Here is a 557,675-nt window from a genome sequence, read left to right as displayed (position 1 = left end):
TTCAAAGGAAGAGGAAATTCACTTAGTATTAAACAAATATAGCAATAGTGTTGGTAAATAGTGAAGGTAAGACAACAACTGACAAATTACGATTAACAATTACAGGCTGAACTCTGATTATTGCAAATCCATATACCAATTAATACACATAGTTATTATAGGCAAGCTCTCAGAATTTTTAAACAAAGCACATAGAGACTAATAACATGAAGACAAAGAAAACGATTATATTCAAGAACAATAAAAAGAGCGGTACATATTCATATGAAAAAGCTAAACAACAAGAAGATCTGTATGTGGTGCTCAACATTAACTGTGGGGTCTGGGCTGTTAATCAGACACTCACAGGGTGGAGGTTGTGGTTTTGAAAACTTTGTATACTAAGCCCAACAGGATGTTCACTTTTACTTGTAAAATATATAAATATGTGAATTAGCAATACAATAAAAGAGAGAAGAATGATGAAATTGATGTGAATAATACATTTTGGCATCCAAATCTTCACTCCTCCACCACCAACATCATCAAAACCTAAAGAGATTGATTTTGTTTTCAATATGTTTCAGACTTCCTGAAGTTCATCTATATTTCTGCATAACGCCACCAGCTGCCAGCTTGGTGATATCATATGATCACAAACAGGATCTAACTATTTCATAACAAATGGTTGTGGGCTTTTCGCAAGGGGAGAAACAAGCTGCGACTTTTTTTTCCACCAGTGGTCGTTGTTCTTGTAACACATCAGCATGTTCTTCCTGCAAACGTGACCCAATTCTCACACATCGACTCAGACACAGTCTTCAACCGGTGATTCAGAGTCAAGAGAGGCAGAACGAAACCATTCTGGTGTAACGTGAAACCAGGGGGAGAGAGGACTCGTGGTCAGACCCCTGCCTACACACAATATGGGTTATCTTAATAATGTTTTCCATTTCAAAGAACGTTTTATTTATTGATCTGAAGATTTGAAGATTAAAATACAGGGAGGTGGAGGTGTTGTGTCTGGATAAAGTCAATCTTATCTGGTTGGATACTTCTGGTGTATTGTGATGCTTCAATGACAGCATTGTATATTATATTTTAATGTAATGGTTTTTGTATTCTGAGTGTGTTTATCTTTATTAAAAGTGTCTTCTGTTAAATTATAACCTCGTGTTTCATGTCGAGCTCCCGTCCTCTGCATCTTCTTGTAAGCATCCAGTGTTCTCCCACGTGTGCTTTTGCTTTTTTCAGTTTTGACTTTTGATGAGTTTGTTGTTATTTTCACCTATCAAAAGGAAACTTTTTGTTTACACTCTGCATCCTGGGTCCATCTGCTTTAACGAATCTGATGACTAAACTGCACGAGTGAATAAAAAACACCAACTTCACTTGCACTGTCATTTTACTCATCAAACATTTCAGAAAGAGAAGTGAGCCTTGCCTACTTAGCACAGTGGGGGGGGGGGGGTTTGTTGTTTGTTGGACTGTGCCATTGTATGCTAGACGATAGGGGGTGACATGGCGGTTTCATCAGTTCTGTATGGTTTTCTGTTAACTTCCTTATTTTTCGGTGAGTGCCGCTTCCTCTTTTACTCACTGATGCGGTTCTTCTTCTTCAGACAAGACGCAGCTACAGACGACTCCTCTTCGCCCGTCAAAGAAGAACAAATATCTGAATGTGTACAGATGCATTATGAGTGCAGTTTGCAGCAGGGGTTGACTTGTCTCCAGATATAAAGTCTGACTTTTCTCATGCTGATGTGAAAGAAACGGTGAGTACAGCGATCGCAGCAGGAGTCGACTCGTGGGAATGTTCTGTAAACTCTTCAAATCCGACAGAGCCTGATTGTGACTGTTGGGTTCATCTTTGTCTCCAGCTTCTCCGCATCCCTCCGTGTGTGTGACTAAATGTGTGTGTTTGTGTGACAGAGGGAAAAGACCAAGAGTGAATGTGAGTGTGTGTGGAGGCTTGACGACAATGTATGTCTCTGAGCAGTAGTGGAGTGTGTGTGGTGTGTGTGCGATGTCAGGAGACACCAGCACCCTGTCCTGGAGGAGCATGTCTCCCATCTGCCGCTCAGACTCCTTGGATTTTTCTCCCACGGTAAATGTATGCAGGGACAACGTCTTCCCGGTGAAGATCATCAAAGTGTGCTTCCTTAGCAACAGCTCCAACCTGGGCAAGAACTTCAAACTGGTCCGTTGTGAGGACGGCTGGACTGTCAAGGTAAACTCTACCCAGCTCTACTCTACCTAGCTCTACTCTACTCAGCTCTGCTCTACTCTTCTCTACCGAAATCCACTGTGTTGTGTACTTTACATGCTCCACTGTACTCTTTGGTACTATTCTCTATTATACTTTACTCTACTGTGCGTCACTATACAGAACTCTGCTATACTCTACTATACACTATTCTACTACACTCTACTAGACTCTTCTGTACTTTACTCCACTATACAAAACTGGGCTATTCTCTGTACTGTTTCTTCTACTCCAAGGCACCATGTACACAACTATTCTCTATTGTAATCCACTATTTACACTCGTTTATTGTCTTTTCTACACTGTAATCTACTCTGCTATACTCTACTGTACTATACTCTATTGTTCTCGATTGTTCTCTGCTCCAGTATATTGTACGTTGCTCGACTCTGCTATAATTTATTTAAAAAACCTCATCACCTGCGTCTACAGTATGAGATTAACATGTTGGACGTGACTTGTATCCCAGGATATCATTCACGGGGTGCTGTCCAGTGGTTGTGTGGGTCCAGAGATAAAACACAGCCTGTGTTACAGCCTCCTCCTCAAACACCTCAAGTCCTCAGAGAAACACTGGCTGCACCCAGACCTGACAGTGTCCGAACTCACTCAGCGATATGAACAACAGCACCTGGAGGCCGAGTGGAGGTCAGTTCTTCTGTCTTTTTTTTTTATACTGTCGTAGTTTTACTAATTTACCACGTGAGCCTCGACTTGGAGAACTTAACTCTGTTGTTTGTGCAGATATGACCTGAGGATCAGATACATCCCATCAGACTTCATGGAGAAATTCAAAGAGGACAGAACCACTATGCTTTACTTTTATCAGCAGGTCAGTGATGTGCCAGTGTGGGTGTGCGTGTCTATCCCTGTTCCCGGCAGATTTATATTAGATAAGGAGTATCATGTTTGTTTATGGAAGTTGTAGTCAATGAAAGGTGTGTGTTTGTGTGCTTACCCACAGGTACGAAGTGACTACATGCAGCAGTATGCTTCAAAGGTCAGTGATGGGATGGCGCTGCAGCTCGGTTGTCTGGAGATTAGGTACTGCACAACTACGGCCTCATGCACACTCCTGAAAAAAATTAAGATATCTGTCACTGCAATAGCTTTAGTAACAGCAATGATTCTATACTGTTCCTTCATGATACAATGTTAATGTTTCATGTTCCCAGGAGATTCTACAAAGACATGAATCCAAGCGGACTGGAGAAAAAGTCCAACTTTGAACTATTAGAGTGAGTCTAATGTGATCCTTGTATTTGTGCATTGCCCTTTTCCTCAATTAAGGCAACCTGCGACTTCCCTTTTAGATCAGGTCTATGTGATACATGCACTACTGTCAAATCATCTTCAACAAAAGCCATTGTGTAAAGATGACAAACAGGGAAACAAAATGTTATGGAGTTAACACATCTTACTCTCTTTTAAAACAAAGGTTTGTTCTCTCCTCCAATAGGAAGGATGTCGGGCTGGACCTGTTCTTTCCCAGAGAGCTGATTGACAGCATGAAGGTAGGAACAAGCTATTTACCTGGTTTAAAACATTTAATTATCTTCTTTTTTACAGTCTAATACAAGTTTTACAAAATTAGCTAATTCAAAGTGTGTGTGTTTATCAGCTCAAGCAGTTGCGTAAGATGATCCAGCAGACGTTTCAGGGCTACTCCACACTGAAGCAGGACGAGTGCGTGGCCAAGTTCTTCAGCACTTTGGCCCAGTGCTACAGCTTCACACAGGAGAGCTTCGCCTGTCAGCTGGTGGTGAGCGCTTCAGTCTTTCAGCTTTTCTAAGAAATGAAAGGCTATTTCCTGCTGGTATTCATGGTTAGGGTTATTCTTTTAAGACCGGCGAGGCAGATTGATTGTTCTCTGCTTCGACATGTTAATGTGTTAATAATGTGATTGCATTCTCTGATGTACAAGCAAAAGCAAATATTCATACATCACACTTGTGTATTTGTGTGTTTTCTGTGTCTGTAGCATGGTTGGAGTATAACAATAGACCTGGTCATTGGCCCTGAGGGCATCAGTCAGCAGACTGAGAACTCAACCGTGAGCTAAAACCCTTCCTCTCTTCTGCTTTTGTCAAATTCTTGCTGATGTTGTTTGTTTTTTTCGTCATGTCAATTGGAAAGAAATAACACTCTATACAACTTCATAGACAAGAGATGCTGTACATGAAGATCCATTATTGCAAATCAGCATCTCTTTCTGTATTTATTCCTTCTTCATTTCTAAGTTTTGAATCTTTTTCTCAATGCAGCCCGTCTGTCTGGCTGCATTCACTCAGGTGCGCAGCATCTCCTGCTCTGCAGAGAGCGACAGTCGAGCTGTGCTCACTGTGCACATAGAGGGAGCCCAGCAGGTATACAGCTCTCATGTCTTGTGTAATACTACAGCAAACAGCTAAATCGTTTTATGTGTTGTTTCATATTTTTGGTGTTCAACTCTTACAGTTTGTAAGTAGAAACTATTTCTTCAGTGATGTGTTTTTTGATATTTGGACAGGGCCAGCTTGTGTCCCCCTGATTGAAACCACCTCACTTTTCACACATTCAAAAATATGGGTCAGTTGTGCAAAGCTTTTCAAAATGTTGTGCATTAAACCCTCCAGCCTCTGTCTGTGAACATCCCCTCCCTGGCTGTGGCCGAGAACATGGCCGACCTCATTGATGGTTACTGTCGCCTGGACAGCAGCACTGAGGGCTCGCTTATTGTCAGACCCAGCCAAGGTACAATAATAAAAGTACTAATCCTGATTTCTATTATTTAACAACCTGTCTTTTTATTGTCTTTTGTACTTCCGACTTTCCACCACAGAATTTTGGTTTATTCACTTTCTTTAAAACCTCAATTACTTTAACTGAGCCCTTTGTTTCATGTAAAGTAAATATCTTTTTTTACACAGGCAGAGAAAAACTTCCTGACATCCCTAAACAGTAAGTGTGATGTATAATATGTGTAAGTGAAGACTCTAACACGTCACTAAAGATAACCCTTAGCTGTTTTCAGACTTTGTTTCGTTTTTCCATTGTAATGTTACGCTGCTGGAAACTGAAAAAAATCTGGGTGTTGCTTTTTTCACACTTTCCTCGTCCTCTTCCCCTTTTCTCAGTATCTTTTCATTTTCTCGTATCTGATTTGTTAAAACGGAAACAAGGGTTAAACCATTGCTGTTCAAAGATGAAAGTTCATTTACTTCTTGCTTTTAAAGAAGGAATGTCTCTCTGTCTCTTCCAGCGGGGCTCCCACTGCTACTGATAGAGGTTTGAGTCCAATCTATAATCTATAAATTAATTGATGTTTATATTTAATATTCAATTTTAGCTTTGTACCCATTATATTGTTGTTTTATATTCTGCAAAGCAATAACTCGTATGGACTGATCAGCATTGATTTTGGCTTCTAAATGCAAAACAAATACTTTCTGCATTTTTCTTTAACTTCAGACTATGATATTTATGCTGAGATTCCAGAAAGCAGCGCATTGTCTGGGGGTGAGTATGTCTGCAAGCATTACATTGCATACGATATTCTATAACCTGTCAGTTAAATCCATAAACCGGTCATCGTGTGTTATTCTCAAACAGTTCCATCTTTTATGTGACTAAATCAAGTGTGCTCTTTTCCTCCTTGAGAAGAAAAGCCTTACATATGGCATTTTTGATTAGTGATGGGAGGTTAAAAGTATAACAAATATAGAAACTATAAAAACTACACTCCCAGTTACCCTAGACGGAACCAACATTACAGAGAAGTAAGGTTTTGCTCTGACGTGCCTCTCTGCAAGTTTCAGTTCCAGCCAGAACACCTGTGCAGTGGCAGGGGTGTATGAAGGTGGATCTTAACTGACTTGGTTTATTGAATTTCCACTTCTATAAACTCAAAGTTTACTTCCTAAATTACCTGCAGGAGTTTTAACATGTAGCTCACCTGCACAGCTGCATACTGTGCTGGGGGTTGAAGTGCAGCGATTCCTTTGCTTGCTTGATGTACCTGAATACAGCACAAAAATATCAAAATGATAACATCCATTTACAATTTCGATTCTAAAAAGTTAAAGCTGCCTGTATAGTAACACAATTCAACAATGTATTCACACACCTGTTTCTCTGTTTCTCAATGTGTGTGTGTCCAGACAAACACAGGATATCCAGAGATGACATTGTTGTGGGTCAGATCTTGGGTGAGGGATTCTTTGGAGAGGTTCATGACGGAGAATATAAAAGCCCTGTGAGTTCACTTTATCATGTAAAGTATAAAAGAAATGCAAAAAAATGCTGAGTTACAATTGGGGTTAAAAACAAAAAGTGCAGTATTGTGAAAGTGATGCATGTGTGTCTATGTGTATGTGTGTGTGCAGACGGGGGAGAAGATCCGCGTAGCTATCAAAACATGTAAAGAATGTTCAGCGGATGTGAAAGAGAAGTTTCTCAGTGAAGCTGGTGAGTATGAGGCCGGTGCAGTGATTATTTCCTCTGTAAACACGTGTACTGCTCAACGTCTAAGTCAGGTGACACCACGCCACAGTCTGCCAGAACTTTATAACAGGAAATGTAAAACTCTCCCCTTCGCGACTTACTTTATTACACAAAAAGTGTGAAGTAATAAAAGAAGAGTGGTTAGGAACCTTTCAGGATTTTGCAAGTTTCATCAGTCAGAAAGTTGCAGTAGAGTCTTCATGTTGTGTGGTTATGGCTTAGTGCAGAAAGTTCAGACTGGAGGCTGTGGTCGCTTCAACATCACACCAGTTTGTTCCATAGCTGACTGACAATAAGCGTAGGTGTAGAAGGAAAACCAGATATAGCATTCTCGATAGAGTGAGCACGAAAAGTCAGCTTGTGTCACTTTGACTCTATGAGTCTATAAAATCCAGACTAAGCATCTAAGTCCTGGATAAAAGAGTCGGGAAGCCACAGTGTGAGCAGATGACCCCTAAAGATGAAAAGTCAGTCTGAGGTTGGTGATTTAGTACGTTATGGAATAGTACAAATCATGTGACTCCAAACCCTTGTTTGAATGAACGCTATGTTTTGAAATTTCAATGTAATTTTTTGTGATCACTCGAAGAAATAATAGACTCCTTGGTTATTCTATTTCACCAGATATCTAATTCAAAGTGGCATTCATGTGTGCATGCCTATGTGGTTAAAGTGTACTTTTTCAACGGTGGTTTCAAAGTAAAGCAGAACTGAAAGCCTGGGCTGTCTCTGAAGTTGAGTGGTTAAGAGACCGTAATGGCTTTTATAGTTTTTCCATTAGGTGGACATTAGGTGTCTTTCTCTAATAGCTGAAAATAAAGCTTGAAACAGTCTGTCACTTTCGTTCTCTGGCATTAATAGATCATATAAATGATATATGTTACTGATCAGAGGTGTATTGTAAAAATGTAAGTCGCTTTGGATAAAAGCCTCAGCTAAATGACATGTAATGTAATGTAATGTAATAATGTATTGCTCTGGCTGTTGCAGGCTTGATGAAACACCTGGATCACCCCCACATCGTGCGTCTCATCGGGGTCATTGAGGTCGATCCCGTCTGGATAGTCATGGAGCTCTATGACCATGGAGAGGTGTGGTTTTGCTCCAATGTGATGATTTACTGTTTGTTAATCATGAAGTTATCTATTATCTTTGTAAAACTTTTATTTTCACATCTCACAGCTACATTTAAAGCTATGGGTGATTAATGCATGTGCATGTTTTAGTGTCCTGATGTTAAGACGAGTCTGAACAGAACTTAGATGGAATCTTATAAGAAGTGGATGTTGTTGTTTGTCTACCAGTTGGGTCAGTACCTCATAAAGCAGCAGTACATGCTGACCGGACCAACCTTGATCCTGTACAGTCTACAAATCTGCAAAGCCTTGGCCTACCTGGACGGCCTCAACATGGTGCACAGGTAACACAACCAATACTTTTTGTATTCAAAATTAAAATTAAAAACACAAATGGAGGCATCCTTCCTTGTGTGCATTTCAAATCAGGATGAAAGCATTTCACATGAGATGTTGCTTTGCAGGGGTTCTACTAATACAAATTAGCTTTGTTTCTCTCCTGATGGACATTTTATTATTATTTAATGTAAAATATCAACTCAGAGACATGAAGGTAATTTTACTTTTTGCTACAGAGCTAAAATTAGCATTAAAAACAGTGTACTTACCAGATAGTCTCAACAAACTTCATTCCTTTGCTAGCTAAGAGCCATCTCTCCAGTAAGCAACACTTCTACTGCTGCTACTGAAGTTAGCATGCTAACTTCTATTCTTTACTGAAGTTAGCACCTTTGCTTTTACTTAAGGTACCTTGCTAACTTCTGTACTCTACTATGCTTCTACTGAAGTTAGCATTATCATTTCTATTCTGACCCTCACTTCTACTGACGCTTTCATGCTAATGTCTAGTCTATCGTTTGCTTTTACTTAACATGGTTAAGTTTTATCAAGCTTTGTTTCCTAAGAAATCAACATTCTATCTTCTATTCTATTCTTTGCTTTGACTGAAATTAGCATGCTAACTAGCTAGCCTGGCTTGTCACCTTCCATCAGATGAAGTAGCTTCTCTTGAGCATCTTCTCTTGACAGCGAGATATTGAGAGAACATTTACACAAAGCACATTTGATATTTGACCTAATTTAACACGTGATGTTTTTATTTTTGGTCTGAACTCGTGTCTGGTTTGTGTTCCGTCTGAAGAGATATAGCTGTGAGAAATGTCTTGGTGAAGTCGGCCGAATGCGTCAAGCTCGGAGACTTTGGGCTGTCACGCTACATCGATGACCAGGAGTATTATAAAGGTACACACACACACACACACACACACACATCTGTTCACTCATTCTGGTTAAATTTATCTTCAGCATGCACCTTATTTCCGTCTTTATTAAAGAATATATCAATGTGAGTTCAAATTAAATATGTGTCCATGTGTCTTTTCTCATTACTCCTCTGCTTGCAGCCTCAGTCAGTCGATTGCCGATCAAATGGATGGCGCCAGAATCCATCAACTTCAGACGCTTCACCGCAGCCAGCGACGTCTGGATGTTTGGTGAGAAAACACCAAATGCAGGAAGATAAAAAACACTTTTCTGTGTGACACAAGACAATTCAGCCTTTGTGTGTTTGTTCAACCAGGTGTGTGTGTGTGGGAGATCTTCTCAATGGCCCAGCAGCCCTTCTCTTGGCTGGAGAACGGGCAGGTGATCCACCAGCTGGAGTCTGGGGTTCGACTCCCCAAACCGCAGTTCTGTCCACCCACCGTCTACTCCCTGCTCTATCGCTGCTGGGCCTACGAGCCGCCCGCCCGGCCCGGCTTCATCCAGCTCGTCTGCTCCCTCAGGTGAAAACACAAGCACACACATTATTTTTTAATTTCGCTTCCCACTCAGGGGTTTCTTTCCTCATTTTTTAAAAGTTTTGAAGATGTTTTGATTGTGATACTGTCGTTTCAATAGTCAAAAACAGGATTTTCATGGTGTAACACATTTTTTCCAGTGTTGCAAAAATATTCAGGTCATTGTTTCTTCCTGAGATTTGTGAAAACAAAAGGAAAAGATCCAGCTGAGGATGACATTTAAAAAGTTCAGATGTTTAACTACCTGTCTGTTTGTGTATTTGACAGTGAGATCCACAGGATAGAGTCGGAGCAGCATCTCAAGCCAGAGAGGTCTCGCTCCAACCCATCATTGTTAGACCGCAACTTCACAGACCCTCCACCCAAGGTACGACACGCACACACACTTCTTCTCTGAAGTCAATCTCCTTTTTTAAGATAGAAGCTCAGTAGCTTCTGATGCTGCTTTGTGATGTTTCATTTACAGAGTGTGACTTTATTAAATATGCAGTGTTTGTATGTATTTTTTTCATTTGCCTGACAGCCCTTTATTAAATGACATGTCCTGTGTTTTTCTCTCTCACCAGCCAACCAGAATACAAGGCAACACGCTTCCTTGGGACATGCACATACAGGTGTTAAACACACACACATCACACAGAAGTGCTCTTACACATAAATATACTCTAATGTGCACTCACATGTACATGCACTGACCACATGTAGGTGTAACTGATCTATTTCAGTTCCCTGTTGGGACATATTGTTCCCTAACAAAGAGAAAAGATGCTGAGTAAAGTTTGCACAAATGATACAGTGAAAATGCTTGATATCAACATCAATATAATGATGGCGTGTGTGTGTGTTTGTGAGTGTAGGCAGCCGACAGAGATAGCAGGCCAGTGTGGGAGAAAGAGCGAGCGCACGTGGAAGACACGTTACAAAGACAAAGATTAGAAATGCTACAGGATAGACAGTGGCTGGAGAAAGAGGAACGACAACTGGTGAGTAGTCACACACGCACACGTGTACACACTTACACACACGTACATACGAACAGTGTCTTAACACTCAAACAAGCCACTGAAAAAGTGAGAACTAGCCAAAAAGTCATAAATTTCCACATATATAGGTACAGTACACACAAAGTAGTTTGTGGCAGTAAGACCGTGAAGAAATTATAGAAGAGACAGAGTTGCGTCTCTCTTCAGGAAGATCTTGGGCACAAAAAAGTCACTATAATGCTACTACAGTGTTACCACTTATCTGACTGACTTAACCACATCACTCCAATTTTGCAAACACAACCGCTGAACGTGTTGTGTTTCTGTGTAGGATCCTGTTGTGCGACAGGATTCACAAATAAAGGTACACATACTCTTCTTTGAATTTCCTATTGTGTAAATGTTTGTAGGCCGACTATACTAGTCTCTTTTTGACCATAAGAGGGCAGCACCACACATATTTTCTTTTAAGATTTATTTCAACATTTATCGTCTAGTATTCATCATATAAAAGCTTTGGTGTTAGACCAATTATTTGTACTTTTGTCTTTTTACAGCCCCCGGAAAAAAGCCTGGAAAATGGTGAGTCCTGTTCAAAAGAATTATATTTGTATAGCAATTCACTCAAACAAGCTTTAATTTTTATAAAGTGTTGCATAAAAATACACCTTTATCAAAGTTCAATACAGTTTAGTCCACTCTATACAGTGTCCTGTTTAAAACGTGTGACACTTTCTGTCTGTCAGGTCCTCCAGAGAAGCCCCCAATGCCTCCTCCAGTCTCACAGGTAAAGTAAACCCAGCCTCTACTGTAAATATAATTAGATTAAGTATGTGTTAATATGACTGGGTATATGAAAGGGAAGCTGGGTGTTTCTTTGTGCCGTAGCATCGCCCCACAGCTGAGCTGGACCGATCGGGGGATCAGGTGTACACCGGCGTCATGGTGATGGTGAAACAGGTTGTTCAGCTGAAGAATGATGTCAGCACACTGTCAGCCTCCGAGTACCCCGGCGCTGTCAGGGTCAGTCCATCAACCACCTGGGAAGCACCTTCACAGGATATTACATTTCTAATCATCCACTTGATTTCATCCTTTCTTTTTCCATTCTTGCCCTCCCTCGCTCTACCCTCCCTCCTCCACCCTTCACCGTACAGGCGGTGGGTGTCAATCTGCGTAGCCTGATCCAGAGTGTCGATGAGATCCTGCCCTCTCTGCACTGCTCTGTCACCACAGAGGTACGCCTCACTTCCTCTGTCTTTGCAGCAGCCACAGTCACAAACATGCATGGAGGAAGTGTGTAAAGTAGTGATGACTGTTTTTTGTGGCAGAAAACACAAGTGTTAGATGCTTTGTTTTATTGTGGCAGAAAACACAAGTGTTAGATGCTTGTAGAAATCAAATCTGAATGAATACCATCCTGCTATTGTTAAAATCCCGGATTTCTTATTGTCTTTTAACTTACGAGACTTATACCTCAACACATTCAACAATTTTAAGTATTACATATCTTTAAATAAGAGTTAAAAAATGCAGCATTGAAATTTCCTCTCCTCCCTGTTTAAGATCGAGGGCACAAAGAAGCTGCTGAACAAGGACTTAGGCGAGCTGATTAATAAGATGCGACTCGCCCAGCAGAACTCTGTGACAACCCTGAAGGAGGAGTGCCAGCGGCAGATGCTGGCAGCCGCTCACACTCTCGCACTCGACTGCAAGAACCTGCTGGACGCCGTGGACCAGGCTCGGGTCCGGGCCAACTTGGCCAAGCCCAGAGCAGAATCACAAGATGCAGGAGATTCAGGGGAATGAGTAGCGGACACACATGGACTGGTTTTGAAAAAGCCACGCAGTTAAAAAGAGTTCAGTTCATATGGGAAGGTGCAACACTCCCTGTAGTATTTTAATATATTTTGTGTTTTCTACTAAACAAAATAACTCATGGTTAGATAAGGGGGAAGAAAGGAAACTATGACGATGTACAAAGCAAAAACATTTGTACTGTTCATTCTTTTTTACGATTAAAGACAAAAAGTGACATTCTGCGCCTCCCTCTTGTTATCATAGAACAGCTGGTCAACATCTTTTCAACATGTGGTCTGTGACAAGAAAGAAACTCTTTTTACATATATGAGAAAAGTACTTAGATTCTAAAAAGTATAAGTTTGTCTTAACTGCTGCCATAACTTAGGATTCTAGATTCCACAGTCTTTCTCAGCACTACTTTTAAACTCTGGAAAATCTGGTGTCACATAAAGTCCCTTTGATTGTAGGGTAGACTGCAGACAAACAGACTTGCTGTAGCTTGAAGGGAGCATAAGAATGTGATATACAAGATCTTTTTTTATCTTTTGTTCCTTTCCTGTTAGTCTGAGGAACTGTGAGAAGACAAAGGATTCAACTGAAATGGCGTTCACATATTAAATACTATCCCCCTGACGTCAAAGTATACACCACATTCCCAGCCACTTAAGTGTCGAATGTCAATGCAAGTCCACTTCCTGCATTTTCAAGTGCCGACACCCATATGTGTCTCTGGGCTTCGAAAGGCAGCTCATTTGGGCAGAGCAGTCAGGAGTCCCTCAGCAGAAAGTGAAGACGTAAGAAGCACGAGTCAGGATCATAGAATATATCACCAGGTAAGGATTTTACATTTGGGTGTAGTAGTTTACTAAGGTTATTACTGCAACTCTTATAGGTGTTAAGCATATAGGTTTTGCACCTGCACCATTTTCAACTCTCTCAGCACCTATAAACCAGTAGAACAGGCTTTGGATCATGTTGTAGAAAATGTCTTTGTTACAGGTCACATGCTTTGAGTGAAGCTCCTCAGCCTGTGAGGAAAACTGCTCTGATGAACCGTTGCACGACTTGCACTGATATTAACTGGTATAGTTACCTCTCCTCAAATGTGAAGTTTTTCTTATTGCTCAATGTAGGATGAAGAAGAAGTTGATCATGGATGTGGACACGGGGGTGGATGATGCTCAGGCCATCATGATGGCCCTCGCAGCACCTGGTGTAGAGATCCTGGGCATCACGTGCTGCCACGGCAACACGCCCCTGGAGAACGTCCTCAAGAACACACTGCGCGTCCTGAAGGTCTGCAACAGGCTGGATGTAAGTATGTTAATGAAGAAATAAAGCATTTGAAATGTAGTGGTGACTTCTTGAATGTGAAGTAAAACTCGTGCCATGACACAGGTGCCGGTGTACCGAGGCTGTGCAGAGCCCCTTGTGGCTCACAAACGCCACGCTGGAGATTTCCACGGGAAGGACGGACTGGGCGACGCCCCGGATCCAGACGCTCCAGGTTTGGATGCGGTGCAGGAGGAGAAAGCTGCGGTGGCTTTAATCAGGATGGTCAATGAAAACCCAGGAGAGGTGGGTCAGCGTATGGCATAAAAATACATTTCAACTGAAAGACTCCAAAGGACCGTGAAGATCTTTTTCCTGAAGTCCCATTTTCATCATGTTTCTCTCTCCTGTATGAAAAGGAAATGTATCTTCTGATCTGTTGTCTGTACTTTCTTGGATTTGTATAGGTGACTCTTGTAGCCACAGCGCCCCTCACTAACCTGGCCATGGCGGTGAATCTGGACCCCTCCTTCCCCGAGAAGCTGAAGGCCCTCTACATCATGGGAGGAAACACTGAGTGTAGGTTGTCATGTGTGATTGTAACTTTCTCTAAATGTTCAACTCAATGTTTATCACACTGATTTTGATTTGTGTGTGTGCAGCAAGGGGTAACACCACAGTGTGTGGAGAGTTTAACTTTGTGGCTGACTCTGAAGCTGCCTACGTCGTGTTGGACCGCTACACCTGCCCCACCTACATCGCCACCTGGGAGTTCAGCTGCAGGAGCAGTCTGCCATGGGTCTGTCATTAAACACCAGTTAACACGAGTCTCTATGGAGCACCCATGTCGACCAGAGACGCTCTGAGCATGTGACACTAACACGAAAATATGTCTTTCTCCCTCAGTCCTTCGTTGACACTTGGCTGGCCCAAGACACAGACAAGGCTCGCTTCATGGAGAGGATTTCCTCCTTAACCAGGAAGGTACGAGAGTGTCCCAAACAAGAATTCAGAATAAATGTAACACACTGTATATCTGTTGTTAAGTCTTTGTGTTGAATCGCAGATGGTCCAGACGGAGCGGTATCAAAAGGAGCTGGTGTCAGGAACTGAATTTAACTCCTGTGACACCTACGCAGTGGCTGCAGCCATCGACGAGACCCTGCTGACAGAAAGCGAACGGGTGACCTTTATACTTCTTTTTTTTACATTACACCATTTAGCCAATTATTTTATCAAATCAATACTTATGGTTTAAGAATGAAGCAGACGTTTCTGTATTACCTTGTGCAGGTGGCAGGTGGCAGTGACGGTGGAGCTGCAGGGGACCAACACCCGAGGCATGATGGTGCTGGACCACATGGAGCTGCTGAAGAAGAAACACAAGGCGATCATCATGAAGACCGTCGACTTGGAGAAGTTCAAGCAATTGTTGATGAATGCGTTGAAGTAGCATGGATTTGTCCGTGTGACAGTATGTGCTTCAGTGTTTACGAGCGGTGGTATGGACGGTGGGAGGAAGTGGACACACGTCAACCATCTTTTTATAAAGTCAATAAAGTCAATGGTCGAACCTAAACTTTGACTCCAGTATTAAATGCATTCATGCTGCAGGTTACCAAAATGCTGTGGAATAAAAACAAATACAATTATAACAATTTCTGAAAGCATTGACTTATAAGATGTTTAGTGATGACCAAAGGCAGTCAAGTTGTAAATTAAATGTAATTATTAAATCATTGGAATTCATTTGGAAGTCTAAATTGTGAAATTCAACTCTTAAATATGATCAGCGTCTTTTGTAGTTTGGATGAAACTCCATGGAAGGTAGACAGGAAGGGGCATGAGCGTCTCATTTTTCCATCTGTAACCGGTTTAGACACCATTCAAGCCTGCAGGCATTTACTGTTCATTCACTGCAGATTCACAGCGGGTGATTTTCCAAAACCTTTGGCGAGGAATAAACCCTCTAATTTAAATTCATCAGGGTCATGAGGCAGGTTTGAACAGGATCTGTGAAGCAGCCAATCGTTGCTGCTTTAGATCCTCTTATGCCATAATTAGCGCTTCAATTCCAGAGAACATAATGTCTTAAGGTTTGCATGTCGTAACGGAGTGGGTATTGCGAAATGATCTGTTGAATAACATTGTTGTAATGAAATCTCCACAGCTACTCAACCTGAGAGGTCAGATAGTGAGATACGACTTTCACAACAATGTCCTCAGTTGGGTCAAAAAGGTCAAAATAAATCACATTACATTTCTGTCACTTTACTCTATGTCTCTGATCTGTTTATGAATCAAGATGAACACGCATAAAATCTTCATCTTTCTCACTAGATCAAGGAAATCACATTTGTTCCGATGTAATGTATCCTGGCTGTAAAAGTTAGACCTTGATTAAAACTTTTCTGCAGAAAAGTGCATTTAACTCTATGCATCAAATTAAACCGAACCAATTTGGATTCTTGTAAAATCCTGTACAGCTTGTACATTTTGTTGCTTCATTTGCATAGGCCAACACCTCTCTGTGGGTCTCTGGTCTTTATAAGGCTGTTCTTCAGGTTGGTGCAGTGTTCAGCCGCCGCCTCCTCCTCAAGCAGTAGAAACCTTGTTCGGATCCACTCAGCAGGTGAGTCAAGAATACTTAATTCTACTTTAAATTCAGACCAAAGACGGGAATCACTCACATTTCGGCAATTAGAAAGTATTTAAAACTATGCAGCTTGAGGGTATTTCCTTCCATTTCTCTCAGTAAAGATGTTTCAGGCAACTACACCATCGTTGGAAACCCCCCAATAAAGACCCTCTGCCAGGGTGTGTTCTTTCTTTTGAGGGGTCAGTTTGGGTAGTTCCCTTTTTGCCCCAAAGTCTCCTGACTCCTGAAAGTTATCCTGCCCTGCCGAACTTTTAGTGTTTCTTGCACAGACAAATATTGTTTTTTATTTATAACTGGAAAGTGCAAAGAAACATCATATATATTGTTTGTTACACGTAACTTTAATCAACGTTGTACATGTATATCAATGTGTTTCAGATGGTGCACAACTTGTCCTAATCTGTCTTGCATGTTTTGACGCGAGCTCCGTCAGCCACTGTAATTACGTTGTAAAGATGTTTTGGATTGGTTCAAAGTGCCTGACGCTGGAGTTTATCATGTCACTGTGATCTTTTACATTACATTACATTACATTTCATTTAGCTGACGCTTTTATCCAAAGCGACTTATAATAAGTGCATAAAACCCCAAGGGTACAGACCAGGACAACAAGAATCAAGAAAGTACAATTTCTTCAAAATAAAGCGAAACTACAAAGTGCTATAAGTAAGTGGAATCAAAGCTCTACTAAAGTGTTAGTTTCGAAATTTGTTAGTGATTTTTTTTTCTATATATTCATCTTGAATCCATTCCAATGATCAATTGAACCTTTCAGCCAAAATACGCAATAAATTCTCTGCAGATCTGATTATTAATTATTTGGTTATGGTAGGAAAGTGTAAGAAGTGTAACAAACTACTTATCTCCACATGTTTGTCAAAGGATGAAGAAGTTGATCATCGATGTGGACACAGGGGTGGATGATGCTCAGGCCATCATGATGGCCCTCGCGGCCCCTGACGTGAAGATCCTGGGCATCACCTGCTGCCATGGCAACACGCCCCTGCAGAACGTGCTCAAGAACACACTGCGCGTCCTGAAAGTCTGCAACAGGATGGATGTAAGTATGAAAGACGACTATGTGGGATGCATCGTGGTTGGTTGGCTGAATTCCACTCGTGCATGATCCTGTATGAAGTGTGACCTCTCGTACCCCGTAGATCCCGGTGTATCGCGGCTGTGGAGAGCCCGTGCTGTCCCCTAGAAGAAACGCTGGAGATTACCACGGGAAGGACGGGCTGGGCGACTCCCCAGATCCAGATGCTCCGGACCTGGATCTGCTACACGGTCGGAACGCTGTGAAGGCCATGATCAAGATGGTGAAAGAGAACCCTGGAGAGGTGAGACACACATTCTGGATTTTCTTTTATTATGAGAATTCTGTAACAAAGCAATGAAAGCATGATACAGGATGCAACATGTCTAACTTGGCTGCATCTGTACAGGTGACCCTGGTGGCCACGGGCCCCCTCACTAACCTGGCTGTAGCAGTACAACTAGCGCCCAACTTTCATGAGAAGCTGAAGGCCCTCTACATCATGGGAGGAAACACTGAATGTATGTAATTTGTCACTATATTTGTAAATATACATGAAACCGGCAGTATGCTACATTTTGTTGCATGTCTGTGTGTGTTTGCAGCCAGGGGCAACACCACTGCGTGCGGAGAGTTCAACTTTGTGGCCGATACTGAGGCCGCCTACATCGTGTTGGACCGCTACACCTGCCCCACCTACATAGCCACCTGGGAGTTCAGCTGCAGGAGCAGTCTGCCATGGGTGAGGCTGCGAAGAATAACCTGACGAGGGGCTTTAAACCTTCACTTCTTGTTTTAACATCACAGAATCATTGTTTGAATATGTGTGTCCCCCCCTCCCCCCCCCAGTCTTTCTGTGACGAGTGGTTGGCCCAAGACACGAAGAAGGCCGCCTTCATGAAAAAGATTTCCAACCTTTCCATGAAAGTAAGTGATACAAGGAGGGAGATGATTAGATGCCCCCGACTGAAAGGTTATAAAACCTTTGCACGTGTATGCACAAGTAGAAACTATGCAGTGATCTTATCACACACTCAGCGGGGTCCTCCAGGCAGAAGGGAACTCAGCAATAAGTAATAAAGTTTGACACATCATGCACAGACACATTTAGATTTGTGCAGGATGGACAAACATTCACTTGTGGTCCCAGAACCTTAGACCTGAGTCCTCCTGCATTGGCTGCAGGCTTGCTTCTACATGTCTCCTTACATTTTACACCGTCCAATAAAAAAAGCCAAAAATGCCATAAAAACTCTTGCATGCAATAAATATTAAATTTGGATGTAGGTTTAAATTCTGTGTGACTATTTGAATTTAAAGACACTATATCAAATGAAAACACTCAAAAGCTTAAAGAAACTGTTGCCTCTGCAGAAAGCTCGGTCGGCCGACTATCAAAAGGAGATCACAGCAGGAAAAGGGTTCAACTCCTGCGACACCTACGCCATGGCTGCAGCCCTCGATGACACAATCATAACAGACAGCGAGAAGGTGGGCGAGGGGCCACTGCCTTTGAATTTGGACAAATTATCTCAGCTCACATCAATTTCTCACAACGGTCTTCTCATGTACCTCATGCAGGTGGCAGTGACCGTCGAGCTGGTGGGGACCCAGACCCGGGGCATGATGGTGCTGGACTACATGGAGTTGCTGAAGAAGAAGCACAAGGTCACCATCATTAAGAAGATGGACCTGGAGAAGTTCAAGAAAATGCTCATGGATTCTCTCAAGTAGGAAGATGCTGTAACAAGTGAATCTGAATGATCCAAATCAATAAAAATGGCTCTTCTCATAAAAAATAAATATCTACTTTTTTTTCTGTGTCTGACCATTAAACACAAAATATACTGGATTTATTCCATTCTTCCTTAGAAGACCTTATAACCTCTCAGAGGCTGACCTCTTGTGGATGTATGAGGGAAAATCAGGGCACCTTCACACACATTTCCAGATTTGTGCAGGATGGAAAAACGTTTGCTTGTGGCCCTGTAGCTCACCTGGTAGAACATGTGACCCTGTGCTTGAGTTCTCCTGCACTGGCTGCAGGTTTGGTTCAACATGTCGCTTTCCAAATACTTTTAAATACTTAATAACTTTTTTTTCAATTGGGATGGGACATTAAATCTTGTGAGACAATGTGAATTTTAAAGCCGAAATATCCAATGAAAGCACTCAAAAGCTTAAAGAAACTGGATAAAGCCATGTGAACAAATAGCTCAGGTGGATAGAAGTGTTTGGAAACAGTGAACAATTAGTTCAAATCTTATAAGACTCTGATTTATGAAGTTTAACTCATAAATCAAAGAGATTTGAGAACTTCACGAGTGCGAGTTCAAGCATATCTGCTCAAATAGCTCAGGCTGTTAATGGATGATTGGTACTTCTGCAGACTGGAATTCAAATCTTGTTGGAATTCATCACATTTACAATCCTACACCCAATGCAAACACTCAAACATCTTTATTCTATGACTTTAAGATGTACCAAGAACTGTAGCTCAGGTGGAAAGAGAACAGCTTGGGAACTCTGAGGACACAGGTTCAAGTTTTTAGGTTCAACACCCGAGGTAAAAAGCTCAATGTTAAGATCACTCAATGCAAAGGGGACTTGGTGGTGTAGAGGATTGGTTTGCATTGCCAAGTTTAGTGTTGCAGGAGGAAGCTGGTTTGAATCCTAACTATTACCAAAGAAACGCAGCAATGTCGATTGCGAAATATGTTATGCAAGCATGAAAGCCAGAAGTCACATGAGGTTTTTATTCAAGCCAGATGCTTTACAGATGTTTGTTCGAGACCCTTTGTTCCCATGCTTCTGTATTCCAGCACAAGTTTTAGTTCTCAGGTTAACAGAGCGAACGTTTTTTGTTTGGACTTTTTCCTGATGATGCCTTATATATTTTCATTGCATGCTTTTAAAGTAGCTGTATTTTAATTATTAAGCTTTTATAACAAAAAATTATACATAATAAAAGTTTTCTTTGAATTGGAAACTGCAAGGAATTCCAACAGCGAGGATTTCAGCTCTAAAATCGTATCAAACTATATGCCACTGTTCACCTGTTCACTGCCACCCCATCAGAGTTCTTTCCAAGTCATTCCGCCAACCAACGCCTTCTTTCAGCTCATTTCTACAGCCTCTCTGTGGAAATGTACCCTGGCCAGAGTGTTTCTCCTCTGTCATAAGCAACTCCTCCGTGCTATTTAAAGGCTGCAGATCAGATAAAAGCTCACAGCAGCTGCGGCTCATCATCAGAAAGCAAACAGGAGAATTCACTCAATCCCAAGGTTAGACTCTCCTTACATTTTCTTAGTAGAATAATAATTAGTTTTAAATTATTTTCATATTCAAGAGGGAATATTTTACATTTTAACGTATCTGAATTTAGATTTCACCTAAACATGCTGTTAAATTAAATATAAAAAAGAATTTGCTAAACTTGTTCTTGATATTCATGTTGCGTAGATTCGATTTTTTTTACTTGATATTTATTTACATGTAATAAGTGTTTTAAAGCAACACTGTGACTTTTGCTAAGCAACAGAGCCCCCTGACGCCACACGTGGTGGTTCTAAGAGACTTGATGGTTTTCATGGAGAGAAAAAACAAAGCCTATAAACGTGTTGTCTGCGTAGAACTTAAACCAAAGTTAACTGTAGATATTACCCATAATCCCCAGCTTCCTGAAGCAGAAGAGCTGCTGATGTATCATTATCGAACAAACTCTGTTCAGAATTTTTTATATTTTAAGTTTCGTCAATGAAAATTGGATTTGAGGATTAACTGACTTGTTTTTGAGCGTAGCATGAAAAAAAAGCTGTTCATCGATGCGGACACTGGGGTGGATGATGCTCAGGCCATCATGGTGGCCCTGGCGGCCCCTGATGTGGAGATTTTGGGGATCACCTGCTGCTATGGCAATACGCCACTGGAGAACGTCCTCACGAACACACTGCGCGTCCTGAAAGTCTGCAACAGACTGGATGTAAGTTATTATTAATCATTATTATAGTGAAGGTTGGATCTAAGTGAGAGGGTGACACATCCCTTAACAACTATCACATTCAGATCCCAGTGTACCGAGGATGCTCAGGGCCCCTGCTGGCCAACCGGCGCCATGCTGGAGACTACCACGGGAAGGACGGCATGGGCGACGCCCCGGACCCGGATGCCCCCGGCCTGGAGCTGCTGCGGAAGAAAAGAGGCGTACCTGCCATGGTCAAGATCATTAATCAAAACCCTGGAGAGGTGGGACACACACCAAAAATGTCATTCACTAGCCTGAAATACTTTTTCCTGTTCTAAGGACACCTTTAAAGAAAAAGAAAAAGTGTATATTTCTGTGTCATTGCTCTGTGAACAGGTGACCCTGGTGGCAACGGCCCCCCTCACTAATTTAGCCGTCGCAGTACAACTGGACCCCTCCCTCCCCAAGAAACTCAAGGCTCTTTACATCATGGGAGGAAACACAGACTGTACGTTAGTCTTTTGAACACATTAAACACACAATTACACGCGTTTGTCCCTTCTGTTACATAATGTGTGTCTGTGTGTGCAGCCAGAGGTAACACCACAGTTTGCGGAGAGTTCAACTTTGTGGCCGACCCCGAGGCCGCCCATATCGTGCTGGACCGCTACACCTGCCCCACCTACATCGCCCCCTGGGAGTTCAGCTGCAGGAACAGTCTGCCGTGGGTGAGGCTGCACAGAATAATGTGAACATTTCTGGTTCTTTTGGTTTTTCAGAACACTGATGGATTTGATTTCCCTGCCAATGCATTAAAACTTAAAAAATGTTAGCTGTGACATTTAAAACATACTGTATATTTGCATGTAAAGTCCATATTGAGTTGTTAGCAGCTGAAATTTCCAAACTAACCACCTGCAACATTTGCTCTGTCAGTCTTTCTGTGAGCACTGGCTGTCTCAAAACACAGAGAAGGCTGCGTTTATGAGGAACATCACCAGCCTCTCAATGAAGGTAAGAATAGGGAGCTGTGAAATGCATGATATCAGGAATTGCTTTTATTCCATCCATCATCTGACTCTGTTGATAACTTTGACCATGGTTGATGGTCTGCAGAAAGCTCAGTCAGCCGACTATCAGAAGGAGATCACAGAAGGGAAAGGGTTCAACTCCTGCGACAGCTACGCCATGGCTGCAGCCATCGATGACACATTTATAACAGAGAGTGAAGAGGTGAGCGGCCCCTGCTTCTTCTTCTCTTTTAAAGATCCCCCTCCAGATCAAACCATTTTTCTTCCTTCCTTCCTCTTCCTCGCCCAGGTTGCCGTGACCGTGGAGCTGGCGGGGAAATACACCCGAGGCATGATGGTGCTGGACTACATGGAGCTGCTGAAGAAGAAGCACAAGGCCGTCATCATGCAGAACGTCGACCTGGAGAAGTTCAAGCAGATGTTCATGAACTCACTGAAGTAAAGAGATGCTGTGACGAGGGGAAGTGAGGAAACTGGTGGATTAAAAACAAATACACCAACATTTTTCATGTTTTCTTTAGAAAGCCTAAAATACTACAGATGCTTTTTATATATGGAAAACAGAAACAAAAGAGTCATAATAAAATCTAATGATATATTTTCACTAATGGCTGATATTAAAAACTTGCATTGTATATTTTAAACATAAATATTCGTGTTATTCCAGCACATGATTGTGATCATGTCGTCACCCATTGCAGTGACAACAGTGCCACTGTGTGGCTATAGCATGTAACTGCAATTACACTCTGCCTAAAGGTCAGTATATTCCGCCAGGAATTAAAGCCACATCCACATAAATTAATAAAACCTTTTATTGAAAGTGCTTTGGAATGTACACTTCAAGAGAAAAAGAAAAGGAAAAAAAAGTTTGCATCCCACATTCCTCCACTTTCCTCTCCTCCATTCAATAATCAGGATTTCAATTTGTTCTATTTTGTTTTTTTTAACCAAAACTCAAAGAAACAAAGCAAATTTCTCCTTTTCAGAAACAACGCTCTGTGTATATATTACAACCTGCCAGAGAACTATTTACAAATCATACAAAAAAGAACAACGATAAAAGATCTGTCTCTTCTGTCCCGTTGTTTCTGCAACTAGTCCAAACACTCCACTCTTCAGCTGCAGATCATCATGAGATCCAAACAGAAAATCAAGTGTGAGTCAGCGCACCTCAATCTACAGATCCCAGTTTCCATAGTCTCTCTCCACCGGATGTTGGCCGACAGCCGCTGGAAATAAATGTGATGTCCCCAAAACTGATTTTGATGGCTTGTCGGCATGAAGGTGTCTCGTGTCCAGTTTGAAGGGCAAACTGGTTTTACTTGACTCTGAATTTGTAGAATGAGCAGAGGCTCTGGGTGAAGTTCCAGCCCAGAGAGATGGAGAGGACGTAGAAGAGGCCGAGCAGAGCGAAGGGGTAGAGCAGCACCACCGTGTTCTGCAGGAAGGGAAGGGCTGCGAGGACGACACACGATGACGGGTTAATGACAGAAGAAGATACAAAGGCAGACTGAAACATAATCTAATATATTATGTGACCATCACTACAACCAATCAAAAAGCTTAGTTTTGAGCAGTGCCACCAAGGTGAATATAAAGTTTGACAACATGAAGTGAAGCCAATACTTTACGTCAGACATTGATTTGACTCAAAAAACTTAAACCCAGCTACTGAAATAAGTAATAAATTACAGTCGATATATAGTTACTTTGACCAGCATTTTATCAGTTTAAATGACTTTAATCCTGTTTCAATAACACGTGGTTTATGATTAAACATTTTAAAGTCTCAGTTAAGGTGAATGGGTGCATGGGGCTTACCATTGTACCCTAAGAAGGTGATGTAGAGATAATAACCGATGGCGATGAGCCACAAAGTGTTGCCGACAAAGTATCCCAGGAACCAGTCTGAGTTTATCACCACAAGATCTGAAACACACAAAACGACAAACTGCAAATAGAGACACAACATCTGATAAACTACATCTGCGCAAGTCTGGTGTTGATTTAGTTTTTGTCTTGAACCAAAACCTTGCTCTCCACTTGGATATTTTATAGGAATGATTAATAAAACAAGTTAAATGCACATTTAAAGATAATTTAACAGCTTAAACAGAATGATGTCCTTTCACACATGAAGCTAAAAATCACACAGAGAGATAATCTACTCACGGTTGATAAAGAAGAGCTGCAGAAAGTGCAGGATGAGTAGCAGTGGGTAGAAAGCATTGAGGTGAACATCAAACGCGTAGCCCCACTCAACATCTAAATTTCTGCTGGGTTGCTTTAGAAGGTACTTGTTGCTGATAAACCTGGAAAAGACAGAAGAAGAACAGAATCCACCTTAGAGCTCAATTTTCCAAAAGCTAGAGAGACAATGTGAAGATGATTTTCATACATTAAACCAGACAAATTTGCGACTCACCACATGAGCGTCGATATGAGCAGACCAACTCCTATACAGTCGACAAAAACCACCCAGAGCAGCAGTTTCAGAGTTTCCAGGACACCCATGTCCAGCACCAGACCAAAGCCTAATGTTGACACTACAGATGAACACAGGGAGCGTTTAGTTCTCATTGTACACAGACAACATCAGGATTACCCCATATGCATTATATAAATAAAAACAACCAAACAGGGAAGACAAATTGTGTGTGAAAATAAATGTTAAGGTGTTTCTATCTCCACAGTCAGACTCACCACACAGCCAGATGCTGAGCAGCACCAGGAACGCAGGGTCGTCCCTGGCCCACTGGTCCTTGGTCTGTTTCCTGTAGTGGAAGTTGCGGTAGACCCTCTGTGGCGACGTGAACAAGTACAGCATCTGCCACATGGCAAAATCAAAGTCCATCTGTCCAAAATGCAGCAGCCGCCGCAAGTACTTGTAGCGTTTGGCGCCCGCCGTGTGGCGCGCTGCGTCTCTGGAGCCGGGGGCGCCGTTGCTGTGCGGCGAGGTGGTCGGCAACATGGTGCTGGAGATTTGATTTCAAGTGCAAGAGGGTGAGGGAGATGACAGACAGGTGGAAGTACTCCAATATTCCAATTGAGTTTCAGCAAAAAAAAGTATCAGTCTAAAAGTGAGCCTTGAGCTGTGTGGTAAACAGCTGAATGTACACACTGCCTGCTTCAACATTTTAAGCTGGCAAACTTTTAATTAAGAATCTGTGTTATTTCAAAATGTAGCTGAGAAGAACACAACTTTTAGCCGATGTCAGATCATGCACTTGGACCTTTAGATGATTATTTTGCCACACAGACATTTTAAGGTGACAAATTACAAACCCAGTGCATTTGGGGCTTTATAATCATTGTGTCATAAAGTGCTATTAAAGTTCAGCTTCAGTATTTTGTCAAACTAGGAAACACTCAGTATGAGAGGAGTACGGTGACATAATAAACTGTTTAACTGGACCTTTCCTGTCATGCTAACTCCACACAGGTGCTAACCCTTAGTTACATTATGTCTACAACAACACACACACAGTTCTGTGGCTCTTACGTTAATAACACACGTATTTACATGTGTAACATATGGAGCCTTGTGTGCTCTATCACTGATTAGTCATTAGAAATGGTGACAGCCCATAAACACACCGTGTTACTGCAAAGCTAGGCTACACACTGACCAAGCTAAGCTAACTGTTGGTTCATATGTAAACCAAAGACACACTGAGCAGACATTACACATATTGAGGAGGGGTTTCCCCTGTAAACAATGATATAGGTTATTTTTTAAAGTTGTTTGACGCTAGCTGACACAGTTAGCATGCTGCTAGCTGGTTTCAGAAGATACAAAGGCCTATTTAGTCTCATTAAAGACATATTTCATATAAAAGGCATCGGAAACAGATAAATAACTAAATCGTTCCATGTTTGAAGATATTTACCAGATTTTTGCTGCACTCCTTCACAGGAGAAAGCACCAACTCTGGTTCCTGTTTGTTGACGCTTCCTGAACTGGGATCTAGGAGAGCGAACACGTAGCGTCTTCCGCTGAGCGCCCGGTGCATTGTGGGAAATGTAGTCGAAGTTTTTTTTTTTTTTTTTCTTGTGTTAACATAAACTGCAATCGACTCAATGGATACAAATAGCTTGTACGTCAGGGCAGTAACAAAATAAAGTCAAGAACAGGCGATGGAGTGTCATGTCAACAAAAGTGAAGGTTTTATTGTGAAAATAAATCTCTTTTTAACCTGAATGAATCAAGACAGTTTTTAATCAGATTTTGTAAAACTTTATTCAAAGTTCAATTGCTTATAAACACATGGACATGAATAGTAACTTTATAACTTTAGACATTACAACAAAATATGAAAATATACACCATCATAACAGAATAATCATATCATTAATACTAAAGTTTCATACTAGTACTTTTACTAATACTACTAGTCCTACTGGTAATAACACAATGTATAATTCTAATATTATTATAACAATAATAATGGATTGATTAAAATGCTCAGAAAACTTTTATTCTGGAATCTAGAGTCTAATATCAGAAGGAAGTGAGCTACCACTTCCGCTAAAAGCAGCTATCACTATTCCACTAGTGGTTAAAACTCAGATCCCCGCTGTTCTGGTCCAGAAGGCCAAATAGCGAAAGGTAAGATCGAGGACAGACATTATTCTCTAACATATGTTTACGTTTTTACGTAATTAAACCGCATCTTAAGGGTAGAAGTACGCGTTTGACCCATTAACCTGCAATTACCCTCTTACAACACAGTGTCCTTGAGTAGCTAACGCTGCTAGCCTGCGTCCTCACTGCAAGGTTCAAGCTGTCTTTAGCTCCTTCTCATGTCCACGTTGCTTTATAACTGTTTGGAGTCGTGCCATGATCTTAACATGTTGTGGAAAACGGTGATCTGTCCTCTGTGTGTCGTCTGCCTGAAACGTTACCCTGGTGGAATGTCAATAACGTGTTGTTGTTGATAGCTTGTTAGCTTAGCATCGCTAACACCGGGTCTTAATCCAAAACAACAAATCCTGCAATAAAAGATGTTTCATTTAATAAGTTTTGAGGTTTTTCAGCAGATGAATGATTGTTTTGTTTGCTCCTGATTTCAGGCTTTGACCTTAAAAAGTGTTCAGGTTCAGAGCTTGTATCTAAATTGTCATAGTAGTTAATCACTGATGAATCAAGAACTGTACCTAATTTTTATAGGACATATTTATTAATATAATATCCATTAGGTTAAATTCAAAGAGAAACTTCTCAAAGGATGTCAATTAAAAGAAGGACTGCAGACAGTTTGAAACCTCTATGGCTTATGCAGCTATGTTATGAAAGCATCACTTAAACCGTGTCATGTGTGTTTCCTCACCTCTTAACAAGCCACTATCATTTGTACTGCGATCAATTAATCATACAACCCTTTTTAAAGTTAATTAATCGTTTAGGTCACTTTTATACAGAAATACCTGAAATTCTGTTATTAAAATTTGAACGTTAGAAGGATCTTTTGTTTTCATTGACCGTGACAGAATCTCTTTGTGATTCTCACTGTTGTTTGCGCAATACAAGTCATGTAAGGCTTAAGATAATTGTTGGAATTGTCGGTTGCTGTCATAACTGAATCATTTAGTTTTTTTAACTTTCTTGAAATGATTCCTGTTCAAATTTGAATGTGTACTTTGCTGATCTCAAAGTCTCCAAACCAAATCAGATTGCAGATGTCTTTAATGAAATTTGATACATGGTATCTCTGAATAAGATTAGCTCATATGTTGCTTCCTCTCTCAGAGTCATGTTGCGACTGCCGAATGTCGGCCGGGCTCTCGCCGGAGCTGCCAAATGCAGTCTAGCTCCCTCCAACACCGGTAAGATCTAAAGCTTGTATTTATGCATATCTGTATATACATCTGTGTATTATGTGTATATTTGAAAAAGAGAATTATATTTATATATATATATAGATATATATATATATATTTCTCTTAAATGCCGGGTCTACTTAATATACAGATATACCTCTGTGACACCTTTTTGTGAGTCATTTTAAAACATATTAATTTTCATTATGTACATTTTCAGTGCGTACATCAGTGCGGGCTGCCAGCAACATGGTGGAAGTGTTTGTGGATGGGAAACCAGTGGAGGTGGAGCCAGGAACCACTGTCCTCCAGGTGAGAGGCATCATATTTATTTACTTCAAACTAATACAGATAGTGACAATGATTTCCTGGCAATTATTTAGTGTGTATTTGTTATTGGCTGATTTCCCTTTCCTTTCCCTATCAGGCTTGTGAGAAAGTAGGAGTCCAGATCCCCAGGTTCTGTTACCATGAGCGACTCTCAGTGGCCGGAAACTGCCGTATGTGTTTGGTGGAGATCGAGAAAGCTCCAAAGGTAACAAGAGGTTATCTGTTTGTCTTTAGCCACATTATTTTAGTAGCCACTAGGTTGAACAAGCACTCAAGAGAGAGTAGTTGCATGGATTAGAAACTGCTGTAAATGTTTGTGAGTGTCTTATTTGATTTGTGTGTGTTTGGTTGTGTGCTTTCAGCCGGTAGCAGCCTGTGCCATGCCCGTCATGAAGGGTTGGAACATCCTCACCAACTCAGAGAAGACACGCAAAGCCAGGTATAAGTTCAAATATGATTAAATCTTTTGTAAAACTTTAAAATACGTACCTGTAGGTAATAAACAATTGTAAATGAGCTTGATGAACGTGTTTGTGTGTGTTTGCATCATCAGAGAAGGGGTGATGGAGTTTCTGCTAGCCAACCACCCACTGGACTGCCCCATCTGTGATCAGGGAGGAGAGTGTGATCTGCAGGTAATTAAAGGACGAGGTTATGGAAGTTAAAGTGCCAGTTCACCCACCAAACAACGGAAGTGAATGGGATTAAGGTTGATTGAAAGAGTGTGTGTAAACACAATCTGCATGCGGTGTTCCCAGGATCAATCCATGCAGTTTGGTTCAGACCGCAGTCGTTTCACAGAAGGGAAGAGAGCCGTGGAGGACAAAAACATTGGGCCGCTCATTAAGACCATCATGACCCGCTGCATCCAGTGCACCCGCTGTGTCCGGTAATCATCAACAGCCATACTTATGTCTATAAGGAATAATGTGATAATCTTATTATTTGCAATTGTCATCTCAATTGATGAAATATACTTAGTGAGATCTTTCGTTTGTTTGATTTAAAGTTTTGCCAGTGAGATCGCTGGTGTGGAAGACCTGGGAACAACAGGAAGAGGAAACAACCTGCAGATCGGGACGTACGTAGAGAAGATGTTTATGTCGGAGTTGTCAGGCAACGTTATCGACGTCTGTCCCGTCGGAGCGCTCACCTCCAAACCCTACGCATTCACCGCACGACCATGGGAGACGAGGTAGGACAGGGTTTGATTCTTCAGTTATGCTCGACTACGAGGTGCTGCCTCATTTGTTTTTTTAAATCTAATCTTCTGCTGTCTCTGCAGGAAAACCGAGTCGATCGACGTGATGGATGCTGTGGGCAGCAACATCGTGGTGAGCACCAGAGGAGGTGAGGTGATGAGGGTGATGCCCAGGCTGAACGAAGACGTCAATGAAGAATGGATCTCTGACAAGACCAGGTGAGACAGACCCCAGCCTGAAATATAAACCTGTTATTATAACATGTTGCAGATTCAATAAAAGTTTTTTTTTGTTGCTATCTATCTTGACTGGAGTGAAACTTTTAACTTGTGTTTTCAGATTTTCATACGATGGTCTGAAGAGACAGAGGTTGACTCAGCCAATGGTTAAGGACGGTTCAGGTCAGCTGACTCCCACCACCTGGGAGGATGCTCTCACTCGTGTCGCTGGAGCAGTAAGTGTGTGTCTGCTGCTTTATGCAACCTGTCTGTTTATTCCTCTTTCTGTAGTTATACTATGGTGATGGAGGACGGGCTGTCTGTCTGTTTAAAAAGTTATCTTCGTATGTGCACTAATGCTTGTTTGTGTGTTGTGTGTGTGTGTGTGTAGCTGCAGAGCGTGCAGGGCAGCGAGGTTGCAGCCATCGCAGGAGGGTTGGCTGACGCTGAAGCTCTGGTCTCCCTCAAAGACCTCCTCAATAGATTAGACTCAGAAAACCTCTGCACCGAGGAGGTCTTCCCCATGGAGGGGGCAGGGTGAGTCTGCTTATGTGGTCATGAAGGTTGTGAGTCTCTTTAGGTGTGCAGTTTGTCACCATTAATCCTGCTCGCCCTGCAGCACTGACCTGCGCTCCAACTACCTGTTGAACTCGCGCATCGCCGGCATCGAGGACTGTGATCTGCTGCTGCTCATAGGAACCAACCCGCGCTACGAAGCCCCGATGTTCAACGCCAGAGTCCGCAAGAGGTAAATTCACACATCACAGAGAGAGACAGAAACATGAGGCTTCCATTTAATGTTGGTAGTTATAAAATAAAAAAATATGATGACCCAATTGATGTCATGTAAAGATGTGGCTTGTCAAATATTTGATGGACTTATGATTGTAATCGACCTCCCATCATCTTCCTCCTCGGTCAGCTGGCTCCATAATGAGCTGCAGGTCGCCATGGTGGGTCACAGTGTTGACCTGAGCTACACGTACGACCACCTGGGAGAGGAGACCTCGGTGCTGAAGGAGCTGGCTGACGGCACACACCCCTTCTGCCAGGTAACGTACACAAACATGAGGTCTGATCAGGTTTGGCTGGAATTTGGTGCAAGATGATGAACTGATGTTGTTATTTTTCCTCTTCTGTTCTGCGTCTCCAGGTGCTTTCAGGTGCTAAGCGCCCAGTGGTGGTGGTGGGCAGCAGCGCTCTGCAGCGAGAAGATGGAGCGGCCATTTTGGGTGCCGTCTCCACCATCGCTCAAAACGCAAGGACCAGCAGTGGGGTGGAGGAGGGGTGGAAAGTCCTCAACGTCCTACACAGGTAGAACTTGTGTGAAGTTTGTAAGATTTAAAACACGAGTAGATGCCTCCTGCTCATACTTCCAGTGTGTATTGTGCGTGTGTGTTACCAGAGTGGCCAGTCAGGTGGCTGCGTTGGATCTGGGCTACAAGGCCGGTGTGGACGCCATCAGGAAGAATCCACCCAAAGTCCTGTTCCTGCTGGGAGCTGATGCCGGCTGCATCACCAGAGCTGACCTGCCTAAAGACAGCCTCATCATCTATCAGGGTACACACGCGCCACAAAGCATCTACACATTCAGCAGATCACAGGAAAGTCAAACTTTATTGATGTCTGTTTTCAACCTCTGCATCCAGGCCACCATGGCGACGTAGGAGCAACAATGGCAGACATCATCCTACCCGGCGCAGCGTACACAGAGAAAAATGCCACTTATGTGAACACTGAAGGCAGAAGCCAGCACACCCGGGTGGCCGTCACCGCCCCTGGACTGGCCCGAGAGGACTGGAAGATCATCAGAGCTGTGTCTGATGTGAGCAAGATGTTTCTCACAAAGAAAATACAAACGCTCCTACTGCACGGCAACATTTAATTTGTGTGTGTTTGCAGCTGGCTGGACTGGCGCTGCCCTACGACACCGTGGATGAGGTCCGAGCCCGACTAGAGGAGGTTTCTCCTAATCTGGTGCGGTACGACGACATTCAGGAGGCAAACTACTTCAAACAAGCAATCGAACTTGCCCAGGTACACACATGCACACACTCACACACCCACAGAAGCAACTTTTCCGACACTTCCCTTGATTCACCCCTTTCCTCTCTCAGGCAGTGAATCAGGACCTCATAGCATCTCCTCTGGTGCCACCTCAGCTGACTGTGAAGGACTTCTACATGACAGGTACGTGCGTTTTTTTATTTTGGATACGCCGGTTAAAATATTCTATATATAGAATTGTAAAATAAACTTCTAACGCCCGTCCCTTCTCTGTTTCCAGACTCCATTAGCAGGGCTTCGCAGACGATGGCTAAATGTGTCAAGGCCGTCACAGAAGGAGCCGCTGCTGTCGACGAGCCATCGATTTGCTGAATCACCCCCGCGTACAAACAAACGATAATAAACTCTCCATCCATCGTTGAAATAACCAACCGACACTTCTCTGGAATATCTCAGCGCTGCTCCTTAACTTAAAGTTGTCCTCGATGCTTGTTGTACACAGTTGAATTGTTTTCGCTCCCGACAACGAGCTTTGTTGAACTAAACTGAGAAACGTATACAATATAAATAAAATCTTACTTATGTCTTTACTCCAGTTTTAGTGGTTTGTGTCATATTGTGTTGCGCTCGTGTCACTGTTTGTCCTCATGGGAAAGGATTAGACAGAACTGGACAGACCTCAACAAAAAGGTGTAGAATTTGAACACATTATCACATTAAAGGAAAACACAAGATTCAATGGCGAATAAGAAAACAAAGAGGGATAAGACAACACAACGACAAATAGGAAAACAACCGCATTTCTGGTCCAGCATGAAAATCTCACTTATACTTTAAATATAATATTTAGTTTAATTTAGTCCGGCTGACTTGCAGGATGTTTGAAAGCATCTGAGATCTTGTCACGTAAATGAGCTCAGACTGTAAACGACCTGGGACTGTTTGTTGTCCAGCTGTTATCTGAAAGAAAATGGTACATTTCCACAAGCTACAGCAGCAATTACAGCACCAGTGTAATTGCAGCTTTAGTTCCAGACACATTCACTGTTTGTTTTTGGGCGAAACACACCGCACCACACCCAACTTCCAAAAATGTCCCTCCAGTTCACCAAGCATTTTGATTGTTGAGCTTCCAAACCATTATTGTGAGGTGGGCCTTCATCTCAGAATCAGTATTAGTTTGCTCGTCTCTTAAAAGTGTGTTTACACGTGTTTTGAATGGACCCAGAATGGGAAACTGGCGTCTGGAGCTGGACATCTCTCCTCCAGACAAATGGCTCTTGTCATATACTGTTCCCTGAGGAAGAGAGAGAGGGAGAAAGAGAGGGAGAGAGCCCTTAAAAGCAAACACTAGCAGAGAAGCGCACACACTTAAACACACAGACGGAGAGGAGAGCGTCCCATCCCTTCTTTCTTCTTCGTCTGCTCAGTGTCTGACACTCGTTTTACTCCAAATCTGGAACTCCTTTCCACTTAAAGGTGAGTATTGCTGCCACTTATAGTGTTTACTTATACATACACTTATCTATATATATTTCTATGTTTTCATATTGTGGTATATTCTCTGTAGGGTTTTCATGCCGGAACAAAGAAGACAGCAGACCGTGGACTAACAGTGGCCCCGGCAGTAAAATGGTCCCAGTTAAACTCCTCATTCTGGGAGCTCAGAACACTGGAAAAACAGGTAAACTACACACAACAGCACACACACACACACACACACAAAAACAGGATGGACCTGCGAGTGTACATTTTTGGATTATGTAAGCGAAAAGCAATAATCCAGCTAAAGGAATTAAAAGGTGGAGTTTAGGGTTAGATTTTGTTCATGGTTGTGGAGGATCTTTGCTTAATATGGAAATGTTACACGGGTCCGAGGTTGACCCGTCTTCCTGAGCGCTGAAGTGGAAACGTGCACTTCTGTGACCTCGTCTGACTGTTTTACTGCCAAGCCACTGCCTGTCTCCCATCAGGTCCACTCTCATGGTGGAGACTCCTTCACTGTGTCGTGCTTTTCATGCAAGAATTATGATTTCCTTTAAATGTTGTGCTCTTTTTGTCAAGTTGTTATGCTTAAACAAATGAAATTATGAATTGCAACCCATCCGTAGAGTCTCGAAGAACAAGTTGAAGAAGCTTCAACTTGTTGTTGTGTCCCACGTGAAGGAAAGTGAGCCCTCGAACAGCAGACGCTCAAGTCAAACAATCATGAACCCGTCCAGACGCCTTCCACACAAACCCTGAGAGCGTTTGTGCATCTGTTTAAACAAGTCAGGGAACTTCACAAGGAGGCTCCGTCTCTAAGCGCCTGTGATATAGTGTAATGTGAACACACTGATCAGATGTGTGATCAGATCGTGTGTGCGTGTATAAATGTGCAAAATTACTTTGTGAGTGTCTGTTTCTGGCTGCAGTCACCGAGTCTGTTTTCTGTCTCCAGCGCTGTGCGTCCGCTTCATAACAAAACGCTTCATCGGCGAATACGACCATAAAAAGGGTAAGACCGCACAAGTGTTTATCACAATGAACGTTACGGACATGGAGAAAATAGTTGGGGTGCATCGCTTCCATCACTGCATCCTGATTAAATAATATGAATATAATGTGTCTGTTAATCTGCCCCAGAGGTGACCTACAGATGTAGTCGGGTGGTGGACCAGGAGACTGTGGACCTGGAGATTCTGGACGTAGCTTGTAAGGTAATGTTTGAAATTGAAGTTGAAGTTATGAAGGTAACTGTGGGTCTGTGAATTCCTGGATGACTGAGCCCAGGGAGCATTCAAGGCTTAAGGATCAGGGAAGTTTGCTGTTTGATTTATTTCCTTTATTCATGCCAATAAATCATTTCAATGGTTTAAAATTATATCTTTGAATGCGTCATCGTTCCCCATATTAACTGAGGCCTGATCTTCTCCAGGACAGCACTGTGGCTTCTCTGGAGTCGTCTATCCGCTGGGCTGATGGTTTCCTGCTGCTCTACTCTATCACACAGCGCCTCGGCTTCCTGGAGGTCCCGCGCCTCAAGAAACTCATCGAACAAACCAAACAGAGCCTGGGTAGGAACACACTCCTCTGACTGGGACATTAGAGAAGTAATTTGGACATGTGGAGTTTTTCCCTGTAAATAATTCCACAGGGTGACGTCAAAACCTAATAACGTATACTGAGGTAGTGAGCCAGCAGTATGATCTCCAGAGGAACAGTGTGTTCACTCTGTAAATGCAGTATGTCTCTGGTCATCCTCTGTTTGACATCTGTCTATTGTCATCTCCTCACACACACACACATACACACACACACACACACATATGCAGCGATGTACATTCCATGTTTAGAGCGTCCTGTAGGTAAGTGTTAACGTGACACAGAGCTAACAGAGTCATCATTTCGGTTTATTGTCTTCACTTTGTGTGTGTGTGTGTGTGTGTGTGGGTGTGTGTCAGTCGTTCCTACAGTGCTAGTAGCCAATAAGGCTGATTTGGAAATAGGGCGGGAGGTGACAGCAGAGGAAGGACAGCGAATGGCCAAGGATTTAAGGTTTGTGTGCATGGGAAGTTTCCATTCTATTGTATTTGTTAGATGGTACGAATACAAAACCTTTTCATTTGTCAGTTGTCAGAGAAATTCAAGTATATGTATGCGTGTGTGTTTGTAGGTGTGGTTTCAGGGAGCTGTCAGTGGCCGAAGCCATTTCATCTGTGGAGGCAGCAGTGTTTCAACTCATCAGGTGTGTTTGACCATACTTCACCACACAGACACACAAAAAAATTCACACTTGCCCCGAAACAATCTGTGTGTTGTCTTGACTTTTGAGGCTGTGATTGATTCGCTCTTTGCAAAGCACAAAAGAAATGGAGGAGCGAAAAGATAAATTGTGGCTAGAAAAGAAAGGATTGGAAATCATTAGAAAGACGTTTTGACAGCCCTTGTACTGTTAAGTTCCCTGTGAGATCAAAACTGCTGAAGTATATTGATTGTTATTGGTGACTTGTTGTGTCTCGTGTCCGACAGGCTGGTGGTGGATCAGCAGCAGCCTCTGCCTGACCGGCGCTCCTACATGCTGACAGTTCGCCACGCTCTGACCAGGAAACTGACGCGATCCAAGACCATGCAGTGGTGACCCCAGAAGACAAACGCTTCACCAGCTACAGTTACAGGGGGACATTTGACAAATCCCTGCTGATTTCATGATATCGGCCCGTGCCACTGACAAAAAAAGATGTTTGGACGTTGTTTGGTTTAAGCTTCGACCTTTCTGGATTCAGCGATCGTGCAGGAAGAGTCTACGACATCACAAAAATGACCCAATTGTGATGTTTTGCGATTTAAAGCTGATGAGTACAAGAAATTGAACTTAAAGCAAAACTGGTAGAACAAACAGTTTGTGATACTGCTGCCCAATTAAAGAGCATTCATCTAGAAAAGAGGCAGAAGCAGGATGAATACAATGATTTAACAGAGGGTACATGTAGTGGCCTAATACAACTAAAATAGATAGAAATATATATTATAAAATATAATGATGTTGGTACATTTACTGTACATCCATAGATGTATGTGTCCTAGTTTGTAGTGTGTTTCATCTTCCACTGGAGGGCGGTAAAGTCACAGTCTGCACAGTGGGTCAAATACACACAATATGGCCAAATGTATGTGGACACCCTGGTGCAGCTGGATGGAGAACAGAGAAGCAGTGGAGGTAACAGCAGCAGATTTAGTCCCACTGTTTTGGAATGAGATGATCCAGAAACCCAATTTTAGGGTGTCCACACACTTTTGTAATTCCTGTCATTGTCCTCACACATGCTGATTTCTCTTACCTGTAGATAGACAACATAGTTAAACTTGTACTTGTTGTGTGTGTGTAGGCTGGCTTTCATCACATTGCTCGCGTTATTCAGATGGGTTTCTGTCGTTCCCCCTGTGAATCCCCCTTGTCTCACCGCTCTCTCTGAACTTCTGAACTCCCTGATCGACGACAGATAGAGAGGAAACAAGAAAAAAAAGAGGATAGACTGAAACAGGGGAGGAACACATTGGCATTTTATTTGTGAGGAGCAGAGGAGGGAAGAAGTCTTAAAGCTGCCGAGTCTGAATACATGTTTATGCAGACTGTTTTATCTCCAGCCACATGTAAAGATAAGATGGGAAAAATCTACCTCCTCTCCATCCCAGCACACTTTTCACTTATTATACATGAACTCCTCCACCCAGCTGCCACAAACAAACCACCAACAAGCTCCTAATGGGCCTAATGTACCACCACAGAGGAATGGTGGGATCTGTCCTTCAAATGCAGGACTAGACCACGTAATGCAGTTTCAAAGTATGAGACAAGACAAGATAAAACACAGTATGAAAAGAAACTGCCTCCAGTAGTTAGTTGCTTCAGTTAAGATGATTTATTCCGAAGACTTTACATCAAAACAAATCTGTGATTTTTGACAACCTAACAGGAAATAAGCATAAATGAATGGTCTGGTTTTGGTGATGGTTTGTCAGGGGTTAATTTTCTGATTAGGACTTAATGGGAGCCCTGTTAGGTTTTGTGCTGACCATTTGTTTCCGACTGCTTGGACATATGAAGTCATTAATGTCAAAGCATGAATTTGTATTCACAGTCATGAGAGGGTGCTGCTGTGAATACGCCTGTTAATCCTCAGCAGAGGGGTTGATGAGGACAGAAGCTGTGACGATGAAGAGGAGCTGTGTGACAGTGGCAGTGCGGTGAGGGAATCATTGACTCACGCACATGTATAAACTGTGTGTTTTCCACCCCGGGGCTCTGATGCCACCAATCATCTCACACCACCGAGGAGGAAGATGACAGCTGCAGTGACGTCACAGCGGTCACCAAGGCGATGAAAGGTCAGCATCCCGTGTCACCTCATTGGCTAAGAATAGAGGATGAGTCATACACCTGCATCGTCACACCAACGGCCAATCGGGGAGCCGCCTGTGGAGATGTGCATCAACAGATGAGCAGGAGAAAAAAACTACAGCATTGAGATTCTTATACGTTTGTACAGATCAGATCAATTTAAGATAAACACATGAATTCCTCCTGAATAACTGGACATATTGACGACAGGTGATAGTTACTATCTTGTGTTAACATATGAGAAATAACCTATGAAAAATTATAGATTCTTCCTCGTCATCTTCATTGAGGCCCCTCTTCTTCTTCCTCCCTGACCAGCAGCCATTTGTTTTCATTCATCCAGCCCCAGTTTGACTGTGAATTTGATTTCTTGCTACCACAATATTAAATCTAAATGATGTTGATGGTACTCCGTGTCTGCTGAGTTGGTGCCTGCTGTTTAGAAAAAAATATTGAAATACTTAATTTAAAAATTTCAGTTGTGATTGTTTTCATCTGTGGTCACTGGTGGTAACTGCATTTGTGCTTACATAATAATACAGATTCTACAATTGGGGTTTGATATGATAAAATAAATATAGCAATCAAGTATTGAGATATACTTATATAATCTTGTAGAATTGGTTTCCTACCTTATATAAAAAACGTTAAGCTTAGTTGTTTACACTTATTATTGTTAGTGGCACATTGATATAGCTTCCATTTATTGATAGGCATTACTGTCCTGACGGTAAAAACAAGTGATACAAGCAAAATGGGGGTGGTCACATGACAACCCAGCTCCTTTAAATGTGAATTAGGATTATTACTTGGAGGGTAGGGTTGCAGTTGTCATTCTAAGGTCACTAAAGTTATATAACACTGATGTGTGTGAGACACAGAGTGCCTCGGGATGGGACACGTCCGTTAACTGATATTTGGACTGAGAAAAGAGACAGATAACAGAGGAGGGGTGGAAGCAGAAGAAAAACAAGGAAGGAAATAAGAGGTTGGAGAGTAACAGGAGATCATTAGGTAACTGTTTGAAAAGGAACATAAAACAGACCCACAGATGCATCATGGTTATCGTTACCATCCATTATTACAAAGGAGCTCCGTCTTTTTGCCTCCACCACACCCTCTGCATTGACTTTGTTTGAACAGGTTTTTTTAGCTTGGTCCGTGTCCTATCTGTTAACAAGGAGGAGGGAGGGTTTATGACCTATACTGAGGCCAACCTCCAGGGGGCAATCAAGACACTTTGGCTTCACTTTTGGGGAGCAGACATGTCATCCATCTATGGTCAATATCTCCAATCCTTCGCTTATAGATATTACCATTAAAAATTCCACAAAACATCAAATGACGAAAACCACAAAGTCCACCCTCATGGTGGCGCTATAGGTGAAGTCATAATCAATGTATGTGCAGAGTTTCATGGAAATCCATCCTGTAGCTGCTGAGATATTTCAGTTTTGGATAAAAAAGTGGAGATATTGACTGATTCAGTGCCAGTGGCTAAAAAGTACCCAGATTGTGTAACTGGTTGGGGCTGTGGTGTATACACATACACACACGCCAATTTATCCCTCACTGAAGAAGGTATTTGAACACCAATACCTGATAATATTCAAATCAGTTTGCAATGATGTCCTCTTACCTATAGGGGGATGTATTACACCCAGTGTAATCTACATCGCCTGTTTCATATAGCAGACATAAGCAGATGCCTTATCCCATCAACACAGATTTATAATTCTACAAGATTTCTGACAAAAGTCAAAACAAATATTATTAACTATGAGATAAATGGATAAGGTGATTAAAAAAAGTGGTGGAAAGTCCTTCCAAACTCTTTTTCATCTTTGATGATAATGTGATTCGTTTTATTGCAATTGCAAAATGTTATTATAGCTGATATTTCGATGCAATAATAATAATATATCAGTAAAAAAAACAGTACTTTTATTTTTAACTTTTTTTCATATACTTGTGTAATAACATTAAGGTGAAAAGTATATCTGGAATAGTTTACCTTGTATGAAGTAGAAGTGTAGTAGTGTGCTCTGGGTACTTTTACTTAAAAAGTACATTATTGAAATGAACTCTTAATTGAGTTGCCTTAATTGCTAACGCGCGTGCCCGTTATTTGACGCCGGAGGTGGAGGCAGGGGGCGTGGTTTTCTTCTTTTGAATATTCATGCTCGCGTGGGGTTTGGGGGGGGGGGGACAGCGCACGCCAGGAGCACGCGCACAGCTGGATGGATCCTCCACATTGCTGGAGTTTGTCACCGGAGGCAGAGAAGCGGCACCGGGACACGGATCCTCAAACCGGCGGCTTCACACTCCGGTGACGTGAGGAGCGGCAGCACTCGCACACACACACTCACACACAATCATACACCCTCACACACACGGGGAGAAGAAGGAGCCGCTTGGTTTCCATGAGCTGAATCTGATCGGTCCTCCTCACACACACGGAACCATGATGGAGTCTATCCTGGACAGTCTGGCCGCAGAGAGACTCTACCCCCCCGGTGGAGCCAACCTGTTGGACCTGGAGGAGCTGAGCGACGGAGACTTCCTCACTAATGTGGTGAGTCCTCGTTATCCCCGAACCCTCACCCGCCCCTCGGTGTGTCACTGCAGAATGAAACAAACTGTCACCTGGGAGAAAGTCATTAAATCAAACAGACCCATGCTGTGTGTTCCGCCCGGAGCCGGACCTCAGGAGGGCGGTGATAGTTATTAGATCCTGACTGACATCCGGGGCTCGTGCATAAGTGTGCTTTCTGTGCGTGTGTGTGTGTGAGCAGCTGGCAGGTGTTGCAGTCAATGGCACACCTGATTATTTATGTGTGTGTGTGTGTGTGTGTGTGTGTGTGGGAAAGCCAAAGCCTGGTTCCCATGACATTTCTTAGGCCCTGTGTTTACGGTTAAGATGTAGGTTGTGGTTAAGTTAAGGCTAAGATGTTAATTGTGGACAGGTTAAGGCTGGTCAGGCATGAGTTGGTCCTGTGGATAACGTTTTGATTTGGCTTTGCACGATCAATGGAAGTCAATGGAAAGTCCTTATAAGGATAGCTACAGGAGACTTTGTGTAAATACATTGTTCAATACTTTCCAACTAAGTGTTAAACTGAATCAAACTTTAACTAGAACCAAGGCAAGTTGTGTTAATCGTCCTCTGCACATCTTAATCGCATCAACTCAAGTCCATAATAATAATAAAGCCTAAGTAATACACAATTAATAGAGTAAGATGATGACAAATAATGATTTAAAGCAGTGTTAAAAGCAAAAATCACACAGGGCTGTATTGAATGTGTATTTTATAACTAACTAACTTAAATGATTAGTGGAGTCATTGAAAAGTGAATTGTGTTCTTAACTTATTGAATCTAGCTCCACAAAGAACATCAGGATGTGGTCGAGCGGTTATCATGTTTTTTAATCAACACAATCATGGGCGTGTTGGTTAGAAGAAGCTCAAGTGCTGCATTAGGGACATAAGTAAATATGGAAAACACAAACGTCTCCATTAACATCATGGGGGAATCTAACTCGCCAGAGATTCCTAATGAATGACAAGAGGTCTGTGGGCGTGTTAATACCAAATGTGCTCTGTGCTCGACCAAGCTTTTCTTCTAATTCAAGGAAATAGCAGTGACAGCCTGTTGCACTGCTTCATGATACATATCAAAGTATCACCCTCTGTGTCTTTTCCTTCTATCATCTCTCTCTCCCTCTCTCTTTTCCACCCACTCTGTCATTCTCTCTTTCCTCTTTTTAAACAGTTTCTCTTTATTTTAGCCGGTGAGTCAGCCGAGCAGTCTGCTTGTGGTTTATACCCCTCTGTCTCCGTTCTAAATAAAGTCATCCACTCCGCTGAAGCCGCTGGGCTGGGCTGTGTCGCTGAGGACATGGGAAAGGGTGGCCGATGAGCCAACGCTTATACATACTCCCGTCTCTCCTCAGTCTGTAATCTGCAGCTGTGTGGATCAGATATGACAGGGAGGAAATCACAGACAGGTTATCTGGTTATCCCTCTGTTTCTGTCTCCAGCAGTCTACAGAAGGATGGGGTGTCCATGTGAGTGGCTCTCAGGGGCTTGGCCTCAGCAATCTGCTGCTGTATTTACTGAAACTCTTGGGGACTCTTGACTCTTTGCTGGCCAGTTGTGTGCCATAGATAAGCTGCAAACACAAATCCTGACATTGCGTCGCCTTACAAACGTGGATAGGTTGAACTTATCGCACACAGCTTCCAAATTTACACATCGGCTTTCGTCTGGAGTCATGTCTGGCCACCTCATTGTTGTAAACCCAATATTCCTTCTCATTTTTAGCTCAAGCGGCTCACCTCAGAAGCTGCTTAATGCAAAGTTTGCCTTCTGCTGCTCTGGTTCTGCACTGGTAGCGCCCAGTCGTTGTGAGTCACCCCACCTGCTCCCCATGAACAGCATCTGTCACATTACATGCCAGCCCATCCAGTGTTAATGTTAGAAAAATATTGATTGAAATAGAGAAAATGCTGGTACGTCCAAGGATGAGTGGAGAGCACAGTGTTGGGAACATTCAAGCTGTGCAAGGGCAGAAGTGGTCGATGGCTTTGTCCACTGTCTGTCCTCACGTCTCTGTTCCGAAGATGGTTGAAATATGGACGTCACAGGGAGAAAGACACTTTCTGCTCTGCCTTTTATTTATCTCAGTTCAGTTTGTGTCCTGTTGATAACTACAAGGATAAAGTCTTCACTCCTCAAACCCTCATACAAGAGCCACTGGATTCACTGAGAATAGCTGATCAAGCAGGATCAGGTGCTGTTTTTTCAAAGCAGGAAATCAAAGAATTGTTTTAAGTGAAAGTAGGAGTTAAAATTCTATTAAACATGAACATGCTTTGGCTGCTGGTTCAGCTGAGTAGATGCTTTGAGGCCGTTCAGCGACGATTGACTGCTTCTGGTCTGTTTTCTATGATCCAGCTGCATTTGTGCGTCATGTGCACTGGACGTTATGACCACAGCGTAAAGCATGAAGCACAGATAACATCATTTATCACCATCGGGTCAGAGCAGCCCAGCATATGTAGCTCTCCTTCCTCACACTAGAAATGATTTAAAGAAGTAATCGATTACTAATAAATCATATAGATTTGTTATTTTTCTCTCAGGATAAGAAAAATTAACCATTTTAAAGTGTTGAAAGTCAAAAAGAAGTAAACAAAAGTGTGTTACCCTGAGACTCTGGAAGCTGTAAGGACTGATTTTTTTTTTCTATTTTTCTGTTTGCACTATTAATTCATGCAGGTCCACGAGTTTTTGTAACCATGGCAACCGCTGTGCACCCTTTTAACATTTTATTAACCGTCTGCCAGAGAGGCTGATTGTAAAAACACGAGCGAGGGCCAGTTTTTGAGCACATCGGCTGTAAAACTTCAGAAATAATCAGAAAAGACCGAAGCACGAATGTCTTGTACAGTTTTACACTGTTTGCACATAGAAGTCATATTTATTTACTAGATTCTGGAGCATTTTTATAGAGACGAGGTGGCAATTGAACTTGTTTTCTTCTGATCAACCACCACAAATCCACAGATTTTCTAATTACTGTCATACATGTGAATGCAAAAGAGGAACTCCTCACATTTAAGAAGCTGAAACCAGAGATGATTCTATTCTATTCTATTCTACTCTCCGTTCAGACCCTGGACTCCAGCTTTAAAAGACACACCCATTGCATTTGCATGCTTGTCGTGGATTGGCTACGAAGCATTCAGAAGGAATGTGAGCAGGCATGCAGCAGTGTGTGTGTGTGTGTGTGTGTGTGTGTGTGTGTGTGTGTGTGTGTGTGTGTGTGTGTGTGTGTGTGTGTGTGTGTGTGTGTGTGTGTGTGTGTGTGTGTGTGTGTGTGTGTGTGTGTGTGTGTGTGTGTGTGTGTGTGTGTGTGTGTGTGTGTGTGTGTGTGTGTGTGTGTGTGTGTGTGTGTGTGTGTGTGTGTGTGTGCGCGTGTGCGTGTGCGTGTGCGTGTGAAAAGGAAAAATACTCTTCTGCTGTTTTACTGAGAACTAAAGCTCTGTTTACTTCTGTCTCTAAGTTTGCAAACACACACACACACACAAATATACACACACACACACACACACACACACAAACACAGTCCTATCTGCCTCTCATAAACAGTTTAAGTGAAGCCAACCCGCTGCAGCCACACATCTCCACATGAAGCCAAACAGAGTGGAGAACATTGCCATTTTCTTATCTGTGGCAGGCAGCGTTCGAACATAATGACACGATGTTTGCAGCTCGTTCAGAAAATAGCAATTTCATTTTACACTGCAAAAAAAAAATCTCATGTGATATGTGTGACTGACTTTTATTGTCATACACAAAACCAGTTAAAAGGTCAGTCAGTGGAGTGACCGATATATGAACGTGTTTTTGCAGCTTTATCAAAAGATCCCCACAGTACGTTTGATTACTTTTTATATTTAATATCAATAAAAATGAATATGATCAATTCAGGTCTACAAGTCACATGTTTAGTGTTACCACTACTAAACTATCACAGTTCATCACAGTACTGTATATCTAAATAATATCAATACAAATGTAATTCCCTATTTTTTTTAAATATTAGTCTCAAATATCCCATATTAGTCTGGCTCTACATTTCCTCCAGCGTGGTGTCTTTTGGCTCTGGTTATATTCTGACTAATGCGTCACGATTGGCTAACGTCAGGACACTTTACTTTAATCACTACAGATTAATCTAACCATTATGTTTTTGACAGCACAGGTCAAGGTTTTGCTTTCATTTGAAGTTTCTTTGTCCTCTGTGAAATATAACACTAGCTCCAGAAGAATCAGAATTGACAAATTGATTAAATCCAAATTATGGTGGTTTCGGGGGCTAAATTTAAGACTGAGAACATTTTTCTTTTCAGTTTATTTCCTTTGGCGTTTACATGATGTTCTGAAGAGTTTACGATGGTTTCCACTGCTACAGTCATGCCATAATGACATAAACTTTTTGGCCTGGCTTCCGCTGGCCCCGGCTGGGCTTTCCTTCATCACTGGAGGAAACGTCCCTCTCAAGTCCGCGACCAGCCAATCAAGTGGCGTCTCTCTCTCCATTTCACCTGAGCCAGTGAGGAAAATGAGAGGCGACGAGAGAGATGTGTTGAGATTCTTCCACCGTTAATTACAGGCATCAGCGAGTCTGTCTCTGCATTTATAATTACTCCTTGTGTCTGTCTTCTCAGGCTGTGGTTCACACCGCGGCCCCCATTCCCCCCTAATGACACACCAGCAACCGAAATGAGCTATAAAAACTGTCAACAGCTTTTTAACACTCCCTAATGTGATTCTTTTTCCCAGCAGTGTTTCTGGTAATGAAAGGTCCAGACCTCTTGGCTGCAGCTGTCCCGGTATCGAACATCTAAAACACTCTGGGCTCATTAAGCTTTTCTGTCCGAGCAGCAGCTTCTTCTAAATCACTGGTGTTATCTCTGCCGCTCAAATAATTCCACAATTACCAAAACACCAGTAACCGTCAAAAAAGGTTACGTCAGTAACCTTTTATCTGACCTTTCCATAGGTCAGAAAAACAATATATTATCTGCACGCAATTCATTTCTGAGGATTTATCAGGGCACAGGTTATTTATGTTAATATCAAGTTGGAAATAAAGTTGGATGCTGAGACTCCACTTCCTTAACAGGAGAGTGGGGGGGGGGGGCAATTACGCATTCAGTCCTGAGAGGATGATACACGTGTCTGCAGGGGTTTAAAAAGCAGATGTGTGGCCCAGGGCTGCAGATGAAACTTAATGAAAGATTCCACTGCTGCCTGTGCTCAAGTTAAAGTCTATTAAGTAAAATGTCAGTATAGCTGGTGGAGAGCAGCCTGAACACTAATGCTGTTAGGGTTAGCGCAGCCACTGGAGCTCATTTGAGATGATTCATCAGCGCGTCTCGCTCCCTGCATCATTACAGCAATTCCACCCACATCTATCCATCGAGGAAAGTTGTCACTGTTTATCTTTCGAGTAGCCCAGTTTAAATGTGACCTAAATCTCTCCCCCCCCCCCCCCCCATAGAGTTAAAAGGGCTGTGTCCCTGTTATTTGAAGGGATATTGTTGTAACGTTGCTGTGCAGCAGGAGGACAAGGCAGCTCTGTCAGTACTACTGCTGCTGTGTGTTCCTTTTTATGAATGAATGAGTCTTCATTTATGTATGAAGGAGCAAGTGGCTGCAGGATGTGTGTGCAAACAGCTTTTTGAGCACGGATCATTATATCCCTGTTGATCCTTTGTTTGTCCTGGATTCTTGTGTTATTCCTATTGCAGATGTTAAAATCGCCAGGTTTATTTGCTCAATGGCTATTGCTTGTGTTAAATTGGCATTTCTATCAGAATATGCAATTTTTTTCTGCAAACAGCTCGATAGTTCAAGGTTGAGTTTCAAAACATCAGCACTTCTCCGCGTGTCATGTACTTCTGTTATTTTGCCCACCGTGTGTATGCTGACCTTGTGTGTGTTTGTGCTCACATTGCACGGTTTCGTGAAACAGCTGCGGGCATCCCACAGACACACACTGAGATAATGTGTGTGGTTAATTGTGTCAACACCAGAAACATAAGCATTGCCTATAATCAAGTAGTGTAACTATCATGCCTGATTACGCTCTAAACACTTATTCGGCCAAGAATGTGATTATTTGGTTGCAACGTAAAAATTTCCCAAAGACACACCTTCCCTATTGCTTGAAGTAAAGTGCGTTATAAAGTTAAATGTCCCCCTAATGAGGTAATAGAAAGTTCTTGCACCAATTCCTGTGTAAAAGAACGAAGGCCAATGGGGAAACTCCCAAAACTTGGCCGACCGACCTTTGGTGCAGCAGGTTCAACCCGATCACTCACTCGGGCCGTCAGTGACATTTGGGGATGTAGTGCTGATCCAGCCAATAAATCTAATGATTAATAAAATAGTTTACAGTTATCTGATTAGAATAAGGATATATACAAGAGGTTTAAAATCCATTTGCACTCTTAAATATAAACCGAGACTAACAGGAAATGTTTTAGTGTCTTATGTCAGCGATGTATTAACATGCTATGGATTCATCCGAGCCGCCTGCTGCTTGATGACAGTGGAGTATGTGGAATGGAAAGCCAAAACGATGGAGCCAGAAGAGGCTCAAATGCTTCACAGGGCTGAGGGGGGAACTCGGGGCTGGACGAGTTCTTTGTCGGTTCACCAGAAGTGGCCCCGGCTCTCACCACACATGTGATCCATTTTTATGACAGCAGAGAAAATATTGAAGTTGGTTCTGTATAACTGTGTTGTTATCCCAGCTGGGTCTTCATTGTTACGAGTGGAAACTGCTAAAGCTAATTTCCAGGAAGACATGCAAATAAAATCAGTTTTTTTTTTCTATTTGTTGTTAATCAAATCAGGTACCACACAGTTCAAACCCTGTGTGTGTGCTTGTGTGCGTGCGTGTGTATTGCTTTGTGCACATTTGCTCACGGTGACTCATATGGTGTGTGTGTTTGTGTGTAAATCAGTGGAAGCATAGCACCGCGCTGTCCCAGGCTTCCAGAGCAGCATCTCTCAGCTCAGTGACTCATTCATCCAGCCTGAAAATGAATCTATCAGTGAGTCTCTCCGCTCCATCGATACAGTCTAATGTGTCTGTCTGGTTTCGGACTCGAAGAGAAATCTCCGTCTGTACTTCAGGATCAAACCGTTATTCGATTGTCAACAGAAAATGGATCTGTGTTATTTGATAGCTGCTTGAGTCTTTTCTTTGTTTCATGTCACAGGTCACCTCAGGTTCTGGAGAAATTATTGAATGAATGGATGGGAAAAAAAACAAATCGATTAATAATCAGAAATAAAAGTAGTTATCAGTTGCAGCCATTGATTGTATAGTTCAGCTGAAACTCGAAGCTAAATAACGGCAAGAAGCAACAAAGCTCAGTGATCGAACACGTTGCTCCACATCGTCTGCAATAATTTTGCCTCGCTTCTTCTTGGCGTCCCGCGATGATCACAAATGTCCAATAAAGAAAACCTGATTTATGAGAGTCCATTTTTTCAGATGCGTTTTTAAGTTTGAGCGATATAGGAGTTCTCTTTCATCTTTTACTATATATGGAAAGTTTGCAGAGGCTATGTTTGAATTATGATGGAATATGTATTTATTTTGTGTGTTAACAAACTAAAGACAATGATTTCCCATTGAAAACCTTTGTTACTCTGTATAAACTAACTATTTCTGATCTTTCCCTGTGTTCCAGCCTTTCTCAGGTGACCAGATGGACGACTTCAGCAGCGAATTATTCAACAGTTTCTTCGACGACCATATATTAGAGCGACCCCTGCTGGCAGACAGACCCTCACCTTTACACATGGACATCGACAGCAGCCCAGGTCAGCTCCTTCTTTTATTATAAAGCGTTATCATTACACTGTATTAGAATTGTACAAATAAATATGACGATCACAGTTGTTGTTTCTTCCTAAAACTTTTTCTTCGGAGTTGAAACTTATTTCCAATGAAACCAAATCACAGTAGGTAGAAGACGTTGGTTGCTGGAAATGTTCCGATGCCCAACCACTGTCTTGAAGTTGTTTACTTTGAAATTATTTTAGTTCTGAGGTACTCTCAGATTTTTCTTCTCCTCCGTCTCACTCTCATGTAGTTGACCTTGAATAACCTCCAGCAGTCAGTTGCTCCACTCCTCAGCCAAAAGACCCCTGTGTTATTATATGGTTGGATTCTAGAATCTTGACACCACAACCTCTGAAATCACTGAAAGCGGTCTTGGCCTTTTCCAAGAGATTCAAATTCCGAGTTTCTGACTTCCAAGACTCCTGCCTGTTAACTAGCAGGAAACCCACTGGACTTTAATCGCTGGCCAAGCAGGTGCTGCATCTGTGGAAGGGGGCTCCAAGCTGAGCGTTCAGGCTACAATGTGCTGGATGTTGATTCATATACGTTTAGTTTGAAAAAGAAATAAGCCGATAAAGAGCTTAAACTACTGTCTTTAAATATTTTCTTACCGAGTCCCATCCCATCCCAGTTTTGTAGTTTTTGCTAAATCCTGCCGACAAACGGACACAGGTGAAAATGTGACCTAAAGTCTGAGACCACTTTGTCCTTTACTTCTTCAATTTGAAACTTGAACACTCCTCTTCCTTCATATCTTTAAGTCTTTGCCGTCCATATATATTTTTGACTTGTAGGTAAATATCATTTATATTCCGTGTCTGAAAGATGCTTTTGATTACAACAGATATCCAAGCGGAGCACAGCTACTCCTTGAGTGAAGACTCCGCCCCCCAGAGCCCAGCCCTGTCAATCAAAATGGACCAAGAGTCTGGTAGGTTACTTGATATTTTTAGGTTTTCTTCCTAGTTTTTGCTTCCTGGGAAAATCCACAGCCAATCGGAACTGCTGCAGATCATCAGTCTGGTTCTTTGCCATGCCGTCTGTCAGCTGGTTATCTGGTTGTCTGTTCAAACCCTGTCTCTGATTGGCTGAATCCACTGTCTGTCATATAATATGTGTTATGATTGGCTCAATCTATTGTCTATGATATGCTTGTGCCTGCAGGAGCAGTGCAATATAAAAAGACTGCTTCAAACCTCTGCTTCCTCATCTTTAAGCCTCTCTCATTCTCAGTGACTCATCTTCCCCATTATCCCCCACTGTCTTCCTCTGTCTCTACCTGTCTCTCTCACTCTGTCCGTCGGTCCGTCTGTCTGCATGCATGCATGTTTTTTCTCCATTTGTCCCGGGGATCCTGCTGCTCACAGCATGATCCCAGTCTGAGCAGTTTTCCTCCAGCTAAGCCCTGCCCACCTAACACACACACACTCACACCACACACACAGAGACTCACACAAAACTATGACAAGCACATGGTTTTGAGTCTGCAGCTTAAGTCAGAGCCAGAGGAAACTCTCTCTCTCTCTCTCTCTCTCTCTCTCTCTCTCTCTCTCTCTCTCTCTCTCTCTCTCTCTCTCTCTCTCTCTCTCTTTTTCTCTTTTTCTCTCTGTCAGGTTATCTCTCTCTCTCTCTCTCTCTCTGTCTCCCTCTGTCTCTCTTTTTTTCTCTTTTTCTCGATGTCAGGTTATCTCTCTCACTCTCTCTCTCCCGGTCTGTGTCTGCCTCCCCTGTTTTCTCTCTTTACCCCTTCACTGTCTCCTTTTTAATTCAATTAATTTAATTAAATCCACTTTAAAGGAATGAATGTCAGATTGATTGCATTGCCAAATCAGCACATGGAGCAAAAAGAGTGTTGCTGTGGCTTTGGGAGAGAATGAAATTCCTGTTCCACTGCTCTCAGGCTATTTCAAGATGTCCAATGTGACAAAAATGTCTTAAAACTACTTGATCTGTGTGAAATATTTGTTGACTATTGTGAATTTACATGATCTGGAATGTTTCCAACAATGTTCAAACCCAGAGGAAAACCCCACTGCTGCCAGTTATTCAGTCGTCTGTAATTTTAACTTCCACTGTTTGTATTGGTCACTCGTAATTCACGATTATCCGTTTGCTGCGTTTGATTGAGAGACCCTTTCTTTAACTTTCTTGTTTCCATGTGACGTTATGTAATTGTCATCGCGAACTCACATATGGAAGACATAAACAGACATAAACACATTTGTCTTCATATAATCGGCACTAGGACACACATAACTCATCCCTTCATAATTAAATGCCTTACGTGACCTAGATCTTATTCTAAACCACAATCTGATCATCTGATCTTGGATCCTTTCCAGCCTATTTGAAAGTCGTGGCATAAACTTTTGTCACGTGTATTTTCCACCAGTTTTACATCTTTTATTTTAATATTCATAAGCTGCACAAATGGACCAGTATATAATATATATGTTTTATTGTTTTTTTTGGGTGTATGTAGAGCCCTCTATTATTATAATTATTATTATTAATATATGCCCCAAGCACTTAATTTCAACAGATTTTAAACAGAATTGATAATTGATCATAACATTTAACTTATTTGGATTTCAAGTCATATTGAGGTAAAAAAAAACTCCTAAAGAAACTGAAGAACTGTTTGATCGTCTTTGTGTGGGAGCCAGTGATCATCTCTGCGTGCTGACTGAAGGATTAACATTTTTCTGTGTCGTTTTTGTGGCGGGAGCAGCGTTCACTTATGACTTCAGGGCGATCTTCTGCACTTGACGCTCCACCTGGTAAACGCTGTGCTGCACTGCGTTCTGCTGATGGCCTGATCTGACTGCACGTCAAATTGCTCACTGCATAGTTTTGATTTCCAGATTTTCTTTTCTCATATAGTTGAAACAACATTTCTGTGCCACAGCTGGATTGTTCGCTGCCATTTTGGCCTCTAAAGTATTTTGACTGAGGCTGCTGCTGCTGAGAAGTTGATCCAGTCACAGAAAGCAGTAGGTCCTGGCAGGAGTCGCACATAAATGCTGGTGTCTTTTGTCGGTATTCAATTCTAATCTCCAAAGCTCACATGGATCCTCGTGCTTGCTACACTCTGTGTCTTTCTGCAGAGCGTCCCAGCATGCAGTGAGAGCCCAATAAGGGAGTAGCAGTAACTGCGGATATTAGAGGTTTTTGACCTTTCATAAAAACTCAGTCTGCTCTGAATGAAGGAATGTGCAGTAGAATAGGAAAGTATCTTGATCAGGAAAGTGGATGTTCAGATCTGATACTGATCCCAGATTAAATTGATTTGACATATTGATCATTGAATATTTTTACATAAAGCTCAACATGAACATAGAATATGAAATATAATGATTTCCCGTGTGTTTGTTTTGCAGCTCTGCAGCACAATTCCCAATTATATTTCATTATTCACACATGATACACAAAACTAGCAGGAATACTACCATGCACTACGCAGCTGGTAATGTACTACAGTGGTGCAAAGTAATCAAAGTACCTAAAAGCTTGATAGAAAACACTGTATAGACCATGGACTGTTTATAAAGATGGACGAACCTGCCGTCTTACGCTGATGACGGGAATGGAGTTGTGACTGAGTCGGTCTCAGCTGTCAATCATAACGTCTCACCCCATTTTTTAATCACATCACTTCCAATAGTCAAACAGCATAACAAGGCAGTTCATTCTCTCCATATGGAGTTTCATCCAGAGGCATTTTAAACATGTGGGCCACTCACACACATTCACACATTATTCAGCAAGTTGTAACTTTCCTTTTCGCTCTCCGCCTCTCGCTGTCGGCGAACTTGTTCTCAATCAGTGAAAAAGAAGCTGTTTGTTTTACTGCAGCTCCTGTGGTGCTGCTCCATCTTAAGTTTTAATACTGCTGCCGTCCCACTGAGATCAAACAAAGTCACCGCCTCCCCTCGGTTCGCTCCACTCAGACGATTCCTGTCGAACATGTTACCCACACACGCAGGCTTTTGCTTTTAATTGTATTTTCTGTTGATTCAGCATCCGTAGAGAATCCCGCAAAAGAAAGGATCAGGGTCTTGACTGCATCGCTTCACTTACTGCAAATTACCTTTCATTATTCAAAAATGTCCTCTGAAATGATGATTATTTTGATCACGTTGGAACCATCATCCTCTTACCATTATCTCTATTCATTTTTAATTCACAATAATTCCGTGCATACCTTCATTTGTGACGGTGCAATATAAAATAATTGTGGAAAGAAACGTGTGTGAGGTTTTGACTTTTTCTACTTCAGTTGCAGATGTTAGGTGCATGTGAGGAATATCCTGTTGTCAATTAGAGGTTAATGAAGCCAATATGCAAAGCGAAGTAAAAACCCTTCTGTCAGCTATACAGTCCATATGAGGAGAATCTAATTATTTGTCCCTATCTCCACCTCTTAGTATTATATTTATAATTTTTTATCTTGTAATGTGAAGGAAAATGGGCAACAGACAAAATAAATTCTCATGCACGCCTCTTAACAAATGCAGAGAATAACTGGGATGCACAGGATGAATCTATGCATCGGCTAACAGCTAACAGCTTCTGGTATTCATTAAAGAAGTAGTTGCAGAAAGCTTCCAATCAAGCACTGGCTTAAAGAAGGAAGGAGGTTTAACAAGGCTCAGGGAAGCAGCAGGGCCTGGCTCATTAACAGAGACTTCGGGGGGGGGGTCTTAGTTCCAAAGGGGTAAAAAACTATTTCAGGTGTTTTTTGACAAACCTCTTTGAATCTACTGTTTGTGTTGCTGATGAAAAACTTCAGTCTGTAAGTCAGTAAAGAACCAGAGCTGAAACACACAGTATAAATATGAACGTGAACCTTTGACCTTTTCCTCCGGCGCAAACATCGCTTCACAAAGTCGATTTCTCTACATGTCTTGACAGAGCTTTTGCACGGCAGACGTTTTGACAGATCACTGCTGCACGAAAGCAGAGTGTCCCAGCAAGTTGGAGGTTGAGTCACCGTGCACAGCAAGCTCAGCCAGGTGGAAATGGAGAAACGGAACGCAGTTGTTCTTAATGCTATCAACGGCTCCAGTGAACTTTCTGCTGTGACGTGCCAACATGACCTCTGTGAAAGTGTTTGTCCAACGGGCTCAATGAAAAACCAAAATGTGGAATCAATACAGATGATACCAATAAATTACTCCAGCTTGAGACCTCTCGCAGTCTGCCAGTTTTTCTGACGTCCGTATTTATTTCTGATATTAATTACAGTGCAAATGTTGGCTCCATGTTTGACAAGAAAGAAAGAAAGATAGATTTGTTTTTAGGACAGATTCTCTCCGTGCAGATCTATGCTGTGCAGACGCACACGATAAAAAGACGAGCTACCAGCTGTGTGACAGGCACACACCTCCACCCTCTACATACACACACCCACACACAGACGCACACACACACAGCTTGTAAAGTTCAGAGCATTTTACCAGCAGAATGTTGCTAGGAAACCAGGAGGTGATTAAAATCATGTTCACACACACACACACACACACACACACACATAAGCCCCTGTCTCTCTAAACTGCTACTGCTCTCTTTCTATACACCACAGGAGCCTGTTTGGTGTGTGTGTGTGTGTGTGTGTGTGTGTTGTGACTAACATCCTGGTGTTCATGTTTTTTCCAAAATGCTGACTCGATTATTAACCACACTCGCCTCCTTTTCAACTTGCAGTTCGATTTAGTCTCGATTTCACTTCTAAAAAAATAGTTTCACCTTAGACTGAAACTTAAAATACAACCTTCACATAAAGCCTGTAGCGGAGAGACGTTATTTGACTCTGATCTTAGTTGGACTCCTTCCTAATGAGGGTCCAATGGAACGACGCCAAACCAGTTCACCTTTTCAAAGGGCTTAATTGAAAGCATACATACTCAACAGGCCCACTGGTGGGTAGGTCCTTATAAACTCACGCTGTGCAGACGAGCACAGTGCAAATAAGCAGGAAGTCGTTTTGATCCAAATATGTAATTTCTACTCTGTATTTCACTTTCTTTGATAGATGAGGGGACGGTCAAGATTTAGATACAAGTGCAGTATAGGTTAAGTTCTGGCGCTTTCCCAAAATGCAACTCAATGGTTTCATTCTTAAGAGTACACCATGATATCAGCATGACATCATTATGGATGTATACATCCGGCTCAATTGTTTTCTCCATGACCAGTAAAATTGCTTCTTTTTGTGTAAAATTGTTGAAAGGCTCATTTAAACCCACCTAATGAGAAACCTGGCAGAAGGATCAGATTTGAGCTGTGAGAGAAACGGCCACCTAGTCGGTTGACGTTGGATTATATAATGCTGCGGGTTGCTGCATCTGGATTCTGTCTCTCAAAGAGGAATTAAAATAGCTGGACAGAGTGCCGAGTAAAATCTGGAAGCAACCAAATCTGGAGCGTGAACAGAAAAACAGCTGTTCGGTTTTCCTCGGCGCAGTTATCCAGCTAACTCGGTAAACATATTTTGTGAGGCGCCCTTGGGGGGGAGACGTGACCCTCTCTTCCTCCAGGAACCTCCTGCGGGAGCGAGGTCATATCCTGGGATGTTAGAGGCTCCTGGTTGAGTCCTGTGGTGGTTTTCCCATGGGTTACCAAACTGTAGGAGTCAAGACTGCCCTCAACCCACTGGAGGAGGTTTTGGAAAAGGAAACTCAAGTCTATTTATAATATAAGCTCTTAAATACCACCATGTTGTTTGTTCGAGCCAATTATATATATCGTTTTTTTGGACATGGGTGCAGGGGGGGGGGGGGGGGGGGTGCAGACTTTGATGTTATGCATATAAAGATGGTTGACACTTCACTACTTCCTCGCACTATCCAGAAATTAAGACAAAATATCCCTGATATGAATGATGACATCTTGTGCCGAGGACTCCATTTGTAGTTTAAATTCCCCCTTAGTCACTAATATGAGTATAAAAATTGATTTTGACATGGTAATGAGTTATTCCTATGTGTGGGAATCACTGGATTTCAATAATCAAAGATCCTTTATATTTAACTTTTTTACAGTTTTAGTTTTCTGCACAAACCCATGTGTATTTGCTGAAAAATTGTGATGATGCTCCACAACAGAGTTCATTTCAGGAGCTGCAGGCTGGACCGGAGCCTCCTCTTCACCCTGCCCGCTGGGACATGAACCAGGAGTAACCAGCTTTTCTGCAGCCCTGCACTTGGCTCCCTAAAAATACTTTCTCCAGGTCACAGGAGACTAAACCGTGTGATGCTTCTAGAAACATGTCCTCGCTGTGTTTTGGTGAACCTCCTTGAAATGGTGCCCTGCCCTCATTGCAGAGTGGCTCAATTATGCATATTTTCTACATTGTTTAAAGGCTGCGATGTGTTACTTCTCTCAGGAAGGATCCTGGAGAGGAGTTGCTGGGTCAGCCCATCTTTTTATTTCAGGGTAGATGCACACTCGCTGGAGACAAATTATGCACCGCAGTTGCCAGAGCGACGTGGTCCAGCAGTCTGTAATAACCAGCCTTGTCAGGAAGTGCTCAAATGATTTGGGGAAGCTCCTTTGAAAGTGTGATTTATAAGCTCCCTGCTACTTCCCATCGGACGACCTACAGCGAAGCCTCCCCGAGAGAAATAAAGTTGTTTACTGAAGTTGCTGCAAATAACGAAACTTCATGGGTGGAAATAAATTACTCGAGTGTTACAATCAAATGTGTTTTTCAGTTTAAAATCAGTTTTAACATATAGAGTTCCAAGAGCAAGAAAGCTTTAGAGATTTTCACAGCCTTTGTGGAAGAGGACTTAACATTGTTCCAGTGTTGTACGACCAAGAACTTTGGCCAAACTTTAATGCATTTAGTACATGTGTATGTAAATGTACATTGATGGTTTGATGTTCTGTCTTTCCCTTAGAGTTCGAATGGAGCTTCAGTCAGGACCTCTCCGCCATCTTGGTGAAACAGGAGGAACCTGATGTGGGTCAAAGGTTAGATCCTCCACCTCTGGAAGGCCCACCTCTCATATTAAGCCCTGCACCCCCGCACCGAGGATCGGCCTGGAAACACACAGTGAGTAAATCCGCACCACAACAATGAAGCACTGCATGTTGACGATGGCAGAGTTCACCGGCTTCACTGTGTGCGTTTTTGTGTGTGTGTGTTGTGTTTGCAGGAGCACAGTCAAGACGACATCAAGCCAGTGGCTATAAAAGATGAACCCAGAGAGGTCGGCCAGTGTCTCAGTCTGCCCAGTGGTACATGCAGCACAGACACATGCACACACACACACATTTCAAATAGACATGATGAAAACCTATAAATGTTTGAAAGTCAACCCTTTAACAACCGTTCCCCCGTAAAATAATTCAGAGTCAAGTGTCTCAGTTCCCACTCATCCACTGACAACATCCTCAGTTCAAAGCACAGCTCGCTCATTCAAGTCTCCCCCCCGACTGTAGACGATGCTCTCCAGCTCCCCCCCACCCCTCCCAGCAGCAACCACGGGGACAGCGACGGCTCCCTCCCTCCGTCCTCCCCGCTCCTCCCTCTGCCACCGTCTTCCCCTCAACCACAGCAGAGGCCAGGAGGTCGCGCCTCTTCTTCCTCTTCCTCCTCCTCTTCCTCAGCCATCTCCTCCTCACCCCTCCTCACTGCAGCACATGTGAGTAGAAGAGCATAAGAATTCCCTTGGGGGCTATATGAAAGTTATTATTGGGTGTTTAAGCCCCTCAGCAAGTTGATATATTTGTATAGATTTTGTATCCAGACTTTTTTGGAACCTATACACATTGTGTCCTACTGTGGAGGTAGAGAATTGGCCTGTAGGGACTGAATCTACTCTCTGACTTCAGTATACTTGATACTAATTTGTTTTGATGTGTAAACCAGCTAAAATCTTGAGGTTGAATCAATCATTTCACTTGTTGACAACATGTGGTCAATCCAGCAAAATCTGAATAATATTTCTATCAGATTCAGCCTCTTTTCTCCTCCCAAGACAAATGAATCACATTTGTGGTAAGCAACAATATTGTTCGGGACCAAATGTTCAATGTCAGCAAATAACATCAATGTGGTTTAGATGCATCTTAGCAAATGTAAAATAACAGCAAATATTTGACAGGATTTTTCTGTCATGATGCAACAGAATCCTGTTTATACTGAACAATAGAAGCTCCAACATGGAAGTTTTATTTATTGATTATAATTTAAATTTGGCACTGGGATAACGTGAAGTAGGAAAGCCATCAGCTGACTCCATTGAAGCTTCCGGTTTTAGCCAGTGGCCAGAGATATTATGTTTTTGAATTTCATAAAATTTGGTACAAACATTCAACTGGACTCACAAACTGAATTTGGTGGTCAAAGGTCAAAGTTAAAGGTCATGGTAACCTAATATTTCAATAGTTATTTAGGATGAATTATTGACACTGAATATATATTGATGAAGTTTTTGTTGTGTTGTGCAGAAGCTGCAGGGCTCAGGACCCCTCATGCTGACAGAAGAAGAGAAGAGGACCCTGGTGGCTGAGGGTTACCCGGTACCCAACAAACTCCCCCTCACCAAGAGTGAAGAGAAGGCACTGAAGAGAGTCAGACGGAAGATTAAAAATAAGGTAAATCCTCCGATTGACCAAAAACTAGTCGGATGGACGTGGTGGCGTTACTCTGACGTCAGAAAGCTCAGATATGGATCAAATTGTGATTTTTAGAATAGAAATAGTAACGGAAATACTGTGATGATAAATTGGAGCTGCGCTTTCACTGACGCTCCAGTAAATTACTTAAAAAAAAACAAAGATATTAATATTTGTCTGTTTTTCCTCCCAGATCTCAGCTCAGGAGAGTCGGAGGAAGAAGAAAGAGTATGTGGAATGTCTGGAGAAAAAGTAAGGCTTGGAAAAAAATCTTAACTCTTCTTTTTCCATTCCTCCTCTAGGTTTACCTTCGTATCCACTTGTCATTTTGCAACTTGCAATCGTTTTTTTCTCATTATAGTCTCCTCAAATGGTTTTAAAGTAACAAGCTGTGTTATATCAATGAGCACTTCTGAAAGAAGGAATTCTGATTTCAATTTTTTTTGCAGAGTTTACATTTCATCACTCTTCGTCTTGTGATTCATTAAAGAACATCAAAAGTGAACAGAAACTCTTTTCCTCCTCATTCCGTTTCTTTTCCTTTTTGTTATTCCTTGCTGTGGCCCGACTCCAATAACCTGCTGAACACATGGGTCAGATTCAAACCGTCTCTGGAAGGGGGATTGAAAGAGAGATGAAAATGTGGGCCTGTATTTATGTTGCTTTCATTACACAAAGTCAAAAGGTGCGGTCATTCAATACGTTCTGGCCCAGAGAGGCCCCTGCAGGTGGTAACAAAATGTCCTCGTAATCCCTTCAGAGTTAAAAGAAAGATATGTCCTCATCATTTAACTGAATCAAGAGAACGGAGAGATAAGAGGAAGGGAAAGGAAGAAATCCGCCGCTTTGTGTTGATGTTTTCTTTCTTTTCTCGACATGAGGACAGAATTATTGGATGACCCTTTGTAGAGAAAACAGCATGACGACTCGCGGGGAAAGAATGTGTGTGAATGAGCCGCAAACAAACCCAAAGAGGAGATCAGGAGGATTAGAAAGAGAGCAAGAGATTAGCGAGGTGTTGAATTGATAATTGAAATCAGTGGGATTAGCAGAGATGACAGACTGAGGAGGAAAGCTGTAAGCAGAGAATCTCATCTCTTCCTTTTTTATAAATATCGAAATCAGGTCTTTGACGTAAACAGATTTCTTTATTCATCGGAGGAACTTAAAAGTGCTTTAAATCTTCTAAAATACCTGGAAAGATTGATTCCCGGTGGTTTTTAATATGTCCTTAACTCGGCTAATGATTGAGGTGAAGGAATGGAACACACTCACACAAAAACATGACTTCTCTCATTGGTTTTGAAGTACAGAAAGTAAATTACTGGACCTGGTGCCACTGCTGCAAGAAATAGAAGGATCATCAATAGAGTTCATGGTTGTTGTTATAGTTGTTGAGTCATCTAAGTCTGGACCTCTTCATCGAGCCATGCCTCTATCGTGTCTAGAAACAGAATTTGTGTTTATACCTCTCTGGCGTGAAATGAAAGTGACATTTGGACTCAATGTGGTTGTGTGATAACATCTGTGATCCGGATATCAGAATCAAGATGTTGATGGAAATCTTTGCCTGTGTGTGTGTGTGTGTGTGTGTGTGTGTGTGTGTGTGTGTGTGTGTGTGTGTGTGTGTGTGTGTGTGTGTGTGTGTGTGTGTGTGTGTGTGTGTGTGTGTGTGTGTGTGTGTGTGTGTGTGTGTGTGTGTGTGTGTGTGTGTGTGTGTGTGTGTGTGTGTGTGTGTGTGTGTGTGTCAGGGTGGACAGCTACACGTCAGAAAACGGCGACTTGTGGAGAAAAGTAGAAAACCTGGAGACTGCCAACAGGTGAGACACACACACACACACACACACACACACTCAGGTTGACATTAGCATTGTTGTGTCTCTGAACACACTGAAGCAGGAGCAGAAGAAACTGTCCCTTGTTCTGCCTTTAATCTGTCTTCTAAAATATAACTGAGCTGCAGCCTACTGTAGATTATACATACTAGCGTTTATACTCTGTATATATAACAGAATGTGACTAAACAGAAATTGATCTGCTCCATGAGTAAAGCTTCCCCAGCTCCACTGGTTTCCTCTGTTATTATAACAATATGAAACCAGCCTGGAGTGGGTGGGTGGGTGTGGCGGGATGGGATCCATGGTTTTGGGTTGGGGGGGGGGGGAGGGTTGTATGTCCCTGCAAAGTCTGTAGCAGCGTCAGTCTGTCATTAAAGCTGCCAGTTAACTGTAGCTTTCCTCATGGTAAGCAACCCCCTCCCTGCCCACCACACACACACAGACACACACACACATGAATGTCAAACCACCACACAGAGGAACAATGAGTTGGCACAAGGTGGGAAACATGAGTCAGCACACAGCACGCCGTCTCGCACATTAAAGTCCACATTGTGGGGGGGTCTGAGGAGAAAACGTCTGAAATGACTGGACTAAATTTAAAGCACTGGTTCCTAAAAATGGCCCAGTTGCAGTTATTAGTGGTCATTTTGTTCTGCACTGCTCGTCTGATTCATGCAGAACTGGGTTCCTGCTGCTGGTTTATTCGACGTACAAGAATAGTCTTAACTCAAATTACACGCCGCATTTAGATTTGCATTTTAAAAGTGCTCAGCTTCAGCTTTGCACAAGTATTCTTTCGTCTCACAGGTTGAAGAGACCCTCAAACAGAGTAGTAGCAGTCGTACTAGTAGTGGTAGAAGGAGCATTAGGATTAGTAGTAGAAGTGGTAGTAGGAGAAGGAGTAGAATAAGTAGTAGTAGTATAATTAGTAGTAGTAACAGTAGAAGTAGTAGTACTAGTAGTAGAATGAGTAGAGTATAATCTAATAGAAGTTTTACTATTAGAATTAGTAGAAGTCTTAATAGTAGTAGACGAGGAGGAGAAGTTGAATAGTACTATTAGTTGAATTAGTCATAAAAAGTACTAGTAGAATAAGCAGTAGTAGTAGTATTAATAGTATTCTTTGCAGTAATGTCAGGTCCGTGAGTCCACTTCATATACTGGCTCTGTATCAGTTTAGCTGAGCACACACACTTAAAACAAAGGGAAAGTGCACTAAAACCAGAAGAATCTGCCTCAGAGTGTCTGTTTCATGTTGATTTAATGCACACACACTTCCCTTCGCCCGGTCGACCGACACAACCTTTGGAAGTCCTGTGTATTTTAAGCAGAGGCAGTAAATTGCTGCGGTTTCACATCAAAGTCCTGTGTGAGTGATGCTGCTTTGTATCATGACATGTTTAAGTTTATTGCAGCTCTCTAAACACGCCAGTGCACGGGACAGGCGTGTGCATGGAGACAGACACTGCTCCGCTCATTGTTTAATTTGATCACAGAATATGTGATTGGCCACTTTACTGTCTGGTTCCAACTTGTCATGACTCAGAGGGTTCAGGAGAAACTGGTTCTCTGTCTCCGCTCAGTGGTCGGAGTGTGTCCTGACAGCTCATACCATCAGAACCCTGCTCTCCAGATCCCACAGCACTTTATTGTCGTGTTTAAACTCAGTCCAGCAGCTCTACTACACTCTTTACTCTCTTGGGCCGACTGACAAAAACCACAGCATATCACATCGTTAAAGTGGAGAAAATCTCTGGTGGAACATTGGAGAGTTCAGGTGAAATGAATCGCCTGTTTCTCTTCTTGTGGTTTTCCAGCAGTTTTACATGTTGCGAGTCTACTGTACTTAGTGGTGGATGGAGGGTTGACCCATGCACATACTCTGAGGCTTGCAGCATCACTGACTCTTTTAAATCACTCATTAAAATACATGTTTTTTAAAAGCCGTTTATTAATAATGGAACATTCTGAAAAAGGAGGAAATCGGCACATTTAGAAGATCTCATCGAGGAGCAGGAATTTCTGAATGTGCAGATTTTCTAATTTTTTAAAAAGAACATTCTGTGATATTTCATTAATCCAACTCTCATCAAAAAAGATCTTTCTTGAATTGCTTTCTGCTCCTTAATAATTGGGTTATTGAGATAAAAATTGGGTACTTACAGACGTGAGAAGTGCAGAATAGTGCAAACACAGAATGACAGACATTATAGACCAGCTTTATGAAAAGAGCAGATGGTTTGAGATCTAATATTTGTCTATAATCCTTGTCTTCCTCTCCCCAGGTCTCTCCTACAGCAGCTCCAGAAGCTTCAGTCACTGATTTCAGGGAAAGTCCTTCCCCGTTCTAAAATGGCCTCAACTCAAACAGGGACATGTCTCATGGTAAAATTATTGTGTTGTTCTTAAGCTCTCTACAGACACATACATACAAAATACTATATATTGAATTGTTATTATATACATTGTTGGTTTTTCTACCCATAAAAGTTACTGACAAGAGAGAACACTACGCCTTAATGTAACTATCGTAAATGGTTTTCTGTTCAATTTCTTAACATGCGTGTCAAATGGATAATAGTTTGTCTGGAGACCCTAATGAAAGTCCCAGAATCAGACCTCACCCTGTGTTCAGTTGTCCTGCAGAGGGCAGAGCCACCACAAACACCACAATTCAAGTCTCGTGTGACTAATGTCTTTTCAAAAAGGGATGGAAAAATCATCTGGGTCCAGCTCTTCATTATTATTTTAAAAAAATTAACTGAAAGTTTTTTTTGCCATGTTCATAGCTGTAGAATATGAACAGCTTTATTAAGTGTCTCTTCCTCTTTTTGTGCAGATGGTGGCCGTGTGTTTCGTCCTGGTGTTGGGCACCTTCTCCCCCTGTCTCTCCCCCCTCTCCTTCCTCAGTCACACCTCCTCCTCTTCCTCTCACTCCTCTCAATCACCCCCTCTTCCGTCAGCGGACCTCTACACCACTAGTCAGGGTGGGTCAATAAGCATTTTCATTTCACATCATCGTAGTGCACAGTTTTTGATGTTCAGAGTAAGGACAGAGGGTAAAACCCCTTTTTGAAACCAGATGCCATCAGGTTAACCACCTGCTTAATTCTGCCAGGAACCGTCCTGTGAGTGTTGAGGGAAAAAGTCTGCAAGGCCACATTACTCTACAAATGTTTCGGCGGGGGAAAAAATCCTGGCACTCCTGAACTCTAGAATGTGATATTTTATTTGTAAAAGGGAGGGCTTGGGTAAAATAGTTTGTGATAATTTGAATGACTAACAGTTTAAATCCCCAAGAAATTGATTTGCAATCATTTAGAACAGAAAAATTCACATTGAAAAAGTCAACAGACGTAAATAGTTTTTCACGTGTTCACATTTCTACCAAATTCTACAGAGTTAAGTTACTTCAGGCCAAACTACATGAAAATATAAACTGCTGTGTGTTTGTGTTACAGTCCGCTCCCGCAGCCTCCTCTTCTACAATGAAGGGGCCCCATTGGAGGAGAGTTTAGTGACATCAGAAGGGGAGAGGCTACAGTCAGAGGCTCGCTCCCACATCCAGACGAGCCGTTACACCGCTGACGCCCACAGAAACCACACAACTGGGCCCGAGTTAGACCGGAGGTAAGAGACTCACTCCACTTATACTCTGTGCTTTATGTTTTTTATATCAAACTGTATTCACTCATTTTATTTTCATCTCTGCGCAGGGAAACAAAACCAGACGAAGCCTTGAAGTTATTCTGACAGACTGCATGACCCCTCCTCCCATGACCTCTCACCTCTGACCCCGAAACCTCCACATCCCTGGACTCACCCAGGTTCCACATCAACGTCCGTCGCAGGTTACTCTGTCCATCTTCAACCGTCATCCTTTTCGTGAGTGACTCAGACACTGCACTCCTCTCATCCTGAAGTCATGCTTCTCCTCAACAGTCTGCTACACCTGAAGATACTTGATTTTAAAGGGACCTTATCATTGGAATTTCCATTTATACGCATAAAGAGATGGTGAAACGTTTACATACCCCAAATAATCCATATGTATTTATATATTAGAGATGCTTTAAAACACTGTGTTAATTCAAGAGCCTCTGGACAGTTTACAGTAACTTAGATACAATTTGTACCATAACAAACAAAAAATAATTAAGACGACATATAGCTGATTAATCAATTATCCAAATTGTTATTGACCAGTTTTTCAGCTATCATCTAACTTAATAATCACGTCAGCTCTTTTAGTTTGGACGAGTACATTTGAATGCAACTTGAGTCTCTCCCAACATTTTACCAAAGCATACATGCCAGTGTGTTAAAAAACGAACACATCCTGTGCCATTGTTTAAAAGTGCCTTGAAAATGTGCTTTCTCAGCCTTATACTGTATCTAATGGCCACACATGCAATTATAAACCTGGAAACTTAACTTTAGCAACGTTACACATTTTGTTAAAATGTGGTCTTTGGGGCTTGTTCCCTTGTGGTTCCTGTTCCTAGAGTTCAGGATTTTAACATTTAATTTTAAGTGCCTGTGCAAGTATTTGGGGGAATAGTAGCAAAACCTTTATGTTTAACCGGAGCCAGCTTTGTTGAGAAAAGCATAAATGGACAGTTTCGTAATGTGTTTTTAGGTTGTTACAAATTAACATCTGATGTGTTTTATTAACAAAACAAATCTCTGCAGTTAGAACTTGTTTTTCACTTCCACATTCTTACCACAACACTAATACTTTCTGGGCTGGAAACTATGTTTTCATTCCAGCAGAGTATTGAAGGGGTCCGACAGAGGCTGGGGAAACATGACATAAAATTATTTTTATGGAATTAAAAAAATTGTATATGTAATATATTTGCAGCATCAGAAAAAGAGCATATTTATTTTATGCAACAAAAAAAGAAATATTGAACTTGTTTTAGTTTACCCTATTGTATCATTTTTTTTTTAAATAATGTTTACAAAAAAAACACGAAAATACAACTTATAATATATTCTGAGCATCAAAAAAGGGCATATTTATTTTATGCAAAAAAAAAGTAATTGTCTGTTGTGTTCTGGCATTTAGGATGATGTGAAGTTTTATAAGATATGTTGTTTACATGGTGTTTCATGAATTGTAAAACTTTGACATATGTTTGTGTCTTTAACTGTAATACAGTGTTTATGTTTCACTGCTGTCGCATGAAATCCTCTGTTGTGATAAAAAAATGGGTTCTGCTCTCAGTGATTCTATTTTTATCTTTTGAATTAAGCTATTGACCCAAACATCCAAAGAAATTGATAGAAAACCAACTTCAGATATTGACAATCATGTTTAACATTATTCTTGTAATGCTTTAAATGCATCCTGTAACCTCTTAACAGCAGAGGAAACCTCTTAAACATCAATACTAACTGTGCTTGTGCGACAGCAGTGCATGTTGTATTTATTCCTGTTTGTAGAAAGTGTGTATATATTGATGAAGCCAATCAGGGTACTAAAACATTCTAGGAAGTGAAAGACATCTGAGGGAACACCAGGACATTTTAAAAACGCTTTTATTTCTTCACCACTATTCTGACAATGTCATGGTTTTCCATCAAATTAAGATTGTTCCTCATCCAAGTCCGTGGAGGAAATTATTCCAAATTCTGATGAAAAAATCATCGAGAAACAATTTTTTTTTTGTTCGTTTCGTTTTGTGTCCCTCGTGTGTTAACAAGTGTTAACAAAAGCATCACATGACTGCAGCCCGTCACTCCACCATCTCAACCTCTACAGTTTCAATGCACCAGTGTACATAAATAATTGCAACCAAATGTGCAGATGTTGTAAATAAAGGGCCTTGTTTTTGTTTTTTTTGTATTGTGACATAGTCCAGACTTAAACCTGTGGAAAGTGGGAAAAAAAATTACAATCAGTGGAGTTTTAGGGGATTAAAGTGGGGAGGGTTAAAAAATGTAACCAGAAGGGGGAGTTTTTCAACTTGTAAAGAAACCTGGACGACACAGTAGCTCAACACAGTTTGAATCAAACACCAGGAGCTGCATGATTATTCCAACTTCTCTGTGAACATCTGAACAATGTCCAGAGAACATAATCCAGCACTTTCCAGAGGGTTCAGTTGTTTGAAATGTGTTTGGATATAATGTTGTCCTGGTTTGTTGTATAGTGCCTTGCATGTTCCTCCATATATAAATATGTTATCTTAGTGTAGTCAGTAGAGTAGAAACCAGCAAAATATTAAAAAACTGCATCAGCAACACTGTGTCCGTCAACTTTCTTGCTTTAAATGTGAAAAAAAAAAAAAAAAAGACATGAATTCCTCTGATCCTAATGTGACTCAGTCTTGACCCCCTTTGACCTCAACATGAACTTGCAGTGAGACCCCCTCTGGCTTGAGTCCGAGCCCAGGCTGCATTTCAGCTGAAGTGTTTGAGTATGAGCTTTTTTCTTAGCTCCTCTGCCTGGCTGTCCCGGTCCTCAGGCCTCTGTTCCAGGCTCTCTGGTAGCTCGGGAGGGTCTGTCCTTTCCAGAGTCCAGGCATCTAATCCCGACTGCAGGGAGGCGTTGTGGAGGACGCAGCAGGCCAGCAGGATGGATGAACTCCTCGCTGGAGAGTACTACACACAGAAGAGTAGGGATGACTATCCAACACTGATCATGATGCTGGTCCTTGTAGTTTAAATTATTTTTGTTATTTTACCTGTAGGTATCCTTTGGTGCTGTCTAAACATCTGAATCTGGTCTGGATGGCTCTGAAGGTTCTGTCCACTATCTCAAGTGTAGCATTATGCGCCAGATTATATTCAAACTCTCCAGGGGATTCTGGGTTGTTGACTGGGGTCATCAACCACTTCCTCAAAGGGTAACGACAGTCACCTTGGAAACAGAAAACAGGCACTCTTACCTTCCTTTAAACAACAGGCATCTCAAGTGGATCTTTCAGACAGATTGATGTTGGGAGTCTAAAAATCTCACCCAGCAGCCACCAATTCTCAGTGTCCTGCAGCTGTTTGCCGAGAGCAGACCTTTCTAGAACTTCTGCGTCAGTGAGTCCACCCGGCCAGTTGGTCTCTGCGCTTAGCAGCAGTCCTCGGGCATCACAGACAAGCTGGCAGGCTACAGAGTGAAACCCTTTCTTGTTCACATACGTCGAGTCTTCGCTGTTTGGAGCTTTGATGGCGACCTGGAGATGAAGAGCAAAGCAGAGGGAGAAAGACAAATCAGTTGCCTGCTATACAAACTGATAATTTTACAGTTAATATACTTATTTATATAACCTGAACACAGTCCAGCACTCCCCCAACTCCTGGAAATCCTGCCATTTTCTTGAAATCCTGGGAGGACAGCTCTCTGCTGGAGGGATCCCTGTTTGAAATACTGTAAGGGTTATTAAGCCTTTTCTTCTCCACCTTGAAAGCATATTAATAAAAGATTAAGAATGTAAACATGGTATTTTTGAGTGTCAAACTATTTTGTCACACATATATGTTTTTCCCCTCAAATTAAAGAATAATGGGATGTTTACTTGTGAACCCCTGCGATGTTTCCTTTTCCTTGTAGAACTGTAAAGTTTCTGAAGTGTCGTGCTGTCTATACCTGTTGAACACAATGAACTCCGGAGCTTTCTCCACCAAGGCTTTGGTCACGTTGGACACACATCTCGACATTGAAGCCTGGCTGATCCCTATGGTATCTCCCATGGACGTCTGGAATGAGCCAGATGTGTAAAAGCCCAAAGCCGCCAACACCTGGACATCTGGACTGATGGCTCTGGACCGCTGTGTACGTCTAGACACATCCTAAAACACAAAACATAACAAAGCAACATAGTGGTAAACGCATCCGATGTAATATCTGGCATGTGTGCGTTCATTGAGTGTGAAGACACACTCACTTCTCTTAGTAATTCCACCAGATAAAGAATGAAGTCTCTTGGGAAGCTAAAATGTTTGAGGAGGAAGGTGTCGGAGACAGAATCCAGGTCAAAGCGGTCCAGCGTCTTTTGACCTCGACCATGTAGCAGCAGATCACAATCCAAGATGGCTATAGGGATCGCCATGCTGGGGATGATAAACAAAGACATGAATTAAACACATGAAGTCAAAATGTTACTGTTGCATTCTTCTTAGTATATATTTACTTCCTGTTTACACTGTCATCTCCAGAGACAATTGTTGTGCTGCAGATTTAACATACCATAACAACGTTGTGTTGCATATTGGCAACAGAGTTTATTAATTTTACAAACTAGCCCTATAGCCTTTTATAGCATAAGCAATCTGAGAATAAGACTTCCCAGCGAGGATTTTATTCATATATATATAGTTTCCACTACATTTCTAGTGTTTAAACACAAGTATCCATTTAACTGTATACGATAACATTTTAACATAACAGGGGTTTAAACTGTTAAACGCTTTAAAGCTATCTCTCAGGGAGCAGCTAACACAAGCTAGCAAGCTACTTTGGGTTAGAACTGTCTTAATTTGCGCTTTTTCGTCCAAGTGGAAACTAATCTACACCTGTTGAGCCAACTGGTTATAATTAAAAACAGAAAGGGTGATGAATGTGTTATGAATGTTTGTAATTTTAAAGAAAAAGGTCGCTTACTTTATCCAAGTCGTGCAGCATTTGTCAACCAAAACAAGCCAAGGGAACACCCACCTTTCGGTTTAGAGTCGCAGATTCGACACAATAAAAGTGCCACCGTGGTGTTAACGTATAAATTGACGTTTCGTAATAAAAACAATAATAGAAAAATCGCACGTGTATTTGTTTTCCTATTGATGGGATTTCTTTGTGAGCCTTTATGTGACACGTAGGTTTTCACAAGGATCGACGAAAGTGCCTGTGTGGAAGCACTGCGAACTAAACACGTCGACATGGAGGAGATAAACAGACGAGCAGCCCTGTTGTCTTCAGTGTTGTGTACATCTCAGACGGATGTTTAAATCGCCGTCGAGCGCAGTTTTCCTCGTCACCTTAGTTAACCCGCTTTTTAATTTATTGAAGCTTCATCTTTAAGGCAACAGCGGATGTAAGTTTTGCTTTTTGTTTCACATTAAAGTGCGTTGTAGCCAGCTAGCTAGCTGGCTAGCGTTAGCGCGTCACACAGTGTGTCACTGGCTCACTCGTCTCTGTAACAGGAAAAACAAATGTAACTATCGATCAAATTGCGGTTGGATTGCTTTTAAATACATCGGATCGTGTTGTGTACAGTGTTAAGTGGTTGTCAGCGTCCTGTGGTTTAACATGACCTCCAAATCTTACTGGACAATCTCATGTCAACGTGGAGGCCTCGCTACGTGGCTGGTGACAGGAGCTGCTGCTGCATGGAGGCTAAAAACAACCGTTGCATACAGCCTCCGTTGTGTTATTGATGGATACGCCTTATATGCGTCTGTATTTGTCTTTTAGGCCTCTGAGCTGTTTTGTTTAGGCAAATTACAGATGGGATTAAAACTGTCAATATACACAAACATCTTTGTTGACCCTCACTCAGCTTCTAAAGCCATATATAGTTGAATAATTACATTTAAATGAATATAGGTCGGATGCCGTTGCAAAACAAGCTCATGCTCGACATTATAGAAGTTTGTTTTGATTGTTTTTGTCTTTAAGTGACCGTCATGTTGGATTGCAGGGTCGTGTCAACATGGACAGTGACCTAAGTCCCCAGGATAAAAAGGACTTGGACAAGTTCATCAAGTTCTTTGCCTTGAAGGTAATAGAGATATATGTTCTTTGTTATGAGTTTGAATCTAGACATGTCCATGATAACCAACATGTTTTGGATGCTCATGTAAACAGCTTTTTGTTTCTAAGATGGCCACTCACGATTCGATGTCTCATTGCGGGTTTTGTGTGTTGGTAGACTGTGCAGGTGATAGTCCAAGCCCGACTCGGTGAGAAAATCTGCACTCGCTCTTCCTCATCCCCTACAGGCTCAGACTGGGTAAAGTCATATTCCTTTTCCATATTAGGAATTTGTAGTCATCGATTAGATTGTTGTAGTTGTTTTGTATCTGTAGCTTGTTATTGCACAAGGTTTTCTGCTTGTATAAGTGTAAAGTTTAATAATTTTATCGTCCTCCAGTTTAATTTGGCCATCAAAGACATACCAGAGGTGACTCATGAAGCCAAGAAAGCGCTGGCGGGACAACTTCCAGGCATCGGACGCTCCATGTGTGTTGAGATCTCCCTGAAGACATCAGAGGTAAAAAACGTCCCTCTGATCATCTACTGCTTCCATTTTCTTCTTTTGTAAATGAATGACCTCAATCTCTGCAGATACTTTATTGTAAGCTTTATTAACATATTGTAAAATGAGTGCTTGGTGAAATTGCATGTAGAAATGACACGTATTTTATGAATCAAAGTTACCAGAGGACTCATCTACTCTTGTATGTCTAAACAAATGAAAACAAATTTTGTCCCAGATTTATGTCCCTGTGCTCATCTGTTCCTCTGTTTCTTTCCCATTCAGGGCGACTCAATGGAGTTAGAGACTTGGTGCCTGGAGATGAATGAAAAGTGAGTGAAGGATTGTTAGAAAAGATAGGAGGCCGGTCAATGCTGTCCATGTTTCTGCTTACAGAACTAGCTTGGAAGACAACATTTTAAAACTGTAGTAATGGTAACTTCATCATGTGCTGCACTTATGATGACTGCTTCCCCCTGCCCGGCTTCTAAAATAACAGAGCTTGGTGAATAAGTGAGGGAACTGTTGAGAAGTTCAAATAACCCATCACAGTGAGCATCAGCTGCTTGCATGTGATTTATTTGTGTGCCAAATGCAATGGTTGACTTTGCATTTGTCAACCATTGCATTTGGTTGACAAATGCAATGGTTGACCAAATGGACTACAAGTTTACAAGTTTACAAGTTTGGTGGATTACAAGTTTGTCTTGTAATCCACCAGGAGCAGACTTCCTCATTTTGAATTTTAGTTCAATAATAAGACACAAATGACAAAGTGTAAATATTATATTACGTTATTACGATAGGCATTTGAAAGGCCTCCAGACTGCTGAGTACTAATGACACGTGCTGTTTTCTGTTTCTGCTGCAGGTGCGATAAAGACATCAAGGTGTCATATACTGTGTACAACCGTCTGTCTGTGCTTCTGAAGTCTCTGCTGGCCATCACCAGAGTAACACCCGCCTATAAACTGTCCAGAAAGCAGGGACATGACTACGTCATATTATACAGGTATGTGGACTCTCCCAGTCCCTGTTCAGCTGTGAGTATTCAGTCCAGTCGTCTAAACCTCCCTGTTTGTTGTGGTTCTGTATCTCCTCTGTCCAGGATTTATTTTGGAGAAGTCCAGCTGAATGGATTAGGGGAAGGTAACTGTGACCTCACCTTATTGAAAAATCACTAACAAAGCATTCACAATGACTTAACATTACAAAAGTACAATTGGACAAGAAGCAAACTACTTATACTTTACATTCTTAACAGTTTTGACCTTTGTCACATCTAAACACAAAGTAAAACAACAGAGGACCTTTATAAGTGGTTTCCTTTTTAGATCATATGTTATTCTAACAATTGAAACCGCATATTTACAATAAATGAAATATAAGTTGTGCTGAAAATGTCTGAAGTAAACTGCATTAAACCAGCTGAAATATTGTTTTAACTGAGTTGTCCTCTTTGTTTTTAAGGTTTTCAGACAGTGCGTATTGGTGTCGTTGGAACTCCTGTTGGCACAGTCACACTTTCATGTGCCTACCGCACCAACCTGGCATTCATGTCTAACAGGTAACCAGAACTCTCTAACTGATTTTCTTAGAAAGGAAGTTAATATTAGTTATTATATTTATCGATTTTATATAACCGTTGAATTGCTGTCCTCTGCAGGCAGTTTGAGCGAGCTGCTCCGATCATGGGCATCATCGTGGATCACTTTGTGGATCCTCCCTGCGGCAGCCACCGTCCTGCAAATATGGGTCACCCCTGCAACTACAGGTAACCCCGGAAAGTTCTGGAAGTGAAAGCAGCCATTAATTTTAAAATGGAGACACATCTCAACTTCACTTTTGAGTCCTTCAATTTTAAATGTATCAACATAAAGAAAAAACTAAGTTGTTTTGTGTTGTTTTGTATTTTGTGTGTGTAGAGCTCCGGATGACGAGGACGGAGGACATTATGCAGGAGTTCAGGATTCACAGGAGGTCTGCACCACCTCCTTCTCCACCTCCCCTCCCTCTCAGGTATGACACATACTCATTTCTTTTATCTTTCTTTCTTTAACCTTGAGACTTTTTCTCTCCATTTCCTGTTTTTATATTTCACTTTCTCTTTTCTCTCTTTGTCTTTTCTTTCCGGATGTCCTTTTATTGAATGTTTTTTCTGTGTGTGTGTCTGCAATATCTCAGTGTGTGTGCACACTGAGTCCGTCTCCCTCTAAACTGCCCAAGCCCCTCCCTGTGGACAGTCTGCAGCTTCCATTGGCTTCCGGACTTGTCACTCACACTGTGAGTCTGCGTTGGCAACCGTGTGTGACGCTCTGAAACATCACTGATCAACTCTGCTGTTCCGTCAGATCCCTCATGTTTTGTTTTGGGGTGTGTGTTGCTCCTTGTTGTGCCGGAGCTGCATCAGAAACTTAGTTTAACCATCATCCTTTTGTCCTGGTTTAAAGCTCCATCACTTACTAATAGCTTTATGATTTGATTTGATTTTATTTGGACATGGACATGACAATGTCATTGGACGAACCAGATGCATTGTTTACAGTGTATTAGCATAAATGCTAGTTTACAACACCTGTCCACAGGAGGCTTTTTGAAAACAACAAAAGAAACTGAACAAGACAGAAGCAAGATCAAATACTGATAAAAAACTGATAGTGATAATTAAAAATAGTAAAAATGCAGTATACAGTATAGTACAGAGCAGCAATATAATGAGTTGAATATATATATAAAGGCTACGTAGAGAACAAAGGCAGCATGATCAAACAATAACCAGTTGTAAATTATTTGTGTGAGCACTGTTGATTTGATTTGAGCCGTTGTTATGTTGTGACTCCTGTTTGCTGGTGTTCAATAGATTTTTTTTTTCATCGTAATCTTCTATCATCGTCTCCTTCGCCTCAGTTCTGAGAACAGTTTAGCTACTTTCAGACATGCATTAAACTCCGGACGTTCCCCAGAGTTTTTCCTGTCAGCCCCCTGATTAAATGTTTGACTTAGCCCAAAATGCACAGCCAACCAGATGGCATGTAGATGACTTTTCAAACACACAATGAACATGAAACCGAAACAAGTGCTGATTTACTTGTAGAAGACGCAGACATAGATGTCAACTTGGAAACAATAAGATTCGAGAGCTTTTGGTGATAAGGGCTGATGCCAGTGTTTATGTGCTGCACACAAAAACAAACATAAAAAAATCTCTTCTGATTGGCACAGTCCGGAGAATTTCAGGACCCAGTTGTCCGGAGTTCATGTCTGAAAACAGCTTATGTTTCATGGGTTTTTCCAAACCCATACGTTTCTGTTTCTCTCCAGCTTTATGCTTCCAGATTATCCTACCATCCTCCAACTCTAGCAGGAGCTGCTGATCTTTGTCACCCCGCTGCCAATCCAAACCAGGTGATGCTGCACCAATCACCTCACTTCCAGACACAATAGAGTTTGACCAATCCATTACCAGAGCCATTGTTATTGGCCAATTTATCATAAATGCTGGAATCACAGATCAGACTCTTGTCCGCAAACGATAGTCACTGTAGACAACAGCTTTTTCCCCAAAAAATAAATAAAAGAAGCTGATTATCAATAAGATTAAACTTTGAAATCTCCGCCCTTAAATACTGTTATATTGCAAGTACCATTGTTATTTTTGTTGATTTAATGTTCTCCCTCTTCAGGTATTGCATGCTGTGAGGGAGGGCGGGGTTGTAATGGTTCCTGCCTATCCTCATGGAACAGACACCCACCTGACAGCCGAGCAAGCCCCCAACACCCCTGGCAGCAGGTAAATCTCTGACATCACCTAAACTCAGCATCAACAGTTATTCCCCTTTGTTTTAATGGTAATGGATACTTGATGAGACTATTAACAACTTGTCTCATCCCTGTTTCCAGTGGTGATGATGACGATCTGTTGCACAGCGATGAAGGAAGGAGTGTTTCCCCCTATGACCCGGTGGAGTCTCTCAACGCGTTCACGAGGAAAGTCGGAGCGTTTGTCAATAAACCCGCCACACAGGTAAATCACATATAGTCTGTTGTGTTTATCCACTTGTGTTTGCATCACTGAAGGGAACACTAAATTTCGATCTTTGTGTTTGTGTAGTTAACAGCAGCCAGTCTGGACCTGCCATTTGCTGCATTCGCCCCTCGAGGCCTGGACCCAGAGGAGAATGATCCCATGGTAACTATTGACCTCTGATGTGTTGTCTGACCTGGAAATGGACAATGTATAATTTTCTTAAAAAATGTAAAACTGGCAGATAAAGTTTTTTTTTTGCATTGAGATACTTTTGTGTTTGTGTTCAGGTGCAGCCCCCAGATTCCCCTCCCTGCCCGTCCCCCCTGCAGGCCAGCCTTCACTCCCAGGGCTCAGAGGGATCGGGGCAGCAGGACGATTTCGTTATGGTCGACTTTGTACGTACTCTTTGTTTAAGTGTCTTCTGCTCACTCACTACTGTGCTGACCTTAAAACATATAAAGTGTTACCTCACTTTTAATGAAAATAATTTTCAGATGGTCCATGGTCATTTATTATACATGTGCTGGAAATCAACTTAACACTACTCAGATAAACCGTAAAAGAAACCTGTAATTTCTGTGAATTTGAAATTATTCCACCCTCCTGTTTACAGAGACCTGCCTTCTCTAAAGACGACCTGTTGCCGATGGATTTGGGCACGTTCTACAGAGAGTTTCAAAATCCTCCACAACTGGCCAGTCTCTCTCTACACATCAGCGCGCAGTCGATGGCCGATGACCTGGTAACACTTTAGACTTTTACCGTCAATGAGGTTTTTAAGTAGGTGTTCTGATACTGCAGAGTGGCGGGTATCAGAACAGCTCTAATTTAAAATCTTACTTTTCATGGTGTCCTGTCCTCTAGTAAAACAGTGAACAATGTATGTAAACAACTGTGATTTTCATTTTCTTTCTGCAGGACTCTCTGCCAGAGAAACTGGCCGTCTACGAGAAAAACATAGACGAGTTTGACGCTTTTGTGGACATGCTCCAGTAGAGGTAGAGTTGGAGGGGGGAAGAAGCCGACGGAAGAGGACTGCATTCGAGTACTGAGGAAATAGCTAAGGAGACAAATTTAAGGGAGAAGCACACTGGAGGCTCTGTCGTTGTTTGTCCTAAATCACCATGTTTTAATGTGAAGCATCTCATTTACTCTCAACTTCCTGTTCAGCACACGCGCAACCTCTTCACTGTAAATACTGTATTATTTCCTCTGAAACTGGCATCCCCTCCTCTTGCTCTGGTTGTGTAAATTCAAACTGAAAATCTTCTGTGTGGCACGAAACTTGGGTTTAGTCACTTTAGACAGCCATGACAGACAGCTTTTAACTGTAGTTCACTATAATCTCTCCCACCCTCAAGGTTTCCTTTACAACATGGCCTTTCTGATCATATCTGACCTGAAAGATGAAATCAAATCTTGACCGGCTTAAAAATATATTTTCTTCTACAAAAGCTGGTCTTAGAGAAAAATTCCATTTTGGCCTCACAGTGGAAGTTAATGATGTGTAGTGAAATGACAGTTTCAAAGTTAACTTGAAAGCCTGACCGAGCCAGGTGTTCCCAGCTGGCCTGGGGATTTAAACATTCAATGTCAGTCCCAGTGCAGAAAGAAATCATGACAGCCCTTGTATGTGTAGAGAAATCAATTTGTTGTGGAGCCACGCCTAGTTGCCAGTTAATAAAGTGCACTAGTCTAATGCAACAGTCCTGAAATTAATCCTTCGTTCAAGAAGATACAAAAATTCAGTTTGTGCTGAAAAGGACTCCGTAGGTTGAGCCATCTCCAAGACATGAGGTGGATGAATAAAAAATTGCTGATACCATTAACTTCGGTCTTTCAGGTAGCTTCCGTCAAGTACGACAGTCTGAATAGCTTAAAGGGGACATATTATGAAAATTCCACTTTTGTGCCAGCTCAAGATCCCACTGTGGGGCTGCGCTGCCAGTCTTCTGCCCACCTGACTCTGGTTCAAAACCAAATGGTTGCAAGATTGTATCTTCGTCTGCAGCAGCCATATTTCTACAGAGGTAATTGATAGAAAAATCTGGGTGCTTGTATCTCGTGGAGGGAGGCGGGGCACTCAATACAGGTCAATCTTAGGAGGGTCCTTGTAAACAGGGTAAAAAGATGCTGTTTTAAATGATCCTTGTGGTATTTTGACCAAAATGTGTTACATTTCATTAAGACCCCAAGGAACCATATCAACTGTGGTAAAATGGTAATATGTCCCCTTTAAGATGAAGTGAAGAAGCAGAGTGAACATTAACCCTCAAAACTGCACGTTAGGAATTAGTCTTTCCCAGTCAATTTAATGGAGTGAGGATTTATTGCAGGACTGTTGCCTTAGTTTTCTTCTAAAGTGTCAGCTCTGAACTTACAGCAGTCTGTACATCCTGCTAATGTATATTTTGTGATTTTGTAAAGGGCAGGGGGGGGTAAAAACAGCTGTCTACAGAAGGCACCGGGTCAACATCCATGACCGAGTTTGGTTGAGAGCTTTAATTTAAACATTTGTGTCCTAATAAAGCATGGTTGCTCTGTTGAAACAAATGAAGAAAGTCATCTCAGAATTCTCAAATGGAATTTTATTGTTGGTATTTTCTGCAGTTCTATTACATTCCTGCAGGACTGAAGGGTCGGAAACCATAAAGAATAACATTATGGTAGCACGCATTTAACGAATACTCTACAATTCATGAAATTCATGTACCACCAGCATGTGGTCAGCTACAACTCAACTTTTTTGTCCGAGAACCCCTAACTCTGCTACGTGAAGGGGCAGAGAAGCGTCCAAACATTTCCAGTGAACCGCTGTCTGAAAGGCTATGGAGGAAAGCTTCTTAAATCAATGTCAACTCTTTCCAGACAATGATGTAAATTTCCTAACTATTTATATTTTCTAGAGTTAGCCATTTAAACAAACATGCCGTTACTTTTGAAACATACCCTCTGAGGTTGCTTCACCCCAGGAAACACGGAACCAAAAGAAATAAAATAAAAATACAAAAGGAAAAAAAAAAAAATTCACAGGAGACAGGCAGTGTTTGCCCAGTGTGCATTTTCACCGAATTCAATTGCTCAGTCCAAGAGAATGTCCTGTCCCCACTCCCCCCCACTTTGGCCCCTCTGAGCCGGACTGTCCAATGAGATTGTTTGAGCTAAGTGGAGATTGAGCTCCTCTGGGCGCAGAGACAATTCAGGGAATGGTTGGAAACCAAACATCCGGATAGAAGTTGTGTGATGGCGATGAGACGCGGGGTGACTGATGCACTCTCCTTCCCTTTTCCTTGGATACAGGGTTATAGTCTTGGATGGCCAATGTCTTCCATTGTCATAATTATCCAACCTGCTCCCCCAGTCTGCTGAATGTGGGTGGAGTTATAGAATCGTACGATGGTTATGGGGGTGTCCATGAACACTACAGTTCGGAGCAGGAGGAAGAAGAGGGAGTGAGCGGAGGAGATCCAGGAGCTCAACTTTTCTTCATGGGCTTAATTCATAATTTTTTATTTTTAAAAAGGAGCGGGGAGGTGACCGGGTTCAGGCTCAGGCAGTGTTAAGTAGGTCCTGTATGGCTTTCTGCTGCGTCTCGTTCAGCGACGATACACACTGCGTCCATAATCCTGTCGACATCTGGAAGACACGACAAAAAGGGTCAATACCATGATAAGTGCTACTTGATGTTTAGTCACCTAAAATAAATCACTGAACAGACCCCTTGGACTCCATCTGTGGTGGTGCTTAATTCTATCTCCATATCTAGGAGACATTTCCTGACATGGTGATGTAGCTGTAACTCACCTGCACTTGACGGATGTCATTTGCGAGACGTTTGCTGCAAGCGTCTTCACTCTTGACCGATTCATTTGCAACACCCTCTGCGATGATGAGGAAGATTTTGGGAAGGTTGGCGTTATCTGGCCCGAGGACGATGGGGTTGTTGCTGCGGAGAGAAGATGATAATCAGAAGGAGGGACATGATGTTTCATTTTTTTTTAATTGGCAAACATGTGGCAGCAATCCTACCTTTCAATGAGGTCGCACAAAAAATCAAATGTGTGCACGGCCTCCTCTTTGTCCTCGTTGAGTGGAAGCCAGCTGAGCCAGTGAGGAAGGAGCTCGTTGACATTGACGCACTCCGGCCGAAACCTCATGACCTTTCCGACAGCGGAGATGCAGTTCTCTGTGGCATTAACGTTTTCCTTGGAGCGGGACTCGGCTGCCTGGATGACTCTGACCAGCAGCGTGATGGCCTCTACAACAACGAAACAAACCATCAACAAGATATCAACGAAACAACAACATCACGGCAAGCAAAGACCGGTAACCAAGACGTACCTGTACAGAACTGGCGGTAGTTCTCTCCTCCGTACTGAGCCATGACACCAACGCCGTAGGCGGCCGCCTGCCGAACCTCTGGGCTTGTGTCACACACAGACTGCATCATCGGCTGCAGGAAGTACTCTGCGTATTTGAAGGAGGAGGGGCTGCAGTGCTCCACCACGTCGTCGAATATGCACAGACCCCACTGTCTGTCCGCCCACGGCCGGCTGGGACACTTAAGAGCAAGATGATCAAGTTGGTTACAATTTCTCCCTCGATATGTGAAGTGAATCAAGTCAATTTGGCACCATCTAGTGGCCACTTGTTAAAAGGCCCACTCGACAATAAGACCCACTCGACAATAAGAACTTACTATTAGCTGGACGATGAGCTGCAGCAGCTGTTCGAACCATGGCAGCACCTTCTCTTTGTAACTACTGAACACTGAGTGCAGGATGTCTGACACTTTAGTCAGGATGTACACATCATTCTCATCCTGGAGAAAAGAAAAAGGAAGGTGTTGCATTGTTGTTAAATATAGTTAAAGTTTCATGAGGCATTTATTGTAGCAGACTACTGAAATATAAACATTTACCTCGTCTTGTAATGTTTCCTCCACCTGCTCGTCATAGTCTTCATCCTGTCTCTTGGCTGTGAAGACATATCGTACAAAAGGATAAATTCTGAGGCACAAATCAGAGGGAAAAAAAAAAAAAATTGTTTAAGGGAGTGATGAATCCTCACTATGTCTGAGCTCCTGGTTCTTAAAATGCTCCTCCAGTTTTCCTTTCAAGATGCCACCCAGCTCCTCGAAATGCTCATTGTTCAGACACCCGTCACCCATCAACTCAATACACTGACGAAAAAAAAAAAAACTCACATCAGTCACAACAGACACTAGACCTCAAACCTTGAATTGTTTGGATTGTTTTAAGTTAAAGTTACCTTGGCAAAAGAGTGCATGATTTCTGACAGGACGTCCGAGTCCGGCTCTGTGCCGATGGACTTGATGAGGGCGTCGCACATGAAGTGCCACATCTGGGTGAGGTACTCGGGTCCTCGAACACGAGCGCACTCCAGCAGCAGGGGCATGGACTCGGCTGCAGCCACTCGCACACGTGAGAGAGTTATGGAAATGCCACTGACGATATTTTAATGGACAAATTAAATGGATCAAACAACTAAAGTAAAAAAACATTTTTATATGAGAAGGAAATTCCAGTTTTGGTCAAAAGGATATCATCGTGGAAGTAGAACTTGAGTAGAGGAACCATCAGCTTCACCACCTGCTCCGTGTACTCAACAAAGCCTTCCTTCAACTCTTTGGCATAACACACCTGAAACACAACACAAACATTTTATTAACAAGGATGAAACTTAACATCTAGATTCAGGTATAGATGAACAATGGCTTTAGATATGTGCCACTGGCTGGTTCAGATCTGACTCAATATCCCTCGGGATCCTGTCAGTTTGGAGACCTCATCAGGCACTCACCAGCATCTGACAGGCAGTGGCCTTCTCCTCTAGACCGGCCGTCTTGATGCCAAAACTCTGCTGGTCGCCCAGGTTGACAAACTCCCAGCCATCATCCTCCGATATGTTCTCCATATCCTGGGCTATAAGACAAAGACGGATTTTGTAAGATCGGCAGCGCCTGCTGTTGAAGTGCATTTAAACCCCCATCGTGTGACTTACTGTCGAGGAGGGCCACCTCAGGCTTGATGGAGGCAGTCTTCATCAGTGGACCCATCACCACGGGCAGATACTGCTGAAACTCCTTCCCCAGGATCTTACACATCCTGGCCCAGGCGGAGATCATGTACGAGATCTAAACCACACACACAAAATGGGACAGTTTGACTACTTAGAAAGGAATAATAAAAAAAACTTGATAGTTAAAAATGACATCTAAGTCTTCTTACCTGAGGATCATCATCCTCCAGGTCATTGAAGTCTGTCTGGGTTTTGAGGAGCAGCTGCATGACGGCAGAGGCATCTGGCATGAACTAGAAATAGATCAGAAAGAATAAATAAATAAATAGGAAATCCTCTTTGAGATCTCAGCAGAACGTTTGATCAAAGCTTCACGGATGTACCTTGTCTTTGCCGACAGCCAGGCCGATGAGACTGATGCACTCTATGGTCTTGCCGCGAAGCAGCCGCAGTTCCTTCTGCACTGCATTTTCTACGATATGTTTGAGCGAGGGCATGAACAGGTCATAGTATGGCACAAACTTCTCCTCAGCTGTGTCGGCCACCGAGGCGATGGACGTCACCACTTGCTCCAGGACCAGTTTGGTGCCCTTCTGGATCAACTGTGGGGGAAGAGAAGACACGGTTAAGTGGATTAGTTTTTCGAGAAAGGTCATAATTCTTTTGTGATGATCCCACTGCTTTTTGTATTATTTTTATTTATTATTACCTCCTGCAGCTTGGCAACCATAATGACGTGAAGGTGCTGCACCAAGCTGTCCAGATAAGGGATGAGCAGGGATTTGGGACAGTCCTCTGTGAAGTTGATGAGGGCAGCAGCAGCGTGCGCCTGCACCCGAGGGTTACTTTGGTCTTCCATGGTCTGAAGCAAGGCTGAGATCACCTGGAAGGGAGACATACAGGGTGAGTCTTCATGGTCCACAGCAGGGAAAGACGATTTTGGTTGTAGCTTGCAAACGTGATTCTGCATCTGTATATTTCTGTTTTGCTACAGTAGATGAGCTAAAGGAGTGCCCAAAAAGTCTGTTAGATAACTGAATCTAAAAATCACGATAGACTACAGAAGCTACTGAACTTGCAGCCACTAGATAACTCCCCTTTAAATACCTTATCGTGGAATTTCTTTTGGAAGGTTGGAGCAAAGTCTGTGGCCATCTGTCCAATAGCGTTGCAGGCAGCATAACGCACTCTTGGATGCTGTGGGCGGAGAATTGAACTTTAAAAACACCATAAAAAATAGCAGCTGCCATGTGATCAAATCCTTTAACAGTGGTAACAAAAACTAAAATATTTCTTACAGGGTCGGAGCAGAAGATGAGGACAAAGCTGACGATCTCCTGGAGGATAGCCTCCATCTGCTGGTGGCAGCCCTCACCAATGGCCGACAGCGCCATCAGCCCGGCGTGACGGTACTTCCAATCAGCTAGTGACAAACATGAAGGGTTAATCTCATGTTCACAGTGACCGATTTAAAACCAATCATGTGATCAGAAGGTTTACTTACGGTTCTGCAGCATCGTCATGATGTGCTGTTTGATCATGGGCAAAATGATCTTTCCTCCCAGACCACAGGCGATCCTGTCCAGAGCGCTCTCCCCGGCCACAGCATTACTGGTGAATACATAAAAGATCTTCAAAATACTGCCAAACATGTTCTGATCCTTTTGATCTCTAAATTTAGACGCCATAACTTTTCATCTTATATATAAAAAATGAAACTCCTGGAGTGAACCTACAGAAAACTTTTTTCTATCCTAACCACAATACACGTCCTGCTGATGATGTTCAAGTCCTTACCTATCAAAGTCATCGTCCTCCAACTCATCAGCCATGGCCCATTCATCGTCCTCCTCCAGGTCCACCATCATAGCCAACATCTGGGGCACTGAGGACACAACAGTTGTCTTGAACTATTCAACCTAACATCTTAAGGTGAAATAAGACTAATGGGGAACTCTGAGGTACTTGAGCTTAAACCAAATCCTCACCACTCGAAGCCACAATGGCAGTGTGTTTCCTCAGCATGGCGGCTGCCGTCTCAGATAAGGTGACGATGACTTCCAATGACAACTGCCTCTGCATGTTGGTCAGGTTGGTGTCTGCACACAACTGAGAAGGGGACAGAGATAAGTGAGTGTTGAAATTGAATGCATCATTTTGAGCAGTAAAGTGATAGCTTGCAGTATGCTGCTCTCTGACTCACCTTCAGACAGAGCTGCAGAGTCGCCTCCAGGTTGGGCCTCAGGTATTTGGGCGCCGTGTCTGCAATTTCCACTAAAGACTTGAGCACAGAGTCGTCGCTCTGGTAGCAGGACTCGTTCACCGCCTGATGAAAAACAAGATGAGGTCTGTGTTGCAACTTCATTCATTCTGAAGCAAGCAGCTAATGCTGAATTCACACTGCTGCTATAATCTAAGGGTTTAACTTCCAACTCTATCATGATAAGTCACTGGCAAACAATCTGAGACCCTGTTGTAATGTAGCTTAGGAAAGATTCAAAAAGAACTTTCTTATTCTCTCTTCCACACAAAAAAGTCAAAGTATCGTTGTTTAAATCTAATGGAGAGGACATCAAACTCAGTCGTGCTTGTGTCTCACCTGCAGGATTCCTGGCAGCAGGTCGGAAAAGTGCTTCAGCAGAGCGGTGTTGCCTTCATTGGACAGAACAAAGGAAGCTGCAGCCCGAGCCGCCAGGGTACGAATCTGAAGGATAAGCATTTTTTAAATGAAATGCCCATTCATAATCAACCTGGAAACAATCTATCCTGTGACTGCTTTAAACCTTACGTGTGGGTTAGCCTGGTCCTGCATGCACTGAACAAGCATACGTTTGATAACCTCCATATAATGCTGCTGCTGGTTGCCAAAAATTCCTGGGAAGTTCCTAAAATGAAACCAAATCACATAATCACCCACTGCTGCTTATGCCGAAAAAAGGAAGGAGTTTGATTAAAACTGGGGCTCACCAGAATATGTGGAGTGCTGCTTCTCGCAGGCCGACATTGTCAGAGTTGACAGAGTCAAACAGAAATTTGAGCAACTCTGGCCACTGGTTATTTCCATCATCATCTAGATTTTTTTAAACGCACAACAATGATAGGATTACTGATAATTTCAACACAACAACCATCACTATCTATAATGACAGAATGTAGGAAGTACTTTAGAGCAGTCAGTGCACAGGTCGAAACTACAGGTTGTGAAAATCTCTGAGGATAATTACCAATGAGGTTGCGGCAGAGCTCGGCTGCAATATCGCAGACCTTCTTGCGGATGTTTGGCAAGGTCTCCTGCTGGATGCTGGTCAGCAGTTCTGTCTTGATGACCGTCTGCATCTCCAGAGTCAGGCCCGGGTAGATCTCCTCGAAGGACGATGACAGCAGCCGCCGAAGCAGCACTGCAGCCATCTGTCTGACCTGAGTGGATTAAAAAATTTGTTTCAACATTTTGTTACACTCCCTTCTCTGGCCTCCAACACCAAAGTACATGAGTTAAACTTATGTTTTAGAACATAGGAAAAGATGTTTGAAGGTCTAGCGCAACCACCAGTTGATGTTATTGGATGCAAGAGACCACCAGCGAATGTAAGGGGCATATCTTCAGTGGTGCATGTTAGTGTCATCATTATCATCGGGTGTTTGACCTTTTAATCGCAGCAGCTTTACAAGCCGAACCCGAGGGTACACTAAGGTTAAAAGATAAATCTTAGTGGTTACTGGGCAACATGATGGTGGATGTTGCAACAAATCTATGACACAAATAAGTTTATACAACTTCCTTGTGGATTTATTGAGGTGCCCAACAAAACCTGCTGCTGCCAAAGCACGTTAGAATGAACTGGGTGTCTAATTAGAATAAATGGTCGCGCCCCCCCCCCAAAACCAAAATAAAAGCCACTCTGACAAAACCTGAAGCATCCCAGAAAGGCAGTCACCCTCCCTGGGCCAAGCACCTCTATGCCTACTCTCATTTCAAGTATCTAAAAATACCAGCCTCGAGGTAAAGAAAAGTAGAGGAAGCATGGAGGACCAAGCAGCTGGTGGACTCAGAGTAAACATAACAGCCAAAATGCCAAAACTGTGACTCATGGTTCTTCTTGTCAGGGTGGGGAGAGGGCACACGTGTCATTACACTCTAAAACATGCCGTCAATCCTGTATCTTTTCAAAGTGAACATACAACAACACTTACAGCAAGTCTCCTTTTAACACAAGATGTCCTTAACTGGTTCAGGAATTGCCAGGGTTAATACATTTGGCTGGGAGGCTAAACTTAAAGATTTCCATAGCCATCCTTCAGTATTAAGTTCAAGCCAAAAAAAGTCTTGGTACAAACCTCCTCTGCAGCAGATGCATCTCTGATGGCCTGCAGCAAGAATGTGATCTTGTTCGGGCCCGGGATAGTGTCATAGGTCTCCTGCAAAGAACATTAAAGAAAGTGGTAAGGATGAGTCCTCCAATTTGGTGCATCACATCCAGCAAGACAGATGTACAATTTCAGACATTCCATGGAAAAATGGATCACTACCAGTGAGTGTCACAATCGCTTTATCACAGTCACAAAGACAACCTATTTTGCACACACCTGACCTTCCACACTGTCACATATCGAGCTGAAACAGATGCTGTTGTCTGTCAGCAACTGTCCAGAGATCTTTGTAATTTTCATATAGTTTATTTTCTGATGCATTTTGTGTGCTTCCCGTTTGTGTTGGTTTCAACTTGCAGTGGTTTTAAGCCACATAAGAAATGCAAACACATAGGGATGGGCTCCATGGAGATGCATGAAGCCTTGGGCGTGTGCTCCAGGGACAAATAACTGATGGAACTGATCATGTGCAAGTAGGGCTGATGGTAAACAAAAATGTGGCTGTGTTTATCAAGTGATTGAACAGAGGCTCTAAGTTAACACAAGTCGGTGTCTGCTGGAAAAATGCAAATGCAGAAATGACCATACAAATGTGTTTTTAAAGTGAGCTAATTTGCATCACAAAGGCGCAGGACAGGGAGGACGGGTATAACTTTGGCAACTGGAGAGACACTTAAATAGAAACTAAACTGCCACTTTTGAGTGTTTTAAGTTAGCAGATTTAACAGTGAATGCAAATACAACACAACTCCTTCATGTGGTGTCTGAAAATAACCTTATTTCTACTCACAAAGTCTGTCAAGCATCAAAACTACTTATACTGAACATCAAGTAGTCTAAAGTATTTAAACAGGACTTTAAAGTATTTATTAAATTGATCTTTAAGACTATTTGATGCCCATGGACCTGGACATTGTCCAGTAGCTGTAATCACTAGTTGTTCAAGTATAGCTGTCCCCTGCATCTGGATCAATCCCCATTATGTGTAAGACAGTTTCTACAAAGGATAGATTCCAATGAGCTTAGCATCGCGACAGACAGTCTGTGTTTTATAAAGGGAAACGCTGACTGACTGAATGGGGGGGCTTTGAGATAAGATTCAACCCCCTCATGCAAAAGTGGGGAAACTGGTAACAAAAGCTTTGCCGCGACTAGAGGCCGATCGGGGTGTGTGTGGGGACCAGGCCAGTTAGACTCTCACTCAAGCCCAGACAAATCCTCAGAGAATCTAATCCAGTGAGAGGGATGAGGGTGTGTGTAGTGACGTGGCTGTAAGTGAGATAAATCGCTTCATGGATCACGTCAGCTCAAAAACAACAATAAGGGCGAAACAGCATGTTTTTGAAAGTGCTGTGTTGTGACTTATACACACAGATCACTGTAGGCCGACTGCATGAGGAACCTGAATGCTAACACAGCTAGCCCTTAAGGAACTAACTCCATATTGGATCCCATTGCTGGTTAGTTTCCCTCAGTTACACACACAGCGACTTAATGATCTCATCTAACTCGTGTTTAATCTCATGCTAACCAACTACGTCCTGCATTAGCTTCCTGGCTAATGGAGTGGCAACACTTAGCCTCACGCTACTTCCTGTACTCCCCTAGCTAGGGGGCTAGCTTCACTGTCAGCTGGGGAAACGGGGGATCGGCGCCCGGTTAATGGGTAAATTCACTTTCACTCAACCCCGATGAGGCTCTCGCAGACACACGTCGACACAAACAGTCACAATCGGGCTAGTTTGGGCGAGACACGCGCTGTGTCCACACAACTACGCAACATGGTGGAGGTAGTTAGCCGAACAGTGCTCGGTGTCGGCTTCTGGTCGCACGTGGACTCTCTTGGAGCTTTGACGGGAGGGCTCGGTGCGCGCGCGGCCAGGCAGGCTAAGCTAACAGGCGGCTAGCCGAGGCTAACCGGAGCGAACCGTTACCTCCAGCCGCCACCGACCTTGTCAGTGGCGGTGGGACAGCAGCACTCTCCCCCCCGGTCTTTACCTCCGATTGTTTCCTGACGTCGTTGTCGGGGCTCATCAGGTTGCCCAGCAAGAGGTAGAACTGCTGCTGTTCCGCCATTGCAGTGAGGATTCGAAAGGAGCAGCCGGGAGGAGAAGCGGCGAGACGAGACCGGCTGACCCTGCTTCGGTCATACGGCAACGGCGGCCTCCAATTGGTCCGTGTTATCAGCGCTACTCTCCGCTCATTGGACCCCACCCTTGTCGGGACTGCACACTATTGGCTCACACGGATCATCGGCGAGCACTGGGTGGAATCGACGCACGAAAGGGAATGCGATGTTCCTATTGGTTGATAGTGAATTACCAAAGCGCGGGAAGTTTCTGCACCCGCGCTCGGGAAAATAATATCAGGGTATTGTTGAGGGTGAAAAGTAACTAAGTATATTTACTCAAGTACAATGTTGAGATGCTTTCCATTACATTGTCAATTTTACAATATTTTAAAACATAAGATTAGCTGTCACAAATTATTTTGCATCATTCATAGTCATTTTTTTTATCTATAGTATAATGTTATATAATAAAGAAAATGGGGCCACAGAATAAATAACTAACAAGAAATCTATTTTGCTTATCTATCTGAGATGTGCACATACTTTATTGAGTATAAATATACTAGGGAGTCTAATTTTTTTAATTAGGTGATAGAATACGTTGGGTTTGAAGTAATCTTGTTGTATTTACTTTTTCAATTGAAGCAACTTTATGTGATGTTTACTATGCGTATATAAAGTCCTGGCAGATGTGAAAACGTTGCAAACGTTTGGGCCATCTTACAAATGCGAAGTTCCCCACTAGGTGGAAGCAAAGCGTTGTTTTATTTCTGCTTGAGTGTTTTTTCTTAATAAATCCAGCTATAAATAAATAAAACACTATCAACGCAAATGAAACCACTTGTGTGTTAAAAATAGCTATTACACACTTTTAACACAAGAGGTGGACACACAGCAGGAGAAACAGTGAATCAAGAAATGAACCCCAAAACAAGACAAAACAAGAATTTAACTCCAATAATTTTGGCGTGGAAAGGAAAATTAGTCAAATCTTTAAATCTACATATAGTAGATGTTGTTTTTACATTTTGAAATTGTTGAAAAGTAAAAAATAAAATTGAAAAGTTGAATGAGGTCCCATGTGTGGGGCCATCTGGCTCACAGCGCCCCCGGTGGTCGGAGTTAAAAGCTGCAGCTTGTCACCTGTCAGGAGGCTGCAGAAGCTCCGGACCTGAGGACCAGAGGGCGGCTGCTCCATTTCTGTCCACGAAACCACATCATTAAACCCGGCCAGGACCCCGAAATGAGTCCACGGTGAAAAAGGTAAGCTACACTTTCATTCCGCTGCATCCACTCTTCTTAAAACATGACTCATTAAACCTCTTAATGTCGTTTTTTATCGACCTGGGAAGAAACGTTACCGAGCTCCATTCAATAGTCAAGTTTGCCGAGCTTCTGGTGAAGCAGAAGCATTAAACGACCACGTGTTCGTATGCATTCTTTGATTCAGCGCCACTTTACGCAATATTAACTGTGAAATAAGTGAGGAAAATATAATTAAAGATACTAATTCATGAAGTTGCCAGTGCGCTAAAGTGACATGTAGCTTCGGTCAGCGATGCTAATGTTGTTTTTGCCTATTCAAAGAGTTAACGAGTTTCTCGGTAAATTAATGAATAAATACAAGTTTACAGTTGCACTTCACATCAGACACATTAGTCCTCAGCAGTCAGTTGAACATTAACAAATATAAATGAAAGATGGAAAGTGCGTTTAACAAAACTTCATCACATTTACTACGTCACTGTATTATAAAGCAACTTTAAATGTATCTATATAATTACTGTACTTTTACTGCGTTACATCTGTCAGAAAATATCTGAACTTTCTACTCCACTACTTTTTTTACAAGGTATTTACACCTGCTGCATGTACTCCTATGTAGTCGAACAGTGCATACATAAGTATTCAGGTTCTTGTGCTAATATAACTTTACTTGAGATTCTTTGTATGGATTTATTTGTACTTTTCTTCGGTACAAAAGGTTTTAGTCGTAAATTATTTTTATGATTTATTCACAACGTGGTCAGTCAAAGGTCAAAGGTCGTGTTGACCTTATATGAATCTGCAAAAGAATTATGTAGAGATAAACACAGGAAAACTATTAAAATGTGAACACTGTGTGGTGCTGAGTTACAACCCAATGGCAAAGCATGACTGCAGAGTGTGTTCCTGAAGTGGACAATAATAAAGCTTAATAATCATTAGCCAAACATGTTGTGTTTGAGTATGAAGTTATTTTGGCCCAATGATGTTCAGTTTTCATGCTTATCTTTTGTTTTTGCTTTAATATGTTCAGAAAGTAACTTGTTAAATTATCATGTAGATCTATCTTTTTTTATTATTATTTCTCAGAGAATAATGCACAAATCTTTATGGAAAAAAAACAGGCATATTAAGTGGACTTATATTTATTGCTATGGTTTCATAAGGAACTGTCGAGTGCCATTCTAGTTTAATTTTCTGCCACATTCTAAATGTCAGCTGAGTGGAAACAGAGCTGCTCCCAGTCGTCCACTATACATACAAGGACTCACTGCTGCTAATATATAAGCCCTAAATGGAAGTGGTGTTAAATCATGAAGTTGGACGCCTGAATGTGTTACCCACAAACCTCAGCAGTCTCACATGAGGTCAGGCTGAAGTGAAAAAGGAGAGAAAGATGGATGAGGAGAGTAAGGGCGAGTTTAGTGCTGATGGGGGGTGATGGACAGGCTGCTGGGCGTTAATGTTTTCTCTGCTCACGTAGCCTAGAACTCACAGAAGATGCTCCGTGTGTGTGTGTGTGTGCTCAGCCTTTATTTATTCAGGGGAAGTTGTTAGAACTTCAGGTTTTTCCTGGAAAAAAAAGAAAGCCAAAATCTTCCGATTTCAACTTGCATCTTTAATTCAAAAGTGAGTGGCAGTCGCGGTCATGGCACTTACTGGTAGTTGGTCAAGAAATAGCTCAAAGGTTAAGGAAAAGGCTGTAACCTGAAACCACAATCTCTCACTTTGACATTTATTTCTACACAGGTAAATAAACAAGATGTGGAAAATAAATAAAACTTGTCTGGAGCTGTTTTACTCCGAATATATACATTTCTTTTTTTCACTGTAATAGCGCCTGGCTAGCACCCTCCACTCCAAGTCTCTAAGGCTTTTATAGGCTAGTCCTACACCTACATTAAGATAGGCGAAGATATCATTTAATCTACGTGCTTATATGATCCCTCATAAGTATTTGGACAAGGCTTTTTCTCTATTCTCTACATTGTTGTGTGTGTGTGTCAGTGTGTGTTTTTGTGTGTGTGTGTGTGTGCGCGTCTCCTCAGAGCACCTCTTTTATTACTCCTGTAGAAAAGGTAAACCTAGGCAACTGCAGGGTTTTAAAAAACCAACACACTGCCGGGGCTTGTTTTAAGAAGGAGCGAGCTGAATGTTTGAAGTATTAAAAAGTCAATATTTCTTTGTGTCACACAGCCCGGTTTTCACAGAGAAGCGCTATGTGCCGGACAAGGCAGCCATTGACGCGGGGGGTGGAGATGAGGGGCGGTTCGGGCGCTGGTTTGGGGGGTTTAAGAGATGTTGGGAAACCGCTGTACGCCTCCTTCTGCAGCTGGTCGTGGATTAATGGAAGTCACTGGAGATTAACTGATATTCAAGAAAAGCTGAAACAATCACTGGATGAACAGATTAGACGTACAGGGAAAACTCATTTGAAATAATCATGTGATTCATATTATTATTTTCCAAGCCTATCAGATAGGTACGTTCTCTGATAGTAAGATAGTAGTTAGATGCTTGGGCCTACAATGGACACAATTTGGAAAGCAAAAGCCAGCCTCAGAGACACTTCAGCCACTCTAAAGAAATCCTGAGACACATTCAGAGTCATACATGCAGAAGTCGTCATATTCACTTGTTTTAGTTACAAGCTCTCTTGTAAAAAAGTCCACTGTTCTCAATGTTTCCAAAGGTGGACATCTTTCAATGGTCCTGGTTTGGCTTTTTCCTCCACTCTCTCCCCTGCATCTCTCTGTGCCTGTAATCTCTCAGCCTCAGCAGTGACAGGAGGGTTGTAAAAACAGAGCCAGAGGAGGTCATCCTGAAGTTTGCACAGGAGCGGGCCATTCATCCTCTCAGGTGAGTTTGGTTCTCTTCGTTGCGGTGTGGCTGAGGCCGCGAGAGATGAATATCCCGCTCTGTAATGGTCGGGCATGAGGCTGGAAAGTGTTATTTGTCTCTTATGCTCTGCCGGGCGCACAGGGAGCTAAACGTTCCTGTCGTTTCTCACTGGATATGATTAATTGGTGCTATTCATTTCCGAATAGGAGGTCAGCCCTTCGTGTTCTCAGATTGGCAGCCACTTCTACAGCCACGTCTGACTGGTGTCTCTGTCAACAGCAGGAAGACACGTCATACCTCCTGCTGGTTGACTCAGACGATGGATTTGACTGAGAGTTCATCCATACAAGACTGAGTTAATTTGAAAACTCTTTGTATTTTGTGCTTCGGGTAATTTCCGTAAAAAGAGTTTGGTCTTTTTAACTTTCGTGTCAAACAGCACTGATCAGAAATTAAAAATATTCCTTGTCCACACAGGAAAGACATTGTTCTCATCATATTAATTCAGACAGACTGTTGAAGGCAGAAAACTCATTTAATTGTGAGAGTGGCCACGCATGTTGTATTTCAGTGTAGCATATTTTATTACAGAAAGCAAATTGTTTCTTAGCTTTTTAAATAACATGTAACCATTCTTCAATGAAACAACAACGTGATTATTCGTTGCCATTTGCTTTGCGTCAGTCGCGTCAGGTGGACCGTCCTCTATCACACTAACTTTACATTTAGTTATCAAAGCCCTGCGTGTTTACTCTTTCTGTCTCTGGTGGTGTGTCGCGAGGTCAGACTGGATTTCACTGTTTAAGCAAACGAAATGTTTGCCTGAGCTAATGTCGTTTGCTATTGACTCTCGTCTCCTGATTCATTTGCACGCTGATGCCACTGCAGCTGTGTTCGACCAACACCAAGGCTCAGTTTGTTTCAGATTGATTTAAAACTTTATACCAGAACAGTCCAGCTCTTGTCCGTCTCTACGCACTCATTTAGTCAGTTTGAGGACGTTATCTAACGGTCCTCAGCATCTCAGTATCTTTGACATAAAGACGCTTTCATAGGTGATTGGAATTTGTCGATTCGTTGTTGTCTTTTTACGTTTATCTTGGTTTGAGCTACTAAATCCTATTAGTCTTACTTTGCTTTGGTATAGTCATTAGATTGTTGCATTTTACCCCCTGTGCTTCCATCTGTTGAATTACACAGAAATCGGTGTATAATCCTTTAGATAGTTTTCTGCTGAATATTGGCGATAAACTTTTTAACTGATCTACAGTTCAGCCTCACTCTTGAACTTGCTGGACCTGATTCTGACGATTAAACTGAAGCTGCGATCATCAGACAGTTTCAACAACTCACAGGAGATGGTACCTGCTCACCAAAGTTACATCGAGCATGTTCAGGCTGAGGAGTGGGAATGAAAGACGAAACATTCTCTCTATTCCAAGTCAGTGAACCATCAAACTCATTTTGAGGCTGCTTTAAGTTATAAGTTCAAGTTTTGACCTGTTGACATCTGTGGTAAGTGAAGTGCAATAACACCCCAATATTCACTATATAAGAAAAAAACACTGGTTTAAACAATTGAGCTGATAACCACCTTAATCTGACCTTTTTTTATTGAACCAGAATCTCCAACGGGATCTTTCAAGCGTAACAATACACACTCTCACAGCGGGCAGACGTCCCCTCTCCATTCAGAGAGTTAACAGTTTGCTCTGCACAAACAGGAATGCTTTGCTCCCCCCCTCTTGCTTTACTCCCCTTCCACCTCTCTGCACACACTCTGGTCAGCGTGCCACTGTGTGTCGATGTGAAACAACTTCTCCCTCCCTTGTTTTTCATACCTCGTCCTCTCTTCCCTTCCCTCTCACCATGTGAAGCGTCGGGATCCGTGCCGCCCGTGTGAGAGTCTCTCGGAGCAGTTGGGTGATGGTGAACAAGTAAGTTTATTCTCCTGTATATTTCTGTGTGCATGCATGTCTCCCATGGAGAGCTGGGTTCTTTCAGTGCAATTACTTATTCTTTTGTGCAGTCCTTTTCGGTATTTGTGTCCAACTCTCCTGGCAGTCATTCCGTTTCCGCTCCGCAGACTCATTTCTTATGATCAATAATATGACCCTTCACCTCTCCCCTCTCCCCCCACATTTCACTCCCATCCTCAGCGCATATATATCCCTCAGTCTCTGACTTCGGAGGCTGCAGCTGCATGGATAGACATGTCTCACAGTCGGGGGGGGGGGGGCTCAGGTAATGTGTGGTGGATATTTTCTTTGTTCTGAGGCATGAGTGCTGAAATTGGAAAGGGGAGGACAGACAGAGGAAAAGACCCCAAATGGATCAATAACATCAGTCTGGATTCTGAAATTGTGTCTGAATGTGTGTTGTTTGATGAGCAGTTTATTGTCAAGCAAGAGACACAGGTTGTACTGACTATACTCTTGGGATAGTGTTGATAATTTTTGACAAAAGGCGACATCTAGAAACATGTAACTGCTGCTACTACTGACAACAGCCATCACACCTGATTGCATGATTAATAAAGTCATATCTTTAGTTGATTAGTTGTAATGGAATATTTATTGAATGTGCTATTAGACATAACTGGAAAATAATCCCTGGCACCACAGGTATCTTTACAAACATGCTGCTCTCTTCTTTAACCAGATTTGAGATCCTTCCGTCTGACAGCATCATCAATTAGATGTAATGAATTACTCATTAAAATAATAAGACCTTTAGTCACACAAGAGATTCAAATGGTAAATGGATTTGTATTTATATAGCGCTTTTCTAGTCCTGATGACCACTCAAAGCGCTTTACACTACAGTTTCACATTCACCCAATCACACACACATTCATACAGTGCATCTATCCCAGCACTTTGTTATTCTATGGGGGCCATTCGGGGTTCAGCATCTTGCCCAAGGACACTTCGGTATGCAGATTGTTCAGACTGGGGATCGAACCGCGGACCTTCAGGTTGGAGGACGACCACTCTACCCCTCAGCCACAGCTGCCCAAAGAATAGAGTCTTAGTTTGCATGATAGTATGTCACGTTTACCACGGCCATGCCTGGCACAATATGTCCATGCACAACATGTAGTTTATGGACAGTAGTCAAAGATTTATATAAGAATAACTTAAAGGAAAGCTTGGCTTTCAATTAAAATAAACTACTCATAATACAGAGAATAGAATAAAAAATACATTTGTTTTTTCATGTGCCATAACCATATAAATCAAATGCACAAAATGATAGTTTGAATATTTTTAGGTGTGTCAGCTGGACCTTGATTGCAATGTTTGTATCCAGGATATTTTGGCTTCATTTCTGGACTGAAGTGGTGATGCATCGTCCTTCTTTATTTACAGTCTATGGTGGAGATCTTAAACTCCATTTAAAATTGGTCTGGGATCTTTTTGCTTAAATGTTGTTGATGCCTGAATACTGTTGTTTGCCTTCAGGTGTATGAGCATGTGAAGAGATGTAGAAAATAATCTGTATAATCATTTTTGAGGCGGTAGTTTGTGAGGCAGTAAATATATTTACTGTTTGTTGCTCTCAATCCTCCTAAATGTATTGTCACTTCATGTGCAGTCAACTGGTGGTTGCACTTTGGAGAAAATGATGGATCAGTTTAACCAGCTCAGCATCTGCATAGTGCCTCAACTCTTGATAACACTACTGGCCAAAAATTACAATTCTAGTTCCATGCAGCTTTTCAGTTGGAACTTTTTCTTTGCATCCAACCACCTTGTGACAACCGTCTTAAACAAAGCAAGCTATGAATCCCTCCCATTTGACTATTACATACATATTATACACATTGAATATTGCTCTCATGTTAGCAAACCAATACCTGTTTACACATTCAACAGACAGAGCAACATCAGCATTAATTACCTCTGCCAAGGTTAGGTTTTTGTTTGTTTGATCATTTAGAGATTAGTGCAAAAATTACTGGACGGATTATCACGAAACTTAGTGGAAGGATACTGTATGCTTGAGGCAGCTTGATGCAAAAAGATTTACTAATACACCCTCCTTGTGTCATTTATTTGAGAAAGCAAAAGAAATTGGAGTCGATGATAAGAGAACAGAGGGAGACAGAGAGGGAGATAGGAGGAGACGGATCGGTGCAGCTGTGTGCCTCTTTAGGATTCCTGCTCTCTACCTCCTCTTGCCGGGGCCAAACCGGCATCATTAGGTTTGGCAAATTCCCCGAGCAGCCATTGTGGCGCGGCCATGGCACGTTAGTGTGTCTTTTTAACTGTGGCTAAACTCAGTCTATTCACTTGTAAAAGAGAGCGGCCATTGGCAGATAGTTGGCAGGTTGCACAGAGAGACCATTCACCCCGGTAGGAAGGAGCTGAGAATAAGGCCTCGGAAATGGTCCTCTCTGAATATTTTGATGGAGAGACTCTGGATGCCCTCTCAGTGTCCATTTGCTACAACTAACAAATCTCCATGAACTGACTTCATTGCTGATTAACACTTTTTCATAGGTGAGGGGTCAGCTACCGTCAGGAGAGAGCAACTCTCAGAGAATTTACTTTTTATTCCAGCTGCTGTCTTGTGAGCCTTTTCTTATTTAAGCAGGAATTTAAAGTTAGCAGGTTTTTGGTTCATTATGCCGAGAGGGGGGTTCTCTGTTTCTTTTAATGAGAGTTTAGACAAGAGAGACATTTACAAAGGTCAGATACCGGATTCCTTCCTTTTCTTTCTCGTGTCACGGAGGAACAAATTACAGGGCTTCTGAATGAGTAAATAATTGCTTGTAATTAATTTCCTTGTCATATATTACCTCGGTAAAGAGGATTTGTCTGGATTTGAATGAAGCTCGCCTTAGATGTGCACCCAGTGTCACAGCATGCTCATTTTGTCGCCTCTATAATCCTGGTGGAACTGCATTTGATCGCGAGGGGGACAGTAAATGTTTTGTGATGTATAACCGAGGAGGATTTGCTTATCCTGACAGACAAGGAAAGAGCAACTTTACAGTGTCGCCCCGCTCATCCTAGAGAGGTTCATCCATGCCTTACTCTCCCCTTCATCAAATCAACTCATTCATAGATAAGCCATGGGCTGAAGGCATCCGAGTGACACACACCGCGGGAGGGCCGTCTCTGTGGTTCCTGAAAAGAATGAAATGTTCTACTCCTTCAGTTTTCTAAAGACAAAGCCAGGAGAGCTTGAATAGAAAGTTCCTGAAACAAGACATGTTAAGTGTTGCTTTGATTTTGTATACATGCTTTTAAAGCTCAAGATTCCCTGCTTTTCAAAGGGCGGGATGTGTGAGTGCTGATTGTGACGATTAGGTGTATTGTGAGGCGGTGGAAAAAGATGCAATGTCTCTGGAGGAAGGCTGTCAAAAGCTTGCAGAGAGTTTTTTTTTTTTTTTTTTTTCTTAACATCTAAATTAAAGATCAAGTTCCCCTTATTTCAGTCAATCTGCAACAAATTTTACAGGCTTATCAGTTCCCTAAATATTCCAGATTTTTCTTAATCAAGATCCATGACTTGTTGACTTGGAAATAAATAAAAATGTCAAAATGAGTCCCGTCTCACAACGTTAAAGAAAGTGCTCAAAGTATTCCTGTATACACCTCTTTGTCCCAAAACATGCCAAAATTTGATGGATTACTTCTCGGCTCATTTTCCATCCTTCCACCAAGTTTGGAAATCATCGGCAGTATTTGCTTGCTCAAGCTGACAAACAAACACACGGACAGGGGCAGAAACCTAATCTCCTCCTAGTTTAACTTTGGCAGCAGTGGTTTTATTTGACTCTGGAACAGCTGTGTTTATCTCCGACAGTGTTAAACGCTTCAGTAGAAGCATAAGCATCTTAGTTATGCAGAGTCTGTGTTTCCTCTGAGCGCGGTGAAGGCTGAAGGTGCTTGAGCGAGGAGTCACAGGCGGACGTGTACTGTAAGTTATGGAGAGAAAACACGAGGCAAACAGAGCTGTAATGTACACACCTGTCATGTGTTGGTGTGTTGATACCGTGAAGCCATTAGACTCTCAGGTTCAGAGGTTTAAATCCTGGCAGTGTTCATCTCCGTGTGGGGGTCACATGTTCGCTCCGTGTCCCTGCGAGTTTCCCTCCCACAGACTGGTCACATGAATCGCCGACTCTGTATTTCTAATCTCTTCACAGGTTGTTCGTGCTTTATGGTGTTTTTCCGACACAGGCAGCTACACCAGCGAATGAATGGATGAATGCTCTGACACGCTCCGGGCTCCAGGAAAACACAGCGAGGCTTGAATGTTTGCCACTTTCACTTCCTACGGTTCAGTCAAGGCCGGTTTCCTCCCTGTTAGCACATGGCAGCAGATCGTGTTTTGGCTGATCCTGATCTCGTCAAGTCCTGAAAACTTTTCTCAAATTCATATCAGATAACACATGATGTATTATATCGATTAATTGCGAAGTCTGTTATTGACAATCAGTTTTATTTACTTTTAACCATAACTACAAACTTTCTCTTATCTTAACTTAGTAGTTTTAGTTGACTAAACTTAACCAAATTAGCGACAGAACAACCGATGTTGCCGTGTAGTTATGGCGACTTGTTAAGAATCTGCATCTGTACATTTCCCTACTGTCTCTGCAGACTCTGAGTGACATCCGCTGCTGCTGCTTCTCATTGTACTGAAGAGATAAATCCCTGAACATTAGGCCTCTCACTGTTCGGCCTTTGCACAACGAGAAGAGCACGGCCACATAACAAAAGTGAGGCCAGCGGCGGAGCCTCTGTTCCCATCGCTTCATTAAGCAGCAATGTCGGACCCAGCAGGTTGAAAAACCTCTGCCTCCCCTCCACAAACAGACATTCAACACTTCAGTTCTGCAGAGCACACAGCACATGCACGCAAACAGACAGAAAGAGGGAGCTGCTGAACTGTCGTGAAGAATATTAAACCTTTAAAAACTACTTTATCTTCCAATTCTGACAAATTTAGAACCAGAAGTCTGCATCAATCTCTCTTAATGTTCTCTGAGACCATTTCTCTACAGACCTAAGCTGCAGTGGAACCGTTTTTCTTTCAAACTCCAAAAGCTTTGTAATCAAACACGAGCACTAGTCCCACTCCCTGTTCTCTAACATGTTTTCTCCCTAGTTATAGAGAACAGCTTTGGCCACAGCTTTTTCTAAGGTCGCCGCCATTACAATGACTTCAGTGCAGGTTTGAATGTCTGTTCTCCATCACGTGAGAGTTAAAACAACCACCTTTGGTTTGTCTACAACCTTTTAAGGGTGCTCTTACGATGAGTGTCTTCCCCTTGAAAAAACACCAAGCTGGGATCAGGAGTGTCATCCCCTGCTTGCTAAAAATAAATGTTCTCCTGTGTAAACGGCTGTAACAGTATATTTTGATGAAGTGCTTCTGGCCTGTGTGTCAATATGCTGCACAGTGCGGTGAGAAATGAGCCACTTTTGTATTTGTCAGCGAGATTTTACTCCTGACAGTTTGAGTTATTTGATAACACTGAATGAAATTCCCATTGCTCAGATTGCTTTCACTGGTTCTTAAAGATCATGAACTGATGTTGGAAAGGAAAATAAAAGAGGAGAAGGAGAAAGAAATGGAGGTGGGTGATGGAGGAGAAGAAAAGCCAATCACAAACCAGCAAAATGCACTCCGTCTAAGGTCTAATAGCTAGTTATTAATTTAATATTGTCTGTTAACATGATTAAAAAGCTCTTGGTTTGGTTGATCTTCAATACATTGTAGATACCTGCTAAGTCCCCAGCCAATTTTTGAATGTGCCACCATCAGACAATTATCTTTGAGCAGACTTCATGTACGTAAATGGATCTCGATGTTGACACAAAGGCTCCTCCTGTGGCTCGCAGTTCAAAGTTCACAGCCCGTGTTTGGCTCCGGGCCCAGTCTCGTCTCTCAATGGCTCTCCTCAGTCATGAAGAGCCTCTGCAGACGGCACCCTCGGTCTCAGTGTCGGCATTAAAAAGATCTTGCGGCCCGGGCCTTTTGAGGTGAATCAGCCGTGACCGAGTCCTGCTGACAGCGAGGGGCTGGACACCCAGCGGCAGCAGACGGACTGTTGGGCCACAGGACTGGCACAACTAATTGGAAATAGATGGACAGGCTGACTGAGAACAGGGAAGGGAGGGAAACAAATGTGGATTTAAGATGGATTAAGAATTTCCACCATTAGTGTTTGATTCTCTGTGCTCATGTGCTCCTCTCTTACAACAGGTGTTTCCTGAGGACCTGATTGAAGACTGGGTGTGGTTGAAGCTATGCTGACGTCAGGGTGGGGGGTGTGGTCCCTCCCCCCCTGTGGCCTCGTGCTGCTCATCTGCTCGTCCGTCTGTCTGTCCCAGCAGCCTCACCTCAAACTCGCCGACTGCAGCAGAAAGGAGCATCCTGTTGTCTCCTACCAAAGTAAGTACATCAACACTAGTTATCTCTAGAGAGAGGGAGGTCAATGAAGAATTTAGTATTGAAGAACTTAGACTTTAATTTGACTTAAAAGTAGAGTGAACAGTCAGGGGGAGAATTGTCACAAAGAAACACTGGAAACCAGTGGAAGGCTGACAGGAAAACTAACAAGACAAACTGGGACTAAACAGAACCACAGAGACTAAACACACCCCTTTAATGGGACACAAGTGAAAGTCATTAAACACGGGGCAGGTAATTAACAAAGTGCTAAAAAGTCCAAATACTAATGTCTCTCTACTAAAAGCTTAACACAGAGGCAGGTTCATTATATATGGTATAAGAAGAAGCTGCCCTCAGACTAATGAGGTTCAATGTTCTGCAGTTTTTATTTGTTTATCTCGATTCAAAATCAGATTCCACTCTGCTCTTTGTGCTTTGACTGAATAAATCATGTTATTCTTGTATTAACGCATCTTTAGTGTGTTTCTAATTCTGTGTAGTTAACCATGGGGGTGAAAGAGCAAAGCCTCGGGACACGACCGCTGTTAGAAAGACTCACTTTTCATGCCGAGCAGAGTGTCTGTGAGTGGCTGCATGGACACCGGTCATAATGTGCGCAGGGAAATGCACAAAAGCAATTTTGATTTAATAGCTCCCTCTGAAAATCACTGTTGCTCAGGTGGTGGTTTGTATTCATGTGGTAACGTCGTTCAAAGTGGAGCTGAGGACAAGGGTGAAAGGTCAGTTTTAACTCTGTTAGCTCACAGTCTTAATAAATCGTACAAAATATTATATGAGATTAATAAGGAATAGGTATTGCAACCAATTAGGATTAACTTTCTTTTAGAGATGATTTAAATTCAGGTTCTGTATTCTCCTTGTACATTAGGCCTCAAGCTTATTTGTACATCTGTGCATTTATCAGACGTACAAGTTTAGATTTAATTAATACATCCAGCTGTTTAACAACTGGGCCCTTGTTTATGGTATTTTGACTGAATGTCCGTTTCCATTCAGCTCAAATCTTTAATCTGGCAAACTGTGCTGTTATTGTTTTGGATACGATTGTCCCCCCAAACCGGCCCCTTCAAAAAGAGGAATTAAGGTGAGGCAGCAGAAGTGGTGTTTAATGTTCAGTTCTGCTGATCTGTATCCTGCTGTGGTAGATGCGATTTATTTGATTCGATCTAGAATGACAATTTACATAGAAAACTTAGTCATAAGGTAGAGAAACAGAGTTATTTCCACAGTTATTGTAAGTAAAATAATCTTCATGCCAGTTTAAATTAGAAACATTGCAGGGGTGCAGATTTTACTGAAGCAGCTGGAATGTGACATGTCGTTTTCATCCAAACACAAACCTCATACCCACATTCATTTTCTTCAACCACTACAGACAACAACACACAGGAATGCAGCTTTAATTAATGGCACACATTTACATCTTCTCACTCCAGAAAGTAACAAATATGGTGGTTAATCCCAACTCAACCTTTAAAACAGCCGAGCAGAAAAGGAAACCCCCCTGGATATATGTATTCAATCGTTCATCTGCCTAAACTTCAACCTCTTATTCTGCCCCCCAATTTTTTAAACGTGGAGTGTTGAACCCTTGGACTCGGCCTCGTTCTGGTGTCACTTTCTGACTGATTTATTGACACATCAGTCAAAACACTGATGGAGTAACTGAAGACCGTGAGACAGGTATCATTTGGTGAAGAGGGATTCCCACGCAAATAATAGACAACTTCCTTCTTCCTAATTCTCCTTCTCCTGCTTCCTTTTCATTCTTCTGATTTGCTTCTTGTCTTCCTCCTGTTCTTGCTCATTATCCTGCTCCTCCCACTTCTTTCTCCTCCTCTTATTCTCCTGCCTTTTGTCTGTCCTCATTAATCTTTTCCTGCGCGTCATTGTTCATCTTTCATAATGTCTTTCTCTCTTTTATTTCTTGCCTTTTTTCAACCCTCCTACTTCTATTTAACTTGTCCTGCGACCATTAACCCTTTACTCCCCCTCCACCCCTCACTCTTCATCCAGTGTTGACGCCATGGATGTCGGAGTTCTCCCATCCAGGAGTGAAGGATTTTGCCCAGCTGGCTCTGGACCTGAGCAGAAACCAGCTCATTGTGGGAGCGAGGTAACAAATAAGCAGATAAACATTTCAAGTGTGCAATGTGATAAAGTAAATGTAAATCATCGGGTTAATAGGATGAGGTCAGGGGAGGAAATGGAAAATTTAAACATGTGGATCATATTAATGACAACATCAATGACAGTTTCAAACTCAACCTGTGTGTCTGCTGCTTATTTTCTTTTTCAGAAACTTTATCTTCACGCTGAATTTGAGCAACGCCTCCCTCATACAGGTGACCACAGCCGAGATAAAGGATTATTTATTATTATATAAAATTAATTTAATGTACAATGTTTAAATCTACATGATTATACAGTACTATATATATGTTGCTTCCTGCACAGGCGACAGAATGGGCACCCAGTGAGGATACAAAGCGCTCATGTCAGAGCAAGGGCAAATCTGAGGTAGGGTGCAGTTTGTATCATACAGAGGAAATGGGTCACACTCAGTTTATGTTTACTCTGTTGTTTAAGTTTAATGAACGATAGAGGGTCAGCTCTTTCTCATGAAACAGAGATGCATTTGTCTGCAGGAGGAATGTCAGAACTACCTCCGGGTACTGTTGATCCGTGGGAGGACGCTGTTCACGTGTGGGACCAACGCTTTTGCCCCCGTGTGTATGAGCAGGCAGGTGGGTACAAGAGTTTATCATGAGATCTCACAAAGCAAGTGACCAGGATCCTCCAAGCTTTAGAAATAGTTTTGGGAAATTAACAGAACTAGTTCAGAAAATGTTTTTGTTTGACCATAAAAACAGTTATTTTCAAATAATCAATTTAATGCCTCACAATTTTAGCCCTGAAAAGGAAGTAGGTCTTTGCATTTTGAAAATGGTAGAAGGTCAATATAAACTCAATATGTCCTTGCAAGGATGAAATAAATTTCCTGTAAAGACTTCAGCTGTTTCCACCCTCTGTCCGTCCTTTTCTCAGATTGACAACATCAGTGAGGTGTTGGACACGGTGAACGGTGTTGCCCGATGTCCCTACGACCCGCGCCACAACTCCACGGCCATGGTGACGGAGAAGGGCGAGCTGTACGCCGCTACAGTGATCGACTTCTCGGGACGTGACCCAGTCGTCTACAGGAGCCTGGGGAACATGCCGCCGCTGCGCAGCGCCCAGTACAACTCCAAGTGGCTCAACGGTAAACAAATCACCACACAGATTTGTTTACAGCCTCACGTGTCCGTTTGTGAACATCATACATTTTCTCTTTTCTCATTCAGAGCCTCATTTTGTATCCGTTTATGAGATCGGTCGCTTCGCCTACTTCTTCCTGAGAGAAACGGCCGTGGAAAACGACTGTGGGAAGATGGTGTTCTCTCGCGTGGCGCGGGTCTGCAAGAACGACATGGGCGGTCGTTTCCTGTTGGAGGACACCTGGACGACCTTCATGAAGGCCCGACTCAACTGCTCGCGCTCGGGAGAAATCCCTTTTTACTACCACGAGCTGCAGAGCACCTTTTACTTACCAGAGCAGGACCTGATCTATGGCATCTTCACCACTAATGTGTGAGTGGTAGTTGTAGTCATTGATGGCATCATTAAAAGGGGAATGTCAGTGATTTTGTATATGTGAGAGTCTTACCTGTCAAGGTTTGTCATTTTCCTCAAGCCTCCACGTTTGCTTTCCCTGTCTTTCACGTTGAATTACCACGTTAACACCCCCTGTCCTCCAGGAACAGCATATCAGCTTCAGCCGTCTGTGCCTTCAATCTGAGCGCCATCACTCTCGCGTTCAACGGACCGTTCCGCTACCAGGAGAACCCCCGCACTGCCTGGCTCTCTACCCCAAACCCCATACCCAATTTTCAGGTAACTCATATTTCGAAGGACTGGATCCAGTGGATAATGCCTGACAGACATGTTGTTAATAGATGTGAGACTGTTGTGTATTTCCAGAGTTTCCAAGGGGACAACTATTCATCTGTGTGAGCACACAAACAGATTGTTAGTGCAGGAGAGTATGAAGAAAACTCTTCTCAACAAGCCAATCTGCTATCCGATGTGAACTGCAAGGACACTGAAAATTGCAAAATCACATTAGCAATATAATAGAAATTACATAAAAAACATTGTGATGTGTACATAATATACAGATTTCACTACAGACACATTTTATTTTTAGAGAAAGTCCCAGAGACCCAACACATGCTGTTCTTAGTCACAGCAGTCCCTTTCTCACTGATCCCCTCTTCAATCCTCAGTGTGGCACTCTGGAGGAGGGAGGCCCTGGGGGGAACCTGACGGAGCGCAACCTCCAGGACGCCCAGCGACTCTTCCTGATGAACGACGTGGTGCAGCCGATCACCATCAACCCGCTGCTCACCCAGGACAACCTGCGCTTCTCCAAGCTGGTAGTGGACATCGTGCAGGGCCGAGACATGCTCTACCATGTCATGTACATCGGCACTGGTGAGGAAGATGAGGTAGAGTGTGGTAGAAGTTACGCTACTGATTTAAAATCTAAAGTTTAATAACAGAACTTTTTGTCTTTTTCCATCTTGTCAGAGTATGGCACAATCCTGAAGGCTCTCTCAACAACCAACAGAAGCCTTCAAGGCTGCTACCTGGAGGAGCTCCGGATCCTCCCTGAAGGACAAATCCGGCCAATCAAGAGCCTGAAAATTGTCCAGAGTGACAGGTCCTTGTTTGTTGGACTCGATGACAGATTGGTGAAGATCCCATTAGAGCGATGCTCCAACTATCCAAACGAACGGTACAGAGCTCAAGCATGCCGGAAAAAGTCAATAAAATGGGATACAATCCATTAATAGACCAGTAAAAGTTAATGAGGTTTAGAACATAGATACATTAAAATAATGCCTATAAACCAAACTTAATCAGTAGATGGGCTGCCAAAGTTTCGCTGCCCTCAGGAAGAGGCTTGGAGCATCGTGCATGTTGGAACAGCTGATAGATCAGAGGACCTGAGGAGCAGTACTGGTTCAGTATAGTATAGATGGGACTCAGTGTCTATAATAGATAATATAAAACTTATTTCTTTTAAGTTAAACCATTTGAAAATTCACAATCTGCAGCCAATCGTCTAGTAAACGTTGCACTTCAAATCTGAGTGTGTTTGTGTATGAAAAATAAACTTAATTAGCTCAGAACCATTAAAGAGACAAACATGTTTGGGACTGCAAGTTTGAACGGCTCCCAGTTAACGCTGACAACGATGATTATGTTAAGAGCCCATTTTATTTTCCCCTGTAAAGAAACTGCTTTTGAACTGTCACTCCATATTTTAGCTGGCCCCAGAGCAGAAATTACACAAGTAGGCTTTTAGTGAATTTGTTGACAGTAAACGTACAACTAGAATATGCTGATAACCTTGCAAAAATATTTGATGATGTACTGTACAGTACTTCCTCTGTATTAACACAATAGAAGTTCTTTGATCATTTCAAATCATTAGACAGCTGCTGATGGAAGGCAGACAAGTTTGTGGTGTCAGTTTAATCAAACACTGTGTAGCAGGGATTCTCGATTATTCTTCAGCTCAATGTCTGATCTCTTGTTAGCTCCTGCCTGGAAGCCAGGGACCCGTACTGCGGCTGGGATCTCAAACAGAAGCGTTGCACCACCATCGAGGAGAGCTCCAACATGAACCAGTGGACCCAAAACATCACAGAGTGCCCAGTAAGACACAAACACCTGTGGAATGTTCTGTACTGTATAAAAGGTAGAACAGGTATAATGTGTTAAATATGTCTTTCTGGAGGTGAGGAACTTAACGCAGGATGGTGCTTTCGGTGCCTGGGCTCCGTGGCAGCTCTGTAACCACGATGACGGCGAGGGCTCCATCAGCAGCTGTGCATGTCGCTCCCGCTCATGTGACGGACCAGTGGCCCGGTGTGGCGGCGTCGAATGCAAGGGTCCCACCATTCAGGTGGCAAACTGCTCTAGGTACATGTCTTTGTGATATATTATACAAATAAATCGGAAAAAAGTATATATTAATACAACTAGTTGAATGTTTGTATTGCTATTCAATTGCTGATAAATGGTGTTTTATGTACATAAATAGATTTAAGGTTTTTACGCTTCCTGTTCCTCAGGAATGGCGGCTGGACGCCCTGGTCTTCATGGGGCCAGTGCAGCAGCAGCTGTGGCATCGGCTTTGAAGTGAGGCAGCGCTCCTGCAACAACCCCTCGCCTCGCCACGGTGGTCGAATCTGCGTCGGCCAGGGTCGAGAGGAGAGGTGAGGATGAAGCAGCCATCTTTGCCTCATGGCTTGTTTAAGTGTTAAAATATTACCACATCAGTGACAGTCTAGGCACACATTTAGCAAAGTTGGAGTTTTGAGATTTGACATGACTTTGAAACTTAGATAAAACCAGAAAGACCTGAGCATGCTTTCATTTTCTGTGTCCAGGCTGTGCAACGAGAAAAGGCCATGTCCCTTGCCAGTGGCGTGGACAGCGTGGAGCCCCTGGGCTCACTGCAGTGCCGAATGTGGAGGAGGGGTCCACTCCAGGACCAGAACCTGTGAGAATGGAAACTCGTGTCCTGGATGTGCCACGGTACTGCAGTGCTGAAAAGTCAGGGTTTGTTGTGAAAGTAAAAACAATCTAGATTATTTATGAATTAATTTGCAAAAGTAGACAATCTGCTTAGGGATACTACATTTATATTTATGTAAATAGTACAAGTAGAAACAAACAAGTAGAATTTGCTTTCTCCACAAAAGGTCTATGATGCCTCACAAGCTTCACACTTAAAAATGCTGCTAATTGCAAATCTTGGAAGCTACCACCTGTGCACGCCACAAGGTTTCCAGTCTGACCGGATGGCGGCATGAGAAGGAAGAAAATGTCCGGTATAGAACCTTAAAGGTTCAACCTTCACATTGCAGAGCTCCCATAGCAATACGCTAATGCAGAGTGGCACTCAGTAGAGCGGAAAAAAAGAAAGAGGAAAAACAATCGTGGATCCGTCCCCTTTGTCCAGACCTGCACCAAAATGTAATGGATCCCTCTTGGCTCATTCCCCATCTAAGAGCCAAGTCTCAGGAAAATCGGTTCAAACTAATATAAAGATTAAAAAAGTTGAAAAGTAATTAAATTAATCTTTCAAGGAACAGAAAAGAAAGTGACCTGACAGTCTTCTGCTTGCGGGGCAGAAACATTTTAATATCAGGCACATGCTGTTAACCTTGGGTACCTGTGGTTTGAGCTGTTGCCAGCTTATATATAATGGACGATTTTTATTGTCATATTCCTGCAACCATCCATTAAGAGTAGCCCCATCTGACTCATCACTGATGAACCCACTCCATAAGCAGTGACTGTGAAGCATCATTTTATGTTTTCAGCAGGATGCAGCTTTGTTAAATCGTCCAAATCAACACAGTAATTGGTTGCATTATAAACTCGCTCCAGTAACATCAGTGTCCCTGTTGTTTAGCAGGATGTATTAATGCAGCACTGTTTCTACAAGCTCTTCATCTTGAATTATAGGAAACATTAGGACATATGGTGTCGGCAGATAAAGTAAATAAAGCATTAGCTACAGCCTGGGGCTCAGCAATGTCTCAGCAATGTCTGCTTCCTCCACTCCAGGAGTTTAAGGTCTGTAACCTGGAGGCTTGCCCTGAGGTCCGCCGCAACACCCCCTGGACTCCCTGGATGCCGATGAACGTCAGTCAGAACGGGTCCCGGCAGGAGCAGAGGTTCAGGTACACCTGCCGGGCTCTGCTGCCCGACCCGCAGCAGCTGCAGCTGGGCAAGAAGAAGGCGGAGACCCGGTTCTGTCCCAGTGACGGGTCTGGAGCCTGTCAGACGGACTGTGAGTATCTGAACAAAATACAGCTACAGATGATCCTCCAATCACTACGGGCTTCAGATTACGTCTTGGTTGAAAGAAGGCAGTGTTCATATGCAGTATATTCTGGCTTGGGCTTCAGTGGGACATGGGAGGGCATATCGTCCATCTTTATTAACAGTCTATGTTTGATACCAACATAACTTGGGGATCACGTACCTGGGAGTAACTATCTGGGTTTGATTTTAGTGTAGCTGCCAAGCCAAGTCCAAAGTCTAATTTACTGGATCTGTGAAACTGTGTCAGCCATCAGCAGATTGATGAAACATCATTGATCTGTTACAGCGAGGATCGATGATGTTTCCTCCGCTCCTCAGAGACACGACAGGTGTTTCTCCTCTTGAATTCTGGGTTATTAAACACAACGAGAGTGTAGCTGTCTATTTGGGTCTGAAGTATTACAACCTCCTTTTTTTATATAAGTGCTTTTGTCTGCTGAGTTAAAATGTAAAAAAAAGAAAATGTCTTCCAGCTCTGGTTGAAGACTTGGTGAAGTCCACTGGCCACACTCTGTCCCAGCCCCAAGATGCTCGCTGGGGATCCTGGGAAACGTGGTCCGGCTGTTCACAGCAGTGTTCCACAGGTTTCCGAACCCGCAAACGTATCTGCTCGACGGCAGAGGGCAGGACCAACCCGAGCTCCTGTGTGGGATCCCCGGTGGAGTATCAGGACTGCAACACTCAGCCCTGCCCAGGTAACTGGGGCATTTTGGCAGCGTAGTTGCAAAACATTGAAAATGTTAATAGTATGAATAAAGTTTACTGTATGTGCGCGTACCAGTGAGTGGAGCTTGGTCTTGCTGGTCCTCCTGGTCCCAGTGCTCGTCCAGCTGTGGAGGTGGAAACCACCAGCGCACTCGGCAGTGCAGCAGCCCGGCACCTGCTAACGGAGGGGACATCTGTATAGGCCTGCACACTGAAGAGGCTCTCTGCAACACACATACATGTGAAGGTACATGTAAAGATGCAGAATTCAGAACGCGTAGAGGGAATTTATTCAAATTTGGCATGATCATTCAGTTCAGACTGAATTGTTTCGATTTGTGAGAAGGCTTTTGCAATTTGTTTCCCTTTTTAGTCATATTTCCACTTTCTAACTGTTTTAAAAACTTGTGTACAGAGTTTAATGTCATTTAAAATAACTGTCGCACCATAAATACACTCGATAGATTCAGCCTGACTGCCAAGATTGAATAATGTTGTTTGTATGAATGCTGATGGGAAATCTCCACACAGCAAGTGAATCAATATTTGTGTTGAGAAGACAAACAGAGGGGGTCGTTGGAGCGTATCCCAGAATGCATCGGCTAAAAGATAGAAATTAAACAGAAAAAAAAATGTGTATTATCCTCCGGATTTACAACAGATCCAAACATGGACATTTATTTGGACTTTGAAATAAAAGTAGAGGCATTGAAATCAACTGTGATCTGCGAAACCCAACGATTTCTCTTGGGCCCTTTTGTCTAAGTCTCGTTTTCTTTGTCTACTCTTCTCTTTCGGTCATGAGGTCGGGGCGAGTGGGGGGAGTGGGGGGAGTGCGACGAGGAGGGTCTGCAGCATCGCAATCGTCTCTGCAGTGAGGACGTGGTGGCTGAGGCCGGACTCTGCCAGGGCAACGTCTCCCAGTCCAGGCCGTGTCAGCCGCATGAGGTGCCAGGTACAAGCACATGTTTGTATTTGTTTCCCATTGAACATCAACAGGGATCCTGTAGACGTTTTTTGTGTTTCATCTGATCTTTTAGCGCTTTAAAGATGAAACTTCACTACATTGATTTGTGTTTTATTTCTGTCGCTCTCTCTCTCCAGTCGTTCTACCCGGACAGGACGACCACAGCTGTGGAAGTGAGTGCCATCTTTCCATGAGCTCTCTGAGACTTGTTATTCTTTGTTAGCGCCTGACACACACACACACACCTCTCTCTGTGTGTGTGTGTATGTGTGTGCTGTCAGGTGCTATACCTTCCGCTCTCCTGTTGAATCCAAAGTGAATCGATATCCCCTCTGTTTCTTTGAAGCCTCTGAACATGTAGCAACACCTAGTTATTAGTTCCAAGGTCACAAAGCTTTTTTCCCCCCGTGCATCACACACTTTGTAGCTTATTGAGTTTTGTTTGCAGCCCTGGCCCGATGTGGCGAGGGACTGGACTTTTGATAAAGTTTCATTGCAGCCAGGAGCAACATCAACTTCCAGTTTGAAGTCAATCTTTTCCACCCCTTGCCGCACCCCTTTCCTTCCTCATGGTTTTGCAGTATCTCTAATCTCATCCTTTGCTCTCTCCCCTGCGCCTCCAGCCTTCACCTTGTTCCAGCTGCTTGCTGTGGGCTCAGGTAGTTTCTTTGCAGCAGCGTTACTCTCAGCGCTGGCCTACACGTACCACCACTCCCGGAAGCGACCGTCAGCAGAGTCAGCGGTGATCCACCCCAGCACGCCCAACCACCTCACCTACAACAAGCAGGGCAACAGCACGCCAAAGAATGAGAAGTACATCCCCATGGAGTTTAAGGTACCACTCGCATGTCTCCTCAGATTAAAGAGAGCAGGACCAAATGACAAAGTTTCCTATCGTCTGGTATCATAAGGATTCTCTTTGTCTCTACTCCGTAGACACTAAACAAGAACAACCTCCACGTGAAAGAAGAGACGTGCAACCACTTCCCCTCCCCGCTAGCGACCAGCAACATGTTCGCCACCACCTACTATCCTCCCAGTCTGGGCAAGTACGACTTCAATGCAGACTCCCCCTGCAGGGCCTACATGCACAGCTGAGAGAAAACGACCCTCTTCAGCAGCCTGAAGGATTTCAAAGTCCGGAAGTCAACACCAAAATCATCCTCATCATCAGGTTCCAGAGATCTTAAATACTTCTGTAAGTCTGTGTGAGCCACAGACATCACTGTCAACAGGTCCTATTTCTTTAGCAGGGAGATGTTTAAGTTAAAAAATTGAGGTGAAACTCCTCCAGTGTGAAGGTGAAGCAGAAATCGAACAGGTACGAGCTAATTCAGAACACAACGCTGTAGATCAATGGTTAATGAGTTAAAGGAATAGTTTGACGTTTCGGGAAACACACCTTTCTTCTTCTGAATGTTAGATTCTGTTTATATAAAGTCTTTGGCCTTTACACTGAGTACAAATTGTGGTTTTAAGTGGAGATAGGTGTTTTAACTACTTTTTTTCCGAGGCCACAGACCAGTGTGAGCCACCACCTGTAACTGGTAACAGAATCTACCGCCTGATGAGCCGGTCGGACGTTCAAAGCAGTCACATCACGTATCTTCTCTGAAACCATGAATCTTCCCCAATCCGCTTCGGTTTGTGTTTGATTTACACAACATGATGCAGTTCTGCACGAGTTGCCAGGCGCGTTACTGACAGCAGCCTCGTACTTTAGGCCCAGGCCTGACATTGATGTTTACATTTCACTCCCTGAGAGAAAGCACATGGACATATGTACCCCAATGATGGACTATAACAGTTTATAACCAGCGCACCTTCCCTCTACTCAAGGAGGAGCCATGTTTGATTTAAACAACCACCTGCAACTGAAACCTAACTCTCACCTCACCCCCCGACGTGCTCCACTTGTGCTCAGGACAGTTTGAAAGCTCCAGGGCTTCAACAAAGCTCCAGACATTACATGTAGCTGGATTCCCTCTGGACCGAGACAACACTCATCTGCTGCTAATGTGTTATTGTCAGGTGAGTTCAGAGGACTTACTAAACCTGTATAGGAACTTTACAGGCAGCCTGGTCGCTTGTTCATGTGTCGGCTGCCTTCAGCAAAGACTGAAAAACTAAAATATCATCTCACTTCATCTTCACTGAGAGTGAACGGAGAGAGGAAATGAACAGAGACTCGCAGATTTCTGCCTCATTTGCTTTAATTTTCACGTTTTGCAGCGTTCACAGTGGAAAACTCTGACGAGGAGGTTTTCATCGCTGGCGTCTTCGGACTTTTCTGTTATTTCCACAGACGTGTTTTGTGTCCTGAAACAACTTGATGGATTCTATTCGTCACACAGGGATAGTTTCCCCCCTGTTTTCTGGATGTTTATGCGTTAAGGTTATTTCTCAACAATCACCAAATACAACACGGTTGTACTTGAACATCCACAGCATGAACACAACATAAACAGGTAACTTTGTCATAAGTAACAAGTCAATGTATAAAACTGTGATGGAACTTAGAGATCTATGTTTAAACACTGGTTTGCTGTAAGGAGAGCAAGGTCACAGTTATTCTAATGGACCTTAACTGTGTTTTTCTTCTGAAATTCTGATGTCACTTAATAGAGAGCAAATTTTGGAAAGAGCCTCTAACAAAAAGAAACATTATTCTTGATACATGCCTCTAAAAACTCGAGTTAATTAACATTAAGAGTTCCTGTTGGAAAACAAATTCCCCCCCATAATTATAACCAAATTAAGTTTGCAAGACATCACAGATATTTTGTTTTATAAGTTGTGCTGCTGAAAAAGCCCCAAAAGTCAACTACTACCTTACAATATGTAAATGTTAGATTTAAGACTTAGACCGAATCCACATTGACGAATACGACTGGATTGTGCTGAGATTGTCAAACTAAACTTCTCCAGGGTAATGTCTGACTTTAATTTCAGAAGAGTATCTACGTTATATGTTTTTTTGATCCTGTTCAACATGTTCAGACAGCCACCATCTCCTGATCTGTTCCATGAGAGGTTTGCTGACATTTAAGTTGATCCTGTTCTGTGAAATGTATATAATTACATTCAGTGTCTTGTGTTTCTGAAATGTAAATGAATGCAGGTGTTTTTCGCCGTTTGCAGTTTTGTGTAGCATGAAACAAGCGTCCCTGACAACGTGTGTTCACGTTTGGGTGCCTGCATACAAGGACCTTCATGCACCGAGGAATATACATCTGTACAGACAAACTGTACAGATATGTTTATTTGTATTTGGGCGCGGTAATGGAAATATTCCTTTTTTTTTTTAAAGTTGTGTTTTGTATTTAAAGGTGTTAACAGCTGAATCCTCATTGGACACAATAAACCCTCACAACTTGTTGTTGAATCCCCTCGAACAAAAACACTTCTGCTGAATATCACTAAAAACTGCCTTTTGGACACTGTGAACTTTTGTTACTCTATATTTTTTATAATGTACACTGTAAGAAATATCAAAAGTTGAATAAATCAGTTTTGGTGCCAGTTTTTAGATCATTAATGCTTATCTAGATAAGGTTGTGATATACATTTAAATTACCTGAATAGTAGCTCAAAGTAAAGATGTTTCCTTTAAGCTCCAGTTTAACCAGTGTTTCAATTCCAGAGAAAAACTGGTAAAAAGTTGTTGGACTAATGCACAGGCAGAAAGTTGCTCTTCTCCCAGTGACTTCACTCCATCCGCCTCCTTTACGTCTTTAATAAATGACCTCAGCTAAGAACAGAGACGACTGCAGGTAAGTCTTTGAGACCTCGAGCATCTATTGGTGATTTCAATTTTTATTTTACAGGTCGAGAGTTTGCTGCTGAACGATAAAAGCATTAAAACACATGGAATAAGTAGGAATTTAAACACTAGCCAATAGACATTCCACTGTGGGCCTACTTTTGCACATTTGGACTCGGCCCTATGCTGGATCATCTTTTACCGGCAGGCCCAGTTCTCGGAAACACTTTCCACGGCCGTGTTTCCTGTTAACACGTCTCAGGTGTTTGCAGCCTGATCGCTGTAATAACAGCCCGGGTGGAAAAAACCACACGAGTTAGTAAAAGAGCCAATGTCCACCCGACTGCTGCTGAATGTTTTAAACCAGTTACCGACCCGGCGGCTCTCCAGTGTTTATTGTTCATGGCTCAACGCTGCTCGACTGTCTGAGAGTTTAATCCGCTCCTAAAACCACCGCATCACCAAAATAGACGACCCTGGTGTGCTCGCTCTCTGTGTTTACTTATTTATTTTTCTGCTGAATCTTTTTTTATTCCTGGGTCCCATTTAGCAACTAGAAAAACTGGAGCAAAAGTCCATAAATATTACACAGGATATCAAAGATACACTCACATTCATGGAGATGGCTTCAGTCCCTGTCTACTTGCAAACTATTGTCTTTTTCTGGAAGTATGAAAGTATTTGTTGTCCAGACTCAGGTCACTGTGACCTTTGACCTCATTGTTCTTTCTCCTCTCACAGCAGACGCACAAACCTCCGCTACCACCAGTAAGTAACTCCACATCAGTGGAACCCAGAGCCAAACGGTTTAATCCTCCCACTTTAAACTCTGTTAATCCACTTGACAGAAGATTTGTCTGATCAAAGTGTCCGTGCACATGTGAAGACATAAGTCTGGACCATATGAAAGTGCTCAGTTTGTCACTTGTGTCTCATGACTCCTCTGCACAAGCCACGAATACAATTTAAATGTTGTCGTCTGAACCAGTGGAGCCTGGTGTTTTTAACATGAGGGATTCCTGCAGCGTCAGAGTGGTTAATATGTGGAGACTGAGGAATAACAGGTTGGTAACAGGTGAGTGTGGAGCCTCAGGTAGAACCACTCAACGACTCAGAGAGAGAAGCTGAGATGTCCTTCCATTAGCAGATAGCAGTAATAATAAAAATAATAATCTCTGTTTGTGTCGCAATAAAAAAGGAAGCATTATGGCAGTAATGTTTAATTTTATTTTAGGACAACTCATTGTTTAATCTGCCAATTATCAGGTCATTTAATTATTAAAACCTCTAAAATGTGAGAAATAAAGTGAACGGTGTTGATTCCATTGGGACTGATTAGTTATAAGTCCACCATCCGTTCAAAACCTGTCTCCAATTAGAGAAAACAGTTGAAATCCAATTATTCTCATGTTTTCAATATCATTTATATAAAAGCATGTAGTAAACTGTAGCTGATTATTCGCAGCCTGCAACTGTAAAATAGAAGTTATAGTATATATTAATTCACGTGAAATATTGATTATGTTTAATACTGAAAATCTACTATGCTGCATTTCTACACAATAAATATGAACGTTTCAACATCAATCATGAAAAACACTTAATTAAAAGAAATCTGGTGCATTTTTTTCCCTTTTCGCCTGTTTTCAAGACAATGCTGCCACCTGCTGGCCAGAAAGAGGAATTACATTTGGTTTCCTGGAAGGATCGATGATTACTCCCACTGTATTCATGAGGGACCTGGTGACTATTTAAACAGGAACCTTATAAAATAAACACAGAAAGAAATATTACTTTTGAATATTGATGAAGTATATGAGTACAAGTATTTCATATTTAAAATGTTATAGAGATTTAATCGTTTGGTGGTGAAACAGTGAAAAAATCGGGTACATTTTTCTCTTTTCGCCTGTTTTCAAGACAATGCTGCCCCCTGCGGGACAAAAACAGGAATTACATGTGGTTTCCTGAGAGGAACGAAGATTACTGTAGTAATCAATTACTAATATTAACGTTACCTCCACAAATACACCCAAATACAACGTGTGGCAAATTACTCTTTTTAGTATTTTTACAAAACACTTTGTTTGGAAATCGAAATCGTTTCTTGTTTTTCACAGGTACGTCTGTAATTAAGTCTCCCTACTCTAGGAACCTTTTAATAATAGGAACTATTCTAAACCCTAGGGAGCGAGGGGACTCTATTAATGAGGGACTAGGTGACTAATAACAAGAAACGATAGGTAGCGTTAATATTAGTAATAGATTACTAATGTAATCTTGGCTCCTCTCAGGAAACCTGTAAGTCTTCTTTTTGTCCAGCAGGGGTCAGCATTGTCTTGAAAACAAGCGAAAAGCGAAAAATGCACCTGTTTTTTGTGTTTCGCCACCAAACAATTTAATCTCTATAACATTCTGAATATGAAATACTTGTACTCATAGACTTTATCTATATTAACACATTTAAATTTCTTTCTGTTTTTATATTAAAAAGTTCATATGTTAAATTATTCACCTGGTCCCTCAATAATATAGTCCCTCCTCCCTCTCTCCCTAGGGTTTGGAATAGTTCCTATTTTTAAATTGTCTCTGGTGTCTCTTTAATAAAGCCCCCCCCCCCCCTCCTCATGTTTCTAAAGTGGTTCCGTCCAACATTCACGCAAATTGCTGCACAGCCGGTGAGGCGCGTGTCCCGGGCAGAGCATCTCGGTTGCGGGAAGCTTGCGGGTCGCGTGCGCCCCGTGTCCGTGAGCAGGTGTGCGGTGTGAAGCTGGAGCGCGCGGCCCGGAACCCGCCACCTCCCCGCTGGGCTGGACCGGAGCAGCCCGCCCTCTGGACCGACGTCCTGGCTGAGATGTCCCGGCACATCTACATCCGGAACAAGATAGGAGAGGGCATCCAGGCGCCCATCTTCCAGGTACTACATACAAATACATACTTTATACATATTATACTATATCCAGGTACTACATACAAATACATACTTTATACATATTATACTATATCCAGATACTACTCACAGATACATACTTTATACAAATATTATACCCAGGTACTCACACTACATACAGATAAATACTTTATACATATTAGACTATATCCAGGTACTACATACAAATACATACTTTATACATATTATATTATGTCCAGGTACTCACTCTTCATACACAACTTCTTAATAATAAATAACACTTAACAACTCTACATGCACAACAAAACCACTTAAAGAACACTCAAATATAGTTGAGATGATTTTTTTGATCTTTTAAAACATTATATTTTAAGGGTGTCAATGTCTTGAAGGGTTTTGCTTAATTGGCCTAGAACAAGAATAACTTGTTATAAATCTATGTCGCCTCGATGCTAAAGCTTCACATGTGGCAGACAGGGATGTAAATTATATTTCAATTGTTCTCATGTTTAACTCAACACATGATGAAGTAAAAGACAAACTCTTCTATATTATAACTATAACGTGTATTTGAGTGATTCCCTTAGTCCATATAGGATAAGATCACTTACAATGAAATTATGTTCCAAGCCCAACCTGTAGATTAGGATAAAAGAATAAACGCACCATGCAAACTAAAGACACTATAAAGATGGACAAAAATAAAAGAACATTTCACCTTCAGTTTGAATTTGCACATCTGCTCTGATCTAAAGTCAAACTGTAACTTGAACCATCTTTTCCTGCTGGTAATTGTGGATATACATGTAAGGTTAATCCACCAGTTCCTGCCTCCTCCACTAACTTTAAATCCAATAGACTTGAATAGTGATTTACAGATTGTTTTGAAGTTATGTAAAGATCAGCCCCTGTTCCATGTTAACTCAGTTGGAGGCGTCTCGCAGGTTATAGATAGACCTGCAGCTTCTAATTTTATCCTTCATACGTCTCCTCAGCTTTTGGCCGCTGGCGTGAACTGAGGGACAGTGGAGAGAGATGCTGGCCCAGATTCATGGCCCTGTTTTTATACATTCACAGAAGTGGGTTCTGAGTTTTTTTTTTACGGTGACATTGTCATTGACTCTGGAGGCTTTAACAGAAATGGAGCAAATCACTTGGCAGATAATTAATTCCGCTCCCTGGAGACGACCTCCGCTGCTATATTTGGACTTTTGGAAGAGAAAGAGACAGAGAGAAAGTCAGGAGGTGTAGAACAGTAGGCAAGACCGACATACAATGCAAAAATATACAGTATGATACTGTTATTAATAATAGAGTTTATTTTTACAACATTTTAAAACACCGTTAGAAAGTCAGACTATTAAATTAGTCAGCAAGTAAGTATAAGATTCCAGGTTAGTGTGTGTGTGTTTAACTTTATCTTGTTATTTGACCTAAATGAATCCCTTGAATCTCTTTGGTGAATGTACAAAGTGTTTTGTGTGTGAATGACACCTCGCCTCCTCCTGTTCTCCTGCAGGTGAACCGAGGGACCTACTCGAGGAGGAGCCGACTGAAGAGGTCGGACGGCAGCACCACCTCCACCAGCTTCATCCTGAGACAGGTAGAGAGAGAGAGAGAGCGAGGGAGAGGGAGAGAGAGAGGGAGAGAGAGAGAGAGAGAGAGAGAGAGAGCATCCAAGTTGTGCTGCACAATAATATTATGATTAGAACATGTTGCCCTTGTTTCTTTCACATCCATCAGCACAGATGCAATTGGGTGCCATCGCCTGCAGAGGGCAGTAATTGGCTGCGAGCAGAAATTTTCAGTGCACCAATAAAAGAGGAAGCGAATAAGAAATGATTTATCTTATATAAAGCTTATAGGAAAATAAGGCCCTCTTCCCTGCATCACATAGTAAAGTGATGCACATGTCCCTTAAAAATGCTTCTGCTGCATAAGAAGTGAATTCATTTCCTTGACAGTTTTCAATATGAGACCCAGACCTGCAGCTAATGGATCTACTTGCTTATCAATTAATGTTTTTGATAAATTATCTGTTTGGACCATAACACAAGATCGTGGCCCTCACGATTCTCCAATGCCCCAAGTTGACAAATTTATATCAATCAACTAATCAAACAGTTATTTGTGTTGCACTTCTCATTCAAGCAATGTAACACAAACTACTTTACACAATAGAAGCATTAGGGGGGGACTTGGATTTTGTAAAATCTTGCTCACGGCCCTGGACCAAATTGGATTTTCACTCCAGCAGTAGCGACACCACTCTGGGTTTAATTCTCAATTCATTCAAATACGTGGATCAAATCTACACATTTAAATCAAATGTCTGTATTTCTGCTGTCCGGGGAGAATAGATGAGCAGGGGAAGGATGAGAGGAAACAGGGAAATGGAGGATGCTGCTCCCCTCTTTCACTCCTCCCTCCCTCCCCCGATCCCCCGCTACCTCCTGCACTTACACAGAAAAAAAAAAAAATCAAGGAGAGCGCTCATCCAAGCTGAGTGGACATCCAGCCAGCCAATCAGCTGCGTGCACATTGGCTGTGTCATCAGGCTTGGATATTGAGGAAGGATCCACCGCTCTGCCTCCGCTGCTGCTGCTGCTTCTGCCTCTGCTCCTCTCGCCGTGTATATGTATATGTGTGTGTCTGTGTGTATGTGTGTGTCCGTGTGTGTGTGTGTGAGTGTGCGGACACCCGAGGAAATGAAATGCCAGGATTGGGCTACCTCCAGGGAGAGCCTCTCCATCCTATAATGTGAGCCAGCCAGCGAACTGTGGGATCAGGGAGAAGCTGCATCCATCAAGCGACGGGGCCACGGGAGGACCAGGCGTGATCCGACGGGAGGGGAGATCTTTTTTTATTTATATATATAAATTATTCGTCTCTGCTGAGGAGAGAAGGGATTGTCGTCATCCCTCCCATCCATCCTTTTTTTTGCTCTCTGTGGTGCCCCCTCCTCAAGCCTCCGCCTCCACTCTTCATTTTTTTTCCCCCCCTCATTCTTCTAGAGGCACTCGTTGGAATATCAAACCTCCATGTATGACAATTTGTACCTGCATGGATTTGAAGACTCGGAGGCGGTGAGTGTCTGGATGTGTGTGTGTGTGTGTGTGTGTGTTTTTGTGTGTGATAATCTGCTTTTGTGTTTTATTGATGGAAGTGGCTCAGCTGCACACACACACATAAGAGGCCTTTAATGCTTTTTCCCACAGCACACCGTAGCGTGATCGTGGGTTATGCTTGACTGGAAGGGGGTTGGGTGGGTGTGTGGGTGGGAGTCGGTGTGTGTGATGGGAGGGGGTGCACATTAGGCAGATGGCTTCTGACGTGTGACATTCACGCATTCCTGTATATATATATATATATATATATATATATATATATATATATATATATATATATATATATATTTCTCACCGTGTGTGTGTGTGGCTGCGATCTGTGCCGTGAGGGGACCACCGGAGCCAGGAGGAGCCATTTGGTGCTCATCACCTCTGTTCCAGGGAAGATGGAACGTGAAAGCACTGGTTTCTCTCCTCAAGGCCCCGTCGCACGACCACACGACCAATCCCCACGCGTCACATTTCTCATTTCTCATTTCTCATTTCGACATTTATCTCTAAAAAACAAAATGTGCAGCCGAGCGTTTTTTTTCGTGACCGACCCTGCGAGGCTCGCTGAAACATGCATCGTGATGTCATTAAGTGGACTCTGATGCTGATGAGTCACATGCCGGAGCTACTCCATTGGATAGTGGCTTGGATGCTACAGTGCCACCTCAAAAGCTTCCACACGGTGTTGGGGTGTGCGTGCATCACGACATCGTGACACATTTGTGACGGTTAACAGCGTTTACATGTTGTTGTTGTGTGAGTTGTACTTGTGAGAGATGGAAAACTGGAAAGATTGAGATATCCTCATTTATTTTCTAGTGTTGGGTTCAAACCCCAAAATACTGGAATCCTACAATTCCCATAATGCAACACAACTGTGTCTTATCATGACACACTTCCTCTCTAATAAACGTCCTTGTCTTTCAAACCTTACATAATCATTTTGTAAGATAGGATTTTCTCGTAACAATTTATATTGTCCACTGCTAAATGGAGATAACCTTGATGACATCACTATGACATCATCATGGGTCATTTCCTGTCACACAACTGGAAAAACTGATTTTGAATGTGTGGAACTAGTGGAATGCTCCTTTAAAAAACAGATAATAACCAGCAGAGATATTTGTGATTTTCCAGTTTCCCCAATAACTTGTGTATTATCTGAAATTGGTCTTTTTCCTGGAGGTGCCACTTTGTGATTAACACGCAGCAGACGAGCGGCGTGCTGAAGTCAGGCGCTGTCTCCGCTCGCTTGTGAAAAGCCAAAAGTGCTTGGGTATGACAACGAGCTTGATGGATCTCCTCGAGACTAATGGTCTTCCTTAATTGAATCATCATTAGTGGCTGAGTGTTTAGATTAACACAGCAGAGCGAAGCAGGTTTGGTCCGGTTACGTCTAAGCAAGAAGAAAAAAGGAAGAAATGGCATTACTGGAAATCTCTGAGATGCCTCAACAGACTGGGCTGATTAAAAAAATCCCTGAAGTGCTAGAAAATGGAAAAAGAAAACTAAACAAAGTCACGAACCTTCAAACTTCCATTTTGATATGGATTGTTGGAGCCTCTGTAACCTGCCTGAGGGATGCAAGTGGTGTTAATGCACAAGGTTCATCAATCAGATATCTGACTTCTGTTTCACTTGTAGGATCATTTCATATATTTTTCATAACTATTCCTGGATCAACACCAAATTTGTATGGCTTCTCTCTTAGGTCGCGTTCCACCAACATTTCATGGGAAAATTAGGAATTGTTTTTGCGGCAGATTGATATTAAAACTAACGTGAAAACTTTTATTTTACAAAATAAAGAATGCAGAATAGATTAATGCGTTCATTTCCACATTTGATATAAGAATATTTATTTATTTCTCATTAGAAGGTATTTATTTTTGGTTGTATTTGAGCTTTCTTTTTAGTTTGGTAATTAATACATATATTTAACTATAATAGAGCCTCAATTACATTTCTTAGGAACCATTTCCTTTTGTTTGACATGTGTATATTGGAAATGTCTTACTCCACAATGCCAGTATAGGCCTTGGCCGCGTGTGTTCATGCAAACTGCTGACGGCACGGGAACAGAAATTCCACTTTGTCTGAGATGCTCCTGGCAGTCTGCTCCCCTCTGCTTCATTTCACCTGGTCTGCACTGGCGGTGCCAAGCCACCACTCTGGATTTGGCAGGACCGACACACAAGCCCCAAAACGTCTGACAGTCATCTGTCAATTCACCGTTATCAGAAGATCTGATGTTTGAAGGTTAAAGGGAGAAAGCGACAGTGCACCAGTCCCACTCTGACTGAAGATTAAAGATATAACGACTGGACCTACGTTAAACATTTTGTTGTGTATTTACATTATCTAACGTCTCATTGAGGTCCCCTGAGCACCGTTCTTGTTGTATTATATCATGAGGCTCTATAACTGTTTGTTATTGTAACTCTGAAAAAGTTATGCTACAGTGCATTTTTATAACAATTATAACAAAGTCATAAGTCCATGAACCTCAGAGCTCACGATTCCAGACTGTTCTCGATTAAATGGGTTTTCAACAGTGAGTCATGTGCATCTAATAATTTGCATTAGTCATGTGGATCATTCATTTACAGTCAAGGCTGCTGTTACTCTAATCGGTGATTTGATCACGTTACTGGTTCTGACCCATCGCTTCAGTCCCAACACTCCCCCCATTACGTTTCAAAATAATCAGCTCTCTATTTTCAGCATCTCTGAACTAAGGTGTGATTTCCGTTCCGCAGGGCTCAGCTGATTCATACACTAGTAGACCATCCGACTCAGATGTCTCTCTGGAGGAGGAGCGGGAGGTCCCGGCCCCGGTCCCGAGCCAGAGCCCAAGCCAGAGCCAAGGACCGGGACAGAGCCGCCAGGAGAGGGAGCAGCAGGCCACCACTCAACTGGAGCGAGCCAAGGTGCAGTCCTGCCGTCTAGTTAATGCTAACTGGCCAGTAAATATTCTGTTAGTCCATTATTATTATATTAATACATCAATATTCTCACTGACTGAGTTTCTCCATCCATTAGACTAAGCCTGTGGCGTTTGCTGTAAGGACCAACGTCAGCTACTGCGGTGCCCTGGATGAGGATGTTCCAGTCCCAGCCACGGCCATCTCCTTCGACGCCAAGGATTTCCTCCACATAAAAGAGGTGACGTGTTTTTTTCTTTACCAACACAACACATATTTTTTGATGCCAAATACTCACGAGAAGTTTTTCCATTTTCCCTGTGTTCTTTTTTGGCCATGTTATCGTCCTCAGAAGTTCAACAACGACTGGTGGATCGGACGGCTGGTGAAGGAGGGCTGTGAGATCGGCTTCATCCCCAGCCCCCTGAAGCTCGAGAACATCCGGCTCCAGCAGGAGCAAAAGAGAGGACGAGTCCAAGGGTGAGTCACAGGACAACTCGTCTCACAGGGCAGATGAATATTAGAGGGAACTGCTGAACAGTATTCATGTGCTACGAACGTTACGATGCACCTTAGAGAACTGGGGATCGAAATTCAAATCAGTGCAGAGATGAAAAAACAGGTCCATTAGGTTAACCACCACTTTATCTACTTTTGAGCTACGATTACGTTTTCAAACATTTGTTGGTTCCTTTTTTCAAATGTGTTTATTTCTGTAGCTGTAATGATCAGCCTCGCTGTTTCCCTGTGTGCGTGTGTGATGTGTCTGGACGGTTCTGTCGTCCAGAGCTCGTACAGGAACTCACATGCACTCCGATCGAGCCTCGTTGTTGAGTTAAACACTAATCCCCCTCGACTGCGGTGCCTCGGCGTTTCACTACTCGTTTGACTCCTGTGGCTTTTTGTCACCGAGCGTGTCTCAGACGGGCAGAGACGTTTGAACCCCGATAACCAGGACCACGTTTACACTGTAACTGAGAAACACGGCCATTACTTGTGGGGTTGATTATTGAATATATTCACATCTGATCAAATGTGATTATCACTTTGTTGTTTTCCTTTGCAGTTAGCTCATCACTAACCCCTCTTATACACCTTCTCTGGCCTTTTCTGCATTAATACCAACCTCTGTTTCTGTCTTCTTCTTCTTTTTATCCCCTCTTGTCTTTTCCAGTAAGTCTGGAGGGAACTCTTCTTCCAGTGTAGAGGATGAGGTCTCGGCCTCTATCCGACCCCTCATATCCTCGGCAGGTGAGAGCACCGGACGGGGGCGGGGGAAGAGGGCTGTTAGCGGCCGGCTCAGAGCCGAGCCTCCTGATCCGCTGCGGCATAGCAACAATAAGGCTCTCAAGCTTCTCTGCATATAGAGTATAAGTTCAATGCGTAGAGTTGTTGGTACATTTTCCCATCCTCCTCCTCTTCCTCCAGTTGAGGACTGCAGGCGCTCTGAGACTGGAGCTTACCACAGTGTGAACCCAACGCCAAGACTATGACCCCCCCTCTGAAGTGCACTCATGTGACTTTGTGACTATAACAATAGGACAATAGAAACTGTAATTCATGTACATATTTTATTTAATATCATATGGTACTGGTTATTTTTGTCAGACCCATGTGTGGAAGAGATGTTGTGGTGACGCCTCTGATCCACCGCAGCTACTGACGACACTGTCACTGTCTTCTCTCCCCTCCCACAGGAAAGCAGAAACAGAAAGTGGTAAGTTGGTGACGGTAAAAAAACAAAACACTCGTTTACCATCTCCTCGACTGTTGTTTGTCGTCGCCATCGTAGAATGACACGAAGGAGTCGCGCCGAGACATTTTAGTATGACGGGAAGTTGCAACATCCGAGATCACGAAATACTTCAGCTCGACCGAAGTACACGGTGCCACATCATCACCGTCACTGTGATGCCCGAGTACGTTAGTGCTAAGAGTCAAAAACAGCAACAACATACAGAGTTTAGTGCATTTGACTTTATTTCAAACGGTCAATTAAAAATACGTCACAAAATAGATCAGCAACAATCTTAACACTATTTTTATTGTTTTAATATATTTTACACATTTGAGGCCCATTTCTTTTTGACTTATTTAATATATTTAAAATATAAAATGTATATCTGTATTCCAAAAAGATACCATCATATTTTGTACATAATATACATCATTTTTTTTATTTTCCTCCCTGATAATTGCCCAACTCCATCCAATAAGAAGTATTTCATATTTCCCTACGATATACACAACTGCCTAGTCTCTTGTGTTACCACTTTGGCATGGTGCGGTGTTGTGGTGCTCTTTCTTACTGTGATCTCTGGTCTGGTATTGTGTGATTGGGTCCTACTGTAGTTTATCATCCATCCATCTGTGTAGCAAATGAGAAAACTTTGATTAGATGAATAGAAGTAATTTGCTAAATTATGTATTTATTCCTAAGATATTAAAACAGTCAGGAATCAGGAAAAGTGAATATGTTTTGACGTTTTGCAGGAATTTATTGCGTCAGTATATATGATTTATAATAAAAACAAACAATTATCATTTGCTACATGTCCTGATGTGGAAACCCATGTATGTCAGCTGCCCATTCAACACATGACTCTGCTTTTATCTGTTTCTCTGTGTTTGTGTCCTTTGGGTCCTTTGGTTTACGATGAGTCGACCGCCGCTGATCAAATATCTTTGCGTTAACAGACGGAGCACATCCCCCCGTATGACGTGGTCCCCTCCATGAGGCCGGTGGTGCTGGTAGGACCCTCGCTCAAGGGTTACGAGGTGAGCTGGAAAGAAAGAAAATCTGCCTTTTGCTCGTGTGGCTGAATGCTGCTGAGCGAAAACCTAAAAATAAAGCAAATAAAGAAGTGATGATTAAATGTTTGTCAGTGCAATAATGACAAGATTACAGGAAGGAGATGACTTTGCCTCCGTTGCCCAAAATAACTTGCCGTTGGCGCAATTAATTGTGAGCGTGTCATCGCCCGTGTTAACATCCAGATTGCAGGCAGGCTAATGAGGCGCCTAGGAGGTCAGATGGAAATATGTTGTGTAGTTTGCAGATTTGGAGCTTTTGTGGGAAGAGAAGTTTTCATTGAACTTCCTGATTGCTTTTTATGAAGCTGTTATTAATAGAAAATCATTTTGGACGATGTGACGGATTCAGTTTAAATGAGGGAAACAAACTTGTGTTTGTTGCTGCAGGTGACAGACATGATGCAGAAAGCACTTTTCGACTTCCTCAAGCACAGATTTGATGGCAGGTAAGAAAAGTTATGGCCTGTGATGACTTTTGTGTTTCATTCTCATTGGGTATTGTTTTTTATTTTGATAACATGACAATTTACCCTTGCACAGCGGAGGGACTTTCACAAATTCATTTCTGGCCAATGAATTTATGTAGTTTTCTGTTTTAAGAATCTTTTTTTTAAAATTTGACAGGATATCGATCACACGTGTCACAGCAGATATATCTTTAGCCAAACGCTCTGTTCTCAACAACCCCAGTAAAAGAGCCATCATCGAAAGATCCAACACTCGCTCCAGCTTAGGTAAGAAAACTCTGAATCATTTGCAGATAATCTTTCTATTTTTGATTATTTACTAAAATAGGGGTCAATGTAAAGTCCATACATTTCTTGTTTTGTCCAAACATGAAGCCAAAGACATTCAGTTTGATCTGATATCTTGTCTTTGAATCGTTTCTCGTCCGATCAGCTGAGGTGCAGAGTGAGATTGAGAGGATCTTCGAGTTGGCGCGCTCCCTGCAGCTGGTGGTGCTGGACGCCGACACCATCAACCACCCGGCGCAGCTCCTCAAGACCTCCCTGGCCCCCATCATCGTCCACGTCAAGGTCTCCTCGCCAAAGGTACTGTTTAATATAACCTGCTCAGTCACAGGTTTTTGTAAGACTACAAAACCTTTTTTACTCAGTGGTTTAAATGCGTAATCAACCCTGGACAAAAATTAAAGGTTCAGTGTGTACGATTTAGTCACATCTAGTGGTGAAGTGGCAGAATACCAGTCCAGCTTAATCTCCCCTACCAAGCATGTAGGAGAAACATTGGTGGCCTTGAGGTATCACAAATACTCAGAAGGCCTGAGTCAGCGTGTGGTTTGTCCTTTCTGGGCTACTGTAGAACCATGGCGGTGCAACATGGCAGCCTCCATAGAAGAGGACGCCGCTTCAGATGTAAATATACACAACAAATTCTTGGATAATGTTAACAGCACTTTGTGGAGCTGGTGGAGGCTGCGGATCTTCACTGAGGCACCTCTGCATGGATCTGCTGCACTTCCTCTACTCTGGGGTCCACAGACAAGTCCAGACCGTCACTTCCTGGTCTCCCCCCCTGGTTTTAACACTGCACCCTCCTAGCATGCAAAAGTTTGCTTTGTTACATTTGACCAGTGTCCAAAAAAATTCTAAAAGCAACGACAGAGTGTTAGTATTTTTAAGAAAAAAGTCGTTATATTAATCTTTTCCACAGCCAAACATGTCATCATCTGTGTCTTTGGTCTAACACAATTTTTTCAAAGTCCTGATACTTATGATGCCAAAAGATGAAGTATTTTGTCATCTGTGAAACTTAAAAGTATAACATGGGAAAAGGCAACAGGTTGATATTCTGATATTCCCCTTCCAAGTTAAATCCCACCCCATCAATATGAATGGAGCTGCACCGTATCCAGGTTTCTGTTTGCATCAGTTGTTCAGTGTCTGATCACTCATTTATGACAAAGAGCTTCCATATCCCTCCGCCACTATCACACTGCACATGTGGTGACGAGAGCGCACGGCGACCTGACACAAATGCTCCCACATCTGTGATAGCCCCACTGTGACCTGAGCCTCATGTACCTTTCATGTGGTGCCGTCCAGGTCCTGCAGAGGCTGGTCAAATCCAGAGGAAAGTCCCAGAGCAAACACCTGAACGTGCAGCTCGTGGCGGCGGACAAATTGGCCCAGTGTCCTCCGGTAAGTGTCCTCATCCTCGTGCACTGACTGACAATTTGCTTTTTCAAATCTTATGATATAGCGTCGTCAGTTTCCAATCTCGTTTCTTGCACGTCATCTTTCTTTTCCGTCCTCTGTCAACAGGAAATGTTTGACATCATCCTGGACGAGAACCAGCTGGAGGACGCCTGCGAGCACCTGGCTGAATACCTGGAGGCCTACTGGAAAGCGACCCACACCTCCATGGCAACGCCCCTGAACCCCCTGCTGGGACGCAACCTAGGCCCAACCACCCTCACCCCCTACCCCACCAGCATCTCTGGACTGCAGGTACAGAACTCATCCCGTGGTCCCAAATCAATGTTATGAACCTGAATATGAGCATTTTCTATGTGCTTTAACACCATGACTGAATATTGTGGGTCTCGGTTGTAATCTCTTCTGTCCTAGTGGAAAGACATCTTGTCCAGGATCAGTGCAAGACGTAGCAGGCTAATTTGTTTTTTACAAAAATGCATGCCTCCATGCAGTTGAGCTATAATCCGGAGTGTGTCTGTGTTTGCCGAGTCGAGGCTTTGTTTGTAGAAATGTAGTTTTAGGAACAAGTAATCTACGCAGGCTGATGTCCAACTGAGTGCTGTTGTTCCTGCTGTGTCCATGTGATCAGCAGACCCAAAGAATGCGACAGAGCAACCACACAGGCGACCACTCCACCCTGAACGAGCGACGCAACCTGATGACGTCAGACGAAAACTACCACAACGAGCGGGCGCACAAGGGACGCAACCGCATGTCGTCCGGCTCGCAGCATAGCCGGGAGCAGCAGGACCCGTACCAGGACTACCAGGACCCCTATCAGGATTCATACAAACCACACCGCAATCGCAGTTCACCGGGCAGCTACAGCCATGACTCCCGGCACCGGCTCTGAGCCCACTTCTCCCACCACTGGGGGCCCCAAGTGGCCCAGATTCCACCCAAAACTAACGCTGCAACAGAGCCACGATGGTCCCAAATTGTACCCGTTTGGTTTTTGCATTTGTTTCTCTTGCATACCTGGCTGTTTATTTCTCTTCCAAAGTCAAAGTCATGTACAGATGTCAGGTATTTATTTTGAATCAAGCTGCAGGGCAACCCCATCAATCAACAGCGCGAGTAGTCAAAGAGGATTCAGGAACGTTTAACTTCAATAAATTCCTTCAAATTTGTGTTACTGGGACCTTCTGGGAGTTGTGCTAACGCGGTGCTCAGCAGACGTGCAGCAGCTTGTTGCCCGTGTCAGCGAGCGGACGATGGGCAGTGGTCAGGTGGTGACGGTGCGTGGGCGTCTAAGTGCCTGGGACCTCGCACCGGGTCGGACGGAGGTCCACTGCACACAGACTGCTGAAGGCTGCTGGGCCATGTATAAATCCTCTCACCATTTAGCTTATTGCATGCTGATAGATGATCAACCTCCGCATCCACTTCATTGATATTTTGTACCGAGCACTCTGGATTCTTCCATGATGAGGTAGAGATACGGAGGTCCGATTTCTTTCCGAGGTTTGCGGGGGGGGGGGGGGGGGGGGGGGGGCGGGCGGGCGGGCAGATGACCTTCTGGCTGCTAGTTTTGAAAACTGGTGCTTCAACTTCCCAAACTATTTTGCTATTCGAAAAGTCACTTTTGAGCGAGGCCAGCTTTTCTGTAGCATAGCGTTAGGATTTCAGTTGGGTGAAGACCCTCGCTGTCATAAACCGGACAGATTCAGATGGTGCTGGGATCAGATCTCAGTCGTGCTGGAGAGGAAGGCCATGCTGCTTCTGTTCTGAACAGCTAGCACTTAGAGGGAAGTGTGGGACTGTGGCGTGAAATACAATAGCAAAATACTACTTGAGATGCATTTGATGTTGTTGAGATGTGGAGCGGCATAAAAAACCAACGGTGTGAAAACCTTCTGAGCAGTTCAGGATAGTTTAGCCCCTGCCAGTGTGAATACGAAGATCGGGAACCGTTTATTTCTTTCTTGTTTTGCATTTTTTAAGCGATGAAAGTTGTTAACGTGCGGATGTCGCTCACAGCGTCAGTCCGCAAGTCATGCAATTGGTTGATTCATGGCCGTCAAAGTTCCTTCTGCTGGTTTTCGGGGATCGGAGGATTTTAAAATGTGACGTGGCAGGGTCGGTTGCATCATGTTCATCCTCTGTGTAGCTGGCATGTTGTCCTGACTGCAGAGCATGCTCCCTCCAAACGTAAAAAAAATAGAACCCTCCTGTTATCAAGTTGATGTTTGTAGACGTATAGGGCGCCTTTCTCCGAGAAAAAAATAAAAGAAGAAGAAAGAAAAAAAAAAATGAGGCCCAAATTTTAAAGATGAATGATATCTCTGGAACCCTGAGGTTTGTTACTAAATATTCTGAAATGAAATGGTACACCGGAAACTTTTTACGTGTTGGTTTTTGTCATTCAGGAATGTTTCAGTGGATTGCATGACTCATATGAGGGAGACGTCACCATGAAAATAGTTTCTAATTATTCTGAATTTTGTTATATGGTGGAAAGTGCACTGAGAGAAACACTAGAAAACACTGAGCTGAGATGATGATCGTTTACCTCACAAACATGGTGCTTCATGTGAAAGCAGAGGTTGCTAATAAAGATTTTAAGGCTTGTTATCATTATAAAGTGTAAAATATTATTTTAAATAATCAACATTATGGTTTAATTGTTTTTTATTTCCAGATAACAGTCGTCGCCACTTTTAAATCTGAAAACTGCCTTGAAACTATTACACATAACATTAAATTTAACTGAAAGATTAAATTTGTTATCTTGAAACTACGAGATAATTAAGTCGTTATCTAGTGTAGTAAATAAGAGACCATTAGAACGTGATTTACAGTTTGTAGTCGGAAGATAACGAGATAAAGAGAAATTGTGGCTGCTTTCGGGACGTGTTATTTATTTCATGTATTTCCCACACAGTGTGTGTTTAATGTGTTTTGCGACGTTTTTCAACACACATTCTCTGAATCTTATGCTTAGATCAGTTTGATTTTCTACGTTGAACCAGTGCAATGCCAAAAGCAAAATAAGTGAGGAATGAAAGTACATTTTTCAAAATAAAATACATGAACTGAGATGTTAACACTTAAAACGTAAAATAATTTAAAACAAAAAATGTCTTAAATCCGATTTGTAAGGTTTTTGGCCAATAATTTATTCCTTCAATAGATCCTAGTATAAATTTAAATGAAGTCAAGTTTTTCCTTTATATTCGGACTTTTCAAGTCGGACGCAATGCCAGATTAATATATTAAAAAGAACCAACTGTGAAATAAACATTGTTTTGACATCCTGATGTTTTCTCAGACATCTAATGCCTACGGTGGGAAACAGTCGCTATAAAATCTGAGCCTTTTGGCATCTTCCCCTCTGACAAAACGTAATAGTAGTAGTAAGCATTAGTGTTTCATCGATCAGCCATTTCCTCCAACTTTACATAAAGTTTTGTGCATTCTGAAACATTTACATTTTCTTATATTTCTCTCTTTTTAAGACTGAAAGAAAAGAAGAATGTAAGTTCAGAGCTGATTTGACGCTGATCCCTTCTCCTTAAACTCCTTAAAAAGTCAAATCTTCCCTTATAAATAATTAGAAACTCACAGTATCTCACAATATGACTCATGAGGATGAAGTCTGTAGCATTTTTCACCCCAAAATCAATTTGGTGTCAGATGTTGTTTGTCAGGATGTTAGAACATAGATAAAAAGTCTGTCCTATATTTAGGGTTTAAGGATATTTGACTGTCCCTGATGGTTTTATAGCCTGACATAGTTTCAAGATGTCTTGACCTACATTTCAAGACCTGATTAGAATAAGTTTTCAAAGGGCTCCTCCTCACGTCACCGACTACAGCTTAATCCTGACATGAAATACAAATACAGCTTGTGATTTATTGATTTAAACTTAAAATTAGGCATCATATTCTCTGGATGGACACTTTGTATAGATGTGGAGAAATAGTCGCATAGCACAAAAGAGTACGCAAAAAAAGGTGGGTTTTAAGCAACTGTTCCTACAAGGTGAATCTGGTATAAGATGGAAACGAAAGTGCATAGTGTTTACAGACATCCTTTTCTGTCTCATTCTGCCCCCTGGCATTAAAATCCCATCGGTTGTTTGAACAGGGAGCCATTTGCCATTCAAAATCAAGCCAACCAATGTCAAGCTGGGCTGATTGAGACAATCAGAAGGGATTTCCAGACCAGCATCCCACCGGCCCTCTCTTTGTGAAAGCCCCGACGCGAAATGACGACAAACGTTTGCCCCATTTTGAGTCGTGGAGGTAGATCAGAACTAAAACAACACCACACTCCCCTCAAAAGAAAAACAAAAACTTCATCCTGGCCTTCTTTTACATGCCTTTCACTCCTGGCAAAAAAACTAAAAATCACCATCAATTGTATTTTTCACGGACTAAATCTCAAGGTGAACACGAAACACAAAACTTGAAGGGAGGATTTTCTTTTCGTAAAATGTGAAGAAGAAAAAAACAAAAGAAGCAAAACACTAATTCCAGTAGATAAATATTGGATGACTATTTGCTGGTATAATTATTTTTATAACAAATAAATGTACATAATGTCTTTGAGAGATGCTATTTGCTGTATACTTGTGCTGAAATGAGACGACACCCATGCAGGACGCTTGTAACAACAGCAAGGTCCAGTATAAAAAGTTTCAGTAATGTGCAATACAAACGGCATGCTGTTTTAAAATGAGGAACTACATGTACTGTACTATGCAACCTGCAAACTGTACATCGCTTCATGCTCTGGCTTCTCCAACCAACCCTTTTCTGGACTTTTAAGGGATTTTTTCTTTTGTTTGTGTTTGTTTTTTTCTGTGGAAGATGAAAACCTAAGCAGCTAATGAGGTATTGCATGCATAATATACCATTCTAATTTATAAAAAAAGAAAGAAGCTATTGAAAAATAAACAATATTGGAAGTGATTGTGTTTTAAGGCAAGGGTACAAGTGACTTAAAACCTTTCTTTTTCAAAATAAAAGAGTGGTTCTGACGTTGTCTAAAGTGCTTTTTTACTGTAATGAATGATGATCGCAGAACTCATATGTTCTTTGTCATATTGTGGTGAACTTTGTTGCTGCTTTGATTGGCAATTAAATTACGAGCAAGGACTTGAGGACACCACATACAAATCACTGGGGTTTCAGTAACATCTCTGACATCTAGTGGTAAATAGTAGGTACTTCCATTTGTTTTCTTGGCTACAAGTGAAAACCTTCTATACAATTTGTGCCTTATGCGAAACTATTGGAAAAATGGAACAATTTAAAGTTAGTTGCTATTACATGTATATATATGTATAACAAAAAACACTGAATGAGTTTTTACACCAAAAAATACTTTACAACAACTTAATTATTGACCTGAACACCAGCCACGATGACAAGGCCTACAGAGAGGAGGTCAGAGCCCTGACATCTTGGCACTTGACACTATACATAAAGCACGTCAGTTAAAACTATTCCATCATCCTCCTGCAGGGTAGAGGAAAGGCTACAAGTCTTGATAGCAGAATGTTGTTGGTTCAAAACCTGCTGATGTCCCAAAGAGAAAGGGGTGCATGTCTGGTCATGTAGCTCGGTCCTGTAGAGGATAGACTTGCAGATTTTTATGAAAGTCCATCCTTTAACAAGCGGAGCTACTTGACCAGAGACACACAAGCCTACTTCTTTGAGTTCTCAAGTCCTACTCATTGAGACTGAGTGGAATTATGAAGTTATACACATGAAAGACTTGAGAACCCAAAAAGAGACTTGTGTGTCTCTGATCAATTAGCTCAGCTTCTTAGAATATGGAATCTCATAAGAATCAAGCCCACTACTGCAGACTGCTTAGTCCAGCCTCTATCAGACTGAGCAACTTGGTCAAAGTGAAGACATCCTGGGTCAAAAGCCCATCGTCCTTCTGTAGCGTAGAGGAAAGGCAACAGGTCTTGATAGCAGAATGTTCTTGGTTCAAAACCTGCTGAGGTCAGTTTTAAGTTCTCCTGTGAAAAGGCACTATAGAAGAATCTGTTTAAAGTATTCCATTGTCCTTCCGCAGTGTTGAGGAAATGCTACAGGTCATTGAACCAGAAGGTTCATGGTTCAAATCTGTCCCGAGACAATTTACATTCCCCCATTCAAATCCATTCTGGGGCAATTTTGTATTGTTAACATGCTCCAAATGAACAAGACAAATAGAACATCTGTTAACAGTACTAAAGGAGACCTCCGCTAGCCTGGAGGATATGCTGTGGGACTTGGCCCCTGAAGGTTCTTGGTTCAAATCTGATCAGAGCCAAACTGCCTTTGGCCTTTGTCTTTGTCTTTGGTGTAGGGGAGCAGGTGGATGATGAATAGCAGTATGAAAGACCCCAGTCCTCACCAGGCTCCATTCAAAGCACATAGACTGAGTGAGTCCAGCAATGTGTGTCTGGCTGGAACTAGGTTCACCAGAACTAGAACTAGGTTCACCAGAATAACATGCTGTCTGCTCCCATGCAAAGCATGGGAGCAGACAGCATGTTATAATGTAATATACATTTTAGTATTGTGCAGAGTGCAATATAAAAAAGTGTTTTTTAATTTTGTTAAGCCTTTTTTTAAAGTGCATGGAGTATCTGAGAATGGAAAACTGTCTGATGTCAGATTTCAAGCCAGAACCTCCTGGTCCAAAGAGCCTTAGCAGTACCTCCACACTACAGTAGAACAACAGAAGAACTTTAACAGATGTTCTATATGTAGAGTACAGTTTTCACAAGAGCACTTAAAGCTGACCATAGCAGGTTTAGAACCATGACCCTTCTGCTATCAAGACCTGTAGCCTTTCCTCTACACCACAGAAGGATGATGGTTTTAACTTAACGGATGTTCTATATGGATAGTGCATTTTCACAAGAGAACTTAAAGCTAAACTCAACAGGTTTTGAACCAAGAACCTTCTGCTATCAAGACCTGTAGCCTTTCCTCTACACCACAGAAGGATGATGGTTTTAACTTAACGGATGTTCTATATGGATAGTGCATTTTCACAAGAGAACTTAAAGCTAAACTCAACAGGTTTTGAACCAAGAACCTTCTGCTATCAAGACCTGTAGCCTTTCCTCTACACCACAGAAGGATGATGGGTTTAACTTAACGGATGTTCTATATGGATAGTGCATTTTCACAAGAGAACTTAAAGCTAAAATCAACAGGTTTTGAACCAAGAACCTTCTGCTATCAAGACCTGTAGCCTTTCCTCTACACCACAGAAGGATGATGGTTTTAACTTAACGGATGTTCTATATGGATAGTGCATTTTCACAAGAGAACTTAAAGCTAAACTCAACCGGTTTTGAACCAAGAACCTTCTGCTATCAAGGCCTGTAGCCTTTCCCCTACACTACAGGAGGATGATGACTTTGATTCAACGGATGTTCTACGTATATGTATAGTGTATATAGCTAACTACAGCTAACCAACCTATGACTTTTTTTCCTTTAAAAAAAAAGTCAAAGGTTACAATGTCATCTGGAAACTGAGAGGAACAAAGGGTTATCGAACGAAACACAGTAACCGGCTAAAGTTATACTGAAACCTTTATTTAATATTATCATCGGTGAACCACATACATTGAAAAAAGGTTTGAGGGTCTTCTCTCTGTAACTACCACCTACAATAGCAACCCAATGATGACATCTTCTGAGTGTTTGATGTGCCAGAGCCTTTTTCAGTGTTAATAATGAAAAAGCTGCAGCGAAACATCAAACACAAAGAAGATCCAATAAATGTGTTGATATTTTAAGCGGTAGTCACCAGATTAGGGGTCCATGGGCTCCAGCTCCTGGCAGCACCAGCGCTGGCTCCTGGCATCTCCAGGAGGCAGCAGCTCCAGGTGTGGGGTCTCCTCTCTTTAATTGCTGAGTAAAATAGAAACCCATTGATTAGAGTGTTAGATGGGCCAGAACGTTTGTCAGTGTTAACTTGTGTTTGGGTTTTTACAACGCTGATGTAAATCAATGATGTTTTATATCTCCTCACTGTGTTCACATCGATCACATCAATTTGTATTAAACATAAGTTATGATGCAAGAGATGAAATTGAATTGACGCAGTTTGGTTCCAAATATAAAGAAGTTTCAAGTTAAAGACAACAGGCTCCTGGTGGCTCCATGAGGAAGGACCATCTGGCAAACAGGAAGAGGACGATCCCAACTGCATATATGAACAAGGGGGGATTTGGAATTTATCAAGTCAGGTAGAGTCCACATGGGGGACGTTTGTATTTGTTATTTTCCAACTGTGTTTTACTACATTGTGTGATTAGATGATTTAATTCTGTTTTTACTGCAGATATGAATCCATCATGAGGTCATTCATGGACAGTTTCAAGATGACTGAATTGTACTAGTACTTATTAAATCTTGGATGTTGAGGAGTCGGTTGATGTAAACTCATTATACTTGATTCGCCATTCTGGATGAATTTGCAAAAATAAACATTTTGTTCACACCTAAAATTTAAGTTTGACTTAAATTATAAAAAAAATGTTTAGAAGCTTTGACTATAAGGGTTACAACATATCATAACAACTTGAACCATGTCCCAAGGTGTATGAGTTAGAAGTCCCACAATCTTAGCTATTTTATCAGACAGTTTCTCTTTGATTATGTTCGAACATAAGGGTGCTCATAAGTGTACCTGGTACCAGAGTACCCTAGGCCGAAGATCAATGATCGATTTTGTGATCGTGTCATCTGATCTGAGGCCGCATGTTTTGGACACTCGGGTAAAGAGAGGGGCGGAACTGTCAACCGACCACCATCTGGTTGTGAGTTGGATCAGGGAGTGGGGGAAATTTCCGGATAGACCTGGTAAGCCCAAACGAGTAGTGCGGGTGAACTGGGAACGTCTGGAGGAGGCCCCCGTCCTAGGTATCTTCAACTCACACCTCCGGCGGAGTTTTTCTGGCATTCCTGTGGAGGTTGGGGGCATTGAGCCGGAGTGGGCGGTGTTCAAAGCCTCCATTGCTGAAGCTGCGGCGGCTAGCTGTGGCCTCAGGGTCTTAGGCTCCTCAAGGGGCGGTAACCCTCGGACACCGTGGTGGACACCGGTGGTCAGGGAAGCCGTCCGATTGAAGAAGGAGGCCTTCCGGGATATGATATCCTGGAGGACTCCTGACTCGGTTGCAGGGTACCGACAGGCCCGAAGGGCTGCAGCTGCTGCCGTGTCGGAGGCTAAGCAGCGGGTGTGGGAGAAGTTCGGAGAGGTCATGGAGAAGGACTTTCGGTCGGCACCAAAGTGTTTCTGGAAGACTATCCGGCACCTCAGGAGGGGGAAACGGGGAACCATCCAAGCTGTGTACAGTAAGGATGGGACTCTGTTGACCTCAACTGAGGAGGTTGTCGGACGTTGGAAGGAACACTTTGAGGAACTCCTGAATCCGAATAACACGCCCTCTATGTTGGAGGCAGAGCTCGAGGTTGATGGTGTTTCATCGTCAATTTCCCTGGTGGAGGTCACTGAGGTGGTCAAACATCTCCGCAGTGGCAAGGCCCCAGGGATTGATGAGATCCGGCCAGAAATGAGGGGCTGTCATGGTTGACACGCCTATTCAACATCGCGTGGGAGTCGGGTACAGTGCCAAAGGAGTGGCAAACTGGGGTGGTGGTTCCCCTGTTCAAAAAGGGGGACCAGAGAGTGTGTGCCAATTACCGGGGCATCACACTTCTCAGCCTCCCTGGTAAGGTCTACTCCAAGGTGCTGGAAAGGAGGGTTCGGCCGATCGTCGAACCTCAGATTGAAGAGGAACAATGCGGTTTTCGCCCCGGACGTGGAACTACAGACCAGCTCTTCACTCTCGCAAGGATCCTGGAGGGGGCCTGGGAGTATGCCCATCCGGTCTACATGTGTTTTGTGGATCTGGAGAAGGCGTATGACCGGGTCCCCCGGGAGAAACTGTGGGAGGTGCTGCGGGAGTATGGGGTAAGGGGGTCTATCCTCAGGGCCATCCAATCCCTGTACTCCCAAAGCGAGAGCTGTGTTCGCGTCCTCGGCAGCCAGTCAGTTTCGTTCTCAGTGGATGCTGGTCTCCGCCAGGGCTGCGCCTTGTCACCAATCCTGTTTGTGATATACATGGACAGGATATCGAGGCGTAGTCGTGGTGGGGAGGGGTTGCAGTTCGGTGGTCTGAGGATCTCGTCACTGCTTTTTGCAGATGACGTGGTCCTCATTGGATCATCGGCCTGTGACCTTCAGCACTCACTGGATCGGCTGGTGGCCGAGTGTGAAGCGGCTGGGATGAGGATCAGCACCTCTAAATCTGAGGCCATGACTCTTAGCAGGAAACCGATGGATTGCTTACTCCGGGTAGGAAATGAGTCCTTAGCCCAAGTGAAGGAGTTCAAGTACCTTGGGGTCTTGTTCGCGAGTGAGGGTACTATGGAGCGTGAGATTGGCCGGAGAATCGGAGCAGCGGGGGCGGTATTGCGTTCGCTTTACCGCACCGTTGTAACGAAAAGAGAGCTGAGCCGCAAGGCAAAGCTCTCGATCTACCGGTCGATCTTCGTTCCTATCCTCACCTATGGTCATGAGGGCTGGGTGATGACCGAAAGGACGAGATCACGGGTACAAGCGGCCGAGATGAGTTTTCTCAGAAGGGTGGCTGGCGTCTCCCTTAGGGATAGGGTGAGAAGCTCAGCCATCCGTGAGGAACTCGGATTAGAGCCGCTGCTCCTTCACTTAGAAAGGAGTCAGCTGAGGTGGTTCGGGCATCTGGTAAGGATGCCCACTGGGCGCCTTCCTTGGGAGGGGTTTCAGGCACGTCCAGTGGGGAGGAGACCTCGGGGAAGACCCAGGACTAGGTGGAGAGATTATATCTCAACACTGGCCTGGGAACGCCTCGGGATCCCCCCGTCAGAGTTGGTCAATGTGGCCCGGGAAAGGGAAGTCTGGGGCCCCCTGCTTGAGCTGCTCCCCCCGCGACCCGACCCCGGATAAGCGGATGAAAATGAGATGAGATGAGTTTCTCTTTGAACCTTTGACTGTTTGCATCGAATTAAACCTTGAACCAACATCAGATGATATATAAGGCAATGTTCGATAAGTTTCAGCCATTCAACAAGAGATGTTAAACTGTCTTCTACACACCACTGCTCTCCTTGATCTTTCGTTTATTGGTGCGCCAGTCCGAATCCCACACTACCACCACTTTACATCTTTTCCCTCTGCGCTCAAGAAGAATACATTTTTCTTTTGTCTTTGGCTTGTAATGGAACATTTAATTACATTTCACAGCAAAGACAATTATCAATTCTGGTTCATACAATTCTACCTAGCTGCGGCTAGGGGCCAGAGCACCCTGTCACTTAGTCAGACTTGGGTCAATGGCACAGAACAATGGAATCACATTTAATTTATACTAAATAAGCCCCTCCTTTCACAGAGGTAGAATGTTTATCCAATCAGCTCTCTGCGTGTTGTCTTCAGGCTTAGATTTGGTCAGCTCCAATCTGAATGAGGACCCCTTCGAAAGTCTCACTACACATTTACATCAGGCTCTGCTTAGACTCAGTGAACCCCCGTCTCGGCTGGATGACCCATGAAAGAGTCTAGGTGTGAAAACCTTTTGTCTCATCAGAGGCACAGAGGAATCTCCAATGAATACACATCTGAGTCTACCAAGCTGACCCCCACATGTTTTCAGTCAGTAAAACACACAGAAATACATCTCAGAATAATATTTCCCATCTATACTTATCATTCCTTCATTCAACTTAACTAAATATAAAATCTGCCATCACAGGCTGAAGACACAGCTACTGATATTATATATTCAAGTGAAGAAAGAGATAGATTATTATATATTTTGAAGAGGGTATATCATATTTGGATAGAAAAAGGAATAGACTGAATGAAGACACATAGTGCCTAATTATAATACACATTATCTCAAGACACCTTTCATAGTAGATGTTAAAATTATAATAATAAACAATTCCTACAATGAATGAACACTTTGACGACTGTGGAGAGAAGATAAGTCCCTCATTAACTGGAAGAAACTGTTGGAAGAACCAGACTCAATGCGGGGGATCAGAGAATAAGAGGGAGGGGAGGAGAAATGGGTGGAAAAGGGAGGGGCATCATCTCCATAATTTAGTGACCATGATGGATACAGCAACGAGAACACCTGCAGTAATGGCTACAGGCACAGCTATTTTCAGTCCCCGTTTAACAAAGGAATCCCAGGATTCAGACGCAGGAGTCTCCTGTTGCTGCTGTATACAAGAATCTTCCAACTCGGGTGGAGTCTCCTGTTGCTGCTGCTTATTAACAGTTTCAAACTCAGGGGTAATTCCCTGTTGCAGGCGTATACAGCCAATTTCCAACTTGGGTGGAGTCTCCTGTTGCAGCTGCAAACCAACGGTTTCCATCTCGGGTGGAGTCTCCTTTTGATGCTGTGTACAAGCGGTTATCAACTCGGCTGGAATTTCCTGTTGCTGTTGCAGAGTCTTCTCTATGTTCTTGGAGATGTTAGACATGTCTAAGTCTTTTTTCTTGAGTGTTCTAACACGTAGCTGCAGGCTTTGTTTCTGGCGTCCCAGTTTCATTAACTGCATCTCGTCTCTCTGCCAATTAATTTTATGTAACTCATTCTCTTGTTCTGTATAGACGTTCTCCTCAGGACAGAGTTTATTTAACGCCGACAGAAGCGAGATTATGGATGATTGGACCGTGTGTTTTTCGTCCTGACAAACCCTGCAGGCGGTTTTCCACTCAGCTGGATTCTCCTTCTGCTGCTGCGTAAAGGCGGTTTTCAATTCGGACAAATGCTTAGAAATTTCAGCAATGGCTAAAAAATCTGTATTGCTTACACTGATAGTTGCCTGCATCCTTGTTTGCTCAAAATCCAGTTTCATTAACTGAATCTCGTTTCTCTGGCAATGCATTTCATGTAACTCTTTCTCTTGTTCTGTATAGATGTTATCCTTGGCCAAGAGCACATTTACCCTCAACTCAAGCAGCGTTATATCTGTTTGGAGCTTGTCTTTTACAACCTGGCAGATCTTACAGGGGGTTTCCAGCTCGGTTTGAATCTCCTGTTGCAGCTGCGAACCGACGGTTTCCCCCTCAGCTGGGGTCTCCTGTGGCTGCTGCTTATTAACAGTTTCAAACTCAGGGGTAATTCCCTGTTGCAGGCGTATACAGCCAATTTCCAACTCGGGTGGAGGCTCCTGTTGCAGATGCTTATTAACAGTTTCAATCTCAGGAGGAATTCCCTGTTGCAGGTGTATACAGCCAATTTCCAACTCCTGTGGAGGCTCCTTTTGCAGCTGCAAACCAACGGTTTCCATCTCGGGTGGAGTCTCCTTTTGATGCTGTGTACAAGCGGTTATCAACTCGGCTGGAATTTCCTGTTGCTGTTGCCGAGCCTTCTCTATGTGCTTGGAGATGTTAGACATGTCTAAGTCTTTTTTCTTGAGTGTTCTAACACGTAGCTGCAGGTTTTGTTTCTGGCGTCCCAGTTTCATTAACTGCATCTCGTCTCTCTGCCAATTCATTTCATGTAACTCATTCTCTTGTTCTGTATAGACGTTCTCCTCAGGAAAGAGTTTATTTAACGCCGACAGAAGCGAGATTATGGATGATTGGACCGTGTGTTTTTCGTCCTGACAAACCCTGCAGGCGGTTTTCCACTCAGCTTGATTCTCCTTCTGCTGCTGCGTAAAGGCGGTTTTCAATTCGGACAAATGCTTTGAAATTTCAGCAATGGCTAAAAAATCTCTATTGCTTACACTGATAGTTGCCTGCATCCTTGTTTGCTCAAAATCCAGTTTCATTAACTGCATCCCGTTTCTCTGGCAATGCATTTCATGTAACTCTTTCTCTTGTTCTGTATAGATGTTATCCTTGGCCAAGAGGACATTTACCTTCAACTCAAGCAGCGTTATATCTGTTTGGAGCTTGTCTTTTACAACCTGGCAGATCTTACAGGGGGTTTCCAGCTCGGTTTGAATCTCCTCTTGCTGCTGCATACTGACGGTCTCCAACTTGACTTGACTTCCAACTCTACTGGAGTCTCCTTTTACTGCTTCTTCTTTGTACTGTTTATGACAAAGGTTAAATCCACTTGATCAAGGGTCAAAGGTCAAATGCTTTGTCCACTGCTGGTAGTGGTCAAAGCCAACATCAAACTCAAGTGAGCTTTATTGTCATTCAAGTAGTACTATAAAGGCACTACCTTTGGAGGGCATCAAGGTGAATAACAGAGGGCTTAGAACACAGCCCTGGGGGACCCCAGTGATCAGAATGAGTTTTTTTTTCCAACTTGCAGTGAGGAAGTCCAATATCCATTTGCACAGTGTAGTGGTGATGCCTATTGAAGCAATTACTTTACACGTGCTGACACACGCACACTTGCCCGCTCCTGGTATTTCATGATGGGCTGATACGATGATGATTAAAAAAATTAACATGATGTTCACTCACGTTTTTCATTACGTGCACGTTAATAATATGAAAAGTGATTCGTTAAGTTAAGCAAAAAATATGCCAAACACTGTACAGCCACTGCAGAGGGGCTGAAGAGCCGCATTCTGCTCCAGTGCCGCGGCTGGCCGAACCCTGTGTAGAACTGAATTTGTATGATGTATTAGATGTTCATGTTTCTCCTGTGGCAGCAGTGTCCATCACTTTTAGCTGTACTCTTGAAACACTTCCATTGTGGTTTCTCCTCTATTTGCAGCGCGTTTCTCTATTTGCGATTCTGTAATGTGTTGTGTTGTGTTGTGAAATTGATGAAGATGTTTTCTTACTTTGCATGTGTTTTGTCAACTTGGATGTGTTTTCTTAAGTTGCTGTTCGTTGAGCTTTCAGGGCCACCGTACAGTTCACACTTAAAATGAACTAGTTCAAGTTCAGAGGGTTAGTTAAGGTTATTTTTTATTGGGAGGATTTAGGTGTCGGTAGTCCTGACTGTGAGCGTCACGTGTTCTACTGAGCACAAGGAGCGAGCCGAGAGGAGAAGGAGGAAACAGAAACTCCAGCTCGGTACAAACCACCTGCAGCTTCTGCTCTGATCCTGAAGCCGCTGATCTCTGATCAGATGTGACCAGAGAAACTCTGTGTTTCCACTGTTCTACAAAGTCACTGAGCGGCTGCTTCACGGTGAAGAGCTCAAGTCTCAGTCACTGCCCGTGTCTCTGAGCGAGTATGTGGCGGAGCGCAGGGGCTGTGTGTGTGTAGCTCAGTTGACCAATCCTGCTCGAGACTGAGGTTAGGCCCGCCTTCTTCATTAGCATAAGGACACTGAAAATGAAAAGGAAATATATCGCGGAATAAAAGTTGGAATAAATGTGGAAATAAATAAATAAATGTGGAAATAAGTTTAAGACATTGATTCATTTAATTCTGCTTTTATTTCCACATTTATTTATTTATTTCCACATTTATTCCAACTTTTATTTTTCGATTTCAGTGTCCTTATGCTAATGAGGAAGGCGGGCCTAACCTCAGTCTCGAGCAGGATTGGTCAACTGAGCTACACACACACACACACAGCCCCTGTGCTCTGCCACATACTCGCTCAGAGACACAGGCAGTGACTGAGACTTGAGCTCTTCACCGTGAAGCAGCCGGTCAGTGACAGAACAGTGGAAACACAGAGCTTCTCTGGTCACATCTGCTCAGAGATCAGCGGCTTCATGTTCAGAGCAGAAGCTGCAGGTGGTTTGTACCGAGCTGGAGTTTCTGTTTCCTCCTTCTCCTCTCGGCTCGCTCCTTGTGCTCAGTAGAACACGTGACGCTCACAGTCAGGACTACCGACACCTAAATCATCCCAATAAAAAATAACCTTAACTAACCCTCTGAACTTGAACTAGTTCATTTTAAGTGTGAACTGGCTCAACGCTGCAATCAGCTGGATCATTACACTCCTGTGACCAATCCTGCATGAGACTGCAGTTAGGCCCGCCTTTCTCATTAGCATAAGGACACTGCAAATGAAAAGGAAATGTATCAGGGAATAAATAAATGTGCAAATATATTTAAGACATTTATTTTGACATTATCATATTTATTTATTTATTTCTGTATTAATTAATTTATTTCCTTTTTTATTTATTTATTTATTTATGTATTTATTTATACATTTATTTATTTTCACTTAGGTCATGTATGGTCCTCCATATTTTTTAAAGTGCATGGAGTATCTGAGAATGGAAAACTGTCTGATGTCAGATTTCAAGCCAGAACCTTCTGGTCCAAAGAGCCTTAGCAGGACCTCCACACTACAGTAGAACAACAGAAGAACTTTAACAGATGTTCTATATGTAGAGTACAGTTTTCACAAGAGCACTTAAAGCTGACCATAGCAGGTTTGGAACCATGACCCTTCTGCTATTAAGACCTGTAGCCTTTCCTCTACACCACAGAAGGATGATGGTTTTGACTTAACGGATGTTCTATATGGATAGTGTGTATAGCTAACTACAGCTAACCAACCTATGACTTTTTTTCATTTTCAAAAAAAGTCAAAGGTTACAATGTCATCTGGAAACTGAGAGGAACAAAGGGTTATCGAACGAAACACAGAAACCTGCTAAAGTTATACTGAAACCTTTATTTAATATTATCATGGGTGAACCACATCCATTGAAAAAAGGTTTGAGGGTCTTCCCTCTGTAACTACCACCTAAAATAGCAACCCAATGATGACATCTTCTGAGTGTTTGATGTGCCAGAGCCTTTTTCAGTGTTAATAATGAAAAAGCTGCAGCGACACATCAAACACAAAAAAGATCCAATAAATGTGTTGATATTTTAAGCGGTAGTCACCAGATTAGGGGTCCATGGGCTCCAGCTCCTGGCAGCACCAGCGCTGGCTCCTGGCATCTCCAGGAGGCAGCAGCTCCAGGTGTGGGGTCTCCCCTCTTTAATTGCTGAGTAAAATAGAAACCCTTTGATTAGATCTTCTGAGTGTTAGATGGGCCAGAACGTTTGTCAGTGTTAACTTGTTGTTGGGTTTTTACAACTCTGATGTAAATCAAGGATGTTTTATATCTCCTCACTGTGTTCACATCGATCACATCAATTTGTATTAAACATAAGTTATGATGCAAGAGATGAAATTGAATTGACGCAGTTTGGTTCCAAATATAAAGAAGTTTCAAGTTAAAGACAACAGGCTCCTGGTGGCTCCATGAGGAAGGACCATCTGGCAAACAGGAAGAGGACGATCCCAACTGCATATATGAACAAGGGGGGATTTGGAATTTATCAAGTCAGGTAGAGTCCACATGGGGGACGTTTGTATTTGTTATTTTCCAACTGTGTTTTACTACATTGTGTGATTAGATGATTTAAATCTGTTTTTACTGCAGATATGAATCCATCATGAGGTCATTCATGGACAGTTTCAAGATGACTGAATTGTACTAGTACTTATTAATTCTTGGATGTTAAGGAGTCGGTTGATGTAAACTCATTATACTTGATTCGCCATTCTGGATGAATTTGCAAAAATAAACATTTTGTTCACACCTAAAATTTAAGTTTGACTTAAATTATAAAAAAAATGTTTAGAAGCTTTGACTATAAGGGTTACAACATATCATAACAACTTGAACCATGTCCCAAGGTGTATGAGTTAGAAGTCCCACAATCTTAGCTATTTTATCAGACAGTTTCTCTTTGAACCTTTGACTGTTTGCATCGGATTAAACCTTGAACCAACATCAGATGATATATAAGGCAATGTTCGATAAGTTTCAGCCATTCATCAAGAGATGTTAAACTGTCTTCTACACACCACTGCTCTCCTTGATCTTTCGTTTATTGGTGCGCCAGTCCGAATCCCACACTACCACCACTTTACATCTTTTCCCTCTGCGCTCAAGAAGAATACATTTTTCTTTTGTCTTTGGCTTGTAATGGAACATTTAATTACATTTCACAGCAAAGACAATTATCAATTCTGGTTCATACAATTCTACCTAGCTGCGGCTAGGGGCCAGAGCACCCTGTCACTTAGTCAGACTTGGGTCAATGGCACAGAACAATGGAATCACATTTAATTTATACTAAATAAGCCCCTCCTTTCACAGAGGTAGAATGTTTATCCAATCAGCTGTCTGCGTGTTGTCTTCAGGCTTAGATTTGGTCAGCTCCAATCTGAATGAGGACCCCTTCGAAAGTCTCACTACACATTTACATCAGGCTCTGCTTAGACTCAGTGAACCCCCGTCTCGGCTGGATCACCCATGAAAGAGTCTAGGTGTGAAAACCTTTTGTCTCAGCAGAGGCACAGAGGAATCTCCAATGAATACACATCTGAGTCTACCAAGCTGACCCCCACATGTTTTCAGTCAGTAAAACACACAGAAATACATCTCAGAATAATATTTCCCATCTATACTTATCATTCCTTCATTCAACTTAACTAAATATAAAATCTGCCATCACAGGCTGAAGACACAGCTACTGATATTATATATTCAAGTGAAGAAAGAGATAGATTATTATATATTTTGAAGAGGGTATATCATATTTGGATAGAAAAAGGAATAGACTGAATGAAGACACATAGTGCCTAATTATAATACACATTATCTCAAGACACCTTTCATAGTAGATGTTATAATTATAATAATAAACAATTCCTACAATGAATGAACACTTTGACGACTGTGGAGAGAAGATAAGTCCCTCATTAACTGGAAGAAACTGTTGGAAGAACCAGACTCAATGCGGGGGATCAGAGAATAAGAGGGAGGGGAGGAGAAATGGGTGGAAAAGGGAGGGGCATCATCTCCATAATTTAGTGACCATGATGGATACAGCAACGAGAACACCTGCAGTAATGGCTACAGGCACAGCTATTTTCAGTCCCCGTTTAACAAAGGAATCCCAGGATTCAGATGCAGGAGTCTCCTGTTGCTGCTGTATACAAGAATCTTCCAACTCGGGTGGAGTCTCCTGTTGCTGCTGCTTATTAACAGTTTCAAACTCAGGGGTAATTCCCTGTTGCAGGCGTATACAGCCAATTTCCAACTTGGGTGGAGTCTCCTGTTGCAGCTGCAAACCAACGATTTCCATCTCGGGTGGAGTCTCCTTTTGATGCTGTGTACAAGCGGTTATCAACTCGGCTGGAATTTCCTGTTGCTGTTGCCGAGTCTTCTCTATGTTCTTGGAGATGTTAGACATGTCTAAGTCTTTTTTCTTGAGTGTTCTAACACGTAGCTGCAGGCTTTGTTTCTGGCGTCCCAGTTTCATTAACTGCATCTCGTCTCTCTGCCAATTCATTTTATGTAACTCATTCTCTTGTTCTGTATAGACGTTCTCCTCAGGAAAGAGTTTATTTAACGCCGACAGAAGCGAGATTATGGATGATTGGACCGTGTGTTTTTCGTCCTGACAAACCCTGCAGGCGGTTTTCCACTCAGCTGGATTCTCCTTCTGAAGCTGCGTAAAGGCGGTTTTCAATTCGGACAAATGCTTAGAAATTTCAGCAATGGCTAAAAAATCTGTATTGCTTACACTGAAAGTTGCCTGCATCCTTGTTTGCTCAAAATCCAGTTTCATTAACTGAATCTCGTTTCTCTGGCAATGCATTTCATGTAACTCTTTCTCTTGTTCTGTATAGATGTTATCCTTGGCCAAGAGCACATTTACCCTCAACTCAAGCAGCGTTATATCTGTTTGGAGCTTGTCTTTTACAACCTGGCAGATCTTACAGGGGGTTTCCAGCTCGGTTTGAATCTCCTGTTGCAGCTGCGAACCGACGGTTTCCCCCTCAGCTGGGGTCTCCTGTGGCTGCTGCTTATTAACAGTTTCAAACTCAGGGGTAATTCCCTGTTGCAGGCGTATACAGCCAATTTCCAACTCGGGTGGAGGCTCCTGTTGCAGATGCTTATTAACAGTTTCAATCTCAGGAGGAATTCCCTGTTGCAGGTGTATACAGCCAATTTCCAACTCCTGTGGAGGCTCCTTTTGCAGCTGCAAACCAACGGTTTCCATCTCGGGTGGAGTCTCCTTTTGATGCTGTGTACAAGCGGTTATCAACTCGGCTGGAATTTCCTGTTGCTGTTGCCGAGCCTTCTCTATGTGCTTGGAGATGTTAGACATGTCTAAGTCTTTTTTCTTGAGTGTTCTAACACGTAGCTGCAGGCTTTGTTTCTGGCGTCCCAGTTTCATTAACTGCATCTCGTCTCTCTGCCAATTCATTTCATGTAACTCATTCTCTTGTTCTGTATAGACGTTCTCCTCAGGAAAGAGTTTATTTAACGCAGACAGAAGCGAGATTATGGATGATTGGACCGTGTGTTTTTCGTCCTGACAAACCCTGCAGGCGGTTTTCCACTCAGCTTGATTCTCCTTCTGCTGCTGCGTAAAGGCGGTTTTCAATTCGGACAAATGCTTTGAAATTTCAGCAATGGCTAAAAAATCTCTATTGCTTACACTGATAGTTGCCTGCATCCTTGTTTGCTCAAAATCCAGTTTCATTAACTGCATCCCGTTTCTCTGGCAATGCATTTCATGTAACTCTTTCTCTTGTTCTGTATAGATGTTATCCTTGGCCAAGAGGACATTTACCTTCAACTCAAGCAGCGTTATATCTGTTTGGAGCTTGTCTTTTACAACCTGGCAGATCTTACAGGGGGTTTCCAGCTCGGTTTGAATCTCCTCTTGCTGCTGCATACTGACGGTCTCCAACTTGACTTGACTTCCAACTCTACTGGAGTCTCCTTTTACTGCTTCTTCTTTGTACTGTTTATGACAAAGGTTAAATCCACTTGATCAAGGGTCAAAGGTCAAATGCTTTGTCCACTGCTGGTAGTGGTCAAAGCCAACATCAAACTCAAGTGAGCTTTATTGTCATTCAAGTAGTACTATAAAGGCACTACCTTTGGAGGGCATCAAGGTGAATAACAGAGGGCTTAGAACACAGCCCTGGGGGACCCCAGTGATCAGAATGAGTTTTTTTTTCCAACTTGCAGTGAGGAAGTCCAATATCCATTTGCACAGTGTAGTGGTGATGCCTATTGAAGCAATTACTTTACACGTGCTGACACACGCACACTTGCCCGCTCCTGGTATTTCATGATGGGCTGATACGATGATGATTAAAAAAATTAACATGATGTTCACTCACGTTTTTCATTACGTGCACGTTAATAATATGAAAAGTGATTCGTTAAGTTAAGCAAAAAATATGCCAAACACTGTACAGCCACTGCAGAGGGGCTGAAGAGCCGCATTCTGCTCCAGTGCCGCGGCTGGCCGAACCCTGTGTAGAACTGAATTTGTATGATGTATTAGATGTTCATGTTTCTCCTGTGGCAGCAGTGTCCATCACTTTTAGCTGTACTCTTGAAACACTTCCATTGTGGTTTCTCCTCTATTTGCAGCGCGTTTCTCTATTTGCGATTCTGTAATGTGTTGTGTTGTGTTGTGAAATTGATGAAGATGTTTTCTTACTTTGCATGTGTTTTGTCAACTTGGATGTGTTTTCTTAAGTTGCTGTTCGTTGAGCTTTCAGGGCCAACGTACAGTTCACACTTAAAATGAACTAGTTCAAGTTCAGAGGGTTAGTTAAGGTTATTTTTTATTGGGAGGATTTAGGTGTCGGTAGTCCTGACTGTGAGCGTCACGTGTTCTACTGAGCACAAGGAGCGAGCCGAGAGGAGAAGGAGGAAACAGAAACTCCAGCTCGGTACAAACCACCTGCAGCTTCTGCTCTGATCCTGAAGCCGCTGATCTCTGATCAGATGTGACCAGAGAAACTCTGTGTTTCCACTGTTCTACAAAGTCACTGAGCGGCTGCTTCACGGTGAAGAGCTCAAGTCTCAGTCACTGCCCGTGTCTCTGAGCGAGTATGTGGCGGATATTTCCCATCTATACTTATCATTCCTTCATTCAACTTAACTAAATATAAAATCTGCCATCACAGGCTGAAGACACAGCTACTGATATTATATATTCAAGTGAAGAAAGAGATAGATTATTATATATTTTGAAGAGGGTATATCATATTTGGATAGAAAAAGGAATAGACTGAATGAAGACACATAGTGCCTAATTATAATACACATTATCTCAAGACACCTTTCATAGTAGATGTTATAATTATAATAATAAACAATTCCTACAATGAATGAACACTTTGACGACTGTGGAGAGAAGATAAGTCCCTCATTAACTGGAAGAAACTGTTGGAAGAACCAGACTCAATGCGGGGGATCAGAGAATAAGAGGGAGGGGAGGAGAAATGGGTGGAAAAGGGAGGGGCATCATCTCCATAATTTAGTGACCATGATGGATACAGCAACGAGAACACCTGCAGTAATGGCTACAGGCACAGCTATTTTCAGTCCCCGTTTAACAAAGGAATCCCAGGATTCAGACGCAGGAGTCTCCTGTTGCTGCTGTATACAAGAATCTTCCAACTCGGGTGGAGTCTCCTGTTGCTGCTGCTTATTAACAGTTTCAAACTCAGGGGTAATTCCCTGTTGCAGGCGTATACAGCCAATTTCCAACTTGGGTGGAGTCTCCTGTTGCAGCTGCAAACCAACGGTTTCCATCTCGGGTGGAGTCTCCTTTTGATGCTGTGTACAAGCGGTTATCAACTCGGCTGGAATTTCCTGTTGCTGTTGCCGAGTCTTCTCTATGTTCTTGGAGATGTTAGACATGTCTAAGTCTTTTTTCTTGAGTGTTCTAACACGTAGCTGCAGGCTTTGTTTCTGGCGTCCCAGTTTCATTAACTGCATCTCGTCTCTCTGCCAATTCATTTTATGTAACTCATTCTCTTGTTCTGTATAGACGTTCTCCTCAGGAAAGAGTTTATTTAACGCCGACAGAAGCGAGATTATGGATGATTGGACCGTGTGTTTTTCGTCCTGACAAACCCTGCAGGCGGTTTTCCACTCAGCTGGATTCTCCTTCTGAAGCTGCGTAAAGGCGGTTTTCAATTCGGACAAATGCTTAGAAATTTCAGCAATGGCTAAAAAATCTGTATTGCTTACACTGATAGTTGCCTGCATCCTTGTTTGCTCAAAATCCAGTTTCATTAACTGAATCTCGTTTCTCTGGCAATGCATTTCATGTAACTCTTTCTCTTGTTCTGTATAGATGTTATCCTTGGCCAAGAGCACATTTACCCTCAACTCAAGCAGCGTTATATCTGTTTGGAGCTTGTCTTTTACAACCTGGCAGATCTTACAGGGGGTTTCCAGCTCGGTTTGAATCTCCTGTTGCAGCTGCGAACCGACGGTTTCCCCCTCAGCTGGGGTCTCCTGTGGCTGCTGCTTATTAACAGTTTCAAACTCAGGGGTAATTCCCTGTTGCAGGCGTATACAGCCAATTTCCAACTCGGGTGGAGGCTCCTGTTGCAGATGCTTATTAACAGTTTCAATCTCAGGAGGAATTCCCTGTTGCAGGTGTATACAGCCAATTTCCAACTCCTGTGGAGGCTCCTTTTGCAGCTGCAAACCAACGGTTTCCATCTCGGGTGGAGTCTCCTTTTGATGCTGTGTACAAGCGGTTATCAACTCGGCTGGAATTTCCTGTTGCTGTTGCCGAGCCTTCTCTATGTGCTTGGAGATGTTAGACATGTCTAAGTCTTTTTTCTTGAGTGTTCTAACACGTAGCTGCAGGTTTTGTTTCTGGCGTCCCAGTTTCATTAACTGCATCTCGTCTCTCTGCCAATTAATTTCATGTAACTCATTCTCTTGTTCTGTATAGACGTTCTCCTCAGGAAAGAGTTTATTTAACGCCGACAGAAGCGAGATTATGGATGATTGGACCGTGTGTTTTTCGTCCTGACAAACCCTGCAGGCGGTTTTCCACTCAGCTTGATTCTCCTTCTGCTGCTGCGTAAAGGCGGTTTTCAATTCGGACAAATGCTTTGAAATTTCAGCAATGGCTAAAAAATCTCTATTGCTTACACTGATAGTTGCCTGCATCCTTGTTTGCTCAAAATCCAGTTTCATTAACTGCATCCCATTTCTCTGGCAATGCATTTCATGTAACTCTTTCTCTTGTTCTGTATAGATGTTATCCTTGGCCAAGAGGACATTTACCTTCAACTCAAGCAGCGTTATATCTGTTTGGAGCTTGTCTTTTACAACCTGGCAGATCTTACAGGGGGTTTCCAGCTCGGTTTGAATCTCCTCTTGCTGCTGCATACTGACGGTCTCCAACTTGACTTGACTTCCAACTCTACTGGAGTCTCCTTTTACTGCTTCTTCTTTGTACTGTTTATGACAAAGGTTAAATCCACTTGATCAAGGGTCAAAGGTCAAATGCTTTGTCCACTGCTGGTAGTGGTCAAAGCCAACATCAAACTCAAGTGAGCTTTATTGTCATTCAAGTAGTACTATAAAGGCACTACCTTTGGAGGGCATCAAGGTGAATAACAGAGGGCTTAGAACACAGCCCTGGGGGACCCCAGTGATCAGAATGAGTTTTTTTTTCCAACTTGCAGTGAGGAAGTCCAATATCCATTTGCACAGTGTAGTGGTGATGCCTATTGAAGCAATTACTTTACACGTGCTGACACACGCACACTTGCCCGCTCCTGGTATTTCATGATGGGCTGATACGATGATGATTAAAAAAATTAACATGATGTTCACTCACGTTTTTCATTACGTGCACGTTAATAATATGAAAAGTGATTTGTTAAGTTAAGCAAAAAATATGCCAAACACTGTACAGCCACTGCAGAGGGGCTGAAGAGCCGCATTCTGCTCCAGTGCCGCGGCTGGCCGAACCCTGTGTAGAACTGAATTTGTATGATGTATTAGATGTTCATGTTTCTCCTGTGGCAGCAGTGTCCATCACTTTTAGCTGTACTCTTGAAACACTTCCATTGTGGTTTCTCCTCTATTTGCAGCGCGTTTCTCTATTTGCGATTCTGTAATGTGTTGTGTTGTGTTGTGAAATTGATGAAGATGTTTTCTTACTTTGCATGTGTTTTGTCAACTTGGATGTGTTTTCTTAAGTTGCTGTTCGTTGAGCTTTCAGGGCCACCGTACAGTTCACACTTAAAATGAACTAGTTCAAGTTCAGAGGGTTAGTTAAGGTTATTTTTTATTGGGAGGATTTAGGTGTCGGTAGTCCTGACTGTGAGCGTCACGTGTTCTACTGAGCACAAGGAGCGAGCCGAGAGGAGAAGGAGGAAACAGAAACTCCAGCTCGGTACAAACCACCTGCAGCTTCTGCTCTGATCCTGAAGCCGCTGATCTCTGATCAGATGTGACCAGAGAAACTCTGTGTTTCCACTGTTCTACAAAGTCACTGAGCGGCTGCTTCACGGTGAAGAGCTCAAGTCTCAGTCACTGCCCGTGTCTCTGAGCGAGTATGTGGCGGATATTTCCCATCTATACTTATCATTCCTTCATTCAACTTAACTAAATATAAAATCTGCCATCACAGGCTGAAGACACAGCTACTGATATTATATATTCAAGTGAAGAAAGAGATAGATTATTATATATTTTGAAGAGGGTATATCATATTTGGATAGAAAAAGGAATAGACTGAATGAAGACACATAGTGCCTAATTATAATACACATTATCTCAAGACACCTTTCATAGTAGATGTTATAATTATAATAATAAACAATTCCTACAATGAATGAACACTTTGACGACTGTGGAGAGAAGATAAGTCCCTCATTAACTGGAAGAAACTGTTGGAAGAACCAGACTCAATGCGGGGGATCAGAGAATAAGAGGGAGGGGAGGAGAAATGGGTGGAAAAGGGAGGGGCATCATCTCCATAATTTAGTGACCATGATGGATACAGCAACGAGAACACCTGCAGTAATGGCTACAGGCACAGCTATTTTCAGTCCCCGTTTAACAAAGGAATCCCAGGATTCAGACGCAGGAGTCTCCTGTTGCTGCTGTATACAAGAATCTTCCAACTCGGGTGGAGTCTCCTGTTGCTGCTGCTTATTAACAGTTTCAAACTCAGGGGTAATTCCCTGTTGCAGGCGTATACAGCCAATTTCCAACTTGGGTGGAGTCTCCTGTTGCAGCTGCAAACCAACGGTTTCCATCTCGGGTGGAGTCTCCTTTTGATGCTGTGTACAAGCGGTTATCAACTCGGCTGGAATTTCCTGTTGCTGTTGCCGAGTCTTCTCTATGTTCTTGGAGATGTTAGACATGTCTAAGTCTTTTTTCTTGAGTGTTCTAACACGTAGCTGCAGGCTTTGTTTCTGGCGTCCCAGTTTCATTAACTGCATCTCGTCTCTCTGCCAATTCATTTTATGTAACTCATTCTCTTGTTCTGTATAGACGTTCTCCTCAGGAAAGAGTTTATTTAACGCCGACAGAAGCGAGATTATGGATGATTGGACCGTGTGTTTTTCGTCCTGACAAACCCTGCAGGCGGTTTTCCACTCAGCTGGATTCTCCTTCTGAAGCTGCGTAAAGGCGGTTTTCAATTCGGACAAATGCTTAGAAATTTCAGCAATGGCTAAAAAATCTGTATTGCTTACACTGATAGTTGCCTGCATCCTTGTTTGCTCAAAATCCAGTTTCATTAACTGAATCTCGTTTCTCTGGCAATGCATTTCATGTAACTCTTTCTCTTGTTCTGTATAGATGTTATCCTTGGCCAAGAGCACATTTACCCTCAACTCAAGCAGCGTTATATCCGTTTGGAGCTTGTCTTTTACAACCTGGCAGATCTTACAGGGGGTTTCCAGCTCGGTTTGAATCTCCTGTTGCAGCTGCGAACCGACGGTTTCCCCCTCAGCTTGGGTCTCCTGTGGCTGCTGCTTATTAACAGTTTCAAACTCAGGGGTAATTCCCTGTTGCAGGCGTATACAGCCAATTTCCAACTCGGGTGGAGGCTCCTGTTGCAGATGCTTATTAACAGTTTCAATCTCAGGAGGAATTCCCTGTTGCAGGTGTATACAGCCAATTTCCAACTCCTGTGGAGGCTCCTTTTGCAGCTGCAAACCAACGGTTTCCATCTCGGGTGGAGTCTCCTTTTGATGCTGTGTACAAGCGGTTATCAACTCGGCTGGAATTTCCTGTTGCTGTTGCCGAGCCTTCTCTATGTGCTTGGAGATGTTAGACATGTCTAAGTCTTTTTTCTTGAGTGTTCTAACACGTAGCTGCAGGTTTTGTTTCTGGCGTCCCAGTTTCATTAACTGCATCTCGTCTCTCTGCCAATTCATTTCATGTAACTCATTCTCTTGTTCTGTATAGACGTTCTCCTCAGGAAAGAGTTTATTTAACGCCGACAGAAGCGAGATTATGGATGATTGGACCGTGTGTTTTTCGTCCTGACAAACCCTGCAGGCGGTTTTCCACTCAGCTTGATTCTCCTTCTGCTGCTGCGTAAAGGCGGTTTTCAATTCGGACAAATGCTTTGAAATTTCAGCAATGGCTAAAAAATCTCTATTGCTTACACTGATAGTTGCCTGCATCCTTGTTTGCTCAAAATCCAGTTTCATTAACTGCATCCCATTTCTCTGGCAATGCATTTCATGTAACTCTTTCTCTTGTTCTGTATAGATGTTATCCTTGGCCAAGAGGACATTTACCTTCAACTCAAGCAGCGTTATATCTGTTTGGAGCTTGTCTTTTACAACCTGGCAGATCTTACAGGGGGTTTCCAGCTCGGTTTGAATCTCCTCTTGCTGCTGCATACTGACGGTCTCCAACTTGACTTGACTTCCAACTCTACTGGAGTCTCCTTTTACTGCTTCTTCTTTGTGCTGTTTATGACAAAGGTTAAATCGACTTGATCAAGGGTCAAAGGTCAAATGCTTTGTCCACTGCTGGTAGTGGTCAAAGCCAACATCAAACTCAAGTGAGCTTTATTGTCATTCAAGTAGTACTATAAAGGCACTACCTTTGGAGGGCATCAAGGTGAATAACAGAGGGCTTAGAACACAGCCCTGGGGGACCCCAGTGATCAGAATGAGTTTTTTTTTCCAACTTGCAGTGAGGAAGTCCAATATCCATTTGCACAGTGTAGTGGTGATGCCTATTGAAGCAATTACTTTACACGTGCTGACACACGCACACTTGCCCGCTCCTGGTATTTCATGATGGGCTGATACGATGATGATTAAAAAAATTAACATGATGTTCACTCACGTTTTTCATTACGTGCACGTTAATAATATGAAAAGTGATTCGTTAAGTTAAGCAAAAAATATGCCAAACACTGTACAGCCACTGCAGAGGGGCTGAAGAGCCGCATTCTGCTCCAGTGCCGCGGCTGGCCGAACCCTGTGTAGAACTGAATTTGTATGATGTATTAGATGTTCATGTTTCTCCTGTGGCAGCAGTGTCCATCACTTTTAGCTGTACTCTTGAAACACTTCCATTGTGGTTTCTCCTCTATTTGCAGCGCGTTTCTCTATTTGCGATTCTGTAATGTGTTGTGTTGTGTTGTGAAATTGATGAAGATGTTTTCTTACTTTGCATGTGTTTTGTCAACTTGGATGTGTTTTCTTAAGTTGCTGTTCGTTGAGCTTTCAGGGCCAACGTACAGTTCACACTTAAAATGAACTAGTTCAAGTTCAGAGGGTTAGTTAAGGTTATTTTTTATTGGGAGGATTTAGGTGTCGGTAGTCCTGACTGTGAGCGTCACGTGTTCTACTGAGCACAAGGAGCGAGCCGAGAGGAGAAGGAGGAAACAGAAACTCCAGCTCGGTACAAACCACCTGCAGCTTCTGCTCTGATCCTGAAGCCGCTGATCTCTGATCAGATGTGACCAGAGAAACTCTGTGTTTCCACTGTTCTACAAAGTCACTGAGCGGCTGCTTCACGGTGAAGAGCTCAAGTCTCAGTCACTGCCCGTGTCTCTGAGCGAGTATGTGGCGGATATTTCCCATCTATACTTATCATTCCTTCATTCAACTTAACTAAATATAAAATCTGCCATCACAGGCTGAAGACACAGCTACTGATATTATATATTCAAGTGAAGAAAGAGATAGATTATTATATATTTTGAAGAGGGTATATCATATTTGGATAGAAAAAGGAATAGACTGAATGAAGACACATAGTGCCTAATTATAATACACATTATCTCAAGACACCTTTCATAGTAGATGTTATAATTATAATAATAAACAATTCCTACAATGAATGAACACTTTGACGACTGTGGAGAGAAGATAAGTCCCTCATTAACTGGAAGAAACTGTTGGAAGAACCAGACTCAATGCGGGGGATCAGAGAATAAGAGGGAGGGGAGGAGAAATGGGTGGAAAAGGGAGGGGCATCATCTCCATAATTTAGTGACCATGATGGATACAGCAACGAGAACACCTGCAGTAATGGCTACAGGCACAGCTATTTTCAGTCCCCGTTTAACAAAGGAATCCCAGGATTCAGACGCAGGAGTCTCCTGTTGCTGCTGTATACAAGAATCTTCCAACTCGGGTGGAGTCTCCTGTTGCTGCTGCTTATTAACAGTTTCAAACTCAGGGGTAATTCCCTGTTGCAGGCGTATACAGCCAATTTCCAACTTGGGTGGAGTCTCCTGTTGCAGCTGCAAACCAACGGTTTCCATCTCGGGTGGAGTCTCCTTTTGATGCTGTGTACAAGCGGTTATCAACTCGGCTGGAATTTCCTGTTGCTGTTGCCGAGTCTTCTCTATGTTCTTGGAGATGTTAGACATGTCTAAGTCTTTTTTCTTGAGTGTTCTAACACGTAGCTGCAGGCTTTGTTTCTGGCGTCCCAGTTTCATTAACTGCATCTCGTCTCTCTGCCAATTCATTTTATGTAACTCATTCTCTTGTTCTGTATAGACGTTCTCCTCAGGAAAGAGTTTATTTAACGCCGACAGAAGCGAGATTATGGATGATTGGACCGTGTGTTTTTCGTCCTGACAAACCCTGCAGGCGGTTTTCCACTCAGCTGGATTCTCCTTCTGAAGCTGCGTAAAGGCGGTTTTCAATTCGGACAAATGCTTAGAAATTTCAGCAATGGCTAAAAAATCTGTATTGCTTACACTGATAGTTGCCTGCATCCTTGTTTGCTCAAAATCCAGTTTCATTAACTGAATCTCGTTTCTCTGGCAATGCATTTCATGTAACTCTTTCTCTTGTTCTGTATAGATGTTATCCTTGGCCAAGAGCACATTTACCCTCAACTCAAGCAGCGTTATATCTGTTTGGAGCTTGTCTTTTACAACCTGGCAGATCTTACAGGGGGTTTCCAGCTCGGTTTGAATCTCCTGTTGCAGCTGCGAACCGACGGTTTCCCCCTCAGCTGGGGTCTCCTGTGGCTGCTGCTTATTAACAGTTTCAAACTCAGGGGTAATTCCCTGTTGCAGGCGTATACAGCCAATTTCCAACTCGGGTGGAGGCTCCTGTTGCAGATGCTTATTAACAGTTTCAATCTCAGGAGGAATTCCCTGTTGCAGGTGTATACAGCCAATTTCCAACTCCTGTGGAGGCTCCTTTTGCAGCTGCAAACCAACGGTTTCCATCTCGGGTGGAGTCTCCTTTTGATGCTGTGTACAAGCGGTTATCAACTCGGCTGGAATTTCCTGTTGCTGTTGCCGAGCCTTCTCTATGTGCTTGGAGATGTTAGACATGTCTAAGTCTTTTTTCTTGAGTGTTCTAACACGTAGCTGCAGGTTTTGTTTCTGGCGTCCCAGTTTCATTAACTGCATCTCGTCTCTCTGCCAATTCATTTCATGTAACTCATTCTCTTGTTCTGTATAGACGTTCTCCTCAGGAAAGAGTTTATTTAACGCCGACAGAAGCGAGATTATGGATGATTGGACCGTGTGTTTTTCGTCCTGACAAACCCTGCAGGCGGTTTTCCACTCAGCTTGATTCTCCTTCTGCTGCTGCGTAAAGGCGGTTTTCAATTCGGACAAATGCTTTGAAATTTCAGCAATGGCTAAAAAATCTCTATTGCTTACACTGATAGTTGCCTGCATCCTTGTTTGCTCAAAATCCAGTTTCATTAACTGCATCCCATTTCTCTGGCAATGCATTTCATGTAACTCTTTCTCTTGTTCTGTATAGATGTTATCCTTGGCCAAGAGGACATTTACCTTCAACTCAAGCAGCGTTATATCTGTTTGGAGCTTGTCTTTTACAACCTGGCAGATCTTACAGGGGGTTTCCAGCTCGGTTTGAATCTCCTCTTGCTGCTGCATACTGACGGTCTCCAACTTGACTTGACTTCCAACTCTACTGGAGTCTCCTTTTACTGCTTCTTCTTTGTACTGTTTATGACAAAGGTTAAATCGACTTGATCAAGGGTCAAAGGTCAAATGCTTTGTCCACTGCTGGTAGTGGTCAAAGCCAACATCAAACTCAAGTGAGCTTTATTGTCATTCAAGTAGTACTATAAAGGCACTACCTTTGGAGGGCATCAAGGTGAATAACAGAGGGCTTAGAACACAGCCCTGGGGGACCCCAGTGATCAGAATGAGTTTTTTTTTCCAACTTGCAGTGAGGAAGTCCAATATCCATTTGCACAGTGTAGTGGTGATGCCTATTGAAGCAATTACTTTACACGTGCTGACACACGCACACTTGCCCGCTCCTGGTATTTCATGATGGGCTGATACGATGATGATTAAAAAAATTAACATGATGTTCACTCACGTTTTTCATTACGTGCACGTTAATAATATGAAAAGTGATTCGTTAAGTTAAGCAAAAAATATGCCAAACACTGTACAGCCACTGCAGAGGGGCTGAAGAGCCGCATTCTGCTCCAGTGCCGCGGCTGGCCGAACCCTGTGTAGAACTGAATTTGTATGATGTATTAGATGTTCATGTTTCTCCTGTGGCAGCAGTGTCCATCACTTTTAGCTGTACTCTTGAAACACTTCCATTGTGGTTTCTCCTCTATTTGCAGCGCGTTTCTCTATTTGCGATTCTGTAATGTGTTGTGTTGTGTTGTGAAATTGATGAAGATGTTTTCTTACTTTGCATGTGTTTTGTCAACTTGGATGTGTTTTCTTAAGTTGCTGTTCGTTGAGCTTTCAGGGCCAACGTACAGTTCACACTTAAAATGAACTAGTTCAAGTTCAGAGGGTTAGTTAAGGTTATTTTTTATTGGGAGGATTTAGGTGTCGGTAGTCCTGACTGTGAGCGTCACGTGTTCTACTGAGCACAAGGAGCGAGCCGAGAGGAGAAGGAGGAAACAGAAACTCCAGCTCGGTACAAACCACCTGCAGCTTCTGCTCTGATCCTGAAGCCGCTGATCTCTGATCAGATGTGACCAGAGAAACTCTGTGTTTCCACTGTTCTACAAAGTCACTGAGCGGCTGCTTCACGGTGAAGAGCTCAAGTCTCAGTCACTGCCCGTGTCTCTGAGCGAGTATGTGGCGGATATTTCCCATCTATACTTATCATTCCTTCATTCAACTTAACTAAATATAAAATCTGCCATCACAGGCTGAAGACACAGCTACTGATATTATATATTCAAGTGAAGAAAGAGATAGATTATTATATATTTTGAAGAGGGTATATCATATTTGGATAGAAAAAGGAATAGACTGAATGAAGACACATAGTGCCTAATTATAATACACATTATCTCAAGACACCTTTCATAGTAGATGTTATAATTATAATAATAAACAATTCCTACAATGAATGAACACTTTGACGACTGTGGAGAGAAGATAAGTCCCTCATTAACTGGAAGAAACTGTTGGAAGAACCAGACTCAATGCGGGGGATCAGAGAATAAGAGGGAGGGGAGGAGAAATGGGTGGAAAAGGGAGGGGCATCATCTCCATAATTTAGTGACCATGATGGATACAGCAACGAGAACACCTGCAGTAATGGCTACAGGCACAGCTATTTTCAGTCCCCGTTTAACAAAGGAATCCCAGGATTCAGACGCAGGAGTCTCCTGTTGCTGCTGTATACAAGAATCTTCCAACTCGGGTGGAGTCTCCTGTTGCTGCTGCTTATTAACAGTTTCAAACTCAGGGGTAATTCCCTGTTGCAGGCGTATACAGCCAATTTCCAACTTGGGTGGAGTCTCCTGTTGCAGCTGCAAACCAACGGTTTCCATCTCGGGTGGAGTCTCCTTTTGATGCTGTGTACAAGCGGTTATCAACTCGGCTGGAATTTCCTGTTGCTGTTGCCGAGTCTTCTCTATGTTCTTGGAGATGTTAGACATGTCTAAGTCTTTTTTCTTGAGTGTTCTAACACGTAGCTGCAGGCTTTGTTTCTGGCGTCCCAGTTTCATTAACTGCATCTCGTCTCTCTGCCAATTCATTTTATGTAACTCATTCTCTTGTTCTGTATAGACGTTCTCCTCAGGAAAGAGTTTATTTAACGCCGACAGAAGCGAGATTATGGATGATTGGACCGTGTGTTTTTCGTCCTGACAAACCCTGCAGGCGGTTTTCCACTCAGCTGGATTCTCCTTCTGAAGCTGCGTAAAGGCGGTTTTCAATTCGGACAAATGCTTAGAAATTTCAGCAATGGCTAAAAAATCTGTATTGCTTACACTGATAGTTGCCTGCATCCTTGTTTGCTCAAAATCCAGTTTCATTAACTGAATCTCGTTTCTCTGGCAATGCATTTCATGTAACTCTTTCTCTTGTTCTGTATAGATGTTATCCTTGGCCAAGAGCACATTTACCCTCAACTCAAGCAGCGTTATATCCGTTTGGAGCTTGTCTTTTACAACCTGGCAGATCTTACAGGGGGTTTCCAGCTCGGTTTGAATCTCCTGTTGCAGCTGCGAACCGACGGTTTCCCCCTCAGCTGGGGTCTCCTGTGGCTGCTGCTTATTAACAGTTTCAAACTCAGGGGTAATTCCCTGTTGCAGGCGTATACAGCCAATTTCCAACTCGGGTGGAGGCTCCTGTTGCAGATGCTTATTAACAGTTTCAATCTCAGGAGGAATTCCCTGTTGCAGGTGTATACAGCCAATTTCCAACTCCTGTGGAGGCTCCTTTTGCAGCTGCAAACCAACGGTTTCCATCTCGGGTGGAGTCTCCTTTTGATGCTGTGTACAAGCGGTTATCAACTCGGCTGGAATTTCCTGTTGCTGTTGCCGAGCCTTCTCTATGTGCTTGGAGATGTTAGACATGTCTAAGTCTTTTTTCTTGAGTGTTCTAACACGTAGCTGCAGGTTTTGTTTCTGGCGTCCCAGTTTCATTAACTGCATCTCGTCTCTCTGCCAATTCATTTCATGTAACTCATTCTCTTGTTCTGTATAGACGTTCTCCTCAGGAAAGAGTTTATTTAACGCCGACAGAAGCGAGATTATGGATGATTGGACCGTGTGTTTTTCGTCCTGACAAACCCTGCAGGCGGTTTTCCACTCAGCTTGATTCTCCTTCTGCTGCTGCGTAAAGGCGGTTTTCAATTCGGACAAATGCTTTGAAATTTCAGCAATGGCTAAAAAATCTCTATTGCTTACACTGATAGTTGCCTGCATCCTTGTTTGCTCAAAATCCAGTTTCATTAACTGCATCCCATTTCTCTGGCAATGCATTTCATGTAACTCTTTCTCTTGTTCTGTATAGATGTTATCCTTGGCCAAGAGGACATTTACCTTCAACTCAAGCAGCGTTATATCTGTTTGGAGCTTGTCTTTTACAACCTGGCAGATCTTACAGGGGGTTTCCAGCTCGGTTTGAATCTCCTCTTGCTGCTGCATACTGACGGTCTCCAACTTGACTTGACTTCCAACTCTACTGGAGTCTCCTTTTACTGCTTCTTCTTTGTGCTGTTTATGACAAAGGTTAAATCGACTTGATCAAGGGTCAAAGGTCAAATGCTTTGTCCACTGCTGGTAGTGGTCAAAGCCAACATCAAACTCAAGTGAGCTTTATTGTCATTCAAGTAGTACTATAAAGGCACTACCTTTGGAGGGCATCAAGGTGAATAACAGAGGGCTTAGAACACAGCCCTGGGGGACCCCAGTGATCAGAATGAGTTTTTTTTTCCAACTTGCAGTGAGGAAGTCCAATATCCATTTGCACAGTGTAGTGGTGATGCCTATTGAAGCAATTACTTTACACGTGCTGACACACGCACACTTGCCCGCTCCTGGTATTTCATGATGGGCTGATACGATGATGATTAAAAAAATTAACATGATGTTCACTCACGTTTTTCATTACGTGCACGTTAATAATATGAAAAGTGATTCGTTAAGTTAAGCAAAAAATATGCCAAACACTGTACAGCCACTGCAGAGGGGCTGAAGAGCCGCATTCTGCTCCAGTGCCGCGGCTGGCCGAACCCTGTGTAGAACTGAATTTGTATGATGTATTAGATGTTCATGTTTCTCCTGTGGCAGCAGTGTCCATCACTTTTAGCTGTACTCTTGAAACACTTCCATTGTGGTTTCTCCTCTATTTGCAGCGCGTTTCTCTATTTGCGATTCTGTAATGTGTTGTGTTGTGTTGTGAAATTGATGAAGATGTTTTCTTACTTTGCATGTGTTTTGTCAACTTGGATGTGTTTTCTTAAGTTGCTGTTCGTTGAGCTTTCAGGGCCAACGTACAGTTCACACTTAAAATGAACTAGTTCAAGTTCAGAGGGTTAGTTAAGGTTATTTTTTATTGGGAGGATTTAGGTGTCGGTAGTCCTGACTGTGAGCGTCACGTGTTCTACTGAGCACAAGGAGCGAGCCGAGAGGAGAAGGAGGAAACAGAAACTCCAGCTCGGTACAAACCACCTGCAGCTTCTGCTCTGATCCTGAAGCCGCTGATCTCTGATCAGATGTGACCAGAGAAACTCTGTGTTTCCACTGTTCTACAAAGTCACTGAGCGGCTGCTTCACGGTGAAGAGCTCAAGTCTCAGTCACTGCCCGTGTCTCTGAGCGAGTATGTGGCGGATATTTCCCATCTATACTTATCATTCCTTCATTCAACTTAACTAAATATAAAATCTGCCATCACAGGCTGAAGACACAGCTACTGATATTATATATTCAAGTGAAGAAAGAGATAGATTATTATATATTTTGAAGAGGGTATATCATATTTGGATAGAAAAAGGAATAGACTGAATGAAGACACATAGTGCCTAATTATAATACACATTATCTCAAGACACCTTTCATAGTAGATGTTATAATTATAATAATAAACAATTCCTACAATGAATGAACACTTTGACGACTGTGGAGAGAAGATAAGTCCCTCATTAACTGGAAGAAACTGTTGGAAGAACCAGACTCAATGCGGGGGATCAGAGAATAAGAGGGAGGGGAGGAGAAATGGGTGGAAAAGGGAGGGGCATCATCTCCATAATTTAGTGACCATGATGGATACAGCAACGAGAACACCTGCAGTAATGGCTACAGGCACAGCTATTTTCAGTCCCCGTTTAACAAAGGAATCCCAGGATTCAGACGCAGGAGTCTCCTGTTGCTGCTGTATACAAGAATCTTCCAACTCGGGTGGAGTCTCCTGTTGCTGCTGCTTATTAACAGTTTCAAACTCAGGGGTAATTCCCTGTTGCAGGCGTATACAGCCAATTTCCAACTTGGGTGGAGTCTCCTGTTGCAGCTGCAAACCAACGGTTTCCATCTCGGGTGGAGTCTCCTTTTGATGCTGTGTACAAGCGGTTATCAACTCGGCTGGAATTTCCTGTTGCTGTTGCCGAGTCTTCTCTATGTTCTTGGAGATGTTAGACATGTCTAAGTCTTTTTTCTTGAGTGTTCTAACACGTAGCTGCAGGCTTTGTTTCTGGCGTCCCAGTTTCATTAACTGCATCTCGTCTCTCTGCCAATTCATTTTATGTAACTCATTCTCTTGTTCTGTATAGACGTTCTCCTCAGGAAAGAGTTTATTTAACGCCGACAGAAGCGAGATTATGGATGATTGGACCGTGTGTTTTTCGTCCTGACAAACCCTGCAGGCGGTTTTCCACTCAGCTGGATTCTCCTTCTGAAGCTGCGTAAAGGCGGTTTTCAATTCGGACAAATGCTTAGAAATTTCAGCAATGGCTAAAAAATCTGTATTGCTTACACTGATAGTTGCCTGCATCCTTGTTTGCTCAAAATCCAGTTTCATTAACTGAATCTCGTTTCTCTGGCAATGCATTTCATGTAACTCTTTCTCTTGTTCTGTATAGATGTTATCCTTGGCCAAGAGCACATTTACCCTCAACTCAAGCAGCGTTATATCCGTTTGGAGCTTGTCTTTTACAACCTGGCAGATCTTACAGGGGGTTTCCAGCTCGGTTTGAATCTCCTGTTGCAGCTGCGAACCGACGGTTTCCCCCTCAGCTGGGGTCTCCTGTGGCTGCTGCTTATTAACAGTTTCAAACTCAGGGGTAATTCCCTGTTGCAGGCGTATACAGCCAATTTCCAACTCGGGTGGAGGCTCCTGTTGCAGATGCTTATTAACAGTTTCAATCTCAGGAGGAATTCCCTGTTGCAGGTGTATACAGCCAATTTCCAACTCCTGTGGAGGCTCCTTTTGCAGCTGCAAACCAACGGTTTCCATCTCGGGTGGAGTCTCCTTTTGATGCTGTGTACAAGCGGTTATCAACTCGGCTGGAATTTCCTGTTGCTGTTGCCGAGCCTTCTCTATGTGCTTGGAGATGTTAGACATGTCTAAGTCTTTTTTCTTGAGTGTTCTAACACGTAGCTGCAGGTTTTGTTTCTGGCGTCCCAGTTTCATTAACTGCATCTCGTCTCTCTGCCAATTCATTTCATGTAACTCATTCTCTTGTTCTGTATAGACGTTCTCCTCAGGAAAGAGTTTATTTAACGCCGACAGAAGCGAGATTATGGATGATTGGACCGTGTGTTTTTCGTCCTGACAAACCCTGCAGGCGGTTTTCCACTCAGCTTGATTCTCCTTCTGCTGCTGCGTAAAGGCGGTTTTCAATTCGGACAAATGCTTTGAAATTTCAGCAATGGCTAAAAAATCTCTATTGCTTACACTGATAGTTGCCTGCATCCTTGTTTGCTCAAAATCCAGTTTCATTAACTGCATCCCATTTCTCTGGCAATGCATTTCATGTAACTCTTTCTCTTGTTCTGTATAGATGTTATCCTTGGCCAAGAGGACATTTACCTTCAACTCAAGCAGCGTTATATCTGTTTGGAGCTTGTCTTTTACAACCTGGCAGATCTTACAGGGGGTTTCCAGCTCGGTTTGAATCTCCTCTTGCTGCTGCATACTGACGGTCTCCAACTTGACTTGACTTCCAACTCTACTGGAGTCTCCTTTTACTGCTTCTTCTTTGTGCTGTTTATGACAAAGGTTAAATCGACTTGATCAAGGGTCAAAGGTCAAATGCTTTGTCCACTGCTGGTAGTGGTCAAAGCCAACATCAAACTCAAGTGAGCTTTATTGTCATTCAAGTAGTACTATAAAGGCACTACCTTTGGAGGGCATCAAGGTGAATAACAGAGGGCTTAGAACACAGCCCTGGGGGACCCCAGTGATCAGAATGAGTTTTTTTTTCCAACTTGCAGTGAGGAAGTCCAATATCCATTTGCACAGTGTAGTGGTGATGCCTATTGAAGCAATTACTTTACACGTGCTGACACACGCACACTTGCCCGCTCCTGGTATTTCATGATGGGCTGATACGATGATGATTAAAAAAATTAACATGATGTTCACTCACGTTTTTCATTACGTGCACGTTAATAATATGAAAAGTGATTCGTTAAGTTAAGCAAAAAATATGCCAAACACTGTACAGCCACTGCAGAGGGGCTGAAGAGCCGCATTCTGCTCCAGTGCCGCGGCTGGCCGAACCCTGTGTAGAACTGAATTTGTATGATGTATTAGATGTTCATGTTTCTCCTGTGGCAGCAGTGTCCATCACTTTTAGCTGTACTCTTGAAACACTTCCATTGTGGTTTCTCCTCTATTTGCAGCGCGTTTCTCTATTTGCGATTCTGTAATGTGTTGTGTTGTGTTGTGAAATTGATGAAGATGTTTTCTTACTTTGCATGTGTTTTGTCAACTTGGATGTGTTTTCTTAAGTTGCTGTTCGTTGAGCTTTCAGGGCCAACGTACAGTTCACACTTAAAATGAACTAGTTCAAGTTCAGAGGGTTAGTTAAGGTTATTTTTTATTGGGAGGATTTAGGTGTCGGTAGTCCTGACTGTGAGCGTCACGTGTTCTACTGAGCACAAGGAGCGAGCCGAGAGGAGAAGGAGGAAACAGAAACTCCAGCTCGGTACAAACCACCTGCAGCTTCTGCTCTGATCCTGAAGCCGCTGATCTCTGATCAGATGTGACCAGAGAAACTCTGTGTTTCCACTGTTCTACAAAGTCACTGAGCGGCTGCTTCACGGTGAAGAGCTCAAGTCTCAGTCACTGCCCGTGTCTCTGAGCGAGTATGTGGCGGATATTTCCCATCTATACTTATCATTCCTTCATTCAACTTAACTAAATATAAAATCTGCCATCACAGGCTGAAGACACAGCTACTGATATTATATATTCAAGTGAAGAAAGAGATAGATTATTATATATTTTGAAGAGGGTATATCATATTTGGATAGAAAAAGGAATAGACTGAATGAAGACACATAGTGCCTAATTATAATACACATTATCTCAAGACACCTTTCATAGTAGATGTTATAATTATAATAATAAACAATTCCTACAATGAATGAACACTTTGACGACTGTGGAGAGAAGATAAGTCCCTCATTAACTGGAAGAAACTGTTGGAAGAACCAGACTCAATGCGGGGGATCAGAGAATAAGAGGGAGGGGAGGAGAAATGGGTGGAAAAGGGAGGGGCATCATCTCCATAATTTAGTGACCATGATGGATACAGCAACGAGAACACCTGCAGTAATGGCTACAGGCACAGCTATTTTCAGTCCCCGTTTAACAAAGGAATCCCAGGATTCAGACGCAGGAGTCTCCTGTTGCTGCTGTATACAAGAATCTTCCAACTCGGGTGGAGTCTCCTGTTGCTGCTGCTTATTAACAGTTTCAAACTCAGGGGTAATTCCCTGTTGCAGGCGTATACAGCCAATTTCCAACTTGGGTGGAGTCTCCTGTTGCAGCTGCAAACCAACGGTTTCCATCTCGGGTGGAGTCTCCTTTTGATGCTGTGTACAAGCGGTTATCAACTCGGCTGGAATTTCCTGTTGCTGTTGCCGAGTCTTCTCTATGTTCTTGGAGATGTTAGACATGTCTAAGTCTTTTTTCTTGAGTGTTCTAACACGTAGCTGCAGGCTTTGTTTCTGGCGTCCCAGTTTCATTAACTGCATCTCGTCTCTCTGCCAATTCATTTTATGTAACTCATTCTCTTGTTCTGTATAGACGTTCTCCTCAGGAAAGAGTTTATTTAACGCCGACAGAAGCGAGATTATGGATGATTGGACCGTGTGTTTTTCGTCCTGACAAACCCTGCAGGCGGTTTTCCACTCAGCTGGATTCTCCTTCTGAAGCTGCGTAAAGGCGGTTTTCAATTCGGACAAATGCTTAGAAATTTCAGCAATGGCTAAAAAATCTGTATTGCTTACACTGATAGTTGCCTGCATCCTTGTTTGCTCAAAATCCAGTTTCATTAACTGAATCTCGTTTCTCTGGCAATGCATTTCATGTAACTCTTTCTCTTGTTCTGTATAGATGTTATCCTTGGCCAAGAGCACATTTACCCTCAACTCAAGCAGCGTTATATCCGTTTGGAGCTTGTCTTTTACAACCTGGCAGATCTTACAGGGGGTTTCCAGCTCGGTTTGAATCTCCTGTTGCAGCTGCGAACCGACGGTTTCCCCCTCAGCTGGGGTCTCCCGTGGCTGCTGCTTATTAACAGTTTCAAACTCAGGGGTAATTCCCTGTTGCAGGCGTATACAGCCAATTTCCAACTCGGGTGGAGGCTCCTGTTGCAGATGCTTATTAACAGTTTCAATCTCAGGAGGAATTCCCTGTTGCAGGTGTATACAGCCAATTTCCAACTCCTGTGGAGGCTCCTTTTGCAGCTGCAAACCAACGGTTTCCATCTCGGGTGGAGTCTCCTTTTGATGCTGTGTACAAGCGGTTATCAACTCGGCTGGAATTTCCTGTTGCTGTTGCCGAGCCTTCTCTATGTGCTTGGAGATGTTAGACATGTCTAAGTCTTTTTTCTTGAGTGTTCTAACACGTAGCTGCAGGTTTTGTTTCTGGCGTCCCAGTTTCATTAACTGCATCTCGTCTCTCTGCCAATTCATTTCATGTAACTCATTCTCTTGTTCTGTATAGACGTTCTCCTCAGGAAAGAGTTTATTTAACGCCGACAGAAGCGAGATTATGGATGATTGGACCGTGTGTTTTTCGTCCTGACAAACCCTGCAGGCGGTTTTCCACTCAGCTTGATTCTCCTTCTGCTGCTGCGTAAAGGCGGTTTTCAATTCGGACAAATGCTTTGAAATTTCAGCAATGGCTAAAAAATCTCTATTGCTTACACTGATAGTTGCCTGCATCCTTGTTTGCTCAAAATCCAGTTTCATTAACTGCATCCCATTTCTCTGGCAATGCATTTCATGTAACTCTTTCTCTTGTTCTGTATAGATGTTATCCTTGGCCAAGAGGACATTTACCTTCAACTCAAGCAGCGTTATATCTGTTTGGAGCTTGTCTTTTACAACCTGGCAGATCTTACAGGGGGTTTCCAGCTCGGTTTGAATCTCCTCTTGCTGCTGCATACTGACGGTCTCCAACTTGACTTGACTTCCAACTCTACTGGAGTCTCCTTTTACTGCTTCTTCTTTGTGCTGTTTATGACAAAGGTTAAATCGACTTGATCAAGGGTCAAAGGTCAAATGCTTTGTCCACTGCTGGTAGTGGTCAAAGCCAACATCAAACTCAAGTGAGCTTTATTGTCATTCAAGTAGTACTATAAAGGCACTACCTTTGGAGGGCATCAAGGTGAATAACAGAGGGCTTAGAACACAGCCCTGGGGGACCCCAGTGATCAGAATGAGTTTTTTTTTCCAACTTGCAGTGAGGAAGTCCAATATCCATTTGCACAGTGTAGTGGTGATGCCTATTGAAGCAATTACTTTACACGTGCTGACACACGCACACTTGCCCGCTCCTGGTATTTCATGATGGGCTGATACGATGATGATTAAAAAAATTAACATGATGTTCACTCACGTTTTTCATTACGTGCACGTTAATAATATGAAAAGTGATTCGTTAAGTTAAGCAAAAAATATGCCAAACACTGTACAGCCACTGCAGAGGGGCTGAAGAGCCGCATTCTGCTCCAGTGCCGCGGCTGGCCGAACCCTGTGTAGAACTGAATTTGTATGATGTATTAGATGTTCATGTGTCTCCTGTGGCAGCAGTGTCCATCACTTTTAGCTGTACTCTTGAAACACTTCCATTGTGGTTTCTCCTCTATTTGCAGCGCGTTTCTCTATTTGCGATTCTGTAATGTGTTGTGTTGTGTTGTGAAATTGATGAAGATGTTTTCTTACTTTGCATGTGTTTTGTCAACTTGGATGTGTTTTCTTAAGTTGCTGTTCGTTGAGCTTTCAGGGCCAACGTACAGTTCACACTTAAAATGAACTAGTTCAAGTTCAGAGGGTTAGTTAAGGTTATTTTTTATTGGGAGGATTTAGGTGTCGGTAGTCCTGACTGTGAGCGTCACGTGTTCTACTGAGCACAAGGAGCGAGCCGAGAGGAGAAGGAGGAAACAGAAACTCCAGCTCGGTACAAACCACCTGCAGCTTCTGCTCTGATCCTGAAGCCGCTGATCTCTGATCAGATGTGACCAGAGAAACTCTGTGTTTCCACTGTTCTACAAAGTCACTGAGCGGCTGCTTCACGGTGAAGAGCTCAAGTCTCAGTCACTGCCCGTGTCTCTGAGCGAGTATGTGGCGGATATTTCCCATCTATACTTATCATTCCTTCATTCAACTTAACTAAATATAAAATCTGCCATCACAGGCTGAAGACACAGCTACTGATATTATATATTCAAGTGAAGAAAGAGATAGATTATTATATATTTTGAAGAGGGTATATCATATTTGGATAGAAAAAGGAATAGACTGAATGAAGACACATAGTGCCTAATTATAATACACATTATCTCAAGACACCTTTCATAGTAGATGTTATAATTATAATAATAAACAATTCCTACAATGAATGAACACTTTGACGACTGTGGAGAGAAGATAAGTCCCTCATTAACTGGAAGAAACTGTTGGAAGAACCAGACTCAATGCGGGGGATCAGAGAATAAGAGGGAGGGGAGGAGAAATGGGTGGAAAAGGGAGGGGCATCATCTCCATAATTTAGTGACCATGATGGATACAGCAACGAGAACACCTGCAGTAATGGCTACAGGCACAGCTATTTTCAGTCCCCGTTTAACAAAGGAATCCCAGGATTCAGACGCAGGAGTCTCCTGTTGCTGCTGTATACAAGAATCTTCCAACTCGGGTGGAGTCTCCTGTTGCTGCTGCTTATTAACAGTTTCAAACTCAGGGGTAATTCGCTGTTGCAGGCGTATACAGCCAATTTCCAACTTGGGTGGAGTCTCCTGTTGCAGCTGCAAACCAACGGTTTCCATCTCGGGTGGAGTCTCCTTTTGATGCTGTGTACAAGCGGTTATCAACTCGGCTGGAATTTCCTGTTGCTGTTGCCGAGTCTTCTCTATGTTCTTGGAGATGTTAGACATGTCTAAGTCTTTTTTCTTGAGTGTTCTAACACGTAGCTGCAGGCTTTGTTTCTGGCGTCCCAGTTTCATTAACTGCATCTCGTCTCTCTGCCAATTCATTTTATGTAACTCATTCTCTTGTTCTGTATAGACGTTTTCCTCAGGAAAGAGTTTATTTAACGCCGACAGAAGCGAGATTATGGATGATTGGACCGTGTGTTTTTCGTCCTGACAAACCCTGCAGGCGGTTTTCCACTCAGCTGGATTCTCCTTCTGCTGCTGCGTAAAGGCGGTTTTCAATTCGGACAAATGCTTAGAAATTTCAGCAATGGCTAAAAAATCTGTATTGCTTACACTGATAGTTGCCTGCATCCTTGTTTGCTCAAAATCCAGTTTCATTAACTGAATCTCGTTTCTCTGGCAATGCATTTCATGTAACTCTTTCTCTTGTTCTGTATAGATGTTATCCTTGGCCAAGAGCACATTTACCCTCAACTCAAGCAGCGTTATATCTGTTTGGAGCTTGTCTTTTACAACCTGGCAGATCTTACAGGGGGTTTCCAGCTCGGTTTGAATCTCCTGTTGCAGCTGCGAACCGACGGTTTCCCCCTCAGCTGGGGTCTCCTGTGGCTGCTGCTTATTAACAGTTTCAAACTCAGGGGTAATTCCCTGTTGCAGGCGTATACAGCCAATTTCCAACTCGGGTGGAGGCTCCTGTTGCAGATGCTTATTAACAGTTTCAATCTCAGGAGGAATTCCCTGTTGCAGGTGTATACAGCCAATTTCCAACTCCTGTGGAGGCTCCTTTTGCAGCTGCAAACCAACGGTTTCCATCTCGGGTGGAGTCTCCTTTTGATGCTGTGTACAAGCGGTTATCAACTCGGCTGGAATTTCCTGTTGCTGTTGCCGAGCCTTCTCTATGTGCTTGGAGATGTTAGACATGTCTAAGTCTTTTTTCTTGAGTGTTCTAACACGTAGCTGCAGGTTTTGTTTCTGGCGTCCCAGTTTCATTAACTGCATCTCGTCTCTCTGCCAATTCATTTCATGTAACTCATTCTCTTGTTCTGTATAGACGTTCTCCTCAGGAAAGAGTTTATTTAACGCCGACAGAAGCGAGATTATGGATGATTGGACCGTGTGTTTTTCGTCCTGACAAACCCTGCAGGCGGTTTTCCACTCAGCTTGATTCTCCTTCTGCTGCTGCGTAAAGGCGGTTTTCAATTCGGACAAATGCTTTGAAATTTCAGCAATGGCTAAAAAATCTCTATTGCTTACACTGATAGTTGCCTGCATCCTTGTTTGCTCAAAATCCAGTTTCATTAACTGCATCCCATTTCTCTGGCAATGCATTTCATGTAACTCTTTCTCTTGTTCTGTATAGATGTTATCCTTTGCCAAGAGGACATTTACCTTCAACTCAAGCAGCGTTATATCTGTTTGGAGCTTGTCTTTTACAACCTGGCAGATCTTACAGGGGGTTTCCAGCTCGGTTTGAATCTCCTCTTGCTGCTGCATACTGACGGTCTCCAACTTGACTTGACTTCCAACTCTACTGGAGTCTCCTTTTACTGCTTCTTCTTTGTACTGTTTATGACAAAGGTTAAATCCACTTGATCAAGGGTCAAAGGTCAAATGCTTTGTCCACTGCTGGTAGTGGTCAAAGCCAACATCAAACTCAAGTGAGCTTTATTGTCATTCAAGTAGTACTATAAAGGCACTACCTTTGGAGGGCATCAAGGTGAATAACAGAGGGCTTAGAACACAGCCCTGGGGGACCCCAGTGATCAGAATGAGTTTTTTTTTCCAACTTGCAGTGAGGAAGTCCAATATCCATTTGCACAGTGTAGTGGTGATGCCTATTGAAGCAATTACTTTACACGTGCTGACACACGCACACTTGCCCGCTCCTGGTATTTCATGATGGGCTGATACGATGATGATTAAAAAAATTAACATGATGTTCACTCACGTTTTTCATTACGTGCACGTTAATAATATGAAAAGTGATTCGTTAAGTTAAGCAAAAAATATGCCAAACACTGTACAGCCACTGCAGAGGGGCTGAAGAGCCGCATTCTGCTCCAGTGCCGCGGCTGGCCGAACCCTGTCTAGAACTGAATTTGTATGATGTATTAGACGTTCATGTTTCTCCTGTGGCAGCAGTGTCCATCACTTTTAGCTGTCCTCTTGAAACACTTCCATTGTGGTTTCTCCTCTATTTGCAGAGCATTTCTCTATTTGCGATTCTGTAATGTGTTGTGTTGTGAAATTGATGAAGATGTTTTCTTACTTTGCATGTGTTTTGTCAACTTGGATGTGTTTTCTTAAGTTGCTGTTCGTTGAGCTCTCAGGGCCACCGTAGTGCCAGGCTCACGTGAAGTGCTGTCGATATGGCGTCATCAGTAGAGAGGTTAGGGCGGTATGCAAACTGGAGTGGGTTGAGTGTTACAGGGAGTCTTATTATGTGGTCCTTGACCAGTCTTTCAAAGCACTTCGCCATGATGAGGATGAGTCCTTTAGGGCAGTAGTATTGCGTGTTGATGCTGGTGACATCTTTGACAGTGATATGACAGTCGTGGCCTTGAAGTATGAGTGTACGATGGCTCGTCTCAGGGAGGTGTTATAGACGTCTGTGACGTTGGTCAGCGCATTTCCTGAGTAAAAACCCTGCTATGTTGTCAGGGCCTGCAGGTTTCCGTGGTTTGACCCTGTGTGGGGTCCTCCAGAGGTCAGGTGGAGTTGAGACGAATAATTTCATCATCCAGGCTGAGAGGAGCTTTTCGTAATTGTTGTATTGTCCTTTTCTTAAAATCGGCTGAATTGTGTGTTAAGTGTTTTTGAGGAAGTTGGTGTTGTCATCGAAGTTGGGTGGAGAGGACCTGTAGTCTGTGATGGACTGGATGCCTAACCACAGGCGCCTGGGGTCTTTTGAGTCAATTTAGTGACTCTGGATTTTGTGTCCATAATCAGGCTTTGTTGCTCTCACACCCGGGTTGAAGTTGTCTCTAGAAGATCTGAGAGCCTCTTTGTCCCTGGACTTGAAGGCAGCATTACGTGCTATCAGATGCGCATGCACCTCTCTGATAAGCCAGGGTTTCTTGTTTGCATGTGTGGTGATATTCCTGATGGTGGTCACATTTTCCAAACACTTGGATATAAATTCCGTCAGACTCAGCATACACCCAGAGGCTTCTGCGTTGATTGACCATCAATCAAAGTTCAATACTTGAACCGCCAACGGGTAAAATGTACCCACCGCTTTTCCTAAAATTGTGTCTTGTTGCACACACTATTGTCAAATATAGTTAAGATAAATCCAGATTCAAAACACGGGCATTTATGTCTATAACCACCTGTAACCCTCATGAAATTAAGGCTACTAACCTCAGGTGTAGTAAAACTCCCCACCAAAAGGGGGCGCACTATGCGTTTTGTTCAATGTACTCCCCACCAATAAGAAACCCTTTTTTTTCTCCTGAGATTTTCTCATTATACCAGTAGAGAGAGAAGCTTCCGGATAAGACGTACAACTTTAGAGTGATGTACAAAGTGATTACATACAGTATTCTAATTCTAGAAACTCCGGTGAGTCAGCACAGTTAGCTAATGCTACTAGCATCATGCTAGCAAACTGGGGAAAGAAATAATATGGCTGTTAAGTTGTTATTTGAAGATTAACTGTTTAAAACCAATCGGAGTAATAATATAGTGATTATTAATGGTTCCAATGAACTTTAGCAGTCTGTTAAAATAGTTAACACCATGTTTTAACGGCTATGCAGCATTTTGATTTAGAATGTGATAGGATGTGTAGCACTAATTGTTTACAGTTCAGCCACGCAGCCTATGTTAGTAGTGAATAATCAATGTATATATTAAATGAAATTCAAGTTACACTGTATATTATTTTCATTTTTAAGTTAAGTTAAATGATATAGTAATGATGTTATCATATAACATATTACTGAAAAAGATGTGTAAAGCAGATAAGCCCTTTGCTTAGTGATGTGAAATTAATTTATGGTTTTGATTTGTATATTATTATTTAATGAAACACATTGAAAATAGAACCAGGTAATGGTTACATGTATAGAAAATAAGTAGGGATGCACCGATATATCGGCCGAACATCGGTAGCGGCCGATATTCGCCTCGTTTACTGATATCGGCTTATCGGTAATAAACTTGACTTTTACCGATATCATTGGCCGATGTTCATATTTGTGGTAAAACCGCTGGGCACGTGCCGCGGCTGGGGGAGCAGTCGCTCCGTCGCCCTCCTCTCCTCATCAGGTGGCACCTCACGGCGCCGGCGCGGAAGGCCGGGAGGGGACTGGGTACGCGGTCAGCGGCGGCCACTCTGGACGCGTGTCAGGCCCTTCTCGCGGATCACCTCAGCTACGGCGACCGCTGGGGGAACCCTCCGGCTGGCGCCTAGCAGCTGACTGAGAACTGGTGCGTACCAGGGGAATCCGACTGTTTAATTAAAACAAGCATCGCGAAGGGCCACGGCGGGTGTTGACGCGATGTGATTTCTGCCCGACACTAAAAACAGGTAAAACTGAGGAGGGCTTGTTAAGTTATCTTGACTCACGCAGTGTAACTTGGCGTAACAACAGCCTAGCGTCTGTTTAAGTACTTTATTCTCATGTGCATCGGCTCTATTCATCCGTCTCATGCACAGGTAACAAGGGAATTGACAACATACGTTATACACACAGAAGCCGTAACACATCTAATAAACGGGCAATACTGCTACCGTAAATCAATGAGAAGAGCGTTCTCTATAATGATACTTTAACAGGGCTGTTTTAGACAGGGTAAAAAGGTGCTGTTTTAAATTATCCTTGTGGTATTTTGACCAAAATATGTTACAGACATTTCATTAAGATCCCAAGGAACCATTTAAAGTTGCGGTAAAATGGGCCTAATATGTCTCTGTTAAATAAAGTTTAGTTAAATCAGAGATTGTTTCATAAATCTGATTCAATTTGTGTCATTAAAAGATAAGAGTGATGAATAGTGCTTTTTAAATAATGATTTAATTATTTTTCTGGCACAAAAGGGTGAATGAATAACAACAAAAAGAAAATAAACAAATATCGGTATCGGCTATCGGCCAGATTGTTATTTTAAATATCGGTATCGGCCAAGAATTTCCATATCGGTGCATCCCTAAAAATAAGTTAATGAGATCTTATGTTAGAAATATAAATAGAAAACAGACACTGATTATTCTGCACTCTGTGTAGATTGTTTTTTTATGAACACCAGAAGAATCCGAATGCTGAGATGGCGAGCTAACCCAGATCTTGGATGCAGTGTGGCCAACTGAATGATCCAGATCGAACCTGATCGTTTATCGAGAGACATAAAGACCCGGACCAGAACGGAATTGTTGAATCTGCAAGCACACACTATCCTTTGAACTGTATATACACACACACACACACACACACACACACACACACACACACACACACACACACACACACACACACACACACACACACACACACACACACACACACACACACACACACACACACACACACACACACACACACACACACACACACTGAAAGGACAGTTATTTTATAAGAATCATATATTATATTCATTTTTTTTACGTTATACTGTTTTATATTGTGATTGTTCCTTGACTGAATCTGAATCAATAAACTGTTCATTAGTTCAACTTGTTCTTTGACATAAGCCTACCTCTCTTAAGAATCTAGGTAGATATTTAGTGTTTTTTTTCTAATACTAGTCCAGACAAGTGCTACACACCACTGGGTATAATTTACCCCTATCCAAAAACATCCTGTAAGCACTTTCAAGCAGAGGCTCCTGCCTTCAATGCTGAGGAGAACGGAGCTGTTCAGCACCATGGTGCTGAAACAGGACAATATCACACTAAATATGGCGACACCTGTGAGCTAATTCTGGCAGACAACTCGAGCTGCGCTGCGCCAATCATATTACATACATCATGTGACATATATCATGTGACATACCTCAATCTCCACAACCATCTATAATACACACCCAGCTTATCAGGTGGTCTATTTAACCAGAGAGACATTTCCCATCAACCCCTCTTGCTCGCACTGCTTCTGCAGTATTGTTACCTGTTGCTTCAAACCCTCCACCACCCCAGCATCCACCTGTAGGCTCCAACGGGGGGTTACAAGTATCTGCTCATCACTCCCATCATTCCTGTGTAATCATATGGGGGAGTGATTAAGTTGGAGCCTAAACACTAAATCTGTTGTTATAAATATATTACATGATCGAACGCGAGTTGTCTGACTGAACTGTATCAGCGCAAGCCCAGGAGAAATGTCACCATCCAAGAGGAAGCCAGAGACAGTGACCTATAACAATAAAACAAAAGTCTGGGTTGACATGCTTAACCAAATGGCTCACCATTGCAACAGTCCTTTTTCTTAACTGTATCCTGTAATTCAGATAAACTGTGCACTGCAATTCTCTCTCTCAATTTAATTCAAAGGGGCTTAATTGGCATGAAAGTTTTCCCAAATATCAAAATGAACTACTCTATAACCTCCCTCTCTCAGAGAAATACGCGTAGATGTAGATGTAGTCTGTTGCAGTATTTAATAACATGCTGGATTTTCCTGCCATTGATACATGTGTGCTGTACCGGAGCTGCATGCATGACAGCGTCTCTAGGAGGGACTTCTTGCTTCAGCTGGACCAAGAGCTGTGCGCAGAGTGGATGTCACTGCACGTGTCCCTGCCCCTCACTGGTACAGAGCGGAGGAGACTGACCTGCATGGTGAAGGAACAATTTTGTAATATCACACCACCCATATATGCAAATATTTCCTATTAGGCCTTCAACATCCCAGTTCCCTCATGTCACTGATATTGCGACATATTAGGAGTGCCCGAAGGGAATTTCACTACATCTGGCACAATTCTCTTGGACTCACTGATAAATTGATGACATTTCTTATCTTCAAAATATTCAAACTTTTCCTTTATGTTACATATGTTTCTTCTAATCAATTAAACAAGCTTTGAGACTCTGCGGAGGTAATAACTGCTAACAGTCAATTTAATGTTTTACATTGTTTATTGTGCATTTGTCTTTTTTTACAAATAAATTACACATAAAATACCAACCCCAACTATAAATGTGTATTTCTAACATGATATCGATAATCAATTTATAAAATGTATGAATATCATTAATACCCGTGTATGGCAACATCCCTAATATACACACACAACAAAGAAATGCCTAATGAGGGTTCTAGCAAGGTAAATGCCATAGTGCAGAATGATGGCAGGTGTTTTTACAAAAGCTTGGCGAGCAGCTAGCTTCAGCTTTGAGTCTTTCCCATCAGTGCTATGAATCCTTTACCCCTTCATTCATAATTTCATAGACTACACATTCACTTGTTGGCAGTCCAATCACAAACTGCTCTGTAGACCTGCACTGCTGAGCCCTGTGTGACTCTTTGCTTTGTCGAAGAATGCATCACCGTTTCCAGCCGCAGCCACCGCAAAGGAGATGATGTTAGGGGAAACTAGGTCTGAATCTGGGGTAAATGACAATTTAATGCTGACGCTTGCGTTTTTCTTTTACTGGGGTGATGTTCACTGAAAATAAATAAATAAATAAAAGTCTCCTCTCCATCTCATTCCAGATTCCAAAGTAATCTGAAGTAACTTTATCCTATTAAAACATGGTTTTATATAAAACTGACGTGGTGATCTGTCCCGGTACTCAAACCTCGAACAACATCCTGGAGGACAGAAACGCCCCCCTACTGCCGACAGTCAGACATTGGTGATTGGATACTCTGGTGGTTAAAATGTTTCCCTGGAGAAGAGAAAAAAAACCCAAAGGGAGTTGGATCACAATCGATCATTTGTCAACACAACTTGTCTATTATGGGTCTATAAGCCTCCTACTGTTTATTAGATACGCAAGATACATATATATATATATATATATATGTATATATATATATACATATGTTATAAATGTATTGCATATAGAAATTCATCAATATTCTACAAAGTGCCTGTGTCTCTTGGCCTGGATAATGTTAAGTATATTCTATTTTTAAAGTCAACCAAAGTGATTGAATGTTTTTATTATAATATCAGCCCTATAGGCCACACAGTAATTTAACTGATCCTTTTGACCAGATACGGTGCCATACCTGTGTTCGGCAGCTTCCCTCCTCTGCTCAGTCTTCCTTCAAGTCGTCAATAAGCCTTTGCGTCTGTTCGGCCAGCCTCCTCTTCTCTGCCTGTTCCCTTTTAAGGGCTGCCTCGATTTTCTTGCCTTGGTAGATCTTCACCGCTGCGAACCCCAAACACAGCACCAGTGTCTTGAGGGCCAGGATGTACAGGAGCATGGGGACATTGTCCAAAGCCTGCGGACGGACAAAGAGAGTTCATATCTGATCATGTGAGACTTACTACAAAGTCGCAGAGGTCAGGCATCTCTGGTGGACACAGAGCTGCTCCGAATTCATAACGGCTTCCTTTTTGATTGACGTGAGCCCACCGGATATAAGCCATCTCAGGAAGACAAGTGTGCGTAGGATTGAAATCATGGAAAAGAAAGCTCTGGAACCCTGGAGAAGATGCCCCCCCTATCTGTTATCCACAAGAGGCCTCAGCTGTCTATGGGGTTAAATTGGTCACAGACACGGGGGGTGGTGGGTGAGAGAGGGAGGCAGCTGCACACCATGTGTATTCTAGACTTAATGTAGAAGAAGATCATGCACCAAACTTAAACATCAAAATCTGCCACTTTTAACATCTCTATACACACTTCCTTTAACCATCTCCCCAACTCATAGGTTTACTGGCGTCGGTTTACTAAAGACACCCCACTCCTGATTTCGGCTTAAGTCTTTTTCAACAAGTGGCTTTAACGGTATATGCGTTTCCACTGCCCTCTCTCCCTAGTCAGTATTTTAACTTTTACGTTCTCAAGTAGTTCGTCGCATTACACGACAGTTTTGAGACAAATCAAACCTCAACGTTAAAAGTCAATGAACACGAAGACAAACGTGCGCAAAGCTACTCGAACATCACTTTACTCAACCGGCAGTCAAAGCTCGACAGGCCATCATGCACAGCTGAGTAACGTTAGCATCATGCTAGCAGGGGAGAAAACAAACAATGAGCTTAAATTTAATTTAATTCCGAACCCGAACTGTGCAGCGACGTTGACACATTCATAATCTTCCTTTAAAGATAACGTCACGTATATTAACCTTCCAGTTGATCATTTTCTCTACGGAAGAGTTGGCTTCAGCTGCAGTAGTTCTAACTTTAGCTAACGGTAGCCGGAGCTAAATTAAAAGTCCTCTGGAAAAGGCGGGGCCTGTACTTAAGGGGCCAATCAACGCGCGGTATCTGTTGGCCGTCATCTGTGTTGTGTTCACTTGCCCAAGGAGACAACACTACGCAGATGATAACGTGTCCGGTTACAGCCCACGACAGAGCCGGAGGAGTTGCTCAACCACTGCAACACTAACACAAACAATCAGAGGTACAGCACGTATTCAAAAATAATCGAGCTCTTAGTACTGAATATTTATTTAATTTGTAGCCTTTCGTCTATATAAGCTGTGTCCACATATTTCCGGTGGAGATCGAACGCATCATTGCCCTTGACGGAATGACGACCCGTGCTTGAATCAAGATTTAGTACTTTACTATCACAACTTCACATTAGCCGAAGTATACAATTACTATTATGAAATAATTTTAAAATGAATTGTTTATTCAGGTTGTTTCTTCTTCAACTAATAAAACCAAGGTCTTCTGGCTCGTTCACTAAACGTTTGTTGTCGCTCTAGATTTTAATGGCTTCGGTTGAGTCTTGTAGCTTCTTGTAATCAAGTGTTGATGGTCAATTTATAACGGATCAATATAACCAATATAAATATTATTATGTGTTAAAAATGTTTGGAAACTAGGTATGTTTTCACTGTCACGGTGGCCGAGAGGTTAAGGCGTTGGACTCGAAATCCAATGGGGTTTCCCCGCACAGGTTCGAATCCTGTTCGTGACGTTACTTTTTCTTTTTTTTTCTCCAACGACTGGCCTGTCACCTCAAGGCCGGTGCGTCTGTGGCTTTTCACGTGGCGTAGGACTCGTTGTCATTCATGCTTCCCCAACCGTTTCGCGTGTTCACCGCCAGAACACTAGGCGGAGTAACGTGTTTTGTGGAAGACGACTTCTTTCTTCTTCGTCGACTGTTTATTTACATGACCACTGCGGCTCCCCATAACCCTTTTTGGCGGACAAATCCTCCAGTCAGTGACGGGTTATACAAGCGGTCATACTTTCAGATCTCTTCTGTCAACCGCTCTTCTATTTGGTCCATATTCGTTCTTCTAAATCTTCCGTTGTTTCTGCCGGTATTATGGGGCATGAAACCGGAAATGCGACTCCGAAAAGGATGTAGTTAGCAGACCAATCACAGCCTTGCGGAGCTTTGTCTATAGTTAGAAAAATTGGGCGACGCACGTAAGCTACATAAAGGCCGGCGCATGCTTCTACATGCCTAGAAGGGCTCTTGCGCTTAAGCCTGAAACATGCTTCTGCGTTTTCACGGGCCCGTAAGCGCAAGAGCCCTTCCGGGTCCCTTACGTGCTTATGTATCCCTCCTTACGTGCTGACGGGTGTCGACCCCCTTTTCTAAAATTTACGGCAAAGCTCCGCAAGCTCACTCAGCCCGCAAGGCTGTGATTGGTCTGCTCCACATCCCTTCTGGAGCTGCATTTCCGGTTTCATGCCCCATAATACCGGCAGAAATCACGGAAGATTTAGAAGAACGAATATGGACCAAATAGAAGAGCACTTGGCAGAAGATATCCGATAGTATGATCACTTGTATAACCTGTCATTGACTGGCGGATTTGTCCGCCAGAAAAAGGCTACGATGAGCCGCAGTGGCTATGTAAATAAACAATCGACGAAGAAGAAAGAAGGCGTCTCTAAGGTCGTCTCGACAAAAAGCATTACTCCGCCTAGTGTTCTGGCGCAGAATTGCTTTGTAAGACGCGCAACGGTTGGGGAAGCATGAATGAAAACGAGTCTTGCGCCACAGCGGCGTGAAAAGACGCAGACGCAGTCGCAGAAGCATGTTTCAGGCTTTACGGATCCGTGAAAACGCAGAAGCTTGCATCATTCTTAAGTCCTAACAAAAGTCCTAACAAGTCCTAACTATTTATCTACCAAGTCCTAACAAAAGTCCTAACAAGACCTAACAAGTCCTAACGATTTATCTACCAAGTCCTAACAAAAGTCCTAACAAGTCCCAACAAAAGTCCTAACAAGAACAAAAGTCCTAACAAGTCCTAACAAGTCCTAACAATTGATCTACGAAGTCCTAGCAAGTCCTAACAAGTCCTTACAAAAGTCCTAACAAGAACAAAAGTCCTAACAAGTCCTAACAATTGATCAGAAAAAGGCAGGAAAGGTTTTGCAGAAACAATACAAAGAATCTGAGAAGCATGGGTTTACCTCTCAGTTTATTATTTCTATTCATTACATCTACAAAAGGTGAATAACTTATTTTTAAGTTAATGTAAACATATCAGTTTTATTGGCATTAGAAGTGTGGAGGGAGACACTTTCTCTATCTCCTTCCCCCCCTCTTTCCTCCCTTTCCCCCATAATGATCAGGACTTCGCAGGTAATTGTTAGCATTTGTGTTGCATTGTTAGGAATTAAATAGTATTCATAGTATTAGGATTGGTTAATGCAGTGTCTATGTATTGTTGCCTTGCATTACAGCATTAATAACCACGGGAATGTCCCATGCAGGCGTTTGCAGCGCTTCTAGACTCTTAAAGTGGGGATACTTTTAAAAGTAATGCCTCTTTGCCTCTGTACATGTACTCTGTGTAATGACAATACAATTGAATCCAATCCAATCTAATATATAGTGATACAAAGCTCCCTGTCTCTTTGTGTGATCCTGCATCGTGATTCTTAAAATCCTCTTTATGTCTTCTTTTAAAATCTGGACGCACATCTATGTTTTTTGTCATGCTCAAGGTTACAGTGATCTGCTCTACATTACTTCTGGAGCTGCATTTCCGGTTTCATGCCCCATAATACAGGCAGAAACAACGGACGATTTTAAAAAGAAGAATGGACAACCGCGAAGAACTCCTGTCGGAAGAGGTCCGAAAATATGAGCACCTTTATAACCCGTCGATGTCCGAGTACAAGGACCTCGGCCTCGGTTGATTTAATGGCCGTACAGACCACCTACGCCTCCGTCTCCTCTCCAGTCGCTTTTCCTGATGACTAATTATAAGAAGTTGCTCTTCAATGTCCAGCAGCTCCATCTCAATCAATTGTCATGGTTCACCGTGTGTTTGTAATGGAGAACACGACTGGTAGAAGGTAAATAAACAGTTAACAACGATTGCCACACCCACAAAAAAGAAGTCTCTCAGGTCGTCTTCGACAAAAAGCATTACTCCGCCTAGTGTACTGGCGCGGAATTGTTTTGTAAGACGCGCAACGGTTGGGGAAGCATGAAACGAGTCTTGCGCCACAGCGGCGTGAAAAGACGCAGACGCAGTCGCAGAAGCATGTTTCAGGAGTCCTAACAAAAGTCCTACAAGTCCTAACGACAGTCCTAACAAGAACAAAAGTCCTAACAAAAGTCCTAACAAGTCCTAACGATTTATCTACCAAGTCCTAACAACAGTCCTAACAAGAACAAAGTCCTAACAAGTCCTAACAAAAGTCCTAACAAGTCCTAACGATTTATCTACCAAGTCCTAACAACAGTCCTAACAAGAACAAAAGTCCTAACAAGTCCTAACAAAAGTCCTAACAAGTCCTAACGATTTATCTACTAAGTCCTAACAAGTCCTAACAAGTCCTAACACGTCCATCAAAAGTCCTAACAAGTCCTAACTAAAGTCCCAACAAATGGTAGTACTTACTATTACCAGTGTTAAACGTGTGGTCAGTCCAAAAAAAGAGCACTGTTCTCACCCGGATGAGAGGAAAGTGGTATAAAAAGAGGATAATTATGTTTGTTAGATGTCGTTTCATTCAAAACATATTTATGGTCAGAAAAAGGCAGGAAAGGTTTTGCAGAAACAATACAACGAATCTGAGAAGCATGGGTTTACCTCTCAGTTTATTATTTCTATTCATTACATCTACAAAAGGTGAATAATTTATTTTTAAGTTAGTGTAAACATATCAGTTTTATTGTCATTAGAAGTGCGGAGGGAGACACTTTCTCTATCCCCCCCCCCCCCCCCCCCCCCATTACCTGCTTTTCCCCCATAATGATCAGGACTTCGCAGGTAATTGTTAGAATTTGTGTTGCATTTTTAGGATTTGTTAGGAATTAAATAGTATTCATAGTATTAGGATTGGTTAATGCAGTGTCTATGTATTGTTGCCTTGCATTACAGCATAAATCTGCATGGGAATGTCCCATGCAGCCGTTTGCAGTGCGTCTAGACTCTTAAAGTGGGGATACTTTTAAAAGTAATGCCATAAATAGTGATACAAAACTCCCTGTCTCTTTGTGTGGTCTTGCACCATGCTTTTTAAAAACTCTCCTTCTTTATATCATCTTTTTAAATCTGGACGCACATCTATGTTTGTTGTCATGCTGCAAAATTAATATTTAGATTATCAGACGCCTTCTGCATGATGGATAAGTGCCTTAAACATTTACATTTGTTCACACTGGTTTACTTTTACCAGGCGGCATCAATGTGGCTCAAGGTTACAGTGATCTGCTCAAGGAACAGTATTTTCAGTAAACGTCCCAGTGGCTGTTACTACGACTGTGTTTTATTAGTTACCACAGCTACCATATTTCCACAGGTGACAAAATAAATACTTATAATAGATGGAATCTCAAAACATATGACTGCACACTAAAAATGAAATTTGGTGTAACAAATTTCCAACCATCTTAATATAAAATTTTGAACTCACAGTTCAACCAGGGTCCTCCTGTTGATTTGTGTTGTTGTGTGTCATTGCAATAAGATCAAACACAGTGAACATAAACACACATGTAAACAGAAAGCAGTCAACAACAAGAGCTAACAGAAGAGATCAGCACATTTTGCGATTAACAAAACTCCCACAGAGGCTCATGTTCAAGTATATATTCTCATCAGATACCTCATGCACCTTTCTGCTAAAAGCTCCCACTCGTGCAGCATAAGTGTATCAGTCCGCAGCTGAAACTAGTCCCCAACACATGAAATCAAATTAAACAAAACTAGAAGTGAGGCATTTGTTTAAAGATGTAGATGTTCTGGGAGAGACCAATGGGTTTGAGTTGGAGAGCTACACATTCATAAGAACGACAGAATTAAAAAAACAAAACAAACAAAAATGTATTCTTTGTGTCTTTCTTAAATCTAAAACTCTTTGATGGGGTTAAGGTAAGAGGACATGAGGACGTGGTCTCAGCCTGTGTCCTTCAGGTCCAGGACCATCCTTGTTACCTGCCGCACAGTCACAATCAAAATCATTCTTGACTTGTTAAAATCTCAAGGAGCCATCTTCCTCCTCCTTCACTTCAAAGTTGTACAGTGGCTATTGGGTAGGACGTCCTGTGTTGTCATGGAGAGCACAGATGGTCTTGATAACCTTCCCTCCTGCTCAGCAATGTTAAAAATCATCTGTCACTAGAGGTAAGGTGCTGTAAATGTCCTCTGACCCATGCTATTTTTTCCTGGTCACTTCTTCGCAAGGCTCCAGGTTATTCCCCCTGGAATCATTTCACAGTAAAGGAGAACAGTCCCTGTGTTGTTGCGGCGTGTTAGCATCGTCGTGCTCGGGAAGTCTCGCCCCTGGGAAGCCTCGGTCTCGCAGCGTGTTCAAACTCCCCTCGGATTGGCTCAGTAGCGCCCCCTCTGGTTTGTCCTGGACATGGTAAGCGGCAGAGACACGGAGGAGAGAGAGGAGACCTCCCAGTAGAGCGAGCGAGACAAGAAGAGCTGGTAGAGGATGACCATGGAGATGGACTGGCACAGGAGGACACCAATAGTCACCACCTGCAGAGAGGGAATACGAGGTGGAGGACAAGTTGAAAACGCAGGATCTGATTGGCTGCTAAGCAAGACATCCACTAGAGGGCAGCGTTAGTTGTGTTTCTGGCAACAAGAACCATGATGTCAGTGGATGAACTATTAAAGTCTCTTTCACCCCGAAAAATTGAATTTCAATCACTGTTTGGTGCTAATGTTTGGAACTCCTACACAAAGTCAGGACTAACTTCACCATCTTTAGAAGATTAATAAAAGCATTATGTATAATCTGACCCGTCCCTGAAATCCCAGACTCAAACACAACAGAGAGCTGCTTTGCTGAAATGTGGATTGTGTGCGTTTACAGACCTTCTCCCTCTGGTGCTCGTTGAAGATAACAGCCATGAGGACCAGGACCGGGTGACAGAGGAACCACAGGAAGCATCCCTGCAAGCAAAGACCGTGTGAGCACATGAGGGGCTGTGGGGGAGTATGTGCTTGTGAGGAGGCCGCGGGCGAGCGTACGGCGTGGTGTACCTTGGCGAAGCTGAGGTAGAAGTCTCTCTTCAGGGTGCTCCTCTCGGTGGAGATGATCTGGTAGAGGACTGAGGCCAAGAGCACGGCCAAGCCCACCTTCAGCACCATGAGGAGGACGCATGCCAGACTCAGCCCGGCGTGGTAGCCGTGGTGTTCCCTGTCGGACTGTAAGTATAGCTCCCACAGCAGCAGCACGCCCTGAAGAAACAATGGTGATGTTTCCTAAATAACCTAAATAACATCGGTCTCACATATTTATTTGAAATAGGTTTTCCTGCGTACATATGTGACGACTCCACCGACAGCGACCGCCGTGGAGGCCGGAGAGTGCTCCCACTGCAGAGGTCTGGACTGAGGCTTCCTGCCGCGACTCAGAGTCCAGCCCATACAAAGGCTCAGCATCATGTACAGCATGGACACCTGGGACACCATATCCCAGACTGCACCGGGGCAGGAACGGAAAGTACATAACATAATTAGGTTATGGTCTGTTTACAAGAGGCAAGAAGTTCCTCTGAAGCGTATAAGAAACATCAAAAGCAGACAGAAGGAAAGAAAAGACGTGTTTAGGACCGAGGGTCTTACACTCTGCCAGGCTGCCCATCAGAGGAATACCAATACCATCTCGAGAATACCTGCAGAGAGGAAGGAACAGAAAACATCCCCGGATTATTTCATCTTCCTAATCAAAGGCTAGTTCGAGTTTCAGTCATTAAGAAGAGAAATTGAGGTTACTTCTAATACAAAGCAATCTAAACAGTAGAGGTCTCCCATTCCTACTTCCAGTACTGGGAGCTCTGTGGTTTCTACCTGGCCAGGTGGATGTAGTTGCAGAGAGTGGAGCAGCCCTGCAACGCCAGCGCCGTGGTGAGCACTTTGAAGACGGTGTGCATGGGGCCTCCTTTCCTCAGGGCCTGGTGCAGGGGCTTGATGTAGATACAACAGGCGATGAAGTAGAAGAGCAGGAGGAGGAAGTAGAAACTGTGGAGACCTGAGTACAAGTAAATTAATGAGTTAATAATAAATAAAATATCAGATACACCTGGCCAGCGTTTAACTTTACACTTCCTGTTTAGAAAGTTTGCCTCGCCCCGTCTCACCTGCCTCCTCTGCGCTGAAGTGCTCCAGAGGATTTCCGGCAGAGTCTGCGTTCAACAGCAACACGGTGAAACTGATATCAGGGTGAGACGGAATGACAGCGCTTTCCTGGAGATGCAGAAATAGAAAGAGAAAACAAATGCAAGGAGAAGAAGAAGAAAAAAAAACACATTAATAAAATAATATCTTCAATATCATAGATCTTTAAATTGCTTTGAATTGTTGGCGTTAACAGTTTCCTATGGTTCGCCTTCAATTTCTCATTATTACCTTGTAAGGCACCTTGTTACTGTGTTGTGAAAGGTTCTTTATAAATACAGTTTACTACTATTCCAGCTTTAAAATCGGTGGGGAGGTTACCTGACACGTGTATCTGTCAGCGTACAGGACCTGCCAGGCTGTCGGGGAGGATGTTCGAGCGATTGTCTGGTTGTGCTCTTCATGACTCAGATGAACTGCAGGAAGGAGGAAGAGGAGGACAGTGAGAAGGATGAATCAATACAGCGGCACCCAGTCTGCAACCAGCCGCTCCTTACTGGTGAAGTGGGCTCGGACCAGCCGCTCGCTGCAGCTCAGGGTGTCCAGGTCCGTGTCCTGGAACAGCAGCAGCATGGACTCCTTCTCTGTGGCCAGAGCCGGGTTGTCCAGCCGACACACTAACAGACCACCATCGCCTACAGAGAGAAGAAGAATCGGATGTTAGAGAAATAACTTGTTAACACAACTGGAATATCACCTCTGGAATGCAGTGCGGTTATTAAACACAAATCCAGTTTAGTGAGACCATTACTCAGTCAACTGAAAATTGAGCATCAAACCTCATAACAGGGGAATGAGTTTGTTTTGGTGGTAAATATAGTTTCAGCTTCTCTAATGTTACGGGTTCTCTGGTTTACATCCAGCAAACAGAGTACTTCTGAGGTTGCACACACATTGTCTCCACTTGTCAGGGCCCTTGGATTCTATTGATTCATTCTACAGTACTCTATTCCTGGAGCAAAACAAGTTTATCTTAAGTTGCACATCTTATATCGTATTATTCAAGTTTAAACCCTGCAGGGACCCTCCACCCAGCACAGTGACCTCTGACCTCACACACACAAACACACGCTTACATACAGTGTTGTGTAAAAAGTGACGTCAGGGATGCTGTGCACACGATTAGATAAAGTGATGATGACGTGCACGTCACACGCACAAAAACGGACACAAACCCCGCATGAGAGCGGAAGGAGGCTGCAATAAGTGCAGTCAGAGGTGACACGTGAGCAGCTCCTCCTCCTCCTCCTCCTCCTCTGTTACCTTGGTACATGAATGAAGAGATGAACTGGCCTCTCGTCTCCCGCGCCGCGTCGCTCCTCAAATGTCCCGTCACGGTTTTCCCGCGAACCCCACCGCCGAGCAGCACCGCGGCCGCGAGCGCGCACAACAGCCGCGCCATCCGTCCCGCGTCTCCCCGCAAAAACGTTCACGCAACAATCAACTCAATGAGCCACGCAACCAGAGGAGAAGCCGCCGCGTCAAGCTGCAAGGGGAACCCAGGCAGGACCGGAAGTTGGATCTTTCCTCTCCAAAATAAAAGCTTCGCGTGCACGTGTGTTAAGATCCATAGAACAAAATGATAGAAACACCTCACAATGATAAAAAATGAAAGGTCGCCACACATTTCCTAAAAGTTTGCTTTAAATGTGACAACATATATATATGCTAAAGAAGAATATAACTAAATTTTCCCTTAAACTTCAAGCTACTGTTAATCACCGTACATGTAAGGTTTTAGATAATTATATTAAAAGAATAACACTTTATTTTCAATGGCTTCTTACTCTTATTTTGAAACTACTTCCGGCCAAAACAGTTTGACAGGTTGTGTGATTTGAGACCCAATCAGAGAGCGCCGCCTTGGCCACTTCACAAGCGACGACCAATTGGAGGGCAGGACGAGTTCTGCTCCGCCTAGACATGTATTCAACGTGTCAACACTGTCGTAAAGCAGAACCGTAGCAGTCGCAAAACGAGGCATCGTCAATTCGGAAGCAAACAGAGGATCAGTGTGAGCTGTCAGGCAGAGAAGAGGAGGAAGAGGAGGTGGAGGAGGGAGCGGTGAAGATGAAGTTATTATAACTGTGTGTGTAGGAGAAGATGGACTTTAACACTGTGCTGGTGACTGGAGGCTCCGGATTCATGTGAGTTCTCTCCACTGTCACTTTGAACCTCTGTCCTTTGTGTTTATCATATTTGTGTTGTCGTATCTGGGTTATTTTGTCAAGTGACAGAAAATTAAAAGACTTGTGTACATCAGTTCGCATCTCTTCAGAAATCTGTGAAAATCTCTTTTCATAGAACAATGTTGTTTCTTTTCAATTCCCATAATTCAGTGTAGCCACCGATCCTCGTAGGTTCACTGTTTTCTGAGTATAAGAGGAGTTTCTGTACATGTGTCTTTTATTTTATTCTCTCAATGGGACCTCCCTGGTTAATGAAGGATAAATAATACAAATTAAAAAATATATATTAGAAGGTAAAATAAAACAATTGCCATTCAATATTCTGGCCAATAAATATGTTTTTTTAATAATTCCAAAGATGTGATCAAACCCTTATGGCGTAGAAGTGATATTTAACAGTTTATTCCTAAAAATGTATTATAAATAACTATAAAGAAAAATAAAACACAAACGTATAGAATTTGAATTAAACAAAATAAACAAAACATTTTTCTACTCTATCTCTCGTCCTCCAGCGGCTCCCATCTTGTGTGTTCACTGGTCAACAGACACCCTGACTGGAGAATTATTAACCTGGATGATGTGAGTTTTCACCTCCTATGTGTTTGTACTCAACAAATGGCTGAAATTATATTTATATAAAAATAAAAACCTGTTTCAGAGAGTTTCTCCTGTGTTTTCCAGTTGGATTACTGCTGCAGCCCCAGGAGTCTGGAGAGCATTGAAGACAGAGCAAACTACACCTTCATCCGAGTGAGAGCTGCTGTATTCTACTATGTTACGACAAAAGATAACCTCTGTCTGAAGTGACATTTGGACAACTATGATATCCAGTAGTTTATAGATGTTATTTTCTGCTTCTTCAACAGGGAGATGTGTGTAACTCGAGGCTGGTCGACCACATTTTCAACACGGAGTCCATCGATGTGGTTTTCCACCTGGCGGCCAAAACACATGTCGGTGAGCGGTTGTTCTCTGAGGTTACGTCTCTGCTGAGCAGATACAACTTTTTATTTCACTCCCACACAATGTGCTGTTGTCTCCTCAGAGTCGTCGTTTGAATCTCCATCCACTTTCCAGCGGGTGAACGTCGACGGCACCAGGGTTTTACTGGCAGCTGCACATCAGGCCAGACACCGGCCTCAGCGCTTCATCTACGTCAGCACCGATGAGGTGTACGGAGCTGGGCTGGACGAGGTCAGGGGAGAGGCTGGGTGCAGTTTTGGTTTACGGGTTTGCGTTTTACTGAGTTTCAAATTTGGTGTTTTTTGTCTGCAGGTGTTTGATGAGAGCAGCCCGGTGAGGCCGTCCAACCCGTACTCTGTGACAAAAGCATCTGCAGAGCTCCTGGTCAGATCCTACTGGGATAAATACAAGGTAGATAAGAAAACAACAAGATAAGTTAAGATACGATAAGATAATATACAATGAGATTTAAATATAAGATAAGACGGGATACTACCAGATAAATGATTTGCCATGTTACAGCAGCGAACTATTGAAAACAGACATCCACAAAAGCCATCAATTTATTTCCTGCATTTAAGGCTTTTTCACGCAGGTTTAAAAGTGACTGAGATGCAGCGTTTCTTGCTTCAGTAGAAATAGTCGGACTTGTTTTCCTGTTCTGATCGATTTCAAGAAAAACAGGTAAATTAATTTGATGAGCTAAATTAGCTGTTTATGTGTCACCAGTTTCCCATCATCATCACCAGAAGCAACAACATCTACGGGCCCCGGCAGTTCACTGAGAAGGTTCAAGATCCTCACTAACTACTGCTGCTGAAGTTTGTTTTCGTAAAAAATTGAAATAATAAGTCACAAATCATCTTTCAGGTCATCCCGAGGTTTCTCACCCTGCTGCGAATGAACAAGAAATGGTAGGTTTGTCCGACTTTTATTTTGAAAACCGTGAATCCAGATAATTCAGCATCTGTTTGACACCTTCTGCGCCGCAGCACCATCCAGGGGACGCTCCCTAAATCTCGCCATTTCCTGTTCATCGACGACGCCGTCAGTGCCTTCCTGCTGCTCCTGGAGAAAGGGATTGTGGGAGAAATCTACAACATGGGGACAAGCTGCGAGATTCCCATCATGCAACTGGCCCGGCAGCTTATAAGGATGGTGTGTTTCAGTGTTTTTCATATTCAAACATTTTGACTGCTATCTATTAAATATGTATTAATAAAACAGTGTATTTTTTTTATCTAGGTGAAGAATGTTCCGGACTCGGAGGTGAACGATTGGATCGACTTTGTGCCGGACAGGTGAGTCAATGAAGTTCAGTATTAACTCCATACTTGAAACACTTACATTAAAATTCAGATTTTGATGGTTTGTTAACGCAAAGCAACACAAAACACATGTGAACTTACTGATGCTCTACAGGCCGCAGGTCGACCTGCGCTATCCAATCACAAGTGAGAAGCTGCAGCAGCTTGGCTGGAGGGCCGAGGTGTCGTGGACTGAGGGCATCAGACAAACTGGTACAGTGACACACACACACTATCAAACCATGGACTGTAAATAAAGATGATAGTTTCACAGTGTATAATGTGTTGTAATTGTTCCAGTGTTGTGTCTTCCAGTGAAATGGTACCAGGACCACCCAGATTTCTGGTCAGCCGGCGGGGACCGAAGACAAATCAGAGGAAACCTGGAGCTTTGAACGGAGTCACAAGGCAGCCATTACATTTTTTAAATTTCACATATTTGTGTGGCACAAATTGTGTTATGGCAGCTCAAATTACTGCTGCTTCATTAGCCTCAGTATTATGTCTGAATGATCGTTGGACCAACTGAGGTGCAGAGCCTCTATTAAACCAAAGCTTCGACTGGAAATGGATGCACTTTATCTCTATTAATTAGTCACCTGATGTTGTCTAGCAGACCTGAAGGAACGTAGAAACCTGAAAGCTCCTCATCGTGCTCTTGAATATCTCGCAATTTGATCGGCGTCTTTCAACAGCATTGTTTTGGTGTTTCCCTGAGGGCGAATACACAAACTGGTCAAACTGGCCTGAGGAACCACGTCATCTCTCGCTGTCATGTCTCAAACTGCAGCTTAACATTTGTGTCTGACCCTGGATCTATACCGTTGAAGGACTTTCAGGAGCTTCAGGAACTTTCAACAAATCTTTCAAAGTTGTTTTTTTTAAATCCTCTGTGTACATTTCAATTCAGCAGGTAGCTTGGTAATCCAGTGACCAAATATTGTAGTGCAGCGCAAAGAGGGAAGACATTAGGTCATTTGTGTTTAACAGACGGTGCCATCTTGCACATTTGGAGCGAGAGTCTGTGAAGGAGCGATCGTGGTGTGGCGCTGCAGTGGTGACAACTTTCAAACTGTAATAGTATTTTGTATAAAGATATTTTTGTTATAACAGCCTCATAATAAAAAGGTTGAGAAGGGAACCACAGCTAATTTAAAGTCCTTTATCTCAGTCAGGTGTTTGTTCCTGACATTTTTTCACATGATGCTGAAGATTTTTTTTAACCAGAAAAATAAACTTGATATTTTCTAACTGAAGGCGTCTGTCCAAGTTATTCTAAAACATCTACAAAACACACACAGGAAGAAGAAACATCACAACACCAGTAACATTTGCAAATCCAAACCTTTATTTGTGGTAAAATCAGAACAGATGCACAGTTTTCTTCTCTTCGTGCAGTGCTCCTCTTCGTGCACAACTGCTAAAACTAATACATAAAGCAAATGCTAACTACCAGGCCGGTGCTGCTGCGTGTTCACGCCGGGGAGGGGGCTTCTGGCCAGTCAGTAATGGACACAACACCGGGCTTCATTTCATTTCAGTGTCTAAGCGGAAACCATTCCTAAATAAGTCTACACACTTTCCTTTATTCAACATTGGATCACTTTCTAAAGATAATCCAACTGAAAATGAAATAAAGCCGCAGAGTGTTCGTGTGTACCGGGTTTCCAGGAGTGCCGTTTGCCATAACGGCAGAGGAGCCATAACCTTCCTCGTGCAAATATCAGAGTGTGTGTGTGTTTGCACAGAAAACGCTATAAAATGTGATTATTCACCAGCGGTTGATGTTTCCGTGATCACAGCTTCACTTTGGCTGCAATGAATTCTGGTCCAGTGTTGCTGCAGTCATAGAGACTACAGAGTGTCTCTGCTAAGTGGACCTTCAGTAGAAATACAAGCTACGTGGAGATTCTCATGCACGACAGATCAGCCGCATGTTGCAAAAGAAAAAGGACCGCAGAGTGGATCCTCATTTCTGACTGGCCAGAATCTCCCCAGAGACAGAGTTCACACACTGACGCCTGAAAATATGCAAATCACAACAACATAGCAATAGAACCACAGTTAATTCTGTGTTATGAAGACTTTGAAGGTCGCCACTTGCCAGACATTCACCACAAAGGGTTTTTTTAACGGGAAGGAAAAGTGTAAAGACTCAAATGAAAAGAAAAAAAACAACCGACTTGGAGAGAATCTGGACACTTGTTTTTTGTACTGAATGTTTTTTTTAAATTACTTCTTTTTTTCTACAAAATGGTCTTTGATCGTAATGATTTATTTTATTTTTTATCCAAACCTTGGCATACATGGTGGTATTGTCTCAAATTTTGTTTGCCAATTAAAAAATGGCTGTTTATGGATGATTATCATTATTGGCAATGGAACCTGTCGCACAAACAAGTTTTATGGATCTGATACTGAGTCCAATGTGACTTTAAAGGTAACTGGTGTAGGACGTTTCTCTTGATACATCACTGTCACAATAAGGGCCAGTGCTTCAGCTCATGCGACACCACGTGCACATCTTCACGTATTGTACAGGAGAAAGAAGAGAGAGTTTACCAACGCATTTTCTCAAATCAAATTTGGTTTAAATCTTGTGAACTTAAATGTGGTTTTAAATTCTGCTCGGCTGTAAAATATAATTAAAATAAAGAAAGATGTGCACATGGTGTAAAAACCTTTGTTTCGGCCTGTATTAGAGAAACTCTTGTATTGGGATGTTCAGCCTTTTGGCACCAGTGACAGTATTGTTGCTTTTGGACCTAGATTTGTATAAGAAAGCTTGTAACAGTGACATATCCAAAGAGAAATCCCTGCACGTTGCATCTTTAACATTAAAAAGCTCACACTACCCCAGAAAAATAGAAATTTCACTCATACCAATGACATTCAACATTCAAGTGCCAGTGTTTTTGTTTACTGTCTTTTGGTCAAGTCACTTTGTAAAATATCAACTTTTGTATTAGGCTTATAAAAATAAATATTTCTCAGAAATGCTTGATAAATTACACAAACTAGCAGCGAAAGTAGACTCGAGAACTGCGCGCGAACAGCTGAATCCCACGGTTGCTGTTAACTAGAACTCCACCTGGTCCCGAAAAAAAAACAAAAGAACTGTTTCATATGTGGAAGAACCTTTCCATACGACACTCATGCACACACACATACACACTGTATTGTTGAGAAACCTCTCCTTCTATTTCACACTCACTCACGCATACATACCCCTCGAGGTTTTGAAGGACGTGTGCTACAGAGGACTAAAGTAACAAACTAAAGTATATTTTGTAAAACCTATCGGGGTTTGAAGATATTCTACAACAGAGGGGCCTGCAGGCCGCAGCAATGGGACATAGCACCAGTAATTGGTCACTGACCATCAAAATACTCCTGCTGGCAAGTGAAGTTACAGCAGCGACGCATCGTGCCATGGTGACAGTGTCGGTGTATCTGTTGCCGTGATAATGCTGTTTACAAGTGTAACCAACTTCCCGATCGGCTCCATTAGGGCTGAGTATCAGCTTTGAATTTAAGGCATCAAAAAAAGTCTTTGAAAAATATTCAAAAACCATAAAATAAAGTGCTGAGTTTAAAAAATACTACGTTTTCTTTCAGAGGGAAAAATCTGAGCACTTCTTGCCTTGAATTAACAAAACTGATACAGGGATCGTTAGGATTCATTAGCAAAAACAGAGACAAATCTGTCTGGGAAACAGTGATGGATGAACTAACCTCCATCCACTGAGCTCTGCTACTTCTGTGGCTAAAAAGCAAACAACAGAAGTGAGAGGAATCCAAAATGGAACACAACACAGCAACTAAATTATATTTCTCTTGGCCTTTACTCATCTTTCTGAAAGTTTTCTAAATCTGTTGGAAACATTGATTTGCACAACAACTGGAAAATGTATAATGTCATGTTTTAATTGTGATTAACCCCGCGAATGCTCAGCACTTGTGCTGAGTGACATCCTGGGGAGTCTGTAGCTGGATCTCTATTGCACTTCCTGTAGAGGCCCAGAGCCTTGCAGGGGTGGGGAGGGGTGTTTTGACCAAATGGGTGGTGGGGTTTGGGGCACAGTGGTAGTTTAAGTGTTATTCCAACACAGTTCAAAAGTAACTACAGCTGATCGATTATAGTCTGTCTTCCTAGAAAAAAAAAAGAGACCTGGATACATTGCATATTTATGTGCGTGCTCCGAAACACTACGAGCTGACGAGATTTGCTCTGTACACAAGATGAAGAGTGAGGTAAACTCAAGTTCCAACAATTCCCTGCTGTAAATCGCAAAAGTTCAAAATTCCTATCTACACTACCAGCAGTCAACAACATGCTCAGACCCTGCCTTAAATCATAAAGTCCTAGCATCGGAATCACCTTATGTGAAATGCCCAGTCACTCCCCTGCAGCCTGTAATCACACCATTATTCTACAGTTAGTCTATCTGCCCCCTAGTGGCTGTTAGAAGGCACGGCAATGTCAACACGGAACCATATTCTTTCTCAACCTTTTAACTGACACCATTTCCTTCTTGAAGGTATTTTAAACATACGTGGACTTTTTATTGAACTGCACCAGCTGCATAAAGAGCCACGGTTTCAAGTCACAATGCTGACAATTTCCCCCTCGAAACAGGGACTGTGTAACGGTGTCAGTTTGTCACTGCCAAACTCGTCATATTCAGCCAATATTTAAAAACACTGATATGAAACCAGTGTCTGAAAGCGTCAAAATGTCCCTCCTCCAAAAAAAAAAAAAAGCTCAAAAACATCAACAATGAGGGGATTTCAAGACGCTTATGGGAAACGTAACACAATAAAGATTGTGTATCATCAACTGTGTAAGGAGTTTCAGTCTCTACGTTTCCCGGTGTCCAAGAAAAAGTGCAACTTAAAAAAGAAATCTGTCCACGTGTTAAGTGAATTCTAAACTAAATAAATCCTTCATTAGTGATTGTCATCTGCAATACTATCTTCAACATATTGTCCAGTCACTAATTTCTATCCCACTGCTGCCGATTCTTATTCTTCTTCCTTCATTTAACAGTTGCTCTAAGAAATCTAAAGACGGAGACTATCCACCATTGCTGCAGGAGAAGTGTGTTGAATCGTTTATCATGAGCTGAAATCATTTTTTTGGGACACCTCGACACAGTTCCGGTCAACACCGATTTAACCAGTGCTTCATTGTAGTTCAGCCGATATTAGAACAGAGAGAACGATGCGCTACAGTAACATTTAAAACAGCAACTGAAAGAAACGTGGTCGCGTGTGCTGCGTCTTCCCTCGCCTGCTACGACTGACTCTCCGGCCACAAAGAGAAGCTTTTGTGGAAAATCGACACAAAAAAGATTTAGCATGTGATCCGCTGTCTGCTCAGTCCTCTGGCATCAACTCAGCCTCAAACTCCTCTCGAATCGCGCCAACTACTTCGCTGAACCTCCTAATCAACTTGTACTCGAGGGACACGGATTCAACGACCGACCCGAGCACGACAAGAAGTGTAAAAAATAAAATAAAAAATAGACGGGAAAAAAATAATAACTAAAGCCTGCTGTAGAATTGTAATCATTGGTTTGGCATTTTTAACTCCTTGACCAAAAAACAACACTTGCATGTTTTGTTGCCTTGGTCCAGCCTTGTCCTGTGTCAAAGCCAGTGGGCAATTTGAGGGAATCTGATCGTGTGTGTACAAAACTGTAAAGAATAAATCTGCTGAGCCGCTTCAAATTGCCCACTGAGCTCAGTTTGACAGACACTGCGTGGTCCAATGTCGAGTGATCAAAGATAATCTTCTACACATCAAGTGTTGCTTCACATTCTTTTTCAGTGGAGATTCTTCTCATTCTATTTTAAAGAGCCTAACTATATACACACAACCTAGATTTTCTTTATTTCACTAAAAATTATCGATGTAAACAAAACAAATTAATACCCTGATAAGAAATAATAAATTTCCCCACCAGGTAGCAACAGTGCATTTTGGCATATTCTGCTGCTGATAAGACACAGTGGGGGATTGGGCTTCTACCACTGAATCATTCAAATGACAGTGGAGGTTCTCTTATATGTTCAAACTGGGACCCAACACGGACATCATGGGTGCAGGTCAACTGCTACTTGTAGCCTGGTTCCACGGCAGAGCAAAGTGGGGCTAACCAGGGATCAAGCATTAATTATATCAAGGTTCTTAAATCTTCAGTTCTTTTATGCCACTTGTCCATTAGCACACTTTATCTGTCCTATATCTTACTGTGCTATGCAGACGCAAGGATTCTTTGGAATAAGGTGGGACAGCGCTGGTCAAAGTTTTTTTAATGTATTTGCACTCAGCTGTTACTAGAGATTAGGCCAACATTTTGTCTAGACATTACACATCTCACTTTGTATGATACAAATAAACTAATTGGACTGTCAACAGTGTAGAGTGAACGGAAGTCTGAGTCTTGGCCCGGATATCCACCGTCTACACCAGAAGCTCCCAAAATGTTCTGATTATTCATCCTTGGACAATAGCTGGGTGATTTAGAGATCTGTTGAAATGCTGCACCCACCAGCAGTGTTGCATCATTTCACAATAACCTAGACGCACAGGAAGGAAGCAGCAGTCACGTCCAGTAGCTGGAAGGATCTCAGCGGCGGCTAATGCCAACCTGCTGCTGGTGTTCAGCCGACATAGAAAGTGACGGGTGCAGCGGTTGGTTACGAAGAACATGATTTGACTCTGATGTGCGTCGGAAATCTGGGGGCTGCTTTGTCGGCTGATTTCTTGAAAACATTGCCGTGAATGATTTGACTTAATTCGAAAAACTCAATGAATAATAAGGGAATCACCTGCAATCTAAGGCTGATAGGACATGGGTGGAACACAGCACAGTAAGACATGACGACACAATGACTAAAATGTGCTACAGACGTGTGGTTATATCTCCCAGAAGCCCCAGCATCTCCCTGCTGTGAAACAGATTAAGCTACAGATTCTCTACTTTTATACCCGACCTCAACGGATCTGTAAGACCTAACAAATAAACTGGAATTACTTATTTTAGAGAAGACTCTTCATGTAACTCTCCAGGATAGAGTGAGCAAGAATATTTTTTAACTATTATAGCCGTTTTTTAAAAGTTGTGTTTCCCCTTGAAAGAAGCTTTTTGGCAAACAAGGGTTTTTCAATGTTTGTGGTGGAAGCAGAGCCAGTTTCCCAAGAGCACGGTGGCACTAAGAGTCATCTGACCATCCAGAGTCACTGATGAAGATTTGTTACTGTTGAACTTGAACTACTAACCCTAACAGGTCTAATCTAATATAACATTTTTTTAGAACCACATATTTGAAGGTAAAGACTACAAGATGCAAAACGACGCATCTGCTGCTGCAGAGCAGAACCAAACTCTCTCTCAGTGACTCCCTGTTGAGCATTAAGTGACCCAACAATTAGTGACCACATGGTTTTGAGAAACTCAAACTCGAGCTCAAACCAGAGCTATAGATGTGACATACAGGTCAATGAGTCAGACTTTGTTTCCCAAAGGCATAAAACCACTGCTGTTGTCTCTATTTAAAGCCAAATGCAATGTTTTGTTGAATCCAATTTCTAGGCTCTGGAAGAGGGTGTTGAAAAAATACAGATGTGGCAGCAGTGGTGATACGCAGTTGGGAATCAGCTCATCAGAGACCTCCAGATGAATTTGAACTTCAATAGACAGATAAGGAACAGTGTTGAGGTTCCTCACCACAGTTTTTATTTAGTTTTTTTTTTTGCCAAGGTTTGATTTAGTTCAAGCCTAGTTTGTTTCCTTCCAAATAGAAATAAAGAAAACATGACTGAACCCATACATGACATTGAATACACTTTTTCTTTTCAGTCACAGTTGGCCGATACTTGTGGCCCTGAACGCATAATGGCAATAAAAACAATGGAAACAAGGGACAAAAGTTCAACTGCTGAAAGGCACAGTACAGAAACAAATGATTCTCCATTATGTTTTGCTTCAAACAAAGAAATGCTATTTGTCATTGTGATATTAACAACCACCGGAAGCGTCCCAGCTCCTCGTCTCCTCAGTCTCATTATTCTCTTGAAACGATTGTTTTAAAAAGGTGACAAAAAACAACTTTTTGCGGTTTCGTTACCCCTTTTTAAGAATCTGTGATGTAAGTGAAGTACACCTCAGCCTCACCTTTCTCCGCGCATGTTTTAGAAAAGTTCCTGGCCGGTGATTTACAACATGGCCATGCGTTACATACAAAGATGGCGTGTGGAGGGACACAGGGAGCTGGCTTTGGGTGAATATAGACAAAAATAATAAAGCCAAAACTAAAATCTTTAACTGAAATAAATGAATATCCCTCCGTCTTCTGCAACTGTTATGGAGAAGTCCACACGCTGTCAATCTTGTGTGTATCATATAAAAGAACATGTAAAACTTTAGAACTGGTTATTTCTCTTCAGACGTGTCACAGAGGGAAAAATACTTTAAAATGTCCTCGCTGAAAACAAAGGATGCTGCTAGCTTGAAGTAAACCTGTGGCTAGTGTTTAAAAAAAAAATAACCCGCTAAAAATTGAAGAATCCTTTTTAACTGTGACCAATTGTAATAGGCGAGAGTCATCGGGAACTAAGAAATCAAAAAATCAAACCGAAAACTGTAACGACGAAGGTGGAGATGGATAGAAGAGGAATTAAAAGATTTAAGCGCATAGAGATGGAAGGGGGGCTATATAAACGAGTATAAATAGTCCAATAACATGCACATGGATTCTTGGGGTTTATGGAAGGGATGTAGACAGACGGAGTGCAGACGACAGTGGGGGAAATGAGGGAGGATGATGGGTGAAAAGAAGAAAGAAGAATGAGTGAAGGAGAAGGGATGGAGGAAAGAGGAGGAACCTAGTTGCCCCACCAGTCAACTTGAGGGTGCGAGTAGTTGGCGCCGTAGCCGTCACTGGCGTAGAAGTTTCCAAATCCAGCTGAGAAAAGACACAGGAGGGAACTCAAAGTTAACAAAATAAATGAGTCAGGATTTCAGAGAACATGCTTAGGTTAAGGAGTGTGTTTGTAGTCTGTGCCTTAGGTCTATATTGAGTAGGAGATAATTGAAAACACCAGATTCGACTTAATGGACCGATCCTCACCTCCTCCAAAGCCTCGGGCTGCTCCATGTCCTGGCTGGTTGCGTCCTCCGCGTGCTCCGAACCCTCCGGCGTTAGCTCCAGCGGCTGTCTGACGATAATCACGTGCTCCAAACCCTCCAGCAAACCTGGTGGTGAAAATCAATTATGTCATTTATATCAAATATGCAGTAATAAAACAGCCCCTACAATGAGAAATTACTTAAACTTTAACATTACAACCAAGATTTAGAGTATGTTTACCTCTTGGAACGTCCTCTGTTGGTGCTCTTATGCTGGTGCTCATAGGCCAGGCTCTCAAGCCAAGAGGGAACTTCCTGTTTGGCCTCTACAAGGATGTCCAGCAGGTCTTTAGTGATGTTCCCGTTCTTATCATTGAAGAACGATGTGGCCAATCCTACAGGAAAAAAACATTCATGTAAAACGCAGCGATGTGTGAGGTCATGCAACACTCGTCCTGTTGTATTTCCACACACAACACACTAGAGTGGAGTCTTACCCAGGTTTCCGACTCTTCCTGTACGCCCGATGCGGTGGACATACTCCTCTATGTCGCTGGGCAGATCAAAGTTAATAACGTGCTTCACGTTGGAGATGTCCAGACCCCGAGCTGCCACCTGAGCACACAAGACAACATTTTCCATCAATATCAAAACTGAGTTGACATTCCAGCTAACTGTTGTCTTCTTATTCAGCAAAGACTTTTCTCATTCCCACTGGGAAACACAATGTCTATTATGCGTTAAGTAAATACCTGATTACTTATTTTAATATAAATCATTTCTTACTGACCGCTGTGGCAACCAGAATGGGGCATTTTCCTGATCGGAACTGGCTCAGGGCCTCTTCTCGGTCCCTCTGGGAGCGGTCACCATGGATGCTGGTGCAGGCGTAGCCCTCCCGATAAAGGAAGTCCTCCAAGGCATCGGCGCCTTTCTTGGTCTCCACAAAAACCAGAGTCAATGAGTCCTTGCCTGATCAACCGAGAGAAAAAGACACAAGAAGTTAATCATTGAGGGCGAGTGGCTGATCCTGGTGGTCGCACCAACACAAACAGAAGATTATAAGTGGCTGAGAATGAAGTAGCTTCTACGTTTAAAGCTCGAATGAAACAATTACATTTTATGAATGAAAGCCAGCGGGCTTGTATGTTTTTTCTTCTGCACCAGAAGAATCAGCGGGGGACCCCCTGCTGTGTTCACACATCAACTTCTCTGGACATTATACTAGAAGGCCAGGCAGAGAAGTCCACAAACTGTGGAGTGTCTCACTGAGACATTGCCTTTACACATGCACCTCCTCTGGAGAAAATATAGAGGTACTGTGGAGTTCAGTGCATTTCTCAAAGCAGCTTAGATGAACTGTCAATCCTTAGTCTGCTGATGACACGGCAAAAAATAAGCATCAGACTCAAATTTCATATATTGCTCACAGAAATCCCAGGTCTTAAACTTGAATGTGATAATACCTCGAAAAAATTGAGACACTCTAGAAGCCTTTCACCAACTTTATCAGTTGTTTAAAAAAAAAAGAAGAGGAAAGGAGTTGGAAGTACGAAACATGCTTAATCAGAATAAAAATCTTTAAATGTTTCAAATCCGTTTCTGAGCAGACTCTGGCACGTCATATATCTACCAATAATACAGCACGCACACGTACATGTTGGAGGCTTCAACGCAAACGCTGCTCACTCAGTTTGAATGTGGTGACGTCACATGTTCCTAAACTGCATTTTGGATCTGTCACTTTACTTTGCTTGCACGAGGTAGAAAATAAGCAGCAGCCAATGGCGTATAAATTAATCCCCAGGCTCAAGCGAGAGAGGTGGTGAACCTTGTTTGTATTCATTTAGTTGTGGATTTTATATTCCCATGTGCTTCTGTTTGGCATTCCATGGACAGGTTAGCACGGCAAGTTAGCACGAAAACAGAGAAGGGATCTGATTATTGTAGACATGATTGCACCAGCACAAAGCGTTTGCTTGCCTTCCATCAAGCGTTAACATGTACGCGAGAGTCCTCTTTCAGGTAGTTAAATTCCAGGATGTGACATTTAAATATTGATAACATGCACATTATGTAGTCACAGTTCTTTTCAAAATACAATAATGTTCATCTGTGCAACAGGCAGTGAGGGGGGGGGGGGGGTAGGTGCAGCGTGACTAAGAAAAACAAGAATAACTAGCTAACAGCATCAGCAGCACTGCGACGAGAGCCCCTGATGGAGAGGGTTTGGTCAAATCCTCCTGCTCCAATGTCATTACCACCTGATGTTAAAGTTGGCCACATTTATCCACTTGTTAGCTGTTGACACCACATGACCACACTCTCTCCATCAAGGATTTGGTTCTGACACAAGGACACCAGAAAGAGATGCCCAAAAAGAAAAAACAACCACACAACAGGCATGTTTGGTTTAAGCTGAGCAAACCTGACCCATGAAATGATTCACAGAACAAAACTAAAAAAAACAAAACAAAAAAAACACGAAACACAGGATTCTTCACCCACAAAAAAGAATAATAAAAAGGCAAGCAATATTACTTTAAACTATGGAATGACAAGATACAGGTTCATTGATTAAGAATCTTACCAGGTTTCTCTATGTTGTCTCCAGTATTGTCCTGTACCTCGCTCGGGATGACTTGGGATAAAACCACACCAAACCACCAAACATGTAAACTGCACTCAAATCACCAGCAGAAAACCAACTGTGTGTTTAATGTTGCTCAAGGACCAAATATTTGCCCGGATCACATAAACGCTTTTACTACTTATATCTAGACGGGTTACTTTAAAAAAAAAAAAGGAGAATAGTTGCTGATGTCTTTGGAGTATGAATAATATTTCTTCTGCCCTCCTCAGACCAAGAAAAATATAATTGAATGAAATCACATCTAAAAGCTCTGCTTGATGTTTCTTGCACGAGGCAAATGAAAAAGGGGTAAACCAATTTGATCTGGTCAGTGTGTTCTTAACTCATATTGATGGTACTAGTTTGAAATGTGTCTATTTTCACAGAACAAACCCCAAACATAACTATGTGAACGGTTGTCAATCATGGGATGTTGAGACATAGTAATGTAGACTCTGATATGTAAGGACGACAGTACATCAATGGTAAAAGGATAGGGGAATTAAAGCTACACTGTATATGTGTGTGTTTGCAGTAGCGCAACAGGTTAGGTCACAAGTTCTCAATGTGTGACTGTCTCACCTGTAGCACTGAGCAGGTCCAGGAGGAAAGACCTCTTATCGCTCTCTTCCACCCACACCACTTTCTGAGTGATGTTCTCTGAGGTGGAACCCACTCTGCCCACTGCCAGGAAGATGTACTCCTCTAGGAAATCCCTGGCCAGGATCTGCAGGAGGAGCAGACCACATGTTCATTAAAAGATTTCAGTGCGGTTATTTTTATAACTGTGGAGCCATTGGGACTAATCGTAGGAACTGAGGAAGAGGAGTTTACTGCAAACACACCTGGATCTCTTTAGGAAAAGTAGCACTGAACATCATGGTTTGTCGCAGGCCTTTGTGTGGCATGGTGTCCTGCTCCACAATGCGCCTGATCTGCGGTTCGAATCCCATGTCCAACATGCGATCTGCCTCATCCAGGACCAAGTAGCTGACGTGAAGGAGACAGAGGATGAAGCCTTCAAAATATAGCTAAAACTGGTTTTATAAAATGCAATTGAATCAAACACATCTTATTCAAAATAATCAAATTAAACTGAGAGAATAACCAATTTTATTAATCGCTGCCTTCTCTTGTCCATGTCTTACTTGCAGTAGTCCAGTCCAATCTTGCCCCTCTCCATCATGTCTACCAGTCTTCCTGGTGTAGCCACCAGTAGGTGGCAGCCTCTCTCCAGGTCTCTGATCTGCTGGCCAATGTCTGCTCCTCCATACACAACACAAGGACGCACTCTGGACCTGTAGGAAAACTATAAATAGAACAAAGAGGACAAAGATTAATAATAAATAAATAATTGAAAGCAGGGAGGGTTAATGTGTGTGCATGTGCATGTTGTGTACCTTCCTGGATTCATCATATATCTGCAAAGCCAGCTCTCTGGTTGGAGCCAGTATCAGAGCCATTGGGTACTGCTTACGACGTCCGTACTTCCCATTCTCCTGCATAACAAGGATAAAACACCACAAAACAAAAGATTAGATCAGAAGTCCCCAGAAAGGCCCAAACATCACGCCTAACTCCAATGTGTGCTCTGAATGTGTATGTGTCCGGCCACTGTCAGTCACACAGCCCCAATCAAGTACAATTAAACTGAGCTGCACAGTGAACACATTTCTTTTACCTGTCCGGAGGTTTTAGCTGCATTAGTAGCTTCTCCTGGTCCCTCGTTGTAGATCTGGCTGAGAATTGGCAGCAGAAATGCTGCAGTCTTTCCAGAACCTGCACAAAACCAAACAGCATCATCTCAAGAATCTAACATCAATATATTCAAGATGTGATGCCCTCCATGTACAGCATGTCCTACCTGTCTGTGCGCATGCCATGAGATCTCTCTTTGACTTGACGATTGGAATGGCGTATTTCTGGACAGGAGTCGGTCTGGTGTAGCGACTCAGAGCGATGTTGTTCATGATAATCTCACCCATGTCCACATCTTGGAACTACATAGCACAAACACAATCATCACGTTCATGTAATTATGATGCTGATGTATAATAGTTAGATTTCTCATAGATTAATTTAACAACAGAAACTCACGCTATCAATGTGGTGGGGGCAGTTCTGCCCTGTGGCCTCAACGGGAATGTCATCATATTTCTCAAAGTTAATGCCTGTGTTACTGGCCGCGAACAGCTCACTGCAGAGGAGCAAAAGAAGAAAAGAGGCAGAGCAAGTTAGTCCAGCATTCCGAAAGTAATCAGATGTAGTTTCAAGCTTAATACCTAATATTTAGGTTTCTAATATTTTGTAAGCTTAGGAAAACATTGCATTGATTTCAGAAGCCTTAAAGAAACAGTTTTAACGATGACTGATATTATTCCTACATTAATGACACTGCTTAAAGTCACAATATCCATGTCATAAAAAAAAACTATTCAATTCAAGTGTTGTTCATGACTAATCCGGATCAAAGAAACTATGAATAATTGTATCTCAGGTTTGTTTGACAATGAACACGATACCAAAAAAAAAAATGACACACAAGTGCAAATTTCTATTCTTTGTACAACACATATTTATGTAGTGAATATTCCAGTTCATCCATTAACCTGACTGAAGTTTATTAAAATGCTCAATAATCCCTGTATGGACCACACAAAATCCCACTCACTTTTCAAGGCGTTCGTTACGTGGTGTTGGTTTGGACCAATCACCTTCATTCAGGGGCTCCTCCACCCAGCGGCTGTTTCCTCCTCCGCCTCCTCCACCACCACCAAATCCACCATGGTCGAACCTGAGGGTAACACAAGCGTGATACAAGATGCTGATGTATGATGCTGCGATGCCGTTTTCCAAATTCTAACTGAAATGCATTTAACATTAAAACATGGGTGTTTCTGTGGCGTCGTAACGTTATAAGTTGTTTCAGGACAGTGACAAAGTAAAAAAAAAAAAAAAGGAACAAAGAAGTCGTTTGACTGACTGCATGCCTCACGTCCTTACCTCCCTCTGTTAGCGTTGCCCCTGTCATTGAAGAATGCAGACTTCCCTCGGTTGTTACCAAAATTGCTATAGGCGTCCTTAGCCGTGTTCCAGCCGCCTGCATCTGAAAGATGAAGGAATGAATGAACATAACAGTGGATGAGGACAGAGTTCATACATTCAGTGTTGTTAATGAAATGAAACTACTTTGATTTGAAGTGTTCAAAAGTTCATTTCTCCTGTTGTTCTGATTTTGTCCCCCCCCGCCTGTCCCTTCATATCTACACAATATAACTCCAATATGATGACCAACAAAAGACATTTATCACATTACTGCAGTTTGGAATGTTAATTGGTAAAGATGTTCTCTGACAAATAAGTAATAGAAACTTTAATTTGGGTGCTGTGATGCTGTATCCCACCTTTGTTTTCGAAGCTACCAAATCCCATTGGCTGTGCTGGGATGATGGGGTTGAAGGCTCCTCCTCTGTTACCACGATAACCGCCTCCGCCGCCTCTTCCCCGCTCCATGCGAGGCGGGCCCCGATTAAATGTGTTGCCGGCCATGCGGTTGTCATGGTAGCCATTCACAAAGTTGTTGCGCCCTCCGTCCCAACCGACTGTAGGTGGAGAGGGGACAGTAAATGATCCAGGTATCAGAGAGAATACGTCACGGAACTGAGACTCTGAGATTGTTTCAGTTCTTAACAATGACAAAGTGATGACGATTATTTTCTATCTCTAAAGAGAAAGAGGTAGTAATACAAATAAATCAGGTTTTTGGAGGGAGTTTTCTAAAGATATGTTTGCAGTAAACAAATGAGGAAGAGGAGGTAGAAGTCCAGCGAGAAACTTACAGTTGGCTGGAGGCGCCATGGCGTAGACACCTTGTCGACCAGCGGCGAAGGCATTTCCTGCTGGATGGGAAGAAAGTGCTTCAATTGAGATTTCTCCTCAGTGACAGATACAGTTATTGAAAGGTGCCTTGTGGAGTTTTAGGCTACTCGAAGCATTTGGGGGCCATGTCTTTAAAGGGTTATGTTTATCAGGGTACTTTTTGTGCAAAACACAAGAGCACCAGTGACTTGTAGAATCGAATTTGTGGCCGTAGAAAATGTTGTGTCCTTCCTAAGTTGTTCTTTAGGAATAGCTCCTGTACTGCTAGCATGGCTAATTGATTGCGGTGGAAAGATGTTCAGGTTTGAGTGTGTGTGCACATGAGCTAATAAGAGAAAAAGAAATAAAAACTAAAATAAAAATATTAATACATTTTGCATGCTTACTGCTATTGCCTCCAATTTGTCCATCTGCAGCACTCAAGTCGAGGACAGCAAGCTTGAGAGAGAGAGACAAAGAATTAGGACAAACAAAGACAATGCTTCATCTATCCTTCATCCTGATCCAAGTGTTTCCATTCAGGTCTTTTTACCCAAACATTTTAAATACACGTAAAATACCTAAGAGATCACAGAGGAAACCACTCACGGCCTACATGCACATGTCAAAGACTGTACATAAAGATGGACAACATGACAGCTCCCCAAAAGTGAAGCCAAATCATTTTGATGATTCAGTGCAGATCGTTAACCCTGCCCCCTACATGTTAGCAGATTGGACATAACCTACGACCTACAAAGTCAAACTGAATTAAGATGAACGATGTGACTGCTCCGCAAGACTGAAGCCAAAGCATCTCAGCCGTATAGGTCATAAATCCAACCTCCTCCATGTAAGCAGACGTCCATTTTTCTGGTAAGTTTGGTTTTTAATGAGTTACTTGATGCTATAGAAACAAGGTGACCCATCATGATTGACAGCTGAGACTGACTCATGATTGGTTGCAGGATCTCGATTCTGTGCAAGATGGCAGCGCTATCTGGGTTGTTGCCTTTTCATTTCTTAATAGGAGGAAGTGGAGATGCCCCTTCCATAACTAGTCAATGATCAATAATCCCCAAATTCAGGTAGTTTTTTATCACAATTAGGTTTGTCTAAATGTCTCTTTTTTAAGTAAATAGGTAAAAATGTATTATGTTATTCTATAAAACAGGGTGAGACGTCATGTGTGACAGCTGAAGGCGACACTGGATTGGTCCATCTCCCCATCTCCAGATGACATCATCGGTGCAAGATGGCAGCGCTCCTATCCTGGATATTGTGGCTTCATTTCCTGTCGTCCATCTTTATAATACAGTTAGAGGCTGATGGGCATTTGATGAGGGGAACCTGTGGGTACACTTGAGCAACATTTGGCTCAGAAAGAATCAGCTTCTGCATTAAAACCACGTCAGTGCAGATGCATTCGTGTGCATCCTGAACGAGGCGAGAGGCTGTTCGCTTTAATGAGATCACTCCCTCGCAGACATCCTGCCTGTTACACGTTCATCTCTGAAACACCACCTGGGAACATTAAGTACTTTTGGTGGCGTCGGACACACACATGCACCACCGTCGCTGGTGACGCAGATTATATTTTTTTGAACGGGACGCAGCGGAGACGATCTGTGCATCGCTGCGTGTCGCGAGACGGCCGGTGCGCCGCGGTGTCAAACGCCGCATTGTTTGCGTGTCCGTCCCGCAAGCTGCATCTCCGCATACCTCCATTTTATTATTGTATCGAGCCGCACGACGAACGCAGTGGAGATAATAGTTCGGGGGTGCGTTCCATGTGCTCATACGGGAGGCCCGACGGGACCACACGGACGTCACTCTTTATGTAGCATCGAATTAAACTGTAATAGCTTAACCGCATGCTAAGCTAACAAACACGTGTATCAGTAATGGTCAATGTTGTCAAATTATGTTTGACGTAACACTCGCAAACAAGTAAACTAACCCACATATTCTTTACATCCTGGTTACTTATCCCGGCCCCGCCACTTTAGGCCGCCATGGTGCCGGAATGAAGCGCACCCGCGGCCAGCTAGCACGATAGCATCTGGTTAACGGTGTTTTTTAATGGGGGTGCTAGCCGGCAAGCTAACATCCATCCCTGCCATTTTTAACACTTTACCCCAAAAGCCTGACGCTGCAACACGCGGGGAAGTGACGCGGCTCACCTGCTGCTCCAGGCCGTGGGCATTCTCGATGGCCACATGACTCATAACTATGGAATATGGAGGAAAAATGTTGTCGTTGAAGATGGGGACCTCTTTGTTTGCCGGGGTTTGCTGGACGCGCTGCTGCTTCTTCCCTGCGCCGTTTCCGAGGTGTCCACGGCTGGCAGTGGCTTCTCTGGCTCTCGACGGTCACGCGTGTCCGTGTCCGGTGCTGGAGTTGGATTTAACGTTGCGGTGATTCGCGGGATCTTCGTGCAAACTCAGCTGTTGTTCGGTTTTGCGCTGCTAGCTTCTGGGACGAGAGGCTGTCGCGGTGGCACGGGTGAAACGGCAGAGGATTTCCGGTGACGCCAAAATAAAAGTTATCCAAAGAGCGTCAGCCAATCTCACAGCCTGGTCAATCTGTGCTCGACATGTACGGAATTGAATATGAATGGGTGAAATAAATCCAAATACAGACACAACAATATGAATACCATCTAACTCAATCAGAGGGAGTTTTACTTACTAATATGAAAATCTAACTGAAAGTCACTTTGCGGTACATCTATAGATCTGGGTTTATTATTACATGTGTATAGCCACGATCTTTTCAGCCTTTTATATGAGGAAAAACAAAAAATATTCCAAAGTCAATTTTTATATACAACCCAAATCCCCATATTCCGGTCTGCTGTCAGCTAACACAAGCTAACTTGATTTAGTTAATCCAAACAACGCGAGACTTCAACCTCAGTTTATTGTGACGTCACCGCTGCGAGGTGAAGAAAACATAATTGAACTGTAATATTCATACATTGTATGATATATACATGCATATACTTATATACTGTATGTAGTATCAAATTAAATAACTTTTGTAATATTACAATAATGAAGATACAGAGCTGATAGTCTCCTTTTAATAATTTTTATTTAGATTGATTTAATTTTACATATATCAAGTCAGGATTCACACCTTATGTTCTATTATTGCTGCCTTAGCCAGCCTGTTTTAAATACAGCCCATTTAGATTCAATATTATGATTTGCTATGAGAAAAGGTTTACACTGAATATTATATAAACCCATATACCAAGAGAATTCTCCCTACCCTGTCTAGTGCCCCTGAGCAAGGCACCTTACTCCCCCAACATCTGCTCTCCGGGCGCTGTACATGGCTGCTCACTGCTCTGTGTGTCCTGCACCAGATGGGTTAAATGCAGAGGATACATTTACCTACCATTGCATGAGTGTGTTGTGCATGTGTTTGGTATAAATAAACGTTTCTTAATCTTACACTTTATAATGAAATGATGCCATCGTCTCATTTCAGAATAATTTCAGAGCCAGAGTTGAAGGAAATTTAGTTTTTGTAGTTTTTTCTTATTCATTTCAGGTCAATATGACATATAGAATGTGAACTTAATCTTTCACAAGTGCCTCCAAGACCCCATTGACACCTGGTTAAACATGCAATCATATCTTATTTGGATTTGGTAAAACTCAGCTTTTATTATTATAATATAAGCCAGCAAATTAGAATCAGATTAATGTGGACATAATTGAGAAAATAAAATTATATTAACTATTAAATTAAATAATAGCAATGCTTATTCATATACATGCAGAGACCGGTGATGTGTCCACACATAGATTAGACTTTACTAACCAGTAGATTCAGGAGTAAACCTCATTTAATCTTAGTTATTATGGGTTTAATTCTTCGTCAACAAAATATTCTTTATGATGCTGCTGGCTGGTAGCTGGGTTGCATGATGGGAAATGTAGTCTTCTTTTTGTTCACACATATAAAGAAAAACATTTCTCTTAGCTTCCGCCTTTATCTTATGTTATGATCCCGCCCCAATTTGAAGAAAATGTTACTTTTAGTTAAGAGGCAGGGTTTATGACCCATACTGCAGTCAGCCACCAGGTGGTGACTGAGATGCTTCGGCTTCACTGCAGCCATGTCGTTCATCTTTATATTTAGCCTATAGCTGAGATATTTGCATCATGTAACATTCCTGTGTGATTGCTCCATTTAGTATAGTTTTTGTTCACTGACTGCTTTGATTGCTTTTGCACCTGTTTTCTGTCTGAGTCTTATTACACTTTTGTTTGACGATGATCAGTTTTCTTAAGGGATAAGGTGACGTTTCCTGAAGACACCTGAATTGTGCCGCAGCCGCTACAGCATGACATTTAATCGTAACACAACTTGGCACAAACCTCCAGCCATTCTTGTCATTTCTTTTGCCGTTTCCTTGTGTGGGATGGGTTTACCCTGTAAGTTTCCACTTCCAGTCTGTAACTTTCCACTGCAGGAGAGGCTGTTCGGTATAACCTCTTAAACGACTGAGTGGCAGCTTGTTTGCTTGCTGTGGGGGTTTTAAACAGCAAACCTGCTTTGCATACCATGACGTGCTGGTTCATGACAGGGAACTGCCTCACACGTTCAGTCCTGAAGTTTTACTTAAAAATTGTTCCCTTTTGCTTATGCATTCACGAAGGTCTTTTAAACTGCAGGTAACCGTAGATGGACCAATGTGGTGGACAGGTAAAAAAAGATTACTGGTTTTTGCAGTGCACATGTACCTGACTTTAAGCTGCTGGATGTCCCTCTTTCAAAATTCTAGCTCTACATCGCAGTGGTTTCTTTTTTCCTCTCTGTCAAGCACGTCAGTTCAGAGAAAGCAGAAGCGGCTGAGCAGGTGGTTCCCCGAACACCCAACAGTGTTTTGCACATTATGGTGGAAGGCTTTAAATGGAGCAGAAAGACCAGTTTGGTTGGATGTTTGCTTTCCTTTAGGACACAACCTGCGGGTGCTAAACGGTGTCAAGTTCAATGGAGGGCACTTGCCATGCAGTTGAGGGAAAGTGTGATTGCAGGGCAAATATATCTGATCTCCGGACATATTTGATAGCGATGAATACCATAATGTATCTGGAACAAGTAAAGTGAGCGGCAGTGATTGAGGCAAATAACGACAGGAGGCAGACCGAGGTAGTTCCAACCTTTTATTTTTAAATTGTGCAAAATGGAAGGTTTAAAAACTCTACCAACAAATGCATGAAGACACATGTGAACTGGCACCTCAGATTATTCCTGAGCAAATCCCCCACTGTCACATTCAGAAATTACCGTCAATTTCAATTGCATAGAATTTATTATTATGTGACTTTTTGTAGTGTATATCCTCGGCCCTTCTTTTCCAAGAGTTGATTCTGAACCACCACTGAGGTTATTTAATAGGTTGTTTCATTTCCACAGCTTAAAAACATTTCTTACAAAATAACATCGGAATTCACCTTTGAATTCTTAAAAACTATTTGAGTGGAAGGCAGTGCTCGAGTTGTACAAAGAGTAGAAAAAACATGACAAGATCACATTATATGCTGATTATGTGCAGTTCAGGAAACACTGCATCACCTTTCATCAGTTTGAACACCAACACATGTAGAACACATCATTCATTGGCTATAATAAAAAGATAACATCTCAAATAGTTGATGTCCAGTTGAAAATTACTGCTCTTTCAAATACAAAACATGAACAATTTATAAAAATAAATCACAATATGATGAGCAAAAATTAAACAAAATTAAAAAAAATTAAAATGAAACAGGCAAAATTACATTCACTATGAATTTCCTTAACGTGAAAATATCCCCATGGGGACAAATCCAAGAGCATTTAATTATATCTGTACAAAACAGAAGAATATACTAAGTCACAGTTAATCATAAATTCATTTGGAATTTGAACTGTTCCAAATGCAGTGAGTCACATTTACCAAAAATATCTTTATTCCTGTCTGGAGAAAAATTACACATAAAACCATCCATGCATCCCAATCTGTGCTTAGGATAGTTCACACTACCCGCAACGACAGCATTTACATTCTAACGTGAGCTTACAGCACTCACTGGTTTCATTCCACGTCCAATAAAGAGAGGTTTGAAATCCCAAATTTGTGCGTTCAGTAATTCCCTGCACAAAACTGTAAAACGTAGCCAGAACTATTGAAGGTTATTAGCACTAGTTGTTAGGCTGAGAAAAGCAGGCCGAGCACCAACATCACTGGCTGAGCAGCTGCCAGTAAGCAAAGCACCGTTCATATAAACAAACCCCTTAGGTTACCTCTACCTCAGCAGTTGCCTTGCACTGCTTGGAAGACACACGTATCGTTTTGCCAGGCAAAGGCTTGATAGTGTGATTATTAATATTGATGAAGTACATGATAAATCACAGGAGAATGTGTGGAGCTCAAGCTTTCCTGGGTCTTTTGCTAATGTGTGAAAGTATTTCATTACCAAGGCCCACGGTTCGGAGTTAATGGAGCCTATAAGGAGAAGTAGATAAACAAGAAAATGGCCACAGAGCAAATAGCCACCATCCCTATGTTCAGGATGATTGTAGTTCGCCAAGGTTCATGGAGAAGCTCATCCACCAGCCTCTCCTGTTCCTCAGCTGAAACGACTTGATCTCCAGGTCCCTTCTCCTTGAAGCAACACACACACTCTAAAACCCTCATCCACCTCCCAGGCTCCGCTCCTCCTGCTTCAAAGCAGCCCCCCTCTTCCGCTTCCTCCTCATTCCCCCCTCCTCTTCCATCTCCTTCTGCCATTTTGGGTTCAGTTACCACTGTATAGCAACCATTCTGGATTGGATGGTGGGTTTCTATGTTAGTAGCATTGATAGTAGGGGATTCAGCATTTACATGATTGGTTTCAATGCTATTGTGCTTGTTAAGGTTGTCTGTGCACTTTTCTTTACCAAGAACACTGTCTCCATTGAGGTAAAGAGGCTTCAAAGCATGGATTTCATCTTCAGCCTTTTCTTTTTCTTGCTGTTTTAGCTTCTTTCTCTTGTTCAACCCCCACAGAGTAGTTGTTCTGATTTGTTCCTGTGTGGGTGGAGCGGTGCAGAGACTCACGACAACAGCCACTAGAGCTGACCCCCAAAACAAGAGGACCGCTACATACATGAAGTGGACATCTTTGATGAAGGACGGCCGCTCGTCAGGCTGGTCGCAGAGTGGCTCGCGGTAAACAAGTGCGAGCACCAGGCGCAGCGCTCCGACGGTGAACCCCACTATTCCCCCCCAGAAGGCCCCCCTCTCGTTGCAGCGACGCCACAGGACTCCAAGCAGGAACAGAGCAGCTACAGGTGGAGTCAGGTAATCTGTTACTTCTTGGATGTAATAGAACATCTGGCCTCCCTGCATCTCGATGATGACGGGTACCCACGCAATGCTGATGATCACCATGGCCACCACAAACAGTCTTCCAACCATCACCAGCTCCCTCGATGACGCCTTCTTCCGCAGCATCTTGTAGATATCCAGCGTGAATATGGTGCTCGCTGAGTTGAAGATGGAGTCCAAGTCGCTCATCAGAGCCGCGATCATGACAGCCATCATCAGGCCGCGGAGGCCGACGGGCATCACCGACATGACGAGCCGCGGGTAAGCAACGTTGCTACAGCCGGCCTCAGATCCGCACACTTCCAAGCAGTGCTCTGGACTGATACAAGCCAACTCATCAGCAAAGAAGATCCTGGAAATCATCCCTAGAGGAACGGTGATACATGGATCAGACGCATATAATCAACAGCCAGGATTCCAGGTGTTCCAAAACAATCAATCAATGTCTCTACCTGGGATGACTATGACGAACATCGGCAGGATTTTCAGGAAGCCGGCAAAGATGGTCGAACCTTTGGCGTGGGCGATGTTCTTGGCTGCCAGAACCCGCTGTACAACCACTTGATCTGTGCACCAGTACCTGGAACACACAGTGAGGGTCATTAGAGTTCACAACTAGTCTGCAACAGAGTCAAGCTGCATTATGGAACTCTACAACGTCATGAAAGTCTTGGACTATTACCAGATGGAGGCAGGAGTCTGGCCCAGCAAAAACCCAGGCCAAGGCAGATCTGGATCTCTTGGTCCTCGAAGGATCCTCAACGCATCTGGTTTTGGGCTGAGGTGGTGGTGGCAGGATTCCGAATACGTCAGATTGGGTGAAGACAGCAAGATGGCTGTGATGTTTGGCGACGCCTGCATGTACTTGGTCCATACCCCTTAGAATGACATTGAAGGAATTGGTTAACAATTTGAAAAAGTACACAGTAACATGGTTTAAATGATCTAACCTCAATCCACTTCAGACCTTCAAGTCCTCCCACTTTGACGAGGCTGATGCCGGTGAGACACAGAGCTCCGGTGATCATGAGGAATGCCTGGACTGTATCCGTGTAGATGACGGCAACCAACCCTCCAGTGACTGTCAGCACGGCAGTCATGGTGATGAGCAGGATGATTGACAAGTAGAGGTTCCACCCCAGAGATTCCTGGATAAACAAGGCTCCGGCATAGAGGTCCACGGACAGCTTGGTGAAGATGTAGAGGATGAGAGACAAAGCTGCAAAATACACCTTCAGTCGCGTCCCTCCGTAGCGTTTGGACAGATAATCTGGCATGGTGAAAACCCCCGCCTGAATATAGACAGGGATGAACAGCCAGCCCAACAATTGGAGCAATAACAGGGCATTTAACTCCCATGCAGCAACGCTTAGCCCGCTAGTCGCACCGGATCCAGCAAGTCCAATGAAGTGCTCGCTTCCTATGTTGCTGACAAACAGGGAAGCTCCGATGACTGCCCAATTCATGGAGCGCCCGGCGAGGAAGTAGCCGTTCACCGTGTTGTGATTGGATTTCCTCATGGCCATGAAGCCAATCGCCAGCACCAGGATGAAGTAGATTGCCACAACGACGATATCTGCTACTTCCATGGTGGCAGCCATCTTTGAATGTGGCAGTTGAAAAGTTAATTTTGAAGAGTACGGCTGTTGTTTCCTGGTTGCACTTAAAATCAAGTGTTGCAATTATAAAAGGGGTAGCCTGCGATTGTTCTTCCTCCAAGTTTCTGATCCTTTTTAGTGAACCTCAGCTCTGGGAGTCCACACAGGTTGTGGCTTGGCAGCTTAAAAATCTGGGGTGCTTTGTGTCAGAGTTTCCACTGAGGCAGCCAATAGAGAGAGAGGTCATCTTGACCGTGAGACCATGTTGAACAGAGAGCAGATGCACGAAAAAAAATGTATCTCCAAACCAATGCAAATTATTCTGTACGATCAGATAATAGGGAAACTCTACAGTGCAACATCACAATAAATTATTGATTCTTGATCTTCAAATTCATCAGCACCAAACCGGTTATATAAATGAGGCTCCTATTTTAAAATAACCCATCGCCCTGTCAGTTGTAAGTATGAGTCAACTTGTTTATTTGACTTGTTAGACGAGCCAAGACAAGTCAAACTGTTTAACTCGCACAAAGGATTTGGGAGCTTCCCAGAGACTGAAAACTTATTCCAACAGACAAAATGCAGGTCGGTGAACTGATATCATCAGAGTGCAGAGCTTCTCTCTTGATGCCACCCTTTGTCAATATTATAATTTAAACAAAGAGTACCGCATCTATCTATCTATCTATTACATTACATTACATGTCATTTAGCTGACGCTTTTATCCAAAGCGACTTACATTTTTTTAGAACACTCATCATTTTATGAGGGGCCATCTAGGGGTTCAGTATCTTGCCAAGGACACTTAGGCATGCAGATGGGATAGAGTGGGATTCGAACCGGCAACCTTCTTGTTGCAGAGCACCCGCTCTATCCCCTAGGCCACGCTCTCCCCTATCTATCTATCTATCATACATGTAAAACATTTATTGTTAAAAATAAAATGAAAGTATCTTTTCTAAGGGACTTGTCTGCACTCGATTACGTGTCATATATGCAGCCTATGTATTTCTAATAGTCTTTTCTGCTACTGCACATAAGAAAATAATAAACAGACATAAATACATTATATTGGTAACATTTATTAATTTGTATTATAGGATTTTATACTATACCTTTCCCTAAATGTTGTGATATATTTGCACTTAATTAGAGTTATGTCACATATTCAGGCTTTAATATGTCTATATTCTTCTAAAGGTACTTACATTACTAACATAAAATAATATGTAATATAAGTTCTTATGCAGTTATTTTGATCTATTACTGTTTAACCTGGAATCCATTCATTCATCATGTTTATTATAAGAATAAAATGTTTTTACATGGTCCTTTTCTTTGGATAAATCGCAACTCTACGTATTTGTTTTTACAATAAACAGAAGAGCAGAAGTTCAAATGGAGAACACAGCTGGTATGAATGAAAAAGTGACTGTTTGTCTTCCTCTTGTAAAACAGCTGATCTCAGCGCTGGTCGCACTTTCACTTAAATTCCAGAGCTCCCACTGACACTCACCTGCTGTTCTGCTGCTCCAGTCGTCTCCCAGTTTGCATGAGAGGAGCAAAGTTGTTCAGCGACACCTCGGGACTGGTCTGAGCTCCAGTCTGCTGATGGTGGCAGGATCCGCACTCTAATAGCGTCAGCTCTAGACCCCGCCCACTTCTGCATCATCATCATAATCAGCACCTGGGTGGAGGATCAACCACAGATGATGAGGACCGTATCCACTGCATACTTTGTAGTACTGTGTACTCTGTTTTAAGTACTTACTATGTTGAGTACTTATTTGTTCTGTTTTTGCATACTTGTATGTCTTGTGTACCTATATGTTTACACCTAGGATCAGAGAGAAACGACATTTCAAAACTAAATATAGGTTAACTTCATACTATTGTGCTGCACTTTTATTAAAGACATCTTCATCACTTTCTATTCTTGTAAAACACATTTCCTGTAACTTAATCACCTTCCATGGCATGTTGTCGTCCCATGACACACACACACACACACACACACACACACACAGACACACACACACACTCACATACACAGTGTTACTTATAAACCCACCTGTTCAATACAATGTGTAACAGCGGTCTCTGCATGAGTGAGTATGTGCATGGGTGTGCGGTTTGCAAATATTTACCCTCATGCACATTTTCACCTTCACAAGCTTATTTTGTTGCATGCAAAATGTTATATTTTGAGGTGTTTCAATGTGTTTGCATGTGTAGTGTGCATGGCATGTGTGTGTGTGTGAGTTGACTGTGAACACCTCATTACCCATTACCGAGTCAGGGTGACCTTACTATTAAAGCAAGAGTGTTGTTTCTGCACAGACACCGTGATTTAGCACTTTTCGTAAACCCCCCTATAGCTGAGGTGGACGCAAAAATTGTCACGGTGACTTGAACAAGTGTTGAGTGTCAGAATATATCACGTCTTCTCAGGAGAGTCCACGGAATTCTAACGTGACTTAAAAGGTTGCTGTCACCTTCATTGTTTTAATTGTTTGAGGAGCTTTGTTTTGTGGAAGGGGAAATCTGCTTCTCTAGGACAAGGGGATCGCTTCTACCTCACTTTTAATAATCATGTATGGCTAGTGCCAATTAGACAGGTGCCCAGGGGCCTCACACCAACAGGGCCCTTGCCTTCTCAGACATGAACACTGGAAAATGTCTAGAAAATTCAGGCGACAGGTGGCCCTTATGCCCAAAAGGTATTGAATCATTTTTTTATCCAAGTTGACATAGCTTGGTCTGCGTCCTCTACATAAAGCTTAAATTGTTCATCCTGAGATTCATTCTTCCCCGTTTTGCGTTAATCAAGTATCATCAACCCGCCTGTTCGCTCTGACAATTTCCGGACATTTGACCAGAGGGCCGGAGACTGTGGGGAGTTGGACATTCGTGTTCTCACATGCAGCCCCTTTGACAATTTAAGGAAAGGGCCAAACGTCAGTGCAGTAATAAATAACAGAATGTAATAAATGGTCACTCAGAGAAGCTGACACAAGTTGAATAGAATATACTGTCGGCACAATTAATTCTGAAATGATTTATAAGTCATTGATTGTAGGTATAATTATTTGATTCCTATGTGAATATTTTTATTCTATTTTAACTATATGAGCCACATTAAAGAAATATTCTCATTGCATCATAAAGGTCAATTTTAGTGCGGGTATAGAAATAAATATTAAGATGTTAATATAGTGTTGATATAAATGTGAATTTACAACCTAAATTATGTTAGTTAGTGGTGAAATGGTAGTGGAATAACCTTCCGTTTCAAGTGTTTGACTGTAGATGGCGCCACAGCTCTTCTGACGGACCGACTGGCTCTGCGCTCGACTGCTCCTGTTTGACTCACCTGAAGTGACTCTGGCCTCTGATTTATGACTTTGATAATGAAACCACCCTAAAGTACAACACTCACATCAAGTATTATGAGATTGTAACATTTATCAGATTAAATATCAAATTCTGTGTCAAAACCTAATCTCAACCTCCAGTTTGATTCTCTACAATCTGTTCTGCCTCCCCACGTTCCTTCAAACCTTAAATGTCTCTTCACAAAGGCTGGAGATGGACAAACAACACTCTTTTCTTTACCCATCAAACAATAATGGACCATTTTTGTGGTGAAACACCAAGTTGAAATTGAAAGAGAACCTCACACTGTCAATCAAATACACACAAACGGGTATCCCTGCTGAGGGAAACCAAAACATCAGATAAAAGAGAGTTTTCACACGCTGCACTTAATCTCGTCCCGCAGCATCTCTGCCAGCTGATTGACAGACTGAGAAAAACAGCCAAACATGACTTCCTTGAGTCATTTTTGAAGCTGAAGAGTTGATGATGTTCAGGCTACAACAACACTGCAGATTGAAAAGTGACGCCAGCCTCCCAGAGATCGTGCACATACATCCTGCGTTATATATTCACCTGTAAAGGAAACACTCAGTAAATCTCTATTAAGGTTTCTTTACTTGTAGTTTTCTGGAAAATGTATGGACCCAATTTTCTGGACATTTTTCCCTTGAGCTCGCTTTTTACGTATGAAGAACCCTGCAGGAGATTGTTTGCTTAAAATGTTCAGGATTGGAGTTGTGCCCCAGTGGGGCCATACATGATTGTTGTTACTGGTTCTCTTTCTGGGGGCCCTCTCTCAGCTTGGGACCCCAGGTAATTGTTTGCTTTGCCTACCCTGTTCCAACGCCCCTGTACACTTAAGTGCATTTCAGAAAATGTGACCCATTTCTTTTGATAGGACTTGTCGGAGTGGCTTTGTCCCAGAATCAGCTTTATGATGCATGGTCTAAAATAATGTCATGTTTAATCAACGTATCATAAAGTTGACGGGACAGAGTGAAGACGGGGAGGGAGTGTGTGGGTCGATCAGGGTTCTTGTGCCACTTTGTCAGATTTGGCTTGAACCTGCAGGATGGAAAAAGAGATTGCTCTGCAGCACAGAGGAGAAGGAGGAGGAGGAAGAGGAGGAGGAAGAGAGGGAGGGCGCTATTCTTCCCCTCACACAGACAGGAGCCGAACCGTCAGAGTTGCTGCCGATGGCAGATGGTGGAAGGAATGAAAGGCAGATGGAAAAATCACTTCCAACATGTTTATCATCATCAAGACGTGTGTGTGAGTGTGTGTGTGTGTGTGTGTGGGGGGGGGGGGGGGGGGGGGGGGTTCGATGATTCCCCCCGGGTTAATGAAAAATGTGATTTAGACTTTTTGTAAAAACAGTCATGCTGGTGTGAGAAAGAGGCTTCACATAGCTATCATATCGTTTTCATCAGGGGAACTTAAAGATTTTTTTATTCTGTTCACCAAGGAGTTTATATTCTTGCCAAGCTGGAATTGCTGAATCTTAGCCACTAGTGCATAAAACACTTAATTGATTGACAATAAACGTACATTTTTGTTGATCAATTTATCAGATAATCAAATTTTTATACTAAAAGTCTCTGCATCTTAAGGATCTTAAAAAAAAACTAGGCTAAAACTGATGATTACTGTAAGGGAAATGTAACATGTGACCACAATAGGATCATGTTTATTTCCCCTTTGATTGATGATGATTGAATCTCACACAATGTAACCTTGATCACGCTGTATCCTGTACTACTGAATGAATCTTGGCCTGATTGCTTTAACTAAGGCATTGTTGCTTTGACTCATCAGAAGATCCTGACCTTTGACTTTGTAACAACACCAATCAGAGTGGGAGGGGTGAGCCAAATGCATAAAGACAAAGAACTGCTTCCCATCAGTGTGCATATTACAAACTAACCTTTTTTGTGTGCACCACGCTCTGGGAATTAAAGTGCGACAACATTGGAAGAGAGTTTGTGTCTCGTTCCTCGTTGGTGGAGTGGGATCGAAGAAAGTGCCACGACAGATGACAACTGGAAGTCCTCGGGTTATAACGTGAGAAACACTTAGCATTACACAACCGTGGTAATAAATGTGCGTCACCCTGGTAATATATGTACATTTTCGGCAGTTGCTATAGCGATACGGGCGTGTGAGGGCTGTGAGCGGAGAAAGTGAGGCGGCTGACAAACTTGAGAAAGGCGGATGACTTTGTGACCTCGGCAAACACACTCCTGACAGCACTGTGTGTGTCTGTGTGTGTGTGTGTAGGTGTGTGAAAAAGAGGAGAAATAAAAGACAAAGAGAGACTCCTTGGTTGCAACACAAAGTTATGGAAGAGGAATCCAAAGAATAAAGATCTATTTCACTGCTACAGCTCAAACCACCTAAATCATTTACTAGCTTGTCTGTACTGCAGCACATCAGCACAGCTTGAGCAGAAGCATGAAAAACATATTGCACAGCCAAATCGTGGTTAAACAGCAGGACAGCGCAGTTGGTCTCTTATCGCCCCCTGCTGGCAATTTGCTGGGCGATTGCTGCAATTTTGGGCGAACATCATATTTGTATTTGAAGTCATAAATCAATCAAATCTAAACACACAGCAGTGGTAACGTTGATTCTAGATTCATTCTCATTTCAGTTCCTGAGGAAATGCTTTACCTTTTGATGGCATCATAAATTAAATCATAGAAAAGGGGACGCTCCTAAGAACTGCAGGACTTGCCAGAGAAAAGTCCCATTATTAAGTTTTCTTCAGTATCAGAGTGATCCAGTGATTGTTGTCCAGTGGGACTGCACTGGTTACTGGAACTCTCATTAACATTTCTCCTCTGTCCATTCATCAACAGATAGGTGCCCTGAGCCCGATGGAGTCATTCTGGGTCATGATGGAGAGGCTCCTCTTAATTTATATATAAGTTGTAATAGGAAGGTTTTCCAGGAGGCAGCTGTTGTGATCAACACATGAAGGATTCTTCCTGAGCTCACTCACTCACTCAGGAGGCCATCATGCTGTATGTTTATGTTCATAGCAACACGGGCTGTGACCTCAGGTTCAACTGAGCGTGGCTGCAGCTGTTAAAACGATGGTCTGACACAACGCGGGTCACGTTCTGGGAGTTTTGCAAATGATGGAGATGCACAAATAAATCTCATAGCATGACTCACAGCTTAATACTGATGGGAAATAGAATATAATTCAATGGCATTACTTTTACTTGGAAATCTGGTGTACTCAGTAAATTCTTCTTCTCATCAGTGGAATTAGCTTTGTCCAGGATTCAGTCCAAGGTAAAGTTACAGAGAAAGAAAAGAAACACAGAGAGAGAGAGAGACAGAGAGAGAGAGAGAGAGAGAGAGAGAAGTAAGAGGCCTCAGTCCAACCTCTCTCGCTCGCTCTCAAGTTCTGCCTTTCACCGTTTTTCATTCCCCGAATGTCCCGTCTCAGTTGATTTAAATAAGGGCGTCTTATTGTCTAGGGGACATCTGATCCTTCTCTCTCACACACACACACTTGCAAACAAGCTGACACCAAACGCTAGCTCAGCTTTTTTTTTGCTTTAAAGAGAAAGAGAGAGAGAAATTGACAGATGAAGAAGAATAAACCTCATCCTTTCTTTTTCCTCCTTTTTTTTGTTTTTTCTCGGTCTTTGAAGTCACAATTGATGCATTGGACCAGCACTCAGGGCACTTATGTAACTATGTGTGTGTGTGTGTGTGTGTGTGTGTGTGTGTGTGTGTGTGTGTGTGTGTTTACATGAATTTGACTTGGTAACGTTTTTCTTCAAGGGCATTGTGATTCATTAAAGGCGGATTATGAAAACAATTGAATTAGAAGGGAAAGCTCCCAGTGTTTGGTCAAACTTGTACTTGCAGCTGAGAGATTCACTCCCAGCTGCAAATTTGCGCAGTGCATAAATCAGTTCTGCATAAGAAGATTGATGAGGTTCTAAGATTTCCAATGAAAATATCCTAACCAGGTCCAGCCCAAATACTTCTGTGTCCCCAAGTAGGAGAAAGAAGCCTTCACTGAGGTGAGGGACCATCACAAGGTCCTGATAGAGATGGTGTGGTTACACTCATTGGCCTGTTCTCCAGCTGATAAGTTTGGTCTAAATCAGTCATTTAAAGAAAAAAGGGGGGAAATGTCACTATTGCACAGATGTAGACAAAAGATGGTGGTACCAGAATTTCAGCAACAACTCACCCAGCAATAGCTGCTTCTTTCTGTCGGCTTCAGCCCCACGTGGGGGAGCGTGTGTGTGTAGGAAGGTTAATCCTGGGTTCAGACGGTGATCTGGACCTTCTGAGTGATGAAGGCCAGTCAGCTGCTCTATGCAAAGAACCTGACCTCAGGCCCCCTGAATGTGTGTGGACCTAAATAACCCCCAAAGCCCCAGTGGTCACATTCATGTTTTAATGATCGAGGACACAGAGGGAAAATAAACTGTCCTGGCCACACATCAAACAGCATGACCCCCCCCCCCCCCCCCCCCCCCGCTCCTGCTGCAAACTTTAGTTATTGTTCAGAATCAATCAGAGACAAGCTTCTTCTCTTTAACATACACATATTGAAAGAGACATTAGTAGACACATAGATTGAAACACATGGCAAACTAACAAATCAAAAAGATTCTCCCCACACACACAGTGCAGGTGGGTTGTTTGGGCAAAACCCAAAGACTCCAGTCCTGATTTAAAGCTTAAAACCAAGAGCCCTAAAGTGGCTCTTGGTTTTGTACCTTGAAGCTCGTGGTCATGACGAGGGTCAGTGTCCAACAGGATGTAATTTCCGTCAGGTTCAAAATGGGCGGATAGTATGGAAGGAATTTATGACGTCACAAAAACTCCAAGTAGCAAAAAGAACGATAAGAGGTCAAAAGGTCATCCTGCAGCCACATAGTGCTGAGAAGAGAGGATTTATCATTTTAAAGAAAAAACTGTGAGCTACTTTAAACTATTGAAACTGCCTACCTAATACTGTACTGGTGATATATTAGGTACTTCTGTTATTAACATTATTATTATTAGTAGTAGTAGCAGTAGTAATAATAGTAGTAGCAGTAGTAGTATTTGTATTATTTATACTATTGATAGAACTTCTGTAAATTCTGAATGCACATTATGACATTATAAAAAGAAATGTGCATTATAATGTGTTGCAAATACAACAAAATGTGTTTGAATGAATTGTTGCTCCTGCAGAACCCAGAGGAAATACCTCCCAGTGATTCACTCTACTGGGAGACGTTAAACCACAGTTCAGCTTCTAATGGCAAAATATAAAAACCGTGGTGCCTTCTGGGAGTTCTGGGTCGAACGTCCAGGTCTCTGAGGATCTCTGTTGCGAGGGTTATGTTTAGAACGTATCCTAGGTTTCGTTCAGGAGATTGATGAAACAGTACCAAACCCTCAACTCCCAGTATATAAGACTGGTTCTACTGGGCAGCTTACTGCCTGAGGGAGTTGCTGTAAATACACGGCCAGCTAAATAAGAGCGAGAAATACTGAAGTGTGGAGATGTGGCTCTGCCTCTTCTTATTATGCAACCCACATGAAGACACTGAACTGAAAGGGGTTAGTGTTAGTTAGTAATACATCTTTAAGACCAACATTTGTGATTTAAATGCAGCTAAATCCACTAAAACAAGGCGACTCATTCCAGGAGAAAATGGGCGTTAGTGTGATGAAAAATCTCCCTTGTGTTGTTTCATCTTTATTTATTGTAGATTTGCACCGTGCAGCTGAAGCAGCGTCTTTCCTGTTTGCCCGCTGACCTGCAGGGATCGAGCACAGGGGGAATAAGCGCGGTGACATGCCTGGATCCGCTCGAGAGTGTGGAGTTAATGCAGTGTTCAATTTCCTAAGAGCCCGGTCAACAAGGGAAGGTCTCACACTGAACTATCGGTAATCAGAAGGTGTCGGTGATGATAATGGGGGGGCATTCTGGTAAAAACACCATCATTTTTTTCACATTTCTTCTATTGCTTTAAAAATGTAAATGTTTCGAACGTTACTTCCACCTCAGCATAAGAGAAAATACACAGTCCGACCATCATGCTCTTCTCTCACCCCTGTCTTCAAACATCAATGTCCCAAACCCACTTCCCACTGAAGGGGTGAAGCCCTACAGTTCCAGTGAATGCACGATGGATTCAAAAGAAAGGAGAAGGAGAAGCCGAGCTGCTCTTTCATTGTAAATGCAGCTGTAGGCCGTATCGCTGCCGTGTTGGAGGAGATGACCCAGGAGAACAGGAGGAGTTCAAGCAGCACAGACATGCCAGCGTTTTAACAGGAGAAAGGAGGTTGGCGTATCTTTTACCCTGAGGCACAGTTTGACTTCTATTCTGGTGGGGGGGGGGGACTATCCGTGTCAATTCTCCAAGATGCTGCACTTGATCACTTGCAGCCACCCGGCACTGCTGCAGAGCTCGGAAGGATTTATCAATCAATGATTTCAGTTCGTTCAGGGCAGTATAACAGTATTTTAATGGTTGATAGTGGATTGCTGAGATCTTAGGCTGCATACATTGCCTTTGGAAAAAATAATATCGCAGGGCTTCTCTCTTCTGTCTCTGAGGTTGATTTAATGGACTTTGCTGTATTGTGAGCTCCTTCTATTGGCCGTGCCTCAGGGCTTGTCTGGTTGGTTGACTGGTGGATCCACCACTTTGGTCCTGGAGTGAAATATCCTGACAAATATTGGATGGCGTGCCAATAAACTTTTTATGATCTAATGTGGGATTAATCCAGATACTTCTGTGATCCCTTGACTTTTCATTAAGCACCGGCACAGTGTTGGTTCTTTTTGCTCTGAGGGAAAATGTTGAATTGGATGAAATCTCGTACAAACCATCTCAGCTGTTTTTGCAAAAACCACAGAAAGACAAGGGAAACATTAATTCACATCGGAGTCCTTAAGAAGTAGATTTCATCCTCGCGATGGACCAGGTCATGTGAAGAAGAGGGACTGGGTGAAGCCGCCTGCGTCTCAGTGATAAAGAGGTTAATGTAAGTTTGCCTCAGGCTGAATATGAGCATCCACAGAGCATCATAACAGCCTGATGATGAAGGGTCAGCGTGACAGTGATGGGATCCGACACCGTGTGTGTTTGTTATTACACATACATTGTTATATTGTTCCATGAGGGGTAAAGTGGAGCAGTGGAGGAAGTGGAAGAGTGGATCATAAAACATTCAGTACAGAATACAAGTGTTGTAATGGATCTTAGTTGAAAACCAACTTTAAAGTATTTGGTATCTGTGTTAACACTTTTTTATGGAGTTAATCATCTGCCTTCTTATTGCAGAAATCTCTGGTCTTTCTCCGGAGGTTGCAACAGGAGATTCTCAACAGGCGGCGCAGCAGGCAAAGGCCGGACATTCTGCTGCAGAGAGAACACATTTTAGTTATCAGCAGATTGAAGCCAGCGTTGGCTCTAATCCCCCAAAAGCTTTCCTCACACCTTCTTGGGCCTCTTCTACATATAAGGCACCAGTTTGTCATCTGGAGAAATTTGTTTTCATTTTTCCACGTGTTAGAAATGTCAGCCACTCGCTTAACTCAGGTTCTCCTGAGTTGCATTAAAGGTTAATTTAATTTATCTTTAATTGACCTTGAAAATAAGTTGATTAACTGGTCTAAGTTGAAGTTTTGAGAGTGAAATTACAGTTGAATTTTTATTCACTACTTTTTTCCTTCATGCATTACCATTGCCCTCATGTGCTGCGAGGCATGAAACCTTGTGTGTGTGTGTGTGTGCGTGCGCAATGAAACAGTATTTAATGGTTGTGATAGTGTTTGAAGTGTGACATGTTCTCTCCCCCCCGCTCTCAGGGTTTATGTGACCGTGAAATGCAGCGATTGATGCTGCGTCGACTGTGTTTGCACACAATCGCACTTGACTTGACCCACATGGCCAAGCAGCAGATGTGGGTCACGCCAGGTTAAACATATCAACGCGTGTTGATGCACCGAGGAGAGACGAGGAGCACGACCACGGTTACAGCCATAATGTAGTTATTTTTATATTATATCAATGTCAGATAAGGAAAATCTGAGTTTGCAGGGTGTACATTTTGCCAAAGTATGAAGTTTTAAAATCCTATTCATAGCGTCTTTAAAGTGTAGATGTTCTGTGTGCAATGTTTAATTATATATTAAGTCATATCTCGAATGTTTGAAGTCGTATTTGATTATTTATCATTGGCTCACGTCTGCATCAGATCACCGAGCGCTGACACTTCAAGTCAAGTTAGACGTCCATGACGGAGGCGCAGAGCATGTGAGGAGTTCATGCCCGCCTGGCGACCTGAGTGCAGTGGGTCGACACTTCTGCACGGCTGCGTAAGCTCCAGTAAAGCGAAGAATTTCCTTTCAAATTCGATTCCGGCCGCTCTGTGTATGCACACCGTCTGATGAGCTGCGAGGCTTTTAGAGTGATGGAGGCGATGTGTTGGCCGAGGATTACAAGGTCCAGTCAGAATTTTGCACAAGTTTACAAGTGGATGTGTTTTGCCTCTGGGTTGCCGGCTTGAATCCCTGCGTCAGTACAACCCTGAATATGGAATTTTTTTTTACACATTTTGTTAATATGAATTCTAATGTATAATCTTACGGATTCTTTACATAAACTCAACAGTACATGTATATACTTTTGTGTGTTTGTTCTGTTGACCGTTTAAAACATGAACTCCAACGTGTTATCCCTATTGTGTGTGTGTTGAGTGTGCAAAAGACGATAGGGGGAAACCACAGTCGGCAGTAAACCGCCCTGACGGCTTCAAACGACTTCAAACACGTCCACGTCGCTCCGACTTCCCTCATCCCTTCTGCCTTAATGCTCCCTCACGGGGCATCAGCTTAGATCCCCGCAGCCATGACTTACAGCCGCGATGTCAATACACATTGTTGGTGATTAGTGTGAGTGTGCGTGGGTTGTGAGTTCCCATCACTGCTGGTTTGCACCTGTTTGAAGAGCTGGGATCCTGAATTGCATCGATGACCAGGTCCACAGGGGACGTGCGCTGAAGTCCGGACATTTTTCCGGAAACTTTTCAATCCACGGACGTAAAGACGTAAAGAAAACCAAAGAAGAGCCTTACACGTAGAAGACGTGGATGAAGATGTCAAGTTGAGGGCACCTTAAACAAACACGGGGCCCTCCTTTACCTCTGTAGTGGTCCTTCATCATAGTGTTCCTCTGAGCCAGGACACTTGTAAACACTGTAAAAGTTGTGCAAAGTTCAAAAGAACAAAGTCAGCGCCAGAGGAATATGAGGAAGTCGAGATTTCTGAAGATTAGAGCACGAAAAACATTTTCAAGCAATAATCCAAATAATGAGCAGAATATGTCTCCTTTAGAAACAATAACAGACTAATAGATCTAAAGCTGAGCCCAGGAGGCAGTTTCACCACTTATTATGCCCTCTTTGATTTATCTGTCTCTAATGAGCACTAAACGAGATATTAACATTTTCAAGGGAATTTATATGCACTTGATATTTGATGCAGGAACCTTTTAGTGTTCCTTGGCAGCCGAAGACGGATCCCTACCCTTCCCCTCACGGTAAAACCTTCAAACGCAGAGTTACGTTTACCATCTGGAAGCAGAGGTAAACAGTGTGAGCAGCATCAGACGCTGCCGCCTGGACTCAAAGTGAGATATTAGCTGGCATCAGGCCACACGCAGAGAGAGAGAGAGAGAGAGAGAGATGAGGAGAGAGACAATGTGGAGTCATACTTACAGTACCGGTTATTTGTGTATACCCGGATGTGTGTGCATTGTGTGGATGTGTTCCGGGTGGAGAGCTGGAGCGGTGCCACGGTGAAGACTCAGCACCATACAAGGACAAGAAGCACTGGAGGACCAGAGCGTCTGCAGCTCTGTGACTGTTCCACACAGGTGGGGTCTGAGAGGCTGGCCTTTTCAGAATAAGGCGTCTGTACAATACCGTCTGTCTGACATTTTGAGAAAGTAACTGCGGCAGGAGATTGTCAGAGTCACGACGACAGGAAAACTGATCAAACAAATCTTTGTTCTAAAATATAATAATTTTTGGAAACTCGCTCTTTGTTAATGTCAAATCAGATATTTTCATCAGTGGATATCTCAATATTCAAATGAATCTCTTACGTTTTGTTCAGGGAAATAAATTAAATCTCGGTGAAAAGATTAGAGAAAGTGATTTGAAAAAATAAATTCTAATATTCTGAATCTATGAAGCACCAGTCGAGTCCCGGTTATGAAACACACTTTCTCAGATAGAGAAAATCAAGGTTGATGTCTTTCTTTTCACAAGCAGTGGGTTATTGATCAATTCCTCAGTAAATGATCAGTTACACTGCATCTCAGCCATCACACACACACACACACACATACACACACACACTTGATTTTTAATAAAGTGTGTGTCCCCCCCCCCGCCTGCGTCTGAGTGTGTGTTGCCCTCTTAATGTTTCTGTGTTTGAATGTTTTATAAATCCACTGAATTAAAGTGAACAGAAGATGAAAGTGACTGTGAAAGGATCTAACTGCTCTGAAGTCCATATCTGTGTGTGTGTGTGTGTGTGTGTGAGAGAGAGGGAGAGAGAGGAAAGAGCTATAGACAGCAGACTAATGAAGACGTAGGTCAAATATCTTCTACCTAATAATAAATCACACTCACATTCACGCACACACACACACCCCCCCCACCCATGTGTTGACATAGTTTCCATGGTGAGGGGAAGGTGTTGACGATTCATCGCTGCATTCCGGAGCACATGCTCTCTCACACATACATTAACATTTACACTGGGGGGGGGGGGGGGGGGGCTCCTCTCTGCTCCCCCACACCAATATCTGACTGCTGAGACACAAACTCAGACACAATGCGTCCCCTGGGGGAAGAAAGACTTGAGGGTGGCGCGATCCTGGACAATCCAAGGATCCAGTTTTAATAAACACAACAATGGATTTTTCGGAGCCCCCCCCCCCCCCCCAGGCCCCTTGTAAAAGCAGCGTGCTGTGCAGCAATTAAAGTGACAGTCAGAGTTACAGGTCATGTGACACTCTTGCCTCAACTTTTTCTGGTCATCCCCCACAATTTGAGTCATTAGTTCTAAGCAAGTTAAAACATCACAGAGGGACATTTGGACAAATCTACAGTGCACTCTTTTATTCTGTAAATGTTTTACGATTGCAAACCGACACAATTTGTCTTTCCCCTTCACTGTTTTTGATTGTGTTTTTGACTGATTTATAGCCATAACCCGTACAGTAGGCCTTATACTGTCTCTCTCAGAAGCGCGGGGGGGGGGGTGGGGGGGGGGGGGGCACTTGGGCATGACTAAGCGGTGGAATTCGAACCCCAGGAGTAAGAAACAGTGTTTACTCTGGCCCTGGAGATTTGGGGTCCCGAGCTTATTAAAACATGCTCTGGGGGCCTCTCTCCCCACAGTTTTCATACCCTGAACTCAGAGAGGCTCTGTTGGTTGATGAAAGCCAGACTAGAATCACACCAGTTATAAAATGCACAGCTTCAGACTCTCACATGGATAAATACACACATACGTGCTAAATTATTAAACTGCAATAAGGCTGAGGAGCTCTTAACTTGTATAATAGACACTTTGCAGTAGCATCACAGGACTTGGAGCCAAAGTGGGTAAAGACGAGGCAGCTCCAGAGGATAGAGGGAAGGAGAGGACCACCAGCCAGCATGGACATCAATATTCAGACCTACGAGTCCTCACTGGTCATTACTACATTATTATCAGAGCACTCACCAGTTGGACCACACTTATACCATCTCACCCTGAGTGAGGAAAGAATGTGCATTGGGTGGATAGCTTCACATAGATTCATTCTACTATAGACACACTCACACATCTGCAGGTGAACAGCTGTTGATCTGAGAGTTTCCTGCAACTGAAGAATGGGCAGTGGTAGAAGGCAGTAAGATGAACACACTTTACATTTTAAGGTTTGAGCGCAGATGACAGCGAGGCTCTATTGCACTCTGACTTCTTCCCAACTCAGCAGCTAACTGCTTAAACTCCTGCTTACTGCTTTAGTGCTCCATCAAGCGGGAAATGCTTGTGATACGAATTATAAAACGAGACTTACGCAAGAGAGAGAATGCATCAAACCAGTGTGTTTAAAAAGGAACTGGGAGCGTTAACAGGCAGCAGCAGGGTGTGATGGTGCCGAGGCTTCTGGCTGTTTGGAGCTGCTGTAAACAACAGTGTTGATGACAATGAAGACGGGAGGAACGTGTCGCCTCTGGTAAACTCCGGGGAGATCTGGCGGCTTACTTCCCCCCTCTGCGCGCTGCTAAATTTTTCTGTCTGAAATTGTTGTTATGTGGAGCAACCCTCAAGCTGCAACACGTTCCGAGCCAGAGCCGGGGGTAACACAGGCCAAATGTGGCATCTCCGAAACAGCAGGGGCGTACGAGTGCTGAGAGCCGCGAAAAAGAATCACACACAGAGCAGAGTCAATTAAGGAAGACAGTGGAGTAAGGTACGACAAGGCCACGTTAACAAATGATCCCAGAGCGGCACTAACACACACACTGGGAGGAAACTGGGTCAAATGGACCCTGAGAGGGAGCGAGTGCAAGTTAGAGAAGTGAGATCCAGAGCCAATCGACACTGGATCTGTCTTTTCTCTCATCTCCATCTCATTTAGAGATGTGAGAAAAGAGAGGTGGAGAGGGAGAGAGAGCTGGATGGAGAGACTGTCGTTAAAGAGGTGTAAAAAGCTGAATCCTGGAGCCGGGCCGAGGTTTTAACTCATCTGCATCTCTAATCAAGAGCTGGAGTGAGAGAGGGGACTGGTGCGATGGAGGGGGAGTGGAGAGGAGGGCGATGGTGGAAGAGAAAGAGACACTGGTGACAGAGTGAGAGGACCAGTATAAACTGATGGAAAAGAAATGCCATTAGACTAACAAGAGAATGGGAGAGACAGGGAGAGAGAGATAGAGAGATGTAGCCGCAGCTTAATGATGAATTATAAAACATTTATTCTGCGGGAACTATTTGAAGTTGTGTTTTTTTGTTTTTTTTTTATGTTTTGAAGCATAGAGCAACCTGATTGATGGCTCGCCCGCAGACGGAGAAGAAAACCAAACTGGCCCACATTTGTCACAAATCTCCGAGCAGGAGCTGTGATCACGACCACATCGGAGCCGCTGGAAAACCGTCTGAACAGAAAGAGGGTGAAATGTGGGCCAACAGGGACGGCGGCCATGATTAAATAACCGCGGCTTCATTCTGACTAAATCCACTGGGCCAGCAGTGACGTGCAATACAAACACTTCTGGTGGCGCTTTAGGTGAAGGCCAGGGGCGTTATGACCGGAGATAGCGCCCCCTACAGGCTGCAATGTCCATTTCCAACCAAGAAAAAAAAAACATTATCGAACTGAATGAACCAAAGATCGATATCGTGACAATACGATAACCCCAGCTTACAATAATAACCATTTACAAAATGAGTACATCTTATAAATCTATTTATTTAAAAAAAAACATAATTCATCACACTCATTGCGATAAAATGATCAAATGAAAAGACACTGGGGAAGCTTTGCCATGACGTATTCCGTGGTGCGTCAACATGCCTTATGAGATAAAAGCCCAGAGCCCTATTATTCACCTGTGAGCTCATGTACGTATGTTAGTGGTAAAAACCTATATTGAATATTGCCAAAGAACTAACACAGAGTGGGCTGGGTTCAAGGACACCTACTGGAAGTTTCTGTCACCATCAATCAAAGCAAAACACGCATATCATCGGGTTTGTTCTGGTGTACAATGTGGATGTCCGATTTTTTCCCTTTTGAGTTGAATCAGATTGAATATTTGTTTAAAATAAAGAAAAAAAGTTTGACCATAGAGTCTCATATTGCTCATAAAGTTCTGATAGTTGCTTTAAACACCTTGTAAAACTATTTCAAATGTATAAACAAAGCTCTGCCCCAGCCCAGCCGGCCCAGCACGTCATATTACTGAACTAACAGGTTTAATTGGTTCCTGCTGAGTTTGAACACAAACTTCCTCACGTTGTGTGTTTATACTGGAGCTGTGGGTGTGTGTGTGTGGTCAAACACGATACACCAGTCACCACAAGTTCATTCACTTGCCATTAAAACACTGGTGCAAGATTTCAAACACAATTTCTTTCAACTTTACCTGTTTAGTGCACTGTAATAAAAGCTAATAAAATAATAAGGTCGAGATAAAACATCTTCATTTATTTGAAAAGGGGGCGCAGCTTGTTCTGAGCGTCGACATCTCTGGATCCACTTACAAAAGGAACATTGTGAAAACATGTGCTTGTTTGCAGGCATTGGGTCGGGCACATGTTTAGCTTAGCTTAGCACAAAAACACAAAACAGAGGGGACCTGCTAGTCAGTAAGTAAATCAGGAGATTATATTGTAAATTAGTTATTATTTCAGTATCGTATTTGTTAAAACTGTAGACGAACAATAATGTTAACAACAGTTAGTGATTTCGAATCCTCCAACTTTTTTGGGGGAAATTTTTTTTTTTTCAATCTGCCACAACAAATAGTTATACAACTGCAAATTGTGAGTTTTACATTTTCGGTTTGTCTATGTTTTTCCAACACATTCTCAGAACCAGAACGGCCCCTTGCTCCTGTTCTCGGTCTTTATGCTAAGCTAAGCTAACCAATCCAGACTCCGGGTGGAAAGGGCTTCAGAAAAAAAAAGCATATTTCTGAAAATGCTGCACCAGTTCTTTTAAGAGTCAAAAGATTTTCCTGCTCAAAAACTTTCTGGTGCCGACCACACTGTCTTTAGAACAGTGGCGTCTTGATCAGGGTGGTGGGGGGGGTGACAGCTGGGTTTGAAGGATCTGGATGTGGGGCGCTTTGATGTCATCAAAACGAGACCCTGCAAAAAGGGGCTCGTGTTGCTCACGACTGACATCATTCCGCCTCACAAAAAAAACAGTACATGCAACTCTTTGTCTCGCACACTGTAACACAGCGCTCACACACACTGTACGAAAACACAAGACTCAGGCAAAGATAACAGCTGGATACACTTTTCCGAATACCTATAAAAAGAAGAGTGCTTGTTGTCGCCACTTTAAGCGGCTGTTCAAGTGTCGATCTGGCAAAAGATGAACCAAGCACACCTCGGGTTGTTCACATGTCGTCACCACGTACACTATTTCTCACACACACAACACGCACTGACTGCATATCTCCTTGTAAAGCTTAAAAATGTCTCTTGATTTAAAATCTCTTAATTTCCAAAAAACTAGAGGTGAGAATAAAGGTTTATCTTGTCCCTTGGATAAGGTAGGAATACTCTGGGGCGGGAGTTCTAGTGCAAAGCCTCTCGTGGGGGGAGAACACGTGGAGCATCTCTGCCGCCCGGACTCAAACCGCGTCCGGGACAGATATAAGGCTCGGGCTGAACTAAAACATCAGCCTCCGCGAATACAAAATGACTTCAGCCGTGTGATTGGAACCCTTGCAGACACAAAGTCCAAACAAACAGCTGAAATGAAAAGCCACCTCCGTCTCTCCAAACGCCCAGCTTCCCAAATCAAACAGGGTACGCTGGCGTGCCTCTGAGATCCGAGAACAGGATCAGGAAGACACTTTGCAGGAAGCCGTGGCGTTACAGGAAATAAGAAAAAGGAAAGCATGTCGTCGTCCAGCCTGAGTGCTCCACTTGAAATCCCTAGTGGTTACAGAGGCAGCAGATGTGTAAGTGGTCCTTTATTCCCAAGTGGCAGTGATGTCTCAAAAGTCTCCTGTCCCTCCAAACTGTGGACAAGTCTCCAAGGCTACTTCCTTGGCGGTCCTTGTAAAAATAAAAGCAAACAGTCCCCTGGTCCTCCACTGCAGAGCTGATAAATCCAGAGCACCTCAGTTACGCCCCCGCTTCCGAAGCGGCACAGCGTTTTACTCCCAACGTCCGTCCCCCGGAAACAGCTTCGTGTCCCAGAAATCGTCCACGGGCGTGTGTCTGTTGAGTGTGTGGTGCTTCCTGTGAGCGCTGCTGCAGTGGGAGGGCGCGGGGGAAAGTGTTTGTCAGTCCATCTCCAGGTCCATCAGTTTGTTGCGCGAGCGGGGAGTGTGTGTGGTGTTGCGGCAGCAGCAGTGGGCGCAGACCAGACCCAGGACCAGAGAGAAGAGGCCCACACCTACGGAAACACAACAAGGTTAAAACAAAGCCATATTCCCCCCCAACTGGGAGCGTTACGGTGGCCAATCAAATCAGCCACTAGAGGGCAGTGCAGAGGCGAAGGTGGAGGAGGTTGTGATAATGTTCCACTTGGTAAGTAACTTGTTAAAAGAGTTGAAGAGTTTGAAATTTCTTCCTCACGTTCTCTAAAGGTTTCTCTTGAACTATTGGCTCTGCCCCCCCCCCCCCCTCATGATTTCCTAATATAATATAAAACATAATATCTAACTTGAGCTTAAATTTGCTTAATTCTCTCCAGATCCTCACCTGCACTCACTGGGACTGAACCCTTGTCCCTTCTCCGGCTGCCTCCTCATTGCTACTGGGATGAAACTTTTAAGGACTGACTTGGAAATAAATCCTCAAAATGACTGACTCATGCTAAAAGCTGCATTTGGACGAGGGACGGACATTTCTTTTTGAATGTCCCCCAGCCAGAGTAAGCAGTATCAGTTCCCTTTACAAAAAATATCCAATCGTTTTTTGTTTTTTTTTGGGCTATAAAAAGACTAATCAAATTCAGATTCTTGCAGCTGTCAGACCCGAGTCCTGAATAACAGCCCAGTCAGCGAGGGAAGTGCAGAGCGGCACAAAAGAAGAGTTGCTCCGGTCCATCAGTCAGCAGTTTCAGTGGAGATGTCCAGGCTGAGGGCGAGCATCACGAGCAGTTCCATCCTGTCCCTGTGACTTTGGTGAAGGTGCCACACGCCTCTGAGCAACTGCTGCATTTAAACTACGCGTGAAACTCAACATTTGACTTATTAACTAAACAAAAACTGAAATGAATTCTGTATTTCCAAAGATATGAAGCAGAAGTTGATAAATTGTGTGTTTGTTTTCATGACGTCTGCAGACAATCATCTAAATAAACTCAGCATTGGGAGAAAGACACTTCTCCAGAGCTGATTAATTCTTGGCGCTCGACTGGACAGATGTTGAATCCGACTTGTCAGCGTTATTTAAGGACTCTGGCAGAATCAGATATCAATATATTGCTCTTGAGGAATGTCCTGATTTGAGTTTTGTTTCAGTCTCCTGTGTGTCTGCCTGTTTGGTTGTTCGACAGCAGGATTACACAAAAACGCTACACAAAGGATTTCCTTGTGTTTAATTTCTGGCGTGGATCCGGAGAAAGGGGCGGATGAGGGAACGTGTTTTTATCACCGTCTTTAACATTGCCAGATCAAAATCTAACAAAGGAAGTGTAACATTACCTAATGAGGCCGACGCACCGTATAGAAGAGGTAACTGTAGAGAGTCCCACACTAGAGAAGAAGCAGACACAAACAAAGTTTAGCATTTTCAACTTTTTGATGGTGTTAGTGTCCCTGGTGTGAAGTGCACGCTCGCTCCTCACCAGCGAACTGGACCGTGAGGAAGATCCGGGACGACGTCAGCTCTCCGGCTTGAGTCCAGGCTCCCGTGGCGGCCGACAGGTACCAGGGCGTGGCCACGCAGTAATACTCACCACTGTCACTGGAGACCACAAGACACACACACACACACATGTTCAGACGCCGCAGTGCAACTACGATGTGGGATAAACACTCCCGCCCACAGGGACCACAACACGTTTACCCATAAACCCACTCACCCGTCCTGAGTGCCGAAGATGTTCATCAGGTAGGTGTTCGTGTCCGTGCGCTCGATGGCCACTTCGCTGGAGGAGTTGCGCTCCTCCGTCTTCACGATGCCGAAGCGGTCGACGCTGGCCACCTGGGTCGTGGTCTGTCCACCGCGCAGCCGCGTGAAGAACCAACGCACCTCGTACGCCAGGTCGTCTGAAAGACACGAGCGGCACCCATCAAAAAACAGCACACAGCTCCAGCTATCCTATAAGTGTCTATATCTTTCAGTCATGTTGAATTAGATGAATATGCATGAAGAAGACATTTTGGCAGATTCTGGATGTCTCTGTCGGGGAGGGGGGGGGGGGGGGGATTCTTCAAAACAGGTGAAAGAAAAGACATTATTTAGACCCTGTTCAGACTCCACCCCGTGATCCAATCTGGTCTAAATGAACCCTAAAGGCAGCCTGAGATCTGTTTCACTGGAGCTCTCCCCTCCAGCAGCTTCACTTGTGAAGGAAGTGGCATGTTATCACCCCTATAATTCGAGGCATCTCCTCGTTAGCCAATCGGCACAGAGAAAAGAGGCTTGAGCGCTTGTGCCGACTTCTATTCGTGCAGGATGACGTCAGCCCTGAAGAGGCAGCGTTTCTCCAGGAAGCTGGAGGACGTGTTCATTCCAAACCTTTCATCTGCATCAGCTTTCATTCAGAGTTACCGATGACATTATGGAAACTGGGGAGGGGAGCGGGTTATTTTTGGATGTGACTACAGGACAGAAGAGGCAAATAAGGAGGATCAGCCCGAACCTACAGAACAACTCCGTTAAACGCTGTGTCACAAAGAGAAAGATGTCGTGACGGCAAAAGAAATAAAACAGGAGAGAGATTTTGATAATAGATGCAATCTTTGGAGAAGGGGCGAGCGAGCTAATTATTTCCAAGAGAAAGATGTGGAGAGAGAGAGAGAGAGAGACAGAGAGTGAGAGTGAGAGTGAGAGTGAGAGTGAGAGAGAGAGAGAGAGAGAGACAGGAGGCAAGAGAGACAGAGAAGCACAAACTAGTCATTAGTCTGTCAGGGAGATAGTCCGAGCACACACACACACACACACACACACACACACACACACACACACACACACACGCACACACAATGAAGCACAATGAAAATCCCATGGAGCCTTAGTCATCCTCTGTCATTTCAGAGACAAATAGAGAATACACATAAAAAAAAAAAATAAGGGAACATTTGCGAACGACAATGCTGGAGAGAGAAAAAAAAAAAGAGACAAATGGTGATGGAAAACAATTATGGAGAGAGATAAAAAAGAAAGGAGAGTGAGAGATGGAGAGATGAGGAGGAGGAGGAGGAGGGAGGATGGAGCGAGCATAATGAAGAGACCGAGTGAGGAGAAGAGTGAACGCACCCAGAGCAGAGTAATGAATCACATTTCAATTCCCCCCCCCCCACCTCTTCACTAATGGTTTTAATTTCCAAGTGCTACATCATTAAAAATCCGTAGTAGTACAACAGCAGCAGCAGCAATAATAATAATAATAATAACTTAGGCGTCGGATTCAGTTTCAGGTCCATGGTCCTGATTTCTGAAGCCCCTCAGTCTGCACATTCATGGCAAGATCACAAATACACAATCGACTGATGAACGTGGGGATGGGAAGGAAACCAGTGAGAGATCTGTGACCAGTTAGAGGTTGGACGAATAGTTTCTGGATCGTGAGAAAATGTGAAGGACAGAGGCTTTGTTTTGGGCGAGGAGGGGGAGGAGGAGGAGGACGTGACACTAACAGCTAAGTGGGGATCAACCACACAATTGTTGCTATTGGCTGAGGCTGTGACGTGAGGACCAATCAGCTAACAGCTCTCACCTGTGCTGATTGGTCCGCTGTGGTGCAGGTGCTCTCCCACCCCCCTTAACTCCACCATGACCTAATAATAACTTCAATCTAAACCAAATATTATAGTATATATACAAATACTTAACATGATACAAGAAACTCAACAAAATCATCTGTACATAATTATATATATATGTACAAATATACATAATAAATTTGCATCTAACCATCAATTTACGGTGCGACATTCATTAATATGACTTTACTTTAATTACCCTTTAATTCTGTATTAGATTACACAGAAAGCTTCCGTCCAAACTCTACAAAGGACAAAACTAAAGTTTCTTAACTGCTCTTGCAGATTCCAGTGATGCTTATTTCCTTTTGATGTATAATTTAGAATAACGGATGGAAACACAGTCGATATGCAGTACTCCAATTAAAGCGACAGCAGTATATTTGCAGATTCATTCTTGTCCGGCCCGTCGAACCTCTCCGCTGAGATTTCCCTGTAAAGTCTAAATCCTTCACTTCCTGTTAGCGGAGGAGCTGGACACGCAGGACGTCATTATGGCAAATCAGCTGCATCGCTTCTCAATTAGCTGGAAGGATTGGGTGTCGACTGGTGGGGCTGGGAGAAGTCGGCTAGACCGAGCGTCCAGGGAGAAAGTTTAAGATCGCGGCTCTTAACGCGACTTCAAATCTGTATTTTATATTTTCAGTGCACAAATTCAATATGTACTGCAGAATTATTAAATTAATGACTTTAAACCTCCAATACTAAATAAATCCTTGTAATACTGGGAAAGTCTTAATTCAAATGACATTTATCATAGTAATTATTTTAAAATTAGACTCCAAATTTGGCAAAGACATAAAACCTCCTCACTTTATAAACTCGGACAAAAGTGACGTGACGCCGGTGATGCAGACGCATTAGGACAGTGTAGACTGGTGGGTGGGCGGGGGGGCATTTTTACTTGCAGTAGCTGAGCGCTCCATCCAGCCAACGAGGAGGAAACAGGAGGTGACACTAATGGAGTGGGGGGGGGGGGGTGAACTGGCCGGCTGACCACAAACACACCCCTCCAGACTCGCTGACCAGAATCAACTGATGAGCAAAGTTCTGACAGTGAGGGGGGGGGGGGGGGGAGTTAGCCGTTAACCTCCTGAGGAAAACCCACACGGCTCCTCTGTGCAACATTAAGACTCCATCTCAGCAGGGAGCAGAGATCCTCACACTCCAGCTGCAGAGATTCACCCGAAGCCGAGCACAGAACTAATAATGAAACAATAGTCAAGTTTAAAGTTGCTGTTTCCTCATTTCTCATCAGTTTTGGGGCAATAAAATAAATTGGTGACATCACTTTCGGCTCTTGGAAACTGTAATAGATATTATTTTTGACGATTAAAAGCTCAAATCAGTTTAATCAAACCCCTGAACAAACCCGACCCGTCCTCTACTCAGGGCTCCCACCTACACAAGCTTCAGTTTAGGAAAAACAAGCAGATCTCCTGTGTGTGTGTAAAGTGGAGGACGGCTGTGGTTCTTCACTCTAATGCAAACACAAACATGAAAGTGTCATGTGACAATGTTGTTGGAACATTTTGAACGCATCGCTTAAAAGATGGAAGACACCTGAGACCTGACGGGACCAGACAAGTTGAAAAACCATCCTTCACAGTCTGCAGCCGGACGCCCTGCTTCACCTGGGACCTGCTGTGCAGTGAGGGATCATCAGCGACACTTCATGTGTGATCACTTCAAATTTCACCTCCTATAAAAGTGGATTATTTGGATAAACTCTTGGTTTGTTTGCTGGTCTGAATGTTGCAGGTCAAATAGGAAACCCGGCCGTTTTAAACCAGATTCATCCTTTAAATAGATTCTATTCTCGACTTTACATTACGAGAAGTGCATTCCATAAAAGAAATGACATTATTCTAATGACAACACATTGTATTATATTTACTTGAACAGAGAGGAGGGGATTTATGAAAACTACTTTTAAATCCTTTCTATAACCACATCATTCACCAAACTGCCTGGCTGTCAGTGAAGCCACTGTGACGTCCTGATAACACCAGGTTAGAGTCTGACACCGCCGTTAATGATCAAAGAGACACTTTGCATAATTCCACGGGACTGACACGTGAACTCCTCTTGCTTGTTTCTGCCACGATGCCAGCGTTTCCAGGAACGGAGATATAATTAGAAAGCCTCCATCCCTCGCTGTCTTTGTTCTTGACGGGGGAGCGGACGGAGAAACGAGGGAGAGGGATGGAGAGTGAGGGCGGGGAGGGGGGGGATTGGAGATACTTAGCAAGTGAGGAGATTATTGTGTTTATCGCACAGCCACGGGAGGCACTTGAACGCATCCCAAACCGTATCTTCAGGGAGCACGCCATTTCACCAGAGACACCGCCGCCCTCCCTCGTGGGAGGATCGGATCCGTCGCCGGCGGGCTGACTCACACTCGCCCACAGCTGTTGCTCTGCTGAACGTAGACATGCAGCCGCCCTCCCCCCCGAACACGACCTTTCTACCCCCCCCCCCCCCCCAGTGTGCGACCCCATGAACTCGCTGACTCCCACCCAACAGTCACCTCACAAGCTACAGGCTCTGTGTGCACTGTGCAGCTGAACCAGAAACTTGAGAGAAGTGTGCGTGTTGCTCCCGACGTGTGATCGTTGTGTTGTCGTTTGCATTTAGAGGACGAATGTGTGATTATCTGTGCACAAGTAATCCCTGCTACACAAAGTGACATTGAGCACAGGGCCTAAGTGTGTCTTTGCTCATTTTCCAATCCTCACATCTCTAAGTGCGGAAATGTGTGTCTAGTCGTACAAGGCAACATAAACACACAAATATCACGAGCGATGCATTTGGGTGCGTCCTGTGACGGGAGGCTCTTCCCCTCGCTGTTGTGTTTGGCTTTTCCAGAGCAGCTATAAACATGTCTGCCATTTGACGTGTTCAGTGACACACACTGAACTTTTAACCCAAACCCTCGGTGAATCAAGCAACGTACACACGATGTGTTGCAGCCTGCGTGAGAGGCCTCCTCCTGGTGATCCTCAGAAATGTCAACACTAACAAATACATTTTAAAGCAACACTGCTCCTGCTATGCTGGTATACGAATGCAGCTCTATACTACAGAGCTTTTAACCTTTTTTTTTTAATTTTGTTATCACGGCAAAGCGTCTGTGTTAAGTGAAAATCAGCCGTCAAAAGTTTCCTGCGGCCGCGGTGACTCGGCTCATTAATGGAAGACAACACCGGGCTGTCGCAGCTTCACAACTGTGTCAGCCTCATGCCTGACAACGCAGGTGTAGGCACGGCAGCTTCAATGAGCGGGAGCGGTGGGTGGGTGGAGCTGGAGGTGGAGGTGACGGCACATTGTGGTGATTGGATGGCAGCGGAGGAACTACAGTGCATCTCTAATAGAATATCTGGCTCCTGTCTGAGCTACTAAAACTAAAATGGCTGTCTGTGGAAATGAAGACGGTCTGATTGGATTTCTCTGGATTAATCCCTGGAGGAGAGTCCAAGGCGTTAAAGTGCCTGAAACACACACACAATTACCACCAGTGCTTCTAATGAAAGTGTGTGTGTGTGTGTGTGTGTGTGTGTGTGTGTGTGTGTGTGTGTGTGTGTGTGTGTGTGTGTGTGTGTGTGTTCTCTGCTCCATAAAGCAGCACAGCACTGGTAGAGTGGAATACTAAACACTATAAAAACACTTCAAGTCGCACAGAAACAAAGCAACTGGGAAGCAAAGTTTCCCTCGTTACTCGCCGCGCTGCTTAATACGACCTCTGGTAAATAAATGCAAATGTTACTGGAGATGTGTCATGTTCCAGTTGCAGATTCACGAGGGCAGACTTCAGCAGCAAATCACCAACATTTAAAAAAGATATCTTAAAAAAGCAGAGAGAAATCCATGTGTCTGGGTTGTGTGTTTAAACTAGTTATTTTGTAATCTACTATTATAGTTTCATTTTTTCTTTATTGGTAAAAATTATTGTAAATATCGTGACCTTAACACATCACAGGAGCGAGTCGGCAGCCGGCGTCCATCTTGAATCTTTTTCAAACGTAGAGGAAGCTAACTTTTCCTTTATTGCCTGAACACATCTTATCTCCCTAAAATCCTCAATTTCCTTTGAATTCCTTTAAAGTTGCATCCTCGCTCCCATTCTCATTTAACTGAAGACCTAATGGAGTGAAAATGATGGCGCCGCTCTGCCTTTCTATCGGCTCAACATTTTCAATTTGTGTTTACTGTCACCCCGTCCTCTCCTCTTTCTCCCTCCCTTCCTGCTTATACACCACCGTTCGCTTTACTTATTCACAACTGCATAAACATCCAGAGCAGTCAAGATTTAGAGTGAACCTGAGAAGAAGAGGTACTTGTCATCTGGAAGCCACTGAATATTCAAAAAAGATTGTTTTTGACAACAAATAAATAAATAACTAGTGAATAACTTCCCTGAAACTTTCAACTGAATGTTTATTTCATGCATCAGAGTTCGTTTGGAATGAAACAAGGACAGAAAGTGTTTTTTTCCAACTATCACTCAAATACTCAAATACATCTCCTGCTTCTTCAGGTGGAAAAATGCAAAGTCATCTGCACCCAATTTTCTAGAGTTAACGTCTGCAAACAATTCAGATCATACGATTATAGAGTCACGTATAATTGTCATATTTGTATATATTAAAAATCAGGATTATGTCAGTAAATGTTCTGCATGTTTTATTATTTATCAAAGGTCAACAGTGTCTGGACAGAATCAACCAAGTCATCACTGTAATTAAACATTGATCGTACAAGTAACCTTCAGGATTTGACCTTGTCATACTGTGAAACCGGTAATTGCTTCATCTGTGGAACATGTGACAATAAAAGGTGTGTAGTTTTCACAAGGGTGCACACACACAACAACACACACAGCGAGACAAGTGTGCACATGTTTAGAAACCCTGCTGGTATTTCTCCCAGAAAAACAGGGTGCATTTTGGGAAGAATTCCTGAGTCACGTCTTGGATCTAGACTCCAAGTCCTGGTGCAGCTCTGAAGCCAAAAAAACAACAACAACACCTCAATTCATGTTGTGTTACCTAATGCAGCCAATATCACATAACCATCAAATGACAAGTTCTGCCTGCATCTTCATATCCCAACATCTGCAGCTGGTTTCCAGGCATCACAGCCGACAAGGAAGTGAAGCAATTACCGGTCCCATTTGAGTGAGGCGCTCACCGGCTCTTTTAAACGCACAGGAGCAGGTGATCAACACCTGGCAAACGTAAATCTCATGGTAAATATAACGGTACATCCGTCTCTCTCCTGTTTCGGCTGCTCTACCCCTCATTTCCTCCCTCGGTCTCTCTTCAGCCCCCCCCCCCCCCCGCACTCACCAAATTACCCAGCTGTCTTTCCAAGGCCGACAGGCAGCCGTTAATTAGCCAATCTCACGCTCCGTTAGCCAGCCGCGGAGACAGAACGAGGTAGGGGAAGAATAGGTGGCGAATAGATGGAGAGAAGTGGGAGTGAGGGAAGTGGAGGGAGCGAAAGCAGATTGTTAAAGTGGAAAGAGGAGTGAATGGAGGAGGCAGTAAATGGGGGAAGAGTGGCTGGAGAGAACGGCGTGCAGCGTTTTCCTGAAAAGAGCGACGAGAGAGGAGAGAGGGAAAAAGAGCGAATTGTACCGAGGAGAATGAGGACGAGTAGCTGGAGAGGGGAGAGAGGGATGAAAGGAGGTGGGAGAGTGAAAGAAGATGAAGTGGTGAGGTGATGACAGAAAGCGACTCACTTCATTAACTGTTTCTGGTGAATTAACTGAGAGCTATATTCAAAATGAACTCACTTGTTGCAACATAATCAGGTTAAAATCTCCACTCAAGCTGGAATGAATTGCACAGGACGCCATGATTGCACAGCCTCCATTAGCACAAAGGAATGAATGATATTACTGGGGGGGGGGGGGGGGGGGGGGGCTCTAGAATATCAGCAGCAGGTTGTTTGGTAAAAGGTGTAAAACCCAAGGAAACAAGTCACTGGTCGGACTGGGGCGACTGGGTAGAGCAGCAGGTTTCCCATTGCTGCATGCCAACACTTTGGTCTTAACGTTTTTACCGTCCACGCAGTCAGACCTCATAGCTTCAGCTGCTGTTGTTGCACTGCAGTTCTCTTAAGCTTGTGTACCTGTCACTCATCATCTGGTGCATGTGAGGGTGACCTTTGTGCATGTGCCCCCCCCCCATTACTGCTATAGATTGAACGAATTCTGGGGGAAACGCTGAGGTCTTGCAAAAAGGAAAAGCGCTGGAGCAAGTGACTCGGACATTTGTGTTCTCACAACCAGCCGCTCTGGAAAATGATCAGCGGAGTGAGTGGAGTTTTGTGCACTCATGTGAATCTCCACTTCAGAGATTGTTGTTCCTTTACACGGAATCAAGATGGAAGCGTTGTGACTGACACTTGACGATCGTGGGCCTCACGGTTTCCTTTTCCTGTTTGGCTGATGCATTCTTTGGGCTCAAAAGGAAAAAACATGTATATATGTGTGTTTGTGTGTGCGTGTGTGTGTGTGTGTGAGAGAGCCAGTGAGGAACAAAGCTTAATTTCCGCGCTGCAGGAGCGGAATGGTGCGCTGTTATTTTAACAAGAGAATTTCAGAGCACAGACAGAAAAAAAAACACACACACCAATGCATTGAAAAGCCCCAAACTGTCACAGCTTCAGCTTCAAACGAGAGAGAGAGAGAGAGAAAAAACAAATCCCACTCCTCATTAACCAAGGTGCTGCAGACTTCACGGATTCTTCCCACGTTCACGTCCGGTGTGAACGAAGTGACGACCGGAGAAAAAATGAATGTGAACTGAAAGCAGTGGATCTTACGCGAGCCTGTGTCGACCAGCTGCTGCCCGAGGGCGGCCATCTTTCAAAAACTGAGAAGTGCGACTCAGTCGTTAACGAGATTCAACGTCTTGTTTGCAACCAACAATATGCAAATGTCTCGTCAGCTCGTTCTAGTGACGGACGGACGAGCTTAGCCGATGACCTCATGACCGATACGGCCGGGCCTCAGTGTTATCGAGGAAAGAAAACACAATAGTAGTTGTCGACACAATTAGACAAACTCGTTCGGACCAGGAGCTCAGAGTCGAGCCGCTGCTCCTTCACGTCGAGAGGCGACTGTTGAGGTGTTCGGACGACTTATCACGATGCCTCCTTGGCGCCTTCCATAACAATTTATCAGGCACACTCAACCGGGAGGAGACCCAGGGGTAGACCCAGGACTCGCTGGGGGGGGGGGGGGGGGGGGGGGGGTACTACACATCCCATCTGGCCTGGGAACGCATCGGAATCCCACAGGAGGAGATGGATGTTTGCGATCACTCTGCAGAGCCTCTGATTTATCTCACACATCTCAGTCGCTGTGTCCCCCACAGCGTCATATAGGTTCCATACAGGCAGGCGCTTTGGAAATGCTCATTGTGCCACAGCTGCAGTCGCTTGTAGGTCACACACAGACACACAAACACACTGTGTTTACCTGTGGGTCAACAGCATGGCTAATAAAAGGCTAAAGCAGCCACCTGACTAAGAAGAGAGGAATAATGAGGGATATTTTATGTGCGGGTGTGTTTCGCTCATCATAAAAACAAGCTGCAACAGGAGAGCAGTTTGCAGCCATCTCTAAGGAATGCACACACACACACACACACACACACACACACACACACACACACACACACACACACACACACACACACACACACACACACACACACACACACACACACACACACACACACACACACACACACACACACACACACACACACACACACACACACAAACACACACACAAACACACAAACAAACACACACACAAACACACACAGTTTGTCAACCTTTTACAATGATTCCTGAAGATGCCTTATTGTGTCAGAACAATGAGCTACGGAGGTGAAGTAGGAAGCAATCTACCACTCATTTGTACAGACATTCACTCACACACACACACAGAATACACTAAGGGACAAAGGTGTGTAATATTCTGTTACACCCAACAAAGTCTCTCCATGTGTGTGTGGGTGAGTGTGTGTTCTAAGCGCACCCGAGGAAGTGGCCACGGAGCCGACACGTCAGCGCCGCACCTTTGTTGACACGTCACTCGATACCAGTTTGCTAATCGGTCTATTCACCTGCTGTCGTCGTTCACACTCGTGACACGGTCGCTCTCTGTGCACGGCCTCGTCTGAGAAACCGAATATCTAATCGCCCTGCGCCGCCGAGCTCCACTGCTGGACCCAAAAAAAACAACAACTGTTAAACAGGTGACCCGTTCCCTCGCATGGATCATAAACACGAGCGGCTCATTTCAAGTCAGTCCCACAGTCACCATCCTGCTGCAGTGACTGTGGAGGAAGGAAATTCACTGAGCTTGTTTTAAAAACGAAGCTGTGGATGTATGTGAGCCTTTTTATCAGATTTAGAAGACAGACAAACATTCTCTGGGTGGTGATACATTTAAAACCTGTCAGCCTTTTCCTTCACATGTGTATTTATAGACCTTATAATTAATTCTGTGTCAAGAAAAACAAAAAAACAACAATAAATTCAACTGCCTCCACTGTAGAGACAATATGCCTCTGGGCACAAAAACATAAGAGGGTCCCACCAACCCCCCCCCGCCCTGTTCCCATGTTGGCTCTTTGCAGGTTAACCGCTGAATGCTATTGGATGAAACCCGCACCAGAACTAACATTAAGAGAGACAATCTAAATCCTGCAAGATTGGTTTTCCTCAACAGAAATTAAAACATCATAAAAATGGCGTGAAAACGCATCAAAGCAAAACACGCGTTGCAGGTTTTACTGTCCAGCTGGCAAACACACACAATGCACTGCAGTCAGTGAGCAGCTGTTTTCAGTACACAATGAACCAAACCCTTCAGATACTCAAACGTTGATGCAACTGTCTCAGATTCAGACGGATGAGGAAATGAGATAAGTTTGGTTCCTAAGATTATTTCCTTAAAATGTCTTTGTACCCGATTAAAAGGACAATAAAGCTCTCTGGTTCCATCCTTCCTTGAATCTTCTTTGAAGGATGTTGTGATTTCCTACGTTCATTTATATGTAGTCTGTAGTCAGAGTACCAGTCCGATGGTTACAGAACACATAGGTTGGAATATAAAACTTACAAAACCTCTATAAACAATGTGTTCGGAGCTAAAAATAACAATAATCACAATATATTCATGAATTGCTTCTGTATTTTCTTCCTTGCTGTAGTGAGCATGTTCATGCGTATCTCTGCTCTCAGCTGTGATACTGAGGGTGTTTGTGTGTGTGTGTGTGTGTGTTGGGGTGGGGGGGTTCTTCCCATGGTGCAGCTGTCGGTGGCACACGCTCCACAACCTCCAACGCACCAATCCCTGCAGCATTTCACTCTTAAGTGTTTATGTATGGGCATACATTACAGGCAGGCATGCATATGTACACAAGCACACTGCTGCGAAGACACAGGTGCAAAGAAATGTGCTCTCATATGTCCGAACACTGCAGGAGACAGGGTTTCACTCTGCATGTGTTTGCACAATTATTTCCAAATAACTCCACAAACACACACACAAACACACAATGAGGGAGGGGGTCTGCGATGTGCCTTATCTGCTCACTATGTGGCCGAAGGGTTCAAAACACATGTTGGACGGTGAAAGAAAGATGCAGAGAGGGAGAGGAGGGAAAGAACCGGTGACAGATGGAGAGAGGGCGGTGTCGAGCGACACATTTAAGTTAAAGGGTATGGAGCGACGAGGAAGAGGAGGGGGGAGGACAGAAGATGGATGGGTGTTTGCATAGTGGGGGGGGGGTGAGAGAGAGGGAGCAATAGATTAATGGAGAGAAGAGGTCGAGTTACAGTGCAAATATATATAATTTTTTTTCTAAATCTAAATCTGAAATGATCCATTGTTGGTATAAATTATTGATTAGTGCAGCTTTAAGTATATTTAGCTGCTAATGGTTCAGTTGTTATTATTCACCTGAGGTGAAAGTCGTCATGTTTTTGAATTATTTCTACATTAATCTGATTAGAAGCAGCCTCGACCTGAGAACAATACGGTTTAGAATGGAAGCGTTATTATTCTCACCTTCAGTAAAATGTATCACCAGTGTTTCCAGCGGCAAACACACACAGTTAAGAAAACAAAAGCATTTACAGTAGTTTTGTGTGTGTGTGTTAACAAGAGCACGAGTGAGAAAAAGCTTATTTTCATCTGTACAACTATTTGATATGCAGGAGTCACATCATTCCTATTAGCAGCGCTGCTGACAAGTTGGCAGGTGGAGAACACAGCACAAGTTCAAAGAGTGTGTGTGAGAGTGTGTGCAAGTGTGTGTGTGTGTCTGTGTGCATGCGTGCAGCTACATTTACTCATGTTTGTGTGTAAATGAAAATGAAGAGTTCAGACAACACAAGAGAAAGACAGAGACAGTGAGTGATTGTGATTTGTAGGGTAAGAAAGCAAACAACTGTGTGTTGTCTACCTGTTTGTGTGTGTGTGTGTGTGTGTGTTTGTGTGTACTTTACCTTGAGTCGCACCAGTCTTTGGTGAGGATCCAGAGACGCTGAGCGAGCACTCCATCTTGGCTGTTCTCGACGGATACACACTGGTGTCGTCTGATTGGATGGCGATGGTGAAGGACGGCCCTGCAACAGCAGCACAAGAGCTGGAATCAGCTTTATTCCACAAACACGCAGGCAGCAAACATCAGAGAAAACTGAGAGTGAGATGAGAAGGACTCGTTTAAAACACAGGCCGCTTTTCAACCTGCACACAAACCAATTCTGCTTTCATGTCCCCGAGGAGCTGGATGTGGACGTGAGCTTCCTGCGAGGAAACAGCTCTCGAGCTTTCAGACGGAAAACGCTGCTTTAAAGTGGCGACGTGTGATTTGATGTGATGTGAAAACAGCTGTGGTGTCGATATAAATAGATTAAAGAACGTTCACATACAGTCAGTGGTTAGGGAGAGGTTTATCAATAAGATATGTGGGGTCCGCAGTATAGCTCATAAAGCCTGCCTCCTCCGTGTTAGCAGAAGGGACAAGGAGCCAAATTAGGTAGTTCTCCGGATGCTACTAAGCCACTTCACAGCTCCTAATATGAATTTCTTTAATGTAAAACTTGAAAGGAACAAATTGATGTCATCAAGTCTGTTTGTTTCAGGGTGCAAATGTTGCCGCAGCAATGTTATGTGGTTTCCTGTGTGGGGATAGTTTCCAGCCGTCTCTGGTAACATTTAAGTTGCTCTGACAGTTTTATTCCCGCGCCAACAAAGCTGCATTACTCACACTGTCATGTGCGAGCGAGGCACTGTAAAATGCACGCTCTCGTAAACGCCATGTGGACGGACATAAAACATGCTGGTTCGGTCTCGGCCCCTCTGTGAGCAGTGAGTGAGTCAATGAGTCAATCAGGAGCGTTCAAGAAACTCTTTAGAGGGTTCAAGCTCCAAATGAGTCACGCAGACGATATTTACATTTGGGATGCTGCGGTCCGGGAGGTAGAGCGGGACGTCCACTAATCAGAGGGTTGTGGGTTTTTTCCCAGACCCCCTCAGTGTGTAAGACGAAGTGTCCTTGAGCAAGACACTGAAGCCCAAGGACAGAAACCTCCGTCTGTTTTCATATTTGTTTCTAATGTTGAGCATTGATGAGACTTTAAGCAATTTAAAAACTAGAAAACCACTTTATTAATTCAGTTTATTAACAATTTCAATAAATATCTATAGTTGCTTTTTCGAGGGAACATTTACTTACTTTGAATTATTTTTGAAATCGTCACCAGCATGTTTAGCAACTCATTTATTTCTTTTCTCTTCTGTTTTTGACTGCGACCATCACAGGACATGTTTACTGTAAACTGCTGCAGGCATCCTGCAGCACCCCCCACCTTCCCAAACAACTTCAGGATGTTTAGGGACATATAGTCCGTGAAGATCAGTTTAAACCCGTCGACTCCTGTACTTCACGTCACTGTAGAATAACGTCTCAAATACTTTCTTTAATTTCAGTGTTTGAAACCACTTTCAAAGCTGCGTTGTCTCATTAGTCTCAAAGATGAGCGATGCAGAATCTATTAACTCCTACAATAAATACTCAAACTGCATCATTTCCAAGGCTGAAGATAAATGAACTGAACAAAATGACTTTTCTTTTACAATGTGGGTCATTTGTTCGGTTATTGTTCTGATATTTAGGCACCAATTTCAGCACTGAATCTGTCCCTCGTCTGCTTAATTTTGTATTTTGGAAATGAAAATGTAAAGAGAAATCATTGTACGTCTACAGCTGAGTATTCCGACACGTGCAGCAAGAAAAAGGAAGTAGATCGGGAACGAAATCGAACCTGAATAGAATTTAACAACTTCATGCAACCCATCGGGAATCCTCAGTGCAAGTCAAATCCGAAGGTGGCCAAGTCAAATTATTTGGATTACACCTCCAGCTTTTGTCATTTTCAACTAAGCTGTTTAGATCATAACACAGAACTATGGACTTTAACATCAGATCCAGTTTGTAAAAAATACAGAATTTGACTTTATTACACATTCACCGACGGCTCAGTTTAAATTCCCGTTGACGAGGTTGCATTTTCCCCGCGGCTACACCATATGCATGTTGCTGTACTACCAAAAAAAATCACTCAAACACTAAATTATTTAAAAGTAAATGTGCTGGTGAGACTTTGCATTTCCACATACGTCCTCGCAGAAGATCCCCCGTACAGGCTGCAACACCACAACACGTCTGAAACATTCAAGATACAGCTGGAACCTTGGGAGGCATGCCAGTTGCCAGCGTGCATGTGCTCGTAACACACAAACACACACACACACACAAATACACACAGCTTCTGTCCCCTAAGGCAAGCATAAGGGGTTCTTGCAAAAACTGGCCAGCTTGAAGCTTTAACGCTCTCAGAGTGTGTGTGTGTGTGTGTGTGTGTGTAGGGGTACTGCACTGTGTGGGGTCAACACAAAATGTTAAACTTGGATACACACACTTGAAAGATTACACACACACATGCGCAAGCAGAGAGAGAAAAGAAAAGCAGCGGTGCAGATCTCTGCAGCTGGCTGATTGGCCAAAGGGCTTCACTTTGAAGATGTCCCAGAGAGGGAGGGAGGTAGAGAGGGAGACAGAGGGGGTGAGAGAGAGTGAAAGGATGGCGGAGAGAACGGGGGAGGAAAAAGCAGCGAGCGAGCGAGAGAGAGACGGCAAAAGAGGAAGTTATGCTCAAGGGCTCCCGTCCTCCCCAGAGAGAGACAGAGCGTCTTCTGCCTCTTTCCTTCTCAATGCATCTTCCTTGTATGTGAAAATGCAAACGTCCCAGTCTGTTGCTTTTCAGCCAGCGCCCGCCCCCCCCCCCCACCAAGTCAAATGTCAGAATAAAAGTTACAAAAGGCAAAATATCTCAGGATGAAAAAGAGGAGCCATACACATCAAATGATCATCTGATATTATTCGAGATTTAAAAGAAATAGGATAAAAGCGAGAATATGTTAATTAGTGAACCTTATAAGGTGCTGGTAGGCGGCTTTTTAAATTTCCACAGAGCTGCGCTAGCCGTTTCCCTGTGTTTCCAGTCTTTATGCTAAGCTAACAAGCTCCAAGTTCGTTATTGGTCTTCTCTGTAATCAGGTCTTCCTTCCTTCACATCTCCATCTTTAAATCGTCTCTTCTTCCTCTTTTCCATATTTTTTTACCCCCTCCTCTGCCGCCCTCTTCCTCCTCGTTGTCACCTCCCTCCTCTTCCTCCGCTTCCTTTCTGACACTTCTTGTTTTTTCCTTCTCCTGTCTCCACTTCCCAGTCAGATCAAAGTAAGTTAAGTAGGCCAGTGGCTGTGGTGGGCGTTAAAGGGCTTAAGGTGTGTTTGTGTACATGCATCTTTATCTTTGAGCGTTATTAGGGAATTTATGTTGCTTATCATTAACTGTGTGTGGGTGGAGCATGTGAGTGAGTGTGAACAGAAATGCTAAATATTTCTATTTATAGACATTAACTCCAGGATTTCCAGGGTAATGGCAGAGACTTAACACATATTTAGTCGCCAGTATTTGCTCAAATTGTTATGAAAGGGAAGAAATGATTTGAATTAGTAAAACGGCTTTAAATTAATCATGATCCCGCCGCAGTGTTAGAAAGTAGTTCCTCAATATTTGGTCTTTTGTCATGCTCTTTGTGCAAAGCCTGATTTCAGGAAAACTCATTAAACGGAACCAACGGCATTAAAAACAAGTGGTGAAGTAAAGAGACACATTTAGAATCACAAGTATAGCTCAGTGATAATATTTAACTTGACTCGAGGGAGTAAAGTGGGCAACAAATGGTTCTTAAGTGGTTTTTCCATTTTAAATTCACATGTGGATGTTTATTTTGAAGTATTACCCATGAGCCTCTGCAGTCACGACAAAAGACGAAAACGTGCTCGGACCCACCATTTTCTTGGAAGTCGATCCTGGCTTTGTTGGACTCGGCGCTCGTGGCTTTGGTCCAGGTTTGTCCCGGCTGCTGTTTGGTCCATGCCGTGATGTCACACCAGTAGAACCCTCGGTCGGACAGCTGGACGCCAGCGAGGCGAAAGCGGAACTCTGCCGGGCCGGACTTCGTCAGAACCAAACTGTCCCTGATTGGACAGAACAGAGATGTAAGCAGACACCAGTACATTGTTGAAATGTGAATGTATAGATTTCTGTAGGTGTGTACCTCCTGTTGGGGTCAGTGGCTCCTCCGTGCTGCACCACATTATCGGGGCTGAGGGTCATGATGGTTCTCACGTTGCCCTCCAGGCTCTCCTGTGATTGGATGAGCACAGAGTAGCCCGCCTCCCCGAGGTTCTCAGTGGTCACGGTGCAGCTCATCTCGAAGGTAGCCCCTCCCACTGAGGCTTCACGGACACGTTTGGCCACGACGTTCAGAGTCGGACCTGAGAACACAAATGGCCCGTCGGTTAATCGGAGAAAATGACTTTGACAAGGACATCATTCATCCCGCCGCGGTGTCAGGAGGTGAGGAAACCCCCGACAGAGGCCGACAGGAAGTGATAGGCGATTACACTGATTCAAAACAGGCTCACATACATGGAGAGCAGTGGAGTTACATCATGGCTCAATTAACTGAGGGCAGCAAGTTCAGCGTGTGCGACTGAAATAGAGACATGTTTGTGTGCGTGTTGTGAAGAAGACAACGAGAGGTCTGTTGTTATGTGGAGGGATTTTTCCTGTGAAGTCTGGAAACCACATCGAGACATTAGAGCGGATTCATAAAACCTAACAGTGGGGCTGCTCTTTTTTTTTTTAATATCATAAATGAGAGTTAAGGCTTCATTCCTTTTTTTTTATCTCTCCCACAAGTGACTCGTTAAATCGCAGAATACGACCTTGAGTAGCAGGTTGTATGTTACGTGCAGACATGAGGAACTATTATAGAGAAATGAAAGTAAACGTTGAGGAAGTCCATTATGCATGAATAAACTAGAGCCTGAGTAGTTTGTTGTAATATGTAGTGCAGATCCTGTTGGAGAAATTAATCAATCTACCATGCTTTTCTGAGTTGCATTGAATTCCTTTGTGTCTATTTGATTATATTTGAGAGTTCCTCCTTACGTTTTGTATCCCAACGCACAGTCACCGGCGAGCTCTTGTGCTCTGTGAGCTTCAGCATGTCCCCCTGGCTGCTGGTGCTCCACGCAGACACGGTGCAGGAGTACTGGCCCATGTCGATCTCCTGCAACGCACAAGTGAAAATTCATCAGTGATCAATTCACAGAGTTACTGGTTTCACTGTTAGAAGATAGGATTATTCCCATTAATCGTCTTTTTGAATATTGAAATGTCTAATGTTTCTGTCTGCCAGTCTTTGTTGAGTTTTCCCACCTGAGTGCGGAGGATCCGCAGTTTGAACGTGTTCGGCTGGACTCTGGTCAGAGACATGGCGCCGCCCTTCAGCCGGTCGGAGTACATGGACCCCGGCAGCAGGTTGCCACTTCCGTCCAGGGAGCCGATGTGATGCGAGGTCTTGGCATCAGCTCCTCCTCCTGCAGGAGATCGGACGGATGGAAGAGTCTCAAAATGTTTCATGGCAATTCTGTTAAAGATTTGGAAACCAGCTGAGGTAAAAAGGAAAGTACCTGGAAGTGCGGTGTGCTCCCAGGTGACGCCCAGTCGGCCTCCCAGGGGTACGTGGGTAATGTTGGTGACGTGGCAGGCCAGCTCTGTGGGTTCAGCCGTCACCTGGGGGTTCACGGCCGGTTCAAGGGTCAGCGTGTAGCTCGGCTCTGGGAAGAAACAACGAGAGAGATTCAAACTTTTTCATTTTGTAGTTTAAACTTTTAGAAATGACTCGCATCCGAACGGGATCTTAAACACTTTGCACAGAATCACCAAACGAATCCACAGTGAATCCTGCTTCTTTTCCTTTCAGTGGTTCAGTCCTTAAATAGAGCTGTGTGACAGAGCCAGGCCACAAAAATAGACCTGAAATAACACTGTTAACAGTGTGAGATGAGGTGTGCGTCAGTGTTAATAGTGTGTGTGTGTGTATGTGTGTGTATGTGTGTGTGTGTAGTAGGTGGGGAGTCAGGTTTTCTCAGTTAGACATCCAGATTGCACCTTTACACATCAATAAACAGGAAACACACACAGAAGATTACCACTTGCCCAACAGTGAGGCATCTGAGCCACACACACACAAACACACACGCATATAAAAGCAGGTGTGTTATTAGTGTATAGACGTGCCGGTACCTGCCACCGACCAACACACACACACACACACACACACAGATTAAATGCTATACATACATAGTGTGTGCATGAGCGTGTGTTTGGCAAAGGAGGGTTTTTTGCGTGATGTCAGCTGGACGTCACAGACACACACTGACTCATGCACCGTCACCATCTGCTGTGAAACGCACACACACACACACAGACACACACACAGACACACTGGATAGGAATGTGCGAAGGTTTCCTGACAAATAGCCACGTGCCTCTTGCTGTCCCTCTCTAGAGTAACCAGTCCTTACTCACGTTCAGCTGCTCCGATGCTACACAACATATAAACTGGAAGTGACAGATGTGGGTGATATGTGTTGAAAGTTGTGAATCCTTATAGAGCAGCTGATAACTGTAGGATCAAGTCACAGAATTAGACAGTGATCAAACAAAACTTTCACCCAGGAGGTCATAAAAAAAAAGAAGAAGAAATCATTTTCCTGAAAACTGGCTGGAAGGACAGGACATGGGCCAAGGAAGATGATTTTTGGGCTTTGAGCCGGGGAAATAAATGATGGATCTTGGTGAAGAGAGAAAAATGTAATTTGCTACATTTAGACGTCTGATATCTATGTCCAATTCCAGGTGCAATTTGGTACAACAAGAATGAACAGAGTATCGGAGTTGTTTTTATGGTGGATAATAGGAGACATTCTGAACGTTTACGACTTCAGCAGATTGAGTTAGTGATTTAGGCGATGTGGGGTTTCTGTGAATATAAATATCGAAGAAAACAAATCTCATGTAAACAAAAAAAAAAGTTTTAAAAGGGAAGAAGGGCGTTTTTTAAGCGAGTGGCTCGGGGAGGAAGCACAAGGGAAAATAGGTCAATGTCGATAACACAACATACGGCTTTCATCCACGTCGCGCTGCATGTGTTCGTTTTAAGGAGCTCGTCTTAGTTGGAGACTCTTAGTTTGCAGCGGATCTGATGGAGATTTGCCACAGACTGGTTTGTTACCACTGTTATAGTGTCCCAATTCATAATTTTAAATACTTTGGGCCTGTGTGTGTGTGTGATGGGAAAAGCAGATATGAATAAGCCACTCGAGCCATTCCCTCTTTGTGTCAACACCCAGCGTCTCAGAGGACGCAGGGGAAGAACGAGCTGACACACACTGAACAGATGTACATGCAGCATCGAACATTACAGCTGCATGTAATCAGATTGCATGTGTGCAGGCAGATTACAGTAATCTGTTACTACCTTATGAGACCGTCTCATTAAATCCCATTGAGAAGTATATTCATTTCACATTCTATGAGCGAAATGTGAATCACTATTGTTTCTCATTTTCATGCTACATGCTTCAATTCAACAAATGAGCCGAGCCTGTCACGGCTCTTGTGTGATATAGAAGATGCTAAATAATAAACACTCCAGTCACAGACGCTAAACCATCAGAAAACCACAGACTGGAGCGTCATGCCGCCGGTGGCGAGGCACAGACGCCTTAATTTAGCTGCTTTGAATTTCACCGAAGGTGAGATTTTCACCGAGTTTAGGAAACTGCCTGAAAGCCGCAGGAAACAACTTAAACCGTTTCCTCACGGGGGGGGGGGGGGGGGCGATGTCATACATTTAAACCTGCAAGAAATAAAGTTGACTGAAGTTGACTCCTGGCTCCACACAAACTTTTTCTTTTTTACATTTATAAAACCAGGTGTTCAGACTGACATTAGCACAGTGCGAACAAACAGCCCACTTATTTATTTGAATGAAACCAACGTGTTTGCCAATCAAATACATGCAGACACATATTCCAGGTAGAACGTGGACGAGTTGATTCCACTATTAATGCCGACCACTCACCAGTGCAGTCTTACTGACATATTGCACTCACAATATGAATATGAGGTCACCGTGACCTTGACCGACCCAAATCGGACCAGTTAATGTGCGAGTCTAAGTGGGCCAAATAAAAAACAGCTTTGATATGAAGCGGTGCGGATAAGAAGACCAAGTTATGTTTCTTAATATCCTTTCTGTGGAGGAGCAGCTGAACCGCACAGGGATCCACTCTTGTTGCTGAATTCCTCATCATGTCCTAGCGGGGGGGGCAGTCGGGATAAAGAGGGACTCACTTCTTCTGTTGTAAGAGTCTAAACCTGAAATCAGATATTTCTATGTCACTTTCACACATGTGAATGTGACATAGAAATCTCTACTCAACTAATGTGGAGAATATTTTCATACATTTTCAGATATGCTATGAAAATTAAGATTGAAATGTCCACTGACTACAATTCCAGCTGACAGAACACACACACACACATTCCTCTCGGCCTTGGCTACACTTCCCTTGTGTGTGTCTGTGTGTGTGCGTGTTGTCGGGAGCTCTTAAATAAGTTCTCCAACTCTTTATGTGCTTCCTGGTGAGCTGAGCTTGCAGCAAAGCATCGTGGGAAGAGCGAGCAACCTCAAGGCCGCACCATCAATAGAATAGGAACCGACTGGTGGACTACACACACATACACACACACTCACATTTTGAGCTAATATTAAAAGGGTAGTGAGGATGAAATGTGAGCTGCACTCAATTAGAAATGTTGCTCTCATGGTGTGTGTAAGCGTGTGTGTGTGTGTGCGTGTGTGTGTCGGCAGACGCAGCATGAAGGAATTTATACCCTCAGGCAAAAATAAAGGAGTTCCACCAGTGAGAACAGCCTCATACCCCGAGTATGTGGGACAAACACACAACCACACACACACACAGACACACAGCGATAAAGATGGTGTTTGAAGCATGAATGTGTGTGTAGCATTTATGCTTGAGAAAGGCTTCAATTAAATTCACACACACACACACGCATTGTTGGCCATTAATATGCAGATAACTTGTGCACTCCATCATCTGTAAACACAGACACACACACACAACACAACGTGGCAGATATTGACGAAATGTACTCGATCATGCAGCCTGATATTTCAGCTCTCTCTGTGTGTGTGTGTGTGTGTGTGTGTGTGTGTGTGTGTGTGTGTGTGTGTGTGTGTGTGTGTGTGTGTGTGTGTGTGTGTGTGTGTGTGTGTGTGTGTGTGTGTGTGAGAATGAAGCCTGGTTGATATTTCTAAATGTAACATGGATCCTCGAGGCTTCTACAAACCTCTGTACATCTACGAGACAGGGCTGTGATTTAAACTGAAGGCTTGAGCTGACATACGGGATGTACAGCGCCCAGCCCACTACACACACACAGACACACACTTTGGTTTCATTTGATATATCAGTTTTTTTCTCACAGGAAACATGAGAATCATCGTGAGGTCACTTCTGTTTTCTATAATTTACTGTAATAGACATGCAAATATCTAAACTGTGGACTAGTTATTTACATGTCTAGTACAGTAAATTATAGAAAACAGAAGTGACCTCACGATGATTCTCGTTTCCTGTGATAAAAAAAGGATTTATCATCTGAAACTAGAGCGTTCGGTCTGCAGAAGTTCTTCACAGTGGCTCCTTATGGGAGATGTAGTTTCCTTATTGTATTGGAAACTGCAGACAGATTCTAAAGATGTGGAATAGAGAGAGAAATTGGTTCGTCTGCACCAGGCGTTTGGTAGAGGCATAAGTGCTGATGTTTGTAGTTTGATATATTCTTGAAAGTTCAACCTTTATCTTGAAGTTTGTTAAGTCAATTCTTGTTTTGCACAAACAGTATGAAGCTGTAAATACTGTGAAGTACTTTCAGCCATAAACTAATCTGCTGCTGGTTCACTTCAGAAGATTTCAACTGGAAAGCAGCAGGAGCCTTTCTATTGCAAAGTAGCTGTGAAAACACTCAGATTTATTCTCTTTGTGTCTTTGAGTTTATGAAACTTGGAGAAACCTTCTGAAGGAAGCCGACGACCAAAGAGGAAAATTACAGCTTAAAATAACAGAGGAAGTGACGGCAGAGCCAGGAAACACAGAGAGGACGAACATGGAGCTGGGACCAGTCGTCCATTTGACTTTCCAAACTTTGCAATGACCTTGTAATCATCACAGGTGTTACCGTGTTTATCTTCAATTGTGTTGGTATTTCGTTTAAAGTATTTAGTAGTTTCCGAATTTCAGCACCGACAAAACTGAGGGGAAGTTGGATCTTATTTAACACGAGAACAGGAAGAGGCTTCTGATTTGTTTTCACTTCTCAATTCAGGAATAGAAAACGCAAATGATCACATTCAAAAGATGAGGGCAGGTTCTCAACAACGTGAGCATTACGAGACAAATCGGATCAAATGGGTCTACATTGACTGGTCCATTACTTTTCCATTTGAATCAATAAACACCCATTAGTGACATTTGAATTGTTGTCCCTTTGATGTCAATATAAAGAGTTTTCCAGCGAACACTTTGAGAATATTAGGAAGCACCAAAGCAAACTGGAATCTATAAATATGAATTAAGATGGTTAACTGCCACCGCCCTGGAACAATGGCAGTTGAACAGTAAACTTTGAGCCGAGTCGCTGCGCCAACGCCCTTCAGGGGGAATTATCCAAAGCCTTGAATGTGCTACTGTAGCTGAACCGAAAGCGATTATGTAACAAGTGTTTACTTATTATTATTATTATTACAGTCAATTTATTTCATTTAGGTTGGTGGGAATAGGGAGTTTGACAGCAATCCATCTGCTGCTGGCTCTCTGATCAGTGGGAATCTGCAGAACCCACAGAACCCACGGATCTAACGGGACAGGAAGTCGACGCTTGTGCCAACAAATAGTTCCTGAACGGAACTCCCCGGAAAACCACGTGTCATTCTCACGATTCAGGGTTTGTGCAGTTTGAACAAAGAAGAAAGAAACCGTTAATCGGGCGGGAATCAATTCAAGGTGCTGGTGGATGGATTCAGTTTTAGCCGTTTGCCCGTTATTGATTATTTACAGCAGTAATATGAGGCTCAACACAAAGGAATAATACTATTCTTGGTTTTGGGAACAATCGATGATATGAAAACTCATTTAAACATCTAATTCAAGGAGAACTTTGAAAATGAAGGCGTTAGTAAGCATCTTATTATTGTTTTTAAGGAAACTGTCTATTCAAGAGGAAACACAAACTGATTCCATGTCGTGTTGAATATCCACCACTTCATCTCACGAGCCGGCTACACTCAGCTTCACAGAAATAAAAAAGGTCCGCGCTGTAAAATTCACGCAGAGCAAATAAGAGATGGAGACGGAGAGGAGCAGGGAGAGAGAGAGACCTCCCACCACGCCGGTAATTGATTGCTGTGTCGACCGTGTTTGACACCGCCGCTCTTTAAAAGGCAGGAATCAGAGCATCACACACAAACTCACACACACATATACAGTACACACACACACAAACTATCAGCATACCCAGAGGTAGCAGAGAGCAGGAGAGGCATGACTAATCAATTGTCCTCTCAGCGGGAGTCGACAGGCTGACTAGAGGATTAAAAGAACTTCCCCTTGAGACTCCGGATTCACTGGTACACATCCACAACTCGTGAAATCATATAGACCCAAGAACTTCTTCACCAGTGCTCCTTTCTTATCCACTGTACTGGACACCCGGATGTGTTTCCAGTCAGTGATGGGATTGATAGTTTAGTCGAGAATCGGCCGGGCTCTTTGTCGAGCATTCCTCTTCATTCTCCCTCAGCAGAAATAGGATCTAAACAGCGAGGGGACGCGCTGCAGCAGAGCAATATACAAACTCCACATGATGTGTAGGATCACATCAGGATGACTTCCCCCAGCTGCAGCCACGACACAGAAAGAAATGGATGTTTCGTGCCCTAAAGCAAAAGGGATGCTGCGGCATGCGATGGGGATCCCTGGCAGCGACTTGTCAATAGAGTATCAAGCTTGGTTTCCTGTATGTGTGGAGGCTCATTTCATTTGACATCCATATTGCATATTCAATAATTACAATTAGTAATGTTTTCTGATGTGTTTCTTCATTTTCATGAGGTCATGATCAGGGGATTTAACTCTGATCTTGTACAGATTTAAAGAAGTTTCAGAATTCAGATCAGTTATATATAGATGTATATCCATGTTGAAATGATAAATAAAAAACGTGTCACTCACTGATCTGTGACACTTTCACCATGACGGGGCTGGAGCTCTTCTCGGCCGCCATGTGCCACCTCCCTCCTCCTCCGGCGCTCTTCCCTCCTTTCTCGATGAAGGCCCGCACGCGGCAGGTGTACTCCCCTCCGTCCTCCATGCTCACCCCCCTCACCCCCAGCCGGAACTCCCCGCCTCCCGTCCGCTCCAGGCTCGTCTCCCCGCGCGTCCCCTGGGCGCCGCTCGCCGACACGTTGGCGACCACCACCCCGCTGCGCTCCATGGTGACCAGGTCGCGGTCGCCGGCCAGCCAGGTCACCTCCAGGGCGAGGGCCTGCAGGTTGTCGGCCGCGACGGAGCAGAGGAGGGTCAGCGTGTCGCCGGGGGAGAGGAGCGGCGGCGTGGAGGGGGACGTGGCCTTCACACTGAGGGACTGACCTTGAGAGGACAGAGACAGTCAGTTCCTTCACCCTGATGGGTACAGGCGATACAGTGCATCAACAAGATCAAGGCTTAACAAACAGTGACGTGGTGGTAGAATATAAAAACATCCCAACTCATTAGTAGCAGAGTGCAGTGAGCAGAGGACACTGGGTGGCTCCGCTTAAATATGAATACTGCGTTTATTAAGGTATTCTGACACGACTGATTCTAAAGTGTTTCAGCCATTATTTAAATAAAAATGATTCATCTATTGTATTGTAAATTTTGTATTGTTAAGAAAGCAGCGTTTTCCTATGATGATTCACTCGATGAAAATAACTATAAAAAAAGCACACAATGGTAAATTGTAAATTCGGATTTCATAGACGTAACAAGGATATTAACATTTGGATATAGACAGGAAACCCTCAAAGCTGATGTGACGTCAAATCGGACAAGATACACAAGCTCCATATTCTTAACAGACAATGTACGTAGTCATTTATCAATGTCAGAGTCAAACTTTAAAATCCCTCTCGGAGAAAAGGAGTCCAGCAAATTAAAAAACGACTGTCAGTCTTCTCCTGTGTGTCTTAGACCCAACAGTCGGATCAGCGGGTTTGGATTCGGTCTCCAGCAACAACCTGTGCAGCAGCATGTGGTCAGAGAGTCTCTGTATGGTGTCTGGGAGAGGACAAAAGAGACAAAGCCCACTCTGTTTGACTTTTCTCATCCTCTTTACTCAAGTCAGTAAGTCAATATGAACTGACCGGGTACACAATGGACCTGGGACCGAGACCTCTGTGTGTGTGTGTGTGTGTGTGTGTGTAGCTCATCTCTGGTTTCATTACAAACCACTGGGTGTGTTTTCTAACACTTAAAGAGGATACGGTAACCCAGAAAGATATAAGATATGGTGTCCACAGCAACCACGGTGAATTAGAGAGTGTGAGAGTGTATGTGGGTGTGTGTGTTTGTGTGTGTGTGTGTGTGCAGGGGCCTCTCTCAGGACAGAATGAGACAGAAAGACGGGCTGAGAGGGTCATGAGCCTCCCGGGACTCGGCAAGAAAAGTCTCACAGAAGAGAGGATGCAGTTTAAAAGAAAGACAGCGGACAGCCACACAACAGAGAGACGACTCTCCCACATCTCTCCCTCTCCTCTCATCCTTCATTTTCTACCCATATCCAACACAGTGGCAGGGAAAATGGCAAACCCATGCAGGGAAGTAGCCTCTTTTTATCAAGACGACAGAAAGTGCCACTTGAAGATTATCCCTGTAGGAAAAATAATCCACACATTCTAATTTCACTGCAGCTATCAAACCATTGCTAAGGATATGCAGGGAACCTCCGAATGCCACGTTTAAAGAGGGACTTATTAGAACGTTACACCGATTCAGGGGCAGGTCGTTCTATTTTCGGCTCGTCTCCATGTCTCCTAAACACAACCTGGGGGGGGGATGAACGCTGGCTCGTCTAGTGCTGGAACAAGAGCCTCTGGCTGGTGAAAAGCCACGAGTCCTCTTTCCCTTCTTTGTCTTGCATTAACACTATTAATTAAGTTTATTTTGGGATTAGTTCCAGAGGCACAGAGGGTAAGAATCGCAGTCGTTGTGTGACTCAGAGTTTTCTTTTCAGGGTTTATCACCCGCCCACATCTTTTTCAGGTGCTGCAAACAGGAACTCCGATTTCTAATCATGTGACTTGTTATTTTTAAGTGCGATAGAGAGAGAGAGAGAGTCACCTTCCAGCCTTACATGAGTTTAATCACCCTTGGTACAACAACAGGAAGCTGCCTTCAATGAACAACGACTTTGTGAGGATGTCAATCAATGAGAATTAAACGCTCGCTCGCACCTTCCTGAATCTTAAACCTCCAGTGCAAACGGTGCGATGCAGCTCCATCCATAGACTTCACATAAAGAAGGACGACATGCTAGTTCCTCTCAAGTGAAGCCGAAGAGGCTCGAGCGCTGGATCACTGCACAGACTCTGACTCCAAATGCTCCAGCTTGAGGCTCAATGTCCCACAAATATCTTTTGAGAACATTCTGACCAAGCGACCCTTCACTTATCCCTTGAGTTTGTCACTAAAAATTGATTGAAATAAAGTTAATTTGAATCAAAATCCAACAGAGAAGTTTCCTCAGTGATTGATGCTGTGATTCTTTGTTTCTTACCTGTAGGAATAACTTTAACAGTCCCCATCTCTTTGGTGTTCTCCACGATTTTGATCCATTTCCCTCCACTCTCATGTGTCCACTCCGTTCCGTTGCATTCGTAGGTGCCGCCGTCGGACGTGGTCACTCTCGATATCACCAGGTCAAACTGTCCGTTCTTCCCAGGGACCAATCGGATGCCTCCGTCGGTGTAGCGCCGGGTGAACTTCGGCCCTGTCACCACTCCGCCCTGGGGCCCGAACGTCAGGACCTCCTCCGACGTGGCGCCGTTCTTCAGCGACCAGGTGACGGACAGGTAGGTGGGCTGGGTGAGGGTGCGGGTGACGCTGCAGGAGAGCGTGATGTCACTGCCCTCCGGGACCTCTGGGGGCGGGGTCTGCGGGGTGACGCTGAGGGTGTTGGGAATGACTGGTGGGAAGAAAGAGACATTTCAGGAATACATTAGAAAGACTGTAGAAGAGGAATATCACTGAACACTAAACACACACTGAAGACTATGTATATGGAGATAAAGTGGAGTTCTCTTCTTCCTTCCTTTGTATTTTATACCTTTAAATATTATAATATATGTCAGACAGTTTTAATTGTGGTTTTATGCTGGTTCAATCTACTTTTGATATTTTGCAGAGAAGCTGCAGAAACATTTAGGTGTTAAGTGCAAATCAAACATCTTGTTCGTTTGTAAACAAATACAAAAAATACACTAGTGGTTTTTATATTTTTCTTTTTACTCGCACACTGAAGCTAAACTCTTTATTCTGCTTGATAATCAGCAGAATATTTGCATTTTCCTTCATTTTTCTTCATCGTCTTTTCCTGGAGGCGCAAACCGAGCTGGGATCTTGTTTACTGCAGTGATCACTTTAGAAAAATGGGTTAATTTGGGGCGGTGAAAAAAATCTGCAGGAAACAAAAGCAATGACACTACAACATAATCAAGGTAAAAAAAACAAAAATCTAAAACAACCTTTCCCTGCTCTGTTCAGCATTCATCTTCTCCAACCACCCCACTCCTCTGTGCTTTGAAGCTGAGTGGGGTTACTCTCTGTGTACATGTGGGGTATGAAGGAGCCTGAGAGGAACGTCTGATAAATATACTGATGCGGTGAAATGGAACTTCATGCAGAGAAAAAAACAAAACATCAAAAAGAAGTTAAAAGGGGGAAATGGGACAATTTCAGCTAAAGTTATTATTAAATGCAGGTTTTCATTGGGCGGAGTTACAGGATCATAAATAATGATGAGGCCTCGTATTTCCACAACATGTGACATTCTAGTGAACTAATGAGCTCTTGTTATTAGACAAATTAGAATGTGTAACATCAGCCACTAGGCGACTCTCAATAAAAAAGGTTTAAAAAAAAATCTAGTTTGATGATGTCATGAAGCAGCGGGGGATCATGGGAGTTGCTGTTCTCATAACGACTGCTGATGAAAATCTACCTGATGCCACAAACCTTTTTCGATAATGTCTCAACGAAATATATAAACCAGGTCTGTTTTTTTTTTAATATATTTAAAAATGTTCATAACGACATCAATCAATTTCGTGCTTCCTGGGAAGTAGATGGGCTAAGCTGCCTCTGCCTCCTATTTCATATTTACACGATTTGATTGGCTCTCGCCTGCTTGAGTGTTTGTTTACACAGGGTTTTATTGGTTTCTGCTTAATTTCTGCATTCATGGTAAATGAGCAGGATTTCAGTTAAAGCCTCCCCATGCGACAGACAGTGAGGTCTAGGTTAACGTCCGGGGATTCTTTAAATCAACACAGAGTGGCTCTCAAGGTGTCACACAGAGTGGCTCTCTTCACAAGGTCAGCGGCTGGAGGAGAGCTGAACGAGCAAACATACTGCACCAGACAAAGTCATAAATTTGTGATTGATTGTGTGTGTGTGTTCATAAAAGTTAATGACTTGCCTGCTCACACAGGGCACAGTGAACCCTGTCACACCGACACATTTACCTTCAGTGTTTGTTTTGCTCTGATAATGAACAAAGTTCCTGCTCTAGTCTGACGCCCCGGCCTCCCGGAAGCGTTTGGAGTGTCACCACCGAGCAGGTCGCTTTGTTTCCTCCTTCGCTATGACTCATGCAGCAGGGCGGGAGAGGCGAGGGGAGAACACTGCTGCAGATCTTTGCTTTCACGCCGACAGCGATGAAATAAGGTTTTACCCGCGGCTTTCCACGACAGGGAAATTAAAGAAAAAGACATTAGATGCTTTGATGAATGGCATCTGCAGCGGAGACACGGGGGGGTAACAATAAAACTAAGTGGCAGCCTCAGATTGGTTTCGGGACGACTGCTGAACACATATTACTGTCTCAGTTTCATCATTATCACGAAGAAACGAAGAAACATAGAAACACAAAATACCACAAAAAAACTACACAATATGAAAAAAGCCGGGTGGTGTCCTTGTGATACAAACTTCACACAACTTAAGATAACAGTCGCTCTAAACTCTCCAAGTTTCATCCCAAAATACTAAATACATAAATAATGAGTGATCCGGTTTGGAAGCTAATTGTCGTCGTGTTACAAACGAGTCCAAGAGGCGACAGATGGCTGGGGATGAGGAGTACGCAGCTAAGCATTGTGGGAATTATACTGGTGCCACATTTAAATCCTGTGGGAAAGACAGATTTGTATGTATTCAGAAGAACAAACTGCTCATCTCATCTGTAGGTAAATAAAACTTAATAAACACTGTGTTTTTAGTGGAGGTGAGATGACTCATGCTAGGTCATGAGGCAGAGCCACCGGATAGGATCACTCCCACTTTGTGTAATGAGCCTGGGCCGATGGGATCTTACAGCTGCAGTGTGTGAGCCACCAGGTCTGACTGGACCGAAATCCCACTGAAAGGTTTTCAGGCCATAACGCACGATTAATCCCAACTTCATCCATGGGAACAGGGTTTTTCAATATTAATTCATTTTTCTCCACTCCTTTTATTCCTAAGCTGAACCAGCAGTCGACCTCAGACCAGAAGACACATGTTATCCCCTCTAAACCAAAATGACCGAAAAACAATTCCCCTTAATAACCTGCCAATTCTGCCCCCTCCTCTCCCCCCCATGGGAGAGAGTGCTGCGTGTGCAGGTGGGCATCCTCTAGTTAGTGCTGCTGAATAAAATCACAGGGTCAACAGTAAGTTGAAGCCGCCTGCTCCTGTGGGGACGAGACCCCAAACAAACAGGAGGAGGTCGGAGCAGAGACGTGGTCATAGGTGCACAGCAGATATCGGCTGGCATGTTATCGACAGACCACGCATTCAACGTGGGGGGGGGCAGAGGGCACAGGCGTAACCCTCTAGTTTGAATTAACTACTCTCCGGCTGACTGTAACCTTTATCTTGGTCCTGTGCGGCTTTTTAAAATTACATCTCTTTACATTTTGTAAGAGATCCCCGGGCCGTGTGACGTCTGTGTTATAGAATTGAACAATCGGCTTCAAAGATTTCTTTCTGTGGAATTCCTGACATGTGTATACATGTATCTCTGTAAAGTGAGGCTATAAGCAGGAGAGAAGTGGACACTAATAAGACGTGCAGTGGACGTCCCAGCACACAGTGGTGCTGCTGGGACGTGAGCGTCTATGGCAGATAACAAAGGCAGGACAAATAATCTGCGTTTTGCTCTATCAATTAAAATTTGCCTGAAAGGAGTTTTCAAACCCTCAACGACCTCCACTTCTCTTGTTTCTTACATAACCAAACAGCCTCAGTGAGGCTATGGAAGCTCACTGTGTGTGTGTGCCTGTGTGTGTGTCTGTGTGTGTGTGTGTGTGTGTGTGAGAGAGAGAGAGAGAGTGTGTGTTTGAGTGCTGACGAACGAGGTGCACAAGTCTCGACTGGTAAAGAGCCTCCAGCACCAAATCTAACTCATCATCTCTGTTAACGACTGACTGTCTCGTGTACACACACATACACACACACACTTCCTATACTTTGTGCTCCACATATACAAAACACAATCTCTCTCACACACACAAACAGAGCTTCCTAGTTAATTCAGGTCTAACCCTAACAAGGTGTCTGGGGAGGCGCGCTGGGAAGCAGGGAGCAGCGGAACATGATGGTGCATTACGGAGCTAACTAACCTGCTGTCAGAGAATCCCTCTGTGTTACTGCAACCCTCAAATTTCAGAAACACAACACACAGACACACTTGGAGAGAAGACAGAGGGACTTGTTGTGTTTTGAGCATCCTGCCTCTTCTGCGATCGGGCTAACAGCGGATTTAAACGAGCGCTGTCGCCCGAAATGCGCGTTTAATTAGCAACTGAATAATTATGGGGGAAGAAACCCAATTAAATTCAAAAGAAAATGCTGAGCACGAGTTTCCTCTGTTTCGCCACGTTTCTTTGTCAGAAAATGAAAAATTTAAAGTGTACACAGCGAGTTCTGAGGACGGTCGGAGGAACCAGAGAATCGTTTCTGGATGTGGTTTCTGTTCTTAATCAGAGCAACGGATTCCATCTATTGCTTTCGCTGAATCACAAGTGAATCCGGGCTCAATAGCAGGTGTGGTAATATTTCACAAATATTAATAAAAAGGATGTCTGATCGTGGTGACTAAATCATGATTCACGGTTTTACTGTTCTAACTTTGTTAAGGGCAGGGAAAGATAATGATCTGGTTAATTATTAAAAACTCAACTCTGCCTCAAAGCACTTTTTGTTTTTACTATATTAGAGCCACGACAGTTAGTTTGTTTTTTAGTCATATATAAAAGTACAAATACACAATTCTGTTTCAGGAGAAGAGGAAGTGCTGCGTTTTCTCTCCTGTATAATGATGTGACTTGTCTGGACAGTTCAATTCTACTAAAACAGGTTGTACTGGTTTTGTTGCTCTTCAGCAGCTGCTCCCATCGACACATTATGCTCATATTCAGGTTTCTCTTTTCAATTAGGGTTTAAATGAGGCTCCAATTCAAAATATAAAGTCTAGAAGCGCCTCGGAGCGTCTGAAGTAGTTTGTTTCGTGATCCAACAGGGGGCGCTCACTGATGTTTGAGGACCACTGTTTCCTGTGGGCGAGAGGAGCTCCCTTTAACGTTGACTTTGGGTTGTTTAACACCCACGAGACATCGATGAGTTTAAAGTGATACGATCGCATTGCTAACTGTTTGACCATTTCCCCCCCTCTTTTTGATTTCACCCTCTGGTCTGTTTTCCTTTAAATGTCAGAAGATGGTATTTATATTCTCTGCTCAGCATTTGGGCCTCACGTTCCAAATCTGCGTCTCCCTGGCCTTCACTTGACACAAGCCAAGTTCTCCCACCTGACATCTGCTCCCCACCATGAGTGTGTGGACGTGTGCACAGAGTGTGTGTGAGTGTGTGAGTGTGTGTCAAAGCCAAATTTACGACTATAATCATGTAAACCCAGCCGGCGCGTGTGTGTGTGCAGGAGAATATATACATGGTCTGTAGGGCATTACTAAGTCATTGGGATGGCTGTTAAATGAACCAATGAAGCCAGCTAGCTTCAAACACACACACACACACACACACACACACTCCTCCTCCTCCTCCTCCTCCTCTCCCGTACCAATGAGCTGGACCTGAGCCTCGTAGTTGCCGCTCATGACGGAGTCCGTGCTCGGCGTCTGGCACCTGTAGAGCCCGGCGTCCAGCGCCTTCACCTCGGCTATCTTCAGATCCATCTCGTTGTCGCTGAGCCTCACCACCGAGATGTCGCCGGACGCCACGCGCTTGCTGAAGGCTGGCTGGGAGTAGGTGGCGTCGAAGGTGGAGATGATCTTCAGCTTGGTTGCGCTCGCCTCCCTCGACATCATCCACTCGAAATCCTGAAAGAGGGATCATGATCATTGTATTTTCATAACCCATATTGACTTCTTTGTTAGAGTTCCTATAGGATCTATTGCTACTCACAACTATTCTGGATGGAACTTAAAATATGCAGTAAATATCCCATTAAGATATGATTTCATGATCCATTTGCAGCTCTTTGCATGTTCTAACGTTAAAACATGTCATACTGAATATTCTCATGATAAATAAACAGCTCTCTAGCTGCAAGGACCTCAAAGCACATGGTTTCTGTGGAGTCTGGTTGACAATCACCTGCTCACGAGGTCCCGAATACTCGCTGACTTCACATCGGATGGAGACTGGCTGACCCTCCACCCGGATCAGTGGACCGGGAGACACCTTCACCACTCGGGCCGAGCACCCACCTGCAGGGGCGAGAGAGAACGTGAAAGAGTAAAATTAGACTTCAGCCGGGTTTGATGGACGATGTATTGAAATCTGGAATTTCAGAAAAGCAAAACCTCCCTGATCTATGAGCCGCAGCATTATCTGCTGCATAAAAATAGAATTTGCAGGATGAATAGATTTTATTCAGTTATCATTTGGAAGGGAAATACCTAATGTGCGTGTTCCATTAGGAGCAAGATGACTAAACAGACAGACTATGATTCATCATCACCGGCCAGGGTTTATAAATTGGACGTTAAGGGATGACGTTTACAGATTTGACAAACACGCTCATAAAAAGAGAAAAGTCGCAATCTTGGACACGACGTACACACACACACACACACACACACACACACACACACACACACACACACACACACACACACACACACACACACACACACACACACACACACACACACACACACACACACACACACACACACACACACACACACACACACACACACACACACACACACACACACACACACACACACACACACACACACACACACGGCTTGTTGTAACTTGACTGAACAGTATCGATAATGATCCTGAAGAGTGTACAGCACACACACACACACACACACACTCATGCACGAGAAAGAAAACAGCCGCTGGCTATGGCAGCCCTCCAGCTGATCTCAAAGACCCCCTCCCCTAAAAGAACAGCGGCACACAAAGCAAGCCGGTCGCTCTCCTGACATTCCAGCTGCATGAGTGAAGCATGTAGCAGCACGGCACAGGCTGATAGAGCTTGCTTCCTGGTTCAGGCTGCAGGACGCCCCCCCCCCCCCCCCCCCCCCCCCCCCCCCATCCGACCCACCAGCTGAAGGTAAAGAGGAGACGCTACATGCTGCTGGGGTTGTGTGGAGGAAGAATATCAGCAAACTACACTTGAGCAGCTTGTTGGCAGGTAATCAGTGAGGAGGAGAAGGCCGAGCGAGGGGTCCGACCTTCACCACGAGCAGGAGACTGTCAAGGGGTAAGAGGTGGCATCAGATTCAGATCCTAATCGCTGTCGGTTACAGTTACAACTCCGTGCTGTAGGGATTCAACCTCTTCTCCTCCGATAACAAATCCCCATCACTCAGCCCTCCAGAAGAAACGAGCCAATCCCAAAACAGGACTCTCGTTAACTGTCCTTCGTCATGACTGAACAAATGTCCCCGATATGTCACAGATTGTAAATAACACACTGACCCTAGACTGTGTTTACTATAAAAATGGACGACATGATGGCAACATAAGAGTAAGAGACCTCGCTGCATTTTGGGAACTGAACTGTGTCTTCACGCCAAGCATCACAAAGTAGTACAAGCATTTTGGCAGCAGACCCTCGGTCACATTCTGACTGTTATCATCCTCAGATTGAATTTGACCCAATTCAAATAGTAATTCTGCAGCGTTTCAATTAGCAGAGAGTCTCGTGTAGAAACATAAATTTCTTCCTCGGAGCAGAACATCTTCACCTGGACGGAGGAAGTGCTTCATAAATAAGGTCCGGTGATACCCAGAGCGGCTCCATCAATACTCAAGGGTTTCTTTGGCGGTTAGCCTGGAGTTGTGTGTGCACGCCTGCTGAGTGTGCGCTTTTTCTGCTTTAGTAAGTCACAAGTCACAATGAAATGAGTCCCACACAAAAAGATACTGTATGTTGCCGTTTACGATCCCCGACAGGAGCGGCCAATGAGGCAATTTATGAGATAAACCAGAGACGGGTGGCTGGTGACGGATTGTTTGTTTGTCCGACTGCGATAATTTAACGGTAACAGCGAAGAGAAGAAGAAGAAACTACGACGCCAAACAAGAATAACTCTAATTTAATGACGGTGCGCCTGCCATACCTCAAGCTAATGGAACAAAGTGGTTTATTCAACGTCCAGTGTGAAGTGTCTGAGGTTCTTCTACGCCGCTGAGTCATGAGTTTAACAAGGTCCGCTTCTTTCTGAATTCAAATCGCTTCCTCGAGTATATTTTTCAACATGCAAAACGCATCTAATGCAATTTATCTTCCAGCTTAAGGTGAGACAATCTATCGCTTCCTTTCCGCTCTTTGCATTTCCTTTGCTTAAAAGGATGATGGCTCCATTCATCACTAAAAATGAGACTCAAAGTTGCTGGGCCAGCAGCAGCAATAAAAAGATGTGGTTTTTAAACTCGATTTCCAGCCGGCCTGTCCGTGTCTCTCCTGAAACTAAATACTGCTTGGCCAGTGCAGCCTGAAGGCAGGAAGGAGGTGGGATCATCCACTAGAGTCACCTCAGGCTTGAACTTTGTTTCTAAGTTGACATCGTGGAGGGGAATTGACAGCTGGTGTTAAAATGAGAAAAACACACACTCTGTTCACCTCAACCTTTTTTGAGCGATCGCCCTGAAAGAACCCGGTCGACTCTCAGTGAACTTCACCGGGACGTCTTGGCCGGACCCAAAAGTCATTAAATATTTCTCAGACATAGAGGAGGGTCAGAGACATTTGCACGACAGAGGTGGACCGCAAAATTAAATAAATGTGCTTTTAATTTCAAGTTAAAGTCGGGTGTAGTTACCTGAGCGTGCATAGTGAATATAATGTGTTTAAAGCTTCCTCGTTTCATTTTAAAGGGTTTAAGTTCAGCAGGAATAAAAGGCACATGCCTCCTTCAATGTGGAAGTATTTTCATCATTTTACCATCAATCAAGGGTGTTGCAGCAGGGCAGGCAAAGAAAGAAATTGCCTGGGGCCCCCGAGCTAAGAGGGGGACCCCAAAGAACAGCTGTTTGCAACAATTTAGTGAGCACCCCCTCAAATTCTATGACCGGCTGTGTCGTGACAAGGCCCCATGCCACTTGTTTTATGCCAAAAGCTACGCGATTTTCGCGGCCCTGTGGAAGACAAGAATGTCTATATGCTTGTGTATGATGGTGGGGGGTTTGCACTTCAACTTTGCTACTGGAGGGGGCCCCTGTCCCCCCACCCCCCAGCCAACAATCGGTGTCTCTCAGCTCAGCACAAACAAGTAGTCAGGCCTCTCCCGAGTTGCCGCACCAAAACAAAAATGGAACTTCATGGAGAAAACTGTTAAACAGGTTGCACAAGCTCACTGGTTTTGACACATTGTCAACAGGACCAGTTCTGTGCTGAGGGAAACGAAACGTGGTGACTTTGGGAGGGGAAGACGAGGTGGAACCATGAGGTTTTATCCTCTAGGGAGTCTGCACACCAGTTGGATTTTATTTGAAGCACGAGAGTCCAAGTTGAGGGGAAGCAATTCTGCCTCTGCAGCTCCAGAACACACAGCACCCCAGGAGCGCTGAGCGATATTTGATCATCTAGCTCTGCTCTAATTTAAGCCAAGTCCCTCTCTCTCTCTCACTCTCAGTCTCACACACACACACACACACACGAGGGAATCCACTGTTGTGCTCACACACATATGGCAACCTCAGCAGTGGTAGGCCCTGTTTAACCTTGTTTGGCCCGGAGGGAGAAAGGAAGCTGTTGAACAAGCCTGGGTTTGTCCCAGACTGAGGTAAAATCCAGTTTAATGACTAAGCACTGGTCCTTGGGTTGAAAGCACGCTGGTGATCAGTCCCACTGGTTTTACTCTGGTATGGACGCAATTCAAATAATAAGGGTGATTGTGATGGACGGTCTGGAGTGGCATGTAATGGGACCTTGATCACCTCATGATTGGTCTTAATAGGCGCAGGGGAAGTGATGGAGGCAGGCAGTTATGTTTTCACTTCTGCTCGATAGTTTGTTTGTGGTTGGTTTGATTGTGAACAGGATTACACAAACACTAAATCCCGGAATACCACGCAACTTGGTGTAAGGATGCAGTGTTGGTGCGGGAAGAGCTCTTTAAATTTTGGGGTGATCCGGATCTGGGGGCAAATCCAGGATTTTTCTTTTACTCTTTAACGCTGCAACATTTTCCTTGATTTCTCGCAGAATAATTCATGGCTCTAGATGAGTGTGAGCAATTTGGTACAGATCCACATAACAATCTGGCTCCAGTAGATGTTATTGTGGTTTCATTGGGCCTCATGCTTTAATTAACCTTAAGGCAGAATATTAATTAAGCGTCTCTTTAAATGACAGACTCACTATGGCTTAAACACAACTGAGCAGCTGTTACAAAACACCGAGGCAGTGCATGTAAGAGGGAAATAGCTGCAGCTCGCCCTCTCAGGGGTGGGGGAGACTTCAGCACCGAACTCCTTTTACAAACATGGCATTTTTTGCATATTTCGCCTGTCGCCACACGCAGGAACGTCTGAGTGTGATCAAGATGCAAAGTGTTATTGTCTCGAACCGCCTCTTCAATTCGGCTTCATTCACTGATTCAAATGACACTTGCTTTCCACTTAAACCCACTTTTTTAAAACCTGCTTAACGTGCCTCTGCTGCCATAGACATGCACATAGGTTGGTGGCAGCTTGGATGTTAAGGAGTTTGAAAAGTTTAAAATTTAATAAAATTGAGAGGTGCTTAATGGTTCTGACACACGCCGATGGGACCAATGGATGTTAAAGATGTGATAATTAGGTAATGTGAATTTAATCGACGTGTGTATTTGTTCTGAAATGCAAATTAACTTTAAATTGGCTTGTTTTTAAGTGAAGCGTCGGGTTGACGAGAGTTAATTGGCAAACAGCGATTAAAAAAGGTATCTTACCGAGCGTGAAAACACAGATGATGACTGTGAGAAGAGAATAATCCATTTTCATCCCTCGCTTCTTCCAATCTTTCCTCTTTTTCCTTCACTTTCCTCCCTCGTTCCCTTTGTCCGGAGAAATACGAGTCCTCCTCTCCCGCCGCTGCCGCTCCACTAAAACTCTCAGATGCGTGTAGTCCCCGCACCGCACCGCACACCGGGCGGAGCCGCGCAGCAAAACGGATGCACACCGTGAGTCCCTGGATCCAGTGATCCGGATCAAGACGAGATCGCGTTTACACGGTGCCGACAACACTGAACCGGTTTACTGCTGTTGTGTGTGAGTGTGTGTGGGAATGTGGGTGAGAAATGAGGAGAGAGAGAGAGAGAGAGAGAGAGAGAGAGAGAGGGAGGGAGGGAGGGAAAGAGAGAGAGTGGCCGGAAGTTAGGTGAGTGTCTGGAGGAGGAGTGGAGAGAGAGAGAGGGGGGAGACAGAGAGAGAGAGGGAGAGAGAGGGTGAGAGAGAGAGGTGGATGTGAACCTGTCTCTATCATGTCACATGGTTCAGTGTCTGATGGTTTAAGTCTCGTCTCAGATTATGTTACTGAGTGAAATATCAGAATAATAATAATAATAAAATATGCATTTTGTGTTTAGAGATAGCGACAACATCTGAGTTGTGATTCTGGGACATTATTGCGGTGGCCCTGAGGTGGAAAGCACAACGAGAAGCCACAAAACATCACATAAAGAAAGATAAATAAGAAGAAACACAAGTTTATACAAGGAATAACAAAGGTTAATAGTAAAAGACAACGATAAATAGAAGAACACACCAACAAATGATTAAATACAACAAATAAGACAACACAACAATGACTTGTCTTATCTTAAAAAGCTTGTCATTAAAGGTCATTGATTCTACAACCAGGTAATGTTGCTCCTGGAACTTATAAACACACATACAAGTACAAACTATATGTTCTGGGGAAAGTGAATATTGGAATTTGTATTTGGCATGAAAGTGGTTCGGTTCACATGAGGATGAGAAACCATCTTTCACTGTTTTCATCTCCTCCTGCTACAGGCTGCCGTCTTTAACGAGGCTGACACAGTCGTGTTGGCAGCTACTGTCCTTTGGTCAGACCCACGCTGGGTATTTACACAGGCCGGCCGGGTGGGGTCAAAGGTCACTGCTCAGTCAGCCTCCGCAGGCGCGCAGAGGGGGAGTGGGAGGAGCTGTGAAGTTTGGGTGTGTGGCCTCGGGGTCAAAGGTTGAAACTTCACGGGTCGTCTGCTGCGGTAATATGACTAATTTTCCCAGTGTGTGTGTGTGTGTGTGTGTGTGTGTGTGTGTGTGTGTTGTCGACTATTACTGTATGTGGCGTCTGCTGACACATAGCATCTGTTCAAACTAACACACACATACACACACCACACACACACTAACAAATTTACACACACAGTGGTCAGAGGACATTGCATTAATATCCTTGAGACTTAATTTACTAATTCTGACCTAACCCTAACCTTAAACTAAAACCTGATGCTAACCTGAGCCTATCTTTATCAGGGTTACTCCTTATCTAATCCTTATCCTCATCTTACCTTAACCTAAGCCTCACCTAGACGTAAACCTTACCTTAAATAAAGTTACTACTTGCTTAATCCTAACCCAAACATAACCTTAACCTAATCTTGAACGAAACCTAAGTTTAAAACTGAATGATTTACATGACGTTGTCCCCTTGCATGAGTAACACCTAGACCACACACAGACACACACACACACACACACACACACACACACACACACACACACACACAGTCTTATCTTACGGCCATTACTACCCTGTCAGTTATTAACCAGATCCCAGGTTCTTGCTTGTGCATCTGGTTTTAATAGAGCGACAGGCTTTTATTCTGAACCACAGACCACGTCCTCAGAGAATGAGATTAGGGTTAACCCTAACCCACTTGTCTCAGGGAGACTCTGACAGAGAGTCAGAGATTGATTCTCAATGTTCGGTCAAAGCTGTAAAGTGTATGAAGTTTCAAACCATTTGATTCCACTGCAGCAAATCCAGTGTGAAAGGTGTGTGAGCTCTGGTTAAGCTCCCATGATGCAACTGCACGGTTTTCTGCAGTTATTAAGTAAGCAGAGAAAAGTGATGTCAACATTCAAATTTACTCTCCCTGCTAAAAAAGATTTGCTTTTTCATGTCATTCATAGGTCGATTAAAATGTATATTTTGCATTTCTTTGCATTTCTGTTTTGTTTTACAGTCCTAGTTATAGATGAGGCCACCATGCAGAAGTCCATCGAAGAAAAAGGAAATTGAAAGTGTTACACGCAGGTACACATAAACGTCTGGACATCTTTACGTGAGAAGAATCAAAAATCTGATCGTACTTATATTCAATATAAAGACTTTTTTCCTTATTCCTAATTATAATATTTCAAACAAGAAGTCAAGACTGAGCTTTGAGATGAAATTCTAGGAGCTACATCGCCATCTAGTGGTTGCAATAGAACAATACAGAATCCTCTTTTTCTTCTGAGCTTGAGTGCATATTTTTACCCTATGAATCTTCAAATTTTTTTTTTAAACCCATCCATTCATCCATCCATTCATCCTTCCATCCAGCTTTGCATCCATCCATCCATCCATCCCTGCAGTTACAATAATCTGTGTAGAACCAGTTTCTCCTGCAGAAGAAAAAACCTTGTTAATGAATCCCAGTGGGAAATTGCAGCGTTCCAGCAGCCAAGTCGCATTAATCATAAAATAAATGAGCTACATAAGAAGCAAAACACAATAAAAGCCATAATGAGTTTTGCATTTTTCACACCTCCCTCATATTCTCCTCTTGTGAAACAGTTTTCTGAGAAGGGCACAGTTATTTGCAGCAGTGTGTGTGTGTGTGTGTGTGTGTGTGTGTGTGTGTGTGGCCGGGAACTAAAGTGGATTTTAAAAGGACGAAATACGATGAGATCAGCTCCGAAAAACTGTTTCTGTTTTAAAACTGCGGGGAAAGGAAAATATCTGGTCGAAACACAAACACCCCCACACACACACGCACACACACACACACACACACAGAATAACAATCTTGCAATCTGCAGCAGCTTGTGTACCACCAACCCTCAAAACCACGACACACATTTTTGTTAAAAAGACAGGATATGTGACTGACACATGCACACTCTTCCTCCGCCGTTAGCTGCACAAGTGAAGATGACGCAGTTTGAAACATTTCAGCCGCTGTTACTTTACTGGAAAAGTCACAGCATGGTTAACAGCATTTATTCAAAAGAACTCACTGCACAGTTTCTCCATAAAAGTCCATCATAAGAAGAAGGAGGTACAGGTGGGTTCAAAGACAAAAGGTACATTTCATTAGAAGAGTCATTTTCCTGTATTTGTCAAACTGAGACACAGAAATGATTAAAAAAAACAGCATTAAGAAGATAGGATTTGTTTTAAATGTACATTAAAACTACTCTGACTAATTGTGTCTCCAGAGAGAAGATGACACAGAGAAGAGAATAACAACCAAATCAAATATTACACTGAGCATCTACTGAGTTCTGAAAAGGAAGAATTGAATTTTAAGGTAACATTCGCACATGGAATAAATACAGAAAGTTTGAGTTTGCGTTAGCGAACCTCTTTTACTTTTAGAGATTATTTGATAAAGAACAACATCCTGATGACATCATGGTGGTAGAAACAGTGACGGGTCTTCTTCTCTGACACTCACATCACATCACGTCACACTCGCGTCCTGGGAGTCTTCGACCTGGGCTTAGGAAGAGGAGGAGCCTGCTCTTCATCTCCGTTAACATCTGCTCTGGCGTTCTGAGGAGACAGAGAAATAAAACCTGATCGTATGCTTTACTGGTAATTACCTATTGTTCCAATGTTTTCTGATGAGGCAGCTGTTGCACATCCCTACATGCAGTGTTGTGAAACCTCCACTTGACCCTCCTACCTGTGCAGGTCTCATGGTGCTGGGCTGGTGGTGATTGAGGGGGGGCTCTGGGGCTCTGGGACGTTGCTGTTTGGAGCGATGTTGGCGAGGACCAGTGTGGCCGGCCGGTTGCTGCTGCTGCTGCTTGTGCTGGTCCTGGTCCTGGCCCTGACGCTGGCCCTGGTGCTGACCCTGGTGCTGGTGCTGGCCCTGGTGCTGGTGCTGGTGCTGGTGACGACGACTGGTAGGATGGCCATGCTGAGGACATTGGAGGTGCTGCTGCTGCTCAGGGTTGGCCCACCTCAAGCGGAGCTCCTCCTCATCTGAGCATTAAAAGTAATGATGAGTCCAAATCTTTGTCTTTCTTTATCTTTGGCAAACATTTTTAAAAACTACATCCAAACTACAACGCAGGGGGTCATGTGATGGGAGCCTGACGAATCAACAAAGCTTATATCTTAACCGAGACGACCCAATAAGTGAACGGTTGTATCTACGTCATTATTTCCAATATCTCTGTTCCCAAACGCACATTTTGTCCAAATATCTCAATTTTCATCATCATACTCATCAAGTGTGTATTTTAAAAGAGTGTACTGTGTGAAATAGTGTTAATTCTAAATGTTATCACAAACTAAACAGACAAAACAAACTTACCGATCTTCTGAGATCTTTTTTTCCGTTTGGCCCGGACACAGCAGACGATGATGATGATTATAAGCAGGAGAACGAGACCTGATCAGGACGGAGAACAACAGGGATGTGATTTAAACATGTCCAAATCTAAAATGGCGTCAGGTTTCATTCTTCTCAGGTTAATTCCACACTATCTCCACACACAACATACACATGTATCACACATATATGTATCACACTGACATGTTAACTTGGAACTACACAGGAGAGCAAACCTACCTCCACCACTACCCACACAGATCCAGATGAGTTCCCACATGTCGCCGGGGAAAAAAGATTCTGAAGGAGGAAAGAAATCAAATATTGATTTCGTATGTTTTTGAGTCAGTTTAATAACTGGTTTTACCAAAATGCCTATTTTCATGTCAAGGGGTTCAAGTGTTTGATGGACAGTTGATCACATTTGAGGTGCTACTGTAATAACCCAAGTAGAATAAACGAAAAGTCTGAAAGCAACACACAAACACACACACACATAAATACACCCCCCCACACACACACACACACACACAGAGCAGCATTATTATGTCCAAATAGTTTGATAGACACAATGATCTGTAATGAAGAAAAAAAAATGGAGATTTCGAGAATATAGTCAGAACATTAAAATAACTAGGATGTATTAAAGAAGAAAGTCATAATATAACAAGAATTAAGTTGTAAGTCAGAGGAAAGTTGTAAGAACACAAGTAGTAAAGGAGGATGAAGTTGTAAAATTTCAAGACAACTGTTGTAATTCAGAATTAAGTCGTAATATCATGAATAAAAAGAGATGTCCCTTTTGCAGAAAATAATCAGCAAGGAGAACTTGTGCTCGCCGGGACTTCAACAAATATCACACAGATGAAAACAGCGACAACCTCACAGTCGACCACACACAACCATATCCTCCAAGAAAGAACAAACTCAGTTTCCTGCACATCTTCATGATAATGTGGAGCTGAAGGTTAATCATTTCTGTATTTGTGAAACCTGTTGTACAAGATTCAGGATCTTATTCCCAGAGGATAACACTCACTTTGGCAGAGGCCAGTAACAGTTGTACTGGTTTTAGGGCCGAGGGCGTTAGATACTCTGCAACTGAAGGAATCTTTGACATCTTTGAGCTCCAGTATCCAAACTGGACTTTTCGGGTTTTTCTGCTCCTTGTCATTCTGGAGCCAGACAAACGTGAGCCCCTCGACCTGCGGGGTGACATTTCATCAATTAAAGGACACATTAGAGGATTATCATGAGAATTCAAATTATTAAAGTAAACCAATATGGGTTCTTTAATAATTTGAATTTTTATTGGCACGATGCTCCGTTTGCGCTCACCTTACCAACGTCGCAAGTCAGTTTGACTTTTGACTTTGGGAGACAGGTAGTGTTCACTGTCGGCTGCGGGACACGATCTGAGTCGAGAGGAGCAGATCCATCATGATTCAGAGGGGTGCTTTTTATGCAGTGTGAATATAGAGGGATGATCAGAAAGATAAAATGTGTTGAAACTTACCAAGTACACATACATGCACGCTGTCTAACGATGCTGCGGATTTTCCATCCCCTGTGTGAACCGTTGGGGTGTATTCCCCCGCGTCGGCTGGTTTCACATTCCTCAGAGTCAGGGATCCATTTGGAAAAATATTATCTTTGGTCCCAATCGAGAAGACGTGCCCCTCTGCCCCTTTACTCGGGGGTCTTCGCTCCACGATTACGACAGAACCTCGCTTCCACTTCACTCTCTCTGTGTCTTTCAGCTGGTGCCCCAGAGGCACCGCGAAGGCCTCTCCTCTTGCGGCGTACCTGTCGCAATTGGGCTGAGACTCTTTGGAGGAGAGAGACAGAAACACAACGGAGAATGAGACGCGGCCGTATGAACGCCCCCATAACTGTTTTTGCAAATGTCAAAGCTTCATCTGTGGCCTACAGCTGCTGCAACCTCCCTCACACCTCAAACCCATGAGAGAGAGAGAAACACACACAGAGAGGCAGCCAGAGGAGCACAACACAAATGGTACAGTCTCTGGGGAACATGAAAGTCATCAACAACAGCTACAACACAATTTACGCTTCAGTCTTTGAGGAACCAAAGAGAAAAAGCTTATATGAAATGAAAAGTTTGAAAATAATAGTTTCAAACTCAGGTTTAATGATTGAGTGATTTGAAGGAGTCTCTCTTTCCCACGCCTCACCCTGAACCGTCTATGTTACTCTGGTGAGTGGGTGGATCAGTTAAAAGTCGATCTGTCAAACAGCTGCTGGTAATGGTGTCGGTCACCAACTGTTCTCGGCAGAATGGTGGATTTAGAGGTACAGAGAGTTAAGTTGTATTTTCCGTGACATTAGCTCACAGGATGTACGTATGTCACCAGGTCAAAAGTGAACAATATAACAAAAGACATGAACCTTAGTTCAGACCTTAGTGTGACCTTTTCACACTAAAAGTGTGACAACACCCTCAAAGGAAGTTTAAATATGCCTTAAACTTATATATTGGTAAAGATACAACCATTCTCTGCCATCACAAGCAGCGTTTATGTTTTCAAAATAGGAGAAATTAAAATACTTTCACAGAAAAACAAACTGATATCTATAATAACTATAATGAACAAGTTGCATCATTCAAATAATCTTAAAATAACAATAAACTTCCAGCACTAACTCACGGTTCTTTAAGGGGCTCTATGCTTTTTTAATTCCGGTTCATGAAATGAAGTCGGGTAAAAACTGCAGAACAGGCGACAATAGCAGGAAACAACAGACAAATGGGTGAAAGCTTCAAGTCGATTTCACACCTTTATTCTGAGGCTCAGCATCAACACCCAGCACCGAGACATCTTGAGAGTTATGTTCAACAATGCGTTCGGTCGAGCAAAAGATGCATTCCTTAAATGAATAAAGATTAAATATTGTCTGGAGTGCTTGAAAATGAAAAAAGATTTCAATGATTTCAATATTTTTGTTTATATCGTCCATCTTCACGAGACACGTCTATAACAAATGATAAAAGATTTAACACTTTTAAAATACATAAGAACCTGTGTCTTTTTTTCATGTTTTCTACGCTCCAGCCTTAACGTGGATTTCTCTGATTCATGTTTTGATTCCTTTTGATTCAATGGCTAAAATCGCTGTGTTACTGTAACCAGTCCCACCACATCAGAAAGGAGACTGGTCTGCAGTGGCGGCACTAAGGGCCGTTTCTTTCTGTCCTAGTTTCGAACTCGCATTCGCCCGCGCAACCATTGATAACTATAGACTCACAAATATATACTGAATATACAACAAATCAGAGCATCACACAAATGAAAAAGAGAGTCCTCATCTTATTGTATATTTAGATGTTGCGTTAGAAGAACAAACAATGTTGTAACTCATTTTATTTCACCAGGAATAAAGAATATAAATTAAAAAGAAAAACCTCCACCCTGACATTGACCATGAGCCGCTCCCTTTGAGCAGCTTAGTTAAAGTCTCTTAAGTATTTTTTAAAGTTTTGGCAAATTTTCCTACAACTTAAAAACGACATGTTTTGAAACTGTGAGGAAAAACGAATAGGATGATGATAAACATATTTGGACGTGATGTTAAATGTGATTCACAGAACAAATGGGGTTGAAAACACTTACAGAGGTATATTAAAACCAAATATTCTTTGTTCGCTTATGAAAATATCACAAAAGTGAAAGTTAAAAAGTATCAGTCAGTTTGAAATGTTCTGCGAAAGGAGAAGAGGATCTGATCTATTGATCTGTTACACACTAAACTGTTCAGTACCTGTGGAGGAGATGACGGAGCAGAGCAGCAGCAGCAGAGGGACCCCAGAGAAAGCAGCCATCTTCATTGTCATCCTCATCATGTTCGGCTGAAAAGAAGAACAGCCGCTCTGTGCTATCAAGGTTATTTCCTGTCAGCGCGCGTTTTGATCATATTCATGCATGTACGTGTGCATTCTTTGGTTTCTAAAGGAAGTGATCCAAGGGGCCCTATCTGCTTTCATCGCTACAGCATGAAACAATGTCTATGTTTGCTGCTTCAGGGACTAAAAATATAACCAGTGAATTTAAAGGTCATCACAACATTATCCCAAATAATTATATTTTAATAATCATTTATGTTTTAGGTCTTAAAGATTAAAAACCCACTGCGTTCTTAAATTCAGCTCTTTTAATTTGGGTTCACTAAATTTATAACAAGGTTTCAAACAATTGGTTTATGTGTCTTTTCCATTTGCTCTACACTTGCTGCCCACGTTCACACATAAAGGGAAATTCAAATAGTATCTTTAACAAGTTTCCTCTTATTGTCACAACATGTCAAACAGCAAAGTCATGAGCTGACGAGTTATAAAAAACACTCTTTACATCTGTGTTTCATAAGGTAAGTAAAGATGTTTGGATATTTCTCTCCGAAGTTTAAAATGTAGCTTATATCTGAAAAGAAAGATTCATAAAACAGGTTTGCTGTTTAATTTGCTTGAATGAAAAGTTTTAGTAGAACACTATCCCAAAGGGAGAAACGCTTTTTACAGTCATTGTGATAAACGTTTGTCTACACTCTTTTTACGTAGAAGAATAAACATCTCACCTCTGAAGCCTGGACCTCACCCTCTCTCTCTCTCCGACTGCACTGGAGGCCAAGCTAGAAGCTGCCTTATCTACAGCTTTTACACAGACCAGTGGCAGGTGACGTTGTGTGTTGCACTCGATGAATACAGGGGAAATGTGGAAACATTTTAGCTTTGAATAACAGCGTGTGGTTTCCATCATGTCTGAGCCAGTATGAACTCTTTAACCCCTTCCTAACCGTTTTTACTCATTCAAGACCCACTCTGGTCTTTTGGGGGGGCTGGTGGAAACATCCATCTTGATACATCAGCTAATATTCTTACTATTGTATCAGATACAACTAATAGAAATTGGTAAATTGAGTAAAAGGCTGGGTAGTTTCCATTTCCTAAAGCAGGAGGGCAGTGTGGTTGACATTCGCTTGACAAAGAGTGAACAGCAGATTGGTTCGGGGGTCTATTTTCAGCATTGGATGAACACAGCCGCTCTATAAGCTGTTTTCGTGGTTAAGATTTTAAGATGTGCACCAGATTTTGAAGTGACCGTGCTGTGGCCGCAGCCGCATCATGAGGAAGTGTTTTCTTGATTTAAGCCAGCAGAACGTTTGCATGTCGCACACAAGCAAATTCAAAAGAGAAGACACAACATGCATGTGTATTAATAGGAGTCAGAAATGAATTTGATGCCGAACCTGAGGCCTAAACCTGCTGATGATTGTTTATTACTGAATTTGTAGAAGTGATACCAAGACTAAACGACTGGCCACTGAGATGCCATGTTCACATAAGAGAAGAAGAAATTCAGTGAGGTAAAACATAACCTTTCACATCCTCTGGGAACTTTATTCTTCTTTCACTTTTGATTTTAGTTCTTGTTCCTGCTCGTCCTGTGGGTGTGTGGGGTTGTGGCATGGAGTGTATATGAAAGATGGATGACATGACTGCTCAACAACTTGACTGACGACATTCACCCTTTACCACCGACACAAAGAGAAACCTGGGGAGCAGCAACATCACTGTCAGGACTCAGGTGTGAGCAGCATTGCACTTGCAGTACCTCCATTTGTCCACAACGTGGCACAAATGCATTGCATTACAGGTGCATGTAGCTCAGAATGGAAGACCAACATCTCTTTATCTAATTTTCCAGTAAAAGTCAGTTTAAATGTGAAAATGCAGAAGTGATGTTTGTCAGCAGCTGCATGAACATGTGAAAACTTCCTTTAATGAGAAATACATCAAAATAAAGCAAATACTATAAGATATTAAGATGGAGAGTAAGAGATTATTTCCGCACTTAGTATTAAACGATTCTCGAATTTGAAAAACAACTTAAAATAAGGGTTATGAAAAGTTTGACCCTCGAGTTGAATATTCTTTCATTTCTACATTGAGGTCAGTTTTTTCACCTCTTTTTTCAGATTCTTAGTCACTTCCCGTTTTATTTTGTACTCATCGGTGTTTCTCAGTTCAGAACACGTCACTTCCTGACACTGTCTGTTTTCCTGTACCCCTTTCCTCTCTGTCTTGTGAGTTCATGAATTTGATATTTTATAGTTTGCTGCGTTGACAGGATGAAACGTTCACCTCAGTATTCTCTAGAACTCCCTGTGTAGTGAGTGGGGGCTAGTGGTTCCCCCCCGAGTTTCCTGCTGTGAGTGACTCAGATCGACCTCTTCTGTTAAACGGGTCTTTATAAATAGAGCAGTTATTTTTCCATCGCACTATCCAACTCGTCTGCGCATCAGACTGGAGACACCGAACAAACCCTTTAGATGATCCAGCATCCAACCACCGTCCGTGCCCAATCCAACAGCCAATCAGAGCGCTGCAGATGACTTCATCCTCATCATCCTCTCTGAGAGCTCTAAATAACTGCAGCCAATCAGACACTACACTGTGAAAAAGCGAAGGGTTCTCACTCTCCGATCAGCAGGGCTGTGATGAGCAGGGTGGACGCGCTGCTGAAGGGCCCTTGAGCCTCATGCTGAAGCTGTGCAGGCTCTCCTCCACATGACACGACCTCCGACTTGCGGCTGGAAGGGAACCAGCAGTTCTCCCTACATGGAATTAGAAGACAGCTGCACTACATGTCATAAACCATGCCTCCTCCATGTTAGTGGATGGATCATGGTCGGAACTAAAAAGTCAAATCACACCTTAAGATGAAACTCAAAATAATAAAACCACACGGTACGTATTAAATGTATTATTTAGCCAAATCATTTACAGGATTGAAAAAGCCATCGAAGTTTTCTTGGACACATTATTCAGACAGTGGCCGCTCTGCATTCACATCACACCTTAACTGCAGATACAGCCCAAGGGCCAGAGGAACAGTCCATTAGCGAGCTGACATGTTCAGGATGGGTTAAGTGCCTTAGAATCAATTTATTATAGCAGAGGCAGCGCTGTTAGGGGGTCTGAGGGTGTTTGAGTGTCTTTAACAAACAGCAGGTAGCCGTCATGCTCTGTAGCATCTAAATTAGAAATGTTTTTTTACAGGACTCAACAGTGAAGAGCTCTGAATATCCTGTGGTGTTACAGACTCGATGAGATGAGGTGATTGGTATCAATGGAGAGAATGATTTCTGTATTTTCCCCTTGAAGAGGCCCAGTAATACTCCCTCATAGCTTTCTTCTGGTTCACAACATAGAAAATCAGTTGGACACAGACAAATAAGACACATCGATGGAAAGGTCACGTCTCAGAGATGAAGTTTGAGACGCAGTTTAAAGTCTGTGTCAGCTGAAGAATCAACGAGAGCCAGGAACATCTCTCTGCTCCGTGTTCAGATGAGTTCGTCATTTTTCCTGACAGGTCTAACAGAATGATGGAGGAACAGTTTTTTGCACAAAAAAACATATCACAACTGCAGCTCTCAAGGCCAATTCGGGGAGGGGGGGGGGGGTGGTTCCAATTTCAGAGGAATGACAAGTGTGTCCAAAAATCCGGTGCGCTGGATTTGAGCTATTTTTAGAGGCGGAGTGTCCCGGGGCATTCCAGATCTGAGTGATCGTTGCCGGGTTTCTCTGGGGAACGTGGTCCTTCAGAGGTGCTGGATTTGTGTGATGGTTCTGGAGACGTGACGGCGGATGGTCCCAGATCAGGTGCTGCAGATTTGTGCGGGTTGTATTTCGGGAGGCTCTGCTGCATTCGTTTGATACCGTTCAGTTTTTTTTTTCCAGAAGTACGATGCACATGCCAGGAATGTGTTGCGGTGGATTACTGCGACAACAGAAGCCTGCTGTGATTACTCCAGGCTATTGTGGTACATCAGCCATTTAAGGTCCAACACAAAGTGTCCTGGATTGGAAACGTCCAGACTGAGCCAACTGTGCTTGTTGGATTTGTGGCGTTTCATCTTTAGTAGGTCGGGTGCCTTTTATTTTAGCAACACAGATGAGGTGTGCTGGCCTTGTGGATTATTTTGGGATATTAGCTCCAAAAAACAAGTGTTCATTAGCCAAACTGGTAGTGTTAGATTTGTGTTATTTTCTATTGGGAGCACTGGGAGTTGACGAAGCAAATGCAAAATGTGAGAAGAGAATGTCCTCTTACTTTTGAGAGGAAAATATTGATCGTAATAGAATAATTTACCGTTATTGTGATAAAATGTATATAGAGTAAGAATAATGTGTTTTTCAGGATGTAAAACTATGTGTATATATTCAAAATAAGATGGTTGCTTGAGTTAGTACGGTTCCATAAAGACCCTTGAAACGGTGGCCTGTGACGACCCATCCTCTCCTGTTGACAACTGATGTGCTCCTGCTGTCAGTCACATCCCTCATGTCACAACCCATCACGTCCCTGCTGTTGTGTGTGTGTGTCGCTGTTGTGTAACCTCCAGAACTCTACTGAGACATAAGCTGCTCTGACAACCGGAAGGACGAGACGCACAAACACGCACCTCACGCCGCCAAATGGTTAAATAATTGGATTCCCCGTATGTCTCAGCTGCCGACATTAACAGAATGAATGAGTCATTAAAATCAGATCATCAGATTAAGGTGTGTGTGTGTGGTGTGTGTTTCAATCGTGGCGCTCTTATAATCACATTAGGTTCAGGGTATTAGCGTGCATACTGGGGCCCCCATCGCTGTGACAGAAACATCTGGGGGAGTTGTGTGTGACCCAGCTGAGTGATGGATTCATGATCAGATAAATGAAGAGCGCTGTTGCCTACTAAGAATGTGTTCATGGTTTTATTGGAGATAAAAGCTGTTTTTTAATTGCTTCTACGTCTTTATAATTCATCTGCAACTCAGTGTTACTCTCAAACTGTCTGGACCTGATCCAAGTTACAGACAAGTTACACAGAGCAGGACCAGACCTTCAGGGAGAGGAATAGAAATGTTAGAGGAAACATTCCCTCTATTCCAAGTCAGTGAACCATCAAACTAATGTCCATTGTAAAAAAGTTGCGTACAAGCTGCTGGGAGCTGTACACTCACCCAGATGATGTTTCCTCCTAGGCTGACCGGTCGAGGCCTCTCATCCTGCGGCCGGCTGCCTCCGTGTCTCCAGAGTCACCGGTTCAGGATGAACAGCTGCCTGGACCAATCAGAGACAGCTTGACCAGGAGGAACTTGAGGAACTGGAATGATTTCACCGAGGAGAACACATTAAAGAGCAAGGAGCATCATACTGTCATATCAACACGGTCCCTAAATGATCAATAAACATGTACAGCACTGCCCCGAGGAAACATTGACCACACTCCCTTTCTAAATGGAATTTTCCTAAATCTGATGTTAATTCAATCCAAATCACAACCATGTTAATGCCATTGGAGTGGAATTCAAAGGGAGAATTGTTGTGTCGGGTTTGGTGCTGTGCTTCAAACGCTTGCATCTGATAAACCCTGCACTTAGATGGAGGCCACTGGGGAAAAGTCAGCTCTAGGCCTCTCCACATAGCTGGCTATATCTGGAGAACAGAGAGGGAGGACGAGAACGAGGGAGCGAGAGGGAGAGAATGTGAGTGAAGCTGCCAACAGAGGCAGTAAGTCCTCCAGAGTCAACACAGCTGAAGGGACGAACCCTCCCTCCATCCTTCTTCACCCCTGAAATGTCCTCTATCTATCTCTCTATCTCTCTATCTCTCTATCTATCTATCTATCTATCTATCTATCTATCTATCTATCTATCTATCTATCTATCTATCTATCTATCTATCTATCTATTTAACTATCTCTCTGTCTGTCTGTCTGTCTGTCTGTCTGTCTGTCTGTCTATCTATCTATCTATCTATCTATCTATCTATCTATCTATCTATCTATTTAACTATCTGTCTGTCTGTCTGTCTGTCTGTCTGTCTCTCTGTCTGTCTATATATCTATCTATCTATCTATCTATCTATCTATCTATCTATCTATCTATCTGTCTGTCTGTCTGTCTGTCTGTCTGTCTGTCTGTCTGTCTGTCTGTCTGTCTGTCTGTCTGTCTGTCTGTCTATCTATCTATCTATCTATCTATCTATCTATCTATCTATCTATCTATCTATCTATCTATCTATCTATCTGACTATCTATCTAACTGCCTGTCTGTCTGTCTGTCTGTCTGTCTGTCTGTCTGTCTGTCTGTCTGTCTGTCTGTCTGTCTGTCTGTCTGTCTGTCTGTCTGTCTATCTATCTATCTATCTATCTATCTATCTATCTCTCTATCTATCTATCTATTTAACTATCTCTCTGTCTGTCTGTCTGTCTGTCTGTCTGTCTGTCTGTCTGTCTGTCTATCTATCTATCTGTCTATCTATCTATCTATCTATCTATCTATCTATATATCTATCTATCTATCTATATATCTATCTATCTATCTATCTATCTATCTATCTATCTATCTATCTAGATAGCTCAGACACACAATATTTTATTCATGTATGTCCTTTAAATAAGAAAATAAGACATAGTGTACGTGCCGCTCCATATATATATACATACTTTTTGTGTATTTTGAGTATTATTAGGTCAGGGCCAAGTGGTTCCAGGCCAATAGCAGAATGTCTTGAGTAGCAGCGGCTCTTTTGTTTCTCTTCGACACTCTGCTCCATACGTTTCTTACCCTGATCCACTGCCCCCAGCATTCATGGGAGTTAATCATACTCTACATGTTCGAGGATGTGAGCACCATCGCTCTGTGGGAGAAAAACAAAACAAAACCCAGTTGTGTGTTTTCCCTTTGGAAGTATCTACTTCTGACAAACAGGAAATAAGAACATGTATATCCTGATTGTTGTGGTGCTTGGACGTCAAAGGGCGGGCGGCCCCCTAACTGGTCACAGGAGACTGTGGTTTGTATGACTGTGGTTTGTATGACTGTCAATCTAAAATAAAAACCTAAAAATAGGTACAATAGGAAAAACATTCATTCCTATTGTACTGGGGGAGTAAACCCTCTGTTTCTACTTCATTCTGTCGTACGTGATGATGACAGGAGCTGGTCTGGACTCAGCTCTGTGGTCAGGAGAGACAACGTATCTCCCTCTGTTCTGTGTTTTCTCTGGCCTGCTGTGGTTTTCTGTATCCTCCAGTCTGTGTCTTCCTTTCGTTCTGGTCTGAGGTCAGCGCTGCGTGGCATCTCACCATGTAAGGCTGCAGAGCTGAACGCCTGCTGGGGGGGGGGGGGGGGGGGGGGGGGGGGGGGGGGGGTAAAAAAAGAGAACAACTTGCTTGGTGGAATTTTTATTTTTCAGTTTGAAATGAAAGTGTCTGAGTCATTGAGACACTTTCAGTCCTGCAGACACATACGTACTTCTCACCACTCCAGGGAGATTTCACACGACAGCACAGGGGTAATCACACACTTGAATTCTTTTCAACCTTACATGGTTAAGCTCCAGACAAAGCAATGCTCTTGCTTTCACGACTGTTCCCAGCTGCAGGGTCGTGTCCAGGGCAGCTACAGTCTGATTTGATGTCTGCTCCTCACAAACCCCAATTTCCTCAAAGGTCGGCGCTGTCCGGACCTGGTCAATGGCTTTTAAATTGCATGTCAGAGGTCACCAGAGTTCAAACTCTTTTCTCTTCTTCAGTGTAATATATGTGTGAGTCTGCGTTTCAGTCTGTATAAAATGATGAGCAAGCAATTACTCCATATATGGTCACTTTAAATTGTTACCGCAATATTATACAAATCAATTAAAACGTGTATGTATATTTATTTTCACAGTGATCCATCAAACTGATTTTACCTGCTTCATCCACTATAATCCTCTGTCTAATAACATTCTGGTTGTTTTTAAAAGTGTTTTCATTTCTCTCACACTTCTTATGTAAATGAAACAGTGGCTCCGTCTGTTTCCTTTCCCAAATTGTTTCCTCCTACTTGAGAAAAAGCAGCTCTCCCTGAGGGAGGCTCATCTTATCTGTGGGAAAACACAGTGAATGCAGGTGATTGTTTAATATGAATGTGTCCGAGCAGCAATAACAACAAAGCCGTCTCCCCAGCTCAGTGACTAGCAGCCTGTTTACATGCAGATTCTCCTTATACGGCAGATGAAATGTTTTCTGGGCCAAAGAGGGGGGGTAGTGTTATTTTTACTTTTTCCAGAATTTTTTGTTTGACCCACGTCTCTTTTGATTCCTCCCAAGTGAACGCAGCTGCACAGCCCGTAGCCACATTCTGTCATTTACCCCCCAAAATGAGTTTAAATCTATATTCTAGGTTTTTTATAACAAATCTAAAAGCTAACCCAATAAAAAAGACCCAATAAATGATCCTGTATCGTTTTGCTCTCATTCACAAGTCAGAAAGGCTGTTGCAAGACGATATAAGACAATTCTATTTTACAAGGTTATTTAGGAAAGTACTTTGTCATTGCTGCTTCGACAATATCTGGATCTCATAGAATCAATCCTCAGGCCCTTCAACACCGGCCTGGTCGCCGCCAAATATTTATATTTAGAGGTGGCCTCAGCTGTTGGTAGGCACCACGCTGGTGCCAGGAGTCTGATCAGCCTGCCAGGATAATGAAGACAATAGAGTGGTGCACCCGGGATGTTTGATTCCTCGCCAGACTGCAAAGCTCGCCGTTGATGTACCGACTCTTCCCACTTCACACATCATCGATGTATTAAAGGGGACATGTTATGCCCATTTTACCACAGTGGATATGGTTCCTTGGGGTCTTAATGAAATGTCTGTAACATATTTTGGTCAAAATACCACAAGGATCATTTAAAACAGCCCTTCTCAGATTGACCTGTTTTGAGTTAATGCTTAAACCTTGAAATGCAAGTAGTGGCTTCTGCTAAATCAAACATCCAATGGTAAACACAAAAATAACTTCAAACTACATTACATAAAAAATGTCTTGTCAAGTCCAGCTGCAGCTCCTGGTCCCCCGGAGGAGGCGACCTGAGTAGGCCACGTCGAGCCACAGCTCATGTTCCCATACTGGCTTTCTTATGATTTGTGTTATTGGAGATATGCTAGAATAGATTCTACATGGTTTAAGGACAGATGCAGACTTCGTGTCACAGTAAAACTCACACACATGATTACAAGTGCTGTTCAAGACCTTTTATCAGTCGCGGAAACTTGGATGAACAATTTAATAGTTTAAAGGTTTTAGGTCTCAAACATAATGAACCTGGCAGATACCAACTACTGCTTGAGTAATTCACCAGCCTGGTGCGACCTCGGTCTCTCTCTCTCTCTCTCTCTCTCTCTCTCTCTCGCTCTCTCTCCCCCCCTCTCTCTCTCTCATCATGTTTACAGCCTCGGAGTGTGTTGCATATCTGACATTTCTCTTTCAAACTCCAACCGGCTCTGTTCTCATCTGGAAGGTAAGAAGCAGCATCCTGCACTCCTTCAATTTCCTCTTTAGACATTCAATGGAGGGGGGGTTGATAATCCTAACAGATGATGTCTTCATCCTAAAAATGCTTGGAATCAATCATGAGACTAGTAAACAAGTTATTGAAATATGTTATTATGATCGTGACGCTGTGTTCTAATGAAGCCCAGAAAGATCAATGAGCCAGTTACAGAACTTTGGGTTAAATGTTGCCAGTAAGTGACTCTGCAGACGTTCCGCAGTTACAGGGGGACATCCGTTATCTTAACGGTGAGGGTAAGAGGAGGACATGTTTAAATCTCCTTATAAAAAAGTCACTGTTCACATTCAGTAAACACAGCTCTGATGAGAGGGGGGGCTGGAATCTCCCAGGACTGAATCTCCCAGAGGGATAAACACTAATCTGAACTTCTTCCATTCCTATCCGAGACACATGATTATATTTTAGAGGAGCCAGGGAGCCGAATCAACTCCATCTAAGCACAGATTTCATAGTTTAAGGTTACAGGAGGATATGTGAGTAAAAGATTAAGGCCTTTGGTTTGAGATCTGTCCCTTGCATCAAACTGGCTTCATACTGGTTTTGATGTTTCCGGGTTTCAGTGGAAGGAGAGACACGTTGCCCAGTGAGTTAGAAAAGTATTAAATACAACCACAAATTCTTAATTCAATTTATTGGATGCGTACTCTGGATTGGCCGATCTGCAAAGTCCATGTAAAAGGTATTTAAAATGTACTCAGTTTATTTGTGTTGATGGATATAGATGTTTTCATTAGTTCATACTGGCACCTAAAAGATTGTACCAGTGGGCGAGTGACACTGAATGTGCCCCAGTTAGAATAACAGGTCAACATCAGCAAACCCTATTTTTGACCACACATTTGACCACACATCCGTCACACGGTTATATAATGAAGCTTCGCTGTGAAGAAATGACTTTGAATTTTAATCAAATAACAACAGAACTATGAGGTCTTAGTGTCTAGGAGATCAGAGCAACAAGTGTGTGTGTGTGTGTGTGTGTGTGTGTCTGTGCGTGTGTTTGTGTGTGTGTGTTTGTGTGTGTGTTTGTGTGTGTGTGTGTGTGTGTGTGTTTGTGTGTGTGTGAGTATGTGTTTGTGCCGCCTCATTTGCTACTCAAGACAACAGCTTACTGTGCTGACACACACTGATAAAACTCACACCCATGGAATGACTGGCATCTTTAGCTCACACACACACACACACACACACACACACACACTCACACACACACACACACACACAGACACACACACACACACACACTCACACACACAAACACATGTTTTTTCAAATGGAAACATTTCAGTCTTTACTTGTTAGGTGAAACATGAAGTAACTTTCATATCCAGCTACAGACCACGTCCCTCCCACACTGAAGGTATTTAGCCGATGGCAACAAGGGCCGGACAGCTGATTGTGTTTATACAAGTACAACGTGGTTCTTTGAACAGAACCCAGGAGTTCACTCTGCTCATACAGTCGTAAACATCTGAAAATAAAACCTGATTTACAGGCAAAGCTTAAGGCTTCACAGACATGGATGCCAAAGTTCAGTTTAACTCACTGAATAAAAAAAGAAAATACAGACATACACAAAAAAGACCAAATGGTGACAATGAAATCATTTGAAATATATATATACATCCATATTCAGTGTCTCTATAATTCTTCTCCAAGCCAAGGGAGATAAAGTGCAGCAGTGAATCCTGCTCACTGTGTTCAAGGTGAACCATCTTTTGCAAAAGCTTATTCAAGAACACATTTCTTGAATTGTTTTGAATGAGAGGGAGGTTTTTCGCTTGCCTCGTCTTTTTCTCTGGATTCTGGTCTTTTAGGTGAGAACCACCAGGCTTCAAAAATATTCTGGAGAGGAGAACTGTGATAGAAGAAAACAGCTGTTGATTAAACATGCTTAATTTCTCCTTAATGAATCAATAATTGTCATAATTACCATGAAGGCAATTTACTTATTGTCTTGTGAGTGTTTATTTGCAAGCGACGCCTTCATTAGAGGCCTCAAGCTTTAAAAAGCTTCAGGAGGGAAATGTGCAGCAGAGACGTGATTCTTTAAACAACCTTGTTAATCAGATTTAATCAAGGCCTCTATGGGGGACTGGGGATCAATGCTGGGTACGCTGGGAGGGTTTGACGTTCGCGGTCACACTAACTGTAAAACTTCAGTTTAATTAATCTTTGTGAATCATGAGTTAATGCGCCAACAAGGACAATTCAAAGCTGAGTCTCAAGCAGCCCGGGTTTCATCTGAGGCTTCAGCCATCCGTCCAGAGAGATCCCATCACAGGAGGTCAGGGTTGAGTTCCTCTGTTCACACCCGGCAGTCAAACGCATTCTGAACATCTCTCCTCTGACCACTTGTGATCGGATCTCACTTCCCCTCCCTCCATACCCAACTATCATGACATGATTGACAGCCAGCACTCAGGTCATAATGGTGGATGTGTACAGATGAGCGTGAGGATAACTGGAGAGGCCCGTGCACATGTCCGACATTAACCCTGAGGTGTGAAGGATTCAGGGTCCAAGAGCCGGACAGGGGCCTCACACAACACCAGGGATTAGGGAGATTACTTCTTTTGCGTCCAGTATGAGCTGCTGAGAGGTGAGAGAGGAAAGTGCCTAAGAGCTCAAGAGCTGCAGATTCTCTAATGGCTGCAAGAAAAATCTCTGCACAGCATTAGATAGAAGAATCCATTAATTTAGGGACTAGGATAGAGTAAAGTTAGTTAGAGAACACTTCAAACACAAGGCTCAGTGTTAACATGCTGTTCTCTTTTGTATCCTGGACTGTAATGAACAACTGACCCAGCAGGGGGGGCTATAGCAGGACTTTTAATCTTGCACCAGACTAGTGCTGAGCTACAGGGGATGAGAAATGCTCTGTTTGTGGGAGGGAACATTTTGATGTCATCACAGCGACTCTGATCCCAGGACAGTCCTGATGAAAAGTCATTTTTTTTTCAGATAAATTATTACAGTATCTTAGTATTGGAGTACATTACAAGTACTTTGTAGAAACAAGTTGTCTTTCCCATTGTTGTCGTTACATTTGTGTTGCCGGCCGCTCCCACTAGATTGTGTTTTCACACTTCAGCAGGCCTCAGCCGACACCTCCGTGCAGCTCTCTAATCATCGCAGGGTGTAGAGCGACGTAGGAAAGGTCACACAGGAGCGACCCCCCCCCACACACACACACCACCCTGTGGTAGGGAGCTGGCGTGCGGAGACAAAGTGACACTGATTGTTTTAACTGTTCTTCTTCCTCTCTCCTTATCAACAGCAGGGAGACAAGCAGAGAAGAGAAGCTCTCACCTCCTGACCCCACCAGCCCGTCCAGCCTCGGTAACTCTCCTCTCAGCGGGAACAGGCCCGGCAGCCTGACCCAATTCTCCCCTCTCTTCATCCAAGCCAGTCAAAATCTAACCGGTGCCCCCCCGTCACCATGGAGCGCGTGCAGCACATGACCAAGTCGGCCATCCGCCGAGCGTCTATGATCGAGGTGACCCCGCAGGTCAAGAGGAACCTGCAGGAGCTGTTCGTCAACTTCACCCTGATCCTCATCTGTCTGCTCCTCATCTACATCATCGTCCTGCTGAGCAGCTGAGAGCCACGGAGCCCCAGAGAGAGAGAGAGAGAGAGGGTTGACAAGTGTCTGGGCTCGGCTGATGCTCGGGTCGCACTCATACACACACATCCGGTTTCTACCAAAAGCATTAATGACCCCCCCCCCCTCCCCATTGTATCAGCTCAACTCTGTCTGAGAAGGGCCATGGAGATTATACTCCTCCACGTGAAAACAAGAAGAGAAGACAGCCTGGACAATGTCTCCAGTAATAATATGTGTGTATGATACTGAAATATCAATACATCACTTTTGTTTAACGTCCGCTTCCCATGATCCCTTGTCGCTTCCTCCTGTTCGACAGTAGAAAGACATGGAGGCAGAGATATTAACTTTCTCTGTGGTAAAAAACTTAATCATTTGACTTAACTCCCAAGTGGAGCGGGACTATAGTGTGTGGAGGGATATGAAACTGATGCTCCATTTAGAAAAAGACAAGATGATGCATGAACTATGACTCCCAGGGTGCATTTCAGTAAAGAAAAACATGACATCACACAGCAGAGGTCACACTGTTAAGAAAAAATATTATTATATAACTTATTATACAACTCGCAGCTTGTTTTTAGATAACATCAGTACCATGGGTGTCGTGGAAGTCGGAGCCATTTGCACAGCCGAACCCCCAAAAACATGAAGCCTGACTCATCAGAAACAAAGTTGACAGAGTTGGAACTTGTGGCCTTGTCATGAACCTATTGAATCATCCAGAGGCAGAGTTGTCTGCTGGAAAAAGACGATATCGTTAAAAGAGAATTCTGAACTGGGACACAAATTATTATGTAATGCATCCGCTTTAATTAACGGCTTTATAGAAGGCAGAGGGAAAGGGAACTGCAACTTGACCCATCTGTTGAATGTACATTGATTAATTTATATTAAAAAAATAAATGATTCATTTTGAAGTTCTCCAGTAAATTGAGGAGACTCGTGCTTATTTAGAAATGTCAGCTTATATACCACTGAGAAATCACATTTGAGTTAAAGACTGAGTGCACCTTACCTACATGTGTTTCTGATTCCAGGTCTGTTTATCCACGATGAAAACCTCACTCTGCATGGTGTGATGTCACTCAACGTTTCCTATTTATACCCTCACAGCTCGGTTTCTGCTGTTGAAACTATTGCTGAGTGACAGTTTGGGGTTTATAACAGCACAAGTTCCCTGATTGGTGCAATGAAGATGTAGAAAGTAATCTGTGAAATCAGATTCCTGAATGTGAAGTGCTTTATGAAATCCACATGGGTCATGTGGATCTGTTTTTTGTTTGTTTTGAAGATTGTACCACCAAACTGTTCAATGACAAACCACCGAATAAACTGCATGAAGACAAATGAAAAGGTTTGTCCCCTTTATTTACTGTAGATCCATGCAACACATGGCTATTTGCAGACTCAACTGTTAGCTTAGTTGTGAGGTAAATAAAATAAATTAATATGCTCCAGAACTTACGCAGCAGGTAAAATGTCCTTCACTTTTCTTCAACAATTCAACATTTAAATCAACGATCAGTCAATTAAATTATTAAATTTACTGATATTATCACCATTTAGCCGGAGTTGTTTACTTTAGCTTCACTAACGTACTGTTTTTTATTCTTCAAATACTTTATTAAGTCACGACAGAGATTACAGGAACACATACGTGGAAAAAGTTGGGGTTAAAATAAGCAAAGAATTAATCTTAATGTTGGGGCGATAACTAAAAGTTATATCACATATAAAAATATGAATCTGAAAATATTTTATTTGTTTTCTGTTTTGGAGGTTTTCGAATTATTGTTACAATTTATTATCTGGATTGAAAAATGTAATTATATAAACCAGTGTGGGTCCTGGCCCCCTGGTGGGCTATACAGCAGGTGTCATCATTTTTGCTGACCGTCACATTAACACCTGAACGCATCATTAGCGGGGAGTCACAGGTGAGGGAGAACTTTGAGATGAGCTGGGTCGAGCAAGATGGAGCAGAGGGAAGCTGCTAATGGCGGCGAATCAGGAAGTCCAACTGAAGGACTCAAGTGAGGACCTGTCTCTGGCCCAGAGGACAACCCCCAAGCCTGTGTGTTTAACTCTCGGTAAGTCTCTCTCTCTCTCTCTCTCTCTCTCTCTCTCTCTCTCTCTCACACACACACACACACTTAAGAAGTGCAACAGAACGCTTTATCTCACAATCATAATTTTACTGTTTCCATAACATACAACAGAAATAATACAAATGTAAATAAATATTGTCATTGTTATAATTCTCATATATTGAATTCAAAAATGGCAAGACAGACCTCATTGGATGATAAGTCACAAGGGGGACATCCAGTCACTGTCAACTCAGTTCAAGAAACAAACTGCAAAACAACTTTCCATCTCTCCATTTCAGTTTCACACAGAAACAACAATTTTTTTCCTTTCCCGAAATTTTCATTAAAAACCGAGTTGAGAGTGCGATGAACTGATCCCTGGTCTGTATATCGTCACATAAAAAAAAATCATCTCAACAGACATTTAATAAGTTGCAGTTCCTGTGGTTCACTGATGGTCATCGGATGTCAGTGCTGTGTAAAAAATAAATCAAAACACTCCAGAAGTTTCTTCTGTCACATGTTGAGAAACAAGAGTTCTTATGTATGTCCATTGATCTTAAAAAGGTCATGACGATGAGTAGATGATGGACAGATCAACAAAACAGAGGGGAAAACAACATGAAACACAAAGAAACAAGAAGACACGAACACTTATGTAGGAAAACAAAAACAAACATAAACAGATAAACAAATAAATATATTTCATTTTTGCTCTTTGTAACACAGAAGTTAAACTAAACCTGAAGGACCACTCCAGTGTTTTTAGCATGTCTACTCATCCATTCACCTCTGCTGAGGTACGAACAATCTCACGGAGAAACCAATCAATCAAAGTTTGAACATCTACGACTCCCTGACGACTTCGGTGAGGAGCACTCATGGGAAATGACTGAAAACTCATGAGTCAATAAAATACAGTTGAGAAGCAGATATTGAAAATAATAAATCACCTATTTTAAACCACAAGACAGTGGAAATATGAAAAGGCAGAAAAATAAACACATTCAAAACACACACTAACTTTGGCATCACGTGGATTTCCTCATGCAGAAAAACAGTGGAATGGTCCTTTAACTATCACAGTTTAAAAAAAAAGGGGCGGTCACCCAGAATGTGCTTCTTACTCTCAGCTGGGGAGACAGTGCCCCCCTCGTGTGGGAGGCTCCAACGTCAAGTGCATTGAAACCTGTTTTTAGAAGGCAAGTGTGTGAAATCATCAGCGGGGGGGGATAAACGCAGGGCAGTAAAATCAGATGTGATCATAAGAAAATTGTAAAAAAAACAAAAAAAATGAAATAAAGACGTCTGCGTTGGTGCAGATCAAAATGTCAATTAAATAAATCTAATGGTCACAGTGTGCATGGAGGAGTGAACCAACTGCGGTTCAGTGTGGGGGCCGATCTCCGGAGAGGATCCCGCTCCCTCGTCTCCTTCCCGGGTTCCTCACATTTCAGGTCAGTATTTACAAAACACACCGTTTCATTTCAATGTATCTTCAACGTCATGGTGCTGCATTCAAGTCAGCCGGACGTTAGGACGCCCATGTGCAGAGCATTCTGAATGGATGTTTCTGATATACATATGTATATACTGTAGAAGCTGTCATCAAGATATCGAGGTGCCTGTGTTTCCGAATTTACGTTCCGATGTTAGCGTGTTTCCCGCAGAACGCAGAGGTCACGTCTACACCTGGTTTCAGGAAGTGTTTTACTCTTCAGGTAAAATGTTCATCCAACGCACAAGAGGGATTTTTTGGGGGAAAAAGCATAAATTTAGATTTAAAATATAAAAAGTGTTTAGAAAAACAGGGACAAACTGGAGTCCAATGCAATTCCAAGAATTTTTCTCTCACTTTCTTTACTGATATGGAACTTGCACATATAGTAGCTGTGTTTATAATCCAGTTTGATCCAGTCTGATCCATGAGCTCAAGTAAGTAAAGAACAAACACTTCCTGAACCTCAGTTGCTTCTGTTATGGAAGACGAGCATGATTGATTTTGTATAAGGTGACTGAACGGGTGAGAGGAGGTAGAACTCCCGAAACCTCCAAGACATCTCGTCTATCCACGTTTTGAAAAAGGTAATAAAAACAAGCGCCCCTTCTCGGGGCTGGTGACGACCATGCAGTCTGGAAACTGTACAGGTTACCGGACGGACTCCACGGACCCTCGGGTCATGAGAACTACTCTACACGAGAACTATGTAAACGTTTGAGTCCAGTTAAAAAACAGACGGTACACCAAAGAGAGATGGAGATTCAAGTGAGTGACAGCAGCATTATGATAGTGTTCCTGTTTTCACATGCTCTAAGGTCTGCCCCACAGGCAGAGACACGCAGCAGGAAGACTTCTGTCCCCGACAGGAACTCCTGGCTTGTAATGAAATGATTGATTAAACCCTCCTTGGCTTTAAAAAGGTTGCTCGTCGCTGACAGAACTGTTCCTGCGCATGTCCCCACTCCACTGGCATCACAAGCAGACCGTAGAAAAACAGTAGCTTGTTAGATTATAAATACTATAATAATAAAAATACGAGGGGTGCTTGATTCGGTTCATCTCGATGTTTCTCCTCTTGAGAGACTTGGAATGGTAAATCAAGCGCCCCTCAGCTAGCTCAACAGATCTGGAAATGACTTTCAACATTTACCATATGTACACAGTCAAAGCTCCGGGACAGGAAGCTAAAGTTGGTTGTGTGTGTTGTTGTTATTGTTGTTGCTGGTGTCGCTATCATGGTGTACTGCAACTAGACGTACCGCGGACGGGAAAAACAACCAGAAATCAGCAGCTCGCTCCATGAAAGGCTAAAGGCAATTATCAAGGCAACAAATCTGCGTTTGTTAAATAGTAGGATTAAGGAAATACTGCAGAAACAGATTAACACGAAACTTGGACGGCTATTATATGGGGTATATCTTGTTTGTTTTGCAGAATTCCAGATGCTATAATATAACAAGAATGAAGAGACAAATAACTTTGAACTACTATTTTTAGATTCCCTCTTCCCAATGTCTACTTTTCCCAGGAACCCCAGTGCTGCAGCTGCACGCTATAAAAAAGAATATCGTTCAACTTTCAAAACCTGCAGGTGGATTGCTGTCCAGCTTTAGCTCTCTGTCCCATTGCTTTGCTTTGTTGAGTATTTTTTGACAGGGTTGGGGTTTTTTTTGCCGGTCAGAAAGTGAAGTACTGAGGCTCCTCTTCTTTTGCATCACATTCTTTGCTCTCCCCTGCCTCGGTCGGCCTCGGGTCTGAGGGCGTCGCAGCGTTGGCCTCAGGAAGGCTGAGGGAGGGAAGACAAATGTGAAAAACAAAATGTTAGAATGAGGAGGAGGGAGAGACAAACAGAGATTCACAAGGAGACCGCAGGTGAATACAAAGTGTGTTTGAACAGAAAATAGAAGTGGCATTCCCTGGCATGCACCCGTGCTGCTCTGTGTCCAGGGAGGTCCGGCGAGTGGAGCACAGTCCAGGAGTCCATGCAAGAAGTGGAAGTTTTACATTTATGTCACACTGGTGAAGGAGGAGCTCCACCTGAGCACCAGCCACCTCAGAAACACAAGCAAACTTCTATCCTTTCTTTCTTATTCCCAGCATGGAGTCACAGGTTGTTATTCAGGTTACACTGTGGGCTGGGACCTGTCGACCACATGGTGGATACACACACACAGAGTTCCAAGACAGGAAGGGGATGTGAACTTCTCACAGAACCCAGCAGAGGGTTGTGAAGCTGAAGGAAACCCCGATGTGGACAGAGCAGAGTAGAATAGGATAGTCAGGCGTACATGGAATAAGACGTGTTGCGGTGACCTTTATCTTTGCCCTGCGACCACCAGATTTGAATCAGCTCATCTGGGAGTTCAGCTGGACGGTTGTATCTAATTTGAAGACAGTGCATCAAGGAGTTCTCAAGATATCGTGTTCACGAGAACGGGACACCGGAAAAACATGACACTTCTTGCCACTAGGGGTCACTGTTGGCATACAAATCTGGATAAATAAAAACCTGAGGACAAAGACTATAAGGTATACCTCCTCTCATTTGGAACTAGCACTGAAATGGCTTAAAGAGAGAAAAACACAAAATCAGCCGTTCTTAGCAAACGATTTTAAACTAAGTCTGGTCCAGCTGCTTCGCCCTCCAGCGTCAGACCTCCCAGTGCTTTCTGGGTTTTGTTATCAGTGTGTGCAGTGAACTGCTTCTCACTCCTCCATCGCCTTCCTGCGTCCACAGCTCTTTGCTGGCAGAACAAAAGCACAACGGTTATCTGGCAAGTTTCACATCTGCAAGTCGCTGCAACTCTTGCCAAGCCAGGATTCAGGGGATGACGACAGGAAGCAGACAGAGACGATTTGCAGTATATTTCAAATGAGATTCTGTCTGCGATAGGAAATAAGACGTTAAGGCATAATGCATCAAAAAGGGATAATACATTCTTTTTTTTCTGCTGACTAATGGAGAAAAACTGCAGCCTTCTGTGAAAGGAACTGATCAATGCGGTGCTTAGTATCGACTGAGGCTTAAATTAAAACTCCATGAGGAACATTAAGGCCTTTAAATCCCAAACGGCACAAAGAATTTAGTTTTGTCTCACACTTCATCACTGGGAGAGATAAAAACACGGGTAGATTTGAAGGAGACGGATAAAGTGCTGGAATGAGCCACATCTATTCTTTTCTTTTCGGTGCTATGCAATTTCGTTTTGTTTATTCAATATATTGACGACACTAAAAACCAAACCTTGTTGCTTGGGTGGCAATCTTTCCACAGCAGCCAATCAGTTTGCAAGAGAAAATGATGCAGCAGGTAGTCCAGGGTCTCCTCTAGTTTCATTTACTTCAGGATGGTAGCAGATTTACAACCTCACGACATTTATCTGCGACTGTTTATCTCTGTAATGGACGGTCGGCCCAGTGAGAAGCTGCCACCACAGCTACTTTTAAATGTAGATGATGCAGGAGTGGGAAAAAATACATGAATGTCTGTAACATCAGAGCTGGGTTATACATATCAATTTCCGTTGGGGGTTTGGGGGGAGAGGGGTGAGGAGAGAGGGGAGGCAAACTACAGGGTGAAGGGAGAGGCAGTGGAGGCAGCAAGCATCCAGTCAGTCACTCCCTGGGTGTGTGACGGTGAGCTGAGGGCAGCAGTGGATTTAAATCACGTTGGTTCTCACCTCCTAAGGCTTTGCTGCCCGGGGGGTTCCAGAGGATGAGGAGGAGCGAGATGACGCGGAGGATGAGGATAGGGAGGAGGAAGAGGAGGAAGAGGAGGAAGAGGAGGATGATGCTGAGGAAGAGGAGGAAGAGAGTTGAACAGTGGCGGGGCTTTCCTAAATCGGGGCAGGGACCGCCGGAGGGGGGAGAGCGGAGGCGCAAACCCTCCTCCTGGTCCCGCCTCCTCCACCTCCTCGTCCTCTCCTGCTCGAGGCACGGTGGGAGGGCTGGCGAATCGGAGAGCTGCCTGGCTAGGGAGGCTGGCGAGGCGGAGATCTGATTGGCTGCCTGTTTTTAACTATAGACACACATAGAGAGGCAGGGTTGGGGGGGAGGCACTCGGTATCACAGGGATACTATTTTCATTCAGAATCAGATGTGCTGTGGCCTTTGTAGGTGCAGTACAAGTTAGAAGTGATGAAAGCTATAACAAAAAAAAAACGAGGCGGAGATGATGACAACTCTAGTTCAGAGAAATGTGTGGAGGCAGAAATAGGCCTACGATGACTTGTCATTAATCCCCCGAGAGGATCTGTTGTTGTCACACAATCCAACACACTGGAGCTTGGAGGTGTGAGTGAGGGACGGGTGTGTTATCTAAGACCAAGAACCCACGGTGAGAAACCACAGGAGGAGGAGAGAGGCTGAAATCAAGTGTTTCTGGTTTCTGAGCCCCTCCAGGGATCAACAGCTGATCTGGGAGCTGTGCACAGGGATCTGTCCTTCATTGAAAACCTGAGGTGAGAAGGAGCTTGATGTTCAGCTCCTCAGGAGGAGCATGGGGATTTGTTATGCTTTGGTGGCTCGTTGTGCTCAAACAACAGGATAAGTTAAAGTTAGGATCCATTAAAATTACAAGAAGATAAAACACAGAGCAAATTTAAAACTACCAGAGAACACAAGGTGATCAAGCTCTCTTCTTACAGTGTGAGGCAGGTACAGTGGGTCAATGACAAACACTTTACTAGCAGCTGTAAACAGAGGTGGATAACAGAGTCCTAAAGAGGATGTGCTTGTTTTCTTCAGTCATGAGGGAGAAGCCGGTTATCTATGAATGATGGGCAGCGATGAGTCATCTGTGCTGCTCCTCCAACACAAACTGGGTGTGTGGGTCTGAGAGAGTGCGTGTTAGATGTGTGTACATGTGGTTTTACACTCTACAGTCTGTTGTGTGTTCAAAACTAAATCAAACTGTAAGTGTGGCTTTCAGAGCAGGACAATGGAGAGAGCATTCACAACAAAACACCCACTGACACTGAGCTGAGTCGTATCTGTGAAACACAGAGGGTGTCACAGTCGCCCACTTCTCATTTGGATCCATCCAAGCCGCTCGCTGTGAGAGGGAAACGAGAGGCCTCACCTTGATCAGCGGGTTGATGACCCCGACGTTGGCACTGGAGTTGAACACCTTGTTGAAGCCTGTCTCTCTGTTCACCAGCTCCAACTGGTAGAACTTCTTATCATCCTGTAACAAGACGTCAGAAACAGGAACAGGAGTTGTCACGTCTGCCACAGTGTCGGTAAAATATATAAAGCATAAAAGAACACCATGTGAGAATAAGTTGGATTTTAGTTTTTGTTTTACCAGGGGACTCACCACCAGCTTTTTGACCAGAGCTTCTCTCTCTGTGACCATCTCTCTGAGCTCTGCTATCACGTGCAGGTCCTCTGGGCGACTCTCTCTGTTCCTCATCTTGTCCTCTGTCCCCTCCAACCTGGACACGCAGACATAGGGACAGCAGCAAAGATAGAGAGAGAGCCAGATGTGAGACTGTGTGAAAGTTGCAGCCCAAGAGACTTTCTCACACGTTTCCTTGACTCACAGTATTTGCAGAGCGGTGATCTTGTCTTTCAGCACCTCCTGGGCCTTGTTGAAGTCGGCGATCATGATCTGTGTTTCTCTGTGATGCAGGATGTTCATCTCCCCCAGCTCCCTCTCGTGTCTCTTTGCAAAGTCTTGTTCGTGGGCCCTAGGGAGCGGACGGACAACACTCGTACATCGTGTCCCAATAAACAGCGCGACTGTAGCGTCCTGCCAGACTTTCAGAATATAACGGAAAATGTTTGAAACTAACACAAACAGTGTGTTTTTCCACCATTTCTTCGGCTTCCTGACACACACCCAATCTTGTTTGTGCCTTAAGGGGCTTTACACGCACATCATGGACATTACTCTCTGATAAATTTAGTTTCCTGGTAGGGGACCGTGATATTGACGCCACGTTTGACTAAATTACAGACGACTACAACAAGCTGTGAGCAAAACTCAGCTCAGAGCCGAGACTACTGGGGATGTGTGTGTCCTCTTCAAAAACCAACTGGTGTCCATGACTAATGGTTTAATGCAAAACTCTTAATTTAATCAGAGTGGAAGGAAGTAGTGAAGAGTCTGTTGCATTCACATCCTGCACAGAGGCCCTGAAGATTGCAGCCCCTGAATTGGGTCCCAGTTATTTGTGTTTTCCTGACAGTGACCGTCCAATGAATGATACAGCTGAGTTGCATTATGGGTAGGGCAGGATATGTGTTCCTGGGGCTTCACACATACTAGGGACTAAAGTCAAAATATTTCCGATGCTATTCTGAGACAGCAAACTGCAGTATCCCCCCCCTTTGTGAAGTACAAGTACACAACTATAGGCAGAGGTTGAGATAAATGTGTCTGTGATGATCAACGATTTTCAAAGGATGAACACTTCCCCAGATGCAGCTTTGAATCGTTAGATGTTCAGATGGTTATTCCCACATGATGTGAGTCATGTGAGGATTAGGTTTCTGCAAACTGGGTCACTTACTGCTGAGTCCCAGTTTAGTTCTGCACCATCGATCATAGTAACCACACGAATGGGAATGTCTCCCACACGATGAATATCTATTGAACGTGACTCACCTGATCTGATGGTTGGCCTCGCTGCGGACCCTCAGGACCTCCTTGCCCTTCAGCTCCAGCTCTCTGGTCAGGGTGTCGATGGTCTCGTTCAGGGAGTGGATCTCGTGGTCCAGGTCGGTGATGCGGTTGCTTCGGCAGCACACCTCGGACTGGAGGTCGGACATGCGGACCAGGAGCTCTTGTTCCTGGAGAAAAAAGACATGGAGAGAAAACGACTGAGAAAACAATCAGTCGCACGTGGCAAAGGTATAGCAGAGGAGAACGAAGAGACGATGACAGTTACCTGCTGGTGGCTGTGCTCCATGGCCTTCTCCAGCTCCCGCTTGGCCGCGCTGTTTTCTTTGAGGTGGATCTGCTTGAGGTGCTCGATGGCCGTAGCGTGGAGGTGGTTCAGCTCTGCTCGGAGAGACGCTGCCAGACGGAGACAAAGGGTGTAACATTGAGGGACACAGTGTCTCCACATAAAGAGACGTGCTCACTGAGAGAAGACGTGATGGCCGATCATTAAAGATCTACTACATCATTCCTTTTCCAACAGAAGGGGGGCTTTTATTACCCCTTCTAAACTTCTTGAATTAGAGATTTCATTTCAAGGTTGGCTTAACATCAGAGGCAACTGTAGAACTTATCATATATTTTTATACACACATACATAAAGCTGAGTTTTCATATCTTATATCACAAAGCTGATCGCTCATTTCCTCCTTTGTAAGTTATTAAACACAGGAGTCGTTAATTTCTACTTCCCATGAGATGAGCTTATTGTTTATCATACGTCTTTAATGCAATTTAATTTCATTTTTTATGAATGGTCGTTTTCCTCCATTATTTTAACAGTCAAGACATTTAGCACCACTAAAGGAATAAAACCTGAGGGTCAGAAGAACCATCGTGTCTCAGGATACATCAAATCGAATGTTTCCAGGTTAATATGCTGATTTGGACTGAGGTAGCTTCAGTTAGTGTGTTTGTGTGGTTGTAGCCTCAAGGAGAAAGGTTGTTATTAGGTTTTGAATGTGCGTCATCATCTACCCAGCTTAGCTTTCCCCTCGTCCTCCAGTTCGAATCGCAGCGTCTGCAGCTCCTGCTCGGACTGCTGTCTCAGGATGTCAAACGTCCTCCTGTGGGCCTCCTTCAGAGCGTGAACCTCCTCCCTCTGCTCCTGCTTCAGACGCTCCTCCAGCGCCTGGCCGCCGGCGAGGGAGAAGAAGAGGAGATTAAAGAGGAGGAATAATACCTGACATCAAAGATCTGCTTTTCCCATTTGACGGGAGGACAGTGTCCACTCTGAAGTCTGATTGGTGGAGCCTGCGAGGACGCTCTGACACAAAATAATTTCAGCACTGCAGGAAAATTAAACCCTGAAGACAAAACAATGCGCCATCATTAAACACTGCAGCTGTGTCCCAATTCCATACTAATTCTAAGCAGTTTTTGAGCGTGTGAGAAGGGACAAAATTAAGAATACTTAAAACAGTCAATGCCGAGTTAATGTGCCTGCTCATTGAGTGCACTGCTGATGGGAGTGCTTTGCATAAAGAAAGACGAGGTGCCGAACCTTTCAAAAGACTGCTCCTCTAAGATCCTGGCAAGACTTACGAATAAGAATGAAGTTTATTCAGTAGCTGAGCGGCACTGAGTTCCTGCTCTAGTTTACATACCGGCGATTATCATGACCTTTGACCTCCATCAGCAGGAACTTAAACAACATTGAAAGGTGTCTGACTCGTCCTCTTAAAGACACGGCGCGGTAAAAATATGATCAGCGCCTGCAAATGTAAATATATGGGACAATACGATATAACCCTCCTGCGTTCGTTTCACTGTCATTTAACCAGGAAATTAGAGACGTTAAAGTAGATGAAGCGGATGAAACGTTTAACAATGACTGATTTGATTGCTTTATGAGTCATTTACCTCCAATTAAATCTGCAGCAGGAATAAGAGCCGTTAAATTCAAACTAAGCACATTAAAACAACGGAAACTCTTTTCTCCTTTAAAAGCTACTCGCTGTGTCTTGTGTCCATACACGTTGTCGCTCGTGACTAATACTGTGTCGCGTTAACACAAAGAAATAATTAGTTTGCTATAGAATAAATTGGGGGAGGAGAAACCTTTTCTACAGTATATGTGGCTGTGATTTCCTTTAAATGGGAAATGAAAACAATCATAGGACAATAAATCCCACTGCTCATTCTGCAGGTATATGGGAAAAACTGAATCTGACATTTGCGTCTACACGTGTGTGTGTGTGTCTCACCCTGATCTGGTGCTGCCGGGCCTCCTCCATGGTGCTGAGGGCGCAGCAGTGAGCCTCCTGTAATCGATGCTCTCTCCTCTGATGCTCCCTCTGCATCTCTGCAAACACACGCACACAAACACAGACGTGAGCACGGGACGCCGCCGCCATCCATCAGGAGCGTTATTCCGTTCTGCTGAACAAGGCGGTCGGCGTGGTGAGCTTTTCACCTCGGAACAGAACATGAAAAGGAAAGTGGATTGATCTTTCAACCCACTGTGTCATTTTTTTGAGGTGCCTCTTCCATCACGCTGGGGCTGGAGCACATGCTGCCTGCACATCCCCATCTAGTTTTACCAATAACCGTCCAGTATTGTAGCAGAACATCCCTCTCTCCTGAATCACCAGAAGAAAATGACCCTTGTTTTATAGGAGCATCAATTCTTCACAATAAAAGTCACCTCATGGTTCCACAGTCCTGAAAATGAATAATACGAAGCAGCAGCAGCAGCAGCAGCAGCAGTAAATGCCCTTTGTTTGATTTTAAATACCACTGGAGAAAGGTGGACTGCTGTAAAAACATTAAAGAGCTGCAGAAGTCCCTGAACAGCACAACATTTCCCACAGTCATACATTTCATTCCCCTAAATATGCCATTGGAATCGTCCACCAGGTCAAAGGTCATTCTAATCCAAAGGGGCAGCTTACCTTTGAGCTGTTGGCTCAGCAGCTCTCTCTCCTGGTTGAACTGAGACTGCAGCTGCTGGAGAGCCGACTGCGACTGAGACAGCTGCAGCTCCAGGGACTGTTTCAGTAGAGAGATCTGGACAGAGGAAGAGTGAGAGGGGGGGGGGGGGGGTTGTAATTACTGAGTGGCACCAGGCTTGTTTCAGAGTGGAATGGACGGAGGGGATGATTTTAATTTGGGATCTACTAATTGTGTTTCTTTGTGTTTCCAAAAATTGCTTTTGAAAGGACTTTAACCTTAGGCACCAAAAACCCAATCAGTTAATCCTTGTGTCCAACCGGACGTCTGTACCCAATTCCCAGAAGCCCCCTCAAGGCGTTCTTGAGACATCGTGATCACAAGTAGGGGACGGACCAATGGACAATGTGAAAACGTAACAGTAACAGCATAAAAACTGTGACTGCATATTGTGAATCGTGGGTTTTCTGTGCAGCATCATCACATGAACCTTCTCCCTTGGAGTCATTTGATAAAAATATGCATCTCTGGAAAATGAGCAGCACACTCGTCACGCTGCTCTCACTTGATTAGATCAACAGGAAGAACATCATTCTTTGTGTTTCCTCCTGCGTCAGTCTCTCACTTTGTTTTGGCGTCTGAGAGAGAGTCTAGATTTCTCTTTGACAGCTACTCACTGGTGGAGATACAGGCTTGTGGATATCAGCCAAACACTGGAGCTGGAGGTTTCACAGCCCTTAACAATGAGCTGAGAGCTTTCCAAACAGCGAGCGACAGCGGGCACAGCCGAGCAACATGGAGCCCACTCGCCTCAGCCTCATTACAGAGCAGAGATATCGGAACTATTAGGGGTCTGAGTGGCTGTGAATGGCCGAGCTCTCTCACACAGAGAGACTCCGGTCTCCCACACGTCACTCCTCCTCAGGCTGCTGCAGCTAAATCCCCCCCCCCCCCCACAGGATTTAGTGCTCGAGCAGTACTACATTACCCACTGTAAGGTAAGATGGATTTAAAATGAGAGGAGGGAGAGCAGGGCCGGGATGAAGTTTGTGGGGTTAGGGATTTAAGAGGACCGGCCGCTGACCTGTACACTTGATCCTCCATTTTCTGTGTCCGCGACCTGTTGGCTGTGATTAGTCATCTTTACATTTACAGAAATCTATAAGTAGAAATGCAAGATTAAGTAAAGCTGCGAGTCGTGCTGAACAGCCCCTTGCCCCTCTGTCAATGGCTGCTTGACTCAGCTGTGTGCTGTCGCTACCACTGGACACTCTGAGAACAAATGAGATGTCATATTCTGCTTGTGTGCGTCGAACATCCCAATTTTCACAATAATTCATCTTCAACATCTAAAGGCTTTTCTGAGCTGTTGCCAGTAGGTGGCGCTATGACTGTAACTGCATATAAGTACGTGGATGTCTTCAGGCCAGGACTTAATGCGGTAGAAGTATCTTTGTAAAAACTGATGTGCGTGTGTGTGATCCCAATGCCAATTAACACCCTACACACACACACACACTAACACACACACACACACACTAACACACACACGCACACTCACACGCAGCAGCAGCCTGGGGCGGGGACCTTGTAATGAAACTCTCTTAATGAAAAAGAAGTCATTATAGATAATGATGCTCCATCTACACACACTGAGAACAACACAGACACTTCATGTATTTTCCACTTCAGCTGCACATATAATTGTCGTGTCCATCAAATGGTCTGATGGTTGTTTCTGTCCGATAGAGGCGGACACAAGAGGCTGACATTTTAATGGGAAATTTTAAAATGTGTAAATTTATGTGTAAATCAGAATCAGAATTCTTTTTATTGCCATGTATATTTGTACATACAGGAAATTGCCTTGGTGTAAAACAGGAAACATCCATCTCAGAATCAGACGGCTCCTTTAACTTTGCAGAGCCCTGTCGTCGTGAGCTACTTTTGTCACGGCTCGGGAAAGGAGGGGGGGGGGGGTGCATCTGAAAAGTTACCACGCTGGCATCGGTGGACGCTGGTGCCAGCTTGTCAGAAAGCGTTTATCGGAGGCCACCGGCGACTTGGCAAAATCAGAACGAGCCTCTTTGAGGGTTCAGTTGTGACTCAGCTCTGAGTTACCCAGGGGGCACTCTGCTCGGCACTGTCAGCCGCGTGAGCGTGAGTGGACGAGCGCCCGGGCTCTCAGCACGCCGCCGAGCGGTTCTCACTGTTGATACAACAGATCTTAACTTCCTGATCTGAGCAGCTGAAACAGGAAGCTCCTCTTCATATCCTTAACACCCCTGCTCACAGAAGTAGAACAACACGCATCAAGAACACATTCATCAGCCTGTAAAAGCAGATGATGTACGTGCACATGTGACAGATAGTGCACCTGCCAGCACCAGGTGTAGGCTGTGGAAGCAGAATGTGCTCGATGCAGCGTGGCGTGCATGTGGTCCGTACCTTCTGCTGTAGCTTTTGGATTGAGAGTTTTAAAAACCCTGTCAACAGAAAAGTAGAACACAGAACAGTCTGGCTAACACCAATCAGCTGCAGCAGCTCCCCGAGCTTCACTCTGTTCTCTTTGTTTTGGGCAGCTTGTTCTCTTGGGTTCTCTGTGTTTATTATTTAATCTGAAAGTTTCCCTGAAGTAGGTGAAAAATCTCCATGATTTAACAAACTTGTCAGTAAAGAAAAGTTCACGCTATTTGTTCAAGAGACGTTTTGAATAAGTGTCGGCAAAACGTTCCTCTGGTGTGCAGCAGAGGAGGCTTTAGAGGAAAAGAGGTCGGTGCAAACTGAGCTCAGACGCTTCTGCAGCTTCCTCCATTGTGGCTCTGGCACCGTCAGGAGGAGCTCCTATTGGTCAACGCTATGGGTCAAGTTCACGGCCAATCACAGAGGTTTTCCTTTGAATTACTGAGCAGTGACTGGTGTTGACGTCCTTCTTACATTGAAGAAGTTCCCAGGAGCTGCTCAGTTAACAGATGTGATGCTGCAAGAAGAAAAGTGATCCATGCTTCCTATAGTGATATATTTGAATATATATATTTTCCCATTAATACTTTCACTTCTGAACCTGCACCGGTTTCCTTCTCAAATTGTACATCCTGATGTTGTCTGGGTCGTGCGTACAATCATTTATGAGCAGAAAATATTTTTGGGAAGTGTGTGTTTGTGTGTGTGTGTTTGTGTGTGTGTGTGTGTGTGTGTGTGTGTGTGTGTGTGTGTCACCTGTTCCAGCAGGTCCTCCACCTTCCTCTGCCAGCCCTCTCTTGCCGCCATCATCTCCAGCTCTTTCTGCTGGGAGAGCTGCGTCAGCGCCGCCTGCTTGTCGGCTTCGTACTCCTCGTTCAGCTCCTCCTTCAACATGCGCACCTCCTCCCTGCAGAGTCAGATCACAGACACCGTTTTGGGGGAATGATCATTTATCCTGTCAGCGTCCTCGCTCTGCTGCACTTCGTCCTGCTAAATGGATATCTGTGAACATCGCACGCCTCAATTAACTTGCTTCCACCCTCTGTCATCCCTCCTTATTAATATCCATGAGTGTTTTCTGGCAAAACAAAGTCTGCTTGTTATGCTGATACCAAGTGGGATTGTGAGGGCGAGGGGGCGAGAGATGACAGAGATGAACGAGAAAACAAATGGAAGGAGCAAAACACGATGGAGCGAGGCGGATAGGTTGTCAGCGTGAGATGTGTGAGGACAGAGAGGGGATGTTTCTGCTCTTTTTTTTTTTATCGTTTACCGCAGTGCATCTCTCCATCTCTGGTCCAAGTCGTCTCCCATCTTGTCCATCTTCTGTTTCTCCTCCGTCCTGATGGACATCACTCGGGCCTCATGCTGCTGTTTCTGAGTCTCGATCTCCTCCTGCAGACACACACATGCACTCAGACATTTAGCCCAAATGCTCCACTGGTTCGTCCCTTCACAGACTCGTCCAGTTAGGGAATTGATTCAAATTTATTTTGGAATATGGAAGTCAAAGTGAGAATCCCAGGCTCTGACCCAAAGTAAGTGAGTGTTGCTGAAAGAGTCCTGAGCCCTTAACAATAACAGAAGCAGAAAATCCTCCCAAATTCTCATCCCTGGCCAGATGCGGCGCTTGAATAGCCGAGAGGAGGGTGACTCATCGTGCCCACCTCCACGTCTATTTATAATGCCACAGCTACGGGCCATTTGGAATGCGTCGGTTTTCAAGGCAGAGGCTCATTTCACCGGGTCACCCGTTTGCAGCTGCTCCAGGAGGCTCCGGGGTTTATCTGCTGACGAGCTGGTGCTCTCGTGTTTTGGCTTCTGGGCGGAAAGTTTGAGCAGTTTAACCAGACGAGAACTATTTGCAACTTTCCTTTTTGCAATTTAACTTTTGAAAAGTTTATCAGTGATCAGTTTTTCATCAAGAGCCATGCATTCTTCTCGGAGATAATCTTCAACAATGTTAATGAAGGCGAACATCTGGATAGTTTGCATCCAGGATACTTCAGCTTCATTTCTGGAAGGCGCGAGGAGCTGAACACACGTCGTCCATCTTTATTTACACTCCACGATTTCAACACACACATATAAATGCATGCACCTGACAATTAGCGCTTTGTTATCATCACAAGTGGCACAAAGGAAACAACGCGTCTCCACACCGACTCCGCTCTCGCTTCTCTCTGCAATCCTTTTAGAGCATGATGAGGCATTCAAGGGTTCATATCCCGCCGAACAATGGCTGGTCTAGATGGGCTGTGAAGCGGCGCTCGGGCTGCGGGTGAAAGATACAATCCTGTTATCTTTTTATAGACGAGCTGGTGGGGAAAGCAAAGAGCGCCACTTAGCAGTTTTATGTAATTATCAGCTCCTCATTCAGCCGCTCTGTCTGCTGCGTCTTTCATCGGTTTCCAGCAGTTGTGTCTCACTCATTTATTTGACTTTTTACTTTCTGAGTTGATGTTTTCATTGTCGGCTGTGGATACTTAGTATTTTAAAGCCACGGTGATGATTTCAATTAGTACTGTGGCTTTTTTTACTAGGAATAGATGAACATTATTCTTAATAGTAAGAGTCATAATAAACAAAGATTCAGACTCACTCTCTCCCTGTGTCTCACACCAGCTCTTCAATCTCAGGACCACTAAAACCATAATAGCCTCATCATCATTAACTCACAGCTGGCCTTCAGTGCTGCCTGCACACCTCTCCTCCCCTGGTTTCTCATCATCCTCTCCCAGCCCTCCATTCTTCCATCCTTTCATCCATCCATATTCTCTTCTAGCCATCCATCCATCCCCCTTCTCTCTTTCTCATCTCCTCTCTTTCCCTCCGAACCCTTCTGACAACAATTAAGCACAAGACTATCAAGTACGGTTTTTCTGCACAATTAATCTATTCGATCCATCCCTTCACCCATCAACCCAACAATCCATCCATCAATATCCTCTTCTCTCTTCTCTCTTTCTCCTTTCCTCTGTTTGCCTCTGTCCCTTCCTGACATCATTAACACTGAGCACATTACAGTTGAATTTGATTGGCCGACAGGTTAATGCTCGACTGCATTGTGTGTGATCGACAAACTTGCTGGCTGACTGTCACATTGAATGACTAAGCAAAGATTAACACCATCTCTGATTGGCTGTGTGTAAGCAGCCAATCACCTTAATGACTAGTCGGACAGCATCTTCCAGACACTGTTATTTATTTACTTTTCTCAGGATCACTCCACTTCTTCTCCTCACCTGAAGGTCAGTGAGCAGGTTACTGGTCTCGCGGACTCGGGCTCTGGTCGCGTCCAGTTCTATCCTGAGTTTCTCCTGAGTCTCCTTCAAACAGCTGATCTGCGTCTGAGCCGAGCCCAGGCTCTGCTGCCCCTCCCTCACCAGCTCCTGGAGGTGGGACACCTGAGGGGGATCGCCAGGGGGTAAGAGCGTGCAATGAGATGGGGCAGGTTTTCAAGAAGAGCCGACTCAACTCCTCGTACCTCCTGGTTGGCCATGTTGAGTTTGGCCGAGAGCTCCTCCTTCAGGTTGTCCAGTTGCTGCTGGAGACGGTCCCGCTGCTCCTCCAGCGACAGACGCTTGATCTCAAACTCCTGACTCATTTTCTGCAGAAGAGAAAGCACAGAAAGGATCGATTAGAAATTTGGCAATGTTTGAAAACGTTATACTCCTATACCTTCCCTGACAAAGAACCCATTCATGTACCTGCAGGTAAGTGTGTTTGTATGAACGCACGATGACCCCTAAGCAGGAGCAGGAATACAGTTCCAAAGGTGTTTACAGTTAAATACCCTGAAAGTATAATCTTTAGAAACTGGAGGAGAGCTTCAAGAAGCCGCTGAACAGTAAATCCCATTTGTGCCTTAATATAGTGTGGTGGCAGCTGGTGGGTGTGAAGCATGGCCGCTGAATGAGGGAGGGACACGTGGGTTGTCATTTCAACTTAAAAGGCCATCGAGTGAAAACCAACCAGTTCCTATAATCCTCACACCACGGCAACAAAGCCTTTCTGGGCTACTCGGAATTCATCTCGTGAAATTCTCCTTCTCTCCCTATATTTAGACTATTTCTCTCTTTTCTATTCATCCCTCGCATAGAAATCTTTAATGGTTATATCTTATGAAATAAAAAGTCATTGTGCTCGGTTGCAGCAGTTTAGTCATACACAGCGCAGAATCTACAAACACAAGTTTATTCTTTGCTATTTATGTTAATGTACCAGATAGAATAGAATAACCACCCTGCGGTTGTACACCTCCACCAACCAGTGCAGTTTCAGTTTACACACGTTTTTCTTCCGGACTCATATAAGGTCCAGTGACCTTTGACCTTTGACCACTAAACTCAAACCAGTTCATCTTTGAGTCAAAGTGAACGTTTGTACCGAATTTGAAAAATATTTTGTTAAAGCACGCTTGAGATATCGTGTTCACAATAATGATACAATTTAAAAGGATTTATACAAATGTAATATTTTCTTTTATAAAAGGACCAGTTCTGTCGTCCTCTCTGTTTCACCCTATCTGTCGACATGCATCATCTTCACTTTCGCTCCAAATGAAAACAGACATTTATCTAAAGATGAAGCACAGCACTGCTCCGGCTTACATAATGTCTCCTTTCTTCACCCCCCCCCCCCCCCACCCCTCTGTAACTCCTTCTCTCCATTTCTCTTCCTTTATTTCAGGGGATCCATAAACACACACCCACATGCTCACACACACACACACACACACACACACTGCGCTGTCACTTGGCTTTGAGGCAGGGTTTAATGTCAGTGAAAATCAGTTAATTAGCAGTCAGCTTCAAACAGCATTAAAAGAGGAGAAACATGGGGAAAGAAAAAATATTTAAAACTCAAGAACTGAAACAGAAGATTTGTCTTTACTTTAGCTGAGATTTTGAGGGAATAATCTGGAGTTTTCAGGACAAAGAGGTGAACTACATAGAGCGTGAATCATTTGAGTCCATTCTCTTTAACATTGCAAGATTTGTGTATTTAGATTTTGATCTTTGACCTCGATGAACAAAATTTGTTGAAATTTGACAGAATTCAAGGCGACTGTTGGGCGGAGGAATACGCTCTACTCTAGTTTTTACATATTGAATTAGTTTTCAAATATTGCCAAATGATTTAAGTTGTTTCTTCTACTACCGGACTACCCATCATGCTCAGCTCATAGCCCACACCGACCGTACAATGGCGGCACACTGAGCCATCAAGCCGCCTCCTCCTTCCTGCTTTAAACCATTTGTTTTCGGTAATGTGACGTTGTGGTAGCTGGTGAACGAATCGGGGGGGGATTAATTTAACCTGCCTAATTTGATTACGTTCTTCTAGCTCCTTTGGCAACGAGGACATTTGTATTCGCTCCACGCAGCAACTTGGAGACGGAGGAAAAAAAAACTTGAGGATGAAAGATGGGGGGGGGGGACGACATTTGATGAGAAAATGAAGGACGCAGAGAGAAATACGGGGAGATAGCGATGTTGTTTTCATGTCTTAAGTCTTAATGTTGACCTAATTAAATGTGTGCAGTCACTGGGGGGGCTCGTTTCTTGGAGATACATATTTTTTTTTAAAGCCAAGGACTCTTGCTCCGAGGAGGGAAGTTAATTGAGAGAGAGATAAAAGCCCTGAGAGCAACATCCAGCTGTGCTTTGTCGGAATTAACGTTTTGTCTACGAAATTTTTCACTTCACTTGTGGCCTTTTTCCATGTTTTATCACCAATAGGGTCCATATGTATTTTTAAATATATAAAAGGTTAATAAATGACTAAGACAATTTTTTTTAGAAAACTGAAAAACCACAAGACAACAGCTCAAGCTGAGCTTGTGATTTTTCCGCAGCAGAGGGTTTGACGCATTCACAGCAGTGAGTCATATACAGCACAAAGAAAACACAGTGTTTGATTCTATAAGAGCAAATCTCTCTGTGTGATACACAACATCAGATCAGATCATGACTTTTATTTCTACAGTTGAAAAATATATAATCCCAACGCATCTCCTCCACCTATGAATATTTGAAACAAATTGAAACCCGAAATTTTTAGTGCTCACCGCTATGAGGACACTCTTCTCCTCCTCCTTCTCCTGCTGGGCCTCCTCCCTCATGGACTGGTGCTTCTCCTCCATCTCCTCCAGCGCCCGGACCTGCGCCTCCCTGTAGCGCAGTGTCTCCTCCTCGTAGTGCGCCCTGAGTCTGGAGAGCTCCTTCTCGAAGCCCTGGTGCTCCTCGCGCAGAGACTGAGGCGGGGAGAAGAAGATTTAGGGCGCTTGTCGTTTTTGAGTCGGACTGGAATGGTGTTATAAAAATAAATCACCTGCTCCAGAGCGACCACTTGTTGTTTGTGCTGTTCGTTTGTGGCCTGGCTCTGGTTGAGCAGCGCCTCCCTCTCCTCGTCCAGCCGGCTGATCCTCTCCTTCAGCCGACTCTGCTCCTGGTCCAGGTTCCTGATGGTGGCCTCGTGGGACATCTGGGTGGCCTGCAGCGAGCCGATCTGACCTGGGAACAGTCACATCAAACTCATTCGGCACATTTGGCATGGTTGTGACTTCACAGCCGAGGACGACAGAACAAACAGAATCCCAGCTTTGTGTTAAGCTGCTCACACGTTCCACTGAGGAAGAAACGCCGCTTGATAAACAGCGAGCAAACTGGAACATGACAAACAAGAGAAAAGAAGGTGAGCAGATGTTTCACAAAAAGGCACGAGGAGAGTTTACATGACAAATGTTCATCTTGTGAATGGATTTTGAAATGTTTAATCCACAGCATTCTAAGGGAACAAAACAAATTTCCAAACAAGAAGCGGTAACGCAGAGGGCGTCTTCAGATCTGCAGGATGTGGAGGGTGATGTGTCCACGGAGCTTCTTCAAGGAGCTGCACAGTCGGAATGCACAAAATATAAGAATAGGATACGGGGAAATTCCTTTTAAAGGGAAACTGCTGCTTTTCAAGCCCCTATGTAGCATTACAATGTTGTTGTTGATTGTCTATAAGGAATAATTCATTGAACACATATCAAAAAGCATGTGTGACCATTAAGCTCCACAGTAAATGAGTCTCTCACTGGCTTTGTGGAGGATTTCAGTGGCCTGCTGTTGCACTCGCTCCCTGCTGCCGTCGAGTTCATACTCAGTGTCCTTCAGCTGCATCACCCAGATCTCTCCGTCCTGGATGGCTTCTTCCAGCTGCTTGTGCAGGTTCTGCCAAACACACACACACACACACACATGAACACACACATAAACACTTCCTCAACACAAATCCTAACAATCCAACATTATGTGTGGTTTAAAACCCAGTCACATCTCTCCCGCCACAGCCTGGAGTCACAGAAACCTTTCCAGCTCGTCCCGCTCTACAGATTTGCCTGCAGGACCATCAGCGCACACTACATTAGGTTTCCCACTTAGGAGATTCTTGAAAACAGTTTCACTTTTAGCCCGGGGCTTTTACTTTTATCTGTTTTCAGCAACAGTTTTTCATCCAATTTAGCCCAATTTCCAGCCCACATGTAACCAACAGGAGACTCTCGTGCTCTTCCTGTTTATTGGGGAGATCGGTTCTGAGTGATAATCAGATTTACCAAAACAATCTACGAGATCCACTCATGCATGAACACACACACAGTTCTGTAAGAGGAGATTGCATTGACTTCCTGGAGACTGACTCTAACCTTAACTTCAGTTATTACTTGCCTTATCTTACCAAACCTTAACCTAAACCTTATCTTTACCTAAAACTTTAACCTTAAAAAATGTCTTCACCTTAAAAAAAAGGATTTATGATTTAAGTAAACAGATTTAGGTCTCAACAACATGAATAAGGCCTTTAACACACACACACAGGCACACACACACACACACACACACACACACACACACACACACCTTGATTGTCCCCTCAGCGTTGGCCAGGGACGTCTGCAGCCTGTTGGTCTTGTCTCGGTTCTCTCTCGCCTCCTCCTGAGCTTTCTGCAGCTCACTCCTCAGCTTGGACAGCGAGCGCTGCAGCGCCGCGTCCTGAGCCTGGAACTCTTTACGCAGCTCCACCTGGACAAGTGCAAGTTTGATATTGAAAATAAAGAAAAGGAGGCTAAAATAGAACTCAATTAAACGTGGGTGCTTGTTTCTTTGGACAGTGAGTCTGTGGTTTCACCTCCGTCCTCTTCCAGGCCAGCAGGTTCTCAGTGGTGAGCTGGTGTGTCCTCCTCATGGCCTCCAGCTCCCGCTCGTAATACTCCTGAGCCTTCGCCAGCTTGGCCTCGTACTCCTCCACCAGGCGGACCTTGTCCTTCGTAATCTCCTCCACCCTCTCCATCAACGACTCCACCTACAGCGCCAGACGGATTTCAATGTCGGATGCCAAAACACAAACTGGCTTCTGTGGATATTTAATAACTTTTCTACATTTCAAAGGATTAGTCTTTCTGTAGGCTGTTATATTTTGGACAGTAAACATTTGATAGGAAATAAAAAATGGGAAGAAAATAAGAGGATGACATGCAACAAAGGTACATGGTCCGATTTTAACCAGTTCAGGTTTACATTATACTCAAAAGCCGAGTGCGCCACCAAAACAACCCGACATTGTTCAGTTTTCATGCCAGAAACTGAAGCTTTAAAAAGCCTCTGACACAGCAGCTACTCCAACAAGTAACTTATGGTATTAACTTCAATCCAAAGGTTTTGTTCTTCCAAAAAAGACACATCTATCTTCCTTTTCTCTCTCACTCTCAGCCCACCTCTTGTCTATGGAGCTCGGCCAGTTTCTCCTGGTCTTCTGTGGAGGTGGCGCTCTGGTTCTGCTGGTTGTTGAGGATTTCCTCCACCTCCTGGCGGTGGGTGGTCCTCAGCTCCTCCATCGCTCGCCGCTTATCAGCCTCAAACTGGGCCTGAGCCTGGCTGAACGACCGCAGCTTCTCCTCAAAATCCCGACGCATCTCCTCCACCTATGAAACCACGAAACAGGTTTCTATGTTTTTCCGTTGGAATCGTTGAGTGTGTTGTTTGCCAACCTAATCTCTACCTGTGCCAAGCTAAACGCTCTCAGCATCTCTTCAAAATCCCTCTGTCATAATTAAGAAACGAGCAAATGAATGAATTCCTTGATATCATTTGTGGTTTAAAAGCTACGCCTGCGAACGGCAGCAACAAAGCAACTTGACCGTGTTTGCGACAGACAGGTTGGAGAAAACAAGACATAAAAATGTGGCGTGAGATGTGATGACGTGCGACGCCAGCAGACTTCTGCTAGAGAGGCCGTCTCTTTATAGTCAAACCGGGACGAGACATTGTGAGGGCGAGACGAGGGACATGTCCCAGAGCGGACGCAGACCAATCCAGACGCATATGGTGTGAGGATGAGCCGAGCGCCTGTATGATGCTGTGTCATGACGGGGTGTGATGCATGGCATGACAAAACATGACGTATGTAAGCACATCAGATTCAATTAACACTTTTCAATAGGTTGTATATAAAGATGGTCGAAGTCATCTTGATGCCTCCTGGTGGCTGGTTGCAGTATAGATAATAAACGCCGCCTCCTCTTTGTTAGTGGATGGGACACGGATTAGACAAGTCAGCCAAAAAAAAAATTTCTGCACAACGGGAGGAAGTGGAGACGCGTCGTCCATCTTTAAATACAGTCTAGGTCTGCAACGTGTTACAATGAGAGACAAAAAGAAGCAAACAAATCCTGCAACACCTTCACGCCGCTGGGAAAACATGACATTAATAACGTTAGTAAACTACAGCTACTCTACTGGCATGTGCTGTGTCTGAGTGCGATGCCACTGCTGGCTTTGGAGGAGAAATCTCGTGGACAAGCGCAAAACCTCGGAGGAGCAAGTGCTGCACACGAGAAAACTAAACAATGCAAAACAAGCAGGAGCCACACACAAGAGTCACGGCTCGATTTAGTCGTCCTTGTGGTAGAAGCCTGATATTTTAGTTCTACTCATTGCTAGAGTGAGTCTAGTGTTAAATATTTCATGGACTGGGCCGAAGAATCCCAATGAATCTCCAGTCTCCAGTGTGTGCATGTGTTTGTGTGTGTTTGTGTGTGTGTGTGTGTGTGTTGAAGCCTTACCTCTCTGCTCATGGAAACCACTCTCTGTGTGTGCTGGGCCTCGGTGCAGAGCTGGGAGTCCTCCATCCTCTGTCTGTACATCTCAAACTCTGCTAAAGCCTGACAGCGACAAAACATCACGACAACGGCATTACATTATTTCACACACTATATCAACACACTGCAATGTTGTGCGGTAACCTCAGTGTGCGATGTATCCTGAGCTTATTGGAAGCAGCTCAGCTCGGATTGTAAGGCCCGTCGCTAAAAGGCGGCTGGTGACGTGAAGATAACAACATCTGTAAGGCTCTACAGATGTTTCCACAACTCAGTGACACAAGTGACCCCCCCCCCCCCCCCCCCCCCCGTCCCATGGTGCCCAGCAGCAGTGAGCGACCTGTCTCTTCATGTGCTCGTGCAGCTCCACGGATTCCTCCAGACTGGCCAGCCGCCGCCGCAGGTCCGCCTCGTCCACCATCTTGCTCTTGTACTGCATGATTTTGTCTCTGGTCTCTGTCACGATGTGTTGGACCTGAGCAGGAGAACACAGAACAGACAACACCTTGAACGCCCCAGGAACTATTGTATTGTAAAACATGTATAAGGGCCTGAAAAATAAATTAGAATTTGAGAATATAGTCGTACTATCACAACTTGATTCTAGTCTAGTCATATATGAGATTAAAGTTGTAATATGACGAGAATAAATTAAGTTGTTATCCCTTGTCAGTATTCCCCGATTACTCCATGGTAATATAAATTGAAATAGAGCGTCCCTGGTTTTGCTTCATCACTTTATAATGGAGGATTTACAGAGTGTAGGTGGGAACACCAACCAACGGGACAAAACATAGAAATAAATAACACTTGGAGCCAGAAAAACACGGCTGCCTCCAAGAAATGTGTCTTGGCAGCGGCGAAAAGTCCCACTCGCAAAATTTAACATTTGAAAACGACACAAATTGAATTACCCAATCAGAACACGGTACGGTGAAGCTGCTCTCTGAGAGCGATACAAAGACAACAACACATTTCAAACGGTCTCGTATCAGCTTCGGTCTCCGTGCGATGAGTTTTAATCCTGAGTCAGATTTGTTTTACGTCAGCGAAATCAGTGGAGAAAAAAATCAACTGCACAGAAATTGGCTGCTCGCATCCGGTTCAAAACACTAGTACTTGCGTACCATGCTGTGAACGGATCCGGTCCAGTCTACATCCAGGACATGGTCAAACGTTACACCCCACCCCGTTCACTCCGCTCTGCTTCGGCCAATCAGCTCGTTGCTCCCTCACTGCGAGCTAAACAATCATCAAAAACACGACTGTTTTCCGTCCTGGCTCCTAAATGGTGGAATGAGCTCCCCATTGACATCCGGACATCAGAAAGTCTACACATCTTCCGCCGAAAACTAAAAACATACCTCTTCCGATTTTACCTTGAATGAAAAAAAAAAACAAAAAAAAAAACAAAAAAAAAAAAACACTTTACTAGCACTTAAATGGCACTTACTTATAGCACTATGTAGTTTTGCTTTATTTGAAGAAATTGTATTTTCTTGATTCTTGTCGTCCTTGGTATGTACCCTCGGGTTTGAATGCACTTATTGTAAGTCGCTTTGGATAAAAGCGTCAGCTAAATGAAATGTAATGTAATGTAATGTAAAAAAAATAAAAAGCTTTCTGGACTCTGGAGTAACGGTGGGTGGTGGGTGTGTTGTTGGCTGTTACCCATCAACATCAATGATGATATACAACAGGCAGTGAAGTGGAGAATCTGGAGAAGCTTTTCTAAAACAAAAGCTGCTGCGGCTGCATATTATTTACAGCAGCGAAGATTTATTGCACCGGTTATTCTTATATTTGCAAACAGAGCGTAAGGAGTCAATGAACAGGTTGATGGGTATAAAACACCTTCAGGGGATTTTGGAGTGGAGCGCTCTCTATGTATGTAATGCAAATGCAAATAGGCATCAAAGCTGTTCTGAAAAGCTGTTTTTCCAGAGTTTGTCTTTTTCTATATGAAGACCTCAGCAGGTGGAGGTGCCCTCCTGCTGTATTCTCACATGGGCCTCACTTGGACATTTTTCTACTGGGTTGGCAGTTTCCTCTTTGCGCTGCCTTAATGGAAACGCCTGATTTATTTTCTCAGCAAATGTGTTTGCAGGATTTTTCGGATCTGTGTTTGCTGTGTGTGCACGATGCAGCGTGGACCTCGCTCCCTGCAGGCGGCTGGCAGACAACTGAATCACCCACTGGTGCACGATTCTGAGTCACTGAAAAATTATACTTGCAAAGGACACAACAACAAACATCCCCACAGAAACAGATATATCAGTGGTCTGATTTCTGGAGTAGTGAGACGACCTTTTCAAAGATGATTAGGAAGTGACTTTAATTGCTGTAAACATTCACAAGCGTCTGAAGCGTGGTGACGTACGTACCTCGTCCTCGTGGGCGTCTCTCAGAGACTCGATTTCCTCCTCGTGCTCGTCGTTCTTGGTGTTCAGAGCGTAAATAACCTGGAGACGGGAAGAAGAGGAGACAACAGAGTGAAGAAGGGCGAGAGAGGGAGAGCAAGAGAGAGAGAGAGAGAGAGAATGCTCTGATTAACTGTTTTTATATCAGATCAATAGTTCCCAAATGAACATCAGCCCCGTAACAAAATGAATCGTAGTATCTTCAGGAGAGGAGAGAAGCAGGTTTGATTAAAGAGAAGTGTTATCCACAGACAGAAGACGATGATTGGTACCAATTTTCCTGAGGGTTTTGTGTTTGTCTCATTTTTCTTTAACGTTTGAACTGTATAAGAAGCCAAGATAGATCTGGATCAGGCAAACCTAACAAATAGAGCCAGGATTACAAGAGAATAATATGTAAACACAAATATGGTCGTTTATTGTTGTATTTTAGCTTTTTAAGCTAAGTTTCTTGATTGACAGCGACCTATCTGGGATACTTTGGCTTCATTTCCGGTTAATGGTCCATCTTTATATCTTTCTATGACCACAGTGAGGATGGAGGCAGAAAGAGAAAGCCCAGCAGCTCCCATTGAATATGAATTATGAAGAATATTAATAAAACGTCTGCATTGCACTGCACTGTCGTCTCTAGATACTCTGGTGTTTCTCTTCTCATGTCTTCTGTCTACGGTATCTCTTAAGTGTTTTGTTCTACATATCATGTCTCAGTCAGTGCAAAAAACAACTTTCCATCTCAGTTTGTCTCATGTAGTATCACCTGTGAGACCCCCCACCCCCCCGCGCCCCTGGCTGCGGCACACACACACAAAAGCTAATAACATCTTGTCAGTCATGGCTGCTCCATCCACCAGGATTAGGAGTTGGCTTTAGAAGTGCTGGAGTTGAATGATATGCAAAAAAAAAAAGCTTCAGCAAATTGAAGCCCCTGGTGAGCAGCTAATATTCAGTCATGGTCAGCTTGATTACAGCCCCGGCAGAGCCAGAGCCAGAGGAGCCACAGTTTGTTGGCAGGAAACTAACTTTTACCACGAATAACATTCACCACCTTCACCAACTTGCGATTTCAAGTTGTGTTGCGTTTGTAAAGTTGCTGCACTGTTTAAATCCTCAAGGGCCTTTTCCCAATTGACCTCCATTCAAAAGCCAGATGATGATAATTGAAAAATGAGTTAATACTTGAAATGGGAAGATTTGAGACAATCATCACATTCATGGTTTATTTACCTCAGCATCACTGCTGAATCAGAGAATCAGGTAGACCTCTGTTTCTCCGTGAGCCTTTGATTCGCGGCAATGAGCCAGCTATAGAAATGTTCCTTCAATTAAACATGATTATTTTAATAATGCTGCTAGGCCTGCTGCTCTTCATCTCTCTCTCTCTCTGCTCTCCCCCCTTTTATCTCTTCCTCTTTTTGTTCTTCCTCTCCTCCTCTCCTCCCCCTTCCCTCTTCCTCTCTCCATCTCGAAGGGAATTAAGATACTTTGCGTTTCTATTTGAGTCTCGAACACTGACGCTTGCTTCCCACAAATTAGCTGCATATATTTTTGCATTATCCAAACATGGCTCTGTTGCAAATTAAATTATGCAATAACGTATATATCCATTAAAGGACTGGAATAATAACAAGTGTTTCTAAAAATATCTGTACATCAAAACCCCCAAAGATTCATGTTCTTTCAGAGTTGTGCCACAATAATTAGGAAGATAATCAATTACTGTAATTGGTGGAGAATAATAAATAATAAAATAAATGGTTCAAGTAAATGGTTCCCTGGCTCTTCCAAACGACATTCCTAGTACACACTTACTTCCAAGTTACCACAACACTGTATATGGGTCTGTTGAGTATGTTTCTCTGCTGGTTGTATAATTAGTTTTCTTTCTTTTTCTACTAAAGAGATTTTCATGAAACCTCAAATTTTGGGCGAGGACCTGGACCCCTTTTTCTAGATACTTCTTAAACAAACAAAAATCTGGAACTCGTACATTTCAATCTCGGGATTTAATGGTTTTGAGGTACTACCTGTACCTTTTATCCGTCCTGACAACATTGACCTACTTGAATTCCTCTCTTGACATTACAATACTCAGGTTTAAACCTTGAATCCACATTTCTATGCACATTGTGTTCTAGAAGGCAGCCGTCATGACACATGATTTGTTTCCTCTGACGACAGATGAGAAGAAGCTGTGAGATGCGTCGCCTCCACTGATCCGGAGCAGAACGTGTTGTTACAGACTTTATTGACATCTGTCAAGCAGACTGGTGAGAGCTGACAAGCCATGTCCGGCTGATTAATAGTCTCAGTGGGGAAGTGAGAAGTGTGTGTGCTGTAAACCGGTTTACACAAATACATGTATTTGTAATACAGCAGGTATAATTTGAATATGAGCGTCGTGCCATAGGATTTGTTTTTCATGTAATTTCCTCTGGGCTCATCTTCCCCCCCCCCCCCCCCCCCCCACCAGCAGACACATGAAAGAGAAGCAGAGCGTGTGAACGGTCTTCCCTGGATGTGACTTGCTTCACAATGAAATGAAAGAAAACAGAGAGAGTGACAGCCGATAGCTTCTTCCTCCCTTCTCCTACAGGCTGGGGGGGGGGGGGGGGGGGGGGGGGGGGTTTCACAGGCTCCGATCAAACCCAGCCTGAAGGCGACACAGCAGCCTGCAGCGACGCTCTCACACTCAGAGCTGGAGAACAGCGGCAAGATCTCCTGAATGGCCTTCGTGCATCTCTGTCCCTGTGTCCTCTAGGCCTGCTGAGAGAGGATACTACCTCCTGCCCCCTCCTCAACATACGATGTCCACAAACTGGTTAAAGATGCCGGGACATGCAGATAAAAGCTTCCTCTCGTGTTTGTGTGATCCAAAATAGAAGAAGCCAAAATGGCCCAAATACGAACGCTGCAGAGGAAACAGTTAAAAATAAAAAGCTTTCAGGTGGATGAAGATGGTCTTTTAATGGAGGTGCCCTTTTTCGTTTTTCCTATAATATTCATGTTCCTTATAATTTATATTTAATGTGAATTGCTGGGCTGTAAAATCAGAGCTTTCTCTTTCTGCCTCGATCATCACTGTGGACACTGGACGACAGGTCACCTGTTCCTCCCTCTACCCACAAAGGAACCGAGAATTCCTGGATCTGAACCATCGTGCACCAATGACGTTAAGGTATCGAGGTTCCACGCATGGATCTCAACCAATCGGACACATTTACATCTGGAAACATAAACTGTGCGTAATACAGATTTACAGTCCGAGTCTTTTCATCACCACGCTGTCAAATACAGAGCGAATGAGGGAAATGACAGAGGAAACACAGGAGGGAGGATTCTGAGGCCACAGGACGTCTTCTACACTCGCTCACTATTGACTGAGCCACAGACTAAAGGCCGTGAATGCCTGTAGAACAACCGCAGCATTCTCCTCCGACAAACACTCTATTGCTGTGCTCTCCTCATCTTCACGGGATTAGCATCATATTCGGTAATTAAAGGATTAATGAAAGCCTGGTTCTTGGTGGTGCTGTAGTTTGAACAGGATCCCTCAGCGTCTCGGCTTTCATCGCACTGTTTTCCTTTGGCGTGCAGAGGCAACACGGCCCCTGTTACCGATCGGAGGGAGCACACTGATGTATGAGGACTGTTTTCTGTGTCCTCGCTGTCGTGGTGTAAAAGCACTTTGCGTGTGTTTTGTTCTTTTGTTGTTGAGACTCCAAGGACACACACTGCTCCCCGTGCATCACTACACCACATCAGAGCAGGAAAAGTGTGATGGCACATCGAGCCTCTCTGGGAGAAGAAGGAAATAGTGTTTCCTGTGATTCAGGAACAGACTGAGAGGAAACATCCTCGGGCCCCCCCCAGTCAACATAAGACTCATCTCAGCTGCGGTCAGCTACTGATGGAACTCGTGTTTAAAACATGAGACGAGATTTCTCCAACAAACAGATCGATCGACGGGGTAGTTTAACAGCATCTGATTCAATAGAGATTCATAAATGTTTATCTTTTCCTGTAGAGGCAGTATTTGTACTTCTGCACGCCTTTAATTGACCTCTGACCTCTAATATGGGAAATGAATTGGTTTGGGGGCTCGTCAGTGTTTGAACAAGGCAAAGGAATCTCAACATCCTTCTTCCTGGTGGCTGTTCCATGTACAACAGCTGAGTGGTTGATTACAGCTATTGCTCCCTGAAAATGATGTAAGAGGAGGAAAGGCCAAACTCCCGATGTCTTATTTAAATCTTTGCGGTTCCAGTCCACTAAACGGATTACATGTGACGAGAGTCTGAGTCAGAACTGAGCATCTCCCCCACCCGACTGAACCAGCACCAGCACAACAACTGATCCTGGACCATCTACTGATACCTCTCAGGGTTTGTTTGTCACTCGCATGCAGCAGAGAAATAAAAGCAATGAGATTCAACCAATTCAAAGAAAAGTCTTCTTCATTTCCTACTGGTTTATGAATAGAATCGGTCAGCCAGTTTCTTTTGGGAGTGGTGGATAACCAGTTCCGTCCAGTTGGTTGTGAGGCTGAGATGATGAGCTAATTCATCAATCAGTCAACTGTAATTACTGCTTCAATATTCAAGCAAAAGGAAATCAAACACCCTCTGAACACGGAGGATTTGCTTCTTTGCTTCCTTCAAATGACAGAGAACTGGTGTGTTGTGATCTGAACACATCAGCCGTGGTTCTGGGAAACTGAGATATGAAGCGTTTCATTGATTAATTCTCTGTTCATGGATTTTTGGGACGTCTGACTGTCCATTGTTCTCTCGTGAACGTGATATCTCGAGATTGCTCTGAGGGATTTTCTTTAGATTTGGTGCAAACGTTCACGTGGAGTCAAAGATGACCTGAGGAACTTTAAGTGGTCAAAGGTCAAAGATCAAGGTCACAATGAACACACACAGGATATTTTTTATTTGGCCGTAGACCAAGAATTAAAAGGCTATTGAAAGAATAGGATAAAATAATGAAGAGGTGACATTTTGTATGCAACAGGTCAAAGGTCAACTACCCTGTGACATCACCATGCTCTGCAGAAAACACTACTTGAGCCCCTATTCAACGCCATAACTCAGGAACAGATTCTATTTTACTTTCCTACTCCACCTGAAAGCATCACTGCAGAATGAATGAAAACAATGCAGTAGCTTCATGCTGCAGAAATCAAAAGAAAGGCTCCTGCACCTCACACATCAAACACAGGACTCACCGTGAAGCAATGTCTGATTCATTCATTTGAAGTTAAAAACGTTTCCACAGACGAGCAACACATGCGCCACATTAAGCACGACTCGTGAACAGATAGCAGGAGCCTGCGGACGCCGGGACTCGAGCAGAGGCGAGGGGCCATAGCTCTGCCACAACACTTTCAATTTTTTAAAAGCTAAAGACATCTGGATACAGGAGACAAGGAAGTGCTCCGGGCTTTCAAGGAGGCTGGAGAGGACAAAAAGCAGAAGTGCAGGAAAAATACAATCTAATCCCTGAAATAACTCGACAGATACATTTTATATGAGACTAAGGATCTCAGACATCTTACTACAGTGAGAAAAGTTACAGCTAAAAACCCAAATATATTCAGATATACCAAGAACAGCTTGTACCAGGTCATGTTAAATTAAACTAGAATTACCATACTGCAGTTGTAGGCCTCCACCAACCAGTGCAGTCTCTCTGTATATATTTCTACATATTTAATGGTGCAGGGGTATAAAAGAAATCCTTAACTTTCACTTTATTCTTGTTCAGGATGAGCCCCACTATCTGAACGTCAAGTTTCAAGACATTTTACTATATAATTAATGAGAAAAATTAAAGATAAAATGTCTCTACATTTATTAGGGTGTTCATAGTTTGCTCGTATTAAATATTATTCAAACCAGATTCATATAAGGTCACTGTGACCTTTGACCTTTGACCTCCAGGCACCAAAATCGCATCAGTTCATCTTTGAGTCCAAGTGAACATTTTCCCCAAATTTGAAGATATCACGTTCAACAATAGCATAACCATACTCTGTGAATCTTACCCATAATGAAATAGATTATGTTTCTGTTAATCCACTGAAAGATTAACAGAGACTTTCTCACAGCAGAAGTCGCAGGTTGATATTATTCACTGTGTAATCTCCTCATTCTCTTCAGAGCTGGCAGCTCATTAGCGGTGTGGCTGCTAAGACTTATGTTTACATCTGGATATCGATTCCTTCTCTTCTCCATTTCCACTGAAACGGGGGGGTATAATGTAGCAGGCGGGTGTGAATCTGGACGAACATTCTCATGAGGGATCAGTTTGTTGTTCGTGGGCCGTTACTCTGCTCTCCTGCCAGCCTCGTTTTAATCAACCCCCGAAACGCCGCGCTCTCTAATCCTGGATGTCCACGTTCCTGTGGATATCTGTGCAGCTTATCCACACTGTGTAATTCTGCACTGGGATGGTATCACCATGTCTGTTATGTAAAATCTCCTGCCCTCTCCTCCTGCCTTTGTACCCCCCCTCCCCCTTGCACAAGCATGCTCCTATAAGCTGCTTTATTTATCCACCTTCACACTATAAGACATTAATAACGCACCTGAAACCTCAGGCTCCTACACAACTGCACGCTCCGGAGGTTTCAGGTGGACAACAGAGAAGCAGCCGAGCCCCTGCATCCCTCTGACATTACATAACTTCCCTCAGCCCCTGGGTGGCGAGCAGGGGAGAAACACACACACACACACACACACACACACACACACACAGGTTTAAGAGCGGTGTGGCCGAGGGTACATTCACAGCTACACAATCCTCCGGGCGTTTGGAGAGCTCTCAGCTATGGGGGCCATGAAATCCAGCAGAGTCACAGCTCTGCATGGGAAGAGGAGAAACCTGTAGAGACGAGGAAGATCACAGGAGGAGACTACGGTGGCCCTGAGGTGACAATCACAAGGGACAATTAGGAAATAGAACTATGGGGTTTTCTTATTGGCTGTTGTGTTTTCCTATTGGCTGTTGTGTTTTCTTCCTTTTCCTTATTCAAGTAATATTGTATTATTTACAGTTGTATATTCTTATTCACTGTTGTCTTTTCTTATTAATGCAAATGTTTTCTTATTTCCAATTGTATTTCCATCTATGCAATTGTCATTACTTTTGCCCTGGTGTTTTCTTATTGGCTGTTGCATTTTCTTATAGGCAGAGTTGTCTTATTTTTGGAGTTTTCTCCGCTCTCTCTCTCTCTCGTCGTGGATCACAACTCCTTCTGGGCAAGTCCTTAAAAACTGCTGATGAATAACAAGCACATCCTCTGAGTCTCAGGGGAGAACCTCTGACCTGGGCAGCGTGCAGGGATGAAGAACTGTTAACCAGCAGCATTCAGCATCAGCACCAAACATGGAGATCTGCAGGACAGCACCAGCAGCTCCATCCTTCCCTCACCAGCATGTTTACATATGATCCCCCATCAGCATCCTCTCTACAGGATGTACATCCACATCGCTACACACACACCCCCATGCACATGCACGCACCTTGGTGAGCTGTGCTATCTTCTTGCTCATCTTCAGATGCAGGTCTTGAGTGTATTCCAGCGCCAGGCTCCCGTCGTAGAACATGCTGGGGGTGGGAGAGAGGGTGTATTTGGAGCTGCTGCCGGAGGTGGAGGTGCTGTACGGGGGCTGCCAGCCCGCCGCCCCCGTCGCCATTTTTCCCGGGAATTAAGAAAACCCCGATCGCGGACGCTCTCTCCTCCAACACAGCCGGAGCTACGCGGCAGAAGCTGCCATGTTGTGTTTGTGCTTCGTCTTCACTGGCGGAGGGAGACGAGCAGCGGCGGCGCGCGACACACCGTCCGTCCCGGGCTCGAGTGCTCGGGATGGATGGCGGAGGTGATGAGAGGAGCGGAGACGCGCGCCAGATGCTCAAGCTCGTCCCCCACCCCCCACCCTCCGCCCCTTGCAACGAGGCGCGCTCCCGGGTTCAGTTGGTTTAACGCAGCGCATACGTGCACGCTGGTGTGTTTAATTACAGCACAGAGTGGGAAAATGCAGCTTTTGTATATCGTTGTTTTTTTTAAAGCTGCAGGATGATGCCTTCACGGCTGTCGCAGATATAGGATGCATTACACTACTACCACTACTACCACTACTACCACTACTACCATTTCTACCACTATTACGACTACTACCACTACTACTACCACTACTACTAATACATCATAATGCACATTAAATCATATGCATGCTTTCATATTTTTCGTAATAACCAGTGAGGGAATGTAACTATTCATGTAATCAAGTACCTGCACAGTAAATATGCCATTTTATGCTACTTCACTTAAAGAAATACTTTTACTCCACTACATGTATTTTACAGGTCAATTACTTGTTAGTTTGCCAATCAGGATATTTCTACACTGTCATTTTTACTTAAATTCACAAAAAAACTGCATAAATTGATAAACAATAGTGTATATAATAGTTATTTAATCTATTTTGTATGTCTACCTCATCTATTGTCTAAATAAAATATATTAAACTTCACTGCATTACATCATTCTCAAACTGAGGCGGTGACTGGTCCTGCAGTGACACCTACTAGTAGTGTTTTGAATTGCATAAGAAATGATTGAAGGATCTGTTGATTCAATATATGTGTTAAACTAATATGAAAAAATTAATAAATGATTAAAAAAATAAATAAATTACAAACTAATTCTTCCTTCTGGATTTTTTGAATTTATACATTTGTATTTGTCACGGAGGCAGATAACACAAACATTTATGTAGAAAATCAGAACAAATATTATAATCCTAGGGAGATCAAAATGTCAAATAAAAGATACAAGTTTTTCTGGGTGGTCGCTTCGCTTGTGACGTCACGCTCTGGATGAACTTGAACGCAACAGGCGCGTAGCTCTTACGTAAGCAACATGGCGCCTGTCAACAACAGAAAAGTTGCTAATGTCGCTTTTTCAAAGAGAAATTGCCGAAAAAGCGTCAAATCCGTCGTTATTTTACAGCTGGAAACTTGACAAAGTGGACGAGCTACCTGGAGAAATGTTCTCGGGTGAAATTGAACGCTCCTCGGTGGAGTTTAGAGCCAAAGAAGTAACTTTAGCAATATGATCTAAAAGCTAACTTGTTTTTAATGTGTTGCTGCTGCAAGAACTGGACAAAGTTAACTCTCAGCTTTTCTCTCTGGCCTCTAATGAAACAACAGGTTCAACAAACAGCAACTTATAAGACATTGTTTTGTGTTGTAGTTTAATGCGAAGGAGGAACGACTATTTTTTCAAGCTACACATAGAGTTTACGGAGACGACGGTTTGATTGAGCAGGTTGGTTCGATTAAAACCGCCTGTGGGATCTTTCATCTTCATCATCACCACCATCAGCATCCTCATCATCATCCTCATCAGCATCTTCATCACATGCAGCATCACTATCATCGCCACTACCATCTGACATCAGTCTCCTCGCACAAGGAGAAGCAGTTCCAGTGTTAAAGAGGTTAGTGTCATGCAGTAAGAGATACAGTATTTAAATATATTATTTGTATCACAACTTTCAATGATTTAAAATACTTTACATAAAAAATACTGTAACTACACCATGATGTTGCTGCATTTGCGCTTCATGTCCAGTAGATGGCAGTGTTTCTTTACTAATAACTCTCTTGGCCTTTACTGAATCATGATCCTAGTTTATTCCTTTAAATAATAAGGTGTGTAGTCAACCCCAGGAGCCCAGTGGACACTTACGTTTGCAAAGATGGATAAAAAATGAATGACCCAACTGCAATTGGGTTGTAGTGGTAAATGTGCATCCACCATTTTGCATATTTTGGGATCACATTGTTTTGTACTTGTGGCCAAATTTACATTTATGCCAGAAAGATAAAAAGATTTAAAAAAGTATGACACATGTGGGGGAATTTATGGTTTCAGAAAAGTGAATGTGCAAGTTGTTGTTAGGCAGAATACCTTGTTAAGATGGAGGCAAGATGCCACCAACAGGAAATCGCACATCTATCGACTCGAGTGTGCACTATCTGATTAATAACAGGAAGCCAGTCTTTGAGAGGAAACTGACAGACAGTCATCTAGACTCAGTATTGCACCTGCAGGTTTTGCGCGATGGGAGAAGCACCCATTGGGAAACCAGTGCACAAACAGGGATATCAAACTCCACATAGCAAAAAGCCTGTCTGAACCAATTTGCCCATCCTAGTATTTGGAATGCATCCCTCAGAATAAACGCAGATGAGTACATTTCCCCCAGTGCACTAGCACATGTGGCTTTTGTATTCCACAATAATGTTCATCGCAGTATTCAGACACACAATGGGCGATGTTTCCATCTTTTTTGTGACAGATTTTGCAGCTTCAAAGTGTAAAACATGGCAGACAGGCAGGGCTGAAAATACTCAGTGAATTCAACATCATTACCCTGAATAAAGAGCAGGTAAAACCTCCATTAGCCTGCGGGCATTCATCACACCATCAAAAGGCTGAGAGGTGAAGAGACACTGATGGAATGTTAAAGAGATGGAGGGAAGGGGGGGGAACTGGGTAAGGGGTGGGATTTGAAAAAAAAAAGCTTGTTTTGGTTACATTCTGCTGAAGCGGTGGTGGGGAGGGGGGATTGTTTTGAGAGAAAAAGTGAGGGAGGAAGAGAGTGAAGGGGAGGAGGAGAGAGAGCTCGCATCGCAGTACACCCCGTGCGTAAATGTGACCATCCTCTTGGTGGATCCCCTCCATCCCTGCGTCCCTGCGTCCCCTGCAGCCTCCAGCGGCTCCTCTCTTCTCCTTTTCGCCCGGATCACCGGCTCGGTGGTCACTTTCGATTTTGACCGTGGAGTCCCGGGTGTCTCGGCTCGGCGCCCTCCTCACGGGGTTAGGGGGAGCGCCGGGGGCCACGTCCCGCTTCCTGCCGGGCTTCGTGTCAGCCCCCGCCGAGAGCAATGGCACGGAACGCCGGGAGAGACGCGGCTCGACCCGCTCCCGCATGCCCGTGATGCGGGGTCTCATCGCACCTCAGAACACCTTCTTGGACACCATCGCGACGCGTTTCGATGGGACCCGTGAGTGCATTTCTTATCTGCGAGTTTTCTCCTAATCCCTGAATGTTTTGGGCCACATGAGTGGATGCGTTGATTAGTTTAAACTCTGAAAGTCCTAATCCAACGACCTACAAAGAGCTTAATAAGGATTGAGGGCACATGGAGAGACGGACCTGCCACTGGCGCACTGATACTCTGACTTCTGAATGGATGAGGATGAATGAAAGCAGGCTCCCAAACAGAGGGAATCATGAAGCACCTTCTGTCTAGTGGCCACTACACAGCCTGATCTGATGCTTGGGCTTCTTTTATCCCTGCTTGCACTAAAATACAGATTGTTTAAAGTCAATTAAGTAGTTTAGGTTCATCCAACATTATTCATTTATAATATTAAAGCAATAGATTGAAAGTAGACAACATATTTTGGACCACATATAAAATTTTAAATGAAATTGGAGGCAAAGAAGTGGTTTCCTGTCTGTGTCTACTGTGATAATATGCTCAGCTGCTATAATGTACAGTGTGAATTAATGCAGTGTCATAATTACCATTCAAATAAGGCTTTGGGCTGCAGCTTTGCAACCGAGAGCCATCCTTCAATTTGATAACGCTGTGCTCCGATTCGATGTGGATCCAGTTTGCCGCAGATTCAATTAGAGATATACTTCACACACCAGTCACGGGTGTGGATTAACCTGTCAGGTGAACCCAGGGCGAAAAATTAAGAGCGGCTGGGCCCCTGTTAACCCCATCTTCTCCCCTTGATATGGTATGGTAATTAGATTTTCTGCAAAAGACAGCTCTGATTTGGACTCTTGAAGACCAGGCCTTATGATCATATCGTGCTATGTTGTATTGTTCATCAGATTTAAAAACCAGCTCTTTATGACGGGAACATTTCAAACCATTACATCAGCACAAAGCAGTTCATTAAGTAAATGTGGAACCTGAACTCCTTTCAGATCAGATATTGATATTGGATGTTAATCAGCTGTTTTCACCCAGAAGTCTTTGCAGAACCCTTCACATCAGTCTGCGCATTAAGAAATCACTGTCGATCAATGTGCAAACTGCAGTTGTTAAAGCTTAGCCCGGTTACATAACACAGTTCTGAAGGCACACACTCACAGGCAGGGCCGAGCAGCAGATGTGTGGTTGAAGGACGAGCGGAATCTGTCTCTTTTCCTGAAGCACATTAGTAAATTACAGTAAAATAAATGTGCTTAGGTCATAGTTGGATTCCTGCTGCAGTGTGTTCGGAGGAACGATCAGTCATGAGATGTTATTGTGGCATCTGTAGGTATGTGACATTTTGTTTGTCCCCTGAGGACAAAGCTATATGAGGTAGCTTTGCTTCAATTAGGATTTGTGTCAACAGCGCTCAGTTCTCCTCTAATGGAAGTGTATCTGATCGCTACCTGCAGTTTCCCTTCAGCCACGGTGTTCAGGCCGGCAGATGCAGATCCATTAGACTCAGGACTTCCCTGGCTGAGCAGAGATTTGTACTCACTTTAGGAGTTCTCCTCTCTAAACCCCAATTTACCTGAGAACTAAATTAAATTCATATGGCTGCATGAACAAAAGGATGAGAATCTATGCTCAACAGGGACAGTGTCCACTCCTGGTCTGATCCTACAAACTGTGTTCATGAAAATGATGAACAGATCCTTGCAAGAGACCAAAATCCTCAGATGATGCTTGATTTCCACTTTCTGCAAGCTCACCTCCAGCTCTCATTAAACAGGGATCAGAGGGCTCTCTCTGGGGAACGGCTCCAACACTATATACTATTCCCATGACACCCCCTCCCATAAAACAACCCCAGGAGCGTTAGTCCACAGAACACGCACTGGACGCCCTCTTTGAGAGGAATAAAACCCTGAGTATTGAAGATACTCTTTTTATACATGTGAATCACAGTGTCCTCTTGCCAGCTTACAGGCACATAAAACCTTTTCAGGCAGCTGGAAAGGCTGAGGGCAAAGAAACTAAAGGTCAGTCACTTAAGGTTTAAAAACAACAGCATGTGTGCTTCCAGGGTCTTCAACTCAGTTCATGCTCGCTGCTCCTGTCAGAACTGATGTTGGATGGAGATTGCAAAGTTGGTGAAGACGAGGCAGGAAACTAAGGAAAATCCAAGAGTTCCTTTAACTGGACCTTAAGCATTAATCCCTGACCGGTCTGAATCTGTCTCCCCCTCTCTTGTGGTCTGACAGCATGGTCTCCCCTCTCTTTCTCCTCCATTGCCTGAATGACCACGGAGGCTGATACCTCTCCACTGATTCACGAGTTCCCCGGGCCGATCAAACCTGCTTCTTTTGGTTCTCAGCCTGAGTCACAGCAGGAACTGATGGCCCTCCTTCGAGCAGCCCCAGAAATGAGGCTTTGAACATGAGCCACCCAGAGCTAAAGGTTTCCAGGCTTTGCCAACACACGAGCCTCTGTCAGGGGGTTCCCTATTCCCCGCAGCCTAAACATTAAGCTGTTCGAAGTCTTTCCAGAAGCTTCCACCATCATCAACTCTGAGTTTCTCTGTTTCTGGGTATAAAAAGATGAAGGATGTACGTCTGGTGAGCTGCAGTTTCTCGCACTTGGACAACCTTCACGTTGAGCACTTCATTCATGATTACACTCTTGTTCCTAAAAATCACAGTAGGTGCATTTTAATGAGGTGCTTCTATGACCAAACAACCGTATGACTCCACGCAGCTGTCCTAGGGGCACTGTCATGAACGTGTTGAGAAGCAGGAGCTGAACAAAGCGTTTGTTAGTGTTGGTTCAGAGAAGATGACAAACAGGAGTGTTGGGGACCTTCGAAAAAACACACCAAGGGTTCTTTGTGGCATTCACGTACATCACCAGTACATCACCACATTCATGCCTTGAAGCAGTGCCAGGAAAAACAGTGCGGCGAATGTTCATTGTGAGTGGTAGTGTTTCTCAAAGGCAGCTGAGCAGAACAGGATTTCCAGGTCAGAAGCTGGGATCTTCCATCTTTCCCATACATCATTAATGCGGCACGATAACCACGGAGACTCCAGGGAGTTCCTCTCTTCTTTCTTTTTTTTCTCTGCTTCTTACATTTCAGAGTAGAGCTTTAGAGCCTTTGTAACACAGAGATATCTCAATCTCTCTCCCTCACCTCAGAGAAACTGCTCTGTATGTGCTTGGTTTGTATAATGTTCTGATTGGACCATTAACTGGTGGTTTGCAATGGACATCAAGCTTTCTTACCTTCTAATTTCCTGCTTTGTGCAATAATTCTGGGTAATGAAGTCCTTAAATCTAGGTAGTTTCTGTTTAAGACTGTATATAAGTCTAATACAGGTCATAAACCCTGCCTGCTCCATGCTCGATACAGCACAGACCCAGGCTCCAAATGCTAAGATATTCGATGGGATATTTTTGCTTCATTTCTGGGTAGTGGGAGGAAGAGGAGACATGTCGTCCATATTACTATACATGGTGTTTGACACAAATGTGTTCGATAGTCTCCCGCCATGTGCAGGAAGCTCAAAATATCAAAGAAACCTTCTAATCATTTATCAAAATCACAAATTGGTGATGTTCAGCTGCTGAAACTAATATTTGTTTGTCATTTATTCACTAATTGATTGTTTAGGCTGTTCAATGTCCAACAATAATGACAAAATTCTGATACAAATTTTAAATGAAAGATGACCTCAAAGGGATGTATAGTCATCAGGGATGTAGAGAATCAGCTTTATCTTCTGCAAATATTTCTCAGAAGAACATATATTAATTTCATACATTAGTTATGATTTGATCTCCATGCAACCGTAAAAGAAAAGTGAGTGAATGGGGCAGAGGGAATGAGTTACGTGTTCTCCTCAGAGGAGTTCGGGCACAAAGCCGGAGGCTATAAAGTTTTAAAGCTGATGCAGAGTGAAAATGTGCTTTCAGCTAAAGTTTAGGAAACACATTTCACAAATTATTGTTGTCTTGCAGTCAGTGTTCATCTCTTTCATTTATTAGCCATTGATCCAGTCTTACTCACTATTTGTCAGAAAGTATTGTCAATGGATGCAATTTTTTTTACATAAAAAAACATGAAGAACTACTCATCAGAATTGTGTGTGTGTGTGTGTGTGTGTGTGTGTGTGTGTGTGTGTGTGTGTGTGTGTGTGTGTGTGTGTGTGTGTGTGTGTGTGTGTGTGTGTGTGTGTGTGTGTGTGTGTGTGTGTGTGTGTGTGTGTGTGTGTGTGTGTGTGTGTGTGTGTGTGTGTGTGTGTGTGTGTCAGTCAGACTGTGCACAGCGGTGGATGTATTGTGGCGGGTTGTCGCTGTCCCTGTCATCAGTACCAGGTTTATCGGGGTTCCCTGAGCAGCTCAGAGGCTGAGTCTAAGTGGTTTTGTAGTTCTCGCCTCTCCTTGCACCTGTGTTGAAGTGTGGATGTGACGGGCCTCTCCTGGTGCCTGGACAATGTGCAGGAGATGAATACTTCACAGGGAGTAATGCAGAACGCCAGAACATCAGAGCAATAGGCCAGGGCGGAAGGGAAAGGATGTAGGACGTGGAAGTGTTTCTCTGTAACCAGATCACGTCTGAGGGGGAGAAAGTTCATGTGAGTAAGAGTCGGACCACGTTACACACTCACTGAATTCTAACCAACACACATCCAGATGCAAAGATGGGACTTTCTGCGTCTCCATCCCAAATATCTTCACACTGTTAAATGTGCATCACGGCTCAATAATGATGTGTTTTTTCTGCCTCCGACATTTACATTATCATTATGAATGCATCTGCTCAGAATGTTTCCCTGATCAGCAAAAACGAGTTGAGTTAAGTGGACACATATGTGATGCACCTGCATGAGCACACATCCCTGCACAGTTCAACGAGGATGAAAAGGCCTTCATCGCATTTGTTTGAGCCTCAAGGTTACACACAATATATTTTAATGAGAGATATAAATATAATTGTCTTTGTTTATGATGGTTCCATTTGGTGGTCTGGCTTTTGCAACCACTACCACAGTATCTAACTCTCAGTTATTATTTTGATCCATCCTCTTGTTTTCTGCTGCCTCAGATGAAACCGGTGAATTCCACTGAGCCTTCCACAGTTTGATTTACTTCCAAGATGTTTGGAGCTTTTACACTGGACATGCTTTATTAATACACATATTATTCAATTTCATTGTCCCCCAGTTCATCTTCATGAAATCTCACTCTTTACTAATTCATCCGTCTCTCACTCTGTCCATCCCTCTCTTTCAATATTTCGCTTGCCGGCTCTCCCGTCTTATATTGCCTTCATTCTTCAAATTGAGTGCTCCGGCCTTGCAGAGTCATTTACGTATGGACTTTAATGATCTCAGTGGAACGAGCGTCTCAGCTGTGTGAGCCACCTTTCATACCAAACTCACTTTCATTATGAATTATTCAAGTTTGTGCCCATAACTGGTGCCTTCAAAACCATTATTCAGGGATCGGGCTTCTATAACAGCCCTGCAACCGACACACATGCTTGTTTTTGGAGTTTTATATTTCAGTTTGAAATATTATTGGTTAATATCTCACCCCCTTTATTTGTATTTATTTCATATTGTGTACACAGCACCAGCTTCGACTTAATTAAACCTGCCAGGGAAGCTTGGTGACATAGGGATGAAATGTGCTCTCGGGCCCCTGTTAATAATAATAACTGAGCAAAACAAATTCCAGCGGAATGAATTTATAACATCAAGTCCTGTGTCATAAGTGATTGCATATCATATGATTGCAGATTACTCTTTTTGGGCACTGTCATGTCTTCCATCTTCCAGACACTGCGGAAAGATAAGAAGGCTGAAAACACTGCAATCCTCCAAAGTAAAATTATTCACGTGGTATTTTGAATTTGATTTCTTGAGCACTTAAAGCATCACTGTCCACAGAATGCAAAAGAAGTCCTTGAGGAGTGAATTCAAAAGTGATTTTACAGAGTGTGGGGCTGCATCGCTCGTCTCCCTGCTTGGTATGGCTGTCGTGTGTGAGAGTGGCTCGGCAGCTAATGCACTGGTCATAAATACATCACATTCCATCCTTTCATTTTTGTTGTGTGGCTTCATGACTGAACAAAAACAAGACGCGACATTGTGTTGCTTTGAGACATCCGATCAGACACACAGCGTATCTGAGCGGATACAAAATAAGAATCCCAAATCCCCCCAGTGATATATGCAGTAGGTTAGTCGTTGTATTTGTTTCTATGTCGCACTGAAATAAAATTGTATAACCGATGAAAATTGCCCAAGGCTGTGAAAATACAGAAATGACTTACATAATTAAAGTCTGGGATGTTGGCTTTTAGTGGTAAGTTTTATTTGTGCAGCTCAATCCCTACAATGTGTGAGAAAGCAGCTGCTGCTACTTGAAGTGTGGTAGAGAGAGAGAGAGAGAGAGAGAGAGGGAGAAGGGGATACGCATCGGACAAACACAGAAAAGGTGATATTAGTTGTTGAGAACAACAGACGTGACACCTTTGTGAAATTCAAGGTGATGACCCTGCAGTTGAGGAAAGTGTGAAGGTGCACAGGGAACAAAACTGTCATCAGACCTTAAAGGCACAGTGCATGGTGCTTCCTGCCGGCTGAGGTTTGATTGTGACGAATAGAAACCAACCCCAAGTTGTTTTCAAGCCTCAACTTTGACTTGAAACTAGAGATTGAGAGCACAGAGTCCTTAGGAAAATGTTTCCTGACATTAAAAATCAAGTGAGAACTGGGGTCATTGAATGTGTCTTAAGTGAGCGAACGAGGCAAGAGACTAAAGGTTTCAGGCCCTTCCACATTGACTTCACTTTCCAGACCTGGAGTCTATGTCCATCTTTATATAGAGGCTGTGATATTTATAGCTACATATCCAATGAGGGCTTGAGGGAGCACATGGAAAAGTCTGGGAGTTCTAGTTGTTGCGCGCTCACACGAAATCCAACCTGGAGAATGTCTTCAGAATGAAGCAAATAATAATGGATTGTCAAAGTAAATAATTGGAAGTACTAGAGAGCACAATCGTGCAAAAAAGAACAAAACAGGCATCACTTAAAATAAATATTTTTCCTGCTTGATCTTGTGCAGATGATATTAAACCGGTTTTTCGCTGCTTTGAGGCCTGTGATCATCTAACTGCTCCTCTTCTTCATTAACAATGCCTCTGTGTCTCGGTTTCACTGGACTGTGTCTTCTGCTCTACTACCTTCCCATCTCTCCCCCCTCAGACAGTAACTTCGTGCTGGGAAACGCCCAGGTCCAGTCCCTCTATCCCATCGTCTACTGCTCCGACGGTTTCTGTGAGCTGACTGGCTTCGCCCGCGGCGAGCTGATGCAGAAGAGCTGCATGTGTCACTTCCTGTACGGCAGCGAGACCAGCGACCGCCTCCCCCCCCAGATGCAGAAAGCTCTGGACGAGAGGCGAGAGTTCAAGACCGAGATCGTTCTGTACAAGAAGAGCGGTGAGGCCGATGTGCTGGAGGATATTGTCAATTTGAATCATGTTCAATACTGTTGGTGGAGTCCGACAAAACAACTGTATTATCTCCCTTGTGGAATTCAAGGTTATTGGAATATTCTCTAATCTCTCTTCTCTCCGAACAGGCTCGAAGTTCTGGTGTCTGCTGGACATCGTGCCCATAAAGAACGAGAAGAGCGAGGTGGTTCTGTTCCTGGTCTCACACAAAGACATCACGGAAAACAAGGACCAGGACCATGGCAACGAGTCCGACACTGGTGAGAGAAAGTTTGAACGAGGACAAAAACTAAGCGCATCATCCAATTCAACAATTGCTCACACGAAAGTGATCTAATAGAGGCTTCACAGCTGGGGCACAAACAAGCTGCAGACATGATTTGGGGTTTTATGGTGGGGGTGGGAGGAAATCACATGTAATGTCCCTGTTCTCCTTCTCCCCATCTAATCAGCTGCTGTTTCCAAACTTATTTCCATGTTCTGACAATACTAGTGTCATTTAAATAGATTGTGTTTTCTCTGGATATGGTCGTCTTTGTGTTGTCAGCAGGATTATGCAAAAACCAGCTTAATCCAAGGAAGAAACCATTAGAGCAGATTCTGATAAAGATCTATGTTTTTCTTACTTTCTCTAAGATAAGATAAACTAATCCTTAAACAGTCCCACAGTGAGGACATTTTGTAGATATGCAATAACAAGGCAAGGAAATATAAAAATATGAATAAGAGGTCTATAGAATGTAAACAGAATATAACACTTTGAACAGAATGTGCAAACCGAATGGATTAGCCTTAGCTGAGGTGTGAGCTCTTCAAGCGGCCTCCTAGCTTGGAGAGCATTACATTATGTGCTGTTGTCATTTGACTGTAACTTAACTTTCTTTTGCGATACTTTCATCGAGTTGTAAACATATCTGAGTTTAACATGGGCCTAGTGGACACCTAAATTATGAATGAGTACATCATCTGTTTTTCAAATCAAGGTGATTTGAGGGTCTCATGAACATGAACGTTGACTTTCTGAAACCCATATCCTCCACTGATTTCCTGTTAAGTTGAGGGGCTCAATGATGTTTTCTGAGCTTGTAGTACTTTCACTGTGCTAACGTGACTCACAGGAGCAGTACACACACCACGGCTTCAACAATCTAATGCTTGTATTACGCGCAGGCCGTGTAATGTGTTGTTTGGCTGAATCAATTTGGATTATGGTCGGATTTTTGCAGCTGTAAGCGTCAGCAACAACATAAAGTGAGATTTGAATGGGAAAATTAACCCAGAGGACAAACCTGATTGCAGGACATAGGGTAGTATTAGACCCCAGAGCCTCATTTAAACCCAGAAGAAGGCTTTTTGTTCAGTGTGACTTTCATGCAAGTATCAGTTAACTTGGAGCAATAAAACTTGTGGTCAAAACAGTGGTCCTCACACAGTCTCGAATTTTGTTCTTGAACGGCTTCAGTTTCTTCCAGGCATCTACTTCACGTATCTCAGATTATCTCAGATTTTTGTGTGTCGTCCCTTTCAGATGAGGAAACGGGCCTGGAGATCCACCAGGTCAGCCGCCCTCCAGGCTTCAGCAGTGAGCGGCGCCGCAGTCGCGCTGTCCTCTACCAGCTGTCAGGACACCTACAGAAACAGGAGAAGACCAAGAGCAAGCTCAAGATCAACAATGTGAGACACGTTCGGTATCTCCTGTCCTAATAAGATGTTGACCTACTCAGTTTCTACTCGTGCAGAGAAGAAACAGAATCAGCAACTATGAAATCTGCAGAGCAAACACATTCATATTCATTCACGATCAACCTTTTGTCAGAATCCTTGTAGGCTTCGTAGAAAAGCAAACATATTAGTGAAGGTAGTGTCGCAGGATTTTAATAAACCTTGCAGCCTCTAGTTAATTTAATCTTTCCCTGAATTTACTTCTGAAGAGCTGCGATGCACAGTGTCAGCAGATTACTCATACAACTTGTATTTGCAGGAAAAGGGCTAATTAGTTTGTTGGGCGCTCTTCAAGGGCTTCGTTTCTACAAATTTATATTCTTATTAAACCCAGCTAGTTGAAAACATTCAAAACAATTCAAGCAAGTGAGAGGAGGAAGAAAATCCCCGGGCAGCACGAGCTCAATGGACCTTAGAGTAAGAAAAGTGGTATAAAATGAGAATCTGTTCAGAGAAAGGCTGATAATGTATCTTAGTCAAAAGATTAAAATGTCAAGATGTAACAGTACTTTGTTAAAATATCTAAAATTATGTTCCAACTTCCCTACACAATGTAATGCTAATGATCTGTATTTTCCTTTGATGCAACACTTTCTATAAGAAACCAATGAATAATCCTGCACTGGTAGAACTGGTGATAAAATATTTATAATGACAAGTTGAGGTCCTTCCAAACTAAGGGCTCCCAGTGGTAATTGCATGGATGCTAATATGGATAATGTGAGTTCAGTATTAATGTTCGTGTGTGTGTGTGTGGTTGTATGTGTGTGTGTGTGTTTGTGTCCGTACACCCAGAGTGTTCTTGGAGCCAACGCAAACCCGGTTCCCGAATACAAGGTGGCCGACGTCCAGAGGTCCCGACTCATCCTGCTCCACTACGGTGCGTTCAAGGCCGGCTGGGATTGGCTGATCCTGCTGGCCACTTTCTATGTGGCCGTCACCGTCCCCTACAACGTGTGCTTCACCGCGGTGGAGGCGCGGGGGGACGGCGGCTCGGCGGCCCGACACCCTCCCAGCGTGAGCGACATCTTGGTGGAGATCCTCTTCATCATCGGTGAGGCTGCTTTAACACGCTTGGCTTTGTCTTTCTAACTTTAAAATCATTGATCCCCAACTAGTAAAGACAATACCTTCCATTTAATCAAATCTTTACATATATATACAATATCAATTTCGTCCAATATTCTTTCAGTTTAAGCTTCCTGGCCTAAATATGCCCATGAAATCCTTCCTCATCTCTAAATTGGCCCCTCCATCCAACTCCCCTCCAAGCTTTATGCTAATTCAACCTCCCTCTCAAACAATCTCCACTTATCCTTCCATCTCAACCTGCTCTCTCCCCTCTGGCAAACAACTCCACTAATCCCAATCAAAGACGGCTTGTTAAAGGGGATATTCTTTTTTTTCTTCAGCTCCAGCTCTGTCTGTCACAGTTCTATACTTTTACTCCAGTAAACCCTTGTGACGTCTTCCCACAGCCCAGTGGTCCTGCCGAAGTTTAATTCTGAATGAAGTTTTGTTCTCCGTGTGTCAGATATCGTGCTGAATTTCCGAACCACCTTCGTGAGCACGTCCGGCCAGGTCGTGTACGATTCCCGCTCCATCTGCATTCACTATGTCACCTCCTGGCTGTTTGTGGATCTGATCGCCGCCTTGCCCTTCGACCTGCTCTACGCCTTCAACATCAGTGTGGTGAGCCTCACACACAGACACACACACACACACACACACACACACAACACCTCTGTGTGTCCTTAGGTGGCATTTCTACATTAATGTTTGATGTGATGCAGAGATAGAAGCTCAATGGGCCTTGCCGGTGGTAATAACTTTATTTTATCAATACCACTCTCCTGCATCTCTCTGCCATTGATTTAATACGACCATGAAGCAGCCTTCAAATAGAAACGCACACTTAGCACACACACACACAACAATACATTATTCTATGAAGATTTGTCTCAATATTTTGACTGTGCTCGACTGTCATTGCTTTGAGTAAGTCATCATAAAGCGTGGCTCAGACTGCAGCAATGTCAGGCTGATGAAACCCCAGCCTGGTCCCGCGAGAATCAGAGGAGGAATCTGGTTTCCATTTGAACTAAAGAGAGATACGAGCTAGCATGTCACTGGTGTCACAACAAGAAACTCATTATTAGTCCACTGGTAATTAAGCAGATAAATGAGTGCGCTGTCGACAGATAACAGGTGGAGGCCAGATGATGTGGAGTGTGGAGCCTAATCACTGTGTTGGGCCACAGTCCAGAGGCTGAACACCAGACACTGGAGCCGACGGTGAGGACAAAGGGTCGTAAAACTTTTGGAGGGAAAACATTCTCCAGCAGGCCTGAGAATCTCCCCCTGGTGGTTGGGAAATGTCCTGAAGAGCCTTCAGGACCCCCGCTGAGTTCCAAGCACCGCCCACTGAGGTCCAACTCCGACACTCAATTGGCTTAAAGCCAGCATCATCCTATGACCAGCACCTCAAGGAGGCAGAACCTCTCAGGTAGAATAAAACCACTGAGACATCAATGCTCGCTGCCATTTTCCCTGCTCTGAAGACGTCAACAGACCCCTCCGGGTCTTTCCAGATGATTTAGTTGCTAAAGGGGGCAACCAGAGTTATTTTCTTTCATTTCTTTCATTTTCTTTTATCTTAAGTCTGATCTTACTTTGATAGAGACTATTTTTGTTTTTAACTTGAAAAGGCCGTGCACAGGAACTCACTCGCTCGCTGGCCGAGCTCAGAGACTTTCTTTCCAAATCCACAGCTGCGTCAACCGCTGCTCATCCCTGCAGAAGAGACGAAGCCGATTTCGTTCCAAGAGCAAGAGACTTCGCTCTTTTCGGTCCAGCGCTGACCTCCGTTGCAACCACGAGACCCACCGGAGCACCGCTTAAGAGGCCAGGACACTGATTTGTTTTCCAGGAATCCGCCCGTTCGCACGCATCCTGAAGTTTAACGACAGATTCACTGGACTTCCGGGAAATCCGCGCCCCACGCGCAAGCAACACCGCGGAGGTCACAGTAAGAGGCTTTATTGTCTGGGCAGAGACTAGTTTAAATACTTAGCGTGTCATTTGTTTGATTGTATGTTTGTTTGTAGATCGCTGATCTGTTTTTAGCCGTGCTACACGGCGGGCCGAGACGACACATCCGGTTTCTTTGTTTACTGTGTTTTTGAGAAGAGCGCGGTACAGAGCCGGTGCTTCCTTTTTGCGTGTTACCGTCAGAGATATTGTGCGGAGATTTACATCTGTTAAAAGATAAATCTCACGTAACTGGACTGCCTGCTTTGCTAGTAGTTGTCTCTGACGATGTTTCCTGATCTCTCTCTCTCTCTCTCTCTCTCTCTCTCTCTCTCTCTCTCTCTCTCTCTCTCTCTCTCTCTCTCTCTCTCTCTCTCTCCTCCTAAACCTGTTTTTACACACGTCCCGACCTACATTTATACATTTCATGTTACATGGAGAAATCTAGATTTAACGAGCATTTATACATCTCGACGCCATTCGGCGCCAAAACCACGAGATAAGAAATCTCTTTGTCTTAAAGATCCCCTTTGTTAAGGTCAGTGACCAGCAGCCATTTTGCTTTTCGCAACGTGGCGTCACTAAGGTAACCTCCATCTTGGAAGTACGTGAATGTGACATCACCTTGAATTCGGCCAGAGGACGTCACCACGTCATTACGCCATAGCCACTCCCCTTTCTCTTTCTTACACACACACACACAGACAGGCAGACACACACGACCACACACACACATAGATACTCCGTATTACATGTGTGACAATTGTGATAAGTGCTGCTGCTGTTGTTACCATCTTTGAAATATTGGAGTTTGTTAAATGAAGAATCATTGAAATAACATTAACTTTATTTCCCCTTTTTAATAAATACTTTTGTAATTAAAGTATTTGTATTTCTGTGATTATTTGTGCATATGTATGTGTATACAGCTGGATTACTATAGCCTGTGTTCGAACTTAAAACCCTTCATTGTTTATTATATAATCATTAATACTAAATATTGAGATTATTAATATAACCTATATCATTGAGACTGATATTTAAAGATTGAATTGTTGGTCCCTGTAACCAGGGTGGTGCCCCGCGACAATAAGCAATGATTACAGATTTGTATTATTCTTAATTGATAATTTTATTGTTTTCATTAATTATTTTAACTATTATTAATGGATAACCGTATCATTTCTAATTAAATGTGTTACTATTCGTAATTAATAGCTTTATCATTTTTTGATTATTTTTAAGAAATAATTGTTATTTTAATAATCATATTTCATGATTATTAATAATTAGCCAACGTCAATTCTACTCCTACTATTGCACAACATAAATGGTGCCCCGTGTGAGGGTATATAACTCCAGCTGTATCATAATACTGTGTACAATGATCCAGATTCATTGTCAAAGAAAGAATTTTTTTTTTTTTGTTTTCTAAATTCCCCTGCACCTTTGCAACACAGGTATACTCGTGCCTTGCGTATCTGTGATTGGCTGCAGAGTGTAATCGGTGGTTGTGTATTCGCGATGCACAATAATTATAATTAATTTCTTAAGGAGAAACATAATTCGGAAATTTATTGCTCTTTGAATTTTTTTATTTGTAATCCCTTTGCACCTGTGCCAAGCAGGTATACTATTGCCTTGTGTATCCGTTGTTGGATGCTTATTGCATATTAGTGGTTGTGTCATCTCAATGCACGATAATTATAATTAATTTTCTTAAGAGGAAAACAATTATGGAAATGTATTTCTCTTTGAATTTTCGTTATTCTTAATCCCCTTTGCTAAGCAGACGTTGTGTATCACTATGGTTGGTTGCTGACTACGTTTCAGTAGTTTAGTAATTTTTTTTTTTTTATTGGAAAATTTCTGCATGCTTTGAATTTCAAAGAGACTAACTAGATTTGAGAGACTAGTTACGAGTAGACTAGTTGTTAACCAACTAGGTCTAAAGGATTGAGCCATCGAGCTATCCTACATAGCGCTACTATATAGACACAGAGTGAGGCTCACCTGTGCATCTTGTGTAGTGTTTATTAAGTTTTATTCGCTTTAACCTAAGCAAGCTTGAGCAGCCCACCAGGTGCGATTCGCAATCAGAAGATGAGTAGCATGGACCACCCTGGGGCGAGGGCTCCCTCAAGGCCAGACGACCTGTCGGGGACAGTCGCCAGTCTGAAGAATTTTATAGTGATGCTATAATTAAGTTTTTATCCGCTTTTACCTAAGCAAGCTTGAGCAGCCCACCAGGTGCTTTCGCACTCAGAAGATGAGTAGCATGGACCACCCTGGGGCGAGGGCTCCCTCAAGGCCAGACGACCTGTCAGAGACAGTCGCCAGTCTGATCAATTTTTCTAAGTGATGAAGTGAGTTAGTTGAGGGATTATGATTTAAGTTAATGCGATCCAAGGATTGAAGAACTGACCATACACCTCAACAACACCACTAGTCCGAAATTGAGTTTATCCTACGTTCTGGGTCACCTGGCACTCCTCTGCAAACAGAGGGCCACGCGACAAGCCCAAGAACATGTTGATGCGCTCAGAGTCATGCTAGCAGCATGCCTGGCGGAGCAAGAACAAAACTCCCACAATCGGTTTAGATCTCATTATATGAATACCTCTCAACAGAGAAGTTATTTTTAGCCAATGGAAACCATATCAGTACCAGGAGTATAGATATGGTGACCGAAACCCAAAATATGGGATGCATTCTGGGACAGGAGTTAATACGGAGAAGTGTGGCTGAAACAGAGAGACATTGTGCCACCTGTTCCTCCAAGCTCTTCTCAAAGACCAGACACTGATCCCCATGTGCAAAACTAAACAAAACTCCCTCTCCCCTCCAAATCTGAAAAGGGGGGGGGAGAAATCCCAACTCCAAACAGAGAGACCACGCAAACCACTCACATCATCAATAGTTGCATGTCTTAGACCATCTGTCAGTAAATTGTATAACGTATGTTCAGGTAGTGAACCTTCTTAGACCTCGTTGAGTGAATCTTGAAGTTATCTACCACTACGGTTGTGCAGCCCTCCCGGGTAAACTTGGCAATTTACTCTTGGCAGTGCAATTTCCTATATCGGTAGATCTGCAGAACCTAGGAGTAGGATTCATCCTTAATTTACCGATTAGCGAACAACCGAACGTGATTCGCCGTTCTAAATGTGGTGGTTTGACAAGATAACACATGTTTACCTCAGACACCAGCACGTACTCAGAATTTCCTTCTGTTTCCTTTTCTTTCATTTCACTCTTCACCGAAATTCATTTGGTATTGTAACAATAACTGCTGATAAGCATTATGTGAAATTGAAAATGTGTGCCGTGTTTTAGAATATATGTTATTTAGCCTGTCTGCCCAGACAATTACCTCTCTCTGTTTAGACTCATGCCTCAAAGACAATTATGCCTCTCTGCCTCATAATGAACTAACTTTCACTGCTTCCACTCCACTCAAGGATTACCTCTCATGGATTATAACTGGACTCTTGACCTACTTTGCCCTGGAAACCGGGGTCACAACCCAATCTCCAGACCAAAAGGGGGAATGTTGGGCCACAGTCCAGAGGCTGAACACCAGACACTGGAGCCGACGGTGAGGACAAAGGGTCGTAAAACTTTTGGAGGGAAAACATTCTCCAGCAGGCCTGAGAATCTCCCCCTGGTGGTTGGGAAATGTCCTGAAGAGCCTTCAGGACCCCCGCTGAGTTCCAAGCACCGCCCACTGAGGTCCAACTCCGACACTCAATTGGCTTAAAGCCAGCATCATCCTATGACCAGCACCTCAAGGAGGCAGAACCTCTCAGGTAGAATAAAACCACTGAGACATCAATGCTCGCTGCCATTTTCCCTGCTCTGAAGACGTCAACAGACCCCTCCGGGTCTTTCCAGATGATTTAGTTGCTAAAGGGGGCAACCAGAGTTATTTTCTTTCATTTCTTTCATTTTCTTTTATCTTAAGTCTGATCTTACTTTGATAGAGACTATTTTTGTTTTTAACTTGAAAAGGCCGTGCACAGGAACTCACTCGCTCGCTGGCCGAGCTCAGAGACTTTCTTTCCAAATCCACAGCTGCGTCAACCGCTGCTCATCCCTGCAGAAGAGACGAAGCCGATTTCGTTCCAAGAGCAAGAGACTTCGCTCTTTTCGGTCCAGCGCTGACCTCCGTTGCAACCACGAGACCCACCGGAGCACCGCTTAAGAGGCCAGGACACTGATTTGTTTTCCAGGAATCCGCCCGTTCGCACGCATCCTGAAGTTTAACGACAGATTCACTGGACTTCCGGGAAATCCGCGCCCCACGCGCAAGCAACACCGCGGAGGTCACAGTAAGAGGCTTTATTGTCTGGGCAGAGACTAGTTTAAATACTTAGCGTGTCATTTGTTTGATTGTATGTTTGTTTGTAGATCGCTGATCTGTTTTTAGCCGTGCTACACGGCGGGCCGAGACGACACATCCGGTTTCTTTGTTTACTGTGTTTTTGAGAAGAGCGCGGTACAGAGCCGGTGCTTCCTTTTTGCGTGTTACCGTCAGAGATATTGTGCGGAGATTTACATCTGTTAAAAGATAAATCTCACGTAACTGGACTGCCTGCTTTGCTAGTAGTTGTCTCTGACGATGTTTCCTGATCTCTCTCTCTCTCTCTCTCTCTCTCTCTCTCTCTCTCTCTCTCTCTCTCTCTCTCTCTCCTCCTAAACCTGTTTTTACACACGTCCCGACCTACATTTATACATTTCATGTTACATGGAGAAATCTAGATTTAACGAGCATTTATACATCTCGACGCCATTCGGCGCCAAAACCACGAGATAAGAAATCTCTTTGTCTTAAAGATCCCCTTTGTTAAGGTCAGTGACCAGCAGCCATTTTGCTTTTCGCAACGTGGCGTCACTAAGGTAACCTCCATCTTGGAAGTACGTGAATGTGACATCACCTTGAATTCGGCCAGAGGACGTCACCACGTCATTACGCCATAGCCACTCCCCTTTCTCTTTCTTACACACACACACACAGACAGGCAGACACACACGACCACACACACACATAGATACTCCGTATTACATGTGTGACAATTGTGATAAGTGCTGCTGCTGTTGTTACCATCTTTGAAATATTGGAGTTTGTTAAATGAAGAATCATTGAAATAACATTAACTTTATTTCCCCTTTTTAATAAATACTTTTGTAATTAAAGTATTTGTATTTCTGTGATTATTTGTGCATATGTATGTGTATACAGCTGGATTACTATAGCCTGTGTTCGAACTTAAAACCCTTCATTGTTTATTATATAATCATTAATACTAAATATTGAGATTATTAATATAACCTATATCATTGAGACTGATATTTAAAGATTGAATTGTTGGTCCCTGTAACCAGGGTGGTGCCCCGCGACAATAAGCAATGATTACAGATTTGTATTATTCTTAATTGATAATTTTATTGTTTTCATTAATTATTTTAACTATTATTAATGGATAACCGTATCATTTCTAATTAAATGTGTTACTATTCGTAATTAATAGCTTTATCATTTTTTGATTATTTTTAAGAAATAATTGTTATTTTAATAATCATATTTCATGATTATTAATAATTAGCCAACGTCAATTCTACTCCTACTATTGCACAACAACTGTGATCACTGTGCTGCAGAGGGGAGGAACCCGGAAGATCACACTTGTTAAAGAAATGATGTTTGAAAACGTACAAAAAACTACAGCTCCCATCATGTTTAACATTATATTGCTTCCTCATAACCGTTTGGATCAATCCCCCAAAGATTCCTCATAATCTTAAATAGGTTTTTGATCTATTCTTCCCCAACCATCAATATTATTATCGCCCTTATCGACACATATGAGAGAAATACTTGACATATTGTTGAGTTGTGTTACAAGGTTCGAATTTTAAAGATAATATGTGCAACACTTCTTCATGAAAATATGCTCCCACCAGGGAAATATAAACGTTTTACTGTGTTAACAGAAACCACTGGGTCTGTCAGCACCTCTGAATATGGACTAACAATTGAGAAAAGCTATTAATAAATGCACATGCATTTTGTCCTGAATTAAATTCCCTGAATGGATGCATATCCACATATCCAGAGAATTAGACCCAGTCTGAGTGTGATGTAATTCATCACCATTTGTGCCAGAACCACAGCTCTCCTCCATTTAACACAACACTTAAGAGGCGGTAACACAATGGATAGCATCCTCAGTTAATACAGAGATAAGGGAGGAAATCAATAAGCAGAAAATGAGGGATAAAGTCATTAAAGTTGTGGACGATAATGGCAGCGATTGTCTCTAAATATCTTTTCTAAGTTCATCTGGAGTTAAATATGACAGATTTTAGTCGTCCCATTTGAGCTGAGGCTGTGGAGAAGCTTCTTCTCTATCATGGCTTCCAATCAGGACTAATTCAAATTCTCAGGGTGAACAAGTAATTTCGAATTACATCCCTCCCCTGGCTTTAGAGAGAAACCGTTTAAGATTAAATCAGAGATTGATTTCCTATTTATATCACAGGAACTCATCCAATCCAAATTTTAAAGAAAATCTGTTCTTGTCCATCACTCCTCTCCCAGAACTTTGGCGTCCACCTGCTGAAGACGGTGCGCCTCCTGCGTCTCTTGCGCCTCCTGCAGAAGCTGGACCGCTACTCCCAGTACAGCGCTGTGGTCCTGACGCTGCTCATGTCCACGTTCGCCCTGCTCGCTCACTGGATGGCCTGCGTCTGGTACTTCATCGGACGCAGCGAGATCGAAAGCAACAGCCTCGCCTCCTGGGATATAGGTTTGTGTGTCTGTGTGTGGTGTTATTAGCAATTTTATCTTTTGAGGTGACAATTAAATGAGTGCTTTTCCTATGTACATGACACCTCATCTAAAATGTTGTGAAATTGAATCTGCACTGCAAAGGTAAAACGTTTTTACATCGCAAATTAACCCTTCCTCTTTTTCCTAACCCTCTGTTTTTGTGATTAGTTCCTGATTAGAACGTGATTAGCCTCAACACTCAATGTCCACACATGTCTGAGAGGATGCAAATGGCAGCTAACTCCCCAGCTGCTGCAACCCTGTTTGGAACAGTTGCACGTGTTTATAATTTCCAGCTCAGTAGATGTTGTACACAGACTGACAACACAATTACAGCCCCAGAGGTGGTTAGTTTTGGCCGAGCGGATCACAACATGTGCGTCTGCACCTGTACCTACTTGTGGTAAAGCATGATCTGATTGCAATAATGCATTTTGATGTTAATGGAGTAAAAATGCTTAAAAAACTCCCATTACATTGGCAGAATGGAAAATGGGGATTCAAGTAAGAAAATCATTAACAAACCTCAAAGTCAAATTTTGTCACTTAATACAATTTCCAGCGTAACGGCTCGTTAGGATTCTTAAATGATGGCTTCTGTACAAACCTCTGTAGCAGAACAATGTTTGGGCCTGAGCTGCATCACAAGCACACACATCAACACAAACAAATCATGTGTCATTTTGAATGTGAATCGATCCAGAGCTCCTGTGCACTCAGCATGTGATGTCTGTGTGCGTCCTTTTACTAAGAAAACACTTCTAATTCTGGTGATCCGTCTGCCCCTCCTACTGTGCTCACCGGTGCCAAACAACAACAATAGTGTGAGGTGCATGTGGCGACGGCGTTTAAGTGATTTAAATCTATGAGACTAGAGACATTCACTCAGATATGTTCATGGGGGAAAGGAAAAGCTTTCAAAAGGGCTTTGTCCTACTCATTATGTATTTACTGTGACTTTAACATCACACATACATTCAGGAGAGTTAACTGGGACTCTGTGGACATTGTACCAAACTGAACCATTACAAACAATTAGCAGGAGGCTAGTGGCATAGGGCTCCAGTGTGGAAGCTGTATTGGTAATTATCAGGAGCAGACTGACTCTGAAATTCGCTCGGAGATTGGCGCCAATGTGTCAGTGAATTTTGATCTGATGGTCAAATCACCATCTGGACATCATTTTTTAAAAATTCACATTTATAACTATGGACTAAAATGAACAGATTTCTTGAAACACTGCCAGGGACAAGGAGAAAATGAATTCTCATGAAACCTGAATTTTTTAAATGAAGAATTGTTCTACCTGTTTTTTATACCATTCTGTGCATGTGCAAAAGAGGCCGATGAAATGAGACGGTGTAAAAGACTCATAAATAAATAAATTCTAATCTCTGTCCATGGCAAAGAGCTCTGGGTCAGAATAATGTTAAAAAGATCAGAGTAAACCAGAGAGAAGCCCTGCAAGCTTATAAAATATAAATCCAAAGACAGAGAGGAGGACAAATTCAGAAGCTAAACAAATGACCCGCCCCGTGCATAAATATAAATGTAAGCTGACATTATCTGAGATCCGAGCATGCATTGTGTCTGGCCTCGCCTCCAAAATACACAACCACCAACACACAAGTAATTACTCTGCCCTTCCAGCCTTGTTACCGCAGCTAATGAAGCCTGCTAGTAAAGTTCATCATACGAGCATGGATGCAGTCTCATTAAACTGACAAACTATCCTGGACTGTCCCCTGATCCCCCCCCCCCCCCCACCAGGCTGGCTCCATGAACTTGCCAAACGCTTGGGAACGCCATACTTCCTGGCACCGCTGACCTCCCTGTTTGGGGTCTCCGATTCGCCGCAGGCTGCCATGATGGCAGGACTGACGAACCACAGCCAGTGGAACGGCTCCGGGTTGGAGCAGCTGAGCGGGGGGGGTTTGCTTGGCTCGGGCCAGTGGAACGGCAGCAGGGCCAGGACGCCGAGGACGCCCAACGGCTCGGGGACGATGCTCAGCGGCGGCCCGTCAGTCAGGAGCTCCTACGTGACCTCGCTGTACTTTGCTCTGAGCAGCCTGACCAGCGTGGGCTTCGGCAACGTGTCCGCCAACACGGACTCCGAGAAGATCTTCTCCATCTGCACGATGCTGATCGGAGGTGAGCAAAACACAACACGCTACGGTCACATTGTTTTCAGTGGAGACAAAATAATCCACATTTTTATCAGGATCTTTTACACAAATTGGGAAACTGTGAAGCTCTGGGTCATTAATGAAAACAAGGATTTTGAGGCTCATGAATTTTTAATCAAAGGCGAATCTGAGCAGAACAGCATAAATCACTTGTTTTAGCATTTTCGATTTCTTTCAAGGCAAAACACAGCTGACTGCAATACCAAGTTACAATAACCTAGCAAGGGCTTTACTCCTGGGAAATAGTTATTTCTCTTAGTTTTGAGTAGTTATTAAGTTCTTAAACAGTTTAAATCTCGGCAGATCACAACCTTTAACTTTCATCCTTGTCCCTCTTTCTCCGTCTCCTCTGCAGCACTGATGCACGCCGTGGTGTTTGGTAACGTGACCGCCATCATTCAGAGGATGTACTCGCGCCGCTCCCTCTACCAGACCCGCACCAAGGACCTGAAGGACTTCATCCGCGTGCACAGGCTGCCCAAGGCTCTTGAGCAACGCATGATGGAGTGTTTCCAGACGACCTGGTCTGTCAACAACGGTATCGATGTCAGCGAGGTAGGAGAATTTATATTATCTAGCTCTGAATGGCAAACAAGCTTCTGTCTGAGAATGCTGGACTTTCTGAAATGGTTGTGTGACCTTGGTGGATTGTTTGACCTTGACACTAACGATGGGATCAAGTGGCCCTAAAACCGAAAAGTGCCAGTCGGCTGATTTGTCCTCCAGGCAAACTGAAGAAACGGCTCAAAGTCATAGAGAGGATTTAGGTTTTGTTTTGATTTCCATCATACTGTTGCAGCCATCTTAATTTCAAGGATTAATGGCGTCATTGTCACAAAATCACTCTCAGTGTGTTTGGCTACAACAGATAATCCTTTCTAGATTGATAACATACTGTTGGACAGGCACTAATGTTTTGGGGTAAATGTGTTTTTCCCTCGCAGGAGTTGTTTAGCAGATAATGTCCCAGAGAGCTGTTTGATTTGGTCTTATGAGAGCGATGCGAGTAAGCCAGACTTAAGATAGACTTTAAACACTGAGAGGAACTGTTCGCTATGTGGGAAGGTGAAAGGTTTTATTTCATCCTGTTGCCTTCACCTTCCCACACACTCACAGTCAAACATGATACAGAAGGAAAAGAAAAGCTAAATGAGATAAAGACACATGATTTGCAGTTATTAAACAAATGTTCTCTCCACAGCTGCTGAAGGACTTCCCGGATGAGCTGAGGGCCGACATCGCCATGCACCTGAACAACGAGCTACTGCAGCTGCCGCTCTTCGAGTCGGCCAGCAGGGGGTGCCTACGCTCCCTCTCCCTCATCATCAAGACCTCCTTCTGCGCCCCCGGGGAGTTCCTCATCCGCCAGGGAGACGCCCTCCAGGCCATCTACTTTGTGTGCTCGGGCTCCATGGAGGTGCTCAAGGACAGCACCGTGCTGGCCATTCTAGGTAACTTACAAACACTTCAGCATAACAATTGGATGGTTTCCAACTGTGCCTAATTAGCTGCATGGAAATAAATGATTCAGCAATCAGTCAATTTTAATGAAAAAGTAAAAGCTAACTGTTTTTACTTCTCTTTTTCATTTTAATTCTTACGTTTAATCATAACATCGTTTAGCACTTTGTATTTAAAACGATAATATATCGACCATTAGTATTATTCTGTAAAGATGCACATATTAAATTGTAAAATCATCATAAAATATAATATAATAGATGTCGGACACAACTAAATGACATGGTGCTGAAGTTCAGCACCATGGACAGCACCATTTTCTGTAATTGGTTAATATGGGAGTCTCCATCAATCCCTTGTCAAGCCCCTTTTATTTCTGCTTATCCAGAGCCAGGTTTAAGAAGCAGGTAAGTACATCAATGGGCTATGCTTCGAGTTGGTGGGGGGAAGGGTTTGAGTCAAGGTTCCTGTTGGGCAAACGTGGAGTTAGAAGGACTTCTGTTTCTTGGACTCCAAACCCGCCTCGAGCAGAAGAAGCCACAGAGTTCTTTATTAAGGAATATCTTAAGAAAAACTATTTAAAATCAGCTTTTCAATTACCAACCAATTTGTGCAGGGGAGAGAATCAAGGATGCGATACCTCTTCTCTTCGGTCTATCTTGGAGTCTGGTCGGGGCTTTAAGAGCACAAGATAAGAAAGGGCTTTTACCATTAACAAGTTATTGGACTGGCAGCATTTAATAGCCAGCCAGCTTCTGTGGAGACGAACATAATGAAGGAGAGCAGCCCTGCGCTGATAAAAATCTGCAATCATTCCCATATTACGCCGTCCCTGTGGGCAACGCTCCGCACGCCGTTGGGTGAAAGATTGTGCGTGAGCCGGGAATTGATGGAACCGTTTGGGGAGCAGCCAGAAGCCCTCGAGAAATCCATAAACAACATTAATGCACAATTTAGTGAATGAATTTATGTATTTATTCTGCTTCTTGGCAGCAGTTGAACAAACTGTAAACAGCTCTGATCTATTATCACCTTATAAAGTTGTTGTTATAGTCACAGCACTGGCCAGCAGTTACACATGTACTCATCCGGCATATAAAAGGCAACATTAACATAGATTTGGAGTTGTGTTGCCTTCTCATGCATGTTAATCCTGTGGTCAGGCTTATTTTTAGCTCCTGAAGGAAATATCAGGCTCTTCAGCTGCTGAGACAAGCTGGCAAGCTGAACTGCGGAAGACAAATTCCCAATTAAAAACCTCAGCATTAGTTATCCCAGTTACCTACAAATACCAGAAAACCAATTATAAACATCGAGACACAGTTCCACTCAGACGAAACTCTGCAACTCGGAAATTCACATAATACAAACTAAACAAAGTACAACATGTCTCCAGTAGTTGAGCTGATTAAACTGCTCGAACCAGAGGCCTGTCACTGCTCCAGAATAAGATTCTCTCAGGAGCCGAGTCTGACAACACTTCCATTCTGCACAACACGGATGAAACGGAATCGATAAACACAAACAGACTCACAAACAGGCGCTGGAGTCAGATCAGGCCCATATATTGCAGAGGGAGCAAATTGGCAATACAGTTTCTCATGTTAATGATCTAACTGGTAAATAATGAAGTGACGGCTGCCCACAGAGGAAAGAGGCAGAACTGATTAGCATACCTGCTGCTTATGTGCTGTACCTGCACGTGTATGTGCACAAAACACACACACACTTTCCCCTACAAAGATGCAAGGACACACGTGAACGCATAAACACACATCCTTTCCTTCTCTCTCTCTCACACACACATTTGTGCACTCAAATTATTTTGGCTTTGCCCCTTTGGATCTGCAGCTGTGGAGCTCATCCACTCAAATAACAGGAAGAATACAAAGAATATATTGCTGCAATATTCTAAATTACTTTTATGGTGGAAAACACCAAACTACTTAAAATAACAAAGGCCTGTTCCATTGAAGTTGATGATTTTTTGCCGTGTCACTGTTTTCCAGGCCGGGGCGACCTGATTGGCTCTGACTGTTTGACGCAGGAGGAAGTGATTAAGACCAACGCGTGTGTGAAGGCGTTGACCTACTGTGACCTGCAGTACATCAGCCTCAAAGGCCTCCGCGAGGTGCTCTGCCTGTATTCTGACTACGCCCAAAAGTTCATCACAGAGATCCAACACGACCTGACATACAACCTCCGGGAAGGACACAACACGGAGGTACGCTGATGGAAACACGATCACGCAACTGGAACTCTTTGGTTTTAAATGTTACACATAGTTTCTGTGTTTCATCAAACATGTGAATAAGCCCAATGTCCATCCATCGCTGCTTTGAAACCTTGATCTTTACATTGTGTCTGGTGCCATCTGTGGATCCCTCTCTCCATCTTTCCTTCACTCAAAACCCTGAGATATTTTTTCATTCCCTTGTGGCAGCAATGAAGATTTTATTAAAGTCACATCCTGGAGATGCAGCACAGTTTTATCCAGTGTCCTTAGAGGAGATTCTGGCTAAAACCCATAATTAGACTCCTTCTGTTTTTCACAATCGTCTCAGCTGTGCGGTGATCTCCTCCGGCCGGCATTTAACGCAGCGTCGGCGTGATGGCTTTGCACTTGAAAAAAAAAAAGGATAGCCATCTGGACTGGGAGTGAGGAGAAGGCTGGGGCTTCTGCTCGAGATGCAGCCAACAGAGAGAACTTGAGTTAAACATGGATGATTCCAGTGCCATTGATTTACAGATGGAACTCAGCTGCGGCGTTCACATGAATAATCAGCGCACACTGTAAATTCCCACGTCACATTATCTGTTTGAGTAAGCCTGGTAATCAGAGCAGAGATCCAAGGGAAACGTCAGGAGAACACACACTGTGTGATCATAATCTAACGACTTGTGTTTTGACCAGAACATTAACACCTGGCCATGGTATCATTAGATGAACATCACACACTTAGATACTTTGGATACTAACAAATAAGTGCAGCTTACTTAAACTGCAGTGGACTCAGGTATTATATAATAGCTCCAAATCTAATGAAAGACACTATGTTAAGTAGAGAAAAAAAATCTATCAAAGTCACAATAGTAGAAACATGTATTCCATTTCTTTGCAGCATTTTAATGTGCTGATTATTTCCCTAAAAAGACATGTTTACATTTATATCAGAAACTAGCCACAAAAAAGTAAATCTGAAAGTCTCATCTGTCACCATCACATGGATTTAGCTGACACCAGCCTGAAAACACACACAAAACAAACACACACACACTCACACATTTAAACACGTGCAGCTGGAGCAGTAGTGCGTCCTCCACCGAGCGTGGCGTGGCGCTAAAAATAGCGCTGTCAGATGGGAGGAGGAGGGGCGGGGTCATCCCTGCCTGGATAAATATAGAGGAACAAACAGATGGAGACGAGTCGCAAAAAACATCAGGACGAAAAGGAAGCTCAGGGAGGGAGAGGAGAGAGGAAGAGGAGGGAGGAAGAGGAGGGAGGAAGAGGAGAGAGGAAGAGGAGGGAGGAAGAACCACACTGATGTTTGCATTCATGTGCCGACTCACACAGAAAGAGACATGCCGCATCACACCTTCATATCATAACACAGCATATTTGTCTTTGCTGAATGATGCAGAGACACACACACACACACACACACACACACACACACACACACACACACACACACACACACACACACACAGGGCCCATATGAATGTGCAACATCCCTCACATGCTTCACCCGTATTTCACTTTCTTTACACCCACAAAGACACAGACTGGTTGATGCCCTTATTGTGACATGCTGCAGTGCATATCAAGGGTGGCACGTGCTGCTCTGTCTCTCTCTCATACACACACACACACACACACACACAGACACACAAACACACAAACACTCACTGAAACTCCAAACAGACCCTTCCCCGCTCCGACCCCTCCAGGCAAACTTCTGCTAAAATTAAACCTCCATGATCTAAAAATACCAGCCGGACACGTGAGTCAAAGACTGGATGGGGAAGACAACAAACAGAGGGGGGGTGGAGAAGGGGAAGGATGGTGGTGACAGGGGAGGAGGAGCAGGAGAAGAAGAGGAAGAGAGGGGAAGGAAATGAAGGGAGGAGATGGGATTTGTTTGCCAGTTTTTTAATCAACGTTCAATTTCATTCCTGTGAAGATGAAGGGAAATATTAGTCTGTTAGCTTTCCCCTCCATTAAGAAGATGCTGACTGCAGGAACTTTATTCTGAAAGGGCGATCTGCTTGAATATGGCTTGTCAGGAGTAATGAGCATCTTTTAAAGGTCGTCCATTTTTTTAAATTTATTCTGAGATTAAAAAATGAAGCCTCAGAGGAGCTGCGTGTCTCTGCTCGCTTGGTTCTGAATGAGAACGCTCTTTCTGCAGCGCAGCCGATAAACTGAATGGAGGTCGGCCATCGCAGCCTTTGTGAATTGCAAGCACTCGTCTACGGCTCAGCAGCGCCACCACCTGGTCGAAGAGCTCCACCTCAACACTCTCCTCCTGTTTCTGAGCTCTCATTAATTCACAAGCTGTGTCCCAGTTCCATCCCAGCTACTTAATTCAGGTTGTGAGTCTGTCGGGTGTGTCCTCTTGAAAAGTTACACAACATCCTGAATGTGTGAGAGCAGCTTTTTACCTCCGGTGTCTGGGTTTTCAAAACAGAACTTTCCATGATAAGATGAAATGAGAGCATATCTCTGATGTTGACTGTGTAAGACCTTCTTCATTGTTGGTTTTCGTTCTTCAGGCAGACTGCGAGAGCAACGGAGGATTCGTGAAGAAGCTTCCCTCCATCAAGGAGGACGAGGAGGGGTCCGGATCCGAGGGGGAGCGCTCCCCCCTCACCAGGATCCCCTCCCTCGGGAGCCTGGGCCGGGGGCTGCGCTCCCCCCTGCGCTCCCCTCTCCGCTCCCCGCTGCTGCCTCCGAGACCGTTCAGGCCGTCGGGCGATCACGCTCGGCCCGCCAGCCTGCAGATCCCCGTGGTGAGCTTCAGCTGCCTGCGGCCGGACCTCAGCCCGCGGTAGGAAACACTCACTGATTAATCGAGCAGGCGTCAGAGGGGATATGACTTATCATTTCTTGATTAATTACCTTTTTGTCCTGTGTGAAACTCAGCGTCTCCCTCCTCCTGTGTGTCCTCAGGTTCGTGGACGGGATCGAGACAGAAAACCGCAGCGCCACAGCTCCGAAGTTTGATTTCTCTCCCAGTGCATCTCCGAGTTTCTTACCCAGCCCTGATACAGCCTCCCCAGGTGAACACACACAAACCACCGGACCACGTTCATTCCTTATTCTAAATGACAACGTCAGCCTTGGATTCAGTGACATGTAATTGAATGAATAACTAATCTGTTCTTAATTATCCGCTGTAGAAGCTCCTATTCACTCAGCATGTGTGTGTCCACAGGGGCCCTGGATGATGGGGACACCATGCAGACCATTGCTAAGCTCAAACACGAGGTAAGGCCCTAAAAATGTGTTACAGAGCAAAACAGTGAAAACCAAAATACAATTTTAAAAACTGAATAAACTTAAAGGGTTAAACGAATAATGCAGAGCTACTGTACAGACAGAATTGGACGTGTGAGTAACCTTCTCCTCACATTTTCCAGATGAGCGTCCTTTCCCGTCAGGTGACAGCTGTGAGTCAGGAGCTGCAGGAAATGACGCGTCTTCTCAAGCCGCTCTTCCACAACCCTGCCATGCTGCTGACACACAACGCCGTGACTCCGCCTCCCAGCATGTCTTCGCTCAGCTGCTCCCCGGCCCCGCCCCTTCTCACCCAGAACACACGTGTGGACGGGTCAGACGAACGGAACCGTCCGGGCGTCCTGATGCCGGAGCCGTCCTCTCCTCAGCTCAGCATGCCGGTGCTCCGAGGAGATCCGTGTTCACCTCCCCGACATTCTCCTCCTCTTCCTCATCACACCCACACGCCTCCCCACGTCCCCCATTGCTCCGCTCCTCCGTCACTCAACAGCTCTCCCCATGAGCACGCAGCCTCACCTCATCTTTACTCCTCCTCCTCCATCCCTTCTCTTTTCTCATCAAGCCACCCATCATCAATCAACCCCCTCTTGATGCACTTATCAGGACCTGGTAGCGAGCCACAATCACATCTCCAGCTCGTGTCCCAGTCCCAGCTCCAGTTCCATCCTCAGTCCCAGTTCATGCCCCAGTCTTCCCTTTCCCAGCCTCACCTCCAGCCCCTTCTCCAGCCCTCGCACCCCCGAGAACCAATCCTGAACCTGCAAGAGATGGAGTGGGGGGGGAGCCCCGCTCAGATCAGCTTCGTGGACGAAGGACAGCCCACAGCGTGAGCCGAGGAGAACGAGGCACTGACACTTGCACGGGACTGACAGACTGGGACCAGCATGCACCACACGGCTTACTGCATGACAAACGTTTGCCTAAAGTTTGGCCTGTGAGCTACGATGTAAATACATTGATTTGAAAGGATTCTCAACTATGATCATGTGAACCAGGTGGAAGCAGATCTGACAATAAAAGAGTTTGTTTTACAGTTTCACTTTGGTTAGTTACTTGAGTTACTCAAGTTGGTACTTTGGCGGAAAAAGAGAAGAATCGATGTGAAAATCTGTGAATGTGAAAACACTATTTACACATGACACACACACACAAACACAGTCTTTCACCAGTCAATCAAGAATCAGTTAAAGTTGAGTTCATTTTCTTAAAGACAGATCGATGGATAGTGAGGCAGATGGCGCCCTGCAGGTGGCGTCCTGCAGGTGGCGCCCTGCAGGTGCCCTTGTGTTTGTGATGCTCATTGAAGACCCCCCCCATCCCCCCAGGAACCTGCAGGAGTGAAGCACTCTCCCTGGAGCTTCTGAAGCACAGAGGAACTGTCATCAGTGTCTGGATCTCCTTTCACTAATCCACCAGGTCCTGCTCTCCACCCGGGTGGAGTCACAGCACCTCAGGTAGGAGTCAACTCAGTCCCTGTAACACTCGTTCCTGCAGCTCAGGTGCTTCTCGACCTGTATTTGATGATTTTTATGACTTTGGCTTCGGCTCAGCTCCCTGTGTGCAGCAGCAAATGACTGGACGTGTATCATTAAGAAAACAATGTCCAAAACATGATGGCTCACTTTCAATGTTTGTATATTAGGTCTAAATCAAGTGGAAGTCAATGCGATGCATCTTTAGCTGCAGTTCCTTTAATGACTACTAGAGGGCAGTGTTGTCAATGCTACCAGTCTAATTATAGTCCAACTCTACAGAAAAAATTTGAATCTGTTCATGTTTTAAATAAATAATTAGGCTGTGAGTTACATGTGATTATCATAGGCGCCACAAGGGGGCAGCATTTCCCCACTGAAAATAGAACAACAGCCACGACTTCACTCTTCTCTCAAGGTTCAGAGGTTATCTACAGTTTGAAATGTCAGATTATAGCAGATTACATCTAACCTGAGTGAGAGGAACGTATGAAGATATGGCATCTAATGACCAGAGCTGCAAAAAGAAAAGAGAAATATGCAGTTAATTTAATTTAATTTAATTTAGGAGTAAAAATGCTTCCAGCTTCTCAAATCGCAAAATTGGAAATTTTTAGGTATTTTTATCAAAATGAAAATTAATACAGGTAATAAAAGCTGGTTTGTTTTCACTGAGGCCTAGTGAAAGTCCTTCAGCATATCAACACACAAACACACACACACACATACACACACACACACACACACACACACTGACACACACACATACAGCTCTTACTCATGGTGAGCGACTTGTGGTGAGCTGTCCAAGGCGCTTAAGATGATGTAGGACAGATAAGTGTTGGCAGTGGAACGCACGCACACATGCACACACACGCAAACACACACACACACGCACACCACAGAGGAGGAGCGACAGGAAGGCAGACAGGCTGAGTAGTAATGATAGGTGACTATTCTTCCATCTCCAGCAATGCTGACCACTGTGAGATCCAGAGCCGCCACTTTAACGGAAACACATAAATAAACGTACAGAACTTGTACAGTAAGTGATGGATGGAGAGAAAGTATGTGAAGTAAACAACAAACTTTGATGTCCTTCTTTAAAGCATTTTACAATTAAATCTTCTGCTCATAAAACAATGAAAAGAACATTACAAAAATACAAAATATAAACTTTGCATTAAAAAGACCAATAAGCTTCTGATAAGCTGTCACTGAAACATTTACCATTTTGTGTTTGCTTTGATTATTGTATTGATCAGTTTAGCTTATATGGGCAAAATAAACTTACGATACATACTTATATATATATTTCCCTTTCCTTACCCAGACCTCGGTTTTCAAACACCTAATAATCTTTAAAATAACATTTTGTTGCTATCCACATATACATTTTTAAGTTTCAATTCTTACTCATTTATCTCCTATAATTTATTCTTATATATTCACTATGTAATAACAAATGCTTTATTCATATAGCACCTTTAAAAACATGTTTTACAAAGTGCTTTGACTGAAAGCAGACACAGGACACTCTGAAAATGCTTTTATACAAATTAAAGCAATGGATCAAATAAAAATAGTGTTTTGTTTGAATCTCCATTGGTTATTGTAGTAATGTGTGTGTTAAGTTTTAGGCACACACTTGTTTCCACAGAAGGGGGGGGGGGGGGGATAAATAATGTAAAAATTAAGTCATTGTACTTTTTGACTCACAATAAAGAAAAGCATGTGTTTATTTGTGGCTTCAAAGACATTCGCTGGAGGGGCCTGTTCCCATCTGGCCCCGGGTGGAGATTCCTCTGCCTCACTCCTCCCCACCCGGGTGTAACGTTTCATATCAACGTGACAATGCCACATTGTGGGTCATGGTTAGCAGTCGTAGTGAAGCAGGAAGTATTCACACGCACGGGAGAGGTTTGGCCTGGAATGTTCACAAAATTCCCAAAAGGCAAATACTTTTCAGGTTCAGTCCTTTAACTTGAGGTTGTTGTTTTCATTCTCACCACTAGGCGGCAGACAAAGAGCTTCTCTCTTATGTCCCATTTTTGAAAATCATATTCACCTTTGAACGTTTCTCTTCAGTGTAGTTGTTCCTTCACTTCCTGTTCGATCACATTTGTCTCAATCTGATCATCAGTCACCTTCTCCTAACCTCTGTCTTCTGGTCCTCCTCACAGCATCTGGGACATCAATTCTCCCTTTTCTAAATTTGTCATCACATTATTCATTTGTCTTTCCACCAAAAAAAGATGGAAGCTCTTTTTTCCCCACGTTCTATTTACCTGAGGGCTTCATATCTGGGATTGTTTGAATAAATTATAACTTAACGTGTGTCATTCTGTCTCCAGGTTTCCCTCCCAAAGCCCATCTACCTCCTCCCTCCTCCTCCCTCTTCCTCCCTCTTCCTCCCCCCTCCCTACATGTGTCATTTTACTGCTCTTTACTCAGCAGGCAGCAGCAGTCCCTCCTCATCTCTCCTCGTCTTGACATCTCCCCTGCCTGCTCTCCTCGCCTGGCCTGTGCTTTCCTTACTTTGTTGTCCTGTTCTACGAAGGGACACGTTGGAAAACCCTTATTCTCTCAGGCTGGATTCCCTCGTTTTCGCCAATGGATGGAGTTTATTCCCCAGCAAGTACAGCGACATCCTGAAAAGTGAGTGAGCGTTTACTTAAAAGTTGATTGGAGGATTTAAAACTTGGGAAACGTTGATAAAACGTTCAAATAAATGAGTTAAAATGTTAAAGAAACAGGTAAATAGTGCAAATATTGTCTCTGGCAGTTTCGATTATAGCTATAAAATATCTCACTATAGCAATAGATAAATTAAAACAGTAACTGTACTTGATTTAAACTGGTTGGTTTTATTATACAATTAAAAATAACCATAACCAGATGTAATCGGATACATAAAAATTATACTTTTTAGTTATTTACAGCCTCTCTTTATTAAGTATGACATGAAACGTAGTTTTAATTGTCAACTGTTTTGGTTTTTGACGTTAAACTTGATGTAGAGTTATTTAATTAGGACCAATTAAGGTAATTTAACAAAGTTATCAATCGTGATTCAAGTTTTAATATTGTAATATATCGATTTTATATATTTTTTAATGGATATCAGTTTGGTCGCTCTCATGCACTTGACAGCTTCATGCTTTTTGCTCATGACAAATCTGTCTCATCTTTTCTTCTTCACAGCTTTTACCTGTAACTTCAAATTAAAATCTAATTTTCTCACCAAAGCTTTTAAATCTGTCTCCAAACACAGAAATATGCTGTTAATGACAACTATTTTGAGGACAACTAAAAATATTGTGTTGATTAAAACTATTAATATATAGAAACAAACATGGATAAAAAAAAGAAAATTAGGAATTGATTCTTTGGAGATGTTTTACGGTTACTTATGAATATTTCATTTTGATGATAGTGTTTGTTTTTGACTTTTAGAACAACGTCTTGTGGCAGGTGTTGTTTAATAAATTGTAGAAGCTGCTGTTTGGTGCTAGAGAAATAAAGTTTTATTTATATTATTAAATTAGGCAAAAAACGAATGGAGTTTGGTCGAGTTTTACTTTATTCAGGCCAGACCCAATTCAAAATTCCTACAATATAATAAGTGAAACAAATACATATCCATTATTTTCTCTTTCCTCTTGTTTAAAACATCAAAATAAAACAACAGAATAAATGAAAAGTGAGCAGTTGACTGTTTGGAGGTTTTTCACGTTCACTTAACATCGATTCACTTTTGATTACTGTGTGTTTTGGACTTTGAGGAGAACTTCCTGTAGCGTGTGTTTCTCGCCTCAAGCTTCGGTTCGGTGGATCCCTGCTCCAACTGCAAGTCACTCACGCCAAACTCAATTCAAAATACCTTCAATTTACCACTGGCCTTCTTTAAAGGGACGTAACCCGCCCACCGTGTTTAATAACCTGCAGTTAAACGGATCCTTTCCACAGGCGGCTCATTGGTCAAACACAGCTGCAGCTATTACATTAATAATGAGCCAGGGTGCGTTTGATTTACTGACCCATTGAGCGTTAACAATGGGTGACAGAGCCATTATTTAATCATGTTAGCTGCACCTGTGTTTGTCAGGTGAACAGGCCGCGCTGCTAACATCACTGTCAGCAGGGATCCAGCTGTAAAAGTTCACTTTCAGCCACAATAAAGTAAGTTATCATGGATTCATGTCTCCAGAATTTACTGGAGTATCCTCAAAATATTGCCAGTATTTAATCTGTGTGTGTATTTGCTCGTCATTAATAACAATGAACGATAAATAATAGTCTTTACATGGATTTGAATGGAGTTCGTTGCCAGAAGCTGAAGGAGCAACGTCTGTGAAAACAAGTTTAATAATTAAAGATGTTCCAGTTATACAAAATTAAATTATATAAGATTATAAGAGTTTCAGGAACAAAATGTGACTTCATGATGTTGTGTTAAAGCTTAATGTGATGTGGCCCAACAACAACAGAGGAACAACCACTATGACCCTGATGTGGCTTTGTTGTATAAATATTGATAAGGGTCATTAATGTTAATTTCACTCGTACACTTTGATAGATGGTTTGAATTAAATGTACTTATTTTACATAGGGGGGAAAAACTACAAAACATTTTTAAAGTTGTATTAGCTTCTAAAAGATTGATTTTACTACTTTGAATATCTGATTTGATCACAAATATTAAACATTGTATACTTAATAATGCTAAGTGGCCATATGAGTTTATTTTGGTTTCCTCTATATGGTCACGTAAACTGTTAAAAATGTCATAAATAACTTTTAGATCCTTTTACTCTGAGCTGTGAGGGAATGCATGTTTTATTAATTATTGGAGTGAAAATGTTTCTATTGAACACATTATTAGTTTCCGAGTCTGGGATCGAATCAGCTTGCTTTACATCACTATCTATGTGTTCGGAGGTGTTACTGGGTTTTCCCTGAGGCAAGTGATTTAGTTTGGGCTCTCGTAGGAAGTTTTTGTTTCGGCCTCACAACCACATCAGTCAATCCTTCTAGAATCAGATGTTTCACCTGCTTCACCCACTCATCGATCCACTGAACCACCATTTCTTTACCCAACCAGCCTTCAGCTCCTCTCCTAATTATGGGTGGGATTCCCTGGAACCTCTCAAGGGCACTCAGGTGTCATCAGCCCCCCCACTCGGGTGACCCCAGACGGAGAGGATCCATGGTAAACCCAATTATACTTAAGCGCTCCAAGAGACCCCCCCCAAATTAGACCCTGCCTTAATTAATTTGCAGCCGCCTGCAGTGCTCTGTGCGTTTCTGTGCGATTCCTCAGTGGGAGGCTACTGGGAGCGACTGTACATTTGGCCTCCATGTGTGCTGGTAAAGTGAACAGGAGTCTGTCGCTGGGAGTTTGCTGCTTGAAGTGGTTAGAGTGTGTGTGTGTGTGAGCAGCAGACACTTTTAATAAACCGAGTCTCAAGTGTAGTAAACACCTCCGTCCACCGAATTACTGATGTGAAATATTGACAATACATCTTTTTAAAACAATTATTCTCCTGAATCCTGGACAGTTTCTCATTTTCCAGACTCAGAAATAATAAAATAGGAGAAATAACTTTATTTGTTGACCTGACTGTGACCCAGAGACATTACATCCTCATGATGGCTCACGTGTAGGAAATGAAGCAATTGTCAATCAACTCTTTTTTATTAAATTTGACTAAAGTGCTTCTTGCTTGTATCATCAAGCTTGTAGACGGAACATCTTTGCTGTTTAATTTGTGTTATTTTGTTCCTGACAGTCAATAGATAACACAATTAGAGACTTGACACATTATTTTTTACTGTAAAAAATTACATACATTACATAGACGCACATCCTTTCCGCATCATTTAAATAAACACCAGTATTGATATGCTGCCGAAAATAATGTTAACAAGCTTCTCCAGCTAAAAGAAATGGTTCAATTCAAAGTTTATCTGAGCATGCACAGAATGCACCACAATCATCCTTTTTATTCCCTCGCCACATTTTTGTGTCTCCTCATTAATGACTTAAATATCTGGTTAGCGATTATGAAGGAGGGACGGGGGCTGATTATTATCCATTGCCCAAATATTCCAAAAATGTGTTTATTGAAAGCAGGGCGAGCACCAATAGATGGAACCAGAGAGAGAGAGAGAGAGAAGCAATCTGTTAAGGATTTGTGTTGTTTTAAAATGTGTGATAAAACCGTGTTGTGTTATTGGCATCGTTACCTTGTTTGCTGTGTGTTGATTTGAGAAAATCACTGACAGAAATCAAGCGTCCTCCACCGAGGGAGAAACTGAGCTCCGCCAGGGGGAAGAGGAAATTGCCTCAGTGGCTTGTGGGTTTTCTAGTGGACTGGAGAAAACTCAGTAATGATTCAATCTTCCCTGATAATATATTGATAAGGAAATTAGAAAAGAGGCGTGTGGGACAGGCAGCTGGATCCAGTGGGACAGAAGGACGGACAGAGATGTCTTTTACAGCAATGTCCCCAGACCTGAAACTAGAGAATGAGACCGTAAAGTCGTTTTACTGATCTGACTCTGTGATCAGGACCAGTGTGTGATCAGGACCAGTATGTGGTCAGACCCAGTTTTCATTGAAGATTAAGATTAAGATGCATTTATTAGTCCCAAACACATGCACAGACATGCAAAGGTACACTCATGCAGGTAGGGAAATTTAACTTCTGCTTTTGACCCATCTGGTGCAGGACACACAGTTGTGTCAGTGAATTTCATTTATCTTTTCAAATTAGAAATTGCGACACGTCTCGAGGAAAGGAAATTAGAAATGTCTGAGTCAAGCCTGTCACGACAGACTGGTTCCCCTTTACAGAGGCTACAGCCCCCCTCTGCTTCCAGTGTTTGTGCTAAGCTACGCTAAACCCCCTCAAGTCTCTGATATAAGCACATGGGGACAGTGAGGAAGGTCAGAAGGTGGAAAACTGCAGCAGACGAACTAAACAGTTGAACTTTCCAAATGTGAGGTTCCACTAACGCGTCACTGTTCAGTATCGATGGAGCCTCGGGTCCAAAGTTTGAAATTCAAGCTCAGTTACGTAAGTTTCAGAGAGAAACTTTCGGCTCCACTCTGATACTTATTTACTCATTTTTTTCCGTGTTTGTGTTGGACTGGCTTTTTTATTATTTTTTTTTTTATTGGCAGCAATTAATTTTGCATTTGTGTGTGTGTGTGTGTTTTTATTATTATCATGTGTCGCTTTCGGGTTCAGATTCGTGTGTCTGTGTGGATTTACAGTCATACCAGAGGAAACCGCACAGTTTGTGTGTGAGGCACGACAACACAAAGCAGAGCGAGCCTTTCCAGAGAAATGGTGCAGAGTTTATGAAGCAGCGCGTGATGCTGCAGATCTCCACTATTCATGCACATTTATATTCTTTCCACGCTTCGATGACTTTTGAATGCAAAACAAATGTTGTTTTAAGCTAAAGTTCTTTGACAGAACAACAAAGCAAAGAGAATTTATCATTTTTTCACAACGACCTCAAAGCTCAACAAGTAACAAGTTCAGTCCTTTTATTTTTATAACACAAAAGAAACACATTTATCTGTCTTACTGTTGTCCGGTTGTGTTAGTGGTTGCGTTGTGTCCCGTCATGTCCCGTCATGTGTTGTTTGGATCGTGTCCCTCTCTTCACCCCCCCCGTCATCACGATTGGTCCACGACAGCAGCATCCCACTCACACCACAGGCTTTACCATGGAAGTGAGATGATTAGTCACTGTATCATGTAGCTGCATGTGTTGGTATCTTGTTTAAATACTGACCCTAATATCACCTCTGTCACAAAAAACTGTATTTCCAGAAGAAATATTAGCTATTTATGACCTAATCAGCACATGTGGATTTATAATGAGTGTAGCTTTGTACTGAGGAATCAACCCAGATTTGATTTATTAAGTTTACATATGTCGAAACGCATTAAATAGAGCAATTTAATGAACAATAACATAAAAAATAGTGAAATGTAGCTGGTAGATTAAATAAAAGGGATTAAAAGGTAGATTTTAAGCTCCACCGTTCCAGAGGCCAGGACCATAAGCTCTAGATTCCAAATCCCCAGAATTCTGTGTGGTCACCCAAGGAACAAGTCCAAGCCCAGTGCCCGAGGACCTGAGGCATCTTGAGGCATCTAGAGGGATTCAGGGGTATCCAGAGGGGACGGACGTTAAACACACGTCTGTTAGGGATCTAGGTGCTTGTGCTTCAAGTGAAAATCATCAGTTCATCATCATCATCCGTTTTTACTCAATAGTTGTGTTCCATGCAGTTCTCTTCCCACACCTTCACGTCTGTCATCGTCATGCGTTGTTTGCCTTTCTGTCCAAACACTGGATAATCCACTCGTCTGTATTTGGTCTGCCAGTGAAAGCCACTTGTTGACCTGCGATCGGTTCCAGATGAGTCCGTCCCTCTGTTGTGGTTCGTCCGCTCCTCTCTTGTGACAAAGACATGGGTTATGGATCGAGGAGAAAAATGAAACAGGAGAGCAACAGTGTGTAATGACTCCAAACAAAGATGGTTGATCTCCAGCTTGTAGATCAACTCGAGTTGAGTTCTCCAAAGGGAGATGTGTACTCGTACAGTAACTCATTCTTTCTGCATAAACAACACATTATCATCTTTTTGTTTTTCAGTCATTTAAAGACTTAAACAGTTCCATTCCTGCTCATGTTAGTATTTAACAACAAAAACTTAACTGCGACCAACTTTGATGGTTTTAGGTCAACTCCACTTTTATCTCCTCATTTCGGTTTTAATTTCAAAACATCTCTCAAAGTTCTAAAATGATTTACGTTATGAGGAATGATTGTGTAAAACCATGTGGTATAAAATCAATAAATACAGCGTTAGAATTGGGCTCAAGTTGGAGGACTTTCCTTAAACAACCAGGCTGGAAGCGATCAACTCATGAATTTAATCTTGTAGATCACGTCACGTTATCTGGAAGCTGAGCAGATTGTTAAAGCCTGTTCCTCTGTTCCCCTCCAGCTCCACACTCTGTGCTGGGCGCTCCACCTGAAGCCTTCGTTGGGATGGAGCAGCACGCAGGGGGCACGGAGAACCCCGTCCTCCAGGACAGGGCCAGCCCGGAGGAGCGGGGGGAGAGCCCGGCCTCCAGCGGCCCCCCGCCGTGCAAGCTGAGCCGCCTGGAGGTCAACGGCAGCCCAGCGAACCCACAAGGCCGGCAGAACGGCACGCCGCTGAGACCCCTGGGAGGTGAGGCATGGAGACGAGCTGCAGGGAGACAGAGACTCACACCGGCTTTATCCAGTATTTAACTAAATCTGGAGTCCAGATTAAAACATTAGATATTTAATTCAACCTTATTAAGCCCTTCACTGGTCAAAACATCCACCAACACCCACTAACATCTGGCTCTCGTCGCAGTGGGAATGGATACAATCAGTATTTACTCACGAGTCAGATGTCTGTGATGTAAACTCTGGTTTTTATCGGTTCCGATCAAAGGAGACAGAAGCTTGCACCTCTCGGACACATTTTGAGCCATGAACATTTATGTACTTCCCAGGATGTATGTACCCTACATCCTGGGAACAAGATTCAGTCGGGGAAACATACGGAGAATCAAACTCTACAGGCAAAGGGAGAGGAGACAAACGCCTTTTCAGCAGGTTTACCCGCATTTTACAAATCCTGATGTTGGTGTGAAAGAGGGATTACAAGGTCCTGCAATTTGAGAAACACCAGTAATTAAAAAAATACTTTAAACCTTAAAAGTCCAGATGTTCTGGAAAATGGTAGGAAAATACATATTAACCAAAATACGTCTTATATGACACAGAGGCAGTATCGAGGTCCCACCATTCCTTCTTTAATGGTTTCTTATAGTCACATGTAATCATGACCTTATATAGTACACATCGTCACCACATATTATATAGCTTCATATATATATATATATATATATATATATATATATAAGTGTAGAGTTAAGTGGGAGAGCAAAACCTGAATGTTCCAAAGCCTGGATTCAGTTAGATGTTGAAAATGTTCCTCAGATGTTCGTCCATTTTGACACATGACTGTTACTCTTTCTTTCCTTTTTTTTTTTCACACTCTATCCCAGAAGCCTCTGAGAGCTTTCAATCAGTTCTTCATTCATGTCTGTCCTGTTTAAAAAATATATATCAAGAGTTTCCCGGAGCAAAAGGTGAGACTGTAATTAACAGCCTGAGGAATATTTATCATAAATACTCTGTCTTAAGAGACGAGTGGCAGAGAATGTTTGGAATGATGAGCTGGGGGGGCGTCTAGGTGGAGCAGCAGAAGACAGGAAGTGACGTATAAAAGAGTGAAACACTGCTTTCCCTGTGTTTTCACTTCCTCTTTGTAAAGTCGACTTTAGGATCCCGATGTCCCTCTTGATTTAAAGTCTTTAAACCTCAAATCTCAAATGACAACATGGTTATTTTTAGCGTGAACACACTGCAGTGAATGATGTTAATACACAACCCCCCTGCACACAGGTAACACACACACTGTGTGGGTATGGCATGCAGAGTCTTAAATACCCAACATAGGAAACAGTCATGCACAAATGCCCATTATTCTCTCATGCAGTTGAAAACATCATCATGCATCATCACACAAACATTGTAATAGTACACACACACACACACATACATAGACTGTGCTGAGCTGCCTGCCTCCGCCCTTCCACTGAGCTGATGGCTGATCCTGGGTCTGGTGCTGCTCTGGTTTGGCTCCAGCTGATGTGTCACTAAGCAGGATTGATGGTTTGATAATTAGCAGTTCCTGTGGGACCCAGCAGTGACTGACTGGGTGGGTGTGAAGGGTCCGGGCGTTGAGGAGCTCTTGGTACTTTCCCAACAAGTCTCGTCTACACCAGCGTCTTGTTTGGGATCCAGTTCCACCACCGGAGTTCCCTTCCCAGTACGAGAGGATATAGATATTATATCCAGCAGCGCTTTAAGAGCGGTTCTGGATACGAGGCTTATTCCTTGTGGGTTTTAATGTGTGGTGAAAACACAAATACAGTTGTACAAATCTCACACTGGCAGCGGCCCAGTTTAACCAGTCTTCTTAAACCGCAAAGCAGCTACACTGACACTGTGTCAGTTAAAACTCGGTTCCTGTAGAAATCCCTGACGCGGAGAATCTGTTCTCAGCATGAAAACATGCACGACAGAGAGGACGCTTCAAGATTCCTCCAGAAAAGTTCCTCCCGGCAGATTATGGATAGAATATTAAGTTTGGCTGATAGATAGATTTGGGCGTCTGTCTTTAGAGACTCAAATAGGAACTCATTATATTTCCAAGGTCAAGGGTCAAAGGTCACATGACTGGAAAGTGTATATCTAGACTGAAACGGCACTGGTTGGCGGAGGCAAACAACCACAGGGAGGTAACTCTACTTTTTTAGATGCAGTTTGCACCCAAGAATCTCCAACGTCATGCAATCCATCTAAATAAAGTTATTTGACTTTATTTAAACATATAGTGTCACAACCTCACAGTGTAACATGAACCACATGACCTCCTGCCCACAACACAGACCTGGGAACAGCAGCGACTCAGTGCAGCTCAGTCTTCTTCTCCCGTGCGTCTCAATAAACCTGTTTTCCCTTCCAGGTTTGATGATCCCGGTGTACTGTGTGGTCGAGCACGCAGAGGCGGGATTGGCTGGAGATGGCGAGGGGCGCGGGGACCGCCACGCCGAGTTCGTGCTGGTTCGTAAGGACGTCCTGTTCACGCAGCTGGTGGAGACGGCACTCGTGGCACTCGGATACTCCAACAGCTCGGCCGTACAGGCACGTGGTGAGTAATGTGTATATATATTCAAATCCGTGCATTAGATTTGACTTCCATCTTCTGCAGGTCCTCTCAGTAACTTTAATCCAGGATAAATCACGGTTATTCTGGTGGGCTTCGTGGGTACAGGGTTCTCCAGAGTTTAGGTGATACCAGGGAAGGTATTCTAAAGATGATCCAACATCTATCTGCAGATTCACGATCACTCACCTGGGAGGCATGAAGGTTAAACCCAAGTTTTGTATCCGTGCATCTCAGGCCGACACCAAAACTCTTTTTCTCATCATTTTAAGATCCAAACAAGAGAGAAGACAACATCCAGTCAACCACCAAACAGCCGCCTACACACACACACACACACACACACACACACATACACACACATACACACACAGAGAGAGAGAGAAGGGCAGTTTGACATTCCTGGTGTCCCCATAAACACAGGGCGCTGTAACCAAGTGGCCGACGCCCTGCGACCCCCCCGCCTCTCCCAAATAGCTAGGTTTTGTTCTGAGAAATAAGCCTTTTCTTTTCAAATAAATATTTTTTGGCTGGAGTCGTGCATTTTTTCCCCCAGTGTGGTCACAACCAAAATTATACAGAGTCTCGGCTATTTTCTTCCGCGATTTCAATTGCATCTCATAACTTTGGCTGCACGAGTATTTTTAAGCTCTTAACTGGCACAGGGGGAGTTTTTTTTCTCCTTCTTCAATTAACTCGCACATTAAGGCTAATTAAAAAGAAGACATTTCTTATTTGGTGTGTATGGTTTTCTGAGACTCGGTGAGCTTAAAAAATATATAAGAATTGTAATTTCAGGCCATGTTTAGGGAAACGGTCACTTAAAAATATCCATTTACTGCGTTGGAAGGTTTGCAAAGTGGATCCAAGAAACCAACCAGATCCTGTTCAGTAAGCACACTGAGTTTAATCTCTTAAATAAATGATTCTAAGCATTGTTAAATACACAACCACAGTTTAAAGCACCTGAAGACACCTGTGAATCCCCCGAGTCTCTCCCTGCAGTCACTCAAACTGAACATGAAACAATTGTTAATGTCAAACAGGAGCTCCGGTTGCATTTAGTACGAGAGAACAAAGAAATATATCAATTTGGAGATTTTCTAAAGTTAATTTAGAAAAATCCCTGTAGAGCCGTGTCAGTTATATCCTTACTTCACCTTGACAGTTTGCCTGGCGCTGGCAAATTTCTCCTGTCTCCTCCAAAGCTCTAATGAGATCACTTGTTTGTCACCAGTTTGACTAATTTCAGTTCCAATCCAAAGATCTGAACTGTTGATATATGTGAGATACTCCAGCTTCCTGCCACCATCCAAGAACATGCAGTTATATGATTTCTCACATTCACACCTCAGGTCCATTTCCAGTCTCTGATCAATCTGTCCTCGACGGACACGAGGACAACAAGCAAACTCCACCCAGAAAAAAGTTCATTAATGCATTTCAGGGCAGGAAGAGTTTAAGACGTCGATAACAAGTTGATGACATGACAAAAAGAAAAGAAAACAACCATTTCCAAAGCAAAGGCAGCTGCAGGAGGAAACGTCACAGTGTTTATTCAGCACGCGGACATCAAACCGCCGGTCTCACTCCCGACCCGCTCTCATCTCCCACCATGAGCCGATTCTACATTTCTCCTCTGATTAATCAGCCGGAGAGTCCAAAGAGAGCGAGCCTTTGTTCTTGTGCCCCTATCACCATATCACCCCCATCACGAACACACACACACACACACACACACACACACACACAGAGGACGCAGGCTGCCAGGCAGGCCAGGGCCAGGCAGCGTCTGGGTTTCATTTAGCAGGTCCTAACGCGATTAAGCTTGTTTGGATTTGCACTTGTAGTCACGGTCGTATCAAGGCCAAGGGAATGTTCAGCCCAAGCTCCAAGATCAGGAGAGTTTCACAGACGCTTCCCACAGTACCAGATATACATTGATAGCATGTTTTGTTTGTGTGTTTGTGTGTTTGTGTGTGTGTGTGTGTGTGTGTGTGTGTGTGTGTGTGTGTGTGTGTGTGTGTGTGTGTGTGTGTGTGTGTGTGTGTGTGTGTGTGTGTGTGTGTGTGTGTGTGTGTGTGTGTGTGTGTGTGTGTGTGTGTGTGTGTGTGTGTGTGTGTGTGTGTTCTCCAGGCATCATTAAAGTGGGCCGGTGGAAGCCGATGCCCATCCACTACCTAACAGACGCACCAGAGGCAACAGTGGCCGACATGCTCCTGGATGTTTACCACATGGTCACACTGCGGATCCTCCTGCACAGGTCAGCTGAGTGTGTCTGTGTGTGTCTGTTTGTGTTTGTATCAGTATAGAGTGATATGACAATTAAAGCAGGTTGCTGGTTCAATAGAAACAATCTTTTCCTCTGTGCAGCTTTGCCCGACTGGAGGAGCTGCCGTCGGAGCAGTGGACTCACGCCACGGTGAGGAACGCCCTCAAAGAGCTGCTCAGAGAGAGCAACCAGAGCGCTCTGGCCAAGGAGTGCCCCCTCTCCCAGGTAACTGCTCACTGGCACTAATCTGATATCTACAAACCAGCACTTCCTAGTAATTCCTAAGTTAGTGCTGGTGACTGAAGGTGAGCAGGCCTCTTCCATCAGGGCCCTGAGACTCTGGAGAACTTTGCCTCCGCAGATTAGACCTGACAGAACTTAATATGTTTATATCAGTCAATCAGTTAATTGATTTTGATTATTGACTTGACAATATCCTGAATATTATTATTGCTTATTACTTTATTTGTATTATTCCATAAGTGTAAAAGGAGAGAGATGGTCTTCCTTTCCTGAAGCTACACACACACACACACACACACACACACACAGTTAAAATAATTTTCTATAAACATATGTGGTTTCATCATCAGTTACCCACACTTATGAAATGTGTAATCTGTCTCTTTCTCTCTCTCTCTCTCTCTCTCTCTCTCACACACACACAATTACAAATATTGATACCCTCCCATGGGAAAGGACGCAAATACACACACACCTCAATTACCCCTCTGACACACACCCTGCAGTCATTAGAGAAGAGAGTGTGTCATTTGGACATGTGATTTATGCTCAGGATTTAGTCATGATATAATTAGTGATTAGGGGAAGCGTGTGGGTGGTTGTGTGTTCTCACGCTGACTCATGTGAGTTTTAATCCTCTGCTTTTCCCATGTGGAGCGTTCGATGCTCACTTGGTTTGTGCGTCTCCTGAACAAGTGACCACAGGGCATGCTGGGAAACGGGCAGAGGAGTGGAGCCACTTCCAACTCTGCAGCACATCTCCAGCTCCGACTTTTAATTTCCAGATCCTCCTCTTCTTCTCCTCAATCCTCACTCTCTCCTGTCTGTCTCTCTCTCTCTCTCTCTCTCTCTCTCTCTCCGTCAGAGTATGATCTCGGCGATCGTGAACAGCTCCTACTATGCCAACGTCTCCACCTCCAAATGCCAGGAGTTCGGACGCTGGTATAAGAAGTACAAACGCATCAAAGGTAACTCCCGTGATAAAAGGCCTTTGCACGTCGCCACGATTAAACAAATTATAAGGATACAAATATCTCAGCATCTCAGGAAACGGACAGATGGAGTAAACATCAAGCAACGATGATCTGGTGCTTTTCATAAATAAAAAGAACAGGAGATTAAATACCTGGTTAAGTTTGGTTCCTACGACAGAGTTGTAGTAAAACCTTCAGCTGAGCATAAATCTATAAAATCTTTTGTCTCTTAGGTTTTGGTTTATATACGATCACGACTTTTCACAGTAATATGATTCTTTGTGTGCACTTATTAAGCACACTTGGTCTTTTTTCAGTGTGTAGGTTTGTGGTGTTCACTAAGCGTCCTGCTCCTGACACTGGATTCGCCTCATGTTGCTTTAACAACCCAGAGACTGTCACAGCTCTTTTCAAACCGTCACCGGGTGCTAATCACAACTCGGGTTAATACGGCTCACCTGCCTCGCTGCTTTTATGTTTTTCAGATTTTGTCGTTTTCAAAATGCAAACAAAGTTTTTCCATTCTTCTGCCCCCCCCCCTCCCCCCCGTCAGCCTGTATGTGTCCAATCTGCAGCATGAGATGTCTGCCGGTGACAGCTCTCAGTAGGAAGGAGCTGTCACATGGTTCACATTAATGTCACCCTTAATACACATGACAAAACTAAATGCTCTCAACTCCTAATGGAAAACAGCAGCAGCCACCCCCAACACACACACACACACACACACACACACACACACACACCCAGGAATAAGAGCTCGTCTTACACTTACTCCACACACACACACACACACACACACACACACACTCAGGGAAGGTAAAAATCTGAAGCCCTGCCAAACCTCACTCCAACTTTTATTCCCTTAATAACCGAAAATGTGACTCTCAACCAAACCCAGTAGAAGCTTAATAGGAAGCAGATTTATGTGGGGAAGAGCGAGGAGGCCGTTAAAATCCAGAACAGAGACGCCTGAGTTCAGTGCAGCGACGAGGAGGAAACATTCTTCACTTATTTGATAAACCGATCTGCAGAACTCGGTGAAAATGGACGCTGTGGTGATAAGGTCATCCCTCGGACGTCTTCACCAGCCGATTGTGATTCTCTAAAGCAAGTGGTTCCCAATCCAGGGCCCGGGACCCCCCAGGCGGCCGCGAGTCTCGCTCGCTCCATTTCTGCAAACCTGCACCCGCAAAACAAATCCTTGCGGCTGTCTGGGAATCATTTAAACAGATTTATATGTTTAAAAATACTGGACAAATATTTAGTTCTCACCTGGTGTCGCAAGAGGATTTCCAGAAATCTAATAAAAGGTTAAAAAAAATGTGAAATAAAAGTCTGAATGGAGCAGATAAAATAACATGTTCAAAAATATGAATTTGTGGCACAGAGGGAAATCTTTGCTCTAACAAATGAGAGAGAAACTATATGTGATTATATTTGCACAGAATGGGTGTTTACACATATTCCTGAAGGAGTAACTCACGTCTCATTTGTCCTCTCAGGTGAATACTTTGAGAAGATGTGGTCAGCACAGGACAAGTCGGACATTAAAGGTACCTTCAACTTTATTTCACTAAACTGTTCCTACCAGCTCCGTGTTGATGGCGTTTCTTTGGAAAGACGAGATTCAAGATCTTTTTTCTGCAGTGGAATAGATACGTCATGTCTAATTGTTCCTGTTGTGTGTGAAGGCAGCTGAGCCCTTCTGCGTTATTCATATGTAAAAGATAACCTCTGTAATCTAATAATAACAAACTGTGTGTGTTTGTGTTGACGCAGTGGAGAGGGATTTTGACCTGAGCATCATCAGCCAGCGTCCTCCCTCCCTCTTACCCTCCTCCGCCCATCTGAGCACCACCAGTGGCCCGGGAGCTCATCCCATCAAGTCTGCCCATGGCGAAGCTCAGCCCCCCACCCAGCCTCACTGTCTGCCCCATCCCGCCAGTCAACACCACCCCGGTCCTCAGATGCGTCCCCAAGCTCCACCGCTCATGGGCCACAGCGGCCTCATGTCCCCCCACCTCGTCCGTCAACAGCTCGCCATGGCCCACCTCATCAACCAGCAGCTGGCCGTCAGCCGCCTGCTGGCCCACCAGCACCCTCAGGGAGTCAACCAGCAGTTTCTCAACCACCCGCCCATCCCAAGGGCCTGCAAGGGCCCCGGGGCCGGGACTGAGCCCGGACTCAACTGCTCAGGGGCCGAAGTGTCCCCGGACATCTACCAGCATGTCAGGAATGAGCTGAAGAGGGCCAGCATCTCGCAAGCGGTGTTTGCTCGGGTAGCTTTCAACCGCACACAGGTAAACTGAACTCAGATGATGTCACCGTTCACCAGAGATCACACAATGGAGTTCAACACTTAGAACATAACGGGCTGTGTGTGTGTGTGTGTGTGTGTGTGTGTGTGTGTGTGTGTGTGTGTGTGTGTGTGTGTGTGTGTGTGTGTGTGTGTGTGTGTGTGTGTGTGTGTGTGTGTGTGTGTGTGTGTGTGTGTGTGTGTGTGTGTGTGTGTGTGTGTGTGTGTGTGTGTGTGTGTTGCTGCAGGGCTTGCTGTCGGAGATCCTTCGTAAGGAGGAGGATCCTCGCTCTGCGTCTCAGTCGCTGCTCGTCAACCTGAAGGCCATGCAGAACTTCCTCAACCTGCCCGAGGGCGAGCGGGACCGCATCTACCAGGAGGAGAGAGAGAGAAGCACCAACAGCAACCACAACCACCCCACCAACCACATCCCCACCAGCAACACACACAGACTCACACAGGTACGCACACCGATTCGACGTAACAATGTGGAATGAATGCAATATTATCTACTTTGGTTTTGTTTAACCAGGATTTAAAACCACTTGTGTGTACCTGTGTGTAGTCAAAGTGCAGTGTGTCCGTCGCTGAGCTGCCGCTGAAGCTCGACTCGCTGGTGAACATCTCGTCTGGGATCTATGACGAGATCCAGCAGGAGATGAAGAGGGCCAAGGTCTCCCAGGCTCTGTTCGCCAAGGTGGCCGCCAATAAAAGTCAGGTCGGTAAAAACGAACCAAAGTTTTTTAAATATGCACGCCTTAATTTTAAAAACTTACTTTCAAGAAATGTGCTTTTATGTGGTGAAAAGTTTAAGAGTAAAGCTGCTCAAGATGAGGAGGTTTCAGCCTGATCTTCATCACAACATGTCATATATTTGTTTATTTGTTCAGGGTCTTACTAACAAGTTAAATAGTGTTTTAAATGTTCACTCACACAAACATCCTGTCATACATGCACACAGCTCCTCGCTGAGTTCATGATGTTTGAAGGAGCTGATGAGGGTGTAACAGGGAGGTGTGTGACTGCGTGTGTGGGCGTGCGGAGTATCTGATTACCCGCCGTGGCATACCATCATGTCTCCGTACTCATAAACAACGTGGATGATCGAGGGCGAGATCAAAGCAGGGTGTGCACTGTATCGAGGGGGGGAGGCAGCAGAGGGCGAGGAGGAAGATAGTCTACAGACCAGTTTGAAACGTTATCCACCAAATCTCAGTGAACGTGTTCCCAACATGGAGAGAGGGAAGTTTGAGAGAAAGTGTAAGAGAGTCGCTGACACGATAGAACGGGGAAATGGAGCGAGGGATGAGGGAGGAACAGAAGGATGCGAGGAGGAGGAAGAGAGGAACAAGATGATGGGAGGGATGATCACATTATTACCATTAATTTCCAGGCTGAAGGCTGCGCATAAACAACAGCTGGTGGCAGATCCTGGGTCAGCCTAGCAGATATAATCCAATCTTCACACACACACAGACTCTCACTGTTCCCCTCAGACTTGTTCTTTTCTTCTTCCTCTCTCCAGGAACAACTTTTCTTCAGCCCTGTCGTATTCTGCAAAAATTTAAAAGCATGTTTATTTAAAAATTGGCAGTAAACAGTTGTGTTTGCGACTCACCTCTGACGGTTCGAGTTGCAAACACTCGGGTCGGGCCGTTCCTTTGTTAGTCCGGCCAACGTTTTGTTCCAGACCAACAAAAACCGCCAGGTCATGTATCATCATCATAGAAGTTTCCAGAGGATATGACTTTTTTCCCCCCAAATGACCACAGACCTTGAAATAGTCTATTTATTATGATTACAAGCAGATGTACAAGTGTATTTATTTGGGGAAATACATTTGTCACTGCAGCCATATCGTAAGAGATAACGTCAAAGTACAGGAACTAGGAATATACAGAAAACTACTGAAATCAAATCAGTTCATCTCTGAAGTAACAATTCCCAAAATAGCAAAAAAAAAGGTCATGGTGACGTTAATCTTTGACATTTGACGACCACATGTCTTAATCCTTGAGTCCAATTTAACGTTTGTGCAAAATTTCAAGAAATTCCCAACATGTGTCGTTCAGATCTCATGTAAACAAGAACAGAGGCACAATATAAAAATATGCATCTGGCAACCCTGACAAAAAGTCTGAAAATAACAACAAAACAAAGTTGTTAAGTTCAGCGTCACTAATGTATTTTGTCACACTCCTGCAGAGGAACCCAGCCCACATGGATTCATAAACCACCAGAGCTCCTGCTGTGATGCTGAAACGTTTTTATAGACCTTATAGGTCATAATCTTTTTCATGTTACATTAAATCTGTCCCATAAAATCTGCTACAAAAAAAGATTCCTCACAATTGGGAGTAATCATCCGCTCAGAGGAACTCGACAGAAAGAATTGTACTAAAAAAGTCAAGCTGATAAATCTTCATATAATGAGAAACCAAACATGAAGTGGAGTTAAATCACAGACCAATCACAGCCTGTTCTCCTCAGGGAGATCATTACTGACCTGGTTCAGCACAACATGCTAGTTCACTGGAGTGGAGCTCACACATCTTTGACTCCCGGCTCAATTCGGCTTCGCTTGTTTTTCATGAAACAACGTGTTTGCAATTTTGGTTTCTACCAAACATGAAGAAACAGTCTTTATTTATACTCTGAACAATTTCCAGAGAATTTCGAGTGTCAGGATTTTTTTAATTACCCAGTAACTTGCTTTCATGAAAGAGGAATCAGTCGTACAAAATAGAAAGATTGTTTTGCCTCCGATCCGGCAGCAAGCAAAGGCCCCGGAGGTGGAATGTCTCCTGGTTGTCCGTCCGTCTGTCCTCATTCGTTTTGAACTTGATCTCTCAGGGACAACTTGAGGGAATTTGTTCTAATGTTGACCAGTTGTGACTTGGACTTGAAGATGAACTGATTAGATTTCAGTGGTCAAAGATCAAAAGGCCCAGTGACCTCACACGAGTCTTGTGGTGGAAGTACACAGCAGATCTAGAAATGGACAAATGTAGAATTACAGTAACTAGAAGTGCAGCATGCAGTGATTAGTTATCTGACTAATCCAGGGGTGTCTATGCAAACTGACCTTTCTACTGAGCCACGGTTCAGGGAATCTATTTTAAAGGTAGGTCATCTATACTAATGGTTACTGGTTGGGGACCTTATGATTGTGCCATATCCTCACAGTGACATATGGGCAAAGGTCCTTGAAACAGGAAAAGCCCTGTAAAGGTGTGAGTTAGAAGAACTTGCTGCTAAGGCTGACCCCAGTCTCTGGTTCCAGGGTTGGCTCTGCGAGCTGCTACGGTGGAAGGAAAGCCCGAGCCCCGATAACCGCACGCTGTGGGAGAACCTGTGCACCATCCGGAGGTTCCTGGCGTTATCGCCGACCGACCGGGACCAGGTCTACGAGGAGGAGTCGAGGCAGCAGCACAGCGAGAGGCTCCAGACCGTCCTCCACATCCCGGACCAGCAGGTACACACAGGAGAGCGTCCCATTTACCAGCAGGCTTGTTTGTCTTCCCAATGGTCTTCACGGATCATTGTCATAGTTTGTATTCGCAAAACATCAGGGCACATCTGTGTTTATTTAGTTAAAAACTCAAAGATCAACTTTTTCTAAAAATACACAACCGCTCTCCACCGCAGTACAAGCAAAGGACGCAAATCAAAACTGTTTTTACACGAGCGAGACAAATGTGAGAACCAGCGTGTGCTCGCTCGGAGAAGTTCCCTCTGACTGGTCCCACCACCTGCTCCTCTCAGCGGCCTCCTCTTTGTCATCTTTGTGTCCCATAAGTCATTGGAAATAGAAGTGGTAAATGACCAGCCCACACATTTCCTGTTAAACACTCCTCCATCCCACCCTCTCCTTGCAGACCAACATGCTCTGCAGTCTGGGCCTAACCTCAATATTATTCAGAACACAGCCTGTAATTATTGAAGCAGAGAAAAAGGAATTGCCATTATCTTTATTTAGGTCCTTTAATTTTGATGGGCCACAGATTTACAGTGTTGGATTCCTGTGTTTGGGTGTGCTGGCCCGCCCCGCCCTGTTAATAGGCCCGAGCAGTATGGTCGCCTGTGTGATGGATCTGGGGGGGGGGGGGGGGGGGGGGGGTGCACGTTGGCCGGTTAATCACACTTCCTCTTGTTCGACTTTTCCTTTATCTCAATGTGCAGAGGAGCAGTGAGAGAGCGCTGGTTCACATATAAATCATACAGTAATTATTTGATATAAAAGATGTCTGGAAATGAGCAGTGTTTATAAAAGGGGATACATAAATTAATATGTATATAATTGTATGGAAATCTAATTAATATACTAATTACAAATGCATGCATAGTACGTATTTACATATATGATATAAAGCATTTTAAATGTGTATAAGATATATGTTGTACTTAATGTATGTTTTCCTAAGACATGTAAACAAACATTAATTATAATAAATGTATATCATTGCATTGTAATTATTACCATACACTGTTAATATTGCAGTTATGATATTGAGAAGTCACATGACTTGATAATAGATCGAATATTTGATCCTTACACTTTCCTGTTTGTGGCACAATGGCTACAAAACCAAGTGGTGGTGAAAAGAAAGATGGCTGCTGTGTCTTTATAGTTATTTTCCACTTCAAACTCATTTGTAGATTTGTTTTTTGTATGATGTATATTTTCGGTGCCATGAGTGCGCCCCCTATCTTTGCATGACTTCATCACAACACCGTCGGAGAACTTGTTTCTATACGTCCAATCAAATCCGGTTTAAAGCAGTAAGAGTTTGGGACAGAGACTAGAACATTAGAGCTAAAGTCCCTCGCCTGCTTTCTGCATGACTGCATGCTCTTCATCAGCCTTTGGAATTTGCATGGAGATGAAGACAGGGACATTTGAGTAAGAGCTCTAGAAAAATAGTAAGTTGTCCTCATTTGTTTTTTATCAATCTACTGTTCCCATTGTGATCAGTGAAATTTGACGTGAATATTTGATTTATTTTTAAAACAGGCACTCCACAGACAGCCCCTGCCCCCCCTCACATCCCTGTCTCCTGTCCATGAAGACCCGCAGCCCGTTCCAATGCCGGTGTTGCACGTCTCAGAAGACGGGTCCCAGCGTGGGATGAGCCCCGGGGGACCAAAGAAAGCCAGATCCCGGACACGCATCTCCCTGGAGGCCCTGGGGATCCTGCAGAGCTTCATCGGAGATGTGGGCCTCTACCCCGACCAGGAGGCCATCCACACCCTGTCAGCCCAGCTGGACCTACCCAAACACACCATCGTCAAGTTCTTCCAGAACCAACGCTACAACGTCAAGCACCACAACCCGGCCCGGGAGTCCGTCCCCGAGGAGGACGACAGGGACAGCTTGAGTCCCAGTGAGAGAGGCGCCGGAGCGGGGGAGAGCCGAGGGGAGGAGGGCTTCTCTGCCTCTGAGGAGTCCAGTGAGGATGGGAGAGGATCAGTGGAGGTGTTCAGAACAGAGGGAGGAGACAAAGGAGAGGAGAGAGAGGTGGGGATGGAGAAGGAGGAAGGGGACGATGGGAAAGCCTCTGTTCAGGTGACATCCTCCCTGTCCCCTTACAGCAGCCTGGACAGCCCCCCCTCTGCAGAGCAGCAGAGATAACGGCAGAGAGACGAGCAGAGACACAACTGTGAAGAGCACACACAGACAATCTGTGAACACACACATCCGTCACATTTACCTGAGCTGATAATCAGAGCTCGATAATATCTGAACAACTGTGGGAACTGGGAACTGGTCACAAGGTACAAACACTACCTTCAGGTTCCACCAGTCTTGATGCTGTGTGCCGGTGGTATTTCTGGATCCTTTTTAAAAGCCATATTTCCGCCTCTGTTTTCAGTTTTCCAGTGAGGATGGAAAAAGCATTAGATCATCACTACATTTTCCAGAGTACACATGGTGACACTGAAATCTCAGAGGCCCTCTGTAGTTCATACACTTCTCCTGCAGCTCCCTCTATAACTAAATGCACACTGTGTATTTAGTTTAAAAGGACTTAAAGATACGGTTAATACAGATTTCTGCAGGAGAAGTTTCCATAATTAGTTTCTTTCTTTAAGGGCGACAAAGTTAAAGTTTATTTCTTTATTATTTGTAGAGGTTCAGGGAGAACACAGAGGGTAATTGTTTACAGAGGAAGATTATTCCGCATATCAACCAGACTCCATTAGGAAACATCTGAATTAGACATGTTCTCACCAGGAGAACTGCATCAGGAACCATAAACACTGTACGTGCTTCACTCTCTGACTGGTCCAGGATCATTCAAGTAAAAGTTTGACCTTAATGAGAAATAAACACTTGGATTTGTTTCTGCACATCCTGTATAACAGGAAAATCTTCTGAAACTGGTCTCATATTAGAAACAATTCAGACCTGTATACGAATCTAACATCTATAAATGAGCCTTCAGTGGTGGAATCACTCAGCTCATTTCTTACAGACTTATGTGAAGGTCTGTGAACTTTGGAAAATGCTGGAAAATAACACTAGAACATCCACAAGTATTTCTGTTCGACTTATATTTTTAGTAATATATAATTTATCGTCTGTGTCCTTTTTAAGCAGCTCTTGCATTAACTGAGCTGAGTGGGACACTTGAGTCTCTACTGACAAATCTGTCCCATCCCATCCTCACTTTCATATTTATTACCAACTTTGTGTTATTAAAGTCAAAGTATTATTGTTGATTCCATAGTTTTGCTATGATTCTGTTTGATGTGACTTTGTTAATGTGACAGGAGAAGAAGTTTGAGCTCAGTGTTACACGGTTTACGTTTAAACTTACTTTTTTTTTTTTTTTTTACAGTTTCAATATCATGTAAATGTTGACAATCCACCTGCAAGAGGGAATCTGTGGTGGTGTGTGTGGGAAGCAGCCACTGTCCCACTGTTGTATTCTGTGCCACAAAGGAAGAGAGGGTATGAAAATGGAGGATTGAGTTTGACAATCACCTCTGTCCTGGACGGGGGGGGGGTCTCATTTGTTCCACTTTGATGGTTAACCATTGTTTGTTTGATTCAGGACGTGAACATTTGATAAAAACTTTTCCAAAAATATATTCTGTGTGGAGACTTTGACCTTTTTGGCCTTTTTTTGTTTTAATCTTCAGAAAGCCAGTAACCGTGTGTCTCACATGTGAAGTCAGAGGAAGTGATCGACCCATGAAGTCACACCTTCTACTGTTTCCTGTTTTACTTGTCATGTCTGCACTCTGGGGGGGGGGTCATATAAATCTATAAACACCCCTTTAATTCAATCAAGCTGCTCCAAAGCTTACACACTCGTAGATAAGGGGCTTCATTCTTTTTTCCATCAAGATCCATGAATTAATCCAAGAGAGAATATTTCAAAAGTCTTACAATCTTAAATAAGCTGTCACCTGTTCTTCTTTGACCCAAATCACATCCTTCCAACAAGTTGTGTGAGAGCTCTTGTTATTAAAGAAACAAACAGGGATGAAAACAGAGCCTCCTCGTCTCGTAACTCGAGGTGAGATCAGATCCCAAGTGATCACTTCACAACGTTTTTCATTAGCAGCTGTGAACCGGCCCTAAATGCTCCTCAAGTAAATCCTTGTGATTCTTCTGCTGATCCCTGGTCCTCACACACCTCAGTTCCAACCACAGACACCATGAAGAGAACAAATGCAAAGTTCACAGTCTTCGCCAAGCGAACCACAGACGTATGAATATAAAAAGAGCAGCTGTAAAAATGCAAACACCAAGTGTAGAGTACAATTAGATGGGTGGGGGTCTTTTTAAACCCCTTATTGAAAACACAGTGACTCCAGAGCACCAAGACAATAATAGGACACAAATAAATAAATTATAAACGCTGCTTTGTGATGTCCCTGTAGGAAAATATGCGAATTTTTGAAAACTAAACTTTCTATTTACCAGAGAATCTTGATAAAGTTGATCACTTCCAACCCACCCAGTGCAGTGTGGTTGACTCACATCAATTACACACTGGAGACAGTAATTGGATCTGCTGCTAATCGTGCAGAGATCTGTTTCGATTTGTCCTCTTCGCTCTGGGAATCATTAGAAAGCGATTCATTTACGAGTCGTGCTAACTGCGCGTCGTTCCCTCGCTCGCCCGAGCACCTGATAACAATTTGAATGATCCCGATGTAACTGCTGCCATGTGGGGGGGGGGGGGGGGGGGGCGAGTGTGTCTCCGCTTGTTCTGAAGCTCCAACCGCCCCTGTGCTACACTGCTCTGGTCTGAGTGAACACGTCAAAAACAAAGTTTGCATCAGACACACAAACTGAGACTTTTTATTTCAATTAGAATCCAGGATGTCGGGGGGAACCGTGCAAATGAAAGTTCTCTTTCTCAAAATCGAGTTCTTTTAGGGGAAGTTACAGCTGACGTGTGTGTTTCATGTGTGTGTTTAAAGTGTGATGAAAACTAATTGGAGTTAACTCGCATCTAATATTACAACTGCATCAGTGAGTGTCGGCACGGTCCACCGGATTCCTGCTCACACAGCTGGCTATTAGAGCCGAATGGCAGGCTGATACAGGGCCATTAGAGGTGTGTGTGTGTGTGTGTGTGTGTGCTGTTGTGGGAGAGGGACGCAGGTGCTCCATGGGCCAATATTACCCAGGATGCTCTGGGTAGGGGCATGGGGGTTAAGGGGGGTAGGAGGCTCTCTGCGGAGCTCGCAAACACACCTGTGATCTCCTGCTAGCGTGCACACACACACACACACAAACTGTTCCCCCCACAGCCTCCGCACTGCAGCACGTTAATACACACTCTGATAAACAGGCTAATACTCGCGGCGGCAGCACTTTACGCGCCATTGAACGCAACACAGTAATCAGTGAAGCCAACACGTGGCTCAGTGTTTGTGTGTATGTGTGTGTGTGTGTTACATCGCATGTATACAACGAGCGTGTGTGCAGCAGAAAGGGCGAAGCTCAGCATTTTTATCTATATAAATAGAAAAGACTCACATTTACATCTTTGTGTTTGTGTGGGGGGGGGTAATTGTGGTTGTGTCTTTGTGAGGAACAAGTTTATTTATAGACGTTATGTAATGTGGAGGTTTTGGGAAAGTACGTTAGTGTGTTGATTTATTTCATGTATTGTGTCTTTAGCCATTCCGGTTGTTTTTGTCTTCAGAAGGATCTGATGATGCGGACAGGTGACACAACTCCCATCGTAGAAAATAAATGAACGAACCAAATGTTTAACAAATGAAATACTCCAGAAGAAAACCATGATCCTGGTGCCGAAGTTCTTCAAACTGTTATCCTGAGATACGTCATGGAGAGACTTTGGTACAGAATATAATCTCCTGGACCAAGCAGTGGCGGGTTAAGGATTTTTCTGAACCGGGGGCCACAGGGGGGCCGGTTATATGTCCCACATCCATGCACTATGAGCTTTACAGCCTTGAGTACGGAGCTTGAAAGTGCGTCATGCTCTTTCTTCTTCTGGTTTTATTTTCATGTCTCATATAGTTGGTATTTATTTCATAAATGAGACAAATACAGTTTGAAAGATGACAGAGAAACAAACAAAATGAAGGGTTAGGGTTAGGGAAACTAAAACACAGCTAATATCAGTGAATGTGTTTGTTCTGCATTGTGGCGCGATATATTTAAAGGTGTTGTCATATATTATGATCAGCTTCACATGGTAACACTAAACATCACAACTCTTTGGGCCATGACACACACACACACTCACACACTCACACACACACGCACACTCACACAGGGGAAAACACCCCTCGAACACCCAAAGATGAAAGGAGTCAGAAAACAACCACATCACATCTCCTTCAAAAACAAACATTTAATTATGGCGGCTCTGCTGCACCAGTGGCGGCCCAGCGGGTTTTGATGTGCGCCTCTAAATAGCGTTACATCGAAACCAGTAAGATTTTTTTACACCCCCCCCCCCCCCCCCCCCCCCAAAAAAAAGACACTCACAGCAAAGGAAAATGAAAAACAATTAAATTCTAATAGCGCCTCAACTTCTACACATCTGGAATTTCATCGTTTGTTGTTCCGTTCACTTCGAGCAGTAAAGTGCTATATTTGCTGTAATGTAAAATAAAGTGCCATCAAATAAGTTTAAAGTTAAATTAGAGAGAACAGTCTGTTTCTGAGGGGGGGGGGGGTAATTATTTTTGGGTCACTCATTGATGCCTGTGGTTGGGTGAAGCTCTATATCATGAGAGAAACTTTTCATTTCATCTTGAACATGTGTGTGAATCATGACAGACTCGTATTAATCAGACTTCACTGTGTGTTAGAGGGACACTGTGAAGGTTTGGGTCTCTTCTCCTTGAGCTGGACTATTTCACTTTTCTCTTGAAAATGTCAAATTTAATAAATGCGCGATAAACACTTTTTTGAGTTTTGATGCTACAGCCCCAGCCTCCCTGGGTTTTGACCCCGGCGCTGGCAGACCGACTAAAGCAGAAGTGAGAGTAAATGATCCTTTATCCTCTCTGTGGTTACATAAGGCTGCGGTGGCTCAATTCACGCTCTGTAAATAATTGTGTCATTGCACAGTGAGCGCGCTTCACCTCCCTGGATCTCACACCACGTCCAACATTTCTAACTTTGGTGACGGTCAAAAGAAACGACTGAAACTGATGAAACTATCACATCATACTTAAGCGTTTTCAACTCAATGAGCACACAGGTAGTGTTTTATCAAAATCTATTTTGAATTTAGTAACTTTATCATTTGGAAATGTCGTAATTTATATCAGTATATAAGTAGCCTTTGTATGATTCTTGAAATTTGAGAGGCTCTTTGTTTTTCTCGTCTATCAGAGACTGTTAAAAACTTTTACACCACACGTTTCTATAAAGGTTTAATTATATACCATTGTAACTGGAAAACACACAAACATTTAGCATAGATCCAAAGATGTCAGTGTTTTCTGTATATTATTAATATAAAAAGAATATAATATATATAAGTATATAAGTGTATAAGCCAAGTATATGTGTGGGATTCATTTGTCAACAATTTTATGTGGAATAATTTTACCATACATAAACAACTGCATTTCACATTGACTTTTATCCGGAAGCATTTTTATTTTTATTTATTTATTACACATTTTCTTGCTCGTTGGAGTATTTTATATGAGGAGAATGACAATATAGCCCATATTTACTAATCTGCGATGCTCAAACCATTGAGCGAGGCTAAGAAATGGAACTGAACGAGTCAGAAGAAGCTCTTGAGTCAATTCAAACACCTGATGCTTTGTCTCCATGACCCAGTGGAGAACAACAGTGTCATGGCCGCAGCCGATTCCTTGACCTCTTTACACAGTCTCCTCTGAGCTCATGTTGTAGCCTCGGCACAGTCCTCAGCCGCTGGAGTTGCCGGGGAAGCACAGCTGGCCCCGGGGCTGTGGGCTCCTGACACCAGCTGCAGACTCTTGTGCACAAGGAGCCACCAGGTGTCTGGGATTTCACGCTGCTTCCCTCCTCCACTGGTGTCTCGCCGCAGCCTGTTGAACCATTACTGGGTTGGATTAACACCGGCTGTTCCTCCCGGTGCCACCACGGGCCCACGGCTCAGCACGCTCCGCTGGCCGCTGACTTGTGTCTCCCTCGCACGAGGAACAACAGCCTGCGTCTGGAGGAGAGTTCACTTTCTGCCTCTGTTTGGAACCTTTTGCTTCCTTCCCTCCGTCCTGGAATGAAGGAGGGAAGGAAGGAAGGAAGGAAGGAAACATGGCAGAGAAGGAAGGAAGGAAACATGGGAAACCTTCCTAACTTTCTTCCTTCCTTTCTTCAATTCCCTTCCCTTAGAAATGCCCTCAAGGGACAAATAAAGTTGTTTTCAAATTGAATTGAATTTCCCTCTTCCTCTTTACTTCTCTCCTTTTTAACTCCTTCGTTCCTACGTCATTCTTTCCTCCCTCCTTCTCTCCTCAATGTCTTTCTGTCCTCACTTCCTTCCTTCCTTCCTTTCATCCTTCTCTCCTAAATGTCTTTCGTTCCTTCCTCCCTTCCTTCCTTCCTTCCTCCCTTCCTTCCTTCCTTTCATCCTTCTCTCCTAAATGTCTTTCCTTCCTTCCTTCCTTCCTCCCTTCCTTCCTTCCTTCCTTCCTTCCTTCCTCCCTTCCTCCCTCCCTTCCTTCCTTCCTTCTCTTCTACAATTTCTCACTTCCTTCTCACTTAACATTCTTTCCTTCATCCCTTCTTTACTAAATGTCTGTCCGTTTTTCCTTCCTTCCTCAATTGAATCATCAGTGTGTGAAACTTAACAGGGATGTAAACAAAGAAATAAAGTGTTCTCACAGAGACACACACACACACAAAAGATCCTTTCACACACGCCAGCACACACTGTGTGTAAGTGCGTTACAGTCAAACAAACATATATAAGCATGTTCATAAACACACACAGTCCTCAGACCAGACGTCCCCGTCTTCGCCGCGCAGACAACTGCAAACGATTACAACAGTTAGCGGTTCGGTGTTGCCAGCCAGCCACGCTGCCGGTTCATAATGCGATCGAACACAAATGTCATAACAGCCGAGCTTGAGACAAACAAGATGCAGGATGGAGCGGATGCCTGCACTGATGGAGTCAGGTCTGCACTGAAGTGGAGGAAGGAGAGAGCAGCTCGAGCAGGCAGACTTAACAAAGGAGCTGAGGAACTGAGGGAGGCTGCACATGTATTGAATCATGTGCCTGTTAAACAAACCCATATTTGCTTGTCTTTCTCTTAAGGCACTTGCTGCATATGGCTGTGTTCCTGTGCATCTGTGTAATCAGTGGGGTGTTTATCAAAGAAAGCCTCTGCATCCATGTTCACGTGTTATAGAAGCTTCACTTTATGTCCTTTTCTTCGCTTCCACTCAAGGCCTTTGGGTTTCTCCTCCATCCACCAGTCGTTTCATCCACTCCTCTCAGTTACCTTCCCCAGCAGCATACTGCACATCTGTCCCATCATGCATCGCTGCACCCTCAGTGTGTAAAAGCACCTTCTAGTTACCAGATCATCAGTTTGTTCAACTATAAACTATAAATAATAATAAATCCATCATGAATATTCTAATCCCTTGTGATCACGGCACAGGAAATGTCCAGAACGTCCAGATTCATCCGACACAAAAGAAGTTGACTGTGTAGAGCAGAGAGCAGGACAGGACGTGACACTGGTTCGGTTTGGACGGGACTCGGCAGGGGGGCCTTAACGGCTGCTGGACTGTGCACCTCCAACTGGATTAACTGGGAGAAGAGAACGCACAAGTGACTCCAGTAAGTTGAGTTGGCATGACATGAGTGTGTGTGTATAGATAGAACCCTCATCAGTGGCTGGGTGACACTCGTCCTGCTCTGACAAGTCCAAATATCAGCTGTGAAAAAGACGCATGGCCGAGCTGCGAGTGCATTTGAGTGAGAAAACACCAATCTCTCCTCAGACCGTTACTTTCACCGTTGCATCTTCAGCTGATAATCTGTGCAACACGTTCAATATTTCATTAAAAAACCTGCCAAATTATTAAAACCGGGTGTCAATATTTAATGTGCATCTGTGTTTGTGTAGCATGACAATTTAATTTCATGTTGCAGTCCATGGGGTGTTTGTGTGCCTCGGATACAAAGACGCTAGTTGTGCAGCTACTAATATTAAGTTTTCATTGGAGTGGTGGTTGACTGGTTGATCCAGATTGAAGTGAATAACGTGATAAAGGACATTTAACATCAGCTCCAATCGCTCGCTGTTCAGTTGAGTTGAAGCCTGACACTTAAATTTCATTATACATATATATTCTTCTTAAACACAAGTTCAAGGGGTCGTGCTCTTGTAGCCCACTGCTCTGACCTCTATCAATCCAATGAGTCCACTTAGAAATATACCATTAAAACTGTTTTCATTTAAAACCGATGATGAAGAAGAAGAACGTGTGTTCCCTCCTTACACGGGGATTGACGACAGTCCAACTACATCTGTCTCCCTCTGTCTGTCCTCTTCCATCGCTCCTGTCGTCTGTCTTCCTGGCAGGCAGCAGTCTATCCTGCACCGGGACCGAAGCCTCCTCGGCAGACAGTGGACCTAATTTCATTAATTATAAACCAATATGCTGCTGGCAGCCCCTCTGGAGAGGACTTTACCCAGCGCTGGCATCTGCTCAGCCCAAACACAGCGAGGGATGAAGGGATGGAGGGAGGAGAAAACAAGGACATCTCTGACTCCCGCCATGGGTGAAGCCTGGTGCTGTGCAGGGGGACGGATGGGGAGTGGAGGAGGTGGAATTCAAAAGTTCATGTTTCCGACATGTAAGCTTAAAGCTGCGTGTTTAACGTCATGAGAGACTTTTCATGTTTATCGCTGATACATCCAGATGCCAATTATAGTTAGTTTGAATGAAATGTCCTCTAAAGTCACCATCAGACCAACAAAGGAATTAGAAAGAGGTGAAGAGGAAACAAAGAAGCTGAAGCTGTTAATTCATCCACACACATGCATTTAAAGTGCAAAAGCATGTCACCAAAGTGAAGCTGTTTACTACCTCGTCATTCATAAATTATACACACAAACACACACATTCTCACACACACAGTTTGCACACGATCGCTGATGAAGAAGAAATGTTTTTGACATCAATTACAAATAAAAAACAAAGGTTTAATAATCATTAAAAATGTTGTTACTTTGATTTAACGCAATTCAGCAATAGTGGAATTTAACATTTAAAAGATCTAACAAGTAAAAAAACATAAATAATGTGCGTTAAAGGCCAAATTAAAAAAAAATCTGGAAAGGGAAAAACACAGTGATGGAAAAATTTGACACACACAAACACACACACGCACACTCAAACACACACTCCTATTCATGCCCACTAACCTTTAGTCACGTAGGCCGCCTGTAATTTCAGCTTTTTGTCATTTGTTTACTCACATCTGTTTACTGTATTCTTTGTAATTATTTTTAACCTGTTCTATTTGCAGCGTGGCTCGATGGTGTAACTGGCCGGGCCCCGACTCCGAGCATGCTGGGAAAAGGTGAGCCACTTCCTGTATCGCAGAGCGGCTGTAATGTGATTTTCAGCTCTAATTGGAGTTAAGTCACTTTGTGTTGTAATGATGTTTGGCTCACGGAGCAGCAGACGCCGTCCATCAGCCAAATGAAATATTAATCTGACCTACCGCTGGATTACATGCGGGCGTGTGTGTGTTTGTGTGTTTGTGTGTGTGTGTGTCAGGAGACCTCCGTAGCGCACTGTGTGTCCATTGCCGCCACAAACACACACACACAAAAGGCAACAGACAAACACACACCCATATATTTGACCTACATTCACTATACACAAACAACAGGGTGTCAGGAGGGGCAGGGCAACAAATGTGCATGTGTGTGTGTGTTTGTGTGTGTGTGTGTGTTGCGGTGGAAACTCTGCAGGTGCACTGGGCTGTGAATCTAATGCAGAATTAGTGTTATCTTCCTGCCCAATAATTCATGACACCGCTTTCAAAAACGATAGCAGAGCGACTCGCCCCGTCGTCCCCTCGGTCTTTGTCAATCTCCCCGATGGATCATGTTTTATTCAAAGTGTCACATGGAGCAGAAACTAGTAAATAAGTACAGCTACAATTGGCAATCCGCTGGTTCGATTCCCAAAGGACTCTTAGACCTAATTTGAGCGAGAGACAGTATATAAAGGGAAGTGAGGTCATCATGACTTTGAGTATATACGTAACCTTTGTGAGAAGTTCTTTATGTATGTTCGAATAACATATCTTCAGTCTAACTCTATATATATATATATTATACAGTATACATCGATATATATCTTAACTTCAATTTGACCTCATCTTGATGCTGTGATGTCGAGGTTTATTTGAGGGTGTGTCTGTACTTTGTGACATTTTAAACTTAATGCTTCACGTGCCCCAGAATGCAGTACATTCCTTCACCTGATGGGGGCTGCGGACACATGTGGGTATACATTGGAGCCTGTATTCTAACAGACTGGATAAAAGATTGCCGATCCCCTTCCTCCTTCTGTCCTTAAAATGAAGCCAAATATATCCGGGGTATTAGACGCCATCTTGCAAATTTGGACCCAGAGTCTGCACACTAGCGATAAACAGGCTCGACCAATCGTGAGTCTGTCTTAGCTGTCAATCAGTTCAGTAAGAACCACCTGTGTGTACTTTTTAGCTTGGTCCCATCTGCTAACATTGAGGAGGCGGGACTTCTGACCTATATGGTAAAAGCACAATTTTTATTTCCACTTTGGTGCAGCAGTTCCTTCCTCTGCCACACGGGGCGATGGTCATTTCTGTCTGCTTGTCAATAAGGGAGAAACACTAGTGTTATGGAACATTCTGGTCTCAACCAGGAACAACCTGGAACCACACCCCTGAAAATAACCATCACAAGTCACGCTCTTTGAGATTACGTGATCCACTCATCACAGTTTTATGCTATATTCAATAAAGGAGGTGAACTCCAACAGCAAGGTCGAGCTAGCCTCTCTGTTAGTTCCCTGGCCCGAGCCCAGCTGAGTGTGTTTGCTTTATTATAGGTCAGCGTGTACACACCCACTAACTACAGCCAGGGCCCCAGCGTATAAAACCCTAAATAATATGTCTACATTTAGAGAAATCAATGGGTGTCGCTGTGGAATGCAACAATATTGTGGTGAAGCATTTGCACAAAAGAACAAACAACCGCTGGAGAAGGAGCCAGAGAAGGGACAATATGCTGAAGTCACGCTGATACGGGACAATGGGACTCAATGGGTTTGATTTATGGGAATAACAAATGATAATCTAGACGTCTATGAGATTATATGTCAGTGTTGGACTTTTTACAGTTGGTGTCACCTGAAATGTCGTCTTCACAAAGCCTCGCCACTCGGCAGCCATCTTTGGAAAATGCCAGGCAGCTATTTGGGGCTAAGAAAACAGGCTTCTATCTAAACGAGTGGCGACTGAGCCACAAATGAACTTTCAGTGGTCACCAGGACATAAAAGCTGCACGTATAGAATCACCAGACGTATAAAATCGGCTTAAATGGAACTCAGAATAAGAAATAAAATGTTTTGCGGCAAAACCTCTTTCCCGTCTCTTGAACTGATGCTGTGCTTATTGAAACAGTGACAAAGTTCTAATAGCATTCTGATGAGTACTATCTTTTCCTGCTGCTTATATATTATGTAGAGTTGGATGCTTCCCAGATTTTTCTATCCAGGAATTGTTGGGTGGTTTATTTCGGCAGTTTCCTTCCTCACATCCACAACCCAGCGGGTTCTCTGCTCAGACTCGTTCACAACAGCAACAACTTCTCTGCAGGATTCAGGTGAGTTTTTTTGTTTCTTTCATTTTTGCATCTGTCATTTGCATAGAAGTATTTAGCTCAATGGCTTCCATCCTTCTTCTTCTTTTTTTTTTGACATTCTGACACAAAAATAAAAGCACGGGGAGAACAATGAGATTATTGACATCTTAAAAATCATTTAACAGCTTCAACTTCAAGGTCCTGCTATTGTGTGTACTGATGAAGATTGATCGAGTAATGAGCAGCAGTCAAAACGTCTGTTGTGGAGGAAATGAAGGCCTAATTATTTCTATGATGACTTTTTTTTTACTTTGACTTCCTACATTTTCAGACAATTATCTGTAGTTTCTACAGGCTTGTTACTTTTGTTTTAAAACAGAAAGAGAAAGACAATTGCAGACAACAAAGAAGAAGAAGAAGAAGAAGAAGAAGAAGAAGAAGAAGAAGAAGAAGAAGAAGAAGAAGAAGAAGAAGAAGAAGAAGAAGAAGAAGAAGAAGAAGAAGAAGAAGAAGAAGAAGAAGAAGAAGAAGAAGAAGAAGAAGAAGAAGAAGAAGAAGAAGAAGAAGAAGAAGAAGAAGAAGAAGAAGAAGAAGAAGAAGAAGAAGAAGAAGAAGAAGAAGAAGAAGAAGAAGAAGATACTTTATTCCGCTTCACATTTACTCTTGGACAAATACTTTCTTGCTTCTAACCCCTGTATGTATTGTTTTTTATTTGATTTGAAGTAGGATTTTAATTGAAATAGTCATTGAACTATATTAATGTGATATAAGGTTAATACAGATGCAGTCGGTAGAAGTGACCCTCAGAGGAGTACTTTCTACTTTTATACTTTAAGTACATTTAAGAGCCTGTCCCTTTATACTTGGGTAAAGAGGTTGAATCAATGCGTATACTTTTACTTAAGTAGCTGTACTTTTTGCCACCTTTGACGACTGCATGTTCTCACATCCACACTCCACATGTCTCCGTGGATCATCGTCTCGGGTGAAGTTCTGTGATTGTAACGTACACAGAGGGGGGGAGGTCTGCAGTCACCTGAGTGTTCCCAGACATGAAGTGTTTACGACCGTGTCTTTCTCTTTCTCTCCCTCCCTCGCTTGCAAAAACACAGAAACGTCCACCGGCCTCGCTGCTGCTGCTTCATCTGGGTTCACACGAGCTATTTTGTCGAACCATCACATCTTACTCCGCCACCGCCTCCCCCCCACCCCCCACCCCCCGCCCAGCTAAACCCACTGCCATTTAGAATAACAGATGAATAAAAAGACGAGGCGGGGGGGGTGAACAGTAGACTGAAACCACAGTGGAACTCAGTAATGGTCAGCCAGGCCCACCACGCCTCAGCAAATGTTTGTCCAAACCTGTTATTTCTGGCATTGTACTGTCTCAAGGAGATCATTTTATTCTCCGAGAGGAATGCGGCAGCTATAAATAGTCTGCAGATGAAGGAGGGGAAATCAGAGATTTGTAGAGTAATTACAGAGCCGGAGCTGAACCCTTCTGTTATGGCTCATTTTTCATCAACCTCTGTCTCCACGACTGTCTGACTGACTGACCGACCGAGGTGAAGCGGACTTATTCTCAGCCGTACGAGCCGTCTGACCTGATATTTGACCTCACACTCCTCCGGGCTTTTCTCACGCGGCAAAGTCCCGGGACTGAAAATGGAATTTGGCCTTTTGTTCATCGTCAAACTCAAGAGAAGACGATGCCGATTAATGTGTCTGTGTCACGGATACAAAACAGGTTGATTTGAGGCTTAGACTGTATTTATAGACAAAGATGGATGACATGAAGCCAAGTCCTCTTGATCGCCCCCTGGGGGCAGACTGTAAATAAACCCCACCTCCTCCATGTTAACAGATTGGACATGGACCTTGGTTTTAATTGGTTATTTGAGGCTTAGATGATTTGATTTTCAGATTTGAACTACAGATGATCTAAAGAGTAATATAACCTTTTCACTTATCCACTTCACACTCTCAATGCATCTGCCACAAGTCATGTGTCACTTGTACTTGACCCATGAATGATGTAATGGATTACTTTGGTTTTCCTCGGTTGTGTCAAACCCTCCTGACGTGAACCAGTGCTGGTTCCTGGAGACGCTGAGGCTGATTGAGATTTAACTAATTCTGCTCTGGTCCGTTTCCTCCTCCAGAAGCAAAGCTCACGTCAGAGCCACGTTACTCACGTCCAGACATTTAATGGGAAAAGTTCAGAGTACAACATTAGGCGCTGGAAAGAGAGATAATGTGCCAATAACCTGGTCATATTGTTTGAATCAAGAGAAGTAGAAATGATAAATTATCATAAGGAAGGAGGAAGAAGAAGAAGATGTAAAAGGAAGGAAATGGAGAGGAAGGGGGAGGAAAAGAGGAAGCAGAGATAGAAGAGATAGTAGAATGAATAATAGAGGAGGACAAAGAAGAAGGGGGGAGAAGAAAGGAGGAGGAAGAAGGAGAAGTGGAAATAAACAGAAGAGGAGGAGGAAAGAAAGAGAAGACAACAAGAATATGAAAAAGAGCAGGAGAGAAAATGGAAAATAATAAACACCAAGAGCAGAACTAAAACGGCAAAAAAAATCAAATCCCCTCTTTCGCTGTCGGTGAAAACTCGGAGGAGTTGTGCTGACGGCACCGTGTGTGTCAAATGATCTTTGTGGAGAATAAAAGGACCTTTAGTTGGTAAATTGCTGTAATTATCAAACATGCCCTTCTCATTGTGCACAGTCAGAACTTCACCCCGGCAATTAAGAAAAAGCTGGAAATGAATGACAAGTAATGGTGTGGCCCGCATTACTCAGATGAGAGCAAACAATGTGGAGGAAGGAGGCTGGAGAGACGGGAATCGTGCACGACACAGAGGAGCTGCCGATTGGAAATGTCACAAGAGAAGCAGATCTCAAAAAGATGTTTGCAAATGTCTCCACGATGAATCTGCGTCTTCTCTGTGTCTCGGTGGCACGTTGTCTCCTGTGGTCTGAGGGAGGAGGAGGAAGAAGAGGAGGAGGAAGAGGTCAATCACAGTGTTTCACAGCTCTTCATCGCCAGCCATGGTGAAATTATACCTTTAGTGAGGAGTGGACGCAGCATCCGAGGAGGCCGGTTGAGAAAAGTAGTTCCTTGAAAAGTTTCTTAAAAAGTTAAAAGGATAATAATAATAATAATAATAACAATGAAGTCAACCCCTACACAACAGATTCTCCAAGCAGAGGGGTTTGTTTAGATCACATGTCTGATAGATGTTTGGTTATGGTTTTAATTTATGTTCCACTCACCTAGGTTTGGTAATTTTCTTATATAATACTGATGATTTGTTTACTATCTATCTATTTATCTCCCTATCTATATATTTATTTTTCTATCTCTCTATCTATCTATCTATCTTTCTCTTTTTCTATCTATCTATCTAATCACCGTTGCTGTGATTTACATGCAGCATGAGATTACTTATTTACTCGCAGGGAAATGACCCCTCCTTGTGGGGAATGTGTGGTACTTCTAACCAAAATCTTGAATGTATTATAATAATATATGAATATATATTAACAGAATATGATGCTTAGTGGCAAAGTGTTGAGAAGTTGTTGTTCAGAACTTTATGAAATATCTTTAACAACAACTTTGAATTAATGATTTTAATGTCTAATGCTATTTACACAATTCTTCATAGAATCAGAATCAGAATTATTTTTATTTCCATGTATATTTGCAACTACAGGAAATTGCCTTGGTGTGGTTGGTGCACTTTACAAACAACAATATAAAAACAACAAAATCGAACAATATAAACAACAATATAAAAAAACAACAATATACACAGTAAAAGAGTTACGTGCGGCTTTAGTCAAGCTCTGGCACATTGTTGATATCAAGTGATGTTTGCTTTGCTGCTTATTTATCAGATCAAGTTCACGGCAGTAACTCCTCCTCCCCTGACGTGTCACCTCCAGGAAACTGTCCCACCTCTGATGATACAAGCTGCAGGTTGCACTGAGTGTGTGTGTTTTATGTTTGTGCATCTTTACTGAACAGAGACACTAGACGGCAGCAGAGCACACAACTGAGCTAAGGTCAGATTGACAGTTTATAACTCTCTCCAGGGGACGGGCTCTGATCTGCCCTGAAGTAGCAGAACTGCTCAGCACCATTTTTGCATCTTATTGCTAATTGAGTACCAAAAAGCATTTATCACCAGCTGCAGTGTCCAGATGAGGAGATTTCATTCATTGACAAAATCGAGAACCACCTCAGGTTTTACAATTCCTCCTGAGACAAACCCAAACACATACGACACAGTATTATATATAATAAAGTTCAAAGTTCACACTGAGATATAAATTAATATCTCTGCTTTAAACCTTGTGTCCACCAAACACTCCCACACAAGGAAATAACCTTTGTATTGTTGTTTTTCCCGAACGGTACTCATTAAAAGCAGTTGTTTGTGTACAGTTGTATATCCTCATTGTGTGTCTGTGTGTACATTCTGCCGGAGGTATGTTCTGGCCCTGGCGCTCACAGTCTTTCTGAATGAGAAGCCTGTTGTTTTGCTGATACTGTGAGCGGTGACCTGGGGTTGCTAGCACGCCGCCGTGTTTTGATCAATAGTGATGAACCTGTGAAAAGCGGACAATAAGTCGGCATCACACTGTTGTGCGTCACTATACATTATGTGTTATGAAACCTACGACAATACTTTATGCTGTGCCATCACACAGCAACTTTATATAAAAGGACAGAGGACTACTGGACAGGAACTACTGAGCGGCAGTCCGGCCCCCAACAAATATAGCGATGGGAAAGGTAAGATTATTACGTGTCGCTACTAAAAGTTACAATAAAAGTTCACACGCGAGTCGAGACTAACTTTGACGAACGTTTACAGATCATATTCTACGAGGACAGGAATTTCCAGGGTCGGCACCATGAGAGCATGAGCGACTGTGCTGACCTGCACCCGTACTTCAACCGCTGCAACTCCATCCGGGTGGAGAGCGGCTGCTTCATGGTGTACGAAAGGCCCCAGTACCTGGGCCACCAGTACTTCCTCCGCCGGGGGGAGTACTCGGACAACCAGCGCATGATCGGCATCAACGACTGCATCCGCTCCTGCCGCATGATCCCCATGGTGAGAGGAGCATGGAGGAGATGATTGACAGTTTAAAGGAAACTCTAGGTGGAGTCAGAATCTTTGGTTTTAGCCTTTTAGGAACTTTCCTAATCTCTGCGTCATGCGTCTCCTTCCTCCTGCAGCATCGTGGCTCCTACAAGATCCGACTATATGAGCGTCCAGACATGTCCGGCCAGATGCAGGAGGTGAGCGACGACTGCCCCAACGTCCAGGACCGCCTGCGCATGTCCGACATCAACTCGTGCAACGTGGTCGACGGCCAGTGGCTGCTCTACGACCAGCCCAACTACCGCGGCCGGCCCTACTACCTGAGGCCCGGCGAGTACCGCAGATTCAGCGACTGGGGCGGCGCCAGCCCCCGGATCGGCTCGCTCAGGCGAGTCACCGACTTCAACTAGGAGTCCAGTGAACCTTCTTTCTCTGTCTGTTTTCCATAATAAATCTGCCCAGCTACAGCTCTGTATCTGAAAGTCGAATCCCTCCCGTGTGTGTTTGTGTTTTATTCCGGTTTCCACCTCGAATGATCCACTCATGAAATAATAACCTGGAATAATTAGTTTAAAACCTTTCACGTGATGTTTTCTCCACTTGACACACAAGTGATGAACCCAAAGAAAGCAGTCGACAGAACATTAGCTATCGTAAATCTTTATTGACAGTGTTTTACTGACTTCACATAAACAGACATCAGCTCTCTCACATGGAGATGCGTCTGATGGATCCCACCCTGGGACTGGAGCTGCCCCACTCGTTGAACCTCCTGTACTCCCCTCGGCGCATCAGGAACTGGCGTCCCCTGTAGTGGGGGTGCTCGTAGAAGATCCAGTGGCCGTCCATCACGTTGCAGGAGTAGACGTCGTTCATGTGGAAGCGTTCGAACAGGGAGGGGCAGTCGTCGGTCAGCTCCATCCTCTGGCCTCCAAACTCCGGTCGCTCGTAGATCATCATTTTGTGGGAGCCTTGGTTCTGAGGAGGAAACGGAGGAATTTAATCACCTGTAGGCTAAAATGTTTTTTAAAAGAAAGTGCATAACTCACCGTGGGGATCAGGCGGCACGATCTCACGCAGTCGTTGAATCCCATCCAGCGCTGGTAGTCGGGGTAGTCTCCCTTCCTCAGGAAGTACTGGTAGCCGGTGTAGCTGGGCCTCTCATAGACCATCCAGTCGCCGCTGTCCACTCGGATGGAGTTGCAGCGGCTGAAGTGCGAGTGCAGGTCGGAGCACTCGCTGCCGCACTCGTAGGAGCGGCCCTGGAAGTTCTTGTCCTCGTAGAAGATTATCTGAAAGTCAGAGGGAGATTCTTTCTAAATCAACACAGCTGTCGGCTCAGATTGAGAGAAACACACACATGTTGTACCACCGGTTAGAAACGGGTCCAGTTCACGGGGTGGGGTCCAAGCAGAGGAAAACAAGCAGCCTTACCTTACCCATAATGACGGCTAACCTCGGTCACACTGTAGCGGTCGCTGTGGGCGCCGTGCTGCCTTTATAACCCACAGATGACCCGGGTCATTGTGAGTCCAGACAATGAGTCGGCTCGTCAGCTCTTTTCTGGCAGCGCCACGTTGTTGTTGTTGTTTTGTGCGACAAAGCAAATCTGCTCACACACCGCCCCCCGCCCAGCCCCCACCCCCCTCCCTTTTCACCCTTTGAATTTGATCTAGTCGATGATGTAAATCTACAAATAAACTCAAACTTATTAAACTAATTTTGCACTGGACTGTTGTGAACTTCAGAGTTCGACTTTGGACAAAGTGGAAAAGAGAGAAACTCATTTTTTCTTTGTGTTCATTTCTCCAGCAGCACACGTTCTATTTGATAACACTCCTCCTTATGCACTTGATTATCAGGTTCAAGTTCAACCCTTCACATGATTCCATATTGAAATCCAGAGGGGACACAAACACTGACTTTTCCCCCCCGCTCATAGCCGCAGCTTTTATATGCTTTACAATTCACAGCCCATTGGTTCCTTCGTGTCAGCAGCGGCGTCCAGTTCTCTTGCTTTTGTTAGGGCCTCGACAGCCCCCCCCCCCCCACCCCCACCCCCCTCTCCCACACCCGTACTGTGGTATCCTCGGGGGGGCTGAGCTCCTACATGCTCAGTCGTCCGCACAGGACTCCAGAGAAGTGTCAGCATCGACACGTCAGTAAATCTGTCTTGATGGTTTTAGAATTTGAGTTTTGTGTGGAACAGTAATTCTACACAAGAAATACTCCACAGTGTAGTACCAGGCCGATACATGTATATCTGTTGCTAAATACATCTCTGTAATGTATAAAAATATTCTATATATCACAGAAAAAACTTATTTCTCATAGATGTATGACACAAGGACTCAAAACTTCATAATACAACTTTTGTGCTACAAATGTATTGTTTTCTTTATCTAGTGTAATGTAATATTTGTGTTATACTATAGTTAAATAAATATGATAATACATGTTACTGCAGTTTAAGGAACGCTCAGCTTTCATTGCCTGTCTCATTGCAGTAGCATTGAGTTCATGTAAATTAAATATATATATTCAAAAGAAATATATAAGATATTTTGCAAATGTTGGCATTTAAAGGTTTATTCATGAATCATTTAACAACACTAGATGTAATACGTATATTTGTGAACAGTTTGTGCTCAGCAGGGATTTGAGTGATATGAGCTGTAACATATTTTTATATTTGTATTTTTGACTTATATTCATATTTGTGTTTTATATAAGTTATCTAATACCTTCATCCCACTTGTGCACTTGTGTATTAGATCCACGTTTTGGGAGAATAACTTTATTTCTAGTGTTTCCTGTTTGTTCAGACTCTGGTCTATGTTCACTTAGATCTTCAGAAGTTCTTGACACAGAGATTCTGCAAATCAGTTTATTTGTTTATTGTGCGCATCACACAGTAAAAGAGGTAAATTCATTGTGGCTGGATTGCACAGTGCAACTGAACTACATGCAAACAATGCACAAAAATCACAGTTTCAGGGTAAAAACAAGGCTCTTTTTTTTTTCTCAGTTTGACAACTTGTTAATATGAATAAAATCACATCATCTGCAAAGCGTCTCGGTTTCAACCCGAGTCATTAGGAGTCTGTGATGCGTCGGATTGAGTTGAACCTCATGTCGTCGCTGCTCATCTCCCGGAGGTTCCTGTACTCGCCGGGCCTCAGGTAGAGCATCCGGCCCTCGTAGTTGGGCTGCTCGAACATCAGCCAGTGGCCGTCCACCACGTGGCAGGACTGCGTGTCCGACATGTGGTAGTGGTCCTGGATGGAGTCGCAGTCGTTGGTCAGTTCGTGAGCTTGGCCTTCGAAGTTCGGTCTCTCGTAGATCTTCATCCTGTACGGCCCCTTGTGCTGCAAGAGTGAGGGCAACAGATCCATGAAATGCATTGTATGTTACGCATCCTGATGCTTAAACCAACCATACTTGAATCTATCCTGTACTGCCTATATTCTAAATTCTCATATTTACCGCAGGGACAATGCGGCAAGACTGAATGCAGTCATTGAAGCCGATTGTGTTCTGATACTCGGGGTACTCTCCCTTGGTCAGGAGGTGCTGCTGCCCCGTGAAGTTGGGCTGGTCGTAGACCATGAACGTCCCGCTCTCCACCTTGCAGGAGCTGCAGCGGCTCAGGTGCGAGGAGATCTCAGAGCAGTCGCTGACGCACTCATACGAGCGGCCCTGGAAGTTTCTCTCCTCGAAGAAGACGATCTAGAGGGAAAGACACAGATCGGGTTCTTGGTTCATTGCAGAAGTTCTGTGCTGCAGTGATTCGGTCAATGTTTGTTGCATCGGACGCACACGTTACCTTTCCGCTCATGGTCAAGCTATTTGATTTGTGTTGTTCTCCTCACGGGTGCTCAGCCTTTTATGCATCATGTGACATGAAAAGAATCTGCCCCTTGATTGTATGAAATGAGCGAGTCAGCTTATCGACCCGGTCGCTACTGTATTATACATCACAGCTGTGAACTCTGCGCTCAGTCTGATTAAACTGTAGTGCTGTGGATTTCACAATGACAAAGCAAACTCTAGCTTTTGCAATACTTTTGTATTTTCTGCACCTTTATCTTCATCCCAGGACTCGACAGTGTGTCACAGATGCTGTTGCATGAAGGCAGCTGCATGATGGAACATTTTGGAAGAAGAACTAATACAATCTTCCTTATGCAGATGAAAAGTTGCAGCAACAACAGCTGCACAATAAAGACTTTAAAGGTTGAAACTCTACGTTTGACAGATTTAAATCTAATATAAAAAGGTTTTGCATGGATGAAAAATGTTTTTGAGCCTTATGAAAAACGTTTTGGTTGAAAATGAATTTAAAATCTCTGCAAAAACTGTTCTGTATTTGAGTTTTTCTTCAAGTTAAAGCTGCAGCGCTCTTTTTGACTGTGTTTCATATTTGGTCACTGTTTCACCCTGTGCATCAGGTTTGAACCCTTTTCAACTGTTCCTCTGAAAACTGGTGGAAATACAAGTTGTGACACTTTCTAACTTCAGTTCTGAAACTTGCAGTCTGTAACTTCAGAGCTGTGAATCTTGTGAATCGCTTCTTGTGATTTGTATCAGCGTGGTCCTGCAGCTCTGATCTAAAACCTAAGTTAGGATCCTTGTGAAGAGGCATTGATTTTATTAAATCAAGAATTATATCATATTCTTTAGCCCAGGAAAACATTATGCAATGCTCCAAATGTTGGATTCACTCATGATAACTTGTTTTATTAGATAGCAGCATTTTTTAGTTTCGAAAAATAACATGATATTTATCGCAAACCTGTCCCATGACTTCCTCACTCGTCTCAGTTCACCTTTAATTACAAATAGATTTACATCACGTTGCTCGAGGTTCTTAAGATGAAGACGAGTACAGATTCGTTTTACAACCCCTGTCAGATATTTTCAGTGCCTTTGATTTGTTTTAGACTCTGACCAAAACTTCTCCTCGTACAGAATGAGAGCAGCTCGGCATCATGGTATACCGGGGTTCGGGAGGTAGAGCGGGTGGTCCACTGACCAGAAAGTTAGTGGTTTGAACCTCAGTTCCTCCGTGCTGCTTTTTTAAGTTTCCCCCTAAGTAAACACAGAATGTGGTTTACACTGTAAAACTGTGGATAAAAATAGAAGAGAAAAGAGTACGTTTGCTTTTCACTGTGGTTTTTTCCCAGCATGCTCCTCAGAGGATCTACCCTTCCTGTAGAATATCAGCTTTACACACAAGGCTTATGAGTATGTTCATGATCTGAAGGAGATTTAATCTTGTGATCATAAATCATCTTTTTTTTAAGTTCCTCTACTTAATAGACAACAAATCCTGAATTTTAATCACAATGCTGTGATTCAAACTTACAAATTAATATCCACTAACAATGAATCTTGAAATAAAAAACAATACCTTGTTAATGTTGCCTCTTTAGTTTCAATGATACACTCAAAATATCCATTAGTATTATATAATTATAAATATGTGACAATATATTGTGCACTATGGTAACAAAATATATATTCTTTGTAATACCTCCATGATATTTTTGTGTATAGCTGTGATTTACATACTACAAACCAGTATAATGGAAAATCAGTACTATTGAGCCAGTTGTAATAAGACTAGGGGAAATACTTGGTTGATTTATCGAGCGTTGAAAACATATAAAATATTCATAATGAGAGGTGAGATGAGCTGATTCATCGGTAGCTTGAAAGTAAAGTCAATATGATAACAAATGTTGTTCTAAACCATTTATTGTGAATGGAAATTGGATTTTATTTTATTTTGATAGAAAGATTGTGATGTTTACCCAAGTTCAAAGAATCAAAGACAGCAAAAGAGATACTTGAAAATATGGTTTATTTTCCTTCTACACTTTGTTAGAATGAGTGACAATCAGCAAATGTCCATGATGCGACGCATGGAGCTGACTCGCATCACGTTGCTGGACTCCCGGAAGTTCCTGTGCTCGCCAGGCCTCACGTAGATCATGCGGCCCCTGAAGTTGGGCTGCTCGAACATCAGCCAGTGGCCGTCCATCACGTTGCAGGACTGGCAGTCGGCCATGAAGTAGCGGTCCTGCAGGTTCTCGCAGTCGTCCATCACCTCGTGCATCTGGCCCGAGAGGTTCTCCCTCTCGTAGATCTTCATCCTGAACTGTCCCCTGTGCTGCTGGACGAAGACAAGACGTGATAGCCCCATTTTCTACAGCCCCTCCCTTGTTCTGGATCACACTCAAACCAAACATCTCACCATAGGGATCATGCGGCAGGAGCGAATGGTGTCCATCATGGTCAAGCCGGTCATGCCAGTCATGCCCATCATGCTGCCCATGCGCTGGATGTCCTGGTACTCCCCCCTGCGCAGGAAGGCCTGGTTGCCCGTGAAGTTGTTGCGGTCGTACACCACGTAGCAGCCGTTGTCCACCCTGCAGGAGTTGCAGCGGGTGATGTGCATGTGGATGTCCGAGCAGTCGCTGCTGCACTCATAGGAGCGACCCTGGAAGTTCTTGTCCTCGTAGAAGATAATCTGCGTCAAAGAAAATGAGAGATATCAGCAAAGATTTATTAACGGGTGGAAACGACTTTACGGAAACAGTTTGAATCTATAAAACAATTGTACAACTCTGGATTTTCCGACATTACACAAACACATGAGGAGTATTACCCTGCCCATGGTGATGGTTTCACGTTTTTTCCTAAGTGACGGCATCCGAGCGTCTCTTTTATACAGTCTGAGCAGCCGACCACCTCACACACCTTTGTGCCAAACATTCTGACTCAGCAGCCGGTTCACGTGGGGCAGCATTCATCTTCCACACCACACGTGAATAGTTATTGTGGTATGTTGAATGTAGTTGAGGTCAGGTCAGGTCACATAAACAGAAACTGTATATAAACGATTATACATTTATTTATATTTCTGAATGATTCCAGGCCCAGACATTGTTTTTTTGTGGAATCTAGAAGGTTTTGTGCAGTTTCTCAAACGTCTTCAGTGTTTGGCCAAAGATCATCTTTAAGTTCTGATATTCACGCCACATATTTTTTATTAAAGATGATATATGAATACAATTATTTAAGCTTCTGGAAGCAAATATAAGCTACAATATAGTCCTGAGTTATTATTGCACATTCTGACGTACAGTACAGTGGGCCACCCTATAGTGCTGTCCTGGGGTACAATATAGAGTGATGACTCAAAGGTTTCAGCACAAGCCATGTGGAAATACTACGGCTGTGCAATGTATAAAAAGGGAAAAGGGTCGATGTTGAAGCCGTACATCTGAGATTAACTCGCTTAAATCATGACCATGGGGAGGGTGAGTGAAACTTTCATTAAATCTCTACCACATGCAGAAGATTAGTTAGAGGGAGAAATCCCTGAAGGATGTAAAGGTGCTGCTTTGGTTTCACATGAGTGTTTGTGTCTCATAGATCATATTCTATGAGGACCGGAACTTCCAGGGCCGGTCCTACGAGACCAGCAGCGACTGCCCCGAGCTGACCTCCTTCCTGACCAAGTGCAACTCCTGCCGGGTGGAGTGCGGCCTCTTCATGGTGTATGAGCAGAACAACTTCACGGGCCATCAGACGCTGGCGAGGAGGGGAGAGTACCCGGACAACCAGCGCCTGATGGGGACGAGTATCAGCGACTGCATCAGGTCCTGTCGCATGATCCCCACGGTAGGTGGACGGGGTTTGAGACGTGGAGTCACCTTAAGGCTCAGACGATTTGACATCGATTAGAAGCTGCTCATCACTGAGGCTGCAAGCCTCTGTTAAAATCTGTGTCCCTTGAATTTACGGATATTTTCTCTTTTCCCGTGACTCAGTGATTCTGCTTGAATTCAGGGAAAACTGACGCCTGAAGTTTTTGCTTGAAGCTGGTGCCTCTTATTTATGTAAAAATCCTGAAAGATAATAAGATAATCTCCAAAAATAGCTAGAACTTTCTCTCAATTGAGATTTGCTTTGCTTTAGAGCAATTTTGTCGTTATTGATTATTGATTTGTGATGTTTTTGCTCAGGGTTGGTTTCTGAGCACGATCTTACTGCAGGATAATCAGACTGAAGCTGTAACGTGTAGATCGGTTGACTCTTCTTTCCCCCGTTGTTTCTGCACCCACAGCACAGGGGACCCTTCCGCATGAGGATCTACGAGAGGGAGAACTTCGGCGGCCAGATGCACGAGCTGATGGACGACTGCGACAACACGATGGACCGTTTCCATTCGGCCGACTTCCAGTCCTGCAACGTGATGGACGGCCACTGGCTGATGTACGAGCAGCCCAACTACAAAGGCCGGATGCTGTACCTCCGGCCAGGAGAGCACCGCAACCTGCGAGAGCTGGGGATGAGCAACATGTCCAGGATGAGCTCCATCAGACGCATCGTAGACTCCTGTTAACTCTGAATGTGCAACATGTGAACAAATAAAACGAGGCTGAAATCCAGTGTGTCTGATGTCTGCGCTTCATTTTTCTTGAGACTTTTCCAAAAAGCATAGAGTGACTCCTACAGGTTGAACAGCGTCCAGCCATTCATGTCCATCTATAAGTGGACATGCAGTAGCTGTTTCATTTTTTTATATAACTCATTGCCCTTGTTTGTCCTTGTTCCGTGTGTGTAGGAAGACTTACATTCTGTATTTGAGGACGAGCTAGGTGCAGATCTGTGCTTTAAAAGCAGTGGGTGGTGAAAATGTTGCAAACCTGAAACCTATAGAAACAGAAGCAGGAGGATGTGTTTTCTATAATTGAAAGTTTTGACTACGTACCTAATAAAAAGTTTAACGACTAGTTTGCCTCTAAAAACTCTCCATTACATTATTGTAAAGCCTGGAGCCGTTCGACCTTGACTCGAATGTTGAAGGTCAAAGATTTTGAGCTGATCGGCCGTTTAGAGAGAGGGAAGATGCTTCGGATTGTTCACCCTGGAAGAGAAGTCACAAAATCCACAAGCTACAATTGTCTGGCTTTGCATTTAACTAAGGAAAAAAAGATCACAAAACAAAAAAGTGGATAAAGTAAATATTGCAATCTTGAAACAAACAAATAGTCTATCAGCAAATCCATAGGGGAACTGTCTTTGTTGCATTTGTCTTATTTCAAGTCTAATTTCTCAAATGAAACAATATTATGTGTCTCTATGTCTCAAACCTTATTTATTTAAGGATTGAAGCCGAATTCCAGTAGACGTAAAAGTACGTACATTAAACCATGATATGTTCTTTCCTTTTCAAACCAACTCACTTTCTTTCCATCGCTGTCTGACTCTGATCCTCCTCTGCCTTCCCTGTGGCAGCATGTGTTTGATACAGTGTCATCATCAGACTGGAACAAAGGCAAATCAAACAGCACCAAGCCATTTTGCTGAAATGTAAATCTGCCTCATTTGGGTATCAAAGACTTGCCCCGCTCTGCACATTTTGTTTATCGATAAATACTTTGATGGGGCTGCAGCGAAGAAGGAGGTTTACAGTGCGTCCAAATGGGGAAGGTGAGATAAAAGCTTTTCATCCACTGCCGAACTCTGAAAGACATTAGTTCTGTGTTTTTCAGAAGATGCTCACGTTTCTTACCTTTGCCCCACAGATCACATTTTTCGAGGACAAGAAGTTCCAGGGTCGCTGCTACAACTGCAGCAGCGACTGTGTCGACCTGCACACGTACTTCAACCGCTGCAACTCCATCCGGGTGGAGAGCGGCGTGTGGGTGATCTACGAGAGACCCAACTACAAGGGCTTCCAGTACATCCTGAGCCCCGGGGAGTACAGCGACAACCAGCAATGGATGGCGTTCAGCGACAACGTCAAGTCCTGCCGTGCCATACAGAACGTAAGAGTCCTCGCTCTGGGTTTCTTGAGGGATCTGTACCAACTAGAGTCACTGTCGAGTCGGAGAAGTAACACAAAGTATGTTTGAGTAGTGCACAGAAGACAGGAATGCACAATAGCACAGGACGGAGCTTTGTGAACGCTGTGAAGCCGACGGACCGACCAACAGACAATAGCGAGCGGGTTTGGCAGCAAGTTGCAGCTTTTAGTCGCAAGTTTAGTCGCCAAGAAATTGTTAAAGGGGAATGTGCCCGCTCAGAACGAGGCCAAAACACGAACGTGAACCTGGTGTTGCATTTATAAGTTGAAGAGCTTTAGATGTGCTTCTTAGGTGTTGGTTGATTGTGGATACTGGACTTACTTTCACCTGGTAGCCAGTAGGACTCCTCCAAATTTCTTTTTGCTCTGTTTTAGTCTCCACCAACACCTCTCAGACCAAAACAGAACAAAATGGAAGGTCACCTGAGAATCTGGATTGTAGGTGTTGGTGGAGACCAAAAAAGAGAAAAAAGGACTTGGATTCAGAAGGTGGCCAGTAAGATTTCTCCCAATGGATCTTATTTGGTAACATTGGCTCACTAACATGCAAAATTTACAAGGCCACACTGTATTTAAGGTATTTGACTTGGCTAAAAGTTAGCCTACCTTGTTTTAACAATAAGATTCCCAGGAACCAGATTTTATTCCTGTGTGTTATCTTTTTTTGCTTTTACTTCCACCAATAGTCATGTTCCACTTTATTGAACAAAGAATTGAAATGAAAACGTTTTTCAGATTTACAGCACTTCCTGGAAGCTGAGGCTGTACGAGAGGCCGGACTTCGGAGGGCAGATGGTGGAGTGCGCTGAGGACTGCCCGTCGGTGTATGACACCTACAAGCTGCGTGAGGCCTACTCCTGCATGGTCACTGACGGCGCCTGGATCTTCTACGACCTCCCCAACTACAGGGGACACCAGTACCTCCTGGAGCGAGGGGAGTACCCACAGCACGGAGACTGGGGGGCGTCCTCACCTGGTGTCGGCTCCTTCCGCAGGATCACAGAGTTTTAACTCCAGACCCTGTCAATCAATAAATGAGCAAAAGCAAACTCTGCCTGTGTTCTTCTGGTTTTTCTGTGATTATTTCTCATGTTTGATCACCAATAATATGGAAGACTATAGAACCTTTGGGAGTTAAAGCAATGTTTTGTGATCACAGGGTAGTTATCTCTTAATGTTACACAATAATAGGTAAAATAAGCCAAACTTGTCCCGATACGATAAGTGATAACTCTGTCTATGGATAACTACCTTGAGAAATAGAAATTACCTTAGGTTTTTATTCAAAAGAACCTTATTTACAGCTTATTTGTTCAACTTCAACTTGAGAAATGCATTTTACAACGTACACCAAGCTCTTTGAAACATTGAGGAACAATCAACTCCAAAATGTGACTGCATTCATGACCATGATGATTTATTGGGAGAGCAATGAGGGAACATGTGGCACAAATGCATGAACTGATCAGAATGTGGTGGTTAAAGGTCAAAGACCCTGTGACCTCATGACAATTCAATTATTTATTGACTAAATAATACGTTATATCTTTTATCAAATTCCTTAGTAACTCTCGGATGATTTAGTCGACTTTTAAGAAACAGCAGGAACCCAACTTGGGTTCCTACCTATATGAAGCTGTCATGTACAACCATGATTTACTTTCTCCTGTAAAGCGTCTGGTGGCTTCCTGCTGAGCCACTGACTCATCGTGTTCCGTATCAAACCAAACGTCCGGCGGCTCCGTTGTTTTGGTCGGCTCGCTCCGCTTTGTTTAGGGAACTTGATCGACTGCATCAGGACAATGTGATGAGCCTGGATAAATATTTGAATGGCTGATTGAATAATCCAATTCACACAGGGGAAGCCGTGTGCTCACTTTTATTGTCTCGTGCTGTATAAAGAGAATATTGGAGACGGCTGCTTTAATGTTATACCTAACGCCAACCCTGTTGGTATTGATATTTAAAACGTGTGTATTCAATATAGCACAAAAAAGCTTGGGCAACATTTTTGGAGATAAAGATAAACGTGTTTCAACCTTCTGATGAATGAGCCTTTAAAAATTAAGCTTGGATTGTACTTCCTCTCCCAGCAGATCTGACGAGGCCAGAAACTGCCAGGTTTGATTGGACTAATTCCAGTGATCCGCGTGCGTGCTTCAGTCGCTGAGCATTGTGGGTAATCTACTGCAACGGTTGCTCTCAAGTGACCTTAGTACGCATAACATAGATATTAGAATGATGCATTTGACTAACTGATTGATATATTAAAAACAGTTAAAGAACAAATAGAAGTGTAACACAAACAGGATGGCAAGAAGTATAGATACGTATCTGAGTAAAAAAGAGACTATATACTATAATACATTTATATAAACTGTAATATAAGAATGTCATATCAATTATATATAGTATCAAATACAAATACACAATAAAAACACAAGGTGATAGTTGACACTAATTGAGTGATATGGAGATTGAGTAAGTTTACTGCAAAATAACGATGAAATCAATCTTGATCAGTGCATTTTTCTAGAGCTACATAGACTTCAATCAAAATGTCTGCATCATCACGAATAAAGGCCGTGAACTAAAACAATTGCAGCATCAGCTAATGTGTCAAAGTTAATGTGGAGCTCATTTGACTGACAATCGTTCTCCTGGGGATGCGTTTCATCGGCCCTGATATAAAAGTGGACCTGGGCCGATGCATCAGTGTGAATGGGTGGATTGAATCTGATTTGGGTGAAGACAAACATAAGGTGATTATGGAGCGCACAGGGAAGGTGAGTGCTGCAGCTCTAGAATGTCATGATACTGTAATGATGTTTGTAAAATGTACTCACCAGTCAAAGTGGGACGGTTTCTTCATCAGTGTTGATACTGTTCAAAACATTCAGGATCAGTACTTGATGGTAGAATCAACCATATCTACACTTATTTTTTCATTTGGTACCCTGATCTCCTATGAAAAGCTTTAAAGCAGCAATGATTGTTGTTTCTTTGGCCACTTGGGGGCACTAGAAAACACTGAAAACACAAAATCGGGCATATTGTCACATCTGGAGGTAACATGAAGGTCGGTAGTTTGATCTTTAAATTTGTAACTCTGACTCCCTCTTGCAGATCTTCTTCTATGAGGACAAGAACTTTCAAGGTCGCTACTACGAGTGCAGCAGCGACTGTGCCGAGCTCAGCTCCCACTTGAGCCGCTGTAACTCCATCCGGGTGGAGGGTGGGGCCTGGGTCGTCTATGAGAGACCCCAGTTCATGGGCTACCAGTACGTCCTCATGAGGGGCGAATACCCCACCTACCAGAGCTGGAATGGTTTCAATGACACCATCCACTCCTGTCGCCTTATACGATATGTAAGTCCTGGAATAGCACTTGTTTGTACATCTGATTACAGTGCAAAATGGATTAAAGAGCCAGCTGGCAGTTAGAGTAGCTTACCATAAAGCCTTGAAAAAAAGGGACTAACAGTTGATCACTGAGTTTTCTCGTTCTATGCTCCAGCCTTCCAGCAGGCACAGGATCCGCATCTATGAACGCCCAGACTTCAGCGGCCAGATGTTAGAGTTCAGCGAAGACCTTCCCAACCTGATGGACCGCTGGCGCTACCGGGACGTCCACTCGGCGCAGGTGCAGGATGGCGTCTGGGTCTTCTACGAGCATCCCAACTACAGGGGGCGCCAGTACCTGCTGGAGAAGGGCGAGTACAGGCGGCACGCAGAGTGGGGGGCCCTCCATCCATCTCTGGGCTCCATTAGACGCGTTGTGGACTTTTAGACGCAGCTCCTTACTCCGTACTCCTCCTCTTCCACTCGTCCTCACCTGCAAATAAAAGCACACACTGCAGCAGAATGGGTGTGAGTTTGATTAGTGATATTACAAAACAAATCGTGATGAAGTAAAGAGGAATGAAACTTCCTAGATCTTTGAAGCTTGTTGGCGCCTTATGGGGTTCATCCTCTGGGGAGCATTTTTATTGATATTTTATTGAGTTGTAAAAATGTGCATCCATCTTATAGGGATGTGCATATTTGCTGGAAATGTGGCTAGTTTATTTTGCACCATGTAACTGGTAAACATTTTCTGTTATGCATCGGTTGCTCACTTCTGGTTTGTGACGGTAAAGTCTGGAAAAAAAAAAGATGGCAAAGAAAAAAGCCAACTGATGATTCAGGAGAATTCCCCAACGAGGACCCGCGGTCTGTGAGCTGCCTTTGTTCTCAGGTGGCGGCCGGTGGTGGGAAAAAAAACTGTCTGAGCCATTCAACAACATCCACAGGCCACACAACAGAAACAGTATAGATTGTGTTTACTGTACAGTGTGGTTGACCTTTTGAGTTATGATCTATTCACATCTATCAGAGAGCGACATTCATTTTATTTAGTCAGTGACTTTAGTTCACCCTTTGATTATGTATAACCCATTTATAAATCAGTAAATTATCAATATAAAGTAGTTCAAATTTGTAGTCCCATTTATCCAGATACAAATAAATCTGGAGTGATCAGAAATACACAACTACCACACGAGATCGCTGCACAATCCTGAAATTCACATATTTGTGTGACTGAATCGTAAAATGTGAAAGGATCATTAAACATTTGAGCAAAAATATTATAGAAACCAAATCTCTCTACTTTAAAGTTCATGAGTGCAGCGTGGGAGCGTGGGAGCCACCTAGTGGTGTAAGAGCTTCATTACAAAGACCAGGACATAAAGGGTGAGGGGTTCTCACCAGTATATCATGAGTTTGCATCAACAGCTATTTCCATAACCAAACAAGTCAAGGTTGTGTATTGACGTCAGAGAGACAAAGAACTATGATAGAAAAAAACATCATAAACACCGACTGCAGACATGTTTGATAAGAACCATAATACTCTAATATCCTGTCGCAGGATATGATAGATTATATTATGCATGTGCAATATGTTAATCTGCCAAAACGGAAGAATAAAAAAATCTGATGATATGATGTGCACACAGTGGAAGGTGCGCACGGCGGGCCGGGTAAACAGGAGCCGCTGCAAATCAGTAACAGATCTGCTGAGCTCGGCAGATGTTTGAACTGCTGGAAGCTTTATCGCACACAGATCCGTTCTGGCTGCTGCTGCTGCTGATCCAGCAGCTTCCAAGTAGAGCACAAAGGGTGATCAAAAAAAAAGCAACTGTCAAACAGCGTCCACCTGAACAGGTCATTCTGCGTGAAGTCATAAGACAAGTGAGCAACAGGCTGTCCTGAACTCACTGAGGCCTTTAAAGGACAATATAAGCACGATTGAAAATGATTCAATATAAATATTTAGTGCAGTCTCCTTAACTTTATATAATGTATATAAATGTAAAACCTTTTAAATACTAAACTGGATATGGTTTACAATTCCCATTCCTCCTATGATGTAAGTTATATCCAGGCTGACGACTTTTCGTAAGATTTTGTCAATTTTTCGACCAAAGATCGATCAATCAATCAGATTTTATTATTATTTCCTATATTCACAGTCACAATTTGTCTTTGTCCTTAACCCATAGTTCTGATGCCTGCTGTCTGTTCAGGCTTTTCAGTGCGGGCCTATAAAAGCCCTGGCACGCCTGGTGTCCACCAGAGTCAGTGGACACGTGCTCGGTGAGCTCTCTCTGCAGCGACTGGTTACCGAGTGGAAAGTATTATTAAAAGTTGAGAAAGTGCTCGGCCACCCATTGAGATCAAGGGACTGGGAGGTGGTCATGTGTGATACTGGATTAAATCTGTCAAACTTGTGTGTGTCCCTGCAGAGTGTGTGTTCCTTTAAAGTCAGTACAGTGTGTCTACACTATCATATACACTACTTCCAGATACTATTTACTTTTGGTATCCAAAGAAGCAGTTTCTGTCATCATCATAAATAGATACATGTATATACATAACAAAGTAAAACAATACGGTTGCAACTGTCTGCAGGTTCCGAAAGAAAAACGATGAATAATAGGAATAGCTGGAAAATACATATAGTTTATTATTGTTTTGTAATATATTTAAGTAAATTAATGCCTGTTAACGTGTGCATTAATGATATATTCTCATAATGGTCTGTTATTGACACTATAGAGTTCATTATTATGTTATTATCACAAATAGCAGTTTACTACTAAACATAATGTAATCTAATGAAATTATTTAATTGATGATTATTGTAATATTGTTTTATCATTGTATAATAAAGTTTTTAATCTCATCACTACGATGTAATGTTGTAATGGAAATGCGGCTCTGGCCCTTTAAGAGAGCTGTGACTCCATGGAGCCATTCATAAAACACTCAAGCCACGCACGTCAGAGAACTCTCGACGCTGATTGGCTCGTCCTCTGACTGACTCGGCGCTCTGGCCAATGGCAGCGTAGCACAGGGCTCGGTGCAGTTCCCGCATCGGAGTTCTTCCATTGAGAAAAATCCACAGGCGCTCGGCGTGTTTTGATATATTGGTGCTCGCGGAGCTGCGGGGGATGTAGGAAGGAGAACCAGGTCCACTTCACTTCCACGCTGCCACGCAACTTCACCGAACGCGTGAGTCCCGCCGTGTTGATGTGTCACTGCGGTGAAAAGAGGCCGTGCGTGAGTGTGTGCGTGTGTTGCGTTCTTTGTGGGGCATCCAGGGACCGTGTCGTCCCCGCTGGCTCAGGTTGAAGAGGCGAACGCCATTTTCTCAGGATCACAGGGAACTTTGCGTCCATTTACCCCGCGTGTGTCATCTCTTACACATCTGTAAATGTGTGTGTGGTCGTGTGTGTGTGTGTGCGTGTGTTGCTACTGTTGTAAGATTTTCTCTGTGGCGAAAGCAAATTTCTCAATGGTGACCCCCCCTTCCCCCCCTCCCCCCTTCTCCCTCTCCCTCCCTCCCCTCCCTGCGAGGATCAAGTTTCACTTCATTGAGAAAAACAAGGAGCTGCTCCCGACGTGCACGCGCCGCGCGGCTGTTCCGCTCCGTGCGTCACGCCGAGCTCCATTCACAAATCTCTCACTTTTACTCCCCTCGACTTTATGGTGTTTTCCATATCCAATCACGTGGGTTCGTGTTGTGCTCGGGCCTTTTATAGGAAGTGAACATCAGAGGCAACTTTTCAAATGCAATGTTTTTAATTTGATAAAGTAAATGTGTACAGCACGTTTCAACAAGTAGAAGAGAAGCTGTCTTGAAAGTGCTTTGCAGAACATATAATAGGAATTCATTTTTAATTAAGTGTTCTTAAAGTGGTAATAAGCTGAATTTATAATCATGTTAACGTGGCTGTTTAAAGTTAAAGTCAAAGATCATGACTACGCTTTTTCTTGGATGGTTTTTGAAGTTTCTCCCAGTCTCCAAAGACTTCAAACAAAACCCGGAGAGGTTTCAGTGAAACTGTAAAGGAAAGAACACCCATCTTTTAATTATAACTTTCATCAGCTGTAATTATGAGATAACCACCTTTATAATTACAAGGTACAGATGTGAGACTTCCATCTTGTGACAGAGTTCTCTTTGTGGACTTTTACCTTCATGTTTCACTGAATTTGACTGGATTAACTTTTACTAAATTCAAATGGGTTTTAATGGGATTTCAATAGATGAGAGTAGAAAATCACTGACATGTAAGTGAGATTCGATACTGGAAGCAAACATCACAAACTGCTGGTGTGGTTTCAAACCCAGTGAAAGAAGATCCTGCAGAACCTCCAGATCAGAGGAAGTCCTGGAGTTCAAGAGACGACTCAGACAAAACAGATCCAGAGTCAGACTAATCAGCACTAATCATTTCCCACCTGCTCGATTCAAAGGGACGGCTTGGGGAAACATTTCCATTATATCTCTAAACGTCTGTTTGTCTACCGGCATCTCCACACGTCACGTTTTATTGTGAGCGTACGTCTGCCGTCTGTTTATCTCCTCAACGCCAACAGCTCATGTCAGACTGAATTTACAGGCGGTTGCATAATACCCTCCTTGACGACAACGCGTTTACAGCCACTGTAAACCCAGTGGGAGGTTAGGGGGGGTTAGGAAAACACAACTGGGCCAGTGGGCGTGTGGTGGGGGGTAGTCCACCACCATTGATGGTTTGCCTAATAAGTCCTCTCATCCCTTCTTCATTCCAGAGTGAAGACTCCTGCATCATGGACGGCTTTTATGACCAGCAGGTCCCCTTCGTGGGCCCCGAGACTGTGAGTGGTGACACATCTCATTAACTCACATGCATTTCTCCTCTTCTGCAAACTGTGGATGTTTCACACTGGTGTCTTTGACGGTTTGTGTGCACTGAGCAGTTTTTGTCGTTAAACCTCCAGAAGGAAGCAGAGACGTGTCTCGGCGACAGGAAAAGGAAGTTTGTGGACACGGAGCTGGCTCAGGACACAGAGGGTAGGCTCATCACGCCTCGTACAGAGAAGTCTGTTTACTGTGTCAGAGCTGGGGGGGGGAAGTGGTGGAGGATTAAATCAAGTCAGATTTATTTCTAGAGGACAAAATACAAATCTGTAAAAGAGAAAAAAAGACAAAATGAAGTAAAAAGAAATGATAAATTAATGAAATAGCTGCTTTTAAACGTGCACTAAATTTTTTGTCCTGTCTGCCTCCAAGTAACATGTCCGCAATGCATCTGAGAATTAGTCCACAGAGCATGTTGACGTTTGTAACATGTGTCAGGTGCAAAACTTGAAGAGTGCTAATATCTCAGTATGAAAAAGAGGAGCCAGCGTTTGGAGATTAGGGCAGATGGTTAGGATCTACTCAGGCTTCGCCCCTTACCTGAGTGTTCTGGACATGTTCCCATCGTTGTGAACCGGGCCGACCCCGACAATCTCCTGCTGCGTTCTTCATATGTGAAAGACAAACTCTGGAAAATGTGCAGACGGCAGTAGAGAAATCTCAGGAGAGGAAAAAGCTGAAAGGAGTTGATGTGAGATGACCTGGGGGGGGGGGGGGGGGTAGTATGGAGTCAGCAGATCAGTGACCTTTGAGAGCTTTGTAAACAAAAGGTAACATTTGAAAACAACAGTTCCTTCAATCAACCATATTACTCCAGGATCTGCACCCTGATTTGGATCCACACCCTAAAGTTAAACATGTTCTTCCCGGACTCGTTCCACATCCTTCCACCGAGTCAGGTGGAAATCTGGCTCAACAAAGGCAGACGAACACAATCTTCATTGGCAGAGGTAATCAATTCCAGATTTAACTGATAACTTGGGCTCAGTTGTTATCGGGTTAATCTTGAATTGGACGCCCACACGAACAGAGAGCTGCAGGAGTCAAGCCCATACGTCTTCTCTGAATGCCGATCAATAAATATTAATAATAGTTTGTCAAAGTTAAATTATATCCAAGCTAAAAGAGAAAGCGACAGCAAGTATCTCAGTATTTCATCTATGAAAGAGTTGCTTATTTTCGTATATTTACTTGTATTTGTTTCCTAACTGTCTTCTAGACCTTTTTCAAGATCTGAGCCAGCTCCAAGAAATCTGGATTGCAGAAGGTGAGACCTGCGAGCGTCATGAAATGAGAACTCATCCTACATTCTGGATAATAAAATGAATGAACCTGAAGTATGATGCATCTGCAGGAAAGGACGTCTTTTAATTTCCTGTCTCTCCTCCTCCTCCCCCCCCCCCCCGACAGCTCAGGTTCCCGATGACGAGCAGTTTGTTCCAGACTTCCAGTCCAATAACCGTGAGTGGCTGCGTCTCCTCCTCCTCTTATATTCATGGCGATGCGCTCAGAGTCGAGCGGCCGGGAGAACAACACACATCCTTTGTGTGTCCCTCCTGTAGACTCCTAATAATGTCCCCGAGCAGTCGCTGACACACACAACGCACAAAATCAAACTAAGAAAACGATATAACCAACAATGAACTGATCCTGCTAATCAGAGTGTGTGTCTTCACGCTGACTGTAATTACAAATTAATTACAAATCACAATTACATTGGTTTGTTTAATGACATTACACTTTTTGGTTATTAGTGATATTTTCAAATCGTACCAGTAGGCATGGGGTGGGGGGTGGGGGGGCACATTTCATAAGCAAAGGTAGATTCCAGGTGCAAAACAACCCAGAGACCAAATTAAAAGCGACCAGACTAAAACTAGAAAGTTAAAAAAGGTTTAAAATAATTTTCATGCAAAAAAAAAAGAGAAGAATAAAATAAGAAAAAGGATGAAACTGAATAATAAAGACAAATAATAACAATTTAAATAGATTTAAATATTATACTAACCCTTATATAAGATTTGGTCTTTTGGTATTTGTTAATAAAAAAAATATGTCAATTATAATATCATTAATGTTATTATTGCCCTATCACTGCTGTTACATATTTATGGCCGATTCCATTTAGACATTTAATAATAAGCAATAAAACCAAAGGGATGTTTATTACAGATTCGTTAATATGTAAGACTAAAGGAGACATGTTGTTCTCCCGTCAAACACATACAGCCTGTGGATTTATTGCCACTTGATTGATTGTCGACTCACAGCTCAGGTGATAAATTGTGCGATGGAAACATCAGCCGGGTGGTGTCGTCACTGCAGCAATCAGGAGGTTATTAAACACCAAACAAATCATTGTGTGTGTTTGTGTGTTTGCAGTGATGTTTCATGGACTGCCCCTGAGCAAAGTGAAGCGAGAGCCCAGTCCGTCCAAAGACCCGTCCCCCTGCAGGACGCCTCAAGCTGACATGTGCCTTTACAGCTACAGGTACTGATGCATCACATGATAACAGTGACCTTAAAGGGTCATGGGGTCACGTTTTGAGCGCTCACCCACTTCCTGTCGTCCTTTCTCACCTCAGTGCCTGTGACAACAAGCCAGCTCTGACTCCAGCCTCCACACCTGCACTACAGCGGGGCCCCCCCCATCCGACGGGCCCCCCGCCCCTACAGAGGCAGCTGCAGCCATCCACCCAGCAGCTGACCGGTAGCTGCCTGCCCAGCCACGTGTCCGCCATGAGCCCCTCCCACCACCACCACGGCCTCCCGCAGACCAGCCGAAACCAGCAGTTTGCTCTGCCACGCCCCCCCATCGGCTGTCCCAGTGCCGCAGCTTTCAACGGCGAGCAAAGGTGATTATTACTGTGTTATTAATGGAGAGAGAACTTCCCTGGAGACGCTCTAACTTCTGATTCCACTCTCCCACGACTCAGGTTCCAGCGGCAGCTCTCAGAGCCGTGCCTGCCCTTCCTCCCGCCGGACAAAACCACACAGAGGCCGTACCCCACCTCGAGCCGTGACGGCCGCCCGCTCTACCACCGCCACCTGTCGGATCCCCTGGTCGCCCAAGGCCCCAGAGCTTTCAAACAGGAGCTGGTGGACCCACGGTACACGGAGCAGGGGCCACCCAATCCGGGTCGAGCCCAGCCGCAGACCACCTTCAACCACGTCACGATCAAACAGGAGCCCAGAGACTTTGGCTTCGACGCAGGTTTGTGTGTGTGTGTGTGTTTGTGTGTGTTTGTGTTTGTGTGTTGTCTGTCACATCTTACAAATACAACATTCATCATGTGGGTTAATGTTTAATGCAGCTGGAGACGCTCTATAACATCTGTTTTTGTCGTCTGCACATGTCTGCAAGGGTCACATGAGTGTGTGTGCAGATGTGCGGCTGCAATCTAATATTTATGACCACTGACTTCTCATGGAAACGCCAAACACGACCACATCTGTGTGCGTCGCTGTGAAGTCCATCAAGGCTCTGGTTCATGGGACTTCTCAGTGTTGCATGCTGTCAAATCACATGAGAGAAGACAAATAATTCAAAGTATATATTTATTTATCGATCAGCGTTCAGAGATCTTGTGGTTAATTGTGTTGATTTGTGTCTTTCCAGAGGTTCAGACCTGCCAGTCGTCCTCCTATGGAAAGTCCTCTGTCTTGTACCAGAACAACAACATGGGTGAGTAGCGTGTGCTGAGCCTGCTGAGTTTCTCACTCCAACAAATACACATTTTTCTGATTCTATATTGACTTGCCCTGCAGGATTTGGTCACGACAGAGAGCCACACTTGTACTATGACGACACTTGCGTTGTGCCAGAAAGACTGGAGGGTAAGTTTGAACAAAAGATGGTGGCTATTGGTTATTCTCTGTGATCGATCCGGTGACACTAAGAGTTGATCAATGTGTCCTCGCAGGTAAAGTGAAGCAGGAGGGTTTGCCGTACCAGCGCCGCGGCTCCCTGCAGCTCTGGCAGTTCCTGCTCACGCTGCTCGACAACCCGGCCCACGGACACCTGATCGTGTGGACGGGACGCAACATGGAGTTCAAACTGATCGACCCCGAAGAGGTCAGACACCGACTAAAGCTCCTGTGGGAATTTTGTCAAAGGAGATTAAAGATTTTAATGGATTGTTTAGTATTTTATCAGGTCTTCTGTCAGACTACCGGTATATACGTAGTTATATGTGCAGTAATGAAGAGACAGACGTGTGATGGGTTTATCCTCCTGTGTGGTGTCCAGGTGGCTCGGCTCTGGGGGATTCAGAAGAATCGACCGGCCATGAACTACGACAAGCTGAGCCGCTCCCTGAGGTACTACTACGAGAAGGGCATCATGCAGAAGGTACAAGGATCTACACATTTATCCTGAGGGATCAGTTCAACCTTTCTGTTTTTATTTATTTATATTTGGAACTGTATAATGTGATACACGTGTCTTACCTTACGTGTCGACCTATGTTACTGATTTCTCTCCCCTCTTCCTGAAGGTGGCCGGGGAAAGGTACGTCTACAAGTTTGTGTGCAACTCCGACGCGCTGTTCTCCATGGCTTTCCCAGACAACCAGAGGCCGAGCCTGAAGGCCGACCCGGACGCCATCCCGCCCCCCAGCGAGGAGGACGGACTCCCGCTGCCCAGCTTCGAAGAGGAGGGCCCCTACCTGACTGACGGAGGGGAGCAGGGCGCCCGGGGGCTGGCTTTCCCTGAAGGCTACCTGTACTAGCCTCTGGCAGATGGAGGGACCACGAGATCATATCAACAGGAGGACTCTGAAATGACTGAGCTGTGTTTGAGATTCTCAAAAATGTCCACGTACGATATGTTTGACACAGAAAAGACCAACCTAACAGATCTTTTTTTTAAATTATCCTTCATAAATGTCTCTTATGCCACAAGTTCATTTGCTAAAAGAGAGAATCTCTAAGACTGTTAATCTGAATTCACTCATTTGGTTTGATTTGTTATGATGGGTTTCGGGGCCACTGCCAGCAAAACAATTAGGAGTTTTCAAAATTGCAGTTAATTAATAATAATATATTATACATAATAACATATTTACATGAGGGTATTTAAAAAAATCTTTCTTTTCTATGATGCAACAGTTATCACCTTCACGTTTATCTTTACTTTTCTCTAAAAATATTACAATTTTATTCTTAAAACAAAGCGTGAACTCTGGGATCTGGTATTTCAACCAAAAAGTATCTAGAAGCCACGGCACTCCTTCACTGAGAGGGACCAACGTTTCAGTCCTCCTCTAACTTGTGTATTAAAGATGTCTTTTGTGTTTCCTTGTTTTTTTCGAAGCTAATATTTTTGGCATTATACGGACTTGTACGTCTTTTGCTATTACTGTTTTAAGACAAAGGTACTGCTACTATTTTTTGACCCTGTAATTCTCTGATGCTAAAAAACGTTCCAGCATGGACTTTCTTACAGCAGTTATTGTACCGAGATAGTTAACTGCATTTTGTATAACTCCTTCGCTTCAGTGTGTAGAAAAGGTGTATAATTACATATGAATATATTTTTGCTAAAGGCTGCGCGTGCTTGACGTCGTGCTATGAGCTGCAGAGTTTCGCCTGCTACCGTGTTGCATTGATTTCAGCCTGTCCGGGAGGTCGTGACCTTTGACCTCTGTGCACAGAGACTGGATGTGGCTGTGTGATGAAAGACGCTGACGCCGGTGTGACGTCCACCCTCAGTTACTGTATGTGTGCCTTATGTTATGATCCTTACTGATACAATAAACTATTTTACTCTTTTCTTTTGCCTCGCCCTAAATCTGTTATTTGTTTTTTATGTATTAGTGCATTATTCTGTGTAAATCATTATTTAAATGATCATAAATATAACAAATTATTCATTATAGATTACTTATTCGGCTTATTTACAAGTCTTTTTAAATATATTTTCATTCTGATTAATTTAATAATGTATATGCTGTAGTATAGAGTTATTGACATCACAATTCATAAAATAAAAATCCCCAAAAACATAAACACATCTGTATTATGTATTCTTATTAACTTATTGTTGTTATGATTATTATTATGCAGTAGTGGCCCACTCGTGGCCGGGACACCCTATTACACTATTTGTCAAGCAGGTGGCAGGCATGTAACACAAACCTCTTGCAACATAAACATAAACATGAAAAATGAAATATGAATAATATTCTTTAAATTGCTTCGTCTCTAATAAAACAAAAATCATATTTAACAATAAAACTAAGTTAAAAATCTGTTAATATCGTTCCATATGAAGCTTGATTCAAATGACACCGTGGGACTTCATTTCCCAGAATCCCGCGCGGTGTGAATGCCTACACGCGCTCCTCTGAGATGTGTCTCAGACTCGGGGTGACGCTTTCTTGAGCACATGAGGTACGTGACGTTCACTTTAGCGCTATCACGCTCTTTTATGACGTTTTTAAACTATTAACGCGTGACCAGCGCTTTGTAAACTTGGACGCAGCTTTGCGTTAGAGTTCGAATAGTCTACTCGCTGTGGATGCTACATGAGGAATGTTTGCTAACAGAAGCTATGGTGCTCGAGCCGCTAACTGTACGTAACTTCGCACCCACACCTCAAATCCTGCGTTAAAGTGTGTGTAGCACATTAGCGGCTAACGCGTTTAGCCTTTAGCTTGTCGTGCTAGCACGTGAGCACTGGTTTGCTAACATGTATCATAACTCCCAGCAGGAGGACTGACACGTAACGGAGGTCATGATGACCAGTCAGGAGGGAAACTGGGTCTGTCTCTAAACCACTAAGACAAACTGTGAAGATATTATATTGAATCTGATTCTTCTCTGCGTTGTCTCTTTTGGACTTTAGTTTTTGTCTATATGTGTGTGTGTATTTGTATGCATGTGTGTTCATATGTGTCATGTATGCAGATGTCTGTACTTGTTTGTATATATATATATATGTGTGTTGTATATATAAGTGTCTGTCTGTGTGAGTATGTGTCATGTATGCAGATGTCTGTATATATATATATATATATGGGGGTGTATGTATATTATGTTCTTCCATATGTTACATTTTGACATTATGGTCAAAACATAATAAACAAAGTCTTTAAAACATACTGATGAAATTAAAGTTATTTAATCATATGATTGAAGAAGCATGACCCTGGTTTATCCACAGTCACATGTGTCACCATAAAGTAATTACTTTATTATCTGCTGCTCTTTATTATCACTATTATGGTAATAAAGCCTTATAAGTAAATGTAAGGTTAATTAAGTTAACTGATTATTTTATTAACATTTATTTACTCTAATAATCACAGTTCACTTGTTGAAGGCAAAGCAGCTTTGTGACATTTTGTTTCTACAGTAGAAAATCTCATCAACCGAGTGAGAACAGGACGACTAACATGACTGTTATCGTTGCAGGTTACCAATGACACCACACTCTGCGACTGGGTAGCCAGCGACCAGACCGTGTCCCCGTGCGGAGTGAGGCAAAGGTCAACACTCTCTCTTACATACAGTCAGCAGCATGTAGCTCTTTAACCAGCTCGTCCCCAACCTGCTGCACAGTGTCAGTCGTCCCGGGCATGGACAGACCCAGAGGAGTTGAACCTGCAGCGTGATTTGAAGTCTCCAACCGAGACAGATACTTTTGCTTAGTCTTTTGTGGAGGAGGAGGAGTTTTGCCTGGAAAACAAGTCCTCGCATGCTGATTTGACACGACAACAACAAGCCACGCTCTGCTGCACAGTGTGGTCCACCAGCCGGCGGACATAATGGCTGCAGGGGACGCAGCAGAAAGTGAGGACAGATCGGACGCAGAGATGGACCTGAAAGAGCTGGAATCTGAGGCGGCTGATGGACACCCAGACGGAGACGTGGAGAAAGTCGTCTCTGCTTCCGAGGCGCCCACAGAGGACACCCCGGACCCCGGAACGTGGAAGTGGGCCGTGATATTTCTGTGCTTCTATGGTTTCATGTCATCGATTCGGCCAGGGGAGGCTTTCATCACCCCATACCTGCTCAGCCCCGAGAAGAACTTCACCATGAAACAGGTCAGTTGAGTCTGCAGGCTCAAATGTGTTAGTGCAGGTTCTGTGCTTTCAGCGAGGAATGTGAGAGTGCAGCAGGACAATGTCCGAAAAATTACAAGTGGGAGGGTTGATGACGTTTCTAACATGCTAAACAGGAAGACAGCAAATACCTCAGGATGAAGGGAAGGAGCTGTACGTGTGGGATACTCAGACGAAGATGTCAGATTGGAATTGTATAAGATTCAAGTTCTTTTGGCGTTAAGGGAGGATAAGAGAGGCCGTCAGAGTTTATACATCATGTCCTGCCTCGTCTGAATGTTCCAAACATTTTCCCTTTGGAGTTACGACTACAGTAAATGAAAAGAAGCGGCATTTTGAAAATCTCTACACTGTGAAGTAAACATTGATAGACATGTCGGTAGAGAACAGACTACACGCTGAACTTTGAGACTTTCTCAGCTTTTCCTCTGAGCAGCCGTTACGCAGTCAAATTAATGAGTGCCCTGTGGAGCATTAGCTGATCCATCTTACTGAGGTCCAAGGTCACATTCCTCCAAAGTTGAAACAAGTTTATGAAGGCTTAGACACAAGCTATGGAGGATTCAGGACTTGTGTGTTACTTTGTTCTGATTTGACCGTGACCTGATACCAACAGTTGTCAACCGGCCAACTTGTCATTCAGGGAAAGAGAACATGCTTCAGACCAGAGAGTCCTGGACTGAAGCTTCACCTCAATGTCTGTTTTAATCTGAGTTGGTGATATTGATATTAACACACACACCTTGAAATCCAGCTTTTACCAAACTGTGGAATAAGCTGCTCCTGATCTATTATCTACTACAACTGCAGATATAAAAATATCACACTGGACTTTTTTAAATACAATAACATGAAACTAAATGGACAAAAAAAGCACCACACCTTCGTCCACCTCCTTGATTCGAGCTTCATTTCTTTTGTCTGTCCCCTCCAGGTGACCAATGAGATCACCCCGGTGCTGACCTACTCCTACATGGCGGTGCTGGTGCCGGCCTTCCTCCTGACGGACCTCCTGCGCTACAAGCCGGTCCTCGTCATCCAGGGCATCAGCCAGGTGGTCATTTGGCTCATTCTGCTCCTCGGCTCCAGCCTCCTCGAGATGCAGCTCATGGAGTTCTTCTACGGCATCACTATGGCGTGCCGCGTGGCCTACTCCTCCTACATCTTCTCCCTGGTCAGCCCCCTCCTCTACCAGCGAGTGGCCGGATACTCGCGCTCCGCCATCCTCTTAGGGGTGTTCACCAGCTCCGTGCTCGGCCAGCTCTGCTTGTCTCTGGGCAACATCACCTTCTACACCCTCAACGCCATATCCCTGGGATTCGTCAGCTTCGGCCTGCTCCTGTCAATGTGCCTGCCGTGGCCCAAGCGCTCCCTGTTTTTCAACAAACAGCGGATTAAGGAGCAAAAGGAACTGGCTGCGTCGGCTGTCACCAAATCCGAACTGGACCAAATGAAGCCTAAAGAGAGCGAGTCGCCCTCTGCAGCTCCTCCGTGCACCGCGTCGCGCTGGAAGGATCTGGTCCTGGTGCAGATGCTGTTGGAGGTGAGAAACGTGGTCAGGAAGCCGAACCTGAGGCTGTGGTCCCTGTGGTGGGTGTTCAACTCCACAGGGTACTACCTGGTGTTGTTCTACGTCCACATCCTGTGGAACAAGGTCTACCCCGCCACTGAGAACCACAGAGTTTACAACGGGGGAGTGGAGGCAGCTTCTACATTACTGAGTGAGACATTTTTGGAGCTACAGAATTTAGAATCTTACTAGAATGTTTCATGTCGTGCACATTGTCAGTCGGTGTCAGTTCCACATTCCTCCATCCTTTTTTTAACATGTGTGCATTTCCAGCTCGCTTAATCTATATTCAGATAAACAGCTGCCAAATAAAGTGTTTATTGTGTTTTAATGTCGTGCAACCAAATGTATAAAGTGTAAGAAAAGTGTCATATTCACACTCAAATAATGTGAAGAATGTAAACTGCATTTCGGAGGTTGTATAACTCTTACTCTGAAGTGATTACATCAGGCTTCATCAAAGTTTGCTCAGTAACCAGCACAAAGGTGACTCCCAACATTACAAAACCACATCTGATAGCAGGTTCATGATGAGTAGAGAGAATCGTTGATGTAAGTTACACATTGACAAGAAAACTCTCGTCAACTCTTAAATAAATACACTGATAGAAGTGTAAATGTAAAGTTAAGACTTTGACGGAATGAAATATTTAAACTGGAGAAGTGAGGATTTGCACTGAAGATGTGAATCTGACTGACGTGTGTCGTGCAGGTGCAGTGACGTCCTTCGCGGCCGGATACGTGAAGATCCGATGGAACGTGTGGTCGGAGCTGGTCATCGCTGTCATCACAGCCGTGCAGGCGGGTCTGTTGCTGCTCATGGGCACCACAGACAGCATCTGGGTGTGCTACGCTTCCTACGTCCTCTTCAGGGGCTTCTATCAGTTCCTGGTGCCTATTGCCACGTGAGTAAAGTATTTTTAGACCACATGTATGCAGTGTTTAGGTTATGAGCCCAAAGTACAAGTCAAATAAATACTTCTCCAACATGCTCTCTGTCATTTAAGGTAGTTGTTATCACACTGGTGTTTGTTCAAGTGCTCATTTTTCCTACCTCCGTTATGACCTGACTGTAACGAAGAGGACACACTAACTTATAGACACCTACTGATTTCTGGTTTCAGTCTAACCCTCTGTTCCCTCCGCAGATACCAGATAGCCTCATCTCTCACCAAGGAGCTGTGTGCACTGGTGTTTGGCATCAACACCTTCCTGGGGACTGTACTGAAGAGCATCATCATCCTCATATTCGCAGACAAGAGGGGCCTGGCACTGGAAGTGCACCAACAGGTAAAACAGTCTTTTGATAATAATGTTTTAAACAAACAAAGTTTATTTACAAATCTAAATAAGAGCAGCACGGAACGAGCTGTGGCAAACAACTTTGTTTCTACTCTCAAAGATGGTCCTTCAACGAGCTTTCTAACAAAAAGTATCAATACTGTGTATAAAATATACATTGTTGTTGTACTTGTAGAAGTCCTCTACCTAGAAGTAACAGGGGAAAGCCTCAATAAAAACACAAAACTATATACCATCTATTTTGTCAACATAGTTAAGTTTTACCTCTATTTTTGGTTTATTGTCACAAAGCAAATCATGTTCTTTCGGGGGGGGGGGGGGGGGGGGGGGGGTAGGGTTCTGGTCCCTGCTGTTGACAGTTAACGTAATCAGCCTTTCTCCCAACAATGTCCTGCTTGGACCTGATCGTGGTCACGTCGCCTCTCAGTCAGTATTTAATCAGATTCACTTTTCCTTCCACAGTTCCTGGTGTTCTTTATTTACTTCGTCCTTATCACCATCGTCTACTTCGTCTGCGCTGCTGTGGTCATCATCCGGCACTACAGAAACCAGCCCAAGGAAGGGGGCGTGGCCAACGGTCAGGCCCCACCTACAGAGCTCAGTGCCATGGGATTGAATTCAGAGGCGGAGCCTTTTTCTAATGGTCAAAGTGTCCGAGCGTAACTTCGAGAAAGACGAAGCTCGGCTGCTTTCAGAGGTGCACCGACATTTTTCCGTTAATTTTTCCAGAGGTGCGGCTCTAGACAATTTCCGAAAACTTTTTCAGCCTCGATTAAAGTCTGGAAAATGTCCGAGTGAGCTCAATGTGAGAGTGGAGCAGGAAAATGTCCAGAAATTTCATAGCGAGCGAGTGGAAGTGTTGATGTAATTTCTAACACGCGTCGGGTACAAAACTGGAAGAATTCAAATACCTCAGGAGGAAAAAGAAGATTTCAACTTGGGAATACAACGAGATTCCAGAGTTTAGAGCCGACGTGTTGTAAATATGAACATGTGATCACCACAGCGGAGTTTAAACATCATGTCCTGTCTCGAACGTGCTCTATCCCGGCTCCACCCTGGCTCCACCCCCTCGCCTCAATGTCTACTGTTGTTGCTGCATCCTTTACGTGTCAAACGCAAATTCTAGATAATGTCCGCACACAATTTGTGGCACATTTTGCGGAGTTCGTGTCTGTCGTCTCTTGTGAAGTCGATGGAGAGGTGCGTTCGCTGCTGAGCCTTAATCATAGAAGTGCCTCATGTTCCCGTCTTGGGAGAGTTGTGTATTTGTTCCTGTTTGGATGCTGGTTTGTTGTGAGAAGGAAAATCTTCCGACACTATCTAAGCTCCAGTGTAAAGACAAACCACAAGGGGCCAAACTTCAGCTCCTGTTGTATTTTGTATAGGAAACGAATCTGAAGCTGTAACATTATGAGCTGCCCTCTTTCAATTCATTACTGTGTGATCACTGAAATGGTTTTTGGATCATTAGCCTTGTTTTTATCATCAACACTCCTGATGCACTTAATGTTAGATCATCACTGTGTTAGTGCCATTTGAAAAGAATTGACCGCATCAGTATAACTACTCTACACATCTGAATAGTTTTCACATCACACGGTTATGAAATCAGATCATGAACGGTACTTTCTTATGACTGAGTATTGGGGCCACTTCTAGAAAAACTAAAATCATAGATCTAGGGATTAAAATAAACATTACGAGAATGAGGTCTTAATAATATGAGAACTCTTGTGGGTTCTCAGTACAGGATCTTTTTTAAAATACTTATATTGTTGAAATATAAAGACTTTTTTCTAAAGTTATTACAACTTTCTTCTCTTTTAAATTATGACTTTATTCTCTTAATCTCATTAAATCAGACCTTATTCTTCTGTATTTTTTCTCAAACAATATTCTTTATTTTCTCTATTATGACTTATTTCTCTGAACTATGATTTAGTTTATGAAATGTATGGCTTTTTCTTCTCAGTAAATTAAGATTTTACTCTTGTAATATTTAATTGTTAAAATTAAATTGCAAATATAACTTTATTCTTATTCCCCTATTTTAATTTTAGCTTTTCTTAAAGTGACCCTAATACTTCGTCTGCAGATTTTATAATGATTTGATTTTTAATAGATTTTTATTACGGTTTTAACACTAATAATGTTGACGACCATTTTTAATGTAGAAAAATACGGTACACAATACGTTGAGTAGGAACAAAATCTAAAATGAAACTTTTATCACCACATTGGTTTTCTTCAGTATCTCAGTCAATATTCCTGCTGCTAATTCTCTGCCTGGTTCTCGTGAGGAGACGGAGCTCAGAGACGAGCCCCCCCCTCCTCACACCGGGGTCAAAACTCTGCTATTTTTACTATCAGAGTCTGAAGAAGGTGCTGGTCTCCAGCCCGAGGGGAACGTGGGAATGTAACACACGTTCAGCAAGAAAGACAACTCAACACAACACTTCTCATTCTAGCTTCTGTTTGTCACGTTAACTGAGCTGTGACCTGGATTACATTCAAAATGTATAGATATTTTTTACTTTGATTTAAATAGTTGCTGAGAATTGATGAAACTGTGAATCTGTCTGAATGCTGTAAAAGGAAAACTGATATTTGATATGACTCATATTTTGTATTCACAAATAAATGACATTTGGTGGATAAAACAAAGCCCCTGGATTTTAATTTCGATGTTGACCATATTTATCCAATGTTTTATTGCAGAAAAAAGTTATTGTAAATATTTAAGGTCCCAAAAGATCTTTTCAACTCAGATAGTTTTGATGCGAAATGTTTTGGAGCCCTGAAGTGGAAAAACAAAATATTATTGAGCAATAAACCAATAAATAGCTCCTCAGTGGTCATGTGACCTCTCGGGGATCCTGAACTCAGATTGATAGCCACTGCTGGGTCACATGTCCTGAAGTCCTTCTGTTGTCTATTACTGCACCAATGGGATGAACTGTCTGTTTCTTGAGCCATAAATCATTATTCGTCCTTTTCTTGATACTGAATTGTGGATTTTCGCAGCTGCAATAACAAGTTTAAGAAGGATGTTAAATATCTAAGACTTTGTTGTTCTTATTTGATGTGAATGTTGTTTGGTCAGCTGCATTCCTCCCTCGCAGTGTGAAGACCCACATCTGCCTGATTCTTGTTTGTTTTCCTGCACTTCTCAGAAGGAGGTCGGGTTTTCTCCCTCGACTGTTTCTGCAGCTGAACACAGAGACGAGATGAAACCTTCGAAATCTTTTACTAACGTGCAACAGCCGGTTTCTGTTCCTCTTCTTCTTCCTTCGTCCTTTGAGTGAACTGCGACTCAGCAGATTGTTTCATTTAAACCGGATTCCTCCTCGTCTTTAATTTAGCTTAGAACAGTTGTTGTTTAAATAGAATATTAAGTGTTAAAAGTTTGAGCAGAGGTTGGAAAAAGTGAATAATCATATTGCACAGGAAGAAAATACAATTATTTTTACTGTTTATCCTGAAATGCTTCTGCAATGCATTCAAGCAAATGTTCCATAGACGTGAATGAGTGAAATGTGACGATGTGCTGCCCTCAAGTGGTCAAATTCCGGTATAACATCCACATCTCATTTAATTATTTTGGAAAAGAGAGGAGACATGGAAATTCAAAACACATGATTTGATATTCTGTCAGTTTTATTCGATATCACCTTCATAAGAACACTTGTACATATCTTCATTTCATGTTCTCACACTGCAGCAAATCGTCAGCAGGCAGGCTTTAAATATCTCAGTGCCTCTGGTTTCGAAATGTCTCGAACCTTTTAAAACTCCCAAAAGTAAAAAGAACAAGTGCTTTTTTGTTGGTTAAAATAAAAACTTGATATCCTCAGCTTTCAAAACGACAAGGAAAAAATTACAAAAAGGACTCGGAGTAAAACCAGGAAAGTGTCACCTGATCTAATTTACGCAGGAAAAGAGGAAGAGTTTTTTCACCCTTCTGCATTTCAAGAAAAGTCAACATGTGGAAAATGGGGAGATTATGTCTGCGTTTCTTTTCAAGTTTATTCTCGACATTTAAATTTTGTTCTCAATTTGCTCTTTTTTGCTTTAGTTTGATTATGTGTTTAAAAGCTGCAAAACTAAACATTTAAAAAACTCAGAGCAAAATATAGAGGTAACATTTAACGGACAAATAAATAGAAGATTTAAAAAAGATCATACATCCAAAAATAACAACAATTGATTGACCTTGAGCTAAAACTCCCCTGTATTTAAACGAGTTAGCAAACTGGCTGCAGAGGAGTCGGTGGAAAAGTTCGGCACAAAGCCTGTATTGTTGCTGTCGGCCTGGACCAAACAATGGCGTCCCTCTTCCACCTTATTGAAAGTCCTGCTGTGCTCCAACGCCATGAGGCTGCGTGACATCCACACTAGAAACTACACCCGGCCGCTGGGTTAATGAGTCGGGGGGGCAGTTGTTGGTGCCAGGTTTGGTGTCGGTCACAGGAAAGCTGAGTTTCCTGGCTTTGTCCTGAAATCTCTTTTCCGAGCGAACCTCAGATGGAGCTGAGCTCTACCTCAAGTGTGAAACCTTCTCTGTGGCTAATGAGTGGAATGTGGGATCGTTGTTTCTGCACGTTTTCTCCATTTGTTCGTTTATGTCAGCGCAGTTTCCTCTGAGGGACGATAGAAGGACAAAAGACCACAGAATCACACACCCGATAGAAACATTTACATTTACAGAGACATCATCTTGTGATTATTGAATCTGTTACCGTCGTCTCGTCCCCTTTCTCGACGAGTCGTGGTTCCATTAGTCTCAGCATCTCTTGCTGTATTGGTGATATATATATAGATATCAGTTTTTTTTTATCATTATGAAACCATTTGACAAACGTATAATAAGTGCTGAGGCTCAAACTTACACCCCCTCTCGTCCTTGCTCCAGAAATCTGTAAAGTGCAACAACAGAATGAATTTCTCTGAATTTAAAGGCATCAATAGAAACAGCGAGTGGTTCGAGTTACTGACCTGCCTCCCAAGGCATGGATTCTGCGGGGGAGGGGGGGGGGGGGGGGGGGGCAGATAAAGAGGATGTGATGTCACGGAGGCCAGAATATATCGAAAGGAAGTGATGTCATGAGCTTTAATGTGGTTTATTCCAGTCTAATGCGTTAGTTTGGTCTTTATCACATTGTCAGCTTGATTTAATCTAAGGTGTCTCATCGACTTTATAAAGATTATAAAGAAGTTTAACTGAAATCCAACAAGAACTGTCAAAGCTATTTAAAAGACAAGAATCCAAACTTTTACTCACAATTCTTTAACATGCTTTTAGTTTGAAAGGTTCTTTAAAAAATGGCTCTCTTACCTTTCTGGAAGAACCACATCCCTACGAGGAAATAGACACAGCGGCCATTACTAAACAAAGCAGGATTCTGTTGCTTCACACAAAGGGTTAACTGTAGAGGGCTTCCTACCTGCTCTCCACCTGTGTATGGCAGTCAGCAGCCCCACAGCTCCCAGCAGGGAGAGGAACACCATGAGTCCAGTGTTGATATTCACTTGCCTTTCAGCTGCGGGAAGACGACAACAACAGACACACAAGTTGCTCATGCAGCCGTCACACACTCTAACTCCTGTAACGTCTGTAGAATATAACTCACGCGTCGTGTCGGTGGTGAACGGGTTGGCGATGCGTTTGCTGCTCTCCAGACTAACAGGATTTTCCAGCTCGCAGCTGAACTCCTTTACATTCAGACTCTCCTCCTGAGAAATGAGTCATACACATCAAGTTCAACCACTTCTGTACTACCCACAAAATGTCATATTACAACAAATGAATCAGAAAATAAAACTAGGGCTAGAATCAACGCTTATTTTCATCTTGATCGTTCATTTTTAGTGAAATCAAACATTTTCCTTTCGCCAACCTCCAAGTAAAATGTGCGTTAGTGTGAAACTGGAAGAAAAAAACTCATCGCCAGTGTTGATGTGCTGGAAACTAAATGGGATTAGGTCATGTCCTGCATGTTCTACCCAGGCTCCTCCCCTCTCCTGCAGCGTTCTCCGTATGTGAAACACAAACGCCACCTTTTCAATGTGGTGATCTTTAGGGGCGTTCCCCATTGGGACGTCGTCCAGCTTCCAGTTGTAGATGACGAGCTCCACGTCTGTGAGGTTTCCCTCGCAGGTCAAAGTGCAGCTGCTCTTCTCTTCGTTGCAGGTTGCAGTTACTTTGGGAACGGGGACTGGAGCTGAACAGAGAAGATGAATATTAAAAATGTCCTCGTGGTTGATGAAAGTCTCTGAACTGTGACTCACCGAGGACGATGAGCCGAGTGGGAGTGGAAATGAAGCCGTTGATTTCCGGGGTGTACAGTGTGCTGTCATTTCGATTCAGTCCCCTGATTGTCAGCGCTCCAGTTGAAGTGTTCAGGCTCGTGCGCCCTTTAAAACACAGTGTTAGTGCAGTAGAAATCCCACAATGCAACTGTTGTACCTCCTAGCGTCAGCTTACCTTTAAAATGACGATTGTAAGTAACCTCTGAGTCGGGTGTATCCCACTGGACGCCGATGTTCTGGCCATCTTTCCAGATGATGTGGTTGATGGGACCAGTCACGGAGTCAGGACTGAGGACGACGTCATCGCCCACCTTCTTCTGAAGCTTCATCGCTGCCGGGACTAGAAGAAGAGACACCGTGTGGCGATTTAAAGCAACACTGTGTGAAACTGCTGAGCAGCAGCGCCCTCTGCAGTCGGGTCAAGAGATTGAACTCAAACACAACTGAACGGTGGAAATTACCCATGATCCCCGGCTTCTTGAACCAAAAGAGCTGCTGCCACAAATACAACAATTCATAATCATATTTTAAGTTAATTCAACATTAAGCTGCTGCAATTTTGCAAGCAACTGGTTATTATTTATTTATATTATTAAAAAGCTAATGATTGATTGATTGAAATGTAATTTCAACATTTTTAGGTTTTGGACTTTTGGCTGTAGACAAACAATTATCTGAAGACTTCCCCTTGCGGTGAAATGTCAATTTTCACTATTTTCTTTCTCGATTACCACAACAAAAGAGAACAGGACCTGACAGAGTTGTTCCGATGTTATATCTCAAAGAAAAAGATAATATTAGTTTTATTACAAGGAGTGGAGGTTTTATATGTGTAGCTACATATACATCTATTGTTTCTTTCCACAGAAATATTTAGTAAAATGCTCCTTTTAAAGGTTTTAATGTAAACATAAATAAACAGGAAACATAATGGCGTCATGGCAGTTGCAGCCCTGTTTTCAGTCAATATTTGTTTATTGTAAATAAATCACGCCGAATTAATGTTTAACAGTTCTTATTTTACTGTGTACACTTTAATTTAGTAAGAACAATCAATAGATAACTTTAATCCTGAAGAGAAAGTTAAAATCGGTTTATTCTAAAGCAAGTTCTGTAAGAAATTCCTTTCCCATGACTCATTTGCACAGTCGACATCAGGATCTGGGTTACAATGAGGTTTTCTTATTATCACTTTAAGAACGAAATCAAATCCCTCATACACTTTGCTGCTGACAGAGAACATGAGCTACTCCCTAAACACCAGTGGTGTACACACGGCTCCATACTGGGCGCGGTCAGTGGAAGTGGAAAATCCCAGTGGATCGACGCAACCTGCACAAAACCACCCAAAAAATCCAATATGATCTAGAAAAAGAGTAATTTTCCAACAGATGGAAGTAAAGGACAGGACTCACCAGCCTGTGAGGACACGCGAGCCAACAGGGCTGCAAGCACGAACACACTGTGCCACATCTTCCCTTCTCCGTCTCTTCACAGTTCAAACAGCCAGAAACCAGTTCAGATCCACACCTCTACTGGTTCGCGGCCAGACGAACATGTCAATGATGATAAAAAGACATTACAGCTCAAATCCGGTAAACGAATCAGTTCATTGCTGACCGGTGGAAGAAAAGCTCGAGTCTCAAAGTGAAAGTCAAGAGCCTCATATAAGACTCCGCCTCCTCTGTCGTCACCCCAGACACTATTTATAATCCTGTCAAACCTGTTGGTCACCTGTTTCACAACAGTGTGAATATTAATACACATATGATTGTATAATAAATACAATCTGCACATATTTCAGTTAGACTATAAACTCATGCTCCTCTGTTATATTAGGTATTGTTTCTTAAATTGTGTATAATTTTATAAATGCACAATCCAAAGTGGAAAAATCCAGATTTTGATGCTGCAGCCAGAAAACATAAAGGCCATGGTAAATCTCTGAAAGTATAAATAAAGAAAAAGGGCCACTTCTCTGCCCCCTAGTATCCAGAAAATGATATATAAAATATAAATGGAATAAAAATGAATACAATTGTAAAACGGAATATGAACCGTTTCATGTCCTCTGTAAAATCCTTGTTAACATGTTTTATTACTTCTCCTGATTTTACTCTCATATTTAAACACGGACGAGTTTACAGATGAGGATACTCAGGATTTATTGAATCCAATCAATAGACAAAATGATAAAGGGTTTCAACATATTCCATTACCGATAAAGATAAGACGTTATGCTAGAAAACAAAGGTTGAAAATGCATTTGGAAACAACACATTGAACACAAACAGTTACAGGAACAGTTAAACTCTCCAGTGGGTTCCTATGACGTGAAGCAGCAGCTGAGGGTGCCATCATTCGGCCTGTGCCCCCTCCTCTGCAGCCAGAGGCTCCAGCTGCAGCCACAGGCCTCCCTCGGCCCGCAGGACGAGCTGGGGCAGGCGGCGGACGCCTCCGGAGCTGGGGCCCAGTTCAGGGTTCACCCCCGGGGTCAGGCGGAACCTGAGGAGGGTCAACGCCACCACGACCCGCAGCTCTGCCAGGGCGAACTTCTGACCGATGCAGTTCCTGTGAACACACACACAGATTAATTGTCTCGGCTGGGTCAGGTCTTATGTGTTCTGGTTTGAAAAGTGCACGTGGAGCCTTCACCTGGGGCCCGAGGAGAACGGGATGAAGGCGTGAGACGCTCGACCTTTAGCGTTGGACGGGTCGAAACGCAGAGGATTAAACTCCTGGCAGAGGGAATCAACCACACGGGTTAAACATGACAGAGATGAATGAAGGAGAAAGCAAAGTTCTGTTGATTTCTCACATGTGGGTCTGTCCAGACTGATGGGTTGTGGTGGGTTCCATAGATACTGACCAGACAGATGGCACCTGGGGAACAATTACACAAACAAACAAGGACACTGAGGTCACACACACACATACACAGTCTGTAAATGAAGGCTTCTAAACATCCGTCTCACCCTCGGGAACTGTGCGCCCCCCCGGTAGCTCCATGTCCTGGGTGTACTTCCTGGTTACGGCCTGAACGGGGGAGTGGAGTCGGAGGCTCTCTCTGATGCACATGGTGGTGAAGCTGAGGTTGGATAGATCCTCCCTTTGTACAGAGAGAAAAGAGAACACATGTTGATACATATTCACAGTTTCAGTTGCACTTGATGAATCAGGGGCTGGACATGTCCTCTACGGAGACTCTCTGACCACTCGAGGCCACGTCCGTCTCGTCCTCGCATCACTTCCACCACTTCCTGCCTGCACTGCTCCTGGTAGTCGGCATGGCGTGCTAGGTTGTACAGCGTCCAGCAAATCGCACTGGCTGTTGTGTCGTGACCTTTTGGGGAAAAATGGGATTCAACCTTTTAGTGTCGGTTATTGTCTTTTCCGTTGTGAAGATTTTAGTCGAAAGGAACAAACTATATCTGAGACTAAGGGAGTTCAAAACAAGGTTATTTAGCATTGACATTCATCCTGTAATTAACACTTGTGGCCACAGAGGGTGCTGTCTAGTAAAAGTTACTTTGCCTCACCGGCAAACATGAAGGTGTTGGCCTCCGCCTGTATCTCCTCATCTGTGAGGCCTTGTCCATCCTCATCCTGCAACAACACAACACATAATAAGAGAGGACGGACCAGATGATGGCTTCCAAGAGCGTCGTGATCGCCCCCTGGTGGCTGGCTGCAGTATCGTGATTGACAGCTGAAACTGACTCGTGATTGGTTGCGTGTGTATCGGCCGGACCTTGCTTACATGTCTTTTACCTTTGACAGCAGTATGAGGTCCACGAAGTCCTTCTTACGCTGCGACGCGCTGGTGGAATCGGTTTCTGTCTCCCCCTGCTGGCTGATGAGGGCACGGCGCTTCTGAACCACGTCACTTGTGAACCTGCAAACATCAAGTTTTCGTCCCAATAGGATTTGATAGAATACCATGAGGTACCACAGAGCGTTATACTTTACTACATGTTACTGCAGAGTACCTGTGCACGACACTTAAGGCCTGTTTGAATTGTTTCCCCTGCTGTGTTTTCCAGTAAATCCAGTCCCAGTGGTGGAAAATCTTTTGGCGTCGCTCTATGATCAGGTCACTGAGCTCCACTATGGCCGACACATACTCGCTGCTCGACCTGGAGAAGAGATGGTTTGTAAAAATAAATTAAAAAAAGTCCAGTTTGTGAAATGGCGCCGTGGTAAAGCGGGTGTCCTCACTCCTGACAGTTGCTGTTGTAGCTGAAGGCACATCTGAGTAAACTGTCCAGAGTCATCAGAGTGACATGGTCGAACATCTCCACGTTGGTGCTGCCCTCTGCCACCAGGCGGCGCCACTTACCCTGAGACAAAGAGTGGTAGCGAATGTGTGTTTTTTTATACAGTAATATGTGTTTTGTGTGTATTTAGTGCGTGTGGCTCACATGCATTGTGTTGGTCGAGGTGTTGAACGTGGTGATGTAGCTCTTCAGGATGTCGAAATGAAACGCAGGAGTGAGCAGCCGCCTCCTGCGAAACCACTCCTCCCCGTTACTTATCAACAGACTCTGTCCTGGGAAGGTCAAAGTAAAGATCAGGAACATTTCTATCAATTATTTTTTCAATGCCAAACTCAACTGAGCTGTGAAAAACTCACCAAGCCATGGACGCAGGTGACCGTAGATAAGCTCGTCTTTCATTGTAACACTGCCTTAAAGGGAAAAAAAGGAGGATAAGCGACCATTAAACAAAGCCACATTAAAATCTTATTTGACTGGGAACCTTTGTTTGTGTCAACCTACCGGGCGCCATGAGCAGAGGTTTGACGTAGTCAGGGTGGAAGACTCGGACCAGGTGATAAAAAGGACCCAAGAACCAGCTGCAGGAGTGTTTGTACATCTGCACCAGGTCGTCCACCTGGAGGAGACCCTCCTCCGTGCTCTGCATCTGAGGCACAGAAACATCACTTGTTACTTTATCTGTAAAGATGAACTGAACCTTAACTATGTCTTTAGAAATGAGGTCATTGTCAGTCTAACTTTTAAAGGGGAGAAAGGTTTGGTGCGTGGGTTGAAAGGAAATTTTGCAATATCAATGTTTTGAAACATCCTGTGGCTCACTGAGAAAGCTGCACATTTCCTGAAGTGTAAGACATCATTAAGAGCTGATAAATGAGTGTATTCATGCATGTAAGTGTGTGTTTGTCCTTGGTGTGTGTGGGTCCTACCTGGCCCAGGTGGCCTATCAGCCAAGAGTCTGCATGCGGCCTGCTGAAGCCCGACAGTCTGCGCGTGAACCAGGCGTGACGAGCCAACAGCCTCACCGTCCACGCCGCGGCCACAGCAACCAGCCCTGTACCGGCTGCACACAGGATCTGACCGAGACCGGCCCAGCTGAGGACCTTGGAGAGGACGCCCTGGAGGACAGACATCCTGGGACAGAGCAGGAGGTCTGGTGTGGCACCGACAGTGGCTGTGTTCACAATGACAAGTTTGGTGATGTTGAAATTAAGCGTTCCAACTGTCACTGAGTTTATTACAACACTGTTCTTGTGTGATGGGTGGGGGGGGGTTGGCTGTCACATACACACGGTGACACACAGTGACACACAGGGAGGGTCAGGGCAGAGTTCAATCTCACAGCAGCTTAAGTGAAAATAAAAGAACCAGCTCCAATCACAAGAGGGAAACTTTATCACCCATCCCAATAGAAGAAAATACCAAAAGAAAGTTGCATTGGCCGGGAATCGAACCCGGGCCTCCCGCGTGGCAGGCGAGAATTCTACCACTGAACCACCAATGCTTGAGAACCATGACGTGGTAGCGCCAAATAGTCGCTGAGTATGGTATTGTTCGCCAAACGTTAAGAAAAATGTCAAAGTGTGCATCGGAAATAGTAATAAAATATGCTACTATAATAACATGCCAGTGATAAATTATATATATATATATGTAAATAAATAATATTACTGGCAAGTGTCCCCCTTTTGTTCACGTTACGTGCACTGTACGGTTCGATTCCCAGCCGGTGCAACCCGATTGTTTAGCTAAACGGGCCCTAACAGTTTCCCATTCATTCTCTATGGTAGTGGTCAACCCCTGTGGACGTAATGCCCCTCCAAGCCACTGAACATATTGGCGCTGTTTCCACTTCATCTCCGCTCTTCCTCGTCTTTATCCTTCAACTCCAGCGACGGAAGAACAATAAACTACTGATGCGTGTTTCACAGTGTCTGATACTTTTCTATATTGAATGATATCAATCTCTGTGCTTGTCTGTGTCTGTAGCTCATATCAATGGCTTCTTATACAAGCATTTTGTAAGTTATGTCGGCTGCCTCGTTGGCGCAGTAGGCAGCGCGTCAGTCTCATAATCTGAAGGTCGTGAGTTCGAGCCTCACACGGGGCACGTGTTTTGATGTATTTTTTATTTCTTTAGATTTCGCAGACGGAATATTGATACGAGCATTGAGTGAACACGTTCGTTTTATGCTGAATTAACGTACATGATCCATATTTTAAACATGTAAGCGACGTGTTTTAAGGTATCTAGTAGACGAGTGCTGGGTTTTCCGAGGAGCTCCTGAAGGCCTCCGTGATGATCCACCTGAGGAATCTACCATTAAACCGAAAAGTGAGAAATGAAAGGAGAAGAAGTCCAGGGACCGCGGTTTGTCTGAAGTTCACACGTGGTCGCTGAGGTGAGGTCCGAACCAGGTCCTGTGGCCGAAAGGCTGCTGGAAGCCGAGCTAAGGTTAACTATCTAACGGTGGTGGTGTGACCTAGGGGTAGAGTGGTCGTCCTCCAATAAGAAGGTTGGCGGTTCAATCCTCACTCTTCCCCATTTGCATGCCGAAGTGTCCTTGGGCAAGATGCTGAACTCCCAAATAGCCACTTATAGATGTTGAATGCACTAATTCTAAGTTGCTTTGGATAAAAGCGTCTGCCAAATGACATGACATGACATGATATGACATGTAATGTAATTAGCCAAGCTATAGTTAGCTCGGCTAAACTAGCTAACGTTGGGCTAGCCTAGCTAACTTTAGCTCGATTAAACTAGCTAACGTTGGGCTAGCCTAGCTAACTTTAGCTCGCTGAAACTAGCTAACGTTGGGCTAGCCTAGCTAACTTTAGCTCGATGAAACTAGCTAGCGTTAGCTTTTTTACTTACGTGAAAGTTTAGCTCTGCAAAATGCCCCCCCTTGTTTTGTAGATTAAAAGTTCAAACAAAACGTGTTAATAGAAACGTGTAAATAAATCTTAAATAATGACATATAAAAATGTTGGTAACTTTTCTAATTAATATTTAATTGTATTCAACCTATTTGGCTTTTAAACCATTTTCTCAATATTGTAATCTTACATTACTGGATCTTGTTGTTTGTTAAATTTTGATTGGCATGAAGGGAAACTGCTGTTTTAAAGTCAATGATTGGTTTTTCAAATTCTGAAATATATTTCAGAATTTTTCTGCCGAATATTTCTGTTGTATCCTTTTTAAAAAGCACTTGCCATGAGTAAGTATGAATACAAATACATGTACATCTGATGTACCATGCAAAATACTAGTAATACAAATCGTAACATACACGATCTCAAGGCACGTTACATTAGAGGTCAAGACCTGTTGTATCCAGAGACAGTGAAACCCGACTGAATACTGTGAGTGGTTACGAATGGAATACAAAACTCACCATCTTACTAAATCTTCTATTCCCAGAGCTCTGTTTCTACTTCCTCCCCCGTGTGCATGTGGCAGGTTTTCAGCTTGAATTGAGCGAGATGGCTGACGGTTGGGACAACCCCGGGACGTCCTTGCCTGCCTCCAGCTCCCCAGTGTCGTCTCCCAGCTGCAAATCCACCCAAACATGGCCGCCAGTTGAATCTCCCCTGCGCCCTCTCTGGTTGAGAGACCCAATGGAGCAGGAGGATGCTTCTGGGCACCATCGAGTTGAAGTGCAGACGAGGGAGCGTCCTTCCTCTTGTGTCTCTGAGGAACCCTTTTGCCCCAGCCAGGGTGCGGTCCCTGTGGCCCCTCTGGCCGGTGCCATCATGGCCTCCTCCTGGCCGCAGGTCGACGTGGTGAAACAAGGCTACCTGGGGAAGCTGGAGCGAAACCGCAGGCGATATTTTGTCCTGAGAGCTGGAAGCGACACAGGGCCGAGTCGACTCGAGTGGTACAAGAGCCGGGAGAAGTTCACAGCCGGGAGGAAGTCTGCCGGCAAAGCTGCCCTGTTCGGATTGAGCAAGCAAGGGTCGGTGATAGTTAGACCAATATCCCTGTCACTTTTAATTGTAGGAATTATTCAAATCTGTAATTAATTAAACCAACTTTCCTTCAGGGTGATTTACCTGAGGTGCTGTCTCGGCGTGAGTCGCATCGGCAGTTCCAAGAAAGGACACATGGTGGCGCTGTATGCAAAGGATCAGACCATGGTGCTAGTTGTGGAGGACCAGCAGGAACAAGAAGAATGGTATGTTGCCATTAAGAAGCTGATTGAGGGAGAACAGAAGGACGAAGAGCACGGAGGGGGGATCGATGAAGACGATGATGGGTACTTCAGTCTGCCCCCTGCTGCCTTTTTCAAAGAGGTGAGTCCACATTTATATTTCTGTATATACGGTCGAATTTAATCTAAATAAACAGAATTAAATAGATAGTTTTTGATAATTTGATGGCAAGTTGAAGTTTCCTGAGACTTCTGAAACCCTCAATATTGGAGGTACTAGTCTGTTAATAACATCCCAGTCAACATATTATCTTTTGATCAAATCTGTCATATTGTACAGAATTCAGTGTGTCGCCTTAGGGTAACTCTATAGTTTGTGTTGTCCAATGCGGAGCTCTTCACTCAATCATATATTATAACTCCTCCTAAACTCCCTGGCTGTGTGTATAATGAAAACGCCTCAGACGGCTCTTCATCTCTGCTCCCTCATCTGGTCTCAGGTCTGGCCCGTCTCAGTGAAGCCCAGAGGTCTGGGTCGTTCATTGTCCCTCGGTGGGGAGATGCGGCTCTGCCTCACAGCGACTTCGCTCATCCTGGTCAAACTGGGCGCAAACAGCCATTTGCCGACGGTGACAATACCTCTGCTGAGCGTTCGGCGCTTCGGCCACCTGGACGGCTCGTTCTACTTGGAGCTCGGCAGGTCGGCACCTGGCGGCCCGGGAGAAATCTGGATGGAGGCAGGAGACCAAGGTAGTGGAGGCTACATCCATAATCCAACTGAAACTGTCTCTGTCCACACAAGCTTTTTGGCTCCGTTTCAGTCCTTCTAACACTCTGGACCATAGGAGGGTGACTCTGCTCTTCATGTCTGTTCTTTCCAGGGAACCCAGGAACTGCCCAGCACATTCACGAGTTGGTTCGGGAGACAGTCCACGCTCTGCGAGCTCTCCCAGACTTCAGCCAGTCGCCGACATCCAACCAGCATCAAGCACTTCTGCTCTCAAATCGCAGCAGATATAAATACAGAGACAAGGCGATGAACATGAGGCCTCTGACGCTAGCTCTCAGAAACACTGACATGCACACGAGTCCCACGCGGTCTTACATCGAGCCCGGCAAACCAAACGCCACCAAGCCTGAGTCCACTCTGAGCCTGGCCTCACTTCTCAGCCCTGTCGGGTCCCAGCGGAGCTCCGTGCCTGAGACCGGCAGCTACATGGAGATGAAGACCCGCAGGTTGGAGAGCTGGGAGCTTGAAGAAGAGGAGGAGGAGAAAGACAAAGGGCCGGACTACATGATGATGTCTCCACAGGTCAGCCGCAGCTCATATGTGTTTGACCAGGATGATTATGTGTCATTGGAAAGTCCACATAAAGACAACAGGCCTCCAGACTCGTCCCCGTCCTCTGGACTCTGCACATCTTTCTCCAGGTGAGTTCAACTTTCCCCCAAAGTCATTCAACACACAACCAATTAAATTAAACAAACTATTATAGTGCATATTATTTGAATGTATTGGTTTTGGTTCATAATAATTGTGTGTGTAATTTGGGAAAGAGTGTTTGCTTCTCTACTTTTGGCAGAATCCTGCTGAGGACTCATTTCAGATGTAGTAGCAGCCTTTGTAGATCCGATCTATTTTTCCCTTTTTAGCTCCACCTCTGACGACTACTCTCCCATGCGTCCATCACGTCCTCAGACCAATGAGCTCACTCAGAAAACAGACGCCGGCCAATCACAGATGAGCATCAGCTTCTCCACTCGACCGGCGGGTGAGCAGCAGAGAGCACCTCAGCGCAGACGCCACCCGGCACAGACCGGGGCCACCTCCTCTTCCTCTCTTCTGCGGAGCGTTGACCGGCCTCACTCGATGAAGAGTCCAGTGCAGGCCAGTCCAAACTCTGACCTGGGCCAGTCCAGTCCATTCCAAGCTGCTCCAGACCAGTCTGCTTTCAGAAGATACCGGCTGTCGTCCTGTCTGATGTCTTGCTTGCAGTCCGAGGACAGATCCTGAGTTGTCATTCAATATTTTGCCCATGTTGCTGTTGCTCTTCCTTTGGGATCATGTGTCTTAACACTGAAGAAAAAAAAAAAGAGTTGTTTCTGTAAATCACTGAAGTTTCCTAGGTGTCTGTGAACGCACCGTGTTTGTGATTTTGTATTCGTTGATTGGATTTGAAGAATCGGTTAAATACAACCGGAATGTTGGGCCTGAACCTCACAGCACTGGAGGATGTTACACTGTTATTGGATGTTAATGGAAAAAAAGAATAAATTCATGAGAATATTCTGTCTTTTTGAGCCTTTTATACTTGATAGCTCAGTGGAAGACTGGATGTTCTACTGTAAGATGAAGTCCCAGTCAGGATACTTCTAGTGGGTTTTCGCTCTCTGTTGAATAAATGAGAGGTCAGAAGCTTAAATATTCTTATGCATAATAACAAGAAATTGTGCTTTTACTGTGATATTAAATGCTGCATTCTGTTTTTCATGATTTGATCAACAGATGCAGTCTGCTCAGCATTTCAAAGACTTCCTGTCTGAGTTCATTTAAAGTTCATTCTCACAGATATTTTTTTGATATATTTTCTTATTGAAGACCCTGAGAATATGAACCAGCTCAAAGTCCACAAGAATAAATCTGAAAGAAGGTTGCAGAGCTTTTTACTTTTATTGAAAACAAACACAAACTAGATAGATACAAACATTAAAGCTTGAGTATTCATCAAATACATAAAAAAGACAATAAGGATCATAGGAGCAGTTTGAACAGTTAAAACAGGCATAAAGGCTGATCCACTTAAATCAGAGGCTGGAGATCAAGGTTTTGAATAGTGGATGTACTATGTGGCAGTGAGTTCAACAGGTGGCAGCAGTGAGCCACAGAGCCCAGAGACAGAACTGAAAACATCCTGCAGGGGAATCAAACTACAGATGAATTTGACTTATTTTTTCAGGATCAAATCTTTTATAGGTTAATTGATTATATTGTAGACTTAGGTTTTCCTGCCACTGCCACCTAGTGGTACCGAATTGCATGACCAACGATTGTTTTTCCAGAGGGGGGGTTCTTGCATTTCTTGATCATCTTGCAGTTGTCATAACTCTTTCTTCCCAGAATAAAACCCCTCAGCAAATAAAACTGGGGAAAGTCTCTAAAAAAAGGCTCCGTTTCCCTCGGAGGTCTGAGACGTGGACCTGCTGAACCTTGACGATGTGGACCTCTCCATTCTGACCTTCCTCTGGAAAAGCAGCAGCATTTTCTTCCTGAACTTCTCGCCCACGAAGGCGTAGAGGACCGGGTTGATGCAGCTGTGCATCAGAGCCAGACTGCTGGTCCCCAACGTAGCGTGGTTCACCGACGTCCTCAACGCACAGTCAAACTGGATCAGACGTGTCCTCATCAGCATGTCTATCATCATGGTTATGTGGTACGGAATCGAGCAGAGTAGGAACGCAATCACCACGGCCAGGATGACCTTCATGGCCCGGTACTTCTGGAAACCACGTGTGTGCAGCAACCTCACTGTGGTGATGCTGTAGAAGACAATCATGACCCCCAGAGGCAGCAAGAAGCCAAACATGTGGCGGAACCCTTTGATGGCGAGCCTCCACAAGCTGGAGCTGCTGATGTCAAAGACTTCAGCACATATCATCCAGTCCAAGTCCTCGTCGAGCTTGGTGGCTTCATTGAAAAGTGCCGGCAGGCCGAGGGCCAAGCCGAAGGCCCAGACCCCTGCGCAGAGGAGCCGGCTGCACATCCTCATGCGGCTCTTGACAGTTCCACTGGCGTGCACAATCAGGAGGTAGCGGTCGATGCTGATGCAGGCCAGGAAGATGATGCTGATGTAGAAGCTGGATTCGTTGACGAAGCTGAGGAGTTTGCACATGAAGCCTCCAAAGAGCCATCCCTGGGAGGACGCCACAGCCCAGAACGGGAGGGTGAGTGCAATCAGGCCGTCGGCTATCGTCAGATGAAACAGATACACATCTGAAGGGCTCAGGGTCTGTTTGCTGGTGCTGATCACCCAACCCACCAACAGGTTTCCTGGTATCGCCAGTAGGAAGATGGCGATGAGGAGGACGCCCACGGCCACAGCTGCTGTGGGCTCCAGAGGTTTCAGCTGACATGGTGACGTGTCTGAATCGATGACGAACGTTTCATTCGATGCCTCAAAGTAATAATCAGTAAAGACGTAGGTAATCGACATGACTGTGGAGGAAAAACAAGATAAATTCTACGAATTAAAGCTCAACTTTAAAAGTGTTGAGTTTTGCAACTTAAAAACAGATGCATTTTTAGATTATATGACAGTTGCTCCCTTCAAATTGGGAAGTTGCCTTGTGGAGAGTTACAGTAATGTTTGAAACCCCTTTTGCAACAGAGGTTTCAACCTCTGACAACCTTCACGTCCAGACACAGAATCAACTCCACAGGATGTTTATTAAAGTTCACTAAGATCATTTACAGACCATATAAAGCTGTAGCAGTAAATCCAGTCTGTGTTTTTATCTGAGAAATGCTTATTTTTTTTGTTTTTATTTGTTTGGGTTTTTCAATTTCATTTCCTCGCTTGATTACACACATATTACATCTCTCGTATTAAATGTACAACCCCTCTACTTATTTCAATCCATGTCAATAACGCACTCAGGATGCTCACCTGGTGCACGGGCTCGGTCGCAGCTTGGAAAGACGTCGACAGCTTGAGGAACAGGTTTGTTCTCCTCAGAGCATCTTTCTCATGTGTTTCTGTCTCAATGTCCTGTTTCCTCTTCCAGCATGTTGCTGCACTGGTCTGCGTCAGTCACAGGAACATATGTCACAGGTTGAGTCTTAGTTTGGATGGACGTTGTGGAATAAGCCAAGTGATGAGAGTGGGTTGCGGGAGGGGATTGGGTAATGAGGGTGTGTGTGTTCAGCTCAGAATGTAATCGGTGTCACTTTCTGGAAATTACCTGGTGTAATGTTCTCTGCTGCTGTTGCAAAAGTACGGTGTCCCTCCCCTGGTGTGTGTCCATATAAAATGTTTTTACATTAACATGAAACTGTTGCTGTCATTCATGTTACAATCTCAGTCTCAAAGATGAGGAAGGGGAAGGTGAGGAATTACACCACATTTTTACTTCTTCATATTTTAGAAGGTTTTTCATCTGCGCTTGTTTTTTTAGCAGGATTATGCAAAATCTACACAATCAATTCTCATGAAACTTAGTTGAGCTGTGGGGCGGAAATCCAGAAAGACCCCTTTACATTTTGGTGGCTTTCTTTAACGTCTTTCAAGACATCTTTCTAGATTTCTCAGAGAATAATGCATGAATCTTGATGAAGTGAATTTTAATGTGGTTTCAGAAGGGGACTGGTAGGCCTCTTGAGTTTGGACAGTTTTACTATTAGAGGTGTCATTTTTGGGTATGACATGTTGAAATAAATCATCTCCACTCGCAGTTAAAGGTTTATCTTTGCACTGTGTGGACATGGAGCTGTAGGATCAACGTTTGTTTATCGATCTGGAGTCTCGAAATGTCTGTCCGACAATGTGTGGTGTGAAAGAGAAGAATGATAACCACGCGCCGGTAATGACAGGAGACAGGGTCGAGTCCCTCCTCGTGTCTGCAAAGCTAAATGTCTATTGACACTAAAGCATCTTCCCTTGTCTCCATCAATCACCTCATTCATGTTTTGGTTGGTAAACATACAGTAATCAACATAGCAGAGTGTTGCATCACTGCTCATCAGCTGTCACCACTAACTGCACCTGGAGACTTCGAGGCTCCACGCCACTCAATGGCAGCGCTGTCGTCTGTGTCGCCGTCAGCAAGCACGACAGTCCCCCAACAGGAAGTTTCTGTTTACTCTAGCTGTGACTGTGACCTTTAACCGCTGGCACAAATTTCATATTTCAGTCGTGATGGTTAAGGTTGTCGGAAATGGGAAATTGTGAAAAGTGCTGAAAAGATGGAGGAAATGGAGTTCCCTGCATCATAACAATTGTCTGAAGAGACAAAAAGAGAACAACATGAGGGAGGGAGAGATAGAGAAGTGCACAAAGCAACTCCAAATAAACAAGAGCACACTTTCCTCTTTGCAGCTTTATGCATTAGGAATGAAATCAGGCCGGCCAATCAAAAATATTCTTCACCTTACAAGAAAGCAAATGATCAGGTTTATCTAAGTTGGAGGCATTGAATTCATATACTTAGGAAATCTTGTATTTGTGTTTATTACAAATATGTCCATCTTCTATGCAGCGATAAGGGTCCACAGTTTTCAATCATCTCATTTTGTCTGACCAAAGATGACAAACGCAAAGACAGTCGCGTGTGTGTTTGCCAATAAGATTTTAAACCCTGTATCAATACATTAGATGTGTTATCTGTTCTCCAAGTCATCCTCTGCTACTGAAAGCTAACTATTTCTCCTCTTTAATGATTTCTTTCTCAATATTGGTGCAAGAATTCCCATTGTTCCTTTCTTACATTTTTCAACTTCTTCTTGCACCAAAGCTCTGAACTAAAACCTGATAATTACTGTGATACTTAAAACACTGGTGTTGACAGCAAGCTCTGGTATTACTGACACTGGTTTAGATGTGCCTTGTAAAAAGTTCAGAACCTATGTTTTGTTTTACGACACTAATAATTATTATGTTAAAGGATAATGTGGGTTTTTTGTGCCTGTTTGTCTTGTTTGACAGACGACAGTCATCAATAATGTGGCCTGGGCAGTTTATTAGGTACACCATCGTAAAGGTTGTAATGTTCCCTAGGTGCGTTACCCTATAATGAATTATATGTATATATGTTTCTGTTGTTCCTGCTTCCCACGCTAATACAAATAGGCTGGTCAAACATCTGGATATACCTGTTAGTACAAAACAAAAGCAGGTAACATACTCCATAGTTATTATCAAGGTAAATCAAAACAACTCTGTGCATCAATAAGATCGTATTATTCTTTTTAGATGTGTATATTTATGTGTGAATATGCAGAGGGGTTTCAATTAACCAATTATTTCCCTTGTTGATTAATCTAACAGTTATTTTGTAATAGTTTAGTTAAATACATGGGCAGAAAAAGGTCCCTGGTTCGACTCCACGGAGAGACAACAAAAGACGAACCTGGATTGATCTGCCCAAAAATCCAAGAGGATTTTCCCTGCCTTGTCTAGTGCCCCTGAGCAAGGCACCTTACTCCCCCAACATTTGCTCCCTGTGCGCCGTACATGGTCGCTCACTGCTCTGTGTGTCCTGCACCAGATGGGTCAAAACCAGAGGTTAAATATCCCTACCTGCATGAGTGTGCCTTTGCATGTCTGTGCATGTGTTTTAGGACTTATAAATGCATCTTAATCTTAATCTTAATCTTAATTAATCTTAACCAATAAAATGTCAAAGTAAATACAAAAATACCCAACTACAGAATATTTACACCACAACACCACAGTCCAAATGCTTAAGTCCTGCATTCAATATTATACTTTCAAATATAGGTATAGTATTAGTATTAAAAGTAAATATATAAAGCATGTAGAAGGGCCTGTATGCAAACATCATTATTGTTGCAGGAAATAAAAGTGGGACTCATTTTATTTATCTATTTCATATTTTATAATCTGTTGGGAGTCTTATATACCATCACACATATTCTCTTATCTATGGATTATATTTATATTATATATATACATACTATATATTATGTATTTATCATATGTAAAAAGCAATTTAATGTTCCAGTAAAGTCATTTTAATGAATATAGTAGATTCCACTTCTTAATAACTTTCATTAGAAATTGATGACAGGCAGCTCCGCGGGCGCCATCCTCCTGTTACTGGGGCCGGGGTCCTGACTCTGAAATACGCGGAAGTGACAGGCGGAAGTAGCCTCGACGGAAGCGGGTCTGTCAGCCGAGGAAGAAAATCTCCAATTCTGACACAAAGCGGGTCGATCGCAGCACGTAGCTCCACCCGATCATCTCCCCCCTTCTCCCGGACGCCGGCGGCCCGCTGCAATGATCCTGCTCGAGATCAACAACCGAATCATCGAGGAGACGCTGACGCTGAAGTTCGACGGCGCATCCAATGGGTGAGGAATCATTGTTGCACCTGGCTAACGATGCTAACTGCTAGCTTCCCCATTTATGTCAAGGCGTCGCCTGCACTGAATGAAGCGGCGGGGGGGGGAAACAACCCATCCCTGGCTTTTAGCCCGGGTTAGCAAGATGGGGTTTGAGTCAATAAAACGTATTCAAATACAGAGGGAATTAGCCTAGCGAGCTAATGTGACCGGCTAGCCCGGAGCTGGGGTGTGTCTGCACGGTGGGTGTTGTGCCAAAAATGTCACCACAATGAATCCGCCCACCCCCGGGCGGAAGTGAAATGAGCCAAACATCTCAGGTACAATAACGAAATTACCTCATAAATATCGAGCATGACGTATGACGTGTTTTCACGAGGTTGCAGAAGGGAAACGGTCGCTAGCTCGAGCGTAACTGGGGCTAATGCTCAAAGGTAGCTCGGCAGAGGAAGCAGGAACTGGTGTGAAAGCTCGAGCTGCTTCATTGCTACATTTCTCCTGCGTTTAAAAAGGGATTCAAGTATTTTCATTCACAAGGAAGTTTTCTAATGAGTCCGAGTCACACCACGCTGACAGGAAGTGCAAACGTGCCCCATTAATTACAGTCCCCGGCAAAGGGCCTGTCTTTCCACATTGAACTTGGTGGTTCCTTCCACTAAATCCCATTTATTTGCTTTGCACTGAGGGCAAGTCTGCGGCCACCATCGCCCCCCCCCCCCTCTCCCCAGCTTCCGCATTCCGTCAGTCAAGCTGAGTCAAGCCTGCGCTCAGCTGAGCTGCAGCTGATCCCCGTGCAGCCTGGACAAGTCTCTGCAGCGTCCACCTTTTTGAAAAGTCTTCGTTCAGCGCCGTGCAGCCCTCAGATAACACACTGTGCACTAGTAAAGAAAGACAACACAATCGAGAGGCTTCATCAACACAATCACTTGGATAATATTAAACAAACAGACTGTCTCAGCTTGACGTCAAGTTTTGAACTTCCTGTGGAATTTGTTGCAAGTTACCATGGATCATTGATTTGCAGGTTATTTGATATCGTATTAACTACTTGTTGGTCTCTTAAATATTCATTTAGTTACTTCTGTCTGAGGTTTTGTTTTTATAAGCGTTTATTCATTAGTTAATTACCAGGATTATGAAAAAACAGTTGGATGTCTTTCTACTGAACTTAGTGGGAAGTTGCAAAGTGGATCAGGCAAGAAGAACCATTAAAATAATACTGAGATTATAATGAAATAAAAACAGGCATATTGTGAGAACCTGTATAGTCTGGACTGTGGTCCAACTGGAGTGGGACCAGTGGGGTTAACAAGTAACGACTACTCACCAATCTCCCAATGTTGTCTCCTTGCAGAACCAAACCAGAGGCCGTCGATGTGACGTTTGCAGGTGAGATTTTACGACACATTATGAAACCCTGTGACCAACCAGTTGCTTGAGCAGTGAGGTTGTGTAGACATTGACATTATCCTATTTCTAAGCAGGATTGAGGTTACTATGTACAAACTGTGTCAGTGTGACTAGATGCCGTTATTTTAGTGGATTTTTATATCTTCATTTGAGCTGTGTGGCCAGCGTTTGGTGCAGAAGCTGGAAAACAATGCATCAGGGACTTTGTCTGTTATGAAACCTCTGACGCTCGTCTCCGCTGCAGACTTCGATGGAGTCTTGTACCACATCTCCAACCCAGACGGGGACAAGACCAAACTGATGGTCAGCATCTCCCTGAAGTTCTACAAGGAGCTGCAGCAGCATGGGGCTGATGAGGTAACACACACACACAAATGAAAGAAACAAAACAAAAATCTGTGAAATGTGCACTGTCAGATATGGGGGGAGCCCCCAATCTGTCAATTCTTTGACATCCTTCAGAACATGAGCACACACGTTTCTGCAAATCCCGGAAGAGCATGTTCTGCTGTACTTGAGCAGCTGAAATGTTCATGAGTTATTCACCTTAACTTAGATTTTAAAACTCTCTCAGGCAAACGTTTGATTTGAGCGATGAACTCGAGGTGAGCTTTTGTCAACCACTGCCCCCTGCAAACATCAGAACCTGCAAATGTGAAAACTCAAAGCAACAATGTCTTCACATGATGACGTGATATCCACACACACACACACACAGACACACACTCACTCACAAACACGCCTCCTCAGCGTTAGAGTGCTGTTCTTCCATGTAAGGAAGAAAGCAGCTGCTGAGGCTTGTGGTAGAAACAGGAAGTGATTTTGTGTGTCACACCTCAGGTGAGGAAGTGCAGACTGCGAGCTGCAGCCACTGTGTGTTTGTGTATGTCTGTGTGTGCACAAGTGTGTTGGCGTCCGCCCAGCGTCTTCCGTCATTGTTCCCTAAAGGTCAAGAGTCGAGGGATGAGAAAACAGCTCAGCAGCGTCACAGTCACTCACTCTGCCTGTGAAGAACAGTTCCCTCTCTCACTCAAGTTTGTTTATTCTCATCGGTTCTCAGCTGATACATTTCATTTCATTGAAAGGCTGCTCAGTCTAAAAGGAAAAATAAAAACCTAAGAGAAACTGTCTTTTCACTTTTGGACATTATCGCCATTCCTGAGCTTGATTTGCATATTGAAGCCAAGTCGACCTCAGCTCATTCCACGATGACAGGTATCCATTAAAGTGGAGGCCCCTTGTCGTGAATCAAACCCCTTCAATTACCTTCAGAGGACACACACACACACACACACACACACACACACACACACACACACACACACACACACACCCACCCCTTCCTTACTGCTGAATATTGTCTGTCTCCCTCTTTCTTTTGTTAGTGTTGACATTCCTCTTCTTTGAAGCCGGCGGCAGAACCCTGAGGATTCCCTCAGGCTCAGGAAATCAAGCAATTTTAAGAATCAAAGGATGTTTTGACAGTACCTGTTGTGCATTCTTTGAAAACGATTTAATTGTTGGTTCCCTGACGTCTTTGGATCCTTTTTCTATTCTACAATCACAGATTTCATATTTTTTAAAGCATTTTAAAGCCATGTTTATTTCTATTAAAATACCTTTTCTTTCATGTGAGTCAAGTTTTTGTTTGTATGCATCCGTGCTGGAAACACCCGCTGTCTGTCTTTACAATTCTTGTGAACATGATATCTTAAGAACACCTCAAGGGATTTTCTTCCATTCAGGTTCAAATGCACCCTGATTAGAGTTCGATGGTCGAAGGTCAAGATCATGGTGACCTCACAAACCCTTATTTGCCCTGTAGACGTGTTATCTTAAGAGTGACTGGAGATAATCCTTTAAAATGTGACAAATGTTCCGTTAGACTTGCTCAGTTTAGATTTCAGGTTGACTCATACAACTGCCGTGCAGCCATTCAAGTGCATTTCATTTCTCTTTCTCCATTTGTTGTGCAGTTCCTCTGTGAAGTGCTTCTTTCTAAAACTGCATTTAGAGAAGTGTGATACAAATACAGTTTTTTCATTTCAGCTTCTTAAGAGGATCTATGGGAATTTCCTGGTTGCAACAGAGGCTGGTGAGTTCTCAGAAACTTTCTGATCTCTTTTTTTTGGGGGGGGGAAATCAGTGACAACATCCTGAATTATGGTTAATGACGTCAGCTCAGTTCAGGGATTCTAACTGAGCCGTTCAGCAGCTTGGTTCCCTTGGTTTCTTCATTAGTTAGTGGCATTTCACAATAAGTGTGAATTTAAAAGTGGTGACTGACTATAATCTTCCATCGTCTTCCCTTTAGGCTACAACGTGTCCCTCCTCTACGACCTGGACGCGCTGCCAGCCAACAAAGAAGACATCGTCCATCAGGCGGGCATGCTGAAGAGGAACTGCTTCGCCTCCGTGTTCGAAAAGTACTTCAAGTTCCAGGAGGAGGGCAAGGAGGGCGAGCAGAGGGCCGTGGTCCACTACAGAGACGACGAGTCCATGTACGTACTAAGCTTTGGGTCTGGAGGCAGACGGGTCCTTATTCCTCAGAGGGGCTTTGAGTTTCTAGTTTAAGTCTAACCTTAACAACCTTATCAGAAACCTTAACATGTGTTTTGGGGTTTTCAGGTCCTATTAATCCTTTACAAGTCATCGTACAAATCCTTGTTGCTCTCTGACATGCACCTGTCTGTCCCGTCTCCTCTTCTCAGGTATGTGGAGGCCAAGAAAGACAGAGTGACGGTTGTGTTCAGCACGGTGTTCAAAGACGACGACGATGTCATTATCGGAAAGGTCTTCATGCAGGTTTGTCCGTTACCTGTAATTAGTCGAATGTTTTGCAGTTACATTGCATTGCAGCCCTTTTGAACCTCTGCCTTTAATGTACTTACTGGTCTTCACATCAGCAACAATATTCGGATATCGTTTACACCGTTTCACTTTTACAACAAACTCCTACACACACAAACCTCTTTAATCCGACCCTGTGCCCTCACGCTTTCTGCCAACAGGAGTTCAAAGAGGGTCGGCGAGCCAGCCACACGGCCCCCCAGGTGCTGTTCAGCCACCGGGAGCCGCCGATGGAGCTGAAGGACACAGACGCCGCCGTCGGGGACAACATCGGATACATCACCTTCGGTCAGCGTCCAAAACACGTCCCCTTCTTCTTCGGCTGCACAGATCACATGACTGGTTCTCAGATTTTTTTCATGTCTGTGCTTTGTCGTGACTCCTTCCAGTTCTGTTCCCACGTCACACCAATGCCAATGCCAGAGACAACACCATCAACCTCATCCACACCTTCAGGGACTACCTGCACTACCACATAAAGTGCTCCAAGGTCAGTGCCGTGAGCAGGGCCACAACACAAACACACCACCTTCCTGTGGAAAGTCCTTAAGAAATGCTTGTTTTGGGAATATTTGTAGCTTCATTTATATTGTTTGGGGCATATTATCTCTTCTATTACTATGAAACCTTCAGGCCAGAGTTTAGCTCTCACAGGCTCATGAGAAGATTTGGCCTTGTTTACAATTTTCCTCCGCTCTACGGCCCCCCCCATAACTCAGTAAATATCACGAAAGCCCAGTTTAACAGGCTAAAAGCTGAAAGTCTGCTTTAATTAGAGGGAACAGCGACTCCAGTGTCCTCCCCTGTAATGGTATGTTCTGTTCCATCACCTTCTGTACAATTGAAAGTCCAGCCACAGGACGGAAGGTCCCACTTGAAGAAAACTGGCTCTACCACCTTTGTACTTTTTACTGTCCGTGTGTGTCTCATCAAAGCCAGTGTTTGGGATGGTTTACATTCGAGAGGCGCGTGTTTGTGTTGTTTCATAAACCCCCGCGGCTCAGACGGCAGATAATGGAGCTGGATGTTGGATGTTTGCGCCTCAGACATGAGGGAGTCACCGTGGGTGTCACGATGGACGGGTTTACGGCCCAGTGTGGGTGGCTTCAACTGTCAAAAAGCCAAGATACATCACCTGTGACAAACACTTGAGATTCTGCATCCGATGATGAAACCTATAAAGCCCGACTTGTTTACCAGATGAGATTAACTTGTGATTCATGTCCACGTCTCCTCCGCAGGCGTACATCCACACGCGCATGAGGGCCAAGACGTCCGAGTTCCTCAAGGTGCTGAACCGCGCTCGACCCGACGCCGAGAAGAAGGAGATGAAGACCATCTCGTAAGTCGCCTCTCGTCTCCTCGTCCTGTAGACACCCGTGTGTTGTGTCCATGTTTAGGTTAAAGTTGTAAGCTCTTCTACATCCTGGTCTATTTTCCTTCCTGATGCAGAATATTCTTCTCTCTAATCTCACACATGCACTACACACACTCTAAGAAAAATATTAAGCTACAGGTTATTGGTAAGATGATCACTCCAGCACCTGTGTGAGGGGATCTCATGGGTAAGAAGGTGCAAACAAACCAAACACTTTGGGAGTGGGACTACTTTCTCTCTCAGGGAAGATGCTTTGCGGTGACACAAAACACAAACAGAGGAAAAGAGTCCGGATCAGCTCCAGCTCTTCTGTCCACCACACTCCTACACTCGCTTGTTTTTCATGGCTGCTCTTTTCAAAGCTCCACTCGTCCCTCTCACTGACGCTGAGACCTTGAGCGCTGCTGCAGCTCATTGATGAATCATGAATGTTTTTTGCAGCTGAAAGCAGAACACGGCCCGATTTAGACCTCACATTACACCATCGCTGCATTTCCTCAGATGGAAGTGTTTCTCTTGGCTTTACGAGTCCACTGCAATCTGCAGGTTTGTGTGTTTTTGAGGTGTGTGGCTGCCGTGTTTGAAGTGAGTCAGGGAGGATATCATTTTTTAATAGCTCTTCACTTGACTCAAACCTCCCGAACAACCACAAATACTGTCTTAGCCTTGTGGCCCTGAAATAATTGTGGGTCTGAACACAGAGAGTCTTTGTTCTCTGGTTAATGTGTCACCGGAGTCTGTGGGGATCCTCCGCACTCGTCATGTTTTGTGAGTTTCGAAGAAGGAGAAACATGAATCACAGGTTTGGCATCAATTTACAAAACAAACATAAACCGGAAAAAAGCAGAGCGTCTCTGAAATAATTGAACCAAAGTGGAAGTGTCAGTGACACACTGTTTGACGAGGATGTGAGACAGACCTCTGGCACTGATCTGGATCATGTTTAATAGCTGAGTGTGTTGAGGGAAGGAGGAATGTTCCCACAGTGTTAAGTGCTACAAGGCTGATTGTTGGCGTTTGGATCAAAAGTTTAGAAATTGATGATTTTGATGCGTCTGTTTTGATTTTTCATTTCTTCAGTGGAAAGACCTTCTCCCGCTGAGGCTGACTCCATCAGAGAAATCCTCCCCCCCCCCCCCCCCCCCGTGGACACGCCCCCAAACGCGCCACGCTTGAGACTCCACGCCACATCGGACAGGACGTCAGGATGCCTCCAAATGTCCAAGACCCCATTCCCCCCCCCCAAAAAAAAATGTGTCCAGTCTTTTCTTTTTTTTTATGAATAATGTTGGCTCTACATAGAGGAAGCCAAGGCTCAAGATAAATGGAAAAACGGGCATTCCTTGCTTTGCATAGTTAAAGAGAATTATTAGTCCTATATAAATATATATATGAAAAAAAAAAGAAAATTTTTGATACGATATCTTTTACTCCATTTGGTACTCTTGCTCCCCCCCCCCCCCCTCCCAACCCTCACCATACGATATTCATGTTCCAGATGGTTTCAGTCCTCCTTCCTCTCTGTGCCGTCATGTCGTCTGTACCATTGTCATTTGAAAAAAATAAAATAAATCACTCTTACAAAAAAAACCATTGCACGTGTATGTGTTGACTCATATTATCAATCCACACATTTTCTTAACTTTGACACAGATTTACTTGAGAATCTTTCTTGCATTGTAAATGTTTATAACTCAGTTATGAGGCTCTTAGAATATGTTTTATGAAGATGTTTCATATTTGTAAGATTTCAGGGATCATACACTATTTTGGCTTTTGAATATATCGCCTCAGATAAAGGATAACATGGTTCTCTATTGATTGGTGCTGTTGATATCCAAACTGGACCTTGTTTTTATAATATATGTTAAAGGTTTATTCTCTTTTCAGAAGTCTACATTTCTGCTTACATATGTTTCAAATATTGATTCTTTCAAAAGTGTATGTTTTGAGATGTCCGCTCATTTCCTGAGTTTCTCTCACGACAGGTGGGAAGCATGTTGTGTGCATGTGGCCAATGGCAGCAGTGACTATAAATATTCTATTATAAACCCGTTATTCATCAGTCAAAAGAAGGAAATTATTTTTTTAAGTCGTTTTTCAAGCATAAATGCAGAAGATTTGATAGTTTGCTGTTTTTCTAAATGTTGATTGAATATTTTTTGGGTTTTGAACGACTGGTCGGACAAAACAAGACATGATGGTGATGTCACCTTGTGTTGTGGGATATTCTGATGAAAGTTTTCTGACCTTTTTACCATCAATTCCATAATAGAGAAATAAAATAGTAATATGTAATAATACAAGTTCATACATTAGAATTTTGGCAAAACATAGTGTCTTTCTTATCGTAGTAGCTGAGCCACCCCACAGTTTATGTTAATGTAATGATGAAAAAACAAAGTGATTCACTTTTGGCATCAAATGTCTTTATTTTCTGACATCAGAGAAAACAAACAACCTCATGGAAGCATTTCAGGTTTGGCAGCAACAGTCGGTTAATATGAAACTTGGCTGATTGACAGAAAACATTTTAGCTTTTTAAGGTCAGGTGTTGGTGACTTCCTCCTCCGTCTTGGGCTTATCTTCTTCCTTCTCGGAATCAGAGGAGGAGGAGGAGGAGGAGGAGGAGGAGGAAGAAGAGGAGGAGGAGGAGGAAGATGATGAGGAGGAAGACGATGAACCCTTCTTAGCTTTGGTCTTTGTTTTCTTTTCTGTTTTCTTTTCTGTTTTCTTGGTTTTCTTTTTGGTTTTGCCGTTCGGGGCAGTTGGAGCCTCTGCATTATTGGCAGCGACCTTCTCGGCCTTGATGGGGTCTCCTCCAGCAGGAGGGCTGGACTTGTTCTCTGGGTTCTTCTCTTTCTTCACAGCAGCTTCCTCTTCCTTCACTCTCTGCTGCTTCTCCGGCACCCGGTTGTCAGGCTTTGGCCGTTCTGCAAACAAGAAGATGAGTCAGATTTTACGAGCTTCAGGCAAATAACTGTTTAGTTCCCAGAGCTTGTGGGAAGCAGGACAAATGACATTGGGTAGCTTGTGAAAATTAACCTTTCTGATTAAGTGGTGACAGGGTGAAATGTGAAAACAACACTAGAACATTTTGGAAAAATGTCTATTTGCTTTCTCGTGCAATTTGGACTATCATGTCCAATGAAGAGGCTACAACTAGTTATAACCCAGTTTTAAGCCCGTGCAATAATTTCTTGTGACTCTTGGTAAGAAAGCAAACATGCACACTTCACAAAACTATTCCTTAAATCAAGGGTGATGTGAGGGTTAGTTTTCATGCATGGACTCTGCACACGACTCCATCAACCTTGCTGTTGATTCAAAGAGAACGGAAAGGTGTAAACCACGCTTTCCAGTGTTGGTCAGTGTCCGTGGCAATTTGACTGAAACCTAAACTTTCTTGGTAAAGACAAGCTGGAATCATTATGATCCTTTTCTTTTAAGCTGGATGTGTAACTCACCGCTGTTAACTGCATCCTCTAAAGAGAACTCCAAGCTGTTGGGGAAGAAGAGGATAAGTGTGGAAGAAGGTCTACCGTATTTGTCTGTTCCTATGTGTCGGGGTGTGGTTATGCCAAAAGAAACCGGACTGGCTGTAGCTTTGAAATTTATCATCATTTGATCAATCTTCTCATCTAACTGTGTCTTTCTCAACATGCCAAACTTCTAGTTACGAGCAACCATCACGTTTTCCCACCAGGAGCTAGAACCTCCACCATCTCTCTCCGTCGTCCTCACCTCTCAGGCTCAGTGGTCATCCCGTGGATCAGCTGCTGGTAGCTATTGATCTCCGACTCCAGCTTCATCTTGACGCACAGCAGGTCCTTGTTGTTGTCCACGTGGTGCTCCACCTGGGACCTCACCTTCTCCAAGTCCGCCGACAGGTTGAGGATCCCCACGTTGAGAGGGACCAGGCGTTGGCCGTACTCCATCTCGGTGTTCCTCTGGCTCTCCTCCAGGTTTCGGATCTGAAAGGAGGACAGAGGGTGATTCTTGGCTGCCCACTCTTTTCTTGGGATCCTACCCTGAGCTTGCCTCATACTTTGAAAATAAACTTGTGATGTACAACCTTGGAAGAACACACAATAGACAATAGGTTACAGTGACCTTTTACATCAACATTGCTTGTTGATCCAGGTGGTTTGTCAGACGACAGTGAGACGGGCCAAGAGTTTGTCTAAGTAGCAGGTTTACAGTATAATGACAGGGGGGTGGGGGGGGAGTCTGTGAGACAGGTAGCCTGCGGGGTGGTTTTAGAATTCCTTACATGAAGATATCGTGACATAAATATTTAGCTTCAAGGGTTTTTTGGGGACTTTGGGTTCTGAGTGCGATCTTTTATTTGTCAGATGTCACAACCTTTTGCTAAACACTGTGTCTACACACGTCTCGGGAATGTGTAACGAACAATTTGCATACGGGGAATGTTTGGTTCCAGGGGATTTCTCTTTGTTCTCGTCCATTTTGTGTGAGTCTTTACCGTGCTCTGCAAACCCTGGATCTTAATCTCCAGCATTTGTTTCTGTTTGAGCAGAACCTGGTGCTCTGACTTTCCAGAATGCAGGACCTCCACGTTCTGGGCCTCCACCACCTTGATGTTTTCAAACTGGAGAGAGGGAGGGGGGGAAAAAAGAGAAGATGAACATGAAGACACCGTCAGGGGATAGGGAGGAGATAGAAGGACATCCTGCTGGTACTGTACCTTGCTCTGGTACCAATCGTCAGTCTCCTTTAGGTTAGTCTTGGCCAGTTTATCATACTGGCTGCGGATCTTGTTGAGATTATCGGCCAGGTTGGAGTTCTTGGAGTCAATCTCGACAATGACCTCAGACTCCTTGATCTTCTCACACAGGCCGTTCACATCCTGCAAGAGCCACAATTGCAGATTTGTCTCACATCTCACATCTCAATCTTAAAAGTGTGTGTGATTTTAGTTTTAGTTTTTAAAGCCTCACATCTTTGTGTTCTCTCTTGAGGCGCTGCAGCTCCTCATTCACCAGGTCAGTCTCCTTCTTCGACTGCTCGCAGCTCCGCTTGGTGTCCTCAGCCGTCCTCTTCAGATCCTCCAGGTCGTTTTCCAGTTCCTTGCGGGCCTTTGTCTCACCTTCCTCTCTAAAAACAGGAGAAACAATCAAGAGTGATGCACAAATACTCACTCCATCCAAAATTGTGGTTGTAATGGTTCTGCAGACCAAACCTACTTGTTCTTGAAGTCCTCGTTGGCCAACTTGGTGTTGCCGATCTGAAGCAGCAGCTTGGCATTGTCCAGGGCGATATCTTTGATCTAAGGAGAAAAGGGCAGGATAGAATAGATTTAGCATTTGTCTTATTTCAAATCAGTTATTTTTTCTTTGAATCTGATGATATACCTTGTCCTTGAGCGCATCCAGGGGTTTCTCGGTCTCATCCCAGTCTCGACCCTCAGGTGTCTTCCTCTTGGCCAGGATCTCATCGATCTGCTTCTCCAGGTTGTCGTTCTCCTCCCTCAGCTGCTTCACCCTGTCCAGGTAGCCGGACAGGCGGTCGTTGAGACCCCGCAGAGTGTGCTTGTCATCTGCGGGCGCTGCGGGCGCTGCGGGAGCGGCCGGAGCAGCAGGTGCGGCCTGAGCGACAGGCGCGGGGCGCGGGGCGTCCGTCTCGTTGCGCAGGACGTTGCGCAGCCCCTGGAGGCTCGCCACGGACGCCCTGGATCCTCTTCCCCCGGCTCCTCCGAACATGCTGGCGGCGGTGTTTGAAGGCATGACTGCAGATGGATGTCAGAGAGCTCACACGGACTGTATCTCAGCTTGGAGAGTCTCCTGATGGAGGCAAAGGACGCAGGTAGGTTTTTATACCTGCTTTTTACGCACGAATCCGCCCCCCCAGTGGTGCCATTGGCTCCCAGTGCCCAACAACACTCCTGACAAACTGGTACACACTGGAAATTCAGGTTTTTCATGTTGACTTTTTCCTATTTCTCGCTTTGATCTTGCACTTGTCCTCTTGTGATTGGACACACGGGGAGCAGTGGCGAGGTGATGGGTGGTCCCTGTCCGGTTTAAAAGCAGGTGCTGCGGGGAGCTGTCTGTGCCTTCACCGCTGATTCCTCCAGCATCTCCACCTCCAGCATCCAGCATGTCTCAGCCCAGAGACTACAGCAGCCAGTCCTACTCCCCGGGGAGCAAGGGCCCGGCCAAGAGCCAGCCCACCAAGATCAACACCTCCGGGAAATCCAGGGAGAAGGAGGACATGGTGGGACTCAACGACAAGTTCGTCCAGCTGATTGACAAGGTCTGTAATACTACTACTACTATTTCTACTACTACTGCTGCTGCTGCTGATAATAATAATAATACACAAAATAACTCAAATATTTGGGGAAATTATTAACTGAAGCCACGATGTTCTCTTTATTGAAACTGGATTAGAATAGATCAAATATTTTAGAAAAGGTAAAAAAATAAACAATAGTATTTAGTTTAATTTCAAACAATTATAAGAGACTCAAATAAAAATGAGAAAAACAATACAAATCAATTAAATCAGGCAAATCAAGACACACTATTATTTCCCAGTTGATTTTATGTATGTTACTGTTGCTGATTCCGGAGCGTGGCTGATTCCTGTGTTACGCTCTGAGCTGTGAATCATTCTGTCACCCGAGGCCATGAAAAGTGTCTTCACTCATAAAAAACTCAGGGTTTAAGGGAACATTTGGTTTTTGAGTAATTTACATTTAAACATGTCTCCTCGTCTCTCTACGTTCTGTCTCGACAGTAAACATGATAACAGGCTACACACATAGTTTCATGTGAAAACCTCCTCACCTGTCATTATCAACATGAACCACATAACATGTAAAACCTCAGCCGCAGGACAACATAGCAGAAAGGGCCTTTTTTTTTTTTATTTGAGCTTAAATCCCAAGTACATCTGTTTCCCTCCCCCTTAGGTGAAGAACCTGGAGGACGAGAACAAAAAGCTGGACACGAAGCTGAAGATCCTCCAGGAGCAGGAGGAGTACCAGGGGAAGGTGGACGACATCGTGAAGCAGCTGGAGATCGAGCTGGAGCAGCAGATCGAGACCTTGCTCAGCGACCAGGACAAGCTGCAGGATGAGCTGATCAAGAACCAGGAGGAGGTGGAGGACACCAAGAAGAGGTCAGCACCTCACACCTCACACATTCATTCAGATGATTGAAATGGGCACAAATGAAATGTTCACCCTTTATTCTCACCTGGTTTCAGGTATGAGGACCAGTTGCTGAAGAAAGCTGAATTGGAGAATGATTTTATCGTCGCCAAAAAGGTAGCGTGAGCCACTTATTCTCATAAATAAATTAAAAACTAATTAAAAGCATACTGTATTTTATCTACATCAAACTGCTAATTACTATATTTTGAAATATTATACCTTGGAGGTAAATTCCTTACATTAACAAATTGTTATTCATATATTTATACAAACAGGATGTAGATGAAGGTCACTTGGAGGAAGTGACTCTGGCTCTGGAGCTGGAGGACCTGATGGGAAAACTGGACTTCCTCAGGATTGGCTATGATGAGGTAACATAATTTTTTTTTCTTAACACACATTAATAATGTTATAAATTATATCATAGGATATGTACGGCAGTGATTCCCAACCTAGGGGTTTAAAAATATGTAAACATAATATATACCTATATTGATAAAATTCCAATTAAAGGTGCAGTGTGTAAGAAATAGGTGAAATGGATCTATTGGGAGAAAATTAATATAATAATTGTTTTCACTAGTGTGTTTCCTCTAAATTGTATGAATTGTCTTTAGCCTCGAATGAGCCCTTTATATTTAACTGCTTTATATTTACATCAGGAGCGGGTCCTCTTTAAGGAGGCCGCCATGTTTTTTAGGGTACACAGGTTGTCTGTCAAGGGGAGGGTGAGGTGAGAGGTATTATTCACATGCATCTTCACCACTAGATGTCACTAAATCCCACTCACTGAACTTTTAACACCAAAGAATGAGGATGAAAGAACAATATTTTGTGCTCGTATCTGCCCCCTGCAGGAGATCAAGGAGATGGAGTCCCTCGTCCAGAACAAGACGGTGATCCTGCCCGACAACAGCAAGCGGTCCCTTGACATGAAGGAGATCGTAGAGAACGTGAAGAACCAGTACGCGGCGGTGGCCAACCGCAGCAGACTGGAGGCCGAGCAATGGAACCAGAAGAAGGTGAGGAGGATGACGCCAGGAAGCTGGAACTTAAAATCCAGTCATTGAAACACCTGTACAATAATAATAATAACAAGATGAACTCACCATTGTTTACATTTTCCCACACTTAGATCGAGGCCATGGTCCAAACTGCAGGACAGCGTGAGCAGGACGTTCGTGATCTGAAGAGGGACATCTCAGACCTGGTTCGCCTCATCCAGAGGCTCAATGGGGACCTGGAGGCTCTCATGAGGAAGGTTCGAAAATCACATAGACGGAAAGTTAGATTTCAGTCTTCTTTATCCAAGCAGCCTTCAGCTTCTCTTCCTCTCTCTGTAGGAAGAGTCTCTGAGGAAGGACATCGACGACAGGCGTGACGAGGGCGACCTCAGCCTGCGGAAGGCCCGGGAGGACATCGCCCAGCTGGAGGAGGCCCTGAGGCGGGCCAAGCAGGACCTGGCCGGGCAGATCCGCGAGCACCAGGAGCTGATGAACCTGAAGCTGGCGCTGGACATCGAGATCGCCACGTACCGCAAGCTGCTGGAGGGCGAGGAGGAGAGGTAAGACCACATGGGTGTTTGGTGTATTCACTCGTTAATAATACGATTCATTGATTCTCGCGCTAACCACTGTCTCTGCTCCGTCCCTGTGAAGAATGAACGGCATGATGCGCCACAACGGTGAGAACCTTTTCTGAAATCATAAAAAAGCATGAATACTGTGAAATACAAAGGATATTGATGTTTATTTGTATAGCATATATATATATATATAAATATACAATATAAAAATGTAAGATCTAATGAATAGATGAATTAAAAATCAAACCTCTCTTTCAATCAGGTTTCTAAAAAACCAACCAACCAATCCACGTCCTTACTCGCACACAGACGCTCACCTGCCCGAGAAGCCGCGGGCCCCCCAACCCACCGCCACCCCGCTGGCGGACCCCGCCTCCAGGAAGTGCCTGCTGATCCGGGTGGAGGTGGAGTCGGGTCGGGTCATTACACCGAGGATTAAGCGAGGCGGTCCGGATATCCGCTAAAATGTGAATTAAAACGTGGTTTGATCAATGAAACACTGTCAACCGCAGCTTCTTCGGGGGGGTTACACAGAATTTGTGCTTTGACTTGGAAACTTTTATGTGAGTGCTGAGTTTTTCAGCTCTTCTTATCGTGTGGGGCTCTTTGGTGGAATCTATGTATTTTCTCTACATCTGTGAGCAAAATAAGAATAAAATATTTTCTTTGTGCATCAGAAAATCACCCAACTCTTTCTTTGGAGTGAATAAAAAAAGGAAATTGTGGGATCAAGCAGATGGTCAGAGGAATGGTTCTGTTCGGCTGGTCTCCATCTTGTCATCTTATCTGGTGTTTTACTATATTTCCTCACATGTGTATCTTCTCCTCCCTTGTGAGTCTGGAAGAGAGAGTTCAATTGTTGAGAGAGGTGTACAACTACCGGGAAGTAATTCTAGTCTGAGCCAGAGATCGATGCCTGTCATACGTAGCTTATCTTATCGTAAAGCTTTGGAAACGGGCTTTAATCAGTTTGAATGTCAGACAATTGCATAAATGTGCTAAAGATAGAGACGGAGACTTGTTTTGAGGCCGGGGAGAGGAGATGGCGCCTCGTCGTCCTCCTCCTCTTCTCTGTCTTCCTGACGTGAACACGGTGCTCTGATGTGGGAAGCACACTGGAGCACGGCTGCTCAGCCACATGACCATGTCACATACGTCCTAATGTCCCACAACAGGTCAGGCCTTGTTTCGTCCTTTGACTCGATTAAAGGACGCGTCTCCTCCTTGACTTAATTGCCGTCTGTCCCCTTTTCCTCCCACATGTTCTGTGCACACGATTTAAAATCACATTTCGCTTCGGGAAGAACAAATGCCACGACACATTCTGCCTTAAATGACATTAGAAAAATCAAAATCTAATTTTCCTCTTTGAATGCAGACGTTGCCCTGACACACGAGCCTGCAACGTTCTTTGACATGCCTCCAATTTTTTTTATTGAAATGTGAGTGAAAGCGGAAACTCGTAACTCTGCAGATCCTCATCTTCGACCTTTCAGAGGGTTTTCACTTCATGTTTCTTTTCCGGCCTAATCTCCTCATGTCCCGTAGATGTATTACGGCCTGTGGATGCGTCCCCTCTCCCCCTTTTTCCTCTTGCATACCAGTATGTGGATAAACACTGGTGAGGGAAGTAAGAGTAAACATTGCAGGCAGAGGGGGGTTGACAGATGGAGGAAATTTAAGAGCAGTGATACTGAGATCTGAGATTCATGGTTTTATTTAACCTCCCCGCATGACGTTATAGTTACATTTCAGATTGTTTGTTGTTCACCCTCTGGTTACAGGAAATACAAAAAAATCAATTTGAGAAGAGAATGGATTCAAAATGTGGAGGCAAACATTTAAATTCAACACCCTCAAACATTGTGTACATCAGCCAATGAGCTCTTGGGTTAAATAAATATGTGTTATTAGGTTTATTCAAGTATAAGTTGTTCAACAATGTTACTTATTTTTCCATCTCTGGAACTCAAACCATTTTCTGATGCCCTCAGAAAAACCTAAATTTAAATAATTAAGTTTAAATCATAGACGTGTGATGCTGTCATTTGCTCAGGAACCCTAAAATATATTGTGAAAGAAACAAAGACAATGTGTTTTAATTTAGTAAATAAATATTTCCCCTTTTGGCCGACTGTGTGCATGAAGTTCATCATCATGTCGTGCAGATTTATCCTCATAAGTATTCAGAGTCATTAGTGTTTTCTCAGACCGCCACTTCCTCTGACGCCTGCGTCTTTCTCCACCTGTATCTGAGTTTCCGGAGGAGTTTGTACGCCGGCTCCGTGTACTGCTTGTTGACCAGGCCGAGCACCAGCGGCACCACGGCCATGCTGCCGATGCCAGTGCAGGACAGCACGATGTGAGTGGTGGAGTTCCACTTGGTGTCGCTGAGCAGCACGGCGACGCACACGTGCATGTAGATGAGGTAGGGAACCCAGCAGGCGAGGAAGGTCAGCGACACGGCCACCACGCAGCGGGTGTACCGCAGGTTCAGCCTCTGCTCCTGGTCCGAGGCCTGACTGCCCCGATCCACCGAGCGGTGGAGGCGGCAAATGTCCTTCAGCTGGCCTCGGGTGATCCACAGGACACGGCCAGTCATGGCAGCGATGGTGAGAATAGCAGGCAGGACGAGTCCGTACACCTCCAAGTAGATGAACGCGTTGGGGAACACTCGCCGGTACGAGCAGCACGTGGTTCCATTGGTTGAACAGCTTGAAAGTAGAGTCACATTTTGGGTACTCGCACAACAACAGCCGTTCCAATCTGGTCCTGTCCAGTTGTTCCACCCGAACGCAGGTAGACACGCGTACAGCAGCGGAGGCAGCCACACCACGAGCAACGCCAGAGGGAAGCTGCGATGCATCCACAGGTTGTTGTAGTGCAGGGGGTCCACAATGCAAATGTAGCGCTCGTAGTGCACCATCACCAGGTTGAAGAGGAACGCCAGGAAGAGGAAGTTTGGAAACGTGTGCGCCACCATGCAGGAGCTGAAGCTCAACTCCCGGTTCAGGCCCATGAGCGGCACGAAGGGCAGCGCCACGCCCGTGCACATGTCCGCCACCAGCAGGCTGAGGAAGAAGTAGTTGGGCGTGTTGTGGAGCTGGCGGTTCCAGGCGATGCCCAGGATGATGACGAGGTTGGCCAGGATGATGGAGGTGGACAGCGGCACGGTGATGGCATAGATGAGCTGCTCCCTGGAGAGGCCGGCGAAGGACTCGTTGTCGTCCATCGCGGTTGGAATCTGGAGACTTGCTCACGATCACAGTTTGGCACCACACCCATCAAGGTGCAGCTACCCTGCAGAGAAATACCATCAGAACTGGAGTAAATGAGGAGACCCTGTCCAGAACAGGACCTGGAATTAATAACCAAAATGACCTGCGTGCTTCCAGAGGTTTATCCATAAAAGGGCATATTGTGGGATGAGAGGATAAAAGGATGAAAAAATATGTCCTCGCTCAACTTTGCTGAAATTTGAAAGAGATGGAGGGAGAATGGAAGAAATGGGAAATAGCAGATATTAGTTGATTTCTATTTCACTTTCTTCCTTCACACAAATTCTGGCGTGAAATATCTTAAATATTGGGGAATCAGTCAGACTTCCTTCTACCACTACACCTACGATTTTTTCCTGCGGCAACGCAACAAATAGCCAATTCAGTATTATAACACTTTAACGTGACATCTATTGCACCTCTGTCCAATTGGCTGAAGGTTTCTTGACCACTGAAACAAGCTAACAGCCAACAGCACATGTCAATGGACGTTTGGCTGCTGTCAATCAATAATGTATCAGCAGGGGACTCTGGAGTTACACCAGCCTTTGTTTCCATTATAACATAGAACTTGATATCTTGAGGTGAATTGGCCACACCTACATTTAACACATAGTTTTATGTGGATTTGCTTTATGGTTCAGCTTTACTGTGTCTCCCTTTATAGGTCCGTGCATATCTGCCATCGAAAGAGGATTATTGTAATAAGAGTGCAACAATCAGTTTTAACAAAGTTGAACATCATATATGCAGCTTTGAAATCAAACATAGCAACATATCAGTATTACCAGTATGTATATATATGTATATATAAATACATATATATATAAAGGAGCAAACAAAGATTTACAAGCAAACAAAACTCAGTGAAGGGAACTTTATGGTACCAAAGTCCTGTTCCAGGTTCAGTGAGTACTGTCTTAAAAGAGTCTTAAAAAGCTGTAAACATGCACAGGATCATGACTCATGTTTATTCTGGCTCAGTTTTGTGTTTTCTGTCGACTCTCTTTCATTAAATTAGTTTTAAAGATATTTCCTGATTCATCTTAGAATTAGAGGAATCTGAAAAGGGATCAAATACACATGATATCATTAATAATTCTGCATTCCGATTACTTTCTATGACGTGATTTAATGTAAAAATACAATTTCTTCCTTTTTAATGCACAAACTAGTATTAGTCTTACCTTTTGGGGATGCACAGTCCAGACATGTATCCTCTGCCAAAGGAAATTCAAATAGAACCGAGCTTCTTATCACTCTCCTGTTAACTTTCCTCTGCATTTCATACCCTCAGCCTGTGTCACCTCCACCACAAACTACAGGAGCTTCTGTTATCATTCAGAATCCCTTCGGTCCACTCGTGCCCAGCAGCCTTTTCCCACCACTGAGTCCACGAGAGACGCAGAGAGAGAAGCCAAGTGTGCGGCTGACCCTCTCAGATACTTTAAAGGGGAAGTGCATACTGGGAAGGACGGGGAGGAGGAGGAGGAGGAGGGGAGTTATAGACTAATATAGGTCCATCTTTTACTGGGGGGGGGGCATGACTGGAAGAGGCAGAATGGACCATTAACCCCTTCAAACTCTGACCTTCATTGGCCCCTTGCATATTTCTTGCCCCCGCTGTCCAGGCCTGGAGTGCACATCCATGAATGGAAGACGACGATTGGGAAGCTGTAATCGTTAGCAGCCTGAAAAATGATAAGAACATTCCAGGTTCATGTCCGTGGTGGGCATGGCATGTTGTTTGTCTTCACTCTCTCCATCATGGCCCCCCAGACACTTCAAGAAGCCCCCCCGATATTTATCATCTGAAATGGAGAAAAAAAACTGTTGGAGATCACAATATGGAATTGACAAATAGAACGTGGACATCTGAGAAAAATGTTGGAGGAATAAGTATTTCTTTGAATCTAACAGGAATCATCTCATTTCTCATTTAACACAATAAGAGACTAGTTCTTGAAACATGGATTTTAAAGGACCCCTCTTCAATGTAATCACATGCAAATATTTGAGCCATTTGGGTGTTATAACTCTTTTTAGTAATAAATTAGATGCCGTCAGTTTATTTAAGTGTGACTCCCCGGCCACACTTTCCCCTAAGTAGGTTAAAACAAATGCTAAGATGTATTTGGTCCCTCTTTTTAGACCGGCCTGAACATACAGTCCCAACCTGTACGTGTATATAAGAGATGTCACACACGTCTCATATTTAAACACAATGTTGGATGGAAGGCCGGCGGGGAACTGGTTTCTTACCCAAACACGGGACCTTCGCCGATAGCTGGGAGCCGAGATGGATGAGCACCAGTCAGATAATGGTTTTAAACAGAGATGTACCCGAGAGGGAGACACTGAGCAGGGAGGACAGGCTGGACGTGAAACCACAACATCTTCAAACTACGCAGGAGGACAAGGAGCATGGTGGGTTTCCTGGAACACTGGCTCCCATACCGCAATAAATCAAAGATCTAATCTGGATTGTTTGTGCATAACCTCAAAGTGGAGTGTGTTGTGATTCATTAAAAGGTGCACGGAGTCAAACAGAGACCTCAACTGGCAAAGGAGATCAGACCCAGTGTTTGATAATGTTCTGCAGCAAGATAACATTATTTAGAAAGCTAATGTTATCCAACATTATCCAATTAAGCTTATGTTTTCCTGCATTGCCTAGTAAAGCTAATGTTCATGGTCATTTTCTTTATCTTTTGATGCTAGCATTATCTAGCATTATCTTGTGATGCTAACATTATCCATCATTATCTTGTAATGCTAACATTATCCATCATTATCTTGTGATGCTAACTTTATCCATCATTATCCTGTGATGCTAACATTTTCCAGCATTATCTTGTGATGCTAACATTATCCATCATTATCTTGTGATGCTAACTTTATCTTGTGATGCTAACATTATCCATCATTATCCTGTGATGCTAACATTAGCCAGCATTATCTTGTAATGCTAACATTATCCATCATCATCTTGTGATGCTAACATTATCCATCATTATCTTGTGATGCTACCATTATCCATCATTATCTTGTAATTCTAACATTAGCCAGCATTATCTTGTGACGCCAACATTAGCCACCCTTATCTTTTGATGGTTACATTATCCAATATTATCTTGTGATGCTAACATTGTAAAGTGAAGCTAATATTGTTTAGTCGAGCTACCGTTATCCATTCTTTAACTTAGCAAGCTAATATTATCTTCAGATAATGTTGACACCGCTTTCTTGCTCCAGAAGATTCAGGACGCTGCTGTTGTTCATTAAGGTAAGAATTCTCTAATTATTTATTATGGTTTGTTGTTTATTAGGTACACCTACACATAAAGTAATAAAACTGAACTTCAACAAAATTTTCGGACATGTACATTGCACACAGAAAGTTTACCCTTCAATAGATTATAACAATGTGTATTTTTATTTTCCGAACATGCCAGATAAGAGCCACGGGTTGTTTGGTAAAATATTGAAATGTTTTCAATAATTTTGTAAATTGATTCAAGAATTTAATTCTGTCCCTTTACTGCATCCAATCTTAATCACATTTCCATATCAGTAATTTTCATGATCTGAGCAAATATTGTACAGAAAACGTCACCATGACATTATAATGAAATAGATGCTTTGTTAACAGGCTTGTCACTTTCCTCCTCATCCTCCGCACATGTTTACCTTGGCTCTAACATCTGCTGTCAGAGCAGTGGCCCACAGAGAATACGAGCTTCAATTTAATAGATCAGACTTTAGCCCCGTCAAGGTCTAGAGGGTGATTCTCCTGGAGACCACTCCTCGCCTTTGTCTCGGCCCAGGCTGACCTTTGAGGCCAAACACTGCTGTGACAGATGAGGAAAATATCCTGCTGCCACTTGACAGGTGTTCTTTCCTCCTTGGTTGTTAGTTGACCTTCCGCCCGGCTGTAGGAAACGCTGCTGCTGAAACTGTCGGACTTGTTGTGCGTTCCTTTCATACAGGAACGATCCCCTATCAGAAATTGGCTGATGTTTCTGTCGTCAGAATAAGACCCAGCAAGTTACAGAGTGATGCTTAACTGTCATTCAATTCTAATCTGAGAATTCCTTAAAACCAAAAGTTTATCTCTATTAATATTACAATATGAAGAATTCTAAACAGAGTTTGGTGGATATGCTACCCTGGCCGCTCTTCTGGTTCAGGAAGCTGGGGATCATCATGAGTAATATCCACCGATCAGTCGTGTTTAGTGAGTGGGACTTTCTATTCATTGATTGATAGGCACTGTTTTTTTAAAACCTCCAATTGCTTGGACATGGAGCCAAACACAATTTATCATCACATTTGTTAATAAAACACGACAATCTGTGTTTTTAGTTTGATTTGATCTCAAACGTCTGGATAAAAACACATAATCAGCTTAATTAGAGACTAACTTGTGTTTGGGTTGAGAGCTGAATTTCATCTGTTCATTACACACTATCTGACTGAACAATGCCCAACCATGTTTGTGCGTACAAGTGCATCACTGCCTGTCTGTGTGAGTGAGTTATGCATGTGCACAAGTACATCGTCAAACGCACACAATGATTGCGTGAGCTCAGAATCCAGGTAGAAAGGAAGAAGCACTTGGTGCACAGGAAGCCATGTCCACAGTTGTTTTTCCTCCGTATGACGGACAGCAGAGAGGAGAGGAACCAGCAAGTACAAATAATAGGACAGAACAACAACGATAGAGTTTTTGGAACAGAAGAATAGAGGCTTGGGCTTTGAAGGTTTTATAAAATATGTGTGAGGAGGAGCTGGGAGGAGTGCAGCAGTCTGGTCAGGAAGTAGCTTCCTTCTGTTAGGGGGCATTTGCAAAGTCCTAAGCTGAGGAACTCGCCCCTGAACCTGAATATACATTAATATAAGTAACTGTACACAGGATGGTGAAGTTTGCACTGCTGAGGTGTTTCTGAATAATTAAGAAATGTTGTGCTGAAGCCTTTATATATAACAGGATCTAATTCATTTATAAATATTCAGATTCAAATACAGATATTTAATATTTATGTTGCAAATCTACAAACACAACTGTCTGAGGTCACAGTCATCGTCCTTGCTTGATTCTGCATAACAAAGAACACCCACTTGCTGTCGAGTCATTCTGCTGAAAGCTAAAGACTGAGGTCATTGTGCTTTTTCCAGATAAAACCCAAGCTGCCGTATTGAGGGAGGAACCTTCTGGGAAGAATCATGAACTCACCACTGATCAACCATATCCAAATAAAGGTAAAAATCATATGTAGCACTGCCAAGGAGGTAAGAGTATGTGATATATCTGGATCTTGTGAATTTAAATATTGATCAAGTTGCGTTAGTTCTCAAAGGTCCTTGGAAGAAACTTTTAGATTTCTACTATAGTTTTTTACAACATGTTGTCACCTTTGGGCCTCCATAGTCTGTAGAAGATAATTGCAAAAAAGGCTTTGGTGCCAATCAGACCGACTTCAGATTCACAGAATCTCATTGAGGATCAATCCGTATAAAACTTTACTACCCAGAGGAGACAGATATTTGTTGCTGTAGCAAGGACACAAGGATATATTATTTAATCAAAGCTTTGAATTACATCTTTTGAGTAGTAAAAACTCTTGTGAAATAGTCAAAAGAGTAAAATAGAAGAAAGGGAACAGAGAATTCGTTTTTTTCCATCTTTTATCATTACTCTGCTGCGGTTTTGGAAAGCTCTACTCCCTTAAGATTCCTGTTGTCTCCAAACTGACTCATCTCCTCTCTGTTCTTATCTGATTAAAAACATATTAAACATCCGCATCAAAACAGAATCAATCAACAAGCCGAGACGCCACTTGAATTTAAGAAGCTTTTTGGTTCTCTTTCCCAGACTTTCCATTTCACCACCACCAGAAAAGTGACCAGTTTAGTCTCCCAGCAAAACTGGTATAAACAGACCAAAATAGTTATGAGTATAAACGTACTCATCGGTTGCAGATAGCTTTTTAAGACATGAGTCACAAAGAACACAGGCTTTGGTTGAAAATGATTTTTATTAATTACCCAGAGGGATATTTCTTCTGTATTTACACTGTAGTTTACATCAAAGTTTGGTGAGATAAGTCACCAAAGAGAGATGAAGACCACACACACACTCGAGAGGGAAACTCTGAGAAATGTCGTCCTGTCATTTAGCAAACAAAAAATCCAATTAAAGTAAAAATTAGTCAGCAAGAAAAAATGAGTGTGTATCTCTGAAACATTTTAGATGACAGAATATTGAGTGGGTTGTCAAAAACAGGACACTATAATGTATCACTCATTGAACTCCACTTTGTGTTAGTGTGTGTTTGTTTTGAGTCACACTCCAAACTTGTGTAGAAGAGATCTAGTGACCATAACTTCCTTTTACACTCAGTTACTTTAAATGGGTAAAATGAAGTACTGGTGGAAAGGGGAGAAATAATCTGTTGGATGCAACAATCCCACTTCAAACGTTTAGATTAAATTGTGAGACCACACATGAATATTGTTTAAAATCCTGAGGAGAAGTGAAAAATGTTCAATCCAACGTCTCGGATATTTATTTGAAAAATATCTCTCTCTTCTTCTTGTCTCGCCTCTTCCAGCTGGTTCTACCGGTCGGGTCTTTGAAGGCAGAAGACTTTCGCCTGTTTGTCTCCAGAGGCGGTGACTGCGTGAGACGCTTCCCTGATGGACAGACAAAGACAATCGGGTTGAGATCAAGCTTCAGACCTAAACAAGGGCGGCTATTTATATTGTGTTAATGATCTTGTCATACCTGTTGATGGCGAAGTCGAGGATCTCTGCGGTGTGGCCGTGGTACTCGGACACCATGTTGCCAGAGCGAGCGTCCCATAAGCGCAGGGCTCCGTCCAAACTGCAGGTGGAAACCACAGAAGAAGACTCCTCCCACCGCAGGTGAACGATGCCGGCCTGGAGGAAAACAAGAGGAGGAGTTTAAGGTAACGGGTGAATTACCAAACTAGACACACAAGCACCCCCCCGCCCCTCTTGCTGCTGCTGGTTACCTGGTGCTGGCACCTGTACCTCAGCACCTGGGAGGAGATGTCGTATATGGCCAGAGTCCCGTCCAGGTACGCCACCGCGATGAGAGGGAGGCTGGAAACAAGACAAATGAGACAAACTGTCAAACTCTACTTTCCACAGTCAGACGCTGGAGACTTTCCTAAACTTTACAATACTTAAGAACTCACATGTTACAGAATCCCACGGATTCGACGGATGTTTCATCTTCTATGGATTCTTTGGGGTTTCCTTCATTCGTAGAGAATACTGCAACAACCTTCACACACACACATCAAATCAAGAATTGTGTCTTAGTCTTTATTCTCCTACCTACAGAATAACAACCATTCCCTCTTTCCTTTCCAGACTGTTCTATCATGGCGTTGTGGTGACACCCACCTTGCCCGTGGCGGTGTTGATGAGCTTGGCGCGGCCGTCCACTGAACCCGTCAGCACCAGAGAACTGTCCTTGTTGCACGCCAGGCAGGTCAGCGTTCCCCGGTGTCCGTCCTGACCTGGGAAAAGGAGATGGACCAAACATGAGCCACAATTAATAGAGGTGTGTGTGTTGAACCATTTGTTTACATTAAGATTATCTTTTTTGCTCATGTGCCTTTATTTGGTTTTAGATCTGGAACGTTTAAAACTTCACTTATTAGATTTATTCTTGTCTACTGTGTGTATAGAATTGGAAGGAACATGTAATCTCACAAGCTTGTTTGATTGATGTGCTTATTTTAAAAGTACCAAAAGCTTAAAAGGTAACAGGAAGATGAAATTAAACGATAGAACTGCCAGACTCACCTTTGACGACATGGACGGCGTTGCCCTTCTTCAGATCCCACACACGTACTGTCCCGTCATCATAACCCACCACAGCCCGTTTGCCTGAGAACATATAAAACTAGAATTACAGCCTTTTCCTGAAGTGGTCTGCCTCCGCTGAGGTCACCAGGATCTTTTATATTTGACAACTGAAATCTGATCAGTTCTTCTTTTGAGTCTCCAGCCACTAGGTGTCACCAGTGTGCAAGCAAAGCAAATTATAATAATACACATTTGAATTTGTTATTTAAATTATTAATTATGGTCATAAATATAGCTTTATACATATCTCATTATTCTGGTCTTGATAAATACAGCCCAGGCTCAACTGCTTTTAATTGTACTTTTGTACAACTACCCAGTGACTCTGTGTCCTGGTTTCCTATCCCTCACCATCAGGCAGGAATTTGCCGCAGGTGGCCTGGCACGCAGGACTCTGGAAGGTTTTACAGTCTCCTGACGGGATCTTCCACATCCACACGTTGCCGTCGCCTGTTCCTGCCAGCAGCACCAGAGCACAGGGATGCCACTCCAACCACTGAGGAGGAAGCAGCGCAGACCACCAGTTAATTAACGGGTAAATTAACACACAGGTTATATGCATTTTTCGACTGGAGGCAAATGAGAAGATCTTGTAATCATCATTATTTGTGTGTCTTGCTGACGGGCAACTCAGCAGTCGTGGTTAAGCAGGGGGAGAAAGTCCGATCGCTCATTTCAACCACAGAAAACCACTCAAAATCTCAGCTTAGGTATTTAGGCATAAATTCCTTTAGCCCAATAAAAGCGCTTACACAAGTGCTTACACACGCACAAACTGAAAACACACATTCTCTCTCCCGACGCTCTTTACCTCAAGATCTGACACCTCGAAAGACCAGATCTCCGATTTGGTTTCCACTTTCCAAACCTTGATCATGCCGCTCATGTCCCCGGTGGCCACCAGCGAGGAGTCGTGGCTGAACATGGCACACGTCACTGAGTCGGCGTGCCCTGTGGGAACCAAAGAAAGGGTTGTAATTTAACTTTACTGGTGTTCAGACAACTTCTGAGCCAAGACAGGAGCAGTTCAGCTTTCTATTACTTCTCTCCATTTTGTCTCCCTCACTAAATGGGGTCAAACAATTGTCTCTGTCTTCTGTTTAAGTGAAGACTAAACTGAATTTATGGACTTTAAGGATGCAAGCTCCACCCCCGGGTCTGTCTCTAGGAGGGAGACTCAGTTTCCATAATACAGAGGAGGTAACTTTATTATCCCTAAGGAACAAAAGAGGTCAGTCTTCCATTAGCACTCACCTGTGCACTCGAACAGCACCTCCCCGTCGCTCAGCCTCCACACGAAGGCCTTGTCGTCCTCTCCTCCTGTCACAGCCAAGCTGTTGGTCGCAGGATCCAAGTTCACGCAGAACACCGAACCTGGACAGAGGAAAGAGGAGATCAGATCAAATCCTTCACCGGGCTCGAGTGTCCGGAGCGTTTCTAACAGCACCAATCGGACCCAGGCTGTTACCGGTGTGTTTGGAGAAGGTGAGCTCGCTGTCATCCTGCTCGGCCTCCATCTCGTCATCCGTCTCCCAGCCTTCGTCATCATAGTTTGCTTCTGCAGACTCCTCGAAGTCCACATCTTCCAGCTCGTCAGCCAGATCATCTAATGGAGACACAGAGAAACAGAACAAAACCAATCAGTTATAAAGGGGGTGATTGGATTGGCTTTTCAACTAGACCCTCTGGGTCTCTGAAATTAGATTTTCTGACTGACTCCAGCCACTAAAAACAAATTTATACCAGTACAGGCTCTGGTTGTCACTGGTAAATATTGCTTAAAGCCTCCAGATGAGCTGCAGAGTGTTGATCTACCCACCAGGACCCGGCTCCTCCTCGTTCAGCTCGATGACTTCGATGATCTCCTCGTCTCCGTGGATCTCGATCATCCCTTCATCCATGTTGTCCATGCTGCCCGCTAACAAACACACACCCGTGCGAGCCCCACTTCCGCCTCGAGTCGTAACGTGGAGGTAAAAGTTAAACTTCGGCTCGTGAACTTTGCATCTAGTGAAATGTCAAAATAAAACCTCCCCGTGTTTTCTTCACATGTTGGGCTGGAGGTGCCGGCGCACGGTGATGACGACACACGATCACTTCCGTATTGAGCGTCGTTTTGCTTCGTTGTCCACAAGATGACGGTCGCACACAAAGAAAGTGAGAGGACGTGAGTGTTTGAATGCTTCCACTGCTTTTTGTCATTAATGTTAAATTAATTAATACAAAACAAAGCAATACAGTAATCGGTAAATTAAGATAAGAGCCAACTTTACTGATCCACACATTCAGTTGTTGCAGGAGCAGGCAGATCAGAAAATAGATTTATTTATACATTACATCCACTTTTAAGTGTAGTGATTTGAATATTAATGTTTTAAAGTAAAGTGTTGTGGCACAAGAAAATTTCTACAATTAAAAGTCCTGCATTGAAAAAAGTATTGTCATCAAAATATGCTCAAAGGTATAAAGAGTTATTTTTAGAGTATTTTCTCGAGGAAGTAAAAGTCCCTGCATGGGCAGAAATTTCTCTATTTAAATATAATCGCTGAAACTTCCTCATTGTAATATTTTGCAATCCTTCCCTTCGCCTGATTATCATTGTCTTCTCTCTGTGACTCTGTTTGTCTCCTTCATTCACTCCCGTATGGAGGACATTTTAAGTCATGTATGATCCTCCATACACCCGACACGCTCGTCTCTCTGTAGTGAGCCGTGAACTGAATCACGTCAGACAAGCATGAGTCAGTATCCTCATCCCGCTTCACCACTTATAGGTGCAGAGTCATGAAACTATCATTTACTCATGTGTGTGATTACAGGGGCAAAAGTGAAGCCATATACATGATGGTGATACTTTCAATTCTCATACCATTGTGCAGATTTGTGGAGCAAATAAGGAGAGACCGTGTTTATCCTTATGAATTCACAATATAACCTACAGCGTGGTGATTCAAACAAATGCCAAACTGCAATTACACATAATTATATTAATCAACCATTTAAGCACATAATCAACACAATATTTAACCAGGATAGATGTCAGTAGAACTCAATCAAGCTGAACTAAATTGCACACACTCATAGATATAAGTCCCCTGAATATGCCTGATATTTTTTATCTAGATCCATTAATTATTCCCTGGGAAAATGTTGGAAAACATTTAAAAATTGCTATTTTAAAGAAAGTGATTCAATAAATATTCCTGGTTCCACTCCCTGATTCAGAGCTGCACAAAAATAGAATCAGTCCTGCCCTGACCTATACTGCATCCTTCCATCAAGTTTCATGAAAATCCGTCCAGTAGTTTTTCTGTAATGCTTTTGACAAATGAAAACAAACCTCCTTGGCAGAGGTAATTAATCTCTGACCTTTGACCTCTGTCGGCTGAGGGACACGAATAGGCCAAGATATGACATCCCATGTTGTTTATGTGTGTATTTATATCTACAGTATTCATATGACTGCAGTAAAACACTGGGGTGACATAAAAGCAAACATTATTATTTGCTCCATTGCTCCATTTATGAAAATGGCTCTCTTAACCCCACCTTCAAACACTCCCTGCATGGCCAGAGGTATTTTATGAACACTTAACGCAGTTTGTCTACTTCAGGTTTTTGGGGTTGGGGTTTTTATGTCTCCTGCTGGCAGGGAGCTCACCCACTCCATGCCCAAATGAGTTTTACTGGCTGCTGAAGCCCTTCCATTTCAAACCTCCCCCCCCGGAAAAATTCAACCGTCTCGATGCGGTGAAATGTGGAAACATCAGGGTTGTACGTTATTTAGACATTTGTGAGAGATTTGTAAACTCTCCCTTCGGTTTGGAGTCACGCTGGAAGAGGCTGTTGAAGTTTTCACGCTGGAACGGTCACAGACGCTTGATTTCATCTGTTTCTGGAGTTCATCGTTTTTCTCTTGCCGTTGTGCCGGTGAAGGAGCTCCAATCAGCTCCTGTTCACACAAGTCTGAAGCTCGAATATCGTCGGATTCACTCGGGCACTTTAATCATGATTTGAGACGATTTTACTGCAGCAGTTGATTCAGAAGGACGATGCAAACCCTGCTCCAAAAGCCGATATTTCCCCTTATAATTAAATTACATTTTCAAACCAAAACATGGAAAGTAGTCAGTGTTTTCCCGAGAAAACGCCTCCGAAAGCATTAAAACCCAGACATTGGAAATTCTTTTGGGCTAATGTGTATAAAAACACTTAAGAAAATGCCCTCAACAATGAAAATACGGCTGATAAAGATAAAGGCAGTTTTAACATATATCAGGAATAACATATGTAACAGCGACCATGAGCTGCTTTGACCCTGAATAGTTTGTGATTCACTCACCAATCATGGGAAGAAAAGAAAAATTGTCCCCGCCCTCTGGGTTACTGAGCTTGTTTTTTTCCCTGAAGTTATCTGAAAATCTTGTTTTCCACATGACTTCACAGATTTTCAGGATTAGCAGGTTTTTAGAAGTGAACCTTCCAGAATCGAACGTCAGCAGTGGTGGCACGTGAGTAAAGCACATTAACTCAAGTACTGCAGGTACACGATTTAATGGTTTGAAAAGGTTTATGTGCTCTAATGCACTTTCCTCATATTGTCCATTGCTGCAGTTCCTATTTCAGCCTGTCTGAAAGACCAATTGAAATGTTTTTGTATTACCAACCCCATCTTTAAAGAACTCTCAAATACTTCACAAAAGCAGATGTTATGTAAAAATCACCAAAACGTAAACAACTTTGCGTGAAAATCCTTTTAATCCGATGTTGTTGTTGTTGATGATAAGAGTGAGGCCTTTGGGTGTGTTCAGCACTGCTGGAGGTTTTCTCCCTCTTCTGGATCTGCCTATTTTTTACCCAGCATGCCCTCTGGGAGCAGCACGTTGGACGGGCTTCCTCTGTGCGGTCCTCGGGAGAAACCAGGAGCGACCCGTCATAACAAACATCTCTCGGTTTATCACTCCTGCAAGCTGCTTTACGTCTGGAAACACAGGACACACTCTGGGGCGCTGTTACTTTATAGACACACACACACACACACACACACACACACACACACACACACACACACACACACACACACACACACACACACACACACACACACACACACACACACACAAACACACTCTCTGCCTGACCAGGACATGGAGGCATTCTCATCTACTTTGTGAGTGTGTGTGTGTAGCACATGCACCTTTACACACACTTGCCATACACATAAACAGTATCAGTAATAAGGCCTGGGAGCTGTTGCTGTGTGAGAGGTAATTACTCCATGCAGCCCAGCGAGGCTTTGATGGAAAGTTTTAGACTAACTGGCTCGACTGTAAGAAGCCTGGACTCTGCTTCTTGTTAACAAGGAGTCTTTACGGGGGCTTTCTGCTCTCTTCTCTCTCTTAAACACTCGGCTTTCAGGGCATCCCGGAAAGATTTGATGTCTCTCTTTTAAACCATAGCAAACTAACATCGAGGAGAAACCAAATGCACGTCCATTTACGTCTGAGGCCGAAGCGCAGCCGCGTCATGCCCCGTCAAACGCACTGCTGGATGTGCAGAAGTGTTCTCTCTCTCTCTCGCTGGCTTCTTTACGACGCTGAGGTCTGCCTGCTTTGTCTGCACGCTGCGCCTGACTCATGTGGGAGCGCGCTGGGTGAGACGGCAGCTTCCATTCTCAAACCACTAACAGCCAGTTGTGTGTGTACTGCAAGTGGTCTGGTCCACAGCCTGTGTGTGATGTGTCGGCTGTGGTACTCGGCGCAGGCCCTGCACACTCGCCTGTTGACTCTCTGGCCCCATCGCTGCTCCTCCTCCAACTAAAATGGTGTATTTTTGGAACATCATAACTCTGTGTGTTTTTTAGCCAGAGTCAAGTAAGGTACTCTGGTCCAGATGCTTTTAAAGGCATCATGCTCCAAGTAAGAGGACTCGTAGAAACCCTCACTGGATATAAACCCAAAGTGGAAGCAGGTGATGGCGGCTCCGCTGGATGCAAAATAGTTAAACTAACATAATCAGCGATTTGGCAACCCGAGTGTGATGTTCACTGAATTGCAAATGTGCTGCTCTGGGCAATATAAGCCAATCTAATCCCTGCTTTGACATCACTGCTCTGGACACACACACAGACACACACAGACACACACATTTGAGTGTTTTATGCATGTCTGCGTCAGCAAAAGCCCACAGACAAACAATATGGTGCAGATGTCCCAGATTAATTTGTGCTCCCTGACAGCACAAGCTAAAACTGGGCGAATGATCAGAGTGTGAAGTTTATGTCTTTCTGAAAGAAATTAAGGGAATTGCTTTCAATTAGTTTCTTATTTTCAAAGAATCATAGTCAACACAAGTTTGCACATCAATACGTCTGTGTTAACCTTTTAGTGGTTACATTTTGCTTAGTTAATTATTTATTTGATTGCTATAACAATCAAAGAAACACATCATTCCAGTCTTTAATGATTCTTAAAGACTGTTGCCTGCTTTGCTGACGCTGCTGTAACGTCCCTGTTGCTACATTCCCTTCACAGAAGCTTCAAACAGGGCTGTAAAGTCATACCTGTCATATTTGCTTTCTTGTAAATCAGGTTATCACTGCATGTTGGATTGTGGGTTACTTGTCATTTGTATTTCTGAAGGAGGAAACATTTTAAACAGTTGAAATGATTAGTTTTGCAGGATCGGGTAGGTCCTCCAAATCTACACCAAAGTGAACCCTGGAAACAACATGCATTCATTATTTTCCCAAGTGGTAATTCCCCGTTTAAATTATTTATTATCTAGAACGGCTCGGTGCAAACAGAAGGAAGTGAACAGGAGAACATGCCTCCTCCTGTTTGTGATCATATAAAAAAGGAAGACAGTCTGCAGTCGTCCGGCTCGAAGGTTTTAGCCCTCGGGAGCTTATACTCCAGCACAACAACATGAGAGACGCCTCTAGGACCGACCCGCCTCACGGAACCGATGCTCCGCAGCTCATCCACAGAAATGATCGGCCTTTGTTGCTATGGATACGGCTGTCCCAAACGACTTCCCTCCTTCTCTTAACGAGGATCGGCCTCGATTAATGAATGCAGGTTGTGGCGGAGCAGCACACAGCAGGGACCGAGTTAAAAAGACTTTAATAAGAAATGATGACAGTGACCGAGGGAAGGTCAGGGCTCATGAAAACACAAAGTTGCTGAAGTGCCCTTGAGCAAGATGACAAGTTGTAGGTGGGCTGTGACCCCCCGATCTCCCCGTAGAGGAGGAGGAGGGTCAGTGAAAAGATGGGGGGGGGCAGCCTTCACCCAGCAAGAATTTTAAAGTGACGAATACAGATTTGAATTAGGTCAATGTAATGAAAGAATGATTTGAGAGGGTTTGAGAAAATCGAAGTTCAATTTCCTTCCTCTGTAAACAAACGGAGTCCAAGGCCGTTTTCAGACATGAACTCTGGGACTCTGGACTTTTGGAATTTGCCTTTTACATATGAAGAATGCAGCAGGAGATTGTTCAGGTCAGACGCGTTCACAACAACAAGAACATTCAGACGAGGGCAGCTGAGTCTGAAACGTCCCGGCTGGGCTGAAAGCAGCTGAAATGGAGCTGACGTGGATCTTAATATGGCAGCTGCCTGCAGGAAAGTGACAGTAAATGTAAACAGTGGGTGTAATGACATTCGGCGTAAATCTCTCCTCTCTCTGCTGAATGGCATCCTGGCATAAATCCGGGCAGTAATGAAGTTCAATCATGTCTCAACTCCTCCTCGGTGCCATGGCCTGATTCATCCAGGCCCAGATTCTAATCCTCCTTAAATTTCTCTGTGAACTTGGCTGAGCCGACAGAGAGGCCTGAGGGTACAAGAGGAACCAGAGAGAGCAGCGTGGATGTGTAGTCTACCTGTGCTCAGTGAGATATCACACCGTCTCTCCCTGCGAGTGGAGCATATATATAGAAGCTGGTTAGCATACTACAGGAATCAAGTCGGCCAAACCAGGCTGCAGTTCTGCCGGAGGGTGTTTGCTGAGATGCAGAATCAAATATTCAGTAATGAAAATAGAAGCATATTGGATCAGAGAGGACAGCGGGGAAAGTGTTTCCTGTTACAACGAGCAAGAATTGGATAAATAGGTTTCATCTCACCTTTACTGGTTATGGAAAATGAGCAATTCTTCAATAGATGTAAATGTTTAAATCATAATCTTTGACTTGATTTGCACATACACAGCATTACAGCAATATGAGTTAGTTATAGCAGCTCTACAGCAAAATCCCAAATATACATTTCTAGCAATCGACCCACTAAAGAGCTGTGTAAACATAATGTAGGGATGTTATTAAGCATAAAAACACCAAATCAATGGTTCATCAACTTAAAATGAGGAGACTCATACTGTACAAGAATGTAATAAAGATTCCATGGTCAATATAGATAACAAGAAAACCTCATAGTTACCACAAAACCTGGTGGATGGATGTGAGCCATGGCGGAGTTGGGGTCCACCTTTTTTTATTTGTATTAACCCAGTGAGTCTTATTGATTATTCAAATCCTTTTCTAATGTTTTATTTCATTTTATATAATCTCTTTTCTCAGCTTGGACACTTTCCTTCTTATACTTGTTCCCTAATGTTATCTGAAGCTGTGTGATCTTCAATTTGTGTTGTGTTTGCATTTAGCTTTTCACTTTTCACTTGAAAACAACTTGTATCTGGCTGTTGAGAGGTCACATATAACTTTATTATTATCATTAGCTGAATTATAAAGATGAAGGAATGGATGATGATTGTTTTTATTCTCATCTAGGATAAAGGGAATAAAGTAGCATGAGACAATCATGTTTTTTATTACGAATATACTCCCACACATTCAGACCCATGCTTCCCAGTGCAGACCAGTGGATCATCTCCCCTCCACCAGTCTAACCCCGCCTCTGATAGATGCAAGGGCGCTCCATGTGACGCGGAGACAGAAATCCAGTATGGCGGAGTCTGTCAGGGGATGATCGTTCTTTCCCTCCTCCTCCTCCTCCTCCTCCTCCTGCGCTGAGAGAGAAGAAGAAGAAAAAAACCCTCCGGAGAGTAACATGGGGGAGCAATAAGAGGCCGGCGGGACGCGTGTTGGGACGGCTGGTCTGCGTGTAGCGCTCGCACTCCTCCCGGGATGAACGCGCCGCTTTCGGGGATGAGATTCGAACGCAGGGATGCAACGCACAGACGCGGATTCACCAAAACAATGTCCGGCTGAAGTTTCCGCTCCCCTCCCAGCGTCCCGGTGCTTTTCTCCGCGAGCCGGAGCCGCATCCACATGTGGTAGGAATGTTTTCAGCTCCTCGAAGTGCGGGGTTTGCACGCGCGTTACGGCACCGGAGCGGGCGGGAAGTGCGGGGGCAATAATGGGGGGGAACGGACGAGGCTGAGTACGATGTTTATTATGCCGATTGTTGCTGAGCTATTTATAGAGCGCGGCCGAGCCCTGGGCTCCTATGCAGTCTACGTGTTGTTGTTGTGGAGCAAAGCAGTAAAACCAAGGTGCAGGCCTGCGCAACTGTGTGTGTGTGTGTGTGTGAGTGTGTGAATGGTTCGGGATGGGCGGTGGTAATTCTCTGCATGCGTCAATCTTCTTTTTTTTTTTTTTTGTGAATGGGGGCGTACGGCTGGTTGGAGTAACACCAGACACACACACTGCTGCAGATTGAAAGTGTCGATCAGCTCACGAGACGTTTTCCTGCAGCGAGTATTAGTTTGAGAAGGTGGATGTGTGTGTTTGGAGATGTTAGTGTGAGTTTGGAGTGGAGTGCAGGGCTGGGCTAAGTGAGTGCATCCTCCTTTTTTGTGTCATAACATAGGCTAGGAGCCATATGCATATAAATAATGATAACAACTTTATTTGTGTTGCACTTTTGGAGCCGTTACGAGGACAAACAAAAAAAAAGAACACAAAACATCAGAGGCAACTAACATTTAAAATCAGAGACACGAAAGGATGTCATGCAAATCTAAAATCAATGACAACAAATATAATTTTCATTACAAGTTATAGTAATAACAAAAATTGTTAACACAAACAGTTGTAATAGTTTAATTTTGGTGAGATTTCCCACCTTGGTTTTAACCCGTTTTCCAAGTCTTAATTATTTCTTTACTTTGGGGCTTCAGGGCTTGTCTCCCCAGATCTGTCACCCTGCATCAGGCAAGCTCTTTTAAGGGACAATGGCCTAACAAACACACACACACACAGACACACACACACACAGAATGGTGTTGCTTGAAGCCCCCCTGGAGTGTCAGCTACTCCCCGTGACACACTCGTTTGTACCCACCACCCCTCCTTTTGCCTGGATTTTCCATCACAAAGCGCAAGAGTGCGTGCACTGTGCAGTGACCGACTTTTTTGGGGGGGGCAATTTGTCCTGGGGCTGCACTGTCTGGCCCTCTTGTCTTGAGGCCGCTCTCTCTCTCTCTCACACACACACACACACACACACACACGAAGACAGGCACACACACACACCCACACATGCATCCATCCTGTTTCTGAGGACTTCTGAGACCTCTGCCAACACACACACACACTAGGGCGTGAACAGGCACATCATCCCCCCCCCCCCCTCCTTATACCCTCAGCTCCACCCCTCCTCCACCCACCTCGCCCTCAGGCAGTCTTACCCATTCTATTTGTGGTGGTAAAGTTGACTTGATGCTCCGGGCCCGAGCCGTGATTACATCTGACACTCCCGCTCCAGGCTGGAGGAATTCAGGCTACGCTGTGAAAACAAAGAAAACATCATTTATTTACACAAACAGTGAAAAGACCAATCATTGGCAATTCAAAAACAAAGAAAAGAGCATTTATTCTCAGAACAAGTACACGAGTCAGAGGTTTCCATTTCCATTTCTGAATAAAAAGTACTTCTAGCTTATTTTTCCATATTATTTCTTCATCCTGGAGCGCCCCATTCAAAAAATAACTATGTCTGGGACAAGCAATTTATTGCCAGATTGGGTTTCAGCTTGGTCCAGCTGAAGCTTTAGGTTGAACTTGAGGGCATATGGACTTTTCGATGGTGGTCTCTGATCGAGAGTCTTCTTTTTAAAAAACCTTGAGTGCATTTAAAGAGGCAGTCGTCCGCAATTGGCCAGAAAAGGAAGAAAAAGGCTTTTAAATAAAAAATGATGTGTGAAGTTAGAGGCAATTATCAACTCAGCATTTAAGGGATTTCCCTGAAGGTTTTCAGAGGTCGGAGGGGCTGACTGCTGGAGTTTGAAATTATTTAAATACAATTTTACGTTATTTGAAAAAGATTTCCACTTTGTTTTTCAACTGCTATCATTTCAATATACCCATATCTGTAAAAGAGAGCAGGCTACATTTATTGCACTTAAAGCTAAACGTCTATTCAGTCTATTATTGGCTTATTAACTAATGTTAATCTTAAATTTAGTGGAGGTATCTTTATATAATGACAACTAACTGGCTTCACTGAATAAATTTAATACATTTTTATGAATATCCATGTTTATTAGCTTGGTTCCCCGTTTTCTTAAGCTTTTCTTTAGCTGTTAAATAGGCTACATTAGTTTTATCTTCTCCCTCTCTCATACTCTCAAACCTTTTACCTTCATTTGGCTCAGTTTGGCTCAGTTTGGCTCAGTTTGGCTCCATGGACGGGTGTTCCCTGCAGAAGAAATAATTTTAAGTCTGCAGTTGCTCAATTTGCATTTCAGCAATATACACAATACAGGTCTTGCCATTTAGATAAGGTATTTTCTGTGTCTGTCTGGCCTAGGTTGGGGGGGGGGTTGCCTTTTGAGTCTGGCTATTAAAACGCAAGTGATTAAATAATAAGTAGGTCTCATGTGCTGGTGAACTGAATATCTTTGTGTCTTGTAGTGTTCATCTGTCAAAACAAAAACTGTAAAGACATTTTTAAAGGGTTTTTAATTTGTGTTGAGCAATGTCTGACCTTTCATAAGTTATTAATCAAGGAAATAATCCTAATTCACTCTGTTCTTTTAAAGGAAAGTGCTGATGTGGTCCTTTTTATCCTCTCTGTCAGGTTGGTGCTGGTGCCAGACATCCAACTGCTGCTCTGATTGGACTAACCAAATCAAAAGCCTCATGGGGATTGGATGCTGCTGCTGCTTGGACGTCTGCTTCCTGTTTCCAGCCTTGAGGGATTCTTGAGGGAGCTTCCTGAGTGTTGGCTCAGCCTGAACCCGTGCACACACACACACACACACACACACACACACACACACACACACACACACACACACACACGCACAGACCTCTCAATCCCAGACATCCACAGTTTTGGCAGAACACAGCCTCTTTATTACCACCCTGTAAATCACATCTGCACCAACACACACACACACAAACACACACTGATCGCTTGCCGTATAGCGTGGACACCCACCCGCCCGATCTGTCAGTGATGACATCACACAGCCACCAAGGTAAGATCATCACTTTCACTTACTAGCTATTAAAACCCATTTAGTATAAAGTTAGAATATCACAATTTGACAGTTTTGGGGTAAATTCCAGGTTTATATGACAATCAAGATGATTGGCTGATGATGCATCCACCTCATATTCACATTTCATCTGAAAACCTCTGAGCCCACAGCAAAGGAAGGATCTTTTGCTTAATGCAGCCATTTATTCATGTTTATGGAAATGTGAAAACCATATGTGTCAGTTGGATATGTGCAGTCGATTAAAGCTGATTTAAGAAGCAGATCGTGCTCTGATATCAGTGAAGCCTTTTTGAATACCAGGTTTAGATTCTGGGGGAAACTTTTAACGCTTGTAGTGTGTTGACATCAAACTGATCCGACACCAGTGTGTTTCATAACTTACTTTAGCAGCTGTGTGTCTCTAACTCTGTATGGAAGATAGCTGCGTGGCCTGGCTCAGGTTCAACCCTAAATACATAGAGAGAGGGAATGCCACAGTATTTCTAGTTTGACGTGTAAAAGAACACCAGGAAATGCAAAATCATGTCTTCCGTTAAATGGCTTGAAACTGAAGTCTATTGTAGATGTCTCTTTTCTACTCATGGGACTTTCCAGTGTCAAATATTTCAAAATTTCGGACTTTATTTTCACTTTGCTCTGACAAACACGACTGGAAATCCCTTCTTCTTGACTTGATATACAGGAAAAGAAAATTCCGAGCTTTATCTGGAACTGATATACTTCATAGACATGGTATCACTACACAGATTTGTGTACTTTTCTTTGCCGAGTACCAGAGGTATTTATGATCCTGGTAACAGTATTGATACATCTCTATGTGCCAGTGTAGGAAAAAGCATGAGATCAGGTGACCATAACACAGACAGTTGATCAAACTTAGTAGCTTCCCCTAAGCCTCTACACTGATGAAACAGCAACCCATTACTGCAGCTGAAGCAAACTGGGAATCTCCACTTCTGGAGTAATGAGAATCTAGCTCCTCGGCACAGCCCCATTAAGAGAGATCTCTCCGCCGCCACACTAATATATATGTGAACGTTTTGTTTAGGAACGCAGACGGATCGCGGCCCGGCTGAAACGCAATCAAACATTTTAATCTGGTTTTATTGCTGTTAATTGGTTTGATTCAATATGAATGAGCTCCAGAGGGCGAGAGAGCAAAAAGTCCATAACGTGCGGCTCATTAAGAGACTCTGCTCTTCCCTTTACACCAAATCAGGCTCAATTTAAAAGCTTTGGCTTGTGTTTTAGAGGCCGGATAAATAATTTGGTGAGCAGCTGGCAGAGGAGAAGTTCCGCGCTCTGGTCGGTGCGATACCTGACAGTGTCCACCGTGTTTGCTGTGTACACCTCGGAGTGTGTGCACTATAAATACCACAGCTGAAGTAACCACCGCTCCCCCGGGGGAAACGTGAACGAGCTGCGGCCCCAGACGGCGCCCTCAGCCCTCCGACATCTCCATCACTGACAAGCCTCAGCACCTAATATACATGTCTGTGGTGCGCGCCCGTGTCTGTACCTCCCAGAGATGACACCTTGCCGCGGTGACAGCTCACTTTCCCTGTCCCTAAGCAGGCAGAAGCGCATTATATTGTTAGATCAACCTGGGATTAGCGCGGCTCAGCACCAGTCATCATTAGACGGCCCCCTTTCTAATTCCTCCACTCGCTCTCTTGTCTCTGACTGCAGAAATTAATGCCGTGTTAATCCTGAGAAATGTCAGTGATATCTGCTAACATCTGCAAAGTGGCAAGTTAATTAGTCAGAGGTGTTCATCTTAAAATAAATGATAAATTATAGTCCAGTATAAAACGCTGATGCTTTTACATTTTTCTATTTGTCCTGAGCCGAGAAGTTTATGTAGTTTATATAGATAAATATTTTGTTAATATACAATCATCTTGCTTGAAAAACCATACACATGCAAACCAGACATTCAGACGTTTTAACTTAAAATACAGTTTTGTTAATAGTTATGTTATTTAAATTCAAGTTCACTTGTTTGTTTCTGGGCTGGTTTTATGATTTATCCGTCATACATTCTTAAAAATATCTCAAGAATGATATTAAGTCATCCTCTCTCATAATTAATTTTTGAGCTAATTTTGTTGTAAGTTTAAGTAAATATTTTGTTTTTATAAAGTTCGGCCACGTCCAAAAGGTTTTTAAAAGTCTAAATATACGGTTTTGATATTTAAATTCAAGGCTTATTCGTTTCTTGGCTGGTGTTGTGATTAAGAAAAGTGTTAAAAATAAAATCCGACCAGTCGTGCAGACTCGCAGTCTTCCCCTAATCTGTGTCTGAGCTCATTAATCATAAGCGTTATGATTAAGCGTATCTCGAAGGCTTTGAAAAGTCCTAAATATAGAGTTGTGATATCTATGTCTTGTGAATGGGAGGTTAGATGAAGTGGTTTTAAGTTTTAATTTGCTCGTGTTGTTCTTCTATAAAGGAGGCGCTCAGGAAACATCCTGTAAAAAAGTCCCGAGTACGTGTCCCATAATGCACCTCATTAGGAAGTATCAGTTATTAGATCTTCTGGAACTCACGATTGCTTTTATCTTTTAATAATTTGGTGAATTGATACCTCTGTCACTATCATATCATTCTGTTGGAGGAGGACAAACAGTGATATTGAATCAGTGCCCAGCGCAGAACGCAGCCAAGACAGGAAACTTCATTCTCTTCTCGTCATTGGCTGCAGCAGCTTATGTAGCAGATAAACTAAGCAGCGTCTGTCAAAATATAATTTAGCTGTCTTTAATTTCCCAAACCTGCCTCCCTGCGCCTTTCATCCCCACAGCTTCACTTCCCGAGTTGGGATCTCGCCCGTGTTAACTCACCTCTCGATCAAAACAGAGAGGAAAGCTGTGATCTTTCGGCGCGGGTCCAGGAGAGTCGACTCCTACCTGCAGCTGCCGTTTCTCACTGTCTTGCTCGCCTCTGTGAAGCCTGAGGAGGAGAGGAGAGGATCACGGTCCTCCGAGTGCTGCCAAGTGTGGGCGTCGATTCGAGGTGTTGCTTCTCTGGTTTGAATGACAGCTCGGAGACAGCCTCGTTGGAAGTGAGAGAGATGGAAACAGGCAGCCAAGACACATTTAAAGACATGAAATGTGCAAAATTCTGGCCTTGTGGTGCCTGTCAGGCTTGTCCTGTGTTTTTTTTCTTCTTCACTGAACTGTTTATGGCGGGGACGTTTAGAGAAGTAAGAGGAGTTTGTCCTGCTCTGTGAAATGCTTCCGTTCGATTTCTCTTTTTTGTAATTGTCCTTTAGAGAAGTAGATGAAAGCAAATTGATCCTCTGGCTTCAGATCGCATCAGGGCTTTCTGCCACCGCCACAGTTAAATTGAATTTGTTTTACTTTGAGTGTAATTAGACAACACTGGCTTTGTTCTCAGGGTGAACCATGAGACTTTGAGATCACAGCTTTGTTGCATTTGCAGTAGGATCCACAGCCGCCAACTTTTTCTCCTGCACTTGCTTTGCACATATTTCCGATCATCTACCAGCCCCTGTAAGTGAAGGCCTGAGAGTGTGTGTGTGTGTGTGTGTGTTTGTGTTCGCCCTCATGCAGCAGTTCTGTTTGCGAGCATGTGCGTGTGTGCCATTTTTGTAATCTGTAAATGAGCTTACCAGCGCGCATGTTTTTTATCCAGGACTTACTCATTTTCTTTATTACAGCAGCAGTGGGATTTTTAGATTAAACATCATTTACCATAAATCACTTCCTAGAAAAGTGAAATATAAAACACATTTTTTCGGGGTTTAGGTTTCCCAGAACAAAAGGGGTCAGACTGATAAGACCTCCAGATCTGTCTTTTTTTGCGGGGGGGTTATCTGCAAAGGGAGTGTTTGCACGGGAGTGATTCCTCTGTGTGCCGAGAGCTTCAGCACGTTAGCCCGTGCATTAGTTTTAAACTGACGCTTAGCATAGAGCTAACGTAAGAAGCCAGAAATATGTTTTGGGAGGTCACAGTGACCTTGACCTTTGACTGTCAACCAGCAGATTCTAATCAGTCAATCCTTGAGTCCAAGTGAATGTCAGCACCAATTTTAGAGACATTCCTTTAAGGCATTCATGAGATATCACGTTCACAATCCAGGACGAATGGAAGGAAGCCACACAGGAAGGGTTTATTGTCAAAAGCAGAAACATTTGAAGTCAACATCTTGTCTCTTTTGTGATTCATTGACTCTTTAAAGGTTAATTTCGCGACACTTTCACAGTTGTTGCCTATTTTCCCTGATGTTGTGAGGCACCTCTGTGGTTGTGCCTAATTGCCAAGAACTCTTATCAGATCTGGGTGACAGTCTTGGTTTCCCCCGCTTCCCAGATGGAGAGGGAGATTACAGCAAACCATGTTTCTGGGGGTTGACATCGCATTTAGGAGAAAGGGGTTGATCGTGAGAAGCAGAGAAAAAGCCACTTGTTATGTGAAGACGGGTGTAGAAACGTAACGGATCCAGATGCACGGGTCAGTTTCAACCCCTCGTCATCAAAAGCACTAGGCGAGTGCTTGTATTTGGGAGGACTGGTAATTCCACACACCAGTTGTCAGGATCCACCAGCGACTCATTAACAAGCATCAACTCAGTGTGTGTGTGTGTGTGTGTGGTTGTGTGTGTTTACTTGTTTACTTAGGCAACGGTTTGATAGACATTCGGTCTTTGGATCGATCTCATTGACTTTACTTTCCTTCAACGCTCCTTCTGTCCATTTGCCCGGTGAGCATTTACACATTCATCCAAAAGACCCCAGATCCTCCAGGGAAAGGAGAAGAACTAAGAGAATAATTGATGCATATGACTGAATTGACACAGATTGTTTTTAAAGATGAATGACACCCGGGATATGTTGGCTTCATTTCTGGATAGTTGGTGGAAGAAATGGTCTTTTAAAATCTAATATTTATTGACAAAGCTCTAGTCTATGTACAACCACTCTACCTCCACCATCCCACAATGCATTTAGTCCTTTGTATAGTTTGCTGATGTGAATGAATTCAAAAGAAAATGGTTGAATCCACTTCACCTCAGATGCTTCACTGCGAGAAGGACGCAGGCGATTGACTGTGGCTGAAGCTGGACAGGCCCGTTAGCATGGAGCAGCCATCTTACTCAGGTGTAACAGCTTCTTATTAAATAGGGAATGTGACGCCACCACCTGGCAGCCATTTGTTTTTGTTAGAGTCATAAGTAGTGCCCCGGCTTTCCAGGAGAGTCTGCCGTATTTACCACTGGAGCGAGAACTGGGTGTGCACATGACACACACATACACACACACACACACACAAACACACACACAGTCAGAGGTTAGTAGTGAGTAAGTGCCAGGCACCGTAAGTGATTACTCTTGAATGAGGGGTTTGAACCTTACATTGTTTAAAGCAAAAATAAAAAATTAACCCGTTCCACGGACACTATCAGGAGCTGCTCTCCAGCAGGATATAAACTGTGCTCACCGTAGATTTTATTGCTTTACTTTGCAGAGTGTGTGGGCGTGAGCCTCTTTTATGACTCTGAACCGCTGAACTTGACACAGTGCTCCTTTCCTCGAAGGCTCAGCCGTATCTAGGTTACAAGTGCAACTGTTTCTCTACGGCCGTGAAACACAACAAAAACCAGTGGGGGAAATAAAATAAAGTCGAATAAACATTAATGAGCGGGTCAGGACTCTGGAGATCGCATCGTTTCGCTCGAACCAAGGATGAGAAAAGTCACGTCAGGCCTCAGGGAGCTGTCGGATACATCTGCTGCTTTGCAGATTTACTTTATTTATCTTGGACACACTTGTCAAATTTTGATAATCGTCATTCATCTAGATTAGATATATGGACACAGGTTAAATGTAAATACACCTTTTTCCAGTGTGTACAATTTTCATGGTTATCTTTCTTTCTGGAACTTATTTCATAATATAAATAAGAAGCTACTGATCATTGTCAGTTGGGAGTTTCCAGAGGGACAGCTGCTGACGTAGATCATCCTTCAGACGGTGTAGGGACACATGTATACACTCTGGTGCAGGGACGCTCCCCTTGCTGTTGTGGGTGTAATTGACACAAGGGACACAAAGCGCTGTGGTGCAGGAGCATGCACGCACAGACTCACACACACGGTGTGTTCAGGGGCTGTCGTAGACCTTAAACGCTCGAATCCTGATGATTGAGGCGTCTTGGATTGAAGCCTCTGCCGCGGCATCTCTTCATGGTGCCATCTGAAGTGTTGATGAAAAGAAATCCCTCCGGCGGTTTCTCGTCTTATCTCTCATACTTCCAAGGTAATTGTTGTCGTGACCAAAAACAAATCTTGACGGTTCATTAGCGCAGCTTCTAATGAAACCTTCTCTATCACCTTTCTGCTGACAGAAGTATATTTACACTGACAGACACTTTTTCGACGTATTAAATTACCATTCAAGCTTTTTCCCGGCAGCTTTGGGATGTAAATCTCTCCGTAATAATTTGATGGCCCATTTGTGCCTCATCTGAACCATGTTTGTGTCCCACCCCTGTCTCTAATAAACCCTGCTGGACAGTTCATCCAGAGCTCTCCCATCAGATACCATGAACTGGGCTGCAGTGAGGTTTAATGAAGAGACACACTGGTTCGTACTAGCCAGTTAATGAGGAGAAGTAAGAGGAAAAGACACATAATTCATAACTGGTGCAATAGAGCTGCCACAGAGCAGCCGAGGCATATGTCACATACATAACGATCCAGAGGAGCTGGGAAAAATAATGTGTCATCTTACTGTAAAGACGGGAATATCAGGTCAAAGATGGTCGATAGTTCATGCATTAAATTTACATTCCCCTCATCCTGCTCTTCCTCCTCTGGACCTGCTCGCTGACCCCTTTTCATCCACGTCTCCAAACGCACGCAATCACACATCACGCTGCTTAAATCCAGGGGTGAAGGGGTTAAAAGCTTTCGCTGCAATAAAGAGGGCCCGGCTTATCCCTGGGTCTATTTTTAGAAGCACACACACAAGATATGCGCACGTGCATGCATGGCGGACAAACAATCATTATTTGTGGTGCCTTGCGACTGAGCGGTTTGTTTCTCTCTGTGTGTGTGTGTGTGTGTGTGTGTGTGTGTGTGTGTGTGGTGCAGCTAAAAATGGACGAGTGCACCTATGACACAACCGCTGCCTCTTATGTGCGGCAGTCATTGTGACCCGAACACGAGCCTGAGCCTAATCGGTGGCAATTTCGGGGCCTTTGTCGCCAACGCTTTTCGGGAGTCCGCTTGTGGCGACATGTTGTTTTTATCCCACTGAGTCGAATTATGAAATTGTTTGCAGATTGCAAAATGCACTTCGGCGGCGTGTTCCCACAGTGCCGCGCCCTCCCTCGCTGGTTGAACCCGGTAAACAGAGATGAGGCTCCTGCCAGCCAGACAGTTCATCAGCTCTCACCTCCCGTGTGCCACCAACCAGGACTCTCAGAACAAAACCAGGGGGGTCTCTCTCTTGTGCAACGACTGACCACTGACATGTGCATGCTCTGCTTTGTCCTTGCGCACATGGGGTGCAGCACCCACCTCGTCTCACTGCACCCCCTCCCCCCCCTGCAGAAACAAACACTCAATCAAGGCCTTTGCACAGGGGGGACATCCCGGTGCATCAGAGAAACTATTTTTAATTGGTAGTAGGACAGAGACAGCGCAGAGGGAACATGAGCTAATGAAAGGAATGGGACGCATCTTTTGTCCCTGTGTCTTTTGTCTCGCCCCAGCCGAGAAACTGGATACACTGTGTTCAGCCAACGAGCTGTCAGCGGCAATTACGGTTTACACTGCCGCCGCGGCGCCCTATCCCTGTGCCTTTTGACATAGTGCTCCACAGGGCTGGACACAAAGCATGGATGTCTGGCCTGGGTATCAGGGAAATACTACCGTGATACAAACGGCTCAAAGTAGGGTAACAACATATAAATATCAAATGGCGTACCTGTTACTCTGTGAGCGCTTCAGCTGCATATTGTGGGTGTTTGTTGTTGTGAGGAAACAACAACAACAACGGCTACTGGGGCTTTACAGTTGCATCACAGATCTCCTAGCAGCCGAGTAGCACCATCGTCCATTAACAGGAGATGCAAATGATCTCTAAAAATATCAAAACCTCTCGGGATGATGTACATGAAAAGTGGCGCCTGCAGGTCAGTTCAATAATTCATGCATCCTATCTGTCTGCCTTACCTAATTATTGCTGCACAGGGTCACCGCAGGGGGGGCTGCAATCTTTCCCAGAATGCACTGGGTGAAACTTCAGGGAAACACCCTTCACAGCCTTCAGGCTCCTCTGCTGATGCTCAAGGGCTTTCCACCATGGCTGCAGCAGCACCCTCCACGTAGTGTTGTTGCACAGTGTGGTGTTATTATTAAGTGATAACCAGCACAGGACAAACCAGTCAGACGTCCCGTTCCCAAAGTTGTATTTCCCTTTAGCAGTTTGTTCTTATTTAAATGACAATGTTCTTTAATCAGGAGAAAAGGGAATTTTCCCTGCACCCGTTGGTTGAAGTCGGATCAGATGAATAAAAGGTGTTGGCAGCTTATCCACATAAATTTGCAGCTTTTTGAGCAGCAGCGCTAAACCTCCGCTCCTTGAATTATAAATGAGGGAGTAGCAAATCACATACACCCCCCCCCAATCACACAGCCACGGTCATATTAAAGTCATAAATCTGAGCTGCGGTTTTAACACAGGCGTTAACATCAATGCTGACGCTGAAAACCCAACACTCTGATATCAGAAACTTTATTCCAACGGTTCTGTGCATTTTCAGATCTTTGTTCTTTTAATTCCTCAACCGCAGAACCACAGAGAAGCTCTTCGACGCCAAATTTCATCACCGCTTCATTTTTTCCAACTTGACCAGCGGGGAAATGAGGGTCAGATGGTTGCTTCCGACTGGTCATGGGGACGAGAACTGGTGGCGGCTCACACAGGGGTCACCCATTCTCTGTTATCGGTCACGGTGACGTCAGCCGGTGCCCTCGGGGAAAGCAAATTCGCGACCCAGAGGAAAAGCCTCTTCAAGGAGAGGCGTGTTTGATTAATCGTATTGTTCCTGTCTGGATCACCTTGCACGCCGGAGTCACCCGGGACGAAGCAGCCAGAACGGAAGTGCGCTGAATGTAATGAGGCTGGAGCATCCTTCCTCCCTTTCTCTGCTGCTGTCCCTCTTTGTAAACGGCCACAGACAGACATCTCATTCTCATTCTCCAACACAACAAAGGCCTCTGTCAGCATCCAGTGAGCGGTCCAGGGTCAAGCCCTGCTCGTCTCCCCCGCGCGCTGTCACAAACCTACATTTAGCAACACAGCAGACACACAACTCCACCATTTGCTCATTACTCCTCAGCCTTCGCCCGTTTACAGCACCGATCATAACATGCCTGTTTCTGACGAGCGCTAGCTGCATTAGCTTGAGTTGACTGACTCTCCGCCTGGGGCTAGCCGAGACTATTTATAGCTCCCCGTCTCCCGATGCTCGCCCAGTGGGACCGAGTGGAGAGGAGGATGGAGAGAGAGAGAAAGAGAGAGAAGGAGGGAGAGAGCTGGAGGGAGGAGGGGGCTGCTGGGTAACTAGGCTACATTCAAGATTGATGGGCCCTGTTGCCAAGGTGTAGAGCACTTCTCCTTTGCGAGCGTGTGTTGTGAATGTGGTTTGTTGCTCTGATTGCGTCGCCCTCCCCTGCCGGGATGTGTGTGTTCGTACACACCTGCGCTCCCTCCACGTGCAGTCTCAGGTATCAACCGTGCGGTTCGGACTGGAGGCTTATCCACTCTGCCTAACCGACCGCAGACAAAGACGTCCGTCCCCCCCCTAATTCCCCACACTTAAGGCGGAGATGTAAAGCTCCTGCCAGCAATTTGTGCAAAAACAGGTGTAGAGTTACCTCCCAAGCCACAGGTGTCATCACGTGGAGGTGCAGCTCATTTCCATTGCAAAATCCAGCCTGAGTGTGATTTGAATAGGCTCATCAAGAGATATCAGCTTTCTTCGGTGTGTTTGTTTTGGAGCGGCGAACGTGACCACCTCTCAGCTCCCGACATGTTTCCTGACCTTTTACATAAAGTCTGACTCCGCGTTTGTGTTTGTGTGTGACGCCGCTCGTTTGTCCCCGAGCCTGGGGAAAGGGTTTGAATTTGAATCTGGATGGCACCTGCTCTGAGGGCGGACGGGCGGCAGTGTCTGGCAGCCGGCCGTGGTAGGATTTAGTAAAATAAAGCCATGTGTGTTGAGTTTCGTTTGAACAGGACCCAACGTGATGTTCGAGTCCACACCCAAGTCCTCACAGAGCCTGGTGCATCGGGGGGGGGGGGGGGGGGGGGGGGGGGCCGTGCAGCCTAGGTAGTGCAAGACGAATACACACACATAATCAGCGTGTGAAGCATCCTCCAGCTTCATGGCTAATTAAGTGTGTGTGTGTGTGTGTGTGTGTGTGTGTGTGTGTGTGTGTGTGTGTGTGTGTGTGTGTGTGTGTGTGTGTGTGTGTGTGTGTGTGTGTGTGTGTGTGTGTGTGTGTGTGTGTGTGTGTGTGTGTGTGTGTGTGTGTGTGTGTGTGTGTGTGTGTGTGTGTGTGTGTGTGTGTGTGTGTGTGTGTACTCGTCTGATCCGGAGTGAATTCCAGAAATAGATCATGCACAGTGAGATGTCTCTCCTGCTTTCGCCCCCTTTTATTCCTCCAGAGGGATTTAACATGGGTTTCATCTCCCAGCCAAAGAAATAATTGCATGTGTGTGTCTCAGATGTTTTTTAAAGCTCATGCTCAGAATATATATGGCTCAGGTGCTTATGATGACTAAAAATACATACATGTGTGTATATATATATATATATATATATATACAGTATGTACTGAATGTGTTTGTCAGCAGTCACAGTTTGTGTGCAGTCGTGATGCATGTCAATTCCATCCTCTCCTTTTTGCACCGTTTCATTGTTTCTCCTCTATCTTTCCACTGCCGCCTCCTCCTCCTCCTCCTCTCTCCCCTCCTTACCTCTGTCTTCCCCCTCTCCCCCGATGCGTCCTCTTCCTCCTCCTCCTCCTCCTCCTCCTCCTCTACCACCCCTCTCTGTCTCTCTGCTTTTTATAGCCATGTCTTCCCAGGGCTCGGCAGCTACAAAAGCCTTTTCATGTTGCCACTATAATTACAGCCTACACACTTGCGCACACCACACGCACACACCCACACCCACGGACACGCATGCATGCACACACATACACACACACATGCGTGCACACACACATGCACGCATGAGGAACGCAACAGCAGCTGTGTGTCTGTGTCTCTGCATGTGTGTGCGTGCTCCGCATGTGCTGCTATACACAAAAGGGTGAGCTATTTTTACCTCGCTCCCTCCCTCTCCTCCGCTCCACTGCCCCCCCTCCACCACCACCAACCCCCTCATCCCTCTCTGCCGCTGCTGCCAGCCACATTTGCTATGCTGAGCACAGGCAGTATCAGTCGAGCCCCAACATCCCTCCTCTCTCACACCAAACTCGTACTCGAGCAGGCACGAGCCGACGGAAGGCTGCTCCCTCGGCATCCCTCCGATTTCAAGCTTGTTTCAGAGCAGCGCCGTGGCCGAGCATCTTGGCAAAAGATTCCCTGCTCGCTCTCCCTCACTGGTCATGGATCAGGCGGTCGCTCAGGTGGCGGTAGCAGTGCCGCGGCATGTGCTCTCCGCCGTGCAGATGACCTGAAAGCCCCCGCTCCCTCTCGGACTGTGGTCTCTCCTGCCCGATTAGCAGACTCGTCTCTGGAAGCTCGTCTCAATGTTGCGGACCATATTTGAAGCGGAGTGTTCTCTCTCTCCCACAGAGGGGATCTTGGGAAAGGAGCAGGCACTGGAGGTTCTGAAGACATCGGCGCTCAACCACATCCCAACAGGTTGGTGTGTTTGTTTATGCATGTGTGTGTGTGCCTGTGTGTGTGTTTTGCATGAGCTTCTATAAAGCTAAGCTGTGTGTGTGTGTGTATGTATGAGTGTGTGTGTTTATGTGTGTGTGTGCACCTACGTGATTTCACTATTAACAGCATCCTGTGTGACTTTGCATGCATAGGTGTTCCTCCTTGGATGTGTCCGCATGGTGTGATTGTTTCAGACCAATTGCTGCTCAGTTGTTTATGAAGTGACCTCACTGTAAACACCGTCCTCTTGCAGCAGCATCGTGACAACTGAGACTCACGGTTTGTGTCTTATGTAAGCCACAGTTCATAGTTGTCCTGAGAGTCCATGCTTACACCTGTATGTTCTATTTATGCCATTTAGTTGAATGGGAACACCCTTAACGAGGACGTGCTGTTTTTTGAGCTCATGTGAAACTGTTGTCGGATGTCTCAGGAGGCACAGCTTCCCAAAAAAAAAACCACACTGCAGAACAAGCGATTGTGCAACCTGGTGAAGTGTCTGCTGCAAGTTTCTGACACACTTTAATAGTCCCAGAACACATCAGAGCCACCTTTCTCTTCAGCTTCCTCTTGTGCACTGAGAAATACCGGGAAAAATAGTTTTTTCTCACTGAATTCCCACCCACTGCAGCCTCTACTCCACTGTATTTACTAAAGCCTCCTCTCGCTCCAGTGAAGATGAAGATACACGTGATTGTAGTGAGGAAGAGGAGGAGAGGTGAACCAGTGCAGAGGGTGGTGTAGGAATAAAAAAAAATAAAAGGAGCACAGATGGAGATGAGGTAATGTGAAGGAGAAATGAGTCTGAAGTAATATATGCATAATGCATCATCTAATTCCACAGCGGGGGAGCTCAAACTGCTCTCTACATTTCATTTTAGACCACAGAGAACAATTTGAAATTTTCCCACCTTAGAAAAAAAATGAAAAATAGTGGAAGGGTGATTCATAACTCTCTCTCTCTCTCTCTCTCTCTCTCTCTCTCTCTCTCTCTCTCTCTCTCTCTCTCTCTCTCTCTCTCTCTCTCACGCTGCGCTCTAGATTTAGTGATTTGACAGAGCAGCAGGTTGGACGCTGTGACACACTCACACATCCAGCCTGTTGCTGGAGGAGAAAGTTTTATCTTTACAATTTGTGTCTCTCCAGCCTCTTGACTTCGACCCCGAGCATCTTCCTGGCGTCCCGACTCTTCTCAGGCTTCACACGTTCTCTCATGTAGTTGTCGGGGGGTTATTTCTGCGTGCCTCTGGCTAGGCTGATCAAATATTGAAATTCACTGGAGTGACTTCATCAGATATTCTCGAAATCTGTTGTCTTGGATACGGAGCTGCTGGGGCGTCCACGTTCTGTAGCGTGTGTTCCTGACCCCCCCCGCCGCTTGGATGTGCCACTGCTCCCGGGATTGGGGGGGGAGGAGGATGGGGGGGGGGGGTGCACCTGTCCAGAACCGTTTATAGAGCACTCTGTTGCCTCCCCTGCCACAGCCTGGGATAGTCTCCTCATAGAAAATGCAAAATGCAGTTTTTACATGGTTCACATTATGTGATCAGGTGCTGGCGGATGCATTACAAGCTCGTTTTTCAGATGCAAAGCAGCGGTGGCTGCACCTGCAGGTGGAGCTACCCGACTCAAAGTAAACACCTGAGTTTGGTTTCAATCAAAGTACTTGTCATTTCTTACGTTTGTTGGAGCCTCTATTATAGCGGCAAAATATTAGACACTATGTCAATTGCTTGTCCTATTCTGTAGTAATTATTTTTTTTAATGTGATTATTGGTGTTGTCCTCGTCTTATTTAATGACTTCTGGGGGTTTTGGACTTTAAGTCACACACAAATATAATCTATTTATTTAATTGAGAAAATAGCAGATACAGTAAATCAATGAGAATAATTGTCAGTTGCAAACCCGGTCTAAATATGGTAGATATCTTTTAATCAACAGCTCTTTCGGTCATTACAAAAACAATATGAGTGGATCTGGTATTTGTTTGTTTTTTGCAGATTTAATATTTTTGTACTGTGGTCTGCTTCGTTAGGGAGGTTTGTGTTTTTATGTCTGCCTTTGTCTGATGCAGTTCAAGTTTGGATCCGTACTGGTTCAAGGGGAGAATTAATTTTTCTCTTTCTTTAACATTGTCATTTAATTCTCAGAGAATATTTCAAGGATTTTGAGGTTAATCATTGAAGTTGTCTGCAAACTTATAGGAATAAAAAACAACCAACAATAACAGCAGCAGTGCTTACAAATCGTAAAATAATAAACCAAAGTAATTATACAATAATGGTACAGCTCTTTCACCTGCTCTTATCTTACTGCACATGATACAAATTAATAAACAATAAAAACGAATTCGATTGGCTCCTGCCCCCGTTGCAACCTTTAAAATGTAAGCGGTATAGATAATGGATGGTTTCATAAAATTTTCAAACCATGTATTTAATCCCTGAATGTATGAATCTGAAATGAAGGAATTCATCATCTTTTACAGCAAGTGTAATGTGACACATTGCCCCCCCCCCCCCCCCCCCCCCCCCACCCCCGTGTATCACATTGTCATGTCTCTGCCTCGCACTCACCCACCTCCTTCCTCCTCAGCTGCGATGCTGCAGACCGTTGTATGATGTCATTGAGACCGCGACATGTCGGAGCATGCTTTTGGCAGAACAAGACTCTCTCCACCTCCACACGTCCCTCCGTCACGCCCTCCCCTGTTCTTCTCCTTATCCTGTCTAGTTCTTTTTTTTTTCTTCTCAAGAGGTCACGGTGCCATTTCGAAGCGAGATCACAATCAGTCTTCGCCGGGAGCCTATAACCGAGGAAAGCTCTTATCATCTCCTGAGAGTTCGAGCTTTCATGAAGGAAATTCAGAGCAGCCCATCTACCCACAGAGACCAATCAGTTGGCTGACTGCAGCTTCTTCCTCAACCATCAACAGATGTGCGACTTGTTGCCGCTCATCTCGCCTCGCTGCCAAATCCACCGTGAAACCCTTCCACAGAACATCTCCTCTTCCTTTGTCGTCTCCTCGCACGGTTTCTCAGCCACATTTTCACCGAGGCCACGCTAAACAGCTCTGCTCGGCTCGGTGTGACATCCATTAAGCCTAACGAGTGCAGAGCTCAGGCAGTCAGACCGTGGGATACACACGCTGCAAACCCAGTCTCAAATCAGGGACGCCAGCCCTCTGCATTGTCTGGTATAAATAGATCTGCAATTGGATCCAGAAGAGTTGTGGAGTGTGCCCCAGGCGTTGTAAACAGATTGTGATTTGTTTGCTGGGGAGATGGAGGGGAGAGAGAGATCAGGAGGGAGCAGCCGAGCGGGGACGGATGCAGAGAAGGGCCGGAGGATGGAGGGTGGAGAGACGAGGAACCCACTGAAAAGGGAGGATGAAGGGTGGAGAGAAGAGGAACCCACTGAAAAGGGAGGATGGGGATGGGGGTTCAGGTGGAGCTGAATGAGAGAAAATAGTTCAGTCATAACAGAAGAGTAGTGGAGAGACACTTTTGCCCCGAGTTGTTTAAATCATAATTAAACGTTGCTGTGGAGATTCCCCCCTCATGCAAAATGTTTCCATATCAGACTTAAGGAAACTTTAAACGCTTGAAGGAAAGAGCGAGAGCAGAAATGTGATGTCTCCTCTCTTCCTCTTTTCCTTTTCCCGGCGTCGTCTGTGTTGAATCAGACCTCAGATGCTCCTCTCCTCAAACTCCTGCTGATCCAGGTTACGCTGTCAGTTGTGTAGAAGTCGCCTGGAGGCCCCCCCGCTCTCCCCCGAGACGGAGCGTTGCCTTTTTGTTTGGGTTTCCTCCGACTGCCCCCATGCCGTCTTCTATCTGTCGCACTTCAGTAAACTGAGGTACGGGCTTGACGTCACGGCGTGTACACAGAGATGTGTCGATATCAGAGTTTATCTTGGCAGACGGGTCGATCGGATTGGATTTGCATTGGCCCGTAAATGTTGTTTTAATCCACCTGTGCAGCCTCATTCACTGGGGTTCAACTTGTGTGCATTTCCTTGAGTTTGACAAGTTACAGGACTTATCGCCCCTTATCGCCAAAAGCTCACGGATCTCATAGTCTCTTCAAGTGGACATCTTTGTGGACGTCTTTACGTGTCTGGCTTCTCTTTGTCATCCTGAGATATTTGTGTCACGTTAGAAACATTAGAAACATCTTTATTATCCTGCTGCATTCTCACATGGGCTCACTCGGACATATTACTGACATTTTAAGAGGGGACTGACTTGGACGTTTGCATTCTCACATACAGCCTCAAGCTAAATGTCTGGAAGTGACTTCAATCACATGCTTGAATGTGTCTTGAGACCCTCAGCTGCTTGTAAGAAGAACCCTGTACAACACTGAGACGACAGCAAAACAATTATCTGAACAGAGACGCCTGATTTGACTCTGATTTGAATAATCTGCGGAGCCTCCCTGCTGGGTCCTTACTCCGCTTCACCTGAAACCATTTTGTGGTTTCATTTGTTTGGGAAATGCTGGCAATTCCAGGCCAGGAATTTTGAGCACACAGTATTAAACCGCATGAGAGAGAGTGAGAAAAGTGAGGGAGAAAGAGAGAGAGAGAGAGATGGTTATACTGTAAGTAGAGGAGGGTGAGTGTGTTTGTGTGTGTGTTAGTGTGTGTGAGTGTGTGTGTGTGTGTGGGGAAGGAGGCAGAGACATTTGAAGCACTACAAACCGACGTGAAGGGTTTTCCTTGGCCTTAGAAGCAAGGAAAGCAGGTTGAGCGGGGAAAAGAGCAGGCAGGGTAAGGAGAGAGAGAGTGCTCTGTGTGTGTGTGTGTCTGTGTGTGTGTGTGTGTGTGTGTGTGTGTGTGTGTGTGTGTGTGACGTTGGTTCCTGGAAAAGCAGAGGGCTGCAGAATAAACAGGCTGCATGCCTGAGACTGCCCTGTGATGTCACCACTGGGCAAACCAGGGACGAGGGGAGGAGAGAGAAAAGAGTAGAGAGAGAGAGAGAGAGGGAGAGACAGTGACGCCCATCAGGTTAAAACAGGAGAGGGGATGAACGAGGAGCCAAAAGTGACGGCGGTGGAGAGCAAGAGGAGAAGTCAGATGAAAAGAGGGAGCGTGCTGTCGTTCCTTGTAACTGAGTGAAGGAAGAAAGGAGGAGGTGCAGTGATAAGGAGCAGAGGAGGCTGCTGTAAAAAGAAGGAGGAGGAGGAGGAGGAGGAGGAGGAGGAGAGCACTGATGGGTAACGACCGCACTACCTCTTTTGCTATCTCTCTCTCTCTCTCTCTCTCTTTTCTGTGGTGAACAATTAGCTGCTGCCGGTGTGACAGAGATGCCGTACGAGGTGTGTTTGTGCGTTTGCGTGCGTCACCGTTTTAAGTGTGCGAGGCTGTTTTGTGTTGTGTCAGGGACTCGACATCCGTAGAGGAACATTGTGTACAGGGGGAGTGTGTGTGCACGCGTCTCTGTGTGTGTGTGTTATGGATTTTAATTAGCCCGAGATTGGAGCTGCAATGTTTTGAGGCTGAAGGGCAGTTTTCTAGTCACGGCCACATGTCTCCTGTCCTGTCTGTGCTCTAGTGCGTCTGATATAAAAAGAGTGATGAGCTCCTGTTCAAGTTAAACTAGTATTAGATAAGAATAAAAAACAAAAGATGAAAAACTAGGCCTGTGATCACCGAGACATCAGCCGTCACGCTGCATGTTTACCTTTGACGTCAGCATCCAATGACCCTGAAGACTTAATATGGAGTCCCTGTGGCTTTTCAGCCTGTAGCCAATAAGACTCCTTAATAGTCAGGAGGACGTTGACTCCGGATCTCAAACTGTAGAGTGACTCAGACGGATCCAGGTAAAATCAGGACACAACTCCGAGAGGAACAAATACTTGAGAATGAGATGAAATGTCACGTGAATCAGACGATTCGATTATTTTGTGAGAATACGACAGTATGAGTTGGACTTGGACTCCCTAACACGCCCTTTCTCTCTCTCTCTCTCTGTGTGTTCTCATCTCATCAGCTGCCAAACTGTCACTGCCGCCGCTCATCAAACGGGTCAGAGAATGTCCGTCTCCTTTAATCCGAGGGCGTCTCTGCATTTAATTAAATATCGAGCACCTTGTTAGGCAGGTTTTTCAAAAATGGCCAAAATATCTTGTAGCTCCTTTTCTCGGTATGGACAACTGACAGAGGGACACAAAAGGAGACTGGAGTGAGATGATGGCCTCATGTCCCGCGGGGTCGGAGCTAATTTTCACTTTGGTTCGGGTTGTAAGCAGATTACAACTGTGTCGGCTGCTGACTCATATGTTGTTGTCACCCCGCACATGACGGCTGTCCTTAAGGACCTGTTGCGTGTTGTTGCTCTCCGCTCCTCAAGGCCTGGACGACAATAGCCTGCACGGGGAGGGTGCACGGAAAACACACAAAAGACAGAGTGGAGATTATGATAACGCCATATGGGTTTGATAATAAGTGATGAGCGGCTGCTGTTAGCAGATTGATGTTCAAAAGGAGAGAAAAAAGAAACTCTCAGCTCACGCCTGCAGTCAATTCAAAATGGTCTTGTTTGAGTGTTTCACAGCTTTATCTCTGTGTCTGGAAGAAAGATGCACCATAGATCAAATGTGAAGAAAGTGCAGGACGCTTAGTTCCCCCGTCAGAAATATGAGGAAGACAGATGTGTGTTATTGCCTGTCGCACGCCCCTAAAATCATTTTGTCATCGTGGGCCTGAGTAGCTGTTTGTCAAGTCGAGAGCATCCCCGATCATTGGCGCCTTATTAAAAGGGTTTTCACATTTTGGTCTGCGTGATGCTGCCGGACGCTTGAGTGCAACGGTGACGGGCTAAAAATAATCATGAAACATCTCTCTGGGTTTTTGGCAAACTAACGCTGCTGCAGGCCGGTGCAGCGCAAGTGGAAATTCACCACTTGCAAATTGCATTTCCTCATGTTTGAGTGGCTGCGTCGAGGCGTCCATGCATTAGAGGCAACCCCTACTGCTGTTAAGTGAGCCCGCAATGGCGTGTTTGCCTCTTTATTAACAGGCAAGTGTCTCTGGCTCCTGCCGTGCTCTCTGTCAACATGTAGGTAAATAATCAGCCAATCGGCTCCTATTTATTCAGATTTAATGGGGAGGAAGCTGCGTGATTGGAGGGCTTCCTGTGCGGTGATTTGTGGGCGGCTGGCCCCGGCTCAAGGTCTGAGCCTCTCCGGGTCAATGCAATCTTTGTCAGATGTCGTCGGCCTTCGTGTGTAACTGCGGCATCATTCATGGGCAGTGTGTGTATGCAGCAGGAAGGGGGGGGGGGGGTTCTTTCTTTTTCTTGCACATAAAGAGGAGATGAGATAAAAAGACACCGATGTCAGTTTTTTTCACTGAAAATCATCAGCGCGATTTCACTCAGAGCAAAATTGAATTAGCTTGAAATAAATGCAGCTGATTTAATTAATACTCACTTGTTTCTAAACATATGCAGCTTTGTATTTTGTGCAATTACAGAAACGCTGCAACAACTTTTTCAAATCACACATCTCAAATCCCTTTCCAAACCTATTTGATGCTTCAGAATTGATGTTGACACCAGATATCACTCCAATCTTTATTTTTTTATTATCACTGAGCAACTACACACACACACACACACACATACACAAACACACACACACTAAATTACACTCTGAAAAGCTTTGATGTAATCCCTCTCAGCTGCACAGTGTCTTTCCCGTGCGTTGTGCCTTGTCGGATCAAATGTGACGCACGACAGTGATTTTTTATGTTGGCATGACGTGCAGGTGTGAAGGTAAAGAGCTGATGACCCCGACCCCATCTGACTGAAATTGAGCACATGACTAATGCTCTGTGCTTTATTTCAATACTTTTTATGTCGCTAAAAACACGTCTGACGCAAATTGAGAATCTAGAAGTGGAGACTTATTTCTCTTCAATAAAAAGAGGCTTGTTATGATCATCTGTCTGTGACCTTGAGTATTTCAAAAAGCCGTGTATTGAATTTCTCTTCACTGTCACGTCCGTCAAACTATGAATTACTGCAGTTTAGTGGATGTGACACCTGCCAGGATCAAACCATTTCCTCTAACAAGATAAAGAGCAGCGTGTGTGAGCTGTCCCCTGTGATCACAGCCCCCCTCACCTGCTCTTCTTCCTCCCTCCAGTGGACATCAACTCGGCGCTGCCCCTGCGTCTCCCACCGGCCGCCATCCCCATGGACCTGCGCGTGGACCACCACCATCAGCAGCAGCAGCAGCAGCAGCAGAAGGTGTCCTCGCTCTCCCCGCCCGGCCACCAGTCGCCCGGCTCCCTCGGAGGCCCGGGTCAGGGGGGCGTGGTGGCGTCCTCGGTGCGCGAGCAGCAGCTGCAGCAGGAGCTGCTGACGCTGAAGCAGAAGCAGCAGATCCAGCGGCAGATCCTCATCGCAGAGTTCCAGCGGCAGCACGAGCAGCTGTCCCGCCAGCATGAGGTCCAGCTCCAGGAACACATTAAGGTAGATCACTTAAAACTGTAAAAGACTGATTTTTACTCCTGTACCCAGCACACGTGACCTTTCAACATACCAGGATTTGAGATTTAAAAAAAAGGAAAAGTTTAACTAAATTGTGTAATCGCTTACAGAGTAATTCCAGTCAAATATTCCATCGCCCTTTTCCAGGATTCAGAGACAAAGTAACCAAACTCAAAACATCAATATTTAAAAGCGAATTCCTTCTTCAGATCGTCTGTACGCCAGAGGAAAATGTCAGGCTTTTTACGATCCATTTTTTCAACCCTTAAATCATCATCCCTTGTACAGTACAGAAGAAAATGTTCCTCACTTTCCACCTCTAAATCAAACAGCTCACGTAATCTGTTTTTCTCCCCAAATACTTTTGAATCTGCCAACCTCGATGGCCAGTGGAAGAATACCTGCGCTCAAGTGTGCAGCGAAGAATAAGCGTTAGAGAAATAAGTGAAAAGGTCCAGAAACACCTGATCTCTCCACGATAAAGTGATAAAATCGCTCATTAGGGGGATTTTTTTTTTTTAGTGGGGCCCTAAACTGGATCTGTGCCAACATTTAATGAGTTCTTTACTGGCACATTTCCCATTTTCCCGCTAAAGCTGCTTCCACACATGCACTGACCTCCGGGCATTTTCCTTAAATTATCCAGAGAACGAGTATTTGAGAACGCAAATCGAGAAAAAGACGCTGACAAAGATGTCAACTTGGAAAGACAACGAGATCTGAGAGCTGTTGATGACATCCTGCCTCTTGCATGCGTCTGAGCCCAACAAGCTCCTGCTGCATTATGATAAATGAAAGTGAAAATTGTCCAGACCCAATTTGTGTGTGAAGTAGTTTTGTGTAAATCCTGTTAACACAGACAGACGAATCAAAGTACAGTTTTATTTAAAACCTCCGAGAGACAACAATCCAAAATCAAATCGGCAGGTTCGTCTCCCAACCCTATTTAAAGACAAAGACAGCTCTTAATTTACTCAGCCACCGAATTCTTCATTAGCGAACTGAATGTAGCAGCAGCAGCAGCACCATCATCAGCACCATCAGCTCCATCCTCCTCTGCAGAAGTCGAGGGAGCAGAAAACAAGGAGTCACTCCATCTCCGCGTCCCTCAGGGATGGATGAAAGCAATACAAGGATGTGTTTAGACTCGGGAAAGGAAAAGTGTGAAAGACCTTATGCACCAGGTCCTCCTGTAGCCTGACTTCAGACACAAGCGTCCAATGAAAAGACAGAATAGATGGTGGCTGGTGTTTGCTTTTCCGAGACGTTTAACTGCTCCGATCACATTCCCATATTGTAGTGATCTAGAAATACAAAGTGAATCTGGATCAGCACGCCCACACTCTGAGACACCGGGGCCCGAGAGAGCAGCCGAGCTCCTGTGGGGCTGAAATGTCACAGAGGAGTTCTCCTGTGTTTGTTCTTCTTCTTCCGCTGCCTCTCACGGCTGTAATATGAATTGTAATACATGCACATACAAGTGAGCCTCGGCTTTTTCCAGGGCTGATAATAAATGTCTAAAATGGAGTGAGGGGGCAGCAGACTAGATTGCACACGGCAGGAATACGGCATTCGGAAATTGATCATTTTCATCACTCCTCTATAAGTTGATTTGTACTTTCTTTTCTCACATTTTTCCCTTTAATTCTTCACCCTCTCTTCTCCTCCTCCTTCCCTCCTGTCCTGTTTTACTGCCCTCCTGTCAGCTCTCGTAATTTTTGTCCCTCGTCTTTATAATCTCATCTTTTTTTTCCGTCTCTTCTGGCCTTTCTTTTTCGTCCTTTAGTTTCCGTCCTTCCTCACTGTTAATGCCTTCCTTCTTTATTCTTTTTTTCCTCTCTTCAGTCTCTTTCTTCATGCCCCAACTTCCCATCTATCTTCCCTTATCGCTTCTTCCTTGTCATCCTCTTTCCCCTTCTTTTCCTTTCCTTTCATTGCTCACCACTTCCTGAGCCTTCCTGTTCAATTCCTTAATTTTCTTTCCAATCGTCCCACCTTCTCCTTATTCCTCTGTCTTTTCTCCTTTGTTATTTTTGCTCAATTATCTTTGCAGTGTTATCTTCCCTCTCTTCATCCCTCCCTCCTCCAGTTCTGTTATCACATCTGAAGAGCATCTGTATTAGATAAATGATCTACACGGGAAATATTGGCAGTTGTTTCAGCTCTGACACATTTCCACGTTGTGTTGGAGGCTGAGTGTTTGGGTTCCTGCAGGTGAAACAGTGTTTGGGATGAGTGATGCTGTCTGAGGGGCCGTCTGGCCTGTGGTGGGGCTGCAGGACCACTCAGGTGGAGGCCGCTGACGCACAGCCGGAGCAGGGAGGCCCACTCTCAATCAGACCCATTCACTGGCCCTGTGTGTACACACACACACACACACACACACACACACACACACACACACACACACACACACACACACACACTGCAAGTTGTACAGGCATTAAAGCATACACATCCTCTCAAATGTCAGCAAACACACTGACACACGCATGCCCAGTTTGCCTCCACGTTGGGGACAACAACACACATATTCAGATATCCTGAAGCTCTTGAGATTATTAGTCAAAAGGAAAAGTTTGTGTGTAGATGTGTAATCCATTGAGCCACAGGGGTTTGGGATGTGTGTGTGTGTGTGTGTTTGTGTTTGTGCCTGTGTGTTTGTGGGTGGGGAGGTTACTTTGAGCCTTCCCACCCACTCAATCCCAGATCCCCAACCTTGTTTGAAAGGCATAACAAAAAAAAAGCAGGATGGAGGCTTCTCGGCTGGACGCGAGCCAGCCACAGCGCCCAGCTACTTTTCTCTCCTCACCTTCATTCCACCTTCAGCCGCCAATTTATTCACCGACTCGTCTCAAGTGTTCGAGTCGCCCTTACGGTAAACACGAGTGCACGTCCCGGCTACTGAGTGTCTGTTTACAGTGTTTAATAAACGCAATCAGGAGTTGATTACACGCAGTTATGGTAACTGATCAAATATTGCCATTGGGTGTGCGGTGATAAGCAGGGAGAAGTGTTGATTCCTCGGCACGCGGGGTCATTACGTGGCTGGCGCAGTGCACGCGCAGACAGCTTGCCCATTTATTGTATATTACAGAGACATTAAAGAGTAATTGGGACTCTTGATTTGGGGGCTCAGCTTGTCACAAGGCATTACGGCACAGGAGAAGCTGAAAAGCCTGTTCCACTGTGCGTTTGTGGCATTTAATTGGAGCTCTTAGCCACAGCGACTCACAAAGAGGCCCGGGTCTCGCTCAAGGACACTTGAAAGGTGTCGGCGAGCACATCCAGGCTTTTCTGTGGATTTTATTTTTGACCTTTTGGTTCCAGGACAAATCGTGCGGCCCCAGCCAAGCAAGTTTGTTTGGTTTAACCGCCCGAGGAAGACAGACTTTGAAAGCATTTAACAGATGTTCTTCCCTTCTCTTCTCTGTGAGCAGATTGGATTATGTGTCTTGGTAAAGCCTCACCCGCAGTTAAATTGTTTATACTGGTTTAAAAGCTCGAGCTCGTAGCCCAAGGTTTTTTTCATGGTATTGCAAAGGTTTTTATTTTCTGGCTTGAAACACCTGTCGGACTTAATTATTCCTGACGGTGACTTTAGGGTAGCACGAGTGGAATGTTAATAGGTGTTCAAAGTCGAGAAAGGAATGAGTTGATTATGTGGAGGACATAAAACAAGAAGTGATTTTACTGTATCTTGAACTTAGGAGGGCTTAAGAAATGAAATTGTAAAATGTTTAAAATGTGAACTCAGCTCTGCCAAGATGTTGTTTACCTCTTCCTCTGACGTCTCTCTGAACTCTACCGACGTCCCTGAGGTGACCTGAATTAACTGACGTGACTCTGATGTTTTTCGTCCACAGCAGCAACAGGAGCTCCTGGCGTTGAAGCACCAGCAGGAGCTGCTGGAGCACCAGAGGAAGATGGAGAACCACCGGCTGGAGCAGGAGCTGGAGAAGCAGCAGAGGGAGCAGAAGCTTCAGCTGCTCAAGAACAAGGAGAGGGGACAAGAGAGTAAGTGGCAGCGGGAATGGATGTCAGATGTGTGTCGTTTGAATGAGCCGCGTATCTGATAGTGTCACATATTATCTACATGGGACCTGATCCCATCCGATATCATGTTTAAAGCAGATATCAGCTCTGTAATCTGTATCTGCCGACATCTAGAATCCCAAATATTGGAATCAGTGTAAGGAGGAGCGAGGGAATCGGAACATCTCTCCCTCCCGATGCTCCCGATGTATTTTCGTCTCCACACTCAATATGATTGGTATCTTCTGCCAGCCTGTTCCGAGCTGCTCTGCAAGAGCGCTTCATTCAAAACGCTCCAAGGTTGGAAAACGACCGTTGAGATCAGTATTCACAGAGTGTGTTTCTGTGCATGTTAGTAAATGTGAGTGTGTGTGTGTGAAGTGTGTTTGCAGGTCTATGTGTTTCCATTTTACTTGGAGAACCTGTGTGTTTACTGTGGGAAACGAGCTGTATTAGCCGGTGGCCTTGGCGGTGGCTAAGCCGCGTTATTACCGCTGCCTGCTGGATGTCTCTCAACAGTTCATTGAAAGAGAGTGGACAGGAGTCCTTGAGAGCAGTTTGCACACTGTATGGAAAGTGGTTACAGATCGAGGCTGCGTCGGTGAGAGAGGGAGGGGGAGAGAGAGAGGGAGAGAGAGAGAGAGAGAGAGGTTTACTCACGTGTACCTGCGCGAGTGTGGTCTGCGGGTTCAGTCAGTGGCTTCAGTTTTCTCAGAATTTGGCATCGTTTTCAGTTCTTCTTGCTTTCTTGTTTCCAAATTCTTTCTCTCCGGGGCTGTGAGAAAGTACCGTGCAGGAAGAGGGCAGCTGACTCATAGTGATCACTCTCTATATCCATTCTGCTGCTTTTCATTTTAGATCATCAATTCTTTGGTCTCTAAAAAATCGGAAGATTGTCAAACGTAAATATTTTCTTGAAGCCCAAAGTGACTTTAAATTGGATTTTACAACTGGGAGGTAGAACACAGAATATTTGGTTTAAGAGAAAGTAGATTGATTTTCTGCCCCTTGACTAATTATAAACCAATAGTTTATAAGCATATTGAAGTTGGAAGACAGAATTTAAAAGGGACTTTACCTCTTATTTCTTTATTCTCTGATTGTCTGATGCAAACTGCAAGATTATGTTTACATGTGTTCACACTGGGGCGGGTTGGTGGCCAGAGAGTTCAATGCCTAACAACCCCAAACATTAAAAGGCCAATCATGCCTTGCAAGCTTTTTGGGAAACTGTATCTCCAGATACAACTAAATTAATAATCTTTAAAATGTCCATTTGACAATTATATAACCTCGATGGGTAGTTGCATCTTGCTCCACCCCCCCTCTCAACCCCTAAAAGGATAAAGGGTATAGATAATGGATGGATAATTATGGGAGGACATTTTAAACACCACTGCAGACCACAAGGAGGATTTACATTTCCTAATGTATCATCATTTTACCCCCCTCAGGTGCTGTGGCCAGTACTGAGGTGAAGATGCGTCTCCAGGAGTTTGTCCTGAACAAGAAGAAGGCGCTGGCCCAGCGGAGCCTCAACCATGGAGGCCTCCCCAACGACGCTCCCTACTGGTACCGGTGAGGAACAGTTGCTGCTTGACTTAGATAAAGTAAAAAAAAGTAGAACAGATGCATATAGATCTGGCTGTTGTGTACATGCTACAGATAATCCAGCGAGTGGTTTGCATTATAAAGTAAAGCACCAAACCCTGTGTGCTTTTAAAGACTCTTGCTGCCTTGCTCATATCCCCGATTGACTGAAGCAGGATAATACAATGGAAGCGATGTGCAGATCATTAGAAGTTTAGAGGGTAATTCTCTCTCTGACAGCCGATGAATAATGCATTGGACTGTCTTAATCTGTCAGCGAGCTTCCCGTCTTCCTCACCTGCCACATGATATATGAGCGCCACTGAGAGATGCATCACGCGGGGGTTATAAAACAAAGATGGGAACACACATGCGCCCTCACACACGCGCACACGTGACAGCCGGATAATTGGAACCTGATGATGGGGGCTCTTACACTGAAAGCTGTGTTTATTGTAACATCACTGGTGCCTTCGCAGGTGTGTACACTCGCTGCTTCCTCTCTGCTGGTGTACACAAGAAGTTATTGTGCGCAAGGAACCATAAAGAGTTCATTATGCAAATTGGGTACAAATAAATCAGTCAGTCTCTCAGACATTAAATGGAAGCAAATGATTATCCAAGGTTATGAAATTCTTCTTGTTTAAATCATCAATGGTATTTGTGCTGCAGCATTTGTTGTTGTAGGCGGTTGTGACGAAGCAGATTTATCATGGGAGTGTTTCCTGTAAATCTTATTTTCCCATTTTAAAAAGGAAATGGTCATTTAACTGAGAATGAAAAGAATATTTAGAAATTGTTGTTGTTTCTATTGCACTCCCTTCGAAACATAAAATAATCTCAGCAGTAGAACAAACACTTGCAGATTGTTTCACTTTTTGTGAGAAAATAACACTGAAAAGCTGGTTACATGTTTTCAACGTGAAATAATGTTTAAAGAAACTTGTAACTGCAGCTGTTACATAAATATAGTAAAGAGCAAAGCAAGAAGCATCACCTGAAACAACCCGAAAGAATGTTTCCATCGGAGCTGAGCAATGGACATGTTTTCTAAAAATAAGTTCTGCGCGATTATGTATTTCATCCTGACAAAATAAAAGCTCTAAATCTATAAAATGCAAATAAACAAGGTTGCGTAATCCTGATGAGAGACAGAGTGAAACACCCACGAGTGTGGACTCTCAGCAGCTCAAAGTGATGCAAAGTGTCTCTCCCTATATCCTGTCTCCCTCGCCGGACCCTCAGCCCCCTCAGCTCGGGAAGAGATGAACGTGTGTACATCCGCTCATCAGGAACATGCATTTGGGCCGGAGCCAGCTCGGCTTAACTTTGCCCACAAACACCACCTCATTCTGTAGGCAGCGGGCAGATGGCCGTGCATGTCTGTGGCCTCGCTAAGGGATTTGCATGATGCTTTAATCATACAGATCTGTGACAGCCAGGAAGTTAGTTACTTTGTCTGGATCCCTCATCGGGTCACATGTTCACAGAGTTATCAGTGTCGGGCCTTGTTTAATAGGATTTAGTTGTGTGATGTTGTGGGCATCTTTAACTCTGTGTGTGTGTTTGTTCCGTAGCAAAACCCAGCACAGCTCTCTGGACCAGAGCTCGCCTCCACAGACTGGCATGTCCACCTACAACCACCCCGTGCTGGGCGTCTACAACCCTCGGGATGACTTCCCCCTGCGGAAAACTGGTAACTGACACACACACTTTCACACACATGCTTACACACTTGGCTCTTGCAGTGCATTGCTGTTTATTTGCCCCTGCGAGCAAACCCCAGGCTCACGTTTTTGAGATTACACACATATTGGAACAGTAATGACCAGTGGCTGCTCTGCAGATTCACATCTAACCCAATTTAGATGGCATCAGAGGACTACACCATTAATCACTTCCACATTAGGCCTTCAGGGTCTCCCGGCCTCCCCCACATGAGGGGTGTAGAGAACAGGTAAGCGTAGGTGGTTCAAGAGTTCAGAAGGGTGGAAGAGGTTTTCAGCAATTTAGCTCCTGGTGTTTTATTAAATTTGAATAGTCCCTTAACCTCTGGGCTTGTTTTGAATCAGCTCTTCTATTGTGTCTTAAGAAACCTGTGCTTAACGCTGACGGTCTTAATAGTTGGGTCGTTTGTGCTCGGCTCAGATTCTTCAAAGATATTAGTTCATGAGAGATTGTTTCAGATGTTAAGTAGTAGTAATTTGAATGCTGCACCTTGCTTCTCCCTTTAATTCATTTAGTAATTGCATATTAAAACTAAGTGGGTTTGACACATCCCACTTGAGGGCGAAGCCGGTTGGGAACATCTCCTCTTGCAGTGCAGCAATTACTTTTGGGCATCCCCAGGGCTCCATTCTCGGCCCTTCATTGTTTTCAATTTACGTTCCACACTAAAACCATCAAACTTTTCCTCTGTGTACCAACTCATAACATTGCAATCATCCGGCAGTAGTTTGCTGCTGTTAAATGCTGATAGATCGTCTTTGTGCACAAAGCAAATCAGGGTAATGTATTGCAGGTATTGCAGGCACAGGTCCAGTAGGGGTCTAGAAATTCACATCAAACATTTTATTGAGGCAACAACTAAATGTTCTATTTTCCAGGACATTAATTTGATTAGATTGTACAAAACAAACACATGAAACAAACAGTGCAACATAGAGCTTGTTTCTGTTCGTCCAACACCTTAAGTGAACTTCTGACCCTGTCTTAACTTGCACATGACTATAGATATTTTTTGACCATCAAACCAATCAAATGAGCTTGTTCAGCTTCCTGTCATGGTTTTTACAATATCTTTATAACACAAGCATGTTTTGTCCGAAGTTGGCCAGCTTGCACTGATTACTTGTGTCCCCAGGAGTCGATTTTTAAAAAGTCTCTTATTTAATTTGACTTTAACTATTAAGTATGTAGTGTATGTGTCCTTTGTGCTTCTTGTGCCAAAGCACTTTGTAAACTTGTTTTTGGAATAGTGCTGTTCAAATAAAGGTTAGTAATGGACTGCACTTGAACTGCTGCTGCTGCTCAGTGCAGTTCCGAGGGTTTTAGAATCATGGAGGACATGTTTTTCTTTTTAATTGGTGTCAAAAGCCGTTACGAGACCTTTACAAACCAAGAGTCATTACAAGTGTTAAAAGTCCTCAAAAGCACCAATGAAAGTTGGTGAAGTTTTCTCGTGGGCTACAAATTGAACTGTTTGCAGTGTGTTTTGGTCAGGTGTGTGTGAACAGCTTTGTGTGTGTGTGTGTGTGTGTGTGTGTGTGTGTGTGTGTGTGTGTGTGTGTGTGTGTGTGTGTGTGTGTGTGTGTGTGTGTGTGTGTGTGTGTGTGTGTGTGTGTGTGTGTGTGTGTGTGTGTGTGTGTGTGTGTGTGTGTGTGTGTGTGTGTGTGTGTGTGTGGTGGTGTAGCCGTGAAGCAGCGGTCGTCTTACAGTGCAATTATTCACTTAGCGCGGCGGCAGGCGGCTACAGCCAAAGCTCTGGGCCTGTTGACTCTGCTGGATACGATAGCAGATAGACCACAGTTGACACTGGCTCACACGGCCACATTCCACCCTGAGAGAAGTGAAGAGGAAGAGCGAGAGAAAGGAGGGGAAAGAGAAGAGGGAGGAAGATGAGGGGAGCAGGCTTCGGCGGCCTCACTGACCATTTAGAAGACCTCGAAAAATATTTGAGGCCATGGATGGAGGGAGTGTCGGTTTCCTTATAAAAGCAGAGAAATGGAGGATGAGGGCTGGCGAGCAGGATTGTGAACCCGATCCAGCGAGCGGCACAATGATGCCACACTCCCGTGAACTTGCTTCACACGGAGAAAGGAAAAACGGCGGGAAGATGGCAGCGAGGGAAAAGGTCGTCCCTGGAGTGTCAGTTCCTCTCGTGGTGTCCATAAGGCTGCGGATTGTGCTCGACTGCGGAGGAGAGGAGAAATCCTGTGCCACCCTGGTATTTGTCCACAGCGATGACGTGCTTTGCGGGGTTTACTTATGCTAATGCCAGCCGAGGGAGGTTAGAGGCTCTTTTATATCACCGCCTGGCCATAAAGCAGTGGACTGGCACCCAGGGCTCCCAGCAACGGTCAAAGGAAGCAACAGCACGCTTTTGTGCATCCAATTTTTTATTTTTCAATGCGGCTGATGTGTTCAACCACTGTGACAAAAGAGGAAGCCAAAAATATGTTTACGGCAAGATAATATAAAAGTCTTAAAAGTTATAATCCTCGAGATTTCTGTCCCGGGTTGATTTGGCAACAGCTGTTGGTTGCCGCAGATGCTCTGTCGGAAGAGCAACTGGTCCGTGTTAACCAGTGCAGCCGGAGAATCCCTCGATATTTTTAATGAGGAAATCAATCAGAAACCATTACAGCTATGACCTGAAGGAGTCGGAGGTGTACGCTTCCCCCTCCCTGCTATATTTTAAATGTAGTCGCTGGCAAAGTGATCCCTCAACTGGTCTTGTGTTCTCAACGGATTTTATATTACGACAGCGCTAACTTCTGCGTACTCAGTCAATACCAATGAAAACTACTGTTTACCAACCAAATACCAAGAAGCAGGCCCTGGCAGACTATCACCCTAAACCCTCATCCATCCTCCCTGGCTCCTGGTCAAGTCCTTCATCACGTATAAAGTCCTCCTCTTAGTTCTTAGTCCTTTTTGTCCCTCAACGATCTGCTCCCATCTGGGCCGGTCCTGAGCCATGTGTTGGGCCTCTCGTCTTCTTCTTCTTCTTCTTCTTCTTCTTCTTCTACTTGTTATTCTTCGTGTTATTCTTGTTCTTTTTCTTCTTCTTCATCTTCTGCATCTACTTCTGTTTCCTCTTCATCATCTTCTTCATCTTCTAATTCATCAACTAATTCACCTTCATCTATGCCACATCCTCTTCATCAACCTCTTTATGTTCTTCTACTTCTTCCTTATTCTTCTTTTTCTTCTTCTTCTTCTTCTTCTTCTTCTTCATCATCTTTTTATTCCACATGTTATCTGAGGTATTAGTAGAGAATGAAAACATTGAATGCTTCAAACTCGTACGACCTTCTGATACTTGTCGTACGAGTTCCGTGACTAGAGGTGCTAGCTGAAAAGCCTTCACATTTGCGGAATGGCAGTTTTCCTCACAATCACCAACACCTCTTTTACCGCACACATTTAAGGTTGAGAGGGCATCACATGAACATACGTGACCTTTCTGGAGCATGTTCTCACATACATGTGAATGCCTCCGAAACATGCGGACCGGCTGGGAAAGTTGGAGCCCCTCTGACTCACGGTGCTCTTTGACAGCGGCAGAGCATGGCACGCTGTTCCCGTCTTTTCACTGATGAGCCAACGTGTTTTTGAGGCCTAACTGGGGCAGCACGTCCTTCACATGGATACAAAGGCACATAGGCAGACGAGTTCTCCGCAGTACATGGCGTTGGTTGATAACCAGACTGTGCTGCTCGTCCCTGAATAGACGGAGCACCGTGCGGCTGTCTGAATTCAGCTCGTCACTCGGTGAATACACAGCCTTTCACCCCTGCTCTGAGGCCCATTTTAACAGAGCAACAATGCACCGTTTGTGCATTGATATCATGTGTGATTGTATGTGCTCCTCTAAGAAAAAAACTTTACTTTTCTTATGAAGTTAAAAGAACACCGGTGAAGACTTTGCATTAGCTATATTTTCCATATATGAGACACATCACTGTCCGTGTTGTCTTACTTGACATGAAATGAGTCAAAGGGAAAATTATTTCCCAAAGCTAAGAAACGGAGACACAGCATGGATCCAAGACCACACACTTACACTCAGAGACACTGCCTTGATATTAACCAGCTGCGTTTCTGTTATTTTTCCTCTTTATTCCTCTCAAATTGCAGAGGAAAGCGCTTTTCACAGGTATTGACGTTCTCTCCTTCAGCTCCGCTCGGCTTATATTCTATCTTTGCTGTGATTAATTGTGGTGCCGTGTTACTGGATGTTTCTTTTTTTTTACTCTGGCGGAACCAAAAAACCTAATTACCGCTTCAACAGGCTAATTACTGCCCCTTTTTTTTTTTGCTTAGAATTCCTCTCAAACAGACGCTGCCCTCAGATGGAATTCTGAGAAAATAAGCTCCGTCATTAGTCTCGGAAACTGTAAACGATGTGTCACTGCTTTTCATGTTTCCTCAGATAATTTCAAATTGAATCTCTGGGAAGAACGTTGTGATCTTCTACATTCAGGCTCGAACGTGAATGAAGATGCACACGCTTTTTTAATTGGCGACATTCACATGACACGAATCTCTGGTAATTCTCAAAGATTAAACGTCCTAAAAAAACAACTAAATTTGTTATGTTTTTTTAGGATTAATATTTCATGATCTAACAGCAGACACTTCACTCTCTGAATAATATAATCAAATTCAGCCTTTTTCTTAATAATGTGATTTAATTAACTTTATTACCTGTTGAAGCAGTTGGTCAGGTGGAAAATCCCATTGCTGCTAATTTCCTAAGAAAATACACTTTTTCCTTATTAAATTACAACTTAATTATTGTGTTGTAATTACATGATTCTTGAACTCCTGAATTTGTTTTTATCGTCAATATGTCCCTGATGCTCGGTTGTATAAATTGTGTCCAAAGATCTGAAAATTAAATTTACTGACAGAGAACATCTGATTAGGAATAAACTGGCTCCACAAACATGGACTGGTTTGCCTCCATCTGGACGGAGCTCTCTCTCCCACTACGTGTTACTGTACCTTCACACTTCAGAATTCACACTTCACTCTTGTTCCACACATTTATTTTTACCTGACACTTGATTGGGAGCGAGTTCAATGTTTCCAAAATGTTTCCGAAAAGGAAAAAGTTTGCTCCGGGCTTCGTCCCTGTACCTTCGGGCTTGAAATAAAAGAGACGGCGGCGCAGATTAATCTGGTTGTGTCATAATCGTGGTTAGTTATTTGGATTCAGCTCCTCTTTGATGATTAAATATTGGATAATGAATGGTGAAATTATCCAAGGCCACTGATTGGCAGGGCAAAGTAAACAGAGCATTAGCGGCTGGAGCCAGTGTGACATGCCGTTCCCTTCTCCCTGTCTCCATTCACAAGTCTGTGACAGTGGACACAAAGGACTAAAAGGCCTTTTGGCAATCAGACATGGCTCCCAAATTGGAGCTAATTGCTTTTTAGCCGCAGTGTCTTTGGGAAAATGGATCAGAATCTGTCCTGTTCAGAAAGCATCTAAATAGGAGGCAGTAAATGAATAGCAGCGTGTAACAGTTTGTCAGGCAAACAGGTTTTATAACAGAGCAGCTGTGGGGAAGGCGCTCCACGACAGATCAATGTGAACAGCTCCAGAGCCTGTGAGACCGGGGCTCAGGTAACTCTCCCACCCTTTGGATTGATTGGTCCGAGGCTGCACAGCCGCCAGTGATCAGCTTGACTTCACAGATCCTCAGTTTAAAGATGTGTTGGAGTAGATGCAGGTTATTCATTCATGAAATACTGCAGGTCAAGGTGCTGCACAGGAGAGGAACTCCCAAACGTCAACAGGGCAGCTGCTGCATCTAGAGCCAGTGACCCTCAATGGATCAGGAGCTGAGCTGAAAAAGTATTATAAATTGGAAAGAACTATAACTTCACAAAGTTATTCGTGGTATTACTACACACAACTCTATTTGGATTCCACCAAACGTAACTTTGTCAGCCAGACTGTGAAGGAATGAATCACTCAGGTGTTCTGGTTGGTCTCTCTCCTTCCTCCTCGCAGCCTCGGAGCCCAACCTGAAGCTGCGCTCTCGGCTGAAGCAGAAGGTGAGCGAGCGGAGGAGCAGTCCTCTGCTGCGGCGTCGGGACAGCCCCATCACCACGGCCAAGAAACGCTCACTGGACATGGCAGGCAAGAGACACACAAACACACTGGCTTCCCGTCTTGTGTTCAAATGTTTTAAATTTGTATAGTTTTAAGCTGATGTGTTTTCTTGTGTGTTTCAGACTCTGCATGTAACAGCGCCCCGGGCTCAGGGCCGAGCTCCCCGAATAACAGTTCCAACAACATCCCCAATGAGAACGGCATCACTGGGTCATTTTCCAACAACCATGAGGTAACACACACTCACACAATAAATGAGTTTGCTGATATATTGAGCTGTTAATGTTCTCATTTAGTTTGTGTGCATCTTCCACCACACTTCAGTTTCTTTGTACGTTTTATTTAGTAGTTGAGTTCTTCTGTTAAAGACATTTCTACCGGGCATCTCTCTAAACCCAAACCTTGGAGCCGCTGGTGATAAACAACTGCAGATTTTCTGGCCGTTACTGATGGTGTGAAATGTTTTAGCACCAAGACGCTGATTTACTTCTCCCCTGCAGAAAATAAAATCACGTGTGAAAACTAAATATTTCCATCAAACTTTCCCAGAGTTAAAAGGTTATAAATCTCTTTAATAGGAACGGAGTTAAAACTGAGAATTTATGCCACAACAAGAAGCAGCACTATAACTATGAATTAATTATGCATACTTTAGTGTCAGGGTAGCTTTGCTGTTTTATGTGGCTGCTGGACTACAGGTGCTAGTTATGAGCTTTTAAACTTGGCAGCCTGGAGCGTGAGCAGAAAGGCTCAGAGTGAGGGATGAACCGATAATGGGTGTGGAGAGGAGGAGAAGAGCGGAGGAGATGGCGAGATCCTCTCTGTGGCAGCCATTAGGGCCACTCAGGCAGTGTGGAGGGAGCTCGTGGCGGTGACGGTTTGAACCGCCGGCAGGGTGCAAACAGCTCTCTCCCCCATGTGTGCGGACGTTTGCCGTTTGCCCTCAGCGATTTTCTTCATGATGCAAACGCTGATAAATCATTTGAATGTGCTTCCCAGGCGTCTCTGGCCCACAGGCTGAGCGGTGGCGCTGAGCACGGCTCCGTTAGCCAGCTGTCCCTCTACACTTCGCCATCCTTACCCAACATCACCCTGGGGCTGCCCGCAACTGCCACGGCCACTGCTGCTTCAAACGTAAGGAGGAGACTGCTGCCAAGCTGGCGAGATTGCTAGCAGATTGACTGTGCATCTATTTAACTGTGAATGTGGGGTGTCTCCTGACAATTCATCAGTGCTGGTGTTCACTCCCTCCGTCCTTCTCCCAGGTGACCTCGGCCCAGCAGGACGGAGGTCTGCAGCCGGCCCTCTCCCTCAGCCCTCCGTTCCTCTCCGGTGGCCACTTGACCCCCTACCTTGCTGAGGCGGGCGGGGGAGCAGGCGGACATGGCGCTCACAGTCCGCTGCTCCAACACATGGTGCTCATGGAGCAGAGCCAGGCACAGAGCCCCCTGGTGACAGGTGAGAGTAACATAGTCAAACTGAAGTTTCTGAAGCGATAATTAGTGGCAGAAGTAGCAGAGCAAGCTTATGAGTGGAAGTAGTTTGGGTAAAAATTGATTTTAATAATACGTGAATCAAATCCCAGAAGCATTGTTCACTTTCGCTCCTGTCACTCGCCGGCGACCAACACAAAAAGAAAGTCCTCTCCGTGTGTGTGTGGTTCACTGTGTGCCCCCTCACGCTGACAGACGTCCATTCATTAGCTCTAACTAATGAGCTCCTTTCATATGTCAGGGTATGCTATGAGACTGTGACATGGTCGCTTTGTGAGCCCTTTCCCATCAGCTCATTTACCGACCTGCGACATCGCTGCTATTTTCGTCAGGGGCATAGGCAGTGAATGGACAGTGACGCACATACGGACATGTGTTTGTGTGAGTCCACGCAGGCGAAAGACGTACAGACAAGGACGTCACACGCCCACACACAGGACAGCAGCGGAGAGCAAGATATCACAGCCCACTTGCAATAGATTCCATCGGAGCCATAAAACAAAGTCTCCAACTTCACCCTTTAATATCCGCTCCTACTTCTTCTAAGTCTTTCTACGGCTGCTCTGCCATGTGGTAGCATCAACATCTATCTCCTCAGATCATTTCCCAGGCTCGACTGAGTCTGCTTTCTTACTTTTCCTCCTCAGGATGTGAAACTGTAAATGCATCTAAGACGTTTTCCCATATCCCGGCTCGTATCCTCCCAAAAGGAGAATCGCTGTGTGGCAGCACAGATGGTAGTTTCCATTTGGTTCACCAATCCACCTGCTAACTAATCTCAGGTTCAATGAGAGAAATTAAAAATCCAGGTGTTGAGAAATTTACACATAGACTCATGTGTGTAGTAATAGGAAAAGTAATATCTTAGTGTTTTGACTGAACCAACTTTTCACTGGGAACCAACCTGGCGTTAGTATCGACTCTGTGATCTTTGGTTCCGCCGCCTCTCACAGTCTTTCCTGTCCGTCCCCCAGGCGTGAGCGGCCTGTCCATGTCCCCAGCGGCGTCCATGGCGAAGCTGCAGCGGCAGCACCGGCCCCTGGGGAGGACCCAGTCGGCCCCGCTGCCCCAGGGGAGCGCGGCGCAGGCCCATGCCCAGGCCCTGGCCCTGCAGCAGCTGGTGGTGCAGCAGCAGCACCAGCAGTTCCTGGAGAAGCACAAGCAGCAGTTCCAGCAGCAGCAGCTCCACCTCAACAAGGTGAGAGATTCATCCTGTTCTCTGCTCCTTTGACCTCTTCTTCAGTCCTTTCTTCCCCTCTTCTTACGTGCACCCTTTAGCTTTCACTAAAGGTGTGTTACCACGTTTTCTCCAGACTCTTTATAGTAGTACATGTTGTCATGTTTATTGTTATATAACATGTTATAAGCATTTAGATAGAAGAGACCTGAGATCTGAAGTTGTATTCAAATAAACTGATGATTGATTAGGCCGATAAGCCACAGTGGGGCTGTAGTGTAGTTGTTTGTGTAGGCGGCAGCAACTAACACAGCCAATAATGTGTTGTAGCTGTGTGTGTGTATGTGTGTGTGTGTGTGAGAGCGAGAGAGAGAGAGAGAGAGAGAGAGCGAGCTTCTTGATTTTATTCAGCCGTTCTCTTTCTCTCTCTGCTTCTCCCTCTGTAGTATTTTTGTTAGCGAGCAGGCGGAGGCAGTTATGCGTTAATATGTACAGCGCTTTGTGTGTGTCTGTGTGTGTGCGTTTGAGAATGGTTGCGTCCACGTCTCTGTGTGTGTGTGACTGTGGCGGAGACAAGGTAACCGTGCGCTGCCATGGCAACGCAGCGGAAGCCGTCTCCTAATATGGTCGGGGAGGAAGCGCGGCGCCGCTGCTCTGCACGGTTTTACCTATTCGGGCAGAGTACTCGCTGGAGGAGAGGTGGGTGGATGAAACAAGGGATTTCCTCTCCTCCTCCTCCGCCTCCCCCGCTCTCTCTCTCTCTCTTTCTCTCTCTCTCTCTCTCTCTCTCTCTCTCTCTCTCTCTCCCTCACTCCCTCCATATGTTTGTGAGCTCTCAAGTGGCAGCTTCTCACACAAACATCTCTATAACAGCCTCTGGCACACAAAGGACAGATTCTACAGGAGTTTTTGTCAGAGCTCAAATGAAAATCTCCTCCTCTCGCTCTGAGTTAATCAGAATACAAGAGGGTGGAGAGCTTCTTTCTGTATTCACTCAAAGGACCTTCCTGTTTTATATCATCTTTGGGTTTTGAACCCAAGGATGTCAAGCTATGATTTACCCTCAATCTGCATGATTCTGGACTGTGGGAGGAAACCCAGATTATGTCTCAGCCTGCAGCTGTAGCTCATTGGGATTATTCTTATGTCACCAGGATGTAATTGCATAATATCTGGATCTATCCTAAAAGCAGACATCACATCACCAGTGTGTGGAGCCAGAGCAAAGAGCAGAACACGACTTTGTGTTTCATTTGTGTTCGTTAAATTTGACATTGACTCTCACTCTGCGACACAACAGCATCACGGCTGATTCCAATCTCACAGATCACTTGTGCACATCGCTGCATCCTAATGTTTCTCTGAGCTCCGGGGAATTGGGAATCACAGTTGTAGCTCTGAACGTGATCAATTCAAACGATGTTTGACTTCACACACCTTAAATGATTAATTGTTAAGTGATTTTATTCCTATAGCCCACTGCTTTGGTGATTGAGAGGGAAATGAATGAATGTGTTTGGGGGGGGGGCAGGAGCCAGAGAAGGGCAGCTGGGTTGAGGGAATGTGAGGCAAAAAGAGGGCAGCGGGGGAGAAGTTTGTTTGGATGCAAAGAAGACAGTAGAATAGTATGGGGGGGGGGGGGGGGATGAGAGCTGGTGAATGCTCTGACGTCAATGCTGTCCCCTGGCACAGAGCCAGCGGACCCTGAGGCTTACAGCTCTGGGAAACACACACGCGCACACACAAGCACACAGAGAGACACACACACACACACACACCTGTAGATTGAACCCACTCTGGAGGTTTTCTTCTCACATCACAAACACTCATGGGGGCCGGTGCTGCCCAGCTTCTATCGGCTCTCTGAGTCGTCCATGTCAGTGACGGAAGATGAATAGACAATTGAATCACTTCTCAGTTAACAGCAGGCCCCAGAACGAGTCGATGAAAAGTGGCACAACAGGGCGTGTGGAATGTCTCTGTTCCACGAGACACATTTTGCCCCGGGGTGTAGTCGGCGGAGCGGCCTCTCACATTCAATTAGAGCGGATAGGTTTGAAATGAGCAAGACACCGATCTGACTCGGTAATCCAAATTAAGCTTGTTAAAAGAAGAATGCTCCAGAGAAAGGAGTGATTTGCCAGGAATTAGATTCAGAGAAGAGCGTGCCTGTTTGTCTGAGTGCAGCCTCACACATCGGAGGGGGATTCATCACATCCTGCTCTTTGATTATGAAGTAAATCTCACATGCAAGATTCATCACCCGCTCGCCTCCCTCCCTGCAGATGATGGCCAAGCCCAGCGAGTCACCTGTGGGCCGCCAGCACCAGAGCCACCCGGAGGAGACGGAGGAGGAGCTGAGGGAGCACCAGGACGGCGGAGCTCTGCCGCCGGGGGTCACCATCAAGCAGGAGCCCCTCGACCCGCAGGAGCTGCAGGAGGAGGCGATGCAGCAGCACCGGGAGAGGCAGGTGGAGCAGGAGCTGCTCTTCAGACAGGTACAAGATGGGGAGCGTGATTTAAAAAACAAATCGACACAAAGAGCAAAACATCTGCTCCGGTTTACAGCTGGAAACCAACATGGGCCGAGAGAATCAATATGACAGTTCAGAGAATTGATTCCTTCTCTGCTCGGCACTTATGTATTGCAGATGGTCCTGGGTACGTCCTGGGGAGGTAAAATCTCAAAACATCTGAGCTGTTAAAACGTTGCTCTGATCCCTGAGGCGTCCCGCTGATTAAATGCTGAGGAGAAGTGGAAACTACATCATTTGTTTTGGCTGCCATCATTTGGCCATAAGTTGTACTCGTGATATAAAACACGTCAAATCAGTTTTCCCTCCCTTTAGTCCTCTAACACATTTACATTCGAGGCGTTTCACAACACGACTCATCACGGCAAGTGGCCAATTCATCTTCTTTATTTGTGTTTTGCCACTCTCGTTTATTGTGTGGGCATGAGCAGCAGGCGTTGTTGTTGGAGCAGCAGCGGATTCATCAGCTGAGGAACTACCAGGCGTCCATGGAGGCTGCCGGCCTGTCAATCACCTTCCCAGGACACCGCCCCCTGTCCAGGGCCCAGTCGTCTCCGGCCTCGGCGTCCTCTTTTCAAATCAGCGTCCAAGCCCCCGATCCTCCCGTCAAACCTCGCTTCACCACAGGTCAGCGTCACCACCGCCTGGAGCTGTCCACGCTCATATTCCAGATCAGCGTGACATCGATAAGTCAATGATACGACGAGTGCATGTTCCTGTGTGTGTGTTCCCTCAGGTCTGGTGTATGACTCCTTAATGCAGAAGCACCAGTGCATGTGTGGAAACACCAACAGCCACCCGGAGCACGCTGGACGCATTCAGAGCATCTGGTCCCGGCTGCAGGAGACCGGCCTCAGATCGCAGTGTGAGGTACGTGAAAGGTTGAAATATCAAATGTATCCTCGCTGAGCGTTACGCAAAGGATGAACTGTATATGATAGTTGCGTTCCTCTTTGTGTGTGTGTGTGTGTGTGTGTGTGTGTAGTGTATCCGTGGGAGGAAGGCCACTCTAGAAGAGCTGCAGACGGTTCACTCTGAAGCCCACGTCCTGCTGTACGGAACCAACCCTCTCCGACAGAAACTTGATTGTAAGCTCTCACACACACAAACACACACACACACACACACACACATACACACACACACACACACACTCTCATTTATCTTCGCTATGTGTCTCTAATTTACTGTTAATCTCCTGATCCCCAGGTTCAATCACTCCCATGTTTGTACGGCTACCGTGTGGTGGTGTGGGGGTGAGTACAAATGTTGTTCAAGTGTATTGATGCAGGTTAATATTGCGATATTAAACGGACACGCATATCTGAAATGATTCAAGTGTTTCCTCAGCTCAGGTGTGTGAGGAAAGTGTGTGTTTGTGTGTCTGCAGGTGGACAGCGACACCATTTGGAACGAGGTGCACTCCTCCAGCGCGGCCCGCCTCGCCGCCGGCTCGGTGGTGGAGCTCGTCTTCAAAGTGGCCACCGGGGAGCTGAAGGTAACGCGTCACACTCGTCCAGTCATCGTCTCTTCGGCTGTTTCATCATCTTTAAGATCTCACGCGGCCCCGGCAGTCTTCGATAATCCTCAAATGTTTGTCTTGAAAGCACTCATCTGCACATCCTCAGGGAAATACAGACGTAAAAAGATTTCATTCGAATATGTTGTCTGTAAGCGTCTGTAACATCCAATTATCCTTTAATTGGTTGAGTTTAATTAATCAATCAATCGTTAAATTTAATATTTTGCCTGTTAACACTTGATATCAATTCGTATTGTTTTTCCGAGGTTTATTGCTTCAGTAGCTCGAACAGCTCCGCTCCTGTTTATAAAATCCGACACGCACTGAAGTCGAGACATTTTCCAGAAATGTTCCTGACGAGGCTGAAAGTGAGAAACGTCTGAGTCGTTTGCTTTGGACAGATTCAGGAGCTTTACTTTCCAGGACGCTGGTGGAATATTTGGAAAATGTGGGCGCGTTGGTGAAGCTTCTGACATGCCACAGACCTGACATCAGGCTCCGCCCATCGGCTGAATGTTCTGGACACTTTCCTGTTGTTGTGAACGTGTGATCAGCGTCTGTCTTGTCTTTCCAGAACGGTTTCGCTGTGGTCCGCCCTCCTGGACACCACGCTGAGGAGAGCACCCCCATGTAAGGCCACAGCCGTCGCCACACGTAACCCATACATCTACAAACACCAGCGTCTGGAACAGATGTGACACCAATCATTGAGATTATTTATACATAAAGTACCGAGTGGCTTTTATCCTGCCAGCTGTTTCAAGGACTGCTGTATTTATTTCTCATGTCCTTCTCACATGTTGAAACGTGAAAGTGGAGCAGGAGAGTGCTCTTGGCTTCGGCTGAGTTTCATCAGCTCTCTCTCTCTCTCTCTCTGTCTGCTGCTGTTTCAGGGGTTTCTGCTACTTCAACTCGGTGGCCATCGCAGCCAAGCTGCTGCAGCAGAGGCTCAGCGTCAACAAGATCCTCATCGTGGACTGGGTCAGTCTCCGCCCCAGTAACGTGTCTCAGTGGGAGGGTGATCAGATACTACAGATATCCCGTAGTATCTGTTTTTTAAAAGGCACCCAGGGTAAATAGGACTGTATGATGATGTGTGTACTGTTTACCCTCAGGACGTTCATCATGGTAACGGCACCCAGCAAGCTTTCTACGATGACCCCAACGTCCTTTACCTGTCTATTCACCGCTATGACGATGGAAACTTCTTCCCTGGAAGCGGGGCGCCTGACGAGGTGAGTGTGTGTGTGTCTGTGTGTGTGTGTGTGTGTGTGTGTGTCTCACTGCTAACCGAGCAGCTGACGAGCAGGAGACTTGCTGCTGCTCATGAACGTGACTCACAGGTTCTTCTTCTCTCTGCAGGTGGGCAGCGGCCCGGGAGTCGGCTTCAACGTCAACGTTGCCTTTACTGGAGGCCTCGATCCTCCAATGGGAGATGTGGAGTACCTGGCTGCCTTCAGGTACCACACACACACACACACAGACACACACGCTTTAATTCAGATGACAAGCCTGAGAGTGAGTCAGGGCAGGTGAGAAGGTAACCGTAGTAGCTTGTGGTGGTAAAGAATGGATTAGATAACATTTGTTATTTAGCATGAAAAACGTGATAATGCAGAATTATCCACTTTCCCATAAACAACACTAATCTGCCTTTTTTCCTGTTTGATCATCTTCGTCATGCACATTGACAATATTGGCTGTTCCGCTGTTTGATCTTTTAAACTCCACCCTCCCCTCCACAGATCAGTGGTGATGCCCATAGCCAATGAGTTCGCCCCGGACATCGTGCTCGTCTCCTCAGGCTTCGACGCCGTGGAGGGACACCCGTCCCCGCTGGGCGGCTACACTCTGACGTCCAAATGTGAGTGAAGTGTGTTTCTTATCTCACACTCAGAGTTAACACAAGTGAGAGACTGACACCGGTTGTGCCTCCCTTGGGAGGACGGTGTGATTTGAATTCCGAGCACAGGCCCCATTTACATATACACCCATGTCTTGTGTGTAACCTTTCTCCAGGTTTTGGCTATCTGACCAGGCAGCTGATGACCCTCGCTGGAGGCCGCGTGGTCCTGGCTCTGGAGGGGGGTCACGACCTCACCGCCATCTGTGACGCCTCCGAGGCCTGCGTGGCCGCCCTCCTCGGCCAGGAGGTGAGATCTGAATCCTAATTAACGATGATAAATCAGAGAGTTGAAAATGGACGAGACAAAGCAGAGCACGTTATTGCTTTGGTTATTATAGACCGATGTGAGGAGCCATTTTAATGAAAGGCTATTTCATTTATTTTAATCTCATATTAATCTTCTGTGGCGGAAATGTAATAAGAATGAAATGCATTTTAAAGAAAACATGATATTGTTCTTATGCCAAAGCTGTTATTTCATCCCCTTCATCTTCCAGCTGTCAGATTTATTCTTATAATATATTGAGGTGGTTTTGGAATTAGTGGAGTTGATTCATTTTCAGCTCAAATGTCCAAAATTTTTGATAATTGCATCAGAAAATGACAAAAATCATTCTTAGGTCTGAGAGTCTAAAGAGCTGATGTCCCATGGTAGATTATTTCCCGGCCGACCCCTTGTGGAAAGCATTGGAACTGCAGCCTGGTACATGCTGGTGTTGACATGTTGTGTGTTTGTCCCGTGCAGCTGGACCCGCTGCCAAAGGCCGTTCTGGAGCAGAGGCCCAACCCCAACGCCGTGCTCTCTCTGGAGAAAGTTATAGAGACCCACAGTGAGTTTGTGCACAACAACACAACACTGACACTGTGTGTAAGACTCAGGTGAAAGGGAAACATTGATAGAAAATGAATACAAAATAAGTGTTAATGGGTCCTTTATATTTAAATACTTTATATTTACATCGGGAGGGCACCAGGGGAAAACCTTCAGTTGTGTATTTGTCTTTTCATCCTCCTCCTCCTCCTCCTCCTCCTCAGGTAAGTACTGGCGCTCGGTGCACCGCTACTCGCCGCTCTGTGGGCTCTCCCTGCTGGAGGCCAAGCGAGGAGACTCGGAGGAGGCCGAGGCCGTCAGCGCCATGGCCTCGCTGTCCGTGGCCAACACCAACACCATGGAGCAGAGGTAAAGGATCCAGAGTCAAAGAAGTTTCACAAATCTACTGTTTCTAACCTGAGATGAATCAGATTCCAGGTATTTGCACCGTCACCACAAATAAAGCTCAGTAAAGGTCAGGAGGTCATCAGCAGCAGTGGAAGATAATATTTTACAGATGGTTTGTGCTCTGAGGTCTAACATCAGTTTGTGTGTGCGTTTGTTTTCCCAGCAGGCCGGAGGAGGAGCCGATGGAGGAGGAGGAACCACTGTAACGGCGGGAAACACAAGGGTGTCACACTGTTACCATTGACCTCCGTGGAGAACGTCCTCTTTGAGCTGCGACGAGTCTGGACTGAACCCTTCATTTAGTCCCCCTAAACCCCACTCACCACGTCAGTCACCTTGATTGGCGGCCCCTCGGCCAAAGAAACGAGGGGGAGGGGGTGGGCTCAGCCTCAGAGAAGGGAGCCAATCAGGAGACGGAGGACTGAATTGGGGGAAAAAATTAAACATGACAGCGTCGCTTTGGCGGCACTCGCTGAGAGACACTTTTTTCTGTCAGTCTTCACACCCCCGACGTTAGCCCCCAGCGGCTAACCACGTGACTAAGGCGAGTGTGTTTGGAGCGGGGGGGGGGGGGGTAGATCGGGTCTCACCATAGAAAGGTGTGATAACAGGAACATACGGTGCTTTACGCCGCTGCCCTCTGACCCGCGCACACACGTGGACACCAGGGACAGCAGACGCCCCCGGCTGTCCACCGCGGCTCGGGGATTCTCTTTTCTCTTTTACTCGACTATTTTTCCTGACAACCTAAGGGCATCGCAGCAACTGAGATAATATTTTACAAGATGCGTTTCACTGTGGACTTTGGTCGGCCGAAAGTTTGAGTCGGCTTCTGCAAAGATTTGACGGTGAGTCTGTCACCGCGCCGGGCCGGCCTGTCGCTGAGAGGAGACGAGGGGGGGGAGGAGTGCCTTGAGGGAGGGTCCGCTGGATTTCAGGATTGTTCAGAAACAGATTGCCTTAAAGTTTTCGGTGCGAGGGAGGGAGCGAGGGAGGGAGGGGGGAGATAGAGTGAGTGCTTTGAGCGCCGGATATAGAGCAAACAATCTTTCAGCATGTTTACTTGGATTTGTGATGAAGACAAACGTTGACGTCTCTCACAGCCTCTCGTGAAGAGTGACTTTACTTTTGGATGGATCTATTTTTCTGTAAAACTAAAAAATAAAAGAGACATAAAGACGACGCTTTGTAAACGGTAGTTTCCAGCTTCAGTAGAAAAAAAAAGGGTGCAGACGCGGAGACCTTCAAAATAAGGAAATTAGAAAAACGGCCGAAAAAAAGGTTTAGCCTATCATGTAGCTTCCCTTCAACCGAAGTCTGAAACACGAAGCATGCGTGCGAGCAGAGAGACCCGGCATTTTTCCGCAAGATTTTTTGAATGTTGTCCAAACAGAGGAAGCCAAGCAAGAAAAGCCAAAGCATGAGTTTGCATCTACAGTAGTTCTTTCACTCCACTTAGCTGGCGAGTTCGACAAAACCTTTCTTGTACTGGTCCTTCCAAGATAAGGCTCCTGGTACCCAGTTCAATGTTTACTAATGTAACCCTTCACTGATCAAGTGAGCTTCTCGTTTCTTTTTTTTTTTTTTTACACGTGTGCTGACCGACCTCCCATGCTTTTGCCGGTTGGCAACTACCGAGCTCAACACTCGTCATGTACATTGAATTGAATATATTTTAAGGGGCGGTAATGGAGTATCGCCCGTTTGTATCTACATGTTTTGTTTCCACATCAAGTTGTCAATTTACAATATCAACAAACAAAAAAAAAAAATAACGTGTTTGGTAAGCGTGTCCACTTTTTATTTTTTTATCGTACAAGATTATTTTTCTAACTTTTTTCATCCATAGATTTGGTTGTGTGTTTTTTATCCGTTTTCTGGATAGTTATAGGGCTGATGTTCACCCCCCCCGAAACTTTCTTTCTCTCTCTTGTATTTATCAGAACCAAGGAGCGACTCTTTTCTTTCTTTCTCTCGACGGCTCCTCCCGCATTTTCATTGACTGTGTATTTATAACATGTACTGTTTATAGGAGATTTGTATATGGAAAATTTATAAATGTACTCTTAACTAATGACAGCTATGATATTGTGAGCAAGAACCAGTGATATTACTCCACGGACAAAAAAAGAAAAGCAGCGTATTTAACTCGTCATCGACTGCACTGTTTCCAAGCTGCCCTGAACTGGTCTGGACGCGGCGCCTCAAATTGACTTTTTCGACAACATGTGATCACTTTGTTGCCTAATGGATCCATTTTCCTCTCGTGCACGGGCGAGATGCACTTAACCTGCACTTAACCTTTCAACTGTGACAACATCACACATCCAAAAAAGAGGTTTAGAGGCCGTTTTATGTAGCTAGCCGAGATTTGCTCGGTGGGAAAAGAGAGGAGGAGGACGCGGATGTGAAGGACGTGGACGGAAATCGTGAGTCGATCATTTTGAATATCCACTCTGAGCATGCATGAAAATCAGAGTCTTCTAGAGCCTGACCGATACAGATATTAGGGAGTTTTTTAAAATTCCATTACCGATAAATACCAGCCAATATTAAATATACACTAAAAAAATGTAAAAATATTGTAATTAATCCTTCAATGAAAAGAAAAGAAATGTAATTGTGTTTACATTCTACATATTTAAACTCTATATCTTTATTTATCCTGTATATACTAATATTCTTGTTTGGAGCAAGTGTAGTGAAACTCAATATCCCCTGGGGATCAATAACTTTCGTATTCTCATTATTACGAGATATAACAGTGTAAGTTTATTATGAATAACAACAAATGAATATCAATCAAACCAGATATATAGAAGATGAATTTAGAAGGTAAAGTTAAGTACGTATAATGTAAACATAAATGCACATCTTTTCAGCCTCGCTCATTCTATAAAAAAAAGTTATGGATATCATCGGCGAGTTGATAAATCGGTCGGGCTCCGGTGTCGTCCTCTTCTCTTCCCCCGCCCGAACAGATCCGACGCTAGGACATTCAAACCAACTCCCATCCGTCACCTGCTTTGTTCAACACCCGATTAAAGACGACCACCATGTTTGTTTCAGTTGATATCATCCTATAAACTTGTACAATTTGACATCAAGTCGTTTTTTTTTTCTCATGTCTAACAAAACATTCCACTTGTTACTCGTCAACATTTTCTTTTTTTTGTTGTTGGTTTTATTTAAAGACGAATCTGAGGTTTTTTGTAGAAACTTTTTTACTACTATTTTCTTTCGTTGCCGTCTGCTAGCGCCAACTTTAACTCTTTGCATGGATTGTGAGTCAGCATGCCTGCTTGTCTATGTAATAAAAAAATGTATTTGCACAATAGAAGAAGAACACTGGAGGACTTAAAAAACGACTCCCCGCCCCCAGAGGGCACCAGGCGGGACAGCTTTCTTCCTCTCTGGTGTTCGAGCTGTTCAAAAGACTTTTGTCCAAATGACTCCACTGGGAAACATTTGATATTGTTCTTATTGAATATAAGGGATTTTGACAAGCACTAAACAACATGTATGGACTTTGTTGAGGAGACACGATCTCTGACAAACCTCTGCCACGTTCACAACTTTAAAAAAAACAAGACTCTCCCAAAGAATGTTCCTCTTTCAAAGATTTTTTTAAACGGGCACAAATGACGGATATCTGAAAAGTTGAGAAAAGGTTTGGAGAAACAAAAAAGGGCATCGTCGATTGATTGTCACACCCACCTCAGCCAGTTCAATATATATATATATATATATATATGTATGTATGTATATGTATATATATATATATATATATAACCACTGTGGCTCAAGAGCAATTCTTGGTTTACATGTAAATGGATTGAAAAGTTATTTTTTGTTTGTTGTTAGTCTCTATCGATGAAAAATGTTATCTTTCTTTGGGACCTACGCTTTGGACATTTCATCTCTGACATCATCTATAAAATATATTTCTGAAAAATACGAGCATCTCTGGTTGTGTTGACTTTTTGTATTCCTCCGCGCTGGCGACACCCGGTGGCCGGAGGCATCGTGGTGTCTGGTCGTCCATCCTCTGTCTCTTTCTTGAGAAGACGCATCTCAAGAACATCTCAAGAAAACCTTGAAGGAATTTCTTCAGATTAAAGTGACCTTAGAATTTAGCAGCGAAAGGTCAAGGTCACGTTGGCCTTTATGAACACGTCCTCCTGAGAATGCCTTGTGAGAATCATTTCAAGTTTTGTAGAAATGTTCACTTAGACTCATGGATTAACTGATTAGATTCTAATTTGTGCTTTAAATTAACAGACATTAAAGATGTTAAGCGGTTAAATAAAGTCACATTTCTGACTTTTTAAGGTAATTTCCCATCAATAACAGGGTCTAGACAATAATCCAGTATCTGCTCTTAACCCCAGACAAGAGGGTTACGCTTCAGATTATCCCCCTGATGACGAAGTGGGATTATCAGGTGACAGAAAACCTGAGGAAGCTTTTTCACCTCAGTCCAAATCCATGTTTGCACAATCCAAGTGTCAATAATCATCACTGCTTGTTGTGTGGTCGTGAAGATAGTGGGATTCCTGAGACGTTTTTACAAAGATAAAAACCATCCTGGTCTCGTGCACCAGTGAGATTCCTCCTGTTCCTGATTTGCTCTGGATCCTAAAACCGGCCAAATTATCTGCCCGGCACATGACCATCGTCACCAGAGTGAAGAAGGAAGGTCTTTGGTTTGAGGAGACGTACAAGGAGGCATGAAGTCTCAGCTGACTCCGCTCTTGAGTGGAAAATCTAATTGAGAGAACCAATATCACAAGTGTTCACGCCGGATTTAGGCAAAGTCCAAGGCAGCAGCTGTCAGGTGACCTCCTCCTCCTTTTGGTTTTTCTGTCTGTGCTTTATCTGACGGCTGTGACGAGTCTAAAGACCAAAGGGCTGCAGGACACTGATTTGAGGTTTGATCTATAAAAGGAAGAAAAAAGATATAGTTGTGTAAAATATAATATTATAAAAAGCCAGTAATCAAACACATGAGGCCAATTTAAAAGGGAATGCTCCTAATAATAATTATGCTCCATTTTTACAGGCCTTCGTTTTTAAAGGTTGACAAATGGGATATTTTCATACAAATATATGATGAAACTTCTCAAAATTATTTATAAAAAAGTGAAAATAGTCTTTCTGTTCATCTCCAGTCAACAAATTCAAGAAAAAAAGTAATAACTAAAAAATGAATATATATATATATAAATATATATATATATATATATATATATATATATATATTTAGACCAGAGAAACTGTGCTTAGTCTCCTGATACCACTTATACACAGACATTATTTAATTGGCTGCCTGAGGTTCGTCATAAAAAATGGAAACGAGAAAAGACAACAAAGAAGAATTGTATAAAAATCCTATCCCACTTTTGTATACCTTCTTTTTAACTTGTCCTATTTATTAAAACAAAAAATGTGCCACTTTAACAGATACACACCTATTTTTTTTGTCCTTATCCTTGTTATGTTACACAAACATATGCTCTTATATATAATTTTCATCTTATTTTTATCTGTTTTCTATTTTATTGCCTATTTTTCTTTATTGCATGCTTTTTACGACACATAACTAGATAACTCCTATAGTATTTTATTTTGTAGTATGACCTATTAATGTATGTTTGCTTTAGCTGTGTAAACACACACCAGGTTGTTGAACCAACACATGATGACCCACTGACAGATGCTAACAACCCGGGTGCGAACACAACGTGTTGTTGTGCTAATGGGATCCAGTCCCGTCCAATGAGGGGAGGTCACTTCCCTTTTCCTCCACAAACACCCGGCTCCCGTTTCCTCTCTGCTCTCGGTCTCCGCCGCTGCACAGTGCGATGCTCCGGCTGCAACACTAGCGAACCTCACCCCCACACCTCCGCGGCCCTCCAGTGTCGTTTTACCCCCTCTTCTTCCATCTTCTTCCCCGCCTGTGTCGAGAAGAAGCCCGACCGGGTGGTTTTGTTTTTTGGACATGCCTAACATCGTGCTTTTTAGCGGGAGCTCCCACCACGACCTGTCCCAGAAAGTAGCCGATCGCCTGGGGCTGGAGCTGGGCAAAGTCATCACGAAGAAGTTCAGCAACCAGGAGACATGGCGAGTACACTCCGCACCCGACCCGGGGAGGGTTGCTTCTTCTGCGGAGCACATGTTGCTTCACATGTGGACACGCTAGCTCCGGAGCTAACAATAGTTTAGCACACGTGACTAGCCACATGTAAACACAGCGGGCTCGGGGCTAAGCTAGCTAGCTAGCAGCTTTGCTAGCCCCCCCCGCCGCTCGTTAAAGTCTGCTAGCATTGTTGGTTCATATTAACGTGAAATGTTAGCCTAGTTAGCAGTTGTGATACTTGTATAAGTCATCAGTTATATTGAGTCCGCTGCGTGTCAAGCTAGCACAAGCTAACGCGAAGTTGCGTGTGTTTGACGCGAACACGGAGGAGGCCGAGTTTCGAACCTGTGATGCAAAGTCTCCTGAAGCGAACTCGCCACGGTTCAAACTGCCCAGAGGACCATTGTTAAAATACAGTTCGTAGCTACGTGTGTTTTTTAAAAATGTTTAGCATCGGCGCTAAAGTTGCTAATTTAGAAGCTTTTAAGTTGTGTCCACACTTTGACGTAACGCCACAACGCAGTCACTTAGCAAAATGGCTACTAGCTAGCAGTGTCAAACCACAACTCAACGTAGAAATAAGTGTACAATCACAACTATTCAGCGCCAGTGTTTAATGGAGGATGGGGACGCACTTATTGTCCCATGTAAGCGGGGAAGAAGGGCCTTAAATCTAGTGGGGAGTCTGTCCGATAATGGGCTCATGCTAGCAAACTGTCCTTAAACATGGCTTCCACGTACCACAGACGATAACGTGGCTCGCAGGGTTGCACTGCATGAGCTCGGCCACTGCACGTGTGTAACATGTGAACTCCTGTGTGCAAACCACTGTGATGACCTGCATGAAGGTTGTAATAAAGACGTATCAGCTGGTTGTTTAGGGGAAGTGTCCACTGCTGCAAGTCACATGCACTCCATTAGTCCTCATTTCATTATTCAAATCAGTGTGTGCACGCTGCAGCTACAGTAGCTTGGCACGGGACGTCTCTTGTGACTTTGGCCTTGAGCAGTGTCGGTGAAGGCTGCAGGTTTGAAGCCCCCCCCCCCCCTGCAGGTTGACCTGTTTGCAGAACCCATCACCACGGTGTTCGATTCCCGGCGTGCAATCTGAGTGAACTCTGTTGATTCCCTGAAATAGTTTGAAAATGCTTTCTGGGTCAAAGTGCCCTGCTGCCACCTCTCTACCTATGTTTCCTCTACAACACTGCCGTTGCCTGGATTAGACAGGGGGGCCCTGACCCCTTAATTCTTCCCCCCCTGGTACTGTTTTCACCCACAACTCTGAAGATCCAGGGAAAACTCTGATTAACCACGTTCTCACCAGGGAGAGCAGCTGTTTGGGTGACGCAGTGCAAAACAAATATTATTTTCTTATCCTTGCACGCCCTGGGGGGGGGGGGGAGAACAGTTCGCTGATAGCAGCTCTTCTCACCGACTCAGAGTGGATTCCTGGGATTGAAGAAGCAGGGAGGACTTGTGTTTGTTTGGGTGGTTACTCAGTCTGGAACAGTGACCCAACTTCTGGGTCACTCCTGGTTCCCGTGTTGTGCCACCATGACTGACGCCTCATTATAGCACCTGGGGCAGGACCGGTTCTGCCCGTCCTAAAAGCTTGAAGAGAATCATGAGTCCTGCTTGTCTCTGTCAAACTGAAATCTTTATTTGCTCATGTTTAGATGAATGTAAATGAAATACTCAATAGTATTTGTAAATATGGTTCAGAGAGCTACTGACCAATAAAGTGTGTCAATGTTTATTGGTTCATTTTATCAAGATTGAGGTTTGGCAGTTTATTGTTATACTTTGTTATATCTGTATATGAGGGATTAGTTTACCATAAATTATATATTTATAGTAAATTTATCCCCTTTCAGGTTTGTAAACAAGAAATTCTAATCATGGAATTATTTGAAAGGACCAAAATATAAAGCAGATTAACTGAGAAAATAGATTTAATGACAATCTCATTAGTTGTAGCCCTTGCCGGCTCCTGATTGGTTGTGGTCTTTGGAAGCTATCTGTTTTTAAAGCCATCCTCAGTTGTGACTTCGGTCCTGGACTAAACAAGTTAATAAAGAGTGAGCGGCTGCAGACATGTAAAGAGTTGGCCTCTCTTGAAAACCACCCCGGCCCATGTGACTGTCTTTGCCGGCCCCGACTCTCACCCTGGACAATTGAGGAAAAAAAAGTACATGTCCACTGATCACATGACCGAGGCCGTGAGGACCTGGCTGTCCCCCACAGTGGAATGTTTCACACGCACACGCTGCCCGGGCTGTGTCTCCTGCAGGTCGACACTGTCGCACACTGTGTGCGAGCATCTTTCCAAACATCCCCAGAGGCACTCGGCCCAAACCGGTTTAACATTCAAGGTTGTGCCGACATAGATACAGCTCTCGTAGATCTATTGTTATGAATGTAGAGTGTGGCTGAGAACATGTGTTTATTTCATGTGGATTAGTGCTTTTATTTTAAAGTATGAAGATTATAAACATTTCAAGCAGTCGTCTCACGCTCTCCTCTCTGTTTCTCCAACAGCGTGGAGATCGGTGAGAGCGTGCGAGGCGAGGACGTGTACATCGTGCAGAGCGGCTGCGGCGAAATCAACGACAACCTGATGGAGCTGCTGATCATGATCAACGCCTGCAAGATCGCCTCCTCGTCCCGCGTCACCGCCGTCATCCCCTGCTTCCCCTACGCCCGGCAGGACAAGAAGGACAAGGTGCGAACACACACACTCTCAAATCTACCCGTGTTCTTTGCAAGCTCTATTTCTGAGAGAACGGTCACTGCAGCTTCACCTTTAACCAAACGCCGACTGTTGCTGTTACATGTTAAGTCATTTTGAAGTCACGTATTAATGAGAAACTTCACCAGAGTGTTACTGCAGAGTTGAGCTGCTCTGTATATCTCAAACAAACTCATCCAACATACCAACAGCCGCCTGAGATACTGGTTCCTGGCGCTCGCTAATCTCATGAATCATTATCTCTTGTTGCCTCAGTTGTTGATGAAACCGCAAATCGGGTCACGTGACGAGCGGCGCTACGGTTTGCAACTAGTTCACTGGAAGAGAGGAAGAGGTATTTTATTAATGAAGTGTTTCAGCTCCTTTCTGCTCTGTCTGCACATGCAGCGCTGCTCATTCAGAGCTTTCCACAGAAGTGACTCACATGAGGGTGGAACATGTGAGGAGGATCGAGGATCTGTGGTTTAACCTCGGCCGAACTCGCGAGCCGGTTCTTCAGATAAAGATTACGTTTTGTGAAACGTGCAGAACTCCACCCACGTTAAAGTCCGGCTCACATTTCACACAAGGTTTTTAAAGATGTGTAAGATCAGGAGCTGCACAGAGAAACAGCTCATGAACTGTGCATGTATTTCAATTTTTTTTAAAGCAAAAGAATTGAGCTGTAACTGAGCTGCACCTCTTGTTTCAATAATCCTGAATTACTTCTCATTTTATGCTGTGTTAAAGCAGCGAGTCCTCGATTTCCAACTCAGTGGTTTCTCTGAGCACTCAGGCAGACGTGTGTTTTGTCAACAAGCCTTGAAGCCCGGTGTCTGGCGTCTACAAGGCGTCTGGTGCTTTCAGAAAAACAACCAGAGGGGGGCAGGAAGGTCCAGATTCTAAGTGACTCGACATAATGAAAGGTCACTGGTGGACTTGAGTCCTGCAGAAATGTCCTTGGCGAGGTCATCATATAAAATCAACAACTTTCCCGTGTGTCCAACAACATCGTGCTGCTTTGTGACCGTTTTCTTTACTTTACTCACCTCAAGCGACTCTGTCTTGATGCTTGTCCCAGAGTCGAGCACCCATATCTGCCAAGCTGGTGGCAAACATGTTGTCTGTGGCCGGCGCCGACCACATCATCACCATGGACCTGCACGCCTCACAGATCCAGGTCAGTACATCACCATGGGATCTAAAAGACTGTGATCTGGTTAAAGGTTTGGGTTAGAAACAGTCTGTAGTTAAATTAACCGATCAAATATTACAATTTTTATATATATATTAAAGTACCCGGATTTCTGTTCTGTTAAACCAGACTCCTTCAGAAATCCCCCCCCATGGAGTTTCACTCCTACTTTATTTGAGAGTGCTGTGTTTCATTTTGAGAGCATTACGTTTTCATTTCCTGTTTGGATTTATTTTAATGCTCTCCCTCTGCTCCTGCTCAAACCTGTGTGTCTGTCCAAACACACAGTGACTGCATTAATGTCCAGCTCGTGTCTTCTGTCTGCTTGAAGCTTGATTTCTGCTCTCAGGTTTAATACTCAGCAAACAGAAAGTCAGGTATAATGAAAAGTCAGCCAACAGGTATCATACTTTGTTATGAGTTAAGAGGAATATGCTGTTATGAGTTTCTTTAGACTGAGACCAGGTTCTGTTGATGGTACAAAAGAATGATGTCAAACTTGAATTTCAAACTCTAAATGTGGATTTAATGCTAAGTTGGTCTTTACTTTGCATCTCAACAGTTTCGTTTGATGTAAAACATTAACAAATGACTCAATCAAGAGACATCTGTGCTTCATGTCTGTGATTCCTGAGATTTCTTTCTCTAAAACCTGTTTATTCTTTTAAAGGGTTTCTTCGACATCGCGGTTGACAACCTGTACGCGGAGCCTGCTGTCCTGCAGTGGATCAGAGAAAACATCCCAGAGTGGAAGAACTGTATCATCGTGTCTCCGGACGCCGGAGGAGCCAAACGGTGAGATTCAGGGATTTGTTTTTTTTATTCACTGTGGAAATAATAGGTTGTGTAGCACCTCAGTGTTGTTGCCGTGTCTATTTAGCACACGCTCGTGTTTTATGAGCTGTTAACGGTCCAGTCTGAATTTGGTGTCGCTCACTGTGTCCGTCTCTCTCTCTCTCTCTCCAGCGTGACGTCCATCGCCGACCGTCTGAACGTGGACTTCGCTCTCATCCACAAAGAGAGGAAGAAGGCCAACGAGGTGGACCGCATGGTGCTGGTGGGAGACGTCAAGGACCGCGTGGCCATCCTGGTGGACGACATGGCCGACACCTGCGGCACCATCTGCAAAGCTGCCGAAAAGTTGGTTCCATTTAAACCCTGTGATGAGAGGATGTAGAACAGTTCAGTTTATTGACAGTCTTGATGTTTGAGGATTTGAAACCACATGCAGTGTTTTGCACAAGGATCTCGTGGCTCTAGGTTATCGACGTTCAGCCGATAAGACGCTTTTATCAATTGTTATATTGCAACACAAGTTAACAAACACTAAAGGAAACACCTCATCCAAACTTCACAGAAAGCTCGGAAAACAACTTTGCTCTTATTCGACTACATCGTAAGTGTTTATGTATTTTTCTTCCCCCCCCCCTAGGCTCATTGACGCCGGAGCAGTGAAGGTCTACGCCATCCTCACACACGGCATTTTCTCGGGTCCGGCGATCTCTCGCATCAACAGCGCCCCGTTCGAGGCGGTGGTGGTGACCAACACCATCCCACAGGAAGAGAAGATGAAGGCATGCCCGAAAATACAGGTACAGGTCACACAGTCACTTATCTGGAGCTGTTGAAGCTTCATATCAGTTCCTCTACGTGGGAAGAGGACTGGAGATTTAGGATTCACTCTCGTTTCATATATTTAAATCATAATGTTAAAGTTTCAGCTGACAGAACACCGTCTCACAGAAATATTTGGGTTATCGATGTATTATAGTGAAATGTTGTAAACTCAAGTTAACTATTTCAACTCGGTTGTGATAACAGGGTTAGGGTTAGGTCTGGGTCTGTTTTATTTTTATTCTCGATTCCTCTGAAGCGACCTGGAGCTCCTTGAAAGGATCTGAATACATCACAGTTGTGTTTATTTTCCCAAATGACAGATTTATTGTTTCCCTTAGGTCATCGACATCTCCATGATCCTGGCGGAGGCAATCAGAAGAACCCACAACGGCGAGTCCGTGTCCTACCTCTTCAGCCACGTACCCTTGTAGAGACCGAGAGAGGGGGGGCGGCTGCCGGCCCGCCACCCGTCCCCCCTGCACCCCTCCACCCCCCCACTTTGGCCACTCAGCCGGCACTGTTGGCCACATATCCTCCGGAAAGGCTCAGAGAGAAATGAGAAAAGGCCTGGTGGTTTTTCTGGCCTGCCTCATGTTACTGTTTGAAGGTCACGCCCACACAGTGTCCGCGACATTTCACCCAGGAGGCCGAGCAAAATATCACTTCCTTCTCTGAAGTTTGTATTTATGAGTTGCTCTTTTTCTCTGTTTCCTTTTTTTCCCCCCTCTCATTTCCAGTCTCGCCCAACCTTGGAGCAGCAGAGTCTGGCCTTCACTTTAACCAAAGGGTCCATTGTGTAACATAGTGTATTATTTGAAACCTCACTTTAAAAGAAGCATTCCACTGCGGCAAACCTTTTTGGCCACGAGTTATAAAAGTAGTGAAAACAATGAGACGACGTGCACTGTCTCCCTCGGGTGTTTGCAGCTGCTACATGTTTTAAGATATTAAGGTTATAGTCTAATCATGAACTAGCAACAGCTCCATGAACTTGCTATAGCACCATGAACTAGCTACAGCTCCATGAACTTGTAGATTGTAATAGTAGTTGATGTTCGGCCGCACGATAAGTAAAATAATGACGATGTGCCCGTGGACGGAGAAAACAATCAAATTAAACGACCGGACACTTGATTTTCCCAATTCCTCTTTTTCTTAGTGAGCCGTATCGATTGTTGTCGCGTCTTCTCCCGACGAGCTGCTGTCACCCAGTGGTGAAACATCGGTACTACAGCCTCCTCCTCTAATACCTCCAATTGTGCTACAAAAAAAAAATACGGAAACCTTAAAAGCAGCTTTCCAAATCCCCCCCGACAGGTTTGCTGTTGATTTAATGCGAGGTGTGTTGGGTGCTTTGCCCATCTTCCAAAAGGTCATGATGTGTAATTGAGCCCAAAGCTTGGTTTATTATAGTGTTATTATGAGATTTCAATCTTGAATTGTCAAAAAGAAGTGTGATTGTCATAGCTGTAACAAGGCAGGTGTCACAGTTGGTGAAAAAGCATGATTTAAATTTTTTCTTTTTTTTTTATATGTAACACTTTTCTTTGACAATAAAGCTTTGACAATGGCTTAAAGAGACGGTGTCCTGCTTGTCTTGAATCAAAGTATGGCAACGTGAGATATTCTGATCCTGCATTTTACATCTTTACACAAAGACATGTGATGGCAACCCTCTGGTTTTAACCTATAGAGTTGAATTTGAGCTCAAGGGCTTAAAATGACAAAACGTCACAGGAGATGTGGTTGAAAGATCTGGGAGAATTCCAGCAAGATGTAATTATTGTTGTGAAAACCAGTTCTGCTTCTCTGTGCCTGTGTTTACAAGTTGCAGCAATTTAACTTCAGTTTGTCAAATTGACGCAGGACAAGGTGACGTCCTGACTTGTTTGTCTGGAGCCCCGCCTTTCCCATCATGCATCATTGTCCATGCTCTATTGCTGACTCTTACTATGACATCATCACTTTCTCAGCCACTGACTTGGAGATGTGGTTTAAAGCGCTTGGGTAAATTCCAGTCAGTGGGTCTGTGTATGTTTGTGGAGTTGTTTCTTTGTGTTACGGCTTCTCCCAGTGTCCAAACACATGCAGGTGGGACTAAGGTTGCGTGGAGACACTACACTGAGAGTGAAAGGTTGTCTGTCTCTGTCCCCATGATGGACTGGTGACCTGTCTGTGGATTTGTCTTTCTAAAATGTTCATATTGCTGCAGAACAAAGGGACATATCCTGACTTGTTATCCCTAAAGGCTCCATAATGCTGTGTCCTACATATCCCATGATGCATTCTGATAACGTCGTCCACGCTGTGTCTCTGATGACATCACTCTGGCCTCATCAGGCCCCTGGTGAAGTGGTTTGATTGTGGTTGAAAGCTCTGGGATTATTCCAGTAAGTGAGTGTGTGGAGATGTTGGAGTGTTTCTTTAAGTTGCTTGATGATGTGCATTGATGGAAACCCCCCAAAAAATTTTACCTCTTGGAAATCGTTTACATCTTTTAGCCCCTTGTTTTCATGTCTTGTGAGTTGAATCATTTTTAATAGGAGACATTTCTCTAATTTTATCACAAGTAATGATGAAGAGAACCATACCATTCATATCGTTGAATGAACACCAGGGGGCGACGTTCCCGCATGAAAGTGCACCCACAGACAGGAGAGAAATCAGAGTGGACACATTTTGTTCAGTTTAAGGGATTTCTTACGAAGCACAGTAAAATCAGTGCTTTATCTTAAATTTCAGGACAGATGTGTTGATGGTGAGCAGATGTGTAGGGGATGACGTCACTTGCTGACGTGTAACAGTGATACAATAGGACAAGCAGTGATCTATTGAGCAGCACGTGGCTCACAGGGAAGCGCCATGAATCCGCATGTTTCCATTATTTCCCTTCCGGGAGCAGAAGATCTTGAGAAGCTCTGCTGGTTTCCAAGAGGACGAAGGCTGCAGGTGTCGCGTCCGTCCACTAGGGGGACCCGCGGGCGAGGAGCCGGTGATGTCAGCGTCATTAGCATATCGCTGAGTATAAGTGATGCCTGCGCAAAGACGCTCCACTACTGCTGCACCACCACACTGACCAGAGACCTTCATCCACCAGACAGCACCAAGGTGAGTCCACGTTTCACTCATTTGTTCTCCTTCTTCATCCACAGCGGGGGGGGCACGAGCAGAGACCTGATCCGCGCGCGTTGGACGGATGATGATGTGCCAGAAACACCAAATATGACATAATGCGAACAATCCAGCGGAGGCAGCTTGTTTTTGTGCTTTCATGTGGCCGCAGAGAAGGAGTGCGCGGTGCGTCTTTTGTCCTTTTTACGCACAGACTCGTGAGAATCCGCCTGTTCCCTTTGTTACCGGAGCGGAACGCGTCTGGCTCCGTTATTATCACAAATAAAAACGATGCCTCGAGGCGTCCACCGCTTATTTTTTAAATAATTCTAAAGGGTTTTATTTTGAAAACGCGGAGTTGACCATGGTGATGGAGCTGGTGCCAATCTGGGCGGTGGTTCCTGCAGACTGCGTCCCCAGGGGGAGAAGTACGTGACAAGTGAAATAGGGGGTGTTGCACGAGGAAAGTGCACGCGCATAAATCCACCTTTCTACCTCCACGTGAGATCATCTTTATTCTCCTGATAGAGTTTAATAGAAAACTGCGCATTTACGCACGGCTCCCCTTTTATTCCACCGGACTCTGCGCAGCATAGGAACTCCCCATTGTTATGTAAATGTGGGATTTGAACGCCGTGCACTGGCTCCATTGTCTGGAGCAGCGTGTCCCCAGTGCGCAGCATCCCCGGGCTGCGCGTTGGGTAACGGGCTGTGATGGCAGCCACATCACGCTGGGCAGAGCCGCAGGCGAACAAAAGGAGGCGGGCGCACGTGAGGGGCGAGGAGAAGGAGTCCGCAGCTGCGCACGTAGAGAAAGTGAACAGATGGTTTTTTTGTGGGATGAAGACAACGCCCTTCGATTTATATAGTCGGGTAGATTTATTAAAATACTTTTTGGATAGGATTTAGAATACTTTAACTATAGTACTCCTTATCTACCCACATGTTTATGAAGTCGTCCCCCCCAGAGGATTTGCACCTGTACTTTACACATCTTATTATTAGTGTTTATTATGCTAGTTATTAACTCATCACCTTCCTCTCTGATCCTCAGACTATCTGCAACCATGAGCGACAAGCCCACTCTCACTGAGGTCACCTCCTTCGACAAGACCAAGCTGAAGAAGACGGAGACGCAGGAGAAGAACCCCCTGCCCTCCAAAGAAAGTAAGAGCTTTGTGTGTCTGTGTGTGTGTGTGTGTTTGGGAGGAGGAGGGGGCTACACATTGCATCACATTTTGTCATAACTGGTTCTGTGCTACATGTGTATATTTACATCTCTCTCTCTCTCTCTTGTTCTCCGCAGCCATCGAACAGGAGAAGGCGGCTGCGACGTCGTGAAGCCCCCCCCTTCATGTCATGCACTGTACACCCCCCCTCCACCACCTCCTCCCGCATTGCCTTGTTTTCAGTCACACCTTTTTAGCTGTATAACTTTGTAACCGAAATTATGAAAACGACAAACCGAGCTGCGCCCCCACCGCACATGGGCGGATGATGCCTTTGCCAGGGCAGTCAGCGGCCCCCTCGGGGGGGCCACCACCTCCGCCGCCTTGAGGAAGATTTGATGAGGAGGAGGAGAGGGAGGGGCGGCAGTAGACGGCACCCAAAGGTGCAGCGTCTCTTCTTCTACACCACCTGAACCGAGGGAGACCCCCGGCGGCACGGGGCGCGGTCTGCGTCCCAGGAAACTCATCATCCTCTCCCCCCCCCAACAAAAAACCACCAACATCCCACTTCCTGTGTGGCTGCTTTTGCACCAAAGCTGAGGTGTCGAGCTTTTTAAAACGTGTTTTCTTTTTGTTGTTTTTCGTCTTCTAATTGTCGGAAAATGCACAACTTTATTTGTACGCTGGCCAAAATGTAAATGCCCCCAAAATTGATACTGTTTTCTGTCACAGTGTTTTTCTTTTTGTATGTACACAAGGTTTAAACAAAACGTGTAACTGATTCCATCTAGATCTGGGAGATGCACAAATGGACCTTCTTTACGGTTGCATTGTAACATGCTTCGGCCATTTTGTTCTCAGAGTTATTCGGGATAACTTCTCTGTCGTAACCTCTGCAAGAAAAATCCACCGGCGACTGATTCCATGCATTTGCTTCGAGCCGTAGATCAAAGTCCCAGTCGTCATGTTACTCTGCCACAAACCATTGCCAGAAAATGGAGAAACCGTGAAATGTTGTAATAAAAAGTTTGTTACTAAATACGTGTCCTCAGACGTTCATCCACCACTACACACTCACAGCTCGTCCTGGTTCTAACCCACTTGTCACTGTGTTGCCAAACAAACCTTCAGCATTAGTTAAAGGATGAGGCCGTGCACGACGGACCGGCTTAGATGGCTCTGCAGCAGGGACTTACACAGGACATGAGTTGATGTTTGTGTGTGTGTGTGTTAGTGTGTGTGTAGAGGGTAATGGGAATGAAAGTTGTTGGACCACCTGTCATGACACAACTTCAAAACCACTGATGATTGCAGAAAACAATGGAGCAGAATGGTCCTGCAATCCAGGAAGTAGAAGCAGCCTTATCAGGAACTTAATATACCACAATATATATATATATATATAAGACACTGTTTTCTATCTGTATTTCCTGAATCTGGGAAGAAGGTGTGTATCTGCTCGCTGGTTTGATACCCTCTGTGAGCAGTGGCTTATGGGACGGCTTGTCGTGACCCGGCACAGGGCGCAGCCTCAGCGGGGGAGATTTACCCGGCCCTGCGTCCTGAATTAGCCACCACCTTGAACGACTTAATGTCATTAGCATGACATCGCTGACATTTCCTGTAAAGGCACTCGGAGCGTGGACATGTGACCGTGCTCGCTCTCCTGCAGCTGGACCGGGCTCACAGGGAATCCCTCACTGCCTGACTCAGCAGCCATGATCCATTTTGGATGCTTAAGCCGCAGGCTAGGGGGCGAGACCGCGTGGGGGGGGGGGCATGAGTCGGCATTTCTGAGCCATTAAAGATGTTTCCTTCCATTTCTGCATTCACTGCAATGCATCTTCCGACGCCGCTTTGTCTCCTCACTGATCTCAGGCCTGCCGTTCTGACAATCTGAGACGTTGGTGTAAGTGGATTGGTCTTAAGTCAGTTGCTCTTAATAAGGCATTAATCTGCATTGGGGGGGGTGGACGCAGAACTTTGCAGCTCCTCTCTCTCTCTCTCTCTCTCTCTCTCTCTCTCTCTCTCTCTCTCTCTCCCCCTCTCTCTCGCTCAGATGGGATTAACACCTCCCAGCACCTCGTTCTCCTGCTGCAGAGCCTCCCAGAGAAAGCGATGGGGAGGATTTGAGGTGGTGCAGCAGATGGGGGGGGGGGGGGGGGGGACACGAGATGTGTAAGCCCCGTCCTGCCCGGTAACCCATGGCAACAGCTGCTGCTGAGTCACTTCCTGCATGCGGGGGGGGGGGCTGCTGGATGCTCGTCGTGGAGACG

The 557,675-nt window shown here is 43.8% G+C and overlaps 43 protein-coding genes, 4 long non-coding RNA genes and 3 other non-coding genes across 69 annotated transcripts; 28 read left to right on the top strand and 22 right to left on the bottom strand.

Annotated features, from left to right (window-relative positions):
* Positions 1 to 1,587: 1,587 nt before the first annotated feature.
* Positions 1,588 to 12,627, top strand: LOC133933651 (protein-tyrosine kinase 2-beta-like). 2 transcript variants are annotated; one of them, XM_062380810.1, is made up of 30 exons: positions 1,589 to 1,754; positions 1,860 to 2,209; positions 2,715 to 2,893; positions 2,990 to 3,077; positions 3,210 to 3,289; positions 3,421 to 3,483; positions 3,705 to 3,759; positions 3,867 to 4,007; positions 4,227 to 4,298; positions 4,510 to 4,611; positions 4,861 to 4,978; positions 5,155 to 5,185; positions 5,487 to 5,512; positions 5,696 to 5,743; positions 6,385 to 6,479; positions 6,610 to 6,691; positions 7,718 to 7,818; positions 8,032 to 8,147; positions 8,945 to 9,045; positions 9,207 to 9,296; positions 9,383 to 9,587; positions 9,870 to 9,969; positions 10,169 to 10,216; positions 10,460 to 10,585; positions 10,917 to 10,949; positions 11,143 to 11,167; positions 11,332 to 11,372; positions 11,474 to 11,608; positions 11,743 to 11,823; positions 12,152 to 12,627. In XM_062380810.1, exons 2-30 carry the CDS (start codon positions 2,006 to 2,008, stop codon positions 12,392 to 12,394), a joined length of 2,829 nt encoding a protein of 942 aa, XP_062236794.1. In that variant the 5' UTR covers positions 1,589 to 1,754; positions 1,860 to 2,005; the 3' UTR covers positions 12,395 to 12,627. The 2 variants fall into 2 exon arrangements, with proteins under 2 accessions (XP_062236795.1, XP_062236794.1); XM_062380811.1 differs by lacking the exon at positions 10,917 to 10,949 and having other exon boundaries at positions 1,588 to 1,754.
* A 481-nt stretch (positions 12,628 to 13,108) lies between these two features.
* LOC133933652 (inosine-uridine preferring nucleoside hydrolase-like) lies at positions 13,109 to 15,239 on the top strand. The gene is made up of 8 exons (XM_062380812.1): positions 13,109 to 13,221; positions 13,522 to 13,702; positions 13,787 to 13,966; positions 14,128 to 14,239; positions 14,323 to 14,459; positions 14,567 to 14,644; positions 14,727 to 14,843; positions 14,961 to 15,239. Exons 2-8 carry the CDS (start codon positions 13,523 to 13,525, stop codon positions 15,111 to 15,113), a joined length of 957 nt encoding a protein of 318 aa, XP_062236796.1. The 5' UTR covers positions 13,109 to 13,221; position 13,522; the 3' UTR covers positions 15,114 to 15,239.
* Positions 15,240 to 16,219: 980 nt separating this feature from the next.
* Positions 16,220 to 19,158, top strand: LOC133933653 (inosine-uridine preferring nucleoside hydrolase-like). Its single transcript, XM_062380813.1, has 8 exons — positions 16,220 to 16,292; positions 17,202 to 17,379; positions 17,480 to 17,659; positions 17,765 to 17,876; positions 17,961 to 18,097; positions 18,205 to 18,282; positions 18,730 to 18,846; positions 18,937 to 19,158. The coding sequence occupies exons 2-8, from the start codon at positions 17,203 to 17,205 to the stop codon at positions 19,087 to 19,089; spliced, it is 954 nt and encodes a 317-aa protein (XP_062236797.1). The 5' UTR covers positions 16,220 to 16,292; position 17,202; the 3' UTR covers positions 19,090 to 19,158.
* A 1,428-nt stretch (positions 19,159 to 20,586) lies between these two features.
* LOC133933759 (inosine-uridine preferring nucleoside hydrolase-like) lies at positions 20,587 to 22,852 on the top strand. The gene is made up of 8 exons (XM_062380972.1): positions 20,587 to 20,639; positions 21,157 to 21,337; positions 21,421 to 21,600; positions 21,716 to 21,827; positions 21,911 to 22,047; positions 22,256 to 22,333; positions 22,436 to 22,552; positions 22,640 to 22,852. Exons 2-8 carry the CDS (start codon positions 21,158 to 21,160, stop codon positions 22,790 to 22,792), a joined length of 957 nt encoding a protein of 318 aa, XP_062236956.1. The 5' UTR covers positions 20,587 to 20,639; position 21,157; the 3' UTR covers positions 22,793 to 22,852.
* Positions 22,853 to 23,147: 295 nt separating this feature from the next.
* On the bottom strand, positions 23,148 to 26,385 carry unc50 (unc-50 homolog (C. elegans)). Its single transcript, XM_062380973.1, has 6 exons — positions 26,244 to 26,385; positions 25,057 to 25,328; positions 24,779 to 24,899; positions 24,526 to 24,665; positions 24,175 to 24,282; positions 23,148 to 23,808 (listed from the first exon to the last, which is right to left on the bottom strand). The coding sequence occupies exons 2-6, from the start codon at positions 25,322 to 25,324 to the stop codon at positions 23,672 to 23,674; spliced, it is 774 nt and encodes a 257-aa protein (XP_062236957.1). The 5' UTR covers positions 25,325 to 25,328; positions 26,244 to 26,385; the 3' UTR covers positions 23,148 to 23,671.
* A 453-nt stretch (positions 26,386 to 26,838) lies between these two features.
* On the top strand, positions 26,839 to 32,525 carry LOC133933701 (NADH-ubiquinone oxidoreductase 75 kDa subunit, mitochondrial-like). Its single transcript, XM_062380884.1, has 19 exons — positions 26,839 to 26,962; positions 28,103 to 28,179; positions 28,394 to 28,485; positions 28,601 to 28,708; positions 28,866 to 28,942; positions 29,057 to 29,138; positions 29,262 to 29,392; positions 29,513 to 29,698; positions 29,789 to 29,923; positions 30,045 to 30,159; positions 30,315 to 30,460; positions 30,543 to 30,671; positions 30,846 to 30,975; positions 31,077 to 31,237; positions 31,329 to 31,483; positions 31,573 to 31,748; positions 31,826 to 31,960; positions 32,041 to 32,113; positions 32,211 to 32,525. The coding sequence occupies exons 2-19, from the start codon at positions 28,107 to 28,109 to the stop codon at positions 32,300 to 32,302; spliced, it is 2,196 nt and encodes a 731-aa protein (XP_062236868.1). The 5' UTR covers positions 26,839 to 26,962; positions 28,103 to 28,106; the 3' UTR covers positions 32,303 to 32,525.
* Positions 32,526 to 33,529: 1,004 nt separating this feature from the next.
* Positions 33,530 to 37,891, top strand: zgc:110699 (uncharacterized protein LOC325371 homolog). Its single transcript, XM_062380873.1, has 7 exons — positions 33,530 to 33,614; positions 34,371 to 34,427; positions 34,556 to 34,629; positions 34,848 to 34,986; positions 35,374 to 35,467; positions 35,586 to 35,657; positions 35,942 to 37,891. The coding sequence occupies exons 1-7, from the start codon at positions 33,563 to 33,565 to the stop codon at positions 36,048 to 36,050; spliced, it is 597 nt and encodes a 198-aa protein (XP_062236857.1). The 5' UTR covers positions 33,530 to 33,562; the 3' UTR covers positions 36,051 to 37,891.
* On the bottom strand, positions 37,310 to 38,250 carry LOC133933695 (uncharacterized). Its single transcript, XR_009912089.1, has 2 exons — positions 38,061 to 38,250; positions 37,310 to 37,886 (listed from the first exon to the last, which is right to left on the bottom strand). It is a non-coding gene; the product is annotated as an uncharacterized LOC133933695 (long non-coding RNA).
* Positions 38,251 to 40,038: 1,788 nt separating this feature from the next.
* Positions 40,039 to 66,025, top strand: creb3l1 (cAMP responsive element binding protein 3-like 1). Its single transcript, XM_062380870.1, has 13 exons — positions 40,039 to 40,386; positions 48,093 to 48,225; positions 49,092 to 49,178; positions 56,152 to 56,306; positions 56,410 to 56,491; positions 56,696 to 56,898; positions 57,707 to 57,853; positions 58,068 to 58,126; positions 59,626 to 59,694; positions 62,001 to 62,100; positions 62,555 to 62,702; positions 63,177 to 63,345; positions 63,432 to 66,025. Exons 1-13 carry the CDS (start codon positions 40,276 to 40,278, stop codon positions 63,466 to 63,468), a joined length of 1,500 nt encoding a protein of 499 aa, XP_062236854.1. The 5' UTR covers positions 40,039 to 40,275; the 3' UTR covers positions 63,469 to 66,025.
* Positions 65,242 to 68,432, bottom strand: harbi1 (harbinger transposase derived 1). 2 transcript variants are annotated; one of them, XM_062380871.1, is made up of 7 exons: positions 68,318 to 68,432; positions 67,602 to 67,767; positions 67,304 to 67,506; positions 66,985 to 67,084; positions 66,683 to 66,890; positions 66,408 to 66,583; positions 65,242 to 66,324 (listed from the first exon to the last, which is right to left on the bottom strand). In XM_062380871.1, the coding sequence occupies exons 2-7, from the start codon at positions 67,764 to 67,766 to the stop codon at positions 66,124 to 66,126; spliced, it is 1,053 nt and encodes a 350-aa protein (XP_062236855.1). In that variant the 5' UTR covers position 67,767; positions 68,318 to 68,432; the 3' UTR covers positions 65,242 to 66,123. The 2 variants fall into 2 exon arrangements, with proteins under 2 accessions (XP_062236855.1, XP_062236856.1); XM_062380872.1 differs by having other exon boundaries at positions 66,985 to 67,072.
* Positions 68,433 to 68,583: 151 nt separating this feature from the next.
* atg13 (ATG13 autophagy related 13 homolog (S. cerevisiae)) lies at positions 68,584 to 76,500 on the top strand. 2 transcript variants are annotated; one of them, XM_062380175.1, is made up of 18 exons: positions 68,584 to 68,744; positions 69,351 to 69,431; positions 69,582 to 69,662; positions 69,804 to 69,923; positions 70,194 to 70,240; positions 70,780 to 70,920; positions 71,017 to 71,057; positions 71,379 to 71,475; positions 71,575 to 71,682; positions 71,834 to 71,927; positions 72,093 to 72,191; positions 73,230 to 73,313; positions 73,592 to 73,698; positions 73,809 to 73,932; positions 74,020 to 74,097; positions 74,223 to 74,330; positions 74,549 to 74,677; positions 74,854 to 76,500. In XM_062380175.1, exons 2-18 carry the CDS (start codon positions 69,363 to 69,365, stop codon positions 74,929 to 74,931), a joined length of 1,605 nt encoding a protein of 534 aa, XP_062236159.1. In that variant the 5' UTR covers positions 68,584 to 68,744; positions 69,351 to 69,362; the 3' UTR covers positions 74,932 to 76,500. The 2 variants fall into 2 exon arrangements, with proteins under 2 accessions (XP_062236159.1, XP_062236160.1); XM_062380176.1 differs by lacking the exon at positions 72,093 to 72,191.
* Positions 76,501 to 76,502: 2 nt separating this feature from the next.
* kpnb3 (karyopherin (importin) beta 3) lies at positions 76,503 to 86,503 on the bottom strand. Its single transcript, XM_062380174.1, has 26 exons — positions 86,344 to 86,503; positions 84,313 to 84,393; positions 83,202 to 83,394; positions 82,945 to 83,047; positions 82,766 to 82,862; positions 82,577 to 82,681; positions 82,181 to 82,303; positions 81,966 to 82,086; positions 81,775 to 81,862; positions 81,482 to 81,588; positions 81,276 to 81,400; positions 81,085 to 81,174; positions 80,687 to 80,860; positions 80,361 to 80,579; positions 80,187 to 80,270; positions 79,960 to 80,092; positions 79,759 to 79,880; positions 79,502 to 79,598; positions 79,207 to 79,379; positions 79,006 to 79,117; positions 78,857 to 78,912; positions 78,635 to 78,757; positions 78,277 to 78,496; positions 77,965 to 78,193; positions 77,740 to 77,881; positions 76,503 to 77,571 (listed from the first exon to the last, which is right to left on the bottom strand). The coding sequence occupies exons 1-26, from the start codon at positions 86,419 to 86,421 to the stop codon at positions 77,485 to 77,487; spliced, it is 3,282 nt and encodes a 1,093-aa protein (XP_062236158.1). The 5' UTR covers positions 86,422 to 86,503; the 3' UTR covers positions 76,503 to 77,484.
* Positions 86,504 to 92,282: 5,779 nt separating this feature from the next.
* LOC133933197 (semaphorin-5B-like) lies at positions 92,283 to 112,089 on the top strand. Its single transcript, XM_062380139.1, has 22 exons — positions 92,283 to 92,460; positions 98,750 to 98,938; positions 100,976 to 101,075; positions 101,259 to 101,304; positions 101,417 to 101,479; positions 101,608 to 101,706; positions 102,008 to 102,221; positions 102,304 to 102,589; positions 102,757 to 102,892; positions 103,285 to 103,492; positions 103,589 to 103,796; positions 104,605 to 104,722; positions 104,805 to 104,989; positions 105,142 to 105,285; positions 105,460 to 105,607; positions 106,646 to 106,871; positions 107,380 to 107,601; positions 107,688 to 107,858; positions 108,417 to 108,566; positions 108,716 to 108,751; positions 109,202 to 109,413; positions 109,515 to 112,089. The coding sequence occupies exons 2-22, from the start codon at positions 98,794 to 98,796 to the stop codon at positions 109,674 to 109,676; spliced, it is 3,279 nt and encodes a 1,092-aa protein (XP_062236123.1). The 5' UTR covers positions 92,283 to 92,460; positions 98,750 to 98,793; the 3' UTR covers positions 109,677 to 112,089.
* A 2,971-nt stretch (positions 112,090 to 115,060) lies between these two features.
* LOC133933822 (voltage-dependent L-type calcium channel subunit beta-4-like) lies at positions 115,061 to 127,798 on the top strand. 3 transcript variants are annotated; one of them, XM_062381058.1, is made up of 14 exons: positions 115,061 to 115,258; positions 116,772 to 116,855; positions 121,134 to 121,304; positions 121,417 to 121,539; positions 121,651 to 121,778; positions 122,473 to 122,549; positions 122,996 to 123,015; positions 123,996 to 124,076; positions 124,500 to 124,558; positions 124,737 to 124,846; positions 125,013 to 125,164; positions 126,179 to 126,274; positions 126,398 to 126,583; positions 126,921 to 127,798. In XM_062381058.1, exons 1-14 carry the CDS (start codon positions 115,196 to 115,198, stop codon positions 127,182 to 127,184), a joined length of 1,614 nt encoding a protein of 537 aa, XP_062237042.1. In that variant the 5' UTR covers positions 115,061 to 115,195; the 3' UTR covers positions 127,185 to 127,798. The 3 variants fall into 3 exon arrangements, with proteins under 3 accessions (XP_062237042.1, XP_062237040.1, XP_062237041.1); XM_062381056.1 differs by lacking the exons at positions 115,061 to 115,258; positions 116,772 to 116,855 and adding an exon at positions 117,851 to 118,338; XM_062381057.1 differs by lacking the exons at positions 115,061 to 115,258; positions 116,772 to 116,855; positions 122,473 to 122,549 and adding an exon at positions 117,851 to 118,338 and having other exon boundaries at positions 122,997 to 123,015.
* Positions 119,183 to 121,524, bottom strand: LOC133933824 (uncharacterized). Its single transcript, XR_009912105.1, has 3 exons — positions 121,397 to 121,524; positions 119,901 to 119,948; positions 119,183 to 119,770 (listed from the first exon to the last, which is right to left on the bottom strand). It is a non-coding gene; the product is annotated as an uncharacterized LOC133933824 (long non-coding RNA).
* A 48,669-nt stretch (positions 127,799 to 176,467) lies between the features above and the next one.
* On the bottom strand, positions 176,468 to 179,245 carry LOC133933700 (small integral membrane protein 11-like). 2 transcript variants are annotated; one of them, XM_062380882.1, is made up of 3 exons: positions 179,133 to 179,245; positions 178,065 to 178,280; positions 176,468 to 176,658 (listed from the first exon to the last, which is right to left on the bottom strand). In XM_062380882.1, exons 1-2 carry the CDS (start codon positions 179,145 to 179,147, stop codon positions 178,092 to 178,094), a joined length of 204 nt encoding a protein of 67 aa, XP_062236866.1. In that variant the 5' UTR covers positions 179,148 to 179,245; the 3' UTR covers positions 176,468 to 176,658; positions 178,065 to 178,091. The 2 variants fall into 2 exon arrangements, with proteins under 2 accessions (XP_062236866.1, XP_062236865.1); XM_062380881.1 differs by lacking the exon at positions 176,468 to 176,658 and adding an exon at positions 176,947 to 177,718.
* A 69-nt stretch (positions 179,246 to 179,314) lies between these two features.
* LOC133933699 (uncharacterized) lies at positions 179,315 to 185,771 on the top strand. Its single transcript, XR_009912090.1, has 3 exons — positions 179,315 to 179,410; positions 185,266 to 185,602; positions 185,704 to 185,771. It is a non-coding gene; the product is annotated as an uncharacterized LOC133933699 (long non-coding RNA).
* On the top strand, positions 179,854 to 179,935 carry trnas-cga (transfer RNA serine (anticodon CGA)). The gene has a single exon. It is a non-coding gene; the product is annotated as a tRNA-Ser (tRNA).
* gpr180 (G protein-coupled receptor 180) lies at positions 183,684 to 188,071 on the bottom strand. The gene is made up of 10 exons (XM_062380880.1): positions 187,836 to 188,071; positions 187,070 to 187,207; positions 186,894 to 186,988; positions 186,536 to 186,641; positions 186,246 to 186,426; positions 186,021 to 186,070; positions 185,718 to 185,875; positions 185,436 to 185,633; positions 185,268 to 185,345; positions 183,684 to 184,925 (listed from the first exon to the last, which is right to left on the bottom strand). Exons 1-10 carry the CDS (start codon positions 187,972 to 187,974, stop codon positions 184,770 to 184,772), a joined length of 1,299 nt encoding a protein of 432 aa, XP_062236864.1. The 5' UTR covers positions 187,975 to 188,071; the 3' UTR covers positions 183,684 to 184,769.
* A 455-nt stretch (positions 188,072 to 188,526) lies between these two features.
* On the top strand, positions 188,527 to 192,285 carry LOC133933637 (dTDP-D-glucose 4,6-dehydratase-like). 2 transcript variants are annotated; one of them, XM_062380786.1, is made up of 12 exons: positions 188,527 to 188,719; positions 189,277 to 189,343; positions 189,446 to 189,514; positions 189,631 to 189,721; positions 189,810 to 189,958; positions 190,040 to 190,138; positions 190,457 to 190,516; positions 190,598 to 190,641; positions 190,720 to 190,885; positions 190,973 to 191,028; positions 191,150 to 191,247; positions 191,335 to 192,285. In XM_062380786.1, exons 1-12 carry the CDS (start codon positions 188,676 to 188,678, stop codon positions 191,427 to 191,429), a joined length of 1,038 nt encoding a protein of 345 aa, XP_062236770.1. In that variant the 5' UTR covers positions 188,527 to 188,675; the 3' UTR covers positions 191,430 to 192,285. The 2 variants fall into 2 exon arrangements, with proteins under 2 accessions (XP_062236770.1, XP_062236771.1); XM_062380787.1 differs by having other exon boundaries at positions 188,529 to 188,719; positions 191,350 to 192,285.
* Positions 192,286 to 192,359: 74 nt separating this feature from the next.
* Positions 192,360 to 209,174, bottom strand: LOC133933636 (ATP-dependent RNA helicase DDX3X-like). Of its 4 annotated transcripts, none has more exons than XM_062380782.1 (19): positions 208,845 to 209,174; positions 207,054 to 207,120; positions 206,643 to 206,702; positions 206,208 to 206,405; positions 205,807 to 205,909; positions 205,475 to 205,597; positions 204,901 to 205,000; positions 204,668 to 204,803; positions 204,485 to 204,582; positions 204,204 to 204,302; positions 203,952 to 204,112; positions 203,649 to 203,793; positions 203,386 to 203,530; positions 202,762 to 202,812; positions 200,962 to 201,143; positions 200,669 to 200,786; positions 200,413 to 200,566; positions 200,173 to 200,297; positions 192,360 to 200,007 (listed from the first exon to the last, which is right to left on the bottom strand). In XM_062380782.1, the coding sequence occupies exons 1-19, from the start codon at positions 208,887 to 208,889 to the stop codon at positions 199,928 to 199,930; spliced, it is 2,190 nt and encodes a 729-aa protein (XP_062236766.1). In that variant the 5' UTR covers positions 208,890 to 209,174; the 3' UTR covers positions 192,360 to 199,927. The 4 variants fall into 4 exon arrangements, with proteins under 4 accessions (XP_062236766.1, XP_062236767.1, XP_062236768.1 ...); XM_062380783.1 differs by having other exon boundaries at positions 207,069 to 207,120; XM_062380784.1 differs by having other exon boundaries at positions 206,643 to 206,699; positions 207,069 to 207,120.
* A 2,656-nt stretch (positions 209,175 to 211,830) lies between these two features.
* Positions 211,831 to 216,223, bottom strand: LOC133933851 (sodium/myo-inositol cotransporter-like). Its single transcript, XM_062381092.1, has 4 exons — positions 215,001 to 216,223; positions 214,716 to 214,911; positions 214,486 to 214,613; positions 211,831 to 214,398 (listed from the first exon to the last, which is right to left on the bottom strand). The coding sequence occupies exons 1-4, from the start codon at positions 215,632 to 215,634 to the stop codon at positions 213,170 to 213,172; spliced, it is 2,187 nt and encodes a 728-aa protein (XP_062237076.1). The 5' UTR covers positions 215,635 to 216,223; the 3' UTR covers positions 211,831 to 213,169.
* Positions 216,224 to 232,504: 16,281 nt separating this feature from the next.
* ptgfrnb (prostaglandin F2 receptor inhibitor b) lies at positions 232,505 to 275,401 on the bottom strand. The gene is made up of 15 exons (XM_062380819.1): positions 275,057 to 275,401; positions 270,255 to 270,367; positions 269,719 to 269,977; positions 264,157 to 264,564; positions 261,573 to 261,989; positions 254,877 to 255,023; positions 254,623 to 254,783; positions 254,353 to 254,473; positions 253,454 to 253,673; positions 253,186 to 253,373; positions 249,272 to 249,391; positions 236,830 to 237,016; positions 236,593 to 236,711; positions 236,450 to 236,500; positions 232,505 to 235,194 (listed from the first exon to the last, which is right to left on the bottom strand). The coding sequence occupies exons 1-15, from the start codon at positions 275,106 to 275,108 to the stop codon at positions 235,082 to 235,084; spliced, it is 2,676 nt and encodes an 891-aa protein (XP_062236803.1). The 5' UTR covers positions 275,109 to 275,401; the 3' UTR covers positions 232,505 to 235,081.
* Positions 275,402 to 278,621: 3,220 nt separating this feature from the next.
* si:ch211-132g1.1 (T-cell surface antigen CD2) lies at positions 278,622 to 284,385 on the bottom strand. Of its 2 annotated transcripts, XM_062381062.1 has the most exons (9): positions 284,276 to 284,385; positions 283,466 to 283,553; positions 281,202 to 281,513; positions 281,024 to 281,100; positions 280,725 to 280,890; positions 279,926 to 279,985; positions 279,668 to 279,745; positions 279,032 to 279,333; positions 278,622 to 278,898 (listed from the first exon to the last, which is right to left on the bottom strand). In XM_062381062.1, the coding sequence occupies exons 2-9, from the start codon at positions 283,545 to 283,547 to the stop codon at positions 278,812 to 278,814; spliced, it is 1,164 nt and encodes a 387-aa protein (XP_062237046.1). In that variant the 5' UTR covers positions 283,548 to 283,553; positions 284,276 to 284,385; the 3' UTR covers positions 278,622 to 278,811. The 2 variants fall into 2 exon arrangements, with proteins under 2 accessions (XP_062237046.1, XP_062237047.1); XM_062381063.1 differs by lacking the exon at positions 284,276 to 284,385 and having other exon boundaries at positions 283,466 to 283,777.
* An 11,970-nt stretch (positions 284,386 to 296,355) lies between these two features.
* pln (phospholamban) lies at positions 296,356 to 298,064 on the top strand. Its single transcript, XM_062381091.1, has one exon. The coding sequence runs from the start codon at positions 296,544 to 296,546 to the stop codon at positions 296,703 to 296,705; it is 162 nt and encodes a 53-aa protein (XP_062237075.1). The 5' UTR covers positions 296,356 to 296,543; the 3' UTR covers positions 296,706 to 298,064.
* A 5,617-nt stretch (positions 298,065 to 303,681) lies between these two features.
* On the bottom strand, positions 303,682 to 332,776 carry fam184aa (family with sequence similarity 184 member Aa). The gene is made up of 23 exons (XM_062381101.1): positions 332,421 to 332,776; positions 324,853 to 324,930; positions 322,809 to 322,943; positions 322,433 to 322,531; positions 321,086 to 321,292; positions 320,500 to 320,673; positions 320,232 to 320,393; positions 319,409 to 319,544; positions 318,658 to 318,839; positions 318,395 to 318,580; positions 315,809 to 315,931; positions 315,567 to 315,728; positions 313,595 to 313,716; positions 313,078 to 313,228; positions 309,861 to 309,975; positions 309,174 to 309,271; positions 307,945 to 308,098; positions 307,196 to 307,323; positions 306,913 to 307,097; positions 305,846 to 305,992; positions 305,620 to 305,737; positions 305,383 to 305,487; positions 303,682 to 304,320 (listed from the first exon to the last, which is right to left on the bottom strand). Exons 1-23 carry the CDS (start codon positions 332,592 to 332,594, stop codon positions 303,979 to 303,981), a joined length of 3,483 nt encoding a protein of 1,160 aa, XP_062237085.1. The 5' UTR covers positions 332,595 to 332,776; the 3' UTR covers positions 303,682 to 303,978.
* Positions 332,777 to 335,690: 2,914 nt separating this feature from the next.
* Positions 335,691 to 365,213, top strand: LOC133933793 (potassium voltage-gated channel subfamily H member 8-like). The gene is made up of 15 exons (XM_062381017.1): positions 335,691 to 335,973; positions 343,178 to 343,411; positions 343,554 to 343,685; positions 344,954 to 345,099; positions 345,943 to 346,201; positions 346,682 to 346,839; positions 354,779 to 354,986; positions 356,780 to 357,160; positions 357,551 to 357,750; positions 358,397 to 358,646; positions 360,666 to 360,880; positions 363,433 to 363,707; positions 363,830 to 363,939; positions 364,095 to 364,147; positions 364,300 to 365,213. Exons 1-15 carry the CDS (start codon positions 335,898 to 335,900, stop codon positions 365,005 to 365,007), a joined length of 3,405 nt encoding a protein of 1,134 aa, XP_062237001.1. The 5' UTR covers positions 335,691 to 335,897; the 3' UTR covers positions 365,008 to 365,213.
* Positions 365,214 to 374,694: 9,481 nt separating this feature from the next.
* Positions 374,695 to 390,358, top strand: LOC133933218 (DNA-binding protein SATB2-like). The gene is made up of 11 exons (XM_062380165.1): positions 374,695 to 374,914; positions 377,312 to 377,497; positions 379,649 to 379,775; positions 379,886 to 380,009; positions 380,893 to 380,995; positions 382,507 to 382,557; positions 382,784 to 383,304; positions 383,549 to 383,761; positions 383,866 to 384,018; positions 386,584 to 386,775; positions 388,315 to 390,358. The coding sequence occupies exons 1-11, from the start codon at positions 374,731 to 374,733 to the stop codon at positions 388,930 to 388,932; spliced, it is 2,472 nt and encodes an 823-aa protein (XP_062236149.1). The 5' UTR covers positions 374,695 to 374,730; the 3' UTR covers positions 388,933 to 390,358.
* Positions 390,359 to 405,330: 14,972 nt separating this feature from the next.
* Positions 405,331 to 406,242, top strand: LOC133933611 (gamma-crystallin M2-like). Its single transcript, XM_062380744.1, has 3 exons — positions 405,331 to 405,438; positions 405,521 to 405,763; positions 405,889 to 406,242. Exons 1-3 carry the CDS (start codon positions 405,430 to 405,432, stop codon positions 406,162 to 406,164), a joined length of 528 nt encoding a protein of 175 aa, XP_062236728.1. The 5' UTR covers positions 405,331 to 405,429; the 3' UTR covers positions 406,165 to 406,242.
* A 156-nt stretch (positions 406,243 to 406,398) lies between these two features.
* On the bottom strand, positions 406,399 to 407,327 carry LOC133933613 (gamma-crystallin M2-like). The gene is made up of 3 exons (XM_062380747.1): positions 407,189 to 407,327; positions 406,804 to 407,046; positions 406,399 to 406,732 (listed from the first exon to the last, which is right to left on the bottom strand). The coding sequence occupies exons 1-3, from the start codon at positions 407,195 to 407,197 to the stop codon at positions 406,463 to 406,465; spliced, it is 522 nt and encodes a 173-aa protein (XP_062236731.1). The 5' UTR covers positions 407,198 to 407,327; the 3' UTR covers positions 406,399 to 406,462.
* A 1,309-nt stretch (positions 407,328 to 408,636) lies between these two features.
* LOC133933612 (gamma-crystallin M3-like) lies at positions 408,637 to 412,492 on the bottom strand. 2 transcript variants are annotated; one of them, XM_062380746.1, is made up of 6 exons: positions 412,428 to 412,492; positions 412,014 to 412,289; positions 411,662 to 411,929; positions 409,710 to 409,737; positions 409,241 to 409,463; positions 408,637 to 409,122 (listed from the first exon to the last, which is right to left on the bottom strand). In XM_062380746.1, exons 1-6 carry the CDS (start codon positions 412,470 to 412,472, stop codon positions 408,850 to 408,852), a joined length of 1,113 nt encoding a protein of 370 aa, XP_062236730.1. In that variant the 5' UTR covers positions 412,473 to 412,492; the 3' UTR covers positions 408,637 to 408,849. The 2 variants fall into 2 exon arrangements, with proteins under 2 accessions (XP_062236730.1, XP_062236729.1); XM_062380745.1 differs by lacking the exons at positions 409,710 to 409,737; positions 411,662 to 411,929; positions 412,014 to 412,289; positions 412,428 to 412,492 and adding an exon at positions 409,581 to 409,677 and having other exon boundaries at positions 409,241 to 409,483.
* A 474-nt stretch (positions 412,493 to 412,966) lies between these two features.
* Positions 412,967 to 414,216, top strand: LOC133933610 (gamma-crystallin M3-like). The gene is made up of 3 exons (XM_062380742.1): positions 412,967 to 413,082; positions 413,198 to 413,446; positions 413,892 to 414,216. Exons 1-3 carry the CDS (start codon positions 413,068 to 413,070, stop codon positions 414,168 to 414,170), a joined length of 543 nt encoding a protein of 180 aa, XP_062236726.1. The 5' UTR covers positions 412,967 to 413,067; the 3' UTR covers positions 414,171 to 414,216.
* Positions 414,217 to 415,106: 890 nt separating this feature from the next.
* Positions 415,107 to 419,502, top strand: LOC133933882 (beta/gamma crystallin domain-containing protein 1-like). The gene is made up of 6 exons (XM_062381121.1): positions 415,107 to 415,261; positions 415,357 to 415,599; positions 416,373 to 416,641; positions 418,288 to 418,423; positions 418,764 to 419,006; positions 419,155 to 419,502. Exons 1-6 carry the CDS (start codon positions 415,253 to 415,255, stop codon positions 419,425 to 419,427), a joined length of 1,173 nt encoding a protein of 390 aa, XP_062237105.1. The 5' UTR covers positions 415,107 to 415,252; the 3' UTR covers positions 419,428 to 419,502.
* Positions 419,503 to 422,048: 2,546 nt separating this feature from the next.
* Positions 422,049 to 429,643, top strand: LOC133933665 (ETS translocation variant 5-like). 2 transcript variants are annotated; one of them, XM_062380827.1, is made up of 13 exons: positions 422,049 to 422,195; positions 423,762 to 423,827; positions 423,954 to 424,023; positions 425,090 to 425,137; positions 425,281 to 425,331; positions 426,253 to 426,361; positions 426,456 to 426,725; positions 426,807 to 427,084; positions 427,490 to 427,555; positions 427,639 to 427,707; positions 427,794 to 427,945; positions 428,120 to 428,221; positions 428,367 to 429,643. In XM_062380827.1, the coding sequence occupies exons 2-13, from the start codon at positions 423,780 to 423,782 to the stop codon at positions 428,598 to 428,600; spliced, it is 1,497 nt and encodes a 498-aa protein (XP_062236811.1). In that variant the 5' UTR covers positions 422,049 to 422,195; positions 423,762 to 423,779; the 3' UTR covers positions 428,601 to 429,643. The 2 variants fall into 2 exon arrangements, with proteins under 2 accessions (XP_062236811.1, XP_062236810.1); XM_062380826.1 differs by having other exon boundaries at positions 423,951 to 424,023.
* A 551-nt stretch (positions 429,644 to 430,194) lies between these two features.
* On the top strand, positions 430,195 to 437,475 carry slc19a1 (solute carrier family 19 member 1). Of its 4 annotated transcripts, XM_062380773.1 has the most exons (7): positions 430,317 to 430,444; positions 430,583 to 430,633; positions 431,287 to 431,918; positions 432,871 to 433,657; positions 434,219 to 434,411; positions 434,655 to 434,796; positions 435,271 to 437,475. In XM_062380773.1, the coding sequence occupies exons 3-7, from the start codon at positions 431,640 to 431,642 to the stop codon at positions 435,469 to 435,471; spliced, it is 1,602 nt and encodes a 533-aa protein (XP_062236757.1). In that variant the 5' UTR covers positions 430,317 to 430,444; positions 430,583 to 430,633; positions 431,287 to 431,639; the 3' UTR covers positions 435,472 to 437,475. The 4 variants fall into 4 exon arrangements, with proteins under 4 accessions (XP_062236756.1, XP_062236755.1, XP_062236757.1 ...); XM_062380772.1 differs by lacking the exons at positions 430,317 to 430,444; positions 430,583 to 430,633 and adding an exon at positions 430,195 to 430,263; XM_062380771.1 differs by lacking the exon at positions 430,583 to 430,633 and having other exon boundaries at positions 430,305 to 430,444.
* A 972-nt stretch (positions 437,476 to 438,447) lies between these two features.
* LOC133933757 (uncharacterized) lies at positions 438,448 to 442,795 on the bottom strand. The gene is made up of 11 exons (XM_062380969.1): positions 442,536 to 442,795; positions 441,296 to 441,460; positions 441,100 to 441,225; positions 440,869 to 441,032; positions 440,442 to 440,544; positions 440,256 to 440,351; positions 440,147 to 440,167; positions 439,807 to 439,827; positions 439,701 to 439,727; positions 439,551 to 439,607; positions 438,448 to 439,451 (listed from the first exon to the last, which is right to left on the bottom strand). Exons 1-11 carry the CDS (start codon positions 442,591 to 442,593, stop codon positions 439,432 to 439,434), a joined length of 858 nt encoding a protein of 285 aa, XP_062236953.1. The 5' UTR covers positions 442,594 to 442,795; the 3' UTR covers positions 438,448 to 439,431.
* A 471-nt stretch (positions 442,796 to 443,266) lies between these two features.
* Positions 443,267 to 454,297, bottom strand: LOC133933810 (cytochrome P450 4F3). Its single transcript, XM_062381040.1, has 14 exons — positions 454,213 to 454,297; positions 446,324 to 446,568; positions 445,899 to 446,043; positions 445,754 to 445,807; positions 445,542 to 445,669; positions 445,339 to 445,460; positions 445,110 to 445,256; positions 444,892 to 445,015; positions 444,660 to 444,726; positions 444,334 to 444,463; positions 444,096 to 444,229; positions 443,939 to 444,003; positions 443,776 to 443,858; positions 443,267 to 443,691 (listed from the first exon to the last, which is right to left on the bottom strand). The coding sequence occupies exons 2-14, from the start codon at positions 446,525 to 446,527 to the stop codon at positions 443,478 to 443,480; spliced, it is 1,617 nt and encodes a 538-aa protein (XP_062237024.1). The 5' UTR covers positions 446,528 to 446,568; positions 454,213 to 454,297; the 3' UTR covers positions 443,267 to 443,477.
* trnag-gcc (transfer RNA glycine (anticodon GCC)) lies at positions 446,828 to 446,898 on the bottom strand. Its single transcript has one exon. It is a non-coding gene; the product is annotated as a tRNA-Gly (tRNA).
* On the top strand, positions 447,432 to 447,504 carry trnam-cau (transfer RNA methionine (anticodon CAU)). Its single transcript has one exon. It is a non-coding gene; the product is annotated as a tRNA-Met (tRNA).
* Positions 447,665 to 452,021, top strand: LOC133933808 (insulin receptor substrate 1-like). Of its 4 annotated transcripts, none has more exons than XM_062381037.1 (6): positions 447,665 to 447,796; positions 448,858 to 449,353; positions 449,441 to 449,690; positions 450,049 to 450,298; positions 450,430 to 450,979; positions 451,202 to 452,020. In XM_062381037.1, exons 2-6 carry the CDS (start codon positions 448,881 to 448,883, stop codon positions 451,560 to 451,562), a joined length of 1,884 nt encoding a protein of 627 aa, XP_062237021.1. In that variant the 5' UTR covers positions 447,665 to 447,796; positions 448,858 to 448,880; the 3' UTR covers positions 451,563 to 452,020. The 4 variants fall into 4 exon arrangements, with proteins under 4 accessions (XP_062237021.1, XP_062237022.1, XP_062237019.1 ...); XM_062381038.1 differs by having other exon boundaries at positions 447,720 to 447,796; positions 448,819 to 449,353; positions 451,202 to 452,021; XM_062381035.1 differs by having other exon boundaries at positions 447,761 to 447,910; positions 451,202 to 452,021.
* LOC133933881 (C-X-C chemokine receptor type 2-like) lies at positions 452,704 to 453,759 on the bottom strand. The gene has a single exon (XM_062381120.1). The coding sequence runs from the start codon at positions 453,757 to 453,759 to the stop codon at positions 452,704 to 452,706; it is 1,056 nt and encodes a 351-aa protein (XP_062237104.1).
* Positions 454,298 to 457,411: 3,114 nt separating the features above from the next.
* Positions 457,412 to 464,856, top strand: arpc2 (actin related protein 2/3 complex, subunit 2). Its single transcript, XM_062380900.1, has 10 exons — positions 457,412 to 457,634; positions 458,980 to 459,014; positions 459,280 to 459,392; positions 461,085 to 461,130; positions 461,350 to 461,536; positions 461,747 to 461,840; positions 462,047 to 462,173; positions 462,275 to 462,375; positions 463,127 to 463,227; positions 464,344 to 464,856. Exons 1-10 carry the CDS (start codon positions 457,561 to 457,563, stop codon positions 464,363 to 464,365), a joined length of 900 nt encoding a protein of 299 aa, XP_062236884.1. The 5' UTR covers positions 457,412 to 457,560; the 3' UTR covers positions 464,366 to 464,856.
* Positions 464,857 to 465,717: 861 nt separating this feature from the next.
* LOC133933780 (keratin, type I cytoskeletal 18-like) lies at positions 465,718 to 469,059 on the bottom strand. Its single transcript, XM_062380999.1, has 7 exons — positions 468,639 to 469,059; positions 468,471 to 468,553; positions 468,225 to 468,381; positions 467,972 to 468,133; positions 467,750 to 467,875; positions 467,008 to 467,237; positions 465,718 to 466,196 (listed from the first exon to the last, which is right to left on the bottom strand). Exons 1-7 carry the CDS (start codon positions 469,008 to 469,010, stop codon positions 466,181 to 466,183), a joined length of 1,146 nt encoding a protein of 381 aa, XP_062236983.1. The 5' UTR covers positions 469,011 to 469,059; the 3' UTR covers positions 465,718 to 466,180.
* A 236-nt stretch (positions 469,060 to 469,295) lies between these two features.
* Positions 469,296 to 472,654, top strand: LOC133933771 (keratin, type II cytoskeletal 8-like). Its single transcript, XM_062380985.1, has 9 exons — positions 469,296 to 469,539; positions 470,201 to 470,409; positions 470,497 to 470,557; positions 470,719 to 470,814; positions 471,301 to 471,465; positions 471,579 to 471,704; positions 471,787 to 472,007; positions 472,102 to 472,127; positions 472,338 to 472,654. The coding sequence occupies exons 1-9, from the start codon at positions 469,384 to 469,386 to the stop codon at positions 472,490 to 472,492; spliced, it is 1,215 nt and encodes a 404-aa protein (XP_062236969.1). The 5' UTR covers positions 469,296 to 469,383; the 3' UTR covers positions 472,493 to 472,654.
* A 1,081-nt stretch (positions 472,655 to 473,735) lies between these two features.
* On the bottom strand, positions 473,736 to 476,698 carry LOC133933756 (G-protein coupled bile acid receptor 1-like). Its single transcript, XM_062380967.1, has 2 exons — positions 476,494 to 476,698; positions 473,736 to 475,328 (listed from the first exon to the last, which is right to left on the bottom strand). The coding sequence occupies exon 2, from the start codon at positions 475,258 to 475,260 to the stop codon at positions 474,235 to 474,237; it is 1,026 nt and encodes a 341-aa protein (XP_062236951.1). The 5' UTR covers positions 475,261 to 475,328; positions 476,494 to 476,698; the 3' UTR covers positions 473,736 to 474,234.
* A 4,627-nt stretch (positions 476,699 to 481,325) lies between these two features.
* On the bottom strand, positions 481,326 to 485,305 carry aamp (angio-associated, migratory cell protein). The gene is made up of 11 exons (XM_062380966.1): positions 485,028 to 485,305; positions 484,677 to 484,814; positions 484,463 to 484,582; positions 484,020 to 484,159; positions 483,560 to 483,704; positions 483,146 to 483,229; positions 482,741 to 482,856; positions 482,530 to 482,618; positions 482,344 to 482,434; positions 482,094 to 482,248; positions 481,326 to 482,002 (listed from the first exon to the last, which is right to left on the bottom strand). The coding sequence occupies exons 1-11, from the start codon at positions 485,116 to 485,118 to the stop codon at positions 481,927 to 481,929; spliced, it is 1,245 nt and encodes a 414-aa protein (XP_062236950.1). The 5' UTR covers positions 485,119 to 485,305; the 3' UTR covers positions 481,326 to 481,926.
* Positions 485,306 to 507,265: 21,960 nt separating this feature from the next.
* On the top strand, positions 507,266 to 543,397 carry LOC133933265 (histone deacetylase 4-like). The gene is made up of 25 exons (XM_062380239.1): positions 507,266 to 507,588; positions 515,769 to 516,097; positions 519,982 to 520,132; positions 521,605 to 521,728; positions 523,318 to 523,436; positions 529,488 to 529,616; positions 529,712 to 529,821; positions 530,589 to 530,723; positions 530,855 to 531,047; positions 532,057 to 532,280; positions 534,545 to 534,757; positions 535,225 to 535,420; positions 535,530 to 535,663; positions 535,779 to 535,881; positions 536,003 to 536,049; positions 536,184 to 536,291; positions 536,890 to 536,945; positions 537,209 to 537,296; positions 537,431 to 537,550; positions 537,678 to 537,775; positions 538,061 to 538,179; positions 538,335 to 538,468; positions 538,967 to 539,051; positions 539,257 to 539,401; positions 539,607 to 543,397. The coding sequence occupies exons 1-25, from the start codon at positions 507,474 to 507,476 to the stop codon at positions 539,644 to 539,646; spliced, it is 3,315 nt and encodes a 1,104-aa protein (XP_062236223.1). The 5' UTR covers positions 507,266 to 507,473; the 3' UTR covers positions 539,647 to 543,397.
* Positions 542,190 to 545,245, bottom strand: LOC133933266 (uncharacterized). Its single transcript, XR_009912046.1, has 2 exons — positions 545,120 to 545,245; positions 542,190 to 544,378 (listed from the first exon to the last, which is right to left on the bottom strand). It is a non-coding gene; the product is annotated as an uncharacterized LOC133933266 (long non-coding RNA).
* A 31-nt stretch (positions 545,246 to 545,276) lies between these two features.
* LOC133933264 (ribose-phosphate pyrophosphokinase 2-like) lies at positions 545,277 to 552,698 on the top strand. The gene is made up of 7 exons (XM_062380237.1): positions 545,277 to 545,563; positions 548,118 to 548,301; positions 549,389 to 549,487; positions 550,173 to 550,297; positions 550,469 to 550,642; positions 550,935 to 551,094; positions 551,458 to 552,698. The coding sequence occupies exons 1-7, from the start codon at positions 545,442 to 545,444 to the stop codon at positions 551,548 to 551,550; spliced, it is 957 nt and encodes a 318-aa protein (XP_062236221.1). The 5' UTR covers positions 545,277 to 545,441; the 3' UTR covers positions 551,551 to 552,698.
* A 1,378-nt stretch (positions 552,699 to 554,076) lies between these two features.
* Positions 554,077 to 556,438, top strand: LOC133933686 (thymosin beta-12). The gene is made up of 3 exons (XM_062380862.1): positions 554,077 to 554,227; positions 555,285 to 555,397; positions 555,537 to 556,438. The coding sequence occupies exons 2-3, from the start codon at positions 555,298 to 555,300 to the stop codon at positions 555,569 to 555,571; spliced, it is 135 nt and encodes a 44-aa protein (XP_062236846.1). The 5' UTR covers positions 554,077 to 554,227; positions 555,285 to 555,297; the 3' UTR covers positions 555,572 to 556,438.
* The last annotated feature ends 1,237 nt before the right edge of the window (positions 556,439 to 557,675 follow it).

Source organism: Platichthys flesus, chromosome 22 (assembly GCF_949316205.1).
Source record: "Platichthys flesus chromosome 22, fPlaFle2.1, whole genome shotgun sequence".
NCBI lineage: Eukaryota > Metazoa > Chordata > Actinopteri > Pleuronectiformes > Pleuronectidae > Platichthys > Platichthys flesus.
This window is presented reverse-complemented; position numbering and strand designations above follow the sequence as displayed.

What these genes read in the sequence shown, in the direction of transcription:
- LOC133933651 (XM_062380810.1), top strand. Translation starts at nt 2,006, where the DNA reads ATGTCAGGAGACACCAGCACCCTGTCCTGGAGGAGCATGTCTCCCATC. An exon ending in CAGCTCGTCTGCTCCCTCAG is followed by an intron (nt 9,588 to 9,869) that starts GTGAAAACACAA and finishes TGTATTTGACAG; the next exon opens with TGAGATCCACAGGATAGAGT. An exon ending in GGAAAAAAGCCTGGAAAATG is followed by an intron (nt 11,168 to 11,331) that starts GTGAGTCCTGTT and finishes TCTGTCTGTCAG; the next exon opens with GTCCTCCAGAGAAGCCCCCA.
- LOC133933652 (XM_062380812.1), top strand. Translation starts at nt 13,523, where the DNA reads ATGAAGAAGAAGTTGATCATGGATGTGGACACGGGGGTGGATGATGCT. An exon ending in GCAGGAGCAGTCTGCCATGG is followed by an intron (nt 14,460 to 14,566) that starts GTCTGTCATTAA and finishes TTTCTCCCTCAG; the next exon opens with TCCTTCGTTGACACTTGGCT. An exon ending in TGCTGACAGAAAGCGAACGG is followed by an intron (nt 14,844 to 14,960) that starts GTGACCTTTATA and finishes TGCAGGTGGCAG; the next exon opens with GTGGCAGTGACGGTGGAGCT.
- LOC133933653 (XM_062380813.1), top strand. Translation starts at nt 17,203, where the DNA reads ATGAAGAAGTTGATCATCGATGTGGACACAGGGGTGGATGATGCTCAG. An exon ending in AAGTCTGCAACAGGATGGAT is followed by an intron (nt 17,380 to 17,479) that starts GTAAGTATGAAA and finishes CGTACCCCGTAG; the next exon opens with ATCCCGGTGTATCGCGGCTG. An exon ending in TCATAACAGACAGCGAGAAG is followed by an intron (nt 18,847 to 18,936) that starts GTGGGCGAGGGG and finishes TACCTCATGCAG; the next exon opens with GTGGCAGTGACCGTCGAGCT.
- LOC133933759 (XM_062380972.1), top strand. Translation starts at nt 21,158, where the DNA reads ATGAAAAAAAAGCTGTTCATCGATGCGGACACTGGGGTGGATGATGCT. An exon ending in AAGTCTGCAACAGACTGGAT is followed by an intron (nt 21,338 to 21,420) that starts GTAAGTTATTAT and finishes TATCACATTCAG; the next exon opens with ATCCCAGTGTACCGAGGATG. An exon ending in GCAGGAACAGTCTGCCGTGG is followed by an intron (nt 22,048 to 22,255) that starts GTGAGGCTGCAC and finishes TTGCTCTGTCAG; the next exon opens with TCTTTCTGTGAGCACTGGCT.
- unc50 (XM_062380973.1), bottom strand. Translation starts at nt 25,324, where the DNA reads ATGTTGCCGACCACCTCGCCGCACAGCAACGGCGCCCCCGGCTCCAGA. An exon ending in GCAGCTCTTCTTTATCAACC is followed by an intron (nt 24,283 to 24,525) that starts GTGAGTAGATTA and finishes TGTGTGTTTCAG; the next exon opens with ATCTTGTGGTGATAAACTCA. An exon ending in CACCTTCTTAGGGTACAATG is followed by an intron (nt 23,809 to 24,174) that starts GTAAGCCCCATG and finishes TCGTCCTCGCAG; the next exon opens with CCCTTCCCTTCCTGCAGAAC.
- LOC133933701 (XM_062380884.1), top strand. Translation starts at nt 28,107, where the DNA reads ATGTTGCGACTGCCGAATGTCGGCCGGGCTCTCGCCGGAGCTGCCAAA. An exon ending in GAGAAGACACGCAAAGCCAG is followed by an intron (nt 28,943 to 29,056) that starts GTATAAGTTCAA and finishes TTGCATCATCAG; the next exon opens with AGAAGGGGTGATGGAGTTTC. An exon ending in GCACACACCCCTTCTGCCAG is followed by an intron (nt 30,976 to 31,076) that starts GTAACGTACACA and finishes CTGCGTCTCCAG; the next exon opens with GTGCTTTCAGGTGCTAAGCG.
- zgc:110699 (XM_062380873.1), top strand. Translation starts at nt 33,563, where the DNA reads ATGGTCCCAGTTAAACTCCTCATTCTGGGAGCTCAGAACACTGGAAAA. An exon ending in ACAAACCAAACAGAGCCTGG is followed by an intron (nt 34,987 to 35,373) that starts GTAGGAACACAC and finishes GGTGTGTGTCAG; the next exon opens with TCGTTCCTACAGTGCTAGTA. An exon ending in GCAGTGTTTCAACTCATCAG is followed by an intron (nt 35,658 to 35,941) that starts GTGTGTTTGACC and finishes CGTGTCCGACAG; the next exon opens with GCTGGTGGTGGATCAGCAGC.
- creb3l1 (XM_062380870.1), top strand. Translation starts at nt 40,276, where the DNA reads ATGATGGAGTCTATCCTGGACAGTCTGGCCGCAGAGAGACTCTACCCC. An exon ending in CAAAATGGACCAAGAGTCTG is followed by an intron (nt 49,179 to 56,151) that starts GTAGGTTACTTG and finishes TCTTTCCCTTAG; the next exon opens with AGTTCGAATGGAGCTTCAGT. An exon ending in CCTCTACACCACTAGTCAGG is followed by an intron (nt 62,703 to 63,176) that starts GTGGGTCAATAA and finishes TTTGTGTTACAG; the next exon opens with TCCGCTCCCGCAGCCTCCTC.
- harbi1 (XM_062380871.1), bottom strand. Translation starts at nt 67,766, where the DNA reads ATGGCGATCCCTATAGCCATCTTGGATTGTGATCTGCTGCTACATGGT. An exon ending in GAGTTCATTGTGTTCAACAG is followed by an intron (nt 67,085 to 67,303) that starts GTATAGACAGCA and finishes TAACCCTTACAG; the next exon opens with TATTTCAAACAGGGATCCCT. An exon ending in GCACCAAAGGATACCTACAG is followed by an intron (nt 66,325 to 66,407) that starts GTAAAATAACAA and finishes TTCTGTGTGTAG; the next exon opens with TACTCTCCAGCGAGGAGTTC.
- atg13 (XM_062380175.1), top strand. Translation starts at nt 69,363, where the DNA reads ATGGACAGTGACCTAAGTCCCCAGGATAAAAAGGACTTGGACAAGTTC. An exon ending in TCTCCCTGAAGACATCAGAG is followed by an intron (nt 69,924 to 70,193) that starts GTAAAAAACGTC and finishes TTTCCCATTCAG; the next exon opens with GGCGACTCAATGGAGTTAGA. An exon ending in GGTCACCCCTGCAACTACAG is followed by an intron (nt 71,683 to 71,833) that starts GTAACCCCGGAA and finishes TTGTGTGTGTAG; the next exon opens with AGCTCCGGATGACGAGGACG.
- kpnb3 (XM_062380174.1), bottom strand. Translation starts at nt 86,421, where the DNA reads ATGGCGGAACAGCAGCAGTTCTACCTCTTGCTGGGCAACCTGATGAGC. An exon ending in GCAGCACTCCACATATTCTG is followed by an intron (nt 82,863 to 82,944) that starts GTGAGCCCCAGT and finishes GTTTCATTTTAG; the next exon opens with GAACTTCCCAGGAATTTTTG. An exon ending in TGGCTGTCGGCAAAGACAAG is followed by an intron (nt 80,271 to 80,360) that starts GTACATCCGTGA and finishes ATCTATTTCTAG; the next exon opens with TTCATGCCAGATGCCTCTGC.
- LOC133933197 (XM_062380139.1), top strand. Translation starts at nt 98,794, where the DNA reads ATGCTGACGTCAGGGTGGGGGGTGTGGTCCCTCCCCCCCTGTGGCCTC. An exon ending in TGTCATGTACATCGGCACTG is followed by an intron (nt 103,493 to 103,588) that starts GTGAGGAAGATG and finishes CCATCTTGTCAG; the next exon opens with AGTATGGCACAATCCTGAAG. An exon ending in TCAGCCGCATGAGGTGCCAG is followed by an intron (nt 108,567 to 108,715) that starts GTACAAGCACAT and finishes CTCTCTCTCCAG; the next exon opens with TCGTTCTACCCGGACAGGAC.
- LOC133933822 (XM_062381058.1), top strand. Translation starts at nt 115,196, where the DNA reads ATGTCCCGGCACATCTACATCCGGAACAAGATAGGAGAGGGCATCCAG. An exon ending in AAGAGAGGACGAGTCCAAGG is followed by an intron (nt 121,779 to 122,472) that starts GTGAGTCACAGG and finishes TGTCTTTTCCAG; the next exon opens with TAAGTCTGGAGGGAACTCTT. An exon ending in ACCCCTCATATCCTCGGCAG is followed by an intron (nt 122,550 to 122,995) that starts GTGAGAGCACCG and finishes CCCCTCCCACAG; the next exon opens with GAAAGCAGAAACAGAAAGTG.
- gpr180 (XM_062380880.1), bottom strand. Translation starts at nt 187,974, where the DNA reads ATGGCGCGGCTGTTGTGCGCGCTCGCGGCCGCGGTGCTGCTCGGCGGT. An exon ending in CTTCAGCGCAGAGGAGGCAG is followed by an intron (nt 186,427 to 186,535) that starts GTGAGACGGGGC and finishes ACTTGTACTCAG; the next exon opens with GTCTCCACAGTTTCTACTTC. An exon ending in GATGGGCAGCCTGGCAGAGT is followed by an intron (nt 185,876 to 186,020) that starts GTAAGACCCTCG and finishes GCCCCGGTGCAG; the next exon opens with TCTGGGATATGGTGTCCCAG.
- LOC133933637 (XM_062380786.1), top strand. Translation starts at nt 188,676, where the DNA reads ATGGACTTTAACACTGTGCTGGTGACTGGAGGCTCCGGATTCAT. An exon ending in GGCGGCCAAAACACATGTCG is followed by an intron (nt 189,722 to 189,809) that starts GTGAGCGGTTGT and finishes TTGTCTCCTCAG; the next exon opens with AGTCGTCGTTTGAATCTCCA. An exon ending in CTGCGAATGAACAAGAAATG is followed by an intron (nt 190,642 to 190,719) that starts GTAGGTTTGTCC and finishes TCTGCGCCGCAG; the next exon opens with CACCATCCAGGGGACGCTCC.
- LOC133933636 (XM_062380782.1), bottom strand. Translation starts at nt 208,889, where the DNA reads ATGAGTCATGTGGCCATCGAGAATGCCCACGGCCTGGAGCAGCAG. An exon ending in CATGGCGCCTCCAGCCAACT is followed by an intron (nt 206,406 to 206,642) that starts GTAAGTTTCTCG and finishes CTCCACCTACAG; the next exon opens with TCGGTTGGGACGGAGGGCGC. An exon ending in AACAGAGGACGTTCCAAGAG is followed by an intron (nt 200,298 to 200,412) that starts GTAAACATACTC and finishes TTTCACCACCAG; the next exon opens with GTTTGCTGGAGGGTTTGGAG.
- LOC133933851 (XM_062381092.1), bottom strand. Translation starts at nt 215,634, where the DNA reads ATGGCTGCCACCATGGAAGTAGCAGATATCGTCGTTGTGGCAATCTAC. An exon ending in CAGACTCCTGCCTCCATCTG is followed by an intron (nt 214,614 to 214,715) that starts GTAATAGTCCAA and finishes TGTGTGTTCCAG; the next exon opens with GTACTGGTGCACAGATCAAG. An exon ending in GTTCGTCATAGTCATCCCAG is followed by an intron (nt 214,399 to 214,485) that starts GTAGAGACATTG and finishes CCGTTCCTCTAG; the next exon opens with GGATGATTTCCAGGATCTTC.
- ptgfrnb (XM_062380819.1), bottom strand. Translation starts at nt 275,108, where the DNA reads ATGAAAATGGATTATTCTCTTCTCACAGTCATCATCTGTGTTTTCACG. An exon ending in TGTTAAAGTTATTCCTACAG is followed by an intron (nt 261,990 to 264,156) that starts GTAAGAAACAAA and finishes TGTCCTCTCAAG; the next exon opens with GTCAGTCCCTCAGTGTGAAG. An exon ending in CCTCACGGTCCAGTTCGCTG is followed by an intron (nt 236,501 to 236,592) that starts GTGAGGAGCGAG and finishes CTTCTTCTCTAG; the next exon opens with TGTGGGACTCTCTACAGTTA.
- si:ch211-132g1.1 (XM_062381062.1), bottom strand. Translation starts at nt 283,547, where the DNA reads ATGATGAGGATGACAATGAAGATGGCTGCTTTCTCTGGGGTCCCTCTG. An exon ending in CTCCGTCATCTCCTCCACAG is followed by an intron (nt 281,514 to 283,465) that starts GTACTGAACAGT and finishes TCTCCTCCAAAG; the next exon opens with AGTCTCAGCCCAATTGCGAC. An exon ending in CGTGCATGTATGTGTACTTG is followed by an intron (nt 281,101 to 281,201) that starts GTAAGTTTCAAC and finishes CTCTCGACTCAG; the next exon opens with ATCGTGTCCCGCAGCCGACA.
- pln (XM_062381091.1), top strand. Translation starts at nt 296,544, where the DNA reads ATGGAGCGCGTGCAGCACATGACCAAGTCGGCCATCCGCCGAGCGTCT.
- fam184aa (XM_062381101.1), bottom strand. Translation starts at nt 332,594, where the DNA reads ATGGCGACGGGGGCGGCGGGCTGGCAGCCCCCGTACAGCACCTCCACC. An exon ending in CCGAGCTCCATAGACAAGAG is followed by an intron (nt 320,674 to 321,085) that starts GTGGGCTGAGAG and finishes CTGGCGCTGTAG; the next exon opens with GTGGAGTCGTTGATGGAGAG. An exon ending in CTCTGGTCAAAAAGCTGGTG is followed by an intron (nt 305,488 to 305,619) that starts GTGAGTCCCCTG and finishes GTCTTGTTACAG; the next exon opens with GATGATAAGAAGTTCTACCA.
- LOC133933793 (XM_062381017.1), top strand. Translation starts at nt 335,898, where the DNA reads ATGCCCGTGATGCGGGGTCTCATCGCACCTCAGAACACCTTCTTGGAC. An exon ending in GACGCGTTTCGATGGGACCC is followed by an intron (nt 335,974 to 343,177) that starts GTGAGTGCATTT and finishes CTCCCCCCTCAG; the next exon opens with ACAGTAACTTCGTGCTGGGA. An exon ending in GCAAGCTCAAGATCAACAAT is followed by an intron (nt 345,100 to 345,942) that starts GTGAGACACGTT and finishes CCGTACACCCAG; the next exon opens with AGTGTTCTTGGAGCCAACGC.
- LOC133933218 (XM_062380165.1), top strand. Translation starts at nt 374,731, where the DNA reads ATGGAGCAGCACGCAGGGGGCACGGAGAACCCCGTCCTCCAGGACAGG. An exon ending in CTCGGCCGTACAGGCACGTG is followed by an intron (nt 377,498 to 379,648) that starts GTGAGTAATGTG and finishes TGTGTTCTCCAG; the next exon opens with GCATCATTAAAGTGGGCCGG. An exon ending in TGGCCGCCAATAAAAGTCAG is followed by an intron (nt 384,019 to 386,583) that starts GTCGGTAAAAAC and finishes CTCTGGTTCCAG; the next exon opens with GGTTGGCTCTGCGAGCTGCT.
- LOC133933611 (XM_062380744.1), top strand. An exon ending in CCTGCCGCATGATCCCCATG is followed by an intron (nt 405,764 to 405,888) that starts GTGAGAGGAGCA and finishes TTCCTCCTGCAG; the next exon opens with CATCGTGGCTCCTACAAGAT.
- LOC133933613 (XM_062380747.1), bottom strand. An exon ending in CGTGCCGCCTGATCCCCACG is followed by an intron (nt 406,733 to 406,803) that starts GTGAGTTATGCA and finishes TTTCCTCCTCAG; the next exon opens with AACCAAGGCTCCCACAAAAT.
- LOC133933612 (XM_062380746.1), bottom strand. Translation starts at nt 412,472, where the DNA reads ATGCCGTCACTTAGGAAAAAACGTGAAACCATCACCATGGGCAGG. An exon ending in GCGTCGCATCATGGACATTT is followed by an intron (nt 409,738 to 411,661) that starts GCTGATTGTCAC and finishes CAGAGTTCACAG; the next exon opens with CTGTGATGTATAATACAGTA. An exon ending in TATAATACAGTAGCGACCGG is followed by an intron (nt 409,464 to 409,709) that starts GTCGATAAGCTG and finishes CTTCGAGGAGAG; the next exon opens with AAACTTCCAGGGCCGCTCGT.
- LOC133933610 (XM_062380742.1), top strand. An exon ending in CCTGTCGCATGATCCCCACG is followed by an intron (nt 413,447 to 413,891) that starts GTAGGTGGACGG and finishes CTGCACCCACAG; the next exon opens with CACAGGGGACCCTTCCGCAT.
- LOC133933882 (XM_062381121.1), top strand. An exon ending in CCTGCCGTGCCATACAGAAC is followed by an intron (nt 415,600 to 416,372) that starts GTAAGAGTCCTC and finishes AACGTTTTTCAG; the next exon opens with ATTTACAGCACTTCCTGGAA. An exon ending in TCCTTCCGCAGGATCACAGA is followed by an intron (nt 416,642 to 418,287) that starts GTTTTAACTCCA and finishes CATTTGACTGAC; the next exon opens with AATCGTTCTCCTGGGGATGC.
- LOC133933665 (XM_062380826.1), top strand. Translation starts at nt 423,780, where the DNA reads ATGGACGGCTTTTATGACCAGCAGGTCCCCTTCGTGGGCCCCGAGACT. An exon ending in AGACTTCCAGTCCAATAACC is followed by an intron (nt 425,332 to 426,252) that starts GTGAGTGGCTGC and finishes GTGTGTTTGCAG; the next exon opens with TGATGTTTCATGGACTGCCC. An exon ending in AACTGATCGACCCCGAAGAG is followed by an intron (nt 427,946 to 428,119) that starts GTCAGACACCGA and finishes TGTGGTGTCCAG; the next exon opens with GTGGCTCGGCTCTGGGGGAT.
- slc19a1 (XM_062380772.1), top strand. Translation starts at nt 431,640, where the DNA reads ATGGCTGCAGGGGACGCAGCAGAAAGTGAGGACAGATCGGACGCAGAG. An exon ending in GGCAGCTTCTACATTACTGA is followed by an intron (nt 433,658 to 434,218) that starts GTGAGACATTTT and finishes TGTGTCGTGCAG; the next exon opens with GTGCAGTGACGTCCTTCGCG. An exon ending in TTCCTGGTGCCTATTGCCAC is followed by an intron (nt 434,412 to 434,654) that starts GTGAGTAAAGTA and finishes TTCCCTCCGCAG; the next exon opens with ATACCAGATAGCCTCATCTC.
- LOC133933757 (XM_062380969.1), bottom strand. Translation starts at nt 442,593, where the DNA reads ATGTGGCACAGTGTGTTCGTGCTTGCAGCCCTGTTGGCTCGCGTGTCC. An exon ending in GTTCACCACCGACACGACGC is followed by an intron (nt 440,352 to 440,441) that starts GTGAGTTATATT and finishes GTCTTCCCGCAG; the next exon opens with CTGAAAGGCAAGTGAATATC. An exon ending in GAGCAAGGACGAGAGGGGGT is followed by an intron (nt 439,608 to 439,700) that starts GTAAGTTTGAGC and finishes TCACCAATACAG; the next exon opens with CAAGAGATGCTGAGACTAAT.
- LOC133933810 (XM_062381040.1), bottom strand. Translation starts at nt 446,527, where the DNA reads ATGTCTGTCCTCCAGGGCGTCCTCTCCAAGGTCCTCAGCTGGGCCGGT. An exon ending in CCTCGACCAACACAATGCAT is followed by an intron (nt 445,461 to 445,541) that starts GTGAGCCACACG and finishes TCTTTGTCTCAG; the next exon opens with GGTAAGTGGCGCCGCCTGGT. An exon ending in CCGTTCTCCTCGGGCCCCAG is followed by an intron (nt 443,692 to 443,775) that starts GTGAAGGCTCCA and finishes GTGTGTTCACAG; the next exon opens with GAACTGCATCGGTCAGAAGT.
- LOC133933808 (XM_062381038.1), top strand. Translation starts at nt 448,881, where the DNA reads ATGGCTGACGGTTGGGACAACCCCGGGACGTCCTTGCCTGCCTCCAGC. An exon ending in TTCGGATTGAGCAAGCAAGG is followed by an intron (nt 449,354 to 449,440) that starts GTCGGTGATAGT and finishes ACTTTCCTTCAG; the next exon opens with GGTGATTTACCTGAGGTGCT. An exon ending in CTGCTGCCTTTTTCAAAGAG is followed by an intron (nt 449,691 to 450,048) that starts GTGAGTCCACAT and finishes ATCTGGTCTCAG; the next exon opens with GTCTGGCCCGTCTCAGTGAA.
- LOC133933881 (XM_062381120.1), bottom strand. Translation starts at nt 453,759, where the DNA reads ATGTCGATTACCTACGTCTTTACTGATTATTACTTTGAGGCATCGAAT.
- arpc2 (XM_062380900.1), top strand. Translation starts at nt 457,561, where the DNA reads ATGATCCTGCTCGAGATCAACAACCGAATCATCGAGGAGACGCTGACG. An exon ending in TACAGAGACGACGAGTCCAT is followed by an intron (nt 461,537 to 461,746) that starts GTACGTACTAAG and finishes TCCTCTTCTCAG; the next exon opens with GTATGTGGAGGCCAAGAAAG. An exon ending in TCGGAAAGGTCTTCATGCAG is followed by an intron (nt 461,841 to 462,046) that starts GTTTGTCCGTTA and finishes TTCTGCCAACAG; the next exon opens with GAGTTCAAAGAGGGTCGGCG.
- LOC133933780 (XM_062380999.1), bottom strand. Translation starts at nt 469,010, where the DNA reads ATGCCTTCAAACACCGCCGCCAGCATGTTCGGAGGAGCCGGGGGAAGA. An exon ending in TCAAGAGAGAACACAAAGAT is followed by an intron (nt 468,134 to 468,224) that starts GTGAGGCTTTAA and finishes TGGCTCTTGCAG; the next exon opens with GATGTGAACGGCCTGTGTGA. An exon ending in ACGATTGGTACCAGAGCAAG is followed by an intron (nt 467,876 to 467,971) that starts GTACAGTACCAG and finishes CCCTCTCTCCAG; the next exon opens with TTTGAAAACATCAAGGTGGT.
- LOC133933771 (XM_062380985.1), top strand. Translation starts at nt 469,384, where the DNA reads ATGTCTCAGCCCAGAGACTACAGCAGCCAGTCCTACTCCCCGGGGAGC. An exon ending in AGCAATGGAACCAGAAGAAG is followed by an intron (nt 471,466 to 471,578) that starts GTGAGGAGGATG and finishes TCCCACACTTAG; the next exon opens with ATCGAGGCCATGGTCCAAAC. An exon ending in TGGAGGCTCTCATGAGGAAG is followed by an intron (nt 471,705 to 471,786) that starts GTTCGAAAATCA and finishes CTCTCTCTGTAG; the next exon opens with GAAGAGTCTCTGAGGAAGGA.
- LOC133933756 (XM_062380967.1), bottom strand. Translation starts at nt 475,260, where the DNA reads ATGGACGACAACGAGTCCTTCGCCGGCCTCTCCAGGGAGCAGCTCATC.
- aamp (XM_062380966.1), bottom strand. Translation starts at nt 485,118, where the DNA reads ATGGACAACATGGATGAAGGGATGATCGAGATCCACGGAGACGAGGAG. An exon ending in GGTGCTGTTCGAGTGCACAG is followed by an intron (nt 484,160 to 484,462) that starts GTGAGTGCTAAT and finishes TGGTTCCCACAG; the next exon opens with GGCACGCCGACTCAGTGACG. An exon ending in CTCGACTTCGCCATCAACAG is followed by an intron (nt 482,003 to 482,093) that starts GTATGACAAGAT and finishes TCTGTCCATCAG; the next exon opens with GGAAGCGTCTCACGCAGTCA.
- LOC133933265 (XM_062380239.1), top strand. Translation starts at nt 507,474, where the DNA reads ATGTTGCGGACCATATTTGAAGCGGAGTGTTCTCTCTCTCCCACAGAG. An exon ending in CTTCCCCCTGCGGAAAACTG is followed by an intron (nt 523,437 to 529,487) that starts GTAACTGACACA and finishes TCCTCCTCGCAG; the next exon opens with CCTCGGAGCCCAACCTGAAG. An exon ending in GAAGCGGGGCGCCTGACGAG is followed by an intron (nt 537,551 to 537,677) that starts GTGAGTGTGTGT and finishes TTCTCTCTGCAG; the next exon opens with GTGGGCAGCGGCCCGGGAGT.
- LOC133933264 (XM_062380237.1), top strand. Translation starts at nt 545,442, where the DNA reads ATGCCTAACATCGTGCTTTTTAGCGGGAGCTCCCACCACGACCTGTCC. An exon ending in GGCAGGACAAGAAGGACAAG is followed by an intron (nt 548,302 to 549,388) that starts GTGCGAACACAC and finishes TGCTTGTCCCAG; the next exon opens with AGTCGAGCACCCATATCTGC. An exon ending in GACGCCGGAGGAGCCAAACG is followed by an intron (nt 550,298 to 550,468) that starts GTGAGATTCAGG and finishes CTCTCTCTCCAG; the next exon opens with CGTGACGTCCATCGCCGACC.
- LOC133933686 (XM_062380862.1), top strand. Translation starts at nt 555,298, where the DNA reads ATGAGCGACAAGCCCACTCTCACTGAGGTCACCTCCTTCGACAAGACC. An exon ending in CCCCCTGCCCTCCAAAGAAA is followed by an intron (nt 555,398 to 555,536) that starts GTAAGAGCTTTG and finishes TGTTCTCCGCAG; the next exon opens with CCATCGAACAGGAGAAGGCG.